The sequence below is a fragment of the Schistocerca cancellata genome, chromosome 9 (genome assembly GCF_023864275.1).
Source record: "Schistocerca cancellata isolate TAMUIC-IGC-003103 chromosome 9, iqSchCanc2.1, whole genome shotgun sequence".
NCBI classification, from domain to species: domain Eukaryota; kingdom Metazoa; phylum Arthropoda; class Insecta; order Orthoptera; family Acrididae; genus Schistocerca; species Schistocerca cancellata.
This window is the reverse complement of record NC_064634.1, coordinates 373,556,275-374,132,990: the sequence shown is the minus strand read 5'-3', so window position 1 is coordinate 374,132,990 and position 576,716 is coordinate 373,556,275.

Genomic DNA, 576,716 nt, shown 5'->3' with positions numbered 1-576,716 from the left:
AATACTGAGGATGGCCGCACACAGCACTATCGTATCGCCACGATGAATCTTGCCATCATTCGTGCCCCCCATAAACTGGCCATGTTCAGAGACACTATTTACTCTGCGGAAGTGGATATAGCACTCTTACAAGAGGTGTTTGTGGCTGACTTCCTAGTTCCCACCGGATACAACGCCCATGTTTCCCCCGCATCCGATACCGGTAGCGGCGTCGCCATCCTGCTACGCGACGGACTCCCTGCAGAGGACGTCATCTACCTCCCCACTGCGCGAGGTATGGCCCTCACACTGTTCGGCGTGCGTATTATTAATATCTACGCTCCGTCCGGCACTGGCCGCCGTCGTGACCGACAAACTTTTTTTGCCGAAAGCGTCACACCCCTCTTCACCGGTCCGCAGGACGATTTGGTACTCGGTGGGGATTTTAACTCGACACAAGAGCCCGCGGACCAACTCCCGCGACATTCCCCTTGTGCATCTCTCTCAGTGGTCATCGACCGTCTCCGACTTGTTGACACATGGAAGAAGCTCCACGGAATTCAACCGGGTTATACATTCTACACCTCTCACTCGTCCAGCCGCATAGATCGCATCTACGTTACCCGCTCCCTTGCTGATGGCACACGTCATGCGGAAGTCTGGCCCTTGGCCTTTTCAGACCATGATGCATACCTCTGTGACGTCACTCTCGCCCGACAGCAAGTGTGGCATAGTCGTGGTCTGTGGAAACTCAATGTCGCTCACCTGACCTCCTCAGACTGTCACCGTATGGTCGAAGAAGCGTGGGCACGCTGCCACCATCGTCGAGAAGCCTATGACTCCACCTTATCATGGTGGCTCTCCTGTGCAAAGCCGACCCTCAGGAAGACTCTGATGAGTTTTGGGAAGGAATTAAAGGCGTGGCAAACTAATACCCTGCACTTCTACTACACCATTCTACGTGACTGTGCGACGATGCCTTTCTCGCCAGCCCGGCAGTCGATGGTCCATCGCACGAAGGCGCAGATCTCCTTGATCATGCGGCGTAACTTGGAACCAAGTCCTCACTGATGTGGAAGGGCGCCGGCACGACATCCAACAAAGCATCGGTCGTGCTCTCCATGCTCATTTTGCCGGGCTATACGCAGCCGTACCGCATTCTGCACCACTGATCACAGAAGTCGCTCAGCTCACTACGAACACTCTTCCGGAGGATGCAGTGCATGACCTCCAAGACGACGTAACCACCGATGAAGTGGTAGATGCTATCAAGGCGGGTTCCGATAACAGTTCTCCTGGACCTGACGGTATACCCATCGAATTTTATAAAAGTTTTCAGTATTTGTTGGCTTCCACATGGACGGCAATCGCACAAGAGCTGATGCCACCGAGGACAGTGGTCCCGAGCGCCTTTCTAGAAGGAATTATTATCCTCGTACATAAACCGCGCGGGTTATCGAGGGTCCAGGACTATCGACCAATTACTTTGCATCAACAGCGACATGAAAATATTCACACGGCTACTGGCATCGCGACTCAAGAAGGTCGCACGTTACGTCACATCCTGCGACCAGACTTCCCTAGGAGGCGACAACAACATCCGTACGGCCCTTTGCCGTTACAGAGACATGATAGCATTAGCGCATCATCAGCGTCTCCCTGGCGCCTTGGCTTCACTGGACTTTAGCCAGGCTTTCGACCGTGTTGACCACTTCTATTTACGGACAGTTCTTCAGCATATGGGTTTTCCTGGCGGTTTTGTAACAGTGGTTATGCGCCTGTTGAGTAGTGCAACCTCTAAAATCATGTACAATGGTCGTCTTACACCGTCCCTGGTCATCGCACGATCTGTACGGCAAGGATGCCCTCTTTCCACGATTTTGTATGCTTTCGCCTTGGAACCCCTGCTCCAGGGCATGCGCCAACGTTTGGAAGGCATGGCTGTGCAAGGCCACCGTTTTTGTTGTACAGCCTACGCAGACGACATAGTACTATATCTGCGCAGTGAAGATGAAGTACGAGCAGCACTGACATGCGTGGCGACTTACGGCGAAGCGTCGGGGAGCTGCCTCAACGTGTCAAAATCCAAGGTCCTGCTCATTGGTGAGGGCTTGCCGGAGAGATGCGCTGCCCCCCTTAGTGTCGCCGCCACCATACGGTGTCTTGGACTTGATTTCACAGCAGACCTGCGCCGCTCAGCGGCTATCAATGGTAGACGCTTGCTACAGACAATCAGGGCAAATCTCGCCGATCACCGGCTACGAGCTCTCGACGTTATCCAACGCGCGCAATACGTGAACATGTATCATGCTTGCCGTATACCACACGTGGCTCAAGTACTACCAGTACCAAATCTCCTGGCGCGACGACTGTTGATGGCTTTCGGCTCCTTCGTCAGCTCGGGGATGTTATTCAAGGTGCAGTATGAATCCCTTGCACTGCCACGAGATCGTGGCGGGGTGGGACTCATCCACGTGCCGACTCGTGTCAAGGCACTATACGTCAGCTCCCAACTCAAACTTTGGCATCGTTGCCCGCAGAGCCTTACTAGCCTCCTGCTTCACAACTTTGCACCGGCCTCCTTGTCCGCCCCAGTACTGATATCGACCATTCCAACCCCCTTTTATTACATCCAACGATTTTTCCTGGAGTTCAGTTATATCTACCGGTCCTTACCACTTACACGTTTGTACCTCACGAAAACAGTCTCCGAATTGTTACAACAGTGCCGCCCGTCCAACCCCATCGAACGTAAGTATCCACAGTACGTGTGGCGACACATATGGAAGGCGATCCATGCGCGTTTTCTCGAATCAGACGTTCAATCAGCGTGGTACATCACCGTGAATGGCAAACAAGTTAACCGAGATCGTCTGCACCGCATCCATCTCGCCGATTCATCCCTCTGCACCCACTGTGGCGTGGATGACACGGATGTCCACCGGTTCCACTGTGGCACAGCGCTAGACGTCTGGACACTTGCGCGGCGAATTTTGGCGTTTCTTACTCGCCAGACACCGGCTCAGATCGACGTCCACATGCTTTTGTACCCCGATAAGACTTTCTACCCCTCCGCCAAAACTAACTCTGTGAATTGGATCTGTGGCCACACGATCCGCTATCTTTTTACTTCAGGCGACAAGTCTACGCTAGGATATTGGACTTATCTCAACGAACGACACTGCGTCCTGATACGCAACCCACGCTATAAACAATATTTTTCTAATTTCTTACGGAGCACTTTCGATGACCCACCTAGTAGCTGGAACGTCCAAGCCCTGAGAAGCTGAAAACTCTATAAAACGAACCGAACTGAATAGATCTGCCACCCAGAACTCACACCTACGCCATGAGAAGACACGTTTGGACGAGCTGGCGTGCTGTAGGCGGACACTTCAGGAGCTCCTGTAAGAACTGGACTTTAACTACAAGTCGCATGACGACTTAAAAAGCTTTTCCTTATTTCTTCCTCATACTTTGTTCTTAAAGGAAAAAGAACTTTGATTCTGACTTTGAGAAACTTTTTTTTTTGTTCCAAAGGATTGACTCTTCGCCAACAAGACGAAGGAGACTCATTTTTGTTTACTGGAAGGAGAAACCAGTATAATCGGAGTCTTTGTTTTCTTTCGGAAAAAAAACTTTTCCTTATTTATTCCTCACAATTTGTTCTTAAAGGAAAAAGAAATATTGAGTTTGGCTTTAAAAAAAAAGTTCGTAATCCGAAGGTCACCGGATCGAATCTCGCGCCATGCAACATTTTTTTTATTATTAGTTTTTTTGTATTAAAAAAAAGTGGTTAGGACATTGCGTTGTGGCAAAAAAAAAAAAGGCGGGCGCGTTCTCGCTCTCCTACCGCGGCGTCCCGGGTTCGATTCCCGGCGGGGTCAGGAATTTTCACCTGCCTCGAGATGAGTGGGTGTTTTTGTTGTCCACATCTTTTCATCACCATTCATGAAAGTGTCGGGATTGGACTGAGCAAAGGTTGGGAAGTTGTACGGGTGCTGATAACCGTGCAGTTGAGCGCCCCACAAACCAAACATCATCGTCGTTATCCTCTCCACGACATACACAATTTTAGCGGGACGCACATGATGCCTGAACCTTAACGGGTGTAAGCGACACGACCAAAGCATCGATTCATATTCCAATTCAAGGACGAGATACGGACAATAGCGACCTACACTGGCAAGAGCCAAGGTGAAAGACAAGCAGGGTACAACAACATGCACTATTGCAGTCCGCTGCTCGCTCCATTCCACTTTGTTCCACAGATTCACAAGGAGAGGCCACGACGTTTGGAACGCGGATTTACTGCAAACTTCGTACACTCGTAGTACTCCATGAGGACAACAAACTGTGTAAGCGGTACTGAATACTTCTCAAGCGTTGTTGAGAACATCCTAAGATAATTTCGGTCGTCAAATATATACCTATGCGTGGCCATTTTTACCATGAAGCGGCGGCAACCGGGTGGTCAGCGTTCAAGCCCCGTAATGGCTGGATCGAGTCCCGTTCATCAGTTTTTTTATTTTTTTATTTTCAGCAGTTTCATTTTGTTTCCTATTTATATTACAATTGATATAATTGGAAAAATACGTGTAATCGGATGGACTTTTATTAAATTTACAATGTTATTTGGCAGTCTACATCTTTTTACTATCACAAATAATGTAATATTCGTAACTATCGACTAGCAAACGACTTTGACCGCCACAGACGCCTTTCGAATGATGTACAATTAATCGTGGCTTTCGACATTACAAGTTGCAGGATGGTATTTTTCGTAAAAAACATGGAAAACATAAAGTTAAACGGCACCAGCTGCATTGAATAAATGCTATGTTTCCGCATACGCAAGGTCTTTTGAGGTTTTCCGTGGAAAAACAAACCTCGTTATCATTTTCAAAAACCTCTATTTCAGACGACAATTTGGAAGCAAACCATGCATAACGCAGCATTTCCTTAAATTTCGACGCTGACAATTAGTCATGAAGTATCGACTGTATTTTAATAGCGTCTTCACGAGAAGCAATTTTTCTTTCTCTTTCGATTAAATACGATCAATTTTGAAGACAAGGAGAAGCATACATATTCGGTATCACTTTATGCATTTGGTCATTTACTAGTCGATAGTTGTGAATATTATACACTCCTGGAAATTGAAATAAAAACACCGTGAATTCATTGTCCCAGGAAGGGGAAACTTTATTGACACATTCCTGGGGTCAGATACATCACATGATCACACTGACAGAACCACAGGCACATAGACACAGGCAACAGAGCATGCACAATGTCGGCACTAGTACAGTGTATATTCACCTTTCGCAGCAATGCAGGCTGCTATTATCCCATGGAGACGATCGTAGAGATGCTGGATGTAGTCCTGTGGAACGGCTTGCCATGCCATTTCCACCTGGCGCCTCAGTTGGACCAGCGTTCGTGCTGGACGTGCAGACCGCGTGAGACGACGCTTCATCCAGTCCCAAACATGCTCAATGGGGGACAGATCCGGAGATCTTGCTGGCCAGGGTAGTTGACTTACACCTTCTAGAGCACGTTGGGTGGCACGGGATACATGCGGACGTGCATTGTCCTGTTGGAACAGCAAGTTCCCTTGCCGGTCTAGGAATGGTAGAACGATGGGTTCGATGACGGTTTGGATGTACCGTGCACTATTCAGTGTCCCCTCGACGATCACCAGTGGTGTACAGCCAGTGTAGGAGATCGTTCCCCACACCATGATGCCGGGTGTTGGTCCTGTGTGCCTCGGTCGTATGCAGTCCTGATTGTGGCGCTCACCTGCACGGCGCCAAACACGCATGCGACCATCATTGGCACCAAGGCAGAAGCGACTCTCATCGCTGAAGACGACACGTCTCCATTCGTCCCTCCATTCACGCCTGTCGCGACACCACTGGAGGCGGGCTGCACGATGTTGGGACGTGAGCGGAAGACGGCCTAACGGTGTGCGGGACCGTAGCCCAGCTTCATGGAGACGATTGCGAATGGTCCTCGCCGATACCCCAGGAGCAACAGTGTCCCTAATTTGCTGGGAAGTGGCGGTGCGGTCCCCTACGGCACTGCGTATGATCCTACGGTCTTGGCGTGCATCCGTGCGTCGCTGCGGTCCGGTCCCAGGTCGACGGGCACGTGCACCTTCCGCCGACCACTGGCGACAACATCGATGTACTGTGGAGACCTCACGCCCCACGTGTTGAGCAATTCGGCGGTACGTCCACCCGGCCTCCCGCATGCCCACTATACGCCCTCGCTCAAAGTCCGTCAACTGCACATACGGTTCACATCGACGCTGTCGCGGCATGCTACCAGTGTTAAAGACTGCGATGGAGCTCCGTATGCCACGGCAAACTGACTGACACTTACGGCGGCGGTGCACAAACGTTGCGCAGCTAGCGCCATTCGACGGCCAACACCGCGGTTCCTGGTGTGTCCGCTGTGCCGTGCGTGTGATCATTGCTTGTACAGCCCTCTCGCAGTGTTCGGAGCAAGTATGGTGGGTCTGACACACCGGTGTCAATGTGTTCTTTTTTCCATTTCCAGGAGTGTATTATTTGTGATACCTAAAATTTGTAGACTGTCAAATAACATTGTAAATTTAATAAAAGTTCATCCGGTTACACTTATTTTCCCATTACATCAATTGTAATATAAATAGTAAAGGAAATGACAGTGATGAAAATTAAAAAAAAAAAACTGACGAACGGGACACCATCCAGCGATTACGGGGCTTGAACGCTAACCAACCGGCTGCCGCCGCTTCATGGTAAAAATGGCCATGCACTGATATATATTTGATGACTGACATTATCTTGCGATTTTCTCAATAACGCTTGAGAAGTACGCGCTACTGCTTACACATTTTGTTGTCCTCATGGAGTACTACGAGTGTACGAAGTTCGCAGTAAATCCGCGTTCCCAACGTCTCGGCCTCCCCTTGTCAGAAATCTAACAGCCTATGCGACTTCGAGACTGGAAAGACCTACTACCTGTCCAAACAACACCGAATGTTGCGGCGCTAGAGCGACGCCAACGAAACGGCGCCGCACTCCATAACCGTGCCTATTCATATTGCCGGAGGGTGAACACGCAACAACAGTGAATCTTCGTATGAAACCGTGTAGCTAGGACAGACGAACTGGCATTTTCTACACAAGCCCTGCAAGTCCGTGATCCAGGAAAGGAAGATTATAGTTTAACATCCTGTCGACAACACGGTCGCTATAGAAGTAGGAAGACCATACTGCCACATGCTTCTTCTGTAATCTGGACCACAAATAATCTATCACAAGGTCTGTGGTTAAATATTTGCGCCCCACATCACATATCAATGTAGCCCCTACGGCAACAAATATTTTATTAGAAATGCGATTAATGGCTTATCTTAATTCTTGATACGTTCGTGCCATTGCCTGTAAGTTCGCGTAAAAAAATGTGGCATTCTCAGGTTGTATACCTTCCCCGGTCGCTCCCAAGCCCGCGTAACACGGATAAGGACGTTTCTGGTACTTATTGAACAGTAGGTAGGCCGCAACCAAGAGCGTTTGTTATCCATAGTGCTTGGCAACAAGTCGAATGATCGCAGATAAATCAATCTCAGGGTTTAGACTACTTCATAAGTAGCACTACTTGAAGAGAAGAGCACCGCTCGTTGGCTCATCAATACTGATTGCTTCACAGTACAGGAACAACAAAAAAGAAGACAAAAATAAAAAAGAGAGAGAGAGAGACCAGCAAACGATGGAAGCGGAGAAGCGGAGCAGGGGTAGCCGGGAACAGTGCGTGGCGCTGCTACTGCGAGGCTAGCTCGTTATGCTGCAGCTGTTGTTGCTGTTACTGGTGTTTGAAAGTCTGCAGCCACTCCCAGTCCTGCGAATATTGCTGTAACAGCTGCTTGAGTAATTCCATAAACTCCGCCATAGTGGAGGCACACACGCAGGAGCAACCTCATCGGCTCTTTTGAAACCGACTGGAAACATGTACAAATTTTTCTTGACACGCACGATAGTCGAGTGCTGCCTCGTGGTTCTCGGAGCAAAGAAAGTCAAAGGCATGATCATATTTAAATAAAAACCTAAGTTCACACTGTACAATTGAGACACTTTTGACTCCAATGACATGTGGTTTGCTAATTTTCTGGTTTATAATTAAGTCATAAGAAAGTGATAATTTCTGTTCCAAAGAAAACACGTCCTGACAGGTGCGAATATCACAGAGCCTGCGATATTATAATTATTTCCCTCTTTTTACAATCTCTTTGTCTGATTTTTAAAGTTTGTTGTCTTCGTAAGCGTGTAGGTGACGGCCGCAAGCCTGTCAAATGCCCTGCTACTATTGCGTTAACTTCCAGTAACTTGATGAAACTGCATATTTGGGAAAGTTTCAGAAATAACGTTAGTTTTATTCAGGATTCCAGTACACTATATTATCCACACTCTTTCGGCTACAAACCCTTATTTTCAACATGAGCTACATTCATTGCGATGCACCTACGCCATCTTAATCTGGGAAGGGGGGAGAGAGGGGGAGGGGGAAGGAGTCCTGTGAGGTACTACTTTTCTGGTCGAGGTCGGAGCCAACGTCGGGCTGCAAACGGTGGAAGCGGAGAAGCGGAGCAGGGGTAGCCGGGAACAGTGCGTGGCGCTGCCACTGCGAGGGTAGCTCGTTCTGCTGCAGCTGTTGTTGCTGTTACTGGCGTTTGAAAGTCTGCAGCCACTCCCCTTGTCCTTCTCGCGGAGTGACTTCCTTCATTTGACCAAAGAGATGGAAGCCGAAATGTGCGATACCCTGGCTGTAGGGTAGATGAAGAAGAACAGTGCAGTGAAGTTTTGTCAGGTCCTCTCGTGTGCGCAGAATTGTGTGAGGCTTTGCTTTGTTGTGGAGAAGGAGAAATTGGTTCGCATTTCTCTGTCGACGAACACGTTGAAATCATTTCTTCATTTCACTGAGGATTGCACAATAGACTTCAGAGTTGATCGTTGCTCCATAAGGGAGGACTTCAAACAGAATAACTGCTTCAGGGTCCCAGAAGACAGTCACCATGACTTTACCAGCTGAGGGCGCAGCTTCGAACTGTTTCTTCGGAGGTGTTGTGGCACCGCTCCACGGATTGCTGCTTTGTTTCCGGTACGAAGCGATGAAACCATGTTTCATCACCTGTGACGATGTTAGACAAAAAACTGTCACCATCAGCATCGAAATTCGCAAGCAGTTCTTCAGAGATGGTCCTTCCTTGTCCTCTACGTCCTCTTTTAGGTGGCGAGGAAATCAGCAGGCACACACCTTCGAGTACCCCAACCAGTGGACGAGTGTGTCAACACTGCCAAAAGAGACGCCCATCTGAGCAGCGAGGTGTTTGATTGTGATCCATCGACTACCACGAGTGACTGTGTCCGCACGTTCCATATATTGCTGTGTGCTGTCGGGCGGCACGCAGGAGATCGGAAATGTTTGTGCGATCTTGTGACGAGGACAGAAGCCTCGCTCAACGACTTGCCATCCTTTTGTTCACTGCCACGTCCCGATAGACATTCTTCAATGAATATCTACGATGCACCGGTACTCCGACGGAAGAAACTCACTGACAGCTCTCTGCTTGTATCGCATCTCCGTTACAGATGCCGTATTTATGTCTACGTATAGCGCCGCCTCCTAACTTCACGAAACTATAGAGGCTGAAGAGGGAATCTTCCACAATGTCCCACAACAAATTCCGCATTTTTTCAATCGAAATTGGCCAAGAAAACTGTTGCATTACTTAGTGAGTATCAGCCGTAGGACTGTGGTTTCCAGAATGAATAAATGTCTTCAACACAAGTTGGATACCGTCCAGTAATTAACGTGTTTACTGAATTCCTGCTTCAGACTATGCATCGACGTACTGATTTGCAAGCACTGTCGGGAATGTACTAAATGCTGCTCATCACATTGATGTTCAAAGCTAAAGATCGAAATATCTGTTGTAAATAAGCCGGTCGCGGTGGTCGAGCGGTTCTAGGCACTTCAGTTCTGAATCGCGCGAGTGCTACGGTCGCAGGTTCGAATCCTGCCTCGGGCATGGATGTGTGTGATGTCCTTAGGTTAGTTAGTTTTAAGTAGTCCTAAGTTCTAGGGGACTGACGACCTCAGATGTTAAGTCCCATAGTACTCAGAGCCATTTGAACTATTTTTTTGGTGTAGATAACTTTTCAAAGTCAACAAACCAATACTGTTCTAAAAGTCTTTTGATGCATTGCTACAGGTAATACTTGAAGTCCAGGAGCGCGAATTTCGAAAAACTTCTCTTAGTAATAGAACTCCTGTAGAAATTGTACAAGTCCCTGGACTTGTTGCGTTAAAATTTTAATGCTCTCTATAATGAAACTGACCAAGGCCCATTTAGCCGATATCCTATACAACCTTGATACGTCGTTGCAAAACCCTCAAAATCAGACGTAATGTACAAATATTGTAGCTGTAAACACCTGCCTGCGTTGATCCCTTTGGCCTGTTTAACAATATCAGTGTCGTCCTCTTTTTATCACACATTTTAATATAATGTTTTTCCTTGGTTGCACATGAGCATTTTAACAAACAAAAATTACATTATAAGTGTCGCTAATATAAATATTACACAAGGATTAGGACTAGAATTTGACTAGCTGTTCCATGGCGACCTTACGTTTTTGCTAGAATGCTTGGTTATAGAATTGTTACATATTACACACTGAAATGGTCAAAATTAGCATTATTTACTATAACCTATTTTACACCTAATGCACATCCAACTACTATAGATAGCTATTGTAGTCCGTTAACTAATACAACCATTACAGTTATTGATACGCGCTCTACTTTGCACCAAAATGTGTTTTTTAACCATCATTCCAGCCCGTAACTGGAACTGTACTGCTTAATAGAAATTCTGCCTATTCTGTATCTTTTATATAGATTTTACTTTTGCGGTGAACGTGAGGTAATTTACAGTGACTGAGTTTCTGCAATGGCGGCACTCTCACGCCTCGCATGAAACTACAGCCGCAATTCCTCTCACCTGCGGAAAACCACTTGCAGTAACCGTTGAGGTTACCTGCTGCCCTTCACGCAACCGAATTACTTCGCGCCAGGCATATTTCGCGAAGCGAAGCTTGATGTGTCGTCTGCAGGCGGTGATCGCCTTTGCTGCGACACGCTTGTAAAATCAGCGCGCATCTAGATCTCATAAGTCATTCATAAGTCGTGTTTGCGAAATACTGGCACAAGTTACTGGCAGTGGAGTGAAAAGTCTGGTAGCAGCCGAACTTCGGCTTCGGAGAAATGTAGGAATCCTCAAGGCAGCACTAACCCTACGACTTATCTTGAGAGGTAGAGTGAAGGAAGGCAAACTCACATAGCATCTTAAGAATTACAATAAAGCTTTTGGCAATGTTGACTGGCATACGCTATTTGAAACTGTAAGGATAGCAGGCGTAAAATACGAAGAGCGACAGATTGTCTACAACTTGTACCAAAGTCAGACTCTGTCCTCACCGAACGTGCGTCGCGACGTACATACTTCAGACGTTGACTCTCAGATGAAAGGTGTCATGGGATTTTTGGTCATCCACTTCTTAGTACACAAGCAGCTGTGTACGGGAGTGAAAGGGTGTGAGGTCAAGTTGAAATATTTCGGGTCTCTAGGGTGGGAGACAGTACAGAAAGGCTTGGATGTCAGGCTAAATGAGGCAGGTTTGGTGAGGGCAGTAAAATGACTCTGGGTTGGCTTACTAGTCTGCTTTCTATAGATTCTTCACATGTTAACAATGAACATGCAGAAGAGCACAGACACTGGTTTTCAACAACAAAGATGAGGCATATTGGAACAAATGGCCACCACCTCCAATGTCTTTGTTAATACGCAGTTTGATATGGAACCACCGACCATGAACCATGGAAGTGTCAGAGTCTGTTCTTCTAATCGAACCTTAAGGCTGAAATACTCGTCGCAATAAAGTGACGCAGGAAAGTTTTTGCAAGTCCTTAGTCCACGAAGTTAATTGAGTCTGATGCTCATCTACATAGTATCTGCTCATCCGAGGCCGTTATTTTTCACTGGAACAATCAAACCCTGGAGAACTATGCTTTTGTAGGCGTTTGAGGGCCTCTATATGCAGCATTTGGAGCTGTTTGATTGAGAAGATACGTGACTGCCTGTCTTTTTACCTCAAATTCACAATCAGTGAGTGTAAAATCAGCAGTTTCCCAATGCGTGCGCTCTTATAATTGACTGACGAAAGTGGTTTACACTGTATGTCTCTAAGTTAAAAGACTTACAGCTAGTGTTCCTACTTAGATGATTTTTTGTCTTTCTTCTTTTGTATTATAAGGAAGTATTGGAGAGAGTGTCACCGAAATGATACAGGATTTGGGCTAGACATCGTTAAAAGAAAGGCGTTTTTCGTTGCGACGTATCCTTCTCACGAAATTCCAATCACCAACTTTCTCCTCCGAATGCGAAAATATTTTGTTGACACCGACGTACATAGGGAGGAACGAACCCTCCGCCAGGCACTTAAATGTGATTTTCAGAGTATCCACGTAGATGTAGATGAAACCGCTCATGATTCGATATTTACAGCTTCAAGGACTTCAAGTTTAAGCAGCCGTTGGGAAGGGAATGAGACAGGTTAGCGGTGTTTCCCCAATATTATTCTGTCGATACACTGAGCAAGCAGTAAAGGAATCAAAGTGATATGTAGAGGGGAGATTCAGAGTTGAGGGAGAAGGAATGGAAGCTTCAAGGTTTGTCGATGCTTTCTGATTCTGCCAGAGACGGCGAAGTACTGGGAAGATCAGTTTAATGGAGTGAATAGCCTCTTCAAAAGAAGTTATAACATGCATATGAAAGTAGAAGGGCAAAATTCTTACGAGCACATTTTGTTAGTGCAGGTTGCCTACATCAGGTGCAGGTATCCACTCAGAGGCAAACATATTGTTCTCCTCTGATTGACAGGTACTTAACCTATTGTTCTCCTTTGATTGACAGGTATTTGACCTACTGTCCCCCTTTGATTGACAGGCACTGAACCTACTCTTCTCCTTTTATTGACAGCTACAGGTACACTTTCAGGTCTGAGTTATTGGAATAGCCCCTCCCATTCTTATGATTTTGATTGATTACTATATTAAATTGATCAATTAATTAACCTCACCCCCATTGTAGACTCCCCCCCCCCCCCTACTAGAAATTGGCAGGAAGAAGACTCAGTTGATTGGTCATTTGGAGGAAATTCGGTTGCAATGTGTTTAAACAGTTTATACAATGTATAGAATATTATTTAATTATTTGGGTCAGTGTATGGAATATAGTTTATTTATTTAGTTAAATAAATTATCCAGAAATCGGTTGGTATGTATGGCATATTGTTTAAACAATTTAGGAAAATGTGGAATATTGTTTATTTAGACAATTTAGGAGATTCAAGGCAGTGTATGGAATATAATGGAATATACGAAAATTGGTAGCTCTTTGGTGGAGAGGAAGGATCTCATAACAGGAAATTCAAGGGTATATTGTTTATTTATAAAAAAAATTCAGTTATTTGGGGTTGGATTTCTTTTGCTCATCATTCTCTGCTGTTTGGAAACATGTAGATCTTGTAAGAAGTAATTACAGGGGGCAAACATGTTGCATAACCTAATGTTTGGTACTGTACTCTGGGTGTCTCAATCTAATGTTTGGACCTTTGTCAGCATTTAACCTATTGTTTTGTAAAGTGTTTTTCCATGTCACCCCCATTACCTTAAACTATTATACCGCTTTTGATACCAAATTAAGTGATCAGTTATTTCCTGGTAAACTTTTCGAATTTCACATGCTTTTGAAAACCATTTCTGGTCCATTCTTCTTTTTCAGCCACCCCCTTAAACTATTGTACTGAAGTTTACACAAAAATTATGCAAATTAACCTCGTGCTCTGCGCTTAATCTGCTGTTCTGCTACACGTCACCCACACAAGTACACCCTCCCCATAACTATCGTAGCCGGCCGGAGTAGCTGTGCGGTTCTAGTTGCTTCAGCCTGAAACCACGCCATCACTACAGACGCAGGTTCGAATCCTGCCTCGGGCGTGGATTTGTGTGACGTCCTTAGGTTAGTTAGGTTTAAGTAGTTTTAAGTTCTAGGGGACTGATGACCTCAGCTGTTAAGTCCCATAGTGCTCAGAGCCATTTGAACCATTTTGAACCATAACTATTGTACCACTAATACCACATTGATATAAAAAATTATGTAAATTAATTAGATCGATGTTCTTCACATGTATAGGGTAGTGTTTTTTTTAATTCACAGCATCCTATTGGTCGATGAAATCGATGCAATATAATTTAAACGGAAGATCGCTAATAAAGAACTCATTCTGCCACCTGATGACTGACGCTGATGCCGTTGACTCCGCGCACACCACCAGGAGTCGGGGTGCATATTGGCCCCAGGCAAAATGTTCGTCCTGCTGTCAACATACTTCTCAGAAACGTTGAGCATTCTTACTAAAAGCCTTCATCATGTCTGTGCACACTAGCGAAAACAACGTTAATCACAAATGTATTCTTGTTGTTTGGAAAGAGCACTGTCTAAGCACTGATGGGGAGGGGGGAGGAAGGGGATCAGAACAGTTACTCAGACAGAATTCGAAGCACTGTCCTACAGAAGAGAAAATGGAGGGAATTTCGGTATCCTACAGCTACTGGTCTGGATAAGTCCTAAGGCCACAGTGGCAGATGAGTGACGGCATCCCCGCCGGAGATGGGCGGCGTGCTTCAGTTATTCTTTGAACAGTTGCTTTCTCAGAACATTCCACAGATACCTTGCCTCCATCTTGTTCGAATCAGTTTGTAGACACTCATACATACCAGCACAATGAATGTCTTGTGAATGAATGAAGCATTATGATTGGCTCTTATTGAATTTGCCTGCTGAATTCTGATGCTGCCAGTGTGGAAGCACGGTCTGTCATTTTTCTTTCTGCTGATGAGACTTTGAGCGGCAAAAAAATTTTGCACAGATCACCATATTGCAGTGACAATTATACCTAGCAAAGTGGACTACAGATATTCAGATATGGAAAGACTCATACTAAATTACACTGCTCTGCCACTGAGGACAGTAGCTTGAGTATTAGAGCGTGAAACTGATCTCCAACACAGCATTATACACTCCTGGAAATGGAAAAAAGAACACATTGACACCGGTGTGTCAGACCCACCATACTTGCTCCGGACACTGCGAGAGGGCTGTACAAGCAATGATCACACGCACGGCATAGCGGACACACCAGGAACCGCGGTGTTGGCCGTCGAATGGCGCTAACTGCGCAGCATTTGTGCACCGCCGCCGTCAGTGTCAGCCAGTTTGCCGTGGCATACGGAGCTCCATCGCAGTCTTTAACACTGGTAGCATGCAGCGACAGCGTGGACGTGAACCGTATGTGCAGTTGACGGACTTTGAGCGAGGGCGTATAGTGGGCATGCGGGAGGCCGGGTGGACGTACCGCCGAATTGCTCAACACGTGGGGCATGAGGTCTCCACAGTACATAGATGTTGTCGCCAGTGGTCGGCGGAAGGTGCACGTGCCCGTCGACCTGGGACCGGACCGCAGCGACGCACGGATGCACGCCAAGACCGTAGGATCCTACGCAGTGCCGTAGGATACTGCACCGCCACTTCCCAGCAAATTAGGGACACTGTTGCTCCTGGGGTATCGGCGAGGACCATTCGCAACCGTCTCCATGAAGCTGGGCTACAGTCCCGCACACCGTTAGGCCGTCTTCCGCTCACGCCCCAACATCGTGCAGCCCGCCTCCAGTGGTGTCGCGACAGGCGTGAATGGAGGGGCGAATGGAGACGTGTCATCTTCAGCGATGAGAGTCGCTTCTGCCTTGGTGCCAATGATGGTCGTATGCGTGTTTAGCGCCGTGCAGGTGAGCGCCACAATCAGGACTGCATACGACCGAGGCACACAGGGCCAACACCCGGCATCATGGTGTTGGGAGCGATCTCTTACACTGGCCGTACACCACTGGTGATCGTCGAGGGGACACTGAATAGTGCACGGTACATCCAAACCGTCATCGAACCCATCGTTCTACCATTCCTAGACCGACAAGGGAACTTGCTGTTCCAACAGGACAATGCACGTCCGCATGTATCCCGTGCCACCCAACGTGCTCTAGAAGGTGTAAGTCAACTACCCTGGCCAGCAAGATCTCCGGATCTGTCCCCCATTGAGCATGTTTGGGACTGGATGAAGCGTCGTCTCACGCGATCTGCACGTCCAGCACGAACGCTGGTCCAACTGAGGCGCCAGGTGGAAATGGCATGGCCAGCCGTTCCACAGGACTACATCCAGCATCTCTACGATCGTCTCCATGGGAGAATAGCAGCCTGCATTGCTGCGAAAGGTGGATATACACTGTACTAGTGCCGACATTGTGCATGCTCTGTTGCCTGTGTCTATGTGCCTGTGGTTCTGTCAGTGTGATCATGTGATGTATCTGACCCCAGGAATGTGTCAATAAAGTTTCCCTTTCCTGGGACAATGAATTCACGGTGTTCTTAATTCAATTTCCAGGAGTGTATCACTGTTTACCGTGTCGATGTAGCAAACATACAGTTCGTATCCTTCACAAAACAATATCTCCCATTTTACATCATTCATAGAGCTATGAGCTGCCAGACACTCATACATATACTGTGAAGACAGACAGCATAAGCACGTTCAATGTAAGTATACTTCTCGCTGCATTAGATACTTCCCAGGAGCTTTGGTGGTCATCCACTACTGACACATGATCAGAGCGCCCTCAGCAGACCGATTTCACTCTCAGAACTGTTCAACAAATTCGGGGTCGGCTCCCCTTAGCGCAAAAGCGTTACTGCTTCTGGGATCGACATGCTTGCTAGCCTGCTTTTCTAAACCCATTTCCAGACTCTGGGATTACAAGAAAAATGTGTAATTTCGCATCGTTTACCAGAATGTCATACCATTTTCGCGATACTTCTCGATATCAAGTACTTAGCAATACCACTTGCACAGCAGTATCGCTCATGCAACATAATTCCGAAAATGTAGACTGGAGATGATTTCTCTACAAACCTGAAACTTTAGTGAGGTAGAGTGTGCTGTAAACTACTGAGTAACTAGATACTTATCCGTCTTCGAAGAGCTTTACATGAAAACTCGAAAAAAATAGAGTTAACTGATATTTCCACTCATGAATACCGATGTTGGTGTTGTAACAGATTCCAAATCATAAAGTCAGTTAAGGTGTTTCCCATGTCTAGAGAACCAGCAAACATGTCTTCCACCTGTCTTCCTCATGCTAGATGCACACACCACAATCAATGTTTCATCAACTAACTAAAGGTTTGAAATGTGCAGAAGCAGTCAACCGGACAACTTACATGAGAAGGAGGCTGGCCGGGGTGGCTGTGCAGTTCTGGGCGCTACAGTCTGGAGCCGAGCGACCGCTACGGTCGCAGGTTCGAATCCTTCCTCGGACATGGATGTGTGTGATGTCCTTAGGTTAGTTAGGTTTAATTAGTTCTAAGTTGTAGGCGACTGATGACCTTAGAAGTTAAGTCGCATAGTGCTCAGAGCCATTTGATCATGAGAAGGAATAATGGTCGAGTGCAAACACTCTTCCTTATTGAATTTTCTCAAATTTCTGCACGATCACGAAAGCTGTCTAACACATACTAAGTATTAGTTAACAATGCAGCCATCTAGAGGACTCCACAGTTGAATCAATTGTAGTCCTGCACGCCAGTAGGCTTAACATTTGGACAGCTCCTGCCATTACCGAGAAACGTGCATCATTCCCGCCTGACGGCTGTGGCTCTGGAAATATAAGTATCTGTACCATTCTTACGACATGACATACTCTCCCCTTTGCTACGAAAGTATTCCACGTGAAATCCATACCTTCCTTACGACTGGGTATAGTCATTTCCTTTGCACATGTCGGAACACAAACACATACTTGATAAGCCTGATGCTCAAGGTGAACCTATCACACATCCCCTACTACTAAGTATAATACTTCGTCAATAACTGATAGCTGGTGATACGAAGTAATATTGACCGAAAATAAACGATTGGCGGACATCTCTCATAAGTTTTCATGCAAGTGGTATCACTGTGTCTGAGAAAGAGGGGCGTAATCGTCTTACAAACCGCCAGATGTTACAAAACACAACCATATTATCATGACAAGTGGTCTCGGTTCTACAGGAGCATACAAGTATCCATGTTATGCCGTTACACTGAATATAGACGGTAATCACCTGAGTGTATAGTATCAGATCAACAGTGCGGTTACACGTCGCCGACAGTGCAACCTCCTAACAAAATTACCAAATTTTGAAAGTGATTCGGCTAAGGAGCGTGTTATGAAACCAGTATCTGAAACATCCTCATGGCGCCGCCGATAGATATTTCTCCAGTATTTGTAACGCATTCTATCTGAGTGCCATGTCAGAGGCTCGATGGCATATCGACTGGGTTATAGGCGGTTATTGATTGAGAAGGATCACAAACAATAGTGGATGGTGTGCTGATTGAGGTCGTACGAAATGTACACTAGCTTTTAAGATCTCTAGTCCTACGCTTTCAGTGGAAATTCTGAGATTTGGTTTCAAGCCTTTCTATTCAACCACATACCTGCGTTGGATCCTATGGAGAAGTCCTTTACTGATTACAGCCACTAGTGAATCATATTTCTGACACTCTCATATCTCGAAATGAGTCACCTTTCTTCAACCTATTTGCTATAATAAAATACCAACCTGGTTTTAGGTAGTACCTATGCATCTTGCAACTGCCCCTCAGATTTTGCACTACCATCCACGCAGCTTTGCGCATGTGATCGTTCCAATGTAAGTCGGAACTGAGTAGAAGTCGGAGAAATCTATATCTACCACCTTCTGCAACACATGTAGAAACAGACCAAACTGAGTTACTGTGACAGGACTGCGTTTGGCCCATTCGATGGAAACAGGAACTGGGAGAAGGATGAGGATTTTTCTGCTGCACTTTGGTGCATTCCCAAACTACATACAAGTACTACAGATCCGTGTTCCTCATGGCCCATTCACGTCTATCATCCCAACATGCTATCTTCGTTATTCTGTACTATCCAACAGAGACAAATTACGAACTATAAAAGCTCCATGAACTTCATCCGATAGAGAACTCGATAAGATTCTTACTGTATCTCTCTCGTCCCATATATGAAAAATAAATACCGCATGTGTGCCGGTATTGAGCACATGTGATGATCCTATTAAATATACAGGTATTGATCAACTGCACAAAACAGTTTAAAGTTTCATCGCCTGTACTGTAGGAGGATGATGGTGTAACACAGACGATTCTGTAAGTCGCAAGAGATGCTCCCTGTGACCCAGTGTTGTTGTTTGAAACATTATTTTTGTTTCGCTGTAAGGCACTTTGTACACTGCCATACATTTTGTTTTTCCACCACGACTTTGAGGTCTGTGTCAGGTTCTCAACTGACATTAACACGCTCTGATCCAATGCCTACCACAGAAAACTAGATGTCGTAAATCATGCTGTTACTGCTGCTACCGTAACACTCTAACATTCTGCGTGGTGTCTGTCTGTTCTAAGTCGTGTCTCCCTACCACTTTCGTGCAACGACGCTCTGAGCGTGTTTTTTAGGGAATTGACTAGTTTGGACCTGGGACCTGTTGTTGGTAAGGAGACGCCAGACCATACATGACATGTAGAGTTCAGAAGAGTCAGTGAGACCAGCGATGATGATATAACCAAATACTTAATGATTTCAGCGTCAGCTCCACTGCACTCCCTGTAAAAGAATCTTAATACTAACTAAATTTAGTGGAAGGGGTTCAAGGCTTTCCTATTTTTAGTTAGCTGGTAAAATAACGTCGAAAAAGCAGTTAAGTTTACCTTCGGAATTTTCATTCTACTCACAAAAAATTGTTTATAAATTGCACTATTGATAAAAGGAAATATTTTAATACAGGATGATAAAAACCAACTGCGTTCAACAAAAATGTGAACGAATATTCCCTGAATGGGTTTCCAAGTTCTATAATGGATCGAAGGATGACCTATGCCATATCACATCTATAATCTAGGTTTAAATTAAGTTTCACAAAAGAGAAAACTATCAAAATGGTCTACAGTGACCCTCAATTATCTTTAATTACTTATGTAACTCGTCGTAAATTACAGTGGCTGATGTGGTTTCTTAATAATTATATAACAGAAAAATCAACGCGTTTCAGATTTTAACTTACGTAGCAAATGTGAATACCATGAGCAATTCCGAGTGAAGCCTTATGCGCTCAAAAATGCGGCATCGCGTGCGTTCATTACCTTGTCGGTGTTCGTTAGGGGGCGGCGGCCGGCGTAGTTCCATGCAGCTCGCGGTTCCGGATGCAACTCCCTCCTAACTTCTCCTTACTACAATTTACCGAAGTTGGTTTAAAAAAAAACTATCTGGCTGTGTTTTCATCTGACCAATCAGGGTCTCAATGTTAACCTCAAGCTCTGCCTACAAAAATTCTGTCTATCCAATGAGAAACGTTATACGTTTCGTGGTGGGGCAATGTTTTTAAAGTTTGCAATGTAACAGAGACGCGAAAAAGTCTGACGCTAAAACTTGTAGCTGGTGTGGCCGATTTAGCGTTATCATAAGACCTATACTGTTCTTCTGGAGGGCTCTATCTTTTAACATAGGCTGGGGGGTCGTCCTGGCGGTTACTTTTCGTGGTGGGGCAATGTTTTTAACGTTTGCAACGTAACAGAGACGCGAAAAAGTCTCACGGTAAAACTTGCGGCTGGTGTGGCCTTTTTAGTGTTATCGTAAGATCTATACTGTTTTTCTGGAGGGCTCTAGCTTTTAACATGGGCTGGGGGGTGGTCCAGGTGGTTAGCTGGCGACATGGGTGTCAAAAAATGGTTCAAATGGCTCTGAGCACTATGGGACTTAACATCGGTGGTCATCAGTCCCCTAGAACTTAGAATTACTTAAACCTAACTAACCTAAGGACAGCACACAACACCCAGACATCACGAGGCAGAGAAAATCCCTGACCCCGCCGGGAATCGAACCCGGGAATGCGGGCGTGGGAAGCGAGAACGCTACCGCACGACCACGAGATGCGGGCTACGTGGGTGTCCGTGCCTTATCGTAGGGCCTCCTGGGCTTAACACGGTTCTGCTCTCGGCTTCTGTTCTCGTTTCTCCCCTCGGAACTTCGTCTGTCTCACTGTGGGAAGGTATGACATGCATTTAGGCATTCTTGTGATAGTCTGTTGTATTCCATTTGCTCATTCGTTACTCGTATTACTTTGGTTAATTTAATGTCACGATTTATTCGGAGCAATGTGACATACTACTGGATTTGCTTATCATGTCAGGGTTTTCAAGGAAGGTGTTGGGTTTGACTGACACCTTACAACACACCACACACAATGGATGATTTTAAATAAAAGGCTGTTACAATATAAGGAAACTGGAAGAGTTTGGTGGCGTTGTGGAGAGTTTCCAAACTGCAGTCCGAAGGTGATTGACAACCTCTACATTTAAACTCATCTATCACACTGACAGAATACTTGATGGCTCTGCGTTCTGTTTTGACTGATTCCTCATGTTGCAGTCATGTACATGAACACTGTTTCAGTGCTAGCCATCCCGAGAAGGTGTTGCCCCTCCACCAAGACTCTTTCTCCAACTCAAACAAGAGATGTTAGTAAATCATTATGTGGTAACGAACAGTGTGCTAGTGGATGAATGGAATGGAAAAGACACTGTTAATGTACTGTAATAAGAAGCATCATAGTTGATAGTGCAAACAATTTTAGGAATTTAGTAATTTAAACACTGACCAATGACACACCAGCACTCCGTCTTCAGACCACGAGTGACCTCCCGGGACCATCCGACCGCCGTGTCATCCTCAGTGGAGGATGCGGATAGGAGGTGCGTGGGGTCAGCACACTGCTCTCCCAGTCATTACAATGCTGTTCTTGACCGAAGCCGCTACTATTCGGTCGAGTAGCTCCTTAATTGGCCTCACGAGGCTGAGTGCACCCCGAAAAATGTCAACAGCGCATGGCAGCCTGGATGGTCACCCATCCAATTGTCGACCACGCCCGACAGCACTTAACTTCGGTGATCTCACGGGAATCGGTGTAACCACTGCGGCAAGGCTGTTGCAAACGACGCGACAGCATGTTTCCCAATGTCAGTATCATAGCTAAACTGCCCCTTCTCTACTTTGCGAGTATCATTGCAAATGTAGATAGATGACTGTGCAGTATGTCCATTCATTGTTAATTCTCGAGCACATACATCATCAAAGTATACCTGCCTGTGCTCTTCATATTTCTAACACCTTGAGCACAGTGCTTAATTTACGATCTATCTCTAAGCAGATGGGAGTCACAGAGCATTCTCGCAGTCTTAGGTTAAAATTAGATACTGAAAGACCCCCTCGAACTGTCGCTGACCAGCCCGCCCTGCAGCACCAGACTGCTACATTCTGCATCTCGTGAATGAATGGAGCTTGCCGAGTTCTCGCTCGTCCTAGTACACAAAATTTTTCCAGACACGCCCATGTCAAGGAAGTTACCATCCCTTATCAGTTTATAGTAACAAATTTGAAAGTGTTGTGATGTAATTGCAGACAGTTAAGAAGGATAAGAAACAGGTGATTTTTATGCCTGATGGAGCTCCAGAGGGATGGAGTTCGAAGCATTTTCCATAAATCATCTACGTTATGAATTTTAAAGTGGTTCTAGTGTCTGGGATCAGTTCCAGGTGGTTATTGGTAAGAGAGAACATAAACACATGCACTCCTAAGGTTACACAATTTTGCACTTACAATAGGCTATAGTGTTAGATCACTTAAGTTTCCGAACTATCAGTCATGTGGAATGCAGCGCTGTTAATATTCCAATGTAAGAAATATATCTTCAGGGCATTACATACAACCTTCTTGCACTCTCTATTTCTGATAATTCACTTATAACTGAATGTCGTTCAACTGAGTCCGCAATCGGAACACTTAATTGTAAGTATAGAAATCAAATAGATATGTGCTGGATTTCCTAGGATGATGATTCTGCCTACGTGTGCTTGGGATGCAACTCCAGTGGACTATGGCAGGAATGATTCGCGTTTCCCGTTAATGGCAGGAACCGTTCGAATGGAAAGACCTGCTGACTTGCAGGAATGTAGTTGACTTAACTGTGTGACCCTCTAGTCGGCCATATAGTAAACTAATACTTAGGATGTGTTGAGCAACTTTCGTGATCGCGTGGAAATTTGGTGAGACTTAATATGGACGTGTGCATTTGCTGGACCATTATTCCCTCCCATGTAAACTGTCTGGTTGATTGCTTCTGCACATTTCGCACCTTTGTTTAGTTGACAGAACATCGTTTGTGGTGTGTGCATCTAGCAGGTGAAAGACAGGTGGAAGACACGATTGCTGGTTCTCTAGACATGAGAAACACCTTAGTTAACTTTGTTAATTATAGCGATGATTTGGAATCCGTTACATCACCGACAGCAGTACTTGTAAGTGGAAATATCAGTTTCCTCTATAATTTTATTTTTAATTTTAACGTGAAGGCCTTTGAAGACAGGATAAGTTTCTAGTTGTTCAGTGAAAGCATGCTCTACCTCCCTCAAGTTTCAGGTTTCTAGAGAAATAATTTCAGTCTATGTCTTTGGAATTATGTTGTGCAAGTGATACTGCTATTCAAGCGGAATTGCTATGTGCTTGGTATCGAGAAGTATCGCGAAAATGGTATGATATTCTTGCAAACCATGCAAAATTACATATTTTCTTGTAATCCCAGAGTTGGGAGCTGGGTTTAGAAAAGCAGGCAAGCAAGGAAGCTAGGGCAGTAACGCTTTTGTGCTGAGGGGTGCCGACTCCAAATTTGCAGAACAGTTCTGAGAGTGACTTCGGTCTGCTGAGGGTGCACTGGTCACACTTTGGGAATGGATGAACGCCTGACGTTGTGGGAAATATCTAGTGCAGCGAGTAGTATACTTATGGTGCATGTGCTTATGTGGTCTGTGTTGCGGTGTATGTATAGTGTCTGGCAGCTGATAGCTGTACGAATTATGTAAAATGGGCGATTTTGTATTGTGCAGGATACGAATTGTATGTTCACCATATCGACATAGTATGTGGTGATATACTGCTGGGTTGAGATCAGTTTCACACTCTAATACTCAAGCTCCTGTCCTCAGTGCAAGAGCAGTGTCATCTTTCCGTATTTGACAATCTATAGGCCACTTTGCAAGGTTTAAATGTCGGTGTAATATGGTGACCTGTGCAAAATAGTTTTTTGCCACTGAAAGCGTCATCTGCTGAAAGAAATAAAAGGTGGATGGAGCTTTCACACCAGTGGCATCAGTAATTCGGTAGGTAAATTCAGTAAGAGCCAATCATAATGTTCCATTCATCCACAAGAATTCTTTGTACCGGGATGGATGAGTATCTACAAACTGATTCGAACAAGATGGAGGCAAGATATCTATAGAAAGTTCTGAGAAAGCAACTGTTCAAAGACAAGCTAAGGCAAACAATCCATCTCTGGCGGGGATGCCATCACTCATCCGCCACTGTAGCATTAGGCCTTCTCGAGACCAGTAGCTGTAGGATACTCAACACTCCCATCATTCTTCTCTTCTATAGGATAGTGCTTTGAATTCTGTCTGAGTAATTGTTATGAATTCCCCTCCATTAGTGCTTAGACAGTGCTCTCTTTCCAAACAATAAGAATGCTTTTATGATTAACGGTATTTTCGGGAGTGTGCACAAATATAATGAAGGCTTATAGCGCTAAGAACGCTTAACGGTTCTGAGACATATGTCGACAGTAGGACGAACGTTTCGAGGCGATGCTTCAGCCACTCTGGGCTGGAAAGCATGCACGCATATATAGATGCAGTTCGCATGTCCCATCAGAATCTCTAGGAACAATGCACCATGTGCTATTCTAGGAAGCACTGGAACAGATTTCTATAGTGCTGGGTCTGCAACTGTGCATCATTGCGTCAGAAACAATGCCTAGGTGAACACTTATTTCGACAGGAGTTTCATATGCTTGTGGGACCTGAGCAGACACTTGTGCATCGTTCGGCAGCTGACGGCCGCGACATCACTTTGTGGGGGCCAATGTGAACCCTGACTCCTGGTGGTGTGTGCAGAGTCGATGGCATTGGTGTCGTACATCGGGTGATGTTTTTTACCAGTGGTCTTTTGTTTAAACTATATTCCATTGATTTCACCCACCAATAGGATGCAGCAAATTAAAAGAAAACTACCCCCTACGTGTGAAGAATGACAGTGTAAATAGTTTGCATCAATTTTTTATATCAACATGGTGTTAGCAGTACACTAGTTAAGAGAAGGGTGTGCATGAATGGATGAAATGCAGCATAACAGCCTGTTGAGTGCAGAATACTAGGTTAATTTGCATAATTTTTATGTAAAACGCAGTACAATAGCTTAAGGGGGTGGGTGGCAAAGAAGAATGCGCCAGAGGTGACATTCAAAAGCATGCGAAATTCGAAAAGTGTGCCAGATAGTGGTTTGAGGACATAGCTGATTACTTAATTTGATATCAAAGGCAGTGCAATAGATTAAGGAAATGGAGGTGACATAGAAAACCACTTAACAGAATAATAGATTAAGTACTGACAAAGGTCCAAACATTAAGTCAGGACACCCAGAGTAGAGTGCTGAACAATAGGTTGTGCAACATGTGGACACCACATAATTACTTCTTACAGACCTACATGTTTCCAAACAGTAGAGAATGATGAGCAAGAGAAATCCAATCCCCAAAAACTGAATTTTTTATAAGTAACCAATATACCCTAGACTCTCCTGTTATGAGATCCTTCCTCTCTACCAAAGAGCCATCATTTCCATCTATTCCATACACTGCCTTTAATCGCCTACATTTTTTAAATAAACACAATTCTACACATTCTCTAAGTGGTTCAAACAATATTCTATACACAGCAATCGATTTATGGACAATTTCTTTAAGTAAATAAATAAACTATACTCCATACACTACCATAAATAATTTAATAATATTCTATACATTGTATAAATTGATTAAACAATGTTCCACACACTGCAACCGAATTCCCTCCAAATGACCAATCAACTAAGACTTTTTCCTGGCAATTTAGAGGAGCAAAGTGGGAAGGAGGTCTACCAGAGGTGGACAGGTCAATTAATTGATCAGTTTAATGAAGTAGTCAACCAAAATAAGAGTGGGACGAGCTATTCCACTAACTTAGACCTGAAAGTATACCTGTAGCAGCAGGGCGGGGGGAGGTTTCCTGAGGGGTGGGGGGAGGGTGTGAGCGATGAGGAACTATAGGTTAAGTGCCTGTCAATCAAAAGGAAGGATCCTTTTCTCAGAACAATCGGTTAAGTACCTTTTAATGAAAGAACAGTAGTTTAAGTACCTGCCAATCAAAGGAGAACAACAGGTTTGCCCCTGAGTGGATACCTGCCCCTGATGTAGGCAACCTGCACTAACATAATGTGCTCATACGAACATTGCCCTACTACTTATGAACAAATGTAAACAGTAACAGAATGGAGTTGAATTAAATCAGGTGATGTTGATGGAATTGGAAAAGGAAATGAAACAGTAAAACTAGATGAGTTTTGATATTTTGACAGCAAAATAACTGACGATTGGCAAAGCAATGAAGATGTAAAACATGGATTGACCGCATCCAGAAAACTGTTTCTGAAAAAGAGAAATTTGTTAACTTCAGATATAAATATAGGTGTTAAGAATTCTTTCCTGCATATGTCTGGGCTGTAGCCTTGTGTGAAAGTGGAACGCGAATGTTAAACAGATCACACAAGAAGAGAGCATAACCTTTTGAAAAGATCTTGAAAGGTTAGTTGGTCGGGTAACTAGTGCAGAGGTACTCAATCGATTTGGGGAGAAACGACCTATGTTGTACAACTTCGTTAAATGTAGCAGTCGGGTGATAGGACACATCCTGAGGCATCAGTTTGATATGAAGAAAACTAATGGAGGGGGGAGGGAGTAAAATTTATGAAGAGAGATCGAAGGTTGGCTAAAGAAAAGAGAGTGGAATATAAGTTGCAGTAGTTACACTGAAATAAAAAGCGTGTATCGTCTAGACTAATGTTGAGAGCAGCAGCATTTCATTCTTCAGACGGAAGAGCACAACAACAACAAAACAACGACAGCAATGAACTAATATTCAAGCAAAAGAGTATGTGGCAAAAAAAGATCAGCATAGATCAAACATATAGATTCAGTGGCCATATAATCAAGCAATTGAAATATTGTCTAATAAAAAGTAAGCAGGTTTGTTTTCAAGTTGCGCCGTGTGTTATTTGGCTGAGCTGGTCTCGTATCGATGGACATGCCCCTTGTGTAGGGTGCAGACATGAGGCACCTCCCCGAGTTCCACGAGGCACCGCGAGGCACCCACCCCCCCAGCTCCTGGCTCCTGCAGCGGCGGCGGCGCGGCCGGCCGGCCCGCCCCTGTGGCATCTCGGGGAGCCTACCGGCGGCTGATCGTGTTACCGCTGAATGACGTCACAGGCGGCGGCCGTCGCGCGGGGAACGCCGTGGGGACGGCGAATAACAAGGGGGAGGCGAACCAGAGGAACGCCATCGGAATTTCTCTCCGGCCAGGGCCTCTGCAGTTGCTTCGACCATGGTGTCTATACAGGACTGCTGCTCGTTCCATAACGTGGAGACACACAGACGCTTTTTTGAGTACTTAGCACTCCATTCATCCTCGCCATCTCATATAACGGATATTAATACATCTTCCCAAATTTTCTCTCTCTCTCTCTCTCTCTGTCTCTCTCTCTCTCTCTCTCTCACACACACACACACACACACACATGCAGTTCCATTTCATTAGGGCAAGGAGGTTTAATTTTCTGTCATGTAAAGTAGACGGTAACTTGACGTATTTTGCAAACTCGCAGCTTCGATAAACAGGTGTTTGTAGGTGTTCTTGAGGGCCAAAGTTATAATAATTTAACACAATCGCACCATTCTGAGACTCGTAGCTCAGAAACGATTCAAAGTAAAAGTCTCAAACAAATTTCAAAATGTGGGTAATATTGTTTTGGTTGGGTTGGTATTCACACGTTTTTTTATAACTGAAATTTAACGTTAATTTTCATCATTTTTCATATTTTTTGACAAACAGCGTGTTAAATGGAACAAAAATTATGCCACATTGTTCAGCATTTTATTTAAAAATAATATTAGTAAACTTTTTGTGGTGCCTTCAGTAGAGAGCTGTAGAAAAACAAAAAGTAAGTAGAGGCAGCAGCAACACCCACGAATCGTGACGAGTCCGTTGTAGATTAGCTGCTGCTTATGTTTTATGGCAGCCAATCGCAACTCAAATACTGATTTTTTGTTTAGTTATGATTGTCCGCTTTTCAGACAAGAAGCTCAATAACTCTTACAACTGAAATCAAAGTGTAACAAAAAGAACTTCAAGTCAATGTGAGATTAATCTTTATAAAAATGATGTCTACAATTAATTTATGAATAAAAGATTTTGAAAGGTTATGTAAAATGTTGTTATTGTCATGTACCTTCATCAAGAACAGACGTTCAGGTTCTGAATCCGGTATAATGCTCTTGAGTTATAAGGAACATAAATTGTAGCAGCTGGAAAATTACGCAAAATTTACCGTATTTTAATTCGAAAACTAGTGAACATTTAAGAGATAACTCTGTGAAAGTTGTTTTATTTTACATTAACTGACACATGTAAAAATTATTAACGACTGAAAAATCGTACATTTTTCGTCTGATTTGAAATGAAATAGCCCCTCCCCCACCCTCCCACCAAACACACACACACACACACACACACACACACACACACACACACACACCGCACGGTTCTTTCTCTCTCTGTCTCTCTTCCAGTGTCATTCACACACCCCTAGCACTGTAATGGTCGCTGAATCACATGAACCTCCAATCCATTTTCACCGGCAGTATCTCTGCGCCTAATTTTTTCTTAGAAGGTATTAATATCATTTCAAAAAATCTTTGTCGACCGCTGAAATCCAACCATATAGTTCTTATTTGGAAGCCTTTTGATCACTAGAACTCTTCCTCCCCAAGTCCAAGCGAATTATGGTACTCATGAGCTTTCGCGGTAGATCATTAGCCACCTACATTAAAAAATTTTTGCGTCCCCTTTCCAATGAAATTGTCTAAGGTAAATGTATTAACTGGCATTGTCTTTGACGGTGAGGCTGATATCAACAATAAAACTTTGGTACAGTTTTTTATTTATTTATTTATTTATTTATGCATTTATTTTACCTGGCAAGATTAGGGCCTTCAGGCCCTCTCTTACACCTAACCAGGCATACTCAGATTCAACAAATTTCAGTTTCTACAGAACATTAAGGACATATAACAAGTTATACAGTATTAATGTTACAGAAAAAAATTAGAGATTATATAAGTAGTACAATGATAATTATAACAATCAAAAATAATTACAACAATCAAGAATAATAATAATAGTAATGACTATGTATAGGAAAGTAAACATATTTTTTCTTTTATGAATGTCAGTCCTATTGCTAGTTGGGAATTTTATCGTTATATTCTTGCAGCTTGTGAGTTATTCTCATCAAGCAGAGGCATAAGACGATAGAATGGGGTGAAAGAGATATAGAAGAGGTAGATAGGTTAGAGGAAGAGAAATATAATGGTAAAATTCGAAGCTATGATGGAGAGGAGAAAGAAAAAGATGAGAGGGGCACGACAATGGTGGCTATACCGTCCCTAATATGTAAGTCTTGAGTTCCCTCTTGAATGTTAAGTGGTTCTGGATAAGACGCAGATCACAGGGGAGCGCGTTCCATAGTCGTATGGCTGAGATGGAGAATGACACAGAGAAAGATTTTGTGTTATTTAAAGGTACAGCCAAGATGCTAGACGTATCCGATCTGGTATTGCGGTTGTGGAATGATGATAGGTGTTTAATGTGAGAAGATAAGTATTGGGGGCACCAGTGGCTAAGAAATCGATGAAGTAAGCACATCGTGTGGAGATCGCGTGCCTTATGTGGGCGTATCCAACCTAGCTGGGAGTATGAAGGACTGATATGATCATACAACCGTATATTACATACGTATCTAACGCAATCATTCATCACTAGCTCGAGGCATCTCGAATTTTCACTATTTGTGCCGTGTTGAACTACATCACAGTAGTAAACATTAGGCAAGACTAGTGTTTGGACTAATTTTTGTTTAACGTGGGTTGGAAATATTTTTCTAAATTTTTGAATTGCATGTAGGGAAGAAAGCGATTTCCGGCAAGCTGTGACTGTTTGTTCTTCCCAGTTTAGGTGCTCATCCAAGATTATTCCAAGGTCTTTTACTGTTTTTTGGTATGGTAGTTGGGTACCATTGAGGAGTATTTTTTAAAAGGTATGTGGAGACAATGTATTATACTGATGGCTCCCAAACCAGTGACTGTTGGGAGCGAGTACCTCATATCATGTGAGTGGAAGTCTGGCCTCTTCGGGTTTCCAGAACACGCAAGTATCATGGCAGTGGGTCTTATTGCGTTACTGGGAGCACTTCCTTTCTGCTCGTGGATGACTGCCTCTCCGTACTTCCTACTCACTGATTCTTTAACTGCTGTAACAGTATTAAGGATTTTTTGCACCTTTGACTGAAAACCGCATTGTACACAGAATTATCGAAGTGTTGGAACCGATACGTGAATAAAATCATTCCGTTATTTTCTCTTGGGTGAAATGACATTGTGGGATCGCTGGTAAAGAAGCTGTCGGCCGCTTAACCAAGGAAGCTGCTGTGGATAGGACGTACCACACAGACTGCAATGCCAATCATGGTTTACTGATATGCACTACACAGGTGCAAGATAGAAAGCTGGCAACAGGAATGGGAGGTAACAAGACTGGCAAGACGCAAAGGCAACAACTACTCGACTATTCACTAGTCGGTCCCCTACTCCACCAATTCTCATACAAATTTAATACCTAAGCATTTCGTCTCTGTAATAGCCAGATGTTTCCCTATACATCTTCAGAGGCTGCACGTTGTAGATATACATTACTGCTCTTGTGGTGAAGAAAAGGAAGCATAACATCTTTTCTTTACGTACACCAGACTACAAGGAAGAACTACGATCCCTTTACAAGAGCTTGCAAAGCTTCGTCATCCGCTGACAACTTGCGAGATGGTTTTTTTAGCAACACATGATCATAGATGGCTCCAAGCAGTGAACAGACTTATTGTTGCTGCACGAATCCGCATCTAAGCCCAACTTAACGCTAACAATGGACTGCACAAAAGTATTCTACGTCGTTTGATTTTACACTGAATATACGAGTACTGTATAGGTCTGTAACTATGTATGTTCGGTCTACAGCATGTGCGTGAGTGCAAATAAACAGACAATCTAACACTAATTTTCTGTCAGTAGCTGTATATTTTATGTAAGTATCGGCTGGCTGTGTGGTGTAAGCGAAAGGGCAATAAATTCAATTAAAAAAAGAAACATACACACAAAAATTCACTGTTTAGTGCAAAAAGGATCAAATTACAGAAAAAATTCAATGTGAATCACTTGTGAAGCTTTAGAAAAATGAAGTACAAAGAACGAAATGCACCAAAATAGCAAGCATGTTTCTGAACCCTGGAAAATGGCGAAGAGTAAAAGTGCAACTACATATTTTCGCCCACAACCTTCTATCGACTTCAAAACAAGTAAAAAGGAGAAATACAAGTCGTAAGTAGATTTTACACCACATTCGCAAGGAAACAAATGTTTTAGTCTGTAAGCATCGAAGTACAGAAACGTATTGTCTATGCTGTGTTTCCAGAACTACCACTGATAACGTGGTGTAAATAAAAGAGCAACGCGTCTGGTGTATCACCTTTTTAAACTGCAATGCGCTTAAAAGAGAAAAAGCAAATAATACTTGATACGCGACACCTACTGCGGTAGGTGATCATACAGATCGGACAAAAATATGGAAAATCATATAAATGTAGATGAGACATATCTTCAGGTTGCACAGTTGTATTTGACCAGGAACACTTTCTGTGCATTGTCCTCAACACATTTCATGTGTCAGTAGTGGTCCGAAGAGTGTTCTGTGTAGTTGTGAGTGCATTACGTTGGAGCTAACAGGATTCGACCGTGGGCTGTTATGACTGATGATAACGTAACTAAGGGAGCTCAGGTGTTTGATGAATCAAGAGACACCGATCTTCCTTTTCATCTCAGGATGGCAATAGCAACGCAGGTCCAAAATTATTTGCTGGATGTGTTCCATCCTCTGACTTCGTGTACAGTTTTACCCTTTGTAGCTCCCTCTAGAGCCGTGGAAGTTATTTCCTGCTGTCTTAATAGATTTGTCGTCGTGTCCCTTCTTCTCGTCAGTGTTTTCCACATATTCCTTTCCACTCCGATTCTGCACAGAACCTCCTCGTTCCTTAGTTTATCATTGTACCTTATTTTCAGGATTCATCTGTAGCACCTCCGATTCTGTGAAGAACCTTCTCGTTCCTTACATTATCATTTAACATAATTTTCAGCATTCATCTGTAGTACTACACTTCCAATCCTTCGATTCTCTTCTGTTTTTCCACAGTCCATGTTCCACTATCATACAATCCTCTGCTCGAAACGAGCAGTATCAGAAATTGCTTCTTCGAATTAAGTGATGCCAGTAGTCTTCCCTTAGCCAGGAATGCCCTTCCTGCCAGTGGTAGTTTGCTTTTGATGTCCTCCTTGCTTTGTCCGTCATAGGTTATTTTGCTGTACAGGTAGCAGAATTCCTTAACTTAGTCTACCTCGTGGTCTCATTTCTGCTACTTCTCATTACTTTCGTCTTTTTCGGGTTACTCTCAATCCATTTTCTGTACACATTAGACTCTTCGTTACATTCAACAGATCCTTTAACTCTTCTTCACTTTCCCTAAGGATAATAATGTCATCAGCGAGTCGTATCATTAATATCGTTTTACCTTCAAATTTATTTCCATATTTGAAGCTATATTTTATTTCCATCATTGCTTTTTCAATATATAAAGTGAACAATAGGAGCCAAATATTACATCCCTGCCTTACACTCTTTTTAATCCGAGCACTTTGTTCTTCATCTTACTGTTCCCTCTTAGTTCTTGCACATACACTCCTGGAAATGGAAAAAAGAACACATTGACACCGGTGTGTCAGACCCACCATACTTGCTCCGGACACTGCGAGAGGGCTGTACAAGCAATGATCACACGCACGGCACAGCGGACACACCAGGAACCGCGGTGTTGGCCGTCGAATGGCGCTAGCTGCGCAGCATTTGTGCACCGCCGCCGTCAGTGTCAGCCAGTTTGCCGTGGCATACGGAGCTCCATCGCAGTCTTTAACATTGGTAGCATGCCGCGACAGCGTGGACGTGAACCGTATGTGCAGTTGACGGACTTTGAGCGAGGGCGTATAGTGGGCATGCGGGAGGCCGGGTGGACGTACCGCCGAATTGCTCAACACGTGGGGCGTGAGGTCTCCACAGTACATCGATGTTGTCGCCAGTGGTCGGCGGAAGGTGCACGTGCCCGTCGACCTGGGACCGGACCGCAGCGACGCACGGATGCACGCCAAGACCGTAGGATCCTACGCAGTGCCGTAGGGGACCGCACCGCCACTTCCCAGCAAATTAGGGACACTGTTGCTCCTGGGGTATCGGCGAGGACCATTCGCAACCGTCTCCATGAAGCTGGGCTACGGTCCCGCACACCGTTAGGCCGTCTTCCGCTCACGCCCCAACATCGTGCAGCCCGCCTCCAGTGGTGTCGCGACAGGCGTGAATGGAGGGACGAATGGAGACGTGTCGTCTTCAGCGATGAGAGTCGCTTCTGCCTTGGTGCCAATGATGGTCGTATGCGTGTTTGGCGCCGTGCAGGTGAGCGCCACAATCAGGACTGCATACGACCGAGGCACACAGGGCTAACACCCGGCATCATGGTGTGGGGAGCGATCTCCTACACTGGCCGTACACCACTGGTGATCGTCGAGGGGACACTGAATAGTGCACGGTACATCCAACCCGTCATCGAATCCATCGTTCTACCATTCCTAGACCGGCAAGGGAACTTGCTGTTCCAACAGGACAATGCACGTCCGCATGTATCCCGTGCCACCCAACGTGCTCTAGAAGGTGTAAGTCAACTACCCTGGCCAGCAAGATATCCGGATCTGTCCCCCATTGAGCGTGTTTGGGACTGGATGAAGCGTCGTCTCACGCGGTCTGCACGTCCAGCACGAACGCTGGTCCAACTGAGGCGCCAGGTGGAAATGGCATGGCAAGCCGTTCCACAGGACTACATCCAGCATCTCTACGATCGTCTCCATGGGAGAATAGCAGCCTGCATTGCTGCGAAAGGTGGATATACACTGTACTAGTGCCGACATTGTGCATGCTCTGTTGCCTGTGTCTATGTGCCTGTGGTTCTGTCAGTGTGATCATGTGATGTATCTGACCCCAGGAATGTGTCAATAAAGTTTCCCCTTCCTGGGACAATGAATTCACGGTGTTCTTATTTCAATTTCCAGGAGTGTATTTTGTATACTACCCGTCTTTCCGTACAGCATACCCCCGTTTTTCTCAGAATTTCGAACATATTGCACCATCCAAACGGCCGAAAGCTTTTTCCAGGTCGACAAATCCTATGAACGTGTTTTGATTTTTCTTCCGTCTTACTTCCTCTAGCAACCACAAAGTCAGAACTCCTTCTGGTGCTTTTATCTTTGCTAAAGCCAAAGTAACCATCATCTAATAGGTCCTCAGTTTTCTTTAACATTTTTCTGTATCTCATTTTTGTGAGCCACTTGGAAGCACGAGCTGTTAAGCTGACAGTGCGGTAATTCTCGCAGTTGTCCGCTCTTGCACTCTTCAGAATTGCGTGGATGAAGTGTTACCGAAAGCCTGATGGTGTATCGCCAGACTTATACATTCTGCACACCAAAATGAATAGCTGTTTTGTTGCCACTTCTTTTAATTATTTTGGAAATATTAATAGAATGTCTTCTATTCCTTCTGCTTTATTTGATCTTAAGTCATCAGAAGCCTTTTAAAATATGTTTTGGTACTGGGTGCCACATATCTTCCATGTCCACTCCTGTTTCTTCTTCCATCTCATCATCAGACAAGTCTTCCACCCCATAGAGGCTTTAAATGTTCTCTTTCCACCTGTCCGCTCTCTCCTCTGCATTGAGAGTAGAATCCCCGTTGCAGCCTTAATGTTATTTTTATTCTGAGTCTGTCCTCCCGAGAACAATTTCTTTTTCGATTTATTCACTTTCTTCATGCAGCCATTTCGCCTTTGCTTCCTTGCTCTTCCTATTTATTTCATGCCTAAGTGATTTGTATTTCTATACTCCTGAATTTCCCTGATTGTATTTGTACTTCCTTCTTTCGCCGATCAGCTGAAGTATTTCTTCTGTTATTCAAGTTCTATTTTTTTTTTTTTTGCACTTACCTTCCTTGAATCTGTGTTTATATTTCCAGCTTCTGTGTCTGCCCTTTATAGAGATGGCCATTTCTCATCAACTAAGCTGCTATTCATTATCGCAGTATCTACAGCCTCAGAGAACTTCAAGCGTGTCTCTTCATTACTTCATACTTCCGTATCCCATTTCTTTGTGCAATGATTTTTCCTGACTAGTTTCTTAAGCCCCAGCCTACGTTTTATGTTTATCAGATTGTGATCTGAGTTTATATCTGCTCCTGAGTACCCTCTGCAATCCAATATCTGGTTTTGAAATCTATGTCTGACGATGCTGTTATCTAATTGGAATGATCCCGTATATCCTGGCCTTTTCCAAGTATGCCTTGTAGAGTATTGGGTACTACTGCTGAAATCTATTGCAGAAGTCAGTTAGTCTTTCTCCTTTCTCATACCTGCTACCAAGCCCATATTCAGCCGTAACCCTTTCTTTCACTCCTTCTCCTGAAACCGCATTTCAATCCCCCGTGACTATTAGATTCTCATCTCGATTGCGTGATGAATTACACGTCGAATATCATTGTATACTTTCTCTACCTCTTGATGTACTGCATGCGACATCGGCGTGTATATCTGAAATATTGTTTTCGGTGTAGGTTTGCTACCGATTATGATGAGAACAACCCTATCAATGAACTTTTCACAGCAACACGCTGTATGTCCTATTCCTATTCATTGCGAATCCTACTGCTGTTACATCATTTTTTACTGCTGTTGATATTGCACTATACTCGACTCATCAGAGATCTTTGTATTCTTTCAATTTTTCTCCACTGGCTTCCACTATCTGTAGATTGAGCCATAGCATTTCTCTTCTCGGGTTTTCTAGCTTCCCTCGCACATTCAAACTTGTGACATTCCACGCTCCGGACCGTAGAACGTTCTCCTTTCTTTCGTTAGTCAATTTCTTTCTCATGGTCTTCTCTGCCTTAGCAGTCGCCTCCCAGAGATCCGAATGGAAGACTAGTCCGGAATCTTTTGCCAATTCAGAGATCACCATGACATCATCATGGCCCTTTTTCAGTAATAGGTCACATGTCCTGTGGATACACATTATGTGTCTTTAGTGCAGTGGTGTCCATTGCCTTCTGCATCATCATGCTGTTGATCGTGGCTGATTTTCCGCCCGTTGTTGCGGCAATTTCTCACCCAAGAGCAAGAGAGTGTTCTGAACCTCTGTTGGCTCCTCATCCTACTTTGACAAGGAGGGTGACTTCTTATGCTGGAAATGTTCAGCCACAACTGCTGATAATTTTTCTACTCTACGTATTGAAGATTTATCCAGCATACAGAGAGAGCGGAGAATCATCATCCCCTTAGTCACAACGCGAACAAAATTATGGAGCATTCGTGAAGGACGACCATTGAAGCAGATTGCAGAGCACGGCAGCTGCAAAAGTCACAGAAAAAGTGAAATTCACACTCGCGAATCCTGTCAGCACCAGAACACTACGAAAGGAGCTCCTTAAACAGGGAATTGTAGGGAGAGCTGAAATTTCAAAACCAATCATCGGCGACTCGAAGTCCGATAACAGAAAAACGTGATGTAGAAGCCATAGAACCTGCACTATTGAGAATGGAAGACAGTGATTCGGTTGGTGGAGTCTTGCCAACTACTGGCAGAGTGTACATCCTAAGAGTGAAAGACGGCGGTGTTCGGCGATGATCTGGGCAGCCAAACCGTGGCATTCCATGGACCGCGTGGTTACTCTGCATGGTTGCATTACCGCCCAAGGTTATGGTACAACGCTTGTTCCCCAAGACAACGGGGTCCCTGTTCATACTGCTCACATCGTCCAGGAATGACACGAGAATGAACTGTTGTGTCTGACCTGACCACCACAATTGCCAGATCTCAGTATTAATGAACTTTTGTGCTCTACCTTGGACAGAAGGATCCACCTCAATCAACGTTACCTGAACTTTCCCCTATTTTACAGGAAGAATCATATAATACTGTCCTGACAACCATTCAGGACCTGAATTTTTCCATTCCGAGGCGACAGGAAACTGTTTTAAAGGCCAACTGGTATCCTAAACTGTGTTAGGCGTGATAATGTGTTGTGTAATGGTGTATCTAGATTTTGTCCAAACCCTGCGTAAGGAAAATGAATTAACAAATTATAGACTATCACATTCCTTGACTTTTACAGAGCTGTCGACGAAGTTCTGCTCTGTCGACTACTAAACAAAAATCTGACAATGTAGTACTGAAAATGGTTGCAACACCAATAAAGACTTAATGTTTCGCCCAATCGGAAGTTTGTTTGAACATCACTCTGCTTTACTGGGCATTATCCTACTTGCGTCCGTATGCCGTTACCTTACTCCTACGTTTGAACTGTCTTTCCCCGCTAGTTATACGGGGACCTGCAACTTAACATAAATTCTTTACCATGGTACCACTCAGTATTTTTTTCATAAACAAACGTGGCCACAAATAAAAGAAATGATATCTAAATAGTAGTACTGAGTACGGTTCTTTTGCGGTGTGGTCTGACATTTTACCACACAGCCAGTAATGCTAAGAATGTGAACGCAAAAGCAACAAAAGTAAGTAGGCAAATGTAGCGGAATCGTTCTATTCCATACACGTATGACGAGAAATGCAATTGTGAGGAAACCGTTGAGCATTTTGCGCACCCCTGAGAAACTGACAAGATCTGAACCCTGTGACCTGTACAGTGAACGGACTGTTCCATATATGATAATGAGAAATATTAAGGAAAAAAGGTGCACATGGGAAACTAATAAGTATCTGATTTTAAAGAGAGCTTGCACATTAGACATGAAGTATAGGTCCCTCAGCTCACATAGAAATAATGACAGAAGAGTTTCATCATACTACGAAGTGACACCACAGGTCACTATAACACTATTACATCATGTTTATTACTAAACTGCATTAACTTGATTCCCATAGTTACACAGATACAACAATTAATAATAAAGTGCACAAAGATGCAAACGAACTATAAATTAAATACTGTAAAACCTTGGTACAGGTGGGTAGATTTGGAAATGAAATGATACAGTTAGCTACGTCCTCATAAGCCCCAAATATTGTAGAGTTAGTGAACAGACTAACGAAAAAAAGCAAGAAAAATACATGTACTCTGCAACGACCTTGCCTAAGCTTAAACTAATTGTAACTAGCAGAACGTGTGAATTAATCCTAGATAACCATGACTCTTACTCACAACAAACAGCTTTGCCGTCCCATAATTACGACTTGCACAAATGCGTCTTATTCTTACCACTGCTGAAAAACAGGTGCACAGTGAAAGATGACAGTTATAATTTCAGTCTTCACATCTATGACCACCTCGAAGATGACATCCTCTCTCTCTCTGCAGCTCTACGGTAGAAGAATGTCCCCCTCTCATGGCCCAAGACAAAGTGTCTGTTAGCCTACTCAAAATTCTTGCTAGTTCTGCTAGCACACGATTCTCTTCAGGTAATTGCTGCAGATACTGTAAGTTCCGACCACTGAAACGTTTTTAAAACAGCAGTTTCCTTGTCTTCAAGAATCTCACTTTACTTCACTCTGCCATTTGAACCAACTTCCATATGAACATCACATCACATTAGATTACATTTCATTACATAAGTGTATCCAAAATGCCTTTGTTGCTTGGAGATGGTACCGTGTATACCCCTATGTAAAAGTCCTAAATGGTTGCTGCACATAATATTAATTATTTATTGATACGATGTGCATTGTATGAGCAACACAATGATTAAGTCCATTACAGATCAATACACATGCTACACAAGATACCTGACATTCCAAATGGATTCAGAGCCTGTCTGGTTTTACTGCTGAGCTAGCGGATGAGTTAGTACCCAAATCAATGCCTCTTTGCATCAGTGTCAGCTATCAGTTGAGATGATTTTGACGCGTCTAGCAGAAAGTGATTCATCATCGTTGAAAATGCCGGCAGTTGACTATTGGTTAGTGTTGACAGGTTCATTCTGTATTGCACTCAGTTGTGACTTGAGGTACACATTCCTTGTGGCAATCTGTGAAGGTGTGATTTGGTACATGCCGTAGAAGGTGGGTATCTTTGATAGCTGTTGCCTCCATTATTGGAGAATGTCTCTTCCGGGTAAAGTTCGGACTCTTGAGTGCCTGCATCAGTTTCTGGCTCAAAGGCCCCCTATGGCTGGCTACCTGCTGAGCTGCATCTTTGTCTCACTCTTGCTCTGCATCCTGTGTCAACTGCTTGTCTTCAAAAAGCGTTATATAGTTACTTATTAGACATACCAGAAATCAGTTTAACCAAATAACCACGAGAATTTAACACGAGTGGGTACTCAAAAACGTATGTTTAACATGAACTAAAAATTGACAGGTGCTTTCACCATTTGAAACAAAACAGAAGAGTATTGGTTCTTTGATCAGTCAAACTTAATAATCTACAAATTCATCCCTAAACTATCCTGACTTGACTTGCTACCATAAGCAGTCTTCAACATTAAAAATTAACGTCTTATTCTTGTAGAGGAAATGGATGAGGTACATAGGATATATACTGCCGAAAAAAAATAGCAACACCAAGAAGGAGTTGTGCGATAGCTGGTAGATACACTATGTGATAAAAAGTACACGGACACCCCAAAAAACATACATCTTTCGTGTTAGGTGTTTTGTACTGCCACCTACTGCCAAGTACTCCATATGAGCGACCTCAACAGACATTAGACATCATGAGAGAGCATATTGGGGCGCTCCGCAGGACTCAGAAATTTCGAACGTGGTCAGATGGCTGGTTGTCACTTGTGTCATACGTATGTACGCTAGATTTCCACACTCCTAAACGTCTCTAGGTTCATTGTTTCCGATATGATAGTGAAGTGGAAACGTGAAGGGATAGGTACAGCACAAAAGCGTACATGCCGACGCCGTCTGTTGAGTGACAGAGACCGCCAACAGCTGAAGAGGGTGGTCATGTGTAATAGGCAGACATCTATCCAGACCATCACACAGGAATTCCTAACTGCATCAGGATCCACTGCTAGTACTATGACAGTCAGGCGGCAAGTGAGGAAACTTTGATTTCATGGTCGAACAGCTGCTCATAAGCCACACATCGCGCCGGTAAATGTCAAACGACGCCTCGCTTGGTGTAAGAAGCGTAAACAGTGGTAAAACGTTGTGGGGTTGACGAATCACGTTACACAACGTGGCGATCCGATGGCAGGGTGTGGATATGGCGAAGGCACGATGAACGTTATCTGGCAGCGTGTGTAGTACCAACAGTAAAATTTGGAGGCGGTGGTATTATAGCATACTCGTGTTTTTCATGAAGGAGGCTTGCATCCCTTGCAGTTTTGCGCGTCACTATCACAACGCAGGCCTAGATTGATGTTTTGAGCACCTTCTTGCTTCCCACTGTTGAAGAGCAATTCGGGGATGGCGATCGCATCTTTCAATACAATCGAGCACCTGTTCATAATGCACGGCCGTGGCGGAGTGGTTCCACGACAATAACATCCCTGTAATGGACTGGCCTGCACAGAAACGTGAATCATACGGAACACCTTTGGGATATTCTGGAACGCCGACTTCGTACCAGGCCTCACCGAAACCTTCCAGCACCTGACTGAACGGCTGTCATCACGGCTAAGAGTGGGCCAACACCATATTGAATTCTAGCATTACCGATGGAGGGCGCCACGAACCTGTAAATGATTTTGAGCCAGATGTCCGAATACTCTTGATCACATAGTTTACATTTCTAAACCCGAAATATAATGTCTATTCAATTTTCGTGCCAATCGCATAAGATTAGCGCTAATAGCGTCCGCCCCCGGTAGCTGAGTGGTCAGCGTGACATACTGTCAATCCAAAGGGCCCGGGTTCGATTCCCGGCTGGGTCGGAGATTTTCTCCGCTCAGGGACTGGGTGTTGTGTTGTCCTAATCATCATCATTTCATCCCCATCGATGCGCAAGTCGCCGAAATGGCGTCAGATCGAAAGACCTGCACCAGGCGAACGGTCTCCCCGACGGGAGGCCCTAGCCACACGACATTCCATTTCAGCGCTAATAGCGCCACTATGAGGATGCAAATGAGGTTTAATTTTCGTGCCAATCACATAAGATTAGCGCTAATAGCGCCACTATGAGGATGCAAATCAGGTTTGTTTTAAATATACGCTGTAACGGCTGTGAGCGTTAGTTAACATTGAGAGTGGACGTGGTGAGTTGATGTTAGGCAAAAACGCCTTTAGGGTGTCAAAGACGCCATAATCAACACCTCAATGAGTTTGGACGAGATCGTGTATTAGGGTTGCTAGAAGCCGGATGTGCCTTTTGCGATATTTCTGAAAGACTAGATAGGAATGTAACCACTGTGCGTGATTGCTGGTAGTGGTGGTCACGAGAGTGTACAGTCGCAAGAAGACCGGGCTCCGGGCAGCCACTTGACACTACAGAGAGGGAAGACCATCATGTTTGTTTAATGGCTCTGGTGCGTCCTACTGCATCTGCAGCAGCAATTTGAGCAGCAGTTGGCACCACAGTGACACTACGAACTGTCACAAATCGGTTACTTCAAGTACAGCTCCGAGATAGACGCCCTGTAGCGCAAATTCCACTGACCACAAAACAGCGCCATTTGCGACTTCAGCGGTGTCAAGTTCGGGCTCGTTGGAGGACAAGACGGAGGTGTGTTGTGTTTTCTGATGAAAGCTTCTTCTGCCTTGGTGTCAGTGATAGCTTTGTATTGGTTAGAAGGAGAACAGTTGTGGGCTAGTATACAACATGTCTGCGTGCTAGACACACTGGACCTCCACCTGGAGTTATGGTCTGGGGTGTGATTTTGTATAACAGCAGGAGCAGTCTCATGACTGCAAGTTTACACGTCAGTCTGGTGATACGATCTGTTGTGCTGCCATTCACGAACAGCATTTCAGGGGGTGTTTTTCAATAGGATAACGCTCGTTCACATACCGCTGTTGTAACTCAACATTCTCTGGAGAATGGCGACATGTTGCCCTGGCCTTCTTGATCACCATAGCTGTCTCCAATCGAGCATGTGTGGGACATCATCGGACGACAACTCCAGCGTCGTCCACAACCAGCATTAACCTTCCCCGTTTTGACGGACCAAGATCAACAGGCATGGAACTCCATCCTACAAACTGACATCCGGCGCGTAAGCAACACAGTGCATGCAAGTTTGCATACTTGTATTCAACATTCTGGTGGCTGCACCGGCTATTGTGTACCAGCATTTGACATTGCAATGTCTAATCTCGCACATATATTAACTTGTGATGTTGCGATGTTAATCACTCAAATGTGTTACCTACACAAATATATTCCCGAAATTTCATTACTCTACAGCAATTATGTTTTGATGTTGCGACTTCTTTCCGTCAGTGTATTTCAGTAATCACGCTATTAGAGTTTACCGCATTTGTCGGCTCGCCACATACCTTTTCCATTCCGTAAACCTAGTCATTCTTTATTTATTTCCTCTGTTGGTTGTGCCATTCATATTTATTTATTTGCCTTTACCTCACATATCGGCTTCTCCCAGTAAACAGTAAGGTGAACATAAAAAAATCCTGCATCTCCAGGTCACTGGACTCACGTAGCTGTATGTAAACTGGCATGTCAGTATCTTAACAAAAATTCAGGACTTCCCGCCTCGAGCTCTCCTGAAAAAAAAAGAAAAGAAACCAACGGCACAGTGCTACATCACGATTGGCAAATAAGTGAAGTCTCGATGTATCCTTGCTACTTGCAAATAATAGCACTACAATGCACAAACCATTCTCACTGGGCATATTGCTCCAATAGCTCATCCAATGCTTTCTTCCTTGTCATCTTCCGTACGCTTACAATGATTTCAAATTTCGTGAGGAGTCATCCAAAAGTTAATTATAAAAAGAAAAGCAGTCTCCCTCTCTCCACACACTCTTAATTCAGCAAAATGTTTGAGGTGTGGAATGTGTTGTTGACCCTTAGATTAACAGCTTCTCACGGTTTCGATTTCCACACCCATTGTCATGGATAATTATCTTTATCTGGTAGGATCCACTGTAGATGTGTAAGAATTAGTGGCTTAGAAACCTCTATCTTGCTATAATGTTTTTCTCGCCTTTAATAAAACTTTATCGCCTTGAACTAACTTATCTGTCTTATTGAACCTTTCTGATTTTGCTGACATCTCTGTCTCCTCGGTTTCTCTGATATCCTTTCCTGCGGAAACGTCAAAACCTCCTAATGATGTTCACGTCAGACAGGTGGATAATCAATGATTACTCTTATCCTGGCTGTGTACTGTTGAGTCAGCGATACTGATCGAAGCATCATCCCCTCATTTCATGGGGCAGATTGTTAAAAAGAATTCTGAAAGAATGTCAGATATTTTTTATTATTTTTTTCTATTTCGTTTTCAAGAAATACAGCCTTTTATGTGAGAAGCTATAATGTGCCATACAGTTAACATTTTTGTGTATAATAATCAATGCATTTATTAATTATTTATTGCTAACATTTAATTAAAAAGTCCTTTGGCACTATGATACACATAGGTGCTTGATGAGTGACTGTTACTGGTTTGGTCTTTTGGCAGAGCACACATCACATTTACGCTTTCCTGATGCTTTTATCTGTGTAATTAAAATAAACAAATTCTCTTAATTTTTTAGCATTTTCATGGTCAGAAACTGGCATGACTCAAAGGAGCAAACCACATGAGCTTTTTGACCTATTCATCTGTCATTGACCTGATATTGACTGCTCCATCATCTTGTTACTTCAGCTTGATGTGTTTCAACATGGTGCCTTTGTCTCATTCATTGCCAATATCTGCAGCATTGCTGCCATTAATCCCTCATACATTATCCTGTTCATATAGAACACATCAAAATTTGTCTCCTTCAGTTCATTGTTATTTTAGCATGTTGACACAATGGGTGCTCACAATTATATGTCAGCCATGACTATTTTTTCCTGGCACATGTATGACATGGAACTGGAATTTCTGTAGCTATACTGCCCAAGCAGCAAGTCATCCATGTTTCACTTATGTTCTCAATAAAATTCCAGAGATTCATAGTCGCTATAAAACTTTGTCATCGGGGCCTTTAAAAAGTACCTACAGCTTTTAAATCCACAAACCACTACCAGTGCCTCCAGCTCAGTCACTAAGTAATTCCTCATGGTGTTACGGATGTGACTGCCAACTACAATCGTCTGTTGGTCCATTTCACCATCTTGTTTCATCTCTTGGGACAGATTGGCTCCAGGACCCGTCCAAGATGCGTCTGCTGACATACAGAACTCTCTGTTCAATTCAGGATAGATCTGAAGTGGAGTTCTCAACAAGGCTTCTTTCACTTGATGAAATTTCTGCTGTTCAGCTTCTATCCATGTGATGTTTCCCCTGTCAAACTATACTTGTTTCTTGTTGTGACTATTTTACTTTATGAAACACTTGTAGAAATTAATGAAACCCAGAAAAGTATGTATCTGCTTTTTTGTTCTTGGCACAGAGTAGTTTTCTATCGTCCCAAGTTTGTCTGGATGTGGCCAGATGCCATCTGCTGAAATTGCATGGTCCAGGAACTCTACTTCCTCTTCTCCAAACTGCAATGTCATTAGGATGTATGCAATTCTCTGGCCCTTAAAAGCACTAAGCAACTGGTTTAAAATTGCATACTGGTTTTCCAACGTCTTTTCTGTGACATCATTGAAGTATGGCATCACTGCCTTCATTGTGTTTCTTGGATCACAGAACACAGCGGACTAATGACGTGAGGCAACGACACATTTGGTCCCAACAGTAACATCCTAAATTGGTAGCATCGCTCACGATACAGAAATACTGTGTAGCTATGATACACAAGGTGCATTAGCATTGCTCACAATACAGAAATGCTGTGTAATGGTGACACACAAGGTGCAGTTCAACATGCCAGCAACTTGTGTGAAAATCTACTGACGTCAGCACGTGCATGCCATGGAATTACTCTAGTTTTTCTACTTGTTGGTCTTAGTCTTGATCACGCTGTTAATTTCCTACAAATCAATAACCAGCCAAATAGAACCATCCTTCATGGTAAAGCATAGGAGGAGATTATTATAAGAGTTGACTGTCACCTCAATAACACCTTCTTGCAGATATCCCTAATCCCTTTGTGTGCTTCATCTTCGTACACTGTTGGGCTCTGACATGATTTTATAAGGAATTTCCAGTGTTCTTTTACTTTTAATTGATACAGGATCCTATAGGTTGTTGCTAGAATGTCTGAAAATGTGTGTGCATATGATCATAACACTTCTTAAATCCTCCCTCTCTTTAGTGGATTCGATGTATGCTAATTTGCTACTAATTTCCTTTTCGAGGTTTTGAGCTTCAATTCTGCCTGTTCCTCAAGTCTCAGAGCTACCTACTTTGATCCACTGTCTCCTTCAATGTAATCTTTGAGACACAAGCTCACTTCTCTGTCCACAACTTTCGCCACAATGAACGTCTATGTTAGGGGAACTGCTACACCACACTTGTGCATAAAATAGAGACGTAGTGTGTTTTGACACTGAGTTCCTATATGACCATGAAACTAGCGCTACATTCATCCCCTGAGACTTGAAATCGACATGGCCCTGCTCTTTGACAACAGAAGTTTTGCCATGAACAGCACCATTAATCTTGACATCTTTCACCTTCAAAACCGACAAATGCCGTTCTCAACCACTTGCTGAGTAAATACACTTACCTGATTCATATATCTAGCTATTGGTATCAAGCACAAATTGAAGTGTTCTATTGCCTATTTCTACATTAATTACATAGTAACTAAAAGTAACTGCATTCTCATCCTCTCCTCGTAGCTACTTCCTAAACTCCTGGAAATCGACATACAGCATTATCGGTTCCCTCATATGTCGGCCATTGATTTTTGGAGCAGATATTATGAGTCAGTCACGCCTCTTGTTGCAACACTATGCGTGTGGTTTCTTTGTGGATCTGTACTCCGAAGCTCATCAGGCTACTCATGTTCATGGCTATCATTGTGCCCTCCGTTATTGCACTGGTCATATGGTTGGCATAGTGTCCCCCATGACTCATGATGATTGTTACTGTTCCACTTCTTCCCGTTGTTGCATGGTGGGTGTCTCGCTCGTCAGTTCAAATTACATGAACCATATGGTTCTGGCTTTTACTCTACTTCCGTGACTAAACCAAAACTTGTAATAGGTTCTTGAATGCATTCATGTCGACCATACCACATCTCTTAATTGTGATCTCTCTGTAATTCCCATGTGTTAATTTCGTTTGTCAGATTTTTATTAATTCTATAGGTCTTAAGATGCGTCCCGAAACTGGTTGCATCTCACAATTTCTTAGAAATACTAAATTGCATCTCATTACTGTGATTTGGTATACAGTTTCACTGTTAATTGTCCTAATTTCACGTGCTCTTGTTTCTCTTGCACCCAGTTCTCAGTTAAGAATATATGCTCAAATTCTTCAAATGTCTTACCTAGCCTACAATCACATGCATAGTTGTTGAGGCGTTCATTCTCGCTAAATTGTGTGCACAAGTGTGGATTACCTCAAGCCTGCCACTAAATCTCTAATCCCACATATACAAGAAAACGCAGTAAGATCCGTGCACAACCACAAACGAAATAAATGAATCCCCGAGAGGTTCACTGTTGAGACTAAGGACAATGACTGGCTCTACTTATCTCCTTCTCCTTGCTGCAAGAGAAGTACAAATTAGACAGAGTTAGCAACTTAAAGTTATTTGAAGATACATTAAGTTTTGTTGTTATTGTGGTGTACTCATGTTATTTTGCTGGTATTGGTAACCCATCTAGTTGTAATGTGTCTATGGATATCAGTTTGCCCCTGAGACCTAACAAAGAACTAAGTGAGCTGTACAGCGAACAGACTACGCCCCGTATGATCACCTGAAACATTAAGAAAAAAGTTTTACAGTGGAAACTGATAACCACCTAACTTTAAAAAGGGATGGTCTGGTCAGACATGAAATATAGGTCCTTCAGCTCATAGAGATATTTTGACATAGGGGTTTCATTGTACTATGAAATGACACCCAAGGGCCCTGTAACGCCGTGTTTATTACTGAAGTGCATTAAGTTGATTCCAATCATTAAAGAGACACAACAATGAATAATAAAGTGCACAAAGATTCAAATGAATTATAAAGGGGAAATGGTAAGACATAAGGCACAGGAAGTGGAATGAAATGATACAGTTAGTTAGGGCCAGATAAAACCCAAAGGATTATGGAATTAGTCAACAGAATAAAGAAAAGAAACCAGAAAATTATATGTTGGCATCAACATCGTAGCCTAAGTGCAGGCTGAATGGAACTAGGAAACATTGTAAATTAATTTTATAAAGCCGTGAATAACTTGCAACAAACAACTTCAGAGTCCATTCCTCATGTCTCAAACAAACGCAGCTTATTCTTACTCTCTAAGATTCTGGTGCAGAGGACGCCTGCAGTGATAGCTGAAAGGTATAACTTTAGTCATGTTATCTATGATGAACACTAGGACGACAACCTTCCTCTGTGCAGCTCTGCAGTGAAAGCATCTCTCCCTCCGATCGCCCAAGGCAATGCATTTACATGAAGTTCTTCTCAAAATTCTTGTTGATTCTGCCAGCTTTAGATCCTCTTCAGCCATTTGTTGTAGATCTTGTGAGTTCTGACTAATGAAAAGCATAAAGCAAATAAAACCCATCTCCCTTCTCCTGAAAGACCTGCCTATGTTAACCATTGCTGCTCGTTTCTCTCTCAGAGGGGGCAAAAAGTAGAACTTCTCTCTCAGTGTGAGAGATGTGTTATTACATATCAGTATCACCCCATGGGTGTCAAACGGTTCAAATGGCTCTAATCACTATGAGACTTAACATCTGTCATCAGTCCCCTAGGCTTAGAACTACTTAAACCTAACCAACCTAGGGATATCACACACATCCATGCCTGAGGCAGGATTCGAACCTGCGACCGCAGCAGCAGCGCGGTTCCGGACTGAAGCGCCTAGAACCTCTCGGCCACAACGGCCGGCCAATGGGTGTCATAACAGTGGAATTGCAAGTGCTGATAGCGGTCATGCACGATTTGGCAGATCCAATGGAGCACGCCATCTGAGCCATTCCTCTAGTGGCTTGGTACCTCAAGTGCCCTCTAAGCCACAAGGATTGGTGTCAACTTCTCAGCTCAGATGCACTTGGAGTCACTTCACTAGAGGATGCCATGCAGATGCCACCTATTAGCGGCTCTGACATGTTGTTGCCAACAGTCTTGCTGCAGTGGTAACACCAGTTTCCATTAGATCACGGGAGTTAATTGCTGCTCGGCTGGGCTAACACCGGGACGGGCGATCATCTAGTCTGCGGCACTGTTGGCAAGTGGGGTGCACTCAGCCCTTGTGTGGCAAACTAAGAAGCTGCTTGAATGAGAAGTAGCGGCGCTGGTCTCGTAAACTGACGTACAGCTGGGAGAGCTGTGCACTGACCACATGCCCCTCTATATCGGCATCCAGTGACGCCCGCGAGCTGAGGATGATACGATGGGCGGTTGGTACCGTTGGGCCTTCATGGCGTATTCGGGCAGAGTTTAGTTAGTTTTATGACCATCATTGTTGGCATTGTGGTAGCAGGACTCTATTTCTTGCTGTACCATTTGTAATGAATCTTTGTACGTTTGGAGAAATGCAAGTTCAGTAGATCTTCTAGCTGCTGTGACACTAGGTCACTAATCATTTCTGCTCTTGTCCTACTTTCCTATAACGGTAGTTGCCACAGCACTCGGTAGCCCATCTCTCCTTATCGTTGTGTATGAAGGTGCAATCAGCAAGAGAGGTTTCATGTACTTGCGGGCAAAATTAAAGCAACAAACAGAAATTTTGCAAAGTTGCGTTTATTTTGACTTAAAACAGTATGAACAGGTTTTATAGTAAGTAGAAACAATGTAAACGATATAGAACGAAAACAACTGCAGCTGCAAAAGCGTAACGCTAGACAAAAATGTTTTTTGTTTTTCCAGCTTAACGGATACACATTCCGACAATGCTCAGTAAGGGGTGTGACCACCTGGCATCAGTACACACCTGGAAGCATTGGGACATGCTGTAAATGATGTAATCAATCTTATGTTAAGCAATAACGCCAATTCTTCCTGCAGAGCTGCTCAAAAGTCTTGGTGAGTGGTTGGTGGGTGCTAACGTGATGCAACTCATGTCCCTAGTGCATCTCAAACTTGCTCTATGTGATTCAAACCCGGAGAGCGAACAGGTCATGGGTGCAAATTCTTCAGTTTCCGAGAAAATATTAGCCATACGTTCTGTGTGAGGTCGAGCATTATCGTTCGTCAGTACGAAGTCTGATCTCATTACGATACATGACAGGAGTTAATCCTTGCTGATTCAACCGTATAAGTTCATGAAGAGGTGTTCGAATGGTCAATACTATCCCTGCTCGCACCATTAGGGGCCCTTCTCAATCTCGATCCCTTCCCACAATGTTTGGGTTCCAAAATCATGTTCCACGCTCCCTCCAGATGCGAATCCGTCGAGAATCACTCTCCAGACCAAATCAGAACTCATCTGTGGAAAGAACTTTGGCCCATTCTTCGACCGTCAAAGTGGCATGTTTACGGTTCCACTCTAGACATTCCGTTCTGTAAAGACGCGTCAGAGTTACACATACAGCAGGTCTCCGGCAATAAAGGCCACTCTGTTGAGGCCATCAGTACATCTTTTACCTCGGTAGAATACGTACAGAGAGTGCCACGAGGTCGGATGCTACACTCCTGGAAATGGAAAAAAGAACACATTGACACCGGTGTGTCAGACCCACCATACTTGCTCCGGACACTGCGAGAGGGCTGTACAAGCAATGATCACACGCACGGCACAGCGGACACACCAGGAACCGCGGTGTTGGCCGTCGAATGGCGCTAGCTGCGCAACGTTTGTGCACCGCCGCCGTAAGTGTCAGCCAGTTTGCCGTGGCATACGGAGCTCCATCGCAGTCTTTAACACTGGTAGCATGCCGCGACAGCGTGGACGTGAACCGTATGTGCAGTTGACGGACTTTGAGCGAGGGCGTATAGTGGGCATCCGGGAGGCCGGGTGGACGTACCGCCGAATTGCTCAACACGTGGGGCGTGAGGTCTCCACAGTATATCGATGTTGTCGCCAGTGGTCGGCGGAAGGTGCACGTGCCCGTCGACCTGGGACCGGACCGCAGCGACGCACGGATGCACGCCAAGACCGTAGGATCCTACGCAGTGCCGTAGGGGACCGCACCGCCACTTCCCAGCAAATTAGGGACACTGTTGCTCCTGGGGTATCGTCGAGGACCATTCGCAACCGTCTCCATGAAGCTGGGCTACGGTCCCGCACACCGTTAGGCCGTCTTCCGCTCACGCCCCAACATCGTGCAGCCCGCCTCCAGTGGTGTCGCGACAGGCGTGAATGGAGGGACGAATGGAGACGTGTCGTCTTCAGCGATGAGAGTCGCTTCTGCCTTGGTGCCAATGATGGTCGTATGCGTGTTTGGCGCCGTGCAGGTGAGCGCCACAATCAGGACTGCATACGACCGAGGCACACAGGGCCAACACCCGGCATCATGGTGTGGGGAGCGATCTCCTACACTGGCCGTACACCACTGGTGATCGTCGAGGGGACACTGAATAGTGCACGGTACATCCAAACCGTCATCGAACCCATCGTTCTACCATTCGTAGACCGGCAAGGGAACTTGCTGTTCCAACAGGACAATGCACGTCCACATGTATCCCGTGCCACCCAACGTGCTCTAGAAGGTGTAAGTCAACTACCCTGACCAGCAAGATCTCCTGATCTGTCCCCCATTGAGCATGTTTGGGACTGGATGAAGCGTCGTCTCACGCGGTCTGCACGTCCAGCACGAACGCTGGTCCAACTGAGGCGCCAGGTGGAAATGGCATGGCAAGCCGTTCCACAGGACTACATCCAGCATCTCTACGATCGTCTCCATGGGAGAATAGCAGCCTGCATTGCTGCGAAAGGTGGATATACACTGTACTAGTGCCGACATTGTGCATGCTCTGTTGCCTGTGTCTATGTGCCTGTGGTTCTGTCAGTGTGATGATGTGATGTATCTGACCCCAGGAATGTGTCAATAAAGTTTCCCCTCCCTGGGACAATGAATTCACGGTGTTCTTATTTCAATTTCCAGGAGTGTAGTTGCTTTGCAGTCTGAGGCGGTACCGTCGTTCCTAACAGTCAAATAACGTTTCTCTCATCCTGATGTCACAAGTGGTCGTCGGGATATAGTCCCGGTCTCTATGAACTGTCGTCACATCCGTAAAACAACTGTTATGTCAGATGGCCACTTGTTACGACTTCTGCAGTACTTGTTATGGCAGTTTGCTACTTGTTAGGACTTCTGCAGTACTTGTTAGTAGCAGACACAGAGCTGCGCCAAAGACTGAGACGGCGTGGAGTTTTACAATTATGTATTGAGCTTTCTTTACAATTTCTCCCTCGTCGTCGCTGCCCAGCCCTGCGCTTCCTTCCGCCTGGCTGCTGCTGTGTAGATTCTCCGACAATACGCCCAACGCGCGCCAGCAGTGCTCCGTTGAAGTCAGGATGCCCTGTGGTTGAGATGAACTCGTCGCCGCTCGGCAGCCCAGTATGGCACCCCCACGGAGCCGCGTCGCCGTGAGGTCAGCTGCCGACGTCTGCTGCACCGGCGGCTGGGAAACCGTCAGCCGCGATGTCCGCCAGGTCCCGTCATGGACGGACGACACGCCTTGGTTGCCGTGAAGTCCAGGCGTCAGTCCCCGGGTGCGCCTGTACCAAGACCGCGCTGCGGCCGGTCCTGGTGGAAGTTCTCGCTGTAGTTAGTCAGCCATGGTGCCGACCGAAGTCGGGCCGATCCCCAGAGCTGAAGTAGACATCTGGCGGCGAACGGATGACTCCTGCGAGCTGGAACAGACTTCCGGAATCGTCACCTACGAAGATTGAACATTCGGACACGGACCACGTCCGTCCTCAGATCCGAACTGCTTCCTAATGGCTTCTCCCCGTTGCTGCCTGCACTCCGCTATTTATATCCGGGAGGAGGTCTTTTTTTACCCTCGGTGGCAGCTTCTTGTTATTAATCCCGCAGTATATTGCAGCGTAACTTAGCGTGCTGGCTTCACTTCCCTTGCTCAGCACTCTCCAGGCTTCGCTCGGCGCTCGTTCTGCGTGCGTCCTTGCATCAGCCGGTTGGTAGACTGCAACTGTCAGCAAGGCTATCTGTGCCGCGCCTACTTCGCAATGCCGCGATCGGCGGCTGCCTCTGTTTTGCCATTCTCCATTGCGTGAAGCAATGCTTACTACATGCGGCCGCAACACAACATAACGATTCACGCTAAGCCATCACGTCACACCAGTTTACGACTGTCCTGATTCCATTCTTCCTATGTCCCTCCTCTGCAGAGAGTCTGGTAGGCGTATTCACTGTGCCATACAGAACGGGCTATGACTGTATGCACAGCAGTTGTGGATCTGAACTGCCTGACAAACACTACAACGTTTGATAGGTGCCCTGACGTCATCGTTGGTATGGTTGTTAGTTGACCAGAGTGCTGTCTTCTGTACAGATCACGAGCGTACGGACATCTGTTGACAGTTTGTCTGATGCCATCGTGAATTACACACAGGACGGAGAAAGAGTGGTTTGTTGCTTTAATTTTGGTCAGTAGTGCATTTTAGCCAGTGACAAGGGCTACATGAATGCTTCTTGCCACAAAAATTATTTTCCTGTACCAGCCTGGTGACCTACTTTTAGTCCAACAGATTCTTCTCATTCTGAATGGACTGTGTTTCTCAACCTCTTGCAGTTTCGTGTATTTTCGAGACCATTCTTTCCTCAACTTCTGACAATGACAGTTTTTGACCTGGCAAACAGCTCCTTCAAGGCTCTACAAGGATTTATCTGCATGTGAAACATTGTCTGTGTCAACGCCCTCCAATTCAGAATATATGCCTTGGGACCTGGTCCTTTCAGCTAGATACATTTTTACGACACGCTAGTCAGTATACAGGGTGGTCCACTGATAGTAACCGGGCCAAATATCTCACGAAATAAGCATCAAACGAAAAAACTAGAAAGAATGAAACTCGTCTAGCTTGAAGGGGGAAATCAGATGGTGCTATGGTTGGCCCGCTAGATGGCGCTGCTGTTGTGGGTTGGCAGGAGAGCCAACACTGGGTTACTAGAGGAAGCCGAAAAGCACGCGTTTTCGCTCACGCAGGCTGGCGTGACGTCTGGAGCAGGACAAGGAAATTAGACTTTAGAAAAAACGGACGTAGCTGGTGGAATACTTAAATTTAATCCATAAATGGTGAACGTTGCTCTTGACTGTCCATTATTCGCAATATCAATAGTAACTGAACATGGCGCCTTGCTAGGTCGTAGCAAATGACGTAGCTGAAGACTATGCTAACTATCGTCTCGGCAAATGAGAGCATATTTTATCAGTGAACCATCGCTAGCAAAGTCTGTTGTACAACTGGGGCGAGTGCTAGGAAGTCTCTCTAGACCTGCCGTGTGGCGGCGCTCGGTCTGCAATCACTGATAGTGGCGACGAGCGGGTCCGACGTATACTAGCGGACCGCGGCCGATTTAAAGGCTACCACCTAGCAAGTGTGGTGTCTGGCGGTGACACCACATTCCTCCCCCGCAAATCGGCGTACGGTTGTGGCATAAGGCTTCCGCCCGCTGTGGGGAGGACCCCATGTTGACGTATGCGACGAGGTGGGGAGCCTAACAACAGGCGAGGCTGTGCCACCCGCACCCTGCCATTCGGACCGCGGGGAGCTAGGAAACGCCTGAAAACCTGCTCCAGGGTGCACGCCAACATGCGGTGTATGCGTCCGCAGAGAGACAGGAGGGGCTGAAGGGTCGACCTCCATCGGGCCGGGGCACCCGACGGGCGAAGACGACATATGTTCCGGAGCGGGCAAGAGTTCCATGTTGGAGGACAACTGGTCACGGGAAGCGATCGGCGGCGCGAGACCCAGGGAGGCGCCCGGCGGTTGCAGCGACGCGTCCACTGCGGGCGTCGCCGGCGGGAGAACAGGCGGCGGCGGCGGCAGCGGCGGCGGTGGTGCGTCGCCATGGGGCAAAATGGAAGGCAGTGTCGGTAACACCTGGGGGTGAGGCGAGCCAGTAGATGGGTCCCCAGGGTGCTGACCGGACGGTACCGTCGCTAAAAGCAGACGGGGAGCGACAGATCCCGTGCGACGACAGAGGCGTAGCGGATTGAGATGCCGTCGCACCTCACCAGAGGCCCCCAAACCAGATACAGAGCGCGGTCGAGGCAGCGAAGAATGCGCCCTTCGAGCCAACGCCGTGAACCTCGATAGTGGCGGTAGTAGACAACGTCGCCTGGGGCAAAAGCAGGTGTCTGCCGCTGCACAGGAACCTGATGCGTCGGATGTAGCAAAGACATCAAGGTTCGATGAGGGCGACCGTGGAACAACTCAGCCAGCGAGCGACCATCTCGGGGCTGAGAGCGATACGAGGACAAAAAGAGCAATAACGCGTACTCCCGAGAATGCGTCTTTCAACTTCAACATCTGTGATTTGAAAGTCCTGACCAATCGTTCAGCGGCACCGTTTGACTGTGGCGAAAACGGCGCGGACGTCAGATGTTGAATACCATTGGCCTTGCAGAATGACTGAAATTCTGCGGACATGAATTGTGGGCCATTGTCGGAAACAATAGTCTGTGGAATACCTTCAATGCAAAAGATAGCAGATAACGCTTGGGTGGTAGCAGATGAGGTCGTGGAAGACATCCAGACAACAAAAGAAAAATTACTGAATGAATCTACCACAACCAACCATCGAGCATTCCAGAATGGACCAGCAAAATCGATGTGTAAGCGTTGCCAAGGGGAAGTGGCTTTTGGTCATGCAAAGAATTTCCGCGGTGGTGCTGATTGTTGTTTGGCACACACCATGCAAGAAGAGCACATATTCGTAATCGCGGCGTCGATTCCGAACCCAGTACAGTGCTGACGAGCAAGTTGTTTCGTTCTCACTATACCCCAATGTCCTTGGTGGAGAAGCTGTAAGACAGAGGACTGTAACGAACGTGGGACCACGACCCTGGACTGATCATTATTAGAACCCAACAGCAAAACACCACGTCGTACAAGAAGTCTCTCCTGGTGAGCAAAAAATCGGCAAACCAACGGATCCCCGATCCGTGACTTCGACAAGAGCCATTGCGTAGCAACAAAACGCAGAGCGGTAGCAAGGACAGGGTCGGCAGCTGTGGCTGTAGCTACACGACGAAAATCAGTCGGAAACGATTCGATCACGTCATCGGTTTCCAAATCAATGAACATGCAAGCAAGTTCGGAGGAATCGAATGCCCTATCCTCAGCAACAGGCAAACTGGACAACGCATCGGCGTTTCCGTGCTTAGCAGTGGACCGATACAATATATCGTAGCGGTACTGCGAGAGGAAAATAGACCAGCGAATGAACTTCTGCGCTGTACGTGGAGGTACAGGCTTGTTCGGATGAAAAAGCGATGTCAAACGTTTGTGGTCTGTGAGGATGGTAAAGTGACGACCATACAAGGAATCATGAAACTTTGTAACACCAAATACGAGAGCCAATGCTTCTTTCTCGATCTATGAATAATTTCTTAGCGCAGACGAGAGCAATTTGGTCGCAAAAGCAATAGGGCGATCGTGCGAACCATATTTGTGCGCAATCACAGCACCGATCCCGAAATCCGATGCATCCACCATCAACAAAAGGGGCTTCTGGGGATCGAATGGTGTAAGGCAAGTATTGAAAAGCAACGCCGATTTCACCTGGCGAAAGGCGCGTTCGCGTTCCGTCGTCCAGACTAACGGAATACCTTTACGGCGTAAGCGATGAAGCGGAGCTGAAATGGAAGAGGCATGGGGAACATAGTGATGTTAATTTATCCCAGCACACTCTGTAGCTGCTTCAAATTCTGCGGCGAAGGCAAGTCTTGTATGGCACGGAGGTGCTCGGGACTGGGATGTATGCCTTGGGCATTGAGTACATGTCCCAGGTAGAGCAAGTCAGGAGCAAAAAACACACATTTGTCCTTCCGCAAGCGAAGACCATTTTGTCGCAAGACCTGAAATAATGTTCTGAGACTGGCTAAATGTTCTTCTTCCGTCTTTCCGGAGATCACAATATCGTCCAGATAGTTTGCTGCAGTAGGGACCGACGCACAAACAGTTTGTAGATATTGCTGAAACAATGCAGGGGCGGATGCACTCCCGAATGGCGGTTGTTTGAATCGATACAAACCAAGATGCGTGTTAACCACCAAAATGCGCTGGGATTCTTCGGCCACCGGTATTTGCAAGTACGCATCGGCTAGGTCCAACTTCGAAAAATATTTACCCGGGCACAGTTTGTCAAAAAGATCTTCCGGGTGGGGTAAAGGAAAAGTTTAAGTCACTAGTTGTGGATTCACTGTTGCCTTGAAGTCCACACAAAGTCTCAATTTTCCGGAAGGTTTTGGCAAAATTACTAAGGGTGATGCCCAGAGAGAAGCCTGCACACGTTCAATTACACCTTGTGATTCCAAATCATGTAATGTTTTTGCGACCTCATCACACAATGCGTGGGGAACATTGCGCGCTCTGAAAAATTTCGGCTGCTTGTTGACTTTCAGTTCCAAATGTGCTTTATAGTTCTTCACACAACCGAGGCCCGGTGCAAAAATGTCTGCAAATTCTTCACATACACGAGAAACACTGTCGGAAGGCACAGTCTGGTTCACTGATAGGACCTGATATACTATAGACAAGTTAACAACTGAAATAAATGGAAACCAAACAAGTTCACTGCAGAAGAAGAACGAAGGACGTAAAATGACACAAGTTTTGTTTGTCCTTTGTATGTTGCAAGAAGGCTGCACAGTCCTAACACAGGGATATTGTGACCTGAATAGGTAGTTAACTTAACAGTTGCAGCACGCAACGGAGGTGTGCCCAGCAGTTTGTAAGTGTCTTGATTGATCAGTGAAACTGCAGCCCCAGTATCGAGGTGGAATGGTATCACTTTGCCATTAATGTCCAAGTCCACAAAAAGTTTATTGTCCTGCTGATGACAAGAGCGACTGTCTCGTGCAACGTGAACTGACACTGGTACAAAATCACTTGCGACTTGATGGGAGTTCCGGCAATGTTGACGCACACTATTTGTGGGATGAACACAGTCACCATTAGAAAGTGGCACTGGCCGGAGTGGAATGAACTACACTCCTGGAAATTGAAATAAGAACACCGTGAATTCATTGTCCCAGGAAGGGGAAACTTTATTGACACATTCCTGGGGTCAGATACATCACATGATCACACTGACAGAACCACAGGCACATAGACACAGGCAACAGAGCATGCACAATGTCGGCACTAGTACAGTGTATATCCACCTTTCGCAGCAATGCAGGCTGCTATTCTCCCATGGAGACGATCGTAGAAATGCTGGATGTAGTCCTGTGGAACGGCTTGCCATGCCATTTCCACCTGGCGCCTCAGTTGGACCAGCGTTCGTGCTGGACGTGCAGACCGCGTGAGACGACGCTTCATCCAGTCCCAAACATGCTCAATTGGGGACAGATCCGGAGATCTTGCTGGCCAGGGTAGTTGACTTACACCTTCTAGAGCACGTTGGGTGGCACGGGATACATGCGGACGTGCATTGTCCTGTTGGAACAGCAAGTTCCCTTGCCGGTCTACGAATGGTAGAACGATGGGTTCGAAGACGGTTTGGATGTACTGTGCACTATTCAGTGTCCCCTCGACGATCACCAGTGGTGTACGGCCAGTGTAGGAGATCGCTCCCCACACCATGATGCCGGGTGTTGGCCCTGTGTGCCTCGGTCGTATGCAGTCCTGATTGTGGCGCTCACCTGCACGGCGCCAAACACGCATACGACCATCATTGGCACCAAGGCAGAAGCGACTCTCATCGCTGAAGACGACACGTCTCCATTCGTCCCTCCATTCACGCCTGTCGCGACACCACTGGAGGCGGGCTGCACGATGTTGGGGCGTGAGCGGAAGACGGCCTAACGGTGTGCGGGACCGTAGCCCAGCTTCATGGAGACGGTTGCGAATGGTCCTCGCCGATACCCCAGGAGCAACAGTGTCCCTAATTTGCTGGGAAGTGGCGGTGCGGTCCCCTACGGCACTGCGTAGGATCCTACGGTCTTGGCGTGCATCCGTGCGTCGCTGCGGTCCGGTCCCAGGTCGACGGGCACGTGCACCTTCCGCCGACCACTGGCGACAACATCGATGTACTGTGGAGACCTCACGCCCCACGTGTTGAGCAATTCGGCGGTACGTCCACCCGGCCTCCCGCATGCCCACTATACGCCCTCGCTCAAAGTCCATCAACTGCACATACGGTTCACGTCCACGCTGTCGCGGCATGCTACCAGTGTTAAAGACTGCGATGGAGCTCCGTATGCCACGGCAAACTGGCTGACACTAACGGCGGCGGTGCACAAATGCTGCGCAGCTAGCGCCATTCGACGGCCAACACCGCGGTTCCTGGTGTGTCCGCTGTGCCGTGCGTGTGATCATTGCTTGTACAGCCCTCTCGCAGTGTCCGGAGCAAGTATGGTGGGTCTGACACACCGGTGTCAATGTGTTCTTTTTTCCATTTCCAGGAGTGTATATGAATTTCCATGGGCGAAGTTTCGCGAGCCTGAGAATCCTTAGTTCGATTCTGATTCCGGCGCGAAGCAAAAGGCCTGGAATGATTGTGAGTTTCTGATCTGAGCTTTCTCTAGCAAACACTTTGAACAGGTCCTTTTTAATTACAGTAAAAGCAAAGAGCTTGGCGTGACGGGCAATTCTCACGCGAATGTCTAGTAGCACACCGTGGGCATGATTTTAGCACTGCATTTGCTTGCTGGCGCGGTACACGTGGCTGAGAGCCTGGCGGCAGCGGCGCGGCCGGGCGCGACGGTTGTTTACTGTTCCGTGCAGCTCTCCCGGCGGGCCGGTTAACCTGACACATGGGTGGCGAAGTTTAAAATGATTCCTGAGCAAAGTCAAGTGTGTCCTGCCGATCCAATATGTCCATCACTTGTTAAAGGGAGGGATTGACTAGTTTCAAAATCTGTTCCCTTATACGAACATCAAAAATGTTCTGTGCAATTGCATCACATACCATAGTATCTGAATAAGGGAATCCACATTGACACTCAAAAGCACAATCCCTAGTAAGGCCTTGCAAGGTTGCAACCCACTCCCGATTAGTGTGACCTGCTGTACGTTTAGTACAAAAGAAGGTATACCGTTTGGCAACTACATCGACAGATTCTTTGAAATATGCATCTAATGCAGGCAAAATTTCGTCGTAGGACAGAGTTGCTACGTCGCGTCGGGGAAATAATTTGACTATCACACGGTACGTGTGCACCCCTACGGAGGACAAGAAAAGACGGCTGCCGCTAGTTACCTTGAATTCTGTAGGCGGCGAGATGGAATCCAAATTGACATGACCACTCCAACCATCTTTCCAGTGCAGCATCAAAAGGACGAAAAGTTGGTGCCACTGTGTGTTGTGGCTGCGTTAGCGGTGGAGCGGCGGCTGCCGCATCGTTTTGCATTGCACGTTGACCCTGGACAAGCTGTCTAAGGGAATCCAGTAAGACCTGCGTCTGCTGATTGTGTAAGCGATAAAATTCGGACAGTACATCTGGAGATGGTGACGAAGCCATTACACAAGTAAATCAGGGCAGTATACTTAAGAACGCAGTGTTGCCTCATCGCCAATGTTGTGGGTTGGCAGGAGAGCCAACACCGGGTTACTTGAGGAAGCCGAAAGGCATGCGTTTTAGCTCACGCAGGCTGGTGTGTGGTCTGGAGCAGGACAAGGAAATTAGACTTTAGAAAAAACGGACATATCTGGTGGAATACTTAACTTTAATCCATAAATGGTGAACGTCGCTCTTAACTGTGCATTATTCGCAATATCAATATTAACTGAACATAGCGCCTTGCTAGGACGTAGCAAATGACGTAGCTGAAGGCTATGCTAACTATCGTCCCGGCAAATGGGAGCGTATTTTATCAGTGAACCATCGCTAGCAAAGTTGGTTGTACAATTAGGGCGAGTGCTAGGAAGTCTCTCTAGACCTGCTGTGGCGCGGCGCTCGGTCTATAATCACTTATTGTGGCGACACGTGGGTCCGACGTATACTAACGGACCACGGCCGATTTAAAGGCTACCACCTAGCAACTGTGGTGTCTGGCGGTGACACCACAGCTGCCATAGGTCAAACGGATATCAACTGCGTTTTTTAAAATAGGAACCCCAATTTTTTATTACTTATTCGTGCAGTACGTAAAGAAATACGAATGTTTTAGTAGGACCACTAACCAGCATCTGTTGTAGGAAAATTGTTTGCTTCTGAGGTTATAATCGAGTACGTGTTCAATAAGTCAGTTATTTACTCTGTGGCCTCTACACATACCACCACGTTAAAATGACAGAGAATAAGTATCCATCGAAGTGAACATAAAGTCTCGTAATGTTCACTGAGAAATTACTCCTACACTGATATCGCAAAGTTACCTAAAATACTGAACTACAAAGCACTTTAGAAGCTAAGTTTAACAAGAAAGCTCAACTAATTCTGTGTGGACAATACCTCATCATCGTGGAAGACAGCTTGGGAAAGGCTGCAAACTTTCCTAATGTGTTTAACTAGAAAATGCAAAGAATACGTGTCCAAGGCCAACGAAACAATACAATTAATCAGAGAAATGATGCTGCATAGCAGATCCTGCAAATTGTGAGCTGCTCAGAGAGTGCACAGCGGAAATACGAAGTGTAACACCTACTCAAAACTCAACAGACGTGCACCTCAATCGATACCAGCGCTGGGAGTCTCTTCCTTCTATGACAGGACCGGGAGTCTCTCTCTCCGAAAAAAGAGCCCAATTTTCCTCTATCAAATCCCAACTCCCAATTTTTTGAAAAACTCTACATCGAAGGGAGGATACCCAGACATTGCCACAGAGATGAGCAAGAATTTCGCTTTATGTACGTGAATACAAGGAAACCATTCAGAAGCCTGACATTTTTGGATTACAGAACGCATCTTAACATGCAAGCTAGAAGTTGCTATTGGCTGCTAGCCTTGTCCCATTTATTGCTCGGGCCGTACGCGTCAAGGGACGGTGGCTGCCGTGGATCAGATGATTGGATAACAGGATCGGGAAGGAAGGGCAACGAATTTTCTCATTGTAGCAGAGCGGCTCTCTGTTGGTCTGTTCTTACAAGGTCCCCCTTGAGAGCGAGGTCGCAAAAGGCCAAAGATTTTAACGGAATTCGACGCCCCATATATTGTATACAATGCAACCACAAAATAGGCTGCTAATGGCAACGGGGGCCGGACTGGAAGTATCCAATAGTGAGCAGCATGAGGCTACGGAGCGTAACTGAAGTACTTAGTCGACGAGGAACTCACAACAGTGCTATAGTGCTAATGTTTTTGTTACAAAGCAGGTAAATGGGAACGAGAAACCAAGCAAAAAATGCATTATATCTGCAACGAAAGTTGCCGACGTAGACATTTGGTCAGAAAGGCACCCAAGAAATTTTGCGGAGTCGGAAAGAAGTGGCAGATCAAATATTAGCGTTTCTGCAAGATGAGTGAGTGGGATATGTGGTGTCGTGTACCCTCGTATATGCAGACATAGCATATGAGGAGTACAACGACGACGATAAGTGCATAACAAGTCAAAGTGATATTGAAACAGGCGTCGGCCTATGTAGTGCATCATCTTGTTGGACAGAGAGCCACAAACCCTGTTTCCAGTGAAACATAGTAAAGGGCAGTCGTCGTCCAACGAGTGGGTACTGAACGTAATTACGTACATGGAAGATCATCTGCAGCACAGTAAAGAACAATTATTAACAGATTTCGAATAAGTCCACAGGTATACGACCATGTAATGTGTAAGAAAAACTACAGATAATCAAGGGAGGACAAGATGCACTTATTACAGAAAATGGTGTTCGCGCGTTTCAAGTATGCTGCTTACGATTTACAAGATGTACATGATAGTGGCCTACTACGTTGTGCACATCAAATTGCGTGCGACATAGATTGCAGTGATTCCAAGAGAAACATTGAATGTTTGTATAACGTGAAACAGTATTACAGAATTGGAAGATTTGAGATACTGAAATTTGAAACAAAGCATCAACTTGATAATGCACAGCAAACTGCAGAATTGGCCCGAAAATTTGTAGATGAGATAAACGTACTGATCCCATCGTTTAGTAAAGGAACTTGTTTCCAACTCCGACCAATCGAGATTGGAAGAGGAAATGCATATGAAAGGGTCCCTGGAAATTAGAGGTACCAAGAGAATTGTAGTAAGATCAGCTAACATCAATGCGTAACGCGTTCGTATAACTATGCCGACGGTAAATCTGGATGACAAATTGACTGGAAAGTTATTTAGTGTGTTGCGAGAAGTTGGAGGTGCTCTGCCCCATGTGATTCTTTCTCGTGTGCGTGATCTTGTAAGGGAAGCAGAGAATATTAAGTCACAGCAAGCAAGAGTGGGAAAATGGTTGTAAGAGAGCTACAACTATGGTACGAGCAATACTTTTGACCAACAGCTGGTAAAAAAAAATGCTTTTGCTTGAATCCTGGTCTGCGTATAAAATCATACACCTTTAGAGGAAGCTGTCTCCCCCGAGAAGTGTGTGGTAGCGCAATTCATACCATCTGCAGTCGCTCTATAAATACAGCCTCAGGATGGTTTTTTCCGTGCATACAAAATATATTATCACACTATCTGCAGCTATGCCTTAATGGATAGACAGGTTCACGATAAGCTCCGTAACAGACTGTTTCGCATTCGGTTACATGCAATCACATTATGTCAGTTTTCATCACCCAATTATACTAACATGATTCTATATGTATTCTTTAAAAGTGGATACCTAGCTGAACGTCCTGCACGATTTGTAACTCTCAAGGAGTTCGCCTTCGATCTTGAGGGTGCGAACCTTTTGTGATCAGTGTGGTGCACCATGGCGCAAATTAATGGTTTGTTCTGAACATTTCTTGAATGTCGGCGACGTCCATTTTGTGAAGTTTTGATACATACATCCCATACGAGGCTGATCTGTTCATCTTCCAGACTTCCATTTTGTAACTGTACTAGCTGGGGTGGGGGGGGAGAGGGGAGAGATTAGGACGGCAGTTTCCCGCCGGAGAGCACGTGGCTGGAGATTGCTACGGAGCCACGGCGAGCGGCTAGCGTCTATGCGGCGCTGGAAAAAAAAAAAATAAATAAATAAATAAATAAAAAACTTGGCACGTATGGCCGTGTCTGCGGCCTTGGAGAAATTTATATGCCAGAGAAAAGTTGTTAAAAACAAAACTAAGAGTGACACGTAGGTGCGAGTTGGCACTTATGGACAGAAAAATATTTAATGCTAAATTATCTAGACGGGCCACAAAAATATATAATGGTTTAAAAGTTATTGTTGTCTTAAAAATTGTAAATTTACTAAAGTTCAAAAGCTAATATCTCGGCAATGCTTTGGCCAATTAATGTAAACAAAGTGTCTACGATGCGGCTAATAGAGCTGCATCGAGAAATCATAGCCGATTTAGCATGTTGTGTAGCATTTTTGAACGAGAGGTCGGAATATAGGATTCGACCGAGAGAAACTGTGGTTTTGTAACAGAATAAATTTAAATAGACGAAACTAGCAGCAGCATTCTAAAATTTAAAGAGGTAGATTAGTAATTAAGTATGTATTTTATTTCTTTCTTTGTGTTTAATATAAAAAATTCTGGAAAGAAAAATCACGCCACAAGAACATTATTTGTGAGAAAACGGTGACAGGTACAAAAAATTGAACTTTAAATTGTTATTGCCCGGAAAATTTCCATATTTTTTATATATCATATATGTTTTTATGTTTAGTTTTAGAATATTCCTAATTTTTGTCAAACATTGTTTTGAGTTAGACAGTCTTTTGGAGGGTGCACAGAGCGGCCAACTTTGAGGACAGTTGGTTCTGAGCGACACTAAGAGCCGGACGTGCCGTGCATCTCGGGGAAGTAGTGGATTGGTAGCCACGTTCTAAAGCGATCAAGTGGAGCGCAATAGAGTGGTTTAGGACACCAGACAAGAGAGTATTTAGTGAATTGTGAACTGACTGTCGAGTGCCGTGATCGCGACATATGAATTTTATAGTAACGTGTTGTAGCATCAGTTGTTAAAGGCTGCCCTTATGTAAAAGCCCCTCAGACTGCATTTTAAGTGTTTAGTGAATATATTGAAAAATAGAAACAAACAACTTATTCAAATTATAAATCTAAGTGAGTGGTTCAACATTTTAAATTTCACCCCAATACCTGCATGCATTGTTTTTTTCATTTTATTTCAGCTTAAAAATTGAGTTTACGACAGGTGTGACCTGGCGCCCTATGACGAAAAACCTAGCCAAAACTTGAGACCAGCCACATCTTTGGGCCGGCCAGTGTGGCCGAGCGGTTCTAGGCGCTTCAGTCCGAAATCGTGTGACCGCTACGGTCGCAGGTTCGAATCCTGCCTCGGGCATGGATGTGTGTGATGTCCTTAGGTTAGTTAGGTTTAAGTAGTTCTAAGTTCTAGGGGACTGATGACCTTAGAAGTTAAGTCCCATAGTGCTCAGAGCCATTTTTTGAACCACTTCTCTGGGCCGCTCATTTAGCCGGATTGTAAGAAATATATATTTTTGTGCCATAGCGCGTGGGGGCTCGAGCCAAACTATTAAAACTTCAGTGTGTAGTGCCCAGTACCGTCGTAACTTTCTGTCGCCCTCCCAATGCCCATGGTGACTCATTAACAGTTAATATTTTTCCTGTAATAATTGTTAACACAACACATTCAAACGAGTGTTACTAAAGACTGAACTTCCGACTTCGCACTCAAGAGATTCCTTGTTACATCTATGTATAGAGAGGTGAATTTGTCACGCATCATTATACGAGGTGCATTCAAGTTCTAAGGCCTCCGATTTTTTTTCTAATTAACTACTCACCCGAAATCGATGAAACTGGCGTTACTTCTCGACGTCATCGTCCTGCAGACGTACACCTTTTTATCAACGCTAACGCCATGATTCCATGGCAGCAGCGAAGGATTCTCTAGGAGTCTGTTTTGACTACTGGAAAATCGCTGAGGCAATAGCAGCACGGCTGGTGAATGTGCGGCCATGGAGAGTGTCTTTCATTGTTGGAAAAAGCCAAAAGTCACTAGGAGCCAGGTCAGGTGTGTAGGGAGCATGAAGAATCACTTCAAAGTTGTTATCACGAAGAAACTGTTGCGTAACGGTAGCTCGATGTGCGGGTGCGTTGTCTTGGTGAAACAGCACACGCGCAGCCCTTCCCGGACGTTTTTGTTGCAGTGCAGGAAGGAATTTGTTCTTCAAAACATTTTCGTAGGATGCAAGTGTTACCGTAGTGCCCTTTGGAACGCAATGGGTAGGGATTACGCCCTCGCTATCCCAGAACATGGACACCATCATTTTTTCAGCACAGGCGGTTACCCGAAATTTTTTTGGTGGCGGTGAATCTGTGTGCTTTCATTGAGCTGAGTGGCGCTTTGTTTCTGGATTAAAAAATGGCATCCACGTCCCATCCATTGTCACAACCGACGAAAAGAAAGTCCCATTCATGCTGTCGTTGCGCGTCAACATTGCTTGGCAACATGCCACACGGGCAGCCATGTGGTCGTCCGTCAGCATGCGTGGCACCCACCTGGATGACACTTTTCGCATTTTCAGGTCGTCATGCAGGATTGTGTGCACAGAACCCACAGAAAAGCAACTCTGGAGGCGATCTGTTCAACAGTCATTCGGCGATTCCCCAAAACAATTCTCTCCACTTTCTCGATCATGTCGTCAGACCGGCTTTTGCGAGCCCGAGGTTGTTTCGGTTTGTTGTCACATGATGTTCTGCCTTCATTAAACTGTCGCACCCACGAACGCACTTTCGACACATCCATAACTCCAACACCACATGTCTCCTTCAACTGTCGATGAATTTCGATTGGTTTCACACCACGCAAATTCAGAAAACGAATGATTGCACGCTGTTCAAGTAAGGAAAACGTCGCCATTTTAAGTATTTAAAACAGTTCTCATTCTCGCCGCTGGCGGTAAAATTCCATCTGCCGTACGGTGCTGCCATCTCTGGGACGTATTGACAATGAACGCGGCCTCATTTTAAAACAATGCGCATGTTTCTATCTCTTTCCAGTCCGGAGAAAAAAAAATCAGAGGCGTTAGAACTTGAATGCACCTCGTACTGTAGGGACGTGTAGTGGCTTAGCGGCAGTTGGCTTCAGAGGCGGAAACGACATTCGCTGCCCGAGTATGGAGCAGGAGCCTATCGCGACCCCTTCCACGAAATGCAGTGTCCTGCGATCCCCTTCCTTCCTCTAGGGCTTCTGTGACTGACCTCTTGTGGTGAAGCCAGATGACAAGCCGAATTCCTCGACCCACTCGTTTCTCAACAAAATACTTTGAAGCCGTCCTCTGGTGTTAGAAAGCCTTTAATCTCCTCAAAAACAGCCAAGAAGTTATCAGAAAAGTAATCAAATGTCACTCAGCGATATGTGACGGTCACGTCGCAAGCTCTTAGAGTCTAACGCAAGCAAATACGAAAGATGTTAAGGAACAGCAAAGCATTAAGTTCAGAGTTGATTATCATAAAATTCGTTGTTTCATGCTGCGCTTTATGGGAGGATCACTATTCGCAATCCATGGAATGTATTCCCAGCTGCAAATATGGACAACCTTCAGCTGTATAATAGAATGATGACACTGAAAATTTTTCATGTTAACTGAATCTAACGTCGGTTCTTGATATAACAACATTATAAAAATGAAAAGCGATAGTTTGCTTTTGTTCTACAGTATTAATGTACTGTGTTAACCGATTTTCGGATTATTAGGCAATCATCAGATGTAAATGTTTGATGATGGCTTTGTAAGCCGAAAACCGGTTAACACAATAAATTACTCGTAATACTGCAGAAGAAAAGCAAGGTAGCGCTTTTCATTTATTGAAAATTTGTACTGGAATGACATTCGAACCCAGGTTTCCCGCTTGTCACGATGGTCGTCTTAACAACGTCGTCTGTTGGAGTATTCTTTACCAGATCAAACTGTGATGGCCCGGAGGCTCGGCACCAGCATTTCGGAAATTTCACGAACTGTCTGGTGTTCGAGGACTGCTATGATGAGTGCCTTCAAGATGTGGCGAAAGCAAAGGGAAACCACGTCCAGATGTCGTGGGGTTGGGCGGCCACCTCTTTTTGCAGATGTCAGACGTCGTAGGCTGGGCAAACAGGTAAAACAGAACAGGCGGTCAACTGAGGCGGAACTAACACCAGACTTCAATGCCAGGCAAGGTGCGAGTGTGTCTGAACACACTGTCACTGTACACTCCTGACGATGGTTTTCCACAACCGACGAACCTTGCATGTGCCAATGTTAACACGACTGAAGTGGGCACTTGATCATCGGTATTGGACCTTGGTGCAATGTCAGGGTGTTGCATGGTCTGACGAATCCCGATACCTTCTTCATCATGATGGGTTTTCGCGAATCTATCGTCGTCCAAGGGAACAGCTCCTCGACATGTGTACTGTGAGACTAAGACAATCTGGCGACGGATCCATTATGCTCTGGGAAACATTCACCTGGGCATCTATGGGTCCAATGGAGCTAGTGCAAGGCACTACGATGGCCAAGGAGTATCGTACACTTGTTGCACCCCTCCATTACGATCATTTATCCTGACGGCAGCTGCATTTTTCAGCAAGATGATGCGCCGTGTCACAAGGCCAGGAGTGTCATGAAGTAGTTCGAGGAACACAGCTGATGTGCTGGCCCACCGCTTGCCAGATCCGAACCTGGTTGAACGGATCTGGGATGACATTGAACGTGGCGCCAGAGCTCATCGCCCCCTCCCCGGAAAGTACGGGAATTAGGTGTCTTGCGTGTGTAGATGTGGTACCAACTTCCTCCATGGGCCTGTCGAAACCTCTTTGCTTCCATGCCACGACCCGTCGCCGTTGTCATAGGTCCGAAAGTTTGCCATACCAGCTGTTAGGTAGGTGGTCATAATGTTCTGGCTGATCAGTGTACATCTCATGTAATTCATATCAGACGTAGTTGCTGCAGTGTGTGACTGCTTGTTCCTTAAGACATGCATGCACTGCAGTATCCTATCTATTCAAAATCAGAACGATCAATTTGTCACGTGGGTTTACTTATTGTTCACAGAATTCGCTTTACAACCATTCCCACAGACAAAATTTTTAAAGTTGTAAGGTCACAGGGACCTCGGTGACCAAGGAACGCTGCCATTCCGGCTTATCCACGTTTCGGACAATGTTAGATTTACATAATGTGTTACCTGGGGACTAGAGATGGGCAAAACTGTTGTTTTCAGAGATTGGATCAGAACTGTTCACTCCCTGAAATGAATTAGCTCTTTTTCATGACCCACCACTCATTTACAATAGAAAATAAATGGAAGGCACATTGCCCTTTAAACTTGGTTTATTCCAGTACTATACCTTTATTTTGATCTTATTTGATCCTATTTTGAAGTAACACAGATAATGAGTAAGAATTTTGTATTGTTTATTGAATATTCCACGATATGACAAAGTTTTTGATTATTGATTTATTTTGCACTATCGTGGTTTTTTGGGTGATCGGAAAATGTTGTAACTTGAGATTTACATTAACAATATATTTGGCTATAATGTATTAAAATTTCATTAACCTCATACAAATACATCGCAAGCCATATATTTTTAAAGTGAACGTTTCCTTCCGAAGACGCCTAAAATCGCAAAATCCGTACCAGAATAAGAAAAAAAATATAAATTTGACTGTAAAACGAAAGTGCTGCATATAGCCTTACGCAGAATAAAACAAGGAAAATATTGGTGTATCACATTTTGCGATACGTTTATTGGTTCGCTCGTAATTAAAGCGTAAATTCGAGTGTCCATAATAAAAATCCTATAGTAAGATGAGTCATCAGGAACCTAATCTAATCAGTTTAAACAAATAAAAATGAAATAAAAACAATTGATGTATACATAACATAATAATGTAATATACATAGCGGTATTACTACGAAAAACAATATCCAGTAGGGACGAACTCCGATGCAGAGGCGCTCAGTCGAGCAGGTCGAGCCGCGAGCTGTATTACTGCGTGAGCTGAGACCGCAGAGACCAGAGTGACACCTGAGTCGCTTTGCTCAACGCTCTGGCTAGAGTCGAGACGGTGGGGTGAGCGTTGAGCGGGCGAGTTCCGAGGGTGGGGGGAGCGGTGAACTCACCCGCTCCGAGACAAATCGTCCGTTCCCTTGCGAGCAGGTTGTTGCAAGTAGTTCCTATGTTATCCGCTAGGTGGCTCTCTGTCCTGTTGCTCGCATCAACTGCCCAGAGGGCAGGACGTGCGACTGAAACGATCGCCGACAGAGTGCGATGTGAAGTTAAGCTGTGCCAGACCTTGCGCGCGGCAGACGACGCACAGAGACGGCACGGCATATGTGAAACACAAAATCCAATGGGGCACTGCACAATGCAGGCAGCCAAGGTAGAAGCAGGGCAGAGGCCGGCGCTGGCTGTGTTGTGTGGCGTGCACTGTGCTCTGACCAGCAGAGGCGCTGCTGATGATATGCTCTGTCTCTCTCTCTCTCTCTCTCTCTCTCTCTCTCTCTCTGCCGTGGGAAACGTTTGGAGCTACCGTTCTTTTTTTCTGAATCACTGATTGTTCACTCCTTTGAAAGATTCAACTCTATGAATTAGTTCAAGAGCGGATCCCCCATCTCTACTGGGGACTAGGATGTGCAGGGGCCTCGTCATGCTGGCAGAACGTACCAGTTGTTGTAGCACAAAGGAACGTCTTCCAGTAATGGTGGAAACACGTTTTCAAGAATGTCTAGAAGAGGGGACTCTTTAAAATGATGTGGTAAGACATCACGCCCAATCAAATGGTTGTCTGTTACACCACACCACACATTTAGAGAGAAGCATTCTTGATAATGTATCTACACAAAGGTACGTGACTCCGTGGGACGGCCGAGGTGAGAAACGAACTTTTCTGATAGAGTCTCGAGTGAATGTGGCTTCTCAAGTAAACAGCAGTGAAGGAATTACTCACAGTTTTGCAATTATGCAAGGCCGAAATTCCAGTCGTTTAACTCCTTCTCAATGGCGTTGAATCCCCTGCAGATGATGACGGGGGCTGGGCATTCATGATGTCCTCCATGATCCTGTTATGTGGAACACCAATACGAGAAGAAATCCTGTATGTTTTTGTTGGACTACGTTCTACCAATTAAGTAATGTGTTTTACTACATCCATGCTCTGTTCCTTTTCATGTTCAGATGAAACATGACTGCTGAGCGCTGCGCCAGGCTCACACAGTGTAGTTAAAACACGACTAATACTCTTGAATCTTGCACTCTGCCACTAGGAAACGTCCTACTGTATTCTGTAAAGGCAGTGACAATGTTTCCATTACGAAATCCGTACACAAATACCGTATCGGTAGTTGTGGTGGTTGTAAATATATGAGGCACGTTTAAATAGTGTGATAGAATTGCCCTACAAGTCGCAATCACACTTTAAAAATTCAGTTATGTAAACTCAAGCACAACTCCAGAATTTGACCTTCAAAACAAAAGCAACAGCCAATAAATAAACCCACTGAGGTACCCACATGCTGAATGAAAACTGGTATCTGTAACCTGTTGTTCCTCTGTAAAGAACAAAAACTGGAAACATAGTACATGTCTTACTCGATTTAGTTTAATCTACCATTCCATAAAATGTTTTCTATCCCTCCTCAACGAACCTGTATAATTTAGAAAAGGCGCACTCGAGTGCAACAATTATGTTAATTTCAGTCCATTACTGGTAAATGCTCAAAGTAATTTAAAAGAATACGTCGCTTTCAGTATTGACAGTTACGGTCTCCCCTCAGTGTAGCGTCGTGAAATACCAGAAAAAATAATAAATAGGAATAAATACGCGTAGTTTTTAGTTGCCATAATTAGGTATTTAGCAGAAACATCTTCATATGTTCCAGCACTATTGTAACCACAAGAATGTTAAGTGTCTTTTACAAACCTAAGATATGTTTCTTTCAGTTGTATTTGTATGAATTATTTCCTCTCTGTCACTATCTTTCTCTCCAAGCGGTTTTACATACTTGTTTTATGACAGTATCAAAATAATTCTGCGTCTGGCGATTTACATTAACCAAGCAGCACACTGGAGAAATCTCATTTTAAAAGTAGTCCAAGTACGTCGCAGTCTTCCATTGTATAAGGTCACTGCTCACGGATTCATATCCCTTGTAGATTATGGTAATACTTCATTCCGTATTCTCGGTGTATTCTCACCAATACGAGCACATTGCTTTCGGAGTCTACAGTAGCTGATCAGAAATATCCGGACATCCCTGTGTAATGCGGAATTAGCCTGTAGATGTCACAAGACGCGTGGCTGTCGAGATAAAAGGACGCACGGAGTATTGTTTTGTCACTAGACAAACAGTGACAGTAGAATGGATTACTGAAGAGAGATCAGTATGTTGAAATGTAGACTTGATGCTAGATGTCACGAACTTATAGATTCATAGAGGATATTTCAATCTTTCTAAAGCTGTCCAAGTCGACTTTGGTGATCTGATTGTAAAGTGAAAAAGCGAAGGAACAACCATAGCTAAACCAGGACGAGCAGGCGTCATGTATTTACTAATGGACAGAGACCGTCGAACATTGCGGAGGGTGGTTGTAAAATAATTACGTGAAATCAACGGAAGAAATCACTCTGAGTTTCGAAGTAGTGCGAGTAGTCCGGCAACACAACGACTGCTTATAGGCAGTTAAGTAGATTTGGGTACGATGACTTACAGCTCTTCGTAAGCTACATATTCTGTAGAAAACGCTAAGCGACTGCCGAGATGGTGTGATCAGCACCGCCAGTGGACAGTGGATGACTGAGATCGAGCTATTTGGAGTGACAAATCGCGCTGTACGAAATGACAATCCGGTAGAAGGTTTTGGGTCTGGAGACATCTGCCACCGTGTGTAGCGCCAACGACGAAGTTAGGAGGAGGTGAATTGCTTCTCGTCGTTGGGATGGGGTCATCTCACTGCGCTTAAGAAAATGCGGAAGGATGAGAGCACATGTTACATCATTGTGTACTACGTACAGCAGAGGAACAGTTCGGAGACAATGACAGTGCACACTGTCACAAAGCAGCACCTGTGGGAGAATGGATTATGGAAAAAAGAAACGTTCCTAAAATGAACTAGACTGCTCAGAGTCCCAACCTGCATCCAATGGAACACTTGTGGGATAGGAACTTCGAATTCGCTCAGGACCCCAGCGTCCAACTTCACCACGTCCTCCAGTTTCAGCCCTAGAGGAAGATGGTGGTGCCATACGTCCATAGACATTCGCACAGCTCATTGAAGAAAGTGTCCTTATCAAAGTTCAAGCCGTTATAACGGCAAAGGGTGGGCACACCACATATTAGTTTAAAATTAATCCGCTGAACTGGAATTTCTTGACGTCAGTTTTATTAGGTATAGTTTTACTACCCAGCAGTGAGTGACACGTGAAAATTTGTGACGGATCAGGGCTCGAACCCGGATTTCTCGCATATCGCGAGTGGTCACCTTAACCATTTCGGCTGTCCATACCGAGCAAACCTTCCACATGTCACACTCTCTACATCCTTACATCGTAGGCCACTGAATTCACCAGCATTTCTCGCAGCATTACGTGGATTCCCGCAACAGAGAGAACGAGACAACGAGGGATCGAGACAATGCACAGATTTTCATGTGTACAAAAAAGTAGTAAAATATCAAACTTCCTGTCAGATTAAAACTGTGCGCGGGACCGAGACTCGAACTCGGGACGTTTGCCTTTCTCGGCCAAGTGCTCTATCTTCTGAGCTACCCAAGAACGACTCACGCCGCGTCCTCACAGCTTCACTTTTGCCAGTACCTCGTCTCCTACCTTCCAAACTTTACAGCTCTTCTGCAACGTTCGCAGGAGAAATGGTTCAAATGGCTCTGAGCACTATGTGACGTAAGTTCTGAGGTCATCAGTCCCCTAGAACTTAGAACTACTTAAACCTAACTAACATGTCCATGCCCGAGGCAGGTAGCGCGGTTCCAGACTGTATCGCCTAGAACCGGTCGGCCACTCAGGCCGGCTTCGCAGGAGAGCTTCTCTAAAGTTTGGAAAATAGGAGACGAGGTACTGGCAGAAGTGAACCTGTGAGGACGGCGCGTGAGTCGTTTTTGGGTATCTCCGGTGGTAGAGCACTTGCCCGCGAAAGACAAAGGTCCCGAGATCGAGTCACGGTACGGCACACAGTTTTAATCTGCCAGGAAGTTTCATATCAGTGCACACTCAGTTGCAGAGTGAAAATCTCATTCTGGTAATCAAATATCACTTAGCAATATGGGTAACAGATTTATACCTAATACAGTCGATGGAAAGGAAATCGTATTCAGCAAATAAATTTCGAATTATTTCTAACAGATGTAGATCACCAACAGTCTGTTGTTTCGGACATGCCTGTAAGTACCCTTATTAGTGACGTTGAACAGTTGTCCGGATACATTTGAGTAGACACTGTATAAGATCTTTAATACACAACACTTGCAGGTAGCTTTGCGTGTTTATGTTCGTAATTTTTTTATTCTTTCCCGTTGCAGTACACTTACGAGTTTACAATTTGCAGAGCTATAACTGCGTTCACAGTAGACTTAAAGAACGATCTTCAATAATAGTTACGAAGTATGTTTAGTGTTTTGTAATTTTTCTGGGAGTAGGGCACGTAAAACACAAATTAGGATCGTTCGAGCTGTTACTTTATATGTTGTTGTTCGAACTCGCCTCAAAATATAATTGCAGAAGTTGGACACGATTCGGTTAATGATCCCGTCCAAAGGCTTCAAGTTACTCGGTGGAGGTAACCGCTGTGTTTGCCGTACAAACATCGATCCGGCCGTCAGAGGCAGCGTGATTGCGTGGCGTAAACTGAGCCGCACCGCCAAACGGTGAGCTATGCGGTTTCAGTGGTAGCGGCCGATTAAACGGAAAGCTGCTCGCGTCAGAAGTTGTCGCCTGGTTCTTGTCTCAGTGAGATGCAGATTTCTTATTTCTTACAACAGGGAAAGCGAGAATCAAGATCTTCATATTCACTATGCTTCAGATGTATCGTAGTGTCAACATGTCTTGAAAGGAATTTCCCACTGTTTGGTGAAACATACAAAGTCTTGAAGAAAAAAGTATTCAATGTATTGAAAGCTGGCAGTATGGACCAAAAAAGGGAAAAAATTCCAGCAAGCATGGGCTCTAAAATGCATACCGTAAGACGTACGAGGTATGTTCATTTTCGATACTGCGAAACATATCTCTAATGCAAGCTCTTTGCTATTACAAACGACCTACAGAATGCAGTAAACAATTCAGGAAACTTTCCTCTGTTACTGTCAATGGATACAACATACAGTAATTATTACTAGTGATGTTACACATAAACTGTATTCACAGTTCTGGGCAAGTGTAGCACGTACCGCAGTTCTAAGGGATCCAGTTTGAGTTTTGATAAATTTGTCGAATGCTTTTACATTTTAGTTGTTTCTTTGTACTTACTAGGAAGCCTATTATTACAGACGGAAAATAGCAGACATAAACTTTTGTTATGTATTTGATAGTAATTTGCTCTGCTGTTTCCAGTGGTAGAATGTCTTTTCATTTGTTTACACATTTGTTAAAACATTCTGTAGGTCTTTCGTAATAGCAAAGAGATGGCAATAGAAGAGATGTTTTTCACAGTATTGAACAGAAACGAGTGTACACAGCTATTAAGAACCCATGTTTACTAACATTTTTTTCCTTCTGTTTGTCTATAGTACCACCTCTCAAAATATGGAATACTTTTTTCTAATATCATGTATTTCAGGCAAACATATATTTACAAAACAAGTATATAAGGGTGACTAAATGGCAAACCTTTCATTGCCTCAGATATCCATTTCCATTTATATGATGCAAAATTCATGTAGGGTATATGATTCTACTTCCCGGTAGGTTTTTTGTAGCGCACAGATTCTTCATTCTTTTCTTTTGAATCTTTATGAGTATGCTTTCGCGGGATAGTTGACGATGATCACCAAGCGTTTGCCAGTTCAGGTGCTTCAGTACTTCCTGAGGCCCTCTAGTGAGTAAAATGACTGTATTACCACTCACATTTCTCTTCTTTGTATAAGTTTAATTTCTCCTGTTATTCCTATTTCGAATGGGTCCTACAAAACTGAGATGGTTGCAGAGTGCTTTATAAGCACTTTGCAGATTGACTGTATTTTCCAAGTATCCTACCAAAGAATTGAAATCTGCCAACTTATTTGCCTACGACTTATCGTAGGTGATAAATCTATGTCATATCCCCACTAACTGTAGCACCCAGGAATTGGGATAAGTGGACTGACTCGAACTGTGAGTCACTGATATTTTAGTTACTGATATTTTACGTTCAGTTCTCTCTGTTTCTGAACATGTAAACCTTATCAAAATCTGACTGAATACTTGTGCAGTTTTCCTTAGGGAGTATTTCATCGTACATCACTGTATCAGCTGAAAAAAATCTGATGTTATTTATTAATACAGCCTGCTTGATCATATGAAAAACAAACTCAGCTTTACAATTACGAATGAGAGCATGGTACAAAAATTGGATTACTAAACTGAGGTCTGAGAGAGCAACATTTTCTGTATGAAAAATTGTTTTTTTTTAATTTTCGCAGATTCGATGATAACGTCAAAACAACTTTTCCTCAGGCCAGTGATTCGAATAAAGCTTCTGAAAGAAAAAAAAGACTGGATGGCATAAAGAAAGTGCTTACATTTCCCAATTTCAGTAATCTTTAACTGCAGTTTCAACGTCTACAAAAAGATTAGAAAACAAGGTTTTGTTTTTGTTTCAGTTTACGGTAACAGCTCTTCAGAATGCTTACCCTATTATTGCAAGTTCAGTTATGCCTGCCGATATGCTCTGAGCGTTTGTAAGTGTAATTGTGTGTAGGACCGATTGGCATGCGTTGCGACTTCCATTATTCATATCATGTCTCGTTCTAGGATACTGTTCTCCTTCACGCTTTCCGAGTCGTCATAATCAGGGAGAATTAAGTCCACTGACCGTGACGGCCAAGTGACAGACCTTCCCGTACTAAAGTGTGATTTGACGTATCACCTGTGACCAAGAAAAACGTGCTGGACACACAGTCTGGTGAAAGCACCATAACAACCTCTAGCTAGTTAAATATCTCCCAGGCACTCTTGTCATTGCATGTTGGGAGAATTAAGGCTGTCGCTCACCATTGAAGAGTTCATTGATATAGTAAAGTCTAATACCTTGATCATGGATGAGTCTATGTCTACGAGGGTTGGAGCTTTAATAGTGCCAACTATTTATTTACATCTCGTACAAAATAGATACGTGTTTCAAAGTTTTACAGATCTTCAGAGTAGTGACCAGCATTGTGTATAACCCGTTGCCAGCGATGTGGAAGTCGTAGGATACTCTTAGCAGTGCCAGTTGTGTTGACAATTTGAGCGGTGCGGTCTATTGCCCGACGGATTTGTAGCAGTTCTGAGGCGATTGACGTGAAGTGTTTCCTTCAGTTTAGAAATCGAGATGAACTTACAAGGGCTTAAGGCAGGGGAGTGTAGTATGTAGTATACCACTTAGCAGCCGTATCAGTGAGACAAATCAGTAACAGCTTGCATTTCACATGCTTGAGCATTGCAAAATGATGGTCAGGTCCAGCAGAAAGTATCATCACTTCTGTCTCTACGCTGTTCATTTTTGGGACACAACCTACGTCCAGCTTGTAGACAGAAGGGATGATACAGGACCTGACCATCATTTTGCAGGACAATGCTCAGGCACGTACAGTGCAAGCTGTTACTGATTTGGTTGACTGATGGGGCTGATAAATGCTATACCATATACTGCAATCCCCTGACTTAAGCCCTCGTGAGTTCAACTCGATTTCTAAACTGAAGGAAACAATTCACGGCATTCGCTTCATAACTGCTACAAATTCGTCGGGCAATAGACTGCGCCGCTCGAACTGTCAACACAACTGGCGCTAGTAAGAGTATCCTACGACTTCCAAATCGCTGGCAACGGGTTATACACAATGCTGGTGACTACTCTGAAGATCTGTAAAACTTTGAAACACGTATCTACACTCCTGGAAATTGAAATAAGAACACCGTGAATTCATTGTCCCAGGAAGGGGAAACTTTATTGACACATTCCTGGGGTCAGATACATCACATGATCACACTGACAGAACCACAGGCACATAGGCAAAAGAGCATGCACAATGTCGGCACTAGTACAGTGTATATCCACCTTTCGCAGCAATGCAGGCTGCTATTCTCCCATGGAGACGATCGTAGAGATGCTGGATGTAGTCCTGTGGAACGGCTTGCCATGCCATTTCCACCTGGCGCCTCAGTTGGACCAGCGTTCGTGCTGGACGTGCAGACCGCGTGAGACGACGCTTCATCCAGTCCCAAACATGCTCAATGGGGGACAGATCCGGAGATCTTGCTGGCCAGGGTAGTTGACTTACACCTTCTAGAGCACGTTGGGTGGCACGGGATACATGCGGACGTGCATTGTCCTGTTGGAACAGCAAGTTCCCTTGTCGGTCTAGGAATGGTAGAACGATGGGTTCGATGACGGTTTGGATGTACCGTGCACTATTCAGTGTCCCCTCGACGATCACCAGTGGTGTACGGCCAGTGTAGGAGATCGCTCCCCACACCATGATGCCGGGTGTTGGCCCTGTGTGCCTCGGTCGTATGCAGTCCTGATTGTCGCGCTCACCTGCACGGCGCCAAACACGCATACGACCATCATTGGCACCAAGGCAGAAGCGACTCTCATCGCTGAAGACGACACGTCTCCATTCGTCCCTCCATTCACGCCTGTCGCTACACCACTGGAGGCGGGCTGCACGATGTTGGGGCGTGAGCGGAAGACGGCCTAACGGTGTGCGGGACCGTAGCCCAGATTCATGGAGACGGTTGCGAATGGTCGTCGCCGATACCCCAGGAGCAACAGTGTCCCAAATTTGCTGGGAAGTGGCGGTGCGGTCCCCTACGGCACTGCATAGGATCCTACGGTCTTGGCGTGCATCCGTGCGTCGCTGCGGTCCGGTCCCAGGTCGACGGGCACGTGCACCTTCCGCCGACCACTGGCGACAACATCGATGTACTGTGGAGACCTCACGCCCCACGTGTTGAGCAATTCGGCGGTACGTCCACCCGGCCTCCCGCATGCCATGCCCACTATACGCCCTCGCTCAAAGTCCGTCAACTGCACATACGGTTCACGTCCACGCTGTCGCGGCATGCTACCAGTGTTAAAGACTGCGATGGAGCTCCGCATGCCACGGCAAACTGGCTGACACTGACGGCGGCGGTGCACAAATGCTGCGCAGCTAGCGCCATTCGACGGCCAACACCGCGGTTCCTGGTGTGTCCGCTGTGCCGTGCGTGTGATCATTGCTTGTACAGCCCTCTCGCAGTGTCCGGAGCAAGTATGGTGGGTCTGACACACCGGTGTCAATGTGTTCTTTTTTCCATTTCCAGGAGTGTATTTTACACGAGATGTTAATAAATAGTTGGCACTATTAAAGTTCCAACCCTCGTATTTATGCTCCCGGCGTACTGATTGACTGGCTGACATAAGCAAACAGGATTTTCTTTTCCTGAGAGTCTTCTTCCAATTATATGTCGACTGTACGGGGCCATTGCCCCGAATTCATGCTTACAATTGCTGAATACCACGACGTGAACTAGCGTGGAAGATCTCACTATTTTTGTTTATAGGCGCGGTCTGCTTGACAGCAATTCTGGTTGATATTTTCTGAGTACCGTAAGCGAATCGAGTGTCTGTTCCATTGCTGATCGAATAACATAAACACTTTACAGACAGACAGACTATATCTTATTATTGCACTAGCTGCGAAGAAATACTAGGAAGCCTCCTGTCTATTATTATCCCTCATTTGGGATGAACTGACGTGATGTGTTGACAGGAAGTATTTTTTGCTGATATAACTGAGTGCACGAAAATTAAAAAGCATTTTCCACAAAAATGTTAAGCATTCAGAGTTATGTTCAACGGTTCTAATTTTGTTCCATATCCCATATGAAAATCAGAAGCTGAGTATGTTTCCTCGAATTTCTAGGATAATAGACTATCTAATGTGACCATTCAATAAACCCTTAGCGTTTTGGCAACAACGCATTGCTGCCGAAAAGCTCTGATGCATCATTATCGATCAAAATTGTCAATTCTGTCGGTGTGTTAGCAAGGGAAGAATGACAGCGTGACTCTATATCCATTTTAAGTTCAGTCGTTATCATGACCCCTACGCAAGATATACAACCAAACAATGGGATATTTGAGCCGTGTACCTTGGTTATTCTAAATTTACCCAACAGATCAACGTCGCCTTTCCTTCACCGAGTCTCACTTATCAGGGCATCTCCAAGTTTAATGTTTACTGAGCACACAAAATGAAATAAAAATGAGAATGGCCACTGCTCCCAGGCCTACTTCTTGAAGACCTCAAACTCGGGGACAGTACTCTTGAATATGTAGCACCTTGTGTGCAGTTGACCTGACACGTATATCCAGAATCCTTAAAAAAGAAAGCCCAACGTTTAAAGTCTCGTCAACGACGCAGCCATTGCAGACGGAGCACAAGCTCGTGTCGCGTTTCCTCCCTATCTAACACTGAAATGGCTCAACTGAATTTACGTCAAGGAGCGGCATAGACAAGCAAATAATAAAGTAAATAATGGAAAAACCAGGGTGGAATATAGCAATATAAAATATAAATGTCTGTCTCCAGCTACCAGAGACTGTGATCATGTATGTGACAGTTGCGTGTGTGTAGGTTGTCTAATTTTAACAAAGGCCTCGTTAGCCGAAAGTTTATTGTGTGACCCGGGACCCGGGACCAGAGTTCGAGTCTCGGTCGGGCACACAGTTTTAATTTGCCAGGAAGTTTCATATCAGCGCACACTCCGCTGCAGAGTGAAAATATCATTCTGGAAACATCCCCCAGGCTGTGGCTAAGCCATGTCTCCACTATATCCTTTCTTTCAGGAGTGCTAGTTCTGCAAGGTTCGCAGGAGAGCTTCTGTAAAGTTTGGAAGGTAGGACGAGATACTGGCAGAAGTAAAGCTGTGAGTAGCGGGCGTCAGTCGTGCTTCGGTAGCTCAGATGGTAGAGCACTTGCCCGCGAAAGGCAAAGGTCCCGAGTTCGAGTCTCGGTCGGGCACACAGTTTTAATCTGCCAGGAAGTTGCATATCGGCGCACACTCCGCTGCAGAGTGAAAATCTTATTCTCGTACAAAGAAATACGAATAGTGTATAAATGTATAGGTGCAGCATCCAAATTTTGTGTAAACGTCTCTATGGCAACGCGTCTTATAGCTCTATATACGGCTTGTGTTTTCGCCTGCAGCCGATTGCACTTCGAAGTTGAAAGCTGCCAATAGCGCTACCAAGTGTCAGGGGCTCCTTAAGCTGACTTGACTGCAGGAGTGTCTTAGCAGTAAGTAATAAATGTACTAAAATTCATGCTTGATGCTACATTTTTTCACGCCTAACAGTGCTTATGACTTCATCTCGTCTGAACTGTGTGTGGTACCATGATTTAATTTTGTATGTGCATTTAACGACGTATATGGATACCATCTGCAAAATATATTTCGAACACAGTTAGTAGCAGAGAAGTAGCAACGTTAAAAGTCATGCATGATGCGGCAGTTCTTCACTCATCGCAGTGTTCATGACGTCATATCTCACGATATATGCATCATATACAGATTAAATTTTGTAGGTAGATTCAGCGAAATATGTAGATACTGTATGCAAAATGTGTTGCTAACAGGCTAGAGGAAGTAATAAATTTAAACGTTATACAAAATGGGCTAGAGGAAGTAATAAATTTAAACGTCATACAAAATGCGGCAGTTTGTCATGTATGTCATTCTTTATAACAACGTATCTCCTGAACTATGATAGACAGTAGATACTTACCCCCACAGAAACTGTTGCCTGACAAGGGACATGTGAACCAAGTTCGGTTTAGAAGGAAATGTGGAACATACAAACATACGCACACACATACATAACTCTATTTTGTAATATGTACTGATTAACTTGTGCTGCGACATTATGTTCAGTGTAGATTTTCATTGGTAGGAGTTAATTTACATTTACTATTTTTTAAAATACCAGTATTTGCGTTCAATCATACGACATCAGAGACTGGTTGCTACCAAATTATTTTGCTTGATACAAATAAAACGTATAAGTTAAAAGTATGTATGATATAGGTTTTTAAATGTTATTTCTGAATTTCAAAACCTCCAACAGAAAATAAGGAGTGTGTGTTGTAACATCACTACATCTAAGGATGCTCTAAAAATGTAACAAAGGTGCAGTTTGCTACACAATTGCAGATAGTGTTCCTTAATGAACGGCAATTTACCAGAGGGAGCAGACAATGGCCTTTTCAGACAGAGGGAGATAAGAGAACGGAAGCTTATGTGGGACACTTTCTAAATCCATAACTTACATCCTTGCGGAAATTCTAAAGACGCTGGTGTCAGATACTGAGGTAATGGGATGTCGCTGAAAGACGTCTTCACAGGAGAATTCTTTATGTGTTAATGTATAGTGTGCAGGCAGACGTCGGCTAACGTATTGTTTTTTAACAACAAAAACACATACTCTCTGCTCAAAACAAAAGCTGACCAGTCGAATTCAAGGTACATCCTGTATTAGGTTTATTCGAGGTACTAGGTGAAAGAAATAGTTATAAGTTAGTTTTCTCTTTAATCATCAGTGATGGCATTTTTTGTTTGAGACTTCAGGTTGTAAAGTTCTGCTAAAGTCGTACAAAAAGAGGCTGATAGTTCTGGAGTACTCTTTTGTATGAAATTTCCAGTAGATATTCATTACTCAACAATCGAAATCTTTTTCGGCTTCCGTCTCGACACGCGTAGTTTCAGAAAATGAGATGCTAGTTTTCTCTATTATATAAGACATAATTATTATAAGCTGTCCCAGTTTCTAGTCGGCACATCCATAGCATGACGTGTTCATCACTCTCCCTCTCAACAATCTCGCCGTCATGTCGCAGTCGTTATGATCAAATGTTACACCGATATCAAATTTTTGTCTTTCAATATCTGTGAGAAATTTCAGCTAAATGTGTGACCAACCCCATCAGCGCCTGCCTTCCACAATCGGCTCAGTATTTCCAGTGACGAGGTGTGTTTAGGGGATTTCCAGCTAAACATTGCTGGTAAGTGTGATGCGAGACACTGCTGGGTGTTGGTCAGGCCATTAGCTGACGCGCACCAACTCCTGTTGATCCTGACTCAACGAGACTGCTTTGCAGACACCATTCATCTATCACCCGATGCTATCATATTTCGCCGACCAGTGACTAAATGAGCTAGAGAGGTCTGTCGGCATTGTCAGAGTTTATCACACATTATATAGGTTTGACACTCAGGAAGATTTATCCTAAAACCATAAATAAAATGGAAGAAGTTCGAAGCTCTTAAGGTATATAACAGCATTGTGACTGTGATTTGATATTCTAAACGCTACACTGTAGAAACTTTAGTAGTGACAAAAGTCAGTGATTTATAGGAAAAAATTCGTATGTATTAAATTGTTGCCGGTGATGTTTAACAGTAATTGCTGCACTTATCAGTGCGTGTTTAATTCAGTATTCTTTAATTAACATGTAACTGCGCTCCCTATTGTAAAGCTAATCGCTAACTGAAACTTCTGAGTGTGTACTTTAAATCATATTAAAATTATATTTCTGACTTAGGTGAAAGAAAAAGTCAGAATGACACTCAATATGATCGGGTGGGCCACATGTTGCCAAGTTCGTTTCGAGTACGTTGCAAAGGTTTCTTGGGGAGGTCTTTACGCATCCTCTATACTATCTGGATCTCATCCCATGCGATTTCCATATTTTTGGAGCCTGAAGAAAGAAAGACGTACGTGGCTGCCTGTTTGCTTCGGACGAAGAGGTATACGCCTGCGTACAATCACGCTTCGGTAGGCAACCGCAAACATTTTCCTTGAAAACAATGACCGTTTCTTCTCACAGTGGGATAAATGTATTAGCAGTTATTTTAATTACTTTTCAGACAATAAAAAATTTACTTACTTTTATTACATCAGTCTCGTTTTCATTTGACTGTCCCTTATACAAGTTACGAAGACCAGCGTGCACTCCAGACGTGTTAAGAAAATCGAAGTACAAGTTTCTTTAGAGGCTCTGAAATATACCACACTGACTGGAGAAATGACTCACAGTGATAACATACATACAAGTAAAGAGAGGAGGCTGCCATGTAAACCATACCTTCAGTGGTTCAGCATTTGGAAAGAAAACTCATCCATAAATTCAAATATAAATAACTACAGAGCAAGATGTATTAGTTGAAGCTTCATAAGGCACAATCCACGTGCAATACTCTACAATTTGTCAATTTTATTCGAAATTTATACCAGGACAGGAATAAAGCGTATTGACCATGTCCTAGAAGGAAAAGAAGACCCTATGAAAGTATTTATTTGATGTGAATCACGTCTAACTACAGCTCCAACACAGGGGGCATCACACAAAGAATGTAGCCAAAAATTATTCAACTAAGCTAGCAACCAAAACGCATTGTGCATCATAAAGAAACGAAAGATAAGAGCCGGCCGCGGCGCTGCAGTCCGGAACCGCGGGACTGCTACGGTCGCAGGTTCGAATCCTGCCTCGGGCATGGGTGTGTGTGAAGTCCTTAGGTTAGTTAGGTTTAAGTAGTTCTAAGTTCTAGGGGACTTATGACCTAAGATGTTGAGTCCCATAGTGCTCAGAGCCATTTGAACCATTTTTGAAAGATAAGATTTGTTGGATGTGGACCGTGTCTAACCCTAAACCCATCACTTGCGTTAACACACAAAGACAACAGCTACAGTTTACTACCCACTACGACAAAGTTCTTATAGAAAAGATACACACATTACGGATAACACTTCAGAATCATTCATTGCATCCGTAAGCTATCTGTATAAGGCAGAAAACTAAAAATCCCTGACTGCACCCACGTGGTCAGTGGAAGAAAATCATCTACCAGAATATCTTAACATCCTACAGTAAACTTTCCAGAATACTGAATTAACATATATACAGTATACGTGAGGCATAAGTTTCTAGAATTTTAGCAATAATAACCTATGTATTCAATCAACAACTTACCTAGAGAGCTGCTTTATGATCTGTGATCAAAAACACTAGGAATCAGCACGAAAGCACTTTCTAAATGATTTAAAAAACAAGTCCTACATTATTCCTTATTCAGGCAGCACCTTAAGACACTCTCAGAAGTGACCAACTTTTACAGGCTTCCCACAAAATTCATATGCCTTCACTCAAGTGGTATGTGCAAGTGTACTCTCTTCGGCATCCCTCGTTTGACAGACCTCGCTGACCATCCGGTAGCACCTCGTTCCTAACGGCTTTTGCTTCCCCTGGTAATTGCCGCGCTATTAATAGCAACTGGTAACCTCAGCTCAGTGCAGTACCAAGAAGACAGCAGGCAAAAGAACGTCAAATTGACGTGTAGTCTACTACAAGCTTGAATATGCAAATGATTAGTGTTTCTGTGCTACTGCAGACAGTATATCGAAGAAACGACACCACACGTTGTTGTTGCTGCGGTCATCAGTCCAGAGTCCGGTATGCGCTGCCAACCACGCTACTCTATCCTGTGCAACACCCTTCATCTCCGAATAATTATTGCAACAAACATCTTTCTGTATCTGATTACTGTATTCATATCTTGGTCTCCCTCTACGACTTTTCCCCTCCAAAATTTCCTCCAATACTAAATTGGTCACCTCCTGATGCCTCAGTACGTGTCCTATCAACGGATTCCTTCTTTTGGTCAAGCTGTGCCACAAATTTTCTCTCTTCCCTATTCTATTCAGTAGCTCATAATTAATTACGTGATATACTCATCTATTCCTCAGCAGTCTTCTGTGGCACCACATTTTAAAAGCTTCTATTCTCTTCTTGCCTCATCTGCTTATCGTCCTTGTTTCACTTACATACATCGCTACACTCCACACACGTATTTTCAGATAATACTTTCTTACACTTAAATCTACACTCGATGTTAAGAAATTCCTCTTCTTCACAAACGCTTTTGTTGCCATTGCCAGTTTACATTTTACATCCATTCTATTGCGGCCATCATCATTTACTTTGCTGCCAAAATAGCAAAACTCATCCACTACCTCAAGTGCCTCGTTTCCTAATCTAATTCCGTCAGCATCACCTGATTTCATCCGACTATATTCTATTATTTTTCTTTTGTTTTTTTTTATATTCATCTTATATCCTCCTTTCATGACACTGTCCATTCCCTTCAAGTGCTCTTTCAAGTCCTCTGTTGCCTCTGACAGAGTTACAAAGTAATAGGGAAGCTTTAAAGTTTTTATTTCTTGCCCCTGGACTTTAACTTCTACTCTCAATGTTTATTTTGTTTACTTTAGTGCTTGATTAATATAAAGATTGAATAACATCAGGGATAGGGTACAACCCTGTCTCACTCCCGTCTCAACCACTGCTTCCCTTTCATGCCCCCAACCCCCCTCCCCCTGACTCTTGTAACTGCCGTCTAGTTTCTGTACAAGTTGTAAGTAGTCTTTCGCTCCCTGTATTTTACCGCTGCTACCTTTAGAATTTCAGAGAGAGTATTCCAGTCAACATTGTACAAAGCTTTCTCTAAGTCTACAAATGCCATAAATGTGCTTTACGTTTCCTTAACCTATCTCCTATGAGAAGTCGTAGGGTCAGTATTGCCTCGCATGTTCCTACATTTCTCCGGAATGCAAACCCCCGAAGTCGGCTTCTACCAGTTTTTCCATTCTTCTGTAAAGGATTCGTTTTAGTATTTTGCAAACCGTGACTTATTAAACTGACAGTTCGGTAAGTCTTTCTTTGGAATTGGAATTATTACATCCTTGTTGATGTCAGTAGGTATTTCGCCTGTCTTGTACATTTTTCTCACCACATGGAAGATTTTGCCTTGACTGGCTCTACCAAGACTATCAGCAGCTCTAACGGAGTGTTGTCTACTCCCGCGGCCTTGTTTCGGCTTAAGTCTTTTAGTGCTGCGTCACATTCCTCCCGTGGTATCATGTGTCTCTTCTCATCTTCATCTACGTCCTCTTCCATTTCCTCTTCCATCTCCCTTATACAGAGGCTCTATATACTCCTTCCGTCTTTCAGCTTTCCCTTCCCTTGTCTTCCATCTGAGCTCTTTATATTCATACGGGTGGTTCTCTTTTCTCCAAAGGTCTCTTAAATTTTCCTGTAGGTAACATCCGTCTTACCCTAGTGGTATATGCTTCTACATCCTTACATTTGCCCTCTAGCCATTCCTGGTTAATCATTTTACACTTCTTGTCGATCTCAGTTTTTAGACGTTTGTATTGCTTTCCCCCTGCTTCATTTATTGCATTTTCATATTTTCTCCTTTCATCGATTAAATTCAATATCTCTTGTGTTATCCAAGGATTCTACTAGCCTTCGTCTTCTTACCTACTTGATCCTCTGCTGCCTTCATTATTTCATCTCTCAAAGCTACCTATTCTTCTATGGCGTTCCTTTCCCCTGTTCTTGTCAATCGTTCCCTACTGCTCCCTCTGAAACTCTGTACAACCTCTGGTTCTTTCAGTTTATCCTGGTCCTATCTCCTTAAATTTCTGCCTCTTTGTAGTTTCTTCAATTTCAATCTGCTGTTCATAACTAAACTGTGGTCAGAGTCCACATGTGCCCCTGGAAATGTCTTACAATTGAAAAGCTGGTTCCGAAATCTCTGTCTTACCATTATATAATCACTCTGAAACCTTCCGGTGTCTCTAGGTTTCTTCGACGTATACAATCTCCTTTTATGTATCTTAAATCAAGTATTAGCTGTGGTTAAATTATGCTCTGTGAAAAACTCTACCTATCGGGTTCCTCTTTCATTCCCCCCGTCCTTCCCCCCTTCCCCCCCCCCCCCCTTGCCCCTCCCTCCCCAGTCCATATTCAAATACTACTTTTCCTTATCTTCGTTTTGCTACTATCGAATACCAGTCCTCCACGACTATTAAAAATTCGCCTCCCTTAACGATCTGAATAATTTCTTTTATCTCATCATACACTATCTCAATCTCCTCCTCGTCTGCGGAGGTAGTTGGGATATAAACTTGTACTACTGTGGAAAGCGTGTGCTTCGTGTCTATCTCGGCTACAATGTGTTCACTGCACTGGTCACTGTAGCTTATCCGCGTTAATATTTTTGTTCCATTATTAGACATTCTCCTGCATTACCCATGTTTGATTTTATATTTAAAACCCTGTATACATCTGACCAGAGGTCCTCATCCATCTGCCGCCGGGCTTCACTAATTCTCACTATGTCTAACCTATCCATTTCGCTTTTTAAATTTTCTAACCTACGTGCCCGATTAGGGGGTCTGACATTTCACTCTCCAATTCATAGAACGCCAGTTTTGTTTCTCCTGATAACGACGTCCTCCTGAGTAGTCCCCGCCCGGAGATCTGAATGGTGGGCTATTTTGCCTCCGGAATATTTTTCCCAAGAGGATGCCATCATTATTTAAGCGTACAGTAGAGCTGTATGCCCTCAGGAAAAATTAAAACCGTAGTTTCCCCTTGCTTTCAGCCGTTTCCAGTACTAGCAGAGGAGGGTCGTTTTGGTTCATATTTTCAAGGCGAGATAAGTCAATCATGCACATTGCTGTCCCTGAAACTGCTAAAAGCCTGCCGTCCCTCTTCAGGAACCACATATTTGTCTGGTCTCAACAGATATCCCTCCATTGTGATTGCACCTACAGTACAGCTATCTCACCGCCGAGCACGCAAGCCTCCCCACCAACGGCAAGGTCCATGGTTCAAGGACGTATTACAAAAGTGGATGTACGTGTGTTTATATATCAAACTGCACTGTAAATATTGTGGAAATTGAATGTGCTATTGATCTGCGGTTTTCACAGAATTGATTGGTATTCAGGGACTCTTCTTTCTAGGCAGTCAACATTGTAATATGTATATATTATAGGTCTAAAAACGGGGAGAGAGGGGAGAAAATAGTCTATGACATGCGTGTAGGAACGGTTATAACAAGCTTATTATCTCCTATTTCCTTCCCCCTGTTCATCACAGGCACCAGTTTGTGAATATGACAGACAGCCTCTGTCATTTCTGTGTTGTACAGCATATTTGGCTTATACAGTCATATAGTTTTAATATACTGAAATATAAGATTTATTTGTTCAGAGCTTCGTTGGGTTTTACATTATGCTTGTGTTTTGTACTGATATGCCTGACCCATAACGAACTTTTAAATAAATGTCATTATGGAACATTAATAGAGTGTATTCAAGTTTTTAATGTCTTAATTGCTCAAGAACATGGTGTAACAATAATGTGTGGTGCTCACCCACAGCCAACCAGTAGACATCTATTTCAGGACTTGAGAATTCTGATTACTGCTTCACAGCATATTTATTCCATCATGAAGTTGATTGTAAATAATTCACTACAGCTCGAAAAGAACCGTGAAATACATGATTGCAATATCAGCAAGAAAAATGTCATTCATTAAGGTTGCCTTTAGCACAAAAAGGGGTGTAAAATGCTTGCAACTAAAACGTTTGATCTCTTACACAGTGACATAAAATGTCTGGCAGATGTAAAGTAAAATGTGAAAACAAATTCAAATCTTCCTCCTTGAGAACTCATTCTATTCAGTAGAGCAATTTCTGTTATTGGAACGTGAAAAAGGTCGTGGGCAGGAATAACTCGCATACATTCATTTAAAGAAAATATCCACTTATAAATGTTCAGTATGCAGCAATATTCACAAATTAATTTGAAATGACTCGTTCCACTTCATTACGATTTATCAGGAAAATGGTTTATGAAAAGTGAAACTAATTAACGTACAATGCAATATTATGCGGTTTCTGCACACGAATTTGCTTAACAACATGTGGCTGCAGCAATCATTCGATGCCTGTATATTATACATACTGCATGACAAGCGGTAGCTCAATTGTCTCTCTTATGAGCCGAGTTTTATGTACTATCTCTCCAGTTTGAGGATGACACTGTTGACTTTGAACTGAGAATAATCAATTAAATGTGAAACTAACTTCTCTTTGGAGCGAAGATTGTACAAACAGCGCTCAGACACTTCAGATGACTAATAAAGAGCAGTGATACTATTGTTAGCCTTAAACGGTTTTTTATGTAACAAAAATGGGAATTTTATAATATAATAATTAACAGACTAACATGTTTCTTACGTTTATGATGCCTTGAGCACAGAATGGAGCCACTTTAAACTCCTTTTTTTGTTTTCTCCTGTCCCGACCACACATGCTCAAAGTACCGTGTACCATAGAATTTAACAGATACATTTTCGTAGTTCTTTCCAAGTGTTTGTATATGATCCAGTTCAGTAGGAAATGATATATTCACAAAGTTTAATGCATCTGAATAACGACTGCAATTAGGCGCACCATTCAGATGGTTGTTTTCAGAGTAAAAACCATCTATAATTGACCCCTTAAAGCAATGATATTTGCTGTTCATATCAGCACGTATCACGACATATTTCTTTGCAGTCACGTTTCGTAATGTCCGTGAATTGCCGAACAAAATTCTTCATCTGCATTCACGTTATGTAAAGTTACATAATTTCTCTTAACAGCCAACTGGTTGATCTTGGAAAGCTTCTTTTATTAAAAAATAATCAGTGTGCTACATTTGCTGCATACTATTTACTGATGTCATGAGACAGGGATAAATTCAAATATAACAAACTGCAGAGATGCATTTTTGGCAGTGAAATAGATTTCGCTAACCTCAGCTGACTTGGGAAGAATGAATTTAGAAACAAGGCAGACATTTTACTTGAATGAGTGATGTAGCTCAAACACTGTGTTGGTGAAAACAGGGTGACAAGCAGCAAGCCATTGTTTGGGATCCTTAAACCCGTCGTGAGAAGCTATTAGACGAGTACATATTTGGCTTAAAACTTGAATCCACACAAATCTCTTCAACAGTAGCATTACGGATTATAACATATTTTGTAGATGGTTCACTCGTTATTTAATTTATATTTATTCTCACACACACACACACACACACACACACACACACACACACACACATCTATCTATCTCTCTCTCTCTCTCTCTCTCTCTCTCTCTCTCTCTCTCTCTATATATATATATATATATATATATATATATATATATATATATAGTAATGTGATCACGATCTCATGATGTGTGCCGGGGCTGCATTCGCAGTCAGTCTGCGTCGAGGATCTCGTTACCTATGAAATACAGTTATACGTATTTGGGTGTATTGCCTTCAGGTGGGAACACACACCCTACTCAGTGATATATATGCCCCTTGAACGTGCTGACGAGCGCTTAGACATACATGGTGCTGTTGTGCCGAACGACGTCATCTGGAACGCTGCGTTATATTTTCGTATGAGCCGTAAGAAATGTCTCGATTGAGGCACGTCCCCTTGTGTCAGTACTTGTAATTCGGCTGGTGGTGGACTAGGTGTGGCCATTTCGTCAACATATGCCAGATGGTTCGGCAGGAAACCGGTTCTCTCCGCAATGTGATCACAAAGCCGACATATCACCCACACAAATAGTTGATATCTCTGCATATGTCTCGTGAAGTATGTAGTGCTACCCTCTGCCTAATGTATTGTTTTATCGTGGCGTGTCCCTTGCTGTAGTGGTGTCTCCGCGGCTGATCACATCTGTCCATAACGTCGTTCCATGTCCTTAGGACTTTCCTCTGCGCGTAATATATTTTTGCGTTGTTTCGCACAGGGACACACTTAACCCACTGGCGTAAGCTTTCGTCTCGGCATTTCACACTCGTGTACGTCATGTATGTTACAGTAGAAGGGTTGCGAAGGGTGTTTGGGTCCAGTGTTGGGACGTCTCAATGCCGTTCAGCCAGTGTACTATGTCGTCCTTGCCAGATACGTAATTACTTAAGTGTAATGGGGATGGAAACATGGGAATACTGAAGAATGGGATACAACCAGTCGACTATAATCAACGACGTCACAAGTGGCCACATATGATGGGCTGCAAAGGTTTAAAAGCACAGGTGAGTCTTGAGAAACAAACGATTGCAGTACAGAGAAAGCAGATCGTGGACATACGATGTCAAGTATATCCATATTTCGAACGTAATGTTATGTATATCACTTTTTTCACACTAGAGAATCCTAGTATCATGTTCATCAGTTGACCTATATAGCTTAACTGAAGGATAGGATACTAGTGGTAGCGAAAGCAAGAAAGTGACATACCTTAACGTTGGCATGGAGTATCTGAGCAGACATATATACCAATTTCACATATTTCGTTTTTTTCGCTTTCGCTAGTACTAGTATCGGCTAAAGAACGGGATACTAGCACTAGCGAAGGTGAAAACAGCGAAAAACGTAAAATTTGTATCCTGTGCTTCATTTGACCTATCTAGGTCACCTAAAGAATATTAGGTACATGAAGCCAGTGTTATGTACCACACTCTCTTTGATTTCGCTAGTACTATTCTTTAGCTGACCTACATAGTAAAAGATAAGATTCAATCGTAGAGGAAGTAGCATTTGGAACGACTCACTATCAGACCAAGGTATAATTCAAAACACGAACACAAATGATTTAAAATTACCACAAGCGACAAAAAGCGTACTCAATGTCTGTTTAGTAATAACACATTCACTTATTTCTATTTACGATTATGCTGTTTCGCTTCCGGAGATAACCGATTTATTATCCATGGCTCGAAAACAAACATATTAATAGTTATGTCTAACAAATGAGATCATTGGTCAAAGCCGAAGGGTAGGATCCTATTATTCAGTTGACCCAAAAACATAGGTATTTCTCACTGGGTGAATGAAGTGGTACATACCTGTGCTAACATCCTGGCGTACGTCCAGCGACCTAACGACACAGGGCACATTCCGGGTGTGTAATCGAAATGGATACAGCGAGCTTGCTGTGATGTAAACATCACCCTAACCTCGGAAACGCCACATTGTTGTCTGCGGAAGGACGAGCATGGATTGCCGTAGGCCGGGGGCGGGGGTGGGGGAGGCAATAATCCGCATTTGGTGGTTTGACTCTCCGATTGCACAAAGGGCCTGACGCAAGGCTGCCCTACAGAGCAAGTCGATAATGTAACTCAATACTCGTACGTTTCCTACACAACACATCTGTTGTGCATGGCAGCCTAAAAGGCAGGGGCTTAAAAAGACGTCATATGTCTGCATGTCCGTAAATATTAAGAGCTAGAGTGTTAAAAATCCCCCTATGAAGGTTCTGATTTATGAGCCAAATCTGGTCCACTTTTGTCAGCTTCCTGGGAGGAATTCCCGGACATACATACCGGTATTGAAAAGTATCCTATTTATTTATAGCTGTGAATCCGCACCCATACCACTCAGTGTCTTTGTGCTTAATGCTTATGCAGTCAAATCTCCTGAACTATTTGTCGTACCTAGGTAGAACTTTGTATATGCAGCTGCGTACTGGATACCGGCTGCAAAATGTACTGCGAATGGAGTTTAGTAGCAGCAAAGTAATAAATTTAAACGTCGTGTAAGATGCGCAGTTTTTCACGCATCTCAGTTTTTATGATGTCATACTTCCCAATCTATAAGTTGTACAGTGATACAATATAGTATGTACATTCAGCGGAATATTTGCATATTTTCTGAGAAATTTATTGCCGATAGATTTAGTAGAAAAGAAGTAATAAATTTCAACGTAATCAATGATGCGACAGATTTTCACGCATCTCATCGTTTAGGACGTCATAACTCCTCTACTATGTGTCGCAAGATAATATAATTTTTCACTTACATTCAGCGACGTGTGTGCATACTGTTTGTAAAACGTGACGTTAACACAGTTGGCAGTAAAGAAGTAATAAGTTTTAACGTCGTGCCTCATGCGTAACTTTTGTAGTAAGAACAACGAAAAAGTAGCGAGGGATGAATATTTTTCATTTTGTCATTTGTAGGGGTTTTCAGTGAGAAAAAAATTCATAAAAGTTTGAAATTATGCGTAAAGTTCGTTCCAAGTCGCTAAGTGCTCTCATCCTCAAATACTGGATGGATAAATTCTTGGAATTCACGGGTTGCAGGCTATGCGTCTTTTACACCCCGACCCCTTCTGATAGCTAGGTGGTTTTTACTTCCACAGCGAATGTCGCCTGACACTGAAGTGTATGTGTACCGAGTTTCGTTCATATCGGCCCAGTGGTTTTTTGAGGAGATGTGGAAACCACACACACACACACACACACACACACACACACACGCCTTCATTTTTATAATGTTAATGTGTATATACGTAAACTTAAGACTATTTGATAGCACTGTCCTTTACACTTACATTTTGAGACTGAATCATTCACAGGGTATGTTTTATAACTGCAGAATTAGGGAGGATATTTTCTGAACACTTTAACTTAACAAAAGGTAATAAGAACGACACTATTGATATTAACGGCGTAAACTTAAATTTTGAAGCTAATGTCAGTGATTTACGGATGAATGCTAAATTTCATGACGACGAATACATAGAGGAGTATATACTGCATCACTTTAAATATCTCTCTTCCAGGCAAATTGGGATTGGCACTTTCAAGAAATAACTGATGCTGTCTCCAAGTGAGTCGCCGTAAATGCGCACAAAAGTTGCTTACTTTGATGCACAGCGGAGAAGTGTTGCAAACAATACAGCATTCGCTATGGAATTTGAGAATGAGTATCATCAATACTCTTCATAAATAGTTAAGAACCAAACTTCGCTTACGCAATATTATTAATTCATCATAAATACGTAGTTGCTGAAAATGGATTTTACTTCTGCTACAGTTCTGCAAAACTTCAAAATACGAAATAAAATCAAATTTTACAATAAGCTGCTAACGAACGGTGTGCCACACAGTTACGACGCTGTTCGTTGTCGTCGTCAGCAGATGGCAGCGTAGCACAGACGGTTGCATGTGGGCCTGGCCAATGGAAATAGCGTCAGCTATTTCTTGAATGTTCAGGTCCCGACTTACGTGATTCATTACAGAAAATAAAAACTATGTCTGAACAATAATCTCATTCTAAGCAAACACCACCAGATATTATCATTCGGTCAAGCATCTTGCATGAAACCTCTGCTCCATATTAATGCTGATAAACTTTTGAATGCAAAAAAAAAGATTTAAAAAAAGTTCTTCAAACCTATGTATTGTCCCAGGGCTCTGTCCTCTCCCCTGTCCTCTACCACATGTCACATGTACATGGCAGATATGCCCCAACCCCCCCCCCCCCCCATCCAGTACACCTCCTTCAGTATGATGAGGACACCGCCTTCCTTGCGTTCGCTCCTACCCTTCAACGGTCCCAACGCCTTCTCCAGAATCATCTTGACCTTTTTGCTGCATGGTGTAACCTGTGGCTCCCAAAAATCAATCCTTCCAAGACTCAGGCAACCATAGAAGGTCGTACCAGTCCCTCCTTCCAGCTCCTTGATTTCTCCCTGCGTCAGTCCTGTCCGCCTGTCCCCCACCCTCACCTACCTTGGCCTCACGATTGACCGTCACCTCACCAGGATCCCTCATCTCCGCTCTAACCAATCGAAAGCCCACAACCACCTCCGACTCCTCAAACTCCTCTCTGGCCGGACATGGGGGTTGAGCCCCTCTACCATCCTCCACACCTACAAATCCTTAATCCGTCCCATCCTCTGTTATGCCAGTCCCACCTGGATATCCACCCCTCCCCCCCCCCCCAAATTCTGTAAGTCCCTCCAGATCCTTGAGCGCCATGCACTCCGCCTCGCCTCATGTATACACCTCCCATCTCCCACGCAGATCCTCTACGACCTGATTCCTTTCCCCCATCTGCTCCTATTCCTCGAACATATCAGCATCCTTTACACCTCCCGCCACCTTGATCCCCCTCATCCCCTGCTTGCTACTCTCCTCTCCAACCCTCATCCTCTGCCTCACCTTCACATTTGCCCCTCCCCCCCTTCACCTCTACACGTTTTCCAAGGTGGCTTCCGTCGACTGCCCCTCCTGGATGATGCCCTCTCTCCTTCCATTTATCCCTCTTATCAACTCTGATCCTCGCCTCCCCCTCCCTTCCTCTATCCTTTTCCCAGGCTACCTCTCCTCCCTCTCCATCCCGTTTTTTCTCAGCCTACCTTCTGTCTGTTTCACTTCACTCCTCTGAGTCCTTTTGCATTCCAGAGAAGATTTACGAGAGTTAATCGGAAGGTCAGATCTCGTACAGAATCCCTCACCGGCAACACTTTTGCAATTTAGGACTTTTATACAGGTAACATGGCTCAGTATTGCTGTAGGGGACTTCAAACGACTTTGACTCCCTGCCATTTCCAATTGCTGCACTAGACCGGGGAGAAGAAGATCCGACGCAATAACAGGAGATATCCTATGACTTCTGTCTCCTTAAGTTACCGTAGTTAATAAACCAGAGAACTGCTATCAGGGATCCTTGCACCTTAAGATTCAGTTCTGCTTGTTTCGTTTGCTAGTGACTCTTTGGTGTTCTGATAACGTTGTCACAAAATTCTCTAAACCATTTTCCGGCCACTTTTATTATTACCATCCTGAACAAGCACTGTAGGCATTTCATTATGTTCTTCGGACCCCTAGAACCATTACCCCACAAATATCCTTAGCCTTTCTTCCACTATTGAATATTGATGATTTTCGCAATAATCTAGTCTATAGAGACTTTAGCCAAATGTCGAAACATTCTCAAGAACAGGGTGTATTTTATCTACTTCTACCACCACAACACATAGCTGACTGGAGTGATGTCTACTGCAGACACTCAAATAACGTTTGGTGCTTAGGAAATTCGCGGCCGATTCATCGTATTGCAGTTTTATCTGTATTTATCCTATGTCTAGTGTTTACTCTGGAAGACGATAGGAAAAACATCAACTTTCCAACCTGCACCATTCACCTGTCTATGTTAGCGGATAAAAAAACCACAGAAATGTGGCTTAAATAAAGAAATTACTTTGGGACGAATCGCATATGAATGGTTCAGGTTTACGTGTTTTTGTATTTGGCTGCAAAGCCAAAACATGCCGCTCTTGTAGCCTAAAGCTCTGGAATGATAGTGACTCGAATGAATACACAATAATCGAAGAACTAAATATTTGCCGTACGACCTTTGCTTTGCATGTAATGTGCACTTAAGTGTAAGTAAGGTCATTAATGGAAAACATCATTGTCTCTTCTGTGAACACTTGACGTATCTGCAATCAAACACACATACACATACACACACACACACACACACACACACACACACACACATACATACATACATACACACAAATCAAATTCTTTCAATTTTTTTTCGGCGCAATATGTACTGGTGATACAATGTACATAAAAGTTGTATAAAACCCAAGATAGAAGCAACGAAGTTCTCATACTCGGAGCAATCTAAGCCTAATATGAAACTGTGGTACATGAAGTGGAAATAACAACAAGGTAAGGAAATAAACTATAGAAATTAGGTATTTCTTTAGTAGAATCGACTGACATTTCTATCGTCAACTTTTCGCTCCGCTGTTTACACCATGGTGTTAGAATCATATATGAAACAACTTTTGGACATACTGTCATGCCCAAAAGCATCCGAACAACCTAAATTACATTCCGCTTGATTTGTATGCGGCCGACGTAACGTAACTTCTTCATAAATAATTTTCCTGCCTTTCTTATTTTTTCCCAAACCAGCCCATTGAATGCAAGTGGGGAAGGAAAGTTAATTTGTATAAGTTCATAATATTTGCAGCTTATGGTTGACAGTTACGTTTACTGTAGTGCTAAACTGTAGACATGTCGTTTTACCAATGCCATTGGCCTTACTCCACAAGGAGAATAACTCATGTCAAAAAGATCCTACTTCAAACGAGAAAACTGTTTCTTGACGCGAATTCTTCGACAGCGTTCCCCCAATACGCAGGAATTTTTTTTCAAGATTCTTACACTGTCAATCCAAAGAGAACAAAATGTCACAAATGAATGAATTTTTATCGTTTTACAATACTTTTTAGCACTTCAGCAACGCTCATTATAGCTTTCAAATATGCGACATTCAGTAAGTCACCACAATATAGAAACTCAAATAAAAACGGCAGTAGGTAAATACACTTACTGCATCTTGCAATCCAAGATCCTACTTTTTGCAGTTAAGCGTTGCTCACGATAGTGATTGCTCTCTCAGTTTCTATCAAGATATTTCACTTTGAAAAATAAATAGCAAAATTAACATGTTGAGGGCAGAGCAGAGTTTACTGTGCTTTGTGTTGGGGTGTTAGTTCCTCCTGTCAGTGACGATGTAACTTGTTTTGAGTTCGAGTTAACATGGGCACGAATCGGTGCGCCTGCCGGTCGGCAACCCATGCGACTGCTGTGCATGTACGCCACCTATATACCACAGGCGTCACCGTGGAAAAAATTCTCTCGGCAATTGGGTAAATAAGCTGAATGTAAGCACAACATTGAGTAGGAGTATTGACGGTCACAGTATGGTAAGGAGGTAACCAAGGGACGACCAGTTAGGGAAAGCCGCAGTTCGGTAAGCAGAGGCTAGCTTCACAACGATTATGTTAAAAAACTTTTTTACCATAGCTGCAAAAATTTCACGATGAGAAGACAGTAGTGCATCGAGTACGATTTTTATACCATCTAAACGTCGCCGTGTAATGCGCTTGCCATCATGCGAAAGTAAGAATTCGTCTGAGGGTTCAATAAGTGATCACAGTACTTGGTTTGATCTTCGAGGCAATCAGCCGGAAGTTGTGAATTTTACGAGTGCCCATGGTGCCACACTGAGTGCAAAAATGTGCAAAAGTGTAAGCAAATGGAAGATTTTTATGAACTTGATGTCACGTAAGAAATACACTCCTGGAAATGGAAAAAAGAACACATTGACACCGGTGTGTCAGACCCACCATACTTGCTCGGGACACTGCGAGAGGGCTGTACAAGCAATGATCACACGCACGGCACAGCGGACACACCAGGAACCGCGGTGTTGGCCGTCGAATGGCGCTAGCTGCGCAGCATTTGTGCACCGCCGCCGTCAGTGTCAGCCAGTTTGCCGTGGCATACGGAGCTCCATCGCAGTCTTTAACACTGGTAGCATGCCGCGACAGCGTGGACGTGAACCGTATGTGCAGTTGACGGACTTTGAGCGAGGGCGTATAGTGGGCTTGCGGGAGGCCGGGTGGACGTACCGCCGAATTGCTCAACACGTGGGGCGTGAGGTCTCCACAGTACATCGATGTTGTCGCCAGTGGTCGGCGGAAGGTGCACGTGCCCGTCGACCTGCGACCGGACCGCAGCGACGCACGGATGCACGCCAAGACCGTAGGATCCTACGCAGTGCCGTAGGAGACCGCACCGCCACTTCCCAGCAAATTAGGGACACTGTTGCTCCTGGGGTATCGGCGAGAACCATTCGCAACCGTCTCCATGAAGCTGGGCTACGGTCCCGTACACCGTTAGGCCGTTCTCCGCTCACGCCCCAACATCGTGCAGCCCGCCTCCAGTGGTGTCGCGACAGGCGTGAATGGAGGGACGAATGGAGACGTGTCGTCTTCAGCGATGAGAGTCGCTTCTGCCTTGGTGCCAATGATGGTCGTATGCGTGTTTGGCGCCGTGCAGGTGAGCGCCACAATCAGGACTGCATACGACCGAAGCACACAGGGCCAACACCCGGCATCATGGTGTGGGGAGCGATCTCCTACACTGGCCGTACACCACTGGTGATCGCCGAGGGGACACTGAATAGTGCACGGTACATCCAAACCGTCATCGAACCCATCGTTCTACCATTCCTAGACCGGCAAGGGAACTTGCTGTTCCAACAGGACAATGCACGTCCGCATGTATCCCGTGCCACCCAACGTGCTCTAGAAGGTGTAAGTCAACTACCCTGGCCAGCAAGATCTCCGGATCTGTCCCCCATTGAGCATGTTTGGGACTGGATGAAGCGTCGTCTCACGCGGTCTGCACGTCCAGCACGAACGCTGGTCCAACTGAGGCGCCAGGTAGTAATGGCATGGCAAGCCGTTCCACAGGACTACATCCAGCATCTCTACGATCGTCTCCATGGGAGAATAGCAGCCTGCATTGCTGCGAAAGGTAGATATACACTGTACTAGTGCCGACATTGTGCATGCTCTGTTGCCTGTGTCTATGTGCCTGTGGTTCTGTCAGTGTGATCATGTGATGTATCTGACCCCAGGAATGTGTCAATAAAGTTTCCCCTTCCTGGGACAATGAATTCACGGTGTTCTTATTTCAATTTCCAGGAGTGTATTTGAAGACATCAGTGAACAGATAATTATTTATGCCACACAGACGACAATAGTTTGCAAATGTTGGAACCAACGGGTGCCGACAAACAAGGATGAAATAAAGCAGTTCTGTGTCTTGATTTTGTGCACTGGTGACACTACCATCCTTACATTTATATTGGCCACAGGATGCACCGTTTACTTCAATATTACCACGAAGGTAATGAGTAGAGATAGTTTCGCAGTTCTGTTGAGAATGATATATTTCACAGACAATAGAAAAGTTGATGCTTTAGATCGTCTTTCAAAATTTCAATTCATAATCAACGAACTGATGAAAAACTTTAAAAAATACTATGTTCCTGCTGAAAAACTATGTATCGACGAGTATCTATGCCATTTCGACAACTAATTTTTAAGTTGTTCTGTCATAATGGATATTGTTACAGTTTTCAAATTTACACTGACAAAGTACTTGATAAAGAAAATATCACACCAACAAATTTTGTGATCAATTTCTGTCAAGATACATTCAATACAGGCCGCACTTAATGTATCAAAGACTGATATGCCAGTGTAGATTTGGCAAGAAAATTCGCAACAAATAATACTCATTTGGTTGATACCCTTTAAATAAATCACAAAGGAATTCAAACAGAAATTATAACGACCGAACCAAAACGCAGGGAAATGATTGAAGAAGATATTAGTCAAGGACTAACGTTTCTCAAGTGGAAAAACAAAAGTGACGATTTGGTTCTTTCCACCAAACATTCAGATGAAATGCAAAACTTTACAACCAATAGATGGATTTACCTAAAATCAAAAATTGCTACTGAGCAGGATAAAGAAAAACTGAAATTGACCTTTCGGATCAGGTAACTGTATACAGCAGTGCATTGAGAAAGACAGTAAAATGGTATCGAAAGTTGGCACTATCTATTTTTTTTATTTTTTTATTTTTTTAAATTATTTTTTTTGGACAACTCTCTTGCGAAAGTTCTGTAGGTGTTCCACTAATTAGAATCGGTATATGTATTCCAACTTACGGGAACGAAAATGTCAGGCAAAATACTTCTGAAACAGTTATAGATGCCCCCATACGGCATTCGCATGACGGAACACCAGTCAACGTTCAATGTCGATACAATAACAAGCAAACGCCGGTTTCGAAACGAAAGAGAGGCGCATAAAACACGAGGATCGTTCATTAAGTAATGACCCACATTTTTTAAAAAATCCGTTAATATACATAGACAAACGTCCTTGTTGGTGCTTCACATTTGATGTTAGTTCTGCGCGCCGGTGAAGGTTCTAACAAAAGTGGTTCAAATGGGTCTGAGCACTACGGGATGGTTCAAAATGGTTTAAAAGGCTCTGAGCACTGTGGGACTTAACTTCTGAAGTCATCAGTCCCCTAGAACTTAGAACTAATTAAACCTAATTAACCTAAGGACATCACACACATCCATGCCCGAGGCAGGATTCGAACCTGCGACCGTAGCGGTCGCGAGTTTCCAGACTGAAGCGCCTAGAACCGCTCGGCTACCACGGACTGCGAAGTTTCTAACAGTTTCTAACAGTTTTGGCGGATGGCAGAGCCGCAGTACAGCGTCAAATTGGCGTCTACATACGACTCACGTTACATGCAGCGAGCTGTTGTTGAATTCTTGTGTGCAGAAAAAGAAACCGTGGTGAACATGCATAAAGGTTTGTGTGCATTGCATGGCGGTGCTGCAGCTGTAGGAGTACAGTTGGGGGATGGGTAAACGAAGTTACAGCCTCAGGAAATGCAGAAAAAGAGCTCGATGATCAGCCACGCTCGGGACGTCCTGTCAGAGCAACAGCTCCAGACATGCTGAAACGTGCGGATGCCATTGTTCGTGCCGACCGGCGCATTACACCTCGACAATTGGCTCTAAAGTTATCGGTCAGCATCGGAAGTGCGTCTGCAGTGATCGAGACTCAGGGATATTGAAAGAGCTGCTCATTATGGGTTCCACGACGAATGCCACAGTGGACCACAAGATTCAAAGAAAGGCCATTTCATCTGAATTGTAGGAGCGTTTTGAGACCGACGGTGAGGCCTTTCCATCATGTATCGTTACGGGGGACGAAAGCTGGGTGCACCACTTGGCGCTGGAAACAAAAAGGCAGTCCATGAAGTGGTATCAGCCTCATTCGCCACAAAAGAAAAAATTCAGGACAATGTCTCCTTTGCTGGGAAAGGGGAATTGTAATGGCATGTGATGCCAAGAAAGTCAATCATCAATTCAGTGGCATATGTGAAGACTGAATAAACTCAAGAGCTGTTTCCGACTCGTTCGATCGTACATGAATCCAGCAGAAATCTTGCTCCAACACGATAATGAACAACCACACAACTCTGAGAACCCGGGAACACATCGCCAAATTGAGTTGGACGTCATTTCCTCATCCACCCTACAGTCCAGACCTGGCACCCTCGTACTTACATCTCTTTGGACCCCTCAAAGATTCTCTACGGCGAAAACACTTTGAAGATGACGAGAGAGTCAGTCATGCAGTGAAAACGTGGCTATGCCTACAGACAAGAGCTTTTACCAGCATGTAATACATGCTCTTCCACAAGCACAAAAAGATTTGGGCGCAACGCAGCTAGAAAATTAACTGAACATGCTGTTAATTTTCGTAATATGTACAAATCTAAAGCGCATCTTTGTACTGTTTAAATAAACTTAATTAAAACTACAGTATTTGTTTCTTAACCTTGATATGCGCTTCCCACGCACTGATGTCGATGAGAAGAAGAGTCTGCTGTCCGTCCCACAGGACTGACGGCACGCTTAACGTGTTAAATAACGAATGCATTACCGTGCGCCGTCGGCCTGGTGCCAGGCTGCTTGCGGTCGTTGGTCGATGCGCTCTGCAACCCAGGGAATGTAATATACCATTTCCAGCGATGAAATTGCTCAATGGGCACGTTACAAAAGGCAATAATTTAAAAAAGAAAGAAACCAGAGGAAACGAAGAGATATTATTCTGGTTAGGGAAGTCGGTCGCAAGCTCTTTTTTCAGAAGTGTTTTGCTATTACTGGTGAGTTGGAAAATGAAATATTTATCTCTTAGGTTCTATGAGACTGATACTTGTAGCAGACAGCGAAATAAGCTTAAAAAATAAAGGAAGGAGTGTAACCGAAATCTTAGCTTTGCATTCGCATTTTACTAGGCTTACCACGATCAGAACCGGTAAAGCTCAATTGGAAAACATCACATCTTACAGAAACTTCCGCATGCTGTACGTTGGCAGTTCGTAAAGACGGCCGTTTTTTGATTTTATTTCAGTGATTATAAAATCAAGCAGAAAAAAAATATATATTGAGTAGCCGAGACAGTCGGTGAAAGGGAAGGTTGTCGATCAAGAAAATGAGCGTGTTGAACACTCCAGGGCGTCAGAATTCTCATCCTGTGCGGCACTTTCTTCGTTGCTACAGATAACGACCAAGCCTAGTGGGGAATTTGGTGGTATGTTGGATTGATGCTAGATTTGTATTCTTAAGTTATGGGTTGTTTCCGCACAGCAGATGACCATTTTTAACAGGTTCAAACAATCTATCTTCACTTCTGCTAACGTCGGGACACTAAGGGATCCGGTCTATTCGTTCTGTACGAAAGGGTGCACTTTTGTTCCAAATCCACACTAAACGTGATGCCCCTTCGCTGTCGACTAGAGCAGAGCGGGTTATGCCGGGCCATGGCCGAAGCGCTAGTCGTGGCAAGTGATACTCTGTCACCAGTAAGCTTTCGTACACTATAAGTTCTGATTTATCTACTGAACAAATCGTTACTTAAGATCAGAGAACATTTACAATATTTCTTATTTTATTTGGAATTGTACGTTGAAAGTATTCTTGATAGAAAGGGATTCGAAGTCAGATCTATCTATTCGAGGGATAAGACCCATTCGGGACGACATAGTTCCATCATTTCATTATTTCCGCAAGATGCCAAACACCTCGATGTTTCCACGAAATGTACGTTTTTGGGTTCGAATCCTGCTCCGTCACAAATTTTTTTAGTATGTGATACCAAGCTCCAGCATGCACACACCTAATTGTTGGTGAAAGATAATTTTTAACGTCTCTTCACGCATTGCCAACAACAGCGATAGGTGCCGGATCGATTCCTAGTCAAGGTACATAACGTTTCATCGTATAATTCCAAGGTCAAACATGACACTCATAGCTACTGGCGTATAGGAATTCCACAGTTACCAGTTTTTTGTATGTTGTCAATAACAACTATATGTGTGGGATTTGTCAGCATAAAACGTCAGCGTAGAACTTTTAGTCATATCGTCTCTGGTTCAAACATGCACGCATACTGCCACTGATGAATTCTAGAAAATTATGGTTGTAGATGCTGGCTCCAACCCCAGTAACTTATAATTTTTTCATCTGCTCATATCAGGAAGAAACATCTTATTACTGATGAATAAATTCGATGTCTAAAATTATTTTGTGTTTAGTTAACAGTCCTATTAGTTCCTGGGATCGAATCACCGAAAAAAGACAAAATATTACGCCAAGGCATATCAAGTTTAAGTATGCACAGACTTTGTTGCTTGTGAATGGAACTACATTTGTTTTCTTCCCTGAATATTTAAGAGGAACAAAATTTGCTGGATAAGAGCCTTTATCTTTTCGTCAGGTAATTTCTAGGTCATAATTACTAACTGATAATGTGCTAAACTTGGGTATTTCATGTGTCTTTGTGTTCGAGTCTCGGTCAGGCAGGAAGGCTTCAATTAGTCAGCATTGCTTAAAGGTGCTGGGTTTGAATTCACATCGCGAACAAAACAGTTTCTATTATCATTTAAATTTCAAACATGTGCTAATACAGCTGCTAATGATTAACTTGGATAGTTAACGTCACTTAGTGCTATATGACAAGAGCGATTTGTGACTTAAAACTGCTCACAGATTCATTTGTCGTCATGAATACAGTGTAATTACTCGCGATATACTATTGATGTTGAGGCTTCTACGAGGGTTGTCCAGAAAGTAAGATCCGATCGGTCGCGAAGTGGACACCACAGTGAAAAACCCGATGAAGCTTTGCACAGATATGTGAGGTAGTGTCTCTAGCGTGATTGTCGATCGCATCAAGATACTCTTTTCAGTTGTGAGCGCACTATGAATGAGTAAATGTGCCTAGAACAACGATGTCTCCCGCCAAATGGGAGAGCCAACTGAGAGGCTTCGCCTTAATGAATGCAGCCCACCTAACTGCTCCTGCAGCCTTTTGGATGGGAAGTGTTCGATCACCCACAACACAGCCGTAATTGGCTCGTCCTGAGTATCATCTCTGTTCACATGAAACGCTGGTTACGAAGACAACACCTGGGCGCGAACTACGCGCTATAGACCAGCGTAAAGAATTATCGGAAAGCACAGGCGGATGCCTTCTATGACGATGGTGTTGGAAATTTGGTGTAGCACTCTGACAAAAGTCGGAGCGGCGACTATGTAGAGAAGTATCTGGAAAGTGTAGCTAACTCTTGCAAACAAAATGTTTCTGATTTTCACTGTGGTTTCCATTTAGCGAGTGATCGGAAATTACTTTCTGGACAACCCTCGTATATAGCACTTGATGGAGTTAATCGCTGTTTCTCTGACTTGTTAGTTTATCATCCAGTTCCTACAAAACCATTAGTCAAATGAACGACAGTTAATAGGTCGTTGGAAAACGTTTTAGAGAGCAAGAATACTTCGAACTGTTGTAGAAATTAGGGAGTTATGTATTGCTGCGAAAACCTCTTATTTAAAAAAAAATTCATTTGAGTAAGGACTGACGAATGGTTTATGTGATAGAGTTGCAGCTACTACTTGTCGCAAGAATACTTCGAACTGTTGTAGAAATTAGGGAGTTATGTATTGCTGCGAAAACCTCTTATTTAAAAAAAAATTCATTTGAGTAAGGACTGACGAATGGTTTATGTGATAGAGTTGCAGCTACTACTTGTCTCAGATACTAATGATGAGGATAACATTTTTGGAATACCACTTGCTGTAATAAATTTGAGGTAACACACGATAAGAACTGCCTCATTATTAAGGCTGCGTTTCCTGATATTTGCAGTAATGTGGTACTGATTTACATCTGGCCATACAGACCAGTAGTCTTTCGCTGTACTTGTGGTAACCATTTTGTGTAGTCAAACGACTGTACCGCAAAGAAAGCTGACAAGGAAGTTACATTATGTGCGCTGCGTGACAACTAGACGGCGAAGCGCGATTCAGGTCAATCGGATATTTTAAACAATAGGTTAGTACATTTAGGAGAATAATTAAGCTAGAACCAAGTAGTGAACATGGTAAAACGTGTAGTTTCAACTTAATTTCGCGAAACGAAAACTTACGTCTGCGGAGAGACTGAAAGCGATCAGCTGTCGGAATTTGTACAACATTATTCATTGTTGCAGGATTTATATTTTGAGAGGCTCTTCACTGAAGCAAAACGTATGCTTCACAGAAAAGGAAAGAAAATAAATAAGGTGTGGTGTTCAAAGACGTACATGTTATTGGTAATTTTAGTTAAAGTCTCTAAAGGGTATGTTAACACTGGATGACAAAAAAGTGGAGCACCCAACAGACATGGCCGGATGTCAATGTATCCTCATGCACATACACCTGACAGGAAAAAAAGTGGGCCACTGCTGAATGACATCAATATAACATAGCTGTCTCGCACGTCCTGCAAACGCCGAAACCCTGTGGGGTGCAGTCGTTTGACTATACACAGTGGGTACCACAAGAGGTCACTGGAGATCACTGCTCATTACGGCCGTAAGTCCTGATACTGCGATCCAACAAGTATTAGAAAACACTTTATTAGAGATGAGACGGTCCCTAACGGTGGTAAATAAAACTTCATTACAATAAGTGACACTTTAGAAGTCTTATCACACTCATTGAATGACATAACGGTTTGTTTCGTGATCTGAATCTGAACCCACTGTTCATAAAAAAAATTAAAAAAAAAAACACTTGTGTGTCTAATCGAGACTCGACTAGGGATAAAGAGATATAAAAGATCGGAGTTTCGACCCGTATCAATTTATAAGGCCGAATGTCCAAACCTGAAAATAAATGATAATACTTTTAGAACCGCACTGGGAATCCTATGAAGCTTATATTGCCCCTGAAAGGTAATCACGAAAGGTATGAACAAGTGCGTCCCACAAGCCTCAAACGCCATGAAGTAAAGCTGTGGTAAGGGATGGGAAGTAGAACCCAGTATATATACGAATTGTTAACTGAGCGGTATCAGATATCAGATATTTAATATGTTCACTAATAGCGAGATATTGGAACCTGAAATGACGAGGTTTTCTTAAATCTATTACAGCAGATGCAAGGATCAAATGTTTGAAAGGGCACAGATGAATTCCTTCCCCTGCTTTCCCAGTTCAAGATCCTGCACCGTGTATAATCTCGTTTACGAATAGACGTTGTACCGTAATTCTCCTGCCTTTCTTTTAATCTCACTATTACTGCTGAACAGACAGTAAATAGGCAGGCTAGAATAGGATTCACATGTCAGGGACATGAACTGGAGTGTAACTTTCAGAGATTTCATGAGGGGAAATAAGCCGACATTATATGTGGGACGTGGTATAATTACGCTTCATAGAGAGTGAGAAGTGCTAATACATTTTGAGATACAAGATAATAAATCACAGGTCCCAGCAAGTTATCCAAGATTGCTCGTGGAACCATAAACAAAGGCAACAACTGTCTACCCATGTCTGGTAGTCTGTTCCTTTTATTATTCTCCCATCACGGCGGTTTACGAAGTTATTAGAATTGTTCCTTTGGTTCGCCGCTTCCCTCTTCCTTTCTTTTGCCTGATTCTCCTTGAAAGCAATCTCTAACTGGGGTAACTGCGTATGTATTCCATTCTGTGCTTTCTCTGCGTCTTCTGCAACTGTTTTGATCATAGTGCTACGTTTTTGCCTTCCGTAGCACCACTAATTCCTTCCGTCGCTAATCCTTTTATATCTTTCAAATTTTCGCTCGGAATATCCCATTTTTCTTTTATCTGTTTCCTAGTTGCCTTCTTTCCATGTCACATTTCCTTTCTCGCTCCCTCATTCTTCTGTTCCATTTTTAGCAAAAATGCAATAACCCAAGTTGTGAGTTACTTTTCCCATCTCTTTACTCGGAGATGATGCTCCTGAACTCAACTGAGAGTGCGCCTGCAGTGGTGCAACTGTCCTGGTGCTTGCTGTTACCCAGTAATCTCTGACTCTTCTAGCCACTCCATCGTGTCGTGAAGCGACCGTGGCATCCTCTTTCTCGTTCTCCCTGACTTATCCCATGGCGCTCTCTGACTCGAAAATATCTGTCTCTTCAGTTCTGAGCATGGATGGGCTCTGAATTTTCTATTCCATGGGAAACGTTAACTGCTCCTCCCCATATCTGATAATTCATAATCTTGATCTCACTCCGTGTTCGAAATTTCAATTAACTTAAATAGCACTCTAGCTACTCTCGTCTGACTCCTAGTCCTCATTCAAACACGTACTCAACACACTTCATGTACAGGTACATAAAATATTACTAAACGCATCCAAAATAATGTCGACGCTGTTCGAACGCTGACAGATTGATAAGATCGCAAAATCCACACAAACCAGAGAAAGCTGAAAGATCACACACACAGATTATTTAATTCATGCCAGCAGAATTTTTATGTCCAACACGGATTTATCTCCTTAGAAATGTGATTATAAACCATTCTAATTTTAATCGCCAAAAAATTTCTTTCTCTCTTTGCTCTGTGAGCATTACGTTATGCAAAATGTTTACAAAATATTCCTGAAAATCTAAAAGCACAAGTTTTTATTCCTAAATACATCACGAACTCACCAATCACTGTTATGATCCCGGCGTGGGTACGCATAAATGTATTATCCTACTATCTACCCCTTTAGGTAATTCACCAACATCAGTATGCAGATGCCCAATGAAGACTGTAAACTATCATTTGGTAAGCAAGGATTTTTAATTAACGCTAAATTATAGCCCTGAAGACTTCAAAAGTGTAGTGAAATATTGATACTGTAACTTAATTTTGTGACCGCGTGAGCTACGTATGTAATGAAAGTCAAAGTTACCGTAAGTTCCATTGTTTGTTATAAATCCTCTCACAAAATGAGCGCAGTCGTTGCACTGAAGTATAAATTGAAGATGTTTAATAACATCCTATTCACTGACAAATTATAACAAGAACGTTAAACAGTTATAAGTAAAGTTGACAGAGAACATGAAACAGTTACAGGTACCTGAGGTTGGCGGAGATTTAAGACAAGAATCCGATAGATTGGTTACTACATTGTAGCACACTTATCGGTTTCCGCGATCTGACGACAGTGACTGCCATGTTTTGAGTTTGTAAGATTATGCTTGCCAGAAGGGCCTCTTCCTCCTATTCAGTAACTCTCTAAAGTTTACTGAGTACATTGCGACCTATACACGCCGAAGCTGATTGTGAATTTTACCATTTTTTTAAACAGCATCGTTGTGTTGTCCACCAGTGGAGCTGTCAGCGGCCATTGTGTTAGTTACCATGCCTGTGAATCCCGAAAAGCTACCTGTGGCAAACTTTACATCATGCTCCAGTTGGAGGTGCAAAGTGAAGTTATTACTTCTCACACTTAATTCTGCGAGCAGAATTCGGTATGTTTCTCTCACTAGAAGTGGACGAAGTGTCTCCTTAGTTGCTCCTGTCTTCCCTCGTAACATTCGCCCCTTCTTTGAGAGTCAGTCCTAGCCTCTCATGAGCAATCATCCGATGACAAGTGTCTGTTCTCCTAGAGCTTCCTCCCACTACTCAATAATTTTCCGAAACTACTACGTCACACCAGGCTGACCAATAAAATTCCAACATTCTCGCGCCCAGAAACCTACAGCTACACAAAGGCTTTTGTTCTGGCTCCGTCCTGTCGGTGCCTCGAAGAAGCGCGTTATTGTGTTACAGCATGTAGTTTCCTATGATCCTCCTAAGATTCCTATCTACTAATAATATTTTTGGCATGCGAAAGTTGCAGCCTCACACATGTACACTGAAGACCCAAAAAAAAAAACTGGTACAAATGTCTAATACTGTGCAGGGACCCCGCGAGCACGCAGAACTGCCGCAACACGACGTGGCATGGACTCGACTAATTTCTGAAGGAGTGCTGGAGGGAACTGACACCATGAATCCTGCAATGCTGTCCACAAATCCGTAAGAGTACGAGGGGGTGGAGATCTCGTCTGAACTCCACGTTGCAAGGCATCCCAGATATACTCAATAATGTTCATGTCTGGTGATCTTGGTGGCCAGCGGAAGTGATTAAATCCAGAAGAATGTTCCTGAACCACTCTGTAGCAATTCTGGACCACTGGGTGTCGCATTGTTCTGCTGGATTTGCGCAAGCACGATGGACATGGATGGATGCAGTTGATGAGACAGGATGCTTACGTACATGTTTCCTCTCACAGTCGTGTCTAGACGTATCAGGGGTCCCATGTCACTCCTACTGCATACGCTCCACACCATTACAGAGCCTCCACCAGCTTGAACAGTCACAGGCTGACATGAAGGGTCCATGGATTCTTGAGGTTGTCTCCATAACCGCACACGTCCATCCGCTCGATACAAGTTGAAACGAGGTTCGTCCGACCAGGCTACATGTTTCCAGCTATCAACAGTCTAATGTCGGTGCTGACGGTCCCAGGCGAGTCGTAAAGCTTTGTGTCGCGCTGTCATCAAGGATACGCGAGTGGGCGTTCGGCTCCGAAAGCCCGTATCGATGATATTTCGTTGAAAGGTTCACTCGCTGACACTTGCTGATGGCCCAGCACTGAAATCTGCAGCAGTATGCGGAAGGGTTGCACTTCCGCTACGTTGAACGATTCTCTTCAATCGTTGTTGGGCCCTTTCTTGCAGGATCTTTTTGCGGTCGCAGCGATGTACGAGATTTGATGTTTTACAGGATTCCTGATATTCACGGAAGGCTCGCGAAATGGTGGCACTGGAAAATCCCCGCTTCATCGCTACCTCGGAGATGCTGTGTCCCATCGCTCGTGCGCCGACTATAACACCACGTTCAAACTCACTTAAACCATGATAACCTGCCTTTATAGCAGCAGTAAGTGATGTAACAACTGCACCAGACACTTGTCTTATATAGGCGTTGCCGACAGCAGTGCCGTATTCTGACTGTTTACATGTTCCTGCATTTGAATACAGGAATTTTCTTTCCTTTTCTGTGAAGCATACGTTTTGCTTAAGTGAAGAGCCTCTCAAAATATAATCCTGCAACAATGAATAATGTTGTACAAATTCCGACAGCTGATCGCTTTCAGTCTCTCCGCAGACGTAAGTTTTCGTTTCGCGAAATTAAGTTGAAACTACACGTTTTACCATGTTCACTACTTCGTTCTAGCTTAATTATTCTTCTAAATGTACTTATTGTTTAAAATATCCGATTGACCTGAATCGTGCTTCGCCGTCTAGTTGTCACGCAGTGCACATAATGTAACTTCCTTGTCAGCTTTCTTTCCGGTACAGTCGTTTGACTACACAAAATGGTTGCCAGTTTCTTTGGCGCTCCGTTTTAGAATCCTCACACCTCACCTACCATGTTCTGCTGTGAGTGTAGAACCATAAATACTTGTAGCTTTCACAGAGCCTGCATAGTGTCCATCAGAATATTGCTCTCCTATCGGCAGACTGATGCCGTCTTCTCTGCATTCTACACCCAAGGCTCATTGCTGCCCACCTTCCGGAACCTTTAATGTACTTTACAACGGCCCCACTGCAGGAAAACGCTTTAGGGCAGTAGGAGTGGCTCTCATTTCATGCAAAATTCCAGTGACTTCTCTGTGGCCATTTGGACGGTTACGGTGTAACCTGCTGTCAGCATTTTGTTGCTTCTTGACGGTTGTTCTCTCATCCTATCCAGTACACACAACAGCCTTCGTTGAATGCCGTCCTACCAGGCGTCGGCGTCTTCATATTCTATGTGCATTAAGTTAATGGTGTCTTTTAGCCGGCCTTGACCCGCTGTCTCTGAAATCTGCAGTGCAGCAAAGCTTAATTACGAAGAAATAAAACATCCGCAAATACTTCATATATTGGCAATCACTATCAGATAATAAAGGAAACCGTTATTTTCAAATCAAATTAATTCGATCATATCACTCTATTTAATTGGCGTATTAGATATCGATAACGTGAAACACAGTTTCATCATCTTTCAAGGTCATCGCAGTAACTGACGTCAATTTCGTCCCAGTGCCAGTATCCATGATATCAACGATCAGTCACAGCAAATGAGGCCTACCTTGCGCCTGGAGAGGTTAAAACGGCTTTATGACACCCTTTCGAACTGAATCCGTGTATTCATTCACGCCAGATGGGGTGCAACGGCATGCTGATAAGTGGAATCATAATGGCAAGTTCTTTGTAAAGCTGATTTGACATTCTAGTCACTGCAATAACACCACATACGCCCTGAATCCGTGAAGTTTCATATTGCTTTCTCTTTCCCTCTTGGCTGTATTTATTTTTTTGTTTTGTTTTATCAGGCGGTGTATGCTGTCAACTGTCTGACACAATAAAGGCTTAATAGTGATATTCACAAACATATTGCTAGAGGGAGAAATAATGGCTGTGAGCACTATGGGACTTAACTTCTGAGGTCATCAGTCCCCTAGAACTACTTAAACCTAACTAACCTAAGGACATCACACACATCCATGCCCGAGGCAGGATTCGAACCTGCGACCGTAGCGGTCGCGCGGTTCCAGACTGTAGCGCCTAGAACCGATCTGCCAACCCGGCCGGCGGAGAAATAATCTATCCACTAACGAATCTTACCCTTGCTCATGAAACATAGCAAGATAAGCTTAAAAACTCTCACAGTCTGCCCACAGAAATAAGATGTTCCACTGTGGGCAGTGGTGCTTACAATAAAAGTAAATAGTTTCTTCTTGCCGTTTTCTTCTGTACCATACACGAATTCATCTGTTGATACCAGAGTAATTTATATATTTGTAAACGCAGTTCTCCAATTGCATGTTTCACTGTTGTTTAGATGGATATTCCACGTCATAACATTCATTGTATGATTTCTGGAATTTACTTTTTTGTTCACGTAAGACAGTGAACAATGCAAGATGACAGTTTCGTTTTCTTTCAGTTTTTAGTAGGGGAACATCGGGTAGTATGGGACAGCGGGTAGTATGGGCCAGTTGGTATTTGAGCTATTCGCTACTAGGTAGCAGCATGGTACACAGAGTAATCTTTGTCGCCAGCGCCATTTCGCCATGTGCAGAAAATTTGTTTGATTCCCTGTGTCGTATCGTCTGTGAGTGATTATTGTTAGTTTGTGCTCCTACAAGTTGTTGCCTCGAATACCTTTCAACATCGTCCTGAACCATTACAGGTAAGAATATGCTTACGGAACTACAACTGTTAGTTAGTTTACTCTGTTAACATGAGACACTGACAACTGCATTTCGTTTGCTCTAACAAACTTTCGCTTACTACCATATATTCGTATCAGTGTGAGCCGGGTAGAATGGGCCATATGACATTCGGGAGGTATGGGCCACGGAACTCATTTCATACTTTTTTTTTTAACAGTGCCAACATTTAAGAAAAATCCAAAAGGTGGTGGTCGGGGACAATGCCGTTGCATATGTATTGAAATATAAACTCTGCGAAAGAGCAGGGTCTGACCAATACCACGTTCCTGGAAGCACTGTGCAAAGTAAGTTAAAAGCTATAAGAAATAATGAGCCAGCTGATATGAAGCCACAAATGAGGTCTTTTACGGCAACCTTTGATGAAAGATGTGAATAACTGTTAGTATCTCATTTGATGGATTTAGATTCGAGACTAATGCCCCTGTCCAAAACAAAGTTTTTGAAACTGGACTATGACCTGGCAGAAAAATTAAATTTGAGTCGCAGATTCAACAAAAGGGCAAAAACGGCTGCACAAGAATTTTACGCCAGTTTTATGAAGAAGAACCCAAATTTGACCTACAGGAAACCACAATCAACTAGTCTGATGTGGTGTGTAGGGTTTAATAAGCGACAGGTCGAAAGATTCTTCAGCCAGTTTGAAATTCTCTTAAAAAAGCATTCCTTTGGTCCATCCTAAATTTTTTAATGCGGACGAGACTGGCGTATCGTGTGTGCATGAAAATGACCAGGTCATTACAGTGTTTTCCCAAGGGAACGAATGAATGACCGCCTCATGATTGGTGCCCCAACCGAAAACATTAGTTTTACAACTTGTAGCGGTTGGATGACAGCTCAGGCTTTTCTTAAGTGGCTTCGACATTTTGTTTCCTTCACAAAGCCCTCAGCAGGAGATTCTGTCTTTCTGACTGTAGATCGGCATGCTAGTCAGACAGATTAAGATGTCATCATGTTTGCTCGGCAAAACCATGTCCACATGTTAAGTTTTCCCCCACACACTTCTCATAAGTTGCAGCCTCTGGATAGGACGTCCATGAAACGTTTCAAAAACTGCTACAAAACTGCTTGCAGCTTGTAGATGAGGGCTAATCCAGGATCAAGAGTTAATGACTTTGATTTTGCAAAATTGGTAGCTGATGCCTACAAGCAGGTATGTCAGATAGATGCATGGGTTTAGTTCCACTGGCATTTACCCGACAAACCCTGAAATATTTACTGATTGAGACTTTAAGGGCAGTGCTGTTACCAACATTGTACAGGAACTTCTCCCCGAGATGACGTCGGATGGGACTGTTGTTGCTACATCTAGGACACCCATATCGATCTCAGCAGCACCTCCGATAGCCCTCCCCCCCCCCCCCCCCCGTCAGCTTGCTTCCAAAGCAGAATCTAAAATCAGTTCTGGAGACACAACCACTTCAACGCTCAAGTGAATATTCTGATTTTGCAATTGTTTTAAAAGAGGTGGCGCTTTTGCCCTCCTGCAGCGAAAGGAGGTGACACGTCGGAAAAGAAAGGCAGAGAGAAGCGAAATACTGACATCAACTCAAAAAAAAAATATACTGACAGACAAGAAAGATTCAGAAAAGCAAAAGGAAAAAGCACAACAGAAAAGGAGACAAATGAAATTTTCGAAACAGCAACGAACAATGATCAATAAGATGAAGAAAAATGAACAAATCAAATTTTTTCAATGTGACAGTCCTACACCAAGCACTTCTCAAGACGTTGTAGATGTAAAATGTTTTCCTCGAGGAGAAAGCTATGAGGAAAACTGGATTCAGTGCAACAAGTGTGAAGGCTGGGCACGTGAGCTCTGCCCGGACATAAACGACTAACTTTTTTTACTTTTGTGATCTCTGTAAGCTAAATAAATCGTATGGTAAATGAATGTTATACATTGTGTACAGTGTTAAACAATAAAACTTTTATTCGAAAGAGTGTTTTTAATTTATAAATATAATCATATTGGTGTGGCCCATACTGCCCTCCAATTTTTAAAATGCCCAAAATGCAAGGTTAATTCTAATTACATTTTGTGCTATTTTCCCTTCATACATCGCCAAATATACTTTTATTACTTAGAGGAAAGAAGTTGAAAATATGATTATTTGCTCATAACTGAGTTAAGCTACAATTATATTTTTTAATTTAGATTTTTCCTTAAATGTCCCGTAATACCCGGCGTTGCCCTAACTCGCGATATAACAGTTTCGTTTATGACTGTTATAACACTATGCCCAGACCAGATACAAATGTGCTTGTGAGTATATTGAACGTTAATGTTGCCAGTATAGTCAGAGTGTCCCTGATTTCGGAACACATTCGTTACAGTTTCCTATAGCCAGCTCGTGAACAACATACAAGCTTATCGAGTATCGGACCCAATTTAGACTGAATTCAAGACTTATGTAAGGTACTGAACGTAATCAGTAGTAGTTTTCAGATGCTACTGTATGACATAGTCGTTGCAAACGGAGAAATAACTAAGAGGCGCCGTCCGCAGTGACCTAAATTCAAATTAGCATAAAAAATTAGCGTTCGAAAAAGCAGATGCCAATTTGAAATTCACTAAATGAATCTTAAGGAAAGGTAATTTATTCACAAAACACTCATTCGACTAGTTCTTACTGCTGAGTTATACCCGTCGGTCTCGGAGTCTTACAGAGTTGTACTAACAGAATAGACTGTGAAGATCCATAGATGCTTGGCGTGTTTGACCAAGAGGTCGTTTAGAAATTGCGAGTGCGTTAGTGAGATGTTAAATAAACTCCATTGGCAGATATTACAAGAGAGCCATTGTGCTTCAGGAACACTCTTTCCAAAAAGAGTCGGTCGATATACTACTTTCTCCCACCTTCACCTCCTGAGATGACAACAATGAAAAAAATATATATTTATTGTTGGTCATTCTTCCTACTTACAATTCACGAACGGAACAAGGAAAGGTAGAATATAACTGTGATATCAGAAGTAGCCCCTGGTACAGACTGCAAGACACTTGAGAAGTATACATCTAGAGTGGAAATAGCGAGCGATGTTGTACGAGGGAATGCTGAAAAGTAAAACATAGGAATATTTTACGTGACCACTTTTAACGAAATTGCTGTGTAAATTTCGTTAAAGAATTTTATTTGCTTTTAAGTTAATTTTCTTTACCTTACTTTCCTTGCGTGCGAACTTTGTTGTAGAACCTCTCTCTTATTTACGTGTGGTAATAAAAATTTTCACTTTCAAAAGAATTACGTACATTTACAAATTACGTGAACTCATATTAACTGATTAAGAATATTTGGTTGAAAATTAAATTCTTTACATCATTCGGCCTTGGCACACATTTTCTAAATGCAGTGGATTTTTTTTTGTTAAATATTTTTACTGAATTCTTTCCCGGCGTTAGCTTTTGAACACAAGATTATCACTATTAGCAGAAAATGGTTAATTATTACCAAGCCAACATTTAATTAGCACTGATCAAACCTACTTCGCTATACATTAAAGTTATTTGAAAGAACCAAAATTGTTAAATTTCAATCTTAACTATCCGTCTAAGAATGCACAAATGTGTAACTATTTTTTTTTTTTAAATCTCAGTCAGTCTCTGGATCGCTGTAAAAGAAGAACATTCTCTTAGTTCACTGTTAATGTTTATCTATCTGTTCCCGATTTACGGGTTTGGTTGACTTTTCCTTTAGCGGAACAATTTTTTAAATGTGCCGCCGCTGCAAATCGATCGGTCGCGGCACAGCCCAGCAACACCGCTAAAAAAAATGCTGAAAACTCTTTAAAGAAATATTGTAGATGACAAGGGCAAGCTAATTTACATTAATAATACACACTTTTTATAAATTCTGATATATTTAGATCAAGCAATAATTCAACTCACATTAGTTCGTAATTTCTCCTTCAATGGCGGCTAAATCTAGATACAGACAAATGACGTCTACCCAATCACCAAATACATCGATACAGCTTCCTACCGCTTTCAGCTCTAAACGAGGAAGACCAAAGAATACATAGTGCATTGTGTTTTTATAGTATTGCTGACTATTAACATTTCTTTCTAATTTCACGACATTATTTCCCTCTGGCTGAATTTCACATCTCTGTTATCTCAGATATTGACACATTTCGCAATTACATATTTAATATAGTAATATTACCATCCTAAATACAGAGAGAATATCACTACAAAAAATATTACAATAATAACAAATGTCTTTTACGCAAAATTCAATAATATTTTTTGTTAAATAATTACATTATATACAAATTGCTCAGAGTGGCGTATATGGTACAAATAAATTTCAGTTTGTTAATGTGTGACTTTGCCAGGGAACGTTACATTGCCCCCTGGCAGCATTTGGCAAAGAGTTTCTATACTTTGACACAATGGTGCCAGTAACGTTTTTTACAATTTTGTATTTTTATGGAATGGCTCTTTTAATTAGTCCCAGGGTTATATATGTTCCTGGCTCCCCCATTTGGGCGAAGGCAGACAGAAAACCTGGGCAAAACTGTGCCGGAGCCCAGCCATCCCAGTTGGTTCATGATTAATCTTGTCTCTTTAGCAGTCATTCTTTTGAACTGATTTAACAGTTTGTCATCAACGGTTACATAATATCACTGTCACATACAGTTCAACGATATACCGCAAGGTCACTTGTCCTAGGATATATCACTTGGTTTTTTGAAATCATTTAGCACAGCATCACTTTTTATAATGTTCCCACTACCTACGTGTCACAAATCCATCTCCTACACTTGTTAGTGTTCATTTTCTCTTATCAGTTCACAGGTATACATAATAAATGTTCAATGTTTATCAAAAATGGGGTCATTGATATGTTATGCAGTTTGTGTAAATATTTTGGAAAATGACAACAATGCTGTAGTCGGTGAGCGGTGCGGAATGATTGTTGAGCGGCGCTCGGCGCGGCGCGTCGGCTCCGTGTAGGTCACCGCCCCCGGTGTTGACAGCTACGGCGCAGAGGGGCGTGGCTGTCTGGTCTGCTACGGGCTGCTGCGGCCGCTGCATAGCTGATGTAGCCGGATGCGCGTTGGGTATCAGCTCGCCCGTGTGACGTCTTCTTGCAGTGCTCCAGCAAACATGCAACAAGTTCACAAACAGTGTACTATCCTTATGGGCATTTTTCCTGCTGTGGGAAAGAACGCACACAGTTATTGGCAGTTATTATTCAGTAGGCCTTCACTAGTCTGGTTTGCACAATGTTTCGTTGTCACAGTAACACGTTTTATGGGCACACAATATTTTTCACCATGTCATGACTTGTCATTAGTCACACGCAAGTTTCACCTTAGGACAAAATGTATCTCTGTAGTCAATGCGCTTTTCTGGCGTCCCTTGACACACAAAGAATTAAAGTTTGACACTAACTTGGTCCACCGTCCGTTATCGGCTCACTGTTCGTGTCGTGCTAGTTCCTTGTCCACTTGCACACACGGCGATAATACAGTTTTTTATTACTTATACACAACAACTTCGTGACGTATTGCTGCAGGTTTAACAGTTACTGTCTGTCTCTGCCGCACAATACTGCACTTTTGTTTAAGTTCCTTTAGTTTTATTTACAATGTCCGCTGTGCAATTTTTGTAACAGCACATTCGTAACTCTTTACCAAGGTGTGTGATATTTGCGTACATGGTAACAAATATTAAAATTTCGTATTAGTTTGCCCAAAAATCATCTATATTCGTGTTCGAGTAGATTTTATTTGTGCATTCCAGCCGGATTCAGGCATATTGTTCAATAACTCCTTTGAAATCATGTCACACTTTACTATCAAGGTCCTACGTAACTACAGTGTAGTCTCTGTAGGTTAAAATTGACTTGGACTGTATCTGGCTAGTTCCCTTTTTTTTTACTGATTGAATCTGCACATGCTTCAATTGAAGCTTCTCTGTGCGTAACTTTGCGTTACTTAAATTTGCAATAAGTTTGCCTCCCATGGTGCCCTCGGGTCACTACTGGGTGCATTACTCTCTCTGATAACATTGGTTAGATAATAAAGTTCTCAGGGCCTCATATTATTGATATTATTCTGGGTTCAAATCTGTCAATCTGACAGCTACACATATATACATACATACATATATAATAGAAAAGATTGTGCCAAGAAATAATTAAATTTTGACACACATATAGAAAATTATGCCGTACACTAACTAATCATTACTAAAATGTTCCTCTTGACTGAACTCTGTCACAGCTTAACACTACAAATAATTGCACTAATCAGATTATCTGTGCAGACATTTAGAGCATGTTTTAGATAACACAAATTAAAAGAAGACATAACACAAATATTCATACACACATGAGAAAGTCAATCATATTCTTATAAATAAATACTTCTACACTAGTACATTATGTCTACAGATCACACATCATTAATGTTCATTATTTACAAAAGAATGGTGTCCTCATAGGACTATTAGTCTTTTACTGTATGAATATTTTTACATCCTTACGCGGATACAGTCCCCGTATTCTCCCTGAGTGGGGGTCTGCTAAGAGATAGCTACACTCATGTGGCACACTTACTACTCTAAAAGGTCCAGTCCATTGTACACCAATTGCCACTTGCTATTCTGTTTCAAGGATGCCGAGGACTTAGGATGATTGCGTAAGAGTACCAAGTCCGCAACACTAAATTTTTGGTTATTCATCACATGTCGATTATATTTTTCTTTCCTGTTCTGAGCGCACCTGGTAAGGTTGCACCCTGCTTTTCTTATCTTCTCTTCCTTAGGCTCAGGAATGACTGGGACCTTAGGCAAAGGTGCCAGCCACTCATTCAGAACTCTATTATTATTCATTATAATCTCGTTTGGTGGATACCCCGTAGAAGCATGCGGGGTTGCGTTGTGAATTTCCACAAACTTAGGTATCAGATCTGGCCATCTTGTGTGCTTATATGCAATGTATAACCTGAAAAATTTATTTAACTCTCCAAATGTTCTCTCTACTAAACTTGCTTGTGGGTGAAAACGGGAAATTAGTATGTGCTTTATATCTTGTTCATGTAAATAGTTTTTCCAGGTATGGCCTGTAAAATAGGAAGCATTATCCGATATTATCGCTTCAGGCTTACCCACTTGTGTAAAATATTCTTTCCCTAACCATTTAACTATTCAACGAGCAGTGGCTGATTTAAGGCAGTATATTTTTAAGTATTTAGAGAAAAGGTCATACACCGCTAAAATGTACTTTAATCCACCCCTGGCTCGTGGGTAGGGTCCTGCTATGTCTATAGATACTAACTGAAGTGGCCGATGAGACACTATAGGATGCAGTTCAAACCTTGTGGACTTATTTTGAAACTTAGGTTTTTGGCACAGAGGACAAGTCCTGATAATGGTGCGAGTCTTCTGGCTTATTCCCTTAAAGTAACAGAATCTGGATAAAATCCTTATTGTTTTGCCTATCCCAGCGTGACCCCATGCTAAATGTGTGTGCCACACTACAGATGGGATAGCCTGTTGCGGTATACACACGACTCCATGGTCATTTGACACACCCGTTTTATAATACAGAATATCATCTATTATTTTGAAATTCTGAACACTTTTAAGATTGGTTCCTTCTTTAATTTTGCTAATGATATCTCGCCAAATCGGATCAGTTTCCTGCAATATAGACATATTCTTACACATATGTAAAAAGTCCCTCCTATGTACCTTATCTTGTACTAAGAGTATTCGATATTCCTCCGATTGTTCCAAAATCTTAGACATTGAGGATTGCCCTAGTGGAAGCCTCGACAAGGCGTCAGCTACAACATTATCTTGTCCTTTTAGGTACATAATCTTAATTTTATATTCCTGCAATGCTAACCTCCATCTTAGCAAGCGGGTATGGTATAATTTGCAAGACATTAAATAGCTCAGAACCTGGTGGTCACTGAATACTTTGACTTCCTTACCATAGATGTAATAATTGAATTTCTTTACCGCCAAAACCACTGCAAGAGCCTCTAATTCGGTAGCGGAATATGCTCTCTCACAGCTGTTTAGTGTGCGGCTGGCAAATCCGATTACATTGATTGTTGTGGGGTCGTTGCTCCCGTCCCACTGAAATAGACAAGCACCCAGACCGTATGAACACGAATCTGTCGCTATGCAAAAATCTTTTGTCATGTCTGGGTGTCGCAGTATGTTTGCATTCACCAAGGCGTTTTTGATAGCGTCAAATGCGCGTTGACATTCTTCTGTCCACGCCCAGTGCGCATTTTTACGCAACAGGCTCAATAAAGATTCGTTATTCATTAATTGGTTTGGAACAAACCGTCTAAAAAAAGATGCAAGACCTATAAACGCCTTGAGTTGTCTCTTAGTTCTCGGACTAGGAAACCCACGAATTGCGTCAAGTTTTTTGCTGTCAGGTTTGATGCCTTGTGGTGTTATTATGTGACCTAGAAATTTAATCTGATTACGTCCAAATTTGGATTTCTCAAGATTCGCTGTTACTTCCGCTTGCTTAAACCTTTCTAAGACTCTACTCAGTAGTTCTACGTGCTCCTCCCAGGTGGCAGTAGCAATCACCAGATCGTCTACATACACTGTTACCCTTTGCAGCAAATCCGGACCTAAAACCGCGTCGAGGGCTGTTATGAAAACCCCGGCACTTACATTTAAGCCGAAAGGTAGTACCCTAAATTGGTAGCTCCTTCCTCCAAACATAAATGCAGTATATTTCCTCGACTCGGGTGTGAGCAGGATTTGCCAGAATGAACTTGTCATATCAATAGATGTCAAATATTGCACTCCATGGAATTTTTGAATTTGCTCATCTAAGTTTTCCGGATGAGTCCTGACAGGTACAATAATTTCGTTTATGTCTCTCGCATCTAATACTAACCGTACCTGTCCGTCTGCTTTTGCTACCGCCACCAAAGGACTACTATAAGAGGACAAAGACGGTTCTATTATTCCCCACTCGATCAGTTTTCTTACCTCTTTAGCTACTACTTCCTTCTTGGACCAAGGAATGGAGTATGAGGCTCGACAGTAGGTTTTGTGAGGTTTCACCTCGATATTGTACTGATATCCCTTAACAATTCCTGGTCGTTCTGAAAATACATCTGCATAATTAGGTAATAACTGTACCAAATCCTGCTGTTGCATTGAATTCAAATTTTCGGACTGTGATACTTTGTTCACAAGTACGTCCACATTTGCTTTTCATTGATCACTTTGTACGTCTGGATAATAGAGATTTTGTCCTATAGAATGATTGTCTAAATGTAGTATCCACTGATTCCTACATTTTATGTTAATAGTATTACAATTAGGCACAGGTACCTCTTCAGATCTGAGCATGGACAATTCTACCCTCCTACTAGCGTTCATCAAACTTAATTTTCCCCGAGAAAGGTCGATTACTGCGTCCCTTTCTCTCAAAAAATCTACCCCCAAAATGCAGGCTACCTTTAAACCCTTTACTACCAGGAATGAGCACGCTATGGCTTCTTCCCCTAAATACATCTTTACCCGCACTTGGAGTTTAATTATTTGTCGCTGTGCACTTATGGCTCCAGTGACTTTACAATTATTCACGGGAAAAGTCAGCATACGCTTTTCTTTCCCCAGTACTTTGAATAAGTCCATACTCATGACACTGACAGTAGCACCTGTATCTACGATTGCTTGCACATCAGTATTGTTAATTTTGATCTCTATTATCGCTTGTACTTTGTCTTTGTGCTCCTTTATGCACGTGGATGGTTCAGTTATTAATTCATGTCCCATCTGTACCCCGTCATTATACCTAAGGATACAGATTCCCGATGTTTTGTTCTGTGTCGGGCTGCTCTCACTCCAAACCTCAGCCGACGATGGAGAGCGTATCTCGGCTGAATCTAGTTTGTTGGATTATTGCTGGTGGATGGGTGTGGCTGCTCTGTGTCACTGACCTCTACTATGTGTAAGTTGTGTTGCGTCGGCCGCCAAGGTTGCGCAATTGGCGCATTTTGTGGTGGCGGTCGGTTATTGTCATATCTTTCACTGTTTTGCCGGTCCGGACTGGGCCTCTGGTTCTGTGGCCAAGTTCGGTTTGCATCATTATAAGTATTAGTGTTCCACGGCCCCCTGGCATTTTTCCATCTACTATTGCTTGGTGGGCCTGTTTCATATCGGTCATCTGACTTCCTTTTCCGGTCATTATTCACCGGCGGACTATTGCCGTTCCGGTCTCTACCTCTATTCCCGTTTTGTACATAATCTTGTCTCCTATTGTTACCTCCGCCGTTTCCATTACTTGGTGGAGGCGTGTTATTTCGACCATTTCTGTAACCGTTTCCGTTACTTCTAGCCTGTTCAGAGGCTGCCTTAACATCCTCCTGAATCAGGTCAATTGAGTCCAGAACAGACAAGAAATGTTCCATATCGTTTTCGGGCACGTGTATAAGTTTTCCTTTACGTGTATCGGCAAGTGTGATTTCAAAAGTCTGATCAAATCCCGGGATGAAATCTGCTCGTCCCAATAACGGGTCTTATTAATGTACTTCTCAAAATATTTTCGCAAATTGCCTAATCGTGGAGAATACGGCTCTGGATTATATACCTCCTTCCGTAATCTCTCCTGAATACATGTTGACCAATATTTGGCCAAGAATGCCTTTTCAAATTGCTCATATGTATCGCAACTGTCAGCTGCTTCGGTTGCCCATAATGCAGCATCTCCTTGTATGTAAGACATAACGAACTGTATTTTCTGTGTATGACTCCAAACGCTAGGCAAAATGTTTCTAAATCCCTTGATAAACACTACAGGGTGAACAGATTTCTTCTCCGTTGTAAAGATCTGAAACTGTCGGTTTCTAATCAGACTTTCTTCAATCACTACTTTGGAATGACATTTATTTGTTTCGCTTACATTGGTTGCCTGTTCTGTCTCGCAGTCGCAATTTTTTACTGCTATATTTATATGCCTATCATTGTTGGACCTGGCTGGCGTGACACACTCCTGCGCGTCGCCGTGCAGCAAGCTGATCTCCAGCTCGGCAAGACGACGGCTGACATTCCGCTGTCATAGCGGAATGTCAGTGTGCACCGCCTTTTTAAGGTCCTTTATTTCCGCATTGGAGCCCGCGTCTTTGGCTTCAATCGCGGCGTGCACTTGTTCGGACACTTTGTGCTCAATTACTTGATTTGTGTCAATCTCTAATTGTTCCACCCTGTTGGACAGTACACTGATTTCCTCTACGATACTGGCGTTAGCCACTTGGATACTATCTACTCTTTCGCTTAGTTCTTTCACCGCTTTGGGTAAGGTTTCATAGTTTTGCTTCATACTAACAATCTCACTTTGCATAGCTTCTAAAGATTGCATTAACTGCAAGTCTCTCTCATGCATGCGTCGATCACGCTCTGCTTGTTTAGCATCACGTTCACTATCGCGTTCTGCTTGCATACATGCAAATTCAGCTACCAATATCTGGTCACGCTCTGCTTGCATACGTACAAATTCACTTTGGAAATTGAGCATGCGCTCGAACACAACTCTTAATGATTGCACTTCTGACATCTCACCACTCTCTGGTCCGTGTCCAGTGCTTGCGGGTGGCACAGTATTTCCGCTATCAACTGAATCACTGGGTGGCAGTGGCAACATTTCTTGCCCTTCTGCGCCCAGATTCTCACATTGTACTTCCTGAACTACGTCACTAACATTACTTTGTGTCCCACTTTCTAACTCGGTATCACTACTTACCAACTGTTGTTCATTATCCATGTTGATATCCTTCTGACTACGCAATCTAACCATAGTAAACAAGAGAAATAAAATCTGAACTAAATATCCTAACACTCAGGTTTCCCTGACATAATCACACAAGAAATGGTCATTTGTTAAAACACACTTATTATATACTACAATGACTAACTACTCAAATGTCCTGTTATTTTAAAACAAAGCACTAACAACAAGCACACCATTAATGATCCGAGAACACTTCACTGAGGCTACTTTACTACCCACAGGACAACTACACTGTAGCTTTATCTTTTGGAGATCTATCTTGGGTGCAGCTGCTCCCTGGTATTGTGGTAGGTAATTAATTTTTCGCAATAATGAGCTCTCTTCTTCAGCTTGCCTCTGGGTATATAGTGTTCTCATGCAAAAAATCATATACAGGTATTACCACACAATATTGGTTATGCAATACATACAATACATGGAAAAATTATTAAATGTTCTCCAACAAAGTTCGACTATAATAATTCCCTAGTTATCTCATGGGTATTTAGTGGCCAATGCATATTCGAGCCCCACGTTGGGCGCCAATTTAACGAAAATGCTGTGTAAATTTCGTTAAAGAATTTTATTTGCTTTTAAGTTAATTTTCTTTACCTTACTTTCCTTGCGTGCGAACTTTGTTGTAGAACCTCTCTCTTATTTACGTGTGGTAATAAAAATTTTCACTTTCAAAAGAATTACGTACATTTACAAATTATGTGAACTCATATTAACTGATTAAGAATATTTGGTTGAAAATTAAATTCTTTACATCATTCGGCCTTGGCACACATTTTCTAAATGCAGCGGATTTTTTTTTGTTAAATATTTTTACTGAATTCTTTCCCGGCGTTAGCTTTTGAACACAAGATTATCACTATTAGCAGAAAATGGTTAATTATTACCAAGCCAACATTTAATTAGCACTGATCAAACCTACTTCGCTATACATTAAAGTTATTTGAAAGAACCAAAATTGTTAAATTTCAATGTTAACTATCCGTCTAAGAATGCACAAATGTGTAACTATTTTTTTTTTTAAATCTCAGTCAGTCTCTGGATCGCTGTAAAAGAAGAACATTCTCTTAGTTCACTGTTAATGTTTATCTATCTGTTCCCGATTTACGGGTTTGGTTGATTTTTCCTTTAGCGGAACAATTTTTTAAATGTGCCGCCGCTGCAAATCGATCGGTCGCGGCACAGCCCAGCAACACCGCTAAAAAAATGCTGAAAACTCTTTAAAGAAATATTATAGATGACAAGGGCAAGCTAATTTACGTTAATAATACACACTTTTTATAAATTCTGATATATTTAGATCAAGCAACAATTCAACTCACATTAGTTCGTAATTTCTCCTTCAATGGCGGCTAAATCTAGATACAGACAAATGACGTCTACCCAATCACCAAATACATCGATACAGCTTCCTACCGCTTTCAGCTCTAAACGAGGAAGACCAAAGAATACATAGTGCATTGTGTTTTTATAGTATTGCTGACTATTAACATTTCTTTGTAATTTCATGACATTATTTCCCTCTGGCTGAATTTCACATCTCTGTTATCTCAGACATTGACACATTTCGCAATTACATATTTAATATAGAAATATTACCATCCTAAATACAGAGAGAATATCACTACAAAAAATATTACAATAATAACAAATGTCTTTTAAGCAAAATTCAATAACATTTTTTGTTAAATAATTACATTATATACAAATTGCTCAGAGTGGCGTATATGGTACAAATAAATTACAGTTTGTTAATGTGTGAGTTTGCCAGGGAACGTTACACACTCTTGAAGCTTTTTAAATAAAAGAACGTTATTAACATACTATGTCTTTCTTTTTCATGTCAGTACATTTATTTCTCAACTTTGTCACCCTGGTGACGAACACGTTTCTCCCAACGATACGTCATTTTGCTGATGCCGTCACGGTAGCAAGTTTGTTAACGGAGCCGCAAACTCATCTCACCTTGCTCCGCTTCATCGTTAACAGAGCAAAGTCCTCGAAGGTGTTCTCTAAGTTTTCGATTTCGAATGAGGCCAAGTTAAGACTGTATGGAGCGTGATCGATGACGGTGAACCCAAGGCGTCAGATTGTTGCAGATGTCTTAACGCTCGTGTCGGGCCTGTTGCTCTCATGCTGGGCATTGCCGTGATGAAGGGGAGGCTACTCCATGCGTAGAGAACTTTTCGAACTGAAAATGGATTCAGCACGCTGTTTCTCACGCACCGACATAGTTACTAACAGCGCAATACGTGCCACAATTTGCAGCTCTGAAGCGGCATAAGCCTACTGGTATTTACACTTTAAAAAGTCCCCTCTCGACAGAGAATCTTCTACAAAAGGAAAAATCCTCCAGGTAAGCGACATTGAAAAATACGGATTATTAAAAAATTTCGTCTGGATATATTGTCGCATCAAGAAATCGCATTCAAACAATGAAACAGTTACCTTTTTTGCTTACATACAGCATAAATTTCTATTGTAAGAATTACTTCATGATCTGAAAAGTTAAAAACAACCAGCAATAATTATTCCCATCGCCATAAAAAGATGAAGTTTCAGGCCAATGCATCTGGTTGTCTGCCATTACTGTTCGTTGACTCCAGACAATGAAACTTAAAAAAATTCTTACGCTGAAGAACTGTAAAAATTAATGTAATTGGTCTTCGGTATTGACGAAGACAGGTTCTTTCACTATTAAGAGAATGTTAAAGGAAAAAATCAGCCTCTAAAAATCATAAATAACACAAATAATTCAAAAACGTTCCACATACATTGGAAGTAAGGTGTTTCATCTGGTACTACGACATTAAACTTAGTTGGACAATTAATGTTAACTTAAGAGTCCGTAAGCAGGCTGCACACATAAGTTACATGTTGCTTCTACTGACAAGACAGAGAAAAATGGTTCAAATGGCTCTGAGCACTATGGGAATTAACTGCTGAGGTCATCAGTCCCCTAGAAGTTAGAACTACTTAAACCTAACTAACCTAAGGACATCATACACATCCATGCCCGAGGCAGGAATCTAACCTGCGACCGGAGCGGTCGCGCGGTTCCAGACTGTAGCGCCTAGAACCGCTCGGCCACCTCGGCAGGCCAAGTCAGAGAAATATACGGAAGTACGAAAATGGCAAATACATGTAAAAGATCGGCTTTTTAAAACAAGATAACGTAGCATGTAGCTAGCGTCACAGGCGGTCGATTTTTGTAATATACAAAGGTATTCAGTGGATGAAAATTAAAGTTCTTGTTTTTAACTACCATGTATGAAAAAAAAGGTGGCGGATATTTTTGTTTGCTATTGAAAAGAAATGCTATAAAATAAAGATTATAAATGTTGAATGTTAATAACAATCGTTGTATTTAGAAAGCTTTAGTAAATTTTTTGGGAGGTCTCAGTTCTTTACCAATATCGCACTATATTGCCTCTGTTGAAATACTGCCGACTACAGTCCAGAGAGAAACTTCGCGTCTGCTCTTGTTCTTCTGAGGAGGAACGAAGCCCCGGGGTAACCTGAGACGTCAGCCGGCCGGAAACCCTGCGACGGTCCGCATAAATATGTCTTTGGCGGCGGCCAAACGCCCGCGAGCTCTGCTTTGAAGTTAGTCCGCAGGGAGGGGCGCTGTCGGGATTGCGGGACCAGTCGGGCGATTTAACGAGGTTGTGCCGTACCTCCGACAGGAATGCTTTCAACAACACCGTACCAACTACCTTATACGTCCCTTCTCATATTTACTACTCTGTTTCTCAGATTTCTTAGAATTATATACCCGTCGCAGAGCTGAGTGCACTACCTTGACGTCAATAGTTTATGATGGAGCTGACTGATTAACTAGTCCAGCCCTAGTACTGAAAAAATTATTGAGATATGAATTTTACTTCAGGACTTAAACATAGTTTGTGGAACCTTTATTTGTCGTACCACATACAACACTAACACAATTAGTCATCCTGTTTCAAAGACAACAAAAATATTTACTTATAGACTTCATTATTTATTAGACGTATAACACTGAAACATATAATTAGGCATTCTGTATTAAAGATAACAACAGCGAGTCCCAGTAATATCAACATGGATGTTATCGTAATCTTCAGTCCAAAGACTTGTTCGATGCAAATGCAAACTATAGTATATCCCGCCTAAACCTCTTCATCTCTGAATAACAACTGCAAACTACATTCATATGGACCCTCTCACTGTATTCATATCTACGTCTGCCTCTACAATTTTTGCTCCATACACTTCCCTCCTTTACCGAATTCACTATTCATTACCGCTTCAGGATGTCACCTATCAACCGATCCCCTATTTCACTCAAAGTTTTCCACAAGTTTCTTTTGTCCTCAGTTAGATTCAGTACCTCTTCATTAGCTACTAGCTCTACGCCGCAGCACTGTTCTGTAGCACCGCATTTCAAAACCTTCTATGGTGTTGTTGCCTGAACTATTAATCGTCCACGTTTCATTTCCGTGCAATGCTTTACTCCGGACAAATACCTTCCCAAAACACTTCTTACCCTTAAATTTATATTTGTTGTTATGAACTCCTCTCTTTTTGGAACACTTTTCTTACTGTTGCCAGTCTGCGTCTTATATCATCTCTACTTCGGCCGTCATCAGCTTTTTTCGCTGCCCAAAGAGTACAACTCATCTACAACATTCAGTAGCTCACTTTTTAAAATTATTTCTTAACATCACCTGATCTAATTCGTCTACATTCCGTTACCAGAATTGTTTTATTTCTGTTCGTGTTTTGCCTTACAAGCTGTTTACAAGACACTATCCATACCCTTCAACTTATCATCCAAGTCCTTTGCCGTCTCTGACAGAATTAGATCGTCTCCGGTAAACCTCAGTTTTCAGTTCTTCTTCCTGAACCTTATTTCCGTTTCCAAATCTATGTTTGGTTTCGTATACTGCCTGCTAATTGTACAGACTGAATAACATTGAAGATTATCTACAAATCTGCCTCATCTCTTTTCCAACCACTGGTTCCCTATCTTTACGACCGATTACTACAGTTTGGTTTCTGCACGAGTAGTAAATAACCCCTCGCTCCCTATATTTTTCCCTGTTTCCTTCGGCGTTTCAAAGAAGGCAGTCCATTCAAAACTATCAAAGAATTTCTATAAACCTACAAATTGTATGTAACCATCCTCTAAGGTAATTCGTAGAGTTAGTATTGCCTCAAGGTTTGATTCTACCAGTTTTCCAATTTCCTCTATGTAATTCGTGTCATTATTTTGCAGCCGTGACATATCAAAATGATGCTTCAGTAGTTTTCCCACCTGCTGCACTAACCTTGTTTGCAGTGTTAACTATTACATTTTTCTTGAAGCCTCAGGGTATTCAGTGTGTTTCATAAATTTTGTTCACCAAGTGGAGTAGTTTCGACATGGCTTGCTCTCTCATGGTGCTCTATTTCTAAGGAATTGTCAACTACTCACAGGCCCTTGTTTTCATGTAGACACTACAGTGGTCTGGCAAATTGTACTCGCAGCAACACATCTGCCATCTCATCCTCATTTATGTCCTCTTATTTGATATAGTACCTTGCTAATCGTTGTTGCCTCCAACTTCATTTCCCTTGCGTAGATATTTCATATAATCCATCCACTTTTCAGCTTTATCTTCTTTTGCATATCTCATATCACTGGCTTCGCTATGAGCTATGCGAATCCTAAGGATCATCGATAAATTCGGAAATACTGAAATAAACATTTTTAAACAAATAATTCAGTATGTCCAGCGACACGCTGCAATCTTGTGGGAAGATTTAAAAACGTTTTATTTTTCTAGCCCCTCTGCTCAAAACCAGAGTCTACATCCTGTACGTAATAAGAGTATTTTTGGTATCAAAATTGCTTAAATGGGGGCCAATTTAAATGTGGGTCACAACTGTTGGGACGGTTGTCACTCCTATAAACGGAATCTGTGGCCCGCGTTTACATGGAAATTAAAATTAATTATATAGTAGCTTCGAGTATAAGGAAATAATGAATTCATCCTCCCCCCCCCCCCGCCCACTCCACGAATAGGTCTGCCTCTGCAACAGATAACAGCACTACCTACACCAGCATGGCAATGGTTTTATGTAGTCAAGTCTACTCCTGATTACTCCTGGTTTCCGCAGGAGTAGCCGCGATGGATTGGATGATTTTACATTGGTTTACCCAAGATGTGAGTGGTTACTGCAGGGAGCATTGTGGTTCACGTCAGCGAATTCATACTCAAAACCGACAAATATCAGCGAATCCAGAATCCTTATGCCTCCGATAGCAAGAGGTCACTATGTTGTCAGAAGTTAACTGTTCACTAATGTTACAAGATATGAGGACCAGTATCTCAAAAAAATGGTTGAAATGGCTCTGAGCACTATGGGACTTAACTACTGAGGTCATCAGTCCCCTAGAACGTAGAACTACTTAAACCTAACTAACCTAAGGACATCACACACATCCATGCCCGAGGCAGGATTCGAACCTGCGACCGTAGCGGTCACGCGGTTCCAAACTGACGCGCTTAGAACCGCACGGCCACACCGGCCGGCCACCAGTATCTCAGTTATGTTTGATTTAACTGTTAATGCAAAGTGCAAGTGAACAGAAGTGCTCTTCTAATAATTATTAGCTTTTTGGTGCTGCATAACACATACAGATCGAGCGTAACAGCAAAATTTTGACTAATGTAAATATCGATTATATATGTATGTGCGAAGCCTTGTAACTACGAAAGAGATTTTCATTAATAAAAGGATCTCCACTTCATGGACTACTGGTACAGCGACCAATACCCTGATTGTGGTGCAAACAACAGTCTTCGTTGCAGAATTGACTGTACTGCTTTCTGTTTACTCATGACGCACGTATCATCTAATGCATCTTCAGAATGAACTTAATTAATTATAACAGTATAATGTACATAAGTAGGTTTTGGGTACCGGAATAAGGTAATCGACAAAAATAGACTGCCTTCTTCATAAATAGTAAAATAAATCGAAGCACTTGATTGATCAGTTGAGGAGGGGGATTATGGGACCAAACAGTTGGATCATCAGTGACGGAATTTAAAAGTTACTTGGTCAGAGGCGTCAAACTATAAAACGAGGAAGTTAAAACACACACAGTAGAAGGGAAAAGAAGGATAGACCAAATCTAAAAACTGGAAAACAGAGGAATAAAAGAACGGTCTTTGCATGGCGGGAATGGTCGTGGGTCCCAGACCGAGAAAACATGAAGAGAGGCCCAAACTACAACCACCCTGCCCTTGATCCAAGAGTAAAGGAAGACCTATCTTAAAATAAAAACCACGTTCAAGAAGGAAACTCGAGAGGAGTTCAAACATCCGAGAATCATGTACTATTGTTAAGGAATGTGGAAGACTATACCTAGTAGGAAGGGCCACACTGTGGTGGTGGCTCATCACGCAAGAGAAAAAATGGGAGAGCCTGGTATTATCAATATGTAGACGGCATAAGACAGTGGAAACCTTTAAAGAGGAGTATAAAGATGAGCGACAAATCGCAGTAATCTCCTTGATTGTGGGGAGTTTATTACTGAGAGCACTAGGGCACCAGTAGTAAAGGAGTTTTGCTCTTTGGGGAGAAAAATAACGGATGATTGTCGACGTAGAGAGGATATAAAATGTAGACTGGCAATGGCAAGGAAAGCGTTTCTGAAGAAGAGAAATTTGTTAACGTCGAGTATAGATTTAAGTGTCAGGAAGTCGTTTCTGAAAGTATTTGTATGGAGTGTAGCCATGTATGGAAGTGAAACATGGACAATAAACAGTTTGGACAAGAAGAGAATAGAAGCTTTCGAAATGTGGTGCTACAGAAGAATGTTAAAGATTAGGTGGGTAGATCACGTAACTAATGAGGAGGTATTGAATAGGATTGGGGAGAAGAGAAGTTTGTGGCACAACTTGACTAGAAGAAGGGACCGGTTGGTAGGACATGTCCTGAGGCATCAAGGGATCACAAATTTAGCGTTGGAGGGCAGTGTGGAGGGTAAAAATCGAAGAGGGAGACCAAGAGATGAATACACTAAGCAGATTCAGAAGGATGTAGGTTGCAGTAGGTATGAGAGATGAAGGAGCTTGCACAGGATAGATTAGCATGGAGAGCTGCATCAAACCAGTCTCAGGACTGAAGACCACAACAACAACAGCATATCTGCAAGTGGAACCATGAAAGGGAATGGGGGCAGTATCTGCTTCTCTAGCCAAACGGTCTGCCAATTCATTCCCTGGGATGCACACATGACTTGGGCTATAGAGAAAGACAACTGAGTAGCGGCATGGCCTGATGGAAAGAGGTCACGGCTGGCAGAGACCAAAGGGTGATAAGAGTAGCGTTGGTCTACAGCCTGCAGGCTGCTCATTGAGTCTATACACCTAAAAGCACTGTGGAGGGAGGCCTGAATAACAAAATGGAGGACCTTGTTAACAGCCAGTAGCTCTGCTGTGAACAACGTACATGATCCTAGCACAAAATGGTATTCTAAGCCAGTAGGAGACGCGAAAAGGAATCCTGCCTTATCTATTATCTTAGAACCATTAGTGTAGAAGACAGTAGCATCCTGGACCTCAGCAAGGATGGTCGTACGAGACGCCTAAAGGCCATAGGGACGACAGAAGCCTGAAATAGGTCTGTCCTAAACCGTGGTCTAGGAACCATCCAAGGGGGAGGGTCGGAGGGAGATACATGGGGAACATTCCAGTGAGTGGAAATGTAGATCCCGACAGAGAGATGTGAGATGCTTGCCAACCACCTGTCCCACATGGAGGCAGGTATCAGGAGGAAGACATCCCTCGTTTTCAAAGAGTACTGGGTACTCGGGATGGTCAGGGAGTCACGAAAGGCGATTGTTTAAAAAAAAAAACCAGGAGTTGACTCCATTGTAATGGTAGAGCAGGAATCCCCACTTCTGCGAGGAAACTGTCAACTGGAATAGATCAAAAGCCACCAACCATCAGATGCACTCCACAATGGTGAAGAGGGTCAAGTATTTTCATTGTGGAAGGAGCTGCTGAGCCATAAACCTGACTACCACAATCTAGACTGGACGAAACCAAAGCGAAGTAAAGATGGAGAAGAGTAACACGGTCTGCACCGCAAGATGTGTAGGCCAGGAGGCAGAGAGCACTAAGCTTCTGTTTACACGTAGTCTTCAGGCCCAAGAAACGGGGGTGTGCTGGTCGCCTAAATAAAGTTCTGGATCGGGGTGTGTTGTGGGTCGATAGCATCTGCTGAGCACCAGCTCCAAGACGCCATCCGACGGGCCTCTGCATGGGCCCTCTCTCAAGTCTTCCACTTTCACACACACACACACACACACACACACACACACACACACACACACACACACACACACATTTATGCATACACACACGGATACTGCCAAAACAGAACACTTGCAAAAGAAACGTGGCATTCAGGAATTATTTATATGAAAGTAGATTTTTGACTTATAGCAGTGAAAATGAAAACAAGGATTTGAATGGTTTTCGACCATGATTTATGATATGACTGGACTAATAATAACTCAAATATTATCTCACTCAGTCATTACTTCGCGCCTTAATGCAAGGGCATGCTGTGAGGTAATGAATCCGATTTTTTTTCTTAATTCTGTTCTCCAATATTGGTTTTAGTATTATATGTCATGCATATTACTGGGTCGAATTTCCCACTTGGCTGACTAATGTCTGCCGCTAGAGGGCTTCGGACTGTGGTGTGTGATACGGAGGTGTGTGACTTAACTAAGTCGGTGTGTGAGAGAAACAGAGCGCTGTAATCGAGTTTCTAACAGCTGGCAACATGCCTCCAATTGAAACCAACAGGAATCTGAAAGCTGTGTACTGTGATGATGCTATTGGCAACAGACAATGAGACGTGTGATGTTGGATTGTCTGTACTTGTAATGAAGAAAGCTGTGGTGCTATCCTCAACGTGTGTGACAGAGCTTGGAGTGGACAAATGTCTATGTTACGTGACAAGACTCATCGGAATCTGTTTAATGAATTCATCAAAGAAAATCTTCTGACAACGCAGACACATAGTAAGAGTGGCACTTCAGTAGAGCGTTTACAGGTCATCACTGCAGAATTGCAGTACAGAAAATTGTGTGCACTGTGGATGCATCGAATACTGGTTGGATGGTTGGCTTGGGGAGTAATGGGACCAAACTACGGGGCAATCAGTTCCTCTGTCCTCATTCAAACAAGTGTGGAGTTAAAAACAATCCAAAATGAGTCGGGGAAAGTAAAAGGCGTAAAACTAACAACGGAACACACTGAAAGAAAAAAAACTACAGAAGCTAACAGAAAGGGAATATGTACACTAAAAGGAAAAAGTAGTAGAAGGTATTAAAATAATATCACAGGTGGCGTGGACTGGCTGATCGCAAAAATAAAAAAGGGTGAGCCAGCCACCCTGCAACACACTAAAATCTCAAGCTTGAAAGACAAGGCTGGAGGAATACAGGGAGGGAAAAGACAAACACTAAGGCGAACAAACAGCAAAGATAGAGTGAGGAAGAGTTAAAATGGAGGGAGGGTGGAGTCCTGGGAGAGAAGGCCAGACGCCCAACCTTAGATTGTGTGATAAAACCCCCTCACGAACAAAATGTAAAACTGAATCGACCGTGGAGTCATTGTCGCCCAACACCTTCGGTCAGGTGCTGGGAAGGTTAAAAGTCCACCGCAGAGTTTCTTAAATTGGGCAGCCCAACAAGATGTAGACGACAGTCATATGGGAGGCGGATCGTCGTGACAGAGGAGGTGACCATGTGTTGTAACTACTGCCGATGCGCATTCGGCAAAGGACGATGGAGTCCCTGCGAATGGCTCGAATGGATGACCGCCACACATTCGTTGTCTCCTTCATAATATGTAGTTTATTTGGTGTACTGAGAGTGTGCCATTCAGTACCCAAGAACGCGAAAATTTTATGGCGGAATACCGACCGGAGATCAATCTCCGGCAGCCCGATCTCTAGAGTTTGTTTACCGGAAGCCTGTTTGGCCAGGCTGTCAGTAAGTTCATTGTCCGGGTTCCTGACATATCCTGGCGCCCAAATGAAGATCACTGAACATCCACTGTTGCCGAGGGCAAAAAGAGATTCCTGGATAGTCATTACCAAAGGATGGTGAGGGAAGCACTGGTCGAGAGTTAATAGGCTCGTTAAGGAGTTACTACAGGCGAGGAAGGAGCGGATATGCTCAAGAACGCGATAGATGGCTACCAACTCTGCAGTGAAAACACTGCACCCGTCTGGCAAGGAGCGTTGTTCAGAATGTCCAACGTGCGCGTAAGCGAAGCCTCGAATGCTCACTCCTGACATGAAACAGAGGTGACTGGACATATGCCCCTATTCTTTTGCGTTTTTAGCGTGAGGGTGATGGGCTCTTTAACTGTGACAGGCGGTCAAAGTTGGGTTTTACATTTTGACCTAGAAATGGAAAGAGTATCGTGGAGTTCCGCCAAAAAGGATCACCGATGCCAAAAAATTTCAAGACCATGTTATCAGCGGACAAAGTCACGCTCACAGTGTCGTGGGCTGTTCAAGGTGTGGTAAATTTGGAATTTATGCCTGTCGGCTCCACCAAAAAGTCTGCGAGGTACTGCGAGACCCTCATAAAACTGAAAGCGCGAATTCTAAGAGTTCGTGCACACATGGAGTACCCTCTTCTTCAGCATGACAATGTCAGGCCGGACACGAGCTCTGCGACGTCTACAACATTTCGATGCCTAGGTTCACTGTCATCCATCATCTTCCATACAGTCTCAGTTTGGCACAATCCAATTTTCATCTTTTCCAAAACTCAACCATTTCAGAGCTGAATCTGTCTGGATGAAGCACAATTTTTCTTTGCGTGATAATACTCTTAGGTGATTTCATAAAATGATTTTAGATGCAAGATTTATACAAAAATATCTAACAGCTTTCAAAACATACCTTGTACACTTGGCTTCATTTTATGCACTAAAATAGTTAATTACGAAACATTCACTATTGTCTTCTTCTTCTTTCCCTTGCGCCTATGTCCAACAGTTTCGGAGGGTCAGCATCGTTATGGTCCGATTTGGCAGGGCTAATTTGAGATGTGGCCGAATGACTTTCCTGTCTCCACCCCGTTACGCGAATGATGATGAGGACAATGAAATGACGAGGAAAACATAAAGACAAGACAAACGTGCAGTTCTTGGGTAGAGAAAATCCCCAATCCGGTCATGCATCGAACCTGGGACCCATTGAGCCCAACGCTAACCACTAGACCACGAGCTGTGGACGAAATATTCTCTATTGTAATAAACAGAAAAAGATCATTCATCAGTTTCAAAGGAAAATAACAATAATAATATTCAGTTATATTGGAATATTGGGAACCAACCACATTCTGGTGGTCACTAGCTGTTGCGCACTGCTACATTGACTTGCTGATATTTTCAAAATGATGCCCAACAGTTGGTAGCACTTGTTCATGGTGTGAAGATTGAACATTCACATATGAGTACAAGTTTCTAATGCGAAAAAATTCTTCTGTTGAAGCTAAAACATGGTAAAATTTTATGTACACAATTGGTGCCAGAGGCTCTGATGGGTTGAAGAACACCTTCGAAGTCTTCACTTTGATAGTGATGAAAAGCTGCAAGCGTTCCAAATGTATTCGTCACCAGCGTGATTTTGTCGAGAGATAAATACGTTGACATGAAGTATAAAGACGTAAATTGTTGATAATATTCGTTTTATTTACATGTTTTAGGAGTTTTCATAAAAAAAATTCGAAGCATTATTTTCAGCACGCCCTGTTATAAAACACCCATAAAAACTAAATTATACAAGCATTCGTTACCATTTTAAAAATGTACACTTTCTTCTAAAGTTTGGTTAGGCGCTAAAGATCGAGAGGTCACGGGGGAGGGGCTGGCAGACCAGGGGGTGGCGTGGGACAAGGTGATTGCATTCGGGAGTGATGGTGTAAGAAATGTTTGGAGCCAGTGGTTTAGTGGAGTCCATCAAACACTAAAGGTTTTCTATACAGTAGATACCCTAAAGTATTGTACTGGGTTATGTAGGCTAGCACAGCGACAGAACTCATACAAGGGTTTCACTCTTTTGGTTTTACATATGGAATTTGCATGTGTGATCGTTGTGCTCCTAATTACTATGTTTATACTAAAGTCTTATTAGGGACGGTTTTTCCTCAAACTGATGACGTTTGATCATTACCAATGCAGCGAAATCACCTAACTACTAAACAACGAAACGAATTGTTCATTTCAAAGTAAAGGAATGGCCTGCGTAGGAAAATATCTTGTCTTAAGAAATTTATATAAAAACTGTTCATTCATTGGCTAGGTTAGACAGACTGATATTATGGGTGCGTGGTCTCAGTGTGCACTTAACGAAATCAATGTCTGTCGTCCGGAGTAGTTTGAATTACAGTTTTTTCGTGGTTCTTCGTCCTAACGGCCTGATCTTGCACAGTGACTATTATAACTTTTGACGGCGCTCTTTTTATTTTTATTTTAACTCACGGATATGTCTAATCACTGTCAATGTTTTCAGGTTCTTCTGGCAGCTTGGGTACTGCCCATAGCAGATATTTCTTTTAATGTTACTTTGTACAAGTGAGATATTACCACTACCTTCTGCATTCTAAGATATCTTTCTTTCAAAACTTTCTTGACAATAACACCTCTGTTTTATCTGTTACCTCATGTTATTACTGCTAAATTATTATTATAATTATTACTTTCCTTACAAAGACAATTGAAAAGAGCTCATTAGAGAACACAGGCTGGGAGTGATGAAGGATGGCGAAGCAAAACGGTCGTGTAATATCCAGATATGTTAAGAAGACAACAAAGATCTGAATCAGGATGACCTCCCTTCTAAAACATTTTTTTATTTTGGGTAACTGTGAGGCGGCGTTAGACGGGTTTGAATGTTCACTTCGTTCTTTCGTAGTTGTACTTGATAATGTTCGTGGACAATGTTTCTTGCCACTCGCTCATTAAGGGCCAGCTGGAAACTTCTGAGGGTAAATAGGTTATAGTATAATACTGATTACCTGCGATGTGGTGCCCACTTTCTGACATCTCACTATTGAGTTGAAAATTACCTTTCTTCTGGAAAGTTGATAGAAATGGGGCTTGTACAGGGTGTTTCAAAAATGACCGGTATATTTGAAACGGCAATAAAAACTAAACGAGCAGCGATAGAAGTACACCGTTTGTTGCAATATGCTTGGGACAACAGTACATTTTCAGGCAGACAAACTTTCGAAATTACAGTAGTTACAATTTTCAACAACAGATGGCGCTGCTGTCTGGGAAACTCTATAGTACGATATTTTCCACATATCCACCATGCGTGGCAATAATATGGCGTAGTCTCTGAATGAAATTACCCGAAACCTTTGACAACGTGTCTGGCGGAATGGCTTCACATGCAGATGAGATGTACTGCTTCAGCTGTTCAATTGTTTCTGGATTCTGGCGGTACATCTGGTCTTTCAAGTGTCCCCACAGAAAGAAGTCACAGGGGTTCATGTCTGGCGAATAGGGAGGCCAATCCACGCCGCCTCCTGTATGTTTCGGATAACCCAGAGCAATCACACGATCATCGAAATATTCATTCAGGAAATTAAAGACGTCGGCCGTGCGATGTGGCCGGGCACCATCTTGCATAAACCACGAGGTGTTTGCAGTGTCGTCTAAGGCAGTTTGTACCGCCACAAATTCACGAAGAATGTCCAGATAGCGTGATGGAGTAATCGTTTCGGATCTGAAAAATGGGCCAATGATTCCTTTGGAAGAAATGGCGGCCCAGACCAGTACTTTTTGAGGATGCAGGGACGATGGGACTGCAACATGGGGCTTTTCGGTTCTCCATATGCGCCAGTTCTGTTTATTGACGAAGCCGTCCAGGTAAAAATAAGCTTCGTCAGTAAACCAAATGCTGCCCACATGCATATCGCCGTCATCAATCCTGTGCACTATATCGTTAGCGAATGTCTCTCGTGCAGCAATGGTAGCGGCGCTGAGGGGTTGCCGCGTTTGAATTTTGTATGGATAGAGGTGTAAGCTCTGGCGCATGAGACGATACGTGGACGTTGGCGTCATTTGGACTGCAGCTGCAACACGGCGAACGGAAACCCGAGGCCGCTGTCGGATCACCTGCTGCACTAGCTGCGCGTTGCCCTCTGTGGTTGCCGTACGCGGTCGCCCTACCTTTCCAGCACGTTCATCCATCACGTTCCCAGTCCGTTGAAATTTTTCAAACAGATCCTTTATTGTATCGCTTTTCGGTCCTTTGGTTACATTAAACCTCCGTTGAAAACTTCGTCTTGTTGCAACAACACTGTGTTCTAGGCGATGGAATTCCAACACCAGAAAAATCCTCTGTTCTAAGGAATAAACCATGTTGTCTACAGCACACGTGCACGTTGTGAACAGCACACGCTTACAGCAGAAAGACGACGTACAGAATGGCGCACCCACAGACTGCGTTGTCTTCTATATCGTTCACATCACTTGCAGCGCCATCTGTTGTTGAAAATTGTAACTACTGTAATTTCGAAAGTTTGTCCGCCTGAAAATGTACTGTTGTCCCAAGCATATTGCAACAAACGGTGTATTTCTATCGCTGCTCGTTTAGTTTTTATTGCCGTTTCAAATATACTGGTCATTTTTGAAACACCCTGTATGTAGCCTGTTTATATGTTTGTATGTTGGCAGCGGTATAGACTGTATTAATATCACTGACAGCGCTCTGCGCCCTCGGTAAGGGACTTTGTGGTTGGACGGACTTGTGGTTAGCAGTTACCGTTTAGCGGTTAGCGAGCGGACGGTTTGGACCTGTGTCCTTCACGGAGATTCAGTGTTGGTAGGGCATACATTGTAAACTGATGATGGATGTGCTTGGTAATGTTTGGGTAGTGGAATTATTAACGACTATATAATTTTTGGAACTGGATGTCATATGATTAAGGTAAAATCTGCTAAAAACATTATTTACTCTTCAACGAAATCTTTCTTTTGCTAACCATATGCCTACTAGTAGTTAGAGCCTATAGTAGTTAGAGTCTTTTCATTCAGCTGGCTGTAGTTGCTGCTTGCTGTAATTGCTGTAGTTCGTGTTGCGAAGATTTTCTGTGAAGTAAGTGACTTATGAAAAGTGTGAGTTATTGTTAGGATTTCTTCCAAATCAGGGCCATTCTTTTGTGTTAATTTTTTGAAGTCAGGGTATCATTTTAGAGCAGTCAGATTGCGTTGGGTTTCTATATTGTGGGTAACAAATGAGTAAGTTAAGTTTGAGTTGTCTTTGTCGGGGAAAATTCGGTAGGTCAGTGTTGTAATGATAAAAGTAAATAACGAGACAGTAGGTTCAGTTGCATTCAGCAGTTTATGTAAACGCTAAGAATTTTCACCTACTCACTTATTTCAGCAGACTCACACAAAGAAGTTCCAAGCTAAATCTGCTTTTGAATATTTAATGAATTTCTGTTGAATTAACAGGACTCCATTACGGATAAATAAATTTCTATTTATTCTTGAGGTTCTGCACATGTGCCAGCCCTCTACAAAATTTAACTAACAGTAGTTTCCATCACTTCAGTTGAAAGACTATTAAAGTTTCTTAGCTCAACACAATGGATCGAAACCAGTCGATAGCGAATAGTTCTTCAAGTCAAGTCCACTTGTCAAACAGCATGTCATGCAGATGATACGAAGTAAACACGCAAAGTCCATAAAATTCTGAGAGGGAGCTAAGTGAAAATACTCTGCGATTCCGTATCAGTGTCACACGAAATGTGAGCTAACAAGTTTTCGCTTCGTGATCGAACATCTGTTTTCACTATACCAGTTACGTAACTTCGTAACGTTTTACAGGACTACTATCGCCACAGATCTTTAAATAGCATCATTCGAGGCACGCAGGATTCCCTCCCAGCCACACTCTTATGACTGTATAGCGGATACTGATAAGTAAATACTGTACTGAGGTTGATGATTCTGTATAGTAGTCCTACAGACGAACCTTGACGCGAACTCGACTCTCGTCTATGAAATTCCTCTTCTCTTAATTTAATCTTTTGTGGCATTCTGATTTGAAATGTTGCTAAGTCACTGAATTTTTCTTCTGATGCAGGGTTATTTCCCAGTGAAGCTGAAAAAATAGAAAACTTTAACTTCACTAAACATTACTAATATAAAATAAAATTAGGGCTGAAAGATAATCCTTCATGCACAACACGAATGTTTAAAATGCTGTTATAAAACTGGATACAATATTATTAAGACTTCAACTAGAAATAGTTCTGAAGTATCTATGATAGATTCCATTGCTAAAAGGGTACCTAATCCACCATTTTTTATGTTTCATAACAGAAAATTCACGTCTTTAATTGACTTCCAAAGTAATGAAAGTATTGTTAAAAGCTTTTAGGATGAAGTTCTCGTATAAAAAATACTGATGATGTACTAATTTCAAGTTCATAGTTATTTTTTGCAGCGGACTTGAAATTTATGAAAGATGTGAAGCATCTCAAAAATACTAATAAAAATAAGAGAGTCTTTGTATTATTTACTATTACACAGATCTGCATTGAAATTCATAAAGCTTGTTTGGGTGATGTACGAGTCATTAGACAACCTTTCGTAGCAAGTAGCACGTCACACCTAACATAGATTCCTGCATGAAATATAGAAAAGTCATACCTGCAACGCACTCTAGACTAATTAGCATCTCCGCTTCGAACTTGCTTCCTCACATAGCATTTTGCATTGATAGATGTAATGTGACTGGCAGCTATGACTTAACTACAGACATTGCTTTTACATATGTATATGAATTATTATTTCCTACCGTTTTCCAATAAATTAGATTAACTGATGTTTAAGTTCCTATTGCCGACGTACAAAAAGTTCTGACGAATATGTTTCTGAGATTATACGTTTCGAATATACTATTTTATCGAAGTGAGCCATGGATTATCGGAAAACCAAATAAAAGAAATTCTATGTGTGTTAGATGCGGTGCCAAGAACTATGCCGAAAACTAGATTGATAAGAAATGAGAAGATTTCAGGTAGAACTGGTGAGGAGAAGAACATGTGGAAACCTGGACAAGAAGAACTGACAGGATAATAGAGCATGTGTTAAGACAACAAAGAATAACTACCACTGAACTTGAGGGAGGGAAAGAATCTGTAGAGGAAGACACAGATTAGAATATATTCAAACGGACATTTCATGCAGATAATGTTCTTTTTTTAATCATGTCTCATCATTATCTAATTATTACACATTTATTACGATAGATCAAAACATTTTATAGCTCATAACTCATCACATAATCGTCGTAGGGTGGACAAAAGTATGGAAGCACCGTGAGAGACACGTGATTGAATGTAACTACAGTAAATACAGATATTAACTTAGCCTTCGTACTTTTGTGGGAAGGATTTGGTAATAGTAAACTCCAAAGTCGCAAAAAAATTTATTGGAGTATTTTTGCTGTAAACTAAAAAAAATATGCTTAATATGTAATAATGGTACTGGTGTACCAAAGAAATGCAATGTTAATCTTCACTATGAACTATATAAATGAAAATATGATACTTTCTAAGTATTAGTAGGGAAATAAAAGCTTTATGAGATGTGTCAGGGCCGAAAGGGCAGAAATTAAAATTTACTAAAATTTCAAAGAAAATAAGCAGCAGTGAATATGTGTTTGTCGAAGGAGATTTCATTAAGGAATATCTCGTTAGAACGGCAGAGTTTATTTGCGGAGAGAATGTGAAAGCTTTACACATCATCTCTTTCTCTCAAAATATGCATACCAAAAGAATAACGGTTGGCCGATAATTTAAGCATTCACATCAAAACAAAGTCATCTAGTTTCAAGGTTTAGCCTAGTTAGCTGTGAAATGCCTGATCATGATAAGCAGAAAATCAAGTTCGATTCACAGTTCTCAAATAGTTAGTAGTCACTAAAAATTCAACTAAGCATGTTTTTTCGTGGTTGCGACACAGATTTCAACATTTTTGAGGAATGAATGGAACTATAACCAGTATATAACATTAGTAAAGGCCAAGATCTATTAAACTATGTTTCTGAGCATCTGTAAAAATACAATGTACCTGTGTCAAGCTTCGGTAGCCACAAATGAAACTCTTTCTATGATTCTTACTGCAGAAGAAACAAAGTAACATTTTTTATAAGTTGATCTACACTTACGTTCATCTCGGAAAGCCACTGTGCAATAACCGGATTGTTTTCTTGGATCCTACAGGAGCGATACGTAGAGGGCTTAATATACTCCCAGACTCCTCACTTGATACTGTTTCTTCAGGATTCGTAAATAGCCTTTGCAGGGTATATGGTGTCCAATTTCAAGCCTGTGCCAGTTCCGTTTTCCATCACCTCCATGACTCTCTCCTGTGAGTCTACCAAACCTGTTAGTATTCGTGCTGTATGTCGTGAGCACTCCAGCAATACCTATGTTATTTTGCTTGATACTGGTCTCATAGACTTGACCTGTATTTTCGGACTGGTAACTCGAGTGGTTTGTAAGGTATCGTCTTCGTAGACTGATTGAATTTACGAGTACCCCACCAAGAAAGTGATCCTATCTGATTATTCCATTTGATGTCCTCATATATAGTTTCAACCTAGTAATTTTTATAGAAGACTAATTCCAGTTGTGATTCACTGATATTATATCATAGGATTCTACGTTTTGTGTCTTGTAAATTTCGTCATGCACACTGTATAAGACATCTGGAAGTATTATGCATAAAAGTAATATTAAATGTGGGGATGTAATTCAAAAGTGAACAATTTAATTAAGACTTGTATTAGCGGCAGTTGCATTATAGATGAATAAGGAAGTGAATATTCTGAACTACCCTACTATATCACGAATACCGTGGTCCAAGAAAATAAGTCTTGGTGGATGAAATATGATAGTTCGTAAAAATAACAAATCAAGACTCATGGCATTTGACACCGTATGGATGAAAGATTTATAGTTCAGAGTTGAAATAAACCACCACTTGTAGGATTTAGTTTTCAAACTGCAAGGAAAGATCATATTATTACGAACAAACACGAACATGGCAGAGAATTCAAACACTAGTTCCTTGAGAAAAGTGACTGAAGATTTGACGAACCTCCAGCCGTAAAACGTGAACAAATTACTTAGACACAAAGCTTTATCACATGAGAAACATGTGAAACAAACTATAAGTCTGAGAATCGAATGTAAAACAAGGTTTGCACAATTTAAGAATTTGGAAAATAAGTTACCTACATTTTCTTCAATGGTGCTACATGACGAACCGGGGAAAAAATACACATCACAAAAAAATTAAAAGTCCAACCGATCATCTTCTCCTATTACGACACAGAAGTTCGAAATTTGGCTCATCTTCACCTGCAGTAGTGTAAAAGTGTGGCAGGCACTCTGCGACACCACCCTCGGGCTCGGCGATATTTCAAACAGCAAAACAACATAGTTGAGTGAAGGCAAACTGCTGCTCTAGCTGCTCTGTCTGAGGTCTGCGGAAGAGGTTACCTGTCCTGTTGGCGCTTAGGAATCGGTAAGTGGCCTGTCTCTGTATAGAGATATTTGTAAGGTTCCCAGAAAAGACGCACATGTGCATTGAGGGTGTTGGCGATCTCGGGATTGGGTCTCAGAGAGACCCTTTACTGTTCTATTCACATGTATTTCAATGTCATAAGTCCACGTGCACATGCTACAGGATGGTGTGAAAAAGGAGGGGTGAAAAGGCCTAAAAACCCCTTTCCACTTCGGATCTTCCAATGATTTTGAACAGTCTCTAATGATAGCCACCTTGTGTACCTGAGAAAAAATTGAGCTCAATAACGTCGTTCTGCTGCTCAACGCACTGAAAACTGTCGTTCTTAACCGCAAAATGTGTGAAAGTTAACGCTCCAAGATTTGTGGCGATCTTGAGCAATGGCATTTCCGCCAATAACAGGACCATGTGATTTAAATGCTGCATCTCGCGGTTAGTCCTCCGTCCCATAGGGGTCAAGAAAAGGGGTGAGACGTGGGTAATGGGAGGTGTAGCGACCTTCCCACGGGGAAGCACCATTGTGGCACCATTAACGCACCTTACATCTCACACGAACTTCAGAGCTGTGGCCTTTTCTCACTGTTTGAAGTGTCGCGCCGCGACCGAGGTTGACGTCGCAGGGAGCCACTCTATTGCACCAGTACAGAGGGTCGGTGCAGGAACGTTCAAGGTAATTTGCGAAATACTGCAAAGGGAGATCATGATGGGGTTTCAAAATGGCGGCCCTTGAGTTTTGTTGCGCAGTGTAGTTGTCTGAGTTCCCTACAGCACACTCTGCAACTGGCTGAAAATAGACAACCATACTTCAGTACATATTCACTCACTAAAATAAGCGACTGATCACTTCATTAAAAATCTGCACTGTACCTATGATAATAACTTTTTAACAGTCTTTGAAAAATAATGGACGACATCCACAATTTCTGGTGGAGAAATATGGTGGCCAGCCTAAAACGGATACAAAGCAATGATTGAGTTGCACTGTCATAACGATTTCTTTCTTCTGTACAGTGACGGCAGGTTGTGGACTCCCTGCCTTTTCCACCACTGTACCGCGCCACCACTGAAAGTTTTCTCTTCCCGTTACTGCATTCCCTCTCGAAGCTTCACGGAGGCTCGGAAATTTTTTACCGATTGCATGTAATCAAAGGCTACACATTATTGCTGATGATGTAGTATCAAAAGAACAATCAGGTTTCACAAAGGGACGTTCGTGCAATGATAATGCATTTATGACACGAAGAATTATTGAAAAACTTCAGGAACTTTCCTCAGAAACACATTTAGCATTTACTTATTTTGACAAGCCTCTGATAAGGTGGAAACACATCTACATGGAAATACAAAAATAGTTATAAGTTCAGGTTCGAAAATGATCGACAAGGCTGCACCCTATCACCCACCTTATTTACTTTATACATTGACGACCTAGTTATGAAGTGGAAAGATTAAATACCCTTAGGTATTAAAATAGGATCTAGCGTACCATTAAATACTCTGTTATGTGCTGATGACCTGATAAATATACAAGAAACGAAAGATAATTTACAAAGAGCAGAATACAGACTGAGCCAAAACGCAATATATTACAATTTAATTATAGTTGATGATAAGACAAAGGTAACGGTTTTCAAAGAAAAGAATCCAGTCAGATCGAAAATAATAACAAATAAGAAAATTTTAGAACAAGTATCCCACTCCAGTTACCTAGGATGTGACATTAGTTTTCATTATGACAAAGACATTGAGAAGAAAGTCAATAAATATGAAGCTACTTGCGGAACAATTGGAAGAACTTTGGGAAGAAAAACAACAAAAGAAACATAAATGAAATTCTATAAAGTTATGGCTGAACCTACACTTGTACATGGTTCCAAATAATGGACATTAACAAAAACACAAAAATCACATATACAAGAGGCTGTAATAAAATGGATAAAATAGGGTATGAAACAATAAGACCAGATTTAGAAAACCTTTTCAATTAATGACAAGATAGAAGAGAACATAATAAAACGGAAGGATCATGTTAACAGAATGACCGACAACAATTCCAGAAAAAAAGAAAAAAAATTAATTATCAGCCGACTGGAAAGGGCGAACCGGGGTGAACTCATAACAGATGGCTGGATGATAGAGACCGAAAGAAGTGATTAGAGCACCCAATCCTTGGAAGGAGATGATGATTACATGTAACAATCTTTTCCAAAAAGTTATTGCTAAAAGGACTCTTAACCACATGCCGCTCTTATACCGTCACTCGGTTTCTATGCTATTGTCATAGCATAGAAATTATTATTTTAGCATGGTATAAACAAAACTTACGTAACAACCATTACCAATCCCTACCCCTATCTTTTCCGAATTAGCTGATGTACTATTGCAGTTTATTCGTTTTTCTTCTATCACCATGAAACAGCTGAGCCATTCCTTGGAGATTGCTCCGAAAGCAATGCAAACAAACATAGAGTAGGGATATCTATGTAGAGATGCTCGAAATTCTGAGAAAAACAGGAGTAAACAGGGAAAGACAAGTAATCTGTAATATATAGGGTGATTTTGTTCACCATGTACAAACACTATGAACTGATGGATGAGAGAAAACGGAACAAAACAGGTCTAATGAATGCATAGTTTTCATGATAGAAACCATTCATTCAATCATACATTGTTAGAGAGACAGCGGTCTAATGCCGCTATAGTTAAAGTATACATGGTTTTGTCCTAGAGAGTGGCACTGATCCTCATACATAATGCCCTAGCTCCCTCTCCTGCCATAGTCATTGATCATGTTGTGTCCGATTCACTTCTCTTGCTGGTTCACCTTGTAGTGGATGTCATACAGCTTTGTACATAGTGGTTCCGTATTAGAATCGAGAGCTTGCTGACACTGTGTTTACTTACGGAAAGGCAAATGTCAATGGGCGGCGGCCAGCATGGTTAAATCAAGTGACCTATCCCTGCCGACAATAACCACAGCATTCAGTGTCTGCAACAGTGTTTCGCCTTTTGTCTGAAATGGATCGTTTTGGGAAGCAGGTTATCATGGACGATATATCCGAAATGTGCGGACACCGGACATGGAGGAAAATGTGATTAATGTCTACCGTCGTGTCAGTACCAGGCAGTTGACTCGCTAGTGCAGACTAAGAACCGTGTAGAATATTCCCCATGAAAATTGTTGCTACCCTTATCACTTTGAGCGTGTGCAGGGCTTATTATTGACAGACTTTCCACATCGGAAGCAGTTTTGTCACTGGTTACTTCACCAGGCAACAGCGATTCCGGGATTTGTGTCATCCATCCTATTCACAATTGAGGGCACCTTTGCGCGGATTGGTATCTTCAACTTTGATAACAGTCATCTGTGAGATAGTATGCAGAACCCCCATGAAATGTGACAGCGAATCATCAGCATCGGTGCAGCCGGAATGTGAGGGCCTGGATAATTGACGACCGTATTTTGGGGCCAGTCTTCCGTCCACGTCACGTAACAGGCCGGAACTATCGTCGCTTCTTGTGTGTGACTTTGCCTCCCCTTCTGGAAGAAATGCCATTGATGATTCGAAGAGTTATGTGGCTGCTACACAATGGTGCTCCAGCCCACTTCGCCGTCAGCGTCCTCACGCGTCTCAATCGTGTCTTCCCTGGTCGATGGATCGAAGGAGCGGTCAAGCTGCATGGCTTGCTCGTTCACTGGATCTCGACCCATGCGATTTCGGGTTATGGGGCTCATCTTAAAAGAATCGTGTATGCGGAGCCCATTCCAGATATGGAGACATTGGAGCAGCCTATCCATGCTGTCTTTGACACTGTTCGGCTGCAGCCTGGCCAATGTGAAGGTGTGAGACAGAACATGGTAGGGCGCGTACAGGCATGTGTTGGGGCACATGGAAACCAGTTTGAACACATACCGTAACTGTGGCTGCATGGTGCAGCGCACATTAGTCTCTGTAACAGTGTATGATTGAACTGAATCAAGCATTTCCGGACGTAAGTTCATTAGATTTTTTAGTTCCTTATCCTCTCATCGGCCAATCCTAGACTTTGTACACGTTGGAAAAAATCACCCGGTATACAGGGTGTTTCACAATTCATATTACACACTTCTCGACGTTGTAGATGGGGCTTGGTACATCTAGTTTTACATACGAACCCAGTCTGGAAAAGTCATCCTACGACGCAACAGAGCCTCAAAGTAACAGGCGCCCACACCTGTAAATGTACGTATATACAGGGTGATTCCGTAATGTTGATACAAACTTTCTAAGATGATGGAGAAGGATAAATGTATCAATTTGAGATAAGGATCTCTTGTATCAGCAACGAACGACTCGAAAGTTATAAGCGGAAACAGTTCTGACACACCTGACAGTCGAATACACGTACTGGTATTGTTGCTGTTAAAACTGTAGGTTAGTCAACTTCAGGAGGTGATAATATGGACTAAAATTAGGAAAGTAAGTTCAGTAAATGTGGGCTCTAAAAGGCTCACCTTAGGAGCTGTGAGCACTTGTTCATCTTCGATACTGCGAAACGCACCTCCTCTACTAAACAAGTCTTTAAATTTGTGTTTTCTATTTGTTTAGGTTCACAAACGCTGTTTTGTTGGTTTGACCGCTTGGCATTTACAAACATAACCTTCACAAAGGTAATATTTACAAAGGTAAACTGTGGTAACATTTGTGAAACCAAACAGACTAAAAACACAAATATAAAGATGCTGACATTTCAATATGTGTCGCTTAGTTTTCAATTACATGGCCACAAAATCACTTCAGAAAGGCCCAGAACATTGAAACTAGTTGTGAACAAATAAAAGTAATAGAGCAAAGGTGGAAAATACCACCTTCGGCCCTTTTCCAGTAGATCTTAGGAGGAGAAAGTGAGATTTAAAGAGATACGTAGATCTTCTGCAAATGTTAATCTAACAAGATGAGGGTGTGCGACATAAATTAGTGATATTTCTCAAACTAGGTGAATAGAAGCAGGCATATGTTCCTTTCAAGTTCCTAGAATATTTCGCCTGAATGGGACACAGGAAAAGAAGGTAAAAGGCTTTTGAGTGATAAGTCTGGGAACGGTTTGGTAGCAACGTGGTTCAGTGTGGGGGACTCGCAATTCGGTGGCTGTGGTTCACCTCCTTCTGGTTTCATCATTTTTTTCCTTTGATTTTATTTTATTCCTCTGAATGTTAAACGATTAATGGTAAACTTTGTATGTATTTAAGCAGTTCAGTTTATGTACGGTACATAAAATTAACATTCTGAATTTAGTTACAATTACTACCATTGTAAGTTAAGAAGTTACACCACGATGTTGTAACACACTGGCAAAATTTCCCACAAGCCGTCAATGAAGTTCTCATAGACAGGCCACTGTCGCGTGTCCAGTGGAGGAGGTCAGGAGGGGAATGGCTCGATACCATGAAAAGAATGTGAGAGAAAATGTGTAGGTCTGCCTTTGTGGGCAGCTTCTCTTCGGTTTCGAAGCCGAGTAGCCTTCGTATTCGACGCACAGTCCGAAAAGATGATTGGATCTACAGCATCTCACCTGTCTAACGGGTGGTGAAGTGGAAACTCTCCAGTGCATTGTCGACCTGTTAATATACTCTACGATAAAAAAAGCAAAAACGACGCACCACGAAGGAATTGTTCGTATGGGGCGGAAGTGGGTAAATATGAAGTACATGTACATACAAACAAATGATTACGATTTCGGAAAAACTGCATTATTTTTTCAACAGGAAGAGCCAACAAAATGAGAAAGTCAGTTACGGAGGAGATAACTGTTTAACGTGCCATCGACAACAAGGTCATTAGAGACGGAGCACAAGCTCGGATTAGGGAGAGATGGAGAAAGAAGTCGGACGTGCCCTTTCAAAGAAACCAACCCGGAGTTTGCCTGAAGCGATTTAGGGAAATCACGTTAAACAGCTGTGCTGTAAGTGAGCCACGGATGACAATCGAACAACCTCGGCTTTTTGACGATCTAACGCACCGATTGGACAGAACACCCCCCAACATCTCTATGAATCAGTGTGAAGCCGTATAACTGCTTGCATAAGGGCCAGTGGTGGACCAAAGCGTTATCGACTTGCACAATTTGTGAGCGCTTTTTCTTGAATTAATCATTCAGTTTTTCTTAAATTGTTATCTTTTATTTATATGTACATATACGTCACATCTGCAGATTGCCTTTCCATTCGGGGTAGCTGCACGGTCAAAGGTGCCTTGCCACGGTTCGTGAGGCTCCCAGACCCACGCCCCCTCTCCCGGTCGAAGGTTCGATTGTATTTAGCGTAAGTTGCCTTGTGAAAGAGGGCAAAGGACGGATATAAGTTCAGGGCACTCTCTTGTCCTAGGGGTGGTGTGAAACTGCCCCTAAAGTCGGAAGAATCAGCAACAATCAACGGCATGAAGGCGCAGAAGGCAATGGAAACAGCCGCATTAAAAGCATTTAACGTGTATCCACATCAGGACATGTGGCCTGTATTTGAAAAAGTGTCCTGATATTCACGGTACACTCGTTAAATGGTCGTATGAGAAAACCAGCACTTGAATGCTACCTCGGCGATGCTGTGACCCACCGCTCGTTCGTCGATTATAGCACCACGAGCAAACTCACTTAAATCTTGATAACATGCCATTGTAGCAGCAGTAACCGATCTAACAACTGCGCCTTACACTTGTTGTCTTACATAGGCGTTGCCGACCGCAGCGCCTTATTCTGCCTGTTTACATATCCCTGTATTTGAATACGCATGATTAAACCAGATTCTATGGCGCTTCAGTATAAATAAGCGTCAAACGAAAAAACTACAAAGAACGAAACTCGTCTAGCTTGAAGGGGGAAACCAGATGGCGCTATGGTTGGCTCGCTAGATGGCGCTGCCATAGGTCAAACGGATATTAACTCCGTTTTTTTTTAAAAATAGGAACCCCCATTTTTATTACATATTCGTGTAGTACGTAAAGAAATATGAATGTTTTAGTTGGACCACTTTTTTTCGCTTTGTGATAGATGGCGCTGTAATAGTCAAAACATATGGCTCACACTTTTAGACGAACAGTCGGTGACAAGTAGGTTTTTTAAAGTAAAATACAGAACGTAGGTACGTTTGAACATTTTATTTCGGTTGTTCCAATGTGATACACGTACCTTTGTGAACTTCTCATTCCTGAGAACGCATACTGTTACAGCGTGTGTACCTGTAGATAACACATTAATGCCATAAATGCTCAAAATGATGTCCGTCAACCTCAATGCATTTAGCAATACGTGTAACGACGTTCCTCTCAACAGCGAGTAGTTCGCCTTCCGTAATGTTCGCACATGCATTGACAATGCGCTGACGCATATTGTCAGGCGTTGTCGGTGGATCACGACAGCAAATCCGGGGACGTCAGATCCTGTGAACGTGCGGGCCAGGCCGAGCTATGTGCCGAACATCCATCATGTTGGAAGTACATCACCATTCTGTCATACAGTGAAACATCTTGTAGTAACATCGGTAGAACATTACGTAGGAAATCAGCATACATTGCACCATTTAGACTGCCATCGATAAAATGGGGGCCAGTTATCCTTCCTCCCATAATGCCGCACCATACATTAACCCGCCAAGGTCGCTGATGATCCACTTGTCGCAGCCATCGTGGATTTTCAGTTGCCCAATAGTGCATATTATGCCGGTTTACATTACCGCTGTTGGTGAATGACGCTTCGTCGCTAAATAGAACATGTGCAAAAAATCTGTCATCGTCCCGTAATTTCTGTTGTGCCCAGTGGCAGAACTGTACACCACGTTCACAGTCTTCGCCATGCAATTCCTGGTGCATAGAAATATGGTACGGGTGCCGTCGATGTTGATGTAGCATTCTCAACACCGACGTTTTTGAGATTCCCGATTCTCAAGCAATTTGTCTGCTATTGATGTGCGGATTAGCCGCGACTGCAGCTGAAACACCTACTTGGGCATCATCATTTGCTGCAGGTCGTGGTTGACGTTTCACATGTGGCTGAACACTTCCTGTTTCTTTAACGTACATCAACACGATATCGACCTTTTCCGCAATTGGTAAACGGTTCATTTTAAAACGGGTCATGTATCACGAAGCAAATACCGTACGCACTGGCGGAATGTTACGTGATACCACGTACTTACACGTTTGTGACTATTACAGCGCCATCTATCACAAAGTGAAAAAAGTGGTTCTTTGTAGTTTTTTCGCATGATGCTTATTTCGTGAGATATTTGGCCCGGTCACTATCAATGGACCACCCTGTATAGTTGATTGAGCGATTTGTGTGGAACCCATCAAGTGTACAGTTGGAGTCCATCAAAAGTTCGCCACAAATATTTCGATAACCGACAATCAACGAGCGAGAAGTGACGTAGGCATTTTTGTCATTCGAACGGATGATGCAGTCTGAATACAGATAAAAGTGGAAATGAACTTATGGAATCGTTGGCCGGGAGGCCCCTATTAGGGGAAGTTCGGCCGCCAAATGCAAGTCTTGATGAGAATGAAATGATGATGAGCACAACACAACACTCAGTCCCCGAGAGGAGAAAATTTTGAACCCGGCAGGGAATCGAACCCGGGCCCGCTTGAATGGGAGGCGGGAACGTTTCCACACAGATAAGCAGGCAGACTAAACACAGATATTCCACATTAAGAATTGTCGAATATTTTTAGTAATGAGCTTGGGTTGCGATCATACTTAATAAATCATTCATTACTTGATCGTAAATGTTCGCAGTATTTGTGAGTGCTATCGGGGCAGACGAATATTACAACGGAAATTGTGATTGGCTAATAACAATGGACAAAAATTTAGTGTCAATTGAACGTCGACTGCTGGGGTCCGGAGAAAGTAATAATACGTGGTTCAAAAATGGTTCAAATAGTTCTAAGCACTATGGGATTTAACATCTGAGGTCATCAGTCCCCTAGAATTACTACTTAAACCTAACTAACCTAAGGACATCACACACATCCACGCCCGAGGCAGGATTCGAACCTGCGACCGTAGCAGCAGCGCGGTGCCAGACTGAAGCGCCTAAAGCCGCTCGGCCACAGCGGCCGGCCATACGTGATTCACCAAGGACAAATACACAAATGACCTGAACAGTTAAGAGCAAATGCTTAGTAGATTGTAGGCTCACTTTTTGAATGCAATGTAGAAACATTTCTGCGTCGTATTTATTCGACAAGTTCTTGACAAGTCTGCGGAGGTACGTGCTGCCAGATGTTTCTCACAGGTCACGCAGTTCCGGTCGAATACTGGACGTAGGTTTGTGAGTGCGGAGCTGGCTCCCAATATTGTCCCATGTGTTCCATCGAGTTCATATCAACCGAATTCGGTAGACAAAGCATGAACCTCTGCATCTATACTTTCAGTAGATGCCATCGAAGTTGAGGAAGATATGCAGGGATGCAGGTGACCTGCGATAACGTTCACTTAATCCACAGATGTCATGGTGGCTCCTATTATTACCACGCAAGCCCTGTTGAATGTTTTCCACAGCATAATACTCCCCCAGCGGTATGTACCCGTGGTGCAGCGCCTGTTTCGAGGAGCTGTTACAGTTGACGGCGTATCTTGAGCAGCCGATAATCTGGCCTAACAAGAAACGTGTCCATCGACCCACGTTCCAGTCTCGATGATCTCGTTCACACTACAATCGTCATTGACGACGTCGTTGGACCAACTTGGGTACAGGTAGGCGTCGACTACTGTAGAGTCTCATACTCAACAATATGCACTGAACTGTGTGTTCTGAAACACTAATACCTGCACCAGGATTCTGCTCTGTAGGCTATGCCACGTGTCGTGCCTGTCCTGGTGCACAGTGTGGGCAAGCTACCGACAACCATGTTCTGTGAAGAGATTTGGATGTTCAACATATTGTCGCCGACTCGTGGATTTACCATCCTTCAAACACTTTCAATAAATGATCACTACAGTAGCACGCGAAAATTTATCCAGTTTCGCCATTTCCTTTATCCTCGCTCTCAGGCACTGCCCCATTACAGTCTGCCTTACATCGTAATGGCTTGTGTCATTGCATTTCAGCATCTGTGGCTCCATCTGTCTCTGGTTCGCTTTTATACGTCCCTTACCGCAACCTGCAACGCCACCACGTGGCATTCAACCTCGCGGTGGGAAACGGTCGTAACGTTTTGGCTCATCGGTGCGTGCAGTGCATATTGAATGACACTTGTCTAATTAGTCAGTACGTTGTCGACAGTTCCACCATGACTGGCAGACTGAATCCTAATGTTGACTTACGATCACAAGAACAGCAGTCCGGTGCCGCTAGAGTGGTGCAAACATTTTAGTATCCGTGAAGTTTTACTGAATAATGGGTCGTGGAATAAGTGGATATGATGATGTCTGACTCTCGGTGTTTAAGTGATTGTGTTGCGACTACAACAGTATGAAATGCGGATGATTTGGTGCTCTGGTATTATACACTACAATTTGAATGTTGACCCTTAATTTTGATTGATGACAGAATTAACGAAAGAGTTGATGAAAACATTTACACATCGCTTGTTACGCTCTCAAAACATTTGTTAATATAACATATAATGTTCCCATCAACAAAGCTTGATTCTAAAAGTCGAATATATTTATGGGAATGGTCTGCCCAAAGATCGGCAAACAACAATACACAGGGTCGACTGGGTACTGGATTCAGTGAACTAAATCTCCGTGAACTGCTGACCATTATGTTTTCAGAAGAACTGAGAGAAAACTCTTCTACAAGAAATAAAAACTATAGCGACAGTGAAAGGAAGCCTAGAATGCTATTAGTTACATTGAAAGCAGCTAACCAAAATTGTGAAAGTATCAGTGGTAAGATTGTCCTAAATTAATTAATCAGCAAACCTGCATCTGACTGCGTCTGTGAACTTGTTTCTTGCACTCCTCCATTTTGCCAGCAATGCAACATGGATTTGACTCAGCAATCAAGTTTAAGAGAATAATACCGTTTGTGCAATGGCATTAAGATGGTATTGGAAAATTAACTTTTGGCCCTGATGTTTACTTGGTTCTTTCATTGGTGGGTAACTTTAGTTTACTACTCATTTTCATATTCAGTTCAAGCAAAGGATGTGGATTATGATTCAGGCTGTTAGATTTAAACACAATGTTGATCTCAATATATATATTGTTAAAATTTTAAGTCATACACAAAACCTACTATTTAAAACATTTTCGTAGCACAAATCACTCTTACAAAAAAAATTTACAAAACGCTTACTTCATCAAACCTTGGACATACAAATACTAACTCTGAAGATTATCTAGCAAAAACCAATTTGAAACGATTATATATCTTCTCTAATTTACATGCTAAAGTTTGGTCAGGGGCAGCGACCTACCTTAACGTTGTCACGTCTGCTTCCTCCGCGCACCTATCTGCGACTCCTCCCTTAAAGCTGTCTGCACACATCTGCTTCCGCCGGACACCTACCTGCGACTCCTCGGGTTTCTACTGCACATACCCGGCTCTCTTAACCATCAAAGATCCTCCTTTTCAAAGATATTATAATCGTTCCACCTTGCGGTTGGCAACTACCGACTATCAACATGACCAGAGCAAACAGCAGTACATCTACATCTACATTTATACTCCGCAAGCCACCCAACGGTGTCTGGCGGAGGGCACTTTACGTGCCACTGTCATTACCTCCCTTTCCTTTTCCAGTCGCGTATGGTTCGCGGGAAGAATGACTGCCGGAAAGCCTCCGTGCTCGCTCAAATCTCTCTAATTTTACATTCGTGATCTCCTCGGGAGGTATAAGTAGGGGGAAGCAATATTTTCGATACCTCATCCAGAAACGCACCCTCTCGAATCCTGGACAGCAAGCTACACCGCGATGCAGAGCGCCTCTCTTGCAGAGTCTGCCACTTGAGTTTGCTAAACATGTCCGTAATGCTATCAAGCTTACCAAATAACCATGTGACGAAACACGCCGCTCTTCTTTGGATCTTCTCTATCTCCTCCATCAACCCGACCTGGTACGGATCCCACACTCATGAGCAATACTCAAGTATAGGTCGAACGAGTGTTTTGTAAGCCACCTTCATTATTGATGGACTACATTTTCTAAGGACTCTCCCAATGAATCTCAACCTGGTACCCACCTTACTAACAATTAATTTTATATTATCATTCCACTTCAAGTTGTTCCGCACGCATACTCCCACATATTTTAAAGAAGTAACTGCTACCAATGTTTGTTCCGCTGTCATATAATCATACAATAAAGGATCCTTCTTTCTATGTATTCACAATACATTACATTTGTCTATGTTAAGGGTCAGTTGCCACTCCCTGCACCAAGTGCCTATCCGCTGCAGATTTTCCTGCATTTCGCTGCAATTTTCTAATGCTGCAACTTATCTCTATACTACAGCATCATCCGCGGAAAGCCGCATGGAACTTCCGACACTGTCTACTAGGTCATTTATATATATTGTGATAAACAATGGTCCCGTAACACTCCTCTGTGGCACGTCAGAGGTTACTTTAACGTCTGTAGACGTCTCTCCATTGAGAACAACGTGCTGTGTTCTGCTTGCTAAAAACTCTTCAATCCAGCCACACAGCCTGCGGCGGCGTGGTTCTTTCCGTCCCTTTACGACGAACCGGCACCTACCTGTGAACACTGTCTCAGCAGATCATCAGTAGGAAAGCCGAGTGAAACTTACTGTACTTGGACGTGAACCAGGCTGCAATTAAAATCAGTAATCTACGTTTCGGGAGAAACAGGAAATGAAAGGTTGGAAATTGTCCTCAATTAATATATTCTGGAACTTAGATGAACAATACGCCACGCGGAATATATGTCTTTAATAGTCACAAAATTCACTTACAATTTCCGAAATTTTTACACGCCCATTGGAATAATTATGCCGCTACTTTACCACACTTTTGATGTATGAAACACTGCTAGATCGGGCAACTTATCGTTTCCATCGGAACTACTACCACACACGTCCAAACTGTTTAATGGCTAGGCTGCCAGTCTTCTCTAGAATACTCTCAGTCTTCTGTAGCAGCAGAGAAAGGCGCGCGAAGAATATTGCTTTACCATTGGTCAGTTTACTCAACAGCCAATAGCAAAACAACATTCTCCTGCGTCAGTCCGCGCTTAACATCAATAACCAATCGCAAAATAGTAAACCTAACGACTGCACTTTTTACCGACGTAATTATCTAATATGCTGAAGGGTTGTTTATGCATAAAGTTATTTACTATTGTACTCACTCTCTTGAGTGATTCCAGTTGCTTTTCTATTCCTTGGACACTTATTTCAATGTCAGCCATTTTCGTTTGTGCGAGGATTTAGAGAGGGAACTGCAGTGCGGTCTTTTCTGTAAAACAGCTTTGGAAAAAGGTGTTTAGTATTTCAGCTTTACGCGTGTCATCCTCTGTTTCAATGCCATCATCATCCCGGAATGTCTGGATATGCTGTTTCGAGCCACTTACTGATTTAACGTAAGACCAGAACTTCCTAGGATTTTCTGTCAAGTCGGTACATAGAAATTTACTTTCGAATTCACTGAACGCTTCACGCATAGCCCTCCTTGCGCTAACTTTGACATCGTTTAGCTTCTGTTTGTCTGAGAGGTTTTGTCTGCGTTTAAACTTGCAGTGAAGCTCTCTTTGCTTTCACAGTAGTTTCCTAACTTTGTTGTTGAACCACAGTGGGTTTTTCCCGTCCCTCACAGTTTTACTCGGCACGTACCTGTTTACGATTGCCTTGTACTTTTTCCATATACACTCAACATTGTCAATGTCGGAACAGAAATTTTCGTTTTGATCTGTTAGGTAGTCTGAAATCTGCCTTCTATTACTCTTGCTAAACAGATAAACTTCCCTCCCTTTTTTATATTCCTATTTACTTCCATATTCAGGGATGCTGCAACGGCGTTATGATCACTGATTCCCTGTTCTGCTCTTACAGAGTCGAGAAGTTCGGGTCTGTTTGTTATCAGTAGGTCCAAGAAGTTATCTCCACGAGTCGGTTCTCTGTTTAATTGCTCGAGGTAATTTTCGGATGTGCACTCAGTATAATGTCACTCGATGCTCTGTCCCTACCACCCGTCCTAAACATCTGAGTGTCCCACTCTATATCTGGTAAATTGAAATCTCCACCTAACATGCTGAGGAAATTTATGTGAAATGTATTCCAGATTTTCTCTCTGTAGTTCTGCCACTAAGGCTGCTGAGTCGGGAGGTCGGTAAAAGGAGCCAATTATTAACCTAGCTTGGTTGTTGTGTGTAACCTCCACCCGTAATAATTCACAGGAACTTTCCACTTCTACTTCACTACAGGAAAACTACTAGCTCCCTAGAGACACACAGTATTCGCTTCAAACGCTACTCGGGAACACTGTCTCATGCTTTCCATCTTATAAACACGACTTTGTGGACTCGATATTCTGTGACTACCTTTTCTTCTCTTTTTGCCCTAGTGACTAATTAGAAATATTTTTAAGACTTGCGTTGACGTTTGTTTTTAGTCTGTGTTACAACACAATGAATTATCTCACGTTAACTTGATAGTGTTTAGTATACAGGTGGATGAGCAAAAATAATATAATTATTAGGTACGCTGCAGCGGTAGGCAAAATACTACGATACTGAGATGTTACCTCAGAGTGCGTGAAACACATTGGTACAGAAAGTGCAACTATGGTTAGCAGTTTTCGAAAAGGCCGTCAATAAGCAGTAGATGTTAAAATCAATACAGCTACAGTCGCAGCTCTGTAAAATTATTTATGTATTTACAGTACGATAGGCGGCGAGACAGTGAAGGTCATTGAGAACGGAGAGAAAGGGCTGGAGATGCAGAGGAAGACAAGTGGAGAAGGGTGAGAGAGAAGAGAGGGAGAGGGACGGAATAGTAGAAGAGGAAGGAAAGATGAGGTTATGGCAATGGAGAAATTTAGGTAGTGACCGAGAGGAGGAGAGAGGGCAAATAAGGGATGAGAAAGACGGGGAGAAGATTTGTTGAGGAGAAGGTTGGTCGAGAAACAAGGAAAAGCCTGACGTTTGGGAGGAACAGAGGGTGGTCAACGGATGGGATTGGGAACGCGGAGGAAATTGGTAGGACTGTATGTGTTTAGTTAGTCAAGTGAACGAGAGTGCCATAAATATCGGCTTCGAGACTTCAGAACAGCGCAGTCTGTTAGTGTACGAGATCTTCTGACGCAATGTTGACGTGATGACAGAGAAAAAGAAGGCTGTTATATAACTATATTGTTGGCATGAGTGATGAAGCTCACTTTTCCATCATAGCCGAAGTACATAGATGTATTTACCTGTGCCAGTACATACACTCCTGGAAATTGAAATAAGAACACCGTGAATTCATTGTCCCAGGAAGGGGAAACTTTATTGACACATTCCTGGGGTCAGATACATCACATGATCACACTGACAGAACCACAGGCACATAGACACAGGCAACAGAGCATGCACAATGTCGGCACTAGTACAGTGTATATCCACCTCTCGCAGCAATGCAGGCTGCTATTTTCCCATGGAGACGATCGTAGAGATGCTGGGTGTAGTCCTGTGGAACGGCTTGCCATGCCAGTGCCACCTGGCGCCTCAGTTGGACCAGCGTTCGTGCTGGACGTGCAGACCGCGTGAGACGACGCTTCATCCAGTCCCAAACATGCTCAATGAGGGACAGATCCGGAGATCTTGCTGGCCAGGGTAGTTGACTTACACCTTCTAGAGCACGTTGGGTGGCACGGGATACATGCGGACGTGCATTGTCCTGTTGGAACAGCAAGTTCCCTTGCCGGTCTAGGAATGGTAGAACGATGGGTTCGATGACGGTTTGGATGTACCGTGCACTATTCAGTGTCCCCTCGACGATCACCAGTGGTGTACAGCCAGTGTAGGAGATCGCTCCCCACACCATGATGCCGGGTGTTGGCCCTGTGTGCCTCGGTCGTATGCAGTCCTGATTGTGGCGCTCACCTGCACGGCGCCAAACACGCATACGACCATCATTGGCACCAAGGCAGAAGCGACTGTCATCGCTGAAGACGACACGTCTCCATTCGTCCCTCCATTCACGCCTGTCGCGACACCACTGGAGGCGGGCTGCACGATGTTGGGGCGTGAGCGGAAGACGGCCTAACGGTGTGCGGGACCGTAGCCCAGCTTCATGGAGACGGTTGCGAATGGTCCTCGCCGGTACCCCAGGAGCAACAGTGTCCCTAATTTGCTGGGAAGTGGCGGTGCGGTCCCCTATGGCACTGCGTAGGATCCTACGGTCTTGGCGTGTATCCGTGCGTCGCTGCGGTCCGGTCCCAGGTCGACGGGCACGTGCACCTTCCGCCGACCACTGACGACAACATCGATGTACTGTGGAGACCTCACGCCCCACGTGTTGAGCAATTCGGCGGTACGTCCACCCGGCCTCCCGCATGCCCACTATACGCCCTCGCTCAAAGTCCGTCAACTGCACATACGGTTCACGTCCACGCTGTCGCGGCATTCTACCAGTGTTAAAGACTGCGATGGAGCTCCGTACGCCACGGCAAACTGGCTGACACTGACGGCGGCGGTGCACAAATGCTGCGCAGCTAGCGCCATTCGTCGGCCAACACCGCGGTTCCTGGTGTGTCCGCTGTGCCGTGCGTGTGATCATTGCTTGTACAGCCCTCTCGCAGTGTCCGGAGCAAGAATGGTGGGTCTGACACACCGGTGTCAATGTGTTCTTTTTTCCATTTCCAGGAGTGTATTTACATCCTTTAAAAATTGTAAGACCTATAGTGTTAAACTTTGTTTAAGAGGGTATAAATTATTAAATATCTTCGATAGACCCGAAAACTGTTTTCTATCCATAACAGAATTGGCCGCTCATAGAAAGCAGGCTTGCCATTTAAGAAGGAAGAAAATAATACGATACATTTCACACGAAAGTGGCAATTACTTAAGTGATTCCAGCAAAGAGTATTTAGGGAGATATTCATATTTTTGAGAAAGTTCTAGCAAATGAGGTTCACACTGAGCTGCGAAATTGAAAGAAAGTTCAAAAGCTTTAACGAGAAGACAATAAAACAGTTGATTCTTACCAGGCAATGCGCCTATGCCAAGTTTAAATCTGTGTTAATCGAGTTCACTTTCAAGCGTAGTTATTCTACAAATTTTTATGGGCAATTTTTCATCATCGAAGCCGTACCGTCCGCTACACCTACGCACAGAGTTCACTCTGAACAAACTGCTCTTAATTTGTGTGCTGTTAGGAGGGTATGCACTCTGCGTAATCAGCTTATTGAGAGCTAAGCCGATCTGAAGCGTTGCTTATTACGGTCGGCCGAAAACGAGATGGGGCGGGGTCCAGCTGCAGCAGTTTCGCTGTGTTGCAGGGGCTTAGGGATAATTGAAGCCTGGTATAACTCTGCGAGTTGTTTACTCTGCGGAGCAGTAGACGAGGGCTGGGTTATTAACGTGCTGTGAACGAGAGTGATGGTGCAGGACGCTGCAAGATTTATTGGCGCCTTGCGACTAGGGAAGACGTACTTGAAACACCTGAGTAACGAAGGCGTGACGTTGGTGCCGATTAAGTGCGCGTAGAACAACGGAGGTGAATCTGGAACACTTACAAGTAAATAGAATTTAAAGATACAAATACGGTCATGCTGCTTTTCTGGGTGGTTACCTTTGAAAAGAATGTGGCCAGTTTGCTACCTGACTGCGTTCTATTTGAACAGGTACTACGTCTCTAATGATCCCATCACCGACCAGACGTTTATCACTGACCACACTTCCTTCCTTCTTTTCCATTACTGCATTGTGTGAAATATAAAAAAAAGTCAGAGGAAATCCATGTGAGTTAAAATGGTCTAGGGCTGGTAACTTCACGCGTCTCCCACGACCAGTCTCATACAGAGACATACATTACTAGATTGGCAAAGACGCTTTTTATATACTAAGATGGTATCTGTTCTTTCGGACATGTCCGAATGAACAGCTACCATCAGTGACCATGTAGCTCGTTAGAATGAAATTACAATGAAATGTGCACCCTTAGCTGCTTACAGGCGTTGACATACGTCAACGGGGACAGATGAAAATTTGTGCCCCGTCCGGGACTCGAACCCGGGATCTCCTGCTTACATGGCAGACGCTCTATCCATTTTTATTTTTTTTTGCTACATTCTTCCATCATTGTGCGGGAGCGATTTTTATAGGAGAGCCAGGCGTACTTCAGTCTGCTGGCGTCTCATGTTTGCGTCAGCAACCTATTAGTGCCGCTACACGAGGGCAAAGGGTAAACGAAATAGCCACTTTGTTGGCGTAAAATGAATGAGAAACTTAATAGATAATTTCATAAAGAAAAAAAAAGGAATCCTGAGACTGAACAAAATGTCGTTTGATCGTTCTTCAGCTCTGTAGGTAAGACAATGTTCGGTTCAAGAAATTTGCGTAATTTTCTTTGTATTTCTTTTGTCGTTCGAGGTTTTGATGTTCTGTCATCAGGTACATCCAATACTCTGCTTCACTCTTCGTCATAGCCGTTGAGATGTAATGGACTGTCAGTCCTTTGAGCCAGTTGGCTGACCTTCTTTTAGTGTTAGGATATGGCACGTCATCTGGCAGAAGGACGTGTATCGGTGTAATGGTGTTAGGTGACGTGCGGAGCACATGTGCTAGTTTTTGCCTGAACAGATTCCACACGTCTTTCACATCGTCACAGACGAAGCGATGCTCTTCAGTGTCGACGACATTGCAGCTGGAACAGTTTGGTGTGTGTGCCAGACGTATCGCGTGCAATTTGGAGTTGGTGGGGATTTTTCTGTTCACTGCGAGATACCACGTCGATCGCACATTGGATGGTAGATGGGGGTCAGATATGTTGTCCCATATGTTTTTCCAGTTATAATGTCGAAACTTGTTTACTATTCGATTGCGCAGTTTTCCTACCAGCAAGGTGTTGTAAACCTCCTTAACCCGATATATGTCCTTCTCCGGTATTCTATGGCGTACATAGCTGTATTCCACAAGAAAATGTTTATAGTGGTACAGCTCGTGGGAGATGTGACGCACATCGATTGGTGGACCTCTGCTGACTGGGGTGGTTTCACGCAAGAGATGAGCCACTAAGGTCCGCGGTGATCGTTGCCACTGTTTGTAAGTTTTTCTAACGTATAGCGCTTGCGCTTTAAGGTAGATGTCTGTCAGATGTAGCCCGCCATTGCGTGTCGGTAGCGTCAAGGTATCATATGAAACCTTAAATATCTGACCTCTGCTGACAAAATAACCAAGCGCTGCTTGCATTTGGTGTGCTATGGTTCGTGGCAGAGGCTACACTTGAGCAACATAGTTGACTTTGGAAGTGATATATGTATTGGCCAGTTGCACTTTTTGTATTACGTTTAAATTACGCAAGCTGTGTTGTTTTATGCTTGCCCGAAATGTGGCAAGTAATTTTCTGTAATTGAGAGCGGATATTACTCGTATATTCTATTCCAAGGCATTTTATTTTTCCCACAGTGTTGATACGTCCAGCGGCTCTGATCTCTATACCCCGACCAAGATTCATAATACCAGATTTATTGCGGTTGAGTTTAGCTCCTGACGACAGTTCGTAGGCCGCCACAACTTCAAGTACTGTTTCCACCTCGCTTTCGTCAGCCACAAGTACCCCTACATCGTCCGCGTAGGCTTGACATATGATCTTCTGTCCTTATATACAGGGTGTTTCAAAAATGACCGGTATATTTGAAACGGCAATAAAAACTAAACGAGCAGCGATAGAAATACACCGTTTGTTGCAATATGCTTGGGACAACAGTACATTTTCAGGCGGACAAAATTTCGAAATTACAGTAGTTACAATTTTCAACAACAGATTGCGCTGCAAGTGATGTGAACGATATAGAAGACAACGCAGTCTGTGGGTGCGCCATTCTGTACGTCGTCTTTCTGCTGTAAGCGTGTGCTGTTCACAACGTGCAAGTGTGCTGTAGACAACATGGTTTATTCCTTAGAACAGAGGATTTTTCTGGTGTTGGAATTCCACCGCCTAGAACACAGTGTTGTTGCAACAAGACGAATTTTCAACGGAGGTTTAATGTAACCAAAGGACCGAAAAGCGATACAATAAAGGATCTGTTTGAAAAATTTCAACGGACTGGGAACGTGACGGATGAACGTGCTGGAAAGGTAGGGCGACCGTGTACGGCAACCACAGAGGGCAACGCGCAGCTAGTGCAGCAGGTGATCCAACAGCGGCCTCGGGTTTCCGTTCGCCGTGTTGCAGCTGCGGTCCAAATGACGCCAACGTCCACGTATCGTCTCATGCGCCAGAGTTTACACCTCTATCCATACAAAATTCAAACGCGGCAACCCCTCAGCGCCGCTACCATTGCTGCACGAGAGACATTCGCTAACGATATAGTGCACAGGATTGATGACGGCGATATGCATGTGGGCAGCATTTGGTTTACTGATGAAGCTTATTTTTACCTGGACGGCTTCGTCAATAAACAGAACTGGCGCATATGGGGAACCGAAAAGCCCCATGTTGCAGTCCCATCGTCCCTGCATCCTCAAAAAGTACTGGTCTGGGCCGCCATTTCTTCCAAAGGAATCATTGGCCCATGTTTCAGATCCGAAATAATTACTGCATCACGCTATCTGAACATTCTTCGTGAATTTGTGGCGGTACAATCTGCCTTAGACGACACTGCGAACACCTCGTGGTTTATGCAAGATGGTGCCCGGCCACATCGCACGGCCGACGTCTTTAATTTCCTGAATGAATATTTCGATGATCGTGTGATTGCTTTGGGCTATCCGAAACATACAGGAGGTGGCGTGGATTGGCCTCCCTATTCGCCAGACAAGAACCCCTGTGACTTCTTTCAGTGGGGACACTTGAAAGACCAGGTGTACCGCCAGAATCCAGAAACAATTGAACAGCTGAAGCAGTACATCTCATCTGCATGTGAAGCCATTCCGCCAGACACGTTGTCAAAGGTTTCGGGTAATTTCATTCAGAGACTACGCCATATTATTGCTACGCATGGTGGATATGTGGAAAATATCGTACTATAGAGTTTCCCAGACCGCAGCGCCATCTGTTGTTGAAAATTGTAACTACTGTAATTTCGAAAGTTTGTCTGCCTGAAAATGTACTGTTGTCCCAAGCATATTGCAACAAACGGTGTATTTCTATCGCTGCTCGTTTAGTTTTTATTGCCGTTTCAAATATACCGGTCATTTTTGAAACACCCTGTATGTAGTCCACGGAGTTGCCGAGTCAGGAATACTAAGAGAGGTTCAAGCGCAATCACGAAAAGCGTCTTGGACATGGGGCAACCTTGTCTTACCGAACTCTGAATATTGATCGGGTGACTGAGTTGTCAAAGTGCATGGATGTCATACACCGGAACAGGTATGAATGATTAACTTTATCAAAATCTTTTTCAAAGTCAAGCGACATCAGAGCACAGCGAATGTTGCAGGCTTTCGATATCGCTATAATGACTCTGTAGTCGCATAAGGTCTGAAATATCGATCTATCCTTTCCCACACTTGTCTGGTAAGCTCCTGTCACTGTACGAATAAATGAGTTGAACCTTTGCATCATGATACGGGCGAAGATTTTATAATCACTATTGATACGTGTTATGGGTCGAAGATTCTCCATGGTTTTGCCTCCTGGTGTTTTGAGGACAAAGACCACTATACCTTCACAGAATTCCTTCGGAAGGTCAGTGTCGGCATTTAGTATTTCATTGCAGACGAGTGTCAATTTAGAAATTATCTGTTCGCGAAAAGTTTGATAAAATTCAGCGGGTAGCCCATCTGGTCCCGGTGATTTATTATTTGGGCTCCTCGAGATGGCATCTTCGACGTCTTCGTCCGTTATTCTTGCTGCGAGCACATCAGATTGTCCTGGAGTGAGTCGCTCTGTCGTCCTAGCAGTGAGAGCTTGCTGCGCTGTTTCATCTGTCTGTGTATTGGCCAGCAATTCACTAAAGTGTAGATGGATCTCGTCTCGTATTGCAGCTTGATCTGTCAAGAGTCTCCCGTCTGAAGTTTTGAGTCCCGTCAGAATTTTCCGTTTTTGTCTTTTGTTCTCTCGGAGGATGTGGTACATCGATGTTGTTTCTTCTCGTGTACCGTTCTGCAAACGCGATCGTATTCTACAGCCTTCGAGATGGTGTCTCTGCAGGGTGAGCAATTTTGCTTTTATTCTGTTGATTTGCCAATAATTTGTTATGACTGTAGCATCCCGAAAGCACAAGTCTCTCAGACAGCTGAAGCAAAAGTCTAATGTCCGCTTCCGCCAGGCGACTTTTTCACGGGAGTAGGTTTTCATTGTCTTTATTATTGCGGGCTTCGCGCAGTTTAGCCATGAATTCAGTGCCGTACCGCACAAGTGGAACTTCCTTTCACGTTCTGCCCAAGTGGTGTGGAAGGCGGCGTGACATCCAGGATCCGAAAGATGAGCAACGTTTAGCTTCCACTGACCTCTCGCCCTGTAAGTTCCTTGTTTCTCTAAATTTACCGTACATATGTACGCGATATGATCAGAGAAAATAGTGGGCCATAGCTCGGACTGTAAAACGTGTCTCCTTAAATTGGATGTTGCGTAAATCCTGTCGATACGACTGGCAGAATGGCTGGTGATATAAGTGAAACCTAGCCTATCACCGTGTTTTAGTTCCCAAGTATCAAACAGATGGAAGTCTCTGACGATGTTCTCCAGCTCCAGAGATTTGTTAAGATTTGGCGTCTGATCTTTGGGACTCAGCACGCAATTAAAGTAACCTCGCAAATATTATTTGTTGAAATCGCACCGCGAAAAGGGGGGCGATGTCCTCCTTGAAAAATTCGGCCCTGCGGCGCTTGTTTCCGGTTCCTGACGGGGCATATATGTTGGTAAACCTGGTGTTGTTTATCGTGACAGCGAGACCTCTACTGTTCGACAATTTCGCCACGTCTGTATGTAGGATCCCCTCTTTACTCATAATCGCTGTACCGAGGGTATTGTCATTGCCAGAATTGATGACGGCGTTGTAGCCAGTGATGTCGTCCAAACTTCTTGCAGCATTAAGATGTCAATATCCGCGGCGTACAGAAAATCTTGGAGAATTCTCGGATTGAGGGAGCTGCTAATTTTATTTATATTCAAGGTCGCAATTCTGTACGCCTGCAAGGACGTCATGTCGACCATACCGTGTCAGGTGGGATACTGGTTGCCAGGTGAAGTGGATGTTTGCTCCACTTAGAAGAAGTCGGCATCATCATCTGCTGCACGAGCGTCTTTGATGGTGGTTTGTTGCCGGGTGGACACATCTTGTCGACGGTCGGGTGCCGTCCATCCTGAATGTTGTGGTATGTCAGCCATCTCTGCGTCATGGCTTTGCTCCTCCATGTCATCCGCCCAGACTCGCGTGCACACAATTTCCCGCGTGTCCGTTTTTGGTACACGTGGAGGGTCCTTCGGACCAGCTGTACCGTCTGGAATGTGGATTCCACGGTCGGCTTCAGTGTCCTCATTTCGGGTCTTCGTTTTTGTTGTTCGATCTCCCAGAGGAGTTGCCTGTGTCGTCTCCGCCAGTTCTTGGCCTATCTGTTTCGCCTTTTCACGCGGGATTGGCGCGAGTTCTGCTGCTCCCTGACGGGTTATTCGACGTTTCTTCCGTTTCTTTGGTGAAACAGTTGCAGGCTGCTGGTCATTATCCTCCGACGTGGCAACCGTGTCCTCTTTGTGTTGCCCGACTTCTTCGAGTGGTTTGCACATGCCTTCTTCTGCCGTCTTAGCCTGGTCTTGTTCTGCACGCCTGTCAGTTTCCTCGTCTTGTGAGTCTGCTGGACTTGTAGCTTCTGTGCTGCTAGTATCCATGGCTACGTTACCATCGGGAACGTCGGCATAAGCAACTACCGCCCTGTCGAAACACATGTCTGGGGCGACGTCACTGCGAATGTCGGCGGCGTACGTCACGGGTAGCGCGGCCATCTGACTAGGCGGGTCTCGCTCCCCAGTCGGCAGTTCGGTCACACGCGCCGTTGAACACACTGCGCGCGGACGTGTTGGGTCGAACCACAACCCGAGCAGGTTCTCTGCTGGCCATCGTAAATGATGATCGCTCGATATCCACCAATCCAGAGATACGATGGGATATGTTTCAGCATGTCAATCTTAACTTCCCTGACCTCATTTAATACTGGATACTTGTGCAAGCTAGACCATTTTTCGGCGACATTGCTGATAATGGCGCCATAGTCCCTCAGTTTGTTGTTAATCTCCTCGGGCGTTATTTCAAAGGGGAGCTCAAAGATTCGAACCTTTCTAATTCCCATTCCGGCACGCGAAACCGTGACCTGCCCTTTGTGTCCGTCTGAATGTTTGAATTTTGCCACCCCACCACATGCTTCTACAATTTGGTCGCACTTGTCAGAATTGTATAACTTAAGGAACACAGTCGGACTGACAATCGACGGGTGAATTCCAATCAGTTCATGCACTTTGATCTGAAAAGTTTCTTCGATAAATGCCTCAACTTCGTAAGATTTCGGTCGGGCGTAGTTCGGATCGAAAATCAACTTCAAAGTATCGCGTAGCGTTGCCTGTTCCATTATGTCATTCTAGAAATGTGATCGTGGACTATGACTAACGCAGAAAGCGCGCACTCACCACACAGCGCCGGCTGCTCGCAGCGACGATGTAAACAATGCAACAGCCGCTCCGCACGTCCGCACAACACGGCCGCCGGCGGCGGAATGTCCATCCGAGCCACAGAGGACACAGAGGATAGCGGGGATTTATCTCTGGCACGCCTCCCGCGAAACCCACATTCTCAACGTATTGTCCCGCACTACATTCGTAGTGCCCTCGCCCATTGTACTCATTACTCGCGGCGCGTTACCGATTCCCGTAAGCGTTCGGGCACTGCTTGTGCATTCGCACAGAAGAAGATGGTCATGTGGCCGGTGAGCCTTAACTATATATATACTAAGATGGTATCTGTTCTTTCGGACATTTCATTTCATTGTAAAGACGCTTTTACTGAAGCCTAACGTTTGGTGAGGTAAGATGGCGGCGTCACGAAGTTTGTGTGTGGAACTAACACGATTTTTGAAAATCAAATGGCGTTTTAAGCTCTACGAGGTGGCTTATAGAATTTCTGGACTTGTAAAAATATTTGCGTACGGGTTGAGTTTGACACATACGATGCAGAATCGTGTTACGAGAAGAACATCATTTTAGATGTATGCATATTTAAAGTGGACTGTAATTTTTGTAGGAATACTCAAATGAACAAAACACTTGTCATCAACGAGAAACAGCTCGTTCTACTTATAGGAGCACTTTCATAAGGAGCATACTAATCGAAGAAAATCCGAAGTCGATGAAATCTGGTTATAAGCACATCATTAAGCTGAGTCTGTTAATACCAGTTTATCAAATCCCCTAAAGTAGACATAAACTATTTAAGTACTATCGGTATTTCGTATAAGACAAAGTGTAATGTGATTTTTTTAGGCTCACATAGAGTACAAAAGCAAAAATACGTAAGATGTTTCTAGTTATGCTTGCACTGAGACATGTTCCTTTGCTTGTTACCTTATATCTGCCGTACGAAAAATTATAGTCAAACACAAGCTTGTATTGACCATTGTGTCAAAACAATAAAGGTAACTTAATTTTATCACTTTATTCCCATTTCGTACGAGTGTTGTGTCAGTTCATCAACAGCTGTTTACAAGTCCTTTGCGCTCGCCGCCATATTGCTGTTCTGAACTGCTGGCTTCACTGACTCCAGCGATACTTTATACGGTATTGCATCCAGTAATGTATGTCTGTGGTTTCATAACGGGGTTTTGTTTGGATTTCCATGGCAAGGCGCCAACGTTGCCACAGGTCTACACAACCGTTGCTTTCAATTACTGTTGCGACTGCCTTTTTGCACTACACAGATGAAAATTGGCAACAGCACTGCTAGCTCTTAGGAACATCTCTCGCCAAATGAAGTGTAGTTCAGTTGCAACTTGAGCTCTGCTCATAAGACTAGGCGCAATATCTCAGTTCAATGTAGTCTTTAAATACCAGTCTAACATTTAATACTTCTTTAAGTGCAGTTTTCATTATCTAATAGAGAATATGTTCCTCGTTGTGCTTTCTGAAATAAATTTGTTGAACAGACCTTCAAATGAGTTTTGATACCCCCTACGTTGTATTTGTTTAGTATCTGTTAGTAACATAATATTACAGCAATTTCTTCGATTTATGCTTGATTTTACAGCATGCCATCTCTTCCCTCCCCCTTGACCAAAATAGAATTTTATAAACTGTCTGTGGGTAGTTTCCAAGTATGTTATTCCACGGTATTACCATTAAGTCTAACCAGTATCACGTAACGTTGCACTAGTGATTATAAGTGTTGGGAACAAACGTGTTGAACATACGGAGGATCATTTTGTCTTGGCTTCACGCTGTTTTTCAGCAGGGTTGTCACCATCACCTGATCGAATTCTATGACAGCGGATTTCTTCTGGGAATTAGTAAGGTGTGTACGAAGCGGATGTGAGTTTAAACGCCCGGGTTCCCGGGTTCGATTCCCGGCGGGGTCAGGAATTTTCTCTGACTCGTGATGACTGGGTATTGTGTGATGTCCTTAGGTTAGTTAGGTTTAAGTAGTTCTAAGTTCTAGGGGACTGATGACCATAGCTGTTAAGTCCCATAGTGCTCAGAGCCATTTGAACCATTTTTTTGTGAGTTTAAAACAACAAAAAAGAACGAAATACTGTCGTTCCGTGTGCAAAGCAAAGCGAGCCCAGACCTTCCAGTATAACCATTCCACTCTGAAGGCGGACTGGATGGCTTCTTATCGCATGCTTATTGCGAAAAGGGTCACCTCGCAGCCACATGAAATACTCATGCTACACATCTGCATTGAGATCGCGAAACGTAACTTGCGAATCGAAAATCCTGTGTGATAAAGACTGAAACGTCTGTAAGAAACATGTGCAGAAATTGGGTTTGACGCCAAAGGTATTCAAGTAGACATATTAGTGAGTCATTTAACAGTCTAACAAAGTACTAAGTCAGAAATTGAGCTAGAATCACGAGTAAGGAAAAGGAATAGCCACGGGGCAGCGGAAATTGTTGGTGCTGTTCCACGTGCTTGGTGAGGCTGCCGCAGAGGGGATGTTGGAGCAAAGCATGAAGTCCCGAAGGGCAGCTGCTCCGCCAAGTTTCCGCAGGAGTTAGCCATCGCATGCGGCTGGCGGCGAACGGGTAAACATCCGTAGACCTGCTGCTCTGCTGCTCGAGTAAACCACGTCTCAGAGTCTTCCTGTACTGGAACTGAGGTGCGGGCTAGAGGAGAGGTAGAATGCTAGACAAGGCGGTTACAGGTCATCAGCTGGTTACATAAAGCCATATTAACACGGGAACAAAACATAGACAAAAGGCCTAAGGTGGGGGAGACTGAAGTTGGGACGCTAGCGTCTGAATAAGTATGCCGATCATGAGGAAACAGGTCCCTTTGTAACACATAGCACATTCTAGGCACTGCCACACATTTCATATTTGTTCCTCAGTTTACTAAATAAATTACTTTGAAACATCTTAGCAGAAGCGCCAATGCGTTATAAAAGTAACAAATAGTAACGTGCGAAAGTATTTCGGTTTTTGTATTGTCTCCTCAACAATGCGTTTTGTTAATTTTATTTTCCAGTGACACATCTGCAGTTGTTTTCTTCAAGATTTAAAGAGTGTAATGGACAGATGCAGAAATCCTGTGCAACGATCTAGGCAAGACCCAGGTGGAGGTGGTTTGCCGTTGCCTTTTTTTTTACATTTATTCTTTTGAATCACCTGTCTTCTGATTTGTTTGATATGGCCCGCCACTAACTTCCCAATCTTTCCATTTCATAATGCCACGTCAAACCTACGTTCTGAATTATTTGCTGGTTGTACATATTCCGGTCTCTATCTTCCTCTACAGTCTTATCTTCTACAATAATCGCTAGTTCAAAATGGTTCAAATGGCTCTAAGCACTATGGGACTTAACATCTGAGGCACTCTTGTGTACAGATACTCAGTTTTATTAAAACAAACTTCCGTCGTAAAGTTATAGTGGATACTTTTAATTCATTTCTTATAATACAGTGCACAATTTTCGTAAAGTTCCTTTTAGTATTGTTAAAACCATAGTAAACATGAGAGAGAAATTGATCATCAACGATATATGTGAATTCTATGATGTTATCTATAACAGTCTGACAATGAACATGCAGTTTGTTGGTTCAAATGGCTCTGAGCACTATGGGACTTAACATCTGAGGTCATCAGTCCCCTAGAACATAGAACTACTTAAACCTAACTAACATAAGGACATCACATACATCCATGCCCGAGGCAGGATTCGAACCTGCGACCGTAGCAGCCGCGTGCTTCCGGACCAAAGCGCCGAGAATCGCTCGGTCACAGCGGCCGGCTGACCGCGAGTACCATAGACGTTATTCCCTGATGTCTTTAGATTTCCTTTGATCCTTTGTAATCCTGTCCCCTCTTCTAATCATTGTTTTCCATATATTTTCCTCATTTTCAATATTCATATTTAACACCGCATATCAAATGCATCGATTCTCTTCTGTTCCGATTTTCCCACAGTCCGTGTCTCACTATCATACAACGCTGTGCTCCAAACGGACATTCTGAGAAATTTCTTTCTCAGATTAACGGTTATGTTTGGTACCAGTAGACTTACCTTGTCCACAAATGTCTTCTTTACTTGTGCTGGTCTGTTTCTTATGTACTCCTCGCTGCGTCTACCATGGGTTATTTTGCTACGTAGGCAGCAGAATTCTTTAACTTTCTCTACTTCGTGAATCCTAATAATTATGTTATATGTCTCGCTGTGCTCATTGCTGCTGGTTCTCATTACTTTCGTTCTTCAGCGATTTACTCTCTGTCCAGCTTCTATAATTATTAGACTTTGTTCCATTTACCAGGTCCTGTACTTCTTCATTTTTGCTGAGGATAGCAGTGTGATCAGCGATTCTTATTATCGATATCCTTTCATCTTGAATGTTAATCCCATAGTTGAACCTTTCTTTTATTTCCGCAGTTGTTTCTTCGATGTGTATATTGGACAGTAGGACAAAAGACTACATCTCTGTTTTACATTCTTTTTAAACCGAGCACTTTTTTTCCTCTTCCACTCGTATTGTTCCGTCTTGTTTCTTGTACGTATTGTATAGCACCCGTCTTTCCCTGTAGCTTACCAGTATTTTTCTCAGAAGTCCGAACATCGTGCACCATTTCACACTGTTGAACGCTTTTTTCAGGTCGACAAATCCTATGAACGTGTGTTGATTTTTCTTCAATCTTACTTCCATTATCAACTGCAACGTCAGACATGCCTCTCTGGTACCCTTACCTTTCCTAAAGCCAAATTGAACGTCGCCTAACAGATCCTTAATTTTCTTTTCCATTCCTCTGTAATTATGTGTCGTCAGTCTCATACCATCTACACACCAGCGTGAATAGTCGTCTTGTTCTGCCAACAATTTTAAAAATTCTGATCGAATATTGTCTATCGTTTCTACCTTATTTGGAGTAAAGTCGTCCAAAGAGCTTGCAACTTGTGATTATGATTCTGGATCCCCTATGTCGTCCCTGTCGACTTCTATTTCCTTTTCCCTTAATGTCATCACACTAGTCCTCCCGCTCACAGAGGTCTTCAATGTATTCTTTCCATCTATCCGCTCTCTGCTCTGCATTTTGCAGTAGAATTCCCATTGCACTCTTAATGTTACCACCCTTACTCTCAATTTCAACATGGTCGTTTTTACTTTTCTGTATGCTTAGTCAGTCCTTCGGTCAATCGTTTCTTTTGCGATTTCTTCACATTTTTTTGTGCAACCATTTCTTCTTAGGTTTCCTGCATTTCCTCTTTATTTGATTTCTATTAACTTGCATTTCTGTACTCCTGCATTTCCCTGAACATTTTTGTACTTCCTTCTTTCATCGATAACCATGGTTATTTCGCAGTTGTCTTTATTGTACCTCTGTTTTCCTGTCCAACTTCTGTGACTGCCCTTTGTAGAAATGTCCGTTCCTCTTAAACTGAAATGCCTACTGAACTGTTCCTTATTGCTGTATGTATAGCCTTAGAAACCTTCAAGCGTATCTCTTCATTCCCTAGTACTTTCGTATCCCACTTCTTTGCCTACTGATTCTTCCTGACTAGTCGCTTGAACTTCAGCCTCCTCTTCAACACTGCTGAATTGCGGTCTGACTATACATCTGCTCCGGGGTACGCCTTACAGTCCAGTATCCAATATCAGAACCTCTGCCTGACCACGATGTTCTGGAATCTTCCGACCTGTTTCGAAGTGGCAAGTGTGGATCTGTGTATATGTGCGACTGTGATGAGTGTTAGTATAGCGTAGTGTTGGATATGTGTTGTTATGGGTGACATGAAGTGAGATGGTATGAAACTGGTGCCCGCAGCCCGCATATAGCCTCTCGAATAGCAGCAAGGGAACCACAGAGCTTAACGTCCCCATTAGCTGGACGGATCACCATGAAGCGTGTCTCATGGTGTGTCTACATTAGACACTGTGGAGGGGTTTGGACATTAATCGAGGCCACTGATGCAAGGAACAGTGATCGGCAACTTCACGTCATAACCTCTCCCGCACCTGCTGCCCAATAGGAGCAAAAGTTTCATGCACCACCAGGATTCAAACCGCCTTCCCTGCGAGTCGAGCGCCATCGCACAGGCGTGTATTAGCGAGCTCGACTACGGGAATAGGTTAGATGGCGTGAAAGCCGATATTTATTTCTAAACATTATTTAAGACTGGGGTGACAGAGAGCTATACGAATAGGGCGAAGATATTATCTGTTGTTAAGCAATGGGACGTATAGTGACTCAATAGCTGACAGTGTCTCCGCGAATACAGAGGCAGTATGCTGAGAGGCTGGAGGAAAACTGTTAATACCACGGATATTAGCAACAAAATTTCACTGGAGGCCCTGTGGGGCAAGAGGAAAATTTCGGCACTAAAATTGTGACTGCGCGTATGTCTATTGACACAGGTAGGTGCAATAAACTATTTAAAGTGTATCTCTCCACATTTCGTGAAAGATTTTAATTTCAAAAATAAAGTGTACTGAGTGGCATCATAAATAAGAATTTTAATAACTATTTCACCCATCGTGATAAAATTAAACCCATGGTGAAATTTTAAATTGTGCCTGAAAGAGTTAACTGTTGCGTTGACATGGAATGATAACACTAAGCAACGTATTTTTAAGTCCGCTTTTCATGAAATAGTGTTAAGGGCAGTTTTATTCAAAACTCATCACAGTGAATTAACAGCACTGTAGCTGTACAATATATATCCGACGCTCTGTTCTTTCAAAAATTTGTTGCACTGCTACTGAACATGCTTACTAAAAATATGAAGTGTAGGAGTATTTACGTATGCGAATGCCTTTCTGCGGCAATGTGAAGTTATTTATTACATAAATGTAGTGCTGTTAGATGTTGATATAAATCTTTGACCATGCCTCCGTTGACCATATTTACATGACTAATTTCGTTTCAAAAATACTCGTACTACGTGTACTTCGAATTTCTTATAGCTACACAACGTAGGGCGTCGGATTAGGCTACAGTCAATATTCCTTTCTAGGGAAGGTATTTCCATACCAGACGGCCTTATTATACATGGTTCGTCTTGGAGAGTATTTAGATGCATCCTACGTTAATAAGCACGAGGATGAAATATTGCGCGTCATCTGGTATTCAGAGAGCAATTTAGACGTCGTACCTCTCTTAGGATACCAGACTGAAAATGAAACGAAAAATTTCGCTACAGTCGAAGGCAGGCTGTAATCTCTGAGTGGGAGACGCTGCGGGAAGTGACCCAGTAGTAAAATCTTCGATACACGAATGAACACTTACACCCACAACTGTGCGGGACGGGCTCTGGGTTCTCTAGTGATTAGGAGAGGGCAAATCCCGTCACTCTCAGCTTCGTATTAATAGATTTATTTATGTTGTTCAGGTCTTTTACCCGCGTCCTCATGATGCGGACGTGCGGCGACTCTACGGTCACTGGCAGCGAAGCAAGCATTCCAAGCCGGTGGTGGAGCCGTACCAAATGCTGGCGCGTAGGTCAGATTCTGCTACGCTGCTTCTAAGGCAGTCAGGGGGCCGGACAGTACAGTACTGCGCAAACTACAGTACAGCCAAGCCACAGTGCGGCGTGCGGTGGAGGGTACACTGCTGTCATTTCCCCAGCTGCTGTTCTGTTCCATTCACCTGTGTTAAGCAGAAAAAAACTTTAACTGTCGGTATCCCTTCTTATAGGATCGAATTACTCTACTTTATAAGGGCACCAACGATAAAATTGATTACATGGCACATATCGTTGCAGTATTATTCCATATCGGAATTCCCAGTCGAGTCTGAAGAAAACAAATTAGTTAATTCCTTGGGTTTAATAATTACAAAGATGACTGGTAGACACCAGTTTGAAGTATATAAGTGTAGGAAACCCACGACTTCAGATACCGTTACTAATGTGGAATGATATCATTCTCACAAATATAAAAATGGGATTTTTCGTCGATGATACATGGAATTATAAAGTTACCGCTGGAGCATATAGAAATGACACTGAAGCGCCAGAGAGACTGGCTTAGTCTTGCGTATTTAGACACAGAAATATGTAAACAGGCAGAATACTGCGCTGCGGTCGGCGACGGCCTGTACAGGACAACGAGTGTCTGACGCAATTGTTAAAGCGGTTACTACTGCTACAATGCCAGGTTATCAAGATTGACATGAGTTTGAACGTGGTGTCATAGTCGGCGCACGAGCGATGGGATACAGCATCTCCGAGGTAGCGATGAAGTGGGCATTAGCCTGTTCGACCATTTCACGAGTGTACCGTGAACACTAGAAATCCGGTAAAACAAATGGTTCAAATGGCTCTGAGCACTATGGGACTCAACATCTTAGGTCATAATTCCCCTAGAACGTAGAACTACTTAAACCTAACTAACCTAAGGACATCACACACACCCATGCCCGAGGCAGGATTCGAACCTGTGACCGTAGCAGTCCCGCGGTTCCGGACTGCAGCGCCAGAACCGCTAGACCACCGCGGCCGGCAGCGGTAAAACATCAAATCTGCGACATCATCGCGGCCGGAAAAAGATCCTGGAAGAATGGGACCAACGACGTATGAAGAAAATCGTTCGACGTGACAGAAGTGCAATCCTTCCACAAATTTCTGCAGATTTGAATGCTGTACTAATCAACAAATGTCAGCGTGTGAACCATTCAGCAAAACATAACCGATATGGGCTTTGGAGCCGAAGGCCCACTTGTGTACTCTTGGTGACTGCACGACACAAGGCTTTACGCCGCGCCAGGGCCCGTCAACACCTAGATTGGACTACTGATGACTGGAAACGTATTGCCTGGTCGGAAGAGTCTCGCTTCAAGTTGTATAGAGCGGATGGACGTGTACGGGTATGCAGACAACCTCATGAATCCATGGACCCTACATGTCAGCAGGACTGTTCGAGCTGGTGGAGGCTCTGTAATGCTGTGGGGCGTGTGCAGTTGGAGTGGTATGGGACCCCTGATACGTCTGGATACCACTCTGACAGGTGACACGTACGTAAGCATCCTGTCTGATAACCTGGACCTAGTGGTTCTTGAGAGCAAAGTGACTTATCTACGGTGTAGGGATAAGATTCTCAACCAATAGTGGGACTGTATCGCCAACACTTTGGTGTCATTCGAAATTTGATGGATGATGACTCATGTGCCCACCATGCTGTTCTCGTGATAACATTCCTTCAGCATGGTCGGATCACCAGAATGGACTGGCCTTCCTGTTACTCAGAAATGAAACCAACTGACCGTGTGTGTAATAATAGACTGCAACGAGCAGTTTACAGACATCAACAATGACCACGCACACAATGGACTTACGCTGAATCGTCCGCAGTTCGTGGTCGTGCGGTAGCGTTCCCGCTTCCCACGCCCGGGTTCCCGGGTTCGTTTCCCGGCAGGGTCATGGATTTTCTCTGCCTCGTGATGACTGGGTGTTGTGTGATGTCCTTAGGTTAGTTAGGTTTAAGTAGTTCTAAGTTCTAGGGGACTGATGACCATAGATGTTAAGTCCCATAGTGCTCAGAGCCATTTGAACCATTTTTACGCTGAATCGCAACTGAAGATTGGGACAGTGTGGACCAGGACTAGGTTGATGACCTGATCGATGGTATGCCATGACGGAATCACGCCGGTTTCTGAGCTAGGGGATGTTCTACCATGTATTGACTTTGCTTTGACACTGTATTTTATGAGAGGAAACTTCATTTTTATACCGATACGTGTTAATAATATCAGTTTTTTCTCTGAAACGTGCACAAACTTTAAAATCATGTTCTTTAGCTCTGCCTGTTGGAAGGAGTCAATGGTTGTAGGTTCTATAATCTTATCCTTTGTTTAATTTGCATCATTCTCAACCGAAATACAGTGGAGAGGTTTACTGACCATGTAATGAACTTAACGTTTAAGCCCTGTTAGTATTGACCATCCTCAGTCTTTGTTTGCTTTAAGTCAGTATCAATATTATTGCCGTTGATGCTCAGAAAGCATTTGCATGGGAAGAAGTCGATGACTGTGTCCTTCTCGCTAAGAAATTTTATGCCACAATGCAATACACAATTAATCCCCTTAAATTTTGGAACAGGCGGTCTAAGGCTCCGTTTTCTATTATAACCTCAACCTTAATCTGCATTTTACATTACCTGACCTGAAACCGACTGCTCCAATAACCCTACAGCTCTGTGCAGGGGGTGTTGGTACCCTCGTTATCCTACGAATGTTACTAAATAAATTTTCTGTCATGGTATATCCCCCGCCACCTGTGTCCAGAACAGTACTATTCGGGACTTTCCATAAAGTACCATGTACAGTACCTGGAACTATTTCTTTTCTGTGATTGTGACATTTGTAGTCATCAGTATTTGATTAGCCTCTAATGTCGATGACACCGTTATATCACAATAGATTTACTGAATCTCTTATTTTGTCTCCACTCCATCTTATGAGTGACACTGAACGGCATAAAGCAGCTGAATTTAGTTTCTTGTATTCGCTATATTTGTGGGATAGACCTTACCACCACGTCAATAGCATTGATGGCGGTATTTTGTGTTCGACGTTTCATATGAATTGTACTGTTTTGTATATAACTTTCTTGCATGCTGGTATTGCTCGTGTTTGACTGACTGCAATTTCTCACCTTGGGAGTGTTAGTTAATATTCTGCTAAAGCCATGTTCTTTTACCATAGTAACCAGTGCTATATTTGTTTCCATTCCCTCTTTTCTTATTAAAATGTGGCTCACCGTCATCAGCTCATAGAGCATTACTCAGTGTAGGCGACCCCAACTCCGTCATGTAGTTGACATGACAGTCTCTCATCCTCCCATTGTTGTAAGAATGAGTGCATGGTGCAGAGGACTGAGCCGTACCGTTATTGTTTTTGTTTTCTTCAATTTTGAATCTTCATGTATCAAATTTGTAAGTAGGCTGTTTAGATTTTTATGTTGGTAACGCCAGGTAGCGCTCTGTATGAAAATCACTGACTGTGCTGTGTGCAATCTGTGGCTGGTTGGAATTGTTGAAATATTCGCTATTGTAGTGTTGGGCAGTTGGATGTGAACAGTGCGTAGCGTTGCGCAGTTGGAGGTGAGCCGCCAGCAGTGGTGCATGTGGGGAGAGAGATGGCAGAATTTTGAGAGCGGACAATCTGGACGTGTGTCCATCAGAAACAGTAAATTTTTCAACATTATTAAGGTAAGTACATTGTTTGTTCTCTATCAAAATCTTTCATTTGCTAACTATGCCTATCAGTAGTTAGTGCCTTCAGTAGTTAGAATCTTTTATTCAGCTGGCAGTATTGGCGCTCGCTGTATTGCAGTAGTTCGAGTAACGAAGATTTTTGTGAGGTAAGTGACTCGTAAAAGTTATAGGTTATTATTGTTAGTCAGGGCTATTCTTTTGTAGGGATTGTTGAACGTCAGATTGCGTTGCGCTAAAAATATTGTTTGTCAATTTAGTGTTGATCAGAATAAGTAAAGAGAGAAATGTCTGAGTACGTTCAGTTCTGCTCAGCTGTTTGAAAAACAAACAACGTAAGAGGTTTACCAGCACTGTCATTTATAAATTTTTCTAAGGGGACGTTTCAAATTAAGTGAATCTAACACATAAAGGAAGTGTTCGACATTTGTTTCTGGCTTCTCGATTAATTTTTCACTTAGGCCCATTGACAATTTTGCTTTTAATATTTATAGACTGAATGTGTGTGATGTGGGTTCGTCCCAGTACCCAGTCCTATTCAAGTACTTCTTGAAATACTTGCTTACTCTTCCTTGTCTACCGTTAAATGGTTGAGGAATTAATACTTGCTTATTGAGTTTTTCTTGCACACAACCAGACCAGAATTTCGATTGACGTGCCCCTCAGACTTTTCGTAAGACTGACAATTTTCATCAGTCTCAATTGCCCATAGGGAAGTCTCCCGTTGTATAATGCCTGTATTGAAGCGTATCTTTTAATAACCTGTTTGTGATCTTGGTAACACACCTTCAAATGTCTTGATAAACATGTCAGGATGAACAATTTTTTTGCTAGGTGCAGAAACCTGAAACTGTGTTTTAGTAACCTCTCGTCTAGTAAAATAGATTGCAAGGAAGGTGCTTCCTTCATCCCGTATGATACATGGTTAGCTGACTTTTTCCCATATAGTCTAGACCATATCTTTTTATTCCCTCATATGGAGTGGGACTGATAATTTTCACCACTCTTCCTAGCAACAGAAAGTGGTGTGTCATGTTCTATCTGTTTAACATCGAACAACTCCTGTTGGATATTACTAGTTTGTAATGTGACGCTATCCCACTACTCGAGGAACTCTTTAGTTAAAGGAGTTTTAATTAATTCAGTTCTGTCTCACCTGTTTCTACTTAATTTCTTTTCAGAGAAAAAACTTCAGTGGCAGATTGTTGTATAACAGCGTTTAGTTCTGAATGTAACTTATCATTTATTTAGGTTTTTTTACTGGAAATGCACTGCGGAATATCTTGGGAAAGTCTTGCTCATTGTGATTCGAGTTGTTCCCTCATATTAATTAGCTTTTCGGATGTAAAATTATCCACTTTTTCGTCAAGCTTAGCAACACATTCTTTTCGTTGGGCTAGTTTGTCAGTTATTTTATCATAACAGGAATGCCCTGGAGTGCAGTTTACAGCTGCTTAAATTTAGTGATTAATGCACAAATTTGTCAGATAAATTGACAAACTTGTCAGCTTACACGACATTTGCTTAGGTGACTTTGCTTCGTTAACATTTCGTTATAGTTGGACGACATTTGAGATGACAGTTACTTTAACATTTTATCTGCGTCTGTTTTTGTTGTTTTATTCGTTTTTATAATCGTGACAATTCATTTTTTGTAATAATATTAGGTGAAAACTTCTTTTATCACAGCCTCCAAACTATGATGATGCATTGCCATAATTGTACCTTGCATGGGGCTGGTGGTTTGATTAATTTCCTCGCTGTCAGTGTGCTCAGGCTGCATCAGAGAATTTAGTATCACCAGCATTCGCTGCATGTTACAGTTTTCATTTTCGTGCCAATACATAAAACATTACTAAATGTAAGTGCTTAAAATTATGTATTTTAAAATTGAAAATATTGCGCAAGTAACAATGGACTTTATAGAAAACATTTTAATTTTTTACTATACATGGGCCTAGAAAACGACACCGAAAACTTTTGGCATTGTAGAGCGTGTCTTGAGGGAGTAACTGAGGATAGGGACACGTGTATGGAAGTGTCATACAGCGACACTACAGAGCCTCAAAGTTAAAAGCGCCGGTGCCAGGCCATACCTTTGCCAGAAAACATGACTTCTTACACTGACAGACTGTGGGCAGAATATGTCGCTATGTTGTTTGTTACTCGGTGATCACGACTCACTGCCATGCTCAACAGTGGAGAACATGCAGGTAGTTGCTGTGCACAGAGGCCTTGTCTCCTATGAAGTAAGATGCTCTGTTGCCTCAGAAAGTGACAGTCGTGGAAACAGGTTTTCATTCACAGCTTTTTTTCCTCTGGTATACCGAAAAAAGTCATGATATTAGAGAATTCCAGAAGAAAAATACACTGTGTATGGAAAGTTGTGTCTGAAACATTTATCCACCAAAGCAAAAGGGCACCACAATCATAAGAGACCAGGCCTGTCTACGCAGCTGCTGGCGTCCTCCATTGTCGAGCGAGGTATCAAGTAACGATCACCGAGGAACGAACAACATTGTGAGATGTTGTGCATAAGGTCCATCTGTATAGGAAGACATGTTTACTGCCGAAGGGGTTGTCTAGCAGCAGGCGCTGGCGCCTACAGCTGCGACGCTCTGTAGCGCCATTAGACATTTCCAGACACGTTTCCTATCCTCAATTTGTTCTTGAAGATACCCTCTACAACCATTAGAAGTTTGTCGGCATCATTTTGCAACTACCTGTATGCCGTTTTTTCTTATAAGTTACTCCCACGTGTTATTTGTGGCAAATTTTGCCCTGAGAGACATATTAATTAGTTTGCTCACGAGGCATGTATCGTATTAAGTGCACAGAGTCCACAAGATTTGCCACTTTTCTGTTTGCGATTAAGAGCCTTCTCTAATCCTTCGTTTAAATATAATTGACACGTGCAGAATTGGAAAATAAATATACAGTTGAGAAATATTGAAGACATAAATTCAACTACTCAGCATGGAAGGACCCCTAACTCCTAAATCTTGTATCTGTATCTTCTCTTGTTTGTTCTTAGATCTTCTATATCTCTTCTTGTGTTAATACGAGCCTTCCTTATATATTTATACCTTCTACACCATGCAGTAGAATTAATTCTCATTAATTTTTGTCGTCTCATCCAGGTTTCTCTCTCCCGGGCCTTCTGAAGCCAAATATAGTAGCCCTGTGTTATCAGAAAACCATTTAACACATTCCCTGTCTACTAACGGTTTCCCACAGATCTTTGTTGTCCTCTATTCATTCTGAGATTGTTTACTTTCACAGTGCACCCGGTGCAACTGCTTATCACCTGCAAGGCGGAGGAAACAGAGAAACCTGATAGGAAGGAAACGCTACGGCCGTGCGCCTTGTAATAGGAGAAAAGTAGCCGCCATACCACATGAAATATTCATGGCCCGCATTTGAATTTAGATCACAAAACTTACGGCGAAATCCGATATCCAGCACGAGGCCTATAGAGACCAACAAGAAAGTCGCTCATCGGGATTACAAATGCGGCGACGAACGCGAGTTAACAGAGTTAAAACTGAGGAAGTAGAGTCTTCTGTGATGAAACGCCGCTCCGCTGTTCTGCGTGCAAACACGCCACGGGCGAAGGTAATTTGCATAACAAATTCCGCCCAAGTTCAGCGCAACTACCAATGCTTACTCTTGCCAGCCACCCGGTGATGCTAATATGTCGCTTGTTGTCTAATCCGGACACGAACCGGTAATGTGCTGCTACAGATTACTGCACTACATCGCGTCGGTCTTAACTAACAGCTTACGAAGGACAGTCAACACGCTGTGCGCAGAGTGACAGTTTAGGATTTAATATCACTGTCTCTATAATAACTACGTTGTCTGCCTTGATCTTAACAATAGGAGGTCATGTGCCACATGTAATTGTCGCAGACATGAGGTGCATGAGTTGGTTCCAGTGCAACCATGGACTAACAGCAGCAATTCCCGTTCTGTATCACTAATAAAGGATTGCTAATATTAGATAAGAAGACAAATTCGTCGTATTTAATAAAAACATGCCAACGTAATCATGTTTTTACCAATGATTACGTGAGCCCACGATTATTTACTGGTTTATTATAAGCTGGTGATTTCACATATGGTATTTCGTGGGGAACCAATATTTTTCTTAGATTATGGCCAACTCTGAGCTTGACGACATGTTCAGTGTCCTGCAGTATACGTTAAAGACATCAAATCAAATACTTGCAATGGCATAAAAGGCCGAAACCTGAGTTGTACTTAAATAAACAATGAAACAATCAAATGACGGTGTGTTACTTTAAAGAATAGTTGCTCAGCAACATACAAAATTTGTTTACTTTCTTTTTTATTAATTAAAAATTAAAAACAAATTAAACAGAGCCTCAAAATAAAATAGAATAAATTGTGTACCAATAGTCCTGAAAAGGGATAATGATGAGAATACCACAAGCACCGGTAGACTCAACCGATACCTTGACGACGAAAAATAAAATTCAACATACTGGCGAATAGGCTGCAATAGCGTGGCAGTTACGAACATTTCCTATATGCAGTGGCCATATACTGATTAAGGGCGGATGGATCCCTATTGCATCCTCCGTCTACAATGTAATGAATATAGTGGCCTAACAATCATGCAGCTGTAAATCGTCTTTGATCTCGGAAAGTAGAAGTCTACACTCAACAGTATATAACCAAGAAGGCAGTCTTAACGGATCCAGCTAGATACGCTACTTGTTTTTAAGCCAGTACCAGTTTGCTTTGTGATCACCACATCTAAATCTATGTTGCAGCGTGTCTATGGAAGGGAAAGCGACTACATTGATGCGTGTTATTAAGTCTACTAATTGGTGCTCATTGGTGAGTGACAGGTTGTGTACCACGTGATATCACGATGACGCCAACCGGCGCCGTACAGTCAGCTCCTCTCCCTCGCATTGACAGGAAGGTGGTAGTCAGGTGATGCCTCTGTACAACATCAGCCCCCAAATAACTGACAGCTATATAAAATTCACCGACATGATTTAACTGCAAATTCACTCGACCAACATCGGCAAGTGGATGAAGAGTACCCGGTCACAGACCGTGAAAAACCGAGACGTCAATAGATGGATTACGTGAGAAACAGGCAGCACAGCTCGCCGAACAAATAATACGGAGGCTTTCCTTTTAATATTAGGAAGTTCCAAACCCCTGAGAGAATCTTCAAGAGTAGCCACCTCGTACTGTAATCGAAAAACGTAACAATTCCATAAAAAGGGGCCAGATAGCTGTTTTACATGGCCAGTCATCATAGCAGGAAGGGAAAATGTCTGAGCGATCTAATATGCTTTGTAAAAGGCGTACTTTCTGAAGCACTTTAAGGAAACGCCGTTCATGTTCCAGGTTTGCTCCTTGTATCTTCCCCGCAATCGACTTAAAAATTAGTGTAACCATTTGGAGTGGAAAACAGTCGATTATAGCTCCTAAGATTTTTGTCTATCGACCACCGTCCCCCACGAAATGACAGTATTATCGAAACCCCGTAATTTTGTCTATCGACATTTTCCTTCGGAGGTGTGGCACCAGGTACAACGCGAAAGACATCCCATTGTAGCCTTGTGCAATGGAACTTCAGCGGGATATCGGAGTAACACCATCACATCATCCGCCTATGTGCGCAACGAGAACTTCTCGTCCAAAAGAGTCCATCACTGTAACTGAACGAAGGTTCTTCAGAGAAGGTGCTCAAGCGATGGAACAAAGGATGACGCTGAAAGCTGCCTTCCCTGAGGAAAACTCCTACGGATGGTAATAGGGGGTGTCAGCTGCGACTGACAGCCACCGAAGCTTGCACACCCGTAAATAAATTATGCAGGACATTGTGCCTGTTTACCCGCCAGGGTAGCCGAGAGCGCTAACGCACTGCTCCCTAGACTCGGGTAGGCGCGCTGGCCCCAGATAGAATCCGCTCGGCAGACTAACGACGAGGGCTGGTATGCTGGGCAGCCTGGATGTGGTTTTTAGGCGGTTTTCCACATTCCGATAGGTGAAAACCGGGCTGGTCCCAACGTTGCACATCAGTTACACAACTCGCAGACATTTCAAACACGTTCGCACTCTTCCATGGATTACACTAGACGCAGACAGTTGGGGTACACACATCCCTTAAAATTAACACGCCAAATCCGGTTAACCATATCAGCAGACCCCGCCAGTTGGGATAAGTGCTTGGAAAGAGATTGTGTATGTCAATTGTGAACCCAACGGCTTCCAGTACCTGTAACAGGAAGCCACGGCTGACCCAGCTGAACGCCTTGTCAAAGTCCAAAAATGCCAGAGAATCAGGGACAGAAGTAACAGCGGCCACCGTCATGATATAAGACATTCTGTTACCGGTGTGAGAATAGTACGATCAGGAATACAACTTTGATGGTCAGCAACAACTTTCTCCAACAACTCAGCCTGTGTTCCATCACCGGATGGAGGTTTCTGTTTAAACTCTTTTTGGAATCCGGCTCTCTCCCTTGTCAAAAAACAGAGTCAATGCTACCTCACCTGCGAATTCATAGTCTCACTATCGATAGCTCTGACTTTGGTCATCTTTGGTGGCATTAGTGTTCAGTGTGTGTGTGTTTTCTTTCCTGCTTCAGTCCGAGAACCGAGGTTTTAAATTTGCATGTACGCCGCCTGTCAGTTGCAATTGCCTTGAAAAGGGCGGGGTGTTCTCACGCCGAAATATCGCCGGTCGCTGAAAGTGTTACCTGGCTGAATTCCTGGAAGTTATTGGCAATTTGTATACGCCAAGAGAATCTTAGGTCTCAATAAACCACATCTTCGTTATGAAATCTGGAACGATAAAAAGCACGTCCTGTACCAGGCGGTGCATAAAAAAGAATCAAATTCAGATGAAGAAAAATCCATCCCGTGCCTCTACCATTATCAAAACCTCAGTCCCTTCAATGGGAATGCCATCCCTAAAAAAAAAAAAACAAAGCAGTCCCCGTTGAACATTCGGTAGCCACAATAAATACAGTGCACAAACACAGAGAAAAGCGAGTAAATTGTACTTCTTGTATGAATACGACATCCGCACAGGAATCGTAAATAAGCTGACTCAGCGAAGCGAGCTGTAGATCCGATTCTACAAAGTTAACATTCAAAGTAAGAAACGTTTAAGCCTGCGTACTTTAACAACAGTATATTAGAGGTGCCGACCAACTCAATTAAGTCATCAACGAGCGTCAGGATGCATTGCTACGTCGAGAGACGAGTCAGAGTGTTGGAGCTCCCAAGCCCGACTCGAAAGGTTTACATTTCTTCTTTTTACGAGCCACAGGCTACGGACGATGGACTTCTTATTTATAAGGACTACGAGGGAATGCACCATCGGCAGTAGGGGACGTAGGTGGTCCTTGAACATTAACCAAAGAATGTGACAAACAAGGAGCCGCAGAGGTCCACTTCATAGGATACGTTCCCTGCAATTCAGATCGACACACAAGAAACGGGTCAGCCATCACAATATCTGCGTCAACAGTTAGGATTTAAAGCCTATCAATCACCTCCACTGGACTAACAATAGTTGGTCCTTCCAACGTCAGTGGAATGGATGACATTAAGCAAACAGGTAATCTTAGGGACGCCTCAATACTCTGCTATTGAATCACGGAAACATCAGAAGGCTCAACGACTTCCCCACCCTTTGGTGGTGCCGGAGGTGTTACCTCGAACGCGGGAGGAATACTAGAATAAACACTGAAGACCTAATCAGCTGTTTTACCACTATGGCCAGCCGCGGTGGCCGTGCAGTTCTAGGCGCTCCAGTCCGGAGCCGCGCTGCTGCTACGGTCGCAGGTTCGAATCCTGCCTCGGGCATGGCTGTGTGTGATGTCCTTAGGTTAGTTAGGCTTAAGTAGTTCTAAGTTCTAGGGGACTGATGACCACCGCAGTTGAGTCCCATAGTGCTCAGAGCCATTTGAACCATTTGAACCATCCCACTATTGTCCCATCAGGAATGTAGAACTCAACATTACAAGATACATTAATCGACAACGTTAATCCTGCGTATGGCGTTTCTTATGTTGCACAGCGGACACTATGGGGTTGACAACATCATTATCAGGACCATGCTGCTGGATTAAGGCGGAAAATCGGGAGCAGTAGATCTAATATGGCCACTTTCATTGCAGAGAATGTCCACAATTGCTTACTATACGTTATATAAATGCGCTAATCATGGACCTGTAGACGGGAAGGAATTTACGTTTGACTACCATCTGCACTGAACGGATTCCACTATTACATTGCAACCGGACCAGAGATCGCCTTGCATACTCCTCACATCACCGTATAGACAAAACACCTCCTTAAGTGAACTGTCGTCAGCTTCCAGCGGGAGACTGAACACTCTGCGTTAACAAGAAGCAGCATACTAATGAAACACACCATTATGCTGGAAGTCAATGAGCCATTTATGAATCTCCAATGATCCGGGCTGCACTGAATGTGAGGGTTTGGCGAAACTAAAGTTGACTGTAACTTTTCTCGCAACCCACGGGGGGCATTATGAGCAGACTAACCGGCTGCTAATGGACACAAACAACAACAAACGTTACGGAGCAAACATCATTACAGCACACACGAAGACACAAACAAGACTGAGGAAACGATGTCCAGGCGCGCGCTACGCTGCGGTGAGGCCATAACTAACGACCTTCACGCTCGGCATTCGAGGCCGTCCTGCCAGCTGATCTACCCAAGCACGACTCATGACCGGTCTTCATAGCTTTACTTCCACTATTACCTATCTCCTAAACACCAAATTTCACAGAAATTCCTTAGCAAAACTTGCGGAACTAGCACTCGTGAAAGAAAGGGTAGCAATCGTAACTAAATTGATCGATTTTACACCTACAAATTGGAATATATTGAATTATATTTAAATTTTGTAATTAATAGTATACCATGCTTAGGAATAAACATTTCTGTACTGAAGGGGATGACCCACATTTTTCACTATTTAGGGTCAACTTAAACTTTTCGCGCCGGCCGAAGTGGCCTTGCGATTCTAGGCGCTGCAGTCTGGAATCGCGAGACCGCTACGGTCGCAGGTTCGAACCCTGCCTCGGGCATGGATGTGTGTGATGTCCTTAGTTTAGTTAGAGTTAACTAGTTCTAAGTTATAGGGGACTAATGACCTCAGAAGTTGAGTCCCATAGTGCTCAGAGCCATTTAAACATTTCGCAGGATACAGATATCTTGTCTAAGTAACTGTGCAATTGGTTTTGATCTTTTGACGACATTACTAGATGGTAAATGACAGCATCATCTGCAAAGAATCTAAGAACGCAGCTCCGACTTTCTCCTAAATAGTTTATACAGATTACTAACAGTTGAGGCATTATAACAGTTCCGTGGCGAACGCCAGATAGCATTTACTTCACGTGATGATTTTCCGTCAATTACTGCCAACTGCAATCTATCTGACAAGAAGGCACGAATCCATTCGCACAACTGAGGCGATCCTCCGTAGGCGCCCAGCTTCATTATAAGCCGCTTGCGAGGAACGCCATCAAAAGCCTCTAGGGAATCTAGGAATATGAAATCATTTTGAGGTCCAATGTCGATCGCTCTCAGACTCTGTGAAATAAAGTGCTCATTGTGTGTCACAAGAACAATATTTTCTGAATCTGTGTTGACTGTGTGTCAGCTGTGTGTCAAGGTGATTCAGAACGTTTGAACACAGTATAGAAGGTGTTACAAAAAGGTACGGCCAAACTTTCAGGAAACATTCCTCACACACAAAGAAAGAAAATATGTTACGTGGACATGTGTCCGGAAACGCTTACTTTCCATGTTAGAGTTCATTTTATTACTCCTCATCAAATCACATTAATCATGGAATGGAAACACACAGCAACAGAACGTACCAGTGTGACTTCAAACACGATGTTACAGGAAATGTTCAAAATGTCCTCCGTTAGCGAGGATACACGCATCCACCCTCCGTCACATGGAAGCCCTGATGCGCTGATGCAGCCCTGGAGAATGGCGTATTGTATCACAGCCGTCCACAATGCGAGCACGAAGAGTCTCTACATTCGGTACCGGGGTTGCGTAGACCAGAGCTTTCAAATGCCCTCATAAATGAAAGTCAAGACGGTTGAGGTCAGGAGAGCGTGGAGGCCATGGAATTATTCCGCATCTACCAATCCATCGGTCACCGAATCTGTTGTTGAGAAGCGTACGAACACTTCGACTGAAATGTGCAGGAGCTCCATCGTGCATGAACCACATGTTGTGTCGTACTTGTAAAGGCACATGTTCTAGCAGCACAGGTAGAGCATCCCGTATGAAATCATGATAACGTCGTCCACTGGGCTTAGGTGGAAGAACATGGGACCCAATCAAGACATCACCAACAATATCTGCCCAAACGTTCACAGAAAATCTGTGCTGATGACGTGATTGCACAATTGCGTGCGGATTCTTGTCAGCCCACACATGTTGATTGTGAAAATTTACAATTTGATCACGTTGGAATGAAGCCTCATCCGTAAAGAGAACATTTGCACTGAAATGAGGATTGACACATTGTTGGATGAACCATTCGCAGAAGTGTACCCTTGGAGGCCGATCAGCTGCTGATAGTGCCTGCACACGCTGTACATGGTACGGAAACAACTGGTTCTCCCGTAGCACTCTCCATACAGTGACGTGGTCAACGTTACCTTGTACAGCAGCAACTTCTCTGACGCTGACATTAGGGTTATCGTCAACTGCACGAAGAATTGCCTCGTCCATTGCAGGTGTCCTCGTCGTTCTAGGCTGGAATGTTCCGTACTTCCTAAGACGCCGATCAATTGGTTCGAACGTCTTCCTGTCGGGACACCTTCGTTATGGAAATCTGTCTCGTTACAAACGTACCGCGCCACGGCTATTGCCCCGTGCTAATCCATACATCAAATGGGCATCTGCCAACTCCGCATTTGTGAACATTGCACTGACTGCAAAACCACGTTCGTGATGAACACTGACCTGTTGATGCTACGTTGCTTCGTACTGATGTGCTTGATGCTAGTACTGTAGAACAATGAGTCGCATGTCAACACAAGCACCGAAGTCAACATTATCTTCCTTCAATTGGGCCAACTGGCGGTGAATCGAGGAAGTACAGTACATACTGACGAAACTAAAATGAGCTCTAACACAGAAATTAACCATTTCCGTACACATGTCCACATAACATCTTTTCTTTATTTGTGTGTGAGGAATGTTTCCTGAAAGTTTGGCCGTACCTTTTGGTAACACCCTGTATACTCCAAAATCGTACTGTGGGTCAAGATGATTTCTGGACAGTGGAATCCAGCGCACTAGTAAATATGCCATCAATCAGGCCAGGAGCAGATGGAGCGGTCAGGGATCGATCTAGATGGGCTCGCATCAATTGTAGCGCTCCTACGTCGAGCCAGCACTTTGAAGGGTGCTGTTCAATCTGCTACGGCTGTAAGGTCAAGATGGCGGGATCGTGCGTTGCGCTCATTGATGCCGTACTTCTATCTACTAGATACACACATGATTCGCTGTGACCGTAGCATGCCCATACGACTCCAGAATGTCCTGATGTGACAAACACACGTCCCAACAAGGATTTCTTCCTCCCGTTCGAACTCACATTTTGGTATTCCAACTTTTGTGATCGACGAAGCATACTGACACGTTGTTTCACTTCCCAATTTCCGGGCGATGCTACAAGAGCTGAGGTTGACGTAACCACTAACCATTACTATCACTCAAACACGACAGTATGGACTGAATGTGATTCTCTCTACAATCCCAATCAGTTTCTGGGATGCTGTTCAGCATGTCTTGCGAACTTGGATTTATTATCAACATTTATTCGGAGGGTAATAGGAAGCGTAAAATGGCAAAACAGTAATGGTTAGACGAGAAATTCAATGACATAGATGCATGCATAACCAGGAGAAAGATTTATGAAGTGCACCGGCATATAAACGAGCCCTCTAGAGAAAAGAGTAGAACCTGCATGAATATTAAGAGCTTCATGGCAACTCTGGGCAAAATAAAGAAGGGAAGGCAGAAAGATGGCAGAAATATAGGGAGAGTCTGTGTAAGGGAGACTCACACTATTACAGAAAATGAAGATAAAATAGATGGAAATGAGATGGGAGATATGATACAGTGAGAACAATGTAACGGCGCTATGAAGCACCTAAGTCAAAACAAGTAGTAGAGTAGATGACATTTCATTAAAACTGTTGAGAAACAGCCGCAACGGAAGTATTCTTGCTCATATGAAAATCAGGAGCGCAACATACACTGAGAATTCATGAAGGATATAGCAATTCCATTTCCAAAGGAGGCAGGTGCTAACAGCTGTGAATATTACCAAGCCATGAAGTTAAGTTATGCTTGCAAGATGCTGACACAAATTATTTGTACAAGAGTGGAAAAACTGCTAGAAGCAGATCTGAGGGAAGACCAGTCTGAGATCCGCGGAGATGTACGAAAATGCGAGGCTGTGTTGACCCATTTATTTATCGTAGAAGACGGACTGCAGAAAGGCGTCCCCAATTTTATAGCGCTAGTGGATTTAGAGAAAGTTTTTCACAATGTGGACTTAATACAAACTAACGGGCGTAAAACAGAGCTACAGAAAATCTACAGAAGTAGATTGAAGTTATGAGTAGAAGTCCATGAAAGGATGAAAGGAAAGTAGTAGTTAAGAAGTGAGTGAAGGAGCAGTGCTGCCTTTACCATATGTTATTTAATCACTATTCTGAGCAAGCACTAAAAAAGCCAGGCAGAAATGAAAAGAAAAGAAACGAATTGCTCTCCTAGAGCCTGAAGCCCAAAGGATGTTGAGTGGCCACATTGTCACAAGAAATTATTACAGGGAACTAAAATTCACAGCTAACAAATAAAAACTTTGAATTTCTCAATGTCATATGGCGTGGTATTCTGTCAGAGAGGGCAAAAGAGTTGCACGAGGAGTTAATCGGAATTGACAGTTTCTTGAAAAAAGGTTATGAGGTCAGTATCAACAAAAGTAAAGCAAGGGTAACAGAATGTAGCCGAAGTTGATCAAGTGATGGTGACAGGCTCTTATTATTAAACGAGACACTAAAAGTTATAGATTTGGTTTGCTATTTGGGCAGCAAAATAACTGTCGATGGTCCAAGTAGAAAGGGTTACACGGTACAGTCACGTTAGTGTGACCTATATTCGATGTCCAAGTCGGATGATCACTCACAGACGGCTGGTGACAGCTCTAACAGTGGAGGATATGTAAAGCGTGTTGGGGGACGCGGAAAACAGTGAAGCATTTGTCGTAGTGCGGAAACAGAGCGGTTTATCTGACGCCCTAAAGGACATGATCATTGGTTTCTGGGCCAAGGGTGAAAGCATTTCCGAAACGACTAAGTTAGTAAGCTGTTCGCTTGCCACCATGGTTAAAACATACCAAACATGGCAAAACGTCACTGTCCAAGACCAGCACCGAAACAACTGTGATGCACAACGGACCGTGGAAGCCAGGGGAGAGCAGTTGTGGAGATGAATAGGGGCGAACAGACGTGCAACTGTTGATCAGCTGACAGCAGAGACGTACCAAGGGTCTACCAACGGTGTCTCCTCAACGACCATTTAGCGAATTTGTCTGCCTGTAGGCCCAGGTAGTAGGCGCCTGGTTCATGCACTCAAGCTGACTGGTGTTCATAGGTGACGAAGGCTGACATTTGCACGCCAATACGACAGTTGGACGTACACTGAATGGCGGCAGGAGGTCTTTCCAAATGGTGGTCTTTTCACTTTTTGTCCTTCATCGAACTGAAGGACGTTGATGTGTTCGGCGTGAAACGTCTGAAAGCAAAGAGTTCACGCTGGAGAAGGGAGCGCTATGGTCTAGAAATGATTTAGTGGTTTTCCTGGGTGATCTCATTCTGAAACACTTATAGATATCTATCCACACCTACATGTAGTTTGGCTTTCCTCGGCACAATGACAGGGATACGCAACATGTGCTTGAGTGGTTCGAAGAGCACCAGGGTGGGTTTACAGTACTCCCCTGCCCAGTAAACTAGCCAGATATAAAAACTAATCGAGGATCTGCGTAGTCACCTTGATGGGGTTGTTGGTGCCATGGATCCTCAGTCCAGAAACCTAGCGCAGCTGACTACGGCACAGGAGTAGCCATGGCTCCACGTACCTGTCGGTTCTTTCCATAACCTCACTGACTCTCTTCCTGCACTTATCTTCCTGCTTCAAAAGGTGGTAAGCCTGGTTTTCAACAGGTGGTCTCACTGATGTGATTGGGCAGTGTAAAATACGTACTGGCAATATCAAGAAAATAATATCTGAAAAGAGGTACTTCGTGTGGAACGTAAGTTGTTAGGAAGTCAATTCTGAAGCTATTTGTGTGTAGTATATCCGTGTGCAGAAGTGAAACGTGGACGATAAGCAGTTCAGATATGAAGAGAAATGAAACTACTGAAATGTGGCGCTGTAGAAGAATTTTGAAAATTATGTGGGTGATTCGAAAAACTAACAAGCAGCTAGTGACTGGAATTGGGGAATCAGAGAAATTTGTGGCGCAACTTGACCAAAAGACAGGGTAACCTTCCATGGCGCATTCTGAGCATGAAGGTATAGTCAGTCTGGTAATGGAAGTGTGAGGGGTAAAAACTGTAAAGGAAGACCGAGGCTTGAATAAAGTAAGCAGTTTCAAATAGATGTAGGCTGAAGTAATTATGCATAGACGAAGAGGCTTGCACGGGATGGATTAGGGTGGAGTGTTCCATCAAAACAGTGTTAGGACATAGTATGGACATTTATTCTGCAATGAATTTTAACATTTATTCTACATTTTGCGCTTTCTGCAAGCTTTAGAGTTAATTTTCTTCTCGTTAAAAAGTAGGGAACGTTTGTAGAAGCGTTGCCATGTGATGTTAATGCTGTAGGTGAGACGGCCAGTCTTCGCCGTTCGACCCAAGGTGTTGACGTGTCAGCAGAAATGGCCGCAGCGGTGATGGGGGTAAAGCGTGGTGAGCAGACTAGTGCAGGGGATTTAGGCAGGGGCAAGCGCGGCGCACCTACAGCCCGCAGCGAACCACGACTGCGCATCGATCGGAGGGTGGTCGCCCTGGCGCCGCGGGGTCCAGCGGAGCGTGGCGTCGGGACGCCGCTGTGGCGTCGCCTGCCGGCCGGGCCGGCGCCGACGCCGGCGCCAGCGCGCCCCGTCTCTCCGGCGCCGGACGAGTCGGCGTCGCGACCTGACCTCGAGGACAGGCGCGACCGCTGGGCGCCACGGCGTATAGCCCTGTCCTCAGGTGGTGTCGTCCGGATAAACATACTTAGTAGCGATTTTTTTTATTTTTCTTCGTTATATCGTCCCATATGGGCAGGGGTGGGCTGTCAGCGGTACAATATTCCGCTGTTCAGGTAGATCCCTTTTTAAAAATACAACAGAGACGAGAAAAAGAACATGAGGATTTATTTTGTTTGGTCTAAGGCACTACAGTCATGGACTGTGCGGCTGGTCCCGGCGGAGGTTCGTGTCCTCCCTCGGGCATGGGTGTGTGTGTTTGTCCTTACGATAATTTAGGTTAAGTAGTGTGTAAGCTTAGGGATTGATGACCTTAGCAGTTAAGTCCCATGAGATTTCACACAGATTTGATTTGATTTATTTTGTTTCTCGAATTAAAAATGATACACAGACATCTAAAAAACAAAAAGTTGTTCATTATAAGAACACGTCGCGGAATGGTGAAAGTCTTCTAAGAAAAAGCACTGAAGCATTGCACTTTTAAGTTAAAATGCGAATTTCTTGTACTGGGAGAAGAGTATTTTGGAAGGAGAGAATATGTTCCACATGCCTAAGCGGTAGGAAAACTATGGTGGTGAACGTAGGTATTTGGGTGGACAGTGAGAACACAGAACGGGGAAAAACAGAAGATGGGGAGGTGTTTCCTATGTGAGCAGGATGGTGGTAACAAGAGGAAAGGAATGGCGATAGGTGGAGAGGGATAGGAAGAGAGGAACTCTGATGTGGAGTGGGACAAGTGGGGACGAGCTTAAGTTGGTGGAAGGGATAAATGTCTGGGCGGATCTCATTGTCTGGGAGAGATAACTGGCTAAAGCTGCGTTGTGATAGGATATGGAGTGTGTGTAGATGTAGGGATGCTGGGACATGTTCGTAAATGTACGGCAGCAAACCTGGGCTGGTGAGCAGGGGGGAGGAACGGGGTTATTGCAGTCTAGTCTGCGGACAGCGTAGGAGATACGAAGGTGTCCGATGTGGGTGAGAAGGGAAGGGAATTTGATGAAAAGGTAGAGAATCCACGTGAGGGAAGGTAAACGGAGGCAGAAAGCAAGACAGAATGCATGGCGTGGAGGGAATTTGGTGGGACGGAAATCCAAGCAATATTTGCAGAAGGTGGGTCGGCGCAGGGTTTCGTAGGCGTGGACAAGAGTGGAAAGATGTAATTCCCACGTTTGGATGGTTAGTAGTTTGTTTTTTTTGTTGGTCCTGTGTTGGATGGATAGTAGGTGAGGTCTCCACTTCAGCTGCCGGTCAGGTTTAGTCCAAGATAGTTTAGTGTGTTAGGTAACTGAATGGGAGGGTTGTATATGGTGAAACGGAATGTGAGGGTGATTCGTTCTTTAATTATTCCCTGGGTAGAGGGCGAGGAATGTTGTCATCAGTATATTGGAGGAGGTGAACGGGTTGGAATGGTTTGAGCATATCAGCGGTGTAGAGGAGAGAAAGGAGAGGAGAGACAATGAAGCTGAGGTGCACTCCTGCAGTGGAATGGAAGGTCTTAGTAGCAAACAGTGGTGTTCTTAAAAAAAGGGCTGTCCTCTGAATAAGTTACGGAGAGTGTCTAAGAAAAGTTTAATCCGACTTTTATAAAAATGATTCATCTACTAGAAAAATAAAGATAAGGGATTTGTGGTGCATTTTACCCCTTAATCTCTTGAGTTTCGGTAGCTTCTGCCTGGAACCACCATTTTATTAATTTTACTTTAAAGTACGATTCCCTTTAACACGAAACCGCCGACACTGTTGCAAGTGTCTGTGGTTATACTGAGGCACTTCTACGAACATAGAGCATTATAGCATTTACTTAAAGGGTTCAAAGCAACAATCGGCCCGGTGATTGTGCTACGTGACAATAGGAGACGGTGACATAGGTTTTTCTAATAGTGGCCATATTAACGAGATCATGGCCAATGAGGGCAAGTACATCTAAAGTTTCTGTAAGATAAATTTTACTTTGTACTACTGCTGATGTGAGTGGTTTCGAAATGAAACTACTGGAGCAGTATGCAGTATCGATATAAAATTCATTCAAGCTACCCCCATTTCTGCTTGTTATTTAGACCTATAATTTGTATCAACCATTCTGAGATCATGGAAGCTTTCAGATGTGGAAGAGTGTCTAGCATGAATGCGAATTTGCTTTCAAATGAATCACGTGAAATGATAGATGACTGAAAATTGTATGTCCCAGTGGTCACAAAGTGAAACCACCACCTTAAAAAAATTGATTGCTTACTTTTCGCCCATTTCTTCTTGTGCCCGTTGCTTACTATGATAATAAGAGTTAATTTTGTGAAAAATTTTAAAATTGTATTTTTTCCTATTGTTGAGACTGAAAGATACAATACCTAACAAATTTCTACTTGACAGAAAAAAATCAAATCTAATGTTTTGTAATAAGCAGTGAAGTGCGTAAGGTCAAACCTAACATATGTGTACCTACCAGGTATAATTTGATTTTTTCCATATTATGAAACATTTTGGACATATGTTGATAGGATTTACACGGTGGCATACATTTTAAATAATTATACACACTGGTCCCCAAAAGTTGAGAACAAAAGCAACTTCCACATGACTTGCCAATGCCAAGTAACATAGATCCAAGTCCGCCTGGCTAGCTGCGCGGTGTAACCTGCTGCTTCCCGAGTGGGAAGGCGTGCCGGCCAGCCTGTGGATGGTTTTTAAGGCGGTTTTCATTTACCTCCGCGAATGCGGGCTGGTTCCACGTATTCTCCTCCGCTACACTGTGTCAGTGGTGGCTGCGCAAACACCATTTCCACGTACGTGCACACCATAATTATTCTACCACGCAACCATTTGGGGTTACCATAGTCTGTATGAGACATTCCCGGGGGTGTCCACTGGGGGCCGAACCGCACAATAAACCTGGGTTCCGTGTGGGGTGGCGGTGGGGTGGGTGGACTGCTGTGGCCTGTTGTGGGGTTGTGAACCACTGAGAGCAACGGCGGGACGAAGCCTCTCCGTCGTTTCTAGGTCCCCAGTGTAATACATACATACATACATACTACATAGGACGATGAGCCTTGTACCATACATGAAAAGAACTGTTACAGCATAGTAGAGTGGGTAACTGAAAGAAATACACAGTGAGACGAACAGAGACAACACTTTTATTCAAAGACAAAAATTACACGGAAGTCACTTGGATCCATGGTGGTCCCCTGGACATTACAGAAATCGGGACACGGCACCTAATAGGGTGTGTGATCAGCAGAGATAGCAATGCATGCTCTGCATCGTTCTCATATGCTGACTGCAAGGTTGGTATGAAGTCTTGCGGTACGTCGTTCCATTCCTGAACAATCGCTACTGACAACTGCTGGGTGGTGATTGGTGCACGTAGACGTGCTGCAGTAGGTTTACCCAACGCATCCCACACGATGGGTTTTAAGTCAGGAGAACAGTGAGGCCTGTCCGTTCGCCGAAAATCCCCTAGTTCCAAGAGCCCCCTCCCCAATCGGTTCGGTCCGAGACCGTCGTACATTGTCATCTGTAAAAGCACAGTCACCCCTGAAATGACGCAAGTGGAGAAGTAGTATTTTGTCATAATAAAGTCCAGTGCAACATTATGCCTCCCCAAACTGTAGCCGAAAGACCAGCAAAACGATAATGTTCACTAATGTTCCTGAGCATGCGTATCTGTTCGTGGATGTCACACACCCTATTATGAACAGTGGCCCGCCGCTTGTAATGTACAATGGACTATCATGAATAGCGGTGTTTAACTTGTAAATATTGTCTTTAAATAAAACTGTCATTTCTGTTCGTCTCAGATCGCACTGCTTTCAGTTACCTTCTGTACTGTACTGTATTTGCAAGTAGCCCGTTTATGTGTTTGTATGTTGGCAGCGCTATAGACTACATTAATTTCACTGATAGCGCTCTGTGGTTGGACGGACCCGCCGTTGGCAATTAATGGTTAGCAGTGTTGGAGGTAGCTGTGTTAGTATGCGCGGACATTATGGAGATATAGTGTTGGTTGGAAATGGATTGTGAAATGATGATTGATGTATCTGTTAATCTTTGGATAATGGAATTAGTGATGGTTATATTATTTTGGAAACTAGATGTCACATGATTAAGGTAAAATCTGAAAGTACATTCTTTGCTCTGCAAGAAAATCAATCTTTCTTTCGCTAACCATATGCCTATCAGTAGTTAGAGCCTACAGTAGTTAGAATCATTTTATTTAGCTGGCTGTAGTGGTTAGCACACTGGACTCGCATTCGGGAGGACGACGGTTCAATCCCGTCTCCAGCCATCCTGATTTAGGTTTTCCGTGATTTCCCTAAATCGTTTCAGGCAAATGCCGGGATGGTTCCTTTGAAAGGGCACGGCCGATTTCCTTCCCGATCCTTCCCTAACCCGAGCTTGCACTCCGTCTCTAATGACTTCGTTGTCGACGGGACGTTAAACACCACTGACCTAACCCATTTAGCTGGCTGTAGTTGTTGCTTGCTGTATTTGCTGTAGATCGTGGCTCTGAGCACTATGCGATTTAACTTCTGAGGTCATCAGTCGCCTAGAACTTAGAACTAATTAAACCTAACTAACGTAAGGACATCACACACATCAATGCCCGAGGCAGGATTCGAACCTGCGACCGGAGCGGTCACTCGGCTCCAGACTGTAGCGCCAGAACCGCACGGCCACTCCGGCCGGCTGCTGCAGATCGTGTCATGAAGTTTTTCTCTGAGGTTAGTGACTAATTAGATGTATGGGTCATTGTTAGGATTTCTTATAATTCAGGACTTTTCTTCAGTGTTAATTACTTGCAGACAGATTGCGTCGCGCTTGTACTCTGTGGGTCATAAATGAATAGCATAAATTTACAGAACGAGATCTCATTCTGGAAACATCCCCCAGGCTGTGGCTAAGCCATGTCTCCGCAGTATCCTTTCTTCCAGGAGTGCCAGTTCTGCAAGATATGCAGGAGAGCGTCTGTGAAATTTGGAAGGTAGGAGACGAGGTACTGGCGGAACTAAAGCTATGAGGACGGGTCGTGAGTCGTGCTTGGGTAGCTCAGTCTGTACAGAAATTGCCCGCGAAAGGCAAAGGTTCCGAGTTCGAGTCTCGGTCCAGCACAAAGTTTTAATGTGCCAGGAAGTTTCAGAATAAGTTTGAGTTGTATTTGTCAAGGAAAATTCTGTAGGTCAATGTAATGATGAAAACAAGCAAAGAGACACTAGGTTCTATTTCACTCAGCAATTTCATCTCGTCGTAAAGACTAGAGGTTTCACAAAGTAAGGTTGAGTTATTTCAGCAGTTTAAGGATAACGTAAAAGTTTCACCTATTGACTTCAGGAGTTTCAGAATTGAAAGAAGAAGTTCCATTTTTTACTGTCACAGCGCCATCTATGTACTGTCCAAGTTTCATCGAGCAATGTTAATTGGCAGTGAGAAATCATGCGAGAGTTACTTTCGTTCTAATTTTTTGCACACTGCTGTATAATACATTATAGCAATATTAGTGTATTTCTCGGAAACAATTTATTATGTTGTCTAGACACAGGTGAACGGTACGCTTGAAACGTCCCCTTAGAACAATTTCTGAATTACTGTGCTGATAAACCTCTTACATTATTTGCTTTTCAAACAGCTGAGCAAAACTGAACGTACTCAAACATTCACTAAAGTGACACACAATATTTTTAGCGCAACGCAATCTGACTTTCAAAAATCCCTACAAAAGAATGGCCCTGACTAACATTAACCTATACCTTTCACAAATCACTTACCTCACAAAAATCTTCGTTACTCAAGCTACTGCAATACAGCGAGCGCCACTACTGCCAGCTAAATAAAAGATTCAAGCTACTGAAGGCACTAACTACTGATAGGCATAGTTAGCAAATGAAATATTTTAATAGAGAACAAACAATGTATTTACCTTAACAATCATAATATATATAGCAGTTCATGACATCCATTTTTACAAATTTCAAAACTCCGCCATTTCTCTCCCCACATCCATCACTGCTGCCGGCTCACCTCCAACTGCGCAACGCTACGCGCTGTTCACGTCCAGCTGCCGCTGCCCAACACTACAATGGCAGACAACAATGCAAAGTAGCCACAGACTGCACACAGCACAGCCAGTGATTTTCATACAGAGAGCGCTACGTGGCGGCGGCGTTACCAATATAAGAACCCAAACAGCCTACTTACATAGCCTCCATGCTCCCACAAAAAATTTTACAAATTGTTTTGGGCACTGGGCAATACATATTTGTTAAAATTTTTCATAATCGTAATTACAATAACAAAGAAATCAAATGCACACACTTATTGATACAATGTTGGTCAAAAGCTAAAATTTTCTCACAGTCCATAAAGACAATCCTGATCATCCATCACAGTAAAAGTGTTTTTCTCAAAGTCTGAGCAATAAAAGAAAATGCACATGGAAGTAGTGGATTTCCATGCAGTCTTGAAGAAGTATTGTTGTCCTTCCAACAGAAAGACAGTGCTGACTCTCGACATGCAGACAGGTAATGGGCCACAACAGTGCAAACCCACAACGAAGTTTTGAAGAATATTGGTAGGTAGGTCATCACAGAGTAGACCCACTGTAGTTCTGGTAGAGATTATGGTATTGGTGGGCCACCAGCGGTGCAGACCCACTGCAGTCCTTGTAGAAATAATGGTATTGGTGAGTAAGCAAAGGTGTAGACCCACTGTAGTCCACGTAGAGACGGCCAGCATCCATCTGTTGCGACTGTGCAGGTGCACATTAACCATCGAAGAGTCTTGCGGAGAATATAGCAAGTCCATAAACCACCACTTGTGCACTCACAAAGTTTTTTGGAATTGTTCTTAGAACCAGCAATGCTGTTAACCAGTCCCTTGCTGAATTATTAACACACGGGCAAACACTATCACTCCCTACTTCTCACATATTGTCCATATACTATGACCAACAGAAACGTGTGCAGTGAAATGTAACTTACAAGTTACTTAATTTGATGAACTGGTGTCAATTACAATATTATAACATGAGAATACAATTACAAAGGTACAAAATACATCATTAAAAACATAACAGTACAAATAACATTTGCAGTAACACAGGCTTTACAAAAGAATAGAAATAAATATATACATCAGTGTTACAGGAATTATGACATAAGTACATACATAAAAGATCAGAATATCTTTTGAAACATCAACTTCACACATGAGCATTAAAACAAAACAGAATAAATAATATCTAAACATCTTTACAAAGAAAATAACATATTATCAGAAAAATTCTACAACATAGCTCTCATCAGCTAAACACATAAAGACAGGAAAATGACAAATAAATAAGGGTACATAAACACATAGTGGGATAACACAAGGAAAGGACAGGTTTTGTTTTATTGCAGTATTTTGCAAACAAAACTTTCTTTGCTTCTTGGAGATCTCCCTTCATTCATCATTAATCCCAAAAAGTCCTATCTATGCCTCCTTCCTGTATTCTATTCATATTTCTTTCAAAATAATTGTTTCTGATTGTACAATACTCATTTTGGCCCAAATCTTTTTCATATAACTTCACAATGCATTCTTTACCTATTCTCCATAGTCAGTTTATTATATAGTCTACCCCTCTTAAGCTAACTTAAATCTAATGAGCTCAGATGCTAAACTAAGGGACGAGGCAATGCAGCAGCACAAAACAATTAACACAAACAGCAATGAAAAAAATGCAGATTTGTGAAGCTAGCAGCATTATAGAAATTAGCAAAGCAATTGCAATATTACAACTAATATAAGGCAATGTGCAGCAAACAAGAAAAATGAATCAGTAGTAAACTGGCTTAGAAGAGTAACACAAATTAAAATTCAGTAACACTATGCCTGGCAAACAGCCACAGCAAATGAAATAACTTATATCTAAACATGACATAGCTCAAGCAGAAAAAAATATTTCAGTAAAAATGGCCATGTTTAATACCTATGACACATCTTAACACTAGAGTGATGCATCACAATTTATTCTACAAAAGAAATTATCAAGTACTTGAGAAGAAAATTCTGTATGCAATTCCTGTGAAGGAAAATGTGTTTTTGTGCTCCTTCGTTTTTTTTGAAGTACATCAATTCTTTACTGGGTCTGTAGGCATAAAATATTTATATTACTACATCTATAAAATTTTATTTTAACCAATGCTGCTGGGCAGCTAGAAACTAGATATTAAACAAAATGGAAATATGTACAAAAGAAGGCGTGAAACATCATTCATTAGCCATATGGCATTTCATAAGGTAGTAAAAAATCTCTCAACTATAAAGACAGTAGTCATAATCAGGTGTATAGACATAAAATATTTCTTGTCATTTCATTAGGCATTTCAGTAAATCATAAATTAAGAGCTCCACAGTGTAATCATATGTTTTGAAGCTCGAGCGTGTCGTATTTGCGATGCTTTCTACAAAGGAATGTCAATAGCGAGGATAATGGCCTCCCTTTTTTTTCTACCTGTGCCTCTGAAAACGCACACACTAATGGCTTTTTCTCCAGGCGTCTGACGCAGCTGGGTGCCCACGACGCATTACGTGCAGGTGGTCACTTAACTTTCTTACGGAAATATTTACGACAGCAGTTTCCGCTACAGTGACAGTCTCATATACAAAATTTCACGGGTCGAGAATTTGCGTTGCAAATGAGTAGAAACAAAATCTTATGAATATAACAGTGTCCAAAAAATTTTCGTCGGCATTGTTATACATTCAGGCATTTACACACATTTCATAACTCTTAAAGTACGATTCTTGGTTTCCAACAACCTTTTTCACAAATCAGAGTCCTTAACCACTACTCATTATTCCTTACCTTATTATACATATACATATTCGTCGACACTTCTTCAATATTTCATCATAAGAAATATGTAGCATAATCAAATTCCTCATATACGGTAACATCATCTTATTGAACATAAACGTACCGCAACAGCATAATACACATAGTCATCGTAATAATAACATCATAACACCTTAATCAACTCTCAAAATCGTCGTAGCTTCCTCTAGTAATTTCAAAACCTAAAAAAATTCTCTGCTCATGTCAAAAGTGTCATCTGCCTCAAACGTACTTTAAAAATCGTGATCCCATACCAAATATGTCATTCAAAGCTCTCATAATATCAAAATGGGTCCGAAAAAGTATGAACAGTTCTCAAAGTACAGACAAAATACAATTTCGTAAGTGTGAAGTTATCCAACGGTGTAATTACGTAAACATCTGTCATTGCCGTAGTAAAAAAGTTTGTCTCTCTCAGTTAAATGATCAGATAGCTGTGTAATTTGTGTTAAAGAAATATGGTACCGATGTGTAAAGTTGTATAAGCAAATACCATATTAGGTAGGGTTCCTTGTGCTTGCCAAAAACATGGTACACAAAGTAAGCGTGTACCCCCCTGATGATTAATGTAATTATACCCCCAGGTGTTACAAATTACAGCAATGGAATGAAATGTATCACAGAAAACTTTCTTTGTAATTCAAAAATCTTGAAAAATAAATGGTTGAAGTACAAAATTAAGCACTCAAATGCATGTCCTGTAGAGCTAAATGTGCGTCTTGCTGTAAGATAATTCTGTGGAAGTGTCGTAGTTATTTTCCTCCGAAAGCTAAGTTCTGCAGAAGCCAATGTACTTACCTCATGATAAACAAAAGCGAAATGCTTTGCGTATAGATATCGTAGTTATTATGCTTATTGGCGTGATGAATAAAGTACTGTACTGTAACGTATTGTTGTGCTACGGAAAAGGCTGTCTCATTGTAGCTATACCACAAATGTTACTACTAAAACATGTTTTACTTTCCAGAATAAAACAGAAAAGTGTGCAGCGTTTGAAGAGTATGTTGTTTCTAACCAGGTAATAATGCCGAATCTGAGTGTGTGTCTTTTCATGCCATTTACTTTTGATGTCTTTCCAAATCGGATCTTTATCTTGTTCATGAGCAATGTCCTTTAAAGATGTGGTGATGAAGTTTTCAAAGGCGACTTTCTGAATGTAAAGAATACTGAAATTTTTCTCGAGGTTGCCTTCTGTGTTACTTTTCTCAAGCCCAGCCAGTGCGCGTGACAGTGCGTCCGCAACAATGTTCTCCTTGCCGGGAATGTAGACTATTGTGATATGGAATTCTTGCAGAAACAATGCCCAACGTTTTAACCTGCCATGATTTAATTTTGAAGACATAAGAAATTGTAATGCATGATGATCACTGTATACTTTTACGTGCTTGTCAGAAAGAAAGAAACGGAATTTGATTTATTAAATGCCCAAACGATAGCTAAAGCTTCTAATTCAGTAACGGAATAATTTTTTTTCAGATTTTGTTAGCACTCGGCTAGCAAAAGCAATGGTTTTCTGAATGGTAGTTTCATTTTCTATGGCTTCTTGAAATAAATGGGCACCAAGACCGACTTTAGAAGAATCTGTGCTAAGGCAGAAATCTTGTGACAGATCTGGATGAGCTAGTATTGGCGCGTAAAGTAACGCTTCTTTCAAAGAATTGAATTCCAACTGTGCTGGTTCGTCCCAGTTCCAAATAATATTTTTTCCAGTGAGAGAACAAAGTTTTGGTGTAACTAGAATTTTCATATTCAGAAAACGACGGTAAAAATTTACAAGACCTAGAAAACTGCGGACTTGTCTTTTTGTAGATGGAACTGGAATGTCTCTGATTGCTTCTAACTTTTCAGGATCCGGCTGAATGCCTTCAGAAGAAATAATATGTCCCAAAAACCTCACCTTTGACCTACCGAATTCAGAGTTTTCCAAGTTAACTGTAATTCCAGATTCTGCAAAAATACGTAACAAACTGTTGAGGATGCGATTGTGTTGTTCCCATGAGGCTTCTGCTATCAGAATATCGTCCACATATAAGGTGATGTGACGTTTTAAGAACTCAGGTAATATGGAATTTAGCCCGCGAATGAATGCTGCCGAAGAAATGTTCAAACCAAAAGGAAGTTTCCGAAACTGATAACAAGCGCCGAAACAAAGGAAAGCTGTGTATTTTCTACATTCTGGATGAAGTTCGATGTGATAAAAGCTGGATCTGAGATCAATAGAAGACAGCACTTTTACGCCATTAAAATTTTGAAGAAGTTCTTCCATCGTTTGCGGCCTGTCTCTTTCAGGAATGATGATAGTATTGATTTGTCTCGAATCTAAGACAAGCCTGATCGATCCATTTTTCTTCTCAACAACATGTAATGGATTGTTGTATGAGCTTACTGCAGGCTCAATAATGCCCTCGTCAAGCATAGATTGTATTTCTGTTCTAACACGGTCCCTATAATGTGCTGGAATTACGTATGGTCTAACACAAAATTTAGTATGCTCACGAACACGAAATTGGTATTGAAATCCCTTGATTGTTCGTGGTTTGTGAGTAAAAACTGTGGAATGTGCTTGTAAAATCTCGAAAAGGTCCTGCCTATCAATTTCATTAAAGTTCTCAATTGTTTGAATTTTATTATGAATTAACTCATCAGTATCAAATACGCCGTCGATATCATCCCTGTCATTACTTGCAGAGTGATTATTAGTGTCAAGTTTCGTCGAAAATTCCGAACTGTTGTCTAGCAGAAGGTAAAGCCGGTTAATTTCCTCGTCATGGTTTGAGAGCCAATCTTCAAATTTCAAAGCTACTGACTTACCTTCTTTCTCTAAACTTATTTCAGCATCGTGAAAGCTTAAGATTGCTTTGTATTCAATCAAAAAGTCTACTCCCAGTATAATTTCCGTCGACAATAATGGAACAATAAGAAAGTTCATAGAGAAACTGTGGCTTTGACAAAAGAATTCTAAATTGGTTAGGTGGGGTACATCTACACTTTTTACAAGGATTGCACCTTGTAATTTAATCTTACGTAACGGAAGTGTGGGGCAATCGTTCGATTTGTTGCATTTGCTAAAAGCTGTTTCACTAATTGCTGAAATGGGACTGCCAGAGTCAAGTACTGCCGTAAATTTTACGTCATTTACAGTAATGTGAATCACAGGATATGCAAAGTTGTTACGTTTTACGTCGTGTTTCTGGAGTAAGATGTCCCTAATGTCTTCCATTTTTACGTAATTACTAGCTACGGCAGCTGCGTCGTCAGTTTCATAAGTACGTTTTGTGGCTGCCAGCGGTGTGAGTCGTTGCCTATTGTCTCTTTGTTGGCGCGCGTCGTTATTGGGATTTGGAGACCTAACTTCTACAAATTCACCGTGACACGCTTACTACTCTTGAATACTGTCTGTCCCTTACTTCTTTGTCTGTCGCTCATCTCCTTGCTTTGTGTTTGTAACGCGTGGTTAATGACCTACTGCGTCAGTTCGTGTAGACTTATTTGGAGCCGCTTTTGTTGGACCCCGATGCATCTTGCATATTTTCCTGCCTCTACACAGGCTGAAGGCCTCCCTCTCCTTCTTGGTGGTCTTTCCTCTATTTGCGGAGTGCTTTATGCGATTCTCGATTTGAATTCGAGTGGATGGCTCTGGCTCTGAGCACTATGGGACTTAACTTCTGAGGTCATCAGTCCCCTAGAACTTAGAACTACTTAAACCTAACTAACCTAAGGACATCACACACATCTATGCCCGAGGCAGGATTCGAACCTGAGACCGTAACGGTCACGCGGTTCCAGACTGTAGCACCTAGAACCGCTCGGTCACCCCGGCAGGCTCGAGTGGATCATTTTGTTTTTATGGGCTATTTCGAAAATGCCATAGTCCCTCCGCGCAAGTGGTACACAAACTTTGAAACGTCCACTTAACGTTTTGTGGGGTATAAAATCTCGGCAATCTATTGCTAATAAAATAAAAGCTTGAAAGTACAGACAGGTCATTGCAACCCCCACATCGCATTAAAAGTGAAATTGTAATCAATGGCAGCAGTGCTGAGGTCGGATATTCGTGTGGATTATTGGAAAGCTGAAATAAGTTAAAGTCTGTAAACGCAAATAATTAACGCCATTTATCACGATTGGTGCTACTAATCAGAGGAAAAATTTGCTTTCTCTCCACTTGATTTCGTCTCTCGCATACGCCCACAAACATAGACAAACTCTTAGTGATTCTTGTTGTATACAAACAGTTATTTTCGAATTCACTTGGAAGTGCAAATAGTTTATTACATGAATACGTGATTTACCGCACGTCAGCCTTTCTGAGACCATTACTAGTGAATGTAACCTCGTACTAGGTAGTAACCGCTCTTCCCCCCCCCCCCTTCCCCACACCATCGTCATTAACATTAGCCCTCGACTAAACCTTAGAATGACTAAGAAATATCTGTGGATGTTTTCATTTCTAAAAGGACGAAAGATGGATGATATTTAGTTACTGAGTGTTTTTTAAACCACGAACTAATCAGTCAGTGAGATAACTGATGCTGCTTATTTCTAACAACAGTTTTTTATTGTTTGATTAAGAAATTCGCAGTGTATCGCTAGTGTCCCCAACAAGTCCTCCTTAGAACACATTGAGGGCAGACAATTGTTGCAAAACATGAATCCTCTACACCACTCCTCGCCCTACACACACTTGCTTCGCCCACCCACACACTGCATTCCCATTTAAAGTCAACCAAAGTAGAATTTTTGCACTACACATAGTAAACCAATTAATTGTTGTAAATCTTCTTTCTGGACTGGCAGAAACTGGAAGACATTATTCAGAGTATGCTTTTATTTCTGATCACTGCCATTAATAATAATATAATGATAATAATAGTAATACAGTGGAGGTGGTTATACGTATTACATAGTTACTGTTGTGCTGTCAGTTAATTCGGTTATTGTTGCGAAGCGCATAACGAAACAATTTTTGGCCTATTTCTGCAATTACCTACAAGATAGACATGGCATTTTTATTAGATGTTTAAGTATATGTGATTGTAGGCGCATGGTACAAGAACACATTATTTGAGTAGTGGCTGGACTATATGAGCAAGGTAATGGTCATACATTAGTTTTAATAGCTGTAGCCTGCTCCTCCACATTGTGCCAGGACTTAATGCTAGTAACTGAAAAAAATGGAACTATAGGTAACTTATGTAGTCAGTATTAACAATCTTACGAAACAGTGATAACAGTAAGCCTCTTTTATAAATAATATATTTTCGTCGCCGCAACATAACTGAAACCCTTTTTTTGCACTTCAGAAAATTACATTTCATTTTACCACCAGTGGGTAATTACACACAGATCGGAAACCACTAAACTACAAAAGACTGTGAGAACTGAAATTACATCCATGTGCTTCTATATGTCGCAAGGGCCGTTCCGCAGTGGATACACCGGTTCCCGTCAGATCACCGAAGTTAAGCGCTGTCGGGAGTGGTCGGCACTTGGATGGGTGACCATCCGGGCCGCCATGCGCTGTTGCTATTTTTCGGGGTGCACTCAGCCTCGCGATGCCAATTGAGGAGCTACTCGACCAAATAGTAGCGGCTTCGGTTAAGAATACCATCATAACGACCGAGAGAGCGGTGTGCTGACCCCACGCCCCTCCTATCCGCATCATACACAGAGGATGACACGGCGGTCGGATGTTCCCGGTAGGCCACTCGTGTCCTGAAGACGGAGTGCTACTTCTATACACAAACTCTGGAATCCACCGTACGATTCGTGGCAGAGGGTACCCTGTAGCACTACTAGTCTTTTGCTTTCCTGTTACCCTGGCAGACACAGCGAGGAAAAACGAATGTCTGTATGCTCCATATAAGCCACAGTATCTAGTTTCTTCGTTTTTCTTACGCAAAATGTATGTTGGCGGCAGTAAGATCGTTCCCCAATCAGCTTCAAATCCCAGTTCTCTAAATTTTTTCAATAATTTATCTCGAAAGAAACGTCGCCTTCCCTGCAGGTATTTCCATTTTGCGGACCATCTCCGTAACACATGCGAGTTGCTCGAACCTACCGGTAACAAATCTAGCAAACCGCCTCTGAACTGCTTCGACGTCTTCCTTTAATCTGACATCATGTGGATCCCAAACACTCGAGCATCACTCAAGAATAAGTCGCTCTAGCATCATATCTGCGGTCTGCTTTACATATGAACCACACTTTCCTAAAATTCTTCTGATAAACCGAAGTCGACCATTTGCCTTCCCTACCAAAATGCTCACACGCTCGGTCCATTTGATACCCTTTTACAACGTTACGCCCAGATATTTAAACGACGTGACTGTGTGAAACAGGACATTACTAATGCTGTATCCGAACATTACCGTTTTGTTTTTGTTTATCCTACTCGTCAGCATTAACTTACATTTTCCTACATTTAGAGCCAACTGCGTTTCATCACACCAACTAGAAATTTGGCGTAAGTCATCTTGTATCATCGTGAAGTTACTCAAAATTGACACCATCCGTACACCACACCATCATCAGCAAACAACCGCCCTGCACCACAGCGGTCGTATCACACTTCCCTGGGATACCCCTGCCGATTCCATTGTCTCTGATGAACACTCGCCGTCCAGGACGACATACTAACTTTCATTATTTTAGAAGTCTTCGAAGTACTCACGTATCTGGGAACCTATTCCATATGCTAGCACCTTCGTAACAGCCTGCAGTCTGCAGCTGTATGTGGCTGTAATTCTCCAGACAATGATGATTACTTCGCGCGTACGTGTCGTGACCAAAATCGAGAACCGTAGCTCGCTCTAGAATTACCCAAAACACTCTGGAAATGGCAAGACGTATCATAGACGTTGGTGACTTCGCGCAGAATCTTCGCCTATCGTCACTGGAGCTAAAAACAGTTACGCTTCTATTTATAGGTGTCGCTTTGGTATGATGTAAATTGGCGGGATTTTGAATAAGGGTTTCACGTGTGCATAGGACTACAGTGTTCTTGTTTTCTAAAGAACCATACCATTTTAAAAGGAATATTTTTTACTTGCATGAAAATATAACGTTGTGGTACTTTTTAACATTACGTTTAGGGTTTATGTTCTCATCTGCCTACAGCGAAAGTTCAGTGTGTGATCTACTGGACACAGACATTCAGAAGACAGTGTAATTGGTCCCAAACTTTTGGGTAGATGTTGGGGTGTATTATATTTTGTGTATCAGTCTCTTACTTCACATTTCTCTGCTCCAGAAGAGGATTCCAGGGCTTCTAAATAATATTTTCGGTTTCTATCCTCGTTCAATAATTTCCTTATAATTTTTTGTCTTTGTTTAATTGGTTTCCAAAGTTAGTTAAATCTTTGCTCTTTCATCTTATCCTCTGACACATACTTGGATTGACTTCATTTATGATCTTCTCGTTGTGATCAAAACTTCGCTCGTTTTCAAACCGTAATCTGTCACTTTTCCATCCACGTGACTAATTTTTATTTGGCTTCCTTTACGTCATCCAGAAAAAGCATTACTGAATCCTTTCCTCTCCTGTCTTTGCTGCTACTCATACTATCACGTCGTTCGTCGCCGTAATGAAAAGCAACATTGACAGAGCACATCCTAATTTCAGCCTAAATGTTAGTGTCAAATACGTAGCGCGGGCTAAAATTAATTACCGTGAAGTTTAGGAAACGTGAGGTGGTCGTGACTGTTATTCGGTTTAGCTCAGACACAAATTCCATAGGTAAGCGATTCGAGTTATATGTTAAGCATCTGGTTTCTTGCGTACATTTGACACTACATTTCCTTTCAGCAAAGATCGGCACACGACTGCAACAAAGTATCTGAAGCAAGAAAACGTGTGAACCTCATCATTATAACAGGACGGTGTCTACCATTGTAACTTCGTTTAACAGTATTTTACTTTTTCCTCACAAATTTATTCTTTCCTTTGTCCATGCTGTATAACTTGCTCCCGGCTTTAATTAATGACATGTGTTGCTGCTGCATGAGTTTATAGTTTTGTCCATTAGTTTTTAGATAGCAGAAAAGATGACAAATAACAACAACTTAGAGAAACACAAACGAATTGCTTGTCCAGAGGGGTGTGTTCTGGTATTATCGTAGCTGGAAATCTCTTTATGTAGTACATTTGTGGCATCCATCATGTTTCAGTCGCTTGACACGCAACCTGCTGAAATTGTATCAATTAGAAACGCTTTCACGAAGTCGTTGGCAGCACGAATAAATAGCTAACAACACGTTTCAAAATGGTATGATTTAGGCGTCTCGAGCATGAGAGAAGACAGCTGACGTAGGTTTCCGTGTGGGAAGAATTGCGTCATGTACCAAATAATCTGAAATGGAAGGCCACTGGCAGTTTACAAACAAGATATTTTCAGGTGCATATCAAAATTGGAAGTCATCACCCTGTTCTTGCTCACAAACAGCTGCAAACAAATAAAGTCACAATTGGTGTTCAACCTGCACGGTTCAATTGCTATTAACATAGTTAATATGCTGATGTCTCAGTTCAAATTTTTGATTAAGTATTTTCAACAGTACATTTAGTTTACAAAAAGAAATTCGTAACATCCATGAAAACTGAGTTCCCAGGAATTACTTCGGAGCCGGCCGCGGTGGTCTAGCGGTTCTGGCGCTGCAGTCCGGAACCGCGGGACTGCTACGGTCGCAGGTTCGAATCCTGCCTCGGGCATGGGTGTGTGTGATGTCCTTAGGTTAGTTAGGTTTAAGTAGTTCTAAGTTCTGGGGGACTTATGACCTAAGATGTTGAGTCCCATAGTGCTCAGAGCCATTTGAACCATTTGAATTACTTCGATTTATTGTAAGAAAATAACGGCAGTATATCATGCCCTACTTCTGATAAAGTCACTTCTCTGTTCTTCACATCTGCTCTCAGCTATTAAAATATATAACTTCTTAACATTTTAGTAACTATTAACGTTGTCTTTCTTACGTTTTCTGAAGGTACCAGGCCATATTGTATACAAAAGCGCCGAAGAAACTGCTATAGGCATGCGTATTCAAATACAGAGATATGTAAACAGGCGGAATACGGCGCTGCGGCCGACAGCCCCTACTTAACACAAAAAGTGTGTGGCGAAGTTGTTAGACCGGTTATTAAACTTCCTGGCAGATTAAAACTGTGTGCCCGACCGAGACTCGAACTCGGGACCTTTGCCTTTCGCGGGCAAGTGCTCTACCATCTGAGCTACCGAAGCACGACTGACGCCCGGTACCCACAGCTTTACTTCTGCCAGTACCTCGTCTCCTACCTTCCAAACTTTACAGAAGCTCTCCTGCGAAACTTGCAGAACTAGCACTCCTGCGCAATATCCTTTCTTTCAGGAGTGCTAGTTCTGCAAGTTTCGCAGGAGAGCTTCTGTAAAGTTTGGAAGGTAGGAGACGAGGTACTGGCAGAAGTAAAGCTGTGGGTACCGGGCGTGAGTCGTGCTTCGGTAGCTCAGATGGTAGAGCACTTGCCCGCGAAAGGCCAAGGTCCCGAGTTCGAGTCTCGGTCGGGCACACATTTTTAATCTGCCAGGAAGTTTCATATCAGCGCACACTCCGCTGCAGATTGAAAATCTCATTCTGGAGACCGGTTATTGTTGCTACGATGACAGGTTATCAAGATTTAAGTGAGTCAGAACGTGGTGTCATATTCGGTGCACGAGCGATGGAACACAGCATCTCCGAGGTAGCTATGAAGTGGGAATTTTCCCGTGTGAGCATTTCACGAGTATACCTTGAATATGAGGAATCCGGTAAAATATCAAATTTCCGACATCTCTGAGGCCGGAAAAAGATCCTGCAAGAACGGGACCAACGACGACTGAAGACAATTTTTCAACATGACCGAAGTGCAACCCTTCCGCAAGCTGCTGCAGATTTCAATGCTGGGCCATCAACAAGTGTCAGGGTGCTAACCAATCAACGATACATCATCGGTATGCACTTTCTGAGCCGAACGCCCACTCGTGTACCCTTGATGACTGCACGACACAATGCTTTACGCCTCGCCTGGGCCCGTTAACTCCGATATTCGACTGTTGATGACTGGAAACATGTTGCCTGGTCGGACGAGTCTCGTTTCAAATTGTATCGAGCAGATGGACGTGTACGGGTATGGAGACAACCTCGTGAATCCAAGGACTCAGCATGTTAGCAGGAGACTGTTAAAGCTGGTGGGGGCTCTGTAATGGTGTGGGACGTGTGCAGTTGGGGTGATATGGGACCCCTGATACGTCTAGAAACGACTCTGGCAGGTGACACGTACGTAAGCATTCGGTCTGATCATCTGCATCCATTCATGTCTATTATGCATTCTGACGGACTTGGGCAATTCCAGGGACACTCCACACGCCCAGAATTGGTACAGAGTAGCTCCAGGAACACTCTTCTGAGTTTCAACACTTCCACTGGCCAAAACTCCCCATACATGACCATTATTGAGCATATGTCGGATGTCTTCCAACGTGCCGTTCAGAAGAGTTGTCCATCTCCTCGTAGTCTTACGGATTTATGGACAGCCCTGCAATATTCATGGTGTCAGTTCCCTCCAAAAGTACTTCAAATATTAGTCGAGTCCACGACGCGTCGTTTTGCGGCACTTATGCGTGCTCGCAGGCCCTACAAGATATTCGAGAAATTAGAGCCAATACAGAGACTTACCGACAATCATTCTGTCGACGCACTATTCGCTAGTGGAACAGTGTTGAGGGATCAGTTAGTGGTACCGAAAGTACCGTCCGCCACACACCATTATGTGGCTTGCGGAGTATGATGTAGATGTAGATTAGGCAGGTGTACCAGTTTCTTTGGCTCTTCAGTGTAATGTGCAACAAAAGGAACTTCCTTCAATTAGCCACTTACCATATATTTACAGGTTAATGGTACTAATGTTACTATACCTCACGGTGAAACGTGTACACCTTCGAAAGGGGGGGGGGATATAAAAGGAAAAAAAGCATTTATATATAAATATGTACAAATTTATTGCCTAAATCGTTTTTATTCAGTAAAAAGTTTCGATTAATAAGAATATCCCCTATCCTTACCTATGTCTCTGAGTTTGTCCTGGTATTAATTCGTGTTGAACTTATTGCTGTCTTAAATAAATTGCGCTACACGATCTGACTAAATACTGAAAAAAGGATGTCGTGAAGTTATAGCAATAAAGGTAACCAACTCCCAAATGAATCTGAAACCTTTTGAACAGCGCAATGGCGTAGTACTCAACGCATTTACTGAATTGAGGCCTTTTATTTTGGCGAGCTGAGTTATCAGCGTATCTAAAACTCTGAAAGCGATTCCTGCTGGCCGGCTAGAGTGGCCGTGCGGTTCTAGGCGCTACAGTCTGGAACCGAGAGACCGCTACGGTCGCAGGTTCGAATCCTGCCTCGGGCATGGATGTGTGTGATGTCCTTAGGTTAGTTAGGTTTAATTAGTTCTAAGTTCTAGGCGACTGATGACCTCAGAAGTTAAGTCGCATAGTGCTCAGTGCCATTTGAACCATTTGACTGCTGCTGACTGTCTGCTTGCGGCTCCTGCATCTTCATTTAACGCTCACTCCAGCTCTGAAACTTGCCTGCTGACTTGGACTAATTTTGTCCACTATACTCCTGTCTCTGACCTGCTCTGGTATCATACCGTGCGCGAGTGAGATCAGCTGCTTGCCCACTGGCCAGACAGAGACAGAGTGTCATTACAAGCACACGAGAATGATAATCATTTCTAATGTCCAGTTACACGTAAAGCATGTTAATTTCCTCACTCTGCGTACAGACTGACGGTTATACACTCCACGGAGACGCGCTGGTACATCTACCTAGTCGTCAATCGAAGTCTACGGCCTCTCGATTGCACACGAGATGGCGCAAGCATAGATACGTCTTCCCCACTCACTGGGAAGGCTCAGACTCCAGCTGCTCTTTATACAGAAAACTAACAGCTCCGCGATTGTGAAAGAAACGCAGAAGGGCCGCACTTTCCTGTCCAATCACATTCGTCGTCTCTGAACGAGTGCCCAATTCCTACCTCGCGTCATACAGCCTTCCACCAACGCATGATACTCCTCATAGCAGTTGATTTTTTTTTTTCAACAGAGCTCCCGCTCGTGCCTAGTTCTTCAGAAGAACAGTGGCTGTTGGGTTTCTTCAAATTGAAGCTGAGTCCGTTGGACCGCGGCTGGACGGGAGCCGCTTCGCTGCAACAGGCTTCGCTTCCCACTCCACCTTCTGCAGTCTCTCAAGGGCTCGAGCCCAAATAAAGGTGTGCTGCTAAGAGATGGCTTTCAGCCGGCAGGCCAGCGTCCCCTGCTCTGCCATAGGCTCCGGAAAGTCTCCGCCCCCAACGACATCGTCCTAGGCAGCACACGCAAAAACACACTGCGGCACACTGCGGAGCGGCCCGCTGTTTCACAATGCCCGTCGTCGGGTCTTACGGTTTCTCAGCAATAACATTGTGCCATATTTTGACTGTCAATTATCGCTTGAGTATGCAATACAGGCGATTAATAACGTCATCCTCATTGCCTACATATGCCAATGTTCTAAATAACTAACACTCAATCTCTTACTGCAATTAAAATACAAATGCTGTTCTATTTACTTCATATGAGACGTCCATTAAATCCAGCGCCTTACAACTTACAATATTTGAACCTTGAAGTAAGACAATTACGAATGTTCGTGAAGTCCGCTAACAGCAGGAGGACCTGAAGCATCCCAACAGACAAGTTCTATAGTTTCCACTGCAGTGAAATCTTGAGCTGAAGGCTCTTGATGACACAGGATGCACTCCATATAGACACAGCACATTTGGGGGCGTTATGCAGTGAATCGACCACTAGGAAATACGCCATTTCAGTGGATTTGTAGTAAAAAAAAATTGAAACTTTGTATTGCAGGGTAATGTAGTAGAAAGACCCTGGACTTGTATTCAAAAAGGCATTTTTCGTCTTCGAGGAGATCCTGTTTCGTAACATGGCCTTCCTTCTGACTGTTGTTGAATAAAGCTTACGACTTTTTCTTTTGGGCAGTCGTAGTACCCAGAATCGATCGCGGTCCTCTGGTTTGGAGCCCAGTGGATCACAGGAACCGGGAGTATTAAACGTTTCTGCAACGGTCTCGGATACGGATTGCTTGTCTTCCGGGATCGAATGGGGAGCTTTAGTGCCTGACTCAATAGGTCAGCCGTGCGCTACGTGCTACTAAAAGAAAGGAGTGGCTAGTCGGGTAGCAGAGTACATTTGGTGTGCACTCGGGGACTTTCTCTCTTGGAGGAACCATATCAGAACCTTGATGGTGGATTACGTACTACAGGACTAGATCAGCTATCTTAACCGGAGAAAGTGTTAGTACGCTATTAGTTCAGCGCAGCGACGTGCATGGCAAGATGCCAGAAATACTCTTACTTATTGAAGATAATAATGGCCAAGTAGTACTAGGTACGGCAGTGTGGCCGAAACCGAAAATGAATACTAAAGAAATTTTAAATTTAGATGGGAATATTATGGTGCGAAGCGGAACTACACCGACGTACCTTCATAGGTGGTACTATGGACCAAAACAAGAAAAAATGTACAGTAAAGAAGAGCTCTAAAACGCATACCTTAATAGCTATGAGCACTTGGCCATCTTTGCTGTTGTGAAACACATCTCTTCTGCTAAACAAGTATTCCTACCTCTTAACGTTTGCTTTTAAGAGCCTTTGTTTACTGGGCGTTTTATTCTTATTTTTGTGTACAATACCTTCTTCAAAAATATGGAAAGAAAATGGCTTGCAGTTGAACTTACGTGTTCCACAACATCGAAGACGAACAAGTGCTCGTATCTTAACATATGCATATTGTCTTGTTTTTCTCCAGACTATCACCAATGAAAGTTTGCCAGTGGAGTTCTCGTTCACCCTTTATATTGCACACGTAAGTTAGATGCCAATGTTAGTGCATTTTCCGCCGTGAGGTACTCATTAATACATGGTGAGCTATTGTGTTATCAAATGACTTTACAGAGCTTGTATTTTAAGATATAATGAAAACAGTTACCAAACACTAACTTGTTAACATTTTACTTTAACACATTTCATTGTTTTGTTACACAGGTTTGGCCGTGGAAGAGATATCTAGCTAAATAAAGTGGAGAATAATTAGTCATGTCTATTAAGTAAGTCTTACAAAATCCTGAGAACGAACATAAAACAATTTAACGTGACAGCAAGTGCTGCACTGTCAGCAACTACGTTGAATATGGAGTTTACACAAAACACTGTAGTAGCCACCTTCACTCCTTGGACGTCAATATTGTTCCACAGATAATGCGCAGCCAGATAATATAGTCCTTGCTGATCAGGCACTAAAATATTGTTCACCTGAAAAATACGTCACTTCAGAATTTGGCCGACATACACTATGTGTTCAGAAGTATCCGGACTACCACAAAAACATACAATTTTCATATTAAGTGCATTGCGCTGTCGCCTACTGCCATTTACTCCATACCAACGATGGCAGTAAACAATAGACATGGAGAGAGAGCAGAATGGGGCGCACCGCGGAACTCACGGACTTCAAACGTGGTCAGATGATGGGGTGTCACTTGTGTCATACGTCTGTACGCAAGGTTTCCACAAGCCTCAACATCCCTAGGTACACAGTTTCCAACGTGATACTGAAGTGGAAACGTGAAGGGACACGTACAGCACAAAAGAGTACAGGCCGACCTCGTCTGTTGACTGACAGAGACCGCCGACAGCTGAAGAGGGTAGTAATGTGTAATAGACAGACATCTGTCCAGACCATCACCCGGGAATTCCAACTGCATCAGTATCCACTGCAAGTACTGTGAAAGTTAGGCGGGAGGTGAGAAAACTTGGATTTCATGGTCGAGCGACTGCTCATAAGCCACCCATCACGCCGTAAATGTCAAACGGCACTTCGCTTGGTGTAAGGAGTGTAAACATTGGACGGTTGAACAGTGGGAAAATGTTGTGTGGACTGACGAATCACGGTACACAATGTGGCGATCCGATGGCAGGGTGTGGATACGGCGAATGCCCGGTGAACGTCATCTGCTAGCGTATGTAGTGCTAACAAAGCGGTGGTGTTATGGTGTGACCGTGTTTTTCATGGAGAGGGCTTCCACCCCTTGTTGTTTTGCGTGGCACTATCACAGCACTGGCCTACATTGATATTGAAACACATTCTTGCTTCCGACTGTTGAAGAGAAATTCGGGGATGGTGATTCCACCTTTCAACACTATCGAGAACCTGTTCATAATGCACGGCCTTGTTCATAATGCACGGCCTGCGTCGGACTGGTTACACGACAATATCAGCCCTTAAATGGAATGGCCCGCACGAAGTCCCGACTTGAATCCTACAGAACACTTTTATGATCTTTCGGAACGCCGACTTTGTGTCAGGCCTCACCGACCAACATCGATACTTCTCCTCAGTGCAGCACTCCGTGAAGAATGAGCTGCCATTACCCATGAAACCTTCCAGCACCTGATTGAACTTATGCCTTCGAGAGTGGAAGCTGTCATCAACGATAAGGGTGGACCAACGACTTATTGAATTCCAGCATTACCGAAGGAGGTTGCTACGAACTTGTAAGTCATTTTTAGCCGGGTGTCAGGATACTTTTGATCACATAGTGTATAAGCTTACTATCCAGTCCTTATTACGCTCTCACGCACATAATATGCACAATATTTTAGAAGTCGCTTCCAGCTTCGAGTTAAACAGCGATGCCAGTGAAAGAGCTTAAAATATTTTTTATAAAATAATTAAGGTGACATTATCTTTTAAACCTCGAGATAACCACACACAGCATTCAGTTAACTAACGGCAACAAACTGCTTGAAAATTATGCTTAAATGCTTAAAATGCATGCTTAAAGTAACTGCTCGTATGATATCTATTAACACTTCCTGGCCACGTCTGTGATCAAAAACTTTAAGTAAGTTTAACACACAAGTCACCAGGGTGAACTCTTGCCCACCAAGAAGAAATGCAGATGATAAACGGGTATTCATTGGACAAATATATTGTACTAGAACTGATATGTGATTACATTTTCACACAATTTGGGTGCATAGATCCTGAGAAATCAGTACCCAGAACAACCACCTCTGGCCGTAATAACGGCCTTGATACACCTGGGAATTGAGTCAAACAGAGCTTGGATGGCCTATACAGGTACAGCTGCCCATGCACCTTCAACACGATACCAAAGTTCATCAAGAGTAGTGACTGGTGTATTGTGACGAGTCAGTTGCCCGACCACCATTGACCAGACATTTTCAATTGGTGAGAGATTTGGAGAATGTGCTGGCCAGGCCAGCAGTCGAGCATTTTCTGTATCTAGAAAGGCCCGCACAGGACCTGCAAAATGCGGTCGTGCATTATCCTGCTGAAATGTAGAGTTTCGCAGGGGTCGAATAAAGGGTAGGGCCACGGGTCGTAACTCATCTGAAATGTAACGTCCACTGTTCAGAGTGTCGTCAGTGCGAACAAGAGGAGACCGAGACGTGTAACCAATGGCACTCCATACCATCACGCCGGGTGATAACGCCAGTACGGCGATGACGAATACATGATTCCAATGTGCGTTCACCGCGATGTCTCCAAACACGTATGTGACCATCATGGTGCTGTAAACAGAACCTGGATTCATCAGAACAAATGAAGTTTTGCCATTCGTGCACCCAGGCTCGTCGTTGAGTACACGATGGCAGGCGCTCCTGTCTGTGATGCAGCGTCAAGGGCAACGGCAGCCATGGTCTCCGAGCTGATGCTCCATGCTGCTGCAAACGTCGTAGAACTGTTCGTGCACATGGTTGTTGTCTTGCAAACGTCCCCATCTGTTGACTCAGGGATCGAGACGTGGCTGCACGATCCGTTACAGCCATGCGGATAAGATGCCTGTCATCTCGACTGCTAGTGATACGAGGCAGTTGGGATCCAACACGGCTTTCCGTATTACCCTCCTGAACCCACCGATTCCATATTCCTCTAAAGGTTATTGGATCTCGACCAACGCGAGCAGCTATGTCGCGATACGATAAACCGCAATCGCGATAGCTTACAATCCGACCTTTATCAAAGTCGGAAAAGTGATGGTACGCATTTCTCCTCCTTACACGGAGCATCATAACAACGTTTCACCAGACAACGCCGGTCAGCTGCTGTTTTGTGTACGAGACATCGTTTGGAAACTTTCCGCATGTCAGCAAGCTGTAGGTGTCGCCGCCGCCGGCAACCTTGTGTGAATGCTCTGAAGAGCTAATCATTTACATATCACAGCATTTTCTTTTTGTCGGTTAAATTTCGCGTCTGGAGCACGTCATCTTCGTGGTGTAGCAATTTTAATGGCCAGCAGCGTATTAACACTTCCTGCCTACGTCTGTGGTCAAAAACGTTAAGTAAGTTTAACGCGCAAATCACCAGGGTTAACTGTTGCCCACTAATGAATAACTTATAAATGGGCAATGTACTATTCACGCAGGACACTAACAGTGACAAACAGTTCCAGTCTGCAACTGACCCTGCGCTTCACTAGCTGCGTTAACAGTAACCGTAACCAGTCAAAAGTAGCGGCGCCTGTGAGCGCTGTTCTAAATACAAACAACGCCAAGAGTCTGGAAACAAACTCTGAGCCACCCTGAAAAATTCAATTAAGAGAGCAAAGAGGATGGGACGACACGCCATAAACAGTTTACGGATAGGAAGTCATACACCACTGACATGGCAGAACATTATGACTACTGACTTAAAAACCTGTTAGTCCACTTTTGGAACGCATTTCAGCAACGTTCCTGCATGCCATGGATTCGACAAGTACTTGATAGATTTCCAGAGGTTTGTGGCACCAGATGCCTACGTACAGGTCACACTCTTCCCTCAATCTACGGGCGTTTGATTTGTGGGCGCGGAGCCGGCGCCCGATAGCGTCCTAGTTGGTTTTCATGGGATCCAGATAAGCCGCATCAGATGAGGAAGACATCAAGGTGAGTTCACTATCATGTTCCTCAATTTTGGCCTTTTGACATGGACATATATCCAACTGGAAGATGCCAACGTTGTTGAGGAAGACTTCACGCATAACGTGTTATAGATCGTCCCTAATAATTTTCAGATATTACACAGCCGTCATAGTGCCTTCGATTACTACCGCAGGTCCCATGGAGGCCCACGTGAATATATTACTTCTACCGTCTAGCGTCCATGGCGCGCTGCAAGTTTGGAGCAGCCGTTCGCCTAGATGACGGCGTATCTGAGAACGACCATCGACTGGTTTCATAATAAACGGGATTGATCCCACCAGGCGACACGGTTCCATTGATCCCGGTCCAATTTCGATGATCCCTTGCCCACTGTGACTGTGTTGTTGGCTCAACATGGGAACGCGTGGGGGTCCTCTGTTGTAGAACACACTGTTCTGAGCGCTGAGCTTCAAAACACTTGTGAATGCGTCAGCACTGTACTCTGTTGCCATACCTGCCACAGATGGCCGCCTATCCTGCTTTAGAGAGAGGGAAACCCTCCGATCCCTTTTGTTCTGTGATGAGGTATGGACGGACAATTTCTTGTGGCCTACTCGTGGTTTCTGCATTCTTTAGCCACTTTCTATTGATGATCACGACAGTAGCAAGTGAACAGCCGACCAGCTTCGACATTTCCGAGATGCTCGCCCCCAGGCACTGGGCCACAACAATCTGGCTTTATGCAAAGTCACTTCCGCCGGCGAATTTCCGCATATGCATGACTTATCGTCGCTAGAATGACTCCCCATTCGTCTCTGGTCCGCTCATATACTTCTCTTGCCGCGTCATGTTCCCTCAGTGACACCACGCAGCCTATAACCTTCCGGTGGGCAGAGCGCATAATGTTTTGTCTCACCAGAGTATGTAAAGAACAGTCAGCATGCACCACTAACATTCTAAACGTGGATGAGTGGAGCGCAGCTATGCACAACACATTCCCTCCTGGAAATTCGACCACATGATGCACAGAGTGTTACGCTGATAAGCTTGATTTTAAACTTCCATTTTTGCGGTCTCTTTTCCAAATTAAATTCTGTCAAGATCACCTAAATTCCACTACATTAGTTTTACTTTTGTTGATATTCATCTTACAACCTCATTTCAAGGCTCTATCCATCCCATGCAACTGTTATGGCAAATACTTCCCCGTCTCTGACATAATTACGATGTCACTGACAAACCACGATGTTTTTTGTATGCCACTCAAACCGAAAGATGCATAGGCATTCATGCTAATTCACTTGACAATATTGCGAGAAAGAGGAAATCAGCCGCCTACGTGCATTGAAAGAAGTCAGTGGCAGAGGCTGAAAATTTGAGCTGGACCAGGACTCAACCAGAACGTTCCTCCTTCTAGAACGGTTACCTTAATCTCCTCGGCCATTTGAACATGCTTCAGGGCCTACCGAAACTCTCAGTCTGTCATGTTCAGGTCGCAGCCACTCCCAATAGCCCCACAACTCGTAGAATTCGCCAAATCCCATACAGGTATAGAGGATACATGCTGCAGACGCCCTGGAAATACCTGGAGCTGTTATAGTCTACTGAAGAGCGAAAGAACCTGGTACATCTGCCTAATATCGTGTAGGGCTTCTGCGAGCATGCAGAAGTGCCGCAACACGAGGTGGCAAGGACTCGACTAATGTCTGAAGCATTGTTAGAAGGGACTGACGCCATGAATCCTTCATGGCTGTCCATAAATCCTTAAAAGTACTAGGTGATGGGTATCTCTTCTGAATAGTATGTTGCAAGGCATCCCAGATATGCTCCATAAGTTTCTGTCTGGGGAGTTTGACGGCCAGCGGAAGTGTTTAAACTCAAGAGAGTGTTTCTGAATCCACTCTATAGCAATTATGGACGTGTGGGGTGTCGCATTGTCCTGCTGGAATTGCCCGAGTGCATTGGAATGCCCATTGGACATTAATGGTGATCAGACAGGATGCTTACGTACGTTTCACCTGTCAGAGTAGTATCTACACGTATCAGGAATCCCATATCACTCCAACTGCACACAGCCCACAACATTACAGAGCCTCCACCAGCTTGAACACTTCCCTGCTGACATACAAGGTCCATCAATACATGAGATTCTCACCATACCCGTACGCATCCATCTGCTCGATACAATTTGAAACAACATTCGTCCGATCAGGCAATATGTTCCCAGTCATCAACAGTCCAATTTCGGTGTTGAAGGGCGCAGGCGAGGCATAAAGCTTTGTGTCGTGCAGTCATTAAGGGTACACAAGGGCGCCTTCGGCTCTGAAAGCACATACCGACGATGTTTCGTTGAATGGTTCGCACGCTGACACTTGTTGATAGCCCAGCATTGAAATCTCCAGCAGCTTGCGGAAGGTTGGCACTTCTGTGACGTTGAACGATTCTCTACAGTCGTCGTTGGTTCCGTTCTTGCAGGATACTTTTCCGGCCGCAGAGATGTCGGAGATTTGATATTTTACCGGGTTCCTCATATTCACCGTACATTAGTGAAATGCTCGCACGGAAAATCCCCACTTCATCGTTAACTCGGAGACGCTGTACCTCATCGCTCGTGCACCGTCTATGACACCACGTTCCGACTCACTTAAATCTTGATAACCTGTCATTGTAGCAGCAGTAACCGATGTAATATCTGCGCCAGACACTTGTCTTATATAGGCGTTGCCGACCGCAGGGCCGTATTCTACCTGTTTACATATCTCTTTATTTCAATACGCATGCCTATACCATCTCTCTCTCTGTCTCTCTCTCTCTCTCTCTCGAGAAGACAATTGCAATCTATAGCGTTTGTTAATGTTCACGTTGAAACGTGTCGTAAAAAATTTGAAAGCACTGTGTCTGGAAACGGCATTTTCGGTGCAAACACTGCCAAGCAGGCGTCTCGGACCAGGCCGTGTAATTGTACATCGTAAGGTAGGCCTACGCTACGAGAATAAAGTTTTATTTCACCTTGAACCAACTTACGACCTAAACGCAGTTTCACTTGCGGGTGTTGTTTATTGAAATAGGCTAGAATCTAGCATATCACAAACGGATTAGGAAAACTATTTCACGTTTGTGTATCCTCTCAGTTTTATGTGACGTGAAACATAGAAGTCGACTGTTCATTCTTCAAAAATAAATAGTTCTTATACATTGCAAAAAGTAACAAGTGTATTAGATATCTAAATCTTAGAAGGAAGATTAGACCCACCTTTTTCTGTTCGTGGCTGTATGCTTCTCGGAAGTAAAATAAATGCTGTCGGACAACTGTCTCCACCGACATTGCTATAAATTATATCAAATGGGATACATTCGTTGAATTAAACACTTTATAAAAACTTCTTTGATGACCAGCTGTAACACCACAAAAAAATATTCTTCTTAACGAAGCGCTGTTTCATTCTGAACGTAAGCGCATAATGACAGTGTTACCATCTACGTGCAGTACACACTGTCGATTCATTTGACATGGCAGTGCAATTTCGTACACACGTAAATGAAATAAACAGTTTACTAAAAACTATTTGCTAACAACCTAAATCACCTAACATAAATTTTTGTCTCCCAAAAAAAATTCCATTATCCTTTATTTGAACATGCGTTCAGAATGTTAACCAACGACTGAAAGGCACATTTGCAATAGTCGTTCGGAAGAACGATGAACAGATGTAATTGCAGAGGGTGATATGGTAGAGCATGCACTGGCGATTTGATGGGACATATCATCTGACGTAGTTCGGGCTTGGTCATAGACTGAATCTTTGAGTGCCCCTCAAAGAAACGAATCGAGAGGATAACATTTGGGACCTCGTCAGCCATTTTCAACAGAATTTCGTGGTGTTCGACGTCAAGGAATGTTGAAAAAAATGTTCAAATTTGTGTGAAATTTTATGGGACTTAATTGCTAAAGTCATCAGTCCCTAAGTTTACACACTACTTAACCTAAATTATCCTAAGGACAAACACACACATCCATGCCCGAGGGAGGACTCGAACCTCTGCCAGGACCAGTCGCACAGTCCATGACTGCAGCGCCTGACACCGCTCGGCTAATCCAGGAAATTCTCGTTAAGCATTTGCGTTGCAACACGGAACGAACGAGCTGGACAACTGTAGTGCTGCGGCCACGCACACAGCCGAATTTCCAGTGGTTCATCTTCTAGAAGAACCGGCAGAATGTTCGTAAGGAACTGTGCGTTGAATGTTCATTTAGAGCGCCTGAGGTGAAGTAAGATTCCACAATTTAATTTCCTATGTTGCTGTAACATATGTGTACGCTCCATGAACGTTGATGTTGCACCTGAGGAAGCCAGTGTGGATTTTCGGCTGCCCAGAATCGCATGTTATTCGAATTACATTGGCGTGGTAAGCAAACATTGGTGCACTGGTAAAGAACACACGTTGGAGAAACGTAGGGTCGTCTTTCAGTTGCTGAAAGGCAAACCCACAAAATTCTGTACCACGTTCTAAATGACGGTCGTCGATTGCCTGATGTAGTGACAGATGATAGGGATGGAAAGTCTGTCGGTGCAGGATGCGGTTGACACTGCTCTGGCTGATTCCACATTTCTTGGCCATATTTGCCGTACCACTGTGTGGATTCACTAGCGTCGTAGCCAGAAGAGCTTCTTCGTGTTCTCTACCAGTTGAAGTCTTCTTTCTCGTCGTCTTTTTGAGGTTCAAGCAGCCTGTCCGTACTGGCGTCTTAGTTATTAGTGCAATTGCCAGGAGCGTCTGACATTGGCGATCCGAATTGATAGTCTTATATGACCGTACTTTTTTTACGGCATTTCGTTTATGGTCACCATATCAGAGTAGTATATCAGTCATTGGCGTAAATGTCTGCACGTAACGCATGTTGAAGCAAAAGTGAGCGGCCGGCAATGCAGATAAGTAAACAGGCAAATGCGTTGACAAACTTACACAGCGCAGCACGAGAGCTCTGCGCGCTCTCAAATTCAATGATGTTTCTCGAATTCTTTTTACGATCAGTTTCAAAGTCAACATTAACAAATGCTATATCACTTTAATTGTCTTGACAATAACTATCGAATGCAGTTATAAAATGTACTTGCTTCAATATCTCCGTTAATATTACCGCTAAAATCATTATACAAACACGTGCCCCTGCGACGTTCTAAAATCTGCCGAAAGCCCCGTTTTGATACGTGCAGCCGTTCACGAAATAATAGGTGTGTCACGTCTTACGTGAGTCACCCACATCCTATTGAAATGTGATATCTATTCTGTCGAACATGTAAACATCTGCTTTCAGTGTGGGCACCCCACATATTCCGAGACTCTGTGTGGCTAATAGGCGTGGGCGCTAATTGCGCGTGACGGGCTGAAAATCTCATTATTCGTATGGTCCGTTGCGGTTAAGGGAATTGTTCCAGAGAAGTAGTGCATCCGGATTCGGGTGTCAATTTTCAGCCTTCATCATTCGTTTATTTCAGTGCCCACAGGAGGCTGAAGTCTTGTTTCTCGTAATATTGGGATCTTTATGGCACCTGTATATCACCAGTAGTATTGCAACGTCCCCTTAGAACAATTTATACATGACTGTCCTTAAACTGACACACAATATTTTTTGCGCAACGCAATCTGACTATCAAAGATCCCTGCAAAAGAATGGCCCTGAGTAACATTAAACTATACCTTTAAGAAATCACTTACCTCACAAAAATCTTCGTTACTCGAACTACTGCAGTACAGCGAGCGCCACTACTGCCAGCTAAATAAAAGATTCAAACTACGGAAGGCACTAACTACTGATAGGGATAGTTAGCAAATGAAAGATATTAATAGAGAACAAACAATGTATTTACCTTAATAGTCATAATATATATAGCAGTTCATAATATCAAGTATAACAAGTTTCAAAACTTCGCCATCTCTCTCCCCACATCCACCACTGCTGGCGGCTCACCTCCAACTGCGCAACGCTACGCGCTGTTCACATTCAGCTGCCGCTGCCCAACACTACAATGGCAGACAACAATGCAAACTAGCCATGGACTGCACACAGCACAGCCAGTGATTTTCATACAGAGCGCTACATAACGTTCAAATAAGAAAACATAAACAGCCTACTTACATAAAGAAAACATAAACAGCCTACTTACATAGCCCCCATGCTCCCCACAAAAAATTTTACAAAATATTTTTGGGCAGTGGCCAATAATGATTTGAAAAAATTTTTCATAATTACAATAACAAAGATATCAAATGCACACACTTATTTATACAATGTTGGTCAAAAGCTAAAATTTTCTCACAGTCCATAAAGACAGTCCAGATTGTTCATCACAGTAAAATTTCAGTGTTTTTTTTTTTTTTTTCAAAGTCTGAGCAGTAAAAGACAATGCACACGGAAGTAGTGGATTTCCATGCAGTCTTGAAGAAGTAGTGTTGTCCTTCCAACAGAAAGACAGTGCTGACTCTTGACATGCTGACAGGTAATGGGCCACAACAGAGCAAACCCGCAGCAGAGTCATTCGACGTTTTGAAAAAGATTGGTAGGTAGGTCATCACAGAGCAGACCCACTGTAGTCCTGGTAGAGATAATTATATTGGTGGGCCATCGAAGGTGCAGACCCCCTGCAGTCCTTGTAGAAAGAATGGTATTGTTAGGTTATCAAAGATTCAGACCCACTGTAGTCCTTGTAGAGACAGCCAGCAGCCATCTGTTGCGACTGTGCAGGTGCACAATCATCATCGAAGAGTCTTGCAGAGAATATAGCAAGTCCATAACCACCACTTGTGCACTCACAAAGTTTTTTGGAAGTGTCCTTAGAACCAGCAATGCTGTTATCCAGTCCCTTGCTGAATTATTAACACACGTGCAAACACTAACAGTCCCTACTTCTCACATATTGTCCATATACTATGACCAACAGAAACGTGTGCAGTGAAATGTAGCGTACAAGTTACTTAATTAGATGAACTGGTGTCAATTACAATTTTATAACATAAAAATACAATAACAAAGGTACAAAATAAATCATTAAAGAACATAACAATACAGATAACGTTTGTAGTAATAGGGGCTTTACAAAAGAATAGAAATAAACATATACATCAGTGTTACAGGAATTATGACATAAGTAAATACATAAAAGATCAGAATAACTTTTGGAACACCAACTTCACACATGAGCATTAAAACAAAACAGAATAAATAATGTCTAAGCATATTTATAAGGTAAATAACATATTATTAATGCCAATTATATTTGAGGATAACAGTATTCCTCATCATAGTGAATGTAGCTTAATATTAAAAGAAGAAAAAATTCTATGAAACTACACAGAGACAGGAAGAAAACAAATACACAAGGGTACACAAACACATAGTGGGATAACACAAAAGGAAAGGACAGGGTTTGTTTTCAGTGTAACATTTGGTACTGCAGTCCAACCCAAAACTTCATTCCATATATCGTCCCTCTTATTTCAACATTTGCTCCAGCCAAAAAACATCATATCCAAGCATGCTTTCTGTATTCTGTTCACATCCTCTTTCAAAAATAGTTTTTCTCCACTGTGCACTACTTTTTTGGCCAAATTATTTTCTTATAGCTTCTTAATGCATTTCGTCCAATTCATCATAGTTAGTTCTTATATAGTCTACCCCCTCTTAAGCTAACTTAAATCTTCTTAGCTCAGATGCTAAACTAAGGGACGAGGCAATGCAGCAGCATAAAACAATTAACACAAACATCAAGGACAAAAATTTTAAATAGGCAAAGCAATTGCAGTACTACAACTAATATAAGGCACTGTGCAGGAAACAAGAAAAATAAATTAGTAGTAAAACTGGCTTAACAGCGTAATACAACGTCAAATTCAGTAACACTATGCCTGGCAAACAGCAGCAGCAACTTATATCTAAACATGACATAGCTCAAGCTGAAAAAATATCACAGTAAAAACAACAATGCAGATAAGGGAAATGTATGTTCACATCTTAATGTCTATGTAATTAAAGTGGTGCACCACAACAACTTATTGTAAAAAGAAATATTACCATGTACTTGAAACGAAAATTATGTAAGCAGTTACTGTTACTAGTCCCTTCTTATTGTTCTTTCCATTCCAAGAGCTCCTTTTTCGAAGAATGTGGATCATAAAATAATTATTTAATAGATCTGTTGATAGAAAGTGTTCACATTAGCAAATGCATTTAATTTTATTTTATGAAACCAATGCTGCAAGACAGCTGGAAACCAGATATCAAATGAAATAAGCAACTATGTACAAAGTAAAGCATAAGAACATCATTCAGTAGTCATGAGGCATTTCATAAGTTAGTAGAAAAATCTCTCAACTAGAGAGACAGTAGTCATAATCAGGTGTATAGACATAAAAATATTTCTCGTCATTTCATTAGGCATTTCAGTAAATATCATAAATGAAGAGCTCCACAGTGTAATCATATGTTTTCAAGTTCGACCATGTCGTTTTTGCGATGCTTTCTACAAAGGAACGTCAATAGCAAGGATAATGGCCTCCCTTTTTTTTCTCCACCTAATGGCTTTCTTTTGTCAGACGACTACCTCTCAGCTAGGCGCCCAAAACGCATTACGTGCAGGTGGTCACTTACCTTTCTTACTGAAATATTTATGACAGCAGTTTCTGCTACAGTGGCAGTCTCATATAAAAAATTTCACAGGTCAAGAATTAGCGTTACAAATATGTAGAAACAAAATCCTATAAATATAACAGTGTCCAAAAAACTTTCGCCGGCATTGTGATACATTCACGCATTTACACACATTTCATAACTCTTAAAGTACGTTTCTTGGTTTCCAACATCGTTTTCATAAATCAGAGTCCCTAACCACTACTCCTTATTCCTTACCTTTTTATACATATTCATATTCGTCGACACTTCTTCAATATTTCATCATAAGAAATACGTAGCCTAATCAAATTCCTCATATACGGTAGCATCATATTATTGATCATAAACATACCTCAACAGCATAATACACATCGTCATCGTAATAATAACATCAAAACACCTCAGTCAAATCTCAAAAACGTCGTAGCTTTCTGCAATTATTTCAAAACCTAAAGAAAATTCTCTGCTCATTTCAGTAGTGTCATCTACCTCAAACGTGCTTTAAAAATCATGATCTCATACTGAATATATCATTCGAAGCTCGCACAGTATCACAATAGTTCTAAAAAAATATGAACAGTTCACAAAGTACAGACAAAATACAATTTCGTAAGTGTGAAGTAATCCAACTCTGCAATTGCGTAAACATGTGTCACTGACGTAATAAAAAGGTTTGTCTTTCTCAGTTAAATGATCAGATAGCTGTGTACTTTATGTGTTAGAGGAATATGGTACCGATGTGTAAAGTTGTATAAGCAAATACCATATTAGCTAGGGCTCCTTGTGCTTGCCAAACACAAGGTACACAAAGTAGGCGTGTACCTCCTTGAGGATTATTGTAATTATACCCTCAGGTGTTACAGATTACAGCAATGGAATGAAATGTATCACAAAAAACTTTCTTTGAAATTCAAAAATCTTTAAAAATAAATGTTTTAAGTACAAAATTAATCACTCAAATACGTGTCCTGTAGCGCTAGATGTGCGTCTTGCTGTAAGATAATCTCTGTGGATGTGTCGTAGTTATCGTCCTCCAAAAGCTAAGTTCTGCAGAAGTCAATGTACTTACCTCATGATAAATAAAAGTGAAATGCTTTGCGTATAGATATCTTACTTATTACGCTTATTGCCGTGATGAAGAAAGTACTGTGCTGTAACGTATTGTTGTGCTACAGAAAAGGCTGTCTCCTTGTAGCTATACCACAAAAGTTACCACTAAAACATGCTTTGCTTTCCAGAAGAATTCAGAAAAACTGTGCAGATATAAAACAGATACTCCACAAAAGCAACAATGTAAATTTGTTTTGCTTTCCAGAAGAATTCAGAAAAACCGTGCAGATATAAAACAGATACTCCAAAAAAGCAACAATGTAAATTGTGTCACACATTAGTAACGTCGTGATATAATCGTGTAGCTGCCACATTAACTAACCACTGTGTCATCTGGTATCTCCCAGAAAGTACTTTAATTCAGAATGTATTTTCAAGTACACCAAAATGTTGCATTAAAATCTCATTAGCAGTACTGGTAAATGTTCTAAGTATGTGAGCCTTATAGTCGTTATGTAATCGTGCAACTAACAAGCAAGAATATACACACACAATAACAGTGTCGTCTGTTCGCAATAACAATGCATTCATAATTTCTGCTTGAATAAGTTCTCTTGGTTCTTGACTGGATATTTAACTTTAAACATTGTTGCATGGTAACAGTTTCTAAAGCATACTAGTAATGTGAAGTGAAACGTTTTATGGCAAAGACAAAGTTAAAAGGCAGATTATCTTTCAATAAACGGTTTTACATGTGAAATGTGGTGTAAACCTTTACTCTTCCTAGTATGCAGAGTTTCAACTTCAACGCAATTATCATGTGGTACACGTCGGTAAAGAATACTGGAATTTTCCTCAAGGTTAGCGTCAATGTTATTTTTCCCTGAGCCAGCGGAAGCAAGTGGCTGCCTGCGGTGTGAGTCATTGTCTGTTTCTTTGTTGGCGCGCGTCGTTACTGGGATTAGGAGGCCTAACTTCCACAAATTCGCCTTGCCGAGAGGGCCCAGCTCTGTTTAAAGCTCGCCAGTTCTGATGGAATTCAGGTCTGTCGTTTTGTCGGTAGTTTACACAGTTTCTTTCGTGTCGGTCACGTGGAGGAGAATTTCTCCCTGAATTATCACTGCATGGTGGACCGTTGCGTCTGAAGTTATTCTGTCTCCCGTGATAATAATAGTTCTGGTTGCCATATTGTCTGTTTCTATGATTGTCTCTATCATATTCATTACCACGGAAATGCGATCTTTCTCTGTAACTCACGGAATTGTGACAGATGTGATCTGTAGTGATTGTTTTCCTGTTTTTGCAGCCCGCGACTGTCTGTGTCAATTTCTAATTCTTGTAAGAGTCCCTGAAAAGCTTCATTGTCGTCTTTGCAACGCCCTGCCAAAATAATATTTCTTAAATGTTCAGGCAATTTCATTAAGCAAATGCGGATGAGTTCTGAGGGGCTGTATGGGTTTGACAGGTACTGATTCTTGTGCAACATGTCTTCAAAATATTTGACAAGACTGGAAAATTCAGATTGTTCAAAGTGTTTCATCATTATGATGCTATGTTTTACTCGGTCTTGTGTAGCTTGTGATCAATATGCTGAGAGGAACACATGGTAAAATTCTCCTTCACTGTGACAATCGTGAATGACCGATCGCATTCTTACAGCTGGTTCATTCTCCAACTAGCCACACATAAATTCTACCCTGTGCTCCAATGACCAGTTGGGAGGAAAACAATGAGAGAATTGATGGAGCCACGCTTGTAGATGAATGTCTAAACGTTTTGAATTTATGTGTAGTAATGAACAGCTTATAGTCAAAATCATCATGTCGGCGAGTCGCATGTCGGTCATTGTTACGTCGCTTCGGCGGTTCCATCTCAAAATTCGATGCACATTGCCAATTTCTTTCATAACTTCCGAAATGCCCTGTGTTATTATTTTGTGGCTGTTTCGTATTTCTATGTCCCTCTTCCCGTATTGGAGCGCGAGTGGCCTCTAAAATACGTAATTCTTGTATTACCTGTGTCAGCTGATCTTGTACTTCCCGGATTTCTCTTTGGTGTTGCGTATTAATTTGATTCTGATTTTGTTTGAATTTCCTAATTTGTTCGCACTCTTCTGTGTCAGTGATGGCTACAGGTCTTGTGTCATTCAGATCATCATCTACCTTTGTAGTTAAGTTAGTGACCTGATCCGAAAGTTCGACTACTTTCTCCGATAGTGTACGTATTTCCTCAGTGTGTTTTTCTGAACCAAGTTTCAGAGTGTCCATTTGTGTTGAAATCGTATCTACTGTGTCCTTTAAGTTTTCTTGAGTTTTTGCAAGTTGCGTAACCGAATCGGTAGATGCAACTGAGTCAATTTTAGCTTGCAAAGTGTCGTGATTTTCATGAACAATATTTGGCAGTTCTTTTATGGATGCTTCATGATTCAGTAATGCATTTTCATGACGCGAAAAAATAGGTTGGAAATGCTCACAAATTTGTGTTTTGACGTCATTACAGACATTCTGACATTTCGATTCAATGTTATGTAACTCAGCAGTTAAATCTTCACGTGTTTGTTCGAGAATTTGTTCCAATGAGTCTAACTTTTGAAGCTGTTGCTGTGTTTGTCTCTGATTTTGTTCCATTGTGTCTAACTTTTGAAGATTTTGTCCCATTTGTTTCTGATTTTGTTCAAGCGTTGTGCCTAACTTTTGTAGCCTTTGTCCCATTTGTTGCATTAACTGTAATAACAGTGCACTGGTGTCTGAAACATGTTTCTCAGTGCTATTCGGCAACGCATTTGAACCGGCAATATTCGCAGTTTGAATAGCAGAAAATGTGTCTCGACTTATTTGAGAAAAGGGTGAGGACGCAAAACCTGAATCTACAGTATTTGCAAGGTTGTGTCCTGTCATTTCGAATTCCTGAGGCAAGCTGTTGCCGACCGATCGATCGATAATGCTTCCCTGTTCACTAATTGTTTCACTGTCTACACCATTGTTTGCAGCCCGCTCCATTTCCCTATGTACAATTACCAAATTACTACTTTCAGCATTAGTTAATTCATTACTCGATGGCGCTAACACACTGCTTTCGTCTTCACTGTCATTTCTCAGTTTACTTTGGAGCCTAGTATTACGTTTTTCACACGCCATTATTGTCACAATATTTCACACGACAACACAAAAAAACACAATTTGAAGAGCAAAAATAAGAGAACACATTAACATAGAACTGAAAATAATATCTAGTTAATTGCAAGCGCAGCTGCGAAATACTTGGTGCAAATCTACATTCATGCCACAACTGTTTACTGTGCAACAATGAAAAACCACAACCACCAAGGAAATTCTCTCTATAATTACGCACTAGCAATAAACAAAAGCTACATTAAATACACAAACTACAAGAAAAAATCAGAAGATTCCATTGAGGTATCCTGGCAGGGTCGCCATATGCAACGTCCCCTTAGAATAATTTATACATGACTGTCCTTAAACTGACACACAATATTTTTAGCGCAACGCAATCTGACTATCAAAGATCCCTGCAAAAGAATGGCCCTGAGTAACATTAAACTATACCTTTCAGAAATCACTTACCTCACAAAAATCTTCGTTACTCGAACTACTGCAGTACAGCGAGCGCCACTACTGCCAGCTAAATAAAAGATTCAAACTACGGAAGGCACTAACTACTGATAGGGATAGTTAGTAAATGAAAGATATTAATAGAGAACAAACAATGTATTTACCTTAATAGTCATAATATATATAGCAGTTCATAATATCCAGTATAACAAATTTCAAAACTCCGCCATCTCTCTCCCCACATCCACCACTGCTGGCGGCTCACCTCCAACTGTGCAACGCTATGCGCTGTTCACATTCAGCTGCCGCTGCCCAACACTACAATGGCAGACAACAATGCAAACTAGCCACGGACTGCACACAGCACAGCCAGTGATTTTCATACAGAGCGCTACGTAACGTTCCAATAAGAAAACATAAACAGCCTACTTACATAAAGAAAACATAAACAGCCTACTTACAGTATCTGTTCTATCAGATATTCATTGTCTATGGCTATAATATTAATTGGTGTAAAAAATCCTTAGTTTCTTTTATCTTGCGCTTGTTTACTTATACGTGTGTTAGGTCGGTGCCATTTGTTATGCTATGCCATTTGTTACGTTATATATAAAAATTATATACATATTTTATATATCTACTTTATTTTTAATTTATCAGCTTGAATTTTTCTTTTGTTAGAGCATGATTCTTTCTCTCTGGGATATGATCTTTTCTTATCACTTTTACCTACATGCATAAGTAAATACGAAACGGGTTCTTGAAGGGCCGCTGTTATTCATGTACCAACTTTAGTTTTTGAACGTGATGACTAAAATATAGGTGTCGTTAACTGAATTGAATGTAATTTTGTTAATTTCTATTTATTGAGTGCAAAGCAACACTCAACAGAATTTCGATTGTTACCTTGGAGCGGTCAAGATAAAACCTACCGAACTCATGGAATCTGTATAATTTAAGAAATTATCTGTTGCAATTTAAAAAGGTTCTTACAACGAAATCTCTCGCATTGACAGTTACTGTTAACACTAAAAAAAAAAGTAATAATACATCGGCGCGAAATGGCCGACGAGAGGCTGCACCAGAAGATGAGCTTCCCGCAGCGCAAATTACTGAGAAAATGCTTATTAAAAAAAATTAGCCGCTGCGAGCAATTTAGGTGACAACTATTACAAGGAAATTTATTTTTGATAACAATAATTATTTTATTTTAGCATAATACAGAATAACTTACATAAAATATGTGTAGCCGCTCAATGGCTGCCTTCCGTATCGCGAAACAAAACAGTGTGTGCACCCAAAAGTACGTCCTTCCTCCTCGGCCGTACAACCGCGTCTCCTTTCGATCCTTTTTTATTTTCATAGACATTAAATAAAGATGCTACTCTTAAATTATCGCTGCATACCAGCTGTTTCAAGAATATTAACTATATCTTTTATACTAATTATATTCATAAAATATGTAAATTACGGTTTACAACCGATAAAAATGTCAATATTTATGTGACGTACCGTCACACGTTACATCCCTGGATTTACCATAAGAAAACTGGGTGTCTGAAAGGCAGCTATATATTACTTACCACAAAAAGTTATAAAAAGTACGTATCATACTCAATTATGAACAAAGTTTACTTTCCTCATTCTTTCTCCAAACCGTTCACATAATCAGTAAATGTGTTTCACCAAGTTTTTGGGTTAACTTTGCTCTTCGCTGGAACTGGAGGCGATTGCAATCTTGTGTAAGAAATGTAGTTCACGGAAACGGTGCAGTTCAGTTACTCTGCCTGGTCGAGTACGTAACATCGAGGCAACTACAGCGTCGTGCTAGCTTCACAGGAAGCTCTATTGCTTCGTGTACTGCAGTTTGTCGCCTGCCGCGAGGTCGCAGGCAATCACTTCCACCAGAGGTAGCCAGCACGACTATGTGGAGCTCCCTCGGCACCCCTTCCGTCGGACCCAGTGTGCGTCCTTTGATCGCCCATGCAGTTTGGTTCGCGAGGTTAGGTTAACCTCATCACCCACTGACCTACAGCTGGACGTGCAATTCTCGCTTCAGTGCATCAGTGGAATACCTGACACGCTCACCCACAGCAGGCGCTCTTACTTGTTACACAGTTGTGTTGTAGATCTCGAAAATCGTCTATCTGGCTCACTTGACGCTCTATTCTGCTGAACAATGTCTCGTGAATAAAGAGGTTCTTTCAGCTTATATGGCGCACTGTCCTGCTTACCTTCACTAAGGATGTCTGAAGTGCTACTAACGACTTCTTTTTCGTGTAGTCTTAGAATCCTTAGATACACTTCATGGCAGGGAGAATTTGCATATCCAAATGCTTTTTCCTAAAAATGGAAAATGTACGGTTTTACTCTCTCTACTATTAATCCGCATTTTAATGTTAGTCGCTACTTTACTTACGGGGACTACACCGTGGTTCAGGTCGAAAAAAATCGATTTTCGATTTTCATCATATTCTGGAGAATCTTGTTCTCACCAGCATTCTCTTCCTGCTGCTGTTATTACAGCAATTAAACCTATTTTCAGAGACTTGGCGTATCCTGACCTTGTAAGGGAATGTCTGAATGGGCAGACACAGAACCCAAATGAATGTTTCAACAGTATAATTTGGAACCGCCTACCTAAAACTGTATTTGTAGGCATGCATGCAATGAAACTAGGAGTACATGATGCTGTTATTACATTCAATTGTGGTAAAATTGGAAAGTGTTGGGTACTGAAAAAGCTGGGAATTAAACCTGGTGAAAATATGATCACTGGGATGCAACATTGCGATAAAATGAGGATAACCGATGCAGACAGGTCTGCATCTACCAAGACAAACATCCACGAAGATGAAAAAGAAGCTGGAAGACCTTCTAGAGGCCAAAGAAGCACCATCATATGCAGCAGGACAGTTTTAATTAACTGTAAGCAAAAACTTTCAGAAGTTTTTTCTTTAAAGTCAATTTCCCGCAAACTAAAATTTTCAGTAAATATGCCCCATTATATCAGAAACTATCATAGATAAATGAATGAAATTTTCAGAGACTCTGCATAACATAAAAAGCCACCTTTTAGGAAGTTCACAAAAAATATTTTCCGCAGAAATAACTTAATATTTTTTGTTAATAAATTTAAAAATGTATTTCTTAAAAACTATAAAATGGATAAAGTAGATTTTAGTACAGTTAGCTATTACCATCATGTAATACACAGTAAAATATTAAGATTCTGCATCAAATAGTTTTTTCAGAAATTGGCCAAATACTTGCCTAAATTAACATGGGTTAGATAGGTAGGGTGTGGTGACCGTAACACGGGATGGCTCGCGCTTATTGATGGCCGCGCGGCGTAGCCATGCGGTCTCAGGAGTCTTGTCACTGCCCGCGCGGCTTCCCTCGTCGGAGGTTCGAGTTCACCCTCGGGCATGGGTGTGTGTGTCGTCCTTAGCCTAAGTTAGATTAATAGTGTGTAAGCTTAGGGACCGATTACCTCAGAAGTTTGGTTCCATAAGAACTTACTTCAAATTTCCAATTTCCTATTGATGTCACGCGGTAACACCCGTGTTTGATTTTTTCTAACAAAGGTGTTTCTTTACGTTTTCGGCTGTAGGTTCCATACCGAGATACAGTTGACCAGTAAATTAATTCTTTATTATTACCAAAACATTATACACTCCTGGAAATTGAAATAAGAACACCGTGAATTCATTGTCCCAGGAAGGGGAAACTTTATTGACACATTCCTGGGGTCAGATACATCACATGATCACACTGACAGAACCACAGGCACATAGACACAGGCAACAGAGCATGCACAATGTCGGCACTAGTACAGTGTATATCCACCTTTCGCAGCAATGCAGGCTGCTATTCTCCCATGGAGACGATCGTAGAGATGCTGGATGTAGTCCTGTGGAACGGCTTGCCATGCCATTTCCACCTGGCGCCTCAGTTGGACCAGCGTTCGTGCTGGACGTGCAGACCGCGTGAGACGACGCTTCATCCAGTCCCAAACATGCTCAATGGGGGACAGATCCGGAGATCTTGCTGGCCAGGGTAGTTGACTTACACCTTCTAGAGCACGTTGGGTGGCACGGGATACATGCGGACGTGCATTGTCCTGTTGGAACAGCAAGTTCCCTTGCCGGTCTAGGAATGGTAGAACGATGGGTTCGATGACGGTTTGGATGTACCGTGCACTATTCAGTGTCCCCTCGACGATCACCAGTGGTGTACGGCCAGTGTAGGAGATCGCTCCCCATACCATGATGCCGGGTGTTGGCCCTGTGTGCCTCGGTCGTATGCAGTCCTGATTGTGGCGCTCACCTGCACGGCGCCAAACACGCATACGACCATCATTGGCACCAAGGCAGAAGCGACTGTCATCGCTGAAGACGACACGTCTCCATTCGTCCCTCCATTCACGCCTGTCGCGACACCACTGGAGGCGGGCTGCTCGATGTTGGGGCGTGAGCGGAAGACGGCCTAACGGTGTGCGGGACCGTAGCCCAGCTTCATGGAGACGGTTGCGAATGGTCCTCGCCGATACCCCAGGAGCAACAGTGTCCCTAATTTGCTGGGAAGTGGCGGTGCGGTCCCCTACGGCACTGCGTAGGATCCTACGGTCTTGGCGTGCATCCGTGCGTCGCTGCGGTCCGGTCCCAGGTCGACGGGCACGTGCACCTTCCGCCGACCACTGGCGACAACATCGATGTACTGTGGAGACCTCACGCCCCACGTGTTGAGCAATTCGGCGGTACGTCCACCCGGCCTCCCGCATGCCCACTATACGCCCTCGCTCAAAGTCCGTCAACTGCACATACGGTTCACGTCCACGCTGTCGCGGCATGCTACCAGTGTTAAAGACTGCGATGGAGCTCCGTATGCCACGGCAAACTGGCTGACACTGACGGCGGCGGTGCACAAATGCTGCGCAGCTAGCGCCATTCGACGGCCAACACCGCGGTTCCTGGTGTGTCCGCTGTGCCGTGCGTGTGATCATTGCTTGTACAGCCCTCTCGCAGTGTCCGGAGCAAGTATGGTGGGTCTGACACACCGGTGTCAACGTGTTCTTTTTTCCATCTCCAGGAGTGTAGTTACATAAATTAAATGAATCACATGTCTTACTTTACTTTTAAAAATTCAATATGCAGTGCTTACACACAGTTTATCATTGCATCGCAGTACTTCTCCTAATCGTGCTTCGAAACAATGACTGAAGTTATCATCCCATCATTAGAAAAACGCCCGTTTTACTAATATGAGTCCATTCCAGCTTCTTGTGCGAGCACACATGGCAAGTGAGAACACTCATTGCTGTATCATCTTTACAAACGGAACTGGAACAAAGATGCCAGAGATGCTCTGTATATCTGTTTTTTTTTATGGCAGTAGTGACGTCTTGTTTTTTTGTTTTTGTTGATACACTTTCTACTTCTGCTTTAGGCAGGTTGTTGATACCTACAACACCTTTTATTTTTTCCTACAAGTGGTGTGATATGCTAGGAATTTGCATACTTTTGATCATATGTGCTTTTGTAAGCACCATACTCAGTTCTGTTAGGAATCTTCTACTTGGTATTAAGTCACTCGTATTCATCTTGTATATTATTTGAGCATTTATCGCCCCGATGTCCAGCGAGGTGAAAAAAAGTGTAAGGGGTCAGCGGTCGGTTATTCTTGAAACAGAATGTCCCGATTTCAGACGGTGGACAGCTTTTACGCCGCCTTTTGTAAGATTGTAGAATGTGATCACTTCAAGTTTATTTAATTCACCACTGTCCGCATCTGTACAATCGTCTCTGTGCACGGTAGATATCATTAGTATAAGCTTTTCCTGTTTCTTGTTCGGAACATATGAGCAAACGAGACAATTGCAACCTGGCTTCTCTCCAAACGTGAAAATGCTGCTCGTTATTGACCTACCCTTTACAGGCAGTAGCTGTGGTGGAATTTCTCTCTTATCAGTCGGCAGAGTGCCCAGTACTGTGAGTAGACGATTAGTGTACAGTTCGTTAGCGACTGGTACAGGTGTAAAATAATTGTCCATCGTCACGTTGCTGGCTGTGTTTTCAGTGGGTCGAATTAGTCGTAACACCATATTCCTTTCGTCATTTGGTACTGGGTATGGACCAGCAGGCTGTTTGCCCTCATATATTTCCATATTCAACGTGTAAAAAGTTCTAGTATCAAAGAGTGCATATACTTTTATTCCGTATTTTGCTGGCTTATTGGGAATATAATGCCTGAATTTGCAACGTCCACGGAACGTTTCCAGCATCTTGTCTGTCGTTGTCAGTGCTTCTTCACGATAGCTTTTCTTGCAGACATCATCTGTTTCCTTCCTCTGCGCCCTCGTACACTTGTCATCATATCAAACAGCTTGCAAAAGAGTACTGAATCTTCGTCTGCTTATCAATGCAATAAAAATATCTGCTGTAGTTCCATCAGTGACTCACAGATCATCGGTAATGCTGCGACTTTTTCACTACGGCGAGATATAAATTACCAAGGAAAGTAGATAATTCTACAAAATCTGTCTGTGGGCAGTCTCGAGCACTCCATGAATAACCTGCTGCCATTCTGTCTAGTTCTTGGTTTGCGTATTTTACAATGTGGGTCAATTACACTGTCTTGAAAAAATACCTTCCGGCAGTCGAGAACAGTTCTCGAATTTTTTTCCCCCTTTGCATCTGGAAGCTTGTCACAATATTCTGACGTTCAGTTTTTGATGGCGGGGCCGTATGCTCGAACCATTTTGTTTTCCCATCCCTACCTTGATATACATCATGCTTTCCAGATGTTGGCGCTACTGTAGATGCAGTTTCAGAATCGCTGTCAGACTGCTCTGTTGCTGTGTCCGTCTCTTCATGTTGGAACTGTGCGTCGGTATCTGGATATTCTCATCCACCGGTTCCTCTAGCCACATCAATATCTATTCGCCTGGCATGACACCTCTCTTGTAAAATTTTATATATTTTCACATCTGACACAGCATGACATGTACTCTATGTACACAGCTGCTTCATTCAATATACAAAACCAAATAAATATACTTACTTCTTTATAATACGCGTAATACGTGCAGAATACGTCCAGGAGAAAAAATTAACCCAATCTCACGTGACTAGCACAGAGAAACAGAGGAAAAGGGAAGCAAGACAGAGTTTCACGAAAGTACAGGGCATTCTTAAGCGAGAACTCCCGTGAGAGAAATAATCTAACAATGCGCACTGCTTCAAACAAAGCCGCTAACAGATAACTTAACTTGTAATTAGACAAGCGTAAGGCACGTGGACTGAAAGTAGTCATATCAAAGAAAGCATTCCTAGATCAACATTTCAATGTATTTAAAATATATTATAATGTTTCAGTAAAAATCATGAATGTTAGACTCTTTTCCTCACGCGCGAGCGATCCTCGGTTAACCATCTGACTGGGCTAAAACATGTACGATCTTCATTTAATTTCCCACTTTTACTTTCATGGTTATCACGTAATATCTGCATAGGACCTCATCGTATTCAGCTCAGTGGAAGGATGAATGAGGCAGTAAAGTAGAATTTCTTCCTCTTTTTTGACTTTTGCTACTAGAGGTTTGTTGTTTTCAGCTTCGGTTAGTGTCGGTTACTCCAGTCCAAAGCAGTTAAGCCCTTGTCATCCACTGCTGTGTCAGTACACAATAAGGTGCAAAAAGTCGTGGGGTAGCGACACGCACATATACAGATGGCGGTGGAATCGCGCACACAAGGAATAAAAATGCAGTGCATTGGCGGAGATGGCCATACGACGGGAACAGACAGACTTCGAACGCGGAATAGTAGTTGGAGCTGGACGCATTGGACATTCCATTTCGGAAATCGGTAGGGAAATATTAAGAGATCAACAGTGTCAAGACTGTGCCGAGAATACCAGATTTCAGGCATCACCTCTCACCACGGAAAACGCAGTGGAGGACGGCCTTCACTTAACGACCGAGAGCGCCCGTATTTGCGCAGAGTTGACAGCGCTAACAGACAAGCAACTTTACTTGATATAACCTCAGAAATCAATGTGCGACGTAGGTCCAACTTTTCCGGTAGCACAGTGCGTTGAAATTTGGCGTTAATGAGATATGGCAGCAGGCGACCGACGCCAGTGCGTGCAGTGGCTCTCCTGGTCTCGTGACCATATCAGTTGGACCCTAGAGGACTTGAAAACCGTAGTGTGGTCAGGTGAGTTCCTATATAAGTCAGTAAGAACTGATGGCAGGGTTCGAGTATGTCGCAGATCCCACGAAGCCATTCACCCATGGTCTCAACAAGCGCTGTGCAAGCTGGTGGCCGGCCGAAGTGGCCGAGCCGTTCTAGGCGCTTCAGTTTGGAACCGCGCGACCGGCACGGTCGCAGGTTCGAATCCTGCCTGGGGCATGGATGTGTGTGATGTCCTTAGGTTAGTTAGGTTTAAGTAGTTCTAAGTTCTAGGGGACTGATGACCTCAGAACTAAGTCCCATAGTGCTCAGAGCCATTTTAACCATTTTGCAAGCTGGTGGTAGCTCCATAATGGGGTAGGCTGCGTTTACTTGGAATGGATTGCTCTGAGCACTATGGGACTCAACTGCTGAGGTCATTAGTCCCCTAGAACTTAGAACTAGTTAAACCTAACTAACCTAAGGACATCACAAACATCCATGCCCGAGGCAGGACTCGAACCTGCGACCGTAGCGATCTTGCGGTTCCAGACTGCAGCGCCTTTAACCGCACGGCCACTGTGGCCGGCACTTGGAATGGACTGGCTTACCTTGTCCAATTGAATTGATTATTGACTGTAAATTTGTATGTTCCACTACTTGAGGACTATTTGCAGCCATTCATGGATTTCATGTTCCCGAACAATGGTGGAAATTTTATGGATGACAATGCGCTACGTCATCTGTCCACAATCGTTCGCGATTGGTTTGAAGAACATTCACTACAGTTCGAGCGAATGATTAGACTACCCAGATCGCCCGATACAGATTCCACAGAACATTTTTGAAATATAGCCGAGAGATCAGTTGGTGCTCAAAATCCTGCATCGGCAACACTTACGCAGTTCTGGAACGCCTATAGAGGCAGAATGGCTGAATATTTCTACAAGCGACTTCCAATGGCTTTTTGAGTTCATGGAACGTCGAGTTGCTGCACTACGTCGGGCAAAAGAAGGTTTGCACGAACTCAGGAGGTATTTTGTGGTTTTTGTCTCTTCAGTGTATAATTCCCACGAAAAAAGAAGCCGTTCCTTTTTTATTTCTCTTTGGGACCTCCATTAAAACCATCTTAGATCACCTGTCATTTTTCAATCTTCTACCATGCGAAACCACTAGAGAATGTTACTCTACATTCTGCTCTTTATGGACTGTGCCACTTCCATTTTTTAGCGTATTTTCGTTTTTGTGATCCTATCTTCACGGGTATCATGAAGATATCTCCTCGTAATATGAAATTCCACTGTCCTGAACTAGTCCCGTCTTCCACTCCTGAGTGTCCACATTCCGGCTTCGAAACTGACTATGTTTTTCTAATATTATGGACTATCTTTTTTGGTCTATTGAGTAATAACATTGTAGCAATCAGTCTATGTCGTCGCTCACATACCCAACATTATTTCCTTCACAGGTGCCGTGAATGGATATAATAGATGCCGAACATTTAAACTTTTCACATGTTTTCAATTTTTCATCTTCGACAACTAAATCCGTTCGCAGTTTACTTATATACATGTAGCCTGTCTTTCTGAAATTAATTTTTTTACGTTCTAAGATGAACAAATGCATTTAGCTGCTATTCTTTTTATCCAGGCCACGGGGGATGATTCCACTCAAAATGTACGTGCCTCTATCCCGTTAGTATGTTCGCGTACGTTTGAGTGTGTACAAGCGTAACTATATTTAAGACTGAATTCCTACACAGTATTAATTTTTTTTTTTTTGCACTCATTCGCGAATGATGTACGTGCCCTCTTATTTGATGTAGTCAGTCGGCCGTATTCTTTAATACCATTATTTGTAATATTCAGTGGCTTGATCTTTGCCTCTGTCGCAACAGAGTTTCACGCAAAATATTTATTACACGACATCCACAATAACTTTTATTTCAAAATTTCGACGACCGACTGATAAAGATGTTACTAACAATAGCAATAGCAAAATATAATAACATAAGATGACCCGTTAAAAATGGCGACCGAGTACCATGACGTTTGTTAATTTTCAGAAAAAATTTAGTACAAATTTTAAGTGGAAATATTTAATTAATTTTTCCCATCCATTATTGCGACTATAACCATTTGTTTCTGTTACATGTTACGCTAACTGCGTATAAGATCACCAAATTTAGCCTATTAATGAAATCAGCCCATAAAATTCACATACATCCATAAAATAAAAATTTTGAAAAAAGTAGGAACTTTTGGAACATCAAATTTTTAACCGTCTACTAAGAATGCGACGGGCAAAAGAAAATAGGTAAGGTAAGAGCAACAGCACTACTACGCTTTTAGTTCACCGTAAACGTGGGACTGAATAGCATTTCCCGACACCTACAGCGTAGCACTCTTTTTTTTTTTTTTCAAAATTTCCATTTTTTTAAATGATTTGTAGATTGCTGTTAGTAAAATTTACGTGAATGCGTCACAAGTTGGCGGATCATTTTCATTGATTGAGCGCGTAAAAGTCATTTATCAGTCTACTGTTTTACCAGAGACATATTTTACTACACTGAAGTACGTGAAAGAGCGCGACGTCACCTGTGATTTATTTACGTGTAGTACGAGCCGCAATAGTAGTGAAGTTAGGCTGCAGGCTGCTTTACGATTACATACAGCTATTGTGAAATTAAGATCACAAACCAAAACGATGGATAATTCATCAGATGAGGAATCAGTTGCTCAACCTATTCCTGACACAGAGATAGAAAACATTGCTGATACAGATACCGTAGTCGCAGCGACTAGTGGTACTCAGTCGCAAGCAACAGACGAAAATATGTCAACTCTAGAAACTCTTCAGATTCAGCAGATGTACCACTTCCAGCAGAGCGAGGCATTATGCAGGTGTTAAGAGTAATAACACAAATAGGGAATGTAACAGTCCAAATGAGTACACAGATAGAAAATGTCACAGCACAGATAGGGAATGTAACAGACCAAATGAATGAGCTAGACAGTGATGTAAAACCGCTTACTGAAATGCACAATAATCTGATGACTCAAATGACACAACTAAAGAGAGAGGTAGCGGATCAGGTAATAGAAGCGGTGCGTGAAGATCTAAACTGTATGAACCGAGATACTGATAATTTGAAAATCACAGTTAAGGATGTGCCAAATCAGATAAGTTAACTGAAAATTCCAATGCCATGAGTGCACAGCAAACCGAGCTCAATACAAAAATGCAGGAAGCTATAAATCAAGTTGAGGACTTGACAAAACAGCAGAAACAGCAATTCGAGGACTTTTTAGAAGAAAAGGACACACACATAAAACGTACTCTAGAAACAGGGCTACAAAAAGCAATAAGTAACACAATGGAGCTAGTATACACTACACAAAACACATCTGTAGTTAAACTGCAAACTGACATAGGCCAGAAACAGAAAACTTCGACACAGGACTCATCAGGTTGACAGAATCAAACAGTCGAGCAACTACACAGGAAACTTCGTACAATGAAAGAACGAAACTAACATGCAGCAGAAGAACTTAACAACATACCCACAGGTAAGAGCGATAATGCGGTCAGTGAATATCCTACCCCGAATGTACATGTGTATTCACCAAACTATGAGGTGTACGGAACCAACGACACAGTGACGAAAGAAGGGAACAGCAGATAGCTGAACCCACTTTGTCATCAGTTTTGTTCGAAGAGAGTGTTACAAAACACCGTCAATTTCAATCGTTTATCCCGGAAAAATAATCCGTGCATCCGGTAATTTTTATAAAGCCATAAAAATAAATTGCCTGAAACGTGGTCGGAACAGCAAAAGATACAATATGTTACGGATTATATCCAAGGCGACGGAGCGTTGTGGTCGATGGAAATGTCAGAAACTTGTTGGACATTAGAACAGTTTGAAAACGAGTTTCTTTCAAAGTATTGCTGACATGGCGTGCAAGAGAGATTAAGAAAAGCCTTATTCAACCCTGAACAATATAATCCTAAATTTGGATCACTCCGAAACTACTTTGAGAAGTATTTAAATAAAAGAAGATTCTGGGATGAACCAGTGGCACACACGGACGTCCTACGCATTCTGAAAGCTAAACTACCGCTAAATATTCGGGAAAAGCTAGTACAAGTACCCGAAAGTAATTTGGAGTATTTTGTTTCTGTCTTGGACTCTTTTGACTTAATGAAGACGCAAGAGAAAGCCACAGCAGCAGCGGTGGCAACCAGCCTCCGCAGCGCCAGCCGCAGTACGGCGTCAACAATGTAGCGTGCGCGGCTGTCACGACCGGCTTTTGTTAATTCCGCCGCAGCAGCGCATATGCCAGGCCCAAATTCGGGAGGCAATTTCAATAATATCTATAATCAAAATTTTAATCCAGGATTTAAAAGAAAAAGAAAAAAAAGGGGACAGAAACTACTCTGGCTATTCCGGTAACCGCAAGCGAAACTGGAATAGGAACGATAGCGGAAATCAATGGGGTAACGCTCACAGTAGTTTTCTGCCTCAATTTAGCAACAACACGGCCAGCCCACGAGATGTGCAGTGGCAGTACCCGATTAGTAGTCAACACTATCAGTCCCAAGCTCAAAGTAACATTACGCCTGTAAACTCAGGGCAAAGTCATGATCGCAATGTGCAATGGAGTAACAACACGTCGGGGGTGAATATTATAGAAGTGACGAACGAAACACCTACAAACAGTAATAATGGGGCTTTAAACTAAAGGTGGCCTCATTATGCTCCCCAATGTCGGCCATGAATAGTCGTGGGGGCGATCCATGCTACCATGGCAATAACTTGCTAAGATATCGAGATGAAACGGACATGTGTGATTTGTTAACCAATGAGGGAGAACCACGGTTGTATGAAGAGAATGGTATAGGGCAAGCTAGCATACAGGCAATAGTAGGAAAATACTCACTCCTATCCTTGTGGATACCGGCGCAAAAATTAGTGTTATGTCGAAGGCATTGTTTAAAGAGATTGACAGCGACAAAGCTTTACCGACCTATGCAGTGCAGAACTGCAGGATATTAGGAGCCATAGGTGGAAAATCTAAATTAAGTAAGGTACAAAGATATTGTTCTTGAAGATATTGTTTTTAGGCAGTTATTCTAGTAGCGGAAGGACTGACGGAACGGTGTATTTTTGGCATGGATTTTTAAGGGAAAAATGCGCAAAAATTGACCTAAAACCTGCGAAGTGTTACCTGATTATAAATGGGAAGAACTCAAAAATGGTTCAAATGGCTCTGAGCACTATGGGACTTAACTTCTATGGTCATCAGTCCCCTAGAACTTAGAACTACTTAAACCTAACTAACCTAAGGACATCACACACATCCATGCCCGAGGCAGGATTCGAACCTGCGACTGTAGCGCCTTTAACCGCTTGGCCACCACGGCCGGCGGAAAGAACTGTACTGTAGATTTGATAGAAGTCAAACGTAGCTACGCCAAGCCTTGTCAAGCTATACACATCCAAATTTTAAAAGTCAACACCTTTGGTCGCCATGACTCGAACGAAATGTGGTGTCAGCAAGTAGAGCAGCACGAATTTGAGGATAAAATATCAGAATGCACAGGAATCTCTGAGCCACAAAAGGACAGCCTCAGAAGTGTACTGCTACGTTATGTACGCGTGTTCGAAAAGAAACCTGGAGTTATTAGAACGTATCAATATCGCATGGATGTCCGGCCCCACGACACGTTCTGAAAAAACACTTATTCCATACCGTGGTCACAAAGAGAAGCAGTGGCCCAGGAATAAGGATGCTTGCATGGAATATTACAGAGACCTCCTTATCGCCATATTGCAGTCCATTGCTTGCAGTAAAGAAAGCGGATAAATTGTTGACACTAGTTCTCGATGCAAGGGAAATCAATAAGATTATTTTTCCACTAACCACTCGACCTGAAAACCTAGAAGAACAGTTGCAGCGGTTGCATGGAGTACAATTTTTAACTAGTGTCGACCTCCGTAGTTCGTACTGGCTAATTCCCCTATCACATGAAAGTAGGAAATACACAGCATTCATATTTGCAGGTAGGTCCTACCAGTACTGTGTTTTGCCCTTCAGGTTAAATGTGAGTGCTGGTGTTTTCATCACTGCACTCGATACTGTGTTAGGGCCTGACCTCTTAGACAAACTCACAGTGTATATAGACGACATCTTAATAGCAACACCTACTTGGGCTGAACATATAGAACTTTGAGACAGGATGTTACAAAGCTTTTCAGCAGCTGATGTTACAGCGAACCTTAAGAAATCTAAATTTGTAAGAAATCACATCAGATTTCTCAGTCACATAATTTCGCCCACTGGGATAAAGCCTGACCCTGAGATACTACTGGCGATAATAAGTTTTCCAGCCCCTTGCACAAAACGACAGCTAAAGGCATTCGTAGGCTTGTGTTCATTTTTCCGCCGGTTCGTTCCGAACCAATTGTTCAATAGTCCCACATTATTAGACCTGTTAAATAAGGACAAACAGTGTAACTGGACGCAACAGTGCCAGGCTGGTTTTGATAGTGTAAAACATGCTTTGGTAAACTCCAATATTCTAGGACATCCTGACATGTGCAAAGATTTTTGTATAGCGGATGATGCTTCATTTTCGGGATTACGACCCTGTCTGTTTCAGCTGGACGAAGGTGGGGGCTCAGACAATGTTAAAGTTATTGGTTTTGCTAACTGCACACTATCAGAATGTGAACGCAGATATTTTACCACAGAGGTAAAAGCCCTTTCTATTGTGTGGGCATTCAAGAAATTTAATTATTATCTATTTGGCAAACATATACGAGTCTACAGTGACCACCAGGTGTTAAGCTTTTTACTCGCATGTAAGCTATTACGTAATCGCCTTGCGCGGTGGACTTTGTTTTTGCAGTCTTATGATTTTGAAATTATATGCGTGAAGGGCAAAGAAAACGTAATCGTCGATGCACTGTCACGGTTACCCCAAGGATTACCCGAGTTTGAATAGTTGATAGAACAAAACACAGAATTTAAGGTTATGCTCATGAAAGACACTAAATTTAGAAAATATTTTTTGGATATGTGTAACAACATGGCGAAATTGCAGGAAGAAGATGAGCGGTGGAAGAAAGTCAGATGTCAATGAAACAATAACCCATCTGCACCTGTACGACAACATTACAAGACGTATAAAGATGTGTTATTCTGTAGGAGAAACCATAGCAGCGATGTGTGGTGCGTTTGTGTACCCGAAGCACGTGAGAAAAGTTTAATTTGGCATTCTCATTTCACTTGGGGACAATACGGTGCCCGCAAGTACTGTAAAAAGTTGAATGTGTACTGCTATTTTCCCAATGTCCTTCGACGCACACAACAAATTTTGAAAACTTGTATTGTTCGTCAAAAGGCTAAGCCTGTCAATCTGAACAGCGGGACAGACTTACATCCTATTTTACCAAAAAACCCTCTCGAGCTGGTATACATAGATGCTATTGGTCGTTTACCCTCTGTAAGAGGAGGGGTCAATTATAAAATTGGTGTATGTAATGTATTTTCCACGTGCCCAGTGATACAATGATGCACACAGGTAAACATGAACAAACACAGGCACTGATTCAGAACGCAGTATAGCTTCACTTTCAGTGTTGTTCGTACTGCCTAACATTTTAATATTTCTATTTATGTATGAATTTTTAGTATAGTGATTTATTTATTTATATGTTTTTTTTATTTCTTTCTACTTGTTCTTGATGTGTACCATGCGTTGTTACAATCTTGGGTGACGTAAAAAAAGGGAAATCTTCCCCCCCCCCCCCCCCAGTAACTCGCAGGTAGTAAATGCAAGCTAAATAATAAAGTGCAGTACTTACTCTCGCATGGCACGGTACGGGACTACGAGTCCCACCGCCACACCTGCACCTGCCCATGTTAGGCAATAAATTCTGCCTGACTTATGTAGTACTATCACCGTCAGAGGGTGGTACGGGACTACAAGTCCCACCGCCACACCTCCAAAGTGAATTGCAGTGACGTAGTCACTGCACAGTGGAAATTTACTGGCTCACCAACACAGCTAGACCGCAACAGACCGGTGATGCTGTATTGTAACCTATCACCTCGGACTACGAGTCCATTTGTTAAAATAAAAAATCGCATGGCAATAATTGAATGTACTCTGTAGTCCCTTTTCACAGCGAAGTTGTACTTCTAGTAGAGTGAAATGCAGTAGTTTTTTAAACGCTAATAACGCTGCACAAATCTCTCCTGTGTTCCTAACAGTAGTGCTACTGTGGTCCATTCTCACAACTAAGTTGTTAGACCAGTGGAAGCAGATGCAGTAGTTTCGTAAACGCTGCAAAGAACTCTTCTGTGTTCCTAACAGCAGTGCTACCGACAGTATGGCTCGTGCATATGATGTTATTTATATATATATTACGACGCTTGTACTCATTCTGCATTTAACATTGGACGATGCCACTATGTCTGCAGTACATTAGGACTTCGTTTTTATGAAACAGATCTGATTCAAATGGCTCTGAGCACTGTGCGACTTAACCTCTGAGGTCATCAGTCGCCTAGAACTTAAAACTAATTAAACCTAACTAACCTAAAGACAGCACACACATCCATGCCCGAGGCAGGATTCGAACGTGCGACCGTAGCGGTTGCTCGGTTCCAGACTGCAGCGCCTAGAACCGCACGGCCTCTACGGCCGGCGAAACAGATCTGATGATGGTCGTTATAGACCGAAACCGGTAATCTGTTAACAAAAAGTTTGTGACCATAGACGTAAAGTAAAGGAAACTTATTGTTTTGATCTTCAGATGACTTTATTAGTCGATAAACGACAGCGTCATCTGCAAACAACCTAAGACGGCTGCTCAGATTGTCTTCCAAATCGTTTATATAGACAAGGAACAGCAAAGGGTCTATAACAGTACCTTGCGGAACGCCAATTACGAACTGTGACCTCTCTGACAGTAACTCACAAATCCAGTCCCTAACTGAGACGATATTCCATAAGCACGCAATTTCACTACAAGCCGCTTGTGTGGTACAGTGTCAAAAGCCTTCCGGAAATACGGAATTTAATCTTCTTGTACCAGCTTTTCACGCTTCTTAAGGGATAGGAGCAGAGATAGTAGACTTCGTAGTGGTCTACGACAATGCTGCATACAAATTATGCATTTAATAAATACTTTGGAACAAATGAAATAGCGTTCGTAACACGATAATGTGGGAAGAGAGTCTCTTACTTTTCATTAATAATTTAGTCTCGTAAAATATTGATATGACGCAGGGGATTCATGATCCCTTTTGCCCACTGATTAAAGTCTATTTCATGTACGATTAGCATGTGTTGAGAAAAAGGGACATTGAGTTGAGGAATAATATATATGATGAGCCACTGGAGACCATGGGTCGCTCGTACCGAAATAGCCAGAATCTATCCCTGAAAAACGTCCGAGACTTTATTGGTGGAATTCGGGTTTTTGCTGAGGATATCACATCAAAATTGTCCTCCCGCTCACGAGCCTGACACAAAATTTTCCTGCGGAATATTCTCTTCTGTATGCCGCAATAGCGACCCAACATGGCATGGAAAGGGATTACACGCTCGAAAAACTTCGCATCGCCTCGGCCTCTCATTGCAAGATGGTGCCTCGCTGACACAACTTTTCGCTGCACCTGTAATAATGAGTGACGTCACAGAAGAGGGAAAAACAGTGGATTTTGCAGGCCCCACTGTTGTACGTGTTGTGCCTAAAATTTCGTTCTGGAATAACAGGTGACATTTTGTTAAAAGAGCGCAAGCGCAAACGAACATGCAAATAGAGCCATTATGCTTGCAAACACCGGCTATGTTTACTGGCCCGTAGCATGAAACAGTGATGGACTCAACAAATACGGAAATGGATCGTTGTATATGAAAGGAAAAGAATAAAATTAAAAACACGGTACACAAATGTAATGGCACTGTCGAATGAGGTGCTGAAACGCAAAACTTAAAAGCAAGTAGACCGCTCATGCGTTATCTTTGACTTACAACAAACTACGCATGATGCCTCGTATCTAAGGACCGTGTATAATTTTAAGCACTCTAGGAATGGGAAAAGAACTATTCACAGCCTACAGATGTAGAGTCTATATCAGCTGATGTATCTTGGCTTTTTCTGTTTCAGTTCCACTTCTGTAAGATTTACTACCTAAGTCGTCCTCTCACTGATTCAAATACGGTGTACTGCTATGCAGATGTTAGAGGAAATACGTCAGTGGATTAGTTATCTGAAGTTGTGATTAAGCCAGCGTGCTGGTAGGCGTGTTATTAACAAGACTATTATATACGACTAGAGGCCTACTTTTCTACGGGCGGCGATGAATACTGGGTGGTTATAACTGAAGTGCAGCTATCCACAGAGATCAAGTGTGATCTATAACTATCGTACGGCAGCGAAACTTGGTAGGTACTGTAATGCGTTAATGTGGAACCCATTTAAGCTGAAATAGAAATTAGTTTCACTATTCGCCACACGGTACAAATCTGGTGCTGTGAATGCAAGGAAGACGCATGAAAATGTTTCCATATGTGACGGATTAGGAATGGGACCTGAGTAGAAAGTTCAAACAAGTGAGGAAGGCGTAATTCTGATGTTATTATTAATTGCCGCTTACATAACTGGTTCAGTATGAGCACCGGAGACATCAATGAGTTGCTGTAATGCGCCAGATTTGCACCTGGTGGTAAAAACTGGAACTGAGTTTTGTTCCAGCATAAATAGGTTCCGCATTAAAGCATTACGATAATACAGCCAACACTGGACCTCTTTGAGTAGCTGCACTGTAATTATAGCTACGTGCTTCTACGATCAGACTACTTGGGTGGTATAGCGTGTTTTGTTTGAAGGCTACAGTGCAGAGATATGAATAAATTTCAGAGAACAACATTAAGTATCAGAGTATCACTACTTTCATGTAACTTAACCTAAGGAATGTAAGCGATGGATAGCAAGAAATTTTTTGGAGGCATGCATGTTATCTGTTCCATACTGAATTGACGTCTGGAGTAACATCTCATGGCAACGATGGGATCACATCGTGATGTATATATTATGTTTACAATCAATGTAAATATTGTGTGCGAACATGGGATCATGTGGCTATGAGCGATTCAGTATGTATCGGTGGCAGGCTGAGGCGACGCAAGTACCGGAAAAAATCAGAAAAACGCAAGCATGATGTACGTGTATAGCTCGTGTCTTAGCATTCCTTTTGGAAGCTTAGTACACCACGCAAAGAATCGTGTACACATCAACTTTGGATTAAAGTAAAGCAAAAAGCTCGAAGATGAATCATTCGCTGCGTCGCTAAAGGAAAGTTCTGCATGTAAAGAGGAAGAGTTGCTGAAGCAGTTTTTCGGAAAAAAACCGTTTACTTGTTGCATAAACAACAAATCATCAAGAATTTAGGATTCGCGTATTTTTCCGCTATGCGACTTTCCTCAAACGACTGCAGAGAAACTATTGGTTAAAAATATTTGATTATTTCAAATTGTAACTCTCATGTCACCTCCTGATGATCAGGTAATTATCTTTTTGTTATTAATCATATTCTTTACAATACTTCGAATTCGAGATACTCACTGCCCGTTGTTCAAAGAATATGCAGTGAATACAGTGTGCGATCTGCAATTGTTTATCTGAGGGAAGGAGAAACTGACGGCCAGAAAATTGTCGTCATATCCACATCATGGGGAGGTGAATGCTAAAATTAAAAGGCAGAGTGAAAAAACTGACTCCAGCTGGGATTAGATCCCACAACTTTTCGTTTCTCAGCCATGTGCTCCGCTGCTGACCAACAACCAGATGGGAATTAAATCCCACCAGCTGCATCCTTGAGGCAGTGCTGCTCTGTTGAGATATGGCGGAAACCTTCCTTTTGAATCTATGTAGCTATTAGTCAATTTCAAAATTTGTAGTAAGTTCCTATGGGTCCAAACTGCTGAGGTCATCGGTCCCTTGGCTTACACACTACTTAATCTAAAACTAACTTACGCTAAGGACATCACACACACCCATACCGGAGGGAGGAATTGAATCTCCAACGGGGGGATCCCCGCAAAGGGCCTCAGATCGTGCGGCTACCCCGCGAGGCTCTGTCAGTCAAAAGTGAATCCAAAGTCCTACAGTACTTCTTGAGAATAGTCTACATATACAAACGATCGCGACCAAGTGTCTTCAATTTATATACGCGATACTTAAAGTGAAAAGGAATTGAATTCTGATCAATTTGCAAAAATAAGTTTCTGTACCTAAATTTGAGAGAGTTATGACAGGTTGAATACTGTTGATGGTAAGTATGTGTTTTGAGGTAATGGGTTTTAAAGTTTTACTTTATCATCGTTGTTTGTTCCGACGTACTTAAGAGAAAAATTTCTCCTTGTATATATTACCCTTAAAATATCCTTTGTCGAGTGTGGCAGACCTTTCTATGTCAACGTCTGACGTTAAATGGTTAATCCCTTCAGACCTGTAGCGCATTACGGTCTGAAAAAATTTAGAACCAAATAAATTTGCCCCAAATTGAGGAAAATTAGCATAATTTCCTTAACATTTCTTTGTCAAAATGTTGGTATATTTACTCTGTGTTATGGCGTCTCTTAAACCACTTTTAGATTTTCATGCCATTAACATCCCCAAGACCACATAAAAGGTTAATCCACGAAACCTCCAAAAATATATTTCTCAGATCCCATATTTCGTAGTGGCCGAAGGATTTGAGTTTCTACTTTTGAAATACTTATGTCTGAAAGAGCACAAGGTCGTTCACAGATAGCGTTTCCTCCTCTTCCTCTTTGCACTCCGTCTTCAGGCCACAAATGGCCTATTGTGACCATCCGACCGCCGTGTCATTCTCAGTTGAGGATGCGGATGTTAGGGGAGTGTGGTTAGCTCTCCCCGTCGTTACGATGGTTTTCTGTGAACAGAGTCGCTACTATTCGTTCGAGTAGCTCCTCAGTTGGCATCACGAGGCTGAGTGCACTCTGAAACATGGCAACAGCACATGGCGGCCGGATGCTTACCCATCCAAGTGCTGGCCACGCCCGACATCGTTTAACTTCGTTGATCTGACGGAAACCGGTATATCCACTGCGGCAAGGCCATTGTCCCTCTTCTTCCTTGGTTATGGAATATCAGACTGGACAGGATCTTCCTCAGGATCCTCATGGTCACTGACCTGAGGTTCTGGTTCCGGTTACAGTTGTACTTCAATACAGAACGTTGGCTTTTCTCTGAGTCGAACAGTCTTCCCACGAACAGGTATCAAAAATTACGACCTGATGTTACCTGCATAGCTGTACCTGGGTTGCAAAGTGAAACACCTAATAATACAGACCAACCCGTTTGTCTTCACGTGTCCTCACTTCAACACAAAATAAGCAGAATGGCTTGTTCCTGCACATTTACTTGAAAGCATACTACTCCTAATAGCTATAGTTATTAGTCTGCAAATGACATAAATACTGATGCAATGTTGTTCAGCTCACTTTCCTCAGTCATCAATAGAAATATCTGCATTTATACCGGTTACTGCCCCTACCACTGAGTTTTATGCAACCCACAATGCTTTCAAAAGACCACTCCCAAGATTTTCATATTCTTTCGCTTGCTACACCCAAACTAGTAGTGCTACACAAAAAATGAAGCATATTTAATGTAGTTAAATTTTCTACTGGGATTCGTTTACGCTAGAGGCCATAGTTTTCGAATTATTCATTAAAAACATATAAAGGTGACCTTCAAACGCGTCATTCCTCAATAACTCGAAAACTGTGACCTTCAGTGAAAACGTATCTCAGTGCAAAATGTAGCTACATTAGATTTCCTATAACAATGTTATGTTCATTTTTTCTGTTGGAGTAACAGGTCATGCACAGTAATTGAGAGAAAACCAAAATCTCTCACATGGTTTTTGAAGGAACTGCAGGTAGCATAAAACCAGTTGGTAGGGGCACGTGAACCATCCTGTATATATATAGATGTCAAATGGAAAGCGAAAGCCGGCCGGTGTGACCGAGCGGTTCCAGGCGCTTCAGTCTGGAAACGCACGACCGCTATGGTCGCATGTTCAAATACTGCCTCGGGCATGGATGTGTGTGTTGTCCTTAGGTTAATTAGGTTTAAGTAGTTCTAAGTTCTAGGGGACTGATGACCTCAGATGTTAAGTCCCATAGTGCTCAGAGCCATTTGAACCATATTGGAAAGCGAAAAGGAACCTCTAGTTGGAAAAGTCTAATTTTCAGTAAAAGCAAAGATGTTCTGTAATTTCTAAAACATCCTGTTTGCATTTTTTGTGTATTATTGTAATAATCTGTAGATTTATTGTAATAATCTGTAGTCTTTCATGTCGCTTTGAAAGTTGCTTGAATCGATCTCAGCCTTCTGAAAACGGACCTGTTGTTGTTATGCAGAAACAACATAGGCCTGAAAAGATGCCCTTTTTCTAGATGTCGCAGCTGCGTCTGGAGTAATTCACAAGATAGTATCTCCTGATTGTTATAGGCTTTTTAAAAAGCTCAGTAGCTTCGTATAAAAGAAGAACGTTTGGTGAACAGAATAATGTCAAACAAAAGAAATGGTCCGTTTTTACGTGAGAGTTAAAAATGCCTACAGTTATCAATTTGCAGCTCGCAGTTCTTAAACACCAGCTGACAGCTAATATCATTGTAGCAACAAAAATGTACCCCCTACAACGTTAGGTCTCTGGCTTGTTCGGAAAAAAAGGAGAAATTGCTGTGAATACATATGACTGGCTAAATGTCTTGAAGAATAATAATGCTAACAAAGTCCCTCATACAACTAAACATATCAACTTTGAGTTCATCGTTAGGTACAGGGGTAGTGTACATTTCAAAACAGAAAAAAAAAATGGTTCAAATGGCTCTGAGCACTATGGGACTTACCATCTATGGTCATCAGTCCCCTAGAACTTAGAACTACTTAAACCTAACTAACCTAAGGACAGCACACAACACCCAGCCATCACGAGGCAGAGAAAATCCCTGACCCCGCCGGGAATCGAACTCGGGAACCCGGGCGTGGGAAGCGAGAACGCTACCGCACGACCACGAGATGCGGGCTTTCAAAACAGACATTAATGGAAATGAATTTGGGCAACACATCTTTCCCAGCGACAACTGGCTCTTTGAATTTCCTGGTGCGATAATCCCAGCAGGGATGAAAACTAGAAGATTATCAATTTAAGAATATTTCTTAGTAGATACGTCGATTTTGATCTGACGACAGCAAATACCACCTGGGGGACAGTAGGCGAAAAGGGAATGCTACCAGCCAGAAGGCTCAGTGTGTTGCAAATGTGTGAAAAAAGCAGGCAACCATGGCACAGAGATGCCGTCTTGCCTTTTATAATCAAATACACTATGTTATCAAAAGTTCCCGGACACTCCCAAAAACATACGTTTTTCATATTAGGTGCATTGCATTGCCACCTACTGCCAGGTACTCCGTAACAGTGACCTCAGTAGTCATTAGACATCGTGAGAGAGCAGATTGGGGCGCTCCGCGGAACTCACGGACTTCGTACGTGGTCAGGTGATTGGGTGTCTCTTGCGTCATACGTCTGTACGCAGGATTTGCACACTCCTAAACATCCCTAGGTCCACTGTTTCCGATGCGATAGTCAAGGGGAAACGTGAATGGACACGTACTGCACAAAAGCGTGCAGGCCAACCTCGTCTGTTGACTGACAGAGACGGCCGACAGTTGAAGACAGTCGTAACGTGTAATAGACAGACGTCTATCCATACCATCACACAAGAATTTCAAACCGCATCAGGATTCACTGCAAGTACTATGAGAGTTTGGCGGAATGTGCGAAAACTTGAATTTCATGGTCGAACGGCAGCTCATAAGCCACACATCACGCCAGTAAATGCCAAAAGACGCTTCGCTTGGCGTAAGGAGCGTAAACATTGGACGACTGAACAGTGGGAAAACGTTGTGTGGAGTGACAAATCACGGTACACAATGTGTCGATCCGATGGTAGTGTGTGGGTATGGCGAATGCCCGGCGATCGTCATGTACCAGCGTGTGTAGTGCCAAGAGTAAAATTTGGAAGCGATCGTGTTATGGTGTGGTCGTGCTTTTCATGGAGGGGGCTTGAATACGTTGTTGTTTTGCGTGGACTGTCACTGCACAGGTCTACATTGATGTTTTAAGCACCTTCTTGTTTCCGACTACTGAAGAAAAATTCGGGGATGGCGATTGCATCTTTCAACACGATCGAGCGCCTGTTCATGATGCATGGCCTGTGTCGGACTGGTTACACGACAATAACATCCCCGTAATGGAATGGCCTGCACAGAGTCCTGACCTGAATCCTATAGAACACCTTTGGGATGTTTTGGAATTGACTTCGTGCCAGGCCTCACCGACCAACAGCGATACATCTCCTCAGTGCAGCACTCCTTGAAGGATAGGGGCCATTCCTCAAGAAATCTTCCAGCACCTGTCTGAAGGTATGCCTGCGACAGTGGAAACTGTCATCAAGGCTAAGGGTGGGCCACCCCCATACTGAATTGCAACATTACCGATGGAGGCCGCCACGAACTTGTAAGCAGTTTTCAATCAGGTGTCCGGATACATACATAGTGTATGCGTGTATAAAACGGGTCTCCCTCCGAGTAGGGGGATGGTGCTTTTGGGAATTGCCAAACATGTTGGACATGCTGCATTAGTTTTTTCACTGTGCTGGTATTACCGGTCACATGAACATTCTCACTCCCGTAGACGAGTCTCTGGACGTCCACACAGCGCGTACCCCTGCTATGATCGTCATATTGTAAGGGCAGCAATGGGTGATCGTAGAGCTACCACATCACCATGGACTGCTGCGACCTGTTATCAGCAGCGGGACTACTGGCACACATAGCTGTAGCCCGTCTTCCAACCACACAACAGTATCGATGTGCACAGCTGGACTGGTGCTATCAGTGGGTCAAATGGAAGATGGAATGGCGTGCCGTGGTTTTCAGCGTTGAAACCAGAATGTAACTGCACGCAAATGATGAACGTGTGAGCGTGCTACATAGGGCTGGGGAACCCCGTCTCCTAGATTCCATTCGTACAAGACACACTGGTCCCACCCCAGGACTAATGATGTGGGATGCTCTGATGTTCCTGTCGGGGATGATAACCAGCGCTCGGGTCCGTGTAGAATGTTCTTAGTCACGTCCTTTTGGCATTCATGCAACGGGAAGGTGATGTGTTGCTCTAGCAGGATAATGCTCGCCCCCCCACGCTTCCTGTGAAACTCAACGTGTTCTGCAAGACACGCAGTAATTTCCCTGGTCAGCGTGATCTCCGGACTTATCTACAGTCGGGAACGTGTGGTATACAATGGGACGAGAAGTGACTCATGCGATTCGTCATCCATCAACTATTACAGAACTGCGACCACAATTCGTGCAGGCGTGGCGTAACGTATCCCAGGACAGTATTCGCCATCTGTACGAACGACTGGATGCCAGAGTCAGCGCCTGCATCGACCCCCAGAGAGGCACCACCACGTACGATTACACTACAGGCCATTAAAATTCCTACACCACGAAGATGACGTGCTACAGACGCGAAATTTAACCGACAGGAAGAAATGGTTCAAATGGCTCTGAGCACTATGGGACTTAACATCTGTGGTCATCAGTCCCCTAGAACTTAGAACTACTTAAACCTAACTAACCTAAGGACATCACACACACCATGCCCGAGGAAGGATTCGAACATGCGACCGTAGCAGTCGCGCGGTTCCGGACTGAGCGCCTGAACCGTTAGACCACCGCGGCCGGCTCCGACAGGAAGACGATGCTGTGATATGCTTTTCAGAGCATTCATACAACGTTGGCGCCGGTGGCGACACCTACAACGTGTTGACACGAGGAAAGTTTCCAACCAATTTCTCATACACAGACAGCAGTTGACCGGCGTAGCCTGGTGAAACATTGTTGTAATGCCTCGTGTAAGCAGGAGAAATGCGTACCATCACGTTTCCGACTTTGATAAAGGTCGGATTGTAGCCTATCGCGATTGCGGTTTATCGCATCGCGACATTGCTGCTCGCGTTGGTCGAGATCCAATGACTGTTAGCAGATATGGAATCGGTGGGTTCAGGAGGGTAATACGGAACGCCGTGCTGGATCCCAACGGCCTCGTATCACTAGCAGTCGAGATCACAGGCATCTTATCCGCATGGCTGTAACGGATCGTGCAGCCACGTCCCGATCCTTGAATCAACAGATGGGGATGTTTGCAAGACAGCAACCATTTGCACGAACAGTTCGACGACGTTTGCAGCAGCATAGACTCTCAGCTCGGAGGCCATAGCTGCTGTTACCCTCGATACTGCATCACACAAAGGAGCGCCTGCGATGGTGTACTCAACGACGAATCTTGGTGCACGAACGGCAAAATGTCATTTTTTCGGTTGGCGACATCGCGGTGAACGCACATTGGAAGCGTGTATCCCTCATCGCCATACTGGCGTATCATCCGGCGTGATGGTATGGGGTGCCATTGGTTACACGTCTCGGTCACCTCTTGTTCGCATTGACGGCGCTTTGAACAGTGGGAGTTACATTTCAGATGTGTTACGACCCGTGGCTCTACCCTTCATTCGATCCCTGTGAAACCCTACATTTCAGCAGGATAATGCACGACCGCATGTTGCAGGTCCTGTATGGGCCTTTCTGGATACAGAAAATGTTCGACTGCTGCCCTGGCCAGCACATTCTCCAGATCTTTCACCAATTGAAAACGTTTGCTCAATGGGGGCCGAGCAACTGGCCCGTCACAAAACGCCAGTCACTACTATTGATGAACTGTGGTATCGTGTTGAAGCTGGATGGGCAGTTGTACCTGTACACGCCATCCAAGCTCTGTTTGACTCAATGCCCAGGCGTATCAAGGCCGTTATTACGGCCAGAGGTGGTTGTTCTGGGTACTTATTTCTCAGGATCTATGCACCCAAATTGCGTGAAAATGTAATCACGTGTCAGTTCTAGTATAATATATTTGTGCAATGAATACCCGTTTATCATCTGCATTTCCTCTTGGTTAACAATTTTAATGGCCAGTAGTGTATATGCGTTTCAGCATGGGTTTATACCTGGTTACTCAGGACTGCTTGTATTACTGATCTGTAAACGTAATCATTTCATGTATTCTGTATGCACTGTTCCAACAATAAATATTGAGTAAACTGGGAACGTGTAAAAGGGTGTACTATTTTTTCGTGAAGTATGTATATATAGCCCGTATCCTCGAGGATCGGTGTAGCAAACACGTAAGATTCCCAAATGCACTGAGGCAATCATCCCATCATCACGTCAGATTGAAGATGCTCTTTTAGTAAAACACCTTGTCCTTCTGCATGAAGAAGTCCGTGTCTGTTGCATCTCCTGATCCAAAAGGAGTCATCGACATTTCAAGGCCTTTTTTAAGCGACCGAACACGTGAAAGTCGCATAGCACATATAAAGGTGGGTGCTCTTGTGTTCTACCTGAGTTGGCGCGACTCTTGCGCTACATTTGCGCCGTTGTGTCGGGCATCAGCATGAAGGAGTAGTTTTCTCGGTCATTTCTCCTCAATTGCATTGTGTAATTTTCGCCTATGGATGTCTATGGGTTGATCATGTTTGGACGCATTTGTTAATGATGTCGCTGTAGATCACGTTTCCGCATTTAAAACACGCACATCGATAAACTATGAATGCTACACTAAACCCTTTCCTACTTATCGGCGCCTGTACAGGATGATCAGAAAGAGTCTCAAAAGCTTGTAGGAACGTTGCATGACAGGTTGTCCTGAGAAATAATTGTTCATAAAAATTCGATGCGTTGCTCTGTGTCCCTGTTAATTAGTATTGACATTAGTCAATCATGCAGTTCCATGAACCAATTCAAGCGACCCACAAAATACAATTGGTGTCACTTGTTTTCATAGTGTATTTGATAGCACACGAGACTGCCCAGCCTTTGGCTCAGGTTCGATCCTTCCTACCGTCCCAAGTCCAGGTTCTCTTGCTCCGTTTTAGGAAACCAAACACCTTTGGCGACACCGTCTTTAGCGGGTCACTTGAATCTCAATACGCAACGGTCCGACTGACTAACTTCAATGCTAGTTAACTCCACGGCACGCCACAAAGTATCGATTTTTTTATCAATTGATTCTCACCAAAATCTACCCTGCAACTGTCTTACAAGCTTTTCAGACTGTTTTTGACCAGTCAGTATATCCTACGTTGCATGTACACTGCGGCAGCGGCCACAAATGGAAATTTTTTGATCGCCCTTAAAGAATACATAAATAGAGATAGGAATGAAATTTTTTAACTCAAGGCATAGCATAACGGAATGTCAGATACAATCTTCTTCATAAATTAAGTATAAAGTCACAGATACATCGATGACGCCATTAACTGTGTGTAGAATTTGCATAAATTTTGCCTGAGTGTTTCACACACAATCGAGCTGCTTGGAATCCACGTATTGGATCAATGACCATTTGTGCCACTGCCAGCCTCACTGTGATTTTAGGTTGTCTTTTAGGAAAACGCTGCGCTGGTCCCCAATTTCCGCTACATAAACTACTGGTATACACAATTTAAATACGGTATCACACAGAACAAAGCTTACACGATAGAGTGACAGATGGCATGCTCCACTTCCCTCCATAGCTTTACTGATGACTGTGGTAACGGGAAGGACCCTCGGCCACGAAGTGAAATTAATTAAATTCACCAAATCGTGAAAAGACGTGACAGACATTAATAAAGGGACTGGTGTTGAACACATGACAAGCGTCACACCGAACTTCTACACTCAGTTTCGCACAAGCCGGCCGGAGTGGCCGTGCGGTTCTGGGAGCTACAATCTGGAGCCGAGCGACCGCTACTGTCGCAGGTTCGAATCCTGCCTCGGGCATGGATGTGTGTGATGTCCTTACGTTAGTTAGGTTTAATTAGTTCTAAGTTCTAGGCGACTGATGACCTCAGAAGTTAAGTCGTATAGTGCTCAGAGCCATTTAGTTTCGCACAAAACAGTTCAGTATACGCACATGACTGACATTAAATATGTATCTAGTATCGTACCTATTTTCTATTGTTTTTTCGTTCTGTAGCCAAAACTCATATCAGCTAGCCAGTTTGTGGAAGAAGAGCTTAAGAATTAGTCCGCAACCCATGCTGAGTGGAATCCAGCACGCAAGGGCAAGGTGGTCACTCCATGTGCTTCATTGTTTACTGTCGAAAAGGTCCTTCCAGTAGACGTGCGTGCGTTGGTTGAGTGTTCTCGCTTTCTATGACAAAACGATCGCCAACTTTATTGTTATTGTGAGGTACGGTGGCATCTCTGTACACAGTGTCATTCATACACTGCAGTAACAACAGTTATGGGATAGCGATATGCAAATATACAGATGGGGGTAGTATCTTGTGAGCTGAGTACAAAATGGCAGTTAATTGACGGAGCTGTCACTTGTACTCATGTGCTACATGTGGAAAGGTTTTCCGCTCAACGGAAATTAAGAGACTTTGAAAGTGGAAAGGTAGTTAGAACTAGACCCATGGGACATTCCATTTCGGAAATGGTTACGGAATTCAGTAATCCGAGATCCACAGTGTCATGCGGCTCCCGAGAATACCAAATTTCAGGCATCACATCTCACCACGGACAACGCTTAATGAAACGAGAGCAGTGGCGTTTGCGTAGAGTTGTCAGTGCTCACAAACAAGCAACACCGCGTACAATAACCGCAGAAATCAATATGGGACGTACGACGAACGTATCCGTTAGAACAATGCCATCGATATTTGACTTTAAAGGGCTATGTCAACAAACGACCGACACGAGTGCATTCGCTAACAGCACGATACAGGCTGCAGTGCCTCCCTGGGATCGTGATCACGTCGTTTGGACCCTAGACAACTGGAAAATCGTGGTTTAGCCAGGTGCATCTAGATATCGGTTGATAAGAGCTGATGGTAGGGGTCGACTGTGGCTCAGACCCCGCGAAGGGAGGGATCCAAGTTGTCAGTAAGGCACTGAGCAAGCTGGTGATGGCTCCATAATTGTGTGGCCTGTTTGTACATGGAATGGACTGGGTCCTCTGATTAAACTGCACCGATCACTTACCTGAAATGGTTATTTTGTCACGGGGCCACATCTGTACGCGTGTCGCTTGAAGAACACTCTGGGCAAATCTAGCGAACGATTTAGCCACCCTGATCGCCCGACATGAATCTCATGGGTACCATGGGACATAATCCAGCACCAGCAACACTTTCGCAATTATGGTCGGCTGTAGAAGTAGCATGGGTCAATATTTCTGCAAGGGATTTCCAACGACTTGTCAAGTCCACGCCACGTCGAGTTGATGTACTGTGTCGGGCAAAAGAATGTTCGGCATGATATTACGAAGTATCGCGTGACTTTTGTCACCTCAGTGTAATTCTACATAGGAAGACACTGAAGTCAAGGGTATGAACACGTATCATTGTCTCTTCCGGTTTCATTTCCTGGACGAATATTTGAGAAAGATAGACTTTTCCAATTTCTAAGCAATTAAATAAGGTGTTAGTGTAACTGACTCGTGAAAATATCAGACCTCCATGAACTTGGAATTCAGTTTCTCTTCGAGAAAATATCAGACCTGCATGAACTTGGAAATGAGTTTGCATAGAAAGCACTCCGTCGTCAGGCCACAAGTGGTCCATCGGGACAATCTGACCACCGTGTCATCCTCAGTTGAGGATGCGGATAGGAGGGACGTGTGGTCAGCACACCGCTCTCCCGGTCGTTATGATGGTATTCTTTGACTGGAGCCCCTACTATTCGGTCGAGTAGCTCCTCAATTGGCATCACCTGGCTGAGTACACCCCGAAAAATTGCAACAGCACATGGCGGCCTGGATGGTGACCCATCCAAGTGCCGACCACGCCCGACAGCGCTTAACGTCGGTGATATCACGGGAGCTGGTGTATCCACTGCGTTGTTTGCGTAGAGAAGCACCTTAATTATAGCAGCTGACATTGTGGTGTGTTGTTGTTGGGATCTTCAGTCGAGAGGCTGGTTTGATGCAGCTCTCAATGCTAGTCCATCTCGAGCAAGCCTCTTCATATCTGCATAACTCTTGCAACCAGTATTCATTTGAACTTACTGACAGTAATCAAGCCACGGTCGCCTCTACAGCTTCCACTCCCTGCAGTTCCATACGTTATCAAATTGACAGTTCATGGTGCTACTACCGGATTCCTTTCTTTATCCAAGTTGTGCCATCAAATTGTATTCTTTACAATTCGATTCCATTACTTCTCTCCAATTCGGTCACAGTCAATTATCTTCCTACTAAAACAGAAAAATCCATCTATTAACTTTAGTGTGTCACCTCCTAATCTAATTCCCTCAGCGTCGTCTGATTTAATTCGAATACACTCCATTAGCCCTTTTTTACATTGTTGACGTGTATATTATAACCTCTTTTCAAGACACTATCAATTCCGTCAACTGATTTTCTACACCTTTGCTGTCTCTGACAGAATTACAATGTCATAGGCAGATTTCACATTTTCATCACTTCTGCCTGAATTTTATGTCCCTTTGCGAATTTCGACTTGGTTTCCTTTACTGTTTGTTCTACTTGTCAGATTTATATGGTGGATTGCCTACAAACCTCTTCCATTTCCTTCTGAACCACTGCTGCGTCCTTCGACATTTATAACCGCAGTCGAATTGCTGAACGAATTCTACTCTAATTTTCGATTCCTGAGTTTTATCACTGCTACCTTTAGAATTTCAAGCGGCGCTTTCCAGGTAACACAGGCGAAAGCTTTCTCTAAATATACTCACACTACAAATACAGCATTGGTTTTCTTCTGTCTAACTTCTAAAACTTACCGTAGAGTCTGAAATGCATCTCCCGTTTCTACATGTCTTTGGAACTCAAACTGAATTTCCACTATCTCGACGTCTATCATTTGCTCATTTTTCTGTAAATAATTAATTTCAGTGTTTTGTAATCACGATCTACTAAGCTGATAGTATAGTACTATTCATAACTGCGAGTAGCTGTCTTCTTTGAAAATGGAATTGGTCTGTTTGATGTCTGGAGGTATTTCATCTATCTTATGGATACTTCTCGCCAAGTGGAATGGTACTGTCATGGCAGGCGCCTTGATTTCCTTTACCGTTTCCCCCATGCATAGATTAATGGGGTAGATAGCCTACAAGACTGTTCAATTCTCTTCTCAGTTACCCTTACAACTGTCGTCTACTCCAGGTGCCTTTTGTTACTCTGTCACTGCTCTGGAGGAAGAGGAGGAGATTAGTGTTTAACGTCCCGTCGACAACGAGGTCATTAGAGACGGAGCGCAAGCTCGGGTGAGGGAAGGATGGGGAAGGAAATCGGCCGTGCCCTTTCAAAGGAACCATCCCGGCATTTGCCTGAAGCGATTTAGGGAAATCACGGAAAACCTAAATCAGGATGGCCGGAGACGGGATTGAACCGTCGTCCTCCCGAATGCGAGTCCAGTGTGTCACTGCTCTGTCAAAATCTCGCAGTATTGTAACACCTATCTATTTCTTTTTTCTTCGCTTTCCATAATATTGACACTCTGCAATCCTTTGGCGTATATCGTGATCATAGTTAAAGTTCCAGTTTCAAAACAAGTAAAAAACGAACCGCTGCTCATAATGACATAAAATTTTAACGGAATATTATCGAAGAAGTGGGAAACGTTACGGAAACAAAAAAGAATTAACAAAAAATTTGCCACCATATGGTACTGTAAACAGCATAATTTGGAAAGTAAAAGACCCGCAGTACACAGCTCTTCCTCAGTTTGAGACATTCGGCATGACTGTTACGATGTAGGACCGAGCGCTGCTGCTTAAACTCTTTTAAAAGAATTGTTACTGTGCACCAGTAGCTCTACAGAAGTTCCGGACACTCAAGGGTACAAGAAAAGCGTTGGTTTGATGTCTGCCAAGGGGCTGGAGTAAATGATTACGAAATTGAAATGATTAAGAAATTATAAAATACGGCGTTCTTTTGAAATGTAGCGTGGCGGAAGGAGGGAAACAATTGATCCGACGTCAGTACAAGACGTGACCACAATATTGCAAGTGGGGTCGAGCGGTGGTGTGCAAACATGTACAGCGCGGGGAATTACCTGAACTTTGGACATTCATGTAAACAAGGTGCATAAAATTTTACCTAACAGTCTACGTTGGTGCTCTCCATTCAAATTTAACTTTGATCAGGAGCTGCTTCGTGCTGATCTGTCAGTAAAACAAACGTTTGTTCTAGAATTTCTTGTTCTCAAGGCAGTGGATATGGGACATTCTGTGGACGGACGAAACCCATTTCCAAGGACATGTCAATACACAGAACTGCAGAATATGGGCAATGGAAAATCCTCTCCTGCGTCAACTAGTACTGCTCCATTCTGCAAACGTAACTATGTAGTGTGGATTGACAGCATCATTTATCGTGGGGCCATATTTTTTCAAGTGGGAAAGTCATGCAGGTCCTGTTATCTGTATCATCAGTGGTAAACGTTGTGAGAGTCTTTCGCCCACCAATATAGTTCCAATCCTTAAACATCGTGGACGTGTGGGCAGGATCATTTTTAGGCAAGATGGCGCTCCTCTTCACATTGATATATAAACATTTCGGAAATACTAGAATTATCAGCGGTCATTTCCCTACAGCCTGGCCGTCCATATCACCTTATATTAATCCACGTGACGTCTGTCTGTGGGTTTATCTGAAAGATGCTATATTCAGTGCTCTGGTCACAAACGTTGCTGAACTGAAAATAGACATTGCGGACTGCATTCTTAATGTGATCGCTGAGACACTCCGATCTGTTTTGGAACATGTTGTTTCCCTTCTCAGTTTCAACGTACGGTAGAAAAATGTTGAACATGTCTTCACTTGAATACCGATTTCATTGAAGCTTTTTGTGGGGGTTTTGACCTCAGGGCAGTAAAAAAACCTATGTCATGTTGCTTTTTATTCGTATTTTAGTCTCAGGGCAATTAAAATCCAATTTTCCCTGTCCAATGTGGTAATAACTTCCCGTGGTGAACGAGCGTACCTAATTAACAGCGCCACAGCTGTTGAATGCAAACCTTGACCCGTCATGCACCTTGCACAATACATTCGGTTCAACGTGCATCTCACACCATAGCTGTCGTTTTGCAAATCATCTGTCATCTGTAGCCCATCCCATTTACATTATGTTGATTACAGCAACATGTAATAATTTTCTTTAAATTTTTTTCTTTCCATTATGATTCCCCGTATTCGATAACACCCCATTTAAATTTGACGTCTTTCTGAGCAGGGGTTGCTTTTTACAGCGTTTTGAAACTGAATCTTTATTTATAACCACCCTGTACTGCTTCCATTTTCAGCCCTCCTTTGTTTGGTTAAAATTGACTTGTCATCAGGGGTGTTGATATTAATACAGTTCTGTTTCCTTCAGTGGTCTCTTTAGTTCCACACATCAATAAAAGCTACTGCGTTGTGCTACTCCTGTAGCTAGTCCTACTTTGTTATTTATATTTTCCGTCATAGTGATTGCTTATAGGTCTGTTTTCCTATTTGCTTCCCTTATTTGCTGCAAATTTTATATTTTAATTTTTTCATCAGTTAAATTGTAGCACCTCCATTTCGCACAGAGGAAGTTATGTGTGCGTCGTGGTCTGCACTGTACAGAGCCATTCTTAATCACTGCTGCACAGTATTCAATGAAATTCATTGGAGCAGAATTGATTGCGTGCACATTTCGTTCTATAGCGGTGCGGTGGTGTATTGTTTTGCTTCCTAGAACTGGTCATGGTGAACGAACACTTGCGCTTGATAATAGGTTCCTGTTTCATTTGCCAGTTAGAGATGATGAGCCACGTTTTATTCCGTATTATGTTTACATCCTCACGTAAGTGTATCTGCGCCACTTCCCAAATTTTTGCAAGCAAGCTGTGGTTTTTGATGTACTTTCATCCTGTCTTCGGCATGCTCCCGTATTTACGACGACCCATTGATCGATGTGACTTCCTCCAGTGCTTCAATCCTCCAATTGCAATATTAAGATTATACATGTTTGTCACAGTTGTAATTTCTTTACGGTATATGCATGTAGTACCCCAGTTGTTACTTAAATTTTCACTACCGATTGTTTTCGACATCCCATGCCATGCTATCTGCTTTATGCGTCCGGTGTGATGGTCCAGTGGTTAAATCGGGAAAAACCGACCGATTAAAACAGGTACGGGTATTTTAGTTCTGCGTAACAGGTACTTTTCGGTACTAATTTGTTCTCGGTTGTAACAGGTATTTTTACTTTTTACTCATATCCTATTAAGAACCCTATTGTGAGACTTTCAAATGTATTCTGCCACTGTAAAAGCTTTGCCTTTCCCGTACTGGGACAAAGATGCATGAACGCACTGCACGAGTAGTGAATAAGATACTTGACTCTAAGTTTATTTGTGGTTTCCTTGTTCGCCTACCAGTTGTGCATCGATAAGGCATTCTTATTAGAGACATTGTAGCGAGCAGTTGAGTTTTAGAGAATGTGACCTGATATTTATGAATGTGGGAGAAATTATACGAAATACTTTATTATGGAGATGAAAACGTCTTTGTAAGGGTATTTTCTTCACTGTAAGGATGGAGAAGATTTTTGGAGCAGTAATTCAAGTTAATCAATACACGCAAAAGAATGAAATTTTTCTTTCTTCTTACTATTAATTGAAAGAAATCTTTCTGCCCTATATAACTAAAAATATTCATAATTCGAATTAGTTTAATCTCTTTATTTTCACTATGTCACAAATAACGCAATTGCTTTAAATGCTTGTAATTTTTGTAATGAGATTATTTCGCAGTTGATTAGACCTTAACATGCTGTACCATCTTTTTTCACATTAATTAGAATGTAATTCTTCAAGAACGTTTCTCTTTAAACTAAACCCCTCCTCCATCGTACTTAGTAAAATTTTAAATGTTTTGTCGTGTGTACATTGCACCTTACGCCACATGAAGCCACAGATTGTTTCTGACAAGCAAAGAAAAATATAGCAGTGAGTACGTAATTGTTCTTTAGGTGCTGCATCTACCGATTTCAGTTTACTTTCTAGAACGTCAGTACACCAGACACAAAGTAACATGCTAAGCACAAGGTAAATTACTTTTCTTTCAAAGGAGATATCACTTCTCATTCCTGTGAGCAAACAGTAAGGTGTTAAAATTTTCAGGTGCTGTGCTGAGTAATCAGATTAACTTACCATGAACAGTGAAGGAAAACTCAAACAAATATTTTCTTCCGAGTTGAGCAGTATTTCATTGTATGGATATTTCAAGTCGGACATTTAACTTCATATTTTGTAACTTCCATAACTAGCTTCAGTATTGAGTCTCAGTTAAGTAGGTTTCACCGCGCACACATATTTTTGGGACGTAATGAATTCATTTTCATTATTTCAGGTTCAACATTTCATTGAAATTATAGTTTTGTTTCACGATAATGTTCACAAGCCCAATACTAGCTAACCATGAGTCAGTATTGCTCAGCTGTTGAATATGATATCTTAAGGAGACGTTACAACGCGGAAAAAGGTTTTTGAAAAAGAAAATGCAATATCTCAATACAGATATATTACATGAAAAGCTTATGCTGTACATGAATGTGCCGTAGGAGTGGTACTAAAATTTTTGTTTTTCAAAACGAGTTTGGTAGGACATTCTATGCGTTCTGAACGATTGGTATCGTCTTTGAACGATATTGATTAAATGAGCCAGCTTACAGATAAACTCGTTACAGAACGAATACTTATGAACAGATAGGAAAATAAATATTGGCCATTGAATTTATTCGTTATTGAAATTTTAGTTACCGTTATGTATTTATTCCTGGCAAAAGTTATATTTTGCTTATTATGTAATTTTTTCATAATAATTTTTTGAAAGAGAGTTTTTGACTTCATCAGTAATAAATCAACTCAATTCAAAGTCCCATTGAAAAGCGACGATATATATTTGACATGGGTTTTTCATTTCAGATAATCGAAGAAAACAAAGCTTCGAGGCAGTTATGGGAAAAATAGTAAATTAAAAACTTAACAATTCATTCAGAGTTTGCATTTAGAAAATTGATGATGTACTGCCTCCAATGCCTCCAGCTACATAACATGGCTTTGTCTGCTTGTATCTCTTGGAAACGGAGAGCTGAATATGAAAAATTACATTCTCTAGTCTCCGTTTTCGTTGTTAAACACTTGCTATTCATAACACCAAAATTGTGCTAAGGGCCTGGATTATAATATGATTTTCTGAGCAGAGATTTAAAAAATTGCAATCTGCAGCAGAATACTGGCGAAATTTTTATAGTATTCACCCCCTCAATACTTTTTGGAAAAGCAGTGATTTGTCGAGTACCTAAGTTTCCTTTTATATACGTATTTTACTCGATTTTGTGATTTTATGTATCTTGGAACGTACAATGTAGTCGGTTAATGTTAGGATTTTTCTGTGTTGGTTCGATGTGTACAATTATTCCTGAAATAATAGCAATAAGAAACTGATAATCGGCTATTTCAGAAGCCGGTTATTTTGAACGGTTTTAACAGTCAGATTAAACTGGAGTTAGAGGAAAACCTGTACAGCCGAAAAGCAGTTGTTTCAGTCATAACCACCTTCAGTATGGTAAAACGTGTGACTGGAAACCGAGAGGTAGTGGCATCGAATCCCGGCTGGACAATGGAATTTTATTTCTGCCTTTTCACTTGTCGACAATGTGAGGAGTGGTCAGGAAAGACAAATGGCTCGGTTTCCACGCTAAACTATAGGTCCAGTTTCTTGGTTGAATGTCTAGAATAGATTAAACGCCGAATTGACTGCCAATTTAAGACTTGCGCCGAATCATAGAGCCACAGCCAATTCTTATCATTATGTGACCAGTGGAGCTCTTAGACACATCTACTATGGCAGTGTCATCTGCCCGTCTCCATATTAACCTTTCTGCTCTGTGAGGTATGCCGATCAGATGGGCATGAATTGTCTAATGGTTTGTGCACAATGAAGAGTATAAGTGCTACGCAGTTGTATGGAACTCTCCATTTGTCATTGGTAAAAGGTTTGCACGGTGCTATATGAAAAATCCACCGGCCGGAGTGGCCGAGCGGTTCTAGGTGCTACAGTCTGGCACCGCGCGACCGCTACGGTCGCAGGTTCGAATCCCGCCTTGGGCATGGATGTGTGTGATGTTCTTAGGTTGGTTAGGTTTAAGTAGTTCTAAGTTCTAGAGGACTGATGACCACAGCAGTTAAGTCCCATAGTGCTCAGAGCCATTTTGAAAAGTCCTGTGCCAGCAGTAAATCGGAGACCAGTGTTGTGGCCACGACCAAATGCCCCGATACCTGTCTGTCCATTCGATCAAGACTGTCAGACTGACGAACAAAATGGAAACATTCCTATCATGTGATTCGCTGAAGAAAACTCTAAGACCAACAAAATAAAAGAAAAAACGACACACCACGAAGGAATTCCCCTAATAGGACGGAAATCGGCAGGTATGACGTGCATGTACAGAAAAACAGTTGGCAATGTTTCTACTGCTTGTGTTCATGGTTGACAGTTTCAAAAATATTGAATTTATTCAAGAGAAAGAGCGTCATAAAATGAGAAAGTTAATGACGTTTTAGCTCACCTCTGGTCCTTATGCATGCAAGTATTGGGCTTGGCATTGATTAACAGAAGTTTTAGATTCCTTCTAGCGATATGGTGCCCAATTCTGCCCAATTAGAGCGTTAGATGATCGATATCCCTACCTGGTTGGAGGGCGATGCCAATAATGCTCCAGACTTTCTCAGCTGGGTAAGATAAGCAACATTGCTGGCCTAGGTAGGTTTTGGCAACCAAAAACACTAGCCGTATAAACTGTCGCTGTGCGCAGCCGGGCATTATCTTGCTGAAATGTAAGCCAAGTTGGCTTGTCATGAAGGCCAACAAAACGTGGCGTAGAACATCATCGGCGCACTGCTGTGCTGTAAGGATGCCGCGGATGACAACCAAAGAGGTCCTACTATGAAAATCAATGGCAGCCCAGACGATCACTCCTGGCTGAAGGCCGTATGGCGGGTGACAGTCATGTTAGTGTCCCACCACTGTCTGGGACATCTACAGACACGTCTTCACCAGTTACCGGGGCTACGTTCGAAGCAGGATTCATCACTGGAGACAATTCTATTCCAGTCGTAAGATTCGAGGCCTCGATGACCAGCAAAGACGTGTCTGGAGACGCCTTGGAGAGCGGTGGGATGTCAACTTTCTTCGAGAGTTTCTACTGCCTGTGTTCATGGTTGGCAAACTCTACCTTGGCCAGCATGGTCTACGGATCTTCCGCAACAGAGAACGTTTGGAGCTTTATGGGCCGGGCCCTGCAACAAGCTCGGGATTTTGACGATGTAACGTGCCAATTGGACAGAATTTGGCACGATAACCTACATGAGGACATCCAACAACTCTATGAATCAATGCTAAACCTAATAACTGCTTGAATGACGATCAGAGGTGGACCAAAGCGTCGCTAACTTGCTCAATTTGTGAAAATCTTCCTCTTGAGTAAATCATACAATGTTTCTGAAATTATAATCATTTGTTGGTCTGTACACATGCATCACATCTACCGATCTCTGTGCCATTCGTGTAATTCCTTCGCGGTGCGTCGTTGTTTTGTCTTATTGCATTTCGTTCGCCATTGAGAGTTTATCCTCTCCCTAATACACTCTCTCATGAGTGTATACTTTGGCATGCCTCATACAAAATGTTTCTCCATAACGAGCACAGTGCAGTATGGAATTAGCTCATCTCGCTGCTGACACATGCGGGGCCTACAAACAGCAAGTTACACATGTCGTTCCATGCAAAGACCATTGCGCTACATGAGTGGTGCGCTCTGAGAAGAGGATACATTTTCTCGATTCCCTGCTGACACATTTCTGCGGTGATATGTCTGACACTTGCATCATAGCGTGTGAGTAGCGTGGATCGGCAACTGGAAAAGTACTCCACAGTTGAGGTTCGTGGGACAGTACGATTCTGGTAGTCAAACTATATAAGTAGGACACAGGTTAACCGTCAAACACTCGTGGTTATATGGATCAAATGCAATGTCGTGTCCATCCACAGAAAAATGGTTCTTTAAATTTGACCAAGGCTGCACAGTCGTCGGTGGTGCTCGAAAGGAGGGCGATATCAATAAAAGGCAACAATGTCCAGGGAATCAAGGAGATGACTGCCGCAGATTCTACAACGCTCAGGACGTTCACACAACGATTCCAGAATAGCTCCGTGACCAAGAAGCTGATTTCTAGCTTCAACTGGTGAATTTTCCTACCATCGTTCACAGAGGTTTGGTGACTATTTTTGATGCCTCTATGCCACTGCACTAGTGTAGTGCAGCATTCAATAAAAGCAGCTTGGCCTCCCATAACAACAGGTAACATCAATTCTCCTGTAGCTGTAGTGAGAGCGAGTGACAAAGTCCTTTGATTGGAATTGCAGTACTATTGACTAGAACACAGTAAATATCTGCCATCGGCATGCATCTGTAACCATAACGGTCATCGGCTGCAAATTCCTGGACACCACATATGTGATTAACCTTTGTTTCCTTAGTCTATGAACAATCGAAGGGCGTTTAAGCTACCAGTTTTCCATTTTGAGCTAGATTTGCCTCCATCCTGTCTATGGCACTTCATTATAGTACATTTTCTCTACATGGCACAATATCATAATACCACGCCCCCAAGTTGCCTTCTCTCACAGGATCAATAGTAACCACATGCAGCACTGCCCGTAGTGTCTGCTTCTACGTAACAAACAGATGGGAATTAGATGACACATTGACATATCGTAAGAGGTATTGCTATTTGGACATATCATTATAGGAATTTTTGTTCTTGTTTTGATCAGTACTGCCTCCTGTAGGACTATGTGACAGTCACTCTTTATGGACGGGTTTCTAATTATAAATTTTGTTACCGGTTGTCCACTTATCTTAATATCAAACCAAAAAATATGTATGATATTAATAATGATTTCAATACTTCACTTTTTGCTCTAATGCTTCTCTAAACTAAGGAAAAAAGTGACAAAGGAACAAAAAATCTGGAAAACCCAAAGAGCAATTGACACCAGTTATATGGAACCGTTATCGCAGCAGTTCAGCACTAAACCACAACATCAGAATTGAGCAGAGATAAAATCTGTATAGGTCATCTGCAAAAAGTAGGTAACTGAGTAGCTTAAAGTAAGACACTGAGTCGTCGAAAACCACGCATCCTGACACGTCCTTCGACACGTCACCGTAGTCAATCACGAATCGAGCTCTCATTCATCTATACCTGGCTCCATTTGGATGCATTGGGCACACGCTCCAATAACGTCTAAACGCTGTTGATGGGTTGAGCGTACCTTTAAATGTCCCCACAACCAGAAATCCAACAGATTCGGATCGTGTGAATGGGGAGTCGTGCTGCCGGTTCTCCTTGACCAATCCGTTGCCAAGTAAATTTTACCGTGAGATGATGTCGCACGATCCGTAGAAACTGGAGCTGTGCCATGTCAACTATAGTTGTCTTGCTGCAAGGATAAGGTTCTCCAGTGCGTTGGCAATCCACCACGCAGAAATCGAAGATAGCAGCCGTGAATCACTTACGTTAAACGTCTGGTCCTGTGAGCTTCATACCGACAATTCCTGCCCATACATTGATACTCAAGTGATCCTGATGCCTTATCTCAATGGTTGCCCCAGGAGGAGTAGTCTGGTCACACGTACGTATTAAGGTAATTAAGTACGCCCTGTCTTCTTAATCCTATCTCAGCTGTAAGTAAAATCCTTCCTTTGAACTGTGGTGCAGACAGGCACTGACTGACAGGCACACAATTACAGAATTTTTCTTGGTTTGACCAACACTGTGTCCTGTGCGAATATGTGACACTTGCTTTTAAACATCCTGTATGCAGACAGTTGCCAAATCACTATAAGAACGGAAGACTGGACTGTAATAGAAGAACACTCTTCTTCACGGAGAAGCTGCAAGATATGCTGAACAAGATAACTGGGTAAAGAAAGACAGTCATATCAGTCTTGCGTTAGCTAGTGTGCCACAGGTCACCTTTCATTACTAGTAATTTTGTTCTGGCGAAGTGAATTCCCGCTACGTAAACGGCATGTACAATAGCGAATGTAGAGAACAGATATTGAGTTACTAGAGCGAAGGTCACTTCTCTGGAGCAAAAAAGAAACGATCCTGTGACCAGGTGTGTGATCTGTAGCACAACTGGCCGTAAACTTCCGTCACCGCACGCTACATCGCTAAACCGCTAAGCCGACGTATCTGCTCGAGAAGCTTTCACCACTGAGCCACTGCAAATGTTCCCTCCTCTTTTCCCATGGAACTGTGAACCTCCGAAAAGACGCAGAGAAAATTTGCAAGAGGGCGAGGTAGTCTTAGTTCCACTGCAGCAGAGGATGGCAGTTGGAAGCAGAGCAAGACAGTAAGAAATTAAGCCACCGGTACTGATAGTAAAGCTATATACTTTTGGTCAATCAAGGGGCAACAAGAAGAGAAGAAGGGTGGAACCAGATTTCTATTTACAGCCACATTAAATCATAAACTATATTCCCAAACTGCGAGAATGGTACCTCCACAGCTATACAACTTACTGAAAAGAAATGAAAATATGTGAGGGACCAGTGCCGGTACCTACGGTGGTGCCGTATTGGCGATCTGCTGATACATTCTGTGATTTAATACGACTATAAACCGTCAGCAATATCTGTTGCATCAGACTTTACAGACAATATTAAATACAGCCACTGTACTAATATATTCATGTCGAAGCCAAGACAACCTGAGAAATAAACTAAACAAGTGTGTCTCTGTGCTAAAATCGCGCAAATATGTGTGAGCATTATGGGAAGCAGGCATTGGGAGATAAGGAAACTTGGGTCTGAGCGAGAAACGCGTTCGGGTAGCCAAGGCTGTTAAGGCAATCGTCCATTCGACATTCGGGTTTGAGTCCCGGTCCGATACAAATTTTTATTTGTTTCCTGCAAATTATACAGCTATGGTGGTAACGTATTCAGAATTTACGAATACGTTTCATGGTACAATGTATTCTGATAACAACCACCTTAGGAGTTCCTCCTTATCTGATCTGTAGACCACATCATAAGCTAAGAAGCTCACAAAATCCCATTCCTTTCCCCAGGGACTGTTAACTGCTATCAGTTATTGAACGTCAGACTCCATGCTGAAGTATGGTAAGAAAGAGGCCCAGTGCAGGTTTCTATCAATGCCCAATATCTATTTCTTCGGTAGTACATTGGGAGCCATCTCTGGCCTGGAAGAATATTACCCTGAGATTAAAATTAATGGTACATGTTAAATATGTAGGTATCTAATTGTTGTATTAATTAACAAAGTAAACCTAAGGGGAAGGTATATGTGATAAAATAACGCTGAGCTACTACCCTTTTACGCAGAGAATGAAACTGTGGCCAGTTTAAGAGCAGACATCACCACAGGTAGATGCAAGCAGCTTTACAGACACAGGACAGGAGGAGACTACAAATACATTCCTTTGCAAGATGCTGTGGACAGGCAGAACTCACCCAGCTAGAAGTGCCACTCATACGATGCAATAGGCGAAGGTACCACGCTCTAGGTCCACAGGCTTTTGTTAAGACTGCCCTCTGCTGACACGGCAGAAGTACAGAGTTAACATACGTGCTGACCCAGCTTTGGGCCCCTCGCCCGTCCTATGTAACAAGGACTACTGGTCTGGCAAAACAAAACAAGGATAAGCTCCCATTAATACCGCCAAATTTAGCCGTGCGGTATGAAACACGTCCGCTACGTTTAGATATTATTAATCACCGAATAGTAGCCTAATGAATAACTTATACTGACCATGCCCTAAGAATAAGGGGCCGATCAGGTAACACTGCTGTGGAAGTTGTTTTGTATCAGTGTTTCCGTTGTTGAATAATGCATTAAAATCATCAATAACGTTCTAGTGTAATAATAATCACTATAGTGTTCCACTGTAGTTAAGTACTATATTCTTGATTTTACACTAATGTGGGGCAGTTACTGCCTATGCCTTTCAGTTTAATGACGGTTATACCCATCACAGCAACTCTTTGATATCCTAAAGCTGTATCATTATCTTAATTCTATAGCATTAACTAGCACAAACAGACCATAGTCCTCAGTGCAATCCAATTGTAAGTGGCCAAGACGGTTGATGCGAAACGCGTAATCACAGTACCATGTAGGTACTTAATAAAACATTTCAAAATACGCTTTTTGTCGTGATTGGTAAATTCATGACGACCACGTTCAGTCGACAATATGTATTATCAGCGGCCTTCGACATTACACCACGTCCTGCTCACTTAGAGCTCTCTTAGCCACTTCAGTCCTCGCACATTGTTTGCATTCCACTGACTTACAGTTGCTCTATCTCTCTGGCGCTTGTGGGACTCAGCCTCGACTTGTACGAGGCAAAAGTACATTTTTCTTTATGTAAGGGGCTGTAGATGCATTACATCTCCACCCAAAAAGGCTTCTTTCTAGCTGGACGCGAAAAAGAATACAGGAGAAGCTTATACAGATTCGAATACAATAGAGACATAAAATCCAACTGCACACTGAAGTTATAAAATAGCAAGTAAATTCCCTGTGACTTAGGTCGTAAACTGCCTCTACAGAAAATGATACACAAAAAAGTCGACACATCTTATTAGAAAAATACGAAATAATTTATACAACTTTTTTAGATTATGTACAGTAAATTGCTCTCTTCAACAGTGTATGTGAGCTGTAAAACGTTAGATATCCATTATGTAGCTCAGCACAAAAATACTTATTACCTTTATTTCGGCTTCTCCTTGGGTTTGCCGTCCTTTCAGCAGGGCTTGCCATCCGAAAACACTATCACTATCACTTCAGTTCAGTAGCACACAAGGAGAGGAATACTTCTTTTTTTTACTATCCTATATTTATAACACGCTAATAACACAAAAGATATTTAACAAATGCAAATTATTGCCAATGTCTTACTCCTTACCAGGTTACACAAATGTAAGTCTACAGCTAGGACGAGTTTCCAGAGACATCGGTATGTATACTGTGCCATGGGCTACTTTTATTTTTAACAGTTGTTGGTAACATTGTACATAGGTGGGCGTAAACGTTTCGTTATATAGGTTCAAAATTTGAAATATAAATTCTCATCGTTTACCACTTAGTTCCAGTCTTCTACCTTTGCACTCACTCCGGTAACATAAGTTGTCAAACTCAACAGTTAATTAGATCATTAAATCATTACTCCTCTACTCATTACGAGCTATTCTTCACTTATCATCAACATAACTGTTTCATCATTACAACTTGTAAATACGTACTGATATAAATAGAATAACTCATGTGAACATAAATGGCATTGAGACATCAGCTATTGTAGGCTTCATACTCCATTCGTCTTGCACCTTATACTGGGTGTTACAGAAAGGTATGGCCAAATTTTCAGGAAACATTCATCGCACACAAAGAAAGAAAATATGTTATGTGGACATGTGTCCGGAAACGCTTACTTTCCATGTTAGAGCTCATTTTATTACTTCTCTTCAAATCACATTAATCATGGAATGGAAACACACAGCAACAGGACATACCAGCGTGACTTCAAAAACTTTGTTACAGGAAATGTTCAAAATGTCCTCCGTTAGCAAGGATACATGCATCCACCCTCCGTCGCATGGAATCCCTAATGCACTGATGCAGCCCTGGAGAATGGCATATTGCATCACAGCCGTCCACAATACGAGCACGAAGAGCCTTTACATTTGGTACCGGGGTTGCGTAGACAAGAGCTTTCAAACGCCCCCATAAATGAAAGTCAAGAGGGTTGAGGTCAGGAGAGCGTGGAGACCATGGAATTGGTCCGCCTCCACCAATCCATCGGTCACCGAATCCGTTGTTGAGAAGCGTACGAACACTTCGACTGAAATGTGCAGGAGCTCCATCGTGCATGAACCACATGTTGTGTCGTACTTGTTCTAGCAGCACAGGTAGAGTATCCCGTATGAAATCATGATAACGTGCTCTATTGAGCGTAGGTGGAAGAACGGAACTAAAATGAGCTCTAACATAGAAATCAAGCGTTTCCGGACACATGTCCACATAACATCTTTTCTTTATTTGTGTGTGAGGAATGTTTCCTGAAAGTTTGGCCGTATCTTTTTGTAACACCCTGTAAAAACCTCCATGAACATATACAAATCCGCCTCAACACAGCATCCCAATTCATTATCACCTTTACTTCAAATACATATTCCCATGTAATCCACTTATCACATTTGTTAATCTTTCTAAATACACAAAAATTCCACAATGCTCCATTACACCTCATACCATTCATAACATCGCTCTTCTCTACATCTCAATATTATTCACACAGACCATAACTTGTCAATTATATGCCACTATACACGGTGTCCTATTGACCTTACCCATCAGCTGCTACTTAGCTATAGTTCGTTACAGTTTGGTTGCTCTTTCATTACTCATGAAACGAGAATTACAAGGTTACATAAAACTCCCTTCTGATCCATATTAAAATAGATGTTTACCTTCAGGTGTGGCACTATTATTATTTGTAATTTAACTTCCAAATAATTACATAAGACATGAGTTCTTTGATACTTCATATTTATCTCCTATTACCGTAATGAAACATTCCATAGGTATTAGTAATTGGTTTTTATTGGAATACCTGGACAACCACAATGACGATGCCAACACAATAATTTAAACAATAGCTCCCAGTAGATTCTAGATGTTGTGTGAATAGCCACTATTTACTCTGTTTTTGAATTGATGAATAAACCCCACTACTCCCTTAATTGCTTCGCAGTACTTTTCAGGATTTGCAGATCTTCCAACAATTTAATGCCCGAAGCCTCATAAATCTATGGACAGGAAATGTGGTAGATGTGTGAGACTTGAAAATAGAAGAAAAGTCTTACTCAGATGGAAATATACCTATCGCAGCTCAGTATACAGACAAAAGAGGTGCTGTTCCCTGCACTTTAACTGTCTGGGTCACATTGCAGATGATACCTCTTTACATTCTTGACATGTTCTATGCCATGTTTACTGTTGGCATAGTTGGTTACTAGAGGGATTTTGTTAGCAATTATCTCCTCCTCAGTTTTGATCATTCATCTACTTATGTTCCTGTACGTGTCTTGAGTCTAAATGCTCAAGAATCTCCATCAGAGCATCTGTAATCCTTCAAGTCTTCTACTCATTCTTCTCTTAATGGTAGAGGTCTTTATATCCACATTTAATGGTTGGTATAAAGTTGCATGCAATTCCCAAAAATATTCAGCGAACTTCCTCAGGGTATCTCTCCAATTATTAAGTGATTTTTGGTGTAGCAAGTCTTCCAACGTTGCACGCTGATAACTCCTCGACCAGCACTTCTTTAGAAAATGTTCTTCAGTTTGATCATAACTGTCAACGTCTTCTTTTTTCCTCACACTCAGTATTACAGCTTCAGCATCAATTTTATTTATCACAAACTGAATATTGTCTTCATTCATGAAATGTACAGGTAAAATTCCCTTTAACTCTTTCATTAATATCACTGTGTCTAACGTTCCCATAGGTTTCTATTTTTGTCCTACAGGATCCTGGATGTACTTATTATCACCATTCACCACCGTAATAAGTTTACCCTCCCAGAGCTCCTGATGCTACGCTACCAATCTGCTTATCAAGTTCATAAGTTTTCGTTGTAGCTGTTGGGTTTCTGACTGCAAGCACTGCATATCCTGTGTATTGTTCTGATTGTCTTCTCTTCTTTGCATTGCTACCGCATTCTTTATATTAACAGCCATTTCAGTTTCCTTAACCCCTAGTCTCTGAATGGAGGCGTCACATTGTCATTGCATTTGTGTCATTTCTTCGAACTTTTGACCAGAATGTTTCAATCTCTTGGATCTTCCTTCAGTTCCTTAATATGGTCTTCGATTTTACTTGTCAGCTTCTCTTCCCTCTTGCACATACCTTCCAGGAATCGTTTCAGGTTTTTCTACAATTTATTATCTTTTTCATTGATCTCTCTCTTCCTTGAACTTCTATAACCATTCCTTCAGGTCTCCTTGTTCTAGCAACACCTTGTGAAATATTTCTTCATTCTTCTAGACAACTTCTTGTAACATTTCTTCATTTTTCTGGTCAATTATCTGGAATTTTTCCTCATTCTTCTGTCAATTGCTCATAACATTTCTTGCCATTTTCACGAATGTTTCTTGATTCTTCTGATCAGACTCTTCATTGCTTCGCAAAATCTGTGCCGTCATTGATTGCATTTCTTTCCACCTCTCATCATCTGCATAACATTAGTTTTCTGTTGGTTTTATTGGCGTCTCAGTATGCAGTAAGTGATTGAATGAGCTAATGGGCTGTCAGTGGCAATTCACAATCACTGATTCCTGAATCATCCCTATCCTCCTGCACTACCTTCTTCTTCCCAAGTTCTACTTCTTTAACCTCTTGCTTAACCTCAGTAGACATTTATGGTTATGTACTATACACTGGCAAGTACTATGAGACAATCCTTGGCTAACCTAGGCACTCCTAATTATCAAGATATTAAATAAACACTGACTTTAGTACCTCACCTATCCCATATTAACGCAATATCTTTGGCCACTGAGTACAGTAAGCTTCACAAGTCAGTCAAAATCGAATATCAATGTCAACAATCACCAGATTATACAAAACATCAAAATGGGATACACATCAAAATTACTATACATATAAACCTGTAATTAATTATGAACGTGGAACCATGGTCCTTACCATTAGTGGGGAGTCTTGCGTGCCTCAGTGATACAGACTGCCATACTGTAGGTGCAACCACAATGAAGGGGTATCAGTTAAGAGGCCAGACAAACGAGTGGTTCCTCAAGATGGGCAGCAGCTTTCCCAGTGGTTTCAGGGGCCACAGTCTGGATGATTGACTGATCTGGCGATGTAACATGAACCAAAACGGCCTTCCTGTGCTGGTACTGAGGACCGCTAAAAGCAAGGGAAACTACAGTTGTAATTTTTCCCGAGGCATCCTGCTTTATTGTGTGGTTAAATGGTGATGGCGTCCTCTTGGGTAAAATATTCTAGAGGTAAAATAGTCCCCCATTTGGATCTCTGGGTGGGGACTACTCAGGAGGACGTCGTTATCAGATGAAAGAAAACTGGCGTTCTACGCATTGGAGTGTGGAAAGTCAGATCCATTAGTAAAGCAGGTAGGGTAGAAAATTTAAATAGGTTAAAGCTAGATATAGCGGGAATGAGTGATGTTGGTGGCAGGAGGAAAAATACTTCTGGTTAGGTGAATATAGGGGTATAAATACAAAATCAAATACGGTTAGTACAGGGATAGGTTTAATAGTGAATAAAAAAGTAGGAGTGTGGATAAGCTACTATGAACAGCATAGTGAACGCATTACTGTAGCAAAGAGAGATACGAAGCTCACGTCCACCACAGTAGTACAAGTTTATATGCCATCTAGCTACGTAGATGACAAAGAGATTGAAGGAATGTATGATGTAAAAGAAATTATTCGGGCAGTGACAGGAAACGAAAAATTAATAGCCATGGGGGACTGGAATTCTGTAGTAGGAAAAGGAAGAGAAGGAAAAGTGGCAGGTGAATATGAAAAGGGCGTAAGGAATGAAAGAGGAAACCGCCTGGTAGAATTTTGCACAGAGCATGGCCTGCACCTCAGTAGGAATGGGAAGGGGAGGTTGGCAAAGCTTACAGATGACAGTGTAGTGGGTGGTGGCGGGATCACTCATGGAAGAATTCCCGTAGTAGTTGGTGTTAGAGGAGCACCTTTCTTTAGATTCAAGTCAGCTGATAGTTATACCTGCTTAAAGGAAGTCCCTCTAACTAAGGGCTCGCCTTCAGAGGATGTCATGTTTCCAAGTAGAGAAGGAATTAGCATATGTCATCAAAATATAAGAGGTATTAGAGGTAAAGTTAGTGCACTACTCATGGATGTTGACTCTGAAATTATTGGTATGATGGAGCACCACTTAAATAATTTGACAATTCAGAGGATTCCTTTACGAGGATACAGATTAGTTGGCAGTTTTTCAAGGAGTTCCTTGTGGGGTGGGGGAGTGACTATGTACATAAAAACAATATTCCATTTCAGTTCATAGACGTATCTCGGTACTGTACTGAACAGATATTTGAATGGTATGCTGGGGCAGTTGAATTTAGTGAAACTAATCTTCTAATTTTAGTATTTTATAGGTCTCCTAACTCTGACTTCAGAGCATTTCTGCTGAAGCTAGAGAGGGCACTGATTCACTTTGTAGGAAATACCAGAACTTTAGTTACATGTGGTGACTTCAATATAAATATGGTGAACGATGGTGCAAGAAAAAGGATGTTGGAAGATCTCCAAAATTCATATGATCTGATGCAGATTGTGTTTTTTTCCATCTATGGTGCCGGGGAACAGTAGCAGAGCCATGGAAAACATTTTTTTTCTTAATTACTAGATGGGCATTCTGTTAGTAAATGGGTGAATGCCCTTTCAGACCATGATGTATAAGTATTAACACTAAAAGGCTTTTGTACTCAAATGACACATGTAATTACAAACTATGTAGGAAAGTTGTATGTAGGCTGTTAAGGTTTTTATGTTGGTAACGCCAGGTAGCGCTCTGTATGAAAATCACTGACTGTGCTGTGTGCAGTCTGTGACTGGTTGGCATTGTTGGAATATTCGCTTGTGTAGTGCTGGGCAGTTGGATGTAAACAGCGTGTAGCATTGCGCAGTTGGAGGTGAGCCGCCATCGGTAGTGGACGTGGAGAGAGAAATACCAGAGTTTTGAGAGGTCACTATATGCAGACGATCTGGACGTGTGCCGCCAGAAAAAGGAAATTTGTAAAGAAGGATGTCATATATAATGACTTGAACATTATTAAGGTAAATACGTTGTTTGTTCTCTATCAGAATCTTTGTTTCGCTATGCCTATCAGTAGTTAGTGCCTTCAGTAGTTACAATCTTTAATTTAGCTGGCAGTATTGGCACTCGCTGTATTCTAGTAGTTAGAGTAACGAATATTTTTGTGAGGTAAGTGATTCATGAAAGGCATAGGCTATTGTTATTCAGGCCATTCTTTTGTAGGGATTATTGAAAGTCAGATTGCGTTGCGCTAAAATTATTGTGTCAGTTTAGTGATGATCAGAATAAGTAAAGAGAAAACTGTTAGAGTATTTTGAGTTTTGCTCAGCTGTTTGAAAATCAAATAGTGTAGAAGTTTACCACCACAGTCATTCATAATGTTTCTAAGGGTACATTTCAAAGTTAATCCAACAGCAATAGAGAGTTATTTAAACCATGTCCAGGAACAAGAGCGGCAGGGTGTTTATAGTGCTGATAACATAGATAATAAATATAATGCTTTCCTTGACACATTTCTCATGCTCTTTGAGAGTTGCTTTGTATTAGAACGTTCTAAACGGGGTACTAGCAGTAACACGCAGCCCAGGTGACTGACTAAGGGTATAAGGATATGTAGAACAAAGATGTTAGAAGTAGTCACAATCAAGCTACAGTAACACATTACAAACAGTATTGCAAGGTGCTTAAAATGTTACTAGGTAGGCAAAGAGTATGTGGTATGTAAATAGAATAGCTAATTTATAGAATAAAATTAAAACCATACTGTCAGTTGTAAAGGAAGTGTCTGGTGAGCAGCGCAAGGTCGACAATATAAAGTCAGTCCATCGTAAAAATATTTCTGTTACTGATAAATCTTATATATCAACAGTATTTAACAATCACTTTCTGAGCATTGCTAGTGAATTAAATAAAAATTTAGTTTCTACAGGTTATCGTATTACTTGCTTGGCAAATATCTTTCCGAGACTGATATCTGAAATACTCTTCTGTGATACAGACCAGGGGGAGATTGAGTCAATAATTAAATCACTGAAGACTAAGGACTCTCATGGTTATAATTTAGTGGCTATCGGAATATTAAGGTACTGAGCTGCACATGTTAGCCCTGTATTTAGCCATATTTGTAATTCTCCCTTTAGGAATGGCCAGTATCCTGAAAAATTAAACTACTCAGCAGTAAAGCCGCTTTATGAAAAGGGAGGAAGGGATAATGTAGACCAGTTTATATCTATTTCTATGCCATCAGTGTTAGCGAAAGTTATTGTAAAACCTGGGTATGTAAGGATAATTGATCATTTTATATCACACGATTTGCTATCGAAGGTACAGTTCGGCTTTAGAAGTCGCTTAACAACTGAAAAAGCTATATTCTCTTTTGTCTGTGAGGTACTGGATGGGTTAAACAAAAGGTTTCGAAGGCTAGGCATATTTTTTGATTTAACTAAGGCGTTTGATTGCGTTGATCACAAAATATTTCTCCAGAAGTTAGATCTGTACAGAATACTGGGAGTAGCTCACAACTGGTCCACCTCTTACTTTAGCAACAGACAGAAAAAGGTCATTACTCATAATGTTCAGAATGGCTGTGATGTGGGGTCTGTGTGGGGTACAGTCAAGTGAGGGAGGGGGGGAGGTTCCGCATGGATCAGTGTTGGGCCCACTCCTGTTCCTTATTTATGTAAATGATTTCCCTCTAGTATTATGGGTAAAATATCTGTGATTGCTCATGACTCTAACTTGTTAGTAAAGGATGTTGTGTGCAACACTGGCTGAGTTTCAAATAGTGCAATTCATGACCTACGTTCATGGCTTGTAGAAAATAAACTGACGCTAAGTCACAATAAGACTCAGTTTTTACAGTTTCTAAAACACAATTCAACAAAACCTGACGTTTTAATTTCACAGAACGGGCATATGATTAGTGGAACTGAACAGTTCAAATTTCTAGGTGTTCAGATTGATAGTAAGCTGTCGTGGGAAGCCCACGATCAGGATCTTGTTCAAAGACATAATGCTGCCATTTTTTAGTATTCGAACGATATCTGAAGGGAGTGATCGTTCGACACGGAAATTTGTCTACTTTGCGTATTTTCATTCGCTTATGTCGTATGGTATTATATTTTGTGGTAACTCTTCCCATTCTAAAAGGATATTTGTGACTCAGAAACAGGCGGTTTGGGCAATGAGTGGCGTAAGTTCACGAAAACCTTGTCGACACCCATTCAAGAGTCTGGGTATTTTGACATTGATCTCTCAATATATATATATTCCTTACTGTCATTTCTTGTTAACGATATTAGCTTACTCCCAAGAATGAGAAACTTTCACTCATTTAATACTCGGCAGAAATAAACCTGCATTTGGATCAGACTTCCTTAACTCTTGTGCAGAAAGGTCTGTGGTATACTGCTCCATCCATTTTCAATAAGCTACAACTGAAATTAAAAAATCTTATCATTAACCCACGCGCTTTCATATCGAAACTGAAGAGTTTCCACATGGGTCACTCCATCTATTATGTCGAGGAGTTCCTTCAAAAAGTAAGCTGATTCTTAACAATTTGTCCATTATATTTGGACTGTTGAGCTCCGTGGCCGTGGATAATGATATTTCACTGTAAAAATACAGCAACCAGTAAAAAGTGGCTGGTTGATGTATTTTTACAGTGAGAAAAAAGCTGATTCTTGTTGTATTGATGATTTCATTTACGTAAACTTGTGGATTGACTTTTTTGGGGTTCATAAACATTTTATTTTTATCTCTTTTTACTTTTATGTTGTAATTTCGTGTACTGACACGTTTCATGGCCTTGGAGATGTGCTCCTGAATTTGGTCCTACGGAACTTGACGTGTAAATAAATAAAGCGTTACTTAATCATAGCTAACACTTGGTTTAAGAAATCGTGTATACATGGGAGAGACCAAGAGACTGGAAGGTTTCAGATACAATATATAATGGTAAGACAGAGTTTTAGGAACTAGGTTTTAAATTGTAAGACATTTCCTGGGGGAATATGTGGATTCTGACCACAATCTATTGGCTATGAACTGTAGATTAAAGCAAAATAAATTGCAAAAAGGTGGGAGTTTAAGGAAATGGAACCAGGAAAATCTGAAAGAACCAGAGGTTTTAGAGAGTTATAGTGAAAGAGAGCTTTAGGGAAGGATTGACAAGAATTGGGGAAGGAATCAAAGTAGAAGGAGAATGGATAGAATTTAAAGATGAAATAGTGAAGGCACCAGAGGATGAAGTCGGTAAAAAGACGAGGGCTAGTAGAAATCCCTGGGTAACAGAAGAGATATTGAATTTAATTGATGGAATGAGAAAATATAAAAATGCAATAAATTAAGCAGGCAAATGGATTACAAATGTCTCAAAAATGAAATCGAAAGGAAGTGCAAAATGGCTAAGTACGAATATCAACAGCATAAATGTAAGGATGTAGAACCATGTGTCACTAGGTGTAAGATAGATACTGCCTACAGGAAAATTAAAGAGACCTTTGGAGAAAAGGGAATCATTTGTATGTATATGAAAAACTGAGCTGGAAAACCAGTTCTATGCAAAGAAGACACGGCAGAAACGTGGAAGGAGTAAATAGAGGGTCTATACAAGGGTGATGTAGATGAGTACAATATTATGTGAATGGAAGAGGACATAGATGAAGATGAAATTGGAGATATGATACTGTGTGAAGAGTTTGACCGAGTACTGAAAGACCTAAGTCGAAACATGGCCCCAGGAGTAGACAACATTCCATTAGAACTACTGACAGTCTGGGGAGAGCAGCACTGACAGAACTCTACCATCTGGTGAGCACGATGTAAGGGACAGGAGAAATACCCTCAGACGTCAAGAAGAATATAATAATTCCAATTCCAAAGAAAGCAAGTTCTGACATGTGTGAAAATTACCGAACTATCAGTTTAAAAAGTCACGAATTCCTTACAGACAAATGGAAAAACTGGTAGAAGCCGACCTCAGGGTAGACCAGTTTGGATTCCGTACAATTTTTGGAACACGTGAGACGATACCTTAAAAGATAGTTTAAGAAAAGGCAAACGTAAGTTTCTAGTATTTGTAGACTTAGAGAAAAATTTTGACTATGTTGATTAGAATACTCTCTTTCTAGTTCTGAGGGTGGCAGGGGTGAAATACAGGGAGTGAAAAGCTATTTATAATTTGTACAGAAACCAGAAGGCGGATATTGGAGTCGAGGGGCACGAGAGGGAAGCAGTGGTCGGGAAGGGACTGAGACAGCGTCGTAGCGGATCGTGATATTATTCAATCCGTATATTGAGCAAGCAGTAAAGGAAACAAAAGAAAAATTGCGAGTAGGAGTTAAAATCCATGGAGAAGAAATAAAAACTTTGAGGTTTGCCGATGACATTGTAATTTTGTCAGAGACAGCAAAGGACTTGGAGGAGTAGTTGAACGGAATGGAGGGTATAAGATGAACATCAACAAAAGCAAAACGTACGTAGTCAAATTAAATTGGGTGATGCTAAGGGAATTAGATTAGGAAATGAGACACTTAGAGTAGTGAAGGAGTTTTGCTATTTGGAGAGCAAAATAACTGATGATGGTCGAAGTAGAGAAGATATAAAATGTAGACTGGCAATGGCAAGGAAAGCGTTTCTGAGGAAGAGAAATATGTTAACATTGAGTATAGATTTAAGTGTCAGGAAATTGTTTCTGAAGGCATTTCTATGGTGGTAAATACTTTGGACAAGAAGAGAATAGAAGCTTTCGAAATGTGGTGCTACAGAAGAATGATGAAGATTAGGTGGTAGATCACATAACTAATGAGGAGGTATTAAACAGAATTAGGGAGAAGAGGGGCTTGTGGCACAACTTGACTAGAAGAAGGGATCGGTTGGTAGGACATGTTCTGAGGCATCAAGGGATCACCAATTTAGTATTGGAGGGCAGTGTGGAGGGTAAAAATTGTAGAGGGAGACCTAGAGATGAATACACTAAGCAGATTCAGAAGGATGTAGATTGCAGTACATACTGGGAAATGTAGCAGCTTGCACAGGATAGAGCAGCATGTAGAGCTGCATCAAACCAGTCTCAGGACTGAAGACCACGACAACAACATAACAAGACATTTCCAGAGGTAGATGTGAACTCTGATCACAAATTATTGCTTATTAACTGTAGATTAAAACTGAGGAAATTAGAAAAAGTAGAAAATGAATGAGATAAGACCTGCAGAAGCTGAAAGAACCAGATGTTGTTGAGAGTTTCAGAAGGAGCATTTGGCAAGAACTGATTAGAACAAAAAAGGAATACACTAGAAGACGAAGCTTTACGAAATGAAATATTGAAGGCAGCAGAAGGTCAAATAGATAAAGAGACAAAGCCTAGTAGAAATCTCTACATAACACAAGATATACTGAATTTAACTGACGAAAAGAGAAAATATTAAAATGGAGCAAATGAAACAGGTGAAAGAAAATACAAACGTTTAAAAACTGACATTGGCACAAAGTGCAAAATGACTGACCAGGAATGGGTAGAGGAAGTATATAAGGATTTAGAAGCATATTTCACTAGAGGGAAGATAGATACTGCCTACAAGAAGGTTAAAGAGATCTTTGGGAAAAAGAGAAACAGCTGTATGAATATCAAGTCCTAGGCAAAGAAAGTAAAGCTGAAAGGTAAAAGGACTATACATAGGGTAGATACATTGGAGATCAACTTCATGGCATATTACAGAAAGTGGACTTGGATGAAGTTGAGATGGGAGATGAGATACTGCGAGAAGAATTGGACAGAGCTCGGAAAGATATAAGTCAAGACAAGCCCCTGCTGGTCAGAACTACTGATAGCCTTGGAAGAGCCAGCTGGTGTGCAATATGCATGAAAGTGGCAAAATACTCCCAGCCTTCAAGAAGAATGTAGTATCCTAATTGCAAAGAAATAAGTCGCTGGCTGGTATGAAAATTACCCAGCTATCAGTTTAATAAGTCATGGTTGCAAAATACTAACACGAATTATTTACAGGAGCATGGAAAAACTGGTGGAAGCCAACCTCAGGAAGATCAGTTTGGATTTCAGAGGAGTGTAGGCATACGCGAGGCAGTACTGACCCCACGACTTAACTTAGAAGATGGATTAAAGAAAGACAAACCTAGATTTTTATCATTTGTAGAGTGAGAGAAAACTTTTGTCAGTGTTGACTGGAATACTCTCTTTGGAAATCTGAAGGTAGCAGGAGTAAAATACAGAGAGCGAAAGGCTGTTTATAACTTAAGATTCAAATGGTTCAAATGGCTCTGAGCACTATGGGACTCAACTTCTGAGGTCATTAGTCCCCTAGAACTTAGAACTAGTTAAACCTAACTAACCTAAGGACATCACAAACATCCATGCCCGAGGCAGGATTCGAACCTGCGACCGTAGCGGTCTTGCAGTTCCAGACTGCAGCGCCTTTAACCGCACGGCCACATCGGCCGGCCTACAACTTAGGAAACCAAACTGCAGTTATAATAGTCGAGGGGTATGAAAGGGAAGTAGTGATTGAGAAGGGGGTGAGGCAGGGTTGTAGCCTACCCCCGATGTAATTCAATCTGTGCATTGAAAAAGCAGTAAAGGAAAGCAAGGAAATATTTGGAGAGGAAATTAAAGTTCAGGGAGAAGAAATAAAGCTCTAATGTTTGCTAATGATATTGTAATTCTGTCGGGAGGCATAAAAATACTGGGAAGAGTATTTGTACAGAACGGATAGTGTCTCAGAAGAAAAATATAAGATGAACATTAACAAATGCAAAACAAGGTTAATGGAATGTAGTCGAATTAAATAAGGGGAAGCTAACGGAAGCAGATTAGCAAGCGAGACGCTTAAAGTAGCACGTGAGTTTTCCTGTTTGGGTAGTAATATTACAGATGATGGCCGAAGTTTAGAGGATATAAAATGTAGACTGTCACTGGCGAGAAATACAGTTCTGAAGACGAAAAATTTGTTAACATCGAATATAGATTTAAGTGTTAGGAAGACATTTTTGAAGGTATTTGTATGGGGTATTGTTACATATGGAAGTGAAATGTGGACGATAAAGAGTTTAGACAAAAAGAGAGTGCAAAACTTCGAAATGTTGTGCTAAAGAAGAACGCTTACGATTACATGAGTTGGTTACATAACTGACGACAGGTACTGAACAGAATTGGGGAGAAAAGAAACTTGTAGCACATCTTCACCAAAAGAAGGACTCAGATGATAGGACACATTCTGAGACTTTAAGGGATCGCCAATTCAGTATAAGAGGGAAGTGTGGGCGTAAAAATCTTAGGAGGAGACTAACAGATGAATACAGTAAGCAGAATTAGAAGGATGTAAGTTGCAGTAGTTATTTGGAGATGAAGAAGTTCGCGCAGGATAGAGCTGCATCAAACTGGTCTTCAGACTAAAGACCATGATAACAACATAAAAGTTTATATATTATTAACGTTCCTGAAAATTGTAAAATCAAACTTTGTAATAAATTGAAATTTTGCAAAATGGTCCACCATGGATACTTAATTGTGAAAAATGAAAACTTTTTTTACAATATAAATTGAAGAATCTTTCAAGTCACGTACATACATGAGCAATAAATCTGGTTTCTGAAACACCATTTTTGGAAAATATGTTGTTGGAGTATTTTTAATGTATCTATTTAAAATCTAACCATTCATTATTATCTTAATTACTTATTTTAATTATACTGCTTTTATGTTTTAATTTTGTTATTTTATATTTTACTCATGTTTCTTCTCTTTTTTAATTTATCATTTCAAACACATGTATTTTGTTAACTGAAAAGAATGTAACTCATTATTATGATATAAAATTATTACAGTAATTATAATCTATAAAGAAATGTTTTCCTTACTCCAATTTGAATACTGTTTCTGAAGTGGAGATTGACAACATAATCTTTCAACAGAACTAGACCTGCAAATCCTTTTATGTCCCATGACAGTACTAGTGCTGTTGGCCCTTAGCGACTGTTATGGCGTAAAGACAAGCTCTGGCATGCCAGTCGGGAACGATAGAGCAGAGAGGGCTGTGAGAAGACGTCAGCCAATTGGATGCTGACCGACCCCTCTCCAGGAATACAACGCAACAGCAGCAGCTCATATGCGAAGAGGACATAAGCGCTGCACCCGATGGGTCGCGGCCCAGTTGAAGAGCAGCCTCAAGACTAGCGACTTAAATAGAATTGTCAACGCTCGTTACTTCGTTTGTACACTCTATGTGACACAGACATAGGAATTATTATACTGAAAATTTGCTTATTTTGCATGTCGCCTTTTGCTTGCGAAACTTCTGTGAAATAGTATTGTATTGTAATATTTTCCTTTTGTAATAAAACTCATTAAAAAGATTTATTTGAATTGTGTCTAGCGATCCGAGAAAGCAGGTTTTTTAGACACCCCATATTTGACGACTACGCTGGATTTAAGAGGGATCACCAAATGAATGTCCTGTCCTCAGGTACGACGTACAAAACGGTTTTTTCACGATGACTACTCACCATTACATAATTTTCAAGGAAATAAAACAGAGCAATCACAGAAGTTGGGAAGAAAAACGAAAGTACGAAGAAGATAAATGTGAAGAAATCATGGGTAACAGAAGAAATACTCCAGTTGATCAACAAAAGAAGGAAGTACAAAAATGTTCAGGTAAGCTCAGGAGTACAGAACTACAAGTCAGTTAGGAATGAAACAGATAGGAAGTCCTAGGTAGTAAAGGCAAAATGGTTTCACTATAAAGTTGAAAAAGTCCAAAAAGATATGGTTGTCGGAACGACTGACTCAGCACACAAAAAGTGAAAACTATGTGCGCTGTAATTAAAATCGAGAGCAATAACATGAAGAGTGCAATAGAAATTCCATAGTCAAATGAAGAGGAGAAATGGATTGGTAGGAAGAGTACCTTGACACAGTCTATAAGGGGGGGGGGGATTTTGCTGAAGAGTCTACTGCGAAAATATAGGGAATTCAGTATTACTAGAAGAATTCAAAGAACTTATGACGACTTAAGATCAAATAAAGCAGAAGCGGTAGATAAAATTCCATCGGAATTTCTAAAATCATAAAGGGAAGTGGAAACCAACTTATCATTCAAGTTCCTGTGTAGAAGTGTATGGGAAGGTTGGCATACCACCAGACTTTTCGGGAAAAGTCATCTAAACAGTTCCGAAGATAGCAAGAGCTGATAAGTGCGAGAGCTATAGCACAGTCAGATTATCAAGTCACGCATCTACGACTCTGTCAAGGATAATACACAGAAGAATGGAAAATAATTAGGATTTGTTAGATGGTGATCAGTTTGGCTTTAGGAAGCGTAAAAGCATCAAAAATGCAGGTCTGACGTTGTGCTTGATAATGGAAGCTAGACTGAGGAAAAATCAAGATACGATCATTGATTTTTTCGACCTGGAAAAAGCTTTCACAGTGTAAAATTGTGCATGATGTTCGAAATTCTGAGAAGAATAGAAGGAAGCTGTTGAGAAAGATGGGTAACACACAGTATGTATAAGAACCCAGGGGGAACAATGAGATTGGAAGACCAAGCACGAAGTTCTCGGATCAGAAACGGTGTAAGGCAGAGAGGTAGTCTTTTGTCCCTATTGTTCAATTTGTAGATGTAAGAAGCAATGGCGAAAATAAAAGTGAGCCCTGCGGCCCAGGATCCTCCGAATTCTCGGGTTCGGTCTGTCCTTTGTTTATATGCTTCCGCGATGTTCTTGTTCTGGTGGACGCTCCCGCCTCGCCGTGGCGGGTCGATTTGAGAGACGGTGGTCGCTGGAGGGCCCGATCGGTCGTACGGCGGACGGAGTGATCGATGTAGGGTAGTCGTGTGGAAGTGGCGACGTGACTTGGGATGCGACCGCCAGAACGCACAGCAGGAGGCCCCATCGTTTTTCAGAACGAGAGACATCCAGATGATGCTTTCGGTTGAAGAGGATCATCGTCCGCCCAAGTCGTTTTTCCACTGCTCACTGACATTCTTTAACATTCGTTATTTGGTGGAGTGGGTGTAGTTCTGTGATGCTGGACGCGGATTTTGATGCTGGCTACAAACTCTCATGGCTGAACTGTTTGCTTACGTGAATTCATGAGAGAGAGCGCCTGGATAGTCTCATCTTGGTGGCAGTTCTTCCATATTTACTCAGTTAATCTGTAGGTCCACACGGTGTTCTATTCTACATACTTCCAGACACTTTCGGGGTAATTGGTGTGTAAAACTGTGCACGTTCCTGTCTTCTCCAGAGTTGACGAAAGTTGCGCGGCTGTTTGCTTTGACCTCGCGTCTGTCAGCCGCTTCTTGAGTTGTTGTGCGTCTCTGTAACGTGTCTCTTGTGTTTTTGTTTGATGCGACCTCGTGGTGTTGTGGTACGGTTTCTGCCCGTTGTCGTTTGAACCCCGGGTAACTCGGTGCTTCCACACCGACTGTGGTTTCACGAAGGCACTGTGCTATTTCGCACTTGTGCTATTTCGCACTTGTATTCCCCTCGCGTATCTTTTTACTGAAACTACTTCTCGACTACTGCTAAGGAACCGGCTGCTAACACACGCCATAGTGTGTTCTAGTTTTGCCAGCGTGAAGGCTATACCTTGCAGAGGACGACACCAGTCTGATGAGATGGAAGGACGCCTGGACCTGCGACAACCGAGGGACGATGACTCACTGAATCAAAATTTATGTAAAGCTGTTATACACAACTGAAAGCTTCCCTTGAAAGTATGTTTTATGGGTAACTCTCAGATGTTTTTGAATAGTTAATATGTTCAGAATTTTCCTGTCATTTGTTTTACTGAAAGAAATTGTAAGATCTTATTAAGTATGGTGGAATCACTGAGACTTTAATATTGTAAAGCCGTTACACGTAATTGGAAGCTTGCTTTGAAAGTGAATTTTGGGGATGTCTCTCTAAGGGTTTGCTTTTCTCTTAAATGGTTAATTCCTTAAGAATTTCCCTGTTGTTTGTTTAACTGAAAGAAATCGTGAGATTTTATTAAGTATGGTGGGATCACTGAGACTTTAATATTGTAAAGTAATTATACATAACTGAAAGCTTCGCCGGCCGTGGTGGCCAAGCGGTTAAAGGCGTTACATTCTGGAACCGCGCGGCCGCTACTGTCGCAGGTTCGAATCCTGCCTCGGGCATGGATGTGTGTGATGTCCTTAGGTTAGTTAGGTTTAAGTAGTTCTAAGTTCTAGGGGACTGATGACTTTAGAAGTTAAGTCCCATAGTGCTCAGAGCCATTTGAAACATTTCTTGAAAGCTTCGCTTGAAAGTATGTACTGTCGATAACTCTCAGATGATTTTTTAATAGTTCATATGTTCAGAATTTTCATGTCGTTTGTTTTACTGAAAGAAATTGTAAGATTTTATTAAGTATGGTGGTATCACTGAGACCATAATATTTTAAAGCAATTATACACAATTGGGAGCTTGCCTTGAAAGTATATGATTGGGGTGTCTCTTTAAACGTTGTTTTTATTACATGCACAATACCTTTTTTTTAAAAAAAATCCTGAGAGAAAAATCTCAGTTTTGATGAACATTCTGGATTCACTGAGAGCTTAAAATCTTAAAGGATTTGATACATATTTACTAATTAAACAGGAAAGCAACTTTTGTAAGTCTCTTAATTTTTTTAAAGTGATAAACACTTCTTTTAAGAGCTGCATAATTGCGAACCTCCCTGAAGCGCTTGAGTAGTTCTATACCTTACTCCACGTCTTACTTATTTAAAATATATTTCTTAAAGCACAGGGAATGTTTTCTGATTGAAAAGGCTTGTTTGTAAAACTGTTGTTACGTTTTGTTTAGCCACGTCAAAAAGAAGCTCAACATGTGGATTAACATTCGGGATAGATGAATATCAGTGATAAGAGTCATTGATGACATTGCTGTCCTCAGTGATAGTGAAGGATTGTTACGGAACTACTGAATGGGACGATCAGTTTAATGAGTAGAGAATATGGAGCGAGTGAAAGTGAAGAAAGGCGAACATAATGAGAAGTAGTGGAAATGAGAACAACGAGAAACTTAACATCAGAACTGGGGACCGCGATGTGAGCGACATTGAGGTATTCTTCTACCTAGGCAGCAAAATAACCCATGATGCATGGGCAAAGGTGGCCTGGACGTTTGGAGCACAGCACTGCACAGTAGCGAAACATGGATTGTGGGAAAATCGGAACAGAGGAGAATTGAACAGTTTAAAATGTGGTAATAGAGATGAATGTTGAAAATTAGGAGGAAAATACTGACTACAACAGGGGAAAGGTAGATGGGACATGTGTTAAGACATCAGGCAATACGTTCCAAGTTCATAGAGGTGCTGCAGAGGATAAAAGCTGTGGATGAAGACAGAGAGGTATATAGACCCAGCAAATAATTGAGATGATAACACTGCCACAGGTTTTCCCCAGTGATGGAGAATTGTTTTTATTATTGTTAGATTTTTGGGGTGGTCAGTGCGAAAGAATCGAGCAGATCATCGTACCCGAGGACAAGGAGCTTGCTTGTCTGGTGGTCCCAGTGTCTCGACGGCGCATGTACTGCAGTGCGATGTACGCAGCTCTCGAAACTGTAGGGACTTTCTGACAACATTTTTACATCTAGTTGTGCTGAAAGATCATGCTGTTGATGTCTACTTGAAAAACAATATAATCAATTTACTGTCAGTAGTATATATACTCCTCACCAAGGCTTACAATTGTACTGAAATATATGTAGAGTGTCACCCACGAAAGTTTGACACCCTATTTAATGTATTTTATATTGTATTCTCCGTCGTCTAATTTTATGTGATGGAATTTGGTTCATTTTATGCGCAAAGTGTAGAAAAAACTTAGTTTTAAGGATTATTATTATATTATTCATTATTCAGTTACAAAATGCTTGTATGTGAAACGTTAAATTATCAGTTTAAAGTATAAAATATATATTAGTAAAATAAAAAATTAGAATAGTAATGAATGTTTAGGTATTTTAATTTGGTATATTGAGAATACTCTGGCAGCACATTGTGAACGGCATATTTCCCAAAAATGGTGTTTCTGAAACCAGCTTTGTTGCAGGTTGATGTACATGGCTCGAAAGCTTCTATAATGTATGGTGTAACAAAAGTTATCGTGTTTCAAAATTAATGGTGGTGGGGTATTTGGCAAAATTTCATACTATTACAAAAGATGATTATAGTCTTCTTACATACCAACTTCTACACGAAAAAGGTTTTTATATATTACCATTTCGAAGATATCCCCCTAAATCTAATATAGTATACCAATTTATTTCAGGAAAGGTTTTATCCTTAAAACTCAAATTAGGCGCAAAAAAATGTATATTCCTTATTATTTTGTTCCCTGTTCATACCCGCCATATTTCATCAAGATCGTTTATCTACGGTGGGAATATTCCTTTGTTAGTGGACAGTTATGACTGTGCAGAAAACGTCAGGTAGTAAATTACGTGACTTGTTTGCGGGAAGACTGCAAGGCGCAGAGGAAAACCAACTAACACACTGAACTGGGTACATATTAAGGTACGAATAATCCCAATATCTGGACTTATATCTCTAAAACCCTGTATTTAAGACTCTCCTCCTAGTAATTAGTAGCATCACCTTTTTGCCGTCTGACATTACATTATTTATTTCAAAGAAAATAACGCTCTGTTTTAGATACACGAGATGAAATATCCGATGTCCTCTTCCTGTTGGGAACGAAGAATTGTATTTCCTATACGGATGAACACTGTAATCTCCCCCCTCCTTCCTTCTTGCATCTTTATTGACATTAAACATTTCCCAGTCCAAGTAATTTGATAAGTAAAGTCTTTTACGAAGATTGGAGAGGAGCGAAGATTACAATAAAATTGCAAGTTTACTTAACGTTTCATGTTGAGATGGCTCCAGTTCTTCTAGTCTAGCGGTCTGATTCTTGAAGCTCAATATCTAACATCAGGTCCTCATGGTTGGTTTGAACTAAATAGATTTGAAGATTACTATTGCAGAATTTTTTACTCAAATAAATTTTTTTACATTTTTGTATATCATGAAGTATGTCAATTTTTCACATTAACAAAGCCGAAATCACATTGTTCGCACCTATTATACAGAAATAAGTTCGATCACATCAGAGGCAAGTTTACGACTCTCACACTCTGCGGAAATAACAATATTTCAAAAGGTTTTCAATTATTCTTAACAAATGAATTCCTACTAATTTTCGTTACGCTATTAATTTCGATTATTGTTTCATAAATGAATCCAGAAACAAACATAGAAACAGTATATGATCGCGTAATTAATAATAGCAATTTTAAGTGTGCTAATAGTTCGTAGTTTCAAATGTTTCTAAAAAAATAATTTAACTGTACATTCAGAACCAGTACGTATCGATTACCACATCGAAAGTAAAATATTTTATAAAGTAACTCCTTTTCCCTCCCCTCATGAACCATGGACCTTGCCGTTGGTGGGGAGGCTTGCGTGCCTCAACGATACAGATACTCGTACCGTAGGTGCAACCACAGCGGAGGGGTATCTGTTGAGAGGCCAGACAAACGTGTGGTTCCCGAAGAGGGGCAGCAGCCTTTTCAGTAGTTGCAGGGGCAACTGTCAGGGTGATTTACTGATCTGGCCTTGAAACACTAACCAAAATGGCCTTGCTGTTCTGGTACTGCAAACTGCAAAGCAAGAGGAAACTACAGCCGTAAGGTTTCCCGAGAGCATGCAGCTTTAATTTATGTTTAAATGATGATGGCGTCCTCTTGGGTAAAATATTCCAGAGGTACAATAGTCCCCCATTCGGATCTCCGGGCGGTGACTACTCAAGAGAACGTCGTTATCAGGAGAAAGAAAACTGGCGTTCTACGCATCGGAGCGTGGAATGTCAGATCCCTTAATCGGGCAGCTAGGTTAGATAATTTAAAAAGGGAAATGGATAGGTTAAAGTGAGATATAGTGGGAATTAGTGAAGTTCGGTGGCAGGAGGAACAAGACTTTGGGTCAGGTGAATACAGGGTTATAAATACACTCCTGGAAATGGAAAAAAGAACACATTGACACCGGTGTGTCAGACCCACCATACTTGCTCCGGACACTGCGAGAGGGCTGTACAAGCAATGATCACACGCACGGCACAGCGGACACACCAGGAACCGCGGTGTTGGCCGTCGAATGGCGCTAGCTGCGCAGCATTTGTGCAACGCCGCCGTCAGTGTCAGCCAGTTTGCCGTGGCATACGGAGCTCCATCGCAGTAACACTGGTAGCATGCCACGACAGCGTGGACGTGAACCGTATGTGCAGTTGACGGACTTGGAGCGAGGGCGTATAGTGGGCATGCGGGAGGCCGGGTGGACGTACCGCCGAATTGCTCAACACGTGGGGCGTGAGGTCTCCACAGTACATCGATGTTGTCACCAGTGGTCGGCGGAAGGTGCACGTGCCCGTCGACCTGGGACCGGACCGCAGCGACGCACGGATGCACGCCAAGACCGTAGGATCCTACGCAGTGCCGTAGGGGACCGCACCGCCACTTCCCAGCAAATTAGGGACACTGTTGCTCCTGGGGTATCGGCGAGGACCATTCGCAACCGTCTCCATGAAGCTGGGCTACGGTCCCGCACACCGTTAGGCCGTCTTCCGCTCACGCCCCAACATCGTGCAGCCCGCCTCCAGTGGTGTCGCGACAGGCGTGAATGGAGGGACGAATGGAGACGTGTCGTCTTCAGCGATGAGAGTCGCTTCTGCCTTGGTGCCAATGATGGTCGTATGCGTGTTTGGCGCCGTGCAAGTGAGCGCCACAATCAGGACTGCATACGACCGGGGCACACAGGACCAACACCCGGCATCATGGTGTGGGGAGCGATCTCCTACACTGGCCGTACACCACTGGTGATCGTCGAGGGGACACTGAATAGTGCACGGTACATCCAAACTGTCATCGAACCCATCGTTCTACCATTCCTAGACCGGCAAGGGAACTTGCTGTTCCAACAGGACAATGCACGTCCGCATGTATCCCGTGTCACCCAACGTGCTCTAGAAGGTGTAAGTCAACTACCCTGGCCAGCAAGATCTCCGGATCTGTCCCCCATTGAGCATGTTTGGGACTGGATGAAGCGTCGTCTCACGTGATCTGCACGTCCAGCACGAACGCTGGTCCAACTGAGGCGCCAGGTGGAAATGGCATGGCAAGCCGTTCCACAGGACTACATCCAGCATCTCTACGATCGTCTCCATGGGAGAATAGCAGCCTGCATTGCTGCGAAAGGTGGATATACACTGTACTAGTGCCGACATTGTGCATGCTCTGTTGCCTGTGTCTATGTGCCTGTGGTTCTGTCAGTGTGATCATGTGATGTATCTGACCCCAGGAATGTGTCAATAAAGTTTCCCCTTCCTGGGACAATGAATTCACGGTGTTCTTATTTCAATTTCCAGGAGTGTACAAAATTCAATAGGGCAATGCAGGAATTGGTTTAATAATGAATAAAAAATAGGAGTACGGGTAAGCTACTGCAAACAGCATAGTGAACGCATGATTGTGGCCAAGATAGACACGAAGCCCACGCCTACTATAGTAGTACAAGTCTATATGCCAACTAGCTCTGCAGATGACAAAGAAATTGATGAAATGTATGATGAGATAAAAGAAATTATTCAGGTAGTGAAGGGAGACGAAAATTTAATAGTCATGGGTGACTGGAATTCAAGAGTAGGAAAAGGGAGAGAAGGTACATATTAGGTGAACATGGATTGGGGCTAAGAAATGAAAGAGGAAGCCGCATGGTAGAATTTTGCGCAGATCATAAATTAATCATAGCTAACACTTGGTTTAATAATCATGAAAGAAGATTGTGTACATAGAAGAACCCTGGAGATACTAGAAGGTATTAGATTATATAATGGTAAGGCGGAGATTTACTAACCAGGTTTTAAGTTGCAAGACATTTCCAGGGGCAGATGTGGACTCTGACTACAATCTATTGCTTATGAACTGTAGATTAAAACTGAAGAAACTGCAAAAAGGTGGGAATTTAAGTAGATGGGACCTGGATAAACTGAAATAACCAGAGGTTGTTCAGAGTTTCACGGAGAGCATAAGGGAACAATTGACAGGAATGGGGGAAAGAAATACAGTACAAGAAGAATGGGTAGCTTTGAGGGATGAAATAGTGAAGGCAGCAGAGGATCAAGTAGGTAAACAGACGAGGCCTAGTAGAAAGCCTTGGGTAACAGAAGAAATATTGAATTTAATTGATGAAAGGAGAAAATATAAAAATGCAGTGAAAGAAGCAGTCAAAAAGGAATACAAACGTCTCAAAAATTATATCGACAGGCAGTGCAAAATGGCTAAGCAGGGATGGCTAGAGAACAACCGTAAGGATGTAGAGGGTTATCTCACTAGGGGTAAGATAGGTACTGCCTACAGGAAAATTAAAGAGATCTTTGTAGAAAAGAGAACCACTTGTATGAATATCAAGAGCTCAGATGGAAACCCAGTTCTAAGCAAAGAAGGGAAAGCAAAAAGGTGGAAGGAGTATATTGAGGGTCTATACAAGGGCGATGTACTTGAGGACAATGTTATGGTAATGGATGAGGATGTAGATGAAGATGAAATGGGAAATATGGTACTGCGTGAAGAGTTTGACAGAGCACTGAAAGACCTGAGTCGCAACAAGGCCCCCGGAGTAGACAACATTCCATTAGAACTACTCACGGCCTTGGGAGAGCCAGTCCTCAAAAAACACTACCATCTGGTGAGCAAGATGTATGAGACAGGCGACTTCAAGAAGAATATAATAATTCCAATCCCAAAGAAAGCAGGTGTTGACAGATGTGAAAACTACCGACCTATCAGTTTAATAAGTCACAGCTGCAAAATACTAACGCTAATTCTTTAGAGACGAATGGAAAAACTGATAGAAGCCGACCTCGGGGAAAAACAATTTGGATTCCGTAGAAATATTGGAACACGTCAGGCAATACTGACCCTACGAATTATCTTAGAAGGAAGACTAAGAAAGGCAAACATACGTTTCTATCATTTGTAGACTCAGAGAAAGCTTTTGACAATGTTGATTGGAATACTCTCTTTCAAATTCTGAAAGTGGCAGGGGTAAAATACAGGGACCGAAATGCTATTTACAATTTGTACAGAAACCAGATGGCAGTTATAAGAGTCGAGGGGCATGAAAGGGAAGCAGTGGTTGGGAAGGGAGTGGGACAGGGTCTTAGCCTCTCCCCGATGTTATTCAATCTGTATATTGAGCAAGCAGTAAAGGAAACAAAAGAAAAATTCGGAGTAGGTATTAAAATTCATGGAGAAGAAATAAAAACTTTGAGGTTCGCCGATGACATTGTATTTCTGTCAGAGACAGCAAAGGACGTGAAAGAGCAGTCTTGAAAGGAGTGTATAAGATGAACATCAACAAAAGCAAAACGAGGATAATGGAATGTAGTCGAATTAAGTCGGGTGATGCTGAGGGAATTAGATTAGGAAATGAGACAGTGAGTGAAGGAGTTTTGCTATTTGGGGAGCAAAATAACTGATGATGATGGTCGAAGTAGAGTGTATATAAAATGTAGACTGGCATTGGCAAGGAAAGCGTTTCTGAGGAAGATAAATTTCTTAACATCGAGTATAGATTTAAATGTCAGGAACTCATTTCTGAAAGTATTTTAATGGAGTGTAGCCATGTATGGAAGTGAAACATGGACGATAAATAGTTTAGTCAAGAAGAGAATAGAAGCTTTCGAAATGTGGTGCTACAGAAGAATGCTGAAGATTATATGGGTAGATCACGTATCTAATGAGGAGGTATTGAATAGAATTGGGGAGAAGAGAAGTTTGTGGCAGAACTTGACTAGAAGAAGGGATCGGTTGGTAGGACATGTTCTGAGACATCGAGGGATCATCAATTTAGTACTGGAGGGCAGCGTGGAGGGTAAAAATCGTAGAGGGAGACCAAGAGATGAATACACTAAGCAGATTCAGAATGATGTAGGCTCCAGTAGGTACTGGGAGATGAAGAAGCTTGCACATGATAGAATAGCATGGAGAGCTGCGTCAAACCAGTCTCAGGACTGATTTCCACAACAACAACAACAACAACAATTCCTTTTCGTAAATTTTATCTTGAAATATAACATGCTGTGTATAAAATTGTAAGAAAATATATAGAAAAGGAACTGAGATAATATTGAGCTGTCTGTAATTCGAAAAATAATACTGGTATCGACAACTACTGTGGAGAATGATGTCCCGCTAGTACTGACAACAAATGGATGGCATACTGTGCATTCTGTCGATTGAATATCTGCTTTTTATCCTGTGGTTAATCTTTGGCTGGTAGGCGAAGACTAAAGAAAAAGGATGAATCGATTTTCAATAGGCCAATGCCTGAATATTTGAGACCAAGAGTCATTCTGTGGGCTATTAAGGAGTATCATCAACTCTAAACCGGTATAAACACAGAAATTTGACTGTAATGAGATTTATTGTTATTGATATTTAGATTCATTCGTAGTGATTTAAGGTGAATGAGAAGATGATGCTTTGAACCATGTAAGTCCTTTAAGTTTTGTTAATGAAAAGCCATGCTTTATTCTTTGTTGTTATTACTTTCATAATAACAAGCGTCGTAGGTTACGTTTCATTCCGTAATTCTGTTTTTCTTTCCAAAGTCTCGGTATTTCATTAGGCGAAGTCCGTAAGTCGTAGCTTAGAAGAGTAAAGTTTCTCAAAGGAAACCGTCTCAGTTTCGCCTCGGTATCATACTCCTTACGTTACTGTATTGGCTTTACCTAGACAAGCAGCAGATAAAGGATGAGTCCCATGAAACAGACTCTATAGCCGCGTTAGGCTTAGGAGAGGACAAAAGGTGGCGAAATGAGAACACATACCAGGAAGTACGCCGACAGTTTGAGGTCAGACAGCACCGCCCTTGTTCCGTAGCAGTTCCTGCAGCCGCTGCTCGGCTTTCTCGGTCGGGTCGCATACTGTATCCTTTCCCGGAATTGCGGATACTTCATTCGAACGACTCACACAAGCACTCGGCGCTGTCGGATTAACTGTTCATTAAGCCCGCTCCCTCTTTGTGGGTTAATCGCACAGAGCGGCAGTCGACACCTACGAAGTTCCATGTATGCGGCCGAATGTGGACGCTTAATGTACACGCCTCCGACCAAAATAAAACCACTCAAGCTTAATCCAAGCTGCCCCACTATGTGTGAAGAATTTCAGCTCTTTCTCTCTCTCTTTCCCTGGTGACGTTTACCCCATCATATAGCGTCCTCTGTTTTTTTTTTCGATTTGGCAAGTAGATTTTTATTTCAAATTGTCGTCAGTTAACTTAAGAAAGGAAAAATCATGAGGATCGTCTGCCTCCAAATCGTGAAACTTCATTATGTGTCCTACAATGCAGGCATTGAGGACTGGACGCTTTAGCTGCTGGTGTGTCTTCCACGTTGTTTGGCCGTGGCTCATGAAACACAACCGTTCCTAACGTTTCGTCCGGAGCTGCACTGCACACCGTGCTGTACATGTTGATGTAACGTGAGCAAGGCTCTGTCTCGCAGCGCAGCAGTGAAAAGTGTATAATGAAAATTTACTCCACTTGTGGAGAGTTCTCCACATCTACCATTAACCGTTCGAATGCAATTTAGGATGGTCAGAATTGCCCGAGGTTGTTCAAATCCAAGGGTCTTCTCCTGGATGCAGGACAGTTTCAGGCGCTGTGTTGACAACAGCGTTTCCATTCAGTGACGAGATTGAATTCATGTTCTGTAAGAATCCAGGATGTGGTAAGAGCGGGAAGGCTTCTGCTCAATTTTTTTAGCTTCACAGGGAATACATAATTCAGTAATAGAAGCTCGGTATTATCAACAACCTTCTGCTATTCGTGTAGTACCGCACTCTTCCATCTGATAACAGGAGGTGGAATGCGACCCGAGACAGCCAGTCAGCGTATGGTAGTAAATCGTACTGGCACACTAGCAATAGGCGGCTAGTGAGGCACTAAAAACCCTACAGAAAATAAGTTTTATTGTAAAATTCATTCGAACTAATAGCTACTTTGACGTAACGCACAGCGCCCTGGTTTTGGGAGGCAGAAAAGTTAGCCGTTTCCCTGACCAACCTTTGGTCAGGTACACCGGTCACCCTGCGTGCGGTTTGTAAGCACATTCCTGAGCATTTCTAGCGATGTAAGGATATATTCTGCAAACCACACATCACGAACATAGCACACGCCCAATTAAAATACGAAGTCATGGAGAAGGAAGTCTATACTAAGTACAGACATACGGTGAACACGACTTTCTTCCCTTAAAATACCTAACATCTGTAACGACAATCAGGGCTTCCAGTTATACTCTTGCCTGTTCGATTACGGATGATTACTTGCCAATATGAGATCCTCCCTCGACAAACATTAAGTATATACTTGTTTATGTATTTGTTTCAACTGAGAAGATTAAGACTATCAGCCCCTTTCCTACTTCTAACGAGAGTTAATTAGCAAGACGAGATTACAATTTGTAGAGCACGTGAGCAATCCATAATAATAAAAACAATAAAAGTGACAATGCATACAGCAAAGAATATACAGAATTTACTAAATTTCCATGCTATTACCATTATGTTAACCAATTACCTTACGCTCTTCTCGTACCTGAGTAACGGAATATAAAAGAAATGCGTGATAGCAGAACAAGAAAAATCAAAGTGTGGAAGAAGTGGAATAGTAAGAGGAAGACCAAGAAATAATAGGATAAGATTACCAGACGAGATGCCAAGAAGAAAACAGAAAAAAGTGAGAAAATGCGTTGATGATTTATATTGTGATGGTGTTACTGGTCCCCTGTCAGACAGAACGAAAACAGATGCGATACTGAAATTCGTTTCAGGGAAAGCGATGATCTCCTCTTGAATGTAGAATGATTCAGGGCAAGACGCAAGTTACAGAGCAGGTTCTTCCTCAGTCGTGCGGTTGAACTGGAGAAGGAGATGGAGAAAGGTTTTGGGTTATGAGAAGATAAAGTCAGTATTCTGGAAGTATCTGGAGCAGTATTTGAACTATGAACTGATGTGAGTAGATTATATGTGATATGAGTTGCTGAGAACACCAGTGACTAATAAATCGATGAAATAAACGCATCATCTGATAATAATATCGCCGATCGTAGAGAAAGAACTGACGTGATCAAATAACCGAATGTTACACACCTGACTTACGGAAGTATTCGTAGCTTTCACGAGTCGTCTGGACTTTTTACTATTTGTACCATGGAGAAGTATATCACAATTATAACCTTTTGGTAGAGATGAAAACTGGACTATATTTCTTTTAAAAAATTGAAGTGCAAATATCTTCCAAAATTTTTGGGTTTCATATAGGCTAGAGAGAGAAATCATGCATGCTGCAATAACTTGTTTTCACAAATTAATATTCTCATCCAACAATTTTCCGAGATATTTCATAAGGTGATAACTGGCTACCATTAAGAACGAACTGTTCCCCAAAAGTGCCAGGTGATTAACATTCAGTGAACAAATGAAAATTAGTTCCCTTCCGAAAAATATGTTTTGTCCAGTAGCGCCCCTGCTGGAGAAAAACAGTATTATCTTTCTCTATATGACATGTCTCCAATCTCAACTAAAGCCACGAAAAATTATATTTAGTTACATTACTCCGAAACCGAGGTCTAACATTCACCTTCGGTGGCTTCGAAGTAAAGTGCATTACATAATCATGGATTAACTTAAACTGTATTAGATACTCTATCAATATACATTCTAATAACTTGATCACTGCTATGATTGGGTCACTAAGTACATTAGCTAATTTAAGATCCAGATAAATAAATCTGAAACCGGAGAATAAAATATGTACAAATGCTAGAACGATATATCATATTTATATGGTTGGGCAGTCTGGGCCTAAGCTCCTAATCTATTCACATTTACGTCGACGGCACTTTAAACTTTTTTCCCTTCCTCCCGTTCTTTCAATGCAGGGTAATAGGCAGCATTTCCCTTTATTGGAATGCAGATCCGTTTTGAATGTCCTGTTGGCAGCTTCTTTCTTTATTAAAGAAGTATTCTCAAATGACTGTTCACAGTCTGAGTTGATATCTCGGAAATTTGGAACTTGGAGAGAAGGAGGCAGAACTTCAGTCATTTTTGGCGTAGTAAGACGTTCCATTTTCCGCGACGCAGCGGAACCTCTTTACATTGCGCCGACAACTTTGAGAAAGGGTTCCAAGTTTGGCACTCGTCTTCCGTCAGCAATACAGAGGGCTGCCAGAAGTTTGTGGAAAGTATGACAGCAAATATGAACTAGTTCTCAGAGTCCACGAGCAGCTGCTGCGAGAGGCGAATGGCAGTCATCGCCACTTATAGAATGAGGAAAAAAAAAAAAAAAAGCTGGTTGCGTCCTCGGTGACAGCAACACGATTTGCAGCCTGTGTCACAAATTTACTGGGAGGATTCTTTTGGCTCCTCGAACGCTGATTTACTTTAGTGAGCGTTAGAGCTGTTGCAGCCTTGTACGGAAGTTCACAGCCGAACAGTAATGAAAAAATGGTGGTAAGAGGCTCGCTTTCAGTAAGACAACTTTTGCTCCTCATACTCGATTCAGGGATACATTAAAGAAGGAGCCAGACTATGTGCTGTACAAACGCAACAGAATTCATCAACATTACTTGCCAGGTTACAAAAATGGTTTCTATCACAACTATTTTAAATGACTGCAGTCCCTCGTTCATTTATTTCCATAATGTTCTGATCTCATTATTTGTGGTTAAGTTCACATGCTGATAAACAAAGTAAGAGCCTACGGAATATCAGACCAGCTGTGTGGCTGGATTGAAGATTTTTTAGCAAACAGAACACAACATGTTGTTCTCAATGGAGAGACGTCTACAGACGTTAAAGTAACCTCTGGCGTGGCACAGGGGAGTGGTATGGGACCTTTGCTTTTCACAATACATATAAATGACCTAGTAGATAGTGTCGGAAGTTCCATGCGGCACTTCGCGGATGATGCTGTGATATACAGAGAAGTTACAGCATTAGAAAATTGCAGCGAAATGCAGGAAGATCTGCAGTGGGTAGGCACTTGGTGCAGGGAGTGGCTACTGACCCTTAACATAGACAAATTTAATGTATTACAAATATATAGAAAGACCTTTATTGTATGATTATACACTCCTGGAAATTGAAATAAGAACACCGTGAATTCATTGTCCCAGGAAGGGGAAACTTTATTGACACATTCCTGGGGACAGATACATCACATGATCACACTGACAGAACCACAGGCACATAGACACAGGCAACAGAGCATGCACAATGTCGGCACTAGTACAGTGTATATCCACCTTTCGCAGCAATGCAGGCTGCTATTCTCCCATGGAGACGATCGTAGAGATGCTGGATGTAGTCCTGTGGAACGGCTTGCCATGCCATTTCCACCTGGCGCCTCAGTTGGACCAGCGTTCGTGCTGGACGTGCAGACCGCGTGAGACGACGCTTCATCCAGTCCCAAACATTCTCAATGGGGGACAGATCCGGAGATCTTGCTGGCCAGGGTAGTTGACTTACACCTTCTAGAGCACGTTGGGTGGCACGGGATACATGCGGACGTGCATTGTCCTGTTGGAACAGCAAGTTCCCTTGCCGGTCTAGGAATGGTAGAACGATGGGTTCGATGACGGTTTGGATGTACCGTGCACTATTCAGTGTCCCCTCGACGATCACCAGTGGTGTACGGCCAGTGTAGGAGATCGCTCCCCACACCATGATGCCGGGTGTTGGCCCTGTGTGCCTCGGTCGTATGCAGTCCTGATTGTGGCGCTCACCCGCACAGCGCCAAACACGCATACGACCATCATTGGCACCAAGGCAGAAGCGACTCTCATCGCTGAAGACGACACGTCTCCATTCGTCCCTCCATTCACGCCTGTCGCGACACCACTGGAGGCGGGCTGCACGATGTTGGGGCGTGAGCGGAAGACGGCCTAACGGTGTGCGGGACCGTAGCCCAGCTTCATGGAGACGGTTGCGAATGGTTCTCGCCGATACCCCAGGAGCAACAGTGTCCCTAATTTGCTGGGAAGTGGCGGTGCGGTCCCCTACGGCACTGCGTAGGATCCTACGGTCTTGGCGTGCATCCGTGCGTCGCTGCGGTCCGGTCCCAGGTCGACGGGCACGTGCACCTTCCGCCGACCACTGGCGACAACATCGATGTACTGTGGAGACCTCACGCCCCACGTGTTGAGCGATTCGGCGGTACGTCCACCCGGCCTCCTGCATGCCCACTATATGCCCTCGCTCAAAGTCCGTCAACTGCACATACGGTTCACGTCCACGCTGTCGTGGCATGCTACCAGTGTTAAAGACTGCGATGGAGCTCCGTATGCCACGGCAAACTGGCTGACACTGACGGCAGCGGTGCACAAATGCTGCGCAGCTAGCGCCATTCGACGGCCAACACCGCGGTTCCTGGTGTGTCCGCTGTGCCGTGCGTGTGATCATTGCTTGTACAGCCCTCTCGCAGTGTCCGGAGCAAGTATGGTGGGTGTGACACACCGGTGTCAATGTGTTCTTTTTTCCATTTCCAGGAGTGTATGATAGCAGAACAAACGCTGGTAGCAATTACTTCTGTAAAATGTCTGGCAGTATGCGCACGGAACGATTTGAAGTGGAATGATCGTATAAAATTAATTGTTGGTAAGGCGGGTGTCAGGTTGAGATTCATTGGGAGAGTCCTTAGAAAATGTAGTCCATCAATAAACGAGGTGGCTTACAAAACACTGGTTCGACCTATACTTGAGTATTGCTCATCAGTGTGGGATCCGTACCAGGTCGGGTTGTCAGAGGAGATAGAAAACATCCAAAGAAGAGCGGCGCGTTTCGACACAAGATTATTTGGTAAGCGTGATAGCGTCACGGAGATGTTTAGCAAACTCACGGGGCAGACTCTGCAAGAGAGGCGCTCTGCATCGCGGTGTAGCTTTCTGTCCAGGTTTCGAGAGGGTGCGTTTCTGGATGAGGTAGCGAATATATTGCTTCCCCTTACTTATACCTCCCGAGGACATTACGAATGTAAAATTAGAGAGATTCGAGCGCGCACGGAGGCTTTGCGGCAGTCGTTCTTCCCGCGAATCATACGCGACTAGAACAGGCAAGGGAGGTAATGACAGTGACACGTAAAGTGCCCTCCGCCACACACGGTTCGGTGGTTTGCGGAGTATAAATGTAGATATAGATGTAGATCAAGTAGGTATATCCACCAAGATCGACGTACAAGATTGTTATTACGATTTATTACATCGCCGATACTTCTTACGAAAATGCGTGAGATGGCGACACAAAAAATGAAGAGCAATGTGAAAACCAAAACTGAACATGATTTATGACAAGCAGAAAACTTTTAGCTATAGGTGATTTATTGTACCTTACTGTTTACTTTTTTCAAACAAAATGTCATACCATTTGTTTCAATAACTTCATACAAGGAACATTTAGAGACAATTACATTGCTGCACAGTTTGTCGTACAGAAGGAACGATTTTGGTGGCAGTGATAACGATGAAAAATTCGTCTCAGAATAGTACTGTACCCTTCTGATGAAGTACGTTTTGTTCGAAACCGGCGGTAGCTCATTAGGTGATCAAAATTTGCGTAGATCCACGGATTGATAGCTGTTTGACAGCTCATAGAGTCAGGAGCAATTCAGTGACACCGACCTAACTACATCCAACATTCGCTTTCGCCTTGATGTAGGGAGAAGGGTTTGGGGCCACCGAAAACTGTCATGCCTCTGCGTCGTTTCTCGAACTACTCGAACTGAATTCTGGAACGATATTACGGTGAGTTGGTTTGATGACAATACTGGCCATCCCACTGATCCTGTGGGATGTTGAGGCTCTATGATTGGACATTGGATACCTGCATCGTTCACCTGTGGGAGGCATAGAACCATACGAGGACCGCCACATACGTTTACGATCAGCTGACTGAACAGTGACACGTTGGCTAGCGGGATCGAAAGCCGCATACAGTACACTGTCTACAGGTACAATCACCTGTCAGCCATAGTGACCCATTCGCGTAAATAGATTATCCAGTGACAGTGATCTGCAGTCATCGTGCCCTGAGCCTTCGCGAGCAGAGGTACACATCTGGCGCAGTGAACTTCAGCCCCTTCATAGAGGATGTGACGTTGGTGATATGGTAGCTCACGTTCGATAGTGTCCGCCATTGAATATACGAGCGATTTGCAGGGTTTGTTGCGCTGTTCCCTGCCCACCTCTTGGTAAAATTCCATATAGTAAATAGCGATTTGTGTCAGCGGCCAGTTTTCAAGTTACTCATGGTATATTCATTAGTGAATAGCAAAGGGAAGGTCAATGTTTGCAAAAACTCAGAGCTTTTGTGGTCTATGCCTGGACAGCAATTATCTGCAATCAACGATGAACAGTGCGTTCTTTCTATTCCAAACTTACGGGAATAGAAGCTTTCTCGGGGAACTTCATTGATGAAATCTTTTCGAGCTATCTGCCTGGCTGTGGCGTCGCGTTGTCGCAGTGTTTCGAATATATTGCCACTCGTCATCTTCACGCCATGGCAGGTCGCACTGTCTGCCTGTAGAACGTGGACGACATGCTTGTCAAAACACTACACTGCAATCGCCATAGCCACAGGAGCTCCCCCAATACCACACTACCCCAACATCATGAAGACAGCGTGAGGAAAAGGTCAAATTTGCATATTGTGTGTTATAGGCTTTGCTACGTAAATGATTAGCTTTTCAGTGTAACCGTATGATGTAGCACATAATCACGCTTTCTACGTTCTGGAAATAAGATCAAACAGCTCCAAACAAGCTGATTTGCATTTTTTTGCCAGTCTTATTCTTCTTTCAAACATGTTCACCACAAGGAAAGATATTTCTTCTGAAGACGAGATTGCTAATTATTATTTATTTTGTGATGACCGATTTCGACAACATCAAGGTTTGCGACATGATTTCTGACACCTATGTCACATCAGCGAACACATTGGCGCTACGTGTATTTTATAGGTCCATCTTCTTATTATTGACAAACCGAAGTGCTTACGTTGTATTAAGATTGGAACGTGACCCCACTAGGTAATTGGTATGTATGCACTTTAAATTTCCGAAGATCAGAAGAAAACAGAAAGCTTCTGTCGAAACCGCTCATCGCGAAATAAAAAATATTTAGCGATCTGGGCTTCAGAAGATATTTCTGTCCATTAAATAAACAAATCACTACCATCACACAGACATGTGATCACATTTATCACTTATGTTTTGTGTTTAATCAGTCCTCACACGATAGTCCGCTCCACAATTGATTATTTCATCTGAAAACCAAAGAGTAACTGAAATCCTGCAAAAGAAACTGAATTTTTTGGAAGTCTACATACCCATACACTAATCACTCTGTATTGCGGCAGGCAATCTCGGGGATGCCATCCTGGAGTTCAGAATCCATCAAGAACTTACCCACATCTGTCAGTGTATACTCACTGTAAGATCCTCAGCACTGCTTCTAATAGTACAACGAAATTTAGGTTCTGGCTCAGTTTTTTAAAACTAAGTTCGAGCCTACTTTTAAAAAATTGGCTCAAACCTATAATTTTTTCCACTGCCCTAAAATTTAATTTCGAGCTCAATAGCTTTCATATAAAACTATAAAAATTATAAAATTATAAAAATTAAAAACAATAAAAAGTATTAAAATTACAAAAATTATAAAAAGTATAAAATATGTATGAAAATCATAAAAACATAAACTTTATTATAAAATTGGGAGAAAAAATGAGGAGGATATTTCTTTTCTTTTTCAGAAAAAAGTAGAGTTTAAGAAAATAAGGGAAATGGATTCCTATTTATTAAGGTTTTGTGTGTTATATGCCTCCCACATTTCTTTGTTCCTTTAGCAGACAAAGATTAGCATGTACTGTTGTTTTTACATGGTAAAAATATACTTATATTATGAATCCCATCTTCTGAACACTTACCTTCAAGAAATTCTTAAATACTTTTGGAAAGAGAAAAAATTCAGGCCAGTAACATATTCTACTATGATGAATAAAAATCTATAATTAAATCTTAGTTGAAAACTTATTACTCAAAACACAGTTTTTTTAACAAAACTCTTATCTTGTTTGGAGAAATCCTAGGATTTTAGGAAAACGCTCAGTACTGGTCAGTTTTCAAACCATGAAATGCCACTAGAAAACAAATTATGATTCCAATCCACTCACTTAATGCACTGAGCTACTAATGCTAGGCAGTATATGGCACATTAATTTTGTATCTCATTCAGTGAGAGCCACATTATCTCATGACATATAAATAGTCTGCACACTGCCAGTCACAGCATTATCTTTATATCATTGCCTGTTGTGGGCCAACTATACATTCACAGCCACTCAGTTAGCAACACTATTCTAAACAGGTCGATTTTTAGCCAAATACACTCCTGGAAATGGAAAAAAGAACACATTGACACCGGTGTGTCAGACCCACCATACTTGCTCCGGACACTGCGAGAGGGCTGTACAAGCAATGATCACACGCACGGCACAGCGGACACACCAGGAACCGCGGTGTTGGCCGTCGAATGGCGCTAGCTGCGCAGCATTTGTGCACCGCCGCCGTCAGTGTCAGCCAGTTTGCCGTGGCATACGGAGCTCCATCGCAGTCTTTAACACTGGTAGCATGCCGCGACAGCGTGGACGTGAACCGTATGTGCAGTTGACGGACTTTGAGCGAGGGCGTATAGTGGGCATGCGGGAGGCCGGGTAGACGTACCGCCGAATTGGTCAACACGTGGGGCGTGAGGTCTCCACAGTACATCGATGTTGTCGCCAGTGGTCGGCGGAAGGTGCACGTGCCCGTCGACCTGGGACCGGACCGCAGCGACGCACGGATGCACGCCAAGACTGTAGGATCCTACGCAGTGCCGTAGGGGACCGCACCGCCACTTCCCAGCAAATTAGGGACACTGTTGCTCCTGGGGTATCGGCGAGGACCATTCGCAACCGTCTCCATGAAGCTGGGCTACGGTCCCGCACACCGTTAGGCCGTCTTCCGCTCACGCCCCAACATCGTGCAGCCCGCCTACAGTGGCGTCGCGACAGGCGTGAATGGAGGGACGAATGGAGACGTGTCGTCTTCAGCGATGAGAGTCGCTTCTGCCTTGGTGCCAATGATGGTCGTATGCGTGTTTGGCGCCGTGCAGGTGAGCGCCACAATCAGGACTGCATACGACCGAGGCACACAGGGCCAACACTTGGCAACATGGTGTGGGGAGCGATCTCCTACACCGGTCGTACACCACTGGTGATCGTCGAGGGGACACTGAATAGTGCACGGTACATCCAAACCGTCATCGAACCCATCGTTCTACCATTCCTAGACCGGCAAGGGAACTTGCTGTTCCAACAGGACAATGCACGTCCATATGTATCCTGTGCCACCCAACGTGCTCTAGAAAGTGTAAGTCAACTACCCTGGCCAGCAAGATCTCCGGATCTGTCCCCCATTGCGCATGTTTGGGACTGGATGAAGCGTCGTCTCACGCGGTCTGCACGTCCAGCACGAACGCTGGTCCAACTGAGGCGCCAGGTGGAAATGGCATGGCAAGCCGTTCCACAGGACTACATCCAGCATCTCTACGATCGTCTCCATGGGAGAATAGCAGCCTCCATTGCTGCGAAAGGTGGATATACACTGTACTAGTGCCGACATTGTGCATGCTCTGTTGCCTGTGACTATGTGCCTGTGGTTCTGTCAGTGTGATCATGTGATGTACCTGACCCCAGGAATGTGTCAATAAAGTTTCCCCTTCCTGGGACAATGAATTCACGGTGTTCTTATTTCAATTTCCAGGAGTGTATTTCTAAGGTAACTGTACAGTAGCATCAAATTATCATTTTCATCAATAGTAGCAATTTATAATTTCTGGAAATCATCAAAATTAGAATATAAACAGGATAATGTGGTTCATGAATTAGCAGTTCCCAATTCAGCATTAGGCTTGACAGAAGCAATAATATTAGCATCTTGAAGAAATGTTCAGTTCACAAATATTCCATAAGCTAAATGACAGTTATTGCTAATTAATTCAATTGGAATAATTTTCGGAAAATCCTTGGCAACAGCTTTTTATTAGCTTCAGAAGTTTGGCTACTAAATCCAAGCATACTTCCATTACCAATTTTTATATCTGAATATAATTTAATATACATCTACAATAATTATATTTACAATTTCATCTGATTTAATAGGTATATCAGGTTTTTTGAATGAATAAATTTTTCCAAGCATTTCAAACAATATTGCCAACAGAAAATTCTATCGTTTGTCCATCACATTATTATTTATTATTTTTGTGTAATATTTGGAGTCACAAATGTTGCAAAATGGCCAAGAAGTAGATCAAGATTATTAAAACTTTCTCATATAGGTGTATTCAATCTTTTTTTGACTTACCAATTAACTGAAATAGGCAACTCATTTAATATGAAGTGAAATTCCTTTAATTAAATGAAAACTACTTAGGAACCAAAAATAAGAATTCCGCAGAAGAAATAAAACTAATGTGGTAAGTTTATAGAAAGTTCTAATCAATGTGCAATAATAGGACCAAGTGGTTGTGGAAAAATAACATTAATGATTGACAGTTACATTCTTGGTCCCTAATGGTCCAACAGGAATAAAATAAATCAGCTGAAATATCAAGTATTTATAAAAATGTGTAAAAAAGTTGAAGACAAAAAAATATGAAGATTACTACTTTAATTGAGTAAAATAATGAAATAACACCATTGGATCAATACTCAGATAATTGACTTGTAATATTCAACTATTTTATTCTTGAAAAGCAGAATGTACACTATAAAAAACAGAACTCCTTGAATTACTATACGTAGGACATTCATAGTCACAGGACATTAGTATGTTCTGCAGAAATGATTAGCATCTAAATCATGTCAGCTCGAGGGTCCCTGGTCAATACTGATATCATGGCACAACGCTACCTATATGTAAAATATGCCAACTGCTCTTTTTGTCATAATAAATTGAAGGTAATGGATGAGCATGACTTCTACAGACCTGTAGGATGCCTCACAGATGTATGCATCAACTGTACCATCATATCTGTGAGTTTGAAAGAGGGTGCATTATTAGCATGAGGAGATGTGTTGTATTCATCTGGTAAATTGCTGTTTGCATGGGACGACGTGTTTGAGCAATGAAACAGTTGTGTGCAGCATGATTCATGGAAGGTTGCAGAAGATGAGAAGATGGTTGCGTCACACAACATTGTGTGCAGAATGGTTCATGGAAGAATGTAGAAGATGGGCCAGGTCACAACACCCAAACCACACGATGAGAAGATCGACATCTGATGTCAATGGCGTTGTAGGACAGATCGGCGTACTCCTCGCCTCTGGCGCAACACTGGAACAATGTAACACATCGTATACTATGAAAGGTGACAGTCGGTAGCCGTTTAAGTGGCGTGGGCAATGTGAACTTAGTCCACTTTTCTGCCTACCTATGACGAATATTCAGAAACATGCTAGATGACAATGGTGTGTGGAATGACGTCATTGAGGACAGAAATGGAATCACATATTGTTTTCTGACTAATCCAGGTTGTGATTATTTGAAAATGATGGTCACATTTTTGTTCGCCACACACAGAGATAGAGTGGCAGCATAGTGACAGAATTTGCAGAAGGCATAATGCACCGGCTCAATGCCTTGTGGCATGGAGTGCTATTGAGTGAAATCACAAATCACAGTTGGTGTGTTTCCAGGGTACTGTGCCCAGTATGTCAGTCTTTTACCCTGGCCCGCCATATCACCAGACTTCTCGCCAGTCGACAATTGGTGGGATATGGTGAAATAACGGGTGCAGTGCTAAGACACAGTACCAACCACTACAAATGAACTTTGGAACTGGGTTGATGCAACATGCATGGTAATACCACAGGATGCTATTTGCGCCATATATGGATCAATGTCATCAAGCATGGAACAAGTTACCAGGGCCCATGGTGGATACTGCCTTGTGGGCTTAAGGACACATGCTGAATTGAAATGCTAATCGTTTCTGTAGAAGATACTGATGTACCTGTCTTGTGAATATGAACGTCCTATCTCTAGTCATTCAAGGTGGTGTGTTTCTTCTGAATATGAGTGCAGATAAAGAATGTTTTACTTGGGGTGGATATAAAAGGAATAGATTATTTTTATTTAGATCAGACATACTGTAAAATAGCAAAACAATTAGTCAGAGAGAATCATAATTTTGAAATGCCTTTAGACAGTATGGTATCATGTTAATCATGTTTACCATAAGTTTTTTGGTGGAGATTTAAAGTTTGAAGATTTTAAAGAAATATATAGTAGATGTTGGAATGATCAGTCAGGATTTGTTTATGAGAGAGATGACTAGAAAAATTAATGAGGAAGTTCAGATATCAAATAAAATCCTCCTTAAAATAATATTATTAATGTTTTTTATCCTTATTCAATGAATACTTTAAAATGTAATTCTGAAAATCTATTAGACCATGACTATGCTGTTTTACCTAATAACACAAATCAATTTGTAGGGGCTCTTGATTATAAAATAGCATATAAAATACTAAAAAAAATCGTCAACATTACACTGATTGTTCATGTTCTATTAAGGAAGCCAAATATAAAAAACTAAAAAAAATCGTCAACATTACACTGATTGTTCATGTTCTATTAAGGAAGCCAAATATGGTTGCTAATTTTTCCCTCATACATGTAAAAGCAGAGTACAATATCATCTATTTTATAATCATAACACAAAGGTAATTTATTAGTTTTTTAACACTAGCAAATGTACAAAATATCATGCAGACATTGTTAGAAAGCTAAGTGAAACAGAAAAATACTTGAAGAATTAAAAGAAGAATTTAAAAAATGAAAGAAACAACCAATAACAGGAACATGAAAAAATTGTAAACATCAACATGTAACTGATGGAATTGAAAATGTTGAAGAAGTGATTAAAGGATTATATGATAATGTACTGAAACCTATTGAAGAAAATAGGGAAGTTGGAAAGTGAATTGCTCCTTGCACTATCGTATTACTCATCATCAGGAAGAATTTGAAGATATATCACAAATTAAAGAACATGGTAGTCTTCCATATGACTATACTTTAAGTGGACCAGGAAAACAGAATGTGTTGAGTAAATATGAAGAAGAGGGTGCAGGTAGAAGAAAGACAGATCAAGCTCAGAGTGCTGTTAAAAACTAAAGAACAAGGATGCTACAAAAACAAAAATATAAGTGAAAAAAGGTTGCAGTGTATCACCCATAGCTAAAGGCACAGTTTTTGTGTTAAGACCAGTTGGTAAATTTAAATATAATGGTATTCAACCAATATAATTTGATGGAAATCAGTTATGATCAATGGAAGGGAATATGAGGGTACAGATGGACTACTGCATCCATTAACTAAAACAACGTTACTATTGTTAATACAAATACAAATTTGATGATACTGATTTATCGAATTATGCAAATATATTACTTCGGTCAAAAGTATTATATTCTGAAAAGAATCAAAGTAAAATAAACTCAAGGAGAAGTATTAAATAGAATAGCTTAAAAATTGTTGATGACTGTTGTCCCAAAATTAAGATGAATGCAATCAAATACACGTACTTCAGATTATGAATTTCCAAAAATACAAGTAGATTTAAACTCAAGCGAAAATGAGAAACTAGGTGAAAGTTCAATGAATAAGTATACTGAAAAATCAACTGAATTTGTGTGGATGAATCATGTTAGAGATTTAATTGACATATTTGCAGTAATTCATGGTGAACAATCAGCTGGAAATAAAACTGTGATAGTGAAAAAGTTGGATTAACAGAATTTTAACGAATAAATGTAGTTATTTAATTATCAATAATTCAAAAGAAATTCCATATGTGACTAGATTTCTCATTAACCTTCCTAAAACATTTCGGCATAGTGATAATTAGGGGAATGGCCTAGTTAACACTTTGATTAACAAACTACCATTTGAAATGAATTTACCAAGCTACCAAATCAGTGGCATGGGAACTAAATTATATGAAAATTACCTAAAGGAACAAATTCACAAGTTGAAGATAGCAAAAAACATGAGATTGCATGTAGAGGTAATAAAATTAAGAAAATAGATGTGAAGCAGATAAAGGACTTCAATTGGCTGCCAAATGGAGAATGTTCGCTAAAATGTGTAATGTGTTGAAAAACTAGCAGCAACAGCAATTAGACAAGTAATTTATGTAAAAATTAAATTAGCTGTTGGTTTAGAGCTAGATGATAAAGAATGGGGTTTACATGACTAATACTTAATATAAATTTTTTATCTACATTAGTGACTTACCTTAATGTTGATTATACCTTGCTACCTAGTGGCAAAACTAAAACAAAATTAATTAAAATTAAACTCTGTAATTATAAGTTATGTAGTACTTACAATTTTTAACTCACACACAAAAAACAGCAATTAAAAAACTGGTGGCATTAAGTACTTACATTGTTAAAGAAGTATTGAATATCTGAAAAAAAAGAAAGAAGGCTAACAAAACATGAACGTCGTTTCCATCCGTTACTTTTGGCAACATTATCGCATCTAGTAACTATTGGTTTAGTAGTTGTTCAAGGACCTGACATTGTACAAGCAGTAATGGATATGAAAAAAGATGATGCAGAATAATAAGAACAAAAACACATAATTTAGCAATAGAGAAAACAGAATATAGAACAAATAAATTTCATTAAAGTAATCGATATGTATCTTAATACATTAAAAATTTTTATAGAAAATGTTAAGTCCCATAGTGCTCAGAGCCATTTGAACCAAGCCATTTTTATAGAAAAAAATTTTCTAAAAATTTCATTAACCACTTTTTTAGTGGTTTTATAATTGATGAATTAGCTACTAATCTTAGAGATTATGAATATTCAGCAGGATAGCCAATCGTGCTAATCTGTTGCTTCCTTGACTGAGGTAGGCACGCTGGCCCAGGATCGAATCTGCCCAGTTGATTAACGATGAGGCCAGTACGCCGGTCAGCCAGGATGTAGTTTCTGGGCGATTTTCCTCATCCCACTAGGTGAATACTGGGCTTGACCCCATGTTCTGCTCAGTTACACTACTCGCAGACATTTGAAAATGTTCGCAGTATTTCATGGCTTACACTAGATGCAGACTGTGGGAGTGCACTAATTCCATACCAGGGGGTTCAGGGTGGCGATAGGAGGGGCATCCAGCCAACCTGCAAAACTAACACCACCATCTTCATAGTAATAATGCCAACCCTGCGGTGATGTGGCAAAATGGCCCAATAGCAATGATGATGATCCTAGAGAGTGTGAATCTCGAATAGTCAATTATGATACAATATCATGCTGACACACATTGAACCTATTATTATAATAATAAAGATAAAAAAGTTGCATTTCACTTATTTGGAGGAAGTATTCCAGATGAATCGGTTAAATATCTTGGTAGATGTGAGCTGTACTACAACAGACAAGGAATATAAAGTTTTAATGATTTAATTGGAGGCCATTTGTGTATATCTGTTTTAAAACAGATGAAACTTTGAATCTAGTAAATGGACATTTTTGCAAGCAAGATACATGTGAATAACAATGAAAAACTAAACACACAAAAAAAAGGATTCAAATAAAGAGCCAAAGAGTTTCAATTAAATATTAAGAAATAAATGAATCTATCAAAAATAATTAAAGAGTTCAATAACAGTCTAAATAATGGTTACAATATGTATGCAGAATAGAAATTATCAATAGCTGCAAAAATAGAGAATGTAATTAACCAATTTTAGAATGAATCAAGTAACATTTTTAAAGAATTTAAAAGTTATTTTGATTTTAAAGATAGAAGACTGGTAGATATAAAAGATCCTGTAGCTAAAAGTAATAACCAGTTATGAGGCAGTTACCAAACACCACCTAGAAAAGTTTTAAGCAACATTGTTACAAAACCTGAATAAGGAAGTACTATAACACAGCTCATTAATTATATCAACAATGAACTAAGAAATCTTGCTACAAATGCCGAATATGAAAATATTCTAACATGATTCAATAATATAAATACAGTTTATGATACTGCTATAGGAAGTTTCCATAAAAAGATAATCATCAACATAACAATTCTTAATTATACATTGGGTGAATTCAATAGAGTAAAAAGGAAACTTTTACAAACAAATTATTCAATTTACTTTAATGACTGGTAATGAACAAAAACACTTAATTTTGAGTATTTACCCTTCAAAAGTTGTTGTCATTGGTAAAAATATATAATAAACCGTTTAATGATTTTGATATTTTGTGAAGTGTGATAATCTTTTTGAAAGAAGTACTGGTAACCAGTCAATAAAAACATTAAATATATATAATTTTGTCACTGTAAAATGAAAAGATACAGTTATAAGTGTTCCAGTAGATGGAAAAATAATTTTACTTAGTGAAACTTTATCCTATATAAATGAATTAGTTTAATCATGTTTCAGACAATCACATGTGTTGCATAAAATGCAAAAAATTTGCTGTCATACATAATCCAATTAGAAAAACAACAAAAAATGCAAGGTCAGGAAGTGAAAGAATGTGTACAATATGTAAAACCAAAAGAAGTACATTTGTGAAAAAGTTTTGTAGGTGATGGTCTGAGTATTCTTACGGAAATTACTATTTAATTACATGAAGTGATGAATAAACATTTTAAAAGAGGAAATGCTGTTTCTTTTCATATAGATAATTAATGGCAATCGGATCTAGTAGAATTGGATTCTGGACTTAAAAAGAAATTCCTTGGGCAATTACAGCTAAAAACAAAACTGATAAATAATACCAGAAACTTTTGAAAAAATAGGCATCTAAAGCAGACAAAAATTCTTCGTAGGACAGAGTTGCTACGTCGCGTCGGGGAAACAATTTCACTATCACACGGTACGTCTGCACCCCGACGGATGCTAACAAAAAAGGCTGCCGCTCGTTACCTTGAATTCTGTAGGCGGCGAGATGAAATCCAAATTGGCGTGACCACTCCGTCCATGTTTCCACGTCCGCTTGGAAAATACGGAATGGTGGTGCAACTGCGAGTTGTGGCGGCGGTAGCGTTGAAGCGGCGGCCGCCGCATCGTTTTGCATTGCACGTTGACCCTGGACGAGCTGTCCAAGGACATCCAATATCGCCTGCGTCTGCTGGTTCTGCAAGCGATAAAATTCGGACAGTACATCTGGAGATTGTGGCGAAGCCATGATACAAGTTAATGAGCGCAATACGAACACGAAATCCTCTTTTCAGCCTCGTCGGCACTTGTTGTATTGCTAGAGAAGGCCGAAATGCATGCGTTAAACTCAAGCAGTCTGGCGTGAGGTAAAGGATACAGGATACAGGATACAGGTACAGGATACGTAATGAATGCTATAAAGAAAAGTACGTAGCTTCTGGAATACTTAACTTCAATCCACATTTGTAGAACGTTGCTCTTGATGATACAATAATAGAGTCGCAATATAAATGGAATACGGTGCCTTGTTAGGTCGTAGCAATTGTAGCTGAAGGCTATGCTAACTATCGTCTCGGCAAATGAGAGCGTAATTCTCAGTGAACCATGGCCAGTCACGTAGGCTGTACAACTGGGGCGAGTCCTAGTCCGTCTCTTTAGACCTGCCTTGTGGTGGCGCTCGGTCTGCAATTACTGACAGTGGCGACACGCGGGTCCGTCGTATACTAGCGGACCGCGGCCGATTTAAAAGCTACCACCTAGCAAGTGTGGTGTCTGGCGGTGACACCACATTCCTCCCCCGCAAATCGGCGAACGGTTGTGTTATAAGGCTTCCGCCCGCCGTGGGGAGGACCCCCATGTTGACGTAAGCGACGAGGTGGGGAGCCGAACAACAGGTGAGGCTGTGCCACCCGCACCCGGCCATTCGGTCTGAGGGGAGCTAGGAAACGCCTGAAAACCTAGTCCAGGGTGCACGCCAACTTGAGGTGTAGGCGCCCGTAGATTGTCAGGAGGAGCCGAAGGGTCGACCTGCATTGAGTCGGAGCACCCGACTGGCGAAGACGACAGCTGGTCCGGAGCGGCAAGAGTTCCATGGCGGAGGACATCTGGCCACGGGAAGCGATCGGCGGCGCGTGACCCAGGGAGGCGCCCGGCGGTTGCAGCGACGCGTCCACTGCGGGCGGCGCCGGCGGCGGCTGCGGCGGCGGCGCGACGCCATGGGGCAAAATGGAAGGCATCGTCGGTAACACCTAGCGATGAGGCGAGGCAGTAGATGGGTCCCCAGGGCGCTGACCGGACGGCACCGTCACTGAAAGCAGACGGGGAGCGGCAGAACCCGTGCGACGACAGAGGCGCAGCTGATTGAGATGCCGACGCACCTCACCAGAGGCCCCCAAAACCAGATACATAGCGCGGCCGAGGCAGCGAAGAATGCGCCCTGCGAGCCAACGCCGTGAACCGCGATAGTTGCGATAGTAAACTACGTCGCCGGGAGCAAAAGCAAGTGTCTGCCGCTGCACAAGAACCTGATGCGGCGGATGCACACCCGAAGGGCAGTCGTGTGAATCTGTACAAACGAAGATGCGTGTTAACCACCATTACGCGCTGGGATTCTTCGTCCACCGGTATTTGCAAGTACGCATCTGCTAGGTCCAACTTCGAAAAATATTTACCCGGGCACAGTGTGTCAAAAAGATCTTCCGGGCGGGGTAAAGGAAAAGTAGCAGTCACTAGTTGAGGATTCACTGTTGCCTTGAGGTCCACGCTAAGTCTCAATTTTCCGGAAGTTTTTTGCAAAATTTCTAAGGGTGAGGCCCAGAGAGAAGCCTGCATACGTTCAATTACACCTTGTGATTCTAAATCATTTAAGGTTCTTGCGACCTCATCAGGCAATGCGTGGGGAACATTGCGCGCTCTGAAAAATTTCTGTTGCGTGTTTACTTTCAGTTCCAAATGTGCTTCATAGTTCTTAACGCAACCAAGGCCCAGTGCAAAATTGTCGGCAAATTCTTCACAGAGACGAGAAACACTGGCTGAAGGCACAGTCTGGTTCACTGATAGGACCTGATTTACGATAGACAAGTTAAACAACTGAAATAAATCTAAACCAAACAAGTTCACTGCAGAAGAAGAACGAAGAACGTAAAATGACACAAGTTTTGTTTGTCCATTACATGTTGCAAGAAGGCTGCACTGTCCTAACACAGGGATACGCTGTCCTGAATAAGTAGTTAGCTTAACATTTGCGGCACGCAACGGAGGTTTGCCCAGCTGTTTGTACGTGTCGTGATTGATCAATGAAACTGCAGCTCCGGTATCGAGCTGGAATGGTATCACGTTGCCATTAATTTCCAAGTCTACAAAAAGTTTATTGTCCTGCTGACGACAAGAGCGACTGCTTTGTGCTACGTGAACAGACACTGGCACAGAAGCACTTGCGACTTGACGTGATTTCCGTCGACGTCGACGCACACTTTTTGTGGGACGAACACAGTCACTGTTAGAGAGATGAGCACTGGACGGAGTGGCATTAACTACATGAATGTCCATGGGCGAAGGTTCACGAGCCCGAGTATTCTTGGTTCGATTCCGGCGCGAAGCAAAGGGCCTGGAATGGTTGTCAGTGTCCGATCTGAGCTTTTTCCGGCAAACACTTTGAACATGACCTTTCTTATTACAGAAAAAGCAAATAGCTTGGCGTGACGGGCGATTCTCACTCGAATGTCTAGTAGCACACCGCGGGCATGATTTCACGGCATTTGCTTGCTTACGCGGCACACGTGGCTGCGCGGAAGGGCGCGAGGGCTGTTTACCATTCCGTGCAGCTCGCCCGGCGGGCCGGTTAACTTGACACACAGCTGGCGAAGTTTCAAATGATTCCTGAGCAAAGTCAAGTGTGTCTTGCCTATCCAATATGTCTATCACATGTTGAAGGGAGGGATTGACTAGTTTCAAAATCTGTTCCCTTATGCGAACATCAGAAACGTTCTGTGCAATTGCATCATGCACCATAGTATCTGAATAAGGGAGTCCACATTCACACTCAAAAGCACAATCCTGTGTAAGGCCTTGCAAAGTCGCAACCCACTCCCGATTAGTTTGACCAGCCGTACGTTTGGTATGAAAGAACATATACCTGTTTGCAACTACATTAACTGATTCCTTGAAATAGGCATCTAAAGCAGACAAAAATTCTTCGTAGGACAGAGTTGCTACGTCGCGTCGGGGAAACAATTTCACTATCACACGGTACGTCTGCACCCCGACGGATGCTAACAAAAAAGGCTGCCGCTCGTTACCTTGAATTCTGTAGGCGGCGAGATGAAATCCAAATTGGCGTGACCACTCCGTCCATGTTTCCACGTCCGCTTGGAAAATACGGAATGGTGGTGCAACTGCGAGTTGTGGCGGCGGTAGCGTTGAAGCGGCGGCGCGCCGCATCGTTTTGCATTGCACGTTGACCCTGGACGAGCTGTCCAAAGACATCCAATATCGCCTGCGTCTGCTGGTTCTGCAAGCGATAAAATTCGGACAGTACATCTGGAGATTGTGGCGAAGCCATGATACAAGTTAATGAGCGCAATACGAACACGAAATCCTCTTTTCAGCCTCGTCGGCACTTGTTGTATTGCTAGAGAAGGCCGAAATGCATGCGTTAAACTCAAGCAGTCTGGCGTGAGGTAAAGGATACAGGATACAGGATACAGGTACAGGATACGTAATGAATGCTATAAAGAAAAGTACGTAGCTTCTGGAATACTTAACTTCAATCCACATTTGTAGAACGTTGCTCTTGATGATACAATAATAGAGTCGCAATATAAATGGAATACGGTGCCTTGTTAGGTCGTAGCAATTGTAGCTGAAGGCTATGCTAACTATCGTCTCGGCAAATGAGAGCGTAATTCTCAGTGAACCATGGCCAGTCACGTAGGCTGTACAACTGGGGCGAGTCCTAGTCCGTCTCTTTAGACCTGCCTTGTGGTGGCGCTCGGTCTGCAATTACTGACAGTGGCGACACGCGGGTCCGTCGTATACTAGCGGACCGCGACCGATTTAAAAGCTACCATCTAGCAAGTGTGGTGCCTGGCGGTGACACCACAAAAAGCATCTGTTGTAAAAAGATTTCCCAGAACATCAAAAGACAGAACGTGGAAAAATTTGCTCTCAAAGTGATGGACAAGACACAGTCTGAAGTCTGCTTCTGCTGATGTTGATTTAATTAAATTGATGAATATAATAATACATACCATTCAGCAAAAGATGAAGTTGATAGAGATTATTGAAAAAAGTTAACTAATGATAAAGCAAAATATGAAATGGGCATAAAGTTAGAATTATTAAACTGGTAGTAAGTTCTGAAAAAGAGGCCACAGCGAATTGGTAAAAAGAAATTTTAGAAACTGAGGATGTAATTCTTCCTAGTCCCGTTACATATAAATTGAAAGACATCAATGGCATTCTTTTATGACTTTGAGGTACTGAAAACAAAATATCCCAATTCATATCTTTCTGAGAAAATCTTTAGAAAGAAAGGTGATAAAATATACATTAACTAGATATGACTTCTTACTTCTTACATCTTGTAAAAATATATCTGTTAGTTAAGAAAATTAATTTATCTAAAGATTAGTATTCTGATTAGATCCTCTTTTGTTTTTTGTAGGAGTTAATCGATTTAGGATTATATTTATTCATACTATTTATTAACTATTAGTACACCTATGTTCAAGCATGTATAATTGAGTATGTAGCTTACGCCTTTGATATCTAACCAGATGATAATCACATTCAAATTCATTATAAAAATTGTAAATAATAAACATATTTCTCAAATCATTGTCTACAGTTGGTGCAATGATATGTGGTAGGCATTTGAATTACTTGTTTTACAGCCACTATGACTCATCTTCTGAAGTTTTGAATTTCCTTTCTTCTTTTCTTCAGAACTCACATAGCCATTTCTTTATACCTTGAAATCTTAACTTTGTTTGTGTTTGTTTTCAGTTGTTTATGTTGATCATGTTTTCTGACTCATTGTACAACTTCTTCAAAAACTCAATCTACGGTTTGTTCAGTTAATCTCTCGCTTCCCTTTGTAATTAATTAATATAAAAGTGGTTCATTGATAAATATAGCATGCAGGTGCATGTTTGAAGGGGGTTGCAAATCGTTACTCCCTATATCATTATAATTTATTCTGCAGTTTTCTCTTAAATAACATGAAACTGCTTCTTTTGTATTCTTATTCTATAATGTCAGCTGCATTTTTAGTTCTAAACCAGGGTTTATTCTCTCTATCAATTATCACAAACACTTGTTTGTCATTGTAAACAATTCTGTTCCTACTCTGAAACAAATTAATTAAATTGGATGTGCTAGGATTTCGCTTCATTCAACAGAAAATTATTTATTATTAAATTTTTGTTTTTGTTAATATAAATTTTATGTATATGTTGAGCAGATTCATTCACAAATATAGGTTTCTTAATCAACATATGTTTAATCGAATTTTGCTGCTGTTTAAATATTATTATATTGTATATTATCTTCTTCATCTATTTATAACAGCATTTCTAGTATTTTTATATTCCAGTATATCAGCAATTTCTTTTAGGTTCAAACAATGGATACTTCTTTTCATGTACACTTCCTTTTAATATATTAAAACTATATAAATGTACATAGATTTACTACTGTCATTTGTGCAAATAGTAGTTTGAGAGGACTGAAGTAATGGAATAAAACATTCAAATGATTTCGTTATTTGAATAGTCAACAAAATGGGGAAAATTAAAATGAGTGATCTTGTATTTAAAAAGGCAGTATGATATATCACAGCACACAAGTCTTGAAATAGATGGTGAGTTAAATGAAGAAACTTCAGAAGTTTATGAGTAAACCTAGATGCGATGTAAAAGTTATAAATACTAAACATAGAACTGTAGTTCGCTTCATGTAGGAAGGCGGCCTAATTTTCAGACATCCTGCGCATCCCCTTCCATTGACTGAAAGCAACCAGTAAGATTTATTATCTCTTCAATCTGGTAACTACGATTTACAAGTAGACTCCTAACATCACTGTCCAAAATTCAGCATTGTTGGTGTACTTAAGGACACTACAGTTTCATTCACAGAGCGATAGAGTTATTAATTCAGTTTTTCATGTCACTTTCTTGTACCAGTACAAACTGATGACCTCAGAAGTTAAGTCCCATAGTGCTCAGAGCCATTTGAACCAGTAAAAAAGTGAATCTGTCTCTGTAGACGTTTTAGTGTGATTGCCAAATAAATATGTCAAATGTGGGCAGTATACTTGAAGTGCTTCACAACCAGGCAAATATGTTCGTTTACCACATTTATAAATTTATCAAAGATTGGTCTGAAAGCGTGACTCTTATTTTGAACACTTTTCAGATACAAGAACGAACTTCAGAAGCATGAGAACTATACACAGAATCGTAAACGAAACTGTCAGAGCTGTAGAAGCCTCACTGAAATTTGGTTTTGTGTCACCTGGAAAGCATCAAAATCGCAGGAAATAAATAAATGGTTTTGAAAATCATGTTTTAAAGCGCTCTGTGTTTCGTGTGTGAGTAACTAATTAATACTGGACATCACTCAAACTTATTACAATTATGCACATGAAAGTCGGCTTCAGAGGTAGCACTTCATCAATGCAAGTAATTTTAAAAGACATTGATTTCAAGTAAGTTAAGAAAAGAGTAATAGCTGCAGCATGAACCACGTCCCTTTTATAGATGCATGTTGCAAGTGAAAGAGATAGGTGAAAATGTATTACCTTAATGATTCATTCCATGTGTACCTGTAGGAAAATGAGTGTTGATAATGGCAATTTTAAGGTCCCATAGGAACAGGTTCTCAGATGATTATTCTGCATGTTGACTCTTCTTCTGGTTTTGTTCCAGTGAGTAAACTTGTATGTAGGCGTAAGAACAACAGCAGTGACTATAACATGAAAATCAATACTGTCAGTTTCAAGAAGTGGTTCACTGAACAATACTGGCTATACCTTGCTTGGAAGTTGGCCATTGTAATTACATGCCAGTTATCATCATACAGTTGTTGCAGAGGGAAAACTAAGTACAAACACCAAGTGAGCGAATATAGTGCTCTGATTAAATAATAATATTCTGCAAATTATAAGCCAGGATCTTTCGAAATTATGCATCTTATTAATTTATACAAATCACATAGCAGAACATGCAAAAATGTGGTTGCAAAGTTTTATAAGTAACCCATATGTCACTATTAGTATAATCTGATACAATTAATTTGTGCACAGATTAAAAGATCCATAGGGGAAAAACAAAACATTCGTCAAAACACAATCTGAATCACTTGTTCATGAAGCAACAGACAATATCCCTCTTTAGTGTGGGCCCACTCTGTATGGCACACTGAAAAGCTTCAGGGAGGAAACGTTGATAGGAGTTGAGGATAGATATAAGCACTGAACCTATCCTAAATTTACAATTAGGGGCTTAAGACATGGAGTGGGATGGCAGTGACGATTGTATTACGATGTAGGCTTTGAAACAATATGAAGTTATCTTATTTGTTGGTTTTGAAGACTCATTGTTTGAGAAATATGTTTGTGAACATATCAATTCCATACATGGTACATGAGAACTTCCAAGCCTTTATTGATTAGAAATGTGTATGTCATGAAGTATGTGGATTAAAATGTACCACATATCGCTCAAGGAGAAGTTACATTTTCCACAGAGTGTTGTATGCTCTAATTACTCGCGAGAAACCGGCTGTATAAATTCGTCATAAAGTCATATAATCCGACGAGTAAGCCACTATCATTTTCAATGCACAAACAGGAAAATTCCTTACAATAACGTGAAGGATTACTTGTCGAGATATCGGTGGGTTTCGAGCTTATTGGTAAGCATTCCCTCCAGTTATTCATAGAAGATGGTTGTTGGGCTGTTCAGTGGATCAAGAGTACATTCCCTTGTGTAGTGTCAAACGAGTTAGTTTCCAGTCATAATGACCTTTGAGAGAGAAAAATATGGTAACATACTGACAACTTTTATGATAATTTATGGACCTGCCTTTGCTACCTATAATTCTGCTTCCTTCACAGTAATTTACATTTAACTACAGTCAGACAAAGGCACAAATGTAAGCGAATTACACACATCTAAAAGAATTGTATGGAGGAGAAAGAGTTGTCAAGCACATATAATGATTTAGATTTGAGTTTGAACTAAATTTTCGTGTGTATTACATTTTTACTTGTAATACAATCCAAATGGCAATAAATGACAAGTTTTGCAACCAATTTAGATTATATTCTCGTTAGACAATCGTCATTTTACGAAAAGTTGTACCTGATGTCTTCACAAATCAGTGCCAGCTATTCTTGCATTCTTATGTTTCGCAAACTAATGCTGTGGAGCAGCAGAAGCTACGTCAATACTGAAGTAATATTACTCTAACGTGGACAACTCATGGAAATCAGTTTCAAAATGTATCATTCCCCTCACAGTTTTTGAATATACAATACAATGAATCATGGGCAAATGGACCTGACTGTTGGTCACATCAAGACAGTTAGGCAATGCATACTCTGCTTGCCCACTCTCTACTGCTATGTATCTGCACACCTCATCGCATCCACGCTTGCCTAATTTCCGTCTATATGTGTGGAAGTGCCATGGTTTATGACGTGACGAATAGTACGTATAAACTGAATAAGAAAAATACACAATGGTATTATAAAGGTGCAACTAAGAAGTTATTTGAGGTAACAAAGTTAGCATTTCAGCTATGGCAAAAGGATATTTACATTCAGTTTCATCATTGTAATGACAATCCTGATATTTTAATTAGAAATAAATAATGAGTACACAATTATGAAATATATGGTTACCATTATCCAAAATATCTACATTGAAAATATAACATGTTACACTATGCATTTTTTCCAGATATAAATATTGATCCAGTCGAAATACATATGGATGGTAAAGAGTTGTGGTAATTGGAGATTGATGAGTATATACAAAACGGTGAGTCTTCTTGAAGTTCATGTGCATGAAATTGGTCATACATTAGATTTAGAGCATATTAACATTTATAGAGCAATAATGATTCCTTATTATAGTGGTTCCAATTTGGAATTATCTCAAGATGATATTTATGCTGTTCAAAGCTTGCAAATTACAGCGACATCATCAAAACCAAATAAATATATTAAAAACTACATCATTTACGTAATCTGAACAAGTTGAACCATGTAAGCATTTTGATGTCTTATTATTTCCAGATGACATTTATATATTTTTTTATCAAAAGTAGATGTGGATAGGTAAGAATATGAAATAACAACTGATTATCATTCTAAGGTCAAAATATACAAAAAATAGATGGAGTAAATTAAAGACCTCATGGTGAAATTGCGTTATTAATTGGTACTATAACATTTACAACGAATGTTCATACATTATAATTAATTTAAAGATATCCTAAGCCAATATATAGTACAGGATTACACGAAACCATTTTAAGTATTATGGCCTACACATACACAGGTAGAACATTTTTATTCTTTAGTGGTCTTTCTATGAGGTGATAGATGAAATCGATTTAAATATAAAATATGGAGAGATGTAACTAGGGTATTTCCAAGAGTGCCTACTGGAATGAAATCTGCATTCAGGTAGTTGAACGAATTATTGTATTTTTTCAAGGGTACGAGACATTTAGCAGTATTTGCAATTGACTGCAGTAAATCATCAGCTTTAATTCCAGAGGTAATAAATATCTTAAAATATATATTGAAAAGATCTGAATAAGTAATTTTTTAATTTTCTGGGTACATAATGCAAAACTGAAAAATCATTTGATAATTTTACTTCACAGAAATACACATAAGATGATTATAGAAGAATGTATAGGCAATGTATAAATCAATATCATATAAGCCTTTATAATGATAAATGAATTTCTTGTGTTTTTGGAAAAATGTTTCTACATATTATTATAGAAGTCACTTACTACAATACTGAGTGAAGATCATTCGAAAATATTGTTGTCAATGAAAATTGAGAAGCAACAGGTAGACCAATAACACATAAAAATGTGTTTCTTGTCAAGAGATTAAAGATTTACATTCCTTTTACCCAAACACATTAAGTAAAGATAAACATAGAAATTAATATAGAAAATATACTCGAGTACACATCAAAAATAAGGAATGTGTTTGAGCCTTTGAAAAATTCCATAACAGAGTTTTTTATATTAAAGAAAAGACTGACATGGATCAATTCACAATTGCCTAACTTCATGATTATTATAGAAGAATTAATTTAACTGGATGTAGCAAATTAAGTAAAGTTGATCTAATTATGGTTATTAATAAAAACTGGGTTGGAAATTTTTGGAAACTATTCCTTTATTGTAAAATTGTAACTTATGATGAAGTTTTTGAGAATAATCTAAATAAACCACAGAAAGAAATATTTTTGGTACTGAGGAATACACGAATTTAATAAATAGGAGAACAACTATAAGTTTTCTAGTTGATGAATCATTTGCAAATGGACTACAAACTATGGATTTAGAGAACCACGAAAACTTGCTTGACCCAAAATTCTTGAATGCATGTGAACCACAAATTATGAAAATTTTGAAAAATTATCTAAAAATACATCAAAGGTTGAAACTGAGTTTTAAACATTTTTGTGGGTAAAGAATGCAAACAATTGGGAATATAATGGAATTTATATTTCAAACACAAAACTATAGAATCACCAGAAAGAGAGATTTAATTTTAAAATTTAAGAACAGAAAACAAAAATTTTTATCACATAATGTCTAATTTTCAAACATGCTGATCAGGTTGTTCATTAAACGGAATTATCGATTTCCAGTTATGAATTAATAGGTACATTCTATTAAGAGCTTGATCTTATATTGACTAACCAGAAATAATTGAAACGTCCCCCTAGAAAAATTATAAATGAAGGTGCTTAGACTGACACACAATATTTTTAGCGCAACGCAATCTGACTTTCAATAATCCCTACAAAAGAATGGCCTTGACTAACATTAACCTATATCTTTCACAAATCACTTACCTCACAAAAATATTTGTTACTTGAACCACTTCAATACAGCGAGGGCCACTACTGCCAGCTAAATAAAAGATTCAAACTACTGAAGGCACTAACTACTGATAGGCATAGTTAGCAAATGAAAGATTTTGATAGAGAACAAACAATGTATTTACCTTAATAGTGTCCAAAAGTCATAATAAATATAGCAGTTCATGACATTCATTCTTACAAATGTACTGTTTCTGATGGACACACGTCCAGATCATCCGCTCTCAAAACTCCGCCATTTCTCTCCCCACATCCACCACTGCTGACAGCTCACCTCCAACTGTGCAACGCTACGCGCTGTTAACAGCCAACTGCGCAACACTACAAAGGCAAACAACAATGCAAACCACGCAGAGACAGCACACAGCACAGTCAATGATTTTCATTTAGAGCGCTATGTGGCATTACCAACATAAAAACCTAGACAGCCTACTTACATAGCCCCCATGCTCCCCACAAAAAATTTTACAAATTGTTTTGGGCACTGGCCAATACATACTTGTTAAAATTTTTCATAATTGCAATAACAAAGATATCAAATGCACACACTCCATAAAGACAGTCCTGATCATTCATCACAGTATTAATTACAATTTTATGCACAAAGTCTGAGCAGTAAAAGAAAATGCACACGGAAGTAGTGGATTTCCATGCAGTCTTGAAGAAGTAGTGTTGTCCTTCCAACAGAAAGATAATGCTGACTCTTGACATGCAGATAGGTAATGGTCCACAACATAGCAAACCCACAGCAGAGTCAGCCGAAGTTTTGAAGAATATTGGTAGGTAGGTCATCACAGAGCAGACCCACTGTAGTCCTGGTAGAGATTACGGTATCGGTGGGCTACCAGAGGTGCAGACCCACTGCAGTCGTTGTATAAATAATGGTATTGGTGGGCTATCAAAAGTGCAGACACACTGCAATCCTTGTAGAGACGGCCAGCAGCCATCTGTTGTGACTGTGCAGGTGCACAATCTCCATCGAAGAGTCTTGCGGATAATTTAGCAAGGCCATAAACCACTACTTGTGTACTCACAAAGTTTTTGGAATTGTACTTAGATCCTGTAATGCTGTTAACCAGTCCCTTGCTGAATTATCAACACATGTGCAAACACTAACAGTCCCAACTTCTCGTCTGTTGTGCATTTACTATGACCAACAGAAATATTTGCAGTGAAATGTAACTTAATTTGAAGAACTGGTGTCTATACAATTATAAATTTACAACATAAGAATACAATTACAAAGGTACAAAATACATCATTAAAGAACATAACAATACAGATAACATTTGCAGTAATAGGGGCCTTACAAAAGAATAGAAATAAACATATATGTCAGTGTTACAGGAATTATGACATAGGTAAATACATAAAAGGTCTGAATAACTTTCGAAACATCAACTTCACATGTGAGCATTATAGCAAAACAGAATAAATAATGTCTAAACATCTTTACAAAGTAAATAACATATTATAAATGCAAATTATGTTTGAAGATAACAGTATTCCTCATCATAGTGAATGTAGCTGAGTATTAGAAAAATTCTACAACATAAGTCTAATCAGATAAACACATAAAGACAGGAAGGACACAATTACACAAGGGCACACAAACACATAGCGGAATAACACAAAAAAATCCTATCTAACACTGTTAAATAAATATTTCTCATTGTACAATACTCATTTTTTCCCTAATCTTTTTCATTTAACTTCTCAGTGCATTCTTTCCCCATTTTTCATAGTTAGTTTCTTATATAGTCTACCCCCTCTTAAGCTAACTTAAATCTACTGAGCTCAGATGCTAAACTAAGGGACGAGGCAATGCTGCAGCACAAAACAAATTTACACAAACAGCAATGACAAAAAATGCAAATTGGCAAAGCAAGCAGCAATATATATAAATTAGCAAAGCAAATGCAACATTATCGCTATTATGAGCCAATGTGCGGCAAAAAGAAAAATAAATCAGTAGTAAAACTGACTTAATACAGTAATGCAAAGTGAAATTCAGTAGCACTATGCTTGGCAAACAGCAGCAGCAAATGCAATAATTTATATCTCAACTTGATAAACCCACAAACAGAAAAAAATAGTAGACTAAAGACAACAATGCAGATAAGGGAAATGTCTATTAACATCGTAAAGTCTATGTAATTAAAGTGGTGCACCACAACAACTTATTCTACCATAAAACTTACCAAGTACTTGAAAAGAAAAGAAAAGAAAATTATGGATGCAGTTACTGTTATTAGCCCCTTCTTATTGTTCTTTCCTTTCCAAGTGCTCCTTTTTCGAAGAATGTGGGTCATCAAATTATTATTTAATATATCTGTTGACAGAAAGTGTTCACATTAGCAAATGCCTTTAATTTTATTTTAGAAAACCAATGCTGCAACACAGCTGGAAACCAGAAATCAAATGAAATAAGCAACTATGAAAAGCAAAGCATAAAAATATCATTCAATAGTCATGTGGCATTTCATAAGTTAGTAGAAATTCTCTCAATTCTCGTAGAAAGACAATTGTCATAATCAGGTGTGCAGATATAAGAATATTTCCCACCTGTTCATAAGCATTTCAGTAAGTAGCACAAAGTAAGTGCTCCACAGTATAGTCATATATATCCAAGTAATAGCGTGTCATATTTGCGTTGCTTTCTACAAAGGAATGTCAATAGAGAGGTTAATGGCCTCTTTTTTCTCCACCTAATGGCTTTTTCTCCAGGCGGCTGGCACAGCTGGTCTCTTACAATGCATTACATCAAGGTCACTTGGCTTTCTTACTGAAATATTTATGACAGCAGTTTGCACTACAGTGACAGTCTCATATAAAAAATTTCACAGGTCGAGAATTAGCGTTACAAATGAGTAGAAACAAAATCCTATAAATATAACAGTGTCCAATAATTTTCGCCGGCATTGTGATACATTCACGCATATACACACATTTCATAACTCTTAAAGTACGATTCTTGGTTTCCAACATTCTTTTTCACAAATCAGAGTCGCTAACCACTACTCATTATTCCTTACTTTATTACACATGTTCATATTCGTGGACACTTCTTCGATATTTCATCGTAATAAATCTGTAGCATAATCAAATTCCTCATATAGCATCAGCTCATTGATCATAAACAGACCTCAACAGCATAATACACATTGTCATCATAATAATAACATCATAACACCTCAGTCATATCTCAAAAACGTTGTAGCTTTCTGCAATAATTTCAAAACCTAAAAAAAATTCTCTGCTCATTTCAAAGTGTCATCTACCTCAAATGTACTTTAAAAATCATGATCCCATACCAAATACATCATTCAAAACTCTTATAGTATCACAATGGTTCCAAAAAAAATATGAACAGTTGACAAAGTACAGACAAAATACAATTTCATAAGTGTGAAGTTATCCAACTGTGTAATTACGTAAACATCTGTCACTGATGTAGTAAAATAAATGTTTGTCTGTCTCAGTTAAACGATCAGATAGCTGTGTAATTTATGTGTTAGACAAATATGGTACCGATGTGTAAAGTTGTATAAGCAAATACCATATTAGCTAGGGCTCCTTGTGCTTGCCAAACACATGGTACACAATGTAAGCGTGTACCCCCCGAGGATTAATGTAATTATACCCTCAGGTGTTACAGATTACAGCAATGGAATGAAATGTATCACGGAAAACTTTCTTTGTAATTCAAAAATCTTTAAAAATAAATGTTTTAAATACAAAATTAATCACTCAAATGAGTGTCCTATGGCGCTAAATGTGCGTCTTGCTGTAAGATAATTCTGTGGAAGTGTCATAGTTATCGTCCTCTGTAAGCAATGTTCTGCTGAAGTCAATGTACTCACCTCATCATAAAAAAAGTGAAATGCTTTGCGTATAGATATCGTAGTTATTATGCTGATTGCCGTGATGAAGAAAGTACTGTACTGCAGCGTATTGTCGTGCTACGGAAAAGGCTGTCTCATTGTAGCAATACCACAAAAGTTACTACTAAAACATGTTTTACTTTCCAGAATAATACAGAAAAACTGTGCAGATATAAAACACACACACCGCAAAAGCAACAATGTAAATTATCACTCATTAGTAGCATCAAGATATAATCGTGTAGCTGTCACATAAACTAACCACTGTGTCATCTGGTATCTCTCAGAAAGTACTTTAAATCGAGAATGTATTTTCAAGTAAACCAAAATGTTGCATTAAAATCTCATTAGCAGTATATGTTCTAAGTATGTAAGCCTTATAGTCGTTACGTAATCGTGCAACTAACAAGCAAGAATGTACACACACAATAACACTGTGTCGTCTGTTCACTATAACAATGCACTCGTAAATACTGACTAAGTATGTTCACTAGGTTCTGGACTGGATAGTTAACTTCAAAACACTGTTGCATGTTAACAGTTTCTCAGTGTGACGAAGAGTCCTAGTAATGTGTAGTCAAAAATTTTATAGCAAAGACTAAGTTAAAGAGCAGGTTATCTTTCAATAAACGGTTTTACATGTGAAATATGGTGCAAGCCTTTACTCTTCCTAGTACGCAGATTTTCAACTTCAACACATTTATCGTGTGGTATACGTCAGATTCTGTAAGGTCCATTGTAAATCAGAAAGAATTTGTGACTCAAGTATTTCTTCTTATGTGTCAATGAATGAGCTTTAATGAGAACTTTCTGACCAATATATAATTTCTTTGCATTTGCTTTACCGTGTAGTTTTCTCCTTTTGTCTGCTGCAGATTTTATATTTTTAATAGCCAAATGAATTATGTCTTTGTGTCGAAGTTTACGTGTATTCGTAACAGGTACAATCTCTCTGATTCTGTTCGGTGGTTCTTCATTCTTCAGTACAAGAATAGGTGGTAAAGCAGTGGAGTCATGAGGCATTTCATTCAGCACGTTTTGAAATAAATGTAAATATCTGTCCCAATACTGATGCTTTCTGCGACAAAAAAGTCTGCAAAGCTTATTGATTTCTTTCGTAATCCGTACAGACGGGTTACAATGTGGTGAGTACAATGAAATAAAAACAGGTTGGATTTTATGATTCCAAAGCATGCGTGACCAAACAGCAGACCTGAATTGCGGTCCAGTATCTGAAATGACTTTACTAACGTGTCCAACTACACGTAAGACATTTTTAACAAAGTCGTTGGATACAGACCGTCCATTAGTTTCACGTAACGGAGTGAAAGAATCAAATTTTGAAGTAAGTTCAACAGCGACTAGAACGTACGAAAATCCATTCGATGTTCTGACAAGGGGTCCCAAGAGATCAACAACAGCAAATTCTTTTAATTTAGAAGGAATGATAGGAAACAACGAAGCACGATGTGAGATAGTAGATGGTTTCGCCTCTTGACAAAGTTTACAAATAGACAAGACTCTTCGAATCCTCTTTTCCATAATGTTCAAATAACAAAGCATTTGAAGAATATGATAACATTTTCGTGGACCAAAATGTGCGTAGCTGAAATGAATGTTCCAAATGAGATTATTAACAAAGTCGTCTGGAATCCAAAGTACCCATAGCTTGTCATCAACAGTGCAGCGTTTGCAGAGTATGTTGTTTCTAACCAGATAATAATGCCGAATCTGAGTGTGCATCTTTTCATGCCATTTACTTTTGATGTCTTTCCAAATCGGATCTTTATCTTGTTCATGAGCAATGTCCTTTAAAGATGTGGTGATGAAGTTTTCAAAGGCGACTTTCTGAATGTAAAGAATACTGAAATTTTTCTCGAGGTAGCCTTCTGTGTTACTTTTCTCAAGCCCAGCCGGTGCGCGTGACAGAGCGTCCGCAGCAATGTTCTCCTTGCCGGCAATGTAGACTATTGTGAAGTGGAATTCTCGCAGAAACAATGCCCAACGTTTTAACCTGTCATGATTTAATTTTGAAGACATAAGAAATTGTAATGCATGATGATCACTGTATACTTTTACGTGCTTGACAGAAAGAAATAAACGGAATTTGATTTATTAAATGCCCAAACGATAGCTAAAGCTTCTAATTCAGTAACGAAATAATTTTTTTTCAGATTTTGTTAGCACTCGGCTAGCAAAAGCAATGGTTTTCTGAACGGTAGTGTCATTTTCTATGGCTTCTTGAAATAAATGGGCAACAAGACCGACTTTAGAAGAATCTGTGGCAAGGCAGAAATCTTGTGACAGATCTGGATGATCTAGTATTGGCGCGTTAAGTAGCGATTCTTTCAAAGAATTGAATTCCAACTGTGCTTGTTCGTCCCAGTTCCAAATAGTATTTTTTCCAGTGAGAGAATCAAAGTTTTGGTGTAAAAAGAATTTGCATATTCAGAAAACGACGTTAAAAATTTACGAGACCTAGAAAACTGCGGACTTGTTTTTTTGTGGATGGAACTGGAATGGCTCTGATTGCTTCTAACTTTTCAGGATCTGGCTGAATGCCTTCACAAGAAATAATGTGTCCCAAAAACTTCACCTTTGTCCTACCGAATTCAGACTTTTCCAAGTTAACTGTAATTCCAGATTCTGCAAAAATATGTAACACGCTCTTGAGGATGCGATTATGTTGTTCCCATGAGGCTTCTGCTATTAGAATATCATCCACATATAAGGTGATGTGACGTATTAAGAAATCAGGTAATATGGAATTTAACCCGCGAATGAACGCTGCTGAAGAAATGTTCAAACCAAAAGGAAGTTTTGCCTGTCTGTTTCAGGAATGCTGATAGTATTGATTTGTCTCGAATCTAAGACAAGTCTGATCGATCCATTTTTCTTCTCAACAACGTTTAATGGATTGTTGTATGAGCTTACCTCGTCAAGCATAGATTGTATTTCTGTTCTGACACGGTCTCTATAATGTGCTGGAATTATGTATGGTCTAACACAAAATTTAGTATGCTCACAAACACAAAATTGGTATTGAAATCCCTTGATTGTTCCTGCTTTGTGAGTAAAAACTGTGGAATGTGCTTGTAAAATCTGATAAAGTTCCTGCCTATCAATGTCATTACAGTTCTCAATTGTTTGAATTTTGTTCTGAATTAACTCATTAGTATCAAATATGCCATCGATATCGTCCCTGCCAGTACTTGCAGAGTGATTGTTAGTGTCTAGTTCCGTATAAAATTCCGAACTGTTGTCTAACAGAAGCTAAAGCCGATTAATTTCCTCGTCATGATTTGAAAGCCAATCTTCAAATTTCAAAGCTATTGACTTACCTTATTTCTCTAAACTTATTTCAGCATCGTGAAGGTTTAATATTGCTTTGTATTCATTCAAAAAGGCTACTCCCAATATGAATTCCGTCGACAATAATGGAACAATAAGAAAGTTCATAGAGAAGCTGTGGCTTTGACAAAAGAATTCTAAGTTGGTTTGCTGACGTACATCTACACTTTATCCAACGATTGCACCTTGTAATTTAATCTTACGTAACGGAAGTGTGGGGCAATCGTTCGATTTGTTGCATTTGCTAAAGGCTGTTTCACTAATTACTGAAATGGGACTGCCAGAGTCAAGTACTGCCGTAAATTTCACGTCATTTACTGTAATGTGAATCACAAGATATGCAATGTTCTTATGTTTTACGTCGTGCTCCTGGAGTAAGATGTCCCTACTGTCTTCCATTTTTACGTAATTACTAGCTATGGCAGCTGCGTCGTCAGTTTCATAAGTATGTTTTGTGGCTGACAGCGGTATGAGTCATTGCCTATTGTGTCTTTGTTGGTGCGCGTCGGTATTGGGATTTGGAGGCCTAACTTCTACAAATTCACCTTGTCGAGAGGGCCCTACCCTGTTTGAATCCCGCCAGTTCTGATGCAATTCAGGTCTGTCGTTACGATTATATCGTCTGTCGTCATGTCGGTAATTTCTGTAATTACTTTCTTGTGGGTCACGTGGTGGAGAATTTCTCCATGAGTCGTAACTGCACGCTGGACCATTGTGTCTGAAGTTATACCATCTCGCTTGATAATAATTATTTTGGTTCCCATGATATCTGTTTCTCTGACTGTCTCTGTCATATTCATTACTACGGAAATGCAATCTTTCTCTGTGATTATTATTACTCTGCCAACGGTTGTCATATGGGTGGTGTCGGTTTTGGCCACGATTTACGTTGTAAGAATAGCCTTGTCGTGTGCAGTTATTATTTCTTTCATCGCAGAATTGTGACTGATGTGACCTGTAATTGTTGTGTTCCTGTTTTCGCGTCCCATGGTTGTTAGTGTCAATTTCCAATTCTTGTAAAAGTCCCTGAAAAGCTTCAATGTCGTCTTTGCAACGTCCTGCCAAAATAATATGTAGTAAATGTTCAGGCAATTTGATTAAGCAAACGCGGATGAGTTCTGAGGGGCTGTAAGGGTTTGACAGGTACTGATTCTTGTGCAACACGTCTTCAAAATATTTCACAAGACTGGAAAATTCAGATTGTTCGAAATGTTTCATCATTATGATGCTATGTTTTACTCGGTCTTGTGTAGCTTAAGGCCAATATGCTGAGAGGAAGGCATGGTAAAATTCTCCTTCACTGTGACAAACGTGAATGACCGATCGCATTCTTTCAGCTGGTTCATTCTCTAAGTAGCCACACATAAAATCTAATCTGTGCTCTAATGACCAGTTGGGAGGAAAACAATGAGAGAATTAATGGAGCCACGCTTGTGGATGAATGTCGTGGGCAGAATTCTTAAATGTTTTGAATTTACATGTAGTAATGAACAGCTTATAGTCAAAATCATCGTTTCGGCGAGTCGCATATCGTTCATTGTTACGTCGTGTCGGCGTATCCATCTCAATATTCGGTGCACCTTGCCAATTTCTTTCATAATTTCCGAAATGCCCTGTGTTATTATCTTGCGGCTTTTCCGTATTTCTATGTCCCTATTCCCGTGTTGGAGCGCGAGTGTCCTCTGAAATATGTAATTTTTGTACTGCTTATGCCAACTGATCTTGTACTTCCCGGATTGCTCTTTTCTGTTGCGTATTAATTTGATTCTGATTTTGTTTGAATTTCTTAATTTGATCATACTCTTCTGTGTCAGTGATGGCTACAGGTCTTGTGTCATTCAGATCATCATCTACCTTTGTAGATAAGTTAGTGAACTGATCCGAAAGTTTGGCTACTTTCTCTGATAGCGTACTTATTTTCTCAGTGTGCTTTTCTGAACCGAGTTTCAGAGTGTCATTTTGTGTTGAAAACGTATCTACTGTGTCCTTTACGTTTTCCTGAGTTTTTGCAAGTTGCGTAACCGAATCGGTAGATGCAACTGACTCAATTTTAGCTTGCAAGGTGTCGTGATTTTGACGAACAATAGTTTGCAGTTCCTTTATGGCTGCTTCATGATACTGTAATGCATTTTCATGCCGTGAAAAAATAGGTTGAACATGCTCATAAATTTGTGTTTTTACGTCATTACAGACTTTTTGACATTTCTATTCGATTTTATGTAACTCAGTAGTTAAATCTTCATGTGTTTGTTCAAGCGTGGTGTCTTACTGTTGAAGATTTTGTTCCATTGCGTCTAACTGTTGCTATGTTTGTCTCTGGTGTTGTTCCATTGTGTCTGACTTTTGAAGATTTTGTCCCATTTGTTTCTGATTTTGTTCAAGCATTATGTCTAACTTTAGTAGCCTTTGTCCCATTTGTTGCATTAACTGTAATAACAATGCACTGGTGTCTGAAACATGTTCCTCAGTGCTATTCGGCAGAGCATTTGAACCAGCAATATTCGGATTTTGAAAAGCAGAAAATGTGTCTTGACTTATATGAGAAAACGGTGACGACGCAAAACCTGTATCTACAGTATTTGCAAGATTGTGTCCTGTCATTTCGGATTCCTGAGGCGAGCTGTTGCCGACCGATCGATCGATAATGCTTTCCTGTTCACTAATTGTTTCACTGTCTACACCATTATTTGCAGCCCGCTCCATTTCCCTATGCACAGTTACCAAATTACTACTCTGAACATTAGTTAATTCATTACATGGTGGCGCTAACACACTGCTTTCGTCTTCACTGTCATTTCTCAGTTTACTTTGGAGCCTAGAGTTACGTTTCTCACACGCCGTAATTATCACGTATTTCACATGCTAACAAGAAAAACACAATTTGAAGAGCTAAAATTAGAAAACACATTAACACAGCACTGAAAATAATATCTAGTTAATTGCAAGCGCAGCTGCGAAATACTTGGTGCAAATCTACATGCATGCCACAACTGTTTTACTGTACTACAATGGAAAACTACAACTACAAAGGAAATTCTCTTTACAATTACGCGCTACCAATAAACAATAGCTACACTAATTACACAAACTACAAGAAAAATCAGAAGATTCCAGTGAGGTATCCTCGGCTAAGCGTCGACGTATGAAATGTCCCCTTAGAAAAATTATAAATAACTGTGCTTAAACTGACACATTTTTAGCGCAACGCAATCTGACCTTCATTAATCCTCACAAAAGAATGGCGCTGACTAACATTAACCTATACCTTTCACAAATCACTTACCTCACAAAAATCTTCGTTACTCGAACTACTGCAATACAGCGAGCGCCAATAGTGCCACCTAAATGAAAGATTCTAACTACTGAAGGCACTAACTACTGATAGGCATAGTTAGCAAATGATAGATTTTTATAGAGAACAAACAATGTATTTACCTTAATAGTGTTCAAAAGTCATAATAAATATAGCAGTTCATGACATTCATTCTTACAAATGTACTGTTTCTGATGGACACACGTCCAGATCATCCGCTCTAAAAACTCCGCCATTTCTCTCCCCACATCCACCACTGCTGACAGATCACCTCCAACTGTGCAACGCTACATGCTGTTAACAGCCAACTGCCCAACACTACAATAGCAAACAACAATGCAAACCACCCAGAGACTGCACACAGCACAGTCAGTGATTTTCATATAGAGCGCTATGTAGCGTTACCAACATAAAAATCTAAACAGCCTACTTACATAATAAATGAATTATATATTTAGGTATATACAGTGCAAATAAAATATGAGAAGAGTCACACTATTAAAATGTTGGTCTTGATAATAATCAGAAACTCGAAAACTTAGAATTACCTCTAGTGGTTGATAATATACCAAATATTGAAGCTAGAATCAATATGCTATTAATTGTTATTCATTTGATGAAAAATGGCAAGGGTATCCCTTAAAAACAACAAAATATAAGCCTGAATAGATGCAAATGTAATTTATTTTAAGAATCTAAGTAATTGACACTACTGTTATATAAAAATTTTCTCTAGCCTTGCTTTGAGTCAAGTTATAAGACTAGACACTATTGTTATATAAAAAGTTTCTCTAGCCTTGCTTTGAGTTAAGTTATAAGACAAGAAGAAGTGAGATATTGTTCTATTATATATTTACTTTATTTCAACAGTTAAGAAAAGTTAGTCACACAACAAACTGCTTAGTTAACATACCATTAAAAGTAGAGTTACCAGAGAAAGTTTCATATTTAAGTTTTAAGAATTTTCAACACACACAGGAAGTTCCACTCATTACTTATGCTAATTTTAAAAGTTTGCTCTTAGAGGGGGACAACTGCCAACTAAATCCAGAAAACTCATATAAAAGGAAAATCAAAAATATGAACCAAGTGCTGTTGTATATAGGGGACCAAACTGTGATAACATATATATCAAACACATGAAAAAAGCAGTTGAAATTGGAAAAATTATTTCTGCAATTGAAGAAATTAGCCCATTTGTATCTGAAGAAATATCAAGATGTATAAGATAGAAAATTTTGCACACTGTGTAGATATCATCACACAAAAAGTAATAATAAAATAACAGTAACAAGAAATAACAATTATAATTTTTAAATGAGTTTGAAGTAAATAATTTGTATTAAATTACTGATTGTCAACATTTAAATACTATACATGGAGAAAAAAATGTATTTTACCAGACAGATGCAGCAGATAGTGGTTGAAGTTTTCAGTTCCTTGGAGATGGAAATATGAAGCTAAGATATGGAAGAATGCAAAAATTTAGAAACAATGATAATGAATTTCACTACCTAAAATTCCTATTATAATATTTATTTCTTCATTAATAAAAATATTCAAGAATTTCACACAAATAAGTATTAAAATGATGGATAACATAATACATACATCTTTTTTCATGTAAAAACAACACTTCATAATAATGTTACAAATGCTTAAAATGGAAGGTGCAGAACATATAAAAATATAATAAATGAATCCATTTCCCTCATGTTCTTAAATTCGATTATTTCTGAAAAGGGAAACACAAAGAGGAAAACATGTTCTTCATTTCTTTTAGTTTAATTTGTATTTTATAACAAAATTTATATTTTTATAGTTTTTAGTACAGTATTTATATTTTTTTAATTTTTGTCAGAAGAGTAGTGAGTTATAAATTAAAATTTCGATAGCAGAAGGACATTGTAGCTTCAGGCAAAATTTTTTAAAAGTAAGCTTGAGCTAAGCTCGAGTTTACAAAATACCTACAGCTGTAAGCAGATGAGTCACAAATTAGCAAACAGCTACAGTTATCTAGCATGAACATAAGCATAAAGTTTCATACAAAAATAAATTTCCAGCTGATAACTGACTCTGTTATTTCACTGGAATGTACTTCATGTGTTGCCACAACACGTTACAGAACGAATATAGCACAGATAAACACGAAACAAAAAGTGATGGTAAGTAATTTTGAGTCCATCGTGCTTCGACATCTTTCCAGTACATCCACTTTGCGTTGGCATTCAGGGATTATATCAGTACTGCTGTAACACTATTTCTTCGACATTTTTTAAAGTTTGGTGTCAGACAGCACCACATTTCTGCAATAACCAGCAGCTGCGCTTTCCTTTTACAGTTTCACTGCATTTCTTTGACATTACACATTTGCTGCTGTGACCTGCGTGAACATCAACGTCATTATAAGCGGAAAAGTAACTGAGGTTGGTGAGAACTGAGAAAGAAAGAAACCTGTCCTTACTGGAGGAAGCATACTGATATCAGCCCAGAGTGACCTAAGGAAGCCATAGACAATACAGAACAGCTTTATCTGAGCGATGATCGTGTCAAATACGAATCCACTACCTTAACCATTCAGCTACTTTGACATTAACCATGAAGTTACGAACTGTTGGCAACCTGTTGCAAGACAACATCATTGTTATGGCTTGTGCCTAATCGCAAATGAACATTAATTGCCTTCCAAAACATTTCTATTGATCCATAGCGTCCCTATTGGTGAGAAATAGTATTACCTTTCTGAAAATTACTTTTTCTTTCAACCTTAGCTACAGCTGCGGAAAATGAATCTTTAATGAAAATGCTGCTGAACCATTATCGGATCTAACATCCGTCTTCAGCAGCTTCGAAGTAATGTGCACTATAAAGTCATGGATTACCTTAATCAGTCTTTCTTGCACCATGAGTATATCTTATAAAAACTTGAAAATTGCTGCAAATGTTCTATGTTATTTGGAGCATACATAAGAGAATGATTGGGTATAGTGGACGGTAGAGTTTGTGTGTCATGGCTATCAGGTATATCGCCTTAGTGCATTCAAAAACTCTAAAACTAACGGGCTCAACGGGAAAAGGAAGTTAATCCGTATGGTATTATAGAATGACCTTGAAAGCACAGAAAATGGACGATCCCAAATCAAACAGCATACTATAAAGGGCAACGAGAAGGAAAACGAAAAGTACGAGAAATACGAACAGAGATATACAGTGGAGAAGAAAGTAAGAATAGAGTAGAAAAACAGTTGGTGTACCATGCCAATAAGAGAGTTTTAGTTCCATATTTCCGTTAAATTAGAACGTTTTATTCATAGCAGAGTATTCGAATACGAAAATTCTTTCCTTAATTCTCGATTCGGCACGTTCTACGGATTAAGCGTTCTGCCAGATTCACGGACCTTTCAAACGTAGCGATAAAACGTACTGAGTATCGGTATTCAATTCCCTGGGGCGGGTTGAATGAAACCTGTCCGTCACGCCCAACTGTGACAAAGCGTAAAAGCGTTGGTATACTCCGCCAATTCCTCGCGTTATATACGGCAGACCATTTGTTGGAAAATCTCTTTTAGTTCAGACGTATTACTCTCCTTTCACGCATGCATTAAAGAAGCATTGATACGTAAAAATGAAAGTGCGTGAGAAATTTATCTCTCATATTCACATGAAACACTTTTCATTAACTTTCTGCCAGGCTTGCGATATTTTAGAATGAAAGCACTGCGCATAAAAAACAGACTACCAATCTTTCCCTATTTGGAAACCCTGGACTCTCACTGCTTACCTGGTAAAAAAGAACTCAGATCACGTGAGTAGGTAATGAAAGACGTAAGAAATGGAAAAGGAAAAGAAGTCGTGAGAAACGATGCATTGATAATGATAAGTGTAAAACCGGTCCAGCCATAATTATTTTTTGTATCTGATTTTCGAAATTACGTAAAAAGGCCTTATTTCCTTCTATAGCGAACTGAGCCTCTATCACCGGTGGCGAGGAACACTTGAACACTCATCTGCCTTGATATACGAGTATATCAAGGGTGTTGGGGGTGCTCTGGAGGTGATTGGGAGAAGCTAACACTTAGGCCCGTCGCGATGAACACAGTGGGTAGACATTCGGCACGGAAGGGAAGGGAAGGGGATCGGTAGGTAGTTGTGAGAGAAGGGGGATAGAGAAAGCGGAGCTGAATGTTTTCTGTGTGTCTAGCAGGGTAACTGGTGCAGTTAGCAACTTACTTCACTGGAGAACTGCTGTTTTTCAGTTAAATAGACACATCTAGAGCCGAAGTCACACGTTTAGGTGATGGTGATTGCTTCTGTTTCTAGTGACGTATGTTCTCGTCTCCGTACTTACAACCGCAGTGGATTTGGCTCTAACATAGTAGTAACATTTGAAATAGAATGTTAGCTGTATGTAGCAGTGGCTAAAAGAAGTGACGGGCCCAACAGCTTGTTCCCCAGAAGTGACGTCAAGTGGTCTGTCACGGTATTAGATATCTATTTTTCATTTGCTGCCATTTATATGTCATATTTTAAGAAGTTGTTTATTAAAGCGTTTTTACCTGAACTGTTTATTCGGTCTTTAGCAAGCTATTTTGTGCAGCGGGAAGCAGGTGATTACACCAAAGAGCCAAAGAAAGCGGTACACGTGTCTAATATCGTGTAGGGCCCCTGTTGTTGTTGTTGTTGTGGTCTTCAGTCCTGAGACTGGTTTGATGCAGCTCTCCATGCTACTCTATCCTCTGCAAGCTTTTTCATCTCCCAGTACTTACTGCAACCTACATCCTTCTGAATCTGCTTAGTGTATTCATCTCTTGGTCTCCCTCTACGATTTTTACCCTCCACGCTGCCCTCCAATGCTAAATTTGTGATCCCTTGATGGCTCAAAACATGTCCTACCAACCGGTGTCTTCTTTTTGTCAAGTTGTGCCATAAACTCCTCTTCTCCCCAATTCTATTCAATACCACCTCATTAGTTAAGTGATCTACCCATCTAATCTTCAGCATTCCTCTGTAGCACCACATTTCGAAAGCTTCTGTTCTCTTCTTGTCCAAACTCTTTATCGTCCATGTTTCACTTCCATACATGGCTACACTCCATACAAATACCTTCAGAAACGACTTCCTGACACTTAAATCCATACTCGATGTTAAGAAATGTCTCTTCTTCAGAAACGATTTCCTTGCCATTGCCAGTCTACATTTTATATCTTCTCTACCTTGACCATCATCAGTTATTTTACTCCATAAATAGCAAAACTGCTTTACCACTTTAAGTGTCTCATTTCCTAATCTAATTCCCTCAGCATCACCAGACTTAATTCGACAACATTCCATTATCCTCGTTTTGCTTTTGTTCATGTTCGTCATATATCCTCCTTTCAAGACACTGTCCATTCCGTTCAACTGCTCTTCCAAGTCCTTTGCTGTCTCTGACAGAATTACAATGTCATCGGCGAACCTCGAAGTTTTTATTTCTTCTCCATGGATTTTAATACCTACTCCGAATTTTTCTTTTGATTCCTTTACTGCTTGCTCAATATACAGATTGAATAACATCGGGGAGAGGCTACAACCCTGTCTCACTCCCTACCCAACCACTGCTTTCCTTTCATACCCCTCGACTCTTATAACTGCCATCTGGTTTCTGTACAAATTGTAAATAGCCTGCCACCTTTACAATTTGAAAGAGAGTATTCCAGTTAACATTGTCAAAAGCTTTCTCTAAGTCTACAAATGCTAGAAACGTAAGTTTACCTTTCCTTAATCTATTTTCTCAGATAAGTCGTAGGGTCAGTATTGCCTCACGTGTTCCAACATTTCTGCGGAATCCACACTGATCTTCCCCGAGGTCGGCTTCTACTAGTTTTTCCATTCGTCTGTAAAGAATTCGTGTTAGTATTTTGCAGCTGTGACTTATTAAAGTGATAGTTCGGTAATTTTCACATCTTTCAACACCTGCTTTCTTTGGGATTGAAATTATTATATTCTTCTTGAAGTCTGAGGGTGTTTCGCCTGTCTCATACATCTTGCTCACCAGATGGTAGAGTTATGTCATGACTGTCTCTCCCAAGACTGTCAGTGCTCTAATGGAATATTGTCTACTTCCAGGGCCTTGTTTCGACTAAGGTCTTTTAGTGCTCTTTCAGACTCTTCATGCAGTATCTTATCTCCCATTTCGTCTTCATCTACATCCTCTTCCATTTCCATAATATTGTCCTGAAGTACATCGCCCTTGTATAAACCCTCTATATACTCCTTCCACCTTTCTGCCTTCCCTTCTTTGCTTAGAACAGGGTTTCGATCTGGGCTCTTGATATTCATATAAGTGGTTCCGTGCTCTCCAAAGGCCTCTTTAATTTTCCTGTAGGCAGCATCTATCTTACCGTGAGATAAGCCTCTACATCCTTACATTTGTCCTCTGGCCCTCCCTGCTTAGCCATTTTGCACTTCCTGTCGATCTCATTTTTGAGACGTTTGTATTCCTTTTTGCCTGTTTCATTTACTGCAGGGCTGTCCATAAAGAAAATCTCTTCAGAACAGCCGTTGCAAGGCATCACGGATATGCCCGGTAATGCTCATGTCTGGGGAGTTTGGTGTCCAGCAAAACTGTTTAAATTCAGAAGAGTGTTCCTGGACCCACTCTGTAGCAATTCTGGGCGTATGGAGTGTCGCATTGTCGTGCAGGAATTGCCCAAGTCCGTCGGGATGCACAATGGACATAAGTGAAAATGATCAGACATGGTGCTTACGTACGTGTCACTTTCCAGAGTCGTATGTAGACGTATCAGGGTCCTATATTACTCCAATTGCACACTCCCCCCACCATTACAGAGCCTCCACCAGCTTAAACAGTCCAATACTGACATGCAGGATACATGGTTACATAGCGTTGTCTCCATCCCCTTACAGGTCCTTCCGCTCGATAAAATTTGAAAAGAGACTCGTCCGACCAGGAAACATGTTTCCAGTCATCAACGTCCAACGCCGGTGGTGACAGGACCATAAGAGTGGTAAAGCTTTGTGTCGTGCAGTCATCGAGGGTACACGAGTGGGCCTTCGGCTCCGAGAGCCCATATCGATGATGTTTCGTGGAATGGTTCGCACTCTGACACTTGTTGATGGCCCAGCAATCTGCAGCAGTTTGAGGAAGGGTTGCACTTCTGTCACGTTGAACGATGCTCTTCAGTCGTCGTTGGTCCCGTTCTTGCAGGATGTTCCTGGCCGCGGATTTGATGTTTCACCGGAATCCTGATATTCACGGTAAACTCGTGAAACTCCTCAGTTTATCGTTGCCTTGGAGATGCTGTGCCCCATCGCTCATGTGCCTACTTACTTAAATGTTGATACCCTGCCACTGTAGGAGTAGTAACCGATCTAACAACTGCGCCAGACACTTTTTGTCTTATATAGGCGTTGCAGACCGCAGCGCCATAATCTGCCTCTATACACATCTCTGTATTTGAATAGGAATGCCTGTACCAGTTTTTTTTGCGCTTCACTGTGTTTTTTAATTTTTTTCTTCTCCTCAGAAGCTTCCAATATTTGACTTTGTGGTTAGTTACGGTATGTAACATTTCATATTACAGGGTAAGTGTCGCATGCGTTTAGCTACTCCCAGTTCATAAATCTTGGCTCTACAGTAAGCCGAATGATAATCAAACCAGGTCATTTTATTATTTTTAAGGTATGGTTTTAAATTTATATCAGTATTTTTAAATGACTGCTGATTTGTATTCTACTAGATCAAATAATCGCACCTGAGAATATATTTAATGATTTATTCCGTTCGATTGAGTGCGGAATCATTCCTTGTTATAAATTATAACATTGATCATTGTAAGCGCACAACGATTACCTATCTCGCCTGCTAGATATGCGTGGCAGAGTGAAGCAGCGGTTTTAGAACCAATCCCGGTGGCACCTCATTCGTAATCGATGACGTAATGACTGCCTCCGGAAGAAGATCCTGTGTTGGTGGCTCAGTGCTTTAGAACTGTGAGCGAGGCGGTGACGCCACGTTGTAAGATGTGTCTGACCAGTCGTGGAGTTGTGAAGGGGGTGAGGACGGAGGAAGGGGAAACCGCTCTTGAACCAATGTTTCCTTTTGGTCAGTGGTTCCCAACCATTCTTAGATCATTACCCCTGCCTGAGTGCAATTAGACATTAGCTAGTATCCCCACCATCCCCCACCTCCCCCACCATCTGTTGTCCCTCCCCCAAGCCAACACTATCACCAACTTTAGCAGCTAATTAAACTGTAAATGAAAGACTTTTATGGAAAACATTATTTTTAAACTGTTGAAAGATGAATGATGTTAAGCTTGGCTGTGTGTGTGTGTGTGATTTTGTGTGTGTGTGTGTGTGTGTGTGTGTGTGTGTGTGTGTGTGTGTGCGTTTAAATGACGAAGGAATTCGTGGTGCATTGCTAGTTCGACTCGCAACTCGTTCTCAGATAAGGCAGCTAACTGTCAAATATGACGGTAGACATTTGTTGCAAAACATACTTCCCCTGCATTACTCCTCTCCTTGCGGCACTTGCTCCACCTGCACTCTGCAACCCAATTTAAGATCAACAAAGTTGAAATGTATGCACTGTACTTACTGTTCGTAAAACACTTGATTGCTGCACTTCTTGCTTCTGAACTGGTAGAAATTGGATGACTTCAGTTTGTTAACGCTTTGCGTGTGTACAGCATTATAGCAACTCTTATGTAGTTACTGCTGTCATGCTGTCAATCAATTCATTTATCTGTTTCGAAGCGAGTAATGGAGCAGTTTCTGGATTACTGCAATTACTGTCTACAGCTTCGAGAAGGCAATTTATTGAGATATTTAGCACGTATATTTCTCACTTTTATCATCGGTGACGTGTGGGTTAAAACACAACATTTCCTATGTAGTAGGTGGACTACGTGTACCCTCCATCGCATTAATGCTACCAATTGAGAAAAAGTACTTCTTAATAACCTGTAAACGTTTATAATCAATACTAGTCCTACAAAACTGTGTTGATACTAATAGTCTTTTGAAAATCATTTATTTTCGGGACTGGAACAGAATCGAATCGTTTAATTTTTACCCCTCAGAAAATTTCATTTTACCCCTCCGGGATTAATTACCTGTACGTAGCAAACCACTGCTCTAGGTGCACAGACTACTGTTAAATAGGTAGGTCTCTCCCCCTTACTGTAATCCGTCTCGCTCTTGGTTGCGCCACATCTCAGTCAATAAACGGATGCAATGTCTCTCACACTCGATTCCAGCCACAAGATGGATGCGACATAGCAACTTCCGTCGAGTGTGAAACCGACTGTCATTGAAAAATAGTGACACACGTCTGTGGTAAGGATGGGGAAACCAAGTGTTTAAAAACGGTAGTGGTGTTATAGTTTCGAATAACTGGTATTTTTCGGTAATAGTTTGGTCTTTGTTGCGGTAGGTGCTTTTACTTCTTTTATTAGAAAGAAACGGAATATCAATTAGCCGGAATATCACTTAGCCAAAGCAGCAGTGCTAAAAGTTTTCGTTCTTAAATAAACCTTTATTAAAGAGCGAGTAATTTTTATTCACAAAATTTGGATTGCTTTAAAACATTACGTCATTGCTGAAAACGGGAAAAACAGTCAGTGCTGCCTTAATAACAATGCTGAAGGAAACGAGCGATAAACACATGGCGTAAGAATTGGCACAGCACTGCTGATACTACAATGCACCTGTTGCCGTGTGGAGTGGGCTGTTATGTGACACGCACGTAGATGCAATGAATTAGACCTTCCCTGTGGTAGTTTCTCACCGTCGACGTCGAGTGTTAGTTGAGCTGCAGAACGGCACCATCTCTAGTATGGAAGCGTTTTGCGAAGGGCGGTATCGGTGAAGTACAGTCTGCCATTTTCATAGTTACAATAAAAATAGAAAGCAGCTGTCGTACTGACTGTGTATTCATAACCTTGCCTTTTTGATCTTGTAGTGTTACAAAACGGACAGATCAACACGAGAAATACCGTTCTTCAACATAAGTTTTCACCCTTTAGCACCGACTATCTGTAATGTGTAATTGTTGGTATGATGCCCAATTACAATATGATTTTTGAGCAGAATTTCCAAAAATTAGATCAGTTTGGAGAATACTGGTGATTTTTTGTAGTAGTCAATTACTAATCACATTTCGAGAAAAGCAGCGGTGGATGGATTAAGTTTTCTTTTATTTTCCTATTTGATTTAATATTTTGATTCTGTGTACAGTGAAACTGCGTGAGTCAAAATTTTTCAGCACTTGTTCGATTTCTTTAATTCTAACTGTAAGTCATAGGAATAAAATACCGAAAGTAGGTTATTTCAGAAACCAGTTATTCTGAGCGGTTTTAACAGACCAGTTATACTGGCGTTGTAAAACAAAATGGTGATGGTTCCAAAACGACTAGTGTGGTCTTTTAAGAATGTCACTAATAATTTGTCTAATTAACTTATATGCACAATAGTATTTAGGAGGAGTTTAACAGTCGTGTTGTTACAACCGTTTTTTCAGCGTCGACTTATTAATTTCAAATATAAATTGCAGGTTGTTGGTGAGTGCTTTTGGAAGGGCGACAACCGGGGAAGTTCCCTTTTTTTAATGATTTGTGGGAAAATTTGTAACATGTCATCATCAAAGAACTTTCGAGTTATCATCCAGCTTCTATTTCCAAGAAGAAGTACCTAGAAACGAAATGATCGTATGACGTTACTACACAGGAGACTCACCTGGGGTCGTACGACCACCCACTACAAGTCATTTATTTGACGGTACTCGGCGGCTTGGCGTTGATGATTATAGAATGATGATAATGGCAACACAATACCCAGTACCACGTGGACAAACTGTCCGACCTAGTCGGGAATCAACCCTGCGCTCCTGTATGGTAATCTGCCTTACTGATCGTTTTGTTATGTGGATTTGACGTTCTAGTAGTCTACGAGGAATCAAAACACTTTTCAAAGGTAACAACTCAAATTAAACGAAATCCTCGTTTTCTTGTGTTTGTAACGATATCATCCGCCGGACGTTTTTCACTGAGGAAATGATAAGTGTTCTCGAACAACTGAGGAAAAGAAAGGAGGAAAGGAAGTCTCCGCTAGTGGGTGAGTATAAGAGTGGTCCTCCGTGGCTCTTCTGCCTCTGCGTAAGTCGTCTCGTAGAACTGGAGGAGATAATCGTCATGGTCGCTATATGACTCTTCATCGTGTTCAACATCCTCCTACGTGAAGGATCTCGTGACACACGCCCCTCGAAATTATAGAAATATTGTTGCTATTTCCGGCTGCGCACAATCGCTGTATGTCGTTCACGCTCGTGGTTCCAGAAGCCCGGCATATTCTTTGGACCACCACGAAGCAGTTAATGCACCGCTTGGCCTCATAGCCAAGTCAACGCATTCATCTTGGCTCATTAGTAGTAGTTTCTGTCCGGAAAAATAACGGTCATGGGCTCAATGGTTTGTTGTCCTACGCGGACAATTAAGGAAATCATGTTCGTCACAGATGCCACACTTCCACATGGGGCCGCGCATAAGACGGTGGGCGTCGTCGTCTCTAACCTGACACACCTAGCAATTCGGGGAGTTCAGCCTACTAATGGCGTGGAGGCGGGATACAGTGACATGTTTATCGAACTACCAGGTACTACATTGTTCGTGTTTCTGTGTCAGGGGTGCTATGGCGAACTGTCCTCCATATCACCAGACAGTGGATTGTGGGGTGCCGTGTGTCCACAAGGTTGGCGGGATGTCTGCTCTTGAGTATTCGGTCGATGTCACACGGTGTCGCCAGTCTATTGGCCGGTAGATCTGTCATAGCTATATTCAAGGAGAAAATACGATGAAGTGATATGATGAACTGTTCTTCACTATCTCCGGCGTAATTCGAGAAGTTGGTGCCAGTTCGTCTATCAAGAGTCCCGACAGACTCGGCTGTTATCTATCCCACGTTTTTAACATCGAGCTGAGATAAAGCGTTGCCATGCGATCGTGAACATGCACGAGCCCGAGGCTTCTCTACGAGTAGTAGGGTGAGGGATATCGTATCGGATCTTGAAGAGTAACCCACTATTGATAAAATATCTAAATGCTGGCAGTGTGCAACTAGTGACCGTGCTTGGCACCGGAAGACTATGTGCTTAGTGGAGGATACGTGATGCGAAGTTGGTATTTATGTAGACGACCCGTTGAATCATGACTAAGGAACGTCAGCCATTCGCTCTGACACCATTCCGGACGGCTTGAAGAAAACTGTTGAAGCTGCCCTCCGCCGTGCGTAGCAAGTCATTCGTGAACACGACCCACAGACACTTTATACTGCCCCGTATCTGGAATGCTGCAACACAGTCAGCAGGTACTCAAGTATTCAGGGATACCGATTTTTCATACGGCTACCTGTAGCGGCACCGAATTAATAGATCCAATCCAACGGTGTATTTCAGTCGTTGCCAACCTGCACCGCCAGTAAAAGGTCGTCCGCATTCACATTGCACTGAAACGTACGGATCCTTATCGTAAGTTGTGTCAAGCGTTGGCTAAGCCCGCTGAGAAGTGGTTCAAAGGCCAGTGCATATATGATAGTGGATAAGGAACGTCCTTGTCGGATTTATCTCGTAATAGTAAGGGGTCCAACCAGCCGGCCATTAACAAGCACTGTATAGGTGGCTTCGTGTACTAACTGCATCACCGTGGCGATGTAGGACTGTGGGAACTTCATTTGTGTCAATACATCCTTAATGTAAGCGTGGCTGACCCTGTCAAAGTCTCGATTGGTGTTTAGGATATCAGTGCTCCGCGTAGTCGACATCCATCGGCAGTGCGATCGAATCGCGGTATTCGCCGAGTGACGTCTGGATCTTGCTATCGTCACCGATGGATGTCAGGTCAAGTGACACCACGCCTTGCAGTACTCCTGTTAGTCGTACCACTACCAATCTAGAAAAAAACTTAAAAATCACAGTTAAGTGGTGTTAGTGGGAGTAGTCTTTGATTCGTATGCCACCTGAATGCTTAAGTAATGGGATGATCAGCACCTCTACAGAGGCAGGAGGAAGTAGCTCGTAAGGGATATTACTTCATGCAAGATTTCAGTCCAACAGGGAGCCATCAAGTGTTGAAAGTGTAAGTAGGCTGTTTATGTTTTCTTTATGTAAGTCGGCTGTTTATGTTTTCTTATTGGCAACGTTACGTAGCGCTCTATATGAAAATCACTGGCTGTGCTGTGTGCAGTCTGTGGCTAGTTTGCATTGTTGTCTGCCATTGTAGTGTTGGGCAGCGGCAGCTGGATGTGAACAGCGCGTAGCGTTGCGCAGGTAGAGGTAAGCCGCCAGCAGTGGTGGATGTGAGGAGAGAGATGGCGGAGTTTTGAAATTACATATATTATGACTTGTGATGATATTAAGGTAAATACATTGTTTGTTCTCCATTAAAATCTTTCATTTGCTAACTATCCCTATCAGTAGTTAGTGCCTTCCGTAGTTTGAATCTTTTATTTAGCTGGCAGTAGTGGTGCTCGCTGTATTGCAGTAGTTCGAGTAACGAAGATTTTTGGTGAGGTAAGTGATTTGTGAAACGTATAGGTTAATGTTAGTCAGGGTCATTCTTTTGTAGGGATTATTGAAAGTCAGTTTGCGTTGGGCTAAAAAATATTGTGTGTCAGTTTAAGCACAGTTTCGTATACAATTCTTCTAAGGGGACGTTACATATGTCGACCCTTAGCCGAGGATACCTAACTGGAATCTTCTGATTTTTTCTTGTAGTTTGTGTAATTAGTGTAGATTTTGTTTATTGCTAGTGCGTAATTGTATTGAGAATCTCCTTTGTAGTTGCAGTCTTTCATTCTTGTACAGTAAAACAGTTGTGGCATGCATGTAGATTTGCACCAAGTATTTCCCAGCTGCGCTTGCAATTAACTAGATATTATTTTCAGTGCTATGTTAATGTATTCCCCTATTTTTCCTCCTCAAATTGTGTTTTTCTGTGTTGTCGTGTGAAATATTGTGACAATAATGGCGTGTAAGAAACGTAATACTGGGCTCCAAAGTAAACTGAGAAATGGCAGTGAAAACGAAAGTAGTGTGTTAGCGCCACCGTGTAATGAATTAACTAATGTTCAACATAGTAATTTGGTAATTGTGCATAGGGAAATGGAGCGGGTGGCAAACAATGGCGTAGGCAGTGAAACAATTAGTGAACAGGGAAGCATTATCGATCGATCGCTCGGCAACAGCTCGCCTCAGGAATCCGAAATGATAGGACACAATTTTGCAAATACTGTAAATTCAGGTTTTGCGTCCTCATCGTTTTCTCAAATGAGTCAAGACACATTTTCTGCTTGTCAAAATGTGAATGTTGCCGGTGAAAATGCACTGCCAAAAAGCATAGAGAAACAGATTCCAGACACTAATACATTATTATTGCAATTAATGCAACAAATGGAACAAAATCAGAGACATATGGGACAAAGGCTTCAAAAGTTAGACACAATGGAACAACACCAGAGACAAACACAGCAACAGTTGGACACAATGGAACAACACCAGAGACAAACACAGCAACAGTTAGACGCAATGGAACAAAATCTTCACATCACACTTGATCAAACACGTGAAGATCTAACTACTGAGTTACATAACATTGAATCGAATGGCAAAAAGTCTGTAATGACGTAAAAACACAAATTTGTGAGCATTTTCAACCTATTTTTTCGCGGCATGAAAATGCATTACAGAATCACGAAGCAGCCATAAAAGAACTGCAAACCATTGTTCATGAAAATCATGAGACCTTGTGGACTAAAATTGACTCAGTTCCATCTACCGATTCGGTTACGCAACTTGCAAAAACTCAGGAAAACTTAAAGGACACAGTAGATTCGATTTCAACACAAATGGACACTCTGAAACTTGGTTCAGAAAAACACACTGAGGAAATGTGTTCACTATCGGAGAAAGTAGCCGAACTTTTGGATCAGGTCACTAACTTATCTACAAAGGTAGATCTGAATGACATAAGACCCGTAGCCTTCACTGACACAGAAGAGTATGACCAAATTAGAAAATTCAAACAAAATCAAAATCAAATCAATGCACAGTACAAAAGAGAAATCCGGGAAGTACAAGATCAGTTGACGCAGGTAATACAAGAATTACATATTTCATAGGACACTCGCGCTCCAGTACGGGAAGAGGGACATAGAAATACTGAACAGCCACAAAATAATAACACAGGACACTTCGGAAATTATGAAAGAAATTGGCAAGGTACACCTAATTTTGAGATGGAACCGCCGAAACGCCGTAACAATGACCGACAAGCGACTCGCCGACATGATGATTTCGACTATAAGCTGTTCATTACTACACGTAAATTCAAAACATTTAAGAATTCTGGCAACGACATTCATCCACAAGCATGGCTCCATCAATTCTCTCATTGTTTTCCTCCCAACTGGTCATTGGAGCACAGGTTAGAATTTATGTGTGGCTACTTGGAGAATGAACCAGCTGTAAGAATGCGATCGGTCATTCACGATTGTTACAGTGAAAGAGAATTTTATCATGCCTTCCTCTCAGCATATTGGTCTCAAGCTACACAAGACCGAGTAAAGCATAGCATCATAATGATGAAACATTTCGAACAATCTGAATTTTCCAGTCTTGTGAAATATTTTGAAGACATGTTGTCAAGAATCAGTACCTGTCAAACCCATACAGTCCCTCAGAACTCATCCGCATTTGCTTAATCGAATTGCCTGAACATTTACGACACATTATTTTAGCACGACGTTGCAAAGACGACATTGAAACTTTTCAGGGACTGTTACAAGAACTGGAAATTGACATGGACAATTGCAGAACGCGAAAACAGGAGTACAACAATTACAGGTCACATCTGTCACAATTCCGCGATGATAGAAATAATACACGACAAGGCTATTCTTATAACGTAAATCGTGACCAAAACAGACACCACCCGTATGACAACCGTTGGCAGAGTAGTAATAATTACAGGGAAGGATTACCTCTCCGCAGTAATGACTACCACAGAGACAATCAGAGAAAAAGACAATATGGAAACCAAAATAATTATTATCAAGGGAGACAGAATAACTTTAGACGCAACGGTCCAGCGCGCAGTTACGACTCTGGGATAAATTCTCCACCACGTGACCGACAGGAAAGAAACTATGGAATCTACCGACATGACGACAGACGATATGATTGTAACGACAGACCTGAACTGCATCAGAACTGGCGGGGTTTAAACAGAGCAGGGCCCTCTCGTCACAGTGAATTTGTAGAAATTAGGTCTCCAAATCCCAATAACGACGCGCGCCAACAGAGAGACAATAGGCAATGACTCATACCGCTGCCAGCCACAAAACGTACTTGTGAAACTGACGACGCAGCTGCCATAGCTAGTAATTACGTAAAAATTGAAGACATTAGGGACATCTTACTCCAGGAACACGACGTAAAACATAACAACATTGCGTATCCTGTGAATCACATTACTGTAAATGACGTAAAATTTACGGCAGTACTTGACTCTGGCAGTCCCATTTCAGTAATTAGTGAAACAGCCTTTAGCAAATGCAACAAATCGAACGATTGCCCCACACTTCCGTTACGTAAGATTAAATTACAAGGTGCAATCTTTGGAAAAAGTGTAGATGTACGCCAACAAACCAACTTAGAATTCTTTTGTCAAAGCCACAGCTTCTCTATGAACTTTCTTATTGTTCCATTATTGTCGACTGAAATTATACTGGGAGTAGACTTTTTGAATGAATACAAAGCAATCTTAAGCTTTCACGATGCTGAAATAAGTTTAGAGAAAGAAGGTAAGTCAATAGCTTTGAAATTTGAAGACTGGCTCTCAAACCATGACGAGGAAATTAATCGGCTTTACCTTCTGTTAGACAATAGTTCCGAATTTTCTACGGAACTAGACACTAACAATCACTCTGCAAGTACTGACAGGAATGATATCGACGACATATTTGAAATTAATGAGTTAATTCAGAATAAAACTCAAACAATTGAGAATTGTAATGACACTGATAGGCAGGACCTTTTTGAGATTTTACAAGCACATTCCACAGTTTTTACTCACAAAACAGGAACAATCAAGGGATTTCAATACCAATTTCGTGTTTGTGAGCATACTAAATTTTGTGTTAGACCATACGTAATTCCAGCACATTATAGGGACCGTGTTAGAACAGAAATACAATGTATGCTTGACGAGGGCATTATTGAGCCTGCAGTAAGCTCATACAACAATCCGTTACATGTTGTTGAGAAGAAAAATGGATCGATCAGGCTTGTCTTAGATTCGAGACAAATCAATACTATTATTATTCCTGAAACAGACAGGCCGCAGACGATGGAAGAACTTCTTCAAAATTTTTATGGTGTAAAAGTGTTGTCTTCCATTGATCTCAGATCGAGCTTTTATCAGATCGAACTTCATCCAGAATGTAGAAAATACACAGCTTTTCTTTGTTTCGGCGTTTGTTATCAGCTTCGGAAACTTCCTTTTGGTTTGAACATTTCTTCTGCAGCATTCATTCGCGGACTAAATTCTATATTACGTGAGTTCTTAAAACGTCACATCACCTTATATGTGGACGATATTCTGACAGCAGAAGCCTCATGGGAACAACACAATCGCATACTCAACAGCATGTTACGTATTTTTGCAGAATCTGGAATTACAGTTAACTTGGAAAAGTCTGAATTCGGTAGGTCAAAGGTGAAGTTTTTGGGAGATATTATTTCTTCTGAAGGCATTCAGCCGGATCCTGAAAAGTTAGAAGCAATCAGAGCCATTCTAGTTCCATCCACAAAAAAACAAGTCCGCAGTTTTCTAGGTCTCGTAAATTTTTACCGTCGTTTTCTGAATATGCAAATTCTTGTTACACCAAAACTTTGTTCTCTCACTGGAAAAAATACTATTTGGAACTGGGACGAACAAGCACAGTTGGAATTCAATTCTTTGAAAGAAGCGTTACTTCACGCGCCAATACTAGCTCATCCAGATCTGTCACAAGATTTCTGCCTTAGCACGGATTCTTCTAAAGTCGGTCTTGGTGCTCATTTATTTCAAGAAGCCACAGAAAATGACACTACTGTTCAGAAAACCATTGCTTTTGCTAGCCGAGTGCTAACAAAATCTGAAAAAAATTATTCTGTTACTGAATTAGAAGCTTTAGCTATCGTTTGGGCATATAACAAATTCCGTTTCTTTCTTTCTGGTAAGCACGTAAAAGTATACAGTGATCATCATGCATTACAATTTCTTATGTCTTCAAAATTAAATCATGACAGGTTAAAACGTTGGGCATTGTTTCTGCAAGAATTCCGCTTTACAACAGTCTACATTCCCGGCAAGGAGAACATTGTTGCGGACGCGCTGTCACGCGCACCGGCTGGGCTTGAGAAAAGTAACACAGAAGGCAACCTCGAAAAAAATTTCAGTATTCTTTACATTCAGAAAGTCGCCTTTGAAAACTTCATTACCACATCTTTAAAGGACATTGCTCATGAACAAGATAAAGATCCGATTTGGAAAGACATCAAGAGCAAATGGCATGAAAAGACACACACACAGATTCGGCATTATTATCTGGTGAGAAAAAAGATACTGTTCAAACGCTGCACTGTTGATGACAAGCTATGATGTACTTTGCATTCCAAACGATTTTGTTAATAAGCTCATTTGGTACATTCATTTCAGCTACGCACATTTTGGTCCACGAAAATGTTATCATATTCTTCGGACGACTTGTTATTTTAACAATATGGAAAAGAGAATTCGAAGAGTCTTGTCTATTTGTAAACTTTGTCAAAAGGCGAAACCATCTACTATCTCCCATCGTGCTCCGCTGTTTCCTATCATTCCTTCTAAATTAAAAGAATTTGCTGCTGTTGATCTCTTGGGACCCCTTGTCAGAACATCTAATGGATTTTCGTACGTTCTAGTCGCTGTTGAACTTACTTCAAAATGTGTTTCTTTCACTCCGTTACGCAAAGCCACTGGACGGTCTGTATCCAACGCCTTTGTTACAAATTTCTTAAGTGAAGTAGGCCACGTTGCTAAAGTCATTTCAGATAACGGACCGCAATTCAAATCTGCTGTTTGGTCACGCATGCTTCGGAATCATAAAATCAAACCTGTGTTTATTTCATTGTACTCACCACATTGTAACCCGTCTGAACGGATTATGAAAGAAATCAATAATCTTTGCAGACTTTATTGTCACAGAAAGCATCAGCATTGGGACAGATATTTACACTTATTTCAATACGTGCTGAATGAAATGCCTCATGATTCCACTGCTTTACCACCTACTCTTGTACTAAAGAATGAAGAACCACCAAACAGAATCAGAGAGCTTGTACCTTTCCCAAATACACGTAAACTTCGACACAAAGACATAATTGATTTAGCTCTTAAAAATATAAAATCTGCAGCAGACAGTAGGAGAAAACCACATGGTAAAGCAAATGCAAAGAAATTATATATTGGTCAGAAAGTTCTCATTAAAGCTCATTCATTGTCACATAAGAAGAAACACTTGAGTCACAAATTCTTTCTAGTTTACAATGGACCTTACAGAATCCGACGTATACCACATGATAATTGCGTTGAAGTTGAAACTCTGCATACTAGGAAGAGTAAAGGTTTACACCACATTTCACATGTGAAACCGTTTATTGAAAGATAATCTGTCTTTTAACTTTGTCTTTGGCATATCACTTTTCACTTTACATTGCTAGTATGCTTTGTCAGGTTTGAATCTGTTAACATGCAACAATGTTGGAAGTTAAATATCAAATCAAGAACCAAGAGAACTTACTTAAACAGAAATTACGAATGCATTGTTATAGTGAACAGACATCACAGTGTTATTGTGTGTGTACATTCTTGCTTGTTAGTTGCACGATTACGTAACGACTATCAGGCTTACATACTTAGAACATATACTGCCAATGAGATTTTAATGCATCATGAAAATACGTTTTGGATTTAAAGTACTTTATGTGAGATACCAGATGACACAGTGATTAGTTTATGTAACAGCTACACGATTTTATCATGACGCTACTAATGAGTGACAATTTACAGTGTTGCTTTTTCGGTGTTTCTGTTTTATGTCTGCACAGTTTTATGTATTATTCTGGAAAGTAAAACATGTTTTAGTAGTAACTTTTGTGGTATAGCTACAACGAGACAGCCTTTTCCGTAGCACAACAATACGTTACAGCACAGTAATATCTTCATCAGAACAATAAGCATAATAACTAAGATATCTATACGCAAAGCATTTCACTTTTGTTTATCATGAGGTAAGTACATTGACTTCTGCAGAACTTAGCTTTCGGAGGAAAATAACTACGACACTTCCACAGAGATTATCTTACAGCAAGACGCACATTTAGCGCTACAGGACACGCATTTGAGTTATTAATTTTGTACTTAAGTCATTTATTTTTAAAGATATTTGAAGTACAATGATACAAAGGTTTTCCGTAATGCATTTCATTCCATTCTTGCAACCTGTAACACCTGAGGTTATAATTATATTAATCCTCAGGGGGGTACACGCTTACTTTGTGTACTATGTGTGTGGCAAGCACAAGGAGCCCTAGCTAATATGGTATTTGCTTATACAACTTTACACATCGGTATCATATTTCTCTAATACATAAATTACACAGCTATCTGATCATTTAACTGAGAGATAAACATTTTTTTTACTACATCAGTGACAGATGTTTACGTAATTACACCGTTGTATAACTTCACACTTACGAAATTGTATTTTGTCTGTACTTTGTGAACTGTTCATATTTTTTCGGAACCATTGTGATACTATGAGAGCTTTGAATGATGTATTTGGTAAGGGAGCATGATTTTAAAGTACGTTTGAGCCAGATGACACTTTTGACATGAGCAGAGATTTTTTTTAATTATTGGAGGAAGCTACGACGATTTTGAGATTTGACTGAGGCGTTATGATGTTATTTTTATGACGACGATGTGTATTATGCTGTTGAGGTATGTTTATGATCAATAAGCCAATGTTATATGAGGAATTTAATTATGCTACATATTTATAATGATGAAATATTGAAGAATGTCGACGAATATGTATATGTGTAACAAGGTAAGGAATAAGGAGTAGTGGTTAGGCACTCTGATTTGTGAAAAAGGTTGTTGGAAACCAAGAATCGTACTTGTAAGAGTTATGAAATGTGTGTAAATGTGTAAATGTATCACAATGCCAGCAAAAATTTTTTGGACACTGTTATATTCATAAGATTTTGTTTCTACACATTTGCAACGCATATTCTCGACCCATGAAATTTTGTATATGAGACTGTCACTGTAGCGGAAACTGCTGTCTTAAATATTTCCGTAAGAAAGTTAAGTGACCACCTGAACGTAATGCATCGTGGGCACCCAGCTGTGTCAGACGCCTGGAGAACAAGCCATTAGTGAGTGCCTCGTCAGAAGCACAGGTAGAAAAAAAGAAAGGGGAGGCCATTATCCTCGCTATTGACATGTCCTTGTTGAAAGCATACTGTGGAGCTTGTAATTTATGATATTTACTAAAATGCCTAATGAAATGATTAGAAACATTTTACATCTATTGTCTTTGTAGTTGAGAGATTGCTCATATTGTTTAATATCTGGTTTCCAGCTGTGTTGCAGCATTAGTTTTATAAAATAAACTTAGATGCATTTGCTAATGTGAACACTTTCTGTCAACAGATCTATTAAATAATTATTATATGATCCACATTCTTCGAAAAAGGAGCTTTTGGAATGGAAAGAACAATAAGAAAGGACTGATAACAATAATTGCATACAGAATGTTCTTTTCAAGTACTTGGTAATTTCTTTTGTGGTGCACCACTTTAATTACATAGACATTAAGATGTGAATGGACTTTTCCCTTTTCTGCATTGTTGTTTTTACTGTAATATTTTTTCTGCTTGAGCTATGTCATGTTTAGGTATGAGTTACTGTTGTTTGCCAGGCATAGTGTTACTGAATTTGACTATGTGTTACTCTTCTAAGCTAGTTTTACTACTGTTTTATTTTTCTTGTTGCGGCACATTGGCTCATATTAGTTGTAATGTTGCATTGCTTGGTAATTTAGATTTACTGTAGCTTGCTTTGCAATTTTCCATTTTTTTCATTGCTGTTTGTGTTAATTGTTTTGTGCTGCTGCATTGCCTCGTCCCTTAGTTTAGTATCTGAGCTCAGTAGATTTAAGTTAGCTTATGAGGGGGTAGCCTATAAGAGAATGAGTTGCGATGAATTTGAAGAAATGCACTGAGAGGTTATACGAGAAAAATACAGAAAGCATGCTTGGATAGGATTTTCTTTGGTGGAAACAAAGGTTGAAATAAGACGAACGATCTATGGAATGTAGTTTTGGGTTGGACTGCAGTACCAAATGTTACACGGAAAACGAACCCTGTCCTTTCCTTTTGTGTTATCCCACTATGTGTTTGTGTACCCTTGTGTATTTGTTTTCTTCCTGTCTCTGTGTAGTTTCATAGAATTTTTTCTTCTTCTAATATTAAGCTACATTCACTATGATGAGGAATACTGTTATCCTCAAATATAATTTGCATTAATAATATGTTATTCACTTAGTAAAGATGTTTAGACATTATTTATTCTGTTTTGTTTTAATGCTCATGTGTAAAGTTGATGTTTCAAAAGTTATTCTGATATTTTATGTATGTACTCATGTTATAATTCCTGTAACACTGATGTATATGTTACTTCGATTCTTTTGTAAAGCTTGTACTACAAATGTTATCTGTATTGTTATGTTCTTTAATGATGTATTTTGTACCTTTGTAATTGTATTCCCATGTTATAATATTGTAATTGACACCAGTTCATCAAATTAAGTAACTTGTAAGCATTCATTTCACTGCACACATTTCTGTTGGTCATAGTAATGCACAATATGTGAGAAGTTGGGACTGTTAGTGTTTGCACGTGTGTTGATAATTCAGCAAGGGACTGGATAACAGCATTGCTGGTTCTAAGGACAATTCCAAAAACTTTCTTGAGTGGACGAGTGGTGGTTTATGGACTTGCTATACTGTCTGCAAGACTTCTAAGGACAATTCCAAAAACTTTGTGCGTGCACAAGTGGTGGTTATGGACTTGTTATATTAACTGCAAGACTCTTCAATGGTGATTGTGCACCCGCACAGTCACAACAAATGGCTGCTGGCCATCTCTACAAGGACTACAGTGGGTCTGCATCTCTGATGACCCACCAATACCATTATTTCTACAAGGACTACAGTGGGTCTGCACCTCTGGTGGCCCATCAATACCACAATCTCTACCAGGACTACAGTTGGCCTGTCCACAATTTCTACAAGGACTGCAGTGGGTTTGCACCCCTGGTGGCCCACCAATACCATACTCTCTACCAGGACTCCAGTGGGTCTGCTCTATGATGACCTACCTACCAATCTTCTTCAAAACGTCGAATGACTCTGCTGTGGGTTTGCTCTGTTGTGGCCCATTACTTGTCAGCATGTCAAGAGTCAGCACTGTCTTTCAGTTGGAAGGACAACACTACTTCTTCAAGACCGCATGGAAATCCACTACTTCCGTGTGCATTGTCTTTTACTGCTCAGACTTTGAGAAAAGAAACGGCAGTTTTACTGTGATGAACAATCTGGACTGTCTTTATGGACTATGAGAAAATTTTAGCTTTTGACCAACATTGTATAAATAAGTGTGTGCATTTGATATCTTTGTTATTGTCATTATGAAAATTTTTTTCAAATCGTTATTGGCTACTGCCCAAAACAATTTGTAAAATTTTTTTTGGGGAGCATGGGGGCTATGTAAGTAGGCTGTTTATGTTTTCTTTTTGTAAGTAGGCTGTTTATGTTTTCTTATTGGCAACGTTACGTAGCGCTCTATATGAAAATCACTGGCTGTGCTGTGTGCAGTCTGTGGCTAGTTTGCATTGTTGTCTGCCATTGTAGTGTTGGGCAGCGGCAGCTGGATGTGAACAGCGCGTAGCGTTGCGCAGGTAGAGGTGAGCCGCCAGCAGTGGTGGATGTGAGGAGAGAGATGGCGGAGTTTTGAAATTACATATATTATGACTTGTGATGATATTAAGGTAAATACATTGTTTATTCTCCATTAAAATCTTTCATTTGCTAACTATCCCTATCAGTAGTTAGTGCCTTCCGTAGTTTGAATCTTTTATTTAGCTGGCAGTAGTGGCGCTCGCTGTATTGCAGTAGTTCGAGTAACGAAGATTTTTGGTGAGGTAAGTGATTTGTGAAACGTATAGGTTAATGTTAGTCAGGGCCATTCTTTTGTAGGGATTATTGAAAGTCAGTTTGCGTTGCGCTAAAAAATATTGTGTGTCAGTTTAAGCACAGTCTCGTATACAATTCTTCTAAGGGGACGTTACAAAAGGTCCGATAAAACTCCCAAGGTATTCCGTCCGTCCCCAGCAAGCTATTGAGCGCCTCTTGTGCCATAGCTTCTACCAGTACTTCCTCGTTGTTACTCCAGCAGTATGGCCTCCACCACTTGATTAGGCTTCCCAAGAAGCATCTTAGTAACATCTCATAGGGCCGTCCTCTCGTTCTTTCACCGATGTGTTACCTGGTATAATGGTCGACGAAGGCATTTACTAGGCATCTCTTTCGTCCATTAATGACATGTTGCAACGATTGGCGTTCGCCTCACGCGTACCGCTGCTCTTTCCATATGAGAACACATAATAAACTTGGCTTGTTGGACCACTATCTTGTCATTCAGGAATGGGGCCTGGCTGGTACATTCCTGTAATATCGTGAAATAGAAGTTTAAAGTGTGTCTCTTCAGTTTAAATCTTCATGCCCCAGTGCAATCAACGCACGCCTTGTCGCCAGATTGGTACATTCTAACCACCAACGGAATGTCTTACTTAGGGTATTCCCAGCGATGCCCTTCACAATGCTGTCTTACTTCTTCAGTAACCTGGTAACACTGTGCAACTTTAAATTGTGCCACATTCATTTTAAATAGGCCGCCGCTTCACCGTGATCGTGCAGATACGTGCCGTGTGGTCGGTGAAGGTGGCCGGCCATATTTCTAGGTCGTGGATGTCAGAATGAAGGCGGCGCGCGACGTATACGCGATGGGTACGGCAGACAGAGTGGTTAGTTACGTATGTATATCCGGATAGATCCATGGATGTGTTGCCACGAATCTACCAAGCGTGGTCTCGAGCTAACGTTCTCAATTCTGGGCACAGATTATAACAAGGGAATGTCCTGCGTGTTGTGGGAAGTGCATGTTGGGCGCACAGTGTCCTTGCTGGTGCGATCTACATCGGTGGCATCAGTGAATCTCCCATCGTCAGTTCCAAAGTACGCACAATAGGGAGTGTCGCCTCAACCGTGAGTCCTAGTTCTGCTTAGGTGAATCCTGTGTCGAGGCCTTCTCAGCCTCAGTTGCTACGGCCATGCCTTCCTCTACTGTACAGGGTTTTGGGACTCTCTGGGGATCTCACTAATGGTATCGCTGGTGTAGAAAAGGCCATTGCCTTCGAGGGTGTGACGTCGGTTGTCGTCGGAGACCCCAGTACTCTTCACTGTGGCGTCACAATCACCTGCGCCGGCCAGGGTGGCCGGCTACAGTCTGGAACCGCGCGACCGCTACGGTCGCAGGTTCGAATCCTGCCTCGGGCATGGATGTGTGTGACGTCCTGAGGTTAGTGAGGTTTAAGTAGTTCTAAGTTCTAGGGGACTGATGACCTTAGAAGTTAAGTCTCATAGTGCTCAGAGCCATTTGAGCAATCACCTGCCTGTTAGCGCTAATATTCTGTCGTGTGAAGAAAGCAGTCGTTCTATGGTGTGCAACGTCTTTTCTTTCGCCGTTTTGGTGATCTCTGTTTGCGCGTCGTACGTCCATTTCCTCATTCGAATGCCGTTTGGAAGCCCCGTCGTCTCGATGTCGGTACCACCAGCTGGCCGATTTCCACATTCGTCTCCGGTCCTGCGACATCGGACCTCCGTTGCAGCTGCTCGGCGGAGATTCGTCTCCTGACATCTTGGGCGCGTTGTCATCCACTTCTACATATACATCTACATACATACTCCGCAATCCATCATACGGTGCGTGGCGGAGGGTACATCGTACCACAACTAGCAGCTTCTATCCCTGTTCCACTCCCAAACAGAACAAGGGAAAAATGGCTGCCTATATGCCTCTGTACGAGCCCTAATCTCTCTTATCTTATCTTTGTGGTCTTACCGCGAAATGTAAGTTGGTGGCAGTAAAATTGTACTGCAGTCAGCCTCAAATGCTGGTTCTCTAAATTTCCTCAGTAGCGATTCACGAAAAGAACGCCTCCTTTCCTCTAGAGACTCCTACCCGAGTTCCTGAAGCATTTCCGTAACGCTCGTGTGATGATAAAACCTACCAGTAACAAATCCAGCAGCTCGCCTCTGAATTCCTTCTATGTCCTCCCTCAATCCGACCTGATAGGGATCCCAAACGCTCGAGCAGTACTCAAGAATATGTAGTGTTTTATAAGCGGTCTCCTTTACAGATGAACCACATCTTCCCAAAATTCTACCAATGAACCGAAGACGACTATCCGCCATCCTCACAACTGCCATTACATGCTTGTCCCATTTCATATCGCTCTGCAATTTTACGCCCAAATATTTAATCGACGTGACTGTGTCAAGCACTACACTACTAATGGAGTATTCAAACATTACGGGATTCTTTTTCCTATTCATCTGCATTAATTTACATTTATCTATATTTAGATAAATGTGTGGGCTATGCCATGGGATTGTCCGTCATTTAGTATTGGGGATCGTGCGATGGGGAATCCTTCCGGAAGGTGGCAGTGTACGTAAGAGGCATGAAATCTGTCGTGTTTGCCCATCGGTGTCTGAATTATCCTCCTTTGGACGCACACTGAGAGTACGTGGCCCTCCTTGCCACAACCCGAGCAGGTCTTGGACTGGCCTAGTAAATAATTACTCTATAGCCACGAGTAAGATGACAAGAAGGGACGTGCCATGTAACCTTGACCAGAGCTTGCCTCACCCGGTTAAGGAATGAGTATGTGATATAAGTGGTCCATTTTCGGTTCTAGTCCATATGGTTGTAAAAAATTGACCACAGTTTCTTCAAATACTGCAGAGTCCGAGTACTGCATGGTCGACAGACACCGTCCCCACATTGTCATAAGAATGTTTAAAGCGTAACCAATTCTTCAGGTCACGTACAATTTTATCACATACTGCATCGTTAATCAGTTTACGGTAAACCAGAATAATCGCAATACAAAGGTGGGTGCCTATCAAGTACTGTGGATCTACTTTGATCTCTTTCCCTTACGAATCGTTAGATTTTTAAAGCTTCGGGTCGCGCGAATGAGTAGCGAAGCTGATTTTGATGGTTGACAACGTATATGAGCAAGACATGCTTTGTCTAAAGCCTAGTTGCACGCGGAAAACACAAGAGGTAATTAACCCCGCTCGCACAACGCACCGGGTCATAGACGTAAACAACTGTCGGAGTCGCTGAGCCGCTAGAGGCGAACTGTGATCACCCAGCTTTGGAGGAGAAGGAACTGAGGTGTATCGCGTGGAGGCGCCAAACAGTCATCCAATGGGCACACCACTAACAACCCGTCACTGTCACTGGAAGAAGGAAACTAATTGGCAATTTAACACTCGGTCTTAGGATTGTATCTGTATTGGACTGGCGTGTTTACATTTGTGCCCGTCTCGGGATTCTGCAGTTACAAATATATTTTAAAAGACAACTAAGAAGTTTTATTCTCTGAGGCGCAAGACCTGAAATATTGTTGCAAGGATACAGTTTGTTCTCAGCAGTTCGTCGTTTCCTTTATAAAAACGTAATGAAGTTAATGGTACATCAGTTTATTTTAAATCAGCCAGCAAAGTGTGTAGTTTTTCCAGTTGCTGCCTAAAGACGAGAATATATTTATTCCATGTTTTATCATTTAGTATTTCTTGCACTTTAGCAGAGTCCGGCTCAGCGGAGCCCAGTAACTACTGTCTAATGGCAGCCATACTTTGCAGATGTGGCAGTCAGTGCTTTTCTAATCCACTATTACATTTACTACTGACCCTGAAGTTTCTTAGCGTTAAATTACATAATGTATCTTCGCAGCATGCAAATCTAAATTCAGGTGCGTAATATAGTGCTCCATTTACTTTCTCTTATACTGCCAAATGAATATTTTCTGGGAATTTGAATTGTAGGACCATTTTCACCAGCGCCCTACGTGAGATAAACTATAAATAATTCAACTTTAGAGCTGGGGTTACAATCGTTATTCAACTCTTAAGGGTTCCGTACTTTGATGCCGCGCGGGGTAGCCGCGCGGTCTGGGGCGCCTTGTCACGGTCCGCGCGGCTCCCCCTGTCGGTGGTTCGAGTCCTCCCTCGGGCATTGGTGTGTGTGTGTCGTCTTTAGCGTATGTTAGTTTAAGTTAGATTAAGTAGTGTGTAAGCTTAGGGACCGATGCCTCAGTAGTTTGGTCCCATAAGACCTTATCACTAATTTCAAAAAGAATTTCGTACTTCAGACGGTATAATCGGTACACTTATGTAATCATTTTGTTGTCATTCTGTATATCTGTCCGACTGTTAAGAATCATTAGGAACGGGACGACATATCAATTTGAAATTTGTGTCGCTCACCAAGATCTACAGTCCCTCATCAAAATTTAATCTTCTAAGTCCATGCAATAAAAGATGCGGCCATTTCCATCACAGATTTTGATGTTCCCAAACTCACTCATCAAACACTATAGGGTACTTCTTGTTGGCCTAGAATCATTACATTTCACAGAAACCGAGATTTCATAAAGTAAGCGAAGGAAAAGTTACGAAAATTCTTAATATGCAATTATACCACATGAAAAAACTTTTTGTCATTTGTTAATCGACTCTTTGTCTGTCCATGTATTACGACCCCTTTCTCTCAGGAATTACAGTTGTTGTTGTTGTTGTTGTTGTGGTCTACAGTCCTGAGACTGGTTTGATGCAGCTCTCCATGCTACCCTATCCTGTGCAAGCTTCTTAATCTCCCAGTACTTACTGCAACCTACATCGTTCTGAATCTGCTTAGTGTATTTATCTCTTGGTCTCCCTCTATGATTTTTACCCTCCACGCTGCCCTCCAATGCTAAATTTCTGATCCCTTGATGCCTCAGAACATGTCCTACTAACCGGTCCCTTCTTTTTGTCAAGTTGTGCCACAAACTCCTCTTCTCCCCAATCCTATTCAATACTTCCTCATTAGTTATGTGATCTACCCATCTAATCTTCAGCATTCTTCTGTAGCACCACATTTCGAAAGCTTCTATTCTCTTCTTGTCCAAACTATTTATCGTCCATGTTTCACTTCCATACATGGCTACACTCCATCCAAATACTTTCAGAAACGACTTCCTGACACTTAAATCTATACTCGATGTTAACAAATTTCTCTTCTTCAGAAACGATTTCCTTACCATTCCCAGCCTACATTTTATATCTTCTCTACTTCGATCATCATCAGTTATTTTGCTCCCCAAATAGCAAAACTGCTTCACTACTTTAAGTATCTCATTTCCTAATCTAATTCCCTCAGCATCACCCGACTTAATTCGACTACATTCCATTATCCTCGTTTTGCTTTTGTTGATGTTCATCTTATATCCTCCTTTCAAGACACTGTCCATTCCGTTCAACTGCTCTTCCACGTCCTTTGCTGTCTCTGCTAGAATTAAAATGTCATCGGCGAACCTCGCAGTTTTTATTTCTTCTCCATGGATTTTAATACCTACTCCGAATTTATCTTTTGTTTCCTTCACTGCTTGCTCAATATACAGATTGAATAACATCGGGGAGAGGCTACAACCCTGTCTCACTCCCTTCCCAACCACTGCTTCCCTTTCATGCCCCTCGACTCTTATAACTGCCATCTGGTTTCTGTACAAATTGTAAATAGCCTTTCGCTCCCTGTATTTTACCCCTGCCACCTTTAGAATTTGAAAGAGAGTATTCCAGTGTCAACATTGCCAAAAGCTTTCTCGAAGTCCACAAATGCTAGAAACGTAGGTTTGCCTTTCCTTAATCTTTCTTCTAAGATAAGTCGTAAGGTCAGTATTGCCTCACGTGTTCCAATATTTGTACGGAATCCAAACTGATCTTCGCCGAGGTCGGCTTCTACTAGTTTTTCCATTCGTCTGTAAAGAATTCGTGTTAGTATTTTGCAGCTGTGACTTATTAAACTGATAGTTCGGTAGTTTTCACATCTGTCAACACCTGCTTTCTTTGGGATTGGAATTATTATATTCTTCTTGAAATCTGAGGGTATTTCGCCTGTCTCATACATCTTGCTCACCAGATGGTAGAGTTTTGTTAGGACTGGCTCTCCCAAGGCCGTCAGTAGTTCTAATGGAATGTTGTCTACTCCCGGGGCCTTGTTTCGACTAAGGTCTTTCAGTGCTCTGTCAAACTCTTCACGCAGTATCGTGTCTCCCATTTCATCTTCATCATTACAGTACCAAATACCAAATGCGAATGTTTTTAACCCTTGGAATGCCGGGGGGAGAGGGGGGGGGGGAGAGGCTTTATACCCACATTTTGAAACATCAGCCAGTTTGTCTATATTTTATAAATTAGGAAAACATATTTATTGCTTTTAACGAATTGTTTCATCAGATTTAATTTGTGTTTTAAATTTTTTAGTTAAACTTAACCCAAAAATTTTCCTATTGTAGTGACGTCACTTTCAACAACGAAAGTTGTATTCAGTATTTTCAAGTTCAGGACCTTACTTACACATCTCTTTATGGAGTATTTGTAAGTTGTAGTCACAAACAATCAACGAAATCTGCGAAATCTGCAGTTTTAATTTTTGTTTTGTGCTGCTCGTAATGTACCTACAGATTGACACTACGCGTTGCTGAAAGTGTTAAGATATTGATAGAGTCTCCTAAAAGATATTTTCAGGTTCTGAATCCTACTTACACAACAGCACCTTGTTAAAAACCATACAAAATCCAAAACTGCACAAAACGTTTTTATTCAAGTCAACCGGTTTCAACAGTCTTAACTGCCATCTTCAGATATTAAACTTATTTTTAGTAAAACATGTTCATTTTGAAGATGCCAAGTGGATAAAAGATAGACCTTATAAACGTTTATCATCCCTAAAGTAGTTAAAAACACGTAGCACTGTGTCCAGAACGCCATGTATATGGACATAGCCATTTGGAAAAAGGCACCGTGTGTTTTAAAGTATTTGAACGATGACCAACGTTTATAATGAGCTGAATTTTATGCAGTTGATACGTTGTGCGTAAAATGAACGTGTTTTACTACAAAAATAATGTTTAAGATCTGAATACGACAACTAAGACTATTGAAATCGGTTGTCTTGAATAAAAAATATTTGGTCGATCTTGACTTTTAAATGTTTTTTTAACAACTAAACAAGTGGGCATCAATACTCTCATACTGCGAAATTTCGAACACTGCATCTCTTTAAAAAATGTGTTGTTGTCGATCTTGCCTTTTGAATGGTTTTTAACAATTAAACATACCGCCCTTCAATACTCTCATACTGCGAAAATTCAAACAACAGCATCTCTTTAAATATGTGTTCTTAACAGTCAATGGCAATGAACGAATATTGTTATTTAACTTTTTTAAGAGTGGGGATAAAGTAATCCCCCACCCCCCTTTTGTAATGCGCACTATGGAAAATGTGTCGGTATTACCAGTGCTGATACTTAAAATTACAACATTTTGCGAAGCTTCGGAATTCCCTGGACCGGCCGGTACTGACATCGAGAATATGATAAAATTGTCGGGATTCTCCTTTCCCTAGTTGGATAATCTATCTAGAAACATAATTGAGTTTGTGAGGAACTTTCAGAACGCGAGTCCTATTCGCGTCTCGCATTTTCCATTTTTTTAAATTTTGGGTGTCTAGGAAAATGAATACAGGATGGGAAAAATTCAAAAAGACAGCAGTGAACTTCACGATCGCTGGCTATGTCTTTCCCTTCGTGCCGTGACATTAATAGAGGCACTTTGCGCCAGGCCTGCTCCTATACCACTTGTCAATTAGTGGGCGCCTCGTTGTCGTGCCGGCCTTACCTATACTTCACAGATCCTTCTTTATATTGCTGAACAGCTTTAGGTGCTCCACCTCGTAGATGGACTCTGACAATACCTGCTGATCAGAGTTTGGCAAAATATACGTAGGAGTAATAGTGATCGAATAAACTAAGATTTTTTTCCAGTGATTTCCAGTTCTGCCTAGTACCCAATAGCTATTGCCTAGTGTCAGCGGAACTTTGCACACCCAACGTTCAACGTTTTATCGTCCACTTTGGCATTCCATAGGGATTCTGTAATTTCTTAACGTCAGACTGATATTCACAGAATCTAAACAAAGAGCTGAGATACATCTGGGAATTTTAAATCCCTTTTAAGTTGACCTTTTGGGTGTCACCACTTTACCTCGCCTGTCGCAGAGCAAGCCTATCTTAACGTTAACAGCTGCCACAGTACACGCAGATTTTATAAACATTAAAAAGTTGCTCAAAATTAGATGGACCGATAAGAAATGAGGAATTTCTCTGCAGACTTGGCGACGAAAGTAGTAAGTGGGAAACGACAGAAGAGGGGTCATGACGATAGGCTATGTATTACGACAACGTACTAGTTTGCACTAGAGGGAACTGTGGGAGGCAAAACTATAGAACAAGACAGTAACTGAAATGTATACAAAGAAGCAATTCATATTGTGCATAAGAATTAATGCAAAATGAAGAGATTTGCGCAGGAGACGGAATCGTGGTGTGACTACCGAAGGAAGAAGCTTCGATGTAATTAGAAAAATGCACATGCACAGTCATAACCACAAGAAATTTTTTATAGGAGGTTACAAATTTCAGTCTGCTTTAGACCACCTTCAGACCTACCTCCATGATGGTAGATAAACGGAGCAGGCGCTACGACTCCACGAACGCTAACTGCTGCAGTTAGCATTCGTTAAGTCGTAGCGCCAGCTCCGTTTACCTCCAGCAGAAACCACTTCTGATCAGATTATACCATTCACTCCAGTACAGCCACATTCTCATAAGATGGCCTTTTTTCATTCAGCTCTTCATAGAGCCGCCTCCACCCCCCTTTCGTGTGGAAATCTTAATTCTGAAATCAATCTGATTACAACAGCTGCTGTCAATAATTGCTACGATCCTTCTATAGTAGTAGTACTTTCAGTAGGAAAACCAATAAAAGAATCATCATCCTAGGCCTTTCTAATAATGAACCTAATGAAGAGAAAAAAATTTTCTCTATACCATTTCTGGGTCCAATTTCTTACAGGATACAGCGTCTGCTTCAAAATAAATATAGCTATCGACAGGGGATCTCAAGTTGATTCCGTATTTATAGATTTCCGGAAAGCTTTTGACACCGTTCCTCACAAGCGACTTCTATTCAATCTGCGGGCCGATGGGGTATCGTCTCAGTTGTGCGACTGGATTCGTGATTTCCTGTCAGGAAGGTCGCAGTTCGTAGTAATAGACGGCAAATCATCGAGTAAAATTCAAGTGATATTAGGTGTTCCCCATGGAAGCGTCCTAGGACCTCTGCTGTTCCTGATCTATATAAATGACCTGGTTGATAATCTGAGCAGTTCTCTTAGGTTGTTCGCAGATGATGCTGTAAGGTCTTCCGAAGAACAGTATCAGTTGAAAAGCGATTTAGAAAAGACTGCTGTATGGTGTGGCAGGTGGCAGTTTACGCTAAATAACGAAAAGTGTGAGTTGATCCACATGAGTTCCAAAATAAATACGTTGGAATTCGATTACTCGATAAATAGTACAGTTCTCAAGGCCGTCAATTCAACTAAGTACCTGGGTGTTAAAATTACGAACAACTTCAGTTGGAAAGACCACATAGATAATATTGTGGGGAAGGCGAGCCAAAGGTTGCGTTTCATTGGAAGGACACTTAGAAGATGCAACAAGTTCACTAAAGAGACGACTTACACTACACTCGTTCGTCCTCTGTTAGAATATTGCTGCGCGGTGTGGGATCCTTACCAGGTGGGATTGACGGAGGACATCGAAAGGGTGCAAAAAAGGGCAGCTCGTTTTGTATTATCACGTAATAGGGGAGAGAGTGTGGCAGATATGATACGCGAGTTGGGATGGAAGTCATTAAAGCAAAGACGTTTTTCGTCGCGGCGAGATCTATTTACGAAATTTCAGTCAGCAACTTTCTTTTCTGAATGCGAAAATATTTTGTTGAGCCCAACCTACATAGGTAGGAATGATCATCAAAATAAAATAAGAGAAATCAGAGTTTGAACAGAAAGGTTTAGGTGTTCGTTTTTCCCGCGCGCTGTTCGGGAGTGGAATGGTAGGGAGATAATATGATTGTGATTCGATGAACCCTCTGCCAAGCACTTAAATCTGAGTTGCAGAGTAATCATATAGATGTAGATGTAGATGTAATACCCTTCTCCACTAATAATTCTTTAAAAAGTAACATCATACATAACTTGACACCTCCGCTTTCCGCTTTGCAGAATTCTGGTGCTTATAAAATTATTTGTGACAGTTGTCCCGCCTATTACATAGGCCAAACAGGCCCAGCTACTTCGACAAGATTCATGGAGCACCTTCTAGGCAAAAATGGAACGAATGTTCACGATTCAACTTCCACTGACCATTTGTTAATCACAGGGCATAAGCCTATAGGTGTGAAAGACGTCCACATCTTGCACTCGGAGAAAAAAGGCGTTAGGCTTAACATCTTAGAAGAGCTAGAGATTGTTAAATTCCTACCTCTGAAGGACGGTCTCATTCTTAACGAACAGTCGCAATTACGCAGCAAAAACTTTCTTTGCTGTATAGAACTGCTAATTAAAAATGGTCTGAATGGCGATACTCTCCTCAATATAGACTCTTAAACATCTTTTTCCCTTCCATTTTCATGTGTTCTCTGTACATTATTTGAACTGTATTCCTTTTGTAAAATAAGACCGTTACAGTGTGTTATAACTTTCATGCACTGGATCCTGTTGTTATTTGTAATGTTTAAAATTGTCTTTGCAGTGACTCATTTGCTCTTGTCTGTAATTCGATCACTTCTTTGTAGATGGCGCGAATTTATTTTCGTGCCCAACTCGTGGCTGCCTTGCCCTTTAAGCCGTCTAATGTGACGGTAGGGGCTGTTAGCTGCAGTTCTCGCCCTAAGCGACCTCGCGGCTACCATTGTATTTCGATGGAATGTTTTATAAAGTTGACAAACATGTTACATTTTTACATTTTGATTTTTATTCTTTTGACAGTTTCTATTTGACGAGAGCACTTTTGCTCAGAGGTTTTTCACCCTGTTTGTACGTTTTATGGAAGTAATCCTATTAAGTATATTGTATTTCAAGCCTCGTCATAATATTTTCTAGGCAATCAAGACGTAATTTTTATTTTGATGAAGACCGCCATAGTGCTCTCGGAACCATGGTGAATTCGACAGTAATTTTGTGCAACCGAGGTGGCTGGCTATACATACATCATGTAACAAAATTAATGCAGCGTTGCTTGACCTCAGCCAGTAAAATGTTTAACATTTCAGTGGTCCAAAACAGACCGGAACCGGTAACCTCCTATAAAAAGAAAAACTCCTTCTGATTTTCACTACGCATGTGTATTCTTCAAGTAATAAAAAAAGAACTGCGGTTCTCCAACAAAAGAGAAATGTTCTCAAAGAGTACTGCTTCGATGATAAATTGTGGGCCACAGTTAAACACGAAGACCACATACTGACTTCCCAAGAGACACGTGCGGCTGTTTATTGAAGACCTGTCTCACAGTGGCCACCTTAAGTCAACAAATTAATGCTAACAGCCACATGGGTCAGATTGTCTAGGGGTAGCGTTAAAAAGAGAAAAACCGGGCCTGTCAAAGAGGGCGGAGAAGTAGATAGAGATTCAGGGCACTCTCTTCCCGTTGGGGTGGAAAACTGCCCCTAAGACACACATCTGTGTGCACAGGACATGTGGTGCGTAGTTACGAAAGTATAATGACGATCGCTCCATCGCCATTGCAAAATATTTCGGACTAATTCTCCATTCGGATCTCCGGGAAAAGGGAGGTAACTATGAGAAAAAGGTGAATTAATCTAGAAAGGGATAACACTCGATGAGTCGGAGCATAAAATGTCGTAAGTTCGAACGTAGTAATAATGCCAAGAAATCTGAAGAGGGAAAAGCAAAGGCTCACTAGAGATATAGTGGAGCTCAATGAAGTAAAATGGAAAGAAGATAATTTCTGGCCAGACGAATATAGTGTAATATCAACAGCAGCACAAAATGTTATAACGTGAGAAGGAATAGTTATGAACAGGACAGGTAGGCAGTGAGCTTATGAGTCGTTAAGTGACAAGATTGTTCTCACAAAATCCGACAGGAAACCAACCCTGACAACGATAATTTAGGATACAAGCCAGCGCTGCAAGCAGAAGATGAAGCGGTAGAGAAACTATATGGGTGGATACTGATTCGGTAATTCAGTATTTAAAGCAAGATGAAAATCCTATAGTCATGGAGGATTGGAAGGCGCTTGCTGGGGATGGAACAGGGGAAATGGTTACATAAGAATATGAGCTTGGCAGTGCGAACTAGAGCGAACAAACTGTGATTGAGTGCTGCAATAAATCGCACATGGTAACAGCGAGTACTATGTTCAAGAATCGCAACAGAGGCGGTATAATCAGAAAAGACCTGGAGACACGTGAAGATTCCAACTGGAATATATCATGGTCAGACACAGATTCTGAAATCAGATATTGGATTCTAAGGTGTATCCAGGAGCAGATATAGACTGATATTTCCATTTAATAATGATGAATAGTAAACTGAAGTTTTACGTAATCGCCCGGAAGGATCACTTGGAACAAAGTGGTGAGGAATGATGAGACGCGTTTGAGATTCGCTAAAGATGTGGATGCTGCAGTGAGGAATACCACAGCAGGCATTTCAGTAAAAGAGCAGTGTACATCTCTAAAAAGGGCAATCACAGGTATTTCACCAACAAACATAGGTACGAGGAAGGCAACTGCAAAGGAAGATAGCGTAATAGAAGAAATACTTCCGTTGATCCGCGGAAGACGGAAGAACAAAAAAGTTCATGGAAAGGCATTGATACAGCAATGTAAATCATTCAGGTATGACATAAATTGGAAGTGCAGGGAAGCCAACGCGAAATGACTGCAGGAAAAACGTGAAGAGGTCGAAAAAGAAATAATCGTCGGGAGGAGTAATCGAGCATATAGAAAAGTCAAAACAACCTTTGGTGTAATTAAAAGCAAGCGTGGTAACACCAAGAGCGCAGTGGGAATTTCACAGTTAAACGCAGAGGAAAGAGCGGATAGGTGGAAAGAGTACATTGAAGGCCTCTATGAGGCGAATAACTTCTTTCATTACATGATAGAAGAAAAAATATGAGTCGATATGGAACAGGTAAGGGATCCAGTATTAGAGTCAGAATTTAAAAGCGCTCTGGAAGGACTGAGATCAAATAAGGCAGAAGAGGCAGATAATATTCCGTCGGAATTTCTATAATCATTGGGGGAACTGTCAACTAAACGACTATTCGAGTAGGTTTGTAGGACGTACCATCAGACTTTGGGAAAAAATATCATCCACACAATTGCGAAGACACAAAGGTCGAGAATTGTCTCACAGTCAGTTTAAGAGCTCATGCATTCGTGTTGCTATCAAGAATAATACGTAGAGGAATGGAAAAGTAAATTGAGGCTTTGTTACATGACTACTCTTTTTATTTAGAAAAGGTAAAGGCACCATTGAGATACTTATGATGGGTTGCATGGTAATGGATACAACGCTAGATAAAAATCAAGATACCTTCATAGGATTTGTTGACGTAGAAAATGCGTTCCACAATGTGAAGTTCTGCAATCCGTCCAAAATTCTGGGACAAACAGGAATAAGCTGTAAGGAAAGACGAGTAATACAGATTATGTCTGCGAACCAAGTGGGAAAAATAACACTGGAAGACCAAGATCGAATTGCCGGGATTAGAAACGATGTAAGACAGTGAAGCAGCCTTTCGCCTTTAACACTCAATCTATACGTCGAAGAAGCAATGACGGAAATGCAAGAAAAATTCTACAGTTCAGTTAAAATTCAGTGCGAAAGGATGTCAAAGATAAGATTCGCCGATGTTGCTATACTCAGTAAAAGTGGAGAAGAATTAGAGGATCTGTTGAATGGAAAAAACAGTCCAATGAGTACAGAATATAGATTAGGAGCAAGCCGGAAAAAGAGAAACGTAAAGAGAAGTAGCAGAAATGAAAATAGAGAGAAATATGACAATAAAAAATTGGTGATCACGAAATAGACGAAGCTAGTATTGAAACATGGAGATTTGGAAAAATGGAATAGAAGAAAATCGAAACGTTTCAGATGTAGTGATGCAGAAAAATGTTTGAAAACTATTTGGATAAGATAAGGAATGAGGAGGTTCTCCTCAGAATCGGCGAAGAAGGGACTGTACGGAAAACGCTGACAAAAAGAGGGGGCATGACGCAGGAAGAAGGGATTAGCGCAGGAAGACACACAAACCAGAGAGACGGAAGAAAGGAACAACGACGAAGATGCTAGAGAACATTGTGGTATCTTCTTGGGTACAACTGAAAGGACAAAGTAAGCTGCAATGAACACAAACGTGTCCATCCTCGGCGCCTATTACAAATGACAGTACAAACTCCCGAATGCCGTGGTGGGCGAAGAATGTCCTCAAGCGAACATAAATTACAGATATCACTCGCGACTGCAGGATGGTGGAGTTACGTAACAATGCTTGCTTCAGGCGTACAGTACCACAGGTTCAGTAAGGAAATGCGTCAGTTGTCTTTTGAGTTGGTACCAGGTACCGGTACCGGACACCTCTTGTTCTCTCGATTTTGTGTAGTATCGGAACAGAACCCTTGAGTCCGCCTGCCTAGCTGGGTGGTAACGTGCTCGCGCCCCATGGAAGTGGGCCCGGGCTCGATTCCCGGCCGGGTTGGCGATTTTCTCCGCTCGGAGACTGGGTGTTGTGTTGTCCTCATCATCATTTCATCCTGATCACCGGTGCGCAAGTCGCGCAATGTGGCACAGACTGAAGTAAGACTTGCACTTGGCGGCCGAACTTCCCCGGAAGGTGCCTCCCGACCAACGATGCCATACGCTCATTTCATTTCCAGAACCCTCTAACCCATTATCCAACCTGGTAGTCAATATTTCAGGCAATAGTTTATCTCCCAAGACTATATTGGACGAGCAGACCGCTGCCATCTCATGGACACATTCCTCCAGGGGGTAGAAACAGATTGGAATGGTCTGTGGTATCCGCTGAAGTGATCCGAATGAGCATGCTTGGAACCTGTTCAAACATTAAACCCTCCATTTCAAGAGAATTCCTCACAAACTGGACTGAAACGGGTCCATCACAGCCATTTCATTCTTCTCACATTTTGACTCATTTTGCGTATTTATAACGCTGAATTTCGGGTTGTTCATCTGCCTCCTCAGCAGATAAGCAGCCTCTGGAGAGGGGATGAACCGACGTCTTTGTTAATTTATTGGTACACCTCCTTTCCAGTCTGTGTGTCTCCTTTATGTTATCAGAAGTGATTGAAGAAAAGTTTACCTGGAATCTGAACGTTCACGAGGGGGAAAAGATAAGCATACGTAGTGTAGATCCACTGCCGGCCTAACTTTGTGAGCAAGTTTAGCGAAGAACGAAAGTTGACACAGGATAATACTTTGTGGTGGTGTAGTTGGTATAGGGGTAGCGCCTTTGATTTATTAACAAAACGTACTTCGTTCACCACCGCTAAATGTCTGATTAATAATCGGCATTGGCGGCCGAAGATTGCAGGCATAAGAAGTCACCCTCATTCTGCCAACGGCCTCGCCAAAGAGGACGGAAGAGTGGGCAGAGGTTCGGGGCACTCTCTTTCCCCTGGGGTGCGAAACTGCCCCTAAAGGTGAAATAATCAGCGATGGTCAACGGCATGGGGGATGCGGAAGGCAATGGAAACCACTGCTTTAAAGACACGTATCGTGTATCCACAGGAAATGTGGTCTGTAATTGAAGAAGTATCGTGATTGGAACGGTGGTCTGATCATTTAATATTAAAAGACTACAACCAAGGTATGGACGGGGTCAAGGTATTGACATATCAGACATGATTTAACACATAAATAATTTATTCATAACACACAATACATAACACGAACTACGTAAATCCCGCTTTGATGTTTACAATTGCCCAAAATGGGAGAGCCACCACTTTCGAATAGGAAAGGCGTTAATTTAAGAAACTAAAACGCCTTTTATAATTTTTAAAAATAATAATAACACAACACATAAGTAAGCGCTAAGTGAAAGCACTCTTAAATCTTTTATTATTAAACACAAAGCGTGGGTTTACCACATTTAAATTCTCATTGCAATATACACTCCTGGAAATTGAAATAAGAACACCGTGAATTCATTGTCCCAGGAAGGAGAAACTTTATTGACACATTCCTGGGGTCAGATACATCACATGATCACACTGACAGAACCACAGGCACATAGACACAGGCAACAGAGCATGCACAATGTCGGCACTAGTACAGTGTATATCCACCTGTCGCAGCAATGCAGGCTGCTATTCTCCCATGGAGACGATCGTAGAGATGCTGGATGTAGTCCTGTGGAACGGCTTGCAATGCCATTTCCACCTGGCGCCTCAGTTGGACCAGCGTTCGTGCTGGACGTGCAGACCGCGTGAGACGACGCTTCATCCAGTCCCAAACATGCTCAATGGGGGACGGATCCGGAGATCTTGCTGGCCAGGGTAGTTGACTTACACCTTCTAGAACACGTTGGGTGGCACGGGATACATGCGGACGTGCATTGTCCTGTTGGAACAGCAAGTTCCCTTGCCGGTCTAGGAATGGTAGAACGATGGGTTCGATGACGGTTTGGATGTACCGTGCACTATTCAGTGTCCCCTCGACGATCACCAGTGGTGTACGGCCAGTGTAGGAGATCGCTGCCCACACCATGATGCCGGGTGTTGGCCCTGTGTGCCTCGGTCGTATGCAGTCTTGATTGTGGCGCTCACCTGCACGGCGCCAAACACGCATACGACCATCATTGGCACCAAGGCAGAAGCGACTCTCATCGCTGAAGACGACACGTCTCCATTCGTCCCTCCATTCACGCCTGTCGCGACACCACTGGAGGCCGGCTGCACGATGTTGGGGCGTGAGCGGAAGACGGCCAAACGGTGTGCGGGACCGTAGTCCAGCTTCATGGAGACGGTTGCGAATGGTCCTCGCCGATACTCCAGGAGCAACAGTGTCCCTAATTTGCTGGGAACTGGCGGTGCGGTCCCCTACGGCACTGCGTAGGATCCTACGGTCTTGGCGTGCATCCGTGCGTCGCTGCGGTCCGGTCCCAGGTCGACGGGCACGTGCATCTTCCGCCGACCACTGGCGACAACATCGATGTACTGTGGAGACCTCACGCCCCACGTGTTGAGCAATTCGGCGGTACGTCCACCGGGCCTCCCGCATGCCCACTATACGCTCTCGCTCAAAGTCCGTCAACTGCACATACGGTTCACGTCCACGCTGTCGCGGCATGCTACCAGTGTTAAAGACTGCGATGGAGCTCCGTATGCCACGGCAAACTGGCTGACACTGACGGCGGCGGTGCACAAATGCTGCGCAGCTAGCGCCATTCGACGGCCAACACCGCGGTTCCTGGTGTGTCCGCTGTGCCGTGCGTGTGATCATTGCTTGTACAGCCCTCTCGCAGTGTCCGGAGCAAGTATGGTGGGTCTGGCACACCGGTGTCAATGTGTTCTTTTTTCCATTTCCAGGAGTGTAAAACAAAAATACATGAATTCACAGCACAGCATGGCTTCAAAATTTCTACCTGGACTACCTATGGTCCTAAAACTTTCATATTACATTCCAGTCAATCACTTTAATAAGTTATAAACACGGTTGGTAAAATGGAAACGTTTGCACTATAATCAATTTTAATAATCCACAATTACTCAAGAAACAATATCAGAAGTTAGATACGGAGCATGTAAGCCTGTTTATACAATCTTTCGGACCAAAATAGGCTCGAGGGCCACCATAACAGAAGTGCGCTAGTTGCTTTTAGGATAGGTGCTCCCATTAGCTTAATCACTGATCAGATATTTACTTAAGCGACAGGTAAGTTAGTTAATGCAAATAGAAAGTACTTTTAAAGTTTTTTTTTCTTCCTCCCTTTTAACAAGGGGGTTTTAGTAAAGTGGAAATTACACTTTGAGGAGACACAATAGCAATCTAGCGGGCACGCCTTCACGAGGACGCCATGCCACTACACACGTACTAAACTAGCCGCGTATCTCCTGTTCAAGCCAAACATTAACAACACAGTTCCATATTCCTGACACCCAAATAGTCAGGATCAAAACAAAGCAAAAAAATCCCAAGAGCGCAAGATCCAGCATAGCTTCAGAACAGATCTTACTTCATGCGGTTGCCTTCACAAATACAGATGTCGAAATTAAAACAAGAACGTGTAACAACATTCCCTAATCAGCACAATGTTCTTCTTTAGGTCCCGGTAGCGCTAGACAACGCTGACATGCCAATGTTAACAAACCTCTAAGGCAACACCCTCCAACTGACAAGCCGAAACCAATGTGACGCCTTATCAGCTCCGTGACAGGACTCGAAACCCCCCAACTACTGTCAGTGCAACTCACATAGAATAAATACAGCGCAAATAGTATGGCGGACACATATACCCAGGGATTAACAGAACACTAGACTGGACTACAATTAACCTTAATAATACAGCACTAGATCTTGGGAGACAAGGAACTAACTCCCCACCCGAAATTCGGCAACCACAGGGCGGGAGGATGAACTACCAAAACATAGAAGTGCAAACGTACACAAATAACTACCAAAATACACCACTACACCGGTTAGCAACGATGCGTGGAGGAATCTGCACTGTCAGAATTGCACCAGTGAACAGAACAGAGGATTGCAACAGCGGTGGCCACAAGGCGGGAAAGACGACTGGATGAACTCAATCCCAAAGGACGATCAACTTGAAACATTCACACTTAACGTCTTTTCTCCTTTCCCTCGGCGCACTTCGTCGTTTGTCCGGGACCGCTGTGCACAATTCTGAGCCGTCCCCAGTCGTCCCGGCACACACCGACCCACACACTGCTCCCGGACTCAAACCCTTGCGAACGGCGGCTCCACCGCCCCATGATGGTTACTGTTTGTTTGCCTTCGTCGACGCAGGCGATGACTATACTGCCATCCGCCTCCCGCGGACAACCAGTAAAGAGCGGCCAGAGGGTCCCAACCAGGCCGGCGTTCCTCCACGGGTAGAAGTGCGGGTTCGATAACAACACCCGCACGCGGAAGGCAGGATGTCGACGTCACCAGAGCAGACACGAAGGCCACTGCGCGACAACCTCCTCCAGCGTGACCGCGCTCGCCTATAAATAGTACAGGCCAAAGAGTCTGCTAGCTAGGGCATAACCACCTATGGTAAACTAACATACGCAAACAGCGACAAACGTCGGTAAGCCCCTGCATATCAGCAATACTGACTGGCAACTACCAGCTGCTATTAGAGCCGACCAACAGGCCACAGCAGGGACACCGACGAGCTCGCCCACAGACGCACGAACAATCTCCCAACACTCCCTCACACTGTGCCTCCGGTATATGACCTATCGGACACAAGACCGATAACAAACATAACTGTTGCAGGTTGCAGGACGCTGAACGAGGACTCTGTACCAGCACCCAGCGCCAGCCGCCGAGCAGCACAAGCGCACAACGTCAAGGTATCGACATGCATGATACCCACTACTAACAAAGCCTATCCTTGCACAACCTATCGCAGGCAGCAAGATAACCGCTACTGCTCTTGCCGCCCGACCTAACTTTCGCAGAGGTTTTTTTCCCTTGGCTCTTGCCTTGGCACTTTTTTTCCTCTGCCCTTCAAACCGCTACCCTTCGTCAGATTTCGACCAATCTATCTCCAGATGAGCGCGTATTAATGGTTAATCCTAACCAGACGTACGCAAACATCGCAGTACCCACATCCTGCGACACCTCACTATAGTGAATACTAACCGTTATGCAGAGATGGCAGTAGACCTTTTGTGTTGGCCATCATGCCGGTGTGGGCGTGGAGGGGCTCCACCTCTAAAAAGAAAAAAAAAAGTCTGCTGCAGTAAACACGTGAGTCGGTCGTGTTACCAACCTACGGTTTCTAAGTACACCAAAAACAGAACTCGCAATCGATAGTGGGTACACTACGGGTGGGAGTTCAAACGAAAGAGCTTCATAAAAGACCAACCCTGAACAACCGCGAAAAAACGAAATAGAAGCGAAGCAATAAAAGACAGCAACGAGGTGCTAGAGCCCGATCGCGCCAAAACACTGTCGATTACCAAAAATATTGGCTCCACACGACGCTCAGGAAACGAGCCGTGGAAAGATGGAAGTACACACGGCTCAGTGATGATCTCTCCATTGGAAAAAAGATTTCGAAATAGCCCCCCATTCGGATCTCCGGGAGGAGACTGCCAAATGGGAGGTGACCATGAGAGAAAGACAAAATAATCAACGAAAGGATGACGTTCCACGAGTCGGGGCATGGAATGATGGAATGTCAGAAGTTTGGACGGGGTAGGGAAGCTAGAAAATCTGAAAAGGGAAATGCAAAGCCTCAAACTACATACAATAGGGTCAGTGAAGAGAATACAAAGATTTGTGGTGAGATGAGTATAGAGTAATATCTAGAGCAGCAGAAGATAGTGTAACGGGAGTAGAATTCATTATGAATAGAAAGGTAGGGCAAAGTATGTGTTACAGTGAACAGTTAAAATAAATGGCTGTTTTTGTCAGAATCGACAACAAACCATCACCGACAACGATAGTTCAGGTATACGTGTCGGCGTCGCAAACGGAAGAAGAGAAACGGAAGGAGAGAAAATATATGAGAATATTGAACGGGTAATTCAGTATGTAAAGGGAGAAGAAAATCTAATAGTCATGGGGGACTGGAATGCAGCTGTAGGGGAAGTAGTAGAAGAAAACGTTGCAGGAGAATATGGGCTTGGGACAAGGAATGAGAGAGGAAAAATACTGTGATCTGTAATAAGTTTCAGCTAGTGGTAGTGAATACTCTGCTCATGCGCCGAAGTTGCGGACGAGAATAATATACGGAAGAATGGAAAGGTAAATTAAGGATGTATTAGATGACAAGCAGTTTGTCTTTAGGAGAGGTAAAGGCAGCCGTGAGGCAATTCTGACGTTGCGGTTGCTAATGGAAGTAAGACTAAATATAAATCAAGACAAGTTCAAAGGATATGTCAACCTAGAAAAAACGTTCGTCAATGTAAAATGGTGCAAGATGATCTAAATTCTGAGGAAAATAGAGGTAAGGTATAGGGGGAGACGGATATAATACAATATGTACAAGAGCGAAAAAGGAATAATATGAGTGGACGAAAAAGACGAAATGCTCGGATTAAAAAGGGTGCAAGACAAGGATGCAGCCATTCGCCCTTACTTTTCTATCTGTACATCGAAGAAGCAATGATAGAAATAAAGGAAGGATTCAGTAGTGGAATTAAAGTCCTAGGTGATAGGATCTCAATGATACAATTCGCTGATGACATTGCTGCCCTTAGTGAAAGTGAAGAAGAACTGCTTGATATGCTGAATGGAATGGACAGTCTAATGAGTACAGAATATGCACTGAGAGTAAATCGAAGAAAGACGAAAGTAATGACAAGTAGCAGAAATGAGAACAGCGTGAAATTTAACACCAGGATTGAGGTCACGAAGTAGATGAAGTTAAGGAATTCTGCTACGAAGGCATCAAAATAACCAATGATGGACGCAACAAGGAGGACATCTAAAGCAGACTAGCACTGGAAGAAAGGGCATTCCTGGCAAAGAGAAGTCTACTACCATCAAACGTAGGCCTTTATTTGAGGAAGAAGTTTTTGAGAATGTACGTCTGGAGCACAGCATTGTACGGTTGTGAATCATGGACTGTGGAAAAACTGGAGCAGAAGTGAATCGAAGCATTTGAGATGTGGTGCTACAGGCGAATGTTGAAAATTATATGGATTGAAAAGGTAAGGAATGAGAAGGTTCTGCGCAGAACCGGAGAAGAAAGGAATATGTGGAAAACACTGACAAGATGAAGGGACAGGATGTTAGGACATCTGTTAAGACATCAGGGAACTACTTCCATGGTAGTAGAGGGAGCTGCAGAGAGCAAAAACTGTAAAGGAAGACAGAGATTGGAATATATCCAGCAAATAATTGAGGAAGTAGGTTTCAAGGGCTCCTCTGAGATGAAGAGGTTGGCACAGGAGAGGAATTCGTGGCGAGCAGCATCAAACCACTCAGAAGAATGATGACCCCCTCACCAAAAAAAAAATAAAAAAAAATGTTGGTATGACCCAAAGCGACTCTTCCCCCCCCCCCCCCCCCCCCACCACTGCTTTGAAAGTAGAGTCGTTTTTGAGGGGAACGCCATGCTACTTGCTCTGATCCGGCTGGGTATGTGGGTAGACATGCTCTAATGACATGTCTTACCCGATACAGGACAAAGGTATTCCAAGCTGTTATCTTAGCTGCCATATCATTTAATTCATTTCTTTCGTGGGTCGTTTATGTTACGGAAATGAGTCTATGTTCCCTGTTTTGCTTCAACATTTACGTTTTGGTACGAGAGAAGTGTGATGGCCTTTGCTGTGTGTGAGTCTCAGCCATCGATCGTTGCCTCATGTACTCCAGGCTTAAGCATTACGGATGTGTAGTTTGTTAAATTCTGGGCAGCGTTAACTCGCTTAATGAGAGCGAAGTTCCGTGTGAAGTTAAGTAAAGGCCTGTGTTCTGATCCCAAACGTACCAACTGAACGCTACTGATCGCTGTGTCATCCTCTGCCAATGGCATCATCGGATGCGGTATGGAAGGAATGTGGTTAGCACACTGATTTCTCAGTCATTGTCAGGTTTCTTGACCTCACAACCACTACTAATCGACTGCGCCACTCCTCAGTTGACCTTACGAGTCTGAGTGCACTCTATACCAGTCATCCCACCTAAAAGAAAATCGCTGGTAATACCAGTAATCAAACCAGGATTCCCAGCTTGGCAGTCAACCATGCCGACCGTTTTCTTTTCATTTTCTCCATTTTTTAACGTTGTATTTGGTCGAGGCGGACGTCACATGACACCCGTTCCAAGTTCATCGTAGGTCTTTTCACCCTGGCTTTTTATTTTCTTTGCAGATGGTAGTCATCCCTCTATACCGCTAACCGAACACGCTGAGCTAATGCACCATTCAGCTATAGCGGACGAATATTTTGTGTGAGATTGCACTTTTTGCCAATAGTTGTTTCTCTGTGCCTAGTACGATGACGTTAATTCGGCACAACCCCACGGGTTCATGGGTTCAGAGCTAGTAAGCTAAAATTTATTGCTTTGTGTAGTACGTTAACATCTGTGCCAAACGGCTACGTACATGTATTCTGAATTATTGCCCAGTAACTACTTTTCTGATAATTTAAAAGTTTGTTCACGACCGCGAGTCTCTGATGTGGCTTCACACGGCACCCACTGCATTCGTTCTTTGCTTGGGTCAGCATTGGAAAGTAGGATAAACAGTTTCCCGCGTTTTCTTAACTGAAGATTCCGTGTGTGAATTACTTTTTTTTTACTCTCTAGTGGTGAACTTCGATATCCGTAGCCCGAGGCTGTAGCCACCACCACAAAATCTGGTTACTGAAGAAATACCATTACATTAATGAGTTAAGGGACCATATTAAGAGACCACTGTGTAACTGTGATTAAGTGCGCCTTTTTACACCACAAGTATAGTGTACGGATGGATATCGAAAATTTGATGTTTCTTATCTTTTGGCATAAGATGAATAAATGTTCTCCATTCATGATAAAAAGAATTCCAACGATAGAATAAGTGAGTTTGCTATCACCGCTACCGTTCCCCATACCATCCATCCAAGAGATCCATGCACATGCGACGATAAAGTTTACTTAAACAACACAGTGACTGGAAACGGTAATCTACATTACGATACAATTTAGCGTTGCCAGCGACACGTTGCCCTTTCTGACATATTCGTTTACATTCGTATTATTCATTGCGCCAAATCTTAGTTAAATTCAGTTATCGGTCATATGCTGTGCCCTATTAGTCAGTCATTCAAGGATCGTGCTAATCACTGTACGTCGGGAATCTGGAACCGTCCTTTGCCAACTAATTTTGCACAAAGTTTCAAACCGCTTCGTTCAGAATGCAAGTTGAAGTAATTTTCATCCTCAATAATAAGCGTCGAAAAATAGGTACACGACTTTCAGGATGCCCACCGATAGTGCCATCATCAAAATACTTCCGCAGCGACGTCCCGGTCGTGTTATAGACGACAGTCCGAGGAGGTTCCAGGCATGTTACAATTTGTGAGGCCGCGGGGGTGGGGGTGGGAGTAGGGGGATTGTGGGGGTTTGTGTGTGGGAGGAGGGGGAAGGGTACAGAAATGTGATACTGAGTGGTACTCTCCAGCAGATGTTCTTATAAACTTCATTTATTTTGGTTGTTCTATTGATTATGAATTTATTAAACACAGTGTACACCGGGTAATAACTACTTAAAGAAAGTTATCACAATTTGCATACAGGGATAGTGACAGTATTCTTTCTTTCCACTCAGCAACGTCCTCCAAATACGGAGCTGTGACATCTGTCGGTAGGGTTGTGGTACCCTTTGTTGAACGTGTTCCGTAGGCTTACTACCGCCGTGTTCGGCTGGCGCAACTGCAAGGTTGCTCCCTTCCATTCTTCATTTGTCATCTCTGTGTCGTTGAGGACACCTCTGTCCCTAGCTTTTAGTTGTCTGTTTTCCAAGAGTCTAGGTGCTTTGTATGGTTGATACGAGTCTATGAGCTGCCATCAGGTCTTCATTTAAGAATGTTTGTGGCTGCCAATGAGTTGGTCATTTTGTTGTTCGTGTATTTTTAGAAGCTCAGCATTATTTCAAGTAGACGGATTTGACTGCCTACAGGTTTGAAATTTATGAAGTGTCTCCATGTAAGTTGTATGCCGTGTGATGCAGTCGGCGCAACATTTACGATGAATAGTGTCAGGCTTTTCCATACAGATAGGACACTCAGTTTACTTTTTTCAAATGTAACTTCCACTGCTCCCTACTATTCTGTCTTCATTGTGCTTGGAAAGGGTATGGCACCTCATCTGCAATTTTTAGTTCATAGGCATTTGTATCTTTTGACAGTTTCCAGTTCTTGTTCCCCGCAGGTAAATTTGTCGTTGTTTGCCAGGTTTGCTCTTTTCCTGAATTCATTGCTTTTGTCTCTCATTTATGACGAGGTCGTTTTCCTGTACTGCTTATCCAGTTTGTTAATAACTTCTTGTAGTGTTTCTCTTCTTCCTGATAGTACGATCATACCATCAGCATAGAGCCACGGTCTCACTTCTTCTGATTGTATCCTTTGGATCAGGTCATGGGAGAGTAGAACAGATAGTCCAAGGGAGAAGGAACAGATAGAAAAAAGCAAGTAAACTTTATTATGTCAAGTTTAACGCCATAACTCTTATTGTTTTTATCTCACTGTGAGACAAGACGGTTAGTGCTCCCATGCACAAATGTTTGCGATGGCCTTCAATATAGTGATTGTATACAGGAGTGCATCTCTTCATACGAAAAAAATCGACAGCCAAGAACGACGTTCTTCAGCGCTCCAAAAATTTGAAAATCGCATGGGGCAGATCTGTACTATATGGCGGATGTATGACCCTGCCCACACGTTTCCAAGCCTGTTCTTAGTACATATACATCTACATCTACATGGATATCACATTTAATCACATTTAAGTACCTTGCAGAGGGTTCGCCGAACAACTTTCACATTTCTCTATTATTCCAATCTCGAATAGCGCGCGGAAAGAACGAACACTTATGTCTTTCCGTACGAGCTTTGATTTCCCTTATTTTATCGTGGTGATCGTTTCTCCCCCTATGTAGGTCGGTGCCAACAAAATGTTTTCGCATTCGGAGGAGAAAGTTGGTGATTGGAATTTCGTGAGAAGGTTTTGTCGCAATGAATAACGCCTTTCTTTTAATGATGTCCAGTCCAAATCCTTTACATTTCAGTGATACTCCCATATTTCGCGATAATACAAAACGTGCTGCCCTTCTTTGAACTTTTTCGATGTACTCCGTCAGTCCTATCTGGTAAGGATCCCACCCCACACCGCGCAGCAGTATTCTAAAAGAGGACGGACAAGCGTAGTGCAGGCAGTTTCCTTACTAGATCTTTTACGTTTTCTATGTGTCCTGCCAATAAAACGCAGTCTTTGGTTAGCCTTCCCCACAACATTTTCTATGTGTTCCTTCCAATTTCAGTTGTTAGTAATCTGCAGAAGTTTCGCTGGGTAGCCTTTACACATTTTCCGTACAGTCCCGATCTCACCTATGACATTTCCGTACTTTTCGAGTCCTGAAAAAGACATTCGTGGCAGTCGATTTGTTCAGACGAAGAGGTACAAGCCAGGGAACAATCACCGTTCCGTAGACAGTCGCAAACATTTTTTTCGTGAAGATATTGACCGCCTTGTCCCGCAGTGGGATTACTGTAGTTACAGTTACGGCGACTACTTTTGAGATGATAAACAGTTTATTTACTTTCTTCCATCCCATTCGTTTTCATTTGATTGCCCCTTTAGAACCTGTTTGATAGGTAACATTATTTTGATTATTCTTTTCTAAATGTGTGGTAAGTTTCGTAAGTCGAATTCCTTATTTTCAGCTCCAATTGAATCTGTGCCCACGTACGTTCGTGATGGGTGCAAAACTTTTAGAGTGTTTTATAGTAACAGCCATAGAATATGTCGCTATTAAACACAATGATTATCAGTTTGCTGCTCACGTGCAAAAATTCTTTACGCGGAAGAAAACGGCTGTTCATGAGCATGGTTCTTCCGAAGAAATGAACGAGCTAAAACTTGCTGGGCAAAAAGTGCGGAAATGGAAAGTGCAATTGATGTGTGGTTCCCACAGAAAAGACTGGTAGTCGGGGACTCGTATTGCTAGCCAAATAACAGATTGTAATAATAGTTAGAAAGCGTATTTTTGTGCAGACATACAATTTTTAAATGGAACAACACCTATTGACATTTAAAAGCTAGAGGTAGAGCAAATTAGATTGTCAGTAGTGTTCGTTGCAGGATTCAACTGAAAGTTCTTTACGAGATATTGTATTATGAAAAGTTTCTATAGTGGCACTTGCTTGTGCCATTCAACCTACGTAGTTGCTAGGTACCATGTTGTTACGTTTGCTTACAATGTGTTTATGGCAAAGGTCCCGAGTTCGAGTCTTGCTCGGGCACACAGTTTTAATATGCCAGGAAGTTTCATATCAGCGCACACTCCGCTGCAGAGTGAAAATCTCATTCTGGAAACATCCCCCAGGCTGTGGCTAAGCCATGTCTCCGCAATATCCTTTCTTTCAGGAGTGCTAGTTCTGCAAGGTTCGCAGGAGAGCTTCTGTAAAGTTTGGAAGGTAGGAGACGAGGTACTGGCAGAAGCAAAGCTGTGAGTACCGGGCGTGAGTCGTGCTTCGGTAGCTCAGATGGTTAGAGCACTTGCCCGCGAAAGGCAAAGGTCCCGAGTTCGAGTCTCGGTCGGGCACACAGTTTTAATCTGCCCGGAAGTTTCATATCAGCGCACACTTCGCTGCAGAGTGAAACTCTCATTCTGGAGTTATAAGACAGTTCACTAATTACGTAATAAGGATGTCATATCCGTCTAGACGGGAACGCAATATAGTGACTTTAATACAAATGACATTCATACTTATGCACGTTCTCACAGTATTTGTATTCGCAGGTACTTGACAATGGGGATAAATGGCGGAACACTATGTCGTGAATAACGATTAGTTATTATAAGCAGCTATTTTTGTGCATCTTTCTAATAATCATGTCATCATGAGACTTATATTAAGCTGGTGGCTGTAAAAAAAATTAAAAGCGTTCGTTGTAGATAAAGAAAATAATATAGGTCAATACTAGAAAATAACGCTTATAAGCATATGATCGGAACAAGCAGATTTCGGGATAAGAGGCATTTTCCTTCTTCTGAGAACTTTCAGTAGTCACTTGCGGACATCATCTTCAGTTCTTATTGGCTGTCTTTGTATTAGTTATGATACCATTGGCTGTGGGGTTAATAGCAATCACAACAGATTACAGCGGGGTCAATGAATGGTCGCTGGAGCCAACAACGTAAATTCTGCAATTCACAGTTTAAATTTTAATTCCAAATGAGGCGGATATAGCACAGAATGGCTAATAATATTACCACGGAAACTACTCTTGGGGAGATCCTCTAGTGATCAGATTGTCGGCAGGAATTGTGGGTAACACGCATATACGACGGTATAATTTGCGAGACACATTAACAGGGGCTCTTTAGCAACATTTTCTGAACGACAAAAACTATTGGGGGATGTCGCTCTTTCAGAAAGCAAGTAGATGTGGCTTATGCACGACGGGGAACTATCCCATTTTCCACGCCTTGTATGGCAGAACATAACCCAAACTGCTAATAGTGATGCATTGACCGAGGAGCTGTAGTAGTAATTTATAGCTGTCGCCTGTCCTGAATCCCGTAGACGTATGGCTCTGGGGCCATTTAAATGGATTGGTGTACACTAACTCCACTAACAAGGCGCACGCATTATAGCAATGGAGCGCCTCTCATGAATGAGATCAAATCCGAGGGAATTAACTTGTGATCATATGCTTTGCTGATGTGTTGAGAATGAGCATCATAGAGCGTGAAAAGGATGGGTGGTAAGCAACGCATCTGACACCTTCTGTAATGTCATCCAGTTGCTATCAATGGACAGGATGCCTGTATTTCAAAATGTAAAAAGAAACCTGAAGTACTCTGTTGTAATTACAATGAATGTTGTCCTTTATAGTACACTATTACGCATGAGCCTCAAGTTTTACAGGCAGATGGCGATACAGAGCCCCATCCGATCGTCAGATATCGTTCTAGCATAATGCCGTTGTTTCTTGCTTCATGTTCGGGGATACATTAGAACATACAGGGCAAACTTGATTCTATCGAACTTTCCTGAAAATGAGAAACGTAGTAAAGAAGAAAGAGAATCAACGACAGAAACAGAATAAATGGACGTTTATATCCAGAAAAAGACTGAAAGCAAATGATACGAGATATTTTAGTTTTTAAGTGAAATTTCTGAAATGTATTAACATTTTCCAGGCGAGTGATATGTAAATCACACAGTGAGCTTGTACGTTTGATTGTCAGTGCTTTTCGGTTTTCCTTGTAGCCTGATGTCCTCACTTATCTTGGTAATCAGAAGCTTGCTGTGCATTTACAGGATTTGCTTTGTAGTTATACTATATCACATGGAATTGGGGCACATTTCTTAAGCAGCATGTGTGTACTAGCTGTTTTGATAAATGTCTCAATATTTCTTGTAACTCAGAGTACGTTAGTGTAACTTTGCCACATCCATCCACAATTTCTTGTAATTTACTAAGAACTTAATTTCATGATATACGTTTTCGTCTGCACATTAACTCACCTATGCCCAAACGTCAAAGCTGAAACAACTGCATACGAATGCTTTTATACAGCCAAGTCCGCAAAATAAACACGCGGCATGACGCTTATTTACTCTAGATGCCACCGAAATAACGCGCGCTCTCGGGCTGGTTGCCTGCCGAGTTAACGTACCAGCGCTGTGCAAACCACCTCCCACGGGAGAAACACTCCAAGATTTGGATAGTCTGACAGGTAGACGGCTGTCATATTGGGATGTTTATCGTCACTGTCTTGTGTATTTTGTACGCCATTCATATAAACAAAAAGGAACAATGTTCTCTAGCATTCAGTAAACCACATGGCAGCTCTGCGCTAAAGAACGAATAAATAATACACCATCATGTTCTGATTAGAAGCTCCTGGGGAATCACTGACTATATTTGGGACATGATGACACAAACAGCAACATTTTGGCTACTAATGTTGCAGAAATATGTACATACGAATTTGAATCTTTGTCGAAAACAGATAGGGGCTTTATTAGAAGGGATAAAGACATCAAAATATGTATAAAGTCCTTCATATGGAATTAAGTTTATATTTCGCTGTGAGTGTAGCACAAGAGCCAAATTGCATTTCACCAACAACACGTCGGTTATCTTCCTTTAACTGGTGGATGTTCCCGAGTTTGTCGGCATACATCAATGATTCAAGATAACCCTGGAGAGAACATCGCAAGGGGTCAACCGTGGTGGCCATTTTTTGCCAGTGTTACGCGAGATGAGGCAATATGGAAACCTCTCAGTTGTTTCTCGGGGAGTGGGACTTGTAGCACCATCCTGCTGAAAACATAACTCTTGAACGTCCACTACACTGCAATGGGGTCAAAAACATTCTTCGCACAGTATCGGTTGATATTAACAGTCATAGTTTGACATGTTATATCTTCAGGAAAATAATCCGCAGTGATGCTGCCAATTAAAAAGCCATACCACACTGTCATACGCTATGACTGCCTGTCTTTCGCTTGAACTTTGTAAGGATTTTTTGGCTGCCAAATGAGGCAGTTCTGTTTATTCTCAAATCGATTTGAATGGAAGTGAGCCTCATCAGAGAGCCATCGTCTTCCTGTTGACTACTCTGAAACTAGTCAAACAAAACATCACCTGGTTGCACGATCGGCTTCTTTCAGTTGCTGCATAGGGTGAAAATGGAAAACATCCTGATGCTCAGTTATGGGGAACGGTGAAGAAGGGATGTCACGGGACTAACTACTACATTCTCTCGAACAACTGCAATGCTTTTCATAGATCGACCAGCACGAGGACATCCAGAATTCTCAATGTTAGCTGATGAACCAGTTTCATTGAATTTAACTCTAAGTCCGAAAACCGCCGATTCATTCGGTGCCTCACTGCTCCCTAGAATCGCAGGTAGACATCTCATAGCTGCTGCACAACTTTGTCCCTTCAGGTAGTGTTTTCTCTGTAAGCACAGGCTGTACAGTGGTAAGCTGTTCCATTTATAGACACGCAGAGAAGAAATGCAGGAAACGGATCCTGAAGCAACAATCGGAATATTTATGTGACACACCAATGTGGTCTATCGACAAGCAAAAATATACGAAGATAGACCACTCGATTCGAAACTGACATGCTGTCTGAAGGATCAGTTAAAACAAAGAATAGTTACTGTTGAGTTTCAAACAGTTTTGTGATTGTAGGACATGACACTTGTCTCCAGACCATGTTGTTAAGAATTTTTTTACTGTTCTACGAGATATACCATTCCTAGTGGACATGACGGACATTCGATGCTGGTACTCCAACAAATCGACAACTTCATTCATGCCGCAGTTCTGAGTAGATCCAAACCGATACCTTATTTATGTTATTATTTATCGTCAGCGTGCGATCCATGTCGCTACACTGATTCTTACGGTCTAGCGCATATACTCCATTTCACTACCATGACTTGTGGCGGACAGGCTACTGTAGCCGTCGAGTTTTTCAATGTGGTGAACCCCACCACTACAAAATCGTCCACCACAAACGTCAACTTGTCGGGCAGGCGCGCTCGCCATGGGGCAGAGGGAGGAAGCGGGGGATTGGCCAACAGATCGGCCTGCGAATGGGCGGCGCTGGATCGCAGCAGCTAGGCGCCCCAGTTCGCCGAGATGTTAATCCCGTCAAATATCACTGCTGACGGCCCACCTTCGGACGCCCAGCCCTAACTGCCTCTCATCTTGTCCCTTTAGTACTAATGCAACTGTCTTGGCTACGGCCTGGTTGCTACGCTTAGTAACTACATGCAGCTCACTACAAAAAGACACATTACAAAACAGGAATGTGTGACTTCCACGAACATTGCTGCACCCCCACTTACAAATCAAATACACTTAAGCACGTTCTACTTTGCAGAAAATCAGAACTGAGCAAGTAAACAATGTGTTTGTCCACTGATTGACACAATTGTTGGAAGTCCTCCTGAGGGATACCGTGTCCAATTCTGTCCGGCTATATCTACATTTACATCATACTCCTCAAGCCTCCAACACTGTTCCACTGGCGAAAAGCGCGTGGAATGGATGATTATTATCGATAAGCCTATGTGTTGGCTCTAATTTCTAGAATTTTACGAGTCATACGTGGAGGGAAGTAATATGTTGTGGGACTCTTCCCGGAAAGTGCTCTCTCGAAATTTCAGTAGTGAATCATTCTGTGAGGCTCAACGCCTGACTTGTAACTTCCGCCAGTAGCGTTTATTGAGCATCTCCGCAGCGCTCTCGCAGGGGCTAAATGATCCGGTGACAAACGCGCCGCTCTTCGATGGGTGTTCTTCATCTCTTGTAAGTCCCACTCAACAACCGGTCGAACGAGCGCCTTATTGAGCCACTTCCTTCTTGAATGAGTTATATTTCCTTAAGATTCTTCCGATGACTTTGAGTCACCTTCTGGAATTATACATCACTTGTTATTTCATTTTATGTGACTTGATATTATATGCATTTGTCGTTATCAGTATTACTTTCGTAATCAGTATGTTCTGTACATACAGCATTTGTCTCAAAATGTACCAGATGTAATCTGATGCTGTATTACTGATGTAATGTGATGCTGTATTTAAGGCCATACGAAAAAATAAATAAGTAAAGTATAACTGGAATGATAATAATTGCATTTTAGGGGGAGGGGGCAGGAGGGGTATACGGGTGCCACAGCTCAGTACACAGAGCTGAGAACTCTGGCAGCAACATTGGCTCTAAGTAGACTGGGTACCGAATAGACCTGAGCTTGGGTGACATATGCTGACATTTCGCTTCATGATGTATGCCGGAGTTCATAAACTGCAGTTGGTTTATCAGTTTCTGTCGTTAAACGATGACCATGTGTTTTCAGTAGGTGAGAGACCATGACATCGTGCTGTCCAGGGTAACAGTCGAAAATCACCTGTACTGTAACACACAGTCTTGTATTACCTCGTTGAAAAATAACAAAAAGGAAACCTCGCTGGTAGGGCACAACCCCCGGCCAGGAAAGTAAGAGCTGCTGTCGAAGTGACAAGCAATTCGAAGCAAAAGTAATCGTAATGTGTACCTAACGTCGCCCTATACGACGATGCCATGTGCTGGACCCCTACAAGGAGACGAACGTAATCTGGTGACATTCGTACTCCTTGCAGCTTATATACACGGATGTATCCTCATAGTGATGTATACATGTTGTAGGGACTTATCTGAAAATATGTCACTTGTACCTACGTATGTCAAGTCGGGAACACGGCTGGCGATGCACCTCTCTCTGCAGTCGTCTCAATGGAAGCTGCAACAATGGTCGCCGTGTTAACACTCAGTGCTGCTGCAGGCGTTGTTGCACTGTCTGTGAGACTCCATGTTTTGCTGTAACCTAGACGACTTCCCTACTCGAGGTACGAGAAGTGACTGTATGATCGTTCTCAGCCGTGCAAACAATATCTCTCTTCTCTCAGGGGGTACTCTCGTGGGGCCGTTGAGCGTGACCTGTTTGAACATACTTATTCCATACTTCAGTGTGTCCCGTTCAAAATAAGCAGCAATTCCTTGGAACGATAAACTGCAGTCTCAATGGGTATCGATCCTGCAGCTATCGAATTCCGACACATGCTGATACATGGTACGTCCTCTTCTGTGACGCAGTAGTCACTGCTAGAGTTGCGCTCTACCAGAACTATGGCTCGGTAGTTTTGGTACGGTACCTAAATGACAAAGTATGATAGGATTACCGATAGTACAGGTAGCATTGTTAGGTAAAGAAACATAAATGAATGTGTAACACAGAAACTGGGAGTCGACGAATTCTCTTTGTCTTTTGTTTGCTTGGGAGTTTGCTTTGCACACAATTAGAACCGCACATCATTCAGTATTAGTTCATTGTGTATTTTATATTCTTACAGAATATAAATTACATTTTATAAGTATTAGAAATTAACTGATCGCATTACTTCTGCACCTTTATGCAAACAAAGCAATTACTTTTGATGCAAGAGCGGTTTACATCGGCAAAATTAAAAATATATACATAATTATTCTATTTATTTACACTCAAGAGAACGTTCTTCATCATGATCAAAATGAAGAGTCTTCTGTTATAAATGATAAATACAAAAAGTCTTTATGAACAGCAGAAACTTGTTATATATAATTTCAACGAAGTATTGAAACGATGTTAGATACATTTTTGTTTTGTGGTTTTATTTCGTATTGCCGTTTTTTCAGGAAACTTTATTTTCTTGGACTATATAATAGATCCGTATTACTTTCTTTATATTTTGCAACATCCTTCTGTTTCTCGTTAGAAATCAACAATTTTTGAATAGAATCCAAATGAAACATTAGCAACTTCAGTTTTTTCTGTAAATACTGTTTACTTTCAAGTAACAGAGAATAGGATAACTACGTACAACAAAGATGTTCCTTTGTTTATCCAGTACTTTATATATGTCCACTCAGTTTCTAGACAGTTTACCGCTTCCGATCTTTGGCGGAATCTGGTAAGACACTGATCGCATACGTAACGCCCGATAAGTGTGCAACACATCTAATGTACATGTTATGCGGGAAAGGCCATAACTGACCAAAGTTACTAGGAAAAGTACCGTTGTCTATGATTAGTTATGGTAGTTTACGCTAGCCTACAGTTGTTTAACAACTCTACACATTCCCCAAGATGCTGCTGCCACAACTGCACCTAAAGTGCACCTGATGTAAAGAAGCCAATGGCTACATTTTTCAATGCAGACTCAACAAATCGCTTGGTTAAAATGTCGAATAATAATGTTCAACAATGAAAACGATGTTGGTAGAATTAGATACTGGCACCTTTGCGAATCTGAATGTCAAGAGTCTCTTTCTGGACCTGGTACGAAATCGCAACATGGTCCGTTTGGAACCCTGCCATCTGCTGTGCAGGTGACCTCCCCGTTTTCTGTTTTCGCAGGGATTTCCTGAGGCATGTTGACATAATCTTCAGGTTTTTCGGCTGGCATAGTTCGATGAGCCTTTGCCATTTTTGTTTGCATATTTGTGAGCAGGAAACTTTCCCACGATTCGCTGATGATATTTTTCTCTGCCAGTTCGTCCATTGAAGTCATTGGCAAAATTTTTATGCCGTCTTTGCGAATCTTGGTATTCATAGTCTCTAATGTTGCACAGAATTTCTGTGTAGGTTTGAAATCTTTTTTGTTTTCTCCATAGTTGGGGGCTTGTACGTTAAACGTGGTGTACTCCTTTTTTGCGCAATACATGTGCATTGTCATTAGCCTGTTGTCTATGGAGGTGACTTTCTCTGCACTGATTATCTTCTTGTGTACCATGAAGGCCATTCCCAGAAGGTAAGCACTCCTGCACACCCGGTTTCCTGTCTTGCTCTTTAAAATACGATGTTTTCCATAATCCATTGTGTCCTTGTCTGTCACGTTTCCCGCAGGGCAAATCCTATTATCTTTTGTTTCTAGAGCTCTAATGTTAAGTTGTGCAGTTTTCTTGGTTGGATCAGTGTGTTTATGTTAAGGTTCCAAGAAACGAACTTTTTTTGTGGAAGTTTGGTAGAGAACTCAGATTTCACCTGTGATTGTGCGTGTCCAGGTTCCCCAGAATCCGAGGTCCTGATTGCCGTCTGTTGATGGGCGGACTGGCTACCACATGGCATACTGTTATTCCTCCCATGAGTGATATTTGCTTGTAGTTATTCGTCTGATATCCTTTACTTGCCTGGGCATGAAACGAGATTTCCCACACAAGACTGCACCTTCTCCCAAATAGAATTACTGCCATCAGTATGTGAAGAGAGTCACAAACGGCTACAGGAGATCCGGTCAAGAATGCACCATTACAGTACTAGTAAAGAACCTCCGACCAAAGTCTTTACACCAAGTTACACAAATAATCCCAATCATCTGGAAAACAGAAAACTTCCTGACGTCTAGAAATGTGCACTTATCCATCCGCTACACGAGAAAAGAGATAGTCGAATGTGAACAACTACAGGGGAATCTCCCTGCTATGTACAAGTCACTTACAAAATTTTCTCGGCGGACTTAACTGCAGAGAACACAAGAACAGCTGCAACACAAAGTTTGCGAAGACCAGCGAGGTTTCCACATTTTCACTGATTTCAAGAAAGAATACGATTCTGTTGACCGACAGTCCTTGTTCAACATCTTAGAAAACAGGGACTCGACTTAAAAACACTACGACTTATCAGACATTTCCTGGCCCGATATCGGAAGTGAAATTTATGGATGAAATCTATGGTCGCTTCATGATCAAAACTAGAGTACGCCAAAGCGACGGAATATCCCTGCTATTGTCCCACCTAGTCCTGGACAAAGTAATGAGGGAATGGAAAAAATAACAGAAAATCCAAGGGCACTGGAAGTGAACACGTCGAGAACGATCCGGGGACAAGACAGAAATCTCAAACCTAGCCACCACAGACGACCTACCCATACTCGCGGATAGCTAAGCATCAGCCACCTAGCAAATAGAAGTGCTAAAACAATGTGCTTGCAAATCTCTTTCCGAAAAGTCTGCATTCTTCTCCTGAAAATAAATAAATAAATAAAATGAAATAAAAATTCGAAAAATAAAAAATGGATACGAATTTCAGCTAAAATAATGTGAGTATACATCAAAACATGAGTCACATGTAATAAGAAACGTATGTTCGTGTAAACACTACAACACAGTAATAAAGCCCGAAATACTGTATGCAAGTAAGGCGCTAACTCTCCATAGGAAAAACGAGGTGGAAAAAGTACTGAAAGAAGAACGCAGAATCACGAGAAAAATTCTCAGTTTGAAGCTGCCAGAAGAGCTATACAGATTAAACTCTAGGAAAACCATAGAGAAGATTTCAGACTTAGAAGCAGATGTCAGAAAAAGACAAATTCTAAGGGCACATCATCAGGCCACCACCAGCAAGGCACAACAACAGAATTATGACATACATACAAGGGTTCACGTCAACAATACGACAGAGCACTCAAATTAAACTGGACCTAAAAAAAGCCCAAATCGATCAATTAGAAAGTTAACACAGAAGCATATACAGAGACAAGATACACAAGTGTAATGTTAGGTCTGAGAATGGAGATCCAAAGAGACAAGGGATTAAGTGGACTGAAGATAGTAAGAGACTCCATGGCGGAAAAATGAGAGAATCATGGACAAGCAGGAGGATTTCCCAACTGGCCTGAATGCTTTCCTTGATCCTAAAGGGTCCGACGCAAATAATAACAGTAATAAACAGGTTGTAACAGGTATAAGTGTAGATGTTATTATGTGTGGCACCTTTTTCTCTACTTCGAACTGTCTTCTCAAAAAATGGTTCAAATGGCTCTGTGCTCTATGGGACTCAACTGCTGTGGTCATCAGTCCCCTAGATCTTAGAACTACTTAAACCTAACTAACCTAAGGACATCACATACACCCATGGCAGAGGCAGGATTCGAACCTGCGACCGTAGAAAGATCGCGGCTCCGGACTGGAGTGCCTAGAACCGCACGGTCACCGGGGCCGGCCTGTCTTCTCACAAACACGTCAAAAATAATATGGCCTGATATTTTCAGTACGGGTGTAGATGCACCACCAAGTGGACCACGCGTATCTGTGTACACCAACTCTTTTATGTGCACGTGTCCACACTTGAAAACCTGTCATGCTGCCCAGGGGAAAGTAAGTATTGATGGGTTGCTCTTGCCACATGTACTTGGATGTTCTAACCAACATAGAAACATACTACTACTAGCATCTGTAATTATTAGTCTGAATTGAACGACAGGGTGTTTCAAAATGAATATACGTGTTTAGGGCTTTATAGCTCGTATTATATTCACCTTACAATTATAAATGTTACAACAAAAGAAAGAGAAACACAAACAGTTTTTTTACAATTATTCAGTGTGAACACCGATCATACATTGAGTCGATAGACGAACTGTTCCGAAACCATGATCAATGTGGCAAGGAGTAACTGTTGCAATAACACTGTTTCTGGAGTCGGAAACATCAGTTGGTATCTGAGGCACATACACATGATCGCGTTAGGTCGTGTGTGAACTTGGAGGTCATCCATGAAACACTGTGTCAGCCGGCTCCTTGCGCCCAATCCACCGGTAGGATACAACGTCGTTTAACCAGTCGCGTACTGAGCTATAGCAGTGAGACGGCGCAACACCTACCTCCCAAATACTGATGAGTTGTTCAGCTTCTTCCCATTGAGAGACGGGCCATACCTGTACCACATGAAGATAAGAAACATCAGTTACAGTAGATTCACCGAAAAAGACAGGCCCATTAACTTTCCGCGGTGATATTTCTTCCTACTCCACATGTTACTCAAAGGAAGTCATAATTCATGGGTTACGCATTAGTTAGTTACAGTTATTATTTCTGCAGTCCTATTAAGTACAAACTGTCTTGTTTTATGCCCTGCTGCAATAGAAAAATTTACGAGCGTTTAGGAATCTAGTGTTAAGATGTCTACTTCAGCCGGCCGAGATACGTCAAGTCAGAGCACCATAGTACATCACGAACCACGACTACATGAAGAGAGCCACTGCACAAACCTGGGATTGCTCTATGGTGAGCAATTTCGAGGCCACTTATGTTTTGGTTACCCTGTGCCCGTTGGATGAAGTTAAAACTTTCACAGACACTGCGATCAGATACACCGCACAAGGCAACATTTTCTTTCCAAGTAGCTGGTTCGCTTCCTCTATCCCGCTATGGATCATCTATTTCTTAGCACTCAACGTATTAACGCATGTCTGCTAATCATTGTTCGCGTGTGTAAGTATTGCGATTTGAATAAATTCTTAATAATTCCGCTAGGGAAAAATTCATTTTCTCTGTCACTCACGGAGTTTTGCGTCGCCATCTACCTGAAACTCGCTGCTACTCCCTGATTGTGTAACCTGCAACGCCTCCATTCTAATATCCACCCCCTCCCCTAGAGCTTTTTCCTTTCCTACTTAAAATACCGAGACGACCTTGAAATGAAATAATTAATGGTGCCATCCTCCGTCAAACGGGCACTCAATGTTGATTTATTACACCACGATTTCTCAATAAATGGATGCCCCTGGTTGGGGAAGGGGGTGGGTAGGGGAAATATACATTGTTATTTAACAGTTAGCAATGTCCGTAATACACTAGTGGCCATTAAAATTTCTACACCAAGAAGAAGTGCAGATGATAAACGGGTATTCATTGGACAAATATATTATACTAGAGCTGACATGTGATTACATTTTCACGCAATTTGGGTGCATAATTCCTGAGAAATCAGTACCCAGAACAACCACCTCTGGCCGTAATAACGGCCTTGGTACGCCTGGGCATTGATTCAAACAGAGCTTGGATGGCGTGTAGAGGTACAGCTACCCGTGCAGCTTCAACACGATACCACAGTTCATCAAGCGTAGTGACTGGCATATTGTGACGAGCCAGTAGCTCGGCAACCATTGACCAGATGTTTTCAATTGGTGAGAGATCTGGAGAATGTGCTGGCCAGGGCAGCAGTCGAACATTTTCTATATCCAGAAAGGCCCGTACAGGGCCTGCCACATGCTGTCCTGCATTATCTTGCTGAAATGTAGGGTTTCGCAGGGATCGAATGAAGGGTAGAGCCACGGGTCGTAACACATCTGAAATGTAACGTCCACTGTTCAAAGTGCCGTCAGTGCGAACAAGAGGTGACCGAGACGTGTAACCAATGGCATTCCATACCATCACGCCCGGTGATATGCCAGTGTGGCGATGACGAATACACGCTTCCAATATCCGTTCACCGCGATATCGCCAAACACGGATATTCATCCGAAAAAATGACGTTTTGCCATTGGTGCACCCAGGTTCGTCGTTGAGTACACCATAGCAGGCGCTCCTGTCTGTGATACAGCGTCAAGGGTAACCGCATCCACGGTCTCCAAGCTGATAGTCCATGCTGCTGCAAACGTCGTCGAACTGTTCGTGCAGATGATTGTTATCTTGCAAACGTCCCCATCTGTTGACTTAGGGATCGAGACGTCGCTGCACGATCCGTTACAGCCATGCGGATAAGATGCCTGTCATCTCGACTGCTAGTGATACGCCGGCCGCGGTGGTCTAGCGGTTCTAGGCGCGCAGTCTGGTACCGCGCGACTGCTACGGTCGCAGGTTCGAATCCTGCCTCGGGCATGGATGTGTGTGATGTCCTTAGGTTATTTAGGTTTAAGTAGTTCTAAGTTCTAGGAGACTGATGACCTCAGATGTTAAGTCCCATAGTGCTCAGAGCCATTTGAACCAACCATTTTTTTTGCTAGTGATACGAGGACGTTTGGATCCAGCACGGCGTTCCGTATTACCCTCATGAACCCACTGATTCCATAGTCTGCTAACAGTCATTAAATCTCGACCAACGCGAGCGGCAATGTCACCATACGATAAACCGCAATCGCGATAGGCTACAATCCGACCTCTAACAAAGTCGGAAACGTGATGGTACGCATTTCTCCTCCTTACACGAGGCATCACAATAACCTTTCACCAGGCAACGCCGCTCAACTGCTGTTTTTGTGTGAGAAATCGCTTGGAAACTTTGCTCATGTCAGCACGTTGTAGGTGTCGGCACCAGCGCCAACCTTGTGTGAATGGTCTGAAAAGCTAATCATTTGCATATCACAGCATCTTCTTCCTGTCGGTTAAATTTCGAGCCAGTAGCACGTTACCTTCGTGTATATAACGTCATTGATAATGCTCCATTAACTCCGAAATGCGAACAAGCATGTAGCAGCATGAGCACTAGTCGTGGCCGTAGCTGCGGTACTCTCTAGAGAATATAGTAATTAAAATACATTTGGCCTTCCCGTTATAGTAGATGTTGCTCGACGTGTCGCTTCAGCATAGATATATACAGTGATTTGGACATAAGTAGCTGCCGATTCCGATGTATTGTACAGAAATTTTACTTTATTCTCCTATAGATATCTGCACTACCTTAAAAGCTCTAGCACGTGCGAGAGCACTATTTTGTGAATCAAGTGCAACTGTCGCCGCATTTATGACGATGTTCAGTGATTCTGTCTTCTGTGCGAATTTTAAGGCTTCAAAGCAAAATATAGTGTAAGATAGTCCGTTATGAAACAGTGTGGATTACGGTAGTCAAATCTTTGAATATGTACAGTGGTACACAGAGTATCGATAGAGAAAGGCAGCAAATGTTGGAAATTATGAGCGAAGGACATATTTCAGATGAACGGAATGAATAGCGTCTTGAAAAGAGGCTATGGTGACTATCAACGAAAGGAAAAACATGAAGGGAAGTAGTGGTAAGCAGTCGAATCATCACGTAACGTTGGGGGAATTAGGAAATGGAAAACTACAAGTAACATATTGGTATAAATAACACTGACAATGGTCTAAGTATAAAATACATAAAAAACCGACTAGATGTAGGAAGTGAATTGTTTCTTAAAAAGGAGAAAAAACATTATCACCGAATAAAAATTTAAATCTTTGCAAGCCTTTTCAGAAGAAATTTGTCCGGAGTGTAGCCTTGCATGGAAGTGAGGTGTGGACAGTAAACTGTAGAAGCTAGAAGGGAGTAGACCGTGAGGTGTGGTGCTTGAAGAATACTGAAGATTAGACGGGCTGATGCACTAACGAATACGTACAGACTATGGGAAAACGGGAACTGTGGCAGAAATTCAGTAAGGTAATGAATCTAACACACCTTGTGGCAATGAGGAATCGTAAATATGGTAGTGAAGATAATTGTGGAATGTAGAATATGTAAGAGATACCAACGCTTGACTACAGTTCGCAGATTCAAGTGGATGTACGTTGCAGTAGATTCACGGAGACGAAGGGAGTGGCACAGGTTACACCAGATTGCAGAGCTGCACGAAACCAGTCTTCGGACTGAAGACCTCAACAGGCAGAAAGTACGAAGCTATCGTGTTGTGTTATTAAATCTATATCGTCGTTTGAAAAAAAAAATAGTTTCTTAAACTGTAACGCGTCACCTTCGTTATTGCATATGACCGAATTTCACTTCGAAATACGAGATAAGACATTTAAGGAAACCCTCAACTATCCTTGCGCTGTTTGTGAGCACCGTCAGCACTCTCTATTTCTTCGTATGGTTTGTTCTTTTCATCGTTTAAATTTGACCACTAATATGATGAGAAGTCCAGATCGAAGGCCCTTATTACATTGTCGAAGTTCTTTGATTAATCATCTATAAAAGCTAGGACCACGCACTAACTTTTATAAGATATGAGAAAAGAGTCTCAATGCAGGGTCAAATATTTCATAAAAGTCTTGCATAAGAGACATGAGACGAAGATTTTTCACGGTATAACGGAGGCCTTGGTGACGCCCTCTCGATACTCGCGCAATTAGCCGCGGGCGGTGAGGCGCGCCGGCGACAGTTCGATTTCGCCTGGCACGGCAAATTAATGACGGGGACTGGTGTGGCTGTCAGCCTCGATTAAACATGGTCAAAGCCATTCTTTTCAGTGATCCAATGAGAACTGCACACTCACTGGAATGAACTAGCTCTTTTCGGGACTCACCACTCACCATTCACTCATAAAAATGAACAATGGGAAGTCTCGAGGCTTTCCTAAGTTATATAATTACACCTGCATTTCAATATGACTTACTACTATTTTGAAAAATCACAGAAAGAGTACAATGTGTGTGCAAAGACTCTAATAGTTTTCAGATTGAAACGTCTTGGAAAATGCTGCAAAATTTAAAAATATTACAATAAGATCCAAAATATTTTTTTTTATCCTGTGGGAAATTTTAAAAGTGAGATTGATTCTTGTTATGTTTACATAGTTTCACTGGAGACAAAAAACAGTATATGAAATGCTGCATAATATACCATCACGCAAGATGTTCAGTTCTACCTCGCTCTCTTTGCGAAAACTATTAGTCCCAGACAAAAAATGTACAGTAATTTTTTGTAGGAAATTTAATGTACTTCAGTTGTGTTTAGCCACAGGTTTTCGATAAAGGTAAAGTTTCTCGAATTACTCAAGATAAACCTACAAAAGTGGTCTTCAAACCCACCCCCACACTCATCTCCCACTAGTCAGTATTACTGATACATAGTTCATGGCGCTACTGTACAAAAATGTGCGATTACACGAATTGTTTTCCTTAATCTACCCATTTCGGTCTGGTCTAACTGGGCTATTACACCATGGGCTTAGTCGCCTATTTTGTTTCAAACTATTGCATGAGAGAAATGAAAAAAATTGTAAATCCTATGCAGAAACTAATTACTTTTATAGTTCAGTCTAAATTTTACGCTTACAAGAACAGGAATTTCGTATGAAGAAGGCCATACATAGAAAATGATTAATTCGTAATTTCATACTGCAGAAATTCATTAAACGAAGAGGAAAATTTCACACAAGCATCCGTTTTAGAATCTGATTGGTGAGTTGGTTTGAGGAGTAAAGGGGCCAAACTACAGGGTCTTGAGTCCCTTGTTCCTGACGCTAAAAAGGCTCACGTTAAAACAACTCCCAAAGTACGATTGGGAAAGTAAAAGGGGTAAAAGAAATGCGGAACAACACCTAAAAAGAAAACGAATGGCACGATTAGAACGCGTGGAAGACATACACCATAAGGAAAAGCACAAGAAGGCATTAAAACCATAGAACAGATGGCCTGGGCTGGTGAACACAAGGATAAAAGAGGACGAGCCAGCCACTCTGCGACACATTAAAATGTCCACCCCAAAAAGACAAGGCGAGATGAACACATGAAGGGAAAATACAAACAACAAAACAAACAAATGACAAGAAAGGGTAACAGAGTTAAAATGGAGGGAGGGACGATGCCTCGGAGAGAAGGGCAAATGCCCATCCTTAGATGGTACGATAAAAACCCCCATCACAAATAAACCCTAAAACTAAATCTGCTGTTGACTCATTGTCGCCCAACAACGAAGGTAGGGTGCTGGGAAGATAAAAAGTCCGCTGCAGAGCGGCTAAAATTGGGCAGTCCAACAAGATGTGGACCACAGTCAAAAGGGAACCACAGAGACACTGAGGAGGGTCCTCGCGGCGGAGGAGGTAACCATGCGTTAGCCACGTATGGCCAATGCGGAACCGGCAAATGACAACAGATTCCCTGCGAGTGGCTTGCATGGATGACCGCCACACATTAGTCGTCTCCTTGATAGCACAGAGTTTATTTGTTGTGCTCAGGATGCGCCATTCAGTGTCCCAGATCGCGAAAATAATGAGGTGGAAGACTGCTCGCAAATCCGTCACCAGTAGGAAAATCGCCAGAGATGGTTTACTGAAAGTATGTTTGGCCAGGCGGTCGAATGTTCATTACCCGGTATCCCGAAATGGCCTGGAGTCCAAATGAAGGTCACTGAGCGTCCACTGGTGCAGAGGGCATAAAGAGACTCCTGGATTGACAGTACCAAACGATGCCTGTGGAAGCACTGGTCGAGAGCTTGTAGGCTGCTTAAGGAATCACTAAAAGTGACGAAGGACTCTCCAGAGCAGGAGCAGATATGTTCAAGAGTGCAATAGATGGCAACCAACTCTGCAGTGATAACGCTGCAGCCATCCAGGAAGGAGCATTGTTCCGCATGGCCAAAGTGAACATAAGCGAGGCCAACAAGGCCGCCGACCAGTGATCCATCTGTGTAGATTATTTCTGAACCCTCAAACTCGCCAAGAACAGAGAGAAAATGCCGGTGGAGAACTAAGGTGGGAATGAGCCTTTGGGTCATTGCAATAGGTCCAGCCGAAACTGTGGCCGAGGTGTGGACCATGGAGTTGTACAGAAGTGGGCCTGCAGGAAAGGTGGTAGTGGAGAAGGGTCGAGTTCATGAAGAAGTGACCGGACACGAACAGCGGATTCCCAGTTCTGGGCAGCCATTGCGGGAGATGGACTGCTGTGTTGGGGAAAAGAAGACGATAATTTAGATGGTGAGGTGAACTATGTATGTGGGCGGTATAATTCGCGAGTAATATATTCTGCCGGAGCCGCAACGGAGGAACGCCAACTTCTACAAGAAGGCTGTTCATGGGGTTACATCGGAAGGCTCCCATCGCAAGGTGAACTCCTCAGTGGTGGATAGGGTCTAGAAGACTCAGTAGAGAAGGGGCTGCTGAATCGTACACCACGCTCCCGTAATCAACACGGGACTGTACAAGGGCTTGGTACAGCTGCAGCAGTGTACGTCGATCAGCACCCCAGTCGGTGTGGCTCAGGCATCGAATAAGATCAAGGTGACGCCAGCACTTGTCCTTGAGCTGACGAAGATGGGGAAGCCAACGTAAGCGGGCGTCGAAGAACAGTCCCAGAAAGCAGTAAGTCTCTACCACATCTAGTAGTTGCTCATGGAGGTAAAATTCTGGTTGGGGGTGGACGATACGACGCCGACAGAAGTGCATCACACAAGTTTTGGCAGCCGAAATCATAAAGCTGTGAGTGTGGGCCCACGACTGCGCTCTCCATATAGCTCCCTGCAGACGGCGTTCAGCCACTACAGTAGAAGAGGAGCAGATTAAATAAATCAGAAAATATGGTATAAGTAGAGCGGGGCAAAGTTATATGAGTCAGCAGAGACAAAAACCAGAACAGAATCGAGTATGTGTATGTAGAAAAAAGTGAGTCTACAACTGGCGAGAGGGCTACTTGCACAACAGCATTCAGTAACTACCAAAACGCGTGACATTTGAGGGAGGTGTTCCTGGAAGAAAGAATACTAGACAGCACTAAACTTTACAACCTATGCTTAAGAGCGACATAACTTGCAGAAATGTACTGATGATGTATTTCGACTGTGAGTCTTGCAGCATGAATCGCATCAGTTGTGGCGCAATTCTTCACAAATCCAACTTGGTTTCTGGAAATCTGTGTGCTCTCACTGATCCTTTGGTCCAGAACACGCTCAAAGATTTTCATTGCATGGCAGAGAAGTCGAATTGGACGGTAGTTTGTGCACTCATCGGGATTTCCCTCTTCTTAAAGATAGGCACGGTGGTGCTCTGCTGCCAAGCAGTTGGTGTTTGTCCCTCGTCGGTGATCTTTTTGAAGAGTTCCGTTAACCATTCTGCTGCCTTCCAATGATGGGAGCACTATAACTCTGCAGGAATGCCATCTGGGTGGGGACTTTCCCAGGATACAGTTTACTTATTAAAGCAGTTTTGACCTCTTCCACTGCAATTTCTCTTACGCGCGCTTCAACAGCGTGGCCGGTGGGTACTAGTGGATGGGGGAACTCTTCTGTTGAGATCTTCTTGACGTAGCTGGGCCATCATTCTCTGGCCTTCTTCCAGTCAACTAGCAGATTACCGGTCCCATCACTGACTCCGTAGAACCGATGAACATCTTCTGAATTGCGATATCTTGCTTTAGCGAGTCGATATAAGTCCCACTCTCCTTCACGTGTGTCAAGTTCTGCGTATAGATCAGCATAACTGAGGATTTGGTTACTGCTATAGCCTGTTTTGCATCTCTTCGGGCTGTTCTGTACGCATTCCATCCCTCCGGTGTTTTATCGGCCAGAAACTCATGATACAATCGTATCTTTTTGTGTACCACGCTTTGACGGTGTCATTCCAAAGCCACGTATCTCTATCGATCCTCCGACGTTCTGGTTTTGTTGTCCTAGGAATTATAGTTTCTCCTGTGGTAATTGGTGGCAAAATAATTCGGGCTATGATTTCGGCTTCCTTGTTCTTGAATTTCCACCACTGGATCCTCACAGGTCCTGTGCGATCTACGTGCATGTTTGTTGGCAACTTGATTTGTAGTTTGTAGATCGCTGGACGGTGTCGTGTCGCAACTGTTTTATAGGGGATGACCTTTGCATCAAGCACATCTTTGAGATCACAGCGTCTCACGAGAATGTAGTCGATCTGCGTAGCGATAGTGCCGCTGGAATACGTGATTAGATGTGAGTCACGCTTTTTGAACCATGTGTTCCCAATTGCCAGGTTATGAGCTTCTGAGAAATCGAGAATACGCTGACCCTCGCCATTCTTTTCTCCGAATCCGTGCCGACCGTGAGCAGTATGTCCTTCGTTTCTGCACCCTGCGTGCCCATTCAGATCACCAGCGACGGTGATATAATCTTCTGGGGGCACTTCAGCAGTCTTTGCATCAAGCATCCTCCAAAAAATGCTTGGCCTGTTTGTGGAGCGTAGGCACTGAAAAAGCGAATTTTTCTGCCATCTTCCTTCCACTGCTACTTATCCTCATATTATCTGACCACTGTTGTGTCGAAATTAGTGGGAAGTGTTTGGGCTCTTGGCTGTAGTTACTGTGTAACTAGTTTTAAATATGTATTGAAATAAAGTATGCAACGGCTGATAGTAATGGTTCACACCCAGTTGGCTTCTAGAAATTGAAAAATAAATAATTTCCTAGAAATCTTTTAGTTTCAGTCGCATTGTTTCAGTCGCATTGTTGACCATGGCTAAACAGAATCAGCAGTACGGCACTGGAAGTCATCCGGTAGCTTCTGTGTCATATTAGAGGAAGTATTGTTTAACTTGTATTTCTTCAAACATTAATAAGATCAGAATCCCGCTATCCCAAGCATTCCAAGTGATCGTTATAGAAAATCTCATAGAGAACTTATACTTGATATTACACTATCCAGATTTTGTGACAGGAAGAATGAAAAGCATGCTTCGAGTACACTGCACATTACGTCGCGGACTATACAGAAATATTAGCATCTGTATTGCAGTCACCACACGAAATCGTGCACATGTCATTCACTACATTATTACTTACGACTATTGTGAAATAAATGTGCTGTCTATTCAAAAACTATGTCGAAACACTCGTGACAATATATTAGCCGGTCAGGTTAAAAGGTCTCTCTTTTATAGATTTTAGCATAATCTCTCTCGGTTTATATGGTTTCATTGTGTCTAGTTACAGATCTGTATCCGACGGCGCCAGGCCTGTGAAGTATGTCCACAACGTGGTGTTAATTCGCTGGTTGACAAATACGACTCCATCAGAATTAATTAACTAAGATTATAATAAGTAGGAGACGGCAGGGTATATATTCTACGAGTGTAGGAAGGGTCAAGTGAGCTCAATTACCGTGTGAACAACAATCCGTATTCCAGAGCAGAAAACCGCTTAGGGCTAATGGAAATCTTGGCCCGAGTGTCTCTTTCCTCATTAGTTTGAAAGACTCTCGTAATTACCAAGCCACTGCAGGCGCTTTCTCCTTCGAGTAAGACTCTTAGCAAGTTTGCCAAAGATCTTGTGGATAACAAGCAGTTCAGGGAATTATGCAGAAAATCGAAGAGACGGGGAAAGAACAAAGTGAAGTTGATGCTAAGTCTGAAGTTACGCTTTGGGTGAAAAGTTTGTTACGTCGAAGTACTTTCGCTTTTTAGTGAGATGCTTAGATACCACTGTTTACAAAACGTCGTCAATGAACTGAGCTTTTGAGGTACATGATATACTTAGAAAAGTACTACGCAATCAAGAAACCACTCTAGATGACACCCTGAATATAAAAACTATATCACCTACGCAAAGAAAAATTACTTTTGATTTATTATGTGGACATTAATTGAAACACGTCAAAAATGTTTTGGTGTTTGCTGTTAAATCAAGTTCAGCAAGACGTGAGTAGGTTGACTCCATGTTCTGTCTGAGTCAACACACGGTTTAGCTAAAAGTCAGTAGATAAATTATTTAAATAGAAAAAAGGACATGATCCAGTATAGACTGTCATCTGTTATTTAAGATGAATGGAAATTAAAGACCTATATTTAATTACAATGATCGATGATGATCGGTCTCTACCAGGAGTAGTAGTTACGTTGTTGTTGTGGTCTTCAGTCCAGAGGGTGGTTTGATGCAGCTCTGAATGCTACTCTATCCTGTGCTAGCTTCTTCATCTACAAGCATCTACTGCAAACTGAATCTGCTTAGTGCATTCATCTCTTGGTCTCCCTCTACGATTTTTACCATCCACGCTGCCCTCCAATACTAAATTGGTGTTCTCTTGATGCCTCAGAACATTAGTTATGTGATCTACCGATCTAATCTTGAGCATTCTTCTGTAGCACCACATTTCGAAAGTTTTTATTCTCTTCTTGTCTAAACTATTTATCGTCCAAGTTTCACTTCCATACATGACTACACTCCATACAAATACTTTCAGGAAAGACTTCCAAACACTTAAATCTATACTCGATATTAACAAATTTCTGTTCTTCAGGAAAGCTTTCCTTGCCATTGCCAGTCTACATTTTATATCCTCCCTACTCCAACCATCAGTTATTTTGCTCCCCAAATAACAAAAGTCATCTACAACTTGTCCGCCCCCGACGCTAAACAATGTCAATCCTAACGGCTCGGGTTCGGTTCCCGGCTGGGTCGGAGATTTTCTCCGCTCAGGGACTGGGTGTTGTGTTGTCCTCATCATCATCATTTCATCCCCATCGACGCGCAAGTCGCCGATGAGGCGTCACATCAAAAGCCTTGCACCCGGCGAACGATCTACCCGACGGGAGGCCCTAGTCACACGACATTTATTTTCTACTGTAAGTGTCTCATTTCCTAATCTAAATCCCTTATCATCACCTGATTTAATTAGACTACATTCCATTACCCTCGTTTTGCTTTGTTGATGTTCATCTTCTATCCCCTTTCCTAGACAGTGTCCATTCCGTTCAACTGTTCTTCCACGTCCTTTGACGTCTCCGACAGAATTAGAATATCATCAGCGAACCTCAAAGTTATTATTACTTCCGCATGGATTTTAATCCCTACTCCAAATTCTTCTATTGTTTCCTTTACTGTTTGCACAGTATAGAGACTGACTAACATCTGGGTCCGCAGTTCGTGGTCTCGCGGTCGCGTTCTCGCTTCCCGAGCACGGGTCCCGGGTTCGATTCCCGGCGGGGTCAGGGATTTTCACCTGCCTCGAGATGACTGGGTGTTTGTGCTGTCCTCATCATTTCATCATCATTCCTGAAAGTGGCGAGATTGGGGTGAGCGAAGCTTGGGAATTTGTATGGGCGCTGATAACCGCGCAGTTGAGCGCCCCACAAACCAATCATCATCATCATCAATAATATCTCGGATAGGCTACAGCCCTGTCGCACTCCCTTTCCAACCACTGCTTCCCTCTCAAGCCCCTAGACTCACATAACTGCCATCTGGTTTCTGTACAAAGTGTAAATAGCCTTTCGCTCCCTGTATTTGACCCCTACCACCTTCAGAATTTGAAAGAGAGTATTCCAGTCAACATTTTCAAAAGCTTTCTCTAAGTGTACAAATGCTAGAAACGTAGGTTTGCTTTTCCTGAATCTAAGATAAATCGTAGGGTCAATATTGCCTAGCTACATATCACGTTATACTGCTCTCGAACTTACTTAGATTTATCGTTCGTCGAACATCTGCTGCTGTCATAAGCAAGTTCGCAGTACAATGTTGCTCTAATGGCCAAAAAGGACAATGATAAGGAGAGGCTTAGAAAGACGTCTGGGTTGTTTTCATTGGTATGTGGTCTCCTTCACATCGTCACTTTGCCTCAACGTAGACCTATCTGCATTACTTGATTGGACAAACGGCTTGTTGACTTCTGTCTCGGGTTCTCCCACAGACGTTTGTTTCATAATTGTTCTGAAGTTTCACTAACACGAGTGGCTGGCGTTGTCAAAGCTTCACCCTGTAATGCTGGTGGTGGACTGGAGTCGAGCTTGCGGCCGCAGATTGTAAGTACCTGGCGCGACAACGGCTTTTCCCTGGTCATTTCCGGCACGGTTCTCCTTTTTTCTTCCTGCAACGGATCTAATTGTCCCAGGATCTTCTACTCGTAATCTTCGGCCTTCATTACGATGGTCGCATTTCTGTTATCGTCAGCCAGTACCAATATACTCGTGACGGCTTTAAGACTCTTGATCACTTGTACCCTTCTTTCATCAGGCTGCAAGCTGGTGATTTTGCTCGGCGCTGTGACGTGGCTCTTTGGCTGTGTATTTACTCGGCTCTTTCGTAATGAAGGTTTCGAATGACCGCTTCGGTATTAGCAATGATCTCTTCCGTAATTATGCCAGCGAAATTCCCTCATTTTTGAAGGAGTGACAGTTCTTCCTTGGCCAACTGTCGTTCAGTGAGATTGACTACTGTGTGTGACGTATCGGGTATCGCCTTGTCAATCTGATTATGGCACCTTTTTGTATGTGCTGGGCACACGGGACTGTGAAAACGTGGGACACAGCGTGTATCGAAAAGCAACACATGCGCTGGTCCGCATAAACTGTCAGATCACCACTCAAGCTAAAAGAGAGACATGATTAATATGATCGTAACGCGAGCAAGACGATTATGTGAACCTTAGCGCCTCAGACGCGAGGTGAAAAACATCGAAAGCGTTCTGAGGAGCAGTGCGCACTTCACCACAGGCGAAACAGAGTCAAACACTCAGCGAAGAGATACATAGGAGAAAGAAATGTCGGTTACGGCCTTTCTGCCATAAATTCCCACAGTTACTGACAGGATTCGGCGTCAAGACTATTTATAAACAAACAAAGAAGATCAAAGAATGTCTCAGATCGGCAAAGGGGAAAAGGGACCCACTTGCAGTGTTGAAAATGTACCACATACCTTGGACATGCGAAGAACTTTATGTTTGAATGACTAGACAATCAGTCAACACCAGGATCACATACATAAGCAGAAATGCAGGTTGGGGCACGTCGAGAAATTGGTCGTGGTAGAGCACGCTCTGTGTGGGGCTGGCCACATAGTAAAATTCCCGACGTGGTAGTTCTGGCTGTAGAGAAGAGCTATCACACACACTTGTTCAGAGAAGCTATAGAAATACACAAACATGAGAACAACTTCTACAAGGAAGAAGAAAACCTCAGGCCTAACTGATCCTGCATCCCCGTACTGCAGCGAACGACCGCTGCGGGTAGCATACGGGGAACCGCGCCAGAAATGACCACGGAAAAGCCCTTGGACGTTGGCGCGCCAGGTACATACAATCTGCGGCCGCGAAGCCGACTCCAGTCACCACCTGCAGAGGAGGGTGAAGCTTTGACAATACCACCCGCTCGGGCTAGCGAAACGTCAGAAGAATCATCAAACAAACGTCGGCCGGAGAACGCTAGACATAAGCCAACAGGCTGTTTGTCAGAAGTTGTCACATGAAAGCGTTAACAATTTTGTAGTATCGATGAGAATAGAATGAGAGCAGCGGAGTGTGCGCTGATATGAAGCTTCCTGGCAGATTAAAAGTGTGTGCCGGACCGAGGCTCGAACTCTGGACCTTTGCCTTTCGCGGACAAGTGCTCTACCAGCTGAGCTGCCCAAGCACGACTCACGCCCCGTCCTCACAGCTTTACTTCTTCCAGTACCTCGTCTCCTACCTTCCAAACTTAACAGAAGCTCTCCTGCAGAACTAGCACTCCTGAAAGAAAGGCAAAGGTCCCGAGTTCGAGTCTCGGTCCGGCACATAGTTTTAATCTGCCAGGAAGTTTCATCGATGAGAATAGATATTATATTAGGACTCTAAATTTCGTTATTATTTTATATCTTTTTCTGGTAACCAATTATTTTGAGATACGAGATCCTAATATTATAAAAAGGGGGTAGCGTAAAGCACCACAGATATTATATATTTAATCTCTGAAAAGGTGATTCTATTAACTACTGAAACTGTTAAGTTACTTAGTTACATTTACCAACAGTACTTTTTCTGGGAGAATTTATCTATCTCCCAAGTGACATTCTATTTAATCCGCAGTCTACCTACTGGGTATTTAGAAGATCGGCCCAACAAATGTATCTAATTTCCTTTGAACGATGGTGCAGCAATCTTTTCTTTGTAAACAGAAACATTCTTGTGTTGATATAGAGAATTCTGCGTTTTCAAACTACTGCCACAGCAATTAAATTGTTATCATTTTGCCATCGATTTAAATTAATGTTCCGAGCCTATACCGAGCAAGCCGATGGCAGACCATCAGATCAACTCTAAAGTCATTAGAACCATACCAATTGAAACCAAGTAATCGGGTAAAGCCAAAGGGTTTTATCAGCAGTATAGAAACCCACATTATAGAAGAAATAAAAATCAGTGACGGAATTTATATGTTGGCCTTGAAGCCATTTAATTTTTCTCAAAATCTATTATAAAAAAAAACAAAAATCAGTCATTAGTTAAGGGGACCACACCGTGGTTTAGGTAAAAAAAAAGTCGATTTTCGGTTTTCATCATATTTCAATAGATTAAGGTTTTATTTAAGTACTCTGAAAAGGATTTTGCTGAAAAAAAGTTTTTTCGAGCCCATGCCCACTTTTCTGTCACCCACTTTTCTGCATATATTTTAGCTCTTTATATCTCCTACATTGCACATTAGGGATTTTTTTTTTTACTCTCGAATGTGTTGGCTATCCTTGGAATGCAACTGTTGGCATTCTTTTGTTTCTGCTGTTTGTAAACAACACGCTTCCAAACACGCGGTTAAAAAAATGGCTCTGAGCACTATGGGACTTAACATCTCAGGTCATCAGTACCCTAGAACTTAGAACTACTTAAACCTAACCAACCTAAGGACATCACACACATCCATGCCCGAGGCAGGATTCGAACCAGCGACCGTAGCGGTCGCGCGGTTCCAGACTGAAGCGCCTAGAACCGCTCGGCCACCAGACGCCGGCAACACGCGGTTAGTTTTGTTCAAGTATGATTGCGAGTAGTTGTTATACTTACGTTTGCAGTGCTGGTTTACTTGTGTTTTGCCGTATTTATTGAAGATGCCGAAACGTAAAGGCATTTTCAAGAAACGACAATTTAGAGGGAACAAGTTTAGAAAGCTTTCTGTACAAGAGGTTAATTTCTAAATTTGTACAAAGTAGACAGTGTGGTGAGTCACAGAGTGTGAAAATTTGTGAGAGTGCCAGTGGGAGAAAAGGCCTAGTAATTGCTTTAGATTTAATTTGCACTAAATGCTCAGCTGTGATTTCATTTATCAGTTCTTCAAAACCAGTTGCAAGTGGCCCTTATGAAATCAGTACTATATTAGTTTATGCCTTACGATCCATTGGCAAGGGCATGGCTGCAGGGAGAACATTTTGTTCAGTGATGAGCTTACATCAACCACCAAATAAATTTGAAAAACTGACTGCACTGTTAGAGAAAGCTGTATGTGGGGTCAGTGAGGAAAGCATGAAACTGGGTACTAGGGAAGCAGGGGAAGAAAATGACGAATGTTCGGTTATTGCAGTTTCACGTGATGGAAATTGGCAGAAAAGGGGACTTACTTCTCTGAATGGTGTAGTTACTGCCACGAGTGTAGACACCGGTAAAATGTTAGATGTGGAGATAATGTCTAAATATTGCAAATATTGTAAAGTCAATGAACATAAAGAACACGACTGTGTGGATAATTTTAGAGGAACAAGTGGTGGTAAGGAAGTTCATGGGGTACAACAAATATTTCATCGCTCCGTAGAAACAGGAGGCGTACGGTACACCAAATATTTGGGCGATGGTGACAGTAAGGCATACAACAATGTGGTGAACTCTAAGCCATATGGAGATGCTGTTATTAGCAAAATAGAATGTGTAGGCCATGTTCAAAAACGTTTGGGAACAAGGCTGAGGAAACTAACTGTTAACATGAGAGGAAAAAAAATTAGAAGATGGAAAATTGTTGAACGGGCAGGGTCAGTTCACTGAAACTGAAGTAGAGAACTTGCAAGTATACTACGGGCACGCAATTAGAAGAAATAAAGACAATCTGGAGGCAATGAAGACAGATGTTGGGGCCATATTCTTCCATAAGTCCTCTACTGATGGTAAGCCATGTCATAGATTGTGTCCATCAGGAGAGAATTCGTGGTGCAAATACAATAATCCTCAGGCAACTGGAGAATCTTATTCTCACCAGCATTCTCTTCCAGCTGCTATTATTACAGCAATTAAACCTATTTTAACAGACTTGGCTCATCCTGACCTTCTAAGGAAATGTCTGTATGGGCAGACACAGAACCAAAATGAATGTTTCAGCAGCATAATTTGGAACCGCCTTCCTAAAACTATATTCGTAGGCATGCATACACTAAAACTAGGCGTTCATGATGCTGCTATTACATTTAATTGTGGTAATACTGGAAAGTGTTGGGTACTGTAAAAGCTGGGAATTAATCCTGGTGAAAATATGATCACTGGGCGGCAACATTGCGATAAAATGAGGATAGCCGATGCAAGCAGGTCTCCTTCTAATATGGCGAAGAAAGCAAGACAAACATCCATGAAGGTGAGAAAGAAGCCTGGAGACCTGCTAGAGGCTAAAGAAGGGCCATCATATGCAGGACAGTTTCAATTAACTGTAAGTAACAAATTTTAAAAGTTTTTCTTTGAAGTCAGTTTCCCACAAACTAAAATTTTCAGTACATATGCCCTATTACATGAGAAACTGTCATAGATAAATGAATTAAATTTTCAGAGACTTTTCATAACATAACAGGGCACCTCTGGTACTACATTCATTAATATTCCCCCACTACGAAGTCCACAAAAAATATATTCAGCAGAAAAACCTTAAATTTTTTTAAAATAAATTTAAAAAAGTATTTCTTAAAAACTGTAAAATGGATTGACCGGATTTTAATACGGTTGACTCTATTAGCAACGATGAGAATAGAATGAGAGCAGTGGAGTGTGCGCTGATATGAAACTTCCTGGCATATTAAAAGTGTGTGCCGGACTGAGGCTCGAACTCTGGACCTTTGACTTTCGCCTGTAACATACCGTAAAAATATTAATATCCTGCATCAAATAGTTTTTTCAGAAATGAGTCAATTACTTGCCTAAATTTACATGGGTTAGATAGGCAGGGTGTGGTGCCCTTATAAAATAGCCTCTGAAGGTCCACTCGTCTGTAGCTTTTTCAATTGTACAGGTACAAAGGAAACATGGGAATGAAATTTTTCAAGTTGATGTGTTATTTTCTGAGTACGAGAAAGCGTAACAGACACTCGAAGTTGAAGAGCCAGCTAGTAAAGCTCAAAATATTAATTTTTCTAACCACTGATATGAAAATATGAATTAATGACTGCGCAAGGGCTATGACCTACAGCCGTTAACGATTCACTAACACAAAAATGGCAAGAGAACACTGTATAAGGAAACAGTAACATCGCTAAGGGCTTCTCATTAGCGAATAACGCACATGCCAGCTTAAGAAAATTATAACACAGTCTGCAACAGTGTTTGGTATGATTAATACGAAAATATCAGTAAACAAATGAAAAGCAGTTACCATGCAGGGACCGTTGCAGTATGTGTCAGTGGGTATAAAATGGCAAGGATAAATTGTTTCTGTTATTCTGATGGTACTAAATCTGTTAAGACAGTCATAGGTGGCTTAAAAATATACAGAACTACTACAGTCAATCGATACATCAGTAAACACCTGGAAGATGAGCTTCAAATAAGAAATAATGACTTTTTTTGTATTTTTTACATATGGTAGTGAGACAGGGATCTCAAGGCAAGAAAATAAAACAATAGCTAAAACATTTTAGTTAAGATTCTGACGTCGAACTGCCGGAGTGACTCTGAGAGATGAATTTGTGAGGAACTACATTCGAACTGAACTGAAAACTACCAATATACTTTGGGAACTGTGCACTCACATCTGCAAAAGATAATTTACATCAGGCACCCATGCCAAATTACGTGAAGCAGAAGTAGCACAAAGGACACGCCTTTGGGAGGGCAGCGATTCATTGTATCCAGTTTTAGGTTCACCGTGGCTTCCCTAAATCGCTTCAGGCAAATGCTGGGGTGTTTCCTTTGAAAAGGACACGGCCTATTTCATTCCCCAACCCAGTCCAATCCCATGCTGTCGTCCATTTCTGAGGAACATTAAGCTGCTTTCCTTTACCGGCCGAAGCATATTGTTGCGTCGTAACGAACAATCGAGCCCAAATCCGAAAGCAGGATCGTCAATAAAGCACAGCCTTTATTACTGAAAGCACGTTTATTATGGTCATCAAAGTACAGACACAACATAACTCTATCCTCGACAGAGTACGCTGCTACTTAACACTAACATAGAGAATTCCAGAATATTTAAACATTACAAACATAAGAAATTTTGAGAACCTTCTATTTAAACAACAAATATCTGATGGTAATCGGATCTGAACTGGTGACCTGCACCTCGTCAGGCAGCTATTCTAACCACTACTCGACTGAGCACAGCTCAGGACATTAGTTTTGTCATGTCACGGAAGAACCAGTGTTGCCTAATAATAACCAAAACGAAGTGACTAGTTCCTTTAGTTTCGAAAACGAATTTCTGCCATCTGCGTGTGAAATAAGAAGAAGGAAAAAAAGAATCTGGAAGCACAGACAACACTGAAGACATGATTTATGAAGGACTACAGTCGAGTCTTTTCATGCTTTTATTTACATTGCTCCCTTTTTTCAGGATAGCTGTGCATGAAACTCACAAAACGAAATTTGCTGTTTGGTGCATTGACGCAGATTCTTGTCGCACACTTTGAAGGTAAACGGGAAAAGGTAGAACTCGTAACGTCGCTGTGTTCTTTTGGCTACGGTTGCGTTGTAGGCCGCGAGAGCACCTCGAGAGCAGTCCACATTTGCCGCAGCTCACAGCAAAGCCCGCTAACCGTATTTGTCGTCGTCAAGCAGAGGGAATGGCAAATTAGCCAGCCAGCGCACGTCCCTTCCCGAGCCGGCAAACCGTGTTTACAGCAGAACGCGCGCGCGCAATTCCGCCGTAAACATCCTGTTTACCACTCGCAACTGTAAATACGTTCTAGCTGGCACTGCAGGCGGAGCCTCGGCAAGTGGTGCCAGCTGCTGACGGTGGCTTAGAAGATTTTTCTGACCTGTAAAGCAATCATCCTCATGCTTCTCAAAAACAGCAATGCTCAGGAGGGGAGCAGTCAGGCGAATGAACAGTAAACCAAAGTACCTACAACATATAACAAAGTGCATATTTTTTTTCTCCACTTACTTTCTAAATTTACGTCCGTAGAATTACTATAGGAGACCGGTATTTTGAGAGATGGAGAGAAAATTATACACTATTTCGTGGTTTAGAAAAAGCTTTCGACTTTACAATGTAGCAAGTTTTATATTTTGAACAAAAAAGGATGTGACTGAAGGCAGAAGAGACTGGTACAGAATTTATGTTACAACAGAAGATAAAAGGTCTGGGGATAGTGGAATTGGAAGGGGCTGAGTCTCAATACTACAATATGAAGAGGAATAAAAGAAAAACAAAGTACATATTGATTGGAAAAGGAGGCGAAATAGCTAATATTAAGATAAGACAAACTAAAATTAATCAAGTGTCAGCTTGGAACACCTATGAAGTATAATAATGAAAATAATGAAACTTCTAATGTGCCACCAGCCGATCAAAGCTAGAATTGCAGAAGGTAAGGAAGATGTCAATGTAAAGAGGAACGTATCATGTTGAAATCTAAATAATAATCACACGAAAAGGTTAGACAAATGTTCTGTCTTGGGTGTGGCACTCCATGGAACTCAGATATTCGCTGTTAATTAAATTTCGGGCATGCAGCGGCGTAAATAAAATTTCCTCCACTGATATTTCGGCCCCGTATCGTCCGGCCATCCTCAGAGTGAGTCAGAAGACTGACGACAAGATGCCAAGCGCGGCCTTATATGCTCCTTTGCGGCGGTACTGCGCATGCGAGTCACAAATGCTGGTCGGCGGCAAAGAAATACGCTTACACATGCGCCGCGTGTGGCGAAGGCGTACAGGCATTCGATTCATTTATCGATGTATGATCGGCGGTGACGCCATGACGACTTCTCTGCAGTTTAATTACCCCAAAAGCCGAATTCCACGCTTTGTCCAAATTAAAACCATTATCTCTATTTATTACATTATTAGCTAATCTAATTTCTACAGCTTCCTTTAAGACAGATTCCCAGAAGGAAGAGGTCGATATTAAAATCTTCACATCACCGTAATTCATGAAACGCCCTGTATGGATGCAATGTTCGGCCACAGCTGACTTGTCTGGCTGTAATAAGCGTGTGTATCTTCGATGCTCCACACATCTCTCAAGAACGGTGCGTGTTGTTTGACCTACGTACGACTTCTCACAATTGCCGCAAGGAATCTGATACACACCCGCTTTACGAAGCTATACATCGTCCTTCACAGAGCCGAGTAAAGCTGCAATTTTCGTGGGGGACGGATGATCATCTTAACACAGTATTTCTCAAGAATAAGGCCTATCTTCGAGGAAAGAGCACCCACATAGGGCAAAACGCACTAGATATGATGGAATTAGTATCTTCTTCCCCATCATATACCTGAATTCTAGGTTTTGCATTGAATGTTCCACGAACATGTTGCGGAGAAAATCCATTCGATTTAAAAATGCTCTTGAGGTATGCGAGCTCTTCTTACAAATTACCTTTATCGGATATACAGTGAGCCCTGTGCACTAAAGTCTTCAGGACACCTATGGTCTGTGAAGGCTGATGGGAGCTACTGGCATGTAGATATAGATTTTTGTGTGTTGGTTTCCGATATACGGCGTGTCCTAATGTGCCGTCAACTTTACGGCGAACGACGACATCCTAAAAGGGGAGGCAACCGTCTGTTTCTATTTCCATAGTAAATTTAATGCTAGCATGAATGGAATTCAAATGCTCAAGAAATCTATGTATTTCATCCCTCCCGAGCGGCCGTGCCACAAATCTGTCGTCCATGCACGTTGGTTTAAAACCTGCTGAGTCCAGTGCCTTGTCCTCGAAGTCTTCCATGAACAAATTAGCTACCAGAGGGAGAAGGGGCTTCTCATAGAAACGCCATCAATCTGCCCGTAAAATTTACCATTAAACTGAAAATAAGATGATAAAAACACATAAGCGGCCGAAATATCGGTGAGCGGGAATTTTATTTGCGCGGCTGCATGACCGAAATTTAGTGGACTAAGAGGGCGAAAGTAAATTGGAACGATTTGAGACGGTGTTGTGGAATAGAACAGAAACGATTAGTTGTGTACAGAGATTAAGTAATGAAGAGGAACTGGAAAGACCTGGTGAGACAAGGCGACTACTTGAAGTTGCAAGAAAGACAAAGAATACTTAGCGTTGACACATGTTGCTATGGGACTGTCTGACGGTGAATGGCCTGGAAGGGTTCGGGCGTGGGAGAAGATTGAATGGAAAGGGAAGATACATCACGGTGGGCATTACAAGAAGTGAAAGCCACGAGAAAATGAAGACAACACCAAAAGACAAAAGGACATGAAGGGCAACCTACTGAAGCCTGCCTCTGGGAGGAACATATAATAACGCATGTAGAAGGGCATTCCAATGAATTTGTACCAGTTGCCTTGTTGCAGAAGAGCATTAACTGTGTCAGTGGTGATGAAGTGAAAAGAAGTACTAACAACGAATCTAATTCAGTCACAAGTGGACTTTGCTGGAAAAAACTCCAGTTTTCATGTAACATGTGAAGCAGTTGGGATAACAATTACTGCAGTGACTCACGCAGCAAGTCAGTGTATTGTGCTGCGATAGCAATAAACCCATACGGTTTCTCTTTCGTTTTCTGTAGCCACTGAAAAAGAGGATTTCATTTTGAAACCCCACCAAACACGATTCTATTTTTACAATACCAGTTTCATTGGTAAAAAAGCCTCACAGCTGTTGATGTTAACTGCGAAATTTGTGCTGTATACGGACCAAGTGTGATGAGTGCAGATTATGTGCGTCATGGTGTGGAAGGACGAATGTTGAGAGATATGGCCGTCAGTCTGTGATCATCAACGAGTTGTTACGAAAATTCGCGTAAAAATACTGACAATATGTGTCCTACGATAAATGACCCGTCGGATAATTCTCCGTAGATATCTTTGAGGGTTTGGAATAAAAATATGATTAAGAAAATGAGACCACAAGGTTTGTGCTCGTTGAGTATCGTAGCTCCTTTTTCAGTTCTATAAAACTAAACAGTGGACTGATTCTCTGTGCTTGCTTTTCGATTTACGATGTGGACGGTGGTCTACAGAACATAATCAATATCTGTGGCTAAACATGTGTTGCACATGATAACGTGGAGATGAAATGACAGATAAAGGGTCGTATTGGTTGCCAAAGGAACAAAAAGTAAAATTCGCCATATTCATTGATTCATAAAAGTTATGATTACCGTTTGTGTGACGCTGAAAGAAAGTCTTGGTTTTTAGCGGGAAAATTACCCTACAACCTAGCTTGAGACAAGCGAGACAAGTGGCAAGGTGTCATCTGAAACGTCTACAAGGCATCCTTAGACCAAAAAAAGGCAATCTCATTAATGAAATTGTCAGTAACTGATATTTTCAAGCAATAATGGGCAACAAGATGAGTTCACAGATGAAACTAAACAATAGGCTGCCACAAGGATTTGTTCTGGTCACTTTGCTGTTCACTTTCTATATATCAGACGTGCCTGCAAACACATCATGGAAGTTAGTGTGTGCTGATGCGTACAGGACATACGCAATGAGACAAGAGATCTTGAAGTTATTGACTCTATATTAAACGAATACTTATCAATGTTTGGTAAATATTTCCGAAAATGGAATTTGCAGCCAAGTGCCGCTAAAGCAAAAGCCTCAAAGTTTCACCTAATCAACAAGTTACCTACAAGGAGCCTACAGTCAACTTTGAGAGCAGGCTACTCAGATGTAACAGGAACATGAAATATCTAGGCGTTGAGAGGTCCGAACGCAGTGGCCAGAGAAAGTGACCACGTGTGTGTAAGTTGAGCTTGTGTCAATGTGTGTTTATTGTCTAGTTTAGAAAAAAACCTGTTGGCCGGAAACTCAGCATGTATGGGGTTCAAATGGCGCTGAGCACTATGGGACTTAACATCTGAGGTCATCAGTCCCCTAGAACTTAAAACTACTTAAACCTAAGTAACCTAAGGACATCACACACTTCCATTTCCGAGGCAGGATTCGAAACTGCGACCGTAGCAGTCCCACGGTTCCGGACTGTAACGCCTAGAACCGCACGGCCACCGCGGCCGTCGGTCGCAGGTTCAAATCCTGCCTCGGGCGTGGATGTGTGTGATGTCCCTAGGTTTGTTAGGTTTAAAAAGTTCTAAGTACTAGCGGACTGATGACCTAAGATGTTAAGTCCCATAATGCTCAGAGCCATTTGAACCATTTGAACCTGCGACCGTAGCGGTCGCGCGGTTCCAGACTGAAGCGCCTAGAACCACTCGGCCACACCGGCCGGCAGCAATCTCATCCTGTCATAATATTGTCGTGTATGAAAATTCAAATTATATCAGGCTTCTTATAAGTAACCGTGATGTTAGCTACACTATTTCTCTTCTGTGTTGTGACCAGCGGCAGCAAGTCAACAATGCTGTTGGTGCGAAGTGAGGATCTAAGTTGATAGAATCAGAGATTCTTGTCTTAACCACATACAACACGACAATGTATACAAATCTCGGACAGAATGAGTGGTAATTCATAGGGCGTTATTAAAATGTATTAAAGTTATTTTGTGCTAATTCCCTCCAATTTTGATTGTTCTATTAATCTGTGGGGTGAAACTGGATGCCATCTGCTGTATAGCACTACTACATAATTGGTTCCAGTTGTTGACCGAAAGATTGTCAGAACCGTCTATTATTACGTGTTGAATATTTTATAGAGGCGGAGGAGTGGATCATGCGTCACGATAGCGCGGCTCTATTGAACTCCCGACCCATTTATGAAGTGGTCTCAAGCCTCGAGGAGTTTTCTGGCTGCGGCAAGAGGACGTAGAAATCAACACGGGAGCCCCTGACTATCGCCACCCGTGTCACAGAGCGACCGTCAGAACAGCTGGGACTTGCAGCCGCTTGGAAGATTATTGGCCGCTGCTGGCCTTGCAATAAACAGACAGCGGCGTTGAAGGCACGGAGGATGGGTCTGCTGGCATTGGTCTGGTGTCCGAGAAGCGCGTGCCTGATGAGCACGGACAGTACTTGTGTGCGTCATACAGAGGAGTCTCCAAGGATACTCTCATACCTTACAGTAAATTTCGTTTATTTTCTTCAACGATCACAAAACGTTTGGTTCTTAGATTACCAGTTTAAACCAGATTTGAAGTTGCTCATTGCTGACCTGAACCGCTGGTTTAAGGACCAAACGTTTTGTGGTCAGTGGTGGGAATGAAAGAAGTTTATTCTAAACTTCCTGGATCATTGTTTCAATCCTCGACCATGTCGCAGCTGGTGATGCCTTACATGGTCCTTGTAGCCGCTGTCTGTCGATCTGCTGTTGTCAACTTCTCTGACGTAAGATATTTATGTTGTAATGTACTGTATTTGCCCTACTTTTAATTATATCTATACACCACATGGAGACGCCACAAACATCTTCCCTGTAACGGCGACTAAATTTTGGGTTTTCATAATAATTAATGTTAACTTTTTCCTCAGTCGTTCACCCTTCATTTGTTGCTTCGTTACCGAAGAAAACATAGTTAACATGCTAGTTATTATTTACTAATACACATGTAATAATGGAAATCACTTTAGTTTCTTATAACAACATTCAATAATAATTTAATGATCATGAATGATTGCGTATTGTATAGAGGGCTGATCCTACATTACTCTCAGCAATTACGCTACTACCATGTACGTGATTTTTATAGTTCGTCACTCAAAGGTATTATAGCAAGGGCTACGGTCCATTACTGTACTTCTATACAGTCATTCAAACTTCCTACGCTCTTATTTTCACAACGCTAAGTGTTCAGTTCCATTCTTATATTCAGTTTAACGTCCCTTCGTGTCTGTACGGATACCACTGGTGATCTTGCAGCTCTCAAACAATGAAATTATAATGAAATCTAGACCTTTAGCAGCTCACAGGCGTTGATAAATATCAACGGGGACAGTTGAAAAATGTTTGTCCCGACCGGAAATCGAACCCGTAACCTCCAAATTACATGGCAGTCGCTCTAGCCTACTTGTTTTTTCTTGCTCTACTACTTGTCTTTTTTCTGTCCCTGGGGTAAAGCAAAAATAATCTACTTGCCACCACCACTTGCGTCCTAACAAAAAAAATGCATCTATTCAAATGCATCTATCTAGGCCTAGTCCAAAACAGCTGACCTATTACTAGAAGGGTTCGGAAAGGAATAAATTAGGGGGCGAAGAACGTAGAGAGTAGTAATGAAAATGAAAGTAGTTTTGAATGTGCTTTTCTTGTTTTAGTTTTTATTGCATTTTTGTTTTTATTTATTTACTTTTTTAATTATTTCATTTTTTAAATTTAATTATGAAATTACTCTATGTACCACAATTCCAGAGGTCGCTAGCGTCTTCCGATTGGCAGAACATCCAAATGTGTCTTCTCAAAAGTTTAATGGAGATTCCGTTTGTAGTGCGTTCAGAACATTATGTCGGCATAAAAGCATCATCATCTCATGGCTTGGACGTTCCAGCTGGAAGGCGCGTCATGAAACGCGCTCCGTAGAGAACTGGAAAAGATCTGCTTGTATCTGGGGTTGCGAACAAGTGCACAGTGTCGATCGTTAAGGTACGTCCAATAACCTAGTTCTGATTTATCGTCTGGGCCGAAAAGGTAGCGGACCGTATGACTGCGTATCCAATTCACAGCGTTAGTTTTTGTTGTGGGGTAATGAATCACATCCGGAAATAAAAGCGTCAGGACAGTGATCTGAATAGGTGTCTATCGCGTAAGAAAAGCAGCGCGAGCCTCCAGACGTCAGATAACATCGATAAGCGTCCGTGTCCTCTAAACCACTCTGAACACAGAGGGGTGTGTCTGCGAGGCGATTGCGGCGCAAACGAAAGTGGTTGACCTGTTTGCCGTTGACAGTGATATACCAGGTGAACTTGACGCTGGCGTGGAGGTAACCAGCATCCACCGCTTTCCACACACCACGCCATATGATGTGAGGAAACTAGTGTTCGATGGGGTTGGGGGTCCGACGCATTTGTAATGTGTCGTGTACAGTCTTTGTCTGGAGTATACGCAAAAGGGGTAATGAGTGCAGGATGTAACTTAATTCAAGAACGAAGTGTCGAAAGTGATAAAATGGACGTGGAATGTCTGACAACATATCGGTGAACAAGACCCTCACCAATGAGCAGAACCTTCGATTTGGAAATGTTAAAAGAATTGCCCGATGCCACCCCCTATATTGCCACCCAAGTCATAGCCGCGCGAACATCGTCTTCATTGCGGATTTAAAGAACTAGATCGTTAACATAGGCTATACAACAGAAGCGTTGCCCGCGCAATTCCAGGCCCACCAGGCGTTGGCGAAGCCCCTGGAGTAGGGGCTCTAATGCCAAAGCATACAGCATCGTGGAAAGTGGGCAACCCTGTTGGACAGAGCACTCGATCGCGAGAGGCGCGGTGAGGTGACCGTTATACAGTATTCTTGAGATCGCGTCGTTCAAGAGCCGCATTACCACTGTTACTCCACGAGCCAGAAAATCCATGTGTTGGAGGACCGGTTTCATAAAGGTATGGTCGATATTGTCGAATGCCTGACTGAAGACAAGCGATGCTAATGCGCCAGGTAAATGTTGCGGCCCCTGCGAGCGCTGTCATGTCCCTGTAACGGCAAAGGGCTGTATGGAAGTTTTTGTCACTGCCAAGCGAAGTCTCATCAAGGGAGGTGACGTATCATGCTGCTTATTGAGTCCTGAGGCCAACAAATGGGTAAAAATATTCATGTCAGAGTGATGGGCTGGTAATCACAGATCCGTGATCGCCCTCGTGGCTTAGGAACCAGGATGATGACCCCATCAAAGAAAGTGGCTGGGATCGTCGTTGTGGATGACATCAGTTCGCGACAGATGGACGTCCAAGTAGGTATCAAAACATAGCTAAACCACTTGAAAAATTCGAAGGGGAGGCCGTCAGGTCCAGGGGTCTTGTTGGCAGCTCCCACCTTTATAGCATCTAGGACTTCATCCGAGGTCACTTGTTCCTGAAGTTCTTGAGCCACATCCCCTGGCATGGTGTTGACAGTTAGTGCTGCTACCTCCTCTACTGGGGTCGGGGGATGTGAGACGACAGCACACAGCCGGTGGAAATGAGAGTAGAAAGCATGACCAATGGCGCATTGCGTAGTGTACCGTCGTCCTTCCGCATCGGTGAGGTTATGGATGAGAGCTTGACGACTACGTCGGCGTTCTGTGAGGAGGTGGTACATCGATGGCATTTCGTAAGGGACATGGTCACAGGTGCAGGATCTGACAAGAGCCCCTTCCAAATGCCGCACATGAGTGAAGTGACCTGTGCTTTAGGACGATGCACTATCTTCTGACGGACAGGAGAGAATGTCTTCGAAGTGTAGTCACGAAGCACAGCGTAAAAAAAGTCCATGATGCTCGCTTGCTAGGCTTTGAAATCTTTGCGATATCTCATCAGTGCCCTGTGTAGAGGTGGTTTCCCACAGGATAGCCACCAGGATAAAGTGGATGTGTAAGCGAGGCAACATCGACGACAGAGGGCCCACGCATCCTCAACGATCCGTCGGCAATCGGGGACAGTCAGGTGGGAAACGTTTAACTTCCACAGGCCACGGCTGTGCCACACCGGTTGTCGGGCGAGGACGACTTCGCAGATGTTGGCGTCGTGGTTAGAGGAAGCTAGAGGCCATACTTCGGCATATTGAGTGACGGCAGCAAGTGCACGTGTGAGGTATATACAGTGGAGGCAACTGGACGAATGCGCCGTATAGTATGTGAAACCTGCACAGGTGTCATGAACCATGTGTCAACAAGCTGAAGTCTGTTGATGATGACAGAGAAGGCCGCACATGGAGAATGATGTGGAAGTCGGTCATCAGGCCCTTGTGTGGAGTTTAAATCGCCACCGAGGACCATTTCATCCAGAGGACCCTCGAAAAGCGACGTTACCTCGTCAGCAAAGCTGGTGTGTCGGTCCTGATGTCGACTTCAGCCGGATGGCGCATATACATTGAGGATACGGACGCCGAACAGCGTGAGAGCCATACATTAGGAAGGTACACTACATCTTCAGCAGGGAGTCCAGAACGGAGGAGGGTGGCAACCGTTGTCAGAAGCATGGGAGACGTATGCTGTGTAGCCACTGGGGACGCTGAAATCAACGACAAACACTTTTTGCAGGGGGGCAATATCGACATCAGCAGCATAAATGATCTCTCGGAACACTGACAGTTTGTGGGAAGGCCGAATGGTGGCCAGCTTCATCGTCGCGATGCTCTCACCATTGGCACAGATGTTCTGGCAGAGATGACCGGCTGGCGCGTAACATCCGGTGCAGCCACTGCAGCCGCAATCACTAGGTGGAAGGTGTGTCAGGCGCCTCCAAGGGGCAGTGCCTGATAGGAGGGCCACCATTTCGATCTGCTCCATTGTCGACATCATCAGCCCATGACACTGGAGCAGATGGCAAGCGACTGTCGCACTCATCGAGTCGTGGTGACGCTGCTGTAGCGGGGTTCTGGGACTCTCCCTCCATGGGATCCATCGTTGTCAAGTAGGATTGTTGTGCAGTAGGACATCAGGAGTGGCCACTGCTGTGGTCTTGGAGCTCGAAGGGAGATCACTGTCTTGTATTTGCTCCACTGCCTGTGATGCCACACGAAGAAGTGCGTCGTCGGATGGCGTTTAATTTCTCTTCTTCCGTTTTCTTGGCGACCGCTGCTTTCGGAGGTGCTGTTGTGTACCAGAATGTGGACGTGCAATGTCCGAGGTCACGGCCGACTGAAGAAAAGGCGCTGCACTCGCATCGATGTCCCTCGCAGCGGGCGGGCTGGTCATCGAGCTCTGGAGAGGTGGTGGTCTCGTAGCCGTCGGAGAAGATGGCGCTGGTGAGTCCGTGGCAGCACCGTCATTTCCAGTGGCGAGTGCCGGGGGGAGAACCAAAGACCTTGTAAAAGATAACTAGACTCACTGATGGCGCTGCAGTCGCGGGATAGTTTGAACCTTCGGCTGGACGCCATTATAGTGGTGGTAGTCTGATGTGTTGTGTAGTACTGTTGTTTATGAAGACCCTGATTCAACGTTGTATATTTGTTGGGGCGTACATACAGTATTTGTTACTCGTAATTCTACTGTCTGTACGTTTGAATCAAAAGAAGTACAATGGTGAATAGTTGTGCAGCGATTTAAGTTGTTTTGTATGTCAGTGCACTTGCTTAATAAATGTTTTTGTAACACGGTATTAGCATAATGGCTGTGCATCTATTTGCAGGTTTCCTTTCTCAAAACCACAGCTGTTACAAAAATGGTTACACGCTGTCAGGAGGCAAGATTTCCGACCGACAGAATACCGTTTTATATGTTCCGATCATTTTGAAGAAAGTTGTTTCCTTGAAAATTACGTAAATCAGCAGAAAGCTGAAAGATGATGCTGTTCCATCCATATTTCGTTTTCCAGACCATACACAGCAGAAGATAAATTTTTCTTTGTGAACCAAATTTTATTTTAACTATAAAAGTTGAGTTGCAAGCAACACGAAATTTGAGTTAGCAGGCTTTTTATCGTTATAAAATGCAACTGAATGTGTGTAATTGTAATCTGATTTCACAACTTCTCTCGATGGAACAGTTGTTGAGGTTTATTTATTATATGAAAAAACCACTCATATAAACTGAAGTGTGCATCTTCGAAAGTAAATATTGTGACTAATGCGATACTGGTTGCCTGCCTGAAGTCTTGTTTGTTGTAGCTGGCTGATCGGTAGTGTTTTCATGGTCTAGGTTAGGTTGAAACTTGATAATTTGGTCGTGAATTGCCAAAGCACTACGCCATGTATAACGCACTTTTCGTCATAAAATCTAAAGCAAGGTAGAGTCAGAAAATATCTATTAACATAGTGGGCAAATATTCGAGTATTTTGATGCATTTTGCGTACATCAATCGTAAATGAACTACGAAAAATGCCAGGGGTCCAGTGCATAACTTTTAGCTACGGCAGATTCCATGTACTACGTAACATAAATTCATAAACAGTGACTAGTTGCTGTTTGTTCATAAATTAAAAACTATATTGTGGTAACGTATTTAAATGAGGCATTATGTTTGTGACCTAACTCTAAGGAAGGCATTTTACAACCAAAAGCGATGTATAAACATTCGAAATCCGCGCGTCAGTTTACCACTCTAATGGCCGCCGGCCAGCTATTGAATTTGTCCGCTCTTCACAGTCGACCACTCGTGCGGTTGTGGGGGCCTGGGGAGAACAGGCGCTTCCTGAAGTGACGTATCGGGGCTGCGTACGGCTGTGGCGTAGCTGTCTCGTAAAGAAGTGACCGTCGCTTTGGGAACTGAGGCACTGTTCAGGACCCGGAGCAAACGTCGCGGAGACAGTTTGACCGAACGTGGCCCTCTTGGTCGCAACCGGCACACGTCCGCGGCTGGCCATCGTACACAACGATGGCCCGCACGCGACCTATCATCAGATAGGATGGTACAAGTTTGGAGAGTTCTAATTTGATTTGGCGGACACCATTCAACACGTGGTATGTCGTGAAAGTCTGCCATTTTTCCACGATGTGCCCCACAACATTGCCGTAGTCCGCAGCTCGTGGTCGTGCGGCAGCGTTCTCGCTTCCCACGCCCGGGCTCCCGGGTTCGATTCCCGGCGGGGTCAGGGATTTTCTCTGCCTCGTGATGATTTGGTGTTGTGTGCTGTCCTTAGGTTAGTTAGGTTTAACTAGTTCTAAGTTCTAGGGGACTGATGACCATAGATGTTAAGTCCCATAGTGCTCAGAGCCATTTGAACCATTTGAACATTGCCGTAGGGTCGGAAAGCTTCGACGACCGCGTCTGTGGCTCTTCCAAAGGAAGCTCAAAGACTCGAATTGTACGAAGACCGAAACCTGCGTGATCTACCGTTACCGCTCCAATATGACCGTCAGAATGCTTGAACTTGAGTCCGGTAGACGGTACTACCTAGTTTCAAGGTATTTAAAGTACGGCTTTACGAAATTACAAAAAAAAGTGGTCGTAATGAATATTTGTTCACACGTAATTAATTTTCGTCAAGCTAACGTCAGTACGCCACGGCTTAACGCTGCATCAAGCTTTTAAGGAAGGATACTTGTGTCAAATAGCAAATGTTTTCAGTTGCCATAGTTGTCACAAACTCGTTCGTCTGTTGCCTCGCAATATGCATCAGCCACCAGGTGCAGGTATCGACAGCCCATTATAGTTTTAACCATAAAGGTTATTATCTGTTTCACAGTTCTATCATTAGTTTGCTACGCTACTTTTATTGCGCAGTGTCGCAAAGTGTAAACGATTGCCACGAAACAAATCGAATTTTCTGTGCGTTCGTGTATTCTTTTGTTTAACTGTAATTCTTCACTGTTCCCTAAGTGGTATTGTTTCTGACGTCTGCTTATCTCTCTCCTCTCTTATATTAAGGGAACACGGAGATTTGTGAGGGCTTCTTTGTTCTGATCTGAAGCCTGCAGAATTTTCGCGTAACCCCGGTAGAGCTTCAGCCCGTTGTACTCCCAGGAGAGGATACCAAAGAAAAGCTTCCTCTTTCATTTCTTGCTCCTGTGAGTTAGCCCGGACAGATGCGCTCCATCGAAACCCGACTTGCTTCTGCTCTGATAACTTCTCTGAGATAAGCATAGTGTGAAACAAAGCATATACTACACTCACACTTACTTTTGTTTTGCAATATTTTCTCCAACGACATGTCTATCTTTTTTAGTTACTTCGTTACACACAATGTTTCAAACAGGGGAGCCATATGAATCGGATTTCTATCGACATAACAATAATCTGATAGTTACATCACCATTTTAACCTTTAAATGAGTGGTAATGTAAACTGACGTTTCTCTTCGTTAGTGCATTCATCTGTCATACAGGATACTATTGTTATGGAAATGCGTTGTTTGATGAAGTTTCTCTTTGATTCTCTCAAAAACATTGGTAACTGGTGAGCCAATTAAGTTGAGATAAAATACCATGACGACAATACATCCCAACAGAAATACGTACACGCACGGTCTTACAAAAGACAAAATTCTCATGAACGGTAGCGGCTTACAACACGGAGTTAACCACTTTCTACTAAGTGTTGTTTTCTGATGAAATAAAAACCAGCTCCATATCTTGTGTTTTGATAACCTACTGGGCTTGGACAAAAGTATGGAAACGCCGCAAGAAATGTATGCCTTGTCTTAATGAAGCTGCTAACCGAGGCTACCGATGGAGCTGTTGTATTTGACGAGGAACGGCATCCGTGCAAAGTCCTCAAAAATGTTTCAAACGGCTCTGAGCACTATGGGACTTAAACTCTAAAGTCATCAGTCCCCTAGAACTTAAAACTACTTAAACCTAACTTACGTAAGGACATGACACACATCTATGCCCAAGTCAGGATTCGAACCTGTGACCGTAGCGGTCGGGCGGTTCCAGGCTGTAGCACCTAGAACCGCTCGGCCACACCGGCCGGCTGTCCTCAAGCAGATGCAAGTCTTTTTTTCAATATTTTGTCTACATCTTCATCTGCATGTAGACTTCGCAAGCCACATTTCGGCGTGTGGCAGAGTGTACCAGCGTCACTTCTCAGTTTACCTGTTCGAGTTGCATATGGTTCGCGGGAAGAACGATTGCTGGTTAGCCTCTGTGTGGGCTCGAATTCCACTCATTTTATGTTTACGGTTTTCGCGGGATATGCATAGGAGGAGGCGAGGCGGCAATACACACTTAAGAGACAAAGGAATTGGTACACCTGCCTAATATCGTGTAGGTCCCACGGGAACACGCAGAAATGCCGCAACACGACGTGGCATGGACCAGGCTAATTGGAATTGGAGGGAATTCACACCATGAATACTGCGGGGCTGTCCATAAATCCATAGGAGTACGAGGGGTGGAGATCTCTCCTAATAAGGCATTGCATCCCAGATATGCTCAATAACTTTCATGTCTGGAGACTTTGGTTGCCAGCGGAAGTGTTTAAACTCAGAAATATATATTTGACGTCTGCAGTGTCGCACTGTCCTGCTGGAATTGTCCAGGTCCGTCGCAATGCACAATGGACTGAATGGAAGCAAGCGACCAGACAGGATTCTTATGTACGTGTCACCTGTCAGAGTCGTATCTTGCCATATCACTCCAACCGCATGTCCGCAGCTCGTTGTCATGCGGTAGCGTTCTCGCTTCCCGCGCCCGGGTTCCCGGGTTCGATTCCCGGCGGGGTCAGGGATTTTCTCTGCCTCGTGATGAGTGGGTGTTGTGTGATGTCCTTAGGTTAGTTAGGTTTAAGTAGTTCTAAGTTCTCGGGGACTAATGACCATAGATGTTAAGTCCCATAGTGCTCAGAGCCATTTGAACCATTTTTGAACTCCAACCGCACACGCCCTAGACCATTACAGAGACTCCGCCATCTTGAACAGTCCACTGCTGACATGCAGGATCCATGGATTCGTGAGGTTGCCTCCACACCCGTACACGTCCATCCACTCGATACAATGTGAAACGAGACTCGTTCTACCAGGTAAAATGTTTCCAGTCATCAAAAGTCCAGTTTCGGGCCCAGGCGAGGCGTAAAGCTTGGTGTCATTCAGTCATCAACGGTACACGAGTGGGCTTTCTCCTCCAAAAGCCCATATCGATGACGTTTCCTTGAATGGTTCGCAAGCTGAGACTTGTTGATGGCCCATCTTTGAAATCTGCAATAATTTGCGGAAAGGTTGCACCTCTGTTACGCTGAAGGGTTCTCTTCAGCTGTTGTTGGTCCCGTTCGTGGAGGACCTTATTCCGGCTTCAGCGATGATGAGGATTTGATATTTTACCGGATTCTTGATATTCACGGTACACTCGTGAAATGGTCATAGGGGGAAATCGCCACTTTTCGCTACCTCGGAGATGCTGTGTCCCATCGCTGGTGCTCCGACTGTATCACGACGTTCAAACTGAGGTAAATCTTGATAACCTGCTATTGTTGCAGCACTAACCGATCTAACAACTACGCCAAACACTTTTCTTATATAGGCGTGGCCAACCGCAGCGCCGTATTTACCTTGTTTATATATCACTGTATTTGCATAATCGTGTCTCTACCAATTTCTGTGGCGTTTCAGTGTATCAGTTGTCTGTTTTAGGAACGTATGCTCCCGTAACGTAAATAGTAGACAATCACGTCGTGCAGAACGCCTCTCTTACAGCGTCTGCCAATGAAGTTAGGTGAGATTTTCCGCAAAGCATTAGCTTTTACTGATTGGTTCCGTACAGAAACATGCTGCTCTTGTTTCGTTGTCCTCTGTTTCCTCTATCAGATCTATTTGGTAAGGATGCTATACTGACGAGCAATATTCATGAACTGGTCGAACATGTGTTTTGTAATCTATTTTACTTGTTGATGGTCTACATTTCCTGAGTATTCTTCCAATGAATCTCAGTCTGGTATATGCCTAACTCGCGATTAATCTGATATGGTCGTTCGACTTGAGATACTGTATGAAAGTATCTGCTTCCGGTGATTTTTCTGAACTCGTGTAATCGTAATATAAAGGGTATTTCTGTCTGTGTATTCGCAATAAGTTAATTGTGTTGGTGTTGAGGGCCAATTGCCACTTCCATTCACCAAGCGTCGATCCTGTGCAGGTCTTTCTGCATCTTGCTATAATTTTCTAGCATTGTGACTTCTCTCTATGCAACAGTAACATCCGCGAAAACCCTCATAGAAATTCCGGTGTTATCCATGAGGTCATTTGTATATGTTTTGAAACACAATCGAACACAGCCATGGGGAACACCTGAAGTTGTTATGTCTCGTGTCAAGACTCTTCTCTGTTCAGAATGACAAGCTGTGTTCTGTTTGCTTGAAACTCTCCATTCCAGTCGCACGGTTGATCTGATATTCTATATGCTCGTACTTTGTTCATCAGGTGGCCGAGTGGAACTTTACGGAATGACTTACGGAAGCCATGGAACACGGCTTCAACTTGGGCACCTGTATCTTTTGCTTCCTGGGTCTCGTGGAGGAACGCAGCGATATTGGTCTCACTCAACCGCTATTTTCAGAAGCCATGTTGGCATCTACAGAGGAGATTTCCGGCCCCTAACGTTATCCTTTGCGCTCGACGATAAGAAGCACTTAGACATTTCTTTTAGAACTTTCAGTTCACTACAATTTGCAATTATGAAATGACATTTTACACGTGACACATACCAAGATAAAGAATATCAAACGAACAGTTTCTCAGATCACCAGCGAAAAACTGTTTCATCTCGAAACATTTGTAGTTAGAAAATGGTTAATGCATCTAGTAAGACTTCATGAACAATAAGAAAGTGCAGCCTCCCTTCACAAAACTCCCCCACTCACTCCCTAAACCCACCTGTCAGTGGGATCAATGACATTTTAATTTCCACTTGGGTTGGACACTTGGGTATCAGTCAGGTGGGTCATGTCTTTGCGAGACCCGAAGTAGCCTGTACCCCCACCCTACTACCTTCACCTTCCATCTCTGAAAACGGAATTTCTTCACGTAGTATTTCGTCCTACTGCTGAGTTGTGGATGCGGTACTTCTGCTTGTGCACCCTAGTGAAAAATTTCGTTGAAGTCGGATGGATTTGAGACTGGAACCTACACGTGGAATGCGTAAAAGATATTACCTACTTCCATTCATCAGCTCATATCGACTATGCTAAGAGTGCACATCTATGCTACATGAACAAGTCCAGCCTAAAATATAAAACGAATCCTCATGAATTTCATTAATTTACAACTGAGGGCTACTAATCCATTCGTCCTACTAAGCAATTTTGTTTTGCCTTCTGTTATACTTATCCATAAAACAGGTGCTAATGATTGGTGGGCTGTCTCATGATCGCTGTATAACGAATAGTGTGCTATTTCTATGGACTTCTTGTATGCTGTGCCTCCAGCACTTTTGTGAACAAATACTAATGTTCACTGAGGTACGTTTCGGGACACCTGAAAAACATTTTGATATGAGGCCTTCCCGTGTAAGCAGGGTTCTCTTTACACCATTCCTTGAACCATGGAAATAGTGTCAGTACAGGAACAGTTCTTCACGAAGATGTGAACTATTATTATGATCGAGTAATTGGCATCGACTGATTGAAGTAAATTGTGCGAGATACTTTGGAGGATATGAAGTTAAACAAAAGAATGAGGCTGTTACTCTAGCACTATTCTCATGTGCTTTGGAAACAGCACACAAAAGAGGACACGGTCATTCCTCTTAATCTTTTGGATAGACGTTGAACTGCCAAACTATCTTACGATGTCCTGAGAGAATTGTTCGAATTTGAGCATGTCTCATCAATGCATACGGCACGTGCAAGGCAACAGTCAGCATTATATGTAGCATTCTCTCCGATACAAAATGAAGTGGACCTTGGTATACGGAAACTGACTGAGGACACGTTGAATGGAGTACGGCTACAACAGCCTGTTGTGCGTTGGTGTGCAAGACCTGTATAGACTGTGCGCAAGAACACTTCGGACGGGTATCCAAAGCACCAAAACAGCAAGCTTTACGGCATTCGATCACAACACTAGTATTTTCCACAACAACAGCCGTTATTCTGTCACAATACATCTTTTTAATCAAATGCTACCAACAAAAGAACTCCGTTTCAATGACGACCATTGAAATGGCTGCAAACGCCATTGTGGTTAAGCAGGCGATAAAATATACCGATGTGATAATAATGAACACAACTACATAAAAGACAGCTGACTATAATAGTGGTACCCCCAGGGATGAACACGTAAAACTGTCGTGGCATTGCCGACAGTATTAATCTCGTTTCAAAATAATCTCTATTTCCAAAAGAGTGTGAGGGATGATTCTCCCAAAGTACTACACTTATCAGTTTCATTCACACTCAGTCCACAAGATATTCTTCCTTCAATACAACAAGCGGGTATGACTATACTTTAGTCAGCTTTGGACAAGGAAAAAAGAAAGGAAGCACCATATACGAGAAAATTACTTCATTTGTATGAATTCGTGGTGTCTGTTATTTCGGACATGGCCGAAAGAACTGACACCACACATTCATATAACTGATTCGTCTATATGAGCAATGGATCCTGGCGACTATTTTGTGTCCTATCTTAAGGCTCGCAGTTTTGCTTAAATAAAACAGTGAGTTACGGACATCTCAGTTAATTATTCTGTTAACCAGAGGTTTAGTTTTGACAAAGTCTAAGATCCCCTCTCCCTGGTATTACTTAAAACGTCATGAAGTTGTCATCAGTTTATATGTCATTGCATTTAACAAAGCATACAAAAAACTAACAGTGTAGTAGGGAAAACATTAAAGCATTTTAGTGCGTGTTACAATGATGCCCATCTTCTGCACTAGCATTTTCATTCCCTGCAGCTCTAATCCCTTTAATTGTATGTCCCCCAATCACTCGTGAACGTCTATATGCACTGCTGTTAAATTACTGTAACACTAAAGCGATTGTCGACCACTGCGTGGGATTTATAATTTGCTAATTAATTGTTACGTGTATGATGTTATTTATACGCACTAAAACCACTGTCGACACTGACGATACCTCTACAAAAATTTTACCATAGGTCAGTGATGTTATAGCACTTAAGGTTCGTGGTGAAAATTAACATGATAATTGAAAAAGTTTATGAGAGTGGGAGATACGGAATCAGCTGTAATCTGCTGATGCCACACTTATTGTTAGATGCAAACGTCAATGAAATTCTTCTGGTAACATGAATTATTTTTTCACTGGCTTATATACAGACGTATAATATCATATCCTTCAAAATCTCGCAATGGCATCGATTTCTACTTCACAATAATGAAAACTCATAAAGAATTACTTCTTAACAAGAACAAAGACTTCGTAGACTAAGAATAATTATCTGAGCGCTAACTACCACAGAGTGATAAACAATATCTTTGTCTCTCTCTCTAGCACTGTCACGTCAAGTCACGCTGCCTTCTCTCGTACTGCATGATACATCATATATGCCCCTCTTGTGGACGAACGGTTTTGGGCAAAAACGAACACGAGCGTTCACACAACACCATGTCCAAGTTTGTTCATGATGCTGTATACTATTAATGTCCACTATATAGAAATATCTGTAGCAACATTTTCTTATTAGTCAATATACTATCAACTGAAAATTGAACCTAAATTATGCTTTAGTATACATGAACCATAATGAAGTATGATATCGTGCTAATAAACTGTGCTGCTTGAAAATTACTTAAATGCAGCTTATATGTATAGCTCATTTGGCTTGCTTTAATTCGTTTGTCGAGTATGGCATGAGATGTGATCAGAAGCTTTCTTCATCATCACTCAAAGATTCTGTCACGCGCCTTGGGATGTCTTAAACTTGCAATCTAGCCATTCGGCCAATCCCCACAAAGGGAAACCAAGGAAAACCTCGGGATAGATTCACCAAACTCGTATTTCTCATTTGAAAAAAGAAATGGATTATAGAATATTTACAATATGAATTTGAACACTTTTCGCAAAAGAAAGACAGCACTGCTAAACTTCTGGGTCTTGAGGTGAACCATCGACGCAGTGGGTTACGTCCATCTACGATTCGCTTCCATTTCTCATCTCTGGGTAACTGATTTAAATTCTGTTCTCACTTCATCGTATCCTTGTGGGTATTATTTTTTCGGCATAGGGTTTACATGAAAATAAGAGTCAGTGTAAGTTCCAAGGGAAAGGTGTTTGATGTGTTCTGAGCTGAAATAGAATCTAATCTATAGTCGTTTCCAATTGTCAGTCCTGAATTCTAAATATTTGGAAGTTGTAAGATGTTCTTGATTCTTATCAATAACCATAGCATGCACTATACACTAAACCAACTGATGATGCCGTCTCAACTTATGCTCGTTATCTTTCAGATGCACCTTAACACTTGCTGATGTGCTTGTAACTGTTCAGCATTCGCTTAGTTGGTAACTATTGCGAGTAGCAATTGACATCAAAAATTTATCTACACAGGTATGTTACACAACAATAAAATTACAAAGAAAATGTTCATTACAAAAGACTGAAACAAGGCATAAGCAGGTTTTTAGCTGAGAACGGGTTACCAATTCTGAACAGCATGACTTCAGCTCAGCAAGTTAAAAAAGGTAAAAACATAGACTGACATTGTCAAACTTAACATAAGCAAAAATATCTTGCCATAGACCAGAATCATTTGAATCACTAACTCATGGTCATTATGCACTGTGAGACTTGACTGAGGTTATTATTAGTTAATTAATTAAAAATTAAAAGAAATCAGTCATACGATAGCTAAGTTCTCTGCATTATGGAAAGAAAACTTATCTCTTCATTGAAGAACAAGTGCATAATGTCTGCATACATCTCGAACATTATGCCTGAAAGGAAAAACTAATTACTAAATAGAAAAAAGAAACCAAATATCCCAAGTATGGTTCATAGTTTCAATGTAAAACTAATCAATGTTATTTGATGTGAATAGTATCTTCAATCTTCAGAATTTTCAGTCATTGTGAAATTCCTTCAACAAGTGATGAGGATACATCCCTTTCACCTTTTCATTCTTCACATCCTTCAAAACATAGTCCCCTAGATGCGGTATTTTTGTAATCACAAATCGTCCTTGATACAATAATTGTCATTTTTTGTTCCTCCTCTGTGTAATTGAAGCCTTAGTATGAGTTTTTACTAAAATTTGGTCTTTCACTTTATATGTTTTTATTCTTCCAAATCTATTGCCAAGCAGATTTTTTTTTCTTCGCTTTGTCCATTATATTCAGCAAAGTTTGGTGTACTTTATTTTTTAGAGACATTCTGTCAATTGATACTTTAGAGATTGGTCGAATCCAATCATTCTGTTCCTGTTTTCCAAACATCAGCTCGTACAGAGTGCACTATGTCGTAGTGTGTGTCATATCGTGCACAGTTTCTTGAAAATCGTCAAAAAAAGATCCATTTGTTTTCCTGGTTGTGGCAATATGTTCTCATAAACCGGTTTAATTCATGAAGTATTCGTTCGACAGGATTTGCAGAAGAGCGGTACACTGATGTTAGAATTTGTTTTATACCACAGCTGCTTAGTGGTTGCCTCCAACGAAATCCAGTGAACGTTGATCTATTGTCAGAAAGAATAACCTCTGGTTTTCCTACATTTACTATCTTTGACCAGTTTCTTGGCTATGGATGCATCAGTAGCTGACTTTAACGGATAACGTTTGACATATGTGGTGAATATATCGACAAAAGCTACAATATATTTGTATCCTCCTCTTGATGACGGTAGAGGACCACAGAAATCGACCGAAATGATCGATAGCGGTTTAGTAAGTATAATAGGATGTAGGAAATCCATCACACAAAAATATCCTGGTTTGGCTAGCTGACAAATTTTACATTTCCTTAACTGTCGGCACACTTTCCTGCGAAAATTTGGGATGCAGCAATATGCTTGAATCTTCTGAGCACATTTTAATACTCCAAAATGTCCCCAACTGATGTGCATGTACAAAATTAAGCCATCCTCATTCTTCTCGGTAATGTACACCTTCCAATTGTCTGAATCAAGATGCACTTTGAAAAATAAGACATCGTCCTCAACTTGGTGCAATCGCTTTTATTGAAAGCCGACGAGGATCTTCATTTTGTAGTTTTCCCATGGTCTTACACATTTTAAAAAATGTTTCCTATGTATTTTATCAGTCATTAACAGAACTTTGAATTTGACGGATTGTCCGTGATATTGATTGTTGACATATCACCGTCCGGCATTCTTGACAGTGCATCAGCGATGAAATTATCCTGACAGCTTATGTATTTAATTTCAGATTGAAACTCTTGGAGCGAGAGCGTCCATCGTGCTAGTGTCGAATGTAATAATTTACACGTTTGCAAGAAACATAACGCTTCGTGGTCACAGTACACTTTTGTCTTTCCTCTGTATAAGCTATAGTGAAATTTCTTAAATGACCAGACTACAGCCAATGCATCCTTTTCGATAGTCGTATGCGTTCTTTCACAAGCAGTTAAGAGTTGGCTAGCGAAAGCTATTGGTCAGAAAGTTGGTTTTCTATCCATCGTTTTTACTTGGAAGAGGCAGGAACCGATTCCAATTTCCGAAGCATCCCCCATGAAACTGAATTCTTGGCTCATATCTGGATGATATAATATTTGTGAGTTAACTAAGGCATATTTTATTGCTTCAAATGCATTCTGGCATTGTTGCGTCCACACCCACGGAGTATTTTTGCGCAACAAGCTGTACAACGGCTCTGCATTAATAGAGTGGTCGTAGATGAAACGCCTGAAAAAACAAGAGGCAACTCCGAGGAATCCCTTTAATTGCATTTTAGTTGCTGGAACTGAAAAGTTTTTGATTGCCTTTAATTTCTCGGAGTCCGGTAAGATTCCTCTTTCATTTACGAGATGACCCAGAAATTTAATTTTATCCCGAGCAAAATAGAATCTCTGCAGATTTGCAGATATGCCTGATTCCTTGCAAAATTCCAATACTCTCCTCATTAAACGACATGCTCCTTCCATGTGATCATAGCTATGAGCATGTCGTCCACAAACGAAGTTAAACTGCTTCGAAGTGCAGGTCCAAAAGCGTAATCTAGAGCATTTATAAAATCTCTCGAGCTCACGTTTAGCCCTAAAGGTGGAACCTTAAATTGGTAGCTTCTACCTGCGTGTACAAACGCGGTGTACTTCTTTGATTGTTCGTCTAGCGCCACCTACCAAAATGAGCTCCTGAGATCAATATTCGATAAGTATTTAATCCCTTCGAAGCTTTGAATTAACTCGTCGACATTTTCCGGACGCATGGGCACAATAATCTTCTGTATTTGCCGTGCGTCTAGCACAAGACGAACTTTTTCTCCCTTTTTCGAGACAACACGAAGAGGACTACAGCATGGACTCCTCGAAAGTTCGATCAGCTCCCATTCGAGCATCTGTTGGATTTCCGCATCAACCGCATTTCGTTGATGCAACGGTACTGGATAAGAAGCATGGCAGAAAACTTGGTGTGGAATCACATCCAAATGACATGTGTATCCCTTGATTACACCAGGCCTTTGTTCAAAGACTTCACGATGTTCTTGTAGAAGATCGTATAATTGCTTTCTTTGGTAGTGCTGCAAATATTCTGGTTCTTGAACTTTTTTATATACCACCTCTTCAGTTTCTAAGAGTGGTTGCAAATAATTAGTTTGGTATTCCCTTGCAGGTTCGCAATGTATCCATTGGATTTGCAATTTTCGTCCATGACAATACTTTCCGTGGCTACTATGTTCCACGAAACAATCAACCTGATGTCTTTGATCCATTGTTGTAAAACTGGCACGACCCAGAGAAAAATCGATATGCCAATTCCTCTCTCTAAATTCATCAGTTCCCAAGATACAGCCCTCAACCAATTTTTCTATTACAAGGAATGTGTAATTTATAGCTACATTCCCTATACCAAACTGTAGTTGAGTCTGCATTTTAATCTGAGAAGACCTATGATCAGTAGGGCCTACAGTCCTACAACATTAAACAGGGAAAATCGGTGGGTTTACTTTCTGAAGTATTCTTTGAAATAACTTCGCAGAAACGACATTTACTGCTGTTCCCGTGTCTAAACTAACTTGCACAGTAATGCCTTCAATTTCCGCCAGAATTTTCGCAACAGGTTCGGAGGTATGTTCCTATTGACAAGGCATCATATCCTACTTAAGTTCTTCTAATGGAAATAGAAATGAGCGTTTGGCGTCATTGGCTGGGAGGCCCATTACGGGGCAGGTCCGGCCGCCTTGGTGCAGGTCTCATTACATTGGACGCCACATTGAGCAACCTGCCCGCCGGATAGGGATGAAATGATGAGGAAGACAACACAACACCCACTCCCTGAGTGGAGAAATCCCCGACCCAGCCGGGAATCGAACCCATGCCTCTTAGGACGGCAGTCCGTCACTTTGACCACTGAGCTATCGGGGCGGACCGTTCTTCTGTTAGTAATCTGCTATCATTATACCGGAAAAAACTGATACTTGAATTTTCGCCCATCAAAACTTCCTCGACTGTGCCGTCGGGGCTTGTGACAGTCGAGTCTAGTTTGATAATTGTCCGTTATTGGTAGATGTTTGCTCCGTTACGTCAGTTACTACTGGTGATTGGTTTCACCATTCATTTGCATTGACGTTTGGTTCCCAACCTGAAGTTTGTGGTTGGTTGGGATACTTTTGGGTTTGTTGTTGCTATTGGCGTTTTGGCTGATAATTCCCCTCTTGATAATATCCTTTCCTCTTCTTATTATTTTTCCTCCGTTTATATGTTTGTTCACCTTGTTGGTCATGATTACATATGAATGTCGGAAATTGCAACAGTTTGTGTCGACGGCTTGAGCGCAGTAATTACTGCTGGTTGCTCAGCCGTAATCGACGTTTCACTAACTATACCTGTATGAAATTCCCTGTCTCTAGTTGACAATATATTTACATTACTGAATTGATTTTGTGCCATCGTGATTTTGTGTGCTTGCTTATTGACTCTGAACATAGACATAGTTATCACCATGAACATGCGGTCGCAGGTTCGAATCCTGCCTCGGGCATGGATGTGTGTGATGTCCTTAGGTTGGTTAGGTTTAATTAGTTCTAAGTTCTAGGGGACTGATGACCACAGATGTTAAGTCCCATAGTGCTCAGAGCCATTTGAGCCATCACCATGAACATAAGTAACAGACAGTTTCTCTACTAATACTTCCCACAAGAGTTCATATTAATTTCTGCACACGCAAAAAATGTTAATGTCCTAATGCTGTTAAGGCACAGTTTACAATGTAACAGAACAAAGTACACAGACAACACATAAAATACTGTCTTAAGATATCTACGGAAATAATGAAATTCTAGTAATGGCAATACAGAAACTACTCATTCACACAATAAAATCAATCAGTAAAAGGTTATTACAATGCATAAATGCTCAAGAAAGGTAGTAATTCTAATGTCTGGCCTTTTTTAAGTTTCAGCCCGGCTGCTAGGACAGCGTACAAGCTCTCCTGACAAGATACTCCCACACGTTCAGTTAGCATCAAACAGGCAAGGAACCATAATGTAGTTACACCTTCTGGCTATACATACATGCACAAAAATGAAACATTAATTACTTAATTAATAAGATGACTAATTTCACATAAAAATTTGAAGTATGTCTTTCACAAAGTGAGTTACAGGTATCCGTAATCACAAATATGTTTGACTGTTAGTGTCGTGTCTGTCACCATTAAAGTGGTATTAAAGTGTTGTTGCAACAGGATCAAGTCCTTTCTAACGGTAGACATTTATAAATTGACTCTGATGAGCACTTATATTGAGTGAGTGTCTCTCTCTATATGTCTCCCACACCACCTTGTGTTTGTATTTATATCTATGAGTGACTGTGTGTGCTTTGTTGTGTTGAATACCCACACCGTTGGTTTGATACAGGACGATGTGTGAAACTGCCTTCTCACTACACGCTTCCGTTGTTGTAGCGATCTGCTACAGCTGCTGCAGACGCTATATTGAAGCTGAAAGTGTTAACCAAAGTTGCGGAGAAATATTCTTCTGGGCTCTGTTGCACAGAAATCAGATTTGCTTTCAGTTCTTAGAAACGTCCAACATTGGTGGATTTAAATGATTCGTGAAATTACTCCATTTCTGAAGAAAGCATCAGACTATTTAATTAGAACTGAACGCTCCCGTCGGAAATGTTTTCGAGCTGGTATTCATTAATAGATCATAATTGAAGTATACGTCAATTGTGGAATAAACACGTTCCTGCTTGAAATGAACAAGCATTTATTGACATTTGTGTCAATGAAATTCTTCTCGTAACATGAATTATCTGTTCACTGGCTTATATACAGATATATAATACAATTTCATTCAAAACCTCGCAATGTCGTCGATTTCTAATTCACAAGAAGGAAAAATCCTAATGAATTACTTCTTCACAAGAGCAAAGACTTTCTACACTAAGAATAATTATCTGAGAATTAACCGTCTCGTCAAGTCACGCTGCTTTCTCTCGTATTGCATGATACATCAATGATTCCTTATCGGTACAAGGCACAGGACATTCTGCAGTTTGTACAATGGAATACCCCCGAGGACAAATCCAACAACTTCCCTTTGGGCTATACTCTGGCCAGTGGCTAAAACCATCATATCATACGTCATTTATTGGCACTGCAGCTTTCTTCTTCTCCTGGTCGCTTTGTCATTCCAATAGCGATCTGTCAGGCTTCATCTTCCCAAAAAACCTCAGTTCGTTTGCAGTATCCCAGGTAAAAATTCACTAACACATTTCTATAATAACTCCTCTTCAAGACATCCCTTTCCTTTTATAAGCAGTTTTCGCTGCACAAGACAAAACAATCCCACAAAACCTAAACAAACTGCTACATCGGTAACTAATGCTCATATGACAATCTGCTACATCGGTAACTAATGCTCATATGACCATGCACCGTTAAAAAAATTTTGCACGCGACAGCAAAGCATATAGCTGGATCAGAAAATTTGAAAGCTGTTTGCAAGCATCGTTGCCCATCCAAGAACGAAACCTGAAACATGCTGCAGAAAACAGTGCATCATTTTGATATTGCCTGAAAGCAACATGAAGCGTTAAAGGTGTGTCGCTCTAGGCTAAACAGCCTTAACAGTTTAAAATGTGTGAAAATAATTGTGGAAAGCGAGATTGTCCGCTAAGAAGCTTCAGAACGCAGATTACGTGAGATGATTGACTGGAATATTTATTTTCAGTTTTTTTCGTCAGCAAATAACATTCATGATGTTCGTTATTAATACACGTCTTCTTTCCTTTAGATACTGTATCTTTTCCGGTATCCATGTACTTCAGCTTATTTTAAGCTCACATACCTTGGTAACTGATATGCATTTTATTTCATTTCATGTGAGACGATCAAGTGAGGTAGCACCCTTTGAAGATGTGTTCCTCCTCCTGTGGCTAATAATGAGGACAAATTTGTTTTACTGCGCATACCTCAAGACCAATACAAATGTTATTCCATTGAGAAAGACGTCGAAAACAAATTTTCCATTCCGTCGTCTCATGTGAGTTAGCCTGTAGCACGGGTTTCCTAGCTGAACCTTTGTTTTCAGCATAATCGTCCACATACGAAATTACTATTTTTTGTTGTCCTAGGGCAGCACACTTGTACAATATATTTTCAACGTACACTGAAGATCCAAAACATTGTGATCAACTACATAATAGCGTGTTGGTAGATCTTCGAAACGAGATGTATACCGGAAGATTCATGTGCTATCCACTTCTGCAGGTGACACTGTTTTGTTTGACCACGAACGACAGCTGTGCAATGCCCTCTGTACTTTGCAATTCTCAGTTGCGTGCAGCACTGTTTCTGTGTAGTGAGTTCATTATGTCGGATCGGTGAATTTGATGACCAAGACAGCAAGTGAGATTACTATCATCTTCCTCAGACAAGTGAGCACCATTCAGGCCTATTCAAACGTCAATGGCGCGGTGGCCCACCTTAAACTTAAGTTTAGTAATAATCATACGTTTCTATATACCATCTGTATATTCAGAGATCCAGCAAAAATATCCTGATCACCCCATACACAGTTTTTAGATTTCATGGGAGGGTGAACTAAAGGCCTCTACACACTTGGACTATCATGATCATGTGGCAGATCTATGAGAAAAGAGACTGGCTCCACTACGCCGGTCATTCAATAATATTTTGCACAGTATGGATCCCAACTATATTGATGGATCTTCAGGGAAGACTCGACCGACTCTCTCCCCTAACCCGCAGTTGTCCTCCTTCTCTACTGTTTTAAACAGAAAACATACAAAGCTTTTCCCCACGCGATGCAATTGTCTATACCGAAAACCAGATGGGTAACATTAGGAGAGTATTGCAATTATTTAACTCACGCCCATTCATGAGGAAAGAGTGATTGTCAGTAACCCTTTCTTATTTGCTCTGAAAAAAGTTGTTGTTGTTGTTGTTGTTGTGGTCTTCAGTCCAGAGTCTGGTTTGATGCAGCTCTCCATGCTACTCAATCCTGTGCAAGCTTCTTCATCTCCCAGTACCTACTCCAACCTACAACCTTCTGAATCTGTTTAGTGTATTCATCTCTTGGTCTCCCTCTACGATTTTTACCCTCTACGCTGCCGTCCAATACTAAACTGGTGATCCCTTGATGTCTCAAAATATGGCCTACCAACCTATCCCTTCTTCTGGTCAAGTTGTGCCACAAATTTCTCTCCAGTTCTATTCAATACCTCCTCGTTAGTTATGTGATCTAACTACTTTAAGTGTCTCATTTCCTAATCTAATATCCTCAACATCACCCGACTTAATTCGACTACATTCCATTATCCTCGTTTTGTTTTTGTTGATGTTCATCTTACATCCTCCCTTCAAGACACCATCCATTCCGTTTAACTGCTCTTCCAAGTCCTTTGCTGTCTCTGACAGAATTACAATGTCATCGGCAAACCTCAAAGTTTTTATTTCTTCTGCATGGATTTTAATACCTACTCCGAATTTTTCTTTTGTTTCCTTTACTGCTTGCTCAATATACAGATTGCATAACAACAACAACTTTTTTCAGAGCAAATAAGAAAGGGTTACTGACAATCACTCTTTCCTCATGAATGGGCGTGAGTTAAATAATTGCAATACTCTCCTAATGTTACCCATCTGGTTTTCGGTATAGACAATTGCATCGCGTGGGGAAAAGCTTTGTATGTTTTCTGTTTAAAACAGTAGAGAAGGAGGACAACTGCGGGTTAGGGGAGAGAGTCGGTCGAGTCTTCCCTGAAGATCCATCAATATAGTTGTGATCCATACTGTGCAAAATATTATTGAATGACCGGCGTAGTGGAGCCAGTCTCTTTTCTCATAGATCTGCCACATGATCATGATAGTCCAAGTGTGTAGAGGCCTTTAGTTCACCCTCCCATGAAATCTAAAAACTGTGTATGGGGTGATCAGGATATTTTTGCTGGATCTCTGAATATACAGATGGTATATAGAAACGTATGGTTATTACTAAACTTAAGTTTAAGGTGGGCCACCGCGCCATTGACTTGCTCAAGTATGGAACTCTTTCTCTCGAATGAATCACGCAATTTTCGTGATGTAACCATTTGCTTTTCTGTGTATGTACATCACATCTACTGATTTTCGTCACATTCGGATAATTTGTTCCCGGTGCGTTTTTCTTTTTTTTTTTTTTTTTTCTAAAGGCAGGTCTACCTAAAAGCCTTTGCTTATAAGGCCTTAGGGAAGAAATTAGATTCGAGTTGCTAGATATCACGTTGATTTCAGCTTATATCAGAATCTTTAATAGAAATCCGTGTCGATATCTCATGCGAATTAAATCTCTCTAGCACGCCGGTTGTCTGGAGCCACACTTGAGGAAGGCTGGCGGCGGGTCACACCCGTCTGCCGCAAGCGAATCGAAAGCTTTTTTCCGCTGCGGCCAATAACCGCCGCAGTCTCGGCGCCCGGCTATATACTGCACCGCCGGCGGCGATTCGGCCGGATTTAATGCGAGTTCGCTGCGCCCCAAGGGAAGTTTGGCGGCTTGGCAGAGGGGCAAGACCGTATCGTGCGCGCAAGGCGGAATTCATACTTCGTCGCAGCATCCTGAGCTCCATCTGCGGAAAATGGCGGTCGTGGAAAAAAAAACCTTACATGGAGATTTGAAGGGATAAAAGAAAACCTGTCTTGCTCCTCCAGTCTTTTGTCTGCATTCGTGATTATTACAACTTTGTGAATCGGTTTAAATCCTTTCGTAACCCGAAGTGCAGATGTTAGACAAATGGAAATTTACATTGTGAACGCGTGAGGTTGCAAGCGGTATGTCTGCTGTGTATACATTAAACATAGCAAGGGATGCTGCGTAGAGTGCCATGTTACTGGGGAGTTGCAAAACGAGGAAGCAACGCTGGACATGTTATCGAGCGGTGCTAGTGGTTGGGGCACGTGTCCAACGGCCAGATGTGCACTCGCTTCTAGTGATGGCTACCGCTGGTTGCTTGTGCGAATCAAGCACACATGACCAGTGTCGGATTTTGCCAATATACTAAGTCTCAAATATTCACAAAATATTCACTACAGCTTTGAAAGCATAACAAAAAGGCTGTTCCAATAAAACTATTACTACCTTTGTACAGCCAATAGTAAAAAAACGTATTAATGTTTATGTGTAACACTGTTTATATCAACAGTAACAAAAGTTACAGACAGGCTACACTCGAATATGATACATCATCTGTCAGCGATTTAAATCAGTTATAAAAAATTACTTGGATTTGTTTCTCATATACCACAATTTTGAATCGTAATAAGAAGTAAAAAATATTTTCTCGTAGTCCCTTACAGGTACCTAACCCCATACTGACAGTCATAAAAATTTCTGCTTGTGAATTTTTAGTAGCTGTACCTGTAAGAATCCTCATGATAAACGTGAATGCAATAAAACATTGATACGGGAAAAGTTTACCTCCTGTTATCTGTTAAATGTGCCCCATGCATTTCGTTATAAATCTTATAATTACTGTCATAGCAATCAAAATTCCACGAGCAGAAATGATCAATGTTATCTATACGGGTGTACGCAGGAATATGTATAGTACCAGGATAAATTACTAGTAGTTTATACTTCTTCGTCTGATTTAAAAAACGTATTATATTAAAAATTTATTTCATTTAAACAATTATTTAATGATTTTTCATCTAGTGTGCGTGGAATTTCCCAATGGATTTTAAACATTTTGATGAGACTATGTTTTTTAATTAAATGACTGTTTACATACACATTTGCTTCTCACCTACAGTTAACTCACTTCCATGTGGATAACATATATTGTACACATCTCCTCCTATCTCCCTGTCCATTTTTTTCTCCCCCCCCCCCCCTCCTCCCTCCTCTCTGTCCTCATTTATGCCATCTGCTCGCATACTGGTTGGGACGTGTTCTGAAACTACTCACCGAACACACCGCTTCTGCAGGGTAGGCACTACCAATCTTTTTCACCCACAACATCACCTTCGCAGAACAGACCAACAGGAAAGTGAGTTAACATTGCGTTGTCGTCCACGTCCTAGCTATTTTTAAGATTTAAAGTCGCTGGCATATCGAGAAATTAACATAAAATCAATTGCTACATTTGTAACGAACAGACACACAGGAAAACGAGCTAATAAAAGCATGTTAATGAACATATTATCCAACTTATCCATTAAAGATACTATTTGTTATAAATAAATTACTGTATAATTTTCTATTAAGCGCCAAAGCAAGGAGTTCCCCCAGTCACGCTAAAAGGTTAGCTTCAGCGTAAAAAATTGTACTACTCTTCCCAAATTTTTGTGTTTATTTAATATTAAATTTATGAATCGATCTTTGTAAAGTATCCTCTTACGTAACATAGTGAGGAAATTGTAAGAGGAACTACAAAGTTGCTCACTTGACTAGGTTCCTGCAGTTCCAATTAGTGGCAAACAATCTTTAACATAAAACGTGATTTTACCAATGTATAAAATGAAATATGTAGTGAAATGAATTGTGGAAGTATATAAGTTTAAAATTAAAAGTGTTAAAATTTATACAGGGTGTTACAAAAAGGTACGGCCAAACTTTCAGGAAACATTCCTCACACACAAAGAAAGAAAATATGTTATGTGGACATGTGTCCGGGAACGCTTACTTTCCATGTTAGAGCTCATTTTATTACTTCTCTTCAAATCACATTAATCGTGGAATGGAAACACACAGCAACAGAACGTACCAGCGTGACTTCAAACACTTTGTTACAGGAAATGTTCAAAATGTCCTCCGTTAGCGAGGATACATGCATCCATCCTCCGTCGCATGGAATACCAGATGCGCTGATGCAGCCCTGGAGAATGGCGTATTGTATCACAGCCGTCCACAATACAAGCACGAAGAGTCTCTACATTTGGTACCGGGGTTGCGTAGACAATACCTTTCAAATGCCCCATAAATGAAAGTCAAGAGGGTTGAGGTCAGAAGAGCGTGGAGGCCATGGAATTGGTCCGCCTCTTCTAATCCATCGGTCACCGAATCTGTTGTTGAGAAGTGTACGAACACTTCGACTGAAATGTGCAGGAGCTCCATCGTGCATGAACCACATGTTGTGTCGTACTTGTAAAGGCACGTGTTCTAGCAGCACAGGTAGATTATCCCGTATGAAATCATGATAACGTGCTCCATTGAGCGTAGGTGGAAGAATATGGGGCCCAATCAAGGCATCACCAACAGTGCCTCCCCAAACGTTCACAGAATATCTGTATTGATGACGTGATCGAACAATTGCGTGCGGATTCTCGTCAGCCCATGCATGTTGATTGTGAAAATTTACAATTTGATCACGTTGGATTGAAGCCTCATCCGTAAAGAGAACATATGCACTGAAATGATGATTGACACATTGTTGGATGAACCATTCGCAGAAGTGTACCCTTGGAGGCCGATCAGCTGCTGATAGTGCCTGCACACGCTGTACATGGTACGGAAACAACTGGTTCTCCCGTAGCACTCTCCATACAGTGACGTGGTCAACGTTACCTTGTACAGCAGCAACTTCTCTGACGCTGACATTAGGGTTGTCGTCAACTGCACGAAGAATTGCCTCGTCTATTGCAGGTGTCCTCGTCGTTCTAGGTCTTCCCCAGTCGCGAGTAATAGGCTGGAATGTTCCGTGCTCCCTAAGACACCGATCAATTGCATCGAACGTCTTCCTGTCGGGACACCTTCGTTGTGGAAAAGTGTCTCGATACAAACGTACCGCGTCACGGCTGTTGCCCCGTGCTAATCCATACATCAAACGGGCATCTGCCAACTCCGCATTTGTAAACATTGCACTGACTGCAAAACCACGTTCGTGATGAACACTAACCTGTTGATGCTACATACTGATGTGCTTGATGCTAGTACTGTAGAGCAATGAGTCGCATGTGAACACAAGCACCGAAGTCAACATTATCTTCCTTCAATTGGGCCAACTGGCGGTGAATCGAGGAAGTACAGTACATACTGACGAAACTAAAATGAGCTCGAACACGGAAATTAAGCGTTTCCGTACACATGTCCACATAACATCTTTTCTTTATTTGTATGTGAGGAATGTTTCCTGAAAGTTTGGCCGTACCTTTTTGTAACACCCTGTATATGTATTTGAATGATGGTCTAGAACTCCGAAAGTAACACGACTACAGTAGTCGTCTCTTGATCAAGTCTTTAAATAGACGAGCACGCCGAGGCTAGGGCTGTTTTGATCATTGCTCGTTGGCCAAGGTGGTCAATAACAGTGAGCAGCCCGAGACCCGCATGTGTTCAGGTGTGTTGGTTTCACAAATATTTTCATGTGTCCTGATTTTGAACTTAGTCTGGTCCAGTGAAATATAACGACGGAAAAAAATTAGTACACCTGGAAAAAACGACGTCGATTTTGATTTAAGGCTGGCATATGTCACCTGGGGGGATAGTAGGTGTACTGGGATTGGGTTTCACCGTCATCCGCTTGCAGTCAGCGTAGAGGTATAGCGACTAGGGCGCCTTCCGTGTGTACCTTTCAATAGGGAGTGCTGACAGCCAGAAGACTCAGTGTGGTGCAGACGTGTGAAGCAAGCTGGCAGTCATGCCATGGGGACGCTTCCTGTAGCCACCAGCGGGAGTTTTAAAAGGGTCAAATTGTGGCCTTCCGGGATGATGCTTTTGGATTATTGGCACACAAGCTGCATGTGCTGCGACGATGCTAGTAATAATTGTCACAGCTCCACAGCACAGATAAGCTGACTTGTAAGCCCAGAACTGTCAACAGGAAGTCTTGCGAACCTTTTTTTAGCAGTGGGACTATGGGCACACACATCTCTAACTCGTCTTCTACTCACACCACAGCATCGATGTGCACAGTTCGACTGGTCTAGTCAGAGGATCACTTGGAAGATGGAATAGCGTGCCGTGGTCTTCAGCGATGACAGCAGATTGTGCCTTCACGCAAATGGTGGTCGTCTGCGCATACGACGTAGACCTTGTGGACATTGTCTCGTAGAGTGCATCCGTCCAAGACACACTAGTCCTATCTCAGGCTTCATGGTCTGGTGTGCGAATGGCTACAACTGTCGATCACCTTTGGTGTTTCTGGAAGTAACGCTAAGGTAACGTTAACCACTGCCTGGTAGGTACAGAATGTTGCTAAATCCGTTCATTTGCCGTCCTTGCAACAAGAAGGTGACGTGTTCTCCCAGCAGCATAATTCTCGCCCACACACTGCCCGTTGAACTCAACGTCTCGTGCAAGACGTGCAGCAATTTCCCTGCCCAGCACGACCTTTAGACGTTTCTCCAGCTGAGCATGTTTGGGAAATGATCGGATGAGAACTGATTCGTGCGACTCGTCGACCAACGAATCTAACATAACTACTTGAAGGGTTCGAGCAGGCGTGGCATAACATACCGCAGGACAATATTCACCATCTGTTCGATCAAATGGATGCCCTACTCAGCGCCCGCATTACGGCCCACGGAGGCTGCATCACTTACTAATATGGGTATTCTGCTTGGGTTGTCATCTGGTACCTCAGAACCGCTTCTTCTTCTAATATGTAAATGTAATCATTTCATGTAATCCATATACGCTCTTGCAAACATAGGTCTTGGGTGATTTGGAAACCTCTAAAAGGGTGTACTAACTTCTTTTCCGGAAGTGTATTGTGATACTTAGAGAATGTTTGAACATTGTATGTTGGTATAGCTGTCAGTGACTGCACTGAGCTGTGGTGGATTGGTTACAGCATGTACACTTGGATGACTCTGTTGACCTGAATAAATTCAGATTAATTGATTTTGGTGCACTGCACAATGCCTTTGGCTTTCAGTGACCATTACCTGCGAATGATGTGCTTGGTCTGCGATGTTGGTTATTTCATATTTGTTTCATTTTCTATAGTATTAGTTTTTGTAAGATCATCATAATATGTAAGCTTCCATTGAGTTAAAGAAATAAATGACAGTGAGTCTTAATACTGTAGTCAGGATACAGTTCTGTCCCAAGGAGCTGTTCTCATATCTTTATCTAATAGTTTACTTTTATTCTGTTTTCCCTATTTTATTCACCAACGGTTAATTGAGAGCTGCATCAAACCAGCCTCAGGACTGAAGACCACAACAACAACAACGGTTAATTAGGTTGGGTTTATGTTATTTAAAGGATTTCATAAGTGCACAGTGCAACAGTGAACAGTGGGACCTGTGACAGCAGATGAGCCATTAAATTAATTTAAGGTTGTGTACACGCCCGCCTCTAATTAGAAAGCAAAAAACTAATTTTGATTGATGGTTAAGCTCACAATAATTATTTGTTGCGTTAAACCATAGGCGCTTAGCAGTTGGTTGGTGTCGGTCGTGATTAATTAGTTGTAGCCTGTTACCTTCAAAACTAACCACTTTATGGAGAGCTAATTTTTACAGATCTAAAAGATGAAATCCCAAGAGCTTTAGTGCGCCGTTACGTAAGTAGTTTTTGAAACAAATAGTAGATGATTTACCCAGAATAGGCGTATTACCTTAGCGGAAAACGACCAGCTTTTGCAAACATAATTTGATTATCATGTATGGCTGAGCCTAATGTCATACAAATCATACCACAACCGGCTTAGATTTATTAACATGTCATCAGAGAATCTGTTTAAAATGAAAGAGAAAATACTAGGAAACTAATTCACCAAATTAAACCTATTTCTAACAGCAACTACGTTCTCTTGTGTACTTGTATAGTATCTCACCAAAGCGTTACCAGACCGGCCTTAAAAGGAACTACAGCGTTTACTGACTAACATATTTACGCTGTGTACTTGTATGCAGAAGTTAGTTGGTTTTTCTAGTTTAGTTTCGTAGTTTCTTACTACCCTTCGTTTAAATTTTTTTTAACTGATCATATGATGATAAGTTGCTAAAATGTCGAAACTCGTTGATATACCATCTGTGTGACTTCAGGTCGAAAAAGTAATTAAAAAGTTGTTAGTTAAATACTATCGAAAGGACCTTAAAACAGGTTTCAGAACTATTTTACACTGAGCCTAAAGAAACTACGCACAATAACTCAGTTTTAACCGTTCGATACGTTGGTGCTCAAAAATTAATCTTGTATTTTATTGTATTGGATGGAACTGGGAACCTAGAAACGACGGAGAGGCTTCGCCCCCGCCGTAGCCGAAGTGGTTCACAACCCTATAACAGGCTACAGCATTCCACGGACCCCTCTGCCGCCCCACACCGAACCTAGCATTATTGTGCGGTTCGGCCCCCAGTGGAGGCCCCCCCCCCCAGGAACACCTCACACCACACACCAGACGAGTGTAACCCCAATGTTTGCGTGGTAGAGTAATGATAGTGTACGCGTACGTGGAGAAAGTGTTTGCGCAGCAATCGCCGATATAGTGTAACTGAGTCGGAATAAGGGGAACTAGCCCGCATTCGCCGATGGCACATGGAAAAACGCCAAAAAACCCTTCCACAGACTGGCCGGCACACCGGACCTCTACACTAATCCGCCGGGCGGATTCTTGCCGCGGACCGGCGCGCCTTTCCGCCCGGAAAGCAGTGCGTTAGACCGCATGGTTAATCGCGCGGGCAAATTGATCTTACTCCTGGCCGAAGTTTTGTTTGATGAAACTGAACCTTCAAACGTAAATTCAGAAGACTGCGAACGTAGGTGCCGACCATAAAAACGCTTTATGCCAATGAAGACTATTATATTGTTGAAACGTCCCATCGTAATTACTGAACCGAATTTTGTGACCTATTCTGCATAACATTTTTAAACCGTGGGAAGCCAGATGACGTCGTGATTCAATATATCGTCACATTTTGCATACTGTTAAACGTTAGTCAAATACATCGTTCATTATAAGTAGGTTAATCCACCATGAAGTTAAGTCATGTTAACTTACTACACTTCTGAGTGTAGTAACAATGCACTCTGTAGATGTAAACCTATTTAGCAGAACAACGAGGTATGAAAATAAAGTTAATCGAAAATGCAGAAAATTTTTTTGTGGTTTTAATAGTTTATACAAAAGAACTTGTCCTACCGAAACTGATCAAAGTGTCTTTTATTTTCATCTAGACATTCAACACTCCGTTTCGTCACTGATTTCCGTATTTTGTTACATATCTCACCATTATTACGAAAAATTTTTTCTTGTTTAATACACTCCATTAAATACTGTAGGTTCAATGATTTAACAGACAAAACATTGTCTTTGAGTTCTCTCACGACAGAAAGTCACACGGTGTGAGGTCCGGTAATCTTCAGACCAATACATTTTGCCCCAACTACCTGTCCACTCCCGAAACTTGCAGTCCCAATATAATCCATAGTGCGGTGGAGTATAGTCTTGTTGCCAAATGCGGTTATTTCCTAAAGTTTCAGGTACAGCTACAGCGTCTAATTCAATAACAAATCTTCTTAACATTTCAGGACATCTTTCCGTAGTCACGGTACCATTCATATGAATACCAGCCCAAATGTAACTCCTCCTCAATAACAAATCGTAGAATTTCATAAAACCAGTACAGGAGACTGGGTTTGGTAACTCTTTCACTTAATTTAAAACTTTATTCATCAGAAAGGATTGTTTTGTAAAAATTATGATCACTTTCACTGCCGATCACATACCCCTCAGAGAATTTACGTCTTACGTGACAATCATCTTCGTTTAACTTCTTCTTCTTCATGTGCCGTCTCCTCTAAGAAGGTTGGCTGTCATCATGGCAATTTCTGATCTTGATTTGGCTGATCTAAGGAGTTCTGACGTTGAGCAGTTGTACCAATTTTTTAAATTGTCAATCCAGGATGTCCGTCTTCTACCCCTCGTTCTCTTCCCACAAATTTTCCCTTCTAGTATTATTTGCAATATTTTGTAATTTACTCCCCTAATAACATGGCCTAAATATTGTAGCTTCCTTACTTTAATAGTTTTAATTAATTCTTTTTCCTTTCCCATTCTTCTTAGGACATCTTGATTAGTAATCCTCGGCACCCAACTAATTCTAAGTATTCTTCTATATGCCCACATTTCAAAAGCTTCTAAACTGTTCATGTCCTTCTTTTTCAATGTCCACGCTTCCATTCCGTATAGTAATTTTGAGAATACATAGCATCTTAGCAACCTCATTTTTGTGTTTAAACAAATGTCTCTCGAACAGAATGCATTTTTCATCTTATTAAAGATACTTCTGGCCTGTCCTATTCTCGATTTAATTTCTTCTGAGCTTTCAATCTCCTGATTTACAATTGTTCCGAGATATTTAAATTTACGTACTTGATCGACTCTTTCCCTATTGATTGTAAGATTTTCTTGTTGGTGTGTTTTAGATATCACCATGAACTTAGTCTTGCTTACGTTAAGAGTCAAGCCAAATTCTTCACTTTTTTCTGCGACTTTGTCAAGAAGTAATTGTAGATCTTTGAGGTTTCCAGCTAGTAGTGCAGTGTCATCAGCAAACCTAACATTGTTAATGTTTAGCCCATTCACTTTAATGCCAGCTATTTCATCTGATAGAGCTGCCTGGAATATGTCTTCTGAATACATATTAAACAATAAGGGTGAGAGAACGCAACCTTGTCTCACACCCCTCTTTATTTCTATATCATTCGATAACTCATTTTCTACCTTCACGGTTGCGGCTTGATTGTAGTAGAGGTTATATATAATGCGGATGTCTTTCTTATCAAGTGTTTTCTTTTCTAACAATTCTATGAGATGATCATGACGAACTTTGTCAAATGCTTTATTATAATCCAGGAAGCACACATATAGTGGCTGATTAACCTCCATACATCGTTGCGCTAATATGTTAAAAGCAAACAATGCTTCTCTTGTACCGAGGGAACTTCTAAAACCGAATTGTGTTTCACTTATACCTTCTTCTACTTTTTTGTATATTCGTTGGTGTATAACTTTTAGAAATATCTTTAAGGTGTGACTCATTAAGCTTATTGTACGGTGATCATTACAAGTTTTGGCATTAGCCTTTTTGGGTAATGTAACAAAGGTAGATGTCAACCAATCCCTAGGAATAATTCCCGAATTATAAATATCATTAAACAATTGTACAAATATATCTATATGGTCTATTCCTATGAGTTTCAGGATGTCATTTGGTATCTTATCCGGTCCAGGGGCTTTTCCTGTCTTTGATTTGTTGATAACATGTAATATTTCTTCTTTCGATATGCTTGGTCCTCGTTCTCCGATCATGTTATCATAAAATTTTTGATCTTTTCTTGTATCTTCAAATAGTTCTTTGACATATTCTGTCCACCTGTCCAGTTTACCTTTAACATCAGGAATTATTTTGTCCTTTTTATCTAACAATAAACTTGTACTTTTCTTTTTATTAAGTCCAGCTAAATCTTTAACTTTTTTGTGTAAGTTGAAACTATACTAGTGTAGTAATATAGATTTATAAGGCTTCTGATATAATGTTTTAAAGTTCTTCTTAAGGTCCTGTCCGAAAATTAGTTGCTTTGCAACCCTTGGATGTTTAAACGAATGCCTGTGCAACGAGCAGGAGATATTCTTCTGTAATTACTAACTTTGATCGGCCACTGCGTTGTATGTCAGCTACAGAAACGGTCGCTTCGAACCTTCGATTTCATTTGGAAGATAGCTGCCAGCATGGCGGATGTGTATGCAGGAACTTTTCAACGAAAGATCGCTTTACACCTCCATAATTTTGATCAGTTTTCCACCACATCCAAAAACAAACACCCGCTTGTTTGTACACAATTTTCTGTTCTAATGTAAACTTTTAACACCTACAATGCATACACAGACCACGCGAAGGCTTAGATTGTCATTTATAAATAACAAAACAGTTCTGCCACCAGTCCTTAAACAAATTTCACTGCGCGTATTTTCCGCGATTGTTCATTGCGACGACTATTAATTAACGTAGCAGCTAAAATTTGACCGTGAACATAAATACGCTGCGGTTAGTTGTCTTTTGCCGTACTCGGTATTGACAGATTTATTGACTTAATACTGACCATCATACACGTCCTATGCGTTACACAAAATGGAGTCACGTTCTTAAAAGGCAACGGACAGAGATTTATAGAACATCTAGCATGTTGATTTTCTGGCAGCTGTCAGTAAATGCACACATGATGTCTGTCACCGCAGACGAGACGGGAATGACTCAGACATAAGACAGTTCCTGCTTGCAGACAATCAGATCATGTTTTTTTTTTTTTTTCAATCTCTTGAACTTTACGTCTATCCTCTCCCCCAGAGCAGAGGCGCTCCGCATTTGGGACACATTTTTTGAGTCATCAGTCTTCGGATTGGTTTGGTGCGGCCCGCCACGAATTCTTTTCCTGTGTCAACCTCTTCATCTCAGAGAAGACTTTGCAACCTACGTCCTCAATTACTTGCTGAAGCGTTTGCTCTCGATAGCTCCCTCTAGTACCATCGAAGTCATTCCCTGATGTTTCAACAGACGTCCTATCATTCTGTTCATTCTCCTTGTCAGTGTTTCCCACATATTCCTTTCCATTTCGATTCTGCGCGGAACCTCCTCATTTCTCACCTTATCAGTCGATCTGATTTTCAACATCCGTCTGTAGCACTACATCTCAAATGCTTCGATTCTCTTCTGTTCTCTTCTGTCGTTGGTAATGTATAAACACTTACACACTTCTATGTCTCTGGAACGATGAAGCAATTATTACAGGATATATTCTCATCCACACAGGCTAATAACGACATGCCTGTGATTACTGGTATTGATAGACATCTCCCGATAGCCGATTGTCGCATAGTATAGATAAATTACTAGAAGATGAATTAATTTACAATGCTGCCAAGCAGATTACCATATTAAGTTACTGCCAGCCCAAAAAGATTTCGAAACGTAAAGGATGCAACTGAATTTTAAATCAAGACGGATGGATGAAATCCACCCATTCTCAATTTCGAGTGCAGATAAATCGTCCGGACAATGGGAACATTCGTCTCACAAGTGTTTCATCGTTACAATACTTGCTACACTTATCATTTTGCTCTCTCTCTCTCTACTTTTTAAGGCTAAGCTTCTGTCCTTCACAGCCTCCTTTCTTGAGTAAAAGTAAGAAAGGCAGTATGTTTAAATACACATGTGTGGTTATAAGCAGGATAAATTAGGCATATTAAAAAGAATATTAAAAACTGGTATTGGTGCACCTCAGTCAAATTGTGAACGCAAAATTGGATGTACGGTATCACAAATTTACATAACATGTCGGAGATATTTTCAAACAATCATTTGTTATTTTTTCGGATGTTTTTAAAAAAGAAGTGAGAGATTTTTGGGGGATGAAATTTCGCAGTAGTTTGGTTATAGTACACAGAGAAATATTTGGTATGCAAAAAGTATTGTAGATTCTGAATTGACAACATTATTGTATTTCTAGAATAAGAAGTATGTGAAGAATTTCTACGCGAGACAGAGGAATCTGGGGTCTTACGGATACGGAAAGGCCAACGAAAACATCAAGAAGGATGGGGTATCGTCTCAGTTGTGCGACTGGATTCGTGATTTCCTGTCAGGAAGGTCGCAGTTCGTAGTAATAGACGGCAAATCATCGAGTAAAACTGAAGTGATGTCAGGTGTTCAACAGGGAAGCGTCCTGGGACCTCTGCTGTTCCTGATCTACATAAATGACCTGGGTGACAATCTGAGCAGTTCTCTTAGGTTGTTCGCAGATGATGCTGTAATTCACCGTCTAGTAAGGCCATCTGAAGACCAGTATCAGTTGCAAAGCGATTTAGAAAAGATTGCTGTATGGTGTGGCAGGTGGCATTTGACGCTAAATAACGAAAAGTGTGAGGTCATCCACATGAGTTTCAAAAGAAATCCGTCGGAATTCGATTACTCGATAAATAGTACAATTCTAAGGCTGTCAATTCAACTAAGTACCTGGGTGTAAAAATTACGAACAACTTCAGTTGGAAAGACCACATAGATAATATTGTGGGGAAGGCGAGCCAAAGGTTGCGTTTCATTGGCAGGACACTTAGAAGATGCAACAAGCCCACTAAAGAGACAGCTTACACTACACTCGTTCGTCCTCTGTTTCAATATTGCTGCGCGGTGTGGGATCCTTACCAGGTGGGATTGACGGAGGACATCGAAAGGGTGCCAAAAAGGGCAGCTCGTTTTGTATTATCACGTAATAGAGGAGAGAGTGTGACAGATATGATACGCGAATTGGGATGGAAGTCATTAAAGCAAAGACGTTTTTCGTCGCGGCGAGATCTATTTATGAAATTTCAGTCACCAACTTTCTCTTCCGAATGCGAAAATATTTTGTTGAGCCCAACCTACATAGGTAGGAACGATCATCAAAATAAAATAAGAGAAATCAGAGCTCTAACAGAAAGGTTTAGGTGTTCGTTTTTCCCGCGCGCTGTTCGGGAGTGGAATGGTAGAAAGATAGTATGATTGTGGTTCGATGAACCCTCTGCCAAGCACTTAAATGTGAATTGCAGAGTAGTCATGTAGATGTAGATGTAGAAGGATGATACAATATTGCCAACGCACAATGCTACAAAGAAAACCGAGCAGTTAAGTTGTAACTGCAAAGAAAGTTCAAAATAAAAAAACTGTAAGTGTCCTTTTGCCACCCTAAATCGATCGAAAACACCCTTCATTTGCGTAATTCAAGTTAAGATGTCATCAATATCTCCTGCACCAGCATCGGGAACCAAAAATAGGGAATAGCTTTTATCAGAGCCCCCATAGAACACAGGGCGGCGATCAATGTGAGTTCAAGCAGCAGTTGCTGCTGGAAACAACATGGTCGCCAATGTTTGCAAGTGTTTCATTTTGCATGAAGTGCGATACGGTCGCGCTCGGCAATATTGGTCGGACGCAGCAGTAACTCTTTGTAGCTCTTTGTTGTCGTTGCGAATTCTGACTTTACTTCGTCGCAGTTGGGTCACCCTCCATAAATTACTCAGATTGTTTCCTGCTGCGCCATTTTTTCGATGTCCACTGCTATTTACAACGATGCTTCCAGGCTCATGGCAGGTACGAATACCGCCGGGATGCGGGTGCTCCATTCTTCCATTCGGAAGCCGGATATAAAATTTCAGTAAATATGGATTAAAAGCAGCTTACGGAGTCGAAAATTTTTGGTACAGGTATAACTGTTGTTTACACGTCCAATAAAGGTTCATCTAGTGCCTGGCTAATGTGTATAATAACCGACTTGACTGACTGTGCGTTTTGGTTTAAGAATTCACTTAGTCTTCGACCTAGTCACCTTTTAGGTCGCATTTTATCGTGTTGTAGCAATGAGTAGACTGACTCTTTACGTGCCTTATCGCCCTTAGAAATCTGTAGACTAATCTTCCCCGTCTAGCATAATTTCTTGAATCCGGTGAAAACCTTTACTGACCCCTTTGTGCATTGGGTGAAATGAGAGGTTGTTGGATATGTCTAACAAGGTGGGTATCTAAAAATTCTTACCTCTCACCCCCCAGTTTCCCATGACCAAAGCATGACTATATTATTTTTCTATTTTGCGATCCAGGCGTTTATTCAAGTCGGGAGAAAGTTTTACTCAAGAACTGACAAGAGGTGGTGAAGAATGAATGTGTATTAACTATTAGTTAACAAGAATCTGATCATGTTCAGGTAGACAGACTGGGCTGGTCAGCAGAGTGATCTCCACACAGGAGCTTGCGAACTGATTAATAGCGAGTATTAATATTATTACAGTGTATGAATATTAAGAAATCCTATAAACTTTACTTACCCATGTAACGCATTTTTCTATTGACCATCGTAACGCAGGACGGGTTTAATTTTGTGTACATGCATGAAACTGCTACCAGTCATTTTTTTGAAATAGTTATTTATTCATTTCATGAACCAGTGTTCGAATCTTTTCAGGCTCGTCTTCAGATGGTTTTCCAGAAGTTACATAGGAATTTCAAGCTTCTGGAAAACGATCTGGAGATGAGCCTGAAAAATTACGAAACCCCTTTCATGGAATGAATAAATAAATAACTACTTCAAAAAAGTGACTGGTTGTAGTTTTATGTATTTAGATTGAGTAAACAGACAAAGGCGGTAAAATATACGTAATTTATAAGGTTAATAGGTTTTTATTTTGTTTGTCACCAAACTACGAACGCTGCCATAGAGGCTTGTGTATATACATTTGTGAAACATGATGATGAACAGCTCATCGGAATGTGTGGTTAACAGAGATTTCTCAATCATCAGCTCTTGAGAGAGAGTTCGTAAGTCTGTCACACGGAAGCTGTCTTAAAAAATAAAACGTCAGGTGCGCACTGAACATAACCATTCTTCCCGCAGATTAACAAATTAAACGACTAGAAACACCGAATTCAAAATAACTGTCAAATGGCTCACCCAGAATCCCTGCCTACGACTGCGGACGACTAAGGTCGTCAGACTACGGGAATTGGTTTCTACGGTCGAGCTGCTGCCTCAGAAGTCACTGATCAGTAGAAGGAAAGCTGCAAACAGTCAAACAGTACCTTTCCTCATTTCCGGGAGCAGTGGACTTAGGTACTGATAGTAAAAGAGTCACAGCAAAAGCTGCGAATTTTTTTTCAGTTACCACGACTGGCTATCAGCCAACACAGCCAGTTTCAAGTGGCAGCTATCCTAGCGTCATGAAGGCAGACATACAGACATCGCTGTCTGAGTTTGTGTACCTACAAAAAACAGAAAGTGTGGGAATTGAAATAAAATTACAACAAAAAAAAAGTTGTAGAAAGTTATGACAATCAGATAAATGTGTGCAGACGTGATAAACTTCTGTACTACAGTATTTGATTCAGTAGGTGTAGAGACAGTTGAAATTATAAGGCGATGTGATGGTGTAGTCCTAATTATGTTAGCTTGGGTTAGAAAGCTGGGCGATTGCTAGAGGAAGACGTATGTTTATAAAAAGAACCTTCTCTCACTGTGTGAACACACTTTCAAACTGAGCCTCTCTGCACTAGCGCGATGTAACTACTGTACAGAAAACAAGTGCCATTACGTCAGAGTAAAAGATAAATTTGTTGGCTGGTGCATTCAAGTTACAACAGAAACTGCTGCAATCGTTGCGCCACACCACGTTATATTGGAGGTTAAGAGAGTAGTGTTGCATCTCTGCCTAAACATTGGTGAATACATTAAAATTTCAGTGTGTTAATTAATATTTACGGTTTAAATAACTTCTGAACCATAAAATAAGATACTCTTTACACATACGCATCGGAGTGAGGAGTGAGAACCGCATAAGACGCTGCCTTATCTACACCGTTGTTTAAGTAAATACGGTCATTAGCTCTGTACTATAAATTTATATCTCCTGCTTTTATTAATGTATTTCTACGTATTTCTTGCAATCAATTCAATCTGTTTTAATGGACGATTTTATCGGCATAGGTTTTCTCTAAACTGAGATACGTAAAAAATTACATTTGGAAAAGCTAACACTACTGACACCGCCATGACAACGCGTAAAGCATGCAGCCTATCATGTGATGATACAAGGAAATGAGATTTGGAACGTGTTAAGCCAGAGCTGTCAACTGCTTATACTGGGTGGTCCATTGATCGTGAAGGGGCCAAACATATCACGAAATAAGCTTCAAACCAAAAAAATGTAAAGAAGGAAACTCGTCTAGCTTGAAGGGGGAAACCAGATGGTGCTATGGTTGGCCCGCTAGATGGCACTGCCATAGGTCAAACGGATAATAACTGCGTTTTTCTAAAATAGGAATCCCCATTTTTAATACATATGCGTGTAGTACCTAAAGAAATATGAATGCTTTAGTTGGACCAATTTTTTCGCTTTGTGATAGATGGCGCTGTAATAGTCACAAACATATGGCTCACGATTTTAGACGAACAGTTGGTAAGAGGTAGATTTTTTAAATTAAAATACAGAACGTAGGTACGTTTGAACATTTTATTTCGGTTGTTCCAATGTGATACATGTACCTTTGTGAACTTATCATTTCTGAGAACGCATGCTGTTACAACGTGATTACCTGTAAATACAACAGTAATGCAATAAATGGCCGGCCTGTGTGGCCGAGCGGTTCTAGGCGCTTCAGTCTGGAACCGCGCGACCGCTACCGTCGCAGGTTCTACATCTACATTTATAATCCGCAAGCCACCCAACAGTGTTTGGTGGAGGGCACTTTACGTGCCACAGGTTCGAATGCTGCCTCGGGGATGGATGTTTGTGATGTCCTTACGTTAGTTAGGTTTAAGTAGTTCTAAGTTCTAGGGGACTGATGGCCTCAGATGTTGAGTCCCATAGCGCTCAGAGCCATTTGGACCATTATTGCAATAAATGCTAAACATGATGTCCGCAACCTCAATGCATTTGGCAATACGCGTAACGACATTCCTCTCAACAGCGAGTAGTTCGCCTTCCGTAATGTTCGCACATGCATTGACAATGTCTGACGCATGTTGTTAGGCGTTGTCGGTGGATCGTGATGGCAAATATCCTTCAACTTTCCCCACAGAACGTAATCCGGCCACGTAAAATCTGGTGAACGTGCGGGCCATGGTATGGTGCTTCGACGACCAATCCACCTCTCATGAAATAGGCTATTCAATACCGCTTCAACCGTAAGCGAGCTATGTGCCGGACATCCATCATGTTGGAAGTAGATCGCCATTCTCTTATGCAGTGAAACATCTAGTAGTAATATCGGTAGAACATTACGTAGGAAATCGGCATACATTGCAGCATTTAGGCTGCCATCGATAAAATGGGGGCCAATTATCCTTCCTCCCATATTGTAGCACCATACATTAACCTGGCAAGGTCGCTGATGTTCCACTTGTCACAGCCATCGTACATTTTCCGTTGGCCATCAGTGCATATTATGCCTGGTTACGTTACCGCTGTTGGTGAATGACGCTTCGTCGCTAAATAGAACGCGTGAAAAAAGTCTGTCATCGTCCCGTAATTTCTCTTGTGCCCAGTGACAGAACTGTACACGACGTTCAAAGTCTTCACCATGTAATTCATGGTGCATAGAAATATGGTACGGGTGCAATCGATGTTGATGTAGCATTCTCAACACCGACGTTTTTGAGATTCCCGATTCTCGCGCACTTTGTCTGCTACAAATGTGCGGATTAGCCGCGACAGCAGCTAAAACACCTACTTGGGCATCATCATTTGTTGCAGGTCGTGGCTGTCGTATCACATGTGGGTGAACACTTCCTGTTTCCTGAAATAACGTAACTATCCGGCGAACGATCCGGACACTTGGATGATGTCGTCCAGGATACAGAGCAGCATACATAGCACACGCCCGTTGGGCATTTTGATCACAATAGCCTTACATCAACACGATATCGACCTTTTCCGCAATTGGTGAACGATCCATTTTAACACGGGTAGTGTATCACGAAGCAAATACCGTCCGCACTGGCGGAATGTTACGTGATACCACGTACTTACACGTTTGTGACTATTACAGCGTCATCTACCACAAAGCGAAAAAAGTGGTGCAACTAATCCATTCATATTTCTTTACGTGCTACACGAATATGTAATAAAAATGGGGGTTCCTATTTAAAAAAAAAAAACGCAATTGATATCCGTTTGACCTATGGCAGCGCCATCTAGTGGGCCAACCATTGCGCCATCTCGTTTCCCCCTTCAAGCTAGACGAGTTTTGTTCTTTGTAGTTTTTATTCGTTTGATGCTTGTTTCGTGAGATATTTGGCCCGTTGACTATCAATGGACCACCCTGTATATGGGGCAAAAATTTACCGCAAATGCGTTTTCAGCAGTACAGTGTAATTTATTTTCTGCAGCCTTTTGTAGTTCCATCACATCTACATTCTGCACAATAGTTTGCTTGTTTCACTGTAATTACATCTCCCTGTAAAATCTTAGTTTCTTTTTAATGTATTACCAGAGACATATCTCTACCCGCCAGGTTAGCCGAGTGCGCTAACGTGCTGCTTCCTGGACTCGGGTAGGCGCGCCGGCCCCGTATTGAATCCGTCCGGCGAATTAACGACGTGGGCCGGCGTGTTGGCCAGTCTGGATGTGGTTTTTAGGCGGTTTTCTACATCCTTCCAGGTAAATATCCAGCAGGTCCGCACGTCCCGCCTCCGTTACACGGCTCGCAGACATCTGAATACTTTCGCACTATTCCACGGATTACACTAGACACAGACAGTTGGGGTACACTGATTCCTTCCTGCGGGGTACGGGGTGGTGGCAGGAAGGGCATCCGGTCACCCCTTCAACTAATATTGCCACATCCGATTAACCGTGCCGACCTTCCGTATCCGCGGGAAAAACGGCACAAGTCAAAGAAAAGAAAAGAGACATAGCTCTCAACTACGTGTCATTGTGTTTGTTAAAATTACGTAAAACACCTTTACACAACTACACTTCTAAAAATATATACAGAGGAATACTTCTTCCTTAAGTGGAGATTGCGGAATCATTTCTGCTGCAGAGAACAGTTAGACACGACACTAATGCATAGTTTCCATTACTGCAGAATCGATGTTTCGGTTCTATAAAGTTATCACATAAACTGAAACATTGCAATTTTCTGAAAAAAAAATGCAATGTAAAGAGTCCCCCTCCAGATCTGTGTTAGGCATATCCTTGTGTAAGCGTACTGTAGCAACACAATTCGGCTGACAAGAAGTGGGCAGGGAACAGGATGCTTTAACCACACCTGACACTTCTTTTTCCCTCATTCACACATCGTGTACTATAAATCCCATCATGAAGACGAGATTGCAAGGATATGTGCTGAGTGAAGTTACATATTGTTAGGCAGAATCAGCCACAGCAGGAACATTCTATATGTTACATATTTATAATGTGAATACCGTTCTCCTACACCCAAAGATATTTACGGGGATCACTTCTAGGAAAAGAGTTACTCGGGAGGAAATAAACAGTGCTCCACTTCTTATACTATTCAGCTGTTGTTTTCATGTACAAAGCAGTTTTCAGTGTCAAGTAGCATATATTAGCCATGAAATTAAAATATAAATTGTTTTATCAGAGGAGTCTACACAAATGATTCAAATGAACGCAACATTAATACAGAAGTTTTAAATAGTGGAAGGTTTATTGTCCCGAAAAAGTGACTATCATTTGTGGAACAATGTTGGCTGGTTGATTTGGGGGAGGGTCCAAACAGTCGGATTAGGGAAGGATGGGGAAGGAAGTCAGCCGTGCCCTTTCAAAGGAACCATCCCGACGTTTACCTGGAACAATGTCATTTAGCACGTAGCCTTCTGTATTAGTTACGTGTTTCTTTGGAAGTATCTTTCGTTCGGAAGAGTTCCGATGTCTTTTAGTATGGAAATTTTTTTTTGCATCAGCATCAATGCCTCATCAAAGTGATAAAGTTTCCCATTTAGCAGAAATGTCACTAAACTTAGTCATACTTTGTTCATGTGACTTAAATGCATGGTTCTGAAACCACCATCATTCATCAGTCTATCCATTTGGATCTTGTAGGACGTAAATTGGATGTACCGAGCAAGGTGATGAATTAATTTAGTCGCTGATTGGTGTTGTCCGTAGTTTTACAAACTTAGTTATATTTGCGAATCTTAGGAACAATATTGTTAATAGTATGTATAGAGTCCGCTAAAGCGATTTAATGATTTTAATTTCATAGCGTGGGTACCTATGATAGTTGTATAGCCATTGTGAGAGAGGGAATGGATGTCTATCCTAATGTCAAATCAGTAGCAATAGCGCGGGCTTGTTGGTACCCTTTTTTACGTTTCGTTATTGCTGGAATTGTCTCCTGGAGAATTATAGCAGTCCGAGAATATCTACATTACAACAGTTGTGAACGAACATTGTTTCTGGATAACAGAATAATTCATCCTCACATAGGAAAATACTACAGAAAGAAATAATAAAGGAGAATAATAGAGGGACAAAAAGAAAGAAGAACAGACACATACAGATAGACAGACAGACACACACACACACACGCACACACACACACACACACATACACACACACACAGAGGGGGAGAGAGAGAGGATGATAACGTTAAATTAATGTTCTCTACCGTAATTTATCAAAATATGTATCTAGTGTATGATGCATACTTGAGCAACTATTTACCCATTTATACTCGTACATGGCTTCAGTTTCGATCAAAGAACGCAAACAACACCACTGAGGTAACGAAACAATATTCCAGTGACGTGGTTAAAGGTGTTAAGTATACTGCAGATGCATAATAAATAAAATGAGATTTAAACCAATATTATTTTTCAAATCTGACTGTACTCCTACCTGCAGTCAGTCATTATTTAGTGAACATAATTATTTATTGATAAATCCGACAGGTTTGTGATCATCCCCTAGCCACATATGAAGCCAGTGAAAATTAAACTGACCATGCATTTATAAATTTGTATGTGTCAGAACATTATAGCACCAACTGGTGGCGAGTGCGTCACATGGTGTTACATATATCAAAACTGTGTAAGCAATTTCTATGGCAGACAGTCTGCATTTTCCGATCAGTGTAACAACGCATGTGTTCCTATTATTTCCTTACCCATTACTGAGCATATAGTGAGGTTTCATGCACTGTTTCCAAAAACTGTTGTTCACAGGGCCTTGCGTTACAGGACTATTTCACATAATGACACATTTAATCAAAGCTAACTTTACTGTTAATTTTCATGAAGTATATAGCGTTACTATACTTTAAGAAACAGTTACCAGGGAGATATTTTTACTAAGTGACTGGAGATTAACATAAAAATGGTTCAAATGGCTCTGAGCACTATGAGACTTAACATCTGTGGTCATCAGTCCACTAGAACTTAGAACTACTTAAACCTAACTAACCTAAGGACAGCACACACATCCATGCCCGAGGCAGAATTCGAACCTGCGACCGTAGCGGTCACGCGGTTCCAGACTGAAGCGCGTAAAACCGCACGGCCACACCGGCCGGCTAGATTAACATAGTTTAAAACTTTATAACGATCATTAAAGAATGATACACACATCAAAAAAGTTTTGCATCACCTCGGTGCCGAGAGTTCCGGAACCTGTATAGAAAATTGGAATAGAGGTCAACATAAACATCATTCCTGCCCTTTGATATTGCTCATGAAAACCACACATTGCATGTTTTACCACCATATAGCGAGACCTTCAGAGGTGGTGGTCCAGATTGCTGTACATACCGGTACTTCTAATACCAATTAGCATTTCCTCTTGCGTTGATGCATGCCTATATTCGTCGTGGCATACTGTCCACATATTCACCAAGGCACTGTTGGTCCAGATTGTTCCACTCCTCAACAGCCATTCGGCGTAGATCACTGAGTGGTTGACTGGTCACGTCCTTCATAATCAGCCCTTTTCAATCTATCTCAGGCGTGTTCGATAGGGTTAATGACTGGAGAACATGCTGGTCACACTAGTCGAGAGATGTCGTTATCCTGAAGGAAGTCATTCACAAGATGTGCACGATGGAGGCGCGAATTGTCGTCCATGAAGACGAATGCCTCGCCAACATGCTGCAGATATGGTTTCACTATAGGTCGGAGGATGGCACACAGGTATCTTACAGCTGTTACGGCGCCTTCTATGATCACCAGTGGCGTACGTCTGCCTCGACATAATGCCACCCCAAAACAACACGGAACCTCCACCTTGCTGCACTCGCTGGACAGTGCATCTAAGGCGTTCAGCCTGACCGGGTTGCCTCCAAACGTCTCCGACGATTGTCTGGTTGACGGCATACGCGACTCTCATCAGTGAAGAGAACGCGATGCCAATTGTGAGCGGTCTATGGGGTATGTTGTTGGGCTGATCTGTACCGCGCTGCATGGTGACGTCGCAAAGATGGATATCGCCATGGACATTGGGAGTGAAGTTGCGCATCATGCAGTCTATTGCGCATGGTTTGAGTTGTAACACGACGTCCTGTGGAATTATTCGACATGGCGGTGTTGCTGTCAGGGTTCCTCCGAGCCATAACCTGTAGGTAGCGGTCGTCCACTGCAGTAGTAGTGAGTAGGCGACCTGAGTGAGGCATGTCAGCGACAGTTCCTGTCTCTCTGTGTCTCCTCCATGTCCGAACAACATTGCTGTGGTTCACTCTGAGACGCCTGGACATTTCTCTTGTTGAGAGTCCTTCTTGGCACAAAGTATCAAAACGGATGCGATCGAACCGCGTTAGTGATCGTCTAGGCATGGTTGAACTACAGACAACACGAGCCGCGTACCTCCTTCCTGGTGGAATGACTGCAACTGATCGGCTGTCGGACCCCCTACGTCTAATAGACACCGCACATGCATGTTTGTTTACACCTTTCGGCGGCTTCAGTGACATCTCTGTACAATCATAGGAACTGTGGTTCAAATGGTTTAAATGGCTCTGAGCACTATGCGACTTAACTTCTGAGGTCATCAGCCGCCTAGAACTTAGAACTAATTAAACCTAACTAACCTAAGGACATCACACACATCCATGCCCGAAGAAGGATTCGAACCTGCGACCGTTGCGGTCGCTCGGTTCCAGACTGTACCACCTAGAACCGCACGGCCACTCTGGCCGGCTAGGAACTGCGTCTGTGATACAATATCCACAGGCAACGTCCACCTTCAGGAGTTCCGAGAAACAGGGTGATGTAAAACCTTTTTTGATGTGTGTACAATAATCTTCACGATTCCGTTGAATGAATGTCTGAACCGTGGTATGGATACATAACTCGAATTGTCGCGTAGCCTGTTATAACTGCAAGTGGTGTGCTTACTCTGTGTTATTGTTAGCAAAACTTTACACGAATTGATTGGTCAATGCAAATCCCAATACCATTAAAGAGATACAGTCACTGCAAAATACATTCAGCCCGTTAGGTACTAAAACCTCTGACGCTGCTCAAACTTTGGTCCCTGTGCACATAACAAATAACTAAAGTGGTCTTACCACTAACGCAGGAACAGTGAATCGCGTTATATTCTGCTCTCTCATGAAGAAGAATAACATATACTGGCAATTCTTTTGGCTTGGTAAATGAAAACATTTAAGAAAAATTCCATGTCTTTACGAGAACATATGACCTGGACAGGGAGGCGGTAGTAGTTTGGGTGAATTACTAACGCTGAGGTTTTTTAGCAAAATTATATTGCAAGCTAAGTTTGGCTTTTCAAAAACATCTGACAACTTAAGTTACGTTACTCACAATTGTTTAGCAAACAATAAGCTTTTAACAGCAAGTATTATCTGTCCTCACTAATCCAACACAAATGCAAATCATCAAATTAAATAGAGCTCTGTTAACAAATCTTAGAAACGAAGTGAAATATCTGTCTAGCCTCTTTATCAAAACGGTTTACATACATTTTGGGGTTACTCAACATTTACAAATTATCAGCCATCTCATTTATACTAAAGCCCTGGCAAAAACCGATATCATGATTGTTTAACATCTTTACCTTGCTAGCAGCAACGGCCTTGCCGCGGTGGGTACACCAGTTCCCGTGAGATCACCGAGGTCAAGCACTGTCGGGCGTGGTCGGCACTTGGATGGGTGACCATCCAGGCCGCCATGCTCTGTTGCCATTTTTCGGGGTGCACTCAGCATCGTGGAGCCAATTGAGGAGCTACTCGACCGTATAGTAGCGGCTTCAGTCGAGAATACCATCCTAACGACCGGGAGAGCGATGTGCTGACCCCACGCCCCTCCTAAATGTACCAAACCTCAGAGGATCTGAGTGGTAAGTACTTAATTGTATTTAATGCAATCAATTTCCCTTTTTGGTGCTCTAGATATTTCACATACAGCAAAATTGTGTCACTCAGTCTTTATAAATGTTGAACCATTCCATTAATTTACAGTGCATTTGAAACTGACAATTCCTCAAATTTAGTATCTGAACCTCTTCGAATCCGTATCTGCCCTATTTGTTTGAAACTAGCAATGCATTTTCATCTGTTCAGTTGTGAAATTAATGTGGTGGAAAATGTGTGGGTGTAGTCACGGAAGTGACGTCTTCATTGTTACATTGATTTTTTGCTTAGTTCAGTGAATGTGGCTAGCTAGTGATTTTAGCTGGGAATTCTAGAGGTGATTTGTGGTGACAATGAGAGTTCGTTTATCCCATGCTGCAGGCTTCATCAGAAATGTCCTTCGGGATGGCAGTGTCTGTAGCTGCAAATCGCAGGGGCACTGGAAAATCTCCAGCACGTGTAATGGACACTTTGCTTGAGCAGAACACTGCTTTAGTGTTGTTAGGCTTCTGTCCCAGAGGATAGGTTATAGTAAAATGTTTGTACACAGTTTTAAAAAATAAATAAGTAGACTGTGTGTCAGTTTCTTAACAAAGCTCCTTGTTTCATTCTCTTGCTAACGTGAATCACGAAATATGGGTAGAAAATGTTGAATTATTGAAATTTACTCTCAGAAAGATGTGACTCCCATAGAAAAATGCTCGAAGTTCTAAAAGATAACGCCACAAGCTTTTTGGCTCAACCAAAGAAGTTCTAAAAGTAGACCTACTCCTTAATCGAAATGTTATAAAAAATGGTTCAAATGGCTCTGAGCACTATGGGACTTAACATCTATGGTCATCAGTCCCCTAGAACTTAGAACTACTGAAACCTAACTAACCTCAGGACATCACACAACACCCAGTCATCACGAGGCAGAGAAAATCCCTGATCCCGCCGGGAAGCGAGAACGCTACCGCACGACCACGAGCCGCGGACGAAATGTTATAGGCATATAAATTTGATCCTGCTTTTGAATGTAATTTTAGCCAACTTAGAACTTATTTACTGTTTACAACGTTAACTAATGTTGAAGATGCCGACTTCTAATTAATTTTGTAAATTAGGTTAATTGTTATCTCTTTGATTGGTACATTGTATTGTATTGTATTGTATTGTATTGTATGTTAACCGGAGGTCTAGACACGACGGAGAGGCTCCGTCCCCGCCGCAGCCGCAGTGGTCCACAACCCCACGAAGACTACCGCAGTCCACTTCGCCCCTCCACCGCCCCACAGCGAACCACTCTTTCAAGGTTATTATGTGGACCCTCCCAGGGAACGTCTCACACCAGACGAGTGTAACCCCTATGTTTCCGTGGCAGAGAAATGGTGGTGTACACGTACGTGGAGAACTTGTTTGCGCATCAATCGCCGACTTAGTGTAGCTGAGGCAGAATAGGGGGAACCAGCCCGCATTCTCCGAGGCAGATGCAAAACCACGTAAAAACCATCCACAGACTGGCCGGATCACCGGACCTCGACCCAAGTCCTCCGGGTGGATTCGTGCCGGGGACCAGGCACTCCTACCCAATTCGAAAAGCCGTGCGTTAGACCGCACGGCTAACCGGGCGGGCTTGGTATCTGCATTACTATAAGTTTTACCAGCTCTACCAATTTTCTTTAATTTAAAAAGCAGTTAAAATAATAAATTTTTGAAAAAAATTAAAAAGATTTTTTGTGAACACTCCCCTTATCAAAGCTAACATCTGTTTTGAAATAATAATCCCAATTTTAAATATTTCAGTTTTTCGATGTATCGAAATGATTGACTTTTGTAACCAATACATCCTTAGCATCGACTTCACTCAAGTAGTTTGCCGAAAATCGAAATATATTCTTCAGCTCTGTAGTTTTTCTTTAATTTAAAAGCTACTGAAATAATAACTTTTTGATAAAAATGAAACAGATTTTCTGAGAGCACCTCCCACAAGAAACCTAACATCTACTTCGAAATAATTACCCCCTTTTAATATTTCATTGTTTCAATATATCGAAAACATGTCTTTTGTAGCTAATATATCGTTAGCATCGATATCACTCATGTAATTTATCGACAATCTAAATATATAATCCAGGCCGTGCGGTTCTAGGCGCTACAGACTGTAGCCGAGCGACCGCTACGGTCGCAGGTTCGAATCCTGCCTCGGGCATGGATCTGTGTGATGTCCTTAGGTTAGTTAGGTTTAATAAGTTCTAGGTTCAAGGCGACTGATGACCTCAGAAGTTAAGTCGCATAGTGCCCAGAGCCATATATAGTCCAGGAAATTATTGGTTCATCAGATCTCGGGAAGCCACCAACATTAAATTCTGTTCTGCGTGGTCGACAGAGATTATCCACCCAGGCGATGCTTTGAATGCAGACGAGACGGTTGCGGCGGTCTCACAGGTGGGATGTATGGTTTGTAGTAGTAGCAGGATATGGTATACTGCGGCAAGCGGAGATTTCGACTGTAATTACTGCTGGGGCGTTCGCTTAATGGAGGTGGTAACGAGATGAGGGAGTTACTGCTTAATGGCCACAAGGAAATCGGCTCTGCGCGAAACCGGAGCCGACGAGAAGGCCTCTGATGAGTCTGCTTGCGGCTTACCAACCGAATAACATGGCTCGGCGGACGAGCACAAGGACAAGGGCAGGAGATTTATGGAGCGAACTACTTTCTATTAGCCGCTAGGATACTTAATTAATGACGTATAACCAAAAATGCAGTATAGTGTTCTCGATTTTGGACAGCAATTACACTTGTTTGGCCACGCGTAGTGTACATTTTTCATAGCACACAGAACTACCTACAGCAAATGTAATTTCACAATGGGAGCTTTCAGAACTGATGGATGTCCATTAAATTATTTCAGAAATTCGCAGATTAGGGGTTACATTCAACTAAATGAAACGGTGCCTTCTGCGTCTCTCCCGTGACAGAATTTGCGATACCTCTTGCTATTGCGTTATGCTAAACAGCACAGATTTACTGTCTGTAGCGCCGCATAAAACGTGAGACGAAGTGCTACCAATTTCCCGCCCACATAGGTGAAGCAGAAAAACTATCAGAGCATTGCGAGACCGTTTTAGATGATGTGGGACTCTATACTACTTTTGATAAATTTACCTGTTGTGTTCATTGAACTAACGAGAAAACTCTATTTATTATGCATTGCACTAATTCAAATGAATCACAACTTGCCATGATAACATTAAGAAAAGTATTTTTAAATCAAATAAAGTGCCTAAAATCGTGACGAAATATCAAAATAATACGCACATTCGGCCTGGAAACGGTCTGTGTCTAGGATCAGTTCACAGTCAAGCTGACGTTGCGTTAGAGAACTACCAAAAAAGTAGGTAAACGCAGCAATAGAAGTAAATACATAACGGAATCCAGTTACGAAATCATTCAGTGACACAATTAATTAAATGAAATTGACAGAGTGGATGAGGTATCCATTAACAAGTTTAACAAGTTTGAAATTCTCCGACCTCTTCTCCTTTAGATCTACATGGTACAACATCGAGGTAGAAATAATACGTTGGAACAGGTTTTCTTAAGATTTCTGCCCTGATTATCGATATTACTGCTAGTGGTTCTTTCACAGAAGTGGTGAAAATCTTTTCTTCAGAGAGATGATAACAGAAAACTGATGCAATCTTCCTTTGGAACGGTAACACTTCACTGATGAGCCAGCAGACAACTGCAGCAGACATCGCTCCATTGTTGTCCCAGTGATCGCTAAGATGGATATTCGCAACTAAATGGCGAAATTAGTGGCAGTCTCTGTTGGGAAGAGCTTCCTTAGACTCAAAAACATAAATTGGGCCATTCTGAGTCGTCCATTGAGTGAGAATTAGTCAAAATATTTAAACTAAATGCCGAGAAACTATCGACTTAATTTATCAGGATAATTCTAAACCACTCCAGGACCGACGATGGTCACATAGCTACCAAATGTTTTCTGTAACGTAGCCAATTCTTCATTAGATAATCTACAGGTAGAATACGTTTGGTCAATTGGTGTGTTTCTTGAGCTGGCTGGAACTGGGTACGTTTGCGCTTCGAAGACTCAGCGATGCTGGTTGCTGGAAGCCGTAATACCTAAGGTAGAGGCCAATGGGTCTTATAGCATATCTGTAACTACGATGTGGGCCTAAAATACTGACTGGAACTCGAAAATCACAAATAAAGAGCAGGAGGAATTATTTGGGGGGCTCTCAGCTTCAGTTACTGCCAAACGTTTTGTTTTTCTGTTTAAAGTAAGCTGCAAATGTGAAAAGCTCGTTCACCGAAAGTGATTCCGTTTTTCGCATTACCTAGAACCATTTACATTATAAGTAAATATTATATACATGAAAACAGTTTCCCTTATGAATACTTTCATTGGCATCTCTTCTAACGCCTTGTAACAAAGCGAGAAAACAATACAACACTGTTTACAAAACTCGAACTTCCACAAAGAAGTTTTGTAAGCTGTAAATAACATCGTTTCAAATCAGAAAAACAACTGTGCAAGGAAACATTTCGGAATGAAAGAAAAATGGGACTCAAAAACCGCGAAGACAATCAAACAATTGAATGACAGCAGTGTAAGTTCGATTCGAGCTTCCGGTAACATGAAATTAGAAACAGCTGTGATGATGATGTGTATTAATGGACACAATACGCTGTCAGTGATGTCTCGAGTATCTTTCAGTCTATAAAAACGAAAGGGATGGCAAGTATCATCCACTCGTAACAATTACAGTGGAAATGCGGGTGACGCCTTTTTAATAAAAGCGAAAAGCGCAAGAAGAATGACGTTTTCAGTTTTCAGAGAAAACACAGAGCAACCAAAGTAACAGACAGAGGTTACCCTGGATGAATATGGGACGGAATTTTTATGCCACCCTTGCAGCTGGCGCATTTTGCTAGTAGTTTATTTTGTGATTGTTTTACGCTAACGACGTCCAAATGAGAATTCTGGAAGTGTAATTGTTACAACAGGTTGCTTCGTTAAATACCATGGGGCTTGCGGGTGAATCTGCCTCTGAGGACAACACTAATTTCATTTCATCTAGGAGACTATTGGAACGTATTAATAACGCTTTTAAGACAGACACTGCGAATATCAAATAGCCTTCTCCTACAACTCTCATCGACTCTTGCTTCTTTAAAATGTTGAGAGTCACATAAATAGGGCAAAACCAGGACAAATTCTTGCCGTGGAATAACTTCAAAAACTCGAACAATGGTAAGGCAGCATAAACAAATCATCAGTTATATACCACCGTCATCTCTGCAGTAGACCGATTATTTTCAGGTCTTTCAGATCTTGCTAAATTCGTTGGATATTTTCTTTTCATTTCTTACAAATAAAATGAATGATTCTCACTGAAGATGTAACATAGGATAACAATAAAATTGAATTCACTCCAGGAAGGTAGTTCCATGGAGAATCTACCAACAGTCTCGTATTTTACGTTGACGATTATGTATGTTACCCATCACTTTGGCAATATGCCACTTCTATAGGCATCAACGACTTCCTATCGGTACCGAATGGAAGATACGTTAGCTGTTGCATCAAAAATCACTGAAGAGTGAGAATACTCGTCGGCCATTTACGTCTTCACATACAGAGATACAAACTTCCAGATCGAAAATCAACAAGGAAAACTTAATTTCTCCATCTTAAGTCGTCATGCAAACTTGATATAGTATTCTTTATATTTAAACTGAAAAATGTAAGGCACGCCCCCCCCCCCCCCTCCTACGAGTTTTCAACCTTGTTAATTTTTTTTCTGATAGTGATTATCGAGACAAATCCAATGATGTGTAACAGTAAGGTCTTTGAAGATCAACGAAGGTCAAAGAGGTGGCATGAACGTCCATTCACATAAGGTGTTCGAAGTGATAACCATTGGTGTCCTTGCAATGCGGCAATCATCTTATCATAGATTGAGTGGTATTTCTTAACACTTCGGCACTTATCGAAGCACAAGCTCTAACCATTCTCCCTCTTATATCGTGCAAATAGTGAATATTCGCCAAATACAGCGTATCCATCTAACGTACCATTGACATGTAAACACTAAACACCGTTCGACGGTTTCGCAATACAACACTAATAGGAACAGTAAGACTAGTATCGTCGAATGATGTATTGCGTCGAAGAACAAGTCAATATGCTTCTCATTTACGGAGAATTCCTACGAAATTCAGTGGGAGCTAGGGACTTATGCGCTGAAAGATATCCTCAACGTACTCACCCTACACGTCGTACATTTAAATGTGTGTATGATAAATTGAGAACAACTGGACCTTTAACGCACTGGAAACATATCCGGCAAAGGAGAGTTACTAACGACGAAACGGAAATTGGTACTGTTGCCACTGTGGTTCGAGATTCTTGTGTTAGTTCGCAACAAATCTGCAAGGGAATCTGAAATGAGCCAGAGTAGTGTATTTCATGTTCTGCATCACCATAAATATCATCCATACCATATCAGTCTCCACCAAGAATTAACTGCTACGTATTGTATGCGTCGCATTGAATCTTGCCGATGGGCTCAACTTCAGATTCAAAGGGATGACACATTTATTAATTTGATTTTATTTACATTCGTGAACCATGGAAATGCTAATTTGCATAAAATGCTATGTCGGGCAACAGAAAACCCATGTTGCCTGCTTCAAGTTGCGCACCAAAATCCGTGGTCGGTGAATGTATGGTGTGGGGTCTGAATAACAGTATTATAGGCCCCTATTTAATCGCAGGAAATCTTAATGGTAGGAAGTACACTCCATTCCTGCAAGAAATTTTAGTTCTGTAATTGGAAGAAATACCTTTAGGAACAAGGAACGGAATGTGGTGTCATCACGATGGGTGTCTGGCACATTTTTCGCTGATGCCTAGAAATGAGTTGCAGAGACAATTCTCAGCGTGTGGGACAGGACGCGGAGATTTGTCGTGACCAGCTCCTTCTCCACACTTGATGCCTCTGGATTTTTTCTTGTGGAGATTCGTGAAAGATATTGTTTATAAAGACGTTCCAACTATATCTGAAGATATGCTGAAGAGAATTGTCAGAGCATGTGCTTCGCTAAGTGCCGATGTGATAAGGAATACCACTCAATCCGTGGTAAGAAGACTGCAGCACTGCATTGATACCATTGGTCATCACATCGAACACCTCCTGTAAATGGACGTTCGTGCCACCTTTTTGACCTTCGTTGTCCTTCAAGGACCTTACTGTTACACATCATTGGATTCGTCTCGATAGTCGCTATAAGAAAATAAGTAACAAACTGTAGTATCCCATTTAAAAAGAAAGCAAAGTTGACCTTCATATCTCTGAAGCAGCCCCACCTAGCAACAACAAATTAATGTGCCCGCATCTCGTGGTCGTGCGGTTGCGTTCTCGCTTCCCACGCCCGGGTTCCCGGGTTCGATTCCCGGCGGGGTCAGGGATTTTCTCTGCCTCGTGATGGCTGGGTGCTGTGTGCTGTCCTTAGGTTAGTTAGGTTTAAGTAGTTGTAAGTTCTAGGGGACTGATGACCATAGATGTTAAGTCCCATAGTGCCCAAAAAAAAAATTAATGTTATATTATGGCCCCCGTTGTCCCACACTACTTTTGTCCCACATATTTTTCAATTCCTGTCCTACTTTCGGAGCTATTCTTAGTGGCAATAGTTAGTGACTCACCCTTTATTTTTGAGTATTATGTCCATAGGCGGCAGCACTCTCGTGTCGGTAGGTTTGTAGTAATGCTCTGTTTTGTAGATGCTCTGTACATTTCGCATACCAAACAATGGAGATGAGGCAAGCAGTACGGCGCAGTAAAACTCTCCATTCGCTTAAACCATACAGTCACTGAAACTTACTAAAGGCTGCAGCAAGTGTACGCCGAAGATATTCCACCTTGTGCAACATTGCTTAGATAGTTGAAGGACTCCAAAGAAGGCCGACCTGTCTGTGTTAAGCAACGTGGGGTTGGTGTTTCGGCTTCTGCTGTGGCTGAAGCCAACATCAAAACAGCTGCTGTGATTGTCAGTTTGGATCGGTGGATAACATTGCGTAACCTCAGTGAAGAGAATTTCATATGGCGATTAAGCATAATCATTTCCATACGAAACGTTGTGCGACTTAACAAAAGGCTGTGCGACTGGAGACAAGCCGTGAGGTACTGCGTCTCTTTGCTGATAGGCGGAATGTATTTCCGGAATCAATTGTGGCTGGTGATGAGTCAAGGTATCGTTATTATGATCTCGAAGAAAAATGAACCAGTACAGTGTCGAAATCGCCAGGTTCTCCAACACCAAAAAAGGTGACAGTTGTTCCATCTGCAGGGGAAATGATGGTGATCACATTTTTGACTGTTATGGAATGATTTACCAACAAGCAGTTTCCATCACACTACTGTAACAGCTCCAAAATGTACGTCATGATTGGTTACACTGAAGAAACACATTGCAGCGAAGAAATCAGAACTTTCTTAGTGGTGACTTCATCATCACGACACTACACTGCCTCACGTCGCAAATAAAGTAATGCAGTTTCTGGCTCAGTTCAACATTACCTGTGTACCGCAAACACCTTATAGCCCTGGTCTTGAACCCCGTGATTTTTTTCATTTCCATCAGTAAGGCAAAGCTTCGGGGCATTTCATTTCAGAACTCTAACTCAGTGCTCAAAAAAATGAGGTGCTCAAAAAAATGAGGTGCTCAAAAAAATGAGGCGATTGTCAAGGACGTGATAAAAATAGCCCGCACCTTGTGTTCGGAGACTGGCAGAAATGCTATGTAAAGTGCATTCAAGTAGGAGAGGAGTACTCTGAGAAAGGTAATGCAAACGTTGAAATGAAGTAACAAACATATTTTAAAAAATCAGTCCCAGTCTTTTTGATCAGCATCTTTATTTTTGCCTTGCTTTGCCTACAAAATGCCAGTATCTCACGAAGATTAAATCAACACGGTCCCTCACATTTGATAATAATTGAGTGGACCATAGTTATAAATTGTAAAACGTCCGTCAGTCAACCCGTTGGTCTTTTTGCATGTGGCAAATATTTCGTGATCCTCCCTGGAACGAGATAACCACTTTCTGACGTGATTTGTTCGATGCACTTACCCCAAATACGGCACAAATGTTTCCAGCTGCCTTTGCTGCCTTCACCTCTCTATTAAACCCAAAGCGACGAATATGTCACCAGTGTTACTACTTTTTCCACTAGCGATTCTATTTTATAGTGCTTAAACAACATTCATATGTTTCAAGTACGCAAAATCCAATACGTAGCTGAAAGCCAAATACTAGAATTTCACATCAAAAAATGATAATTCACAGATACACTCACAGCAATCTATATATGTCGTTTTGCTGCGCGTGTTCACTCGGCTTATCGAAGTTATTTCGCACTGAGAATGGAACTGTGCTGCCAACTGCAAGTGGTGGCTCACGTCGGTACCAATGATGTGTGTCACTTTGGATCAGAAGAGATTCTCTCTGGTTTCCAGCGGCTAAAACAAGTGGTAAAGGCTGCCAGTCTTGCTTGCGGGATGAAAGCAGAGGTGACTATTTGCAGCATAGTCGATAGGATCGACTGCGGACCTCCGGTACAGGGCCGAGTAGATGGTCTGAACAAGAGGCTCAGACGGTTCTGCGACCGTATAGCCTGAAGATTCCTTCACTTGCGCTAAAGGGCGGTTGGGTTTCGGGTTCCGCTAATTTGGTTAGGAGTCCACTATACGCAGGAGGCGGCTACACGGGTAGCAGGGACTGTGTGGCGTGGACTGGGCGGTCTTTTAGGTGACAGGGTCTCGAGAAAACACAAAAAGAGATTCAGTCACTAAGGGTGCAGGTCGAACACAGGAAAAACGTATGTACAGGAAATATTGGTATAACAGTTGTAAATTGTTGTAGCTGTGTTGGGAATGTACCGAGCTCTAAAAGCTAAAAGAAAGCACTGATGCTCAAATCGTTATAGACACTGAAAGCTGGCTAAAGACGCTGGTAAGCTCAGACGAAATTTTTTCGAAGAACCTAACGGTGTTCCGAAAGGATAGGCTAAAAACGGTTGGCGGTGGCGGGTTTGTTGCTGTTAGAAGTACTTTATCTTGTCGCGAAACTAAAGTAGATAGTTCCCGTGAGTTAGTATGGGCAGGGGCATTGTTGGTAACGGGAATAAAATAGTAATTAAATCGTCTTACCGACCTCCCAATTCGGATGATACATTTGCTGAAAGCTTCAAAGAAAACTTGAGTTTGATTTCAAACACGTGCCCGACTCATACGATTATAGTTGGTGGTGACTTTAATTTACCCTCGATATGTTGGCGAAAATACATGTTTAATTCCGGAGGTACGCGTAAAACATTATCCGAAATTGTGCTAAACGCATTCTATGAAAATTATTTCGAACACTAAGCTCATGAGCCCATTCGAACAGTTAACGACCGTGAAAACACACTTGACCTCTAAGCAACAAATAAGCCTGAGTTAATAACTAGCATCACAAAAAGGTACAGGGTTTAGTGAAACAGGATTGTCGTAGCGACATAGAATATTGTAATCCCCAAATCCTCCAAAAATAAATGGAAGATATGCCCTTTCAAAAAAGCAGATAAAAATTCACCTGATGCCTTTCTGAAATACAATCTCCACTCCTTCCAAATTAACAATATAAGCGTAGACCACACGTTGTTTGAATTCAGAGAAACAGTATCGGCAGCAGTTGAGGGATTTATATCAAATAAATTAACAAACGACGGAGCTGATCCTTTTTGGTACACAAAACTGGTCAGAACACTGTTGCATAAGCAACGAAACAAACATGCCTAATTTAAACAGACACAATCTATGTAAATCTCTAAATGTAACGCTCACTTCAATGCGAGATGCTTATAATAATTTTCACAACTAAATTTGTTCTCGAAACCTGACAGAAAATGTAAAGTGATACTGGCCGTATGTTAGCGGTAAAAAACAATGCTTTCTCTGCGCAATAACAATGGAGATACTATCCAAGACAGTGCTGCCAAAGCAGGGTTACTAAACACAGTCTTCCGAAATGCCTTCACAAAGGAAGACGCAGTAAATACTCCAGAATTCGACTCAAAAACAGTTGCCAACATGAGTAACGTAGAAGAAAATATACTCGGAATAGTGAAGCAACGTAAATCACTTAATGAAAGCAAGTCTTCTGGTTCAGACTGTATACCAATTACGTTCCTTTCAGAGTATGCTGATGCAATAGCTCCATAGTTAACAATAATATACAAACGTTCGCTCGACGAAAGATCCGTACCCAAAGACTGGAAAGTTCCACAGATCACACCAATATTCAAGAAAGGTAGTAAGAGTAATCCACTTAATTACGGGCCCATATCATTAACGTCGATATGCAGCAGGATTTTGGAACATATATTGTTCGTACATCAAGAATTACCTCGAAGAAAATGGTCTATTGAGACACAGTCAACGCGGATTTAGAAAATATAGTTCTTGTGAAAAACAACTAGCTCTTTACTCGCATGAAGTATTGAATGAAATTGCGAAGGGATTTCAGATTGATTCTGTATTTCTGTATTACCGGAAGGCTTTTGACACTGTACCACACAAGCGGCTCGTAGTAAAATTGCACGCTTATGGGATATCGTCTCAGTTATGTGACTGGATTTGCGATTTCCTGTGAGAGAGGTCAAAGTTCTTAGTAATTAACGGAAAGTCATCGAGTAAAACAGAAGTGATTTGTGGCCTTCCCCGAGGTAGTGTTTTAGGCCCTTTGCTCTTCCTTATCTGTATAAACGATTTGGGAGACAATCTGAGCAGCTGACTTGAGTTGTTTGCAGATGACATTGTCGTTTAGCGAGTCGCCAAGATGATCAAAACCACTAGCAAAACGATTTAGAAAAGATATCTGTATGGTGAGAAAATTGGGAGTTGACGCTAAGAAACGAAAAGTGTGACGTCATCCACATAAGTGCTAAAACCAATCCGTTAAACTTCGGTTAAACGATAAATCAGTAAATCTGAAGGCTGTAAACTCAACTAAACACCTTGGAAATACAATTACGAACAACTTAAATTGGAAGGAACAAGCAGAAAATGTAGTGGGGGGGAAGCCTAATCAAAGACTGCGTTTTATCGGTAGGACACTTAGTAAATGTGACAGATCTACTAAGGAGACTGCCTACACTACGCTTGTCCGTCCTCTTTTAAAATACTGCTGCTAGGTGGGGGATCCCTACCAGACAGACCTGACGGAGTACATCGAAAAAGTTCAAAGAAGAGCAGCACGTTTTGTATTATCGTGAAATAGGGGTGAGAGTGTCACTGAAATGATGCACGATTTGGGGTGGAGATAATTAAAACAATGGTGTTTTTCGTTGCATCGTAATCTTCTCACGAAATTCCAATCACGAATTTTCTCCCCCGAATGCGAAAATATTTTGTTGACACCGTCCTACATAGGGAGAAACGATCACCATGGTATAATAAGGGAAATCAGAGCTCCTATGGAAAGATATAGGTGTTCGTTTTTCACGCACGCTGTACGAGATTGGAACAATAGAGAATTGTGAAGGTTGTTCGAAGAGCGCTGTGCCAGGCACCTGAATGTAATTTGCATAGTATCCATGTAGATGTAGATGTAGATAAGCAGTTTTATACTTACCAATTCCTTTATTCATACAGAACCAAAGAAGTGTTGAACCTGTAACTGAAGAATCAGTAGAATGGGAATTTATGGATGGAATACCTACATATCTTGTGGATCCTGCAGGCCTGAATATGATTAAAGCTGAATTTAATGTGTACGAGTATAGAAAGCAATTATTATTTCAATTTTGATGAAAATAATGATTGTAAATATTTGTAAAGATGCGTGAAAGCAAATGAAAAAATAATTTTCTACAAAAAATGTTCTTTCTTTCGCAACTCATTTGAAAGTCCTACCATTTGTAGGTGGAGAGAGACAGAATCAAGCAATAACTACTTACCATGAGTCACAGCTCACGTGAGAATTTCCAGTGCCCCCACTGCTTGGGTATCCGTCCTATGCTGAGATGTATGAGTACCGTCACAATCACGACCCTAAACACACACAGCTGCATCACCTGGCAACAGCTGTCAGCATTCAAGTGTCAATAAAGAGAAAAGGCACGCCGTCGTCAGGCCACAAGTGGCCCATCGGAACCATCAGACCGCCGTGTCATCCTTAGTTGAGGATGAGGATAGGAGGGGCGTGTGGTCAGCACACCACTCTCCCAGTCGTTATGATGGTTTTCTTTGACCGGAGCCGCTACTATTCGGTCGAGTAGCTCCTCAATTGGTACCACGAGGCTGAGTGTAGCCCGAAAAATGGCAACAGCGCCTGGCGGCCTGGATGGTCACCCATCCAAGTGCCGGCCTCGCCCGACCTCGCTTAAAGTCGGTGATCTTACAGGAACCAGTGTATCTACTGCAGCAAGGCCGTTGGCTCAAGAAAGAGAAAAGAAAAACGCTTAATCACAGTGGCTTATGAGTAGGGTGTTTTATCCCAACCGGTCAATTTACTAAGCTGCACTGACTGCATGTATTATTATTGTTTATAAGAAAGAAATAACATATTACGAAATACGAGTCATTTACTTATTTCTTGTTACTTTCCTATTATGGACAATGACCGTCCAACTTATATCTAGCGTTCAGACATCAGAAGTTTATAGCAGGAACCATACTTTGAAGGAAACGCATCGCTCTTAAACATTTGAGGCGGAAAGTTAAATTTGTGTGAAATATCACATAACAAAGGTAAATGTTGCACAGGAATCATTTAATAGTTAATAGCGTTTAACCTACAGTCTCTGTCTGTAAGTTTCCTATAAATGTCCAAAAACATATTATGGACGTTTCCAGACATCGTGTGGAAACTGTCAATAGGTAATCACGACGAGAAGTGTACTACAACTACCATGTAAATGCTGTTAGCGTCGATGAATTTGAATGTTATTCGAAAAAAAATTAGAAAAATGAGTGTTCAATGTCAGTTACAATTTAATCAACAACGCCTGTAAACAGGTTAGCGTAGAAATGCTATCAGCTAGTGTGTCCTAATCGGTGGTGATGTTAGAAGATCCTTGATATAGGGACGCCGAAGTACTACCTCTAAATGAAGAGATCGTCTATATCACGCTTCAGTGCATACTGCTGCTTCGTTCCATGGAATGGCTCACTCTTACTCAGTGACACTGAACGATCATACGACCGCAGTTGGGAACTTCCCGTGAACAGTTAAATACTTTAATGAGACAGAATGCACTTACCTACAGGAGCAAACTTTTAAAAATCTAATGTACGCCAGTTACGCAGTACAGTACGCGCTAGAATGTCGACTACCCCTGCAACTATATGTCTATCGATTCTAACAGAGAAGTGAAACAATCTGTTGGACACGGCACGAAATGTTCTTCATGCATCAGATGAAACCATCACTCAGCTTTACGATTCATGTTGCCCAGCGTTACAAACAGAAATTTGTGATTGTTTATATTTAAGTAAACCGTTTTTTACTAGTACGTCACCACTAACTACCAGTCGTCACATTGGCATAACAAACAGTCGTTGTTTTCACGCTTGCTGAATGGTCTGACATTACCAGCTGGTGCGTAACGCCAATTTTAGTGTTGACAACAATCTATAATGGATTAACATTTTCGATGTACAATTGAACTCTGGGACATCATAGCTTCCCGAGTATTTGAGGGCTAATCACGGCAAGACCTGAAGCTGCATCAGTAACGATGCAAAACCGATAATGTTTCTAACAATTAACGCGGCTTGAAGAGTCTTCATTTACTACGAATTCCATCCGTTCACAACACCTCTTTTTTGGGGAAAAACGATTTGAAGATTCTTATTATTACCAATGTACTTTTTATCTGTGGGTGCCCTATGTACAAAATAGCATGTAAGCAATGTGTGGACCATCTGGGCCAGCTGTAGACCCAGAAATACGATCTTATCTTGGTATCCCCTGCTGTATGTAAGAATTTACACATAACGAAAAAATTTAGTGTGTATTTTTCATTTTTATTATAAAGCCTACTCCATGCCCTTGTCAGTTTACAGAATACCATTTGCCGTGCACCGTTTTACGATTTATCATTTAACAGTTTAACTGTTAAACCATTTAATTGTTAAGTCATTTAGCTGTGTACCAATTTAACTGTTTATTCTTAGATCTCCTGTCGATAGCACTTCATGTGTCTGAAGCTTCATGTGACTGAAGTCTCAGTTCTATTTTACAAGCACGTTATTTTCTGACTCAGTGCTATGTTTCAACAGTTGCGGTATTTACACATTTTACAGCATTTTTGGTGAGTACAGGAGAGGAGCAGTTCGGAGATCATTATTGTTTGTATCAAAATGACAATATAGCGTGACATATAGCAACAACTGTGAGAGAATGATTTATGGACAATACACTCCTGAAATGGACTAGTCTGTCCTGAGTCCTGACCTCAAACTGATGGAACACATTTGGGATGAGTTACGATGTCGAATTCGCTCGACATTCCAGCATCCGATCTCACTACCTTCTCTCTGTTTGGCCGCTGAGGAAAACTGGTCTGCCACTCCTCCACAGGCACTCACACGTTCACTGAAAATTTTGCTGGCACAATTCAAGCAGCCATGGAGGAAAATATTAATCTTACGATGTTTCAAATTTTTTTCTAGTGCAGTTTGTTGCACTTCTTTGCTGTAACGTGTCAGTTTATGACAACACTGCGACATGGTTATCTATAACCCTGAGGGGTAATGTAAATGTGTTAGGAAAATCCAGGAAGTAACTGCAAGTTTTGCATTGTGGCACAAACTCTACAGGATGGTCGGAAATAGACTTAAAATTGGGCGAGGGTATTGCAGGTTAAGTTATGCTAAGAAGCAACTGTTAAGAAAAAAATTCGATACGTTGCGCCATTCCCGATTTAATTGTAGCTGAAGTTAGCCAATCGGGTCGTTGTACACAGAAATTCCAGCAGTTTTCCAGATACAATTTATGTCAGTTGTTCTCATAGTACGATGTGTCAGTATCACAGTCAGCATGGGAGCTAACTATCCTCTTCCTCAGTGTTTGAACGTTTAAAGATTTCTCTTTCGAGTCATCAGTCTCCGGACTGGTTTGAGGTAGCCTGCCACGTATTTCTCTCCTGTGCCAAACTTGCCTTACATATCCACGAGTGGTACTTGACGTCAAACATGTGACTGCCATGACGTTGACGTGATTGGAACGTCGAAACTGGTTGCCTAGTAAACCAATACAAAAATAATGGCTGTTGGTAAATCATTATTATATTTAGTCGACCAGCTAGTGTCCCAAGCTCCTGATCCGAATATGAAGCAACGCTTACAAGGTTGCTCATTGGATACCAATTTCTTGTTTATGGACGTCTTATATGAAGTATGGTCAGGGAGATAAAGTGAAACTGGTGCTGATCAGGTAGTAGTCCTGTGGCTGGTGCTACTGTTGATGTGTTGACTATGGTGTTACTGAAGCTGCCGTACATGCCACACAGTAGCGGACGCTACCATAAATACAGTGGTTGTCAATAAGCAGACTCAAAACTGGAAAAGTAACCCAAGTGGATGGGTTAAGTGAACGAGATGATAAGATCACGTCGAGATAATGTACTTTGCGTGAACGTATGTGCAACGACAGATGCAGAATGTAGTTTGATATATATAACTATGGATGTATTTGTGGTGGGAAGGTATTTGGCTGATTATTTACGCGACCGTTGACGAGAAAGTGGCAGCGCAGCTACAGGCTATAACATAAGAGTATTATCGGACGTTATGGACGACAAACGGTCTCAGAAGAAAACGTCCGCATTGGTGGAACTGATAGAATGAACGACAGAGAGGAAACATAGTAAAGATGCTTACAAACGGAAGCTCCGCGAAATCCAGGTGATGGCGAGCACAGGCGGCATCATGGAGATCGGCGTTGACGATTATGTTACGAGCGGTGCATGGAAGACATATATGATTATGATCGAAACGTGCATCAAATTGTGAATCAAGGGATACCGGGGATATTTCATTCAATCTTGAACAGTAACTCAGGAAGTTGTGATTGCTAGCTACTGCATGAGCTGATTAGCAGTTCCAGTCCGCGAGGGATTGTGATATTCCAAGTTCCGGTATTCTCAAGCCTGAGACAAATTTTACCGAGCGAGGTGGCGCAGTGGTTAGCACGCTGGACTCGCATTCGGGAGGACGACGGTTCAATCCCGTCTCCGCCCATACTGATTTAGGTTTTCCGTGATTTTCCTAAATCGCTTCAGGCAAATGCCGGGATGGTTCCTTTGAAAGGGCACAGCCGATTTCCTTCCCCATCCTTCCCTCACCCGAACTTGCGCTCCGTTTCTAATGGCCTCGTTGTCGACGGGACGTTAAACACTAATCTCCTCCTCCGCCTCCTCCTCCTCCTGAGACAAATTTTCCACAGTAGTAAATGACCAGTTTTATGGTCTGTGTAAAATTAATCTTTTATTTAGATAGTTAAATGACTTTTATCAACCATCATATGTAACAATTAAACAGTAAATATCATAATCTATTGAAATTCTAAGTATGTATTTATTCAAGTACAGTTTTGCGGACGGACACGTCTGGACTGAAACAATCCGTAACGAAAAGCTCTTCCCCTGCAGTGGAGATACTCTCCTTAAAATACTCAGTCAACAGCTCATCACTTGCTAAAGTTCAGTGGTTGCGTCTGTTTACTGACATCTTTCGAACTGACTTAGTTCCTTGTCCATGTCATCATCCTTAAAGCAATCCATCCAGTAAGTTGTCGTACAATTTCCCTATCTCGAGGGGCCTATTACTGTAAAAGTCTCCGACACACTCACTTCAGTATCCTGTACACAGCCCTTATCAATTTCCACATCCAGTCCAGGCCTCCCTGAAGACTACTTTTGCACCAGCTGGAACGCCTAAAAGGAATTCACCGATGCCTACATTGGTATCCAAGCCTTAACACTTCGAACTACCTGATTGTACGCTTGAAGCCACTTCTATTACCGTGGCTTAAACCACTCATTTTAGTAGTAGCGTGGTCGAGATACATTCATATGCTGCCAGTCAACAATAACGCAAGGAAAACGTCGATAAAGTCGCCAAATAATGTGCTAACCTCAACCTACCCGTAAATTTTACTAAGCTCTGGGGAGCTTTCACTGTCTCAATGGCAACAGTCCTACACTCTGTATAATATAGTTGCACTCTAACAAAACGACAGTTCGCTAGTCTTCATACAGTACATAAATGATGTAGTAAGTGGCAGGATTACCAGTAGTACTGCTAGCACTGGAAGGGAAAGAAGTGTAAGTCAATGTGTGAGACAGGAACTGTGAGCTGACGACTTCTCTTTGTTTATTTTATTATTTTGAACATAATTAGAATCACACATCTTACAGTGTTAGACCATTGTGAATTTTATTTCCTTAAAAATAAAAATTGCGTTTCATACGTGATAAATATTAGAAGCTCGCGTAACTTCTGCGCTTTTATGTTTGTATTAGTCTTACAGGATTAATTAATACAGAGAGCAATTAATAACAACATTTTGTTGTATTTTTATCATCTTCTGCCGAGGCTTTCTATTCAGTGCCTTCTTCTTGTGCATCCCGCCATGCTCCATTATTCCGCTGATGTGGTCATTCCTAGACCGTTGTGGTCTCCCGCGTTTACGTGTGCCAGTTGGTTTCCATTCTAAACTATCCTTTGGCCTCGATGATCTGGCATTCTCAACAGATGTACATAACACTTTAGAGATTTTTTTTTCAATTCTGTCAATCAATGTTTCACCGGCCTATTCATATTTCCTATTCCTCCACAGATGATGTTCCAAACTTCGGAGAGCCACTTCTACATACAAAACGAATCAGATGGGTGACAAACTGTCATCTTCTGGCACCATTTTTAATTCACAATCAAACTTCACTGAAATCAATTTTTTATGCTTAATTGCTTTAGGAGAAACAGCTCGTACTGTGTCTGTTCCAGTTTTTCTTCTTTGCTGTGGATAGTTGCCAGTCCACTTTTTGATGTTCTCTTCCAAACGGATATGTCACCTATGATAAAACTAAGTTGTGATCAAATCCACAATAGGCTCCCCGCATGGCTCTACAGTCTTGAACTACAATTTTGGATCTTTGCTTAGTAATGATGAAATCAATTAATGTTTTTGCTGCAATACATAGCTTTGCCACGTAAATCTGTAAATACATTTATGTGAAAAATGTGTGTTCAAAATTCTTAAGTTCTACTGGTTACAGAGTCCTGTAACATTTTCTCCAGAACTATTAACAACACTTTCTCCTCATCTTCCTACTAGTGAACCATTTACCTGTGAGCCTTGCATTAAAATCTCCTATTTTCTGATAGAAATGATCTATGGTTTGCTGTGGTATATCATCATCCGGTCCATATGCTCCTACTTTCAATTCCATATAACTTAATGGAGACAGTGAAAATTCTTTCAGATAAAAATGTGTGGTCCTGGATATAAGTGCTCAGAGTTCTGTTAGTTGGAATTTTCAAATTTTTCATTTCCTTGTCCCCCTTTTTTTTAGCTCCAGACAAAGCAACTACGTCCCTGTTCAGTTGGTGCAGTTCATTCTCTATTTCAGTGTATTTATTTGTCATGCTCTGAACGTTCGAAACTACCCGGTCTCAATGTGCGTTTGCTTGCCAATAGCTGTCGTAATGTTTATCCACCCAAGTTCCGAAGCTTCGCCTTAAATTCTCAAGCCTCAGAGAAAGCTGGACCATTGCCTCAACCCTCAACCTGGAGGACCAGTAGTTGACATCAAAATTTACTTCCGTAGGAGGCTTGGCTTCTTTACACCTAAAGAGACCCCTCTTCCCTATAAGATTAGTAATAAAAATGAAAGACATCCTCAGGCCTTGCAACCTAATACCGTCAGGGTCAAGAGAGCAAGAGAGGCGGACCTGAAAGAAGACAGAAGTCTGACACATGTATGTGGAAGTAATGGCGGGGCACATGTTGTCGTTAGCAATATACTCCCAAGAAGGTAACCCCTCGGGTGGGTTGACTACTCTTCGTCTGGTGTCCCCAGACCAATCTGGCATGGGTGGCCCAATGGCCCAATCAGGAGCATAACTGCCACCAGCATAGTATCTTTGTGTATCATTGAGACACACAAACCTCTTCACTACGAAAGGCGGTAGTCCATGAGAAGTAACCAAAGTAAATACTTTTGATGCAAGTACAGTTTAAATGGACAAACACAGAAAAAGTCTATAAAATTGTTGTTGTTATTTTGTACTCAACAGAACTACTACATCATGATCAAAGGCATGAATTTTCTTATATCACTGGTCAGTTCAAATGGCTCAAATGGCTCTGAGCACTATGGGACTTAAGTTCAGAGGTCATCAGTCTCCTAGAACTTAGAACTACTTTAACCTAACTAACATAAGGACATAACACACATCCATGCCCGGGGCAGGATTCGAACCTGCGACCGTAGCGGTCACGCGGTTCCAGACTGTAGAGCCTAGAACCGCTCGGCCACTCACGCCGGCTCACTGGTAAGTGCCACAGTTCGTTAGCAATAAAAGAAACATGTTTTATATACGAGCTCGACGAAGTATAGACGCGACGTTTCATATGTTTTTGTTTTGTCACTCTTTACCTTTTCTTTGCGGAAATTTCGTCGTCTGTCGCCATATGACAAATCTGCTTTCTTTTACTATTACTGCAACACCCCTCTGTTTCACAGTACAAATCAATTAATTTCTAATAAAGCAAGAATTAAGCACTGAAAGTTTCAATTACGTTACAGATATTGCTTACTTTCAAGTATCCGACCGGAAGATCACACTGTAAACCAAAAATGTTCCGTATCCTCAGTTTCTAGACGGTTCGCCGCTTCTGATTTCCATGGGAATCTAGTATTGCAATGATCGCACTCGTAGACGAAGCGATCGAAACGAGATAACCCCAGTAGGTACCCTACACACCTAACATAGAGATAATGTGGTTGAAATATTAACTGACCATAGCTAGTAGGAAAACTGCCATAGTCTACACTTGCGTACTGTAGTCGATATAAGTCTATTATCCAACGTTCCATAATAAACGACATTTTCTGACAATGTGAGGATTTTGCGTCCTAACTCTGTCATTTTTCTCACAATGCCTGAAATCCACATTTAGATTAGACAGTTTTCACCATAGTCCATGACCGTACTGAAAGTTCAGTCCCGTCTATTGTCACAGGCGTCTAGGGACTAGCCCATATACCACGCACAGAGCTTGGCACACAAAGGCAGCACAATACATTCTCAAATTAACAATAAAAACAAATCACTCGTAGTCACGATTATCTTCATCTAAAATAATGACCTAATTCCTACTATCTAAAATATGTCAATTGGCGAAGATTACTACCCTCATAATTGGAAAACTCATATATCCAAATATTCTCTAATCGATTCCTCACCTTCGCCTCAGTGTTTGGCAAAGTATCCTAATGTATCCTCGCCCAACATGTATGTGTAAGGAATGTTTCTTCTGTCAAGCCCCAAGAAGCTAATTATTTAGACAGAGAAAACGTACTTGAAAGTGAGTCATTACTTATGAAAGGAACGACGGTTACCTCTAGCGCCATCTCTGTTGTTGTGCAGCCGCTCTACCTCTGCGCCTTCGTTCCATTTCATTTCCGTCCACATTTTTGCATTCGACGAGTGCCGGGCTATTTTTATTGTATGTACCTAAATGGAGTCTCGTCCGAGCGAGAATGTCGTTCAATTAAGTTTTTAATTGCTGCAGAACTGCAGAGCAGGAGTACGTCCCTTGAAAAACAAAGCTATGTATATTCTGCTGGCATGACGTTCGTTTTAATTAGAAGGCTGACCCTACAGGCTGTCCGTACGTTTTTTCCTCTTTCAGAATGTTTTCCTATGTCACTCTTCCTCCCCTCTGTTTCGTACTTTTTCATCAGATCTCTCTCCCATTTTCTTAGTGTATGTGTGTGTGCCTGTGTGTGTGTGTGTGTGTGTGTGTGTGTGTGTGTGAGTGGGTGCGCTTGTGCGCTTGTGCGCGTGTGTATGTATGGTTTCTCCCTCCCCACTTTCATCCTTATTCTCAGCTATCTCTTCCATTTTCTTAGCGTGTGTGCGTGTGTGCGTGTGTGTTTGGTTTTATTTCGACGGAGATGAAGTCGTCAGAAAACCTATCACAAACCTTAAATTTTGCAAAGTAGCATAATAGCATAGAAAATAGGTGTGATATGAAATTCCAGTGGGTGGCAAATTTTTCGTAACACGCAAAAAATCATTTGCACAATGAAAGGCAGTACACGCATACAGATAACTCATGAATAGGAAATATCTCAGACTCAAACGAGATTAAGTTCGCAATTCTCTCTGAACTGCAAACTCAGTTTTTCGCTTTATGTAACTCAGCATCTAGATCGTCAACGCTGGAATACAGACTGAGGTCCACATGAATGTTATCTTCTTTTTTTACGCGTTTGTGTTTTCTAAAAGTACATTGATTGGCAAATATGTATTTAGATTTCCGAACGTAGTAACTGTTCTTCATATTTTGTAATTCATTTTCATATCGTATTTTTAAAGAGATAAATCTTGTTTTTTGAGGGGTACAAGAAAAAAGTGACTTATTTGTGTTGAAGATACGCTTAACAAAATTTAATATGTGTTATGGTAATCAGTAAAATTCAAAAATTTTCTCTTCTTTTACTTAATAATGATGTGATTAAGAACGATATTTCTTGTTTTGTGTTATAATCTGTAGATAATTATCTCTTACACTCTTTTTGCAGAAAAATCAAACATTCTTGAATAACAGTAAATAACAATCGTTCGTTCTAATGTCCAGCAGCAACTGCCGTTTTAGACAGAACTAAATTCCATGAATACAAATGAGATATTACGGAGAAGAAAAATATTGTATTACGACAGTTTTCGATCACTCACTGATGTCAAGAACTGCAATAAATTGCTGGAGTAAAAAATCCTGGATATGTGAAGGAAAGACATCGTAATCTCATGCCAATCTTTAGAAGAGACATGTAAACAGTTCCTTCAACATCAAAATTGCTATTTAAAGCAGTTTTGCACATTCCATTTGAAAATAATCTTACATATGGCACGTACTCAGAAAGTTTCTTTTCTCGTTGCTGTGGAACGGCGAAATGTAAAGCAGGAGGGAAATTTAAGTACCTTTCGGAAAGCATAGAAACTGATTGATGAAAAAGAGAAGATGGAATGACGAATCAGTAAGACCAGCTTAGCGCACAGTTTATCCATGAATGTTTGTAAGAAGAACGTTCTGATATCGTAACATACTCCTCAAAGCTCTCTACATAACCAAATGCCTCTCATAAGGTTACGGAATAATTAACAGAGACAAACATTCTGGAAACTAATGTGGAATACATGAAAGGCAAGGGAACCGAGAACAGTAGGCATGTACAAGGAGCATACTGTAAGAAGCAACAATGCACGAACGCATCTTTTTTTTCATGTCATTAGGCTTCTGACTGCTTTGATACGGCCTGTCACGAATTCCTCACCTGTGCCAACCTATTCATCTCAGAGTAGCACTTGCAACTTACGTTCTCAATTATTTGCTGTCTTCCTCTACAATTTTGCCCTGTACAGCTCCCTCTAGTACCAAGGAAGTCATTCCCTGTTGTCTTACCAGATGTTCTATCATCGTGTCCCATTTTCCTGTCAGTGTTTTCCCCATATTCATTTCCTCTCCGATTCTGCGTAGAACCTCCTCATTCCTTACTATATCAGTCCACCTAATTTGCAACATTGGTCTGTAGCACCCCATCTCAAGTGCTTCTATTCTATTCTCTTCCGATTTTCCCACAGTCCATGCAGTGCTGTGCTCCAAAAGTACATTCTCATAAATTTCTTCCTCAAATTGAGGCCTATATTTGACACCAGATGCTTTCTCTTGACGAGGAAAGCTCTTTTTGCCAGTGCTAGTCTGTTTTTAATATCCTCCTTTAAAAGTTCATCATTGGTTATTTCGCTCTCTAGATAGTAGAATTCTTTAATCTCTTCTATTTCGTGACCATCAATCTGATGTTAAGTTTCTCGCTGTTCTCGTTTTTGCTTCTTCTCATTACTTTCGTCTTTCTTCGATTTAGTCTCAATCCAAATTCTGTACTCATGAGACTGTTACTCCATTCAGCATATCATATAACTCTTCTTCACGTTTATTCAGGATAGCGATGTCATCATCCGATCGTATCATTGATATCCTTTCACCTTGAATTTTAATCCCACTCCTTAACCTTTCTTTTATTCCTATCATTGCCTCTTCGATGTACGGATTGAACAGTAAGGGCGAAAGTCTACATCCCTTTCTTGCACCCTATTTAATATCCGAACATCACGTTCTCGATCGTAAGTACTGTATATTATCCGTCTCTTCCTATACCTCATTCCTAATTTTCTCAGAATTTCGAACATCTTGCACCATTTTACATTGTCGAACGCTTTTTCCAGGTCGACTAATCCTATGAAAGTGTCTTGATTTTTCTTTAGTCTTGCTTCCTTTATGAACCTTAATATCAGAATTGCCTCTCTGGTGCCTTTACGTATCACAAAGCCAAACTAATCGTCTCTTTCCACCTCTGCATTTAACAATTCAATTCCCGTTGCACTCTTACTGTTACCACACTTACGTTTAATTTAACCGAGGGCTATTTTGACTTTCCTATATACTGACTCATTCCTTCCGACAGTCATTTCCTTTTTGATATCTTCAGATTTTTCATGCAACCATTTCCTCTCATCTTCCATGCGCTACCTTTTTATTCCATTCCTGAGCGACTTGTATTTCCGTATTCCTGAGTTTCTTTGAACATTTTTTATATCCTTCTTTCATCGATCAGGTGAAGTACTTCTTCTGTTACCCATGGGTTCTTCACAGTTCCCTTTTTCGTGTATGTTTTTCTTTCCAACTTCTGTGATTGCCCATTTTAGAGATGTCCGTTCCTTTTCAACTGTACTGCCACTGAGACATTTCTTATTACTGTATCTATAGCCTCAGAGGACTTCAAGCGTTTCTCGTCATTCCTTAGTATTGCCGTATCCCACTTCTTTGCTTCTTGATTCTTCCTGACTAATCTCTTGAACTTCAGCATACTCTTCATCACTGTAGTGTTGTGAATTGAGTCTGTATCTACTTCCAGATACGCCTTATAATCCAGTATCTGATTTAGGTCTCCCTATCTGACCATGATGTAATGCAACTGAAGTCTTCTCGTATCATCCGGCCTTTACCAAATATATTGTTGTGTTTCTTGGACAGAGTATTTACTTTTACGAGCTGAAATTTATTACAGAACTCCATTAGTCTTTCTCCTCTCTCACTCCTTGTCCCAAGCCCATATTCTTCTATAACCTTTTCTTCTACTGCTTCCCCTACAATTGCATTCATGACTCCCATGACTGTTAGATTATAATCTCTCTTTACGTACTGTATTACTCTTTAATTATCGTCATATACTTTCTCTATCTCTTCCTCTTATGCTTGCCATGTCGTTATGTATTGCTGAACTATCGTTGCCGGTGCTCGATTGCTGTCGTTTCTGATAAGAACAACCCTATCACTGAACTGTTCACAGTAATACACTCCCTGCCCTACTTTCCTATTCATAACGAATTCTATTCCCGTTATACCATTTTCTGCTTCTGTTGATGTTACGCTATATTCATGTGACCAGAAATTCTTCTCTTCTTTCAATTCACTGACCCCCACTGTATCTAAATTGAGCCTTAGCATTTCCCTTTTCAGATTTTCTAGTCTTCCTGAAACGTTCCAACTTCTGACATTCCAGTCCCGACTCGTAAAACGCAATGCTTTAGTCGGTTATTCAATCTTTTTCTCATGGTATCCTCTCCCCTTTTAGTCCCCTCCCGGAGATCCGAATGGGTGACTACTCTGGAATCTATTGCCAATGGGGAAATCATCATGACCCTCTCTCAGTTATAGGCTACACGTCACGTGGATACACGTTATGTATCTTTAATGCCGTGTTTCCATTGCCTTCTGCATCCTCATGCCGTTTATCATTGATGATTCTTGCAGCTTTACAGACATTTTTCCACTCCAAGGGAGTGCCCTGAACCTCTGTCCACTCCACATCCCTCTTTAACAGGGCCTTGCTAAGCACGAACGCAGACCGCCTGTTTTTTTTTTATGTAGACTGAGAGGAGAGTCGGGAACAGCAACGGCAGCGGTCTCCTTCCGTTAGACCACGCATCTGCAGAGTGAATAATATTGTTAATGTTAATCTATCTACAGTAAAATGATAACATGCCTAGAGAGGCTTTTAACCGTCTTCGATTCTTAGGTACCAGACAGATCCTTACAGTTACTACTTTTTTCAGCTTTTGCTTAATACGGTTGGTAGTTACTGTACACCCCAAGAATCTAATTTCTTTTTTCACAAACTCACATTTATTCAGCTTCAGTATCATCCATCATTTGGTCAATGCCTTCAAGACTCTGTCCATCAGTCTATACGTTAAATGGAGATCTTATATCATTTCTTAAGATTTAGTCTATTCCTATGAATACTGATACTGAAGTGTTTGACCTGAAGTGCGCTACTGCATAGTAGTAGCACTTTCCTGGAAAGAAAAAAGTTGTGAACTTTCATAATTCGGGTGCCAGTTGCTCCTGCTAGCTTCCAGGAGCCAGATCAATACTGGTCATAAATTGAACGTCATGAAACAGTTGGAGTAGCTCGTCCTGGTTTCTGGGACAGTCTGTTTCCAAATTTACTACCTTATTTAAGGTACAAGTGACAATAACTACATAGGGTCCTCCATCTTTTTTGCTTACAATAATTAACAGACTGTTGCATGGTAGCTGCTCCATTCAGTTATGCCCCATTCAACCAACCTGTCATTCACTTGAATTGCAGTTCTTTTTTCCAGAGTGACAGTACATGGTAGTTTGAAAAACGGCACATGTTCAGTATCATCCAACTGCTGCTCATTGCCTAACACTCGCTAGATATTGCAGACAACACAGTTCCATTCCCTTTCAATACTTGATATCATTTATCCTTTTATTCTACCAACGAATCATCAATTTGATCCACAATCTGTCGAAAGTTGGATCTTTCTCCTTTTGATTCCATAAGATTCTGTACATGATAATCCTTTGAACCATTTCTAAAACTGTAATTATACTGTGTCTTAATAAACTCTACAGATTCCTTGTACCATCGTTAATTTCATTTACTGATTCGAACTTGTAACTATATATATGGTGCATTTGAAAGAATCATATGAATTACTAAAGGATCATAACTATTATGTTATTCGACAACTATGCATGAACAACATAGTGTTGGAAAGAGCAAACTCTTTAGTTTTACTTGATTCCCGTAAGGTAGCACAAGAATTCCCCCTTTCAGTTCTAGCAAAAATGGTGCAATGTGGGTCAGTAATGATAACTGTTCAGAGTGACTTTCGTACTTGTTAGTTATGGTCTGGATCCTCCTACAGAACCCAGCATTAGACGATGACATGAACAATTCCGAGAAACAGGTTGTTTGTGTAAAGGCAAATCGCCGGGCCGTCCCCGAGTGTCTGACACAGACGTCGAACGAATCCGCCATAGTTTCACAAGGAGTCCGCAGAAACCCCTTCGCTGTGCAGCTCGATAGCTCAACATGCCCCCGATGTACGTCTGGCGTGTGTTGCACTCCACGGGACAAAATACAAACATTTCGAAATGGACAATGGGGACAGAAACTCGCAAGATTAGTTACCACACGTCCTGGCGCGTGGAAGATAGCCAGTCACTTCATCACCGAGAAACATTACATTTCCACTCTAAAAGGGCCAGACGGCCTACTTTACTCCGCGACGGAGAAGGCAGAGCTTATGGGTACAACACTTGCAGCGTCTTTCATGCCAAAATTGGCTCCCTCAGATCCAGTATTCACACTTGAAACGGACCAGGGGCTTACACGACTTGTAGCCCAACCCTCGAGAGACGAAATTAGACGCACTAGTACAAACGAAATTATACGGGCTATCAAGCTTACCAACGCTAGGAAAGCCCCTGGGTCTGATGACATTCAAAGACATATCCTCCAGGAGTTTACGGATAGAGCCGTAGAATACCTTACAAACACAACGAATGCCATCCTATAACACCAACACCTCCCTGACTTTTAGAAGGTGATCAAGGTCCTGATGTTTAGGATGCCAGGGAAAGACAACTCCCTCCCACAAAATTACCGACCCATAAGTCTGCTGTTCATGATGAGCAAGACTGTTGAAAAGGTAATATTAAAACGCATCATTAGGCACTGCATCGCGAATGATACCCTAAGACCGGAGTAATTCGGCTTTAGGAATCAGCACTCAACAACACAATAAATGCTCCGCGTGGTCGAACATATAACAGACGGCTACAACGTGAACAAAGCCACAGGGGCCGTATTCATGGACATCGAAAAAGCTTTCGACCGTCTTTGACACAACGGCCTTATACGCAAACAATGTGAAGCTGGTTTCCCGGACGGACTCGTACGTCTCATTTACTCTTATCTCACGAACAGATGTTCCAACACTGACATGCAGAGAAAACAATTGACACAACACGGTATCCAAGGTGGTGTACTACAGGGAAGCATCCTAGGGCCCATCTTGTTAAAGCTGTTCATTACCGACTTCCCAGCAAACAAAACACGTCGTTAGACATCTACGCGGATGACACAGCCATCATTGAGCAAAACTGGAAACCATCAAACATTAATTTACGAATACAGACGGCACTCAGGACTTCCGAGCCTTGATTCGATCCGGCCAGGGTGTCCGAGCGGTTCTAGGCGCTACAGTCTAGAACCGCGCGGCCGCTACGGTCGCAGGTTCGAATCCTGCCTCGTGAATGGATGTGTGTGATGTGCTTAGGTTAGTTAGGTTTAAGTAGTTCTAAGTTCTATGGGACTGATGACATCAGATGTTAAGTCCCATAGTGCTCAGAGCCATATGAGCCATTTGAAACTTGGTTCGAACAACGGCGTATCAAAGTAAACGTCGACAAGTGCGAAGCGGTTCTGTTCACACGCAGACCGAAACTACTGCGCAAACATCAACACTGTAGACAGGTAACACTACATACACGCCCAATATGTTTCCGAGAGAAAGATATCTCGGTGGCTTGCCGGATCGGAAACTTACATGGGGGGACCACACCGAATACGTTGCAAACAGAGCCCACGGGAGGCTCAAACAACTGTACCCAGTGCTCAACAGGGAAAGTACACTAAATAGGAGGGCGTCGAGGTCCATATACATGACACTGATTAGAGCTCTGATGACGTATGCAGCTCCCGTCTGGTGATATGCAGCTCCTACACGCCTGCGCCGCCTGCAGATTATAGAGGACAAAGTGCTAGGCATCACTAGCAACGCTCCACGCTACACACGCACAGTGGATCTTCACAGTAAATACCGCATTGAAACCCTCAAGTAGGTATTCAAAAAACACGCCACACGACTATACAGGAACTCGATACACACGAACAACCCTTTCCTCCTTACTCTGGGAAACTATGATCACAATCATAGGTGGAAGCATAAGTGGGCAAAGACACAGTTAGCTATGACATCACCACCTATGGTAAGTTAATATACACCATAGAGCGACAAACGTCGACAAGCTCCTGCATATCAGCGACATAGACTGGACATGCCAGCTGCTATTAAAGCTGACCAACGGGCTGCAGCAGGAATCCGACGAGCTCGCACACTGACGCACAAACTAATCGCCAACATCACCTTCCGCTGTGCATCTGATATGTGACCTATCGGACACAAAACGACGATGAACCTAACTGTTACAGGTATCCTGACGCTGACCGAGAGATCAACATTGGTGGAAGAGGTCCATCATTAAAGAATTTGTTGCTAGCGCACTTGAGCAGTGTAATTTCGATGGATTGTTCACGCGCTGCCTGCGATATGCAAGCTATAAGAGAATCTCAGACCAGAGAGCAGTGTTGACTGCAGTAGGAACTGTGTGTTAGTAGTAGTAGTAGTAGTAGTAGTAGTTGCCAGCAGTCTGGTGTATCGAGTTGGCTGGGCCGGTCGTGGGGAGCGATGGCGGAGCCTGAGCGTTGTAGTATAAGGTAAAAGCAGCCTCGCGCATATGTTGTATTGTTATATCAAGTCCCATGTAAATGTTTTAAAAAAGAATCTGTTAATAATAATCTTTCTCATAAAAAGTAACTTTTGACAATCATTCCTCTCAATTTAAAGAATTCACTAATTTCTCCAATCCCTGGTCACCCCGATTATTGTAAAGAAAAATCAGTTGCTTCGTTTTATACATGACAAATCTATCGGCCAGCATTGCACTGGGCTGTGCCAGAAAAGTTTGGTTTCATATAGGAGCAGATATATATGCGTAATCCGGCGACTAGACTGAGGTAAGAATTTTCAATTTATTCAGTATGATCTTTCAGGGCCATGACGCAGCACTGCTGACGTCCAAAATTTACCAGGTTAAATTGACAGTCAATTATTGAAAGGTTATAAGTGAGTCACATTTTTATTATTGAGAGATTAGTCACACTTTTTTATTGATAGGTTACGCAATTTTTCTGTTGGTAGGTTATACTGAATGTGAACGACATAATTATATTTGGAGATTTAGGAATTTTTCTGTTAGGAGGTTACACTAAATGTGAATATTATTAATATTATTTTATTTTGTGGAGAGGTTACATTGGCACTCAGTGGCAGCCGCCGAGTAACAACACTGCACAACGTCAAAGGTATCGACATGCATGATACTCCCTACTAACAAAGCCTCCCCTTGCATGACGTGTCGCAGGCAGCAAGACATCCACTACTACCCAACCTAACTATCGCAGAGGGTTTTTCCCTTGGCTCTTGCCTTGGCACTTTTCCCCTCTGCCCTTCAATCCGCTACCCTTCGTTCGACTTTCGACCCAATCTATCACCAGATGAGCGCGTATTAATGGTTAACCTTAACCAGACGCACGCAAACATCGCAGTACCCACATCCTGCGACACCTTACTTTTGTGAAAACTAACCCTTATACAGAGATGGCAGTAGAACTTTTGAGATGGCCATCATGCTGGTATGGGCGTGGAGGAGCTCCACCTCTTTAAAAAAAAGTTTACACATGAAACCATACAAAATTCAGCTACTGCAAGCTCTTCGTGAAAGTGACAAACAACAACGTGAGGCGTTCTATAATTTCGTTCTTGACAAGATGGAAGATGACAGCTTTCTTCCATCCTTTGTGATGATGATGATGTTTGGTTTGTGGGGCGCTCAAATGCGTGGTTATCAGCGCCCGTACAATTACCCAATCTTTGCTCAGTCCAATTTCGCCACTTTCCTGGATGATGATGAAATGATGAGGACAACACAAACACCCAGTCATCTCGAGGCAGGTGAAAATCCCTGACCCCGCCGGGAATCGAACCTGGAACCCCGTGCTCAGGAAGCGAGAACGCTACCGCGAGACCACGAGCGGCGGACAATTCCATCCTTTGTGTTTACTGACGAAGGAACATTCCATTTAAATGGAAAGTTGGGTAAACATAATTATGAGAATATGGGGTACGCAACCGCCACTTCAAGTTTTACGACATGGGAGGGCTCTCCAAAACGTAATGTGTTGTGTGCAGATTCACAGTAAAAGGTATATGGTCAATTTTTATTTGCCACAAACGCTGTTATGGGAAGCACATATCTCGAGGTGCTTGAGAACTTTCTTTTCCCACAGGTGGTGCCTGATTCGGACGACTTCATTTATGAACAGAATATGGAACCGCCACACTGGCATCTGGAAGTGAGAGAATTTTTAAATCAAAGGACTACTGAACAATGGATCGGTCGCACTGGACCAAATGATTCAGCCTTAAGTTACTGATCTCCAAGGCCACCGGACCTGACTGTTGGTTGGTTGATTGGGGTTGAAGCGACCAAACAGCAATGTCATCAGTCTCTTGTTTCAAATGTGGTTCATTCTGACAGTTTGACATCTCAGAAAAGTCAGAATGATAAAAGGGAAAAGGCTAAAAACGTAAAAGCGCAGTCGTGTCTTCAGTGGTAAAAACAAAATGAGGGAAGTCAGCAAGAGAGCAACCCCAAGGCTGTGCTAGAGGCAGGAAATATCCCACCTCTGAAGCAGTAGATGCAAGACCACCTGCTATTTAAAACCGTTCAACCGCTAGAATGTAGACGTGGGTATGGAAACAGGAGACTAACCAATTCTAACAAGTCATAAAAACAGAGTTAAAGTGAAAGAAAAGAGGATCTTGGCCAGGGAGGGGAGTCAGGGGTCTCAAAACACAGCTTACAGTGGCAGACACCCCAACTCACACCGACCTGTCCCAACACCAGAATGAGATTAAAAACTTTAAAACTGAGAGTAAAAACCACTTTCATGGAGGAAACTGAGAACCAGTTCGACCATCTGGAAATCGTAAGCCAACTTTATAAAGGTAAAGTGCGAGGATGTCTGTACTTAGTACGCAGAGCCAAAATAAGTGGGCATTCCACCAAAATGTGGGCTACTGACTGGAAGGCTGCATAACCACATAGTGAGGGTGGCTCATTACACAAAAGAAAACCATAGGTCCACCTGGTATGGTCGATGCGAAGATAACACAGGGTGGTTGAAGCCTTTTGGGAGAGGCGAAAGGAAGAACGCCATGGGAATGGTGTCACCTTAATCGCACGAAGTTTATTGGACAGGGAGGTAGCCTCCCAAGAGTTGGTCAATTATTGTGCGAAGTGAGATTTGATGTGAAGCCGTAAATCCGCTGCGGGAGGGGGTTACAGAGAAGGGGGAGCAAGTGACTGCTCCCCCAGCCAAACAATCAGCAAGATCATTACCTGGGATACCCACATGGCCACGGACCCAAAGGAAGTCAACGGAACAAGCAGCATGGTGATGATCAGCGAGATGGACATGGAGAGCCGAGACCGAGGGATGGTGGGAAAAACACCAGTCAACAGCGAGAAGGCAACTCATTGAGTCCGTACATAACAAAACACAGTTCTTTTGGGAGTCTTTAATAAAGGTAAGGACCTGGGAAATTGCCATCAATGCCACAGTAAACGCCCCACATGTAGGTGGCAGCAGATGATTTTCCGTGCCAACAGAGGACGTGAAGGCATATCCCACACAATCAGCAGATTTACAGCCTTTGATGTAAAAAACAACAGCATCCCGAAACTTCCCACAAAATTGGGCGGAAGAAACAATGGAACACCATTGGGGGGAAAGGAAACTTTCAGAGCTCGCCAGAGATCCATCCGAATTCGGGGCCGAGGATCAAACCAATCAGGTGGTTGACGTCCATGGTCTGGGAGCAGGATAGACTAGGAAGGATGAGTGGGAGAGGAACGGACAGCGATTGCATAACAAACCAGAAGCTGGGACCGCCAAAGGAAAGGGGGGGGGGGGGTAGGACCACAGCTTCAACCAGAGGACTATCAACAGGGCTAGTAGGGAAGGCACCAGTGGCCAAATGGATACCATGATTGTGGACCGGATCCAGCAGGTGCAGTGTGAAAGGAGCAGCTGAACCATAAACTTGTCGAAGCGAGACAGCATTAAAGTCTGATAAAGGTGGAGAAGGATGGAGCGGTCCGCACCCCAAGAGGTGTGGGCAAGGAAGAAAAAGACATTGAGTTTATGGAAACACCCTACCTTCAGAATTCTGATATGAGCAGCCCACTCAGCTTGCTGTCGAAAAGAAGACCCAGGAAACGAAACTGTTTGATCACAGGTAATCTTTGTGCATCGAGACCTCCAGATCGAGTGCATTGGAGTACAGCGACAGAAGTGGACCACCCATGACTTTAAAGGAGAGAGCTGAAACCCGTGTGAGAGGGTCCATGCAGAGGCACGCTGAATAGCTCCCTGGAGCTGCCACTCTGCAGAGGCCATGGAAGAGGAACTAACTCAAATGCAGAAATCATCCACATACAGAGCAGGGGTGACCAAAGGACCGACAGAGGCCACAAGTCCATCGATAGCAATGAGGAAAATAAGTATACTCACTACAGAACCCTGTAGGATGCCATTCTCCTGAGTCTGTGGAGAACTAAAAACAGAACCCTCCAAAACCCTGAACTACCGATGGAACAGGAACTGGCGGACAAAAATCGGGGGTGGGCCCCAAAGACCCCACTGATAAAGTGTGAGTAAGATGTGATGGCGCCAAGCTGTGTCATAGGCCTTGCGAAGGTAAAAAAATACTGCAACTAAATGGCGGCACTAGGAAAAGACCTGCCGAACTGTGGATTCCAAGCAAAGTAAATGATCGATCAGAGACCGTCCCTCTCGGAAGCCACACTGGTAAGGGGACAATAGATGCCAAGATTCGAGGACCCAATTGAGCTGATGGCCTACAGTCCATTCAAGTAACTCGCAAACAACATTTTTCACACTAATTGGCCGATAGCTTTCAAGAAACAGGGGGTTCTTACCTGGCTTAAGAACAGGAACCACGATGCTATCCCTCCAGTGAGAAAGGAAGTCACCCTGGAGCCAAATACAGTTAAACACCTGGAGAAGATGTTGCCGTTGTGGAGCACTGAGATGTTGATACAGTTGGTTATGAATGGAGTCAGGGCCTGTGGCTGTATCATGAGAAGAAGAAAATGCAGAAAGAAGTTCCCATTCAGTAAAAGATAGGCTGGAAGATTGACAAGGGGTAAAACATGAGGCAGAAGCTTCAGCCTGCTGTTTCTGGTGAAGGAAAGCAGCCGGATGTGAGTCTGATTCTGATGCCCTTGAAAAATGGGTCGTAAGATGTTCCACGAGAATCAATGGGTCTGTGCAAAGGCCATCTGGGAGGTGAAGGCCTGGGAGGGTAGACTGCCAGTGGCAACCTTGGAGACAGTGAAGTGTAACCCATACCCGTGACACAGGGAAAGTAGAACTGAGGGAAGAAACAAAGCTTTCCCAACACATCCGTTTGATCTGTTTGATTATGTAACGGGCTTTAGAGCGAAGGCGTTTAAAGGTAATAAGGTTGGCAACGGATAGGTGCCTCTTAAGGTGTTGCAAAGCTCGACGGAAATCAGGGGTGGCAATGGAAATGGCTGTATTCCACCACAGGACTTGCCGGTGGCGAGATTGTCCAGATGAGCGCGGTACAGCAAGGCTAGCAGTGCGAACAATCGCGTCAGTCACGTGACGTAGGAAGTCACCAATACAACCCGACAAAAAGGGAGGAAACACGACCTGTGTAGTGTATAGGAGCCAATCGGCGAGTTGGAAAGACCAACGAGGTAACCTGTCCATCGGGGAGTAGGAAGGGAGCGAGAGAATCAACGGGAAATGGTCACTATCACAAAGGTCGTCGTGTGGCGACCAGTGTAATGAAGGGAGTAGGGAGGGAGAAGGAAGAGAAAGATCAATGGCAGAAAAGGTACCATGAGCGGCACTGAACTGAGTCATATTAAGTAAGCACAAGTCGTGGTGTGCAAGAAACTGGTCTATGAGAAGACCTTGTCTAGATGGAAATGCGCTATTCCATATGGGATGATGAGGATTAAAATGCCCCAGAAGGAGGAAGTTGCTGAAGAAGGGCAATTAAGGCAGCAAGTATAAGCTGTCAGGAGGGAGATAAAGATTGCAAACTGTGACGTCAGAGTCCAGGTGGACCTGAACAGCAACTGCTTCCAATGTAGTTTGAAGAGGAATCCACATGCTAGAAACCTCTGTATGGACCAACGTACGAACGCCACCAGAGGCCCGCAGCGGGCCGACCCAATGTCGACAGAAAACACAAAACGCACAGAGGGTCGGTGAGTGATCATCAGTAAAATGAGATTCCTGTTGAACCACACAAGCTGCAGAATAAGACAGAATAAGTGATTTCAACTCCAGAAGATGATGGTAATATCCTTTACTATTCCATTGGATAACCACAGGATGATGATTCAAATAGGGGTTGAACACACTAAAGGCAGTCATGCTGCAAGGTCACCACCCGTCACCGACAAGGAGGGGGGACACCCATGAACAACAGGTCAGAATCAGTTTGCAAGGCCAGGGATATGACTTCTGGTGACACCAGAGTTTCCTTGTCCTGGGACTTATGTTTCTTCTTCTTTTCTGTTAGAGATCGAGGAGGACTCTGTGGCAAAAAGGAGCCATCTGCAGAAAGATCGGAAACAGAGAGAGATTGGGCGACATGGGAGTCCACAGACCGTGGTTCTCGCGGTCGTCGCGTGGCAGCAGACCTTTGGCCTGGAAGGTGTCGGGAAGGGGTATCCTGGGAGGGGCGCCCTTGACCGGCAGACGCCGAAGAAGTGGGACACTTCTCTGGCTGGGGAGGGGAGCAGCGCCTGGTGGAGAGGGTGTGGGAGCCGCAGAGGAGGGGCGAGCGGGAGGAGAGGGTTACGGAAGGGGGAGGAAGCGGTGAAGATGTAATTAGAGCATAACTAAACGTCATGGACACAGGGTGAGGACGTGCATACTTCTTATGAGTCTCAGTGTAGGTTAAATGATCAAGGGACTTATACTCCTGTATCTTCTTTTCCTTCTTATATACTGGGCAATCTGGTGAACTTGGAGAACGATTGCCATGACAATTAACACACACAGGAGGGGGAACACAGGAACTCCCCTCATGGATTGGACGCCCACAGTCACCACAGAGAGGGACCTGCGAATAGCAGGAAGACATGTGTCCAAAACACAAGAACTTAAAACACCTCATAGGAGGTGGGATTTACGGCTTCATGTCACATAGATAAACCATTTTACTTTCTCAGGGAGGGTATCCCCTTCACAGGTCAGGATGAAGGCACCAGTATCAATGTGATTGTCCTTCGGACCCTTCAGAACACGCCGAACAAAGTGAACACCCCGCCATCCGAGATTGTCCCGAAGTTCCTCGTCAGTTTGAAGGATGGGGTCCCTGTGAAAAATCACACCTTGAACCATATTTAGAGGCTGGTGGGGGGGGGGTAATGGACACAGGAATTGTGCCAAGATGGTTACAGGCACGAAGGGCAGCAGACTGGGCAGCTGAAGCAGTTATGATCAACAACGAACCTGACCGCATCTTCCTCAGAGAGTCCACGTCGCCAAACTTTGTCTTCAATGTGTTCCACAAAAAATAAAGGTTTGTTATTGGTGAAAGTATCACCATCAGTCCTGGTGCAAACCAAATAGTGGGGGAAAGGTTTTGCCTGTAGCCGACGGGCCTGACCCTCCTCCCAAGGGGTAGCCATGGAAGGGAAAGCCGAAGGGTCAGGAGAAGCAGCACTAAATTAATCAGTTCCACACGGATAGATGGCAGCAGAAGAACAACCAGAGTTCTGGACATGTATGCATTTCATTTGCATAGCTTCCGCCCTGCCGGCCGGTGTGGCCGAGCGATTCTAGGCGCTTCAGTCTGGACCCACGCGACCGCTAAGGTCGCAGGTTCGAATCCTGCCTCGGGCATGGATGTGTGTGATGTCCTTAGGTTAGTTAGGTTTAAGTAGTTCTAAGTTCTAGGGGACTGATGACCTCAGAAGTTAAGTCGCATAGTGCTCAGAGCCATTTGAACCTTTTGAGCTTCTGCCCTGATAACATCCACACGGATCAGGGGCTCTCCCCACAGGCACCACCCAGCCACAGCAAGGGCTGTCTGGCACAGCGGCCATTGCTGGGAGTTCCGATGCTCCAGGATGAGAAGCAATCACTCCTAGGTTTACACGAGGTGCGCACAGCTCAGGTATCAGAAGTGTGATGCCTGTGTGTTCAGGGGGCTCAACCAAAGGGGTACATAGCGACACCACCAGATGGGCAGGCTAGCATGCTGGCTATGCACCCTAGTATCAGACAATGATGTGGAAGTAAAGGTGGAATTAAATAGGAGGGCACATGTCGGAGATACTAGGTAAGGTGCTCTTCCCGAAATGGCTCACACTACGGAATAGAAATTTAGTAATGGTGGTCAAACCCCAGAGGGGGATAAGAGAATGCCAAAAGGATGAAGTGATCATGCAACAAAACCAAATTGCAAAACCAGCATAACCAATACTTATTCTCTGGTTAACATCACTAACCCGGCCAGAATCACAAGTTTAGTTATCCCGCGTTTATTCTCAGTTAGGCTTTATTACCTGGTTCTACAACGCGTTTCCCGCGCTATTCCTGGAACATAACCTAAGCAGCTGCTAACCTGGGACCCCTAGCAGTGCAATGATCTGGCAGACATTTTCTACCAGAGTTTCATTTTCCCGCATACACAGAGAAAATAAAATGCAATCTTTCTCATCTGTTTTCCTGCTAGCCGTTTATTTACACTCTTGTAGTCTGAATCTACGGATTTTGCTAATAATTATAACAACGCTTATCATTCGCTCACCGAATCAACCACATCCGATTATCATTTAACCGTTCGGGTTTATTCGGCTCAGCTCGTATAGCCCCGCTCCCTTTCGTCTGCAGGGCAGTTTCTCTATTTTTAGCTGCGACGGGAATCCCGGGGCAGAAACATTACGTACACTACGCACGCATTCAGATCAACGTACGTTTCATTCAGAAATCAACTAAGAATGTGTTCAAAAATGTTCAAAAACCAATAGGGATGCGCTTCAAAATCATAAGATTAATGAATAAATCAAAGTGCGCTGAATACGAGGTGCTTTGTGAAACAAGGTTTTTTTCTTCAAGAATATGAAGTTGATGCACCCTGAAATTGCCGCTCGGGGAACGTATCTCGGTTTGCCCCCCCCCCCTTCCCCCCCCAACCCCTACCCCTTCGATACGGGCCTCTGTAAACAAACGCTTATCTGTGCAATTGGTCTGGAACTGAAATTTCTGTTACGACACGCTATATGTTACTAAAAGTTTGACGTTATAGAGGCCTACGCTTTCGATTATTGGAAAGTCCTGTCATGGTAAAGCCACTTGACAGGACTTCCCGTAATTACGTCACAATTTATGCAACACTGCGCAGCTACGTGTAACCGAACCCTCGAGGTTGTAGGTAAACTCAATCTGTGCTTCTAAGCGGCGAAAAATTACGTAGCTACAATAGCTTTGACTTTTTAACAGTTACTATAAAACTACAATTTTGTGACCAGTTGGCCTTATAATTGTTCGTTAAATAAGTTATTTTCGTTTAAATGGACCAGTTACTGTCAAAACCTCTATGCTCGATAACGGTAGCTTTTGTTTCGCGTCATTGGTCGATGCGCGCGAAATTGGGCTATGTAGTGCTCGCCTGTTTAGTCGTTGCGCATAACGTTGGCTGTAGCACAGTTCATAATTTCAGTTTTCGAAATAGTTAGCAGTATACACGAATGACTCAGTTGACTACTTGTATCGTATTTGTTTGGGCAACCAACGATATTACTATCACCTTAGTTTAGGAACTGAACCATGTACGTACTAAATGGATGGTCGTTGAACAATTAAGGCTATCGATTATCTGTTTCGAAGTAACTAATGGTTGAATGGGCCAATTGTAAAATTCACTCCGGTATTGCCACATCATAGCGGAGCCTACCTTCAGTGTTCCATCCTTTGACCAGCTTAAGTTACAGGTGAAGAGGAAGAGAAGTTGTGTCTTACATTATTAAACGCTATGAAATAATGATATATGTTTTTACCGTCCGCAAGCACTGAAAGAGCTTATTTGAATAGGCTTCCTACTGAAAGTTACTGTGAGTTCTAAAGCAAACTTGTGAACCGTACTTTGTACTCAGAAAACCAAGGTCCTAAGCCGTATTCGGGCAGACATTTTTAAACTGTAAAGATCGTAATTTTTGTTCAAGTTACTATTTTAAATAAAATAGCAAAGGATTAAGGATAGTAGAGTGATGGATTAATCAAATACAAGTCTAATCTCTGATGCTAATGAACTAAAACGTTTGAATTAATCATTGTTCCAATTTCGTCTCACACGAATAGTCTTCCTTACATTGTGACTCTTCAATTTCTCCAGGCGTATTTCATGACGAAATAAATCTCGGGTGAACAGCATGTTGTGAGTGTACAAAGGACACATTATTTCGGCAATCGACCTTGTTGCCACCATCAGATATGCTGATCTGCCAAGGGACCGCAGGTGTGAGATATACAGGGTGAGTCATCTAACGTTACCGCTGGATATATTTCCTAAACCACATCAAATACTGACGAACCGATTCCACAGACAGAACGTGAGGAGAGGGGCTAGTGTAATTGTTTAATACAAACCATACAAAAATACACGGAAGTATGTTTTTTAACACAAACCTACGTTTTTTAAAATAGATCCACGTTAGTTTTGTTAGCACATCTGAACATATAAACAAAAACGTAATCAGTGCCGTTTGTTGCATTGTAAAATGTTAATTACATCCGGAGATATTGTAACCTAAAGTTGACGCTTGAGTACCACTCCACCGCTGTTCGATCATGTGTATTGGAGAGCACTGCAAGATACATCGCGTTTCTACAGAATGAACTGCCAATGTAGCTCGAAAATGTCCCACTGGAAACGCGTCGACGTATGTGGTATCAGCATGATGGTGCATCTGCACATTCCGCAATTAACACTAGGCTGACCCTTGACAGGATGTTCGACGGGCGTTTCATAGGACGTGGAGGACGCATAAATTGGCCAGCCCTTTTACCTGATCTTACACCTCTGGACTTCTTTCTGTGGGGTACATTAAAGGAGAATGTGTACCGTGATGTGCCTACAACACCAGAGGATATGAAACAACGTATTGTGGCAGCCTGCGGCGATATTACACCAGATGTACTGCGACGTGTACGACATTCATTACGCCAAAGATTGCAATTGTGTGCAGCAAATGATGGCCACCACATTGAACATCTATTGGCCTGACATGTCGGGACACACTCAATTCCACTCCGTAATCGAAAACGGAAACAACGTGTTACGTGTACCTGACCCCTCATGGTAATGAACATGTGCGTCAGTGAAAACGACCAATAAAAAGGAGTTAGCATGTGGACGTAATGTGCTGTTCTAGTCTCTTCTGTACCTAAGGTCCATCACCGTTCCCTTTGGATCCCTACGTAATTCGGTGCTCTCCGATACACACGGCCGAACAGCGGAGGAGTGGTACTCAAGCGTCAACTTTAGGTTACAATATCTCCGGATGTAATTAACATTTTACAATGCAACAAACGGCACTGATTACATATTTGTTTATATGTTCAGATGTGCTAACAAAACTAACGGGGTTCCATTTAAAAAAGCGTAGGTTTGTGTTAAAAAACGTACTTCCGTGCATTTTTGTATGGTTTGTATTAAACAATTACACTAGCCCCTCTCCTCACGTTCGGTCTGTGGAATCGGTTCGTCAGTATTTGAAGTGGTATACGAAATATATCCAGCGGGAACGTTAGGTGACTCACCCTGTATATCAGATCCCCCCTCCCCCCCTCTTGGGCGCTCCCTCCGCCGTCCGCACCGCGGGCGCTCTCTCGGCCGTACGCGCCGGGGATCCACGCCCGGCTTGTGGCCCAGCGTCTGGGTGTGTACCTGACACTCATCAGGCGTGTGTTAGAGAACGCTGCTGTGGTGTGGGGCAACGCGGCCGACTCGTCCACCGCCAAGCTGCAGACGGTCCAGATCAGGGCGCTTAGGTTAGCGCTTCGCTTGCCACGAGACCAGCACCGGAGAACTCCACAGAGTAGCAGGAGCCCGCTGCTCAATCACCGATTCCGGCAGGCGGCGCATCGTTTTTACGCGGCCGCCCGGATGTCGGAGGAAGACCTGATACGCATATAGGGAAACCAAGTGCACTGGCGTCCGACCACAAGGTGGCCAGACCTGTTGCTGGAGTGAAGGGACGCCGCAGCATGAGAAAGATGCTGTAAAAGGACAAACGCAACGTGAGGAAAATTCCACCGAGAGGACTACTACAAACTCACCCAGGCAGAAGTAGGAAAGGTGTGATCCGCTCACCCTACAACACACCGGAGTACGATGCTCCGTGCATTTGCGTAGCGCTAGCTTGCGTCTGGGTGTACCCTCGAAGGTCCGGGCTCCGGGAGAACTGCTGGCAGCGTTTCGGAAGTTCCTCCCCCTGCCGTCGAAATCTGTACATTCTGGGATATTCCCATCTTATCCTTAATCCGGGTAATGGTTGGTTCCCAAGCTTCGTTAAGAGAATAGCCACTGTCACGATTCAGTTCAGGTTTCCTTACACTGATCTCTATAGCTTCTTTGATGATACAGTCCCAATATTTCGACTGTGTTCGGACATTGGTCTTATCATAATCCATGCTGTGAAATTCTGACAGGCAATGCTCGGCGACTGTAGACTTATTAAACTGTTGCAATCTCGTGTGCGGTTGGTGTTCACGGCATCGGTCTTCAATAGTGCGAATTGCCTAACTTGTATATTCCTTACCGCATTGGCACGGCATTTTGTAAACCCCTGATATATGTAAACCGAGGTCGTCCTTAACACTGCCAAGAAGTGCTCTAGTTTTAGTTGGAGGGCAGAAGACGGTTTTTACTTGATATTTGTGTAAAATGCGTCCAACGTTTCCCGATATGGCCTCACAAAACGGAATGAATGCCCTGGCCGTGTTTTCCTCAGGTTCTTCATTAGTTTCCGCCGGCTGTGTTGTGAGTGTCGGACGTAGTGCATCCCTGATTTGCAACAAAGTCGATTGCCGAAATATTGTGTCGTTTCTACACTCACACCAGGCTGTTCACCCGAGATTTATTTCGCCAGTAGCTAGATATCGGCGGTATTGATTTTCCTCTGGAATAAAGCTTCGATTAAACCCTTGGAGTAGAGGTGTCATTGCAATTTGATAAAATTAGATATTACATGTTTTCAGCAACTTTAAATAATGCTCATATAACAAGGAAAACCTTTTATAAGTTTTCAAATTTATCTCTAGTGTCAATTCCATACCTTTTTCAATACTAATAAATTGATATTTATATAGAAAGTGATTTAAGAAAATACTCTTCGACAGTGTTCTGTTCCGGTTTTACCACTGTCCATGACTCACTACCAAATAGCATTTTACTCCAAACGAACATTCTCCGAAAGCTATTCCTTAAATTAAGGCCTATGTTTGATACTGACATAGTTCTCCTTGCATCTCTGGTCTAAGGGCAGTGTCTTCCTTAGCTGAGCGAAACGTTCTGGATCAAGAATTCGAACCTCCCAACTGCTCAAATTTTGAACGAAAATTTTCAGCAGTGGCTGCGAAGAATTCCGGCGTAGGAAGGCAACATCGTTTCGCCAACGTCCATGTCAAAGACGACAGAGGAGCGTCCCGACGTTCAGGGCACTTCCTTGCCCTTGGAGTGTGAAGCAGGGTGAAGAATCTACAATGATCACCGTCATGAGGCAATTGAAATCACTGCATTGAAGACACATAGTAATATGCTCAAGACATGTGGCTTGTATTTGAAAAAGTGCCATGATGATCTCTCTCTTGGCTAAAGATTTCGGACTGCTCATGCACTCGGACGTACTGCAAAGAGTAAGTTGACCATGAGGAAAAAAGAAATTCAACACAGTGTTATCATTCTAATAGTCGAACTATTGAATGTCAGATATTTGAATGGCTGGTCGTTGTGGCCGAGCGGTTCTAGGCACTCCAGTCCGGAACCGCGCGACCACTACGGTCGCAGGTTCGAATCCTGTCTCGGGCATTGATGTGTGTGATGTCCTTAGGTTAGTTAGGTTTAAGTAGTTCTAAGTTCTAGGGTACTGATGACCTCAGATGTTGTCATATAGTGCTCAGAGGCATTTGAACCAAGATATTTGAACTTGATATGGAAGCTAGAAAATCTGAAAATGTAAATGCTACGTTTCAACCTAGATGTAGTTTGGGTCAGTGAAGTGAAATGGAAAGAAGAAAAGGATTTCTGCTCAGATGAGTATAGGATAGTATAAACAGCAGGAAAAATGGAAAACACGAATATTATTCGTTATGAATAGGAAGAAGGGAAGGAAGAGTGAGTTACTATGAACAGTTCAGCGATAGGGTTGTTCTCATAAGAATCGGCAGCTAACCAACACCAACAACAACAGTTCGGGTACACAGACCGATGTCAGACGTACAGGACGACGAGAAACATAAGCTCTATGAGGTTACTGATCGGGTTATACAGTAGACAAATGAAAATTGGAGATTGGATTGTGGTTTTAGGGGAAGTGGTAGAAAGACATTCAGGGGAAAAATGGGCTTGGTAGTAGGAATGACACAGGAAAAAGACTAATTAAGTTCTTCAATAAATTTCAGCTAGATATAGCGGACACTCTGTTTAAGAACCGCAAGAGCTATAATTGGAAAAGGCTCGGACATTCGGGATGATTCCACTTACGTTATAGTCAGGCAGATATTCTGAAGTCAGGTACTGGCTTGTAGGGCATACACAGGAGCAGATATAGGCTCAGATCAGAATTTAGTAATGATGAATCGAAGGCTGAAGATTAAGTGACTAGTCCGGAAAAATGACTGTGCAAAGAGGTGGCATATGGCAATACTAACGAATCAACAAGCCCAGAAGTATTCACAGGATACCGACATTGCGATAGTAAATAACACAATAGAAAGTTCAGCTGAAGTGGAATTGTTGCTGTTGTGGTATTCAGTCCACAGACTGGTTTGATGCAGCTCTCCATGCTACTCTATCCTGTACAAGCTTCTTCATCTCCCAGTACCTACTGGAGGCTACATCTTTCTGTATCTGTTTAGTGTATTCATCTCTTGGTCTCCCTCTACAATTTTTACCCTCCACACTGCCCTCCAAAACTAAATTTGTGATCCCTTGATGCCTCAGAACGTGTAGTACCAACCGGTCCCTTCTGCCTGTCAAGTTGTGCCACAAACTCCTCTTCTCCCCAATTCTATTCAATAACTCCTTAGTAATTATGTGATCTACCCATTTAATCTTCAGCATTCGTCTATAGCACCACATTTCAAAAGCTTCTATTCTCTTCCTGTCCAAACGATTTATCGTCCATGTTTCACTTCCATACATTGTTACTCTCCATGCAAATACATTCAGAAGCGACTTCCTGACACTTAAATCTATACTCGATGTTAACAAATTTGTCTTCTTCAGAAACGCTTTCCTTCCCATTGCCAGTCTACATTTTATATCTTCTCTATTTCGGCAATCATCAGTTACTTTGCTCCCCCAATAGCAAAACTCCTTTACTACTTTAAGTGTCTCATTTCATAATCTAATTCCCTCAGCATCACCCGACTTAATTGGACTACATTCCATTATCCTCGTTTTGCTTTTGTTGATGTTCATCTTATATCCTCTGTTCAAGACACTGTCCATTCCGTTCAACTGCTCTTCCAAGTCCTTTGCTGTCTCTGACAGAATTACAATGTTATCGGCGAACCTCAACGTGTTTATACCTACTCCGAATTTTTGTTTTGTTCCCTTTACTGCTTGCTCAATATACAGATTGAATAACGTCGGAGAGAGCCTATAACCCTGTCTCACTCCCATCCCAACCACTGATTCCCTTTCATGCCCCTCAACTCTTATAACTGCCATCTGATTTCTGTACTGATTGTAAATAGCCTTTCGCTCCCTGTAATTTATCCCTGCCATCTTCAGAATTTGAAAGAGAGTATCCCAGTCAACATTGTCAAAAGCTTTCTCTGAGTCTACAAATACTAGAAACGTAGGTTGCGTTTCCTTAATGTTTCTTCTAAGGTAAGTCCTAGGGTCAGTATTGCCTCACGTGTTCCAATATTTCTACGGAATCCAAACTGATCTTCCCCGAGGTCGACTTCTACCAGTTTTTTCCATTCGTCTGTCAAGAATTCGTGTTAGTATTTTGCAGCTGTGACTTATTAAACTGATAGTTCAGTAATTTTCACATCTGTCAATACCTGCTTTCTTTGGGATTGGAATTATTATATTCTTCTTGAAGTCTGAGGGTGTTTCGCCTGTCTCATACATCTTGCTCACCAGATGGTAGAGTTTTGTTAGGACTGACTCTCCCAAGGCCGTCAGTAGTTCTAATGGAATGTTGTCTACTCCTGGGGCCTTGTTTCGACTCAGCTCTTTCAGTGCTCTGTCAAACTCTTCACGCAGTATCATATCTCCCATTTGATCTTCATCAACATCCTCTTCCATTTCCATAATATCGTCCTCAAGTACATCGCCCTTGTATAGACCCTCTATATACTCCTTCCACCTTTCTGCTTTCTCTTCTTTGCTTAGAACTGGGTTTCTATCTGAGCTCTTGATATTCATACAAGTGGCTCTCTTTTCTCCAAAGGTCTCTTTAATTTTCCTGTAGGCAGTATCTATCTTACCCCTAGTGGGATAAGCCTCTACATCCTTACATTTCTCCTCTAGCCATCCCTGCTTAGCCATTTTGCACTTCCTGTCGGTATCATTTTTGAGACGTTTGTATTCCTTTTTGCCTGCATTTTTATATTTTGTCCTTTCATCAATTAGATTCAATATTTCTTCTGTTACCCAAGGATTTCTACTAGCCCTCGTCTTTTTACCTACTTGATCCTCTGATGCCTTCAGTACTTCATCCCTCAAAGCTACCCATTCTTCTTCTACTGTACTTCTTTCCCCCATTTCTGTCAATTGTTCCCTTATGCTCTTCCTGAAACTCTGTACAACCTCTTGTTTAGTTAGTTTATCCAGGTCCCATCTCCTTAAATTCCCACCTTTTTTGCAGTTTCCTCAGTTTTAATCCACCGTTCATAACCACTAGATTGTGGTCAGAGTCTGCCCCTGGAAATGTTTTACAATTTAAAACCTGGCTCCTAAATCTGTGTCTTACCATTACATAATCTATCTGATACCTTCTAGTATCTCCAGGACTCTTCCATGTATACAACCTTCAGTTATGATTCTCGAACCAAATGGTAGCTATGATTAAGCTATGCTGTGTGCGGAATTCCTCCAGACGGCTTCCTCTTTCATTTCTTACCCCCAATCCATGTTCATCAACTATGTTTCCATCACTCCCTTTTCCTATTCTCGAATTCCATTCACCCATGACTATTACATTTTCGTCTCCCTTCACTACCTGAATAACGTCTTTTATCTCATCATACATTTCACAATTTCTTCAGCATCTGCAGAGCTACTGGGCATATAAACTTGTACTACTGTAGTAGGCGTGGGCATCGTGTCTATCTTGGCCACAATAATGCGTTCACTATGCTTTTTGTAGTAGCTTACCCGCACTCCTATTTCTTTATTCATTATTAAACCTACTACTGCATTAGTGGAATTGACATAGCTAAAAAGAGCAATCCAAGAAGCTGGGAAGAAAAACATTGTAACAAGATATGTAACTGGAAAGAAACCATTGGTAGCAGACGAAAGAAAGAAGTACAATAAATGTTCAGGGAAATGGAGGAATACATAAATAAAAGTTGTTTATGAATGAAATAAAAGGGAAGTGCAGAGAAACTAAGGCGAAATAGCTCAATGAAAAATGTGAAGAAATCGGAAAAGAAGTCATTGTCGGAAGGACTAACTCACGATCCATGAAAGTCAAAACAAACTTCTGTGAAATGAAAAGCAAAGGCTGTTACACTAAGATTGCAATGGGAGTTCAGCGATTAAATGTAGAGGGGAGAACTGATATGTGGAAAGAACGCATTGAAAGCCCCGGTGAGAGGGAGGACGTGACTAAAATTTTCGGGGAGGCCTGAAACGAAACGACTATTCATTTTGGCGTGCTGAATGTATGTGACTGGCGATATATCATCAGTGTTTTGGAAAAATATCATCCACACAATTACAAATATAGCAAGAGACGTCAAGTGCGAGAATTATCGCACTATCAACTTAACAAATCATGCATCCATGTTGCTGACAAGAATAATATACAGAAGAATGGAAAATAAAAGTGAGGATCTGTTAAATGATGAAAGGTAAAGGCTCCAGTAATTCTCACTTTGTGATTGACAATGGAGTAAGCCTGAAGACTAACCAAGACACGTTCATAGGATTTGTCGACCCGGAAAAAGGGTCCATCAGAGTTAAAAGGATCAAGATTTTCGAAAATCTGAGAGAAAAGAGGTAAACTATAGGGAGAGTCGTGTAATATACAATACGTACAAGGACCAAGAAGGAACAACAAAAATGGAAAACAAAGAACGAAATGCACGGATTGAAAAGGGTATAAGAGTGGGATGTAGTTTTCCGCCATTATCTTTCAGTCTGTAAATCGAAGAAGCAATGACAGAAGTGAAAGAACGTTTCAGAAGTGGGATTAAAATCAAAGTGAAAGGATGTCAGTGATAAGATTTGCTCAGAACACTTCTGTCCTGGGTGAAAGTGAACAAGAATTACAGAATGTATTGAATGGAAGGACAGTATATGAATACAGAATATAGACTGAGAATAAATGGAACAAAGACGAAAGTAATGAAAATAGCAGAAATGAGAACAGCGAGAAACTTACCATCGGGATTGGTGATCATAAAGTAGATGAACTTTAGGAATTCTGCTACCTAGGCAGCGAAATAACCTATGATGGATGGAGCAAGGAGTGCATTAAAAGCAGACCAGAGCTGGCAGAAATGGCATTCCTGTCCAAGAGAACTCTACCAGTGCCAAACAGCGGCCTTAATTTGAGGAAGACATTTATGAGAGTGTACATTTCCGGCACAACATTTTATGGTAATGAAACTTGGGCTGTGGGAAAACGGGAGCAGAAGTGAATCGAAGCGTTTCAGATGTGGTGGTAAAGATGAATGTTGAATATTAGGTGGACTGATAACGTAAGGAATGCGGAGGTTCCTCACAGAATCGGTGAGGAAAGGAATATACGGGTAATACTGACAAGAAGAAGGAGAAATGATGGTAGGGCATCCGCTGAGACACTAGGGAATAACTTCCATGGTACTTGAGGAAGTTGTAGAGGGTTGAAACTAAAGAGGAAGACAAAGATTGGAATGTATCCAGCAAAAACTGGACGATGTAGGTTTCAACGGCTACTCTGAAATGAAGAGCTTGGTACAGTAGAGGAATCCGTGGCTGGCGGCATGAAATCAGTCAGAAGACTGATAACTAAAGAAAAAACGGACTTCTTTTGCCCATGAATGCCCTCTTTGCTTAAGACATTCTGCTTTTTATACCCTCCTCACTTCGTCCACCAGGGGTCATTTTCTTTCGAAGGCAGTAGAATTTCTTAACTTCGTCTACGTTGTGATCACCTTTATGGATGTTAAACTTCTCACCATTTTCTTTCTTTATAGAGTTCTGCAGCCGCATGGTGAACCCGCGTGAGTAACGCTCGTCTAAATTACACGCTATGTACGCGCACGCAGAAGCACGCGGGAGGCAGTTCAGTCACTCAGTACCACGCGTCGATCACTGAGGGAGTGACGATCAGCAGCCGTATGGCCTTGTCATGTGGGTAAGGAAACACAGAGTCTATCTATACAGCTTCGACATAACGGAGCAGTACTAATGGGCCCAGTAATGGTTCAGGTGCATTTAGAATTAGAATTTATTTTTAGCTGTCGATTCTCCATGTTCTCTATGGAGAAGATGTGCGCTGCATACCTGAGATTCACCAGATTTTACTACAGTTTAACGAAAATTAAAGTGAAAAATGAGTACTGAATGTTACTGAAGGTCATTGTTTCAGTTGTGAGACTATATTTCCGCAAAATAATAGCTGATTAATTAATATTCGCTTCCATTTAGCTGCTAAAATCGCACTGACATGTAGACATATTTTAAACATAATAAACGAAAAATATTTGCATTGAGAGTGTGACAACAGACTATAGTTGTCAAGCAAATATACTAGTAGGACTCGTTACATTTCATAATATGAACTTAACAAGAAAGGAAACGACTAACGAGTAGTGATGGACAGAGATGGGTATTATTCGAATAAATTATCTGTATATTCAATCATAGATAACATACCTTTTGTACTGAATTAATATTCGTTCCCTTGGCTCAGTGCAGTTTCTCTTTCATAAATAGCCTATTAATGGTTTGCGCAAATATGTGTCTTTGTGGCTCTGTGGCTCAAGTTCCAGGCTAAAAAACTTAGGGTTCGATCCATGGTTGGTCTATGTTCTTAGCGCTCCTTTCAACTATAACAATAACAATAATTCCAAGTCAAGTTGCACTGTATTTTGTAGTACGTGTTAAAATGTAGATCCCCCTTTAACTGGCTGTACCTGTTCAGAGGTGGAACGAAGTCAAGGGCATACCGCCTCCTCTAGTAATGCACTGCAATGCTGAAACCATCCTTTAAATTGAGCACGGCTTTACTTGATTTACAGCGTAACAGATGAAACGTAAAAATGCAAATAGGGGGACTGCTTCAGCAGTTTGGGCTATAACGTGCTAGGTAGCAGCAAAGTTTTGCAGCCAACCAGACGAGCGAGGTTGACGTCAAATATGTTATGCCTTTTTTTCTCATTGCTATAGTATTTAAAAATTATTTTTCCATCGTTTTTCTTGCTTTATGAGCTGCAGGTTACAAGTTTACTAACATAGATGTTGGAGCAAACGGAAATATAGTGACTAAGCTATTTTTACGCAATCGGTTTCGCATTAAAATCTCGTCAGTAGAAATCTATGAATAAAAGAGGAAAGCCTCATATAAAACAACGAGTACCGATGCCAGGCGTTATTGTCGGAGTCGAGCATTTGGTAAATCTGAAAATTTATTGCTTTCTTATGAAGTAAGGTTTTTAACAAAGAATAAAAAAAATCTTTAGAAACGAATTGCCTCAGACTAGGTGACCTATAAAATGCACTTAATTGAGTACTTTTCACCGCTCAATGGATGGTCGAGATGAATTAGCAATTGCCGTAGTAAATGCATCCTGCTTTTTACAAAATAATGTTCTTGAGAGGTGGCAATAAATTTGAAGACATATTGTATGTCTCTGCATAACTGTAAGTTTCCCAAGTCCTACAAAATCAATATGAAGTTTGTTTCGCAATGCAAGGAAGATCTGGCTGCTTCGACAATTGCACGAGCAGTGAAGGCAGTCACGTAAGCTCTCCACGAGTTTTGACAGCGTCGCTGTCGCAGCGGCTCAGTATGCGGTCTGCAACGCACGTCATTTTTTTATTGACACCAGCAGACGGCTTCCCTAGAGCATTACAGCCCTAGTGCTCTACCAACTTGGACCCCTTAGTCTGTCCCTGCACCTGCGAATACGTCTCCCCCTCCCAACGCCAACACAACACGTATGGAGGTGAGGACGAGAATGCAGCCGACAGCAACTCTCCATCTTCAAAACCTTTATTAGTTTGCTAACACTGTCAGATTTGCGTGTCTCCTTAATATAATTACGCAGGTCATAGCTGTAGGGCTACAAAATGAGTGAACCAAGCAAGAACTCAGTGGTTCCTAACGATTACATCACTAGAATTTTAATCTAGTCTCCTAAAACGTTTATGGATTGCTGATATACGTCTGAAGTCATACAAAGTGTTTTAGGACTGAGTGGGCTTGCCGTTGGAATGAGGAATAGTTCTTCGATCCGACATTCTGTGTATGCATTTATGTAGAGCTTTGAGATTCAAAAACTTCTGAAGAGACACTGGGTTCCATTATAGAAGAATTTGTAATAGTGCAGCTCGCATACAACTTGTATATCATAGAGTCGTTTTCCGCTTTTCTACAAGAACTACAATTATTGCAGCAAAGTCTTACTCACGATTTTAAAACAAGTAGTTCAGCTCTATTGCTGTCCATGACCAAGGAAGCCTTAAAACAAACTTCAGACATATGATACCGAAAGAAATATCAATGAAATCTGATCACGAGTTTCCAGTAACATAATGTGTTAAAAGGAAGATTTTTGTAGGAATGTGACTTGAGAAGTGAAGTTAAAGTGGAATCAGGACGAATTATTTGCCAAGAATTACAGTGGAAATGGTGATTTCTTAATTTTTTCTGAAGAATATTATAAACTGAATGTCATACATCGACATCCTGACTGAAGACGAATTCAGGAGTGCAATGCATATGTAGAATTAATTGTTTTTGTGTGTCACAACGGTAATTCTCTGTAAACCAAATAAATTTTCTGATAAGACATATGAAGAAACTAGTCGTTCTTAAAAGTTAATTTAAAAGAAACCAAAAGTGAATTGGTTTAATAAATGAAAATTAGATTTCAAATTTATCTATTATTCTTAACACTTTTTATTCAAAGATGACGAATAACTGTTTTTATTTGTGTAAGGGAATGATATTTCGAATAATATTTGTTATTCACGAATGACGAATAGTAATTATATCTGTATTCGTTATTTTTAATTTACATAACTTTCGCCAAAGTCTGCTGCTAAGTGAAGCAAATTGTGCATGCGCACACTGCAGATTCAAAATCTTTGTGCCAGTGAGTTGAGGCGCGTGAAACCTGTGTGGCTCAAACGATTGCGCCGGCCGCGTGTACATGCACTCACGCGTCTGTCGGTAGCATCGATAATCTTCGGCAACTTCCGCTAACGTTCGCAAATCCTACAGCACTGTCACTCACACACCACAGGCGCATGCGGTGTATGCACATTGGCCACGCTGTTAAAGGGCTTCCTACTCTTTCTGTTTAGTTTCGCGCTTCATCGGTTTACCCTCAATCGATGTGATGCATTAATTAGGCTGTTTATTCCACTCAACAGATGCAGTGATACTTATTGATCTTCACTGAGTAGAGCAACGTCATGAGCGAATGATAAGATTTATATGATTTCTCCCAGAATTTTACTCCCACTATCGAACCTTTTATTTCCATCATTGTTTCATTGATGTATATATGGAACAGTAAGCTCAAAAGTCTGCACCCCTTTGTTACATTTTTTCTACTCTGAGAACTTTATTCATGTACTTTCTGTCTTATTGTTCCCTCTTGGTTTTTGTACATATTGCATATTACCTGTCTTTGCATATAGCAAATTACTTTGTCAACCCTTTTTTTCAAATATAATTTTCTGTCATTGTGCTTCCATTACCAAATGAAACATAAGAATTGTCTCTCTGTTTCCTTCAGTTGCAATATAACCAAATTGATGATCATCTAAAAGATCCTCAAATTTCTTTTACACTATTCTGTATATATCATGTTAACTGAATCTTCTGTTGGTTCTTGGTAGAAGAACCTTGTAATTAATTGTAATAAATTTTATTGTGTTAACAAGTTTTTGGCGTACAAGGCCATCATCAGACATTACTGATTATTGTCGCCAAAGAAGTTACAATGTTTTGTAAATGACACTGGAAAAGAAATTTCACATCTAGATTGAAGCACAAATGTACAGTAAATGCCATCTTCCATAGTGTGGTTGTAATGCAATGTAAAAAGCAAAAAAAAGGGCAATAAATAAATACGAGCGGAGTAAATAGGAAAAAAATTAACAAAAAACTGGAAAAGCATGCCTATATAACAGTTCATACTAGGAAACAAAACCAATAAAATCCTCTCAGTTTTTCATTACTTCCCACACTGTCTGTTCCTTCATATTCCCCCGTTTTCCTGTATTCATTGAGTTTTGGAATTTATTGAAATTGCCTATGCAATCCTTATAGTATGTAGTTACAATTGCTAATTTTGACTGATACTTACCATGTTGCTATTTACCATTTTTAATATCTCTTGAAGTTCTCTTCTAAGGTACTGCTTTTGTTATACTTGGTTCATTTATTTAATGCGAACTCTTATGTAGGTACAGTTTCTGAGTATGTTGATGTTTTTTCTGTTTACTTCTTAACAATTTTATATTGTTTGACTTTTTAGTTTTTAAAATGCAGTACCACCACGTTCTCGAAGATGGAATTTATTGTGAATCTCACTCCTCCATTTAACGGCTTTTATTCATGTCTGTTTATGTGACATTGCTGAAGTTCTTCATATATTATCAGTTACAAGTGATAATTCTTTCTTTTAATTGGTTTGTATGCCACTCTACATGCTTTTATACCTCTTGAAATAGTCTTCTCAAGTACTAATTTTATTGTATGTTGTTGGTTTTTTTCATTAATTTAAAATGTTATGTGGGCATACTTTTCCAGTTTTGTGATAAAGTTTTCTCACATTTACTCCCGTTATGTTTATTTATTGTTCATCTCTTTAGTTTTTACGTTCTATTAACACCTCAGTCAAAGATGTCATTTACTACTCGTTTGTGCCTCAAATGAAATGTGTAAATTCTTCTCCAGTCTCTTTTACAAACATTATAGCTTCTTTGGAGAACATTGTCTGGAAATGTCTGATGAGGACCTAGTAAGCCAAAAACTGGTTAACACAATAAATTAATACCGTAAAAAATAAGAAAATTACCGCTTTTCTGTATCTTATTCGTCTCAGCAACTTTGATGCCTGAGCTGTCAAGCTGATTGTTCGATAGTTCTCGTACTTCTCAGCTCCTGCTCTCTTCAGAATTGCGTGGATGATATTTTTGAGGAAGTTTGATGGTACGTCAGCAGTCTAATAAATCATGCACAAGGACTTAAATGATCGTTTTGCTGCCAATTCCCTGAGTGATTTTACAAATCCCAATGGAATGTTGTCTATCCCTTTCCCTACAATAGCAGTAGAATGCCCTGATGATGTCGCTGTCGTATACGCTGATTCAGTGGGCATCATCTCATGTGTGCAACCCTTCGTGACACGAGCTTGAAACGATTCTTCAGGGCGTGTTGACAGTCTGAACAACGTAACACGTCAGGCATGCTGACAGACTGAACAACGTACAGATTTAGGTTTACTCACGAATAACAGCTGTCTCGTAAACTGGCATACGGCCGGGAGTGCGGTGTGCTGACCAGTTGCCCCTCAATATCCACATCCAGTGACAACAGCGATTCGACGATTACACGGCGGCTGGTCGGTACTGTTGGGCCTTCATGGACCATTCGGGTGGAGTTTAGTTTTTTCACGAGTAATAGAGAGGTACAACTATAGTAAGTACTGGATGGCTACAGTTTTCGTCTTTCGCAGGAGGCCCCTAATAAACTGCCTTATACATTCGTAGACGTTTCTCTTAGATTATATACTTTAGTCTTCAAAGTAATGTTACAAGTTTATGAAAAATCCTTGCTTACATGGAATGGAAATGAAGTCCCATGCATCTTCACAGAGCGTAGGGGAACGATGCGGGAGACAACACCACCGTAGTAGGCAATGTCCTAATGGAGGTCGTTTGACGTTGCCTTCCTCCAATCGTAATGGGAATGAATGATGATGAAGATGACACAACACACAGTCATCTCGGGGCAGGTGAAAAATCCATGGCCCCTCCGGGAATCGAACCCCGGTCCCCGGTCTCGGGAAGCGAGAACGCTACCGCGAGACCACGAGCCTGCGAGCGTTGCTTAAATAACTAATGTTATATCCTAGCCAGTAATGCCAACCGAGCCCGCTGCCAAAAGGTTGGCAGCATCAAAGTCCGGACGCCGTCCGCATAAGCAGCGCCAGCGATACAGGAAATCGCCGCAAGTCTGCGCGCGCCACCGCTGGCTTCTGGCTTCTTAAGCGCTGGAGTCGCGAGCGCTAGGACAGTTCTGTATTCGCCGCTCAGTGGTATATTCGCCACCGATTTGTGTACTTGCTAGTCAGTTGTGTGTTCATCGCAGCAGAGTTGTTGTTTGTCGTCAGCCGACGCTGATGTAGCCGCTCCGACTCGAACTAGACAGATTTCTGTAGACACGGAGTTCACTACTGTGTTTCTGTATCTTCGTTAATAAAGATAAGTACCGACTTTTATTTAATCAGTGTGTTTGGGTTTTCATCTTTCTGTTCACTGTTCCAGCGGACCGGTCGGCCCGCTATTAAACGTGTGGCGGTGACTTCGTAAGCCGTTTCTACAGCGAAGTGTTTGTCGCTACGAACGCCGCCACAAAAACTAATATAGTTAGTTCTTTTTACGTAGGCCTACTGTATTGTAACGAGGTATTCTCCAGGTTAGTATAGAGTGTGGACAGTTTGGTCCATTCAGAGTACTACGCTGCTTATTTCATTCTCCGTATCTTTAACGTTGTGATGGCCCCATTATGTACGTTACTGGTATTACCAGCTAAAATATTCTTTCCAGATATAAGGAGAGGTTGATGAGTTTTTAAACTGTTGCTGATTGATGGGAAAAGGTGAAGAAAATTGTTTCCTACATACTGCAACAGACTTCCGAGCCGTCGTTCAGCTTTGCTTTCCGTGCGATGTGTATCCGACAAAACATATGACTGCGCTGGAGGCACGGAACAGTGGCCGAAGAATCATGACGTCCATTACGCTTATCTTGCACAAAAAAAAGACAATTTCGAAATTGAATGCGCTCTCGAATGATGATATATGTGAAGTTGCGCAAGGGCTACTGCAGTTAACACTGCTATTTTTCAAGGGCAGTTAGGCAGTAATTTCTGCGAGGCACAGTACCTGTGATATGCAGAATACACTTTGCTTTTTGTTAAGTGGTCAATAATATATTTGACATAGTCAACTGATTTGAAATTATTGTCTACATCTACATCTACATCTACACGAGTCCTCTGTAAATCACATGTAAGTACATGGCAGAGCCTTCATCGAACGGCGTTCACAATTCCCCATTATTCCAATCTCGTACAGCTCACGGGAAGAACGAACACCTACATCTTTCCGTACGAAATCTGATTTCCCTTATTTTATCGTGGTGAACATTTCTCTCGATGTAGGTCGGTGTCACCAAAATAATTTCCCATTCAGAGGAGAAAGTTGGTGATTGGAATTTCGTGAGAAAATTCCGTCGGAACGAAAAACGGCTTTCTTTAAATGATGCCCAGCCCAAATTCTATATCACTTCACTGACACCTTCTCCCATATTTCGCGATAAGACATAACGTGCTGCCCTTCTTTGAACTTTTTCGATGTACTCCGTCAGTCCTATCTGGTAAGTATCCCATACTGCGCAGCATTAGTCCAAAAGAGGACGGTCAAGCGTTGTGTAGGCAGTCTCCTTAGTAGATCTGCTAGATTTTGTAAGTGTCCTGCCAATAAAACGCAGTCTTTGTTTAACCTTCCCCACTACATTTTTCTATGTGCTTCTTCCAATTGAAGTTCTTCGTAATTATAATTTGACTGATTTATAGTGTAACCGAAGTTTAACGATTTCTTTTAGCACTCATGAGGATGACTTCACACTTGTCATTATGTAAGGTCAACTGCCAATTTTTCCACCATGCAAATATCTTTACTAAATCGTTTTGCAATTTTTTTTATCTTTTGATGACAGCGTCATCTGTAAACAACCTGAGACGGCTGCTCAAATTGTCTCCCAAATCGTTTACATAGATAAGGAACAAATTCAAATGGCTCTGAGCACTATGGGACTTAACTTCTGAGGTCATCAGTCCCCTAGATCTTAGAACAACTTAAACCTAACTAACCTAATGACATCATACAAATCCATGCCCGCGGCTGGATTCGAACCTGCGACCGTAGCGGTCGCGTGGTTCCAGACTGTAGCGCCTAGAACCGCTCGGTCACCCCGTCCGGCGATAAGGAACAGCAAAGGGCCTATAACGTTACCTTGGATAGCGCCACTCGATGACCTTCTGTCAATTACTATGAACTGTGACTTTTCTGGCAGGAAATCACAAATCCAGTCACATAACTGAGACGATATTCCATAAGCACGCAATTTCACTGCAAGCCGCTTGTGTGTCAAAAGCCTCCCGGAAATACAGAAACACGGAGTGGATCTGATATTCCTGATGAAAGCTTCAAAAACATCAAGCAAATAAACTGCTAGTTGTTTTTCACAAGAACGATGTTTTCTAAACTCAAAAAAAAAATGCACACTATTTTTTAAATCTTTTATTCTACATGTTTGAAAGTTTTACAATGTGTAGATACATCCTGTAGGAACAATATTTTCATTTCTCCACATAATTTCCATCCCTATCAACTGCCTTATGCCATCTTGGAACCATCGTCTGTAACCCGCACTGTAAAATTCTGAACCAACCTGTTGGAGCCACTGTTTGGCAGCGTTCACAAGGGAGTCATTATCTTCAAACCAAGAGAGTCTTTCAGTTTCCGAAAGAGATGATAGTCACATGGAACCAGGTCATGACTGTAAGGCGGGTGTTTCAGTGTTGTCCATCCGAATTTTGTGATCGCTTCCAAGGTTTTTTGACGGACCTGTGGCTGTGCACTGTGGTGCAACAGCAAAACATCCTGCTTTTGGCGATGTGGTCAAACACGACTCAGTCGAGCTTCAAGTTTCTTCAGTGTCGTCACATATGCATCAGAATTTATGGTGGTTCCACTTGGCATGATGTCCACAAGCAAGAGTCCTTTGGAATCGATAAACACCGTAGCCATAGCTTTTCCAGCAGAAGGTGTGGTTTGGAATTTTTTTGTTCTTGGGTGAATTTGCGTGATACCACTGCACTGACTGCCTCTTCGTCTCTGGTGAAAAATGATGGAGCCATGTTTCATCACCTGTCACATTCATCCAAGAAATTCATCTCTACCATTCTTGTACTGTTTCAAAAGTTCGCTGCGTACTGTTTTTCTTGTTTCTTTGTAAACCACTGTCACCATCCTGGGAACCCACCTGGCACAAACCTTTTTTAACGCCAACACTTCAGTATTCTGCAAACACTTCCTTCCCCTATCCTAACGTAGGGTAACAATTCGTTCACTGTGATGCGTCTGTCAGCAGTCATCAATTCGTTAACTCTCTGCACATTGTCTGGAGTTTGTGCAGTACGCGGCCTGCCGCTACGAGGACAATCCTCAATATTGCCGTGCCGGCTTTCATGACGTACCCTGCTTCCCCACCGACTAACTGTATTGCGATCGATAGCAGCATCTCCATACACCTTTTTCAACCTCTTCTTGATGTTTCCCACTGTTTCGTTTTCACAGCACAGGAATTCTATGACAGCACGTTGCTTCTGACGAACGTCAAGTGTAGCAGCCAACTTGAAGACATGCTGTGACGGCGCCACTCACGGGAACAGGTAGAACTAAGTCTGAAAACAAGCGCGAAGGATGTATCTACACCCAGTAAGACTTTCACACATGCAGAATGAAAACTGCATTTTTACAAGGATAGTGTGCATTTCTTTTGGAGTGACTCTCGTATATGGTTGTTAAAAATTGAGCTGATGAATAAGCATGCTGTAAAAGGAACCTAGTTGGTATACAGCCTGGACCAGAAGACTTTCTGTAATTAAGTGATTTAAGGTGCATCACTACTCCGAGGATATATACACTCCTGGAAATGGAAAAAAGAACACATTGACACCGGTGTGTCAGACCCACCATACTTGCTCCGGACACTGCGAGAGGGCTGTACAAGCAATGATCACACGCACGGCACAGCGGACACACCAGGAACCGCGGTGTTGGCCGTCGAATGGCGCTAGCTGCGCAGCATTTGCGCACCGCCGCCGACAGTGTCAGCCAGTTTGCCGTGGCATACGGAGCTCCATCGCAGTCTTTAACACTGGTAGCATGCCGCGACAGCATGGACGTGAACCGTATGTGCAGTTGACGGACTTTGAGCGAGGGCGTATAGTGGGCATGCGGGAGGCCGGGTGGACGTACCGCCGAATTGCTCAACACGTGGGGCGTGAGGTCTCCACAGTACATCGATGTTGTCGCCAGTGGTCGGTGGAAGGTGCACGTGCCCGTCGACCTGGGACCGGACCGCAGCGACGCACGGATGCACGCCAAGACCGTAGGATCCTACGCAGTGCCGTAGGGGACTGCACCGCCACTTCCCAGCAAATTAGGGACACTGTTGCTCCTGGGGTATCGGCGAGGACCATTCGCAACCGTCTCCATGAAGCTGGGCTACGGTCCCGCACACCGTTAGGCCGTCTTCCGCTCACGCCCCAACATCGTGCAGCCCGCCTCCAGTGGTGTCGCGACAGGCGTGAATGGAGGGACGAATGGAAACGTGTCGTCTTCAGCGATGAGAGTCGCTTCTGCCTTGGTGCCAATAATGGTCGTATGCGTGTTTGGCGCCGTGCAGGTGAGCGCCACAATCGGGACTGCATACGACCGAGGCACACAGGGCCAACACCCGGCATCATGGTGTAGGGAGCGATCTCCTACACTGGCCGTACACCACTGGTGATCGTCGAGGGGACACTGAATAGTGCATGGTACATCCAAACCGTCATCGAACCCATCGTTCTACCATTCCTAGACCGGCAAGGGAACTTGCTGTTCCAACAGGACAATGCACGTCCTCATGTATCCCGTGCCACCCAACGTGCTCTAGAAGGTGTAAGTCAACTACCCTGGCCAGCAAGATCTCCGGATCTGTCCCCCATTGAGCATGTTTGGGACTGGATGAAGCGTCGTCTCACGCGGTCTGCACGTCCAGCACGAACGCTGGTCCAACTGAGGCGCCAGGTGGAAATGGCATGGCAAGCCGTTCCACAGGACGACATGCAGCATCTCTACGATCGTCTCCATGGGAGAATAGCAGCCTGCACTGCTGCGAAAGGTGGATATACACTGTACTAGTGCCGACATTGTGCATGCTCTGTTGCCTGTGTTTATGTGCCTGTGGTTCTGTCAGTGTGATCATGTGATGTATCTGACCCCAGGAATGTGTCAATAAAGTTTCCCCTTCCTGGGACAATGAATTCATGGTGTTCTTATTTCAATTTCCAGGAGTGTACTTCTACGTCACTCATGTTGGCAGCTGTTCCTGATTCGAATTCTGGAATATTTACTTCGTCTTCTTTTGTGAAGACATTTTGGAAGGCTGTGTTTAACAGCTCTACTTTTGCAGCACTGTCTTCAGTAGCACCTCTATTGCTATCGCGCAGAGAAGGCATTGATTGTTTCTGGCCAGTAACATACTTCAGATTCGAACAGAATCTATTTGGATTTTCTGCCAGGTTTCGAGCCAAAGTTTCATTGTGGAAACTGATATAAGCATCTCGCATTCACGTCCGCGCTAAATTTCGAAGTTCTGTAAAAGATCGCCAATCCTGGGGATTTTGCGTCTGTTTAAATTTGGCATGTTTGTTTCGTTGTTTCGGCAACAGTTTTCTAAACCGTTTTCTGTATCAAGGAGGATCAACTTCGTCATTTGTTAATATATTTGGTATAAATTTCTCAACTGCTGCCGATACTATTTCATTCAATTCAAGCCTCATCTGGTCAACACTTATATTGTTAATTTGGAAGGAGTGGATTTTTATCTGCTTCTTTAAATAGATATGTTTTTCGTTTATTTTTGGAAGATTTGGGGGTTACAGTATTTAGTCTTGCTACGACAACCATGTGTTCAGTAATCCGTGTATCCATTTTGATGCTCGTTATGAACTCAGGATTATTTGTAGCTAAGAGGTCAAGTGTGTTTTCACAACCGTTTACTATTTGCATGGGGTCATGAACTAGCTGCATGAAATAATTTTCGGAGAATGCGTTTAGCACAATTTCGGATGATGTTTTATGCGTACGCCCGGGATCAAACATGTATTTCCTACAACATATCGAGCGTAAATTAAAGTCACCACCAACTACAAATGGTTTAATGGACGTAGCCAGAGTGGCTACGTGTTGAACCTTTCAACAACTGTGTCACCTGAATTGGGAGTTCGGAAAAAGGATCCAATTATTATTTTATTCAGGTGGCCAACAATGGCCTCGGTCCATACTAACTCACAGGAACTATCTACTTCAATTTCGTGACAACTACTCCTAACAGTAACAACCACGCCACCGCCGAACATATTTAGCCTATCCTTTCGGAACACCGTTAGGTTCTTCGCAAAAATTTCGGCTGAGCTTATATCCTGCTTTAGCCAGCTTTCAGTGCCTGTAATGATTTGAGCATCAGTGCTTTCTATTAGCGCTTGGTGGTCTGGTACTTTTCCAACGCAGCTACGACAATTTGCAACTGTTATACCGATGGCTCATGTATCTACGTTCTTCCTGTGTTGTGTGTGCACTCTTTGTGACTGAAGCCCATCTTGTGTTTTCCCCAGATCCTCTAACCTACAAAATCTCCCAGTCCACGCCACATAGCCCCTGCTACTCGTGTCATTTTAACTGAAAAACGAAATATTTTTGTATATAGAGAAATGGCTGCTTGTTTTTTATATTTATTTTAGTTTAATGGACCATATCGAGCATACGCTCATAGTCAGGGTTCTTACAGAAGCTACATAAAATAATACATAACACATGCTAGAGGCTATTTGCTGTAAGAGTGGCAATGTGTTTATAATTTTGTGTACTTTGTGTTAGATTGTTTAATAGTAAAATGTACTTTACTCTTAAGACTTTATAGGACTTTTTACGAATGTTCTCTTAATTTTGTATGGCTTCTAGCACATTCTCGTATCACCTAGTACAAATAAGGCTAATCGTACTTTGGAATACCGGTGACAGATTTTGTTCTCAAAGACGTCGAAGATATGTTATTGTGTATTTCTAGTGTGGTTTAAGTAATATGTGGGGTTCCTATCTTTGTTTCACCTATTGCTAATAATTATACAAAAGTAAAGTTAACTTAAAAGTAATAATACGTAGATATAAATATTATGAAGTAGATTAGTTTTCGTTTAAAATAAACAAACTGGCGCCAAACACAAAATTGCATCGAAAATTTTATCGGTATCCTTGCCCAGAGATGAAGTAGTCTTTGAAACGAAACCTTTTATGCAAATGCGAACTGTAAAAGACCAACTCCACAATGTTTTATTTTCATTAGTTTTTTGTGGAAGTCCCGAAACACACGAGAAAATATGAAAACATTGTAAAAATGAGCTGTCAAATAATGGTAAAAATGCTGATGTGCCACGATAAAAATTACTGTCCAATGCCCAAAAATACTCTAGTGTATTCTCAAATCCGCTGAAGTTTTCAGCAACACCCTATCTTGGAATACGGTACTCTGCCAATCACATCTTTATATAACCCGAGAATATTCCAAACATTCAATAACATTATAGAAAAATCGGGAGTGTCCTATATCTTTCAAGAATTTTTAGAAATTTGAAAACATTCAATAACGGTCAAAAATATTTATAAAAGCTTAACGAAATAGATAGATCTTGAATCTCTTGGAGCGGCAGTCTGTAGAACTGAAAAGGCATTTTGGTAGATATGAGTCAAATCCTCGGAGTAAACGCTGTTTTTCTTCTGTCTTTCCTGATATTGCTTTTGTCCAATTATAGGGTTTGATAACTCTCACGATCATTTCTAGTTTTGAATTTTTAAATCAATGTTGTCAACTTCATTTTTTACAGCTAATATGGCTCTTTCAAGCAACCAACTTGTGTGATTTCGAACACTGTTAGGAGAAAAACTATGTGTTACTTCGTTTTGGTTGTTGAAAATGTTACATAAGTCACTTCTAACTTCCACTTGGCGAGTTTAGCAGCAACTGGGTGAGTGATATCACCAATTTGTGAGAACTTTTTGACAAAATATTCTCCTTTTTCATCACTGGAATGTTAAACTCGTACACTTGTTCTAAATTTTACTTTCCTCACCCCAGACCTAGGAAATGATGTCTTCAAACGTGCATTGATTTCAAGTGATAGAGTTGATTTTGGAATAAATGAAATGTTTGCTCAGAATGTTCGGAATATGTAAGTAACACACCTCCCATTAATACCACGTTACCTTGGAAATAGAGAATGTTCTCGAACCTTCTGCAAGATTCTATAACGTTTTGGTAGATACTGCAGCAGTGTCGAACGTTATAGAAGGAAGATTCTGACCAGTCTCAGCCACTTCGTCATTCGATTCCAAGCTGCTTCACTGTCTCCCCATAAGAAGTCTATTGGTGCGATTCCCACTTTTTGACACCAATATAGTCGAACCCAATTTCTGCAGTTTCAGACTAAACCTTCTTCTTCGATGGGGTTACGGAGCGCTGCCGTACCATATAACCTCAAGAGGCTGCATAGGTGTGTGACGGAGTTACAGAGACATACGCGGATTACCCGTTATTATAGTTGATACGCCATATGCCATTGCGAACAAATGCCCTCTTTCGACATTCATATCTTCATAACTAACCCCTGCAGTTCCAAAACAAAAGTTTATACATCGATGGGGGATGGAGAGCTACCACACAATTTAACCCCCATGTGGCTGCCGTCTGCACAACAACACCAAAGTTAATTTTTATTGTACACTCCTGGAAATTGAAATAAGAACACCGTGAATTCATTGTCCCAGGAAGGGGAAACTTTATTGACACATTCCTGGGGTCAGATACATCACATGATCACACTGACAGAACCACAGGCACATAGACACAGGCAACAGAGCATGCACAATGTCGGCACTAGTACAGTGTATATCCACCTTTCGCAGCAATGCAGGCTGCTATTCTCCCATGGAGACGATCGTAGAGATGCTGGATGTAGTCCTGTGGAACGGCTTGCCATGCCATTTCCACCTGGCGCCTCAGTTGGACCAGTGTTCGTGCTGGACGTGCAGACCACGTGAGACGACGCTTCATCCAGTCCCAAACATGCTCAATGGGGGACAGATCCGGAGATCTTGCTGGCCAGGGTAGTTGACTTACACCTTCTAGAGCACGTTGGGTGGCACGGGATACATGCGGACGTGCATTGTCCTGTTGGAACAGCAAGTTCCCTTGCCGGTCTAGGAATGGTAGAACGATGGGTTCGATGACGGTTTGTATGTACCGTGCACTATTCAGTGTCCCCTCGACGATCACCAGTGGTGTACGGCCAGTGTAGGAGATCGCTCCCCACACCATGATGCCGGGTGTTGGCCCTGTGTGCCTCGGTCGTATGCAGTCCTGATTGTGGTGCTCACCTGCACGGCGCCAAACACGCATACGACCATCATTGGTACCAAGGCAGAAGCGACTCTCATCGCTGAAGACGACACGTCTCCATTCGTCTCTCCATTCACGCCTGTCGCGACACCACTGGAGGCGGGCTGCACGATGTTGGGGCGTGAGCGGAAGACGGCCTAACGGTGTGCGGGACCGTAGCCCAGCTTCATGGAGACGGTTGCGAATGGTCCTCGCCGATACCCCAGGAGCAACAGTGTCCCTAATTTGCTGGGAAGTGGCGGTGCGGTCCCTTACGGCACTGCGTAGGATCCTACGGTCTTGGCGTGCATCCGTGCGTCGCTGCGGTCCGGTCCCAGGTCGACGGGCACGTGCACCTTCCGCCGACCACTGGCGACAACATCGATGTACTGTGGAGACCTCACGCCCCACGTGTTGAGCAATTCGGCGGTACGTCCACCCGGCCTCCCGCATGCCCACTATACGCCCTCGCTCAAAGTCCGTCAACTGCACATACGGTTCACGTCCACGCTGTCGCGGCATGCTACCAGTGTTAAAGACTGCGATGGAGCTCCGTATGCCACGGCAAACTGGCTGACACTGACGGCGGCGGTGCACAAATGCTGCGCAGCTAGCGCCATTCGACGGCCAACACCGCGGTTCCTGGTGTGTCCGCTGTGCCGTGCGTGTGATCATTGCTTCTACAGCCCTCTCGCAGTGTCCGGAGCAAGTATGGTGGGTCTGACACACCGGTGTCAATGTGTTCTTTTTTTCCCTTTCCAGGAGTGTATATATTGATTAGCAATGGGCGAAAAAGTCACAGATATCGCACACATTACCTAGAATAAAAAAGAAATAGACAGTAATGGATATCTTTGATGTCTTTCACAACAAAATGTGTCACTGGTATTGTAAATCACCATTGGCTTCATTTCTGCTATTATTAAAATGTGCTGGAAACAATATAAAAATTAATAGAACATCTGCATGAAGACTTAAAAGTAGAATCATAAGTAAGTAGTAAGCATTCTAACACAAAATACACAAGATAATAAATACAGTGCAGCTTCCATAGCATACAGCCTATAGCATGTGTTATGCATTATTCTATGTATCCTCTGTAGGAATACAGACAACGAGCACGTGCTTGATATCAGTCCACTAAACTAAAAAAATATATATAAAGCAATCAGTCTTGTATTTTTACATAGACTAAAATATTTATCAACTGCAATAATAATGAAGAGAAACCTTGACTACAAAACATCATAATTTTATTCACGGTAACTTTGAGCAACGTAAAGTTATTTAAATAGCTACGTGGAGCTGAGAGAGTGAAGCTGAGACAACTTTTTACCCTTCGATTTATCATTTTGTGTTCAGTAGTTTTTTGAGACGTGATCCAACAGGCGGCGGAACATTTTTAATTCTCTCATACGCTAGGTCTAGTTGTGATTTTTATACCGTTAAATTAAATTTTTCTGGAAATTTTTCTTTTTCAGGCCCCTTACTGCAGTGGTTGATCCAAATCAAATTTTATGATCTTCAGCGCTCGGTATTGGAGGCATCTTAAATGCTCTAAAATTCACGACTCAATGAAAAAATGAATGCGCCACAACTTCAAGGGCTACATTCGAAAATAAGTACTCAAAGGTGATATTCTTCGGTTTTTAATGTTGTACTCTTCCTCTCCTGCATGTAATTAAAAACCTAATATTCTAAGTATTACTGGTAGCCTGAAATCCGTAGCATGAGCGTCGGTGCCCGGCAAGTGTAAGCGGTTAATCCGATACGGGACGCTGTTTTGGTAGAATCTGCAGCTCCTACTGTTGTTTATGTTAAATCTGCATAGAACTCAACCTACATGACGTTGTGGTAATTTCTGTAAGCCAGACTCACGCGCGGATAACCACCGAGAGCAGGCGGTGGGTTTCCGCTTTATGCTGAAACAGGTTGAATGTTACATATTAGTGCTGTTAGCACAGGTCGTACAATCGGAATAATCTACGTCAGAGCGTAACTAAAGTTAAATGTCGGCAAACAGAGTGTTATCCGTCAGTAACTGCAGTATAAGGGGTGAATCATAATTAATAGAAAAAAGTAAAATTTGTAAAAATTTTATGATAGCTCAAGCAAAAACTTTCCATATAACATGAATCCGACCTTTTGCGTGGTATTTAAGAATATGTGATAGCGGACTTCCACTTAGTCCAGTATAAAATATTGGCAAAACTAATAAATATATTCAAAATGGTTCAAATGGCCCTGAGCACTTTGGGACTTAACTTGTGAGGTCATCAGTCCCCTAGAACGTAGAACTACTTAAACATAACTACCCTAAGGACGTCACACACATCCATGCCCGTGACAGGATTCGAGTCTGCGAACCGCTCGGCCACTCCGACCTGCAGTAAATATGTACTTCAGACTTTTCTATCAAGGCCCTTTCTATATACCAACTCCCTTCCCAGCCTGCCTGTCCCTATTTCCGCCGCAAACAGTAAAGCAGCTAAACCTATCGCGCCGGAAACCGAAGAGTACGTGTGTAATGAAGCACAGAAGGCCGGCTGGAGTGGCCGAGCGGTTCTAGGCGTGTCAGTCTGGAACCGGGAGACCGCTACGGTCGCAAGTTCGAATCCTGCCTCGGGCATGGATGTGTGTGATGACCTTAGGTTAGTTAGGTTTAAGAAGTTCTAAGTTCTAGGGGACTGATGATCTCAGATGTTAAGTCCCATAGTGCTCAGAGACATTTGAACCATTTTTTTGAAGCACAGAGGTCTACACAGGTCATCCTGGGTTTCCGCAAGCCTATTAAGTTTTACGGGAACCGCCCGGCCTGCTGCACCTTACGGCAGGTTGTGCTACCAATCCAACTTGGTTACGGAATAGACAGCTATGTGTTTGCGCAGATAGTTTGAAAGCGCCGCCTCAGTTACCGTAATGGCGGGAGCAGGCAAATGAACAAGCCAAACTTGAGGGAGACTGAGGAGAAGTTAAGCATCGGAGAATACGTATGGTGACTCACTAAAGATGTAACACCCCTTTTATTTCGTGAACTGACCCAGGTATCTAAACGAGGTTTACGACAAATGATAATGCATCGAGGGGCACGTACTTTGGTATATGATTAAGCGTCTTAACTCCCAAATTGATCGAGATATTGCAGCAAGTGTGATTTTGTTAAATAGAATGATACACTTCTTTTCACGACATCCGAAAATTTGAGAAAAGACGAAAACAGTAACATAATGCTTGTTAATGTTGACGTTGAAACGCTTCGCAAAAGAATCCGATAAGTGTGCTAAAACTGGAAAGCAATTCTCCGAGAGTCAGCTACTGCGGTATAAACGCAAAAAAAAGCTCTCTTTCCAGGCTCCATAGTTATATGCAGCGAGACAAACTACGCTACTACGATAAAACCTCATTTTCAGTACGACATAGATATAGAGTGAGTTATGACTTTTACGCCTGGAAGTACGGCATATGCTAACTTCTGGCGCGACAGATGGGGCTTAAGATAAGCACTCCGCGTGTAGGCCACAAGCGACCCATCGGGACCATCCGACCGCCGCGTCATCCTTAGCTGAGGATGCGGATAGGAGGGGCGTGTGGTCAGCAGACCGCTCTCCAGGTCGTTATGATGTTTTCTTTGACCAGAGCCGCTACTATTCGGTCGAGTAGCTCCTCAACTGGCATCACGAGGCTGGGTGCAACCAGAAAAATGGCAACAGCGCATGGTGGCCCGGATGGTCACCCATGCAAGGCCTTTAACTTCGGGATTTGACGGGAACCGGTGTATGCACTGTGGCAAGGCCGTGGCCGGCGTTAGAAAACTATTTCAAATTTGTTTGTGTTTTCAAGTTTTTGTGGAAACAACTACAGATTTCTCAGGTAGTTTCCCATTTAAGCCCTCCCCATTGTTGCTTACTTGGCAAAGACGAGACAGAAACGCCGCTCATTAATGCTTCATAATGATAGACAGCCCTATTCACCGGAAAAGGAAACTACTGTATTAACTTTCTCAAATTTAAAACAACCTACCTTTGCCTAAAAACGTCTGAATGCTTCTTAAAGTTAACCACCTGCTGTCGGACAAATTCTATAAATACCATTCGAAAGCGTAATTAGAAAGAGTATGATTTAAATAAACTAAACAGTTTATTCAGAATGACTGACTACATTCACCCACAAAACGAATACACTCTTTAATGGAACGTAGTTTCACACTTTACTTATGTATGTGCACAAATTGTTTACAGTCAACTACAAGGCGCATTTCTGATCGCTGTTCCAGAGTGCAGATGAATGTACAACGGATGATATACTGTTGCATGCTGTGTCGATTCTGTGAGTTAACGAGAATTGCACTCTCGTTTAAATATGTGACCGAAAGAGTCAGCCTACAGCAATTGTGAAACGAATCCTGTCGTCCAGGAACTCGCGCCACAAAGGGAGCAGATTCACCACGAGACGGGGAAACTCAAAGGCGTCAGACCTAAGTTCGACCATAAAGGAAAACATTTATGAAAATTATTTAATTCTGTTGTAATGCAGGGAATCAAGCTACAGTAATTTTAATCTGCCATCCTCGATAAATTGTCATGGTGATTCCAATAAAACTTGAGTAATGATCGTATCTACAATAGTTTAGGATTTACTATTGAAGTGAAATTAATAAGTTTTGTAACAAAGACCTGAATGTTAAAGTCTGAACGCTTTGGTCGATCTTAACGATCGACAATTCATATAGAAGCGCATAATTAATATTAAAAATGTGGTAAATATCAACTCTGTAACTTTATTTGTTTAAAAGATATAGTAAATTTAAATTATCAGTATTTCCGGTTAAGCATCAGATCATCATTTCCTCCACACAAAACACATTGAATGATCACAGCATGACACTTCATTGAATCATTAGGTAATTTGTTGTAAAGTATTGTGCTTAACAGTTACTTTTGTTCTTTATTTATTTATCAGAAAGCACACTGATGCAAGGCTACTGGCCGTGGCATTCAAAGCTAAGAAAGAAATTCTAGCGGTTATTTGTAAAAGAATTTAACGTTTATTATGTAATGGATATTATTGTTACTTTATTTAGAACGTGAAAGTGGTCGAGCTTTGATAATTTAAATATGTTAAAATCTAAAATAATTTGGAAAAATCTGTAGCGAATCAGATGAACGGCTTCAGAAAAGGGACCGGCCCTTGTCAGTTGAGCGAAAATATTCGAAAAATGGCTCTGAACACTATGGGACTTCACCTCTGAGGTCATCAGTCCCCTAGAACTTAGAACTAATTAAACCTAACTAACCTAAGGACATCACACACATCCATGCCCGAGGCAGGATTAGATCCTACGTCCGTAGCCGTTGCGCGGTTCCAGACTGTAGCACCTAGAACCGATCAGCCTGTATATCAGCGAAGATATTCGGCGCGCGGGAAATGCGGCCGGGGACGGGCAAATGGAGTGCTGGTTCAGACGCCAAAGCGGACGGTCGGTCTGTAGGCAGGTAGGAAGTGAAACAAAAAATCTCGCGTTGTGCGGTATAGTGGGACTTAGTCTTTGAGCGGTGAGCATCCGCGCGCCTGGTACGAACTCTGACTTTTCGCGTAGGTAACTTGTGTTTCGCAGTGAGATCGTGAATGATCGAACTGTGTCAAATGGATATGCGCTCGAGTGTGACAATAATTCTAAATACGACCACTTTCGCTATTAGTCAGCTTTTTGAATAAACATTATTCTAACCAAATCCCGACTGTGTGCCCTACATCATTTATGGTAATTTAGCTCCCGATATTATTATTACTGTTATTACATGTTATGTTAACTTTGTATTTCGCAAACTTGCCATCAGGCAGACAATCTAAACAAAGGGTTACAAGTGTCTAATTTAGGGAGTGTAATGCGACAAGTGCGGTTCAACCCCTAGACGAGTTTGAGCCAAGACATTTCGACGAAGAGGAACCACATGTGAGCCCGAACATATTATGGATGTTAGCTCGCAATTCGACGTCGCATATCGTCTGGCGTAAACGTGTCATCATGATAGTTTCCGCCTTCCAGTGCTCCCCATACAAAGGTATCAAGAGAAGTTAAACCAAGAGACCTGGACAGCCATTGTACGGCAGCATTCTGTCCTGTCCCATGGTCACGAAATTTTTCGTTTAGTATTTGCGTCCCAACACGGGAAGAGTGAGCTGGGAAGTCATCGTATTGGAACAATATAAGCTATCGCTTATTCAGAGGTAAAGTCATGCCGAAAAGCATCCGAACGACCTGAATTGCATTTCGCCTGATTCGCATGCAACCCACATAACGCAGCTGTCTAGCATGTCCTCTAGTCGCTCCTTGGTACCGTCGTTTGACTATTGAAAATGGTTACAACAAGTCACCACTAGAAAACACTTCTCTGTATCGCAATAACTCAAAATGTAAAGTTATACCACAATACTAGAAATATCAGGGAACACCTTATCACAGATAAGACTGTAGTTAAGGCTTGTAAGCTCACATTTAATGAAATAAATGACATACCTGAAATGTTACCGCTCTCATTATTACGTCAGATAGGTAACGCACATAGTACGTTCGTGGTATTCATGATTTCCACTTCAAAGTAACATATCGTACTTGTTATTTAACACAAAATAACATTAAGAATTTGAGTTCTTCACGATCAGGTAGTTGAGAATATGTATGAACTTCAAATGACACGACGAACCGTCTCGTTTTGCATATGGATTCAAACCCAGGTCACGCAGACTAAGATTTCGCAACTGACGGAATCTAACAATCATTACTGACTAGGCATACAGAGAGTGATATACCTCGATTTTAAAGAGTATCAGTTAGTAAATATCAACTTTAAATTACATAACTTAAACATTTTTAATAGACGCGAATTCCTACCCAGCATCTACTGTCCCTGTTAACGAACTACGAGAGATGTCAAATATTGCTTATTCACAAGTAACTTACTTGAAAGGCCGTGTGGTAAAGCTTTGTGTTGGACAGGGATTCGAACCCAGAACCTAATCGAATTGTTAGCGAAGCACAATCAACTGTGATATATCCGATTTTCTCGGCAGTAGCTAGATGTTTTAGCTGAAATAACGACACGAAACATTAATTTTTTCCTTCCTAGAACTCCAACCCGGCACCTATCGCTGTTATATTCTAGAGAAAACGAAAGCTAAATATGGGTATGTTACACCAGCAGCGATATGTGAACATGTTTGAACTAGAAATAATATGGCGAAGAGTTCAGTGCTCACCGGGAATCGAAACCTACACATATCGTTGTTGACTACACACAAAGAGACGTCAGCTAACGAATTTTTCTCCGCCAGCAGCTCGGAATAACATCCTTGAACTGAGAGTGATTTCTCGAATAGTTCTGTGTCCCACTGGGAGTCAAAAACGTCAGATTTCGTTAGTGTTGACAGGGAATGAAAATGCATTAAAAATCAAAATTATTATCCACCAGCAGGTAAGTGTTCTTATGCTAGAGCACTGCTAAATATTCAAAATGATTATCAACCGGAGTTCATCCACAAAGTGAGGTGTATTTATAATATTGAAGCTAGACTGTGTATCCTTGTCTTCCTTGAGTGGGCATCATAAGGCGTTGACACACACGTATACAGTACAATGAATACTTCTAACGCTATAGTTAACGTTTCTTTCATAAACTAATTTTTTTTGTAATTCTTCTGGTTCATAAGCGTACAATATGTGTTGTGGATACAGTCTTAGAGAAAAAACTGACCGCCGAGTCTTTCACGTAAGCTGGACAATACAGTCATGCTCCCCTCAGAATTCTATGTCCAGCAGGATGCTCAATCTGGCAACATTGTAAACTGCTACACTTCCCGGAGGAACTCTTGATTGCAGTCTGAGTACATTACTCTTGTATATGAGTCTAGTCTTGAGTAAAACGCGAGAGTAGCTAATACAACGTCTGGTAACCAAAAGCACACGTCGACAAGATTTTTATCGCCTCTTTCCTCTCGGTGCTAAAGTTAATAGTATAATTCAAGCTAATCTACAATGTATTTCAATTTCTGTCACATTGGTAATAACAGTTTGGTTCAACAATATTTTAGCGAGAGATTTCTTCGCCGACCATCTGCCTCTGAACACTGCATGCGTCTGAGTGGTCTGGGACCCGTTTGGTGCCTACGGGCGGGGGCTGAAGCACTGTGCTGCCTCGCCTTCTGCGACAACGTCTGCTTCACTCCTCACTCTCGATGGTGTAAAAACTTCAATCTTGTTGAGTGGTGACCGATAAAATCTTGCTACGATTTGTGTTTCATACTCGATAGCAATGGAGGCACAAAACCGTTTTTATTTGATGAGTATTTTATTACACTAGTGTGCAATACATCAATGTGGCACAGAATTAATTTCATTGTTTTTGATCCAGTGTGCTATAATTAAAGCGTAACATCCAGTTCTTTTTCCTTTCACAGGAGATTCTTCAAAAGATTTATTTTAGTCATGGATTCATATGTGTTAGTGAAGGCACAGAGAGTAAATGCAATGTAATGTGATTGGTTTCTTTCTTTGATTTGCCATGGTAAATGGATGTGAAACTTTGTGTCAATACCTTTCAGAACCTGCTCTATAGTTACTAAGGCAAGTTGCTTGTTTTGTGATCCATACACTAAATAATGGAGAATTGAACACTGTTCAAAATTGATATTTAAAATGTTTAATTGGATTTAAGGCGACAAAATTGCCCATATTTGAAGCTACGCAGAGAAAAAGTAAGTTGCTAGAGCCGCTGTTAGCAAATGTCTGCAGAGAGTTCCTAATTGCTACTGTGGAAATTTAGTATAGAAGCCCTGTAGTAACCAAGAGCTTCCTTTCTTTCATACTTATCACCCTGGCATGTGAGTCTTAAGTGAAGAATAATATTGAATTTCATATCGTTGACGGTCGATTCATATTTCTTCAGAGACGCTTGTATTGTGAAGCAGCTTTGCAGTCAGAAAGCCGAGATCTATGATCATTAACACAACTTACTGTGTCGAGCTACCAAGAGGATTTGATTTGTAAAGGTTTTCTGCTGATTTCGTTACAGAATTTTTTCTGGAAAATCGCACCCCCATAAAATAAATCAGAGAAAAAGCTTGCACATGCTGGCCCCTACCACGATTGCAACTGACGACTCATTGAGCTGTTGCGACATGAGAGATGGGTGGCACCACGGGGCTACGGACACACTGCTGCCAGCATGCCACTCTCATCATGGTGCTGGTCACTCAGCCTTATAATGAATCTTGAAAGATAATAAAAGTTGTCACTTATGTGAAGAATATCATTTCTTTAGCCAAAAAATTGAATTTTCTGTCTCAGTGTCTTAGATTACATGAGGACTGTATGGCATGAGTCATTCAAATGGAAAGGGAATTTCAAGTAAATTTAGCGAGTCAATACAGTACCATACGCGGAAGTGATTTCACTGTCACGGTGTTGCCAAATGTTTGTGACGATGTTGCCAGTTCTCAGCTGTGCTAGGAACAGCTCTGTAGCGTTATGGGAGGAGAATCCCGTGCTCGTGTCATAGGAGGATACGTAGAGGAGGTGGGGGATTTGGTTAATATGTAGCGTTTTCTCCTATCAGTCTTGTCAAACACTCAGGTATGTAATCTTCCGTCACGTTTACAGTTTCCCACAAAATATATACGAATAAAACACCTACCTTATTTTATTTAATAAAATTGCAGCCAAATAGCCATATACAGTTACTTTGCTTAACATTTTACATTTACATTTTACATTTTTGCATATTCATTTATCGATTTCACTCTTTTACTAAACAGTTCTATGTGATATCGTTCACAGGCTTCGTTACACAGTTCACATACACATGTTGCGGTTGGGTCGTGGTAAGTTTTGTTTTTGCAGATTAGATGATGAAAGCCGTGAGTAGAAAGTCTAGTTACAATATGTCGCTGTTCGAAGTTTGGTGCTGTCCATGAGCGGTTCGTCATTGCTTCGGTGCCATAAAACTCCGGCCATATTTTTTCTCGTTTGTCCTTCATGATCTTCAGTTGCTTTCTGGAAGCCCTGGTGTGTGGCATCATATATCGAAGTCTGATGTTTTCAATTAGGAATGTCTCTCTCGCTAACAGGTACACTAGTCTAGATCTTGTTGTCTTTGAGAGACCTAGTGCTCTTTTTAGATAGGTCGAGTTTACCTTTTCTAGCGATTCTAGATTTTTTTCTGTCAGGTGGTCCCATATAACCTCCATCCCATAGGCCAGGATTGGCAAGATTTTTGCGTTGAATAATTTCATGGCCGTTTCTAGACTGAGTAGGCGGATGTTTTTGATGTCCTGTATTGCTATTATTGCTTGGGCTGCACGTTCTGTTGTATGTTTTGTGAAGCATTTGGCTGTTGGTTGCAATGTCACTCCTAGGTATTTAAAGTCTGATGAGATTTTTATTTGTTGTCCTCTGATACTGATTTCCGCATTCTTGGGTGTTTTGCCTCCTTTTCTGAAAATTACCATTTCTGTCTTTGCTATGTTTATGTGTAGTTTGTGTTCACTGCACCATCTGTCTATTTTCTCAATGATTCTCTGCAGCTTCTGTATATCTGTTGAACCTACGGCTATGTCGTCAGCGTATGCATATACATACACATCTTCTTCATTTTCTCCAATTGGGAGCACTTCTTCAGTGGCAAGAATGTATAGCAAAGGGCTCACTGGGTCACCCTGTAAGATTCCGTTCGATTGCAGAATGGGGTTCGAAAAAGATAGGTTGTCTGATATTGTAATTAAATTGTATTCGAGGATTGATTTGATTATTCTTGTCCATATGCTATCTTCTCCCATTGTGTTTTCCAGTTTTCGGACTATGATCTCTCTTTCCAATAGGTCAAAGGCTTTGGTAAAGTCTATGAACACCTACCTTGTTACTTTGTGACAAGAGATTATTTCAGTGCAATAGAAAGTCTTTGGAAATCAACATTGCCCACCTGTCACAAAAAGTAAGATAACAAACACTTTGCACCTCGAAATCGAATGCATCTATGTGCAGTCTTGTGATCATACAAGTAGAATTTCATGAACTGCACGAGAATGTAGAAAAATGTTGGTGCGAATGGCAGCTGTAAGAAACACAGTTAACTAAATATTCTGTACCACGTAATAATCAATTAATTTGAAAATTCAGAGGAGAACGAACTAAAACGACAGAAACTAAAGTGCAGAGGCGGGCACTGTGCAGACCTGCGCTTTTCATCTTCAGATCTATACAAATAATGTATACTAACCAGCGTATTCATTGCTTTCGTAACGTTTCCCTGTTGTCTAGTCTTCTAGTGATGAACTGAATCCACACCCATGAGTCTGATTGTTTCTTTGTATCCTTCCATCTACTATCTTTGTGTGTTATTGTTCGGTGTTCAAAAAGCAAAATATTATTCCTGCTCCGACGAGTTACTAAAACTACGTCGCATGAAGGCTAACGAATTATAATAAAAATACAGTAAGACGCAAATTTGTTTGTCGTCATGTTTTTAAGACAATAGAAATAGTTTGGTATTATAGCCTGCATCACCGGCATCACGTTGTCGTCTCCTGTTATTCAGATTTTCATATTACCTTGAACACAAGACGCCGAGATAAATGTGTATATTCTCCGTGACAAAACATCCCACATTCCATTCATCCTGATCCACTCTTTACGTGCATCGGCAGCAATGAGTGATAGGAAAGCTGTTGTGAGACGATTAACAGTGAAAATGGTAGTAATAACAAATCAGTAATCAAGGATGTTTACTGCATTACAGGCAATTAACAAAATAACCAAGAAAGGCTGAGTGTTTAATCGGCCTACTACATATGTGTACTTACCACTTTGTTACTGAATTCTGTTCTTGTTGGTTGCAGAGAGAAAAGCCCTGTAACCATACATGTCGCTAGTACAACGAGATATTACCTATCAACTATCCTTGCTTTACATCACGAGACTAATATGGCGTCACCGAGCTGATATTTGAAATACATTTCTGTTTTCTCTCTCTGTCTCTCTCTCTTTTTATTTTTATTTTTATTTTTTGAGGAAAGCATCTAGAAGTCCAGAAGCGCGAGTAATAAGCAAGTAATAATATAACCTGTTTACAGTTATTTTCATTGGGATACATAATGTAAAAAGTGTATTATTGCGCAATGAAAGTTATTGACAAACTATTCGTGAGCTTTCTCACATTCAGTGGGATGAAACCTATCAAAGAAGGAAGCAAAACACAAATATTTCTTGCACCATGCGCAACATACAAACGAAATCTCGCTGCACTGACGTGTTTTCCGTTATTGCACGGAAAACATATCTGATTCATGTTGCTAAATACAGCTCTATCAGATACCAATTTGGATGCGTACCAAGTGTATAAAACCATATCTTGAAATACGCAGAAAGTCACATAGAGGTATTCAGCTGAAACATAGCCATGACTAAGATTGTAACTGGGGTCGACAGCATCGTATTCTACCACCTTGACAACTCGAACGGCAACAGTGCTCGGCCGGTTACATACGTTTACTGGTATCAAAGCTATAGGATGAAAGCACAAAAATGTTAATAAACCGAAGATAATTAACTCTGGAACCCATAGAAAGTAAAGCAGTCATCAGTCGGAACAGTGGTTTGAACACCACAGTGCTTTAGTAGACACGGTCTTGTTGGAGGTGGTATGCCGTTGCTTTCCTCCTACCTTTGAGTTGACTTACCTAGGCAGTTAATAGGGGAACCTACAGTTTAACGAGGCTTTCGGACCACAGTGCAACTCGGCATTTTTCACATCAGCAAACACTGCCCGATGGGAAATAAATGTAAAATGGCGCATAAAAATCGTGGGCCTGACGAGGGATTGAACTTGAGATCTTCGTATCCGTAGTCTTGCTATTTATCACTTTGCTGAGCATTAAAATTAAAGATCTCACCTTTGTGCCTGCGTTGGCACTTGCGTGTCCCCCTTAGGAGACCTTACTTTTGGAATTACCCTCGGATACGTATATGTAAACGCCTTCCGATGCCCACTCAAGGAAGACAAGGATACATAGTCTAGCTTCAATATTATAAATACACCTCCCTTTGTGGATGAACTCAGACTTAGGTTGATAATCATTTTGAATATTTAGCAGTGCTGTACGCACTGGTGTTAAACTCGTTTTCAACCAATTATTCCCATAGCTACAGGAACACTACTTGTGATACCTCTTAGACAAAATACTTACGCAGTGCTATCAGACGAAAAGATCAACCTAACACAAACTATGGGAAGCTAGTTTTACAACCTTCGTACCTGGATAAAGAGCTTATCCGATTTGAGATATCTGGGAATGTTGCTGCATAAAACGATTTAAGAAGAAACTAAATTCCTTCAGCTACAACAATGTTTAAAGAAATCGTCTTAACGGCACTAAATCGTGGTTTTTGAATCGTTTACTGGCCGTACTCTGCCGCATTTCGCTGGTTGGAAGACAAAAAGCTTACCGACTAATTTCACAGAAGGAAAAGGGGGACGAAATGTCTATCACTGGAAGGTCATGTTGTTTTATTTAAATGATTACAAAATCAGGTAAAACGAACAGTGAGGTTGTCAATATAAGCACATTACTGTTGTCAGTATGATGTTGTACCGCCCAGGGCCTGTAATGACATAGGGCCCGTTTAGGTCCGGCATATTGTATACAGACGCGGAAGAGATAGCACCACTAAATTCTACAATCCGTATGCATTACATACACACAGAAATTACTCTTACAGTGTACTTATGGAGCCCAATGACTGAATTGCATATTTTCCGGTGAGAAAGAGCACTGGCAAACAGTCTTCGCTACATTAGGTTACTTAAACTGGTGTCACTCTGAGCTAGAATTTATGGTCAGCGATTAAGTGTAAGGACAATGAGTCGGATGCGGGTTTTTCAACTGTGAAATACTTTCCTACATTATAGAAGCGCATATTAAATTTTGAATTAAGAAGAACGACAGGAGTGCGGTTCGATTGTCGCTCAGGCACAAAAATTTATATCCTTATTTTAGATTCAAACACCTAGCAGCTGGTAAGAAAAACCGATACGTGACTTTTGATTTTACTTAGTTAACAATCCGATTACGTGTTGGGTTCGTATCTCTGTAACAGAACTTCAAATCACGTGATTCATCTCTAAATGCAAACACACTTTGTTACTTCTGAATAGAGGTATATCAGACATCTTTCGTGGCTAGTTAACAGCTACTTTCAGCTCATAGTGCAATGTTGAAAAACTTACAATGCTGCACAACACGTGACGCCTCTTTCCGCTGCTGACAAGTAAATTTTGGGCTTTTAGGAATACATAACTTTATTTATGAAATGCCACATTTGCATAACTGTTGAGTATGACACGCATACCAATCAAACACAGACCCAATCGAAATCTAAGTGATTAGTGTTTTACTAATTCGTGCCGATAGAGTCACACTTGTGTACAGATACTGCTTTATTAAAACAGACTTTCGCCGTAAGGTTATCGTTGGTAGTTTTATTTCATTTCTTATAATACAGTGCACAGTTTTCGTAAGGTTTCTTTTAGTGTTCTTAAAACAGTACTAAACATGAGAGAGAAATTAATCATCAACGATATATGCGAATTCTCTGATATTATCTATAACAGTCTGACAATGCACATGCAGTTTATTGATTACATCCATGTAGAAAACTTGTTCTGAGTTAAAGCTGTCAAACAAGGTTTGAAGAAGAGTAAAATGCCACTACCAGACGACAGCTAATGTAGAAAATACTTTTCTATTTTGGCACGATGCGCTCTCCCTATACATAATACAAAAGCTTCGAGATGCATCTGCTGCCTGGCCGTCTATTAAACCTGAAAAGAACAAAATGTTTCAGAAGTTAGCCCTTTTTCCACATGCGGCTAATTTGGGTTAAGATGTGAAGGGAATTATGTTCAAAGTTGCATTAAATTGATAACTTCAGCAGACAGCAGAATTGCGTTTTAAAAAATGTAGCAGCAAATGTCACAGAACTCGCGACGTCTTACCTAAGCTGCGCGACGCTTACCGTTACGCTACTACCTACCATGTAGCTACAGCACCTCCAGCAGTCAACAACAGCTCCTTCAGAACTTCCACATTCTATGGTGCTGTGAGATAATGCGTAGGGCCGGATCTAGACTTCTGAGAGACAGACAGTTACAGCTTTACTTTTGCACTGCACGACGTTTTCAACAAACAGATAGCGCAGTAGAGTAGCCCAAATGGAAAGAAACACTTCCTTTTTAAATTTCTGCATCCTACACTGTTGGCAGTTCTGTGTAGGTGACAGTTACATCATTTTATTTCGGTGATTACAAAATAGAGTCGAATGTATGCACTGGGTACCCGAGGCAGCTAGTTCAAGGCGATTCGGTCGACGGAGTAAATGAATGTACTGAACATGCTGTAAACCACTACGGGGAGCCTGTGTGTCAGAATTCTCATCGAGTGTGCCGCAACGGTGTAATGATAGAAAAATGTGTCGCACCCCAAAGGATTTGGTGGTCTGTTGGATTGATGATATGTTGCTATGCTGGGGTCGATTTAAACATATGCCGATGATTTTTAATCGGAAGAGACAGATTCTATTGTCTTCTGGTTACACCAAGTGAAGAAGGTGTAATGGCATTGTAGTCTGAAATTAACATTAAACATGATATTCCTTCTCTACCAAGTAGACGTTAGGTTGTACCACAAGAAAGTCAGGAGTGGCGAAATGTGGGAACTCTATCACCAGTAACCTTTCTTATGTTAGTTATGTAGGGTCACAGGACACTTATTCCATCTTTTATTTGAGATTCTGTGTGTCGATGAAATTGGTTCTGAACTTGGAATGCAACTCAGACCACCCTTAACGCGGAATTTGAACCGTTTGTGACAATACAGCTCGACTACTATTTGTTGTTTGTTCAAACCTGCATATTCCTCAAAATCTCCACATATTGCCCGTGAATGGGTTCGAATCCTGGCCCGGCACTAAATTTTTCATTATGTATTATCAAGCTCTAGCATAAGAACACTTACTTGCTGGTGGATAATAATTTTGATTTTTAATGCATTTTCATTCGCTGTCAACACTAACGAAATCTGTCCCAGTGGGACACAGAACTATTTGAGAGATCACTCTAAGTTCAAGGATGTTATTCCGAGTTGCTGGCGGAAAAAATTTGTTAGCTGACGTCTCTTTGTGTGTAGTCAACAACGATATGTGTGGGTTTCGATTCCCAGTCGGCACCGAACTCTTCGTCATATTATTTCTAGTTCAAACATGCTCACATATCGCTGCTGGTGTAACATACCCATATTTAACTTTCGTTTTCTCTAGAATATAACAGCGATAGATGCCGGGTTGGAGTTCTGGGAAGGAAAAAATTAATGTTTCGTGTCGTTATTTCAGCTAAAACATCTAGCTACTGCCGAGAAAATCGGATATGTCACAGTTGATTGTACTTCGCTATCAATTCGATTAGGCTCTGGGTTCGAATCCCTGCCCAATGCAAAGCTTTACCTCACGGCCTTTCAAGTAAGTTACTTGTGAATAAGCAATATTTGACAACTCTCGTAGTTCGTTAACAGGGACAGCAGATGCTGGGTAGGAATTCGCGTCTATTAAAAATGTTTACGTTATGTAATTTAAAGTTGATATTTGCTAACTGATACTCTCTAAAATCGAGGTATATCACTCTCTGTATGCCTAGTCAGGAATGATTGTTAGATTCCGTCAGTTGCGAAATCTTAGTCTGCATGACCTGGGTTTGAATCCATATGCAGAACGAGACGGTTCGTCGTGTCATTTGAAGTTCATACATATTCTCAACTACCTGATCGTGAATCACTTAAATTTTTATTGTCATTTTGTGTTAATAACAAGTGTCATATGTTACTTTGAAGTGGAAATCATGAATACCACGAACGTACTATGTGCGTTACCTATCTGACGTATAAATGAGAGCGATAACATTTCAGGTATGTCATTTATAGCAATAAATGTGAGCTTACAAGCCTTAAGGACAGTGTTATCTGTGATAAGGTGTTCCCTGATATTTCTAGTATCGTGATATAACTTTACATCTTGAGTTATTGCGATACAGAGCAATGTTTTCTAGTGGTGACTTGGTGGAACCATTTTCAATAGTCAAACGACGGTACCAAGGAGCGACTAGAGGACCTGCTAGACAGCAGCGTTATGTGTGTTGCATGCGAACCAGGCGAAATGCAATTCATGTCGTTTGGATACTTTTGAGTACAACTGTACTTCTTTTAGAAGAACGTGTAGAATGTTTATAGGAAATTGTGCATACGTATTTCTGTATAACACACCTGAAGTGAAGTAAGGTTCCCAAATAGAATTTCCTGTGATCCCGTATAATTGGTTTATACTTCACGATCGTCGTTGCATCTGACGAAGGCAGTGTGGATTTTCAGCTGGCCAGTAGGGCATTTTACCTAAATTTAAATTACCATGTTTCGTAAACGTTTCTTCGCCGGTAAAGAGCACACGCGGGAAAAACAGTGTCATCTCCCACGCTGGGCAGAGCAAACCAACAAAATTTTGTATGACTTAATGATCTTCTCCGAGGCTTGATGTAGTGACAGATGATAAGGGTGGGACTTCCGTCGATGCAAGATGTGAATGACACTCTTCTGGCTGATTCCACATTCCTTGATACTATATTTCGAGCTTTTTAACAATAAAGAAAAGCTTCTTCTTTCAGCTATGTGCGTTTTAGATTAGTATAATATGAAAAACAAACTTCGTGTTGCCTAAAATGCAGTTGTGGAATTCGGAATTAACTATTTTGGCCACTTAAATTCAGTGTAAATCTGAAACACATACCCGGGAAATAATTGAAACTTGTATAACTGAGTATGTATTTGGCTGAAACTCGCTAAGTTTAGAGAAACTAGACTTCCAAAATCTAACATTAGTTGCCGTTGCAGGATCATACTCATCTACGGACTCTTAAGTGCAAATAATCTCGATTTTCAGAGATAGCTCTGCTTAGTACAAGACACATCCATGAAACACATCAGTGGTCCGAATTGAGAATAGCCAGTACTAGACGAAAGAAAAAATAAATAAGCCGAAATGTTTGGTCTCGGTTTAAGAAGGGCTTCTCATCAATTTCCGACGTCTATTCATAACACTGCAATCAAACCGTACAGAATAAACTACCACTTAGCGTAGCACTACGGGAATACGAGCAGGTAGATAAGATTCTTTAGCCTACTTGAGTTGGCCATAACTTGGCCTCGATGGGAGTGAAGCAGCATGCACGTTCTACTGATAACGTAAGCAGCTTGCCTGCCTGGCTAGCAGAGAAATATGGGCAGGTTAAAAGTAATATGTGTACACCTCTGGATAGATGCATGATGGAGCATCGGGAAATATTGTTACTAATGTAAGACATCTAACACGCTTAAATGATACAGGATGGATAAGCCAGCAGAGCTTGTACTTTGGTCTGCAAGGTGATCTAATATCAGTGTCCTGTACTTTTTTTATTTTGATGTCGTCTCAGAAGTTCAACACACATTCTGATTAGAAGCAACGTGATGTAGACATTTGTCAAGATTTTAGTGATGACTCGGAGGTGCATGGAGTAATTCGTAATTCGCTACAGAGGTAATTTAATTCGCTACAGAGGCGAGTGAAGTATTGCATCAAAATGCAGAGTCAATACGGGTAACACCATCTTTAACAAGTTCGAGAGTACAGTTAAGTGTAATATGCAACGTGTTGTAGCAATATTGTATATCTTATTGAGGCAGACGCCTAGTAGCTCTGTGTAAAATTAAGCCCAATTTGATACAGACATAATCGAAAAGCTGGCGTTTCAGATAAATTTGTAATCACGGGAACAATACTTCAAACTAAAGTCAATGACGGCTAGTAGTAACAAATTTTCAGTTACTTCGAAAAAGGATTGGATGCAGACCCATGCTTAACGGAAAGTCTCTGCTCCTATTCTTGTGTATTTCCACCAATGTTAGATTTAGCTGTTACTTAGGATATACGTATATTCTTATGAGATGTATATTTCGCCTGATACGTGAATGACATTTGTCCAACAGACGCGACGGTAACCAAATCGCGTTAGTCTGAAGCTGACAACATCAAAGCAAGGCGTAAAAAGAGATTCCCACTAAAGAAATTTCGAGTATGTCATCTGCTGTCAGCAGTACAGTTACTGTAACGTACCATACTTTATGTAACGAAATTAAGGCCTTAAGTGAGGTTACAGGCACACTCGTTCTGGAACATTTTTCCACATACGTGACGTATCACTTCACTCCACATGGCTTCGTTGCTTGCTTGCTTGCGTGCGTGCGTGCCTGCGAATGCAATCTCTGTCCGTAGATGAATGTCAGCGTTCACGATTTTTCACTCGTTGGAGCTGAATTGAGTTACTGGTTTAAAAGGAAATTTTGTCAGACGAAAATATTTGCATCACGCTCTGAGCCACAAGATATTTACCATTTATTTTTCTATAATCATTATAGTAAAAACTTCGATATTATATTTACGGTGCGGATCACAGTTAATAGCAAAAACTGACATGTGTGAAAATGTAAGATAAAAAAAGCTGAAACATTGTACTGAACACCGGTCCGCAAGCGAGCCATCTGGGAGATAACTGTGAATGTATCGTTACGAGCGGCCACTGATTTACCTACGAAATATGGTCCTAGTTAGCACAAACGATATTTAAAGTGTATACGTTTCGTTAAGTCCCCATGTAATTGGGATCAAACTTCATCCACGGCTTGTATTTCCTTGTGTAACTTCTGGGAAAGTGAAATATGCATGATGAGGCGCAGACACATTTTACTTCTAATGTGAGAAGCCATCTCTGTCGCTAATATGGTCGAAGATATATACAAGATATACAAAAATCACTTATTATTAGCAGTTATTCGGCTTGACATTGATCGGTAGGATTGTTGGATGTCCTCCTGAGAAAATTTGGAAACTTCTGGTAAGGTCTTATGGGACAAAACTGATGAGCTCATCGGTCCCTAAGCTTACACACTGCTTAATCTAACTTACGCTAACGACAACAAACACACATGCCCGAGGGAGGGCTCGAACCTCCATCAGCGGGGGCGGGGGGGGGGGGTCGAGCCGTGACAAGGCCTCTCAGACCTCTCGGCTACCCCGCCTGGCTCCTGAGGGATATTAAACATTAGTATACTACCGTTGTTGAAAATTAGGTGGACTGATAAGGTAAGGAATGAGGAGGTTCTACGCAGAATCGGAGAGGAAAGGAATACGTGGAAAACACTGATAAGGAGAAGGGACAGGATGATAGGACATCTGCTAAGACATGAGGGAATAACTTCCATGGTACTAGAGGGAGCTGTAGAGGGCAAAATGTGTAGAGGAAGACAGAGATTGGAATACCTCAAGTAAATAATTGAGGACGTAGGTTGCAAGTGCTACTCTGAGATGAGGGGGTTAGCACAGGAAAGGAATTCGTGGCGGGCCGCATCAAACCAGTCAGTAGACTGATGACCAAAAAAAAAAAAAAATACTACCGTTATTAGTCAGTCAATTATACGCTCACTCAGCAAACAAAACAACACTTCATCAGGCTATTACAGTCACGACTTCGGCGTCGTAGAAGGTGGTAGCAATCTGGAGCAGACAACAGTTGCCGCGAAGTGTTCCGAATAGTGGCGACTTTCACAAATAGTTCTGGGATGCCCTTGTGATAGCTAGTTTATTTGTCACTCACCACGTCCTAATTTATGTAGGTGACCAAGATCGGTACAAATAAGTATGTGGCTGGAGGTGCGGCCTCACGATTTCAGTACTGGCTCTCGAGCAATAAAGTTTGACCACCATTGGTCTATAACCTCCACCGTCATCAATAGACGGCAGTTACTCATAATGAATATTTCTTCTAGCAACGATGATTCCTAATCGTTTCGTCCATCTCAAGTGTCACGTACAAATTAACTTGAACGAACCCCATGGTAAAACAGTGCGCAAGTTGCAGAAAACTGGATGGAGAAAATACTTAATCAGATTGAAGATGCCGACCGGTGTAGCTGAGTGGTTTTAGGCTCTTCAGTCTGGAACCGCGCGACCGCTACGGTCGCAGGCTCGAATCTTGCCTCGGGCATGGGTGTGTGTGATGTCCTTAGGTTAGTTAGGTTTAAGTAGTTCTAAGTTCTAGGAGACTGATGACCTCAGCTGTTGAGTCCCATAGTGTTCAGAGCCATTTGAACCATTTTGAAGATTAAAGATCCAGTGAAAGATCGCCAGGCTGCTTGTTCGAAAATGAAAGACGAAAATAATTAGGTGACACTTTGAAGCTTTTTATGTGAAGAGCAACAACATTCGCACTTAACAGTAAGGACGTCACATCGTTCATCTTACTTGGTAGGCAGCAAAATTTTTTTCGAACTTCCTTTTCTACTTCTATTATGGCAGACACTTGCCAGATTTTATTTTAGATGGCTCCGTGAGATACTTCAAGCCAACGCTACTCGGACATCAAATTAGTCACTCTATACGCAGTTAGGGAGAATTCTCATTAAAAACGAAATACTAAAACAAGAGATATGCTTAGTACGGACGTAGGAATTTTATAACGCGGCTGTCGCATGTTAAGTAATGTAGAGGAAATGCGTACAGAATTCCAAAGATTTTAAAGAAAAGACAGTATTATTATTTTTTTTTTTTTGCGTACCCGAAGAATCCAGAAACAATTGTAAAGCTACAATATTCTTTATTAATTTTGTGATCGGTCGATTTTGACGTTTACGTCATTTTCAAGCATTTGTGGATAACCATCACATGACTTATCATATTTTTCGAGGCATACAAATCAAATTACTCTTCTACATCTGAAGTCACATTTCACATAATCCATATACAACATTATATGTGGACGAACAACAAATCCCTATGTTAAATGACCACATGATAATAAGTGCTATCAGTAACCACTTTTTGTTCATATATATATATATATATATATATATATATATATTGTACATGGACTATGTCAAATGTAGCTCCTATATGAGATAGTAATTTTATTTATACGTCGTCTAATATGATAAATCATATGATGGTTATTCGCATGTGCTTGAAAATAACAAAAAAGTGGAAATCTGCTGTTCGCACAATTAATAAAGAATATTACAGCCCACTTCGCACTACGTTTTCCTTTACAAACATCCTAGACTTAGATCTTTTGCTTACTACATCTTTAATCTCTAGCAGAAATGCCGTTTGCCAAAACTGAACATATCTTTCTACCCAGGTGCAAATAGTCTCTGTGGGTGTTCACTGAATGCTGAAGTTGCTTGAGCAATTTGTGGACAAAATGGCAGATGCTTCAACAACACTAACACCTTACGTCGTTCTGCTAGTCCTGCTCGTTGCTAAGTGTAGCCTTTAGTGAACACAAAATATAACGCTGCAGGAAATAAAAATTCAATCTTGTTTCGTGTGTCTTTGTTACTGACAGCGGAGAACATACTACCATTTGATTTTAGTTCCATGCGCTTGTTAAGTACGCTAACGCAACGGTTTGAAATAGGATAAAAAGCTACGAATTCCTCGTATCTGAAACTGTATTAATGAAGCCGCTTTCTTTTCGTCGTCACGCCAGTAGTAGCTTACTGTGTCAGGTAATCGTTAGGACGCAGAAGGGGAAAGGAGTCTCACGGTGGAGACACCCGACTCTCATCCAATTAGAAACGCGAGATGTTCCATTGATTTTAGACGGTATTTTCCCCTTGGGAGCTTCATTCGCTTCTTTTCATCCAGGACCCACCAATCTCGTCAATAACCCCGCTGCCAGCGGACGTATAAGCTTGTTATCGGCAAAAGAACGAAATCGTGGGAAGGGAACGGCCTGTGCGGAAACGGTGTTGGCTTGGGGGGGGGAGGGGGGGCGGAGGGGGTATGAGGGCGGTGGAAGGTTGATAAACGGAGCGTTTTGGTCAGGCCAGGACCGATGCTTTCTCATGAAAGCCAGTGTTACTTCAAAGTAAAGTATTTCGTGATATGGCAGGATGGAAGATTAAAAATAAGTCTGACATCGATGTCAACGAAATTAGACACAGAGAACAAACTCAGCTGGAGAGGAATGGTTGGTGTTTGAAAGGAATTAACCAGTAATTCGCCTGAAGTTCTGTACGGAACACAAGGTAACCGTTAAAAAGTGTCTGCAGGATTCGGATGGGAACCCTGTACCTTGCCTTTTGCTAGCAGTGGCCTTATCGTCTGAGCTATATAGTCATGACTTCGATTCACCTCACAAGTTCGCTCCCAACTCTACGTACCTCGAATATTTCAAACTTCACAGCAGCTCTCGTGAATATGTTGCTGCACTAACACTCCTGGAAGAAATGGTATTGCGATGGCTTCACCAGACAGTGACGTTTCTGAAGTAAACATTTTACTCTGTCTCAAAGTTTGGGCTGTTTTGAAACTCCGTGGAGGATTAAGACTGAACTTTCGAATAGGATTACAGGAAGGGACCCTCCAATATTCTGAGAATAATATCGCAACTATTAATCAACGTGGCTATGCAGTGAATAGTTCGAGTAAGAACTGAATCGGAATACGCTATATCTACTGCAAACAGAATCTGTCACTACTAGACGATCGGAACAGAACCGGCAATAGATACCTAAGGGAATTAAGTTGCAAGATGTAAGTTGCAAGGTGGAAGAAAGTGAGATGGCGTCTTTACGTCGCAGTCGAGGTCTCGGGCACAAGCACGGATTGGGAAAGGAAAGCGCATGAAACGGTCTTACTTTTCAGAGGGGTCATTTAACGATTTGCCTTAAGTGATTCTGGTAATTTGCAGTAAAATCGTTCATACCCTTAATACATTTATTTTACGACGTTTTGGTTACCAGTACTGCTATGAACAAATCAATTCATACAACTTTTAAAAGAATGTTCAATGTCAATTTTAAAAAAAATCCATACTAAGCTCGATTCAGTGGGAATTTTACGCCCACGTAGGCACAGGTTTTATTCCAGCTGACATTGAATGTTGCTTTAAAAGTTAAAATGGCCTGCTATTGGCTATGGGCGAAGGGTCTATGTAAATAAAGTAACGAGTTCAGTGAACTGGCGGATTTACTCACAAAAATACACAGCGACACCTACTCATTTACCAAAATAGTCTCCTTTCTTAATAAAATTATATGAGGAAACCAAGGAAATCTTAAATTTTGAATATCAAATACTTTTTCAAGCGATAATCAACAGCAGAAATATAGATCCTGTTGTGGGTAATGCATAGCAAAATAACTCTCTCTCATCCAGAACAGGTCATGAAGGCCCATAGGTACCGACAGGCCGCCGTGTCATCCTCAGACCAAAGGCGTCACCGGATGCGGATATGGAGGGGCATGTGGTCAGCACACCGCTCTCCCGGCCGTATGTCAGTTTTCGAAGCCGCTACTTCTCAATCAATTAGGCCCTCAGTTTTCCTCACAAGGGCTGAGTGCACCCCGCTGGCTGACCCATTGAGGTGATATCTCAGCCCCACAGCGCTTAACTTCGGTGATCTGACGGGAACCGGTGTTACCACTGCGGCAAGGCCGTTGACGCATAACAAAATGGTGTATTGTAAATTCGTAATTATTCCGAATATTGTGAATTCGTATTTATTCCAAATGGTCTCGGTCCTTGACCACCATCGAATAATTATACCAACGCGATATGAAGGGGACAGAACGAAGAAACGTACAATATCGACAGCACGTGCAGTAAACCAATTGTAGTTCGGTACTTACGAAAGACATTACGAAGCCTTCCCATGTCATGCTGCATCCAACATGAAAATACCACCCTTACTAAACTGACAACAGAATAAAAAATGCTACTTTACGAGATAAAGTGGCCTATGTGGTGTCACCGCCAGACACCACACTTGCTAGGTGGTAGCCTTTAAATCGGCCGCGGTCCGTTAGTATACGTCGGACCCGCGTGTCGCCACTATCAGTGATTGCAGACCGAGCGCCGCCACACGGCAAGTCTAGAGAGACTTCCTAGCACTCGCCCCAGTTGTGCAACCGACTTTGCTAGCGATGGTTCACTGACAAAATACGCTCTCATTTGCCGAGACGATAGTTAGCATAGCCTTCAGCTACGTCATTTGATACGACCTAGCAAGTCGCCATTACCAGTTGCTATTGAGATTATGAATAATGTACCATCAAGAGCGACGTTCACCATTTATGGATTAAAGTTAAGTATTCCACCAACTACGTCAGTTTTTCTAAAGTCTAGTTTCCTTGTCCTGTTCCAGACCTCACGCCAGCCTGCGTGAGCTAAAACGCGTGCCTTTCGGCTTCCTCTAATAATACGGGGTTGGCTCTCCTGCCAATCCACAACAGCCTATTCAGTGGTTAAGGACAAACTGAATATTATGATTTTAGTTGCGACCAAAATAAGTGTGAGTGATACCAGACAAACAAATCTACGTGGCACACATACAACATGGTAGTTATCGCAGCGAATGTAGCAAATTAGCAATAGACGTTTTTCCTTAAAACAGGTGGACCATGTAAACATTATTTTAAGTAGTCTTAGCCTGTAGTCGATTTTAAGTTCCTTAACAACTACTTTTCACTGTACTCTTTAAGGTCCATGGATACCACATTTCTCATCTTTAGTTTCACTGGTACAAACCCAGGAGTAATATTCAAAATGTTACATTTTCTGATGAACGGAATAGCAGCAGCACAGTTTGTCAACTTCAGGTCTTTCTGTTGGTACCTGGTAATCGCCTGTTGTGCCTTGCAGGGCAGAAAATAAAAGAAGCATATCGACGTTTAATATGCTTTAATATCTCCACTTAGAACCGTGTTTTTGTGTAAAATTCATTTGTGTATTTAAAGTACCTCAACTGAGGCATTGAACCGAAATGGGAAGATAAGTAGTTTACGGTAGAACTTGACAAGAAGAAGGGAACGATTGATAGGATATATTGACCCATCAAGGAATGGTGAATTAGCTACCCGATGGGAGAGTGGGGAATAAAAATTGTAGAGGGAGACGTAAACTTGAACAGTAAGTTGGTTCACAAGGATGAGGAACACAATAGTCAGAGAGATTTGCACAGGACAGACTAGCGTGGAGAACTTCATACAACTAATCTTCGTAAGAAAAATCACAAGAATGACATGACGGAAGATTTGACTGCTTGAGTAAATTGTGGCCAATTTTCTTACAAAGAAAGATCTAGATATCACCAAGTATAGCAAAACTGCTAAAAAGTGCGTTCTGAATCCCCCATAATAAGTTTAAATAGCCATAAAAAGTATTTCCTTTGTAAAAATACTGTGCTATTAGGAACCGCAATGTTTGCCGTTTGTAAGGATTTCGGAAACATTTTGTTTACTCGAGCCATGTGCAATATGGATTTGCATCCACCAAGTAAAGCCAGTTGCAAATCTTACAGACAGATTCGAAAATTCATAGCTTAAACCCTAAGATTCGAGAAAGATGACGGCATCATTCTTACTGTTATATTTGACGAATTGACGAAAATTTCTCGTGATTCGATTTGCACCGTTCCTCAAAGCTGCGACATTTTGGTATCCATACTACATTTCTTCTTGCGGCGATAGCTACCGAAATGTCGCAGATACAATCAGAATTTGCACAATTAGAAACCTGGGTAATTTTAACCGCAACAGCGATTATATAGTCTGTGCCGGGTGACCATTTCAACTGTCAGCAACATTTTT